The sequence below is a fragment of the Amblyomma mixtum genome, chromosome 4 (genome assembly GCF_055824585.1).
Source record: "Amblyomma mixtum isolate Tamu chromosome 4, ASM5582458v1, whole genome shotgun sequence".
In the NCBI taxonomy this organism is placed as follows: Eukaryota; Metazoa; Arthropoda; class Arachnida; order Ixodida; family Ixodidae; genus Amblyomma; species Amblyomma mixtum.
Window position 1 is genome coordinate 91,203,580 of NC_143015.1, and position 576,716 is coordinate 91,780,295.

Here is a 576,716-nt window from a genome sequence, read left to right on the forward strand (position 1 = left end):
TTGCTAACGTTATATTCTACCTGGCGGGTACGGCGCGCGTCTGGTTTGAGACGCATGAGGAAGACCTCACCTCTTGGGACAACTGCAAAGAAAAGCTCAGAGACTTATTTGGCAAACCAATTGGGCGCAAGCTGGGTGCTAAAAAAGACCTTGCTTCTCGAGCACAGTCATCTACGGAGTCATACCTCTCCTACATCCAGGACGTCCTCGCTCTATGCCGAAAAGTAGACAGCGCCATGCCAGAGACCGACAAGGTGGGCCACATCCTGAAGGGGATTGCTGATGATGCATTCAACCTTCTTCTTTGTAAAGATTGTGCAACGGTTGACTCCGTCCTTCAGGTATGCCGGCAATTCGAGCAGGCAAAACATCGCCGTATTGCTTCTCGTTTTGATCGCCTTCCGAACACTGCGGCGACATCCTCCTGCGAAGACCTGCCAACACTGCGACAACCGTCCCATCCTGCCAATTTAACTAGAATCGTCCGCAGAGAACTGGAAGCTATGACTCCCGTCACCTTCGCCCCTCAAGCGGCCGACTCTACGATTGCGCTGATCCAGGCCGTCGTTCGCCAGGAGTTTGCGAACGTGGGCCTCAATTCTGGCCTGCCGTCTGCGTCGCCCTGTTTGCCAAACACCGCTCCACTGGTTGCTGCTGCTTCACCGACTCCGACCGTACTACCACGTTACCGCTACCGGAATCCTGCGGATTGGCGCACCCCGGACGACCGCCCAATCTGCTTCACCTGTTCGCGTGTCGGCCACATTTCCCGTCACTGCCGTAGCCGTTGGTTTTCGCCACCTCACCTCCGTTCCACTTACGATCGTCGTGCAGACTACGGACCTAGCTCCAATTATGATCGCCGTGCCGGCTTCGAACCACGCCAGACGTCTTCTCGTGCTGAGTCTCCGCACGCTTTCGACACTTCGGCCCCGCGAAGGTCCAGCCGCTCGCCTTCCCCTCAGATCCGCCGCTCTCGTTCGCCGCAATTTCGACGCCCGTCCACTCCACCCTTACCTGGCTCTCACTCGGAAAACTAACCAATGCAGCTCCCGGAGGTGATGCTGCATTGATGACCCGGCCCGAAAATCCTCTCCTGACCCTCGCTCCTCGCCGCAACCTTCTCGATATCTGCGTGGACGGTGCACCAGTTACCGCGCTTATTGACACTGGCGCCCAAATTTCTGTCCTGAGCTCCTCGTTTCGCCGTCGTCTGAAGAAGGTTGTGACACCTGCCGTTTCCTCAGCCGTTCGCGTCGCCGACGGAAGTGCTGCTGCCGTTGTTGGACTGTGCACTGCGCGTGTTTCCATTGCTGGTCGTACAACCCCTGTCGCATTCACTGTCCTCGACCATTGCCCCCACGATGTGATCCTCGGTATCGACTTTTTAACGACGCACGCGGCTCTAATTGATTGCGCCACTGGCCTTCTTCGTTTGGACTTGCCGCTCTGCTCCGAAAGCGCCGATACCCCCCGTAATAATATTCCTTCTTCAAGAAACACTCCACCAACAGTTCTTGATTGTCATGAACGAAGCTTTGTGGACAGAGCAACCGATAAATATATGCTCGACTTCCTGCACCGATGCCTGTTTCTCAAAGACGAGGTCTGTGCATTTCGCGAGGTTGTCACAACATTAGGAGGCGCTACGAGCGAGAGGAACTGGATGTTCTCCCGCAAAAGTGGTAAGAAATTCCTGTTTATCTTTATATCTACATTAAAAGTCCCCGCCCACCCTACCACCCTGCCAGGTTACAGTTAATGGTTGATTGCGAGAGTTCATTCACCGTTGACAGCGCTAACGCATGCATCCCGCATGGTGAAAATATTTTCATTAAATAGTTTAGGAGGTTGTAGCGGCGGTTGAAGCTCTCAGCCCGGAGCCCCATATGTGATAGAATACTAATAGCGTATCAAAATCTAAATCGAATAAGAATAGAATTGTGATAGCATGTAGCATGAAGTGAAATACGAATCGAATATATTTGCGAATCTTTCCTACTTGTGCGAATATTTCTAATAATGCGAATAATAATGCGAATAATAATGCGAATTGTGCGAATAATAATGCGAAACAGCGAATTGCTAGAGGTGGCGTTGGTACGTTACCAATATTTGGCGATTTACTCGTACTGCTTGGAGGAGAGCCCGCAACTATGACAGGGCATCCAAGCCAAGCTTGCTAGGCTAATAACCAGGCAGAGCTCTCCTGCATTCATTAATGCCCCCCGGCGCACCACCGAGGCAATTCGTTCACCTCATCTTCATTCACAATGTCCTTTAAATGTATGCGAGTCCGTTTGAATAATTTTGACCGTAGTCTATTGGATTCGTTATTTGATTCGTTGTTCAAAATATTGCAACATTCAAACATTCTCGTTATTCATAGATTTTCAGGAAAAAATTTCGAAAATTGGAAAATAGTAATGTACTCTTAAGGAAATGTGGAACGTAGCAAAATCTTTCTTTTGAGTGAATTCCATAGATCGCATCGAACGTTTAAGAGAGTCATAGAAAACGAATAGGGAGCGCTTTTGATGATAGAAAAAAGGTTAACGAAAAAAAAATTCAAAACGGCCGTCGGGTGATTTACGGATAAATTGATTCTTATAGTGAAATGTTACATTATATGAAAAAAATTACATACAAAAACGGTCTCCCGCTCAAAAACGCTTTTGTACACAATTGTTGGGTATCTTTTTGGTTGAGTGTTGGAACTGGAGGAGAAATGAGCAGATTTAAGCCAGACGGTAAATCCATATCTTTTCATAAGTGACATGCTTCTTAGCAAATAAAGCCAGTCGACGGCATGTTTCATGAAAAAAATTTAAATCCAGAGCGATGTTTTGGTTTCGTACAGTTTCCTCCTTCGGTTTTGGCAGGAATTCATAAAAATTCTCTCTCGCCTTCTAATGTGTCATCCAGCCTCCTCTGGTGTGTACCTCGAAATAGCACGCAGACGTGTCGTCTTCCCCGTCTTGATTTTGCTCGTGCGTCTGCGCTTTCTGACATGTGTATCTTAGGCACCAGCAAGGAAGCAGGGACGTCTGCGGAGAGCTTAACCCTAAGAGAACGTGGACATTTTGAGAAGACAAGCATCGCAAAAAGGCTGTCCTAAAAAACGACAAAAAAAGCAAAAAGTAGGCTGTTAGTCAGAGTTTTTTATAACAAATACTTAGCTTTATTTCAAGGGCCCATGAAGTGTATTGTAACATTTCACACAAGTTTCTGTTTTTCTTTCTAAGCCGCCTCTTAATCGTCTCCACAGTAGCTGTGCACTCAATACTCTGCGAAACCTTGTTCGTCCCCATACAGGATTCACCGTCTCTCCGAAATCCGCCAGCGCTCTCCTGCTCATTTCCCTGTCTTAGCAAACTAGCCAGCCCCGAACCCTAAACCTCCTTCCCCTTCCGCCACTCAAAGGAACGCCTTGCTCAATGCCGCAAATAGCCATAAAAAAGCGATTGTAGCGCCAGCTGCCGGCGGCGCCCGTCATTATTTTGGTGGCACACTTATCGGCTCAGAGATGGAGCCACAATGCACACTTTTCGCACGTCGGTCCGCTTGAGTGCTCCCAGCGCGCGATATCTCGGGAGGGTTCTGCTCCGAATTGTAGTGCAAAGCTCTGCGCTATCAGGCACAGACCTTAGCGCAGATTCAGGTACATACCTTAGCAGAGAATGACGCACAGAACTTTGCCGAAGGCCTGGCTACGAGGCCACCGCGTATCCGCTCATAGGGCTTCGAAGGCACTGCTTTGATCACTTAAGCCAAATGGAGTGCCTCGACGGTCATAATGAGCTCAGAGTTAGTTTTCTCTCTTCTGGACTCTGGGAGCGTGACAACAAGCTCCAGCCATGGAAGCCTGGTTCGCAGTTGTAAGGAAGTATTCCGAATTCTGTTCACAACATTCAGAAAGATTGCCGATTAAGTTAGAAACCGAGATCACCGCCTAGTTAAAGATCCTTAGCCTTCTTTTTAACCTCCCTTATTGGCTTGAGGCTGTGTCCACTTATACCCTGCCTTTAAAGACATGTCTTAGGGTGGGCAGAAAAAATTTAAAAATAATAGTGCCCTGGGAAGACCAATTCTACTCCCTACTCCCCTTCCCCCCCTCTCTCTGTCCAATTTGAAAGGGGACACATTAACCTTGTGAAAACCAATCGCATCATTAGCACAACTGAGAAGCATACTTTTTCACCAGCTCTAAGTTTTATTCCTTTGGCTGGACAATGCCCGCAATGTATTTCCAATTTAAGTCTAAGAAGTAGAAGAAAATTCAGGCTTTTGAGCAAACTAGTTTTTAACATTCCAATTAATCGAAGCTATCTGTGGTTCCTTTCGATTAAGGTTTGCTGCCTACGTTTTGGGCTACAGTACCGAGAACTGGCGTTAGCCGTCTGAACACGAAATCGAAGCGTCCCACAACGGTCGCGGCGCGAGGCATGTTCAGTTCAACAAGTATCGCTTCTTTTCGGGTAGCTCAACAACCCACGTTCAACATTATTGGGCAAAAATTTTTAATATTGGTAAATTGTAAGGTAGTGTTACACAAATATTGAAGTTATAGGTGCATTCTGCTCATAAGTACAAAATCTTTCGCTTATAGTGTCTCCATTCCTCACGCCGACCAGTTAAGACTGCCATTGAAAACCAATGGGGAATGCTTTTGACGATAGCAAAATCAAAACAATTCAAACCTGCCGACGGGAGATCTGCAAACATACTGATTCTTACAGTGAAATCTTAAAACATGAAAAATTGAGCCCATAAACTCTTTCCCTTTCAAAAATTCTTATGTCCAAAGTTGTCGGGTATGGCAGTCCCTGTGACTTAAGACCGAATACGGTCAAATTTTAATGAACTCTCGATCACCAAGACCGCAGTGCAGGCGAGAACGTGCGCCTCATGTATGCAAGAGTCTGCCGTACCTATACCCTTACAAAAAAAGTTTTAGACAGTCTATAGAGTGTCTATAGACTTCTGTCATAAAGTCTATTGACTGTCTATAGACAGATCTTAGAAAACAGTCTATAGGCAATACAAATACCACAGACAGTCTATAGACAATCTATAGATTTATGACCATGCACTTCTAGTAGAATTTTGTCTATAGACAGTCTATAGACTATGAATAGACAAAAGTAAATATCTATAGGAAGTCAATAGAGTCAATAAGAAGTCTATAGACTGCCTATAGACCATTTTTATAAGGGTAGGCACAGCATGTGTGAGACCAACCATATAGCGTGCGGTTGCGGCACAGTATAGCGTGTAATCCACTCATGCATACCGTCACGAAAGCGCTAAAAACAATCCCCTGTTGTTCTTCGCCTGGAATTCTTCGGGGCAAAGCACGTGCCAGCAGTGCTGGTTAATGTTGCCGCCGTTCGCCGCTCGGCGGTCGTTTTGTTTTCAGCGCCCGACAAGTTGCACGGCCGGGCAGAGCTGGATTCCGTGCGTCTGCAGCCGCGAGTATATTTTTGGACACCCTAGCGCAAGCGTGTGCCGAACCGGTGCAGACCCTGTTCCTGGCGCGGATGTAGCGCCGCCAAGCGGCGTCGCCGGGCAGTGCCGTCTCGCTGCAGTGCCGTCTCGATGGATGAAGGTTGCTCAGTGAACAAAAGGATGGGTAAAAGTAGTTCTGTGATCAGCGATGTATATATGCGGCGCCGGTGCCGTGGGAGCTTGTTCCGTTGCGTGAACTTTGTTTCAAGGGCAACAGCTCCATCGTTGACAACCATTCCATGTTCTAATAAGTCTACAGTGGCAGAATGTTTGTACATTGGTTTTATTATACTGCCGGAAAATAAAATGCGTGAGCTAGCTTAACGCGACTGCATAGGTGTGGGAAAAAGTTCATCAGGGAACATTGGTATGTTTTTGAAACCAGCAATTAATATTTGAAAAAAAGAAAATAGCAGGATATTTGCTTTCCGAGAATGGTGATTTTAAATAACAAAATGAAACAGACCGTCCATTTGACTCCCCATACGAATATGGTGCATTCCACGGGCATGACTTCTCAGAAGAAATATATTGCACCTTCTCTTGTAAGGTGTTTTCCGTGTATCGCCCTTTATCATTACAGATACTGCTTAATAAAACGGCTGCGAATAGATTCCCACAACTAAAGTATTGATATGACCAATGAATGTATATATATTTTTTTTCAAATACTGAAGTAGTATTCTGTGAAGGAGTACTTATTCTGCGATGCTTTCCGTAATAACTCGGGTTCTGAGTCTGGTTTTGCTATGACCAGTATTGCTTCAAATAATGTGCTACTGGGATGCTAAGCAGGCGAACCTTTCCTATTCTGTGAAGGTGAAAATGTGAAAAGTACGTTTCGAAGAAAACACTGGAAGAACTATGCGCGTCAGTGCAGAAACAAACAAATTGTACACTGGTCACACATAAATAGATTTCTTAACTGCTGCTTGAGAGAGCCGAGATTTGGGATATTTACGACTGTGAAAAGATTTCAAAATTCTGACAGCTAAGCGTAGCGGCTTACCGCATTAATTGCCGAGAACACTTTTATAGCGCCAAAACTGCTAAGCATGGCTTAGTGGCGTTTTCTGCTTAAAGTGAGTGTTACTTATTTCCTGCAGCAATAAATGTAAGCAAGAAACATTTTGCTGCCGTATAATTCATTTCATTGCTGCTCGCAACGAGCAGTTCCCGTGTGGTCGTTTAAGTGAGTATATTGATGTACTCTATGTCCTACACAGCGCTGGAAGTTTGAAATACTATAGGTCAATTTATACAGGGTGTTTCACCTAAGACTTTCTGCAATTTTTAAAAATAAGCTATTTGATTTAGATGCGCGCTTTTTCTGGCATAGCATTGTCAGTGGTGTAGTACATCATAATTCAACTAAGACGTGCTAACTAGCAGGCTTGTTAACCAATATTTAATAGTTAATTTTTAAACTATTACCGTTGGGCTCCTTAATTATTTAGAGGCATGCAGCCCACCGTAAGTAATGTCCATATCCGTTTTTAGAATTTCGAGAACGCGATTATCCTCGGCGCTGTGGCCCAACAAATTTCGCCTACATCGCTCCAAAATACATGCGGTTTGAGAAGCTTGCAGGCAAAGCAACCTCTCCAGTGATCCTAACTCGTCGAAATAGCCAAAATTTGTTGGGCCACAGCTCCGAGGATAATCGCGTTCTCGAAATTCTAAAAACGGATATGGACATTACTTACGGTGGGCTACATGCCTCTTAATAATTAAGGAGCCCAACGGTAATAGTTTAAAAGTTAACTATTAAATATTGGTTAACAAGCCTGCTAGTTAGCACGTCTTAGCTGCATTATGATGTACTACACCACTGACAATGCTATGCCAGAAAAAGCGCGCATCTAATTCAAATAGCTTATTTTTAAAAATTGCAGAAAGTCTTAGGTGAAACACCCTGTATATTGCGTGTTTTTCGTGGTCTTCGCTGCATAGGAGAATAAGTGAATCCCAAAATCACTGCTTTTTCGATGAAGCGCGTTCGGGGGTCATCTGCGTTGATGTAAGCAGTAGCAGGTTGGTCAGTTACGCTCGCCAATAGGCCCGGGTAAAGCGATCAAGTTGGTTCACGGATGCGGTTGGTAAAAAGCAGTGCTTAAAGTCTGGATCCACCGAAAGGAGGTCTCTAGTGACTCCAGCGCAGATGGAAAGAGAAATAAAGAGGGAGGTGTGCTAAGAGGTGCGTTTTCATACAACGTTACTCGTGCAGGCAGTGCGCCCTTCGCCATGGATCGAAACAATGCTGGGCCATCTCACGACGTCACGCAGAGCCGTTTGCAACGTCGTCGACAAACGACATCAGACCACCCCGTGGATATAACCCAGCGAGCCGCCTACTTGGAGAAGAAGCGGAATGCTGATCGCGCCAGCCAGGCTAGTGTTGGGGACCGAAGAACAGCGCACAGAACGGTCCGCAAAATGGCCAAGAATAGGAACGGCGACAGAAGAAGGCTTTGGCTGAAGCCGCAGTAACGTCAACCACCTTACACGTGGAAGTGGAGCCGCCGTCAAATGAACGGTTTACCAACCACACCACTCGGTTAGCCCGGTGTGGATCGGCGACTAGCCGATTTTATTGGGACTTTACTGATAACCCGTAACCAAAGCTCTCGCTTTGTATAACTAAGGTTAGAAGACTTAAACCTCAGCAATTGTTTTGGCCGCAGTAATGCTTACAAAAAAATCAATGTAGGGTGGAGGACGTTTGAAGCGCCCAGCCACCCCTGAGAACCGTGACGGCGACCCATGTTGCCATGAATGATCTTTCTACGACGGTTCACATCCCAGGAACACTGTACTCACTCGGTTGAAAGCTTCTGAATGTGGTTTTCAATGTAGCGTAAGCCACGGAGAGAGAATTTTTTCTGTGCTGTTCACGGAATTTGACAAAGGGTAGTGCATGTCCACCGGGCACCTTAACACTGCTAAGCATGAAACCGAAAGCGCAACTGCTATCACTACGGAATTTTCATTTTCGCACTGCCTTGCTTTGGCATTCTGCAATCAAAACGCAAGGTGCGGAATATCTGGCAGAGGCAGTCGAGGTTCTGTTCTTATCGCTGTTCATATTAAAACGACCAAAATTCATGGGCCGCATTCGGCTGTGAACATTTCCGGACAGTGAATTTCTGTATTATCGATGCGTCAATACACTGAAAAATTTTGGCCCCGAGGAAAACTGTCCCTAATTCATCCATATTAACGGATCCCGATCGTACTTGAAAGAGGAGTTTGGCAAGCATTCAGGTGTGAGCATTAGAAGCGCAAACGGAAATATATTTAAGCTACCCAAAAAAGAAGTGAAGTGTAATACCCCCCTTTGCATTAACAAATTACATGAGAGCGAGAAGGGCGCCCCAAAGCCTGACATCTTGAGAGAGGTGGCGCTCCTGAAGAGGCACACTAGAATGACGAAAAGGCAGAAGAAGAGGGGCGATAGAGAACGAGTGGCGCAGAAGAGCGCGAAGATTTTCGCGGTTCAAGGTTTTTATAGTGCGCTAGCACTTAGAGTAGCCGCTCCCCGCATCATCATGATCAGCCTAACTGCGCCCACTGCAAGTCAGAGGCCTCTCCCATGTCTCTCCCATTAACCCTATCCTTACCAGTTGCGGCCACCGTATCCCCGCATTTGGGCGTTGTATGTTTGTTCGTGTGAAGATAGTTTTGTGGCAGGCTGCTCACCTACCCACCGGATGGTGGGCAACTTGCCCAGCGTGTGAGGCGGCCGCCCATTTATTCGTGACAGGCTGCTTGGGAAGAGCAACTTGAGTCGCAACCCATCCCAAGCAATCCAAGTCTCATCGATGGCAACACCTCCCAAAGCACCTGCCTCGTGCTACTGCGCCATTTCTTACCTCTACACCGGATGGCTTACTTGCCAAGTTGATGACAGAAAATAGAGCCCAATGTAGGAGAAATACGTTCCCTAGCAGCACAGGTAATCGGCCCAATATTGTCAATGCTGGGTTTCACTGTGGTCCTTTTTAGGGCCGGCTTTTGCCAATACATTTCCAACATTGGGCCAATTATCGCTGCTGCTGGGCTTCTAAGAGGATTCTGGTGTGGGCTAGTTGCTTCATACTTTAAGAAACAGATTAAAACAGCGCGACAGAATGAGGACAAAAAGGAACGCGAAACACAGGACGGGCGCTGACTCTCGAGTAGCATGTGGTGACAGCGACCAGGTTGACCAGGGCTATAGCACAATCGTGCTTAGGTCGTTGACAGAAAAAATAGCCTGATGTAGGAGAAATACGTTCTCAGAGGATTCTGTTGTGGGCTATTATGAACCAACTAGCCCACACCAGAATCCTCTTAGAGCTAGTTGTAGTTGGTGGTAACAAGGCGAGAACATGGACGCTAATTAGGTAACAGTGCCTCTATACGCACACAGCGAAGATGAATGTGCGTCATCGGTTAGGAGGAGAACGTTATTCGAAGGATGCTTGCACAGCAGCTAAATGGAAGAAGTTGGGGGGGGGGGGGGGGTGGGGCGGTAATGAGATGGTACCCTGGTACCCCCGAGTAGGTCGTAGCTGCAAGCGACAACTGACGTCATGCTAGGACATATATATGCATTTGAAATGATATTTTTTGTCGACTGATCGACTGATCAACTGATATTTTTTTGTTTTGTTGTATAGAACAGCTGTTTTACGGAATCCTTGTTGTATGGTTCCTTGCGCAGTGTTAATAGGCGGAGAGAAAAAAAAATCTTGTGCCACATGTACACTCCCGCACGTCTTTGTCTTCCTGCTCTATATTCTGACTAGGCTGCCCTGCCTGTGCTGATACGATGCCATGTGTATGTGCGAAAAAAATGTGGGCTGGTTTAGCTCGAGGCTAATCACTAATTCTCGAGCGCTAGCACGGCTAGCCGTGGCTTTGTACGGTTTCTATTTAATTTCTATGTTTTGCTCAATTTGAACTCGTTCATCTCAGTTCATATATGTGATGTCAATTTGCGTGATATTGCATCATTTGAGACTTACTGCAGTGGGATTTGGTCATTCTCTATATTTATAGGTCTCTCAGTGTCCTCATACCATTCAGGGTGCATTGGTGCGGCGGTTAAGCTATGCGCCATTGCCCTGCGATGGCAGGAGCTGCCACCGCTGGGCCTTGTGAAACCGAGGTTGCTCTTCGCGAGGATCCTCTCGCGACCAATCATTAATTGAACTTCAACCAATATATATATATTCGATGACGTTCTACGTCACACCTGCGGTTACTCAGGACGTTCTACGTCCGCCGCTTATGAACGTGGGTGGCGCTGATGAACACTCTCAAGGTTAGGTTACTTGTAAACATAAATACCCCCGAAAGCAGAAGGTTTGACAGCCGTCGCCGTAGCTCAGAGGTAGAGCACCGGACGCGTAATTCGGAGGTCGTGGGTTCGGATCCCACCGGCGGCATGTGGTTGTTTTTTCTTCTGCTTTTCTAATCAATTATCCTTAAGCGATAACATATTCAGTAATATTCTAAATTGATGAACACCACAGAATAAATAAATTTGTTAAAAAAAAATCCCCTGTGCCCCTTGGTTTCTGTGGCTGTTGGCTTCTGTCATGTATATATATATATATATATATATATATATATATATATATATATAATGTTACGTGACGGCAAGCGATGAAGAAAGGACTGCATGACCGATGGCGATGATATGATTTAATGTCTGCGAGCCTAGCACGAGCACTCCTGCCCATGCCACTGCCCGCTTCGTCGTCTTCTAGTCCGTCACATGACTCGGGGCCACGAAGCGATCGTCCCGATCGCGCGAACGAGAAGAACGCCACAGACGATGACAAGCAGGACGTGACGATGGTCGTTGCAGAACGCATGAACAGAGAAGAAAAGATGAAGGGCTTGCCGTCACGATGAAAGCGATGATGAGCGCGTGAAGCCAGGTTCACGAAGACTGAGGAGCCACCGGTTTCTGGAAGTCAACGTCGAGGCCCGTGGACACACCCAACGGCAGGGGCTGGGGTACTTGTTTCTCATGTGAGTGTCGGTGGTCAATGGGTTCTCTGGTCAGTGGCGGCGGTCTCGGTTCAGTGGGGTCGTAGGTCGTTTGGTCTTCTAGGTTCTCATGTGGGTTCTCATGTGGGCGGTGAGTGGGGTCGCAGGGCAGTCGCGGCGGTCGTTGTGTCGTCGTGTCTTCTGGTCGGGGCTTGGGGCGGGGCGGTGAAGAGCGGCGGCGTCGGGGCATACCTGGCAGGCTGGGAAAGCGCCGGAAGGTGCGAAGCCGTGAGCTCTCCACAGAAGACCTCGGTGTACAGCAGGCTCCTAAGCTCCGGGACCGGGATGAAGAAGGTACCCCGCACCTCCACCAAATGTTACGTGACGGCAAGCGATGAAGAAAGGACTGCATGACCGATGGCGATGATATGATTTAATGTCTGCGAGCCTAGCACGAGCGCTCCTGCCCATGCCACTGCCCGCTTCGTCGTCTTCTAGTCCGTCACAATATATATATATATATATATATATATATATATATATATGCCACGTGTGTCTAGTTAAATTCCACTGTGCCCGCCTTGACTCACCGTGCCGAAGGAGTTACACATGGCTAAGGTCCTCCGCCCTTTCCACATTTGTTTCGGTGTATTTTGTTTACTCCTTTACGTCCACAACACGCGAGTGCATCTCAAATCTATTCTGTGCTTCGGCCACTCTGTCTCCATACACTTTACTTTCTGCTGCTGCCGTTGTGCTGCGACTGAGGCCGCCATCCCTGTTTCCCACCCGTACTTTTTTTCCCCAGCCTTTTCTCCCCGCGATGGCAAACGTGGGTGGCGGGCGACGACGCCTATTCTCCCCCTTCCAGTCCCGTTTTTCTTGCTTTTTTTAACTTTCAGTTTTTACTTAAATCTTTACAAATATTTTTCTTCTTGTGAGCCGTTCTTCTCTCCAACAAGCGCACGGTGCGGGAGAGATGAACGGCTCAAAAGAAGAAAAATATTTGTAAAAAATAAAATAAAAACTGAAAGTTCCTTCTTGCAGCCGATATGATGACGCTTCAAAAAGACCGCATACATTTACGCCCAGGGAAGGACGTTCTTGAATGGGCGAGCAGAAAACATCGTAAGGCAGATAATCATTTGGCAGTGCTAGGTATGGTTAACGTTTGGTTGAGAGTTTTAGTCAATTCTCAAATCAGCTCAGGACGTGTCTATACTGGTTTTATTGTTGGGTTTTACAACCGTTTACAAGTGTAGTGAAATGCTTAATGCTGCAGAAATATATACTATATATATATATATATATATATCTTACCATCTTCTTACCTTCAGGAGATTTGGTTCGCTGAGAACGCATTACGAGCAAAGGAATGTGGCCCAGAAGCAAACCCCCTGGATTCTAAATTTCTGACAAAGGCTGCACGTATGCCCGAAATTGGAAAATGCGCGTTGTAAGGCAACTGCACTGAAAACATTTATTGAAAAGAAGAAATATCAGTTAGTTGGGTTGGTCTTAATTCCAGGAGTGCATTGGCTGTTTCCGCCGCTCTTGTCCGGTTCACCAGCTAAAGCTGGTCTTCCGGGTGTGAGCTGGACGGCGCCGCCTGCCAGGCCTCACTAAAGGGGTAATTGATTCTCGCAATGTCTTTATTTTTCTGGCATGCCCCATACCGTGTGATGACAGGATTCCGCGCTCTGGAGCCCACTCCTGAAGTCCACGTAAAATGTTGATATTTCAGTTCTTTTCCAGATGGCTTGAATATATGTTCCTGTGCACCGTCGTAATGCTGTCACCTGGATGCATGCCAAAGTGCCGTGTTTAGAAGTGGGATACACCTACGTGTGCTGCCAGCAAGGCCCAATAAACCAAAGCGGCCGGCGTGTCCATTTACACTCGCGTAATCAAAACACCGTTTGACTGTGAAGGATGTGGTCCGTGACACTCAGAAAAGCGCTGGAAAAATGTGTAGAGCGTCCGCTTGACTGACGGCGTGCTGTTTTCTTTTCCCTGCGTTTCGTCAACGGCATCCTCGAACGATGTTGTGCGCTTCAACCGGACCTATTTGCCGCCGCAACAGAGCGACCAGCTATTGCTTGTGGGCGACGTGAACATACGTCGAAGCCACGTGCACGCGCTTCATAGAAGAAATATGCGATTTCGGACTGCACCTAGTATTGGAAGCTGCGAAGTGCGCGACAACGTTGAATGCCTGTATTGACATCGCGTTTTAGACTTCCACTGCTGTGCGCGACATGGCCAGCATCACTACTCACTTTAGCGTGAATGGAAGCTTGGTCGAGTTAGTGACTGTTCACTAGCCACATAGCGCTAAACAGACAAGGACACAGGGAGACGCCCGTCCTGTTTGTCTCCCTGTGTCCGCGTCTGTTTAGCGCTATGTGGCAAGTGAACAATCACTTTAGCGACCACAAGGCAATAGTTTTGTTTTATATTTTGTAGCTGCAGTGACTGTGCAGAATCTGTTCCGGCCAATAGAAGGCTCCAATCGCTCCTCAATCGCCTGCTGACAGCCGCGCCCTTGTCTCCTGTCTCTGGGACGGCCCATGATTACCCCATGGGTCGCAAGGCGCATCTTTATCAGTATCTTATGAGCTACCCGCCTCAATTTAATCAACTAAATTGGTTAAATAGGTTTTTTTGAGGGAAAGAAATGGCGCAGTATTTGTCTCACATATCCCGGTGGACACCTGAACCACTCCGTAGGGAAGAGAGGAAGGTGAGAGTGAAAGAAGAAAAAGGGAAAGAAGTTGCCAAAGCGCCGGCTCGGGACATGTCTCCACGTATCAACTACTCTCTATTTCGAGACAAGCCCTCCACCGACATCAGGACTACCATAAAGGAGTTCCCCAAACGCCACTTGCCACTGTGCACGCTCCTGTCTCCATTTAACTATGTTCCTCAAGTTTCGCTTAAGAGCAGTCTCCCTGTAATCACCGATGGTGCCGTCGTTCCTGGCGCCGGGACGGCCTTTGTCTTCACACGCTCTCTGCAAGCAGCTTCGTCTTCGTCATTCCTTTCCTGCATCTACTTCCGTACAAATCGCCTGACTACACCTGGCCGGTGGTCATTCTTGCAGGTCTAACAACCTTCATCTCCTCTGGCATCATATCCGGCTCCCGCCCTGCCCTTCATAGCATCCTAAACCTAAGAAACGCACCATAGAAGTCATTCTCCGTTGCGCAGAATATCATCGTCCTTCAGGTAAACGTATCCAAACTCTGCCTCCAATGCTTTCCCCGCCGCATCCGAGCAGCTAGGAATTAAGAGGCTTACTTTCAGCGAAGATAGCCGCCATTATGACGCTCCTATCTCCTCCGCCGTCATTAAGTACTACTGTTTCCGTCAAGTCCTACACCACGTCATTCTATCACTACATCCTGACCCACGAGTTGCCTGGGGAAAACCTCCTGGGCCTCTTACTTCCAAGCCTTCTTGTTCAGAAATACACTCGACAAAGGGGAGGAACAACATCTCCGAAAGCTACAGACGAACACTTACAACAACCCACGAAGACTACACGCAATAGACCCGGAGTCATTTGAGTCACACTGCAAATTCTGCGGGGAGAAGGCGAACCTGTACCATATGGCATGGGCCTGCCAACGAAATCAGGCGATCACTGTTAATAACCAGCCAACGCAGGAGGGTGGCAGGCAGCTCTGACCAGCTCAGACGAAACGAGTCAAAAGCAACTCACCGAAAGAGCCCGGACAGCAGCCTACGCCAATGGGGTTCCGCACTGAGAGCTCCAACCGCCGCTACAACCTTCTAAACTATTTCATTAAAATATTTTCACCACCAGACTTCAGGACCGTGGTGACTGGACTGGCTCCAGAAAATTTCGTCATGGCAGCCTCCTCTTCCAACTGCTCATACTGTGGCGGCTACGAAACGTTCGAAGACATCCTCTCTGCCTCTCCGGCTTCCCTCTCGAAGAGGACAGTTATCTGCAGATAACTACGCGATTTCAGCCTCCTCTACGATGCGGCGCACCAACCTATTCCCAGAGTTTAATCAACTCTGCGCGCTCCGCAGACTCTTTTCCTCCAGTCGACTCATGCATTCCCTCTAACTGCCTCATCTTACCAAAGCCCATGCCTTCCTTCATTCCACCCACCCCGCCCCTTCCCTTATCACTAATCGACTCATTAACACTCGCTTCTTTCTCTTGCTTTCCTTTGCTACCCATCCCCACACTTTCGGGTGCGCAGAGCTGTGTTGCTAGTAAGGGCTGCAAAATAATGCGCCTATTTATTTTCCATAAGCAACAATCCATCCCCCTCTTCCTTTAGACGCGCCGTCCTCTTGTTAGATTCCCAGCATGCTTTGCGTTTGATTAGGTATTTACCTCTGTAGAGGATTATCCTTTTTTGATGGACTGTTAAATTTGCTGCCTTTTGCGAACATGTGCTCTTTTCAGGTTGCTTGGTATAGCTGAGTTTGTTTCCTGTGCTGTCGTAATGGCTCAGTGGTTATGGAGCTCAGCTGCACACCCGAAAGATGCGGGTTCGATTCCGGCCGTGGCGGTCGAATTTCGATGGAGGCGAAATTCTAGAGGCCCGTGCACTGTGCGATGCAGTGCACGTTGAAGAACTCCCGGTGGTCGAAATTTCCGCAGCCCTTCACTGCGGCTTCCCTCATAGCCTGAGTCACTTTGGGACGTTAAACCCCTCCATAAACGTAAAACTGAACCTATTTTCTGGGCTACTGGTGGCCCCACGGCAGGTGAAAATTGCGATTTACAACGCTGGTTGCTATTGGGCGAAGCTCTATCAGGTTCTGCGCTAAAGACGTACTTTCTCACCTGTACATGGATTAGTAACAACCAGAGCATTGAGGAGTTGAAAAGGAAAAGGAAATTGAATGGATGAAGGCGATAGATAGGGCCAGGGAAAAAAAAGAAGTCTGAAGGGTTAAAATTAAAATAAAAGGACACGGTACATAGCTATATTGCTTACTGATATATCTTACTGCTATCGCGTGAACTTTTCTGTAAATATAAAGCAAAGAACTGTTTAGGTCTTATGGCGTCACAACTGTTTTTGCACCTAGCGGCGTTGATCAGAACCTTCGACCATTTTGTTATAAGGTTTTATTTCTACGGTTTCTAAATAAACATGAGCCTTGGCAGCTACTTTGCACCTTGATGTTCAATGGCCGCAACATCAAATTAATGCCCATGAAACTAAAATATTTAAATGGAAACTCTTTATGGAATGGAACTACACCCCATAATTTACCTTAAAAAGTCACACCTTCACACGAGACGTTTCGGGCATTAAATTATATCATGGTTAATGGCGACTTTAGGCCGGGCGCTTCGGGCTTACAATCTCATAGCAGAATATGGATCGCCCGTAATTCAGAATAAGCAACGGGATATTGCTCGAATAAACAAGGCGTGTAATGTGACTCTTCAAAAGCTGAGTGCCGGCGCTAGTGGGCAGTTCGTGCGATATTCTACATACGCGTATATTAGAGCCTCGAGCGCGCAGAAAGGAAAACACAGCATTCATACCAGCATTGTCTGAATCGTAGATCGCTTTTGTGTATCGCATACTATTGTGTGATATAACCATGGCATTACATCGAGGCCTAGTAGAAATCATCGGTACCTTCAGCGTATTCACATACTCGTGCGTGATCAACTTTGGTACAAAATCTCACTGGTGATTGTGGTCTAGCCGTCTAGCAGCCAACTAAAATTCCAATCCGTGGGACTGTCAGAAAAGCACACTCAATGGATCTTTTGTTCTCAGTGGACAACCTGCGCCATCTGTCGAGAAGCAGCCAAAGGCGCCACATATGAAGGAGAGCCTCCGGGCTTTTTGAAAATTTTCCGCGCTGACGGACGCTCAAGTGAAAATCGACGAGAACTAAGCAGAGCCTTACTGCCATGCGGATTTCTGAGGCAAAGTATCGAGAAACGCTTGCTACTCCGGGTATCGGCCACAGCAGGCAGTCTGCAAAGTCACTCACTGTCTACCGAGTCACTGTTGCAACTGTTAACCCTTCCAGATGTCAATATGGTTGACATCGAAAACTAATATTTCACTGCCGCAATAGTGTATTCGAGCCTCATGAAGGACACTTTGTTAGTTTTCCAGCACAACAGAACAAAATACCAGAGGTTATTATTTTTTCTATAGCGCTGTGCAAACTTTCGTAAATACACAATGGTTGAAACTATAACATCGAGGTGCCGGTATTTGTCAAGTAAACAACACGGTGTCTATGGGGTCGCTTTCTGGTTCGAAGATACACATTACGCTCTGAATTAAAAACAGGAAAATTGACTTTATCGCGGGTGCAAACAACTCAAAAAAAAAAAATAATGGGGTAGAGGTGCTGCCGAGCACACTATTTTGTGTCATGCCATCTACTGCATTCAGTATATAGCACATGAGCCTATCTTGTGACCTGAAGAATCCCAACGTCATCTGAAACCAAAAATGACTGCGAAACGCAGCACATTATCATAAAAAGCTGCGATTTCTCAATATACATAACTGAGTACAAAGCTCCTTAATAGATTTAACCTAAGGTGATCAAGCCCTTTTCGCGATAACCGGAGACATAACGACAGACTCTCAAGTTGTCTAATTCATTAGATACCGGCGAAGTAATATGCTGCTTCTGCGTTTCCTGGGTCATATGGATTGATGCTGAGCAGGTTGTGCCTGTACTGTCCACTTAGTGTTAGCAGCCTGTCTTTAATTATGAGCGAAGGGAAAAGGACGACTTCTACATTTCTCTCTCTGCTATGATTTCAAGAGGCTGATAGGGCGGCAGGCGAAGTAGGGTTGTTTCCTATGTTTCAAACTGGGTGACACGATGTACTTTGGTTTGGCAACCAACCCACCCAAGCTGCACTAGTTTCTTTGCATGTTGGAAGTAAAATCAAAATTCCTGGTTGCTCTCTTTGTAGAGCGATAAGCTATTTGCTCCTGGCGCTCAATTACGCTTCGATACAGAGGGAGAAATTTATCATTGTGTTGTGTTTTGGGATAACGTAACAGCAATCTTTATTCACATGGGTTACACGTTACACAGGCCGGCGTCTGGTCGTACACACACAGCACTTGCTGGGGCGCTCGGGCGGTGGCGCCGTCTCGTGCCACGCACTCAATACACGCACACACAGGTGCTGGGATGGTGGCGCCATCTCTTGCCACACACTCAATACACATACACAGCACCACGGCCGCTCTTTCTTACGGCCTTCGCATTCGCCGCGGAGGCAATGCTAGTTTTTCTCCGGGGGTTACGCCGTCCGCCGCCGCCAGGGGCGCGACGACCCCACCGTTCGCGACCGCTCTCTCCTCGCCTGCTTCTGCGGCGGCGGACGGTGATCGCCTGGTTTCGTGCTGTTTTCCGCTGCTTCTCGGTGAACGATTCACCCAAACGAAAGGAAACAGAGAGCAAATGCTTTATCTGCATCATGCATCTGCCACGTAAAAGGAGCCTTTATAGCAAAAGTCGGACGTTAGTATCAAAACGCGTACTCCGCGGCCCGGAATGAACCCGCGTCGTCTGGCTCAGAGCTGAGCCATCGCGGCGGATTCATACAGGCGGCATTAGGTCCAGACAGCAGCATCAGCGACGTCCTGCCAGAAACCTACCTGCGTCTGGAGCACAGCCTCATCCATCATTCCTGGGCCCATAAACCTCGCGTTACGAAAGCAATTGCGCCAAGTTTTATCCCCACGGCCTCAATCATTTTCACGGAGGCGAAGAGAGAGATCCGAACCACTACATTGGCGCCTGGTCGGTCAGTTGCAGTCAGCATGCGGTAGATGACGCGCCGCCGATAGGCCAGATTCAAAGTCTGAATGATGCCCATGTACGCTGCAGGTACATCTTCCACGCAAAGCCGACTGGGCAAGCGATGCCTTGCCGCGTGACTGACTGGACCAGCGAGGCCCACCACAGGAATCTAATTGAAACTGCAGATCGCTGCCATTTGTTAATCACAGCCCTGTCACAACGCTGCCCCTGCCTCAGGCCCATCACGCTTTTGCTTCACCTTTAGATTACGCTCGCACAAACTAATTGGCATTGTTGTCTTCTGGCGCGCGATTGTCCTGCGGTTGTCTGCAGTTTCAATGCCGCCGTATTTATTACTTCTTTTTGTCGCCAGGTTGTCAGGAATACGGGGTAGCATAGGGCTGGGAGACACTCTGGCCGTTAAGCAGGCTCGACTAAATTTCTAAAATTTCTAAAACTCGACGAGCCACGCCACCACCCGCAAGGTTTTACTCCCGAACATCGAGTGCATTCCGCGAAGCCGTTAACGCACTGTTAAAGCACGCACAAAAGCAAGAAAACAGCGCAAAGACAAACACGCAGCCAGGACATGCTGTCCGTCTTCCGGACATCTGATCCTCGTGGTGCGGTTGTCTAGAAGGAATCGACAGCAGCCATGCAATAAGGCCTCTGCTTCCTTAATATCTGAGAAATTTCTCAGAATATTTCTTGTTAACTACGCCAAGACAGTCACCGACAGGAACGAGAAGCGAGCTAATTATATGTGCATAAACCATCAAGGAAGTTTTTCAGACTGTGAACTTTCCTACCGCCGGTCGTACTTGTATATATTGCGGCTACAGTTTCGAAAGAATGTGCAGTGTTTGAGGAGAATAATTTTTCTTTCTTTCTGCCGCTCTTCTCACTTCTACAGCGTTGTTCATGCCTGCTTCTTTGATGGGAAGCTGTTGATAAATCTACTAAACCAACTAAACCTGTAATAGATGCGCGAGACTAGATATGTACAATATTTCAGCCAACTGATATATTCAATTTATGGATGAACGCTCTGCATTGGACAACTTGCATTTAGCTGTGAATAAAATTGTTTTCTTTTCTCTGAACCCGTGCAGCATCGTGATTTCTTGCTAAAGCCGATTTCCTGCGAAACAAAAACGGCAGCGCTTGAGATTCCATGAGCTATATTTACGCTTCGGAATTCTTAAGAAGCGGTGACGCAAACGCTTCAGGTCGCGTATAAATCTGCACACTGGTTAATACCTGTCAGTAGACTAACTGATGAGGCTGATAGATTTGTTTTTGTGCAAACTTTAGGGGCAAGAAGTTTTGATGTCAATTTAGCCGAAAGGCTCATCATGCGACCGTGCAGTCATACTGAAGGAGAGCGCGCGCTGCCGCGCGGTAGTTATTCCGTTGTTTTGTGAATCTCAGATGTCAAATCAAAGAGGCTGATTGCACGGTCTTTGAATAATGCATAGGGGTGAAATATCAGAACCTGACGGTTACCGCCATGGTTACCGCTCACGCGAGAAAGACTTGGAGCGGCCGCGCGTTCTCCATTCGCGTGCACGGCGGAAACAGCGGCGGAGCGGTGGGGCAGTGGCGACCCCACCGCGGTGCGGTGGGAGGCGGAAACAGACCCCATTGCGAAGGCCGTAAGAAAAAGAGCGAGCGCGCCCCCCTCTAGACCGGCCGTTACAGCACTCCTCCTTCCTTAAGAAGGTTATCGGTAACGTAGGGGCTTGCGAACAGTTCTAGTTGAACGTCTCACAGATGGCATCGCCGCAGCCTCCAAGGTGCTTGCGGTGCTGGCTACGTCTTCCTCGGTGCTTGCAGGTGTACCCGCTGCACTTGATGCTGGAGTGGCCAAGTGCTTTTTCACTTGGTTGTTGTGACGGCGAACTTTCCCTTGAGGGGTTGAAACCGTTACCATCGAAGTTCCGTTCGTTTCATCAACTTCGCCCAACCACCATTTAGCTCCTCTGCCGAAATTGCGAACTGCAACCTTGTCACCTTTCTTGTATTTGGGTCCCTTTTCCGTCTCTCCGCCATGCCTCTTGGATTCTGTCAGCAACTGCTCGGGTGCACTCTCTTCCTCCCTTCTAAGAATGCAAAGATCCAGCTTCGCTTTCATTGGGTATGCCAACATCAGCTCAGATGGTGACGTTCCATTTGGGCGGGGTGCTCTACGGTACATAAGCAGCCATCTCGCTAGCCGGAGCTTGAGATCTCCACCCGTGGTTTTCTTGAGGCCGTCCTTTACAGTTCGAACTGCTCGCTCAGCCAAACCATTTGATGCCGGATGGAAAGGAGCTGTCCGTAGGTGCTTAATGCCATTTTCCGAAAGGAATGCCTGGAAAGCTTGGCCAGTAAATGGGGTTCCATTGTCTGTTACAATGCACCTTGGCAGCCCAAACCGTGCAAAAATATCCCTCAAATGCTCTACAGTGTTTTCCGCTGTTGCACTTGGCACGATGATAACTTCAAGCCACTTTGACTTGGCGTCTACAAGTACAAGGAGCATTTTACCTTCAAATGGTCCGGCATAGTCCAGGTGCACACGTTCCCAGCATTCATTTGGCTCAGGCCATGACACTGGTTCAGTCTTTGCTGGCATTGGATAATTCTGCAGACACTGTGTACACTGTCGAGCACACTTTTCGATTTCAGCATCCATACCAGGCCACCAAAACAAAGACCTTGCCATGCCTTTCATGACAACCATTCCCTGGTGCGTTTCGTGTAGCAGTTCCAAGATATGCTTCTGGGCAGAAGTAGGCACCACGATTCGGTTACCCCAGTACAAGAGATTTCTGTACGTGTTCAGCTCATCACGTCTTTGCCAGAATGGCTGTAGGGCTTTGTCTGGGGTGCTTTGTGGCCATCCGTCCTTGACCCACCGCAGCACTTGGCTTAGGGCTTGATCACAACTCGTGTAGTGCTGAAGCTGCTTCACTGACACTGTCAGCTTTTCCATGCTTGAGACTGAATTCACCAGCTCTGGTGGTTCAGGTGGATCAGCAAAGAGCGCTGCCAGTGGTAGCCTGCTCATGGCATCTGCATTTCCATTGAGACGTCCAGGTCGGTGCTCAATAGTATACGTGTAGGCACCAAGTGTGAGTGCCCAACGCTGGATAAGTGAAGCAGTCATGGCTGGAATTGCTTTATCTTCACGGAAGATGCCGACCAGTGGCTTGTGATTAGTGATGAGGATAAAGCTGCGACATAGCAAGTAGTCTCTGAAGCGTGTGACACCAAATATAATGGCTAGTGCCTCCTTTTCCAGATGTGAGTAGTTTCGCTCCGCAGGTGTGAGTGTTCGAGATGCGAATGCTAGTGGGAATTCAACCCCTTTATCACGATGTGAAAGCACCGCACCTACACCATACGGCGAAGCGTCACAGGCTAGCACCAGCTCCTTAGACGGGTCATAGTGTGCCAACACTTTTGCCTCCATGATGGCTTCCTTGCTTTTGACAAAAGCTTTTCGTTCTTCATCTGTCCACCTCCAGTGACTGTTCTTGTGAAGCAGTGCATACAACGGTGCTAGTAGTGTGGACAGGTTCGGCAGAAACTTTCCGTAGTATGACGGGAGTCCAATGAAGGATCTCAGCTCACCAACGTCTTTGGGCTCGGGCGCTTCAATGATGGCTTCTGTGTTTTTCTTTGATGGTTGAAGACCAGTGGCATTGATCTCGTGGCCCAAGTAAATGAGAGATGGTTTGAAAAACTCACACTTTTCCTGTTTGAGCTTCAACCCTGACTCTTTGACTCGTCGCAGAACTTTGCGCAGATTCTGAAGGTGCTCTGCGTCAGTTCTTCCTGTCACCAAAACATCGTCTAAGTAGACTGATGTGCCTGGGATGTCACGAAGGGTTTCTTCCATTCTTCTCTGGAAGAGGGCAGGTGCTGATGAAACACCAAATGCCAGACGGTTGTAAGCAAAGAGACCCTTGTGTGTGTTGATGACCAGTAGCTTACTGGTTTCTTCATCAACAGGCACCTGATTGTAAGCTTCGCGGAAATCCAACTTGGAAAACTTGACTCCGCCTTGCAAGGATGCGAATATGTCTTCAACTTTTGGCAAAGGGTACTGTGTCGTTACCACTGCTGGATTCACACCGATCTTATAGTCTCCACAAATCCTGACACTTTGGCCATCTGCTTTGAGTACTGGTACAATCGGCGAAGCCCACTCAGAATGGTCCACTGCTGTGAAGATGTTTTCACTTTGTAGACGCTGAAGTTCATTTTCAACCTTGGCCCGAAGTGCGTAGGGTACCGTGCGAGGTCTGAAGTATCGTGGCTGTGCATCGGGTCGAACGTTGATATGAACCGGTGGTCCTTTCAGTGTCCCGCAGCCTGGTCTGAAGATCTCTTCAAACTCCTGCAGCATTTCTTTCACTTTCCCTTCAGTGGTGCTTTCGAGCTGTGTCGCATTTACTTGGCGTGGTAGCAGGTCAAATGCTGTAAGCCAATCCCTGCCGCACAGGTTAGGGCTCTTGCAGGCTACTACAAGCAGAGTCTGCTGACATGTAGTCTTGCCAAGACATACGTCAACCGCCAGCGTTCCCTGCACCGGTATTGTTCCACGTATGCAGTTCAGCTTGATGTCTGTCCGTGAAAGCTGCGGCAAAACACCTTGGTGCTGCCGGTAAGTATCTTTTGAGATTAACGAAACGGGAGAACCTGAATCCAACTCCATTTCCAGTGGCACTCCATTGACTATGAATGTCACTGTGATTGGCTTCAGGGGTGACTGTGCACGCAAAGAATGCAGGTAGTACTCAGGTGGCTTCTCGGTCGACTGTACTGCATTCACTGCAGTTGCGCTCAGCTTCTTCCCTTTCTCAGCACCAGACGAACAGCAGCTCGCCAGGTGACCTACTTTGTCGCACTTGTAACACCTTGTGTTGATGTGCTTGCATTCCGGGGGCCTGTGATCACGGGATCCGCAGCGTACACACGGCCTGGACTTCTCTTGGCGTCCGGTTTTGATTTTGCCTTAAGCTTCGGGTCTTGCCCTTTTTGGCCACCGAGCCCTTGCAGGTACTTTTTCTTGTGTTTGACATAATTCGCTGAGCCTTCTTGAACCGGGGGAGTCGGTATGTCCGCGTGGCCCTTTCGCAGCTCGTTTGCGTTGAGTTCCGCCGCCTCTGCCGTTCTAGCAATCTCAAGCGCTTTATCTATGGTGAGGCTCTTCTCAACTAACAACCGTTGCTGCACGGCTCTGTCACGAATTCCACACACAAGTCTGTCTCTCAGCATGCGGTTCAGCGCCGTACCGAAGTTGCAGTGTTCCGCCATTTGCCGGAGCTCGGCGACAAACACCGCGACGCTTTCATTCTCGAGCTGTACTCTGGTGTGGAAGCGATAACTTTCGGCTATTTCCGATGGAGCGGGGCTGAAGTGGCTGTTGAGAATAGCCATGAGTTCAGTAAACTTCTTTTCATTAGGCTTTTCGGGCGCTAGCAAACTACGGAGCGTCGCGTACGTGCTTGTGCCGACCGTCGACTAAAATACCCACTTTTTCTTATCGTCGTCTTCGATGCCATTTGCATTGAAGAACGCATCCAGCCGTTCCGTGTATGACGACCACGGCTCTTTGTTGTCGTATTCTTCGACTCGACCAAACGTCGCCATGTTTGCGCGGGAACGAAGCTTGCTGGGGCGCTCGGGCGGTGGCGCCGTCTCGTGCCACGCACTCAATACACGCACACACAGGTGCTGGGATGGTGGCGCCATCTCTTGCCACACACTCAATACACATACACAGCACATTGCTTTGAGAAACCTGTGTTTCCTAGGAAGTGAAGGAGAACAAGCAACAGCAGCAATGATAACCAAGTCAGTTAGCCAGCCACCAAGCAATAGAGCCCTCCTGTGTGACCTTGTGGCTGCCAGCGACCAGCGATGTTGTTGTTGTTGAGCTCGTAGAATGGCGCATACCCACACAGGGGGATGTTTCAGATAAAGTTCTTCACGAGGAGCTGTTCTTTTTCTTATAAGCTATGTTTGCCCAATAAAAGAAGGAATACCTCGTACGGTTTTATAAACACCCAATTATGTCTTCCAAGTTTTAGGGTTGGCAATTCGCTCTTGCCTTAGAGCAATTGGACAGAGAGCCATAAGCGGCGTTACTAAAACTGAATCTGTTTCATATCTTCCCATGCAGGCCAGCGGAGAACCCCTGGCGGTCACGAGAACTGGTGGCGCTGCAGTCGAGTCCTGCTTCCTGTAAAGCACATCGTCGGCACCAGCGATAGAACAACACAGGGACGGGACGTGAAGTAGCCTGGCTTGCGGGGCGTTTTAACACGACATTTTTAGAGAGGACGTTTGGAGCGAAAGCTTTGCGCGTTGTCACACTAATTCAGGATTGGCCGAGAGGCTTGTGACGTCACGAATTCACCTGTGACCTGTAGAATGAATATGATTAAAACTTCAGTTAAGGTCACAGCATGACTCAAATGTCATTATGAAGTGTAAGAATGTAAAATAGATTATTTACGGTCAAAAGAAAACTGGGACAATTGGTTGGGTATCGAAACCATGACCCTTGGGTTGCGAGTCAGACACACTACGCCATGGCTACTGCGGTATTCTCCGCATGGTATTTATTATCCGCGTTTACATGCTGGAAAGATCTATATGCATTATTTACAAAGTAATCAGTCAGTAGCCAAGCAAGTTGAATGGAGACACCACCCCACACAACTAAAACACACGTCTTAACACAGCTTAACTAAAATGGTGGCAAGGAAAAACACAAGACATCGATAACGAGAACCAGTCCGGTTGATAGTCACTTTCTACGTAAGTGTCTTTCAGCTGGCGCACCATCTGGCCTAATTGTGTGCTGGAGGAGACGACAGGCTGAGCATGCCGGTCCAACATGCGGGTTTTCCACAGGCTGCGCAGTCCGAGCTGGAAAATCATGTCAAAGGCTTCGTGGTCATGTAGGGTGGCCATTATAGGGTACGCACACTGTGGGAATTCAAACAAAGGTTACTGAGGCATGTTCGTTCGACTTGGCTCAAAAAAGACTTTCTGTGTCTTTTGGCGTATCATGCGGTCTATTCTGCCTGCTGATGCATATTAACGTGTGCGTAACTATAAACACGTAATTACAAAGAAAGAAAGCAAATAACAATTAACTCCATCGCGTCATAACCTTAAGGCAGGGTTGTAGCTTAAGTGGTCCCTAATTTTTGTTTTCGAGTTTTTCTTCTTGGTCACCTCTATGCTGCCATGGAGCGGAATGTTTGTTGATAAGTATTTGGCCTCAGCTACAGTTGCGACGCTATTCTCCGTTTTCACTGCTCATCCTTGTAAGGAAATACGTGTTCTTCAGGCTTTTCGAATAAGGCGCAGAAAGCTTCTGTGGTCCTACGTAAGCGCTTAGGAGAAATCTTCTTGCGAATAGCATACACGTAAGGGGGGAGTGGAGGTACAGATGTCCACCAAAGTTTACGGGACACGAAAATTGCAACAAAGCCTAATTGTTGGGCGGCCTAAGTATACAGTCGTGAAGTGAGGAGTGTGATTTGTAATTGGCAGCGCGACCTGCACAATGCGACCCTCGTTGCCTGGCTGCGCTTCTAGTTAGGAAGGAAATTTATGTATTACGTGATTTCGGTGTTCTGAAAACTTTTGTGAGCCCCTGTACGCGAAAAAATGGTTTGAGGCGCTCGCAGTGCACTGGCGCGACTCGGCTATTGTACACCTCCTGGTAATGCGCGCTGTGATCACCGTGAAAATATTAAAGATGAGAGAGATGAAATTCTGATAAATGAAGCGCGTGCATGAGAGACCTGCCACTGCGGTGGTTTTAACAAAAGATAATTATTGTTTTGTCTTTCTTTCGCCGAATAAAAGCGGACACAGCTGTAAAGGACTCCATCATTAAAATTTGTTAAAGATATGAAATGCTCAGAACCTGAGCATATTTTACGCTTAAGCAGAGACAAAAGTCACTGATCACTATAGCAGGCCTTTTTGCTTGTTTTGCCAAACCCAACCTATTCAACACACGTATATGATCTTCAAACCTGGAGCCTTTGGGCCTGTCTCTTTTAGAACTTAGTCCTTTCCTTATTTTCTTCACAAGCGCAAATTTAATAACGAGCAACCAGAGTGTAAGCGGGGTTGCACCTAGTCGCGTTTAGAGAAATATCTCGACGAAACACTCTTCAAGAGTTTCCTTCAGTTATTTGAACTTAGGTAGCAGGTTTGTTCACACTTTGCTGTCATATCTATGTAGTAGCATAATATACAGCTGCTCTCACTCATAATGAGAGAACAAGAGAGCGAACATGGCGGAAGTGGAAAGATTCTTGCGGTTCGCTGTTTTCTTTCCGCCTCTCAGTGTTCATTAGCGATGCTCGAAACGTCCAACGAAACCCACTGCTTCCAGTGAAAGTGCCATTTCCCAGGCTACCGTTCGCAGAGCTCTCATCAGCGTACAGCGTTTGGTAAACAACCGTCGCGAGACATTACAACCCTTATGTAAACATTGTCTTCCCGCGGCCCAGCTTAACGTGCGGGGCGAGAATTCCGACATGTGGCACCGAATCCGGTACCGCATTTCCAGCGCGAGGTCTGTGGCGCCATCTGTATATGATAATAAGAACAGACTTCAAAAGGAGCGAGCGCCACAGTCGCGCCGTACCGTACGGTGTGCCCGCAGGGTAAGCGCGCAAGAGGCCTATTTGAGAGGAGGATGAATGCAGCCAGCCTGATTCGTTGCGAGCATAAGGGTATTCTGAAAAAAATTTCTTGCTCCGCTAGCGCCTGTCGGTGATCCATCGGGCCTAGGTAAAGCCCAACCACTCCAAAAGAGAGTTGAAGAGGGCGTAAAGACGAATAGCCGAAAATTACTAGCGCATCAGGAAACACTGCACCATTTTTACTCGACTACAGCCGACACTCGACATCGACCAAGCATACATCCTTGACAAAGCTCAGGCTAACGCTCTCCTCACCTTACTACTGATCTGCAACACCAGGTGTCGTGACACAGCTCGCCGACTGTAGATCAGTGTAAATACACAAAACACATTGCATAGGCGTGGAATGCCGAAATTACCTCCCTCCCTTGCTCTTGCTTCCACACACAACCTTTACTCCTGAACCTGCAGTAAAAAACCTCAGCCTGTCTCAGTTCTACATTACATCCATAGAATTAGCAAGTTGGATAGGAATAGCTATATGAAAAGGCGGAATTTAAGTAACGTGGTCATATACACTACTATTTAATAACTCGAGATCTACTGTCCACTCAGCAAGGGCGCACAGTTAATTATTTTTTTGTAATCGCGAAATAATATTCGGTGACAGTTTCTTATGACTGAAGTCGCTTTAAAGGTTTATCATGTCGACATCGGTTCTGTGGTTCTGCGGTGGCATCGAGCTTATGACTACAGTTAGTGTGGTAATCGTTCGGTGACTTTGACAGCACTGCCCAGTTGTGTACTCACTGTGCGTCTGGTGCACCGAATTTTCTTTAACTATTTATAACTACAGCACAGACGCCTGCACACTGTACATGACATGGACGTCTATGAAGCAATAATATTGAACATTTAAAACCTCCAGCACACAGGTACTTTAGTTTCGTCTACCAATAATCTACGTACCACAAAACTAAAATCAGCGTCCATTCCGAGGTGTAGTACGCTCGGCAGATATTGTATTTCGGGATATGCGAGAACTTGCTAGATTTCCAGAACAGTGGAGATATGAGCAATCTCCGCGGCGTAGACATTTATGGAGCGAAATAAATGTGACTTAATCGCCACCGCGCTGGCCAAGGTGCTGGTGGTGAAAACTTTTATTCGGTTGAATAGAGCTTGGGAGCCACAGAGTGGCCCCGCTACGTGGTCTGCGTCCCTAGTCTGGGACACCGTGTGAAGAGGCCCCGTCTCGCGCCCATTTCACCAGAGCCCGTTGGGACTCAAGCGAGGAGCTGTTGAGGAGGGCAGTCTCCCATACCTCTCGGGAAGGGGTAGGGGAAGGGAGGAGGTGGGGATTTTGAGTACATGCCCACACCATGTGGAAGATATCACAGGTCTGCCCACAGTGCGGGCATCGCCCATCCATATGAGGGTAGTAATGTTTGATGATTGCAGTAGAGTAGAATACCTGCCGGCAGGCGCCTTAATGTTCGATCCTCTGTCTTACTCAGCCACTTTGCAGGGGCCGGCGAAAGCCGGTGGTTGTCGTTATAATGTGATATGATATCCCTCAAACGCAGCAGTGGCTGTTTTGTCTCCGAGCCAGAAGAGCTGGGACGAGGAACCCGGTGAGTAAGCTCTCGGACAGCCGCGTCAGCGGCCTCATTACCTCGGAAGCCCTGGTGGCCAGGAGCCCAAATGATTCTTTTGGGTGTTGGATCAGTGGCAGTCCGTCTTTGAATAGAAGCGGCGAAGGAGGAGATCTCCCCTGCCAAGTAATGATCACATGCTTTTCGGGAGTCCGTAATGATGATTCTCGAATTGGCGTGGGTGGCAGCAAGCGCTACCCTATATACTTCCTCGCTCACGTTGAATTCTTGGCTCGGAAGGAAAGTCCATCAACGTGGATTTCCTGGCGAACCACAGCGGCCGTGTAAAATTCCGTGGGCGATGGCCCCGCTACGTCTACATAGTATAGACCGGGTCGGGAGCCGTGTTGTCTCTCAAGAGCCCGAAATCGCGCTTGTCGTCTGTTTTCGTGCATGTCGGCTCTCCATGTTACGGGGAGCGGGAGACCCAGAGCATATGGCGCCACAGTTCTGGAATACGCTCCGCCTCCTGCGAAGTGCAGTCGTGTTGGATGTGTAAGCGGTTTAGCAGGCGGCGCCCAGTGGCCGTCTGCGTGAGCCGCGTGTATTGGTTCACGAGGTGGGCCTCCCGCAGCTCCTGGTAGGAGTTTAGCACCCCCAATGCCTTGAGTTTGGCATTAGAGGTAGCCACCGGGAGATCCAGGGCTCGCTTAGTTGCCTTGCGGATGATGGCGTCTATTCGCGCCTCGTCTTGCTTAGTAGTGCGGAGATATGGCACGGCGTAGAGGATCCGGCTAGTCACGAAGGCATAGACGAGCCCAAGCGCGTCCCTGCCCCGCAGTCCACCCCGCTTGTTGGAAACGCGGCGGATCATGCGCCCTACCTGTTCGCCTACTCTCTTCAGTTTCGCAATAGTGGAGTCCGGTCTGAGTCTCTGGTGAATGAAAAGGCCCAGAATACGGAGCTCCTCCATCTCTCTAATAGGACCTCCTGACAGAGAGATGTGTATTGCTGTCCTATCCTTTGGGTTCGCTCTGACATGCAGAAGCTCTGATTTCGCTGGAGCACATTGGAGCCCACAATCAATAGCATAAGCATCGGCTATGGAAGCGGCCAGCTGAAGGCGGTCCTCCATGTCCCCAAGGCTCCCCTCGGTGGTCCAGATTGTAATGCCATCGGAATATAACGCGTGTTGAATGCCTTCCACCAGGGCCAGTTGGCTTGGGAGGCGCATCATAGATATGTTGAACAGGAGCGGTGATAACGCCCCTCCCTGAGGGGTACCCCATGTTCTCATCATGTAAGGACCATATTCCTCGTCCTCAACCCGTAGAAAGGCCTGGCGATTTTACAGGAAATCTCTCACAAACCCGTACGCCCTAGCCCCACAATGGGTAGAACTCAAGTTGGCCAGGATGCTACCGCTACGGTGTTTAACATTGCCGAAAGCCCTTTTCAGATCGAGGGCGAGGATGGCTTTGTCAATGTGTTGCATAGTTGTCGGTCGTATTAGATCCCTGTGCAGCCGGAGGAGGACGTCCTGTGCAGACATGTGGGGGCGAAACCCAAACATGGTGACTGCAAAGAAGCTTGCTCTCCAGGTATGGAGAGAGGCGATCCCGTGCCATCATCTCCATAAGCTTGCCCGCACACGAGGTCAGTGGTATGGGCCTCAGGTTGTCCATATTCACGGCCTTACCTGTTTTAAGGATAAACGTCACAAGTGACCTTTTCCGTTCGGGAGGGAATGGACGCCCCCCCCCCCCCCGCCCCCCTATCTGGTTCATTTCTTCTAATAAATTGAGTTAGGCTGAGTCCGGTAGGTTCGCCAACAGGTTCACTGTTATGCGGTCCCGTCCCGGAGCAGTACCCCACAGTGGTTATGGCCCTGGGCTGCTGACCCGAAAGAAGCGGGTTCGATCCGGGCCGCGGCGGTGCCATTTCGATGCTTGCGAAATTCTAGAGGCTCGTGTGCTGTACGATGTCAATGTACGATAAAGAACTCTAGGTGGTCGAAATCTCCGGAGCCCTTCACTACGGCGTCTCTGATAGCCTGAGTCGCTTTGGGACGTTAAACCTCAATAAACCAAACCAAATCAAATCAACCAAACGCACTTAATGCGTGCGATACGAAAGATAGAATCATAATTTTCGGCTTTAGGTTCTATGGGGTTTGACGACCCAAAGGAACTCAGTCTATGAAGGACGCCGTAGTGAAGGGATCCGGAAACCTCGGCCGCCTGGGGTTCTTCAACGTGCACTTATATCGCGCAGTACACGGGTCTCTAACATTTCGCCTGCATCGAACTGCGACCGCCAGGGCCCGGATCGAACCCGCGTCTTTTCGGTCAGCTGCCGAGTACCATAACCACCGTGCCGCCGCGGCGGCTGGGAAAAATTCATACAGTTGGGTACCGATGACATCGGGGGTGCAAAAAGCATAGACCTGCAAAGAACTTTTCATGCAAGAACAATTTCATTATATTGTTATGCAGTGGTGACGGCAATCAAGCAGTTAGGCGGACAGAAAAGGCTTCCAAAAGAAACTATTGGGTTGACTTGTGTCCACAAAGAACAGTACTACTCGACTGGGCGATAGTAGCACGCGTAGGTAGCCGTCGTTCAAGAAAATAATTCGGGCTGCTCGAGGCCGCGCTGAATTTAAAACTGGCAAAGAACAGTTGAGAAAAAGCGCAGACGTAATTAGGGGAATTTTGAGCAAAGTAGAAGCCCTTGTGTTGCGCTGCGATCATTCGAGGTAAACCTGGTTACTTCTGGCGTCACAAAATGGAAAAAGCGGCGCGCCGGCAGCTTTCGGCGAGAATAAACATACATTAAGATCCATAGCGGCTTTACATAGCAACTTGCTTGTGCATCGCTCGTTTCCATAGCAACTGCGGCGCCGAGGGGCAAGAATTTGGCCCGGGACATTACCCGAAAATTGACCTTGTTCGATGTGGAACAAAATCAATGGCCAACCATAATTCGGCCTGCCCGATACCATGGTAACTTTCAAATTTGGCCAGTCCCATTGGCAAAATTTGGTCCGAGCAACCTCCGAAATTTGAAGTTAAGAGACGGGAAGTGGGCGGAGTAAGTGAGGGAAGAAGCGCAAGCTAAGGGCATCCTAGTCAAATTCAAGTAGAAGAAATGGGCTGGGGCAAGATAACCGCTGGATCGACTCCAACTGGATAGATCGCTGTAACACGGCTGCCAGGCAGATGTCCGGGAAGAACACTTGGAGGCTTTTCCGCAGCCTTATAGACCCCGCGCAGACCCGGGGCGAAACACAGCGCCACTTACAACGAGCACTTCATAATTTCAAGGGCAGCACAACACAACTCGCAGACACACTCAGGGACAAGTATCTCTGCTGCAAACAGGACCCTTGTGGTCAGGAGTATATTTACGCAGGCAAAGATAATCCTGAGTTAGACGAACCGTTCCAACTCTTTCATCTCAAGGCAGCCCTGGCTAAAATGAGAAGGGGCACTGCGCCTGGACGGGACAAGGTCACAGTCATGCTTCTGGCCAATCTCCCTGACCAGGCGTATGAGGCCCTTCTGGAATACATCAACACTATATGGAAGGGCGAAATCCCGCTCCATCTAGACTGGAAAACATCTCTAGTAACCTTCATCCCCAAGGCGGGAAAGGAAATCAACACAGACAACTTGAGGCCTATCTCGCTCACCTCGTGTGTGGGCAAGCTAATGGAGACAATGGTGCGGGATAGGCTCTCCGAATACTTGGAACAACGAAATACGTTTCCAGACACTATGTTCGGCTTTCGCCCACATAAGTCGGCACAGGACATACTCCTCCAACTCAACAGAGACATAATACAACCAGTTGAACACCCACATAATGACAAGGTCGTCTTTGCCTTAGACTTGAAAGGCGCCTTCGACAATATCAAACACAGCGTCATACTGACTCACCTCAGTGAGACCCACTGTGGCCGCAACACTTTCAACTATATCAAAGACTTTCTCACCCATCGAACAGCATTAATCAAAATCCAAGAGGCAGAATACGGTCCGTATCAAATGGGTACGCGGGGGACACCACAAGGCGCGGTGCTATCTTCCCTACTCTTTAATTTGGCGATGCTCCATCTCCCGGACCAGTTGCAGGGTATTGAAGGCATACGGCATGCGCTGTATGCCGATGATACCACGATCTGGGCCACAGAGGGAAACTTAGGGCGCATGGAGAAATGCCTGCAAACAGCCGCTCACGTAGTGGATCGCTACGCAGGGCACTGTGGTCTCCAATGCGCACCCAGCAAATCTGAATTTGTACACCTTAGGGCATCACCTAAGGACAATACCAAAATTAACAAGTGGCCCCATACATGAGGCCAAAGAAATTCGAATACTCGGACTCTTCATCAATAACCAAAGAAGAGTAGACACAACATTGCACAAGCTCCGCAAAATTGGAGACCAGGTGGGTCGTATGGTCCGTCGCGTCTCCAATAAGAGAGGGGGTTTGCGAAGCAAGGATGCAGTTCGGCTGGCCCATGCTTTCGTAATCAGCCGAATTCTCTATTCGGTCCCTTATTTACACTTGCGGAAGCACGACGAAGACAAAGTTGAGGTAATACTCCGTAAAATGATGAAGAGGGCACTTGACCTTTTGCATTGGGAGTGGTGAACACCTTTCAGGAGCTCAAGGAAGCCCATCTCACAAATCAATACACGAGGCTAGCCCAAACGAAGTCGGGCAGGGACTTGCTAGCCCGGCTTCACATCCAACACGATTTCCACATTCAGGAGCGGGTCCGAGTGCCCGAACTCTGGAGACGTGCCGTCAGAGTTCGACCCCTCCCTACTAAGATGGATAAGGAAGACCATAGTGGTCGTCGCCAGGCTAGGGCGGAAGCCTTAGCGCGCCACTATGGCAACAAACAAGATGTCTACTACGTAGATGTAGCCGGGCCGACCGACGGGGTGTGGTACACGGCCGCGGTCATACATCAAGAAATACAGGTGGATGGGCTCTCTTTTCGAGCCCCAGGCACAACACAAGCTGAAGAGGTTGCTATCGCCCTAGCTGCTTCTGATACCAAATCAAAACACATCATAACAGATTCGCGTTCGGCGTGTAAAAATTATGAGGCTGGCTGGATAACTCCACTAGCTGAACGAATACTAAGGAACTGCAGCCGAGACACCGATCCTACTCCCCGCTGCATAGTTTGGACTCCGGCCCATCAGGGCCTAGCAGGAAACGACGCTGCAGACGCGGCGGCCCGAGCACTCATTCACCGGGCGTTCCCATTGGCTCCTGAGTACCGGAAACCTGAAGGTGGCTCTTTACTCTCGTTCAAAGACATAACATCTTATTATAAGGATAGGCACCGCGTGTACCCAGCCCCTGCAAAGGGACTGGGGAAAGCAAACGAACGCGTTCTACTTAGACTATTCACTAATACAATGCTGTGCCCGGCAGTCTTAAAACACTTCGATCCCGCGTTCACTGGCAGGTGCAAACACTGTGGCGAGGTGGCTGACACCTACCACATGGTTTGGGCTTGCCAGCGCAACTCAGCTCTCTCCCCCCACCCCAACCCTACCAGAGAGGAATGGGAGGCGGCCCTGCTTGGCTGCTCGGACCTTCAGGCCTAAAAGGCTTTGGTCAAGAGGGCTAAGCTGGCGGCTTCGACCAATGGGGTCCCGGAATAGGGACTCCACCCATTGCGGGGCTCTTTAAGAAAGCCTCACCTCTTTTATTAAATAAAGGCTTTTCATCATCATCAAGGGTAACGGAGTGGATTCCAAGAGAAGGCAAGCGTAGCAGCGGGCGGCAGATGAGATTAAGAAGTTTGCGGGGATACCGTGGCCGCAACTGGCAACGGTCAGGGTTGATTGGAGAGACATGGGATAGGCCTTTGCCCTTCAGTGGGCAGGGTCAGGCTGATGGTAAGTGATGATGTCCAATGGAGTGGGCTAGGCTGCAGCGGCACCGGCATCATGTTTAACCGCTGCTTGCTCTTCATGCAGTTCATCGCTTGTTTTGCTGACTACGGCCCCTGCGGAATCGTCTCGTCGTGTTTGGTTTCTTCGCTCCTGAATGGGCACATGGATACCACCGTGTGCTTGCCCTTGGACTTGCCAGCTGATACCCTGCGTGATAGCGTCGGGCTTCCCGCTTTCTTCAAATGTCTGCAATCCAGTCACCTCGCCAACTTCTCGTTGGACCAGCCAATCTCGCTGCGCTGCTGGTCTATGACGTCACCTGCCAAGGATATAAAAGCCATGTGCATGGACCGACTCTTCAGTGGGCTAGGCTGCAGCGGCACCGGCATCATGTTTAACCGCTGCTTGCTCTTCATGCAGGTATGTTACTATTCTGGCGCTGAGTGTATCCGATCTGATGATCGATATTTGCTGCTGTACCCTTGCCCACGTACTCTTGTGTCCTGGTGCATACACGCGTTTTATTGTGCAAGTCATCTCCTCCTGAGTGGTGACGTGGAACTCAATCCAGGCCCCTCATCAAAGCCAGCGAGCTCCAGTAAAAACAGTCAATCTGGTAGCAGACCTTTAACCCGGTCTGTGAGTGGTTCCAGTCTCACTCTCGGGGAGGTTGACGATACGAGTGCTTCCACTGTAAATCTTGACAGTGAAATCTCTTCAAATTCCTCAGTGTTTGACATGTTCTCTAGAATACTGGCAGGGCAGGATCATTGGCCCGTGACATTGCGGACATTAAGCAATCTTTTGCCAGTCGCTTTGATGCTTTGGAGTCGCGTGTGGCTGCATTAGAATCTTCACCCACGCCCGAAAATACCAATCTAATTTGTGATTTACAGGCTGAAATTAACTCTTTAAATTCCAAAGTAACACAGCTGGTGCAAAAAAACGATGACCTAGAAAATCGCTCTCGAAGAAATAACATTATCATACACGGCATTTCAGAAGATCCGAACGAAACCGCTAACACATTGTTGACTAGCATCTCATCTGTATTTACTGATAAGTTGAAGATTAGCTGCCCCAGTATTGAGCGCTTCCACAGGCTCGGTGTAGCTCGCAAGGGTTATATTCGTCCAGTTATTCTAAATCTTTCTAGCTTCACCGACAGAAGTGTGGTTTTCCAAAACGTGTCTAAACTCAAGGGCTCTGCCTTCTTCATTACAGAGGATTTTTCTGCAAGGGTTAGGTCCATTCGGAAAAAGATATGGGACGCATCGGTGTCTTTTCGTGACAACGGTTCTGTAGTGAAGTTAAGTTTCGATCATGCCTTCATTGACAAGGTTCGTTATAATTGGGATGAAAGTTCTAATTCATTGGTAAAAGCGTATCATGATCCTCTTTGTTCTGGGCCTGCGTCCTTGACTGCCGCATCATCGTCTCCCTGACTTAGCTCTGGCCGTCCTGATAAGCTTGTCGTCTTAAATATTAACGCTCGCAGCATTGTTAAAAATTTCCTGATTTACTTTCCCTTATCTCTATTCACTCTCCCCATATTATTGGCATAACGGAAACCTGGCTGCATAGTGGAATTTACGACTCCGAATTCACTCCACCAGGATTTGTTGCCGTGCGCTTAGACAGAAGTTGCAGTACTGGTGGAGGTGTGGCATTGCTGATCAGATCGGATTTGCGATTCTCAGTGTTACCTTCTCCTCCTGACACCGAATCCTTGTGGTGTAAAGTTTATCTAAACAATTATAGTATTATAATCAATGTTATTTATCGTCCACCTGGCTCATCCGTTGATATCCTTCATGCTGTCGCAAATTTCATGAGCAAGATCGACATTGCTTCATCAAGATTTATCTGCATGGGAGACTTCAACACTCCTGGCATCCACTGGCCTTCGTTGTCTGCATTTGGTCGTGACATTGCAATTTGTAGAGAACTAATAAACATCTCCTTATTGTTTGGACTAACTCAGGTTGTATCTAATGCTACTAGGCTGAATTCCATTCTCGACTTAGTTTTTCTAAGCGCTTCTTTGGCCCATAATTCCTTCTCCTGCGAAGTAATTGACGGGCTCTCAGACCATAAAGGCGTGTTAGTTTCGCTCCCTTGTCCAGTCTCCAAATCACCCTATTTGTTTACTACTTTTCCTGACTTCACTCGTGCTGACGACAATTCCATCATTGATGTTTTAGCTGATCATTTCGATACGTTCTTTGCTTTCTCAGCAAGCCAAGACGTAAATTTTCTTGTTAATTACTTTGAATGTCTTGTCAACGATTGTGTCCAATGCTTTGTTCCTTTTAAAACTAAGAAAAAAAATACTAATGTTCCTTGGATGACTCGAGACATCTTGCATTTATCTCGTCGCGTTCGTAGGCTAAGGCGTTCTAGAAGAAGCAACGATCCCATAACCTTGGAGAGATTTCATAAGGCGAAAGAGGAATTTAATCTTAAGTTACATACGGCCAAAGATTTCTTTTTTCGTGTCCACCTGCGCGATCTGTTAAGAACTAACCCCCGAAAATTTTGGTCATCCATCTTACCTCGCGATACTTCATCCACTTCGTTCAGATTAGATAATGACGTCATCAGTGAGCCGGCAGTAATATCAGATGCTTTCAACAAATAATTTCACTCAGTGTTCGTTCCCGATAACAATGTCATTCCACCGCTCACCAATATAATTTCTTCTTCAGCAATCAGTAATGTTGTGGTAAACCCTGATGGCATCCTAAATCTTGTACTAAACCTCGATGTTAAGAAATGTACCGGTCCAGATGGAATATACAATGCGTTCCTGGTTCGTTACTCCATGTGGTCATCGAAATACCTGTCCATCATATTCAATAATTCTTTATCATCTGCTACTGTCCCTTCTTCATGGAAATTAGCCAAAGTGCTCCCTCTTTATAAATCCGGTGATAGGCAATGCTTGTCTAACTATAGACCGATTTCTTTGACATCACAATCATGCAAAATGTTGGAACACGTCATTCATAAACACATCATGCTTTTTCTTGAATCCAGTAATTTGCTATCTAACTTTCAGCATGGGTTTAGGCGCGGTTTTAGTACGGTAACACAATTAACAGAATTCACTCATGATATATTACTTAACCTCGATATCGGCAACCAAGTTGATGCCATTTTTATAGATTTCTCGAAAGCGTTCGATACTGTTCTACATTCCAAACTTCTTGCTAAACTAAATGCTGTACTAAACAATCCTCACTTGGTTGATTGGATTTCTAGCTTTCTCTCATCCCGTTCCCAGTTCGTATCTTATAATTCTTCTCATTCCGCTGCTGTTGATGTGACGTCAGGAGTGCCTCAGGGTTCCGTCCTTGGACCGCTACTCTTTTTAATATATATAAATGACTTGCCACATAACATTTCTTCTAACATTCGTCTTTACGCTGATGACTGCGGTTTATACGAAGTAATTAATGGCCCTAATGATCATCGTCACCTCCAAGAGTCATTTGCTATGTTTTGTAGTTGGTGTAGTACCTGGCAAATGAGAATTAATTTCGACAAAACCGTCATGTCCTTTTGTAACAAATCTTCCGTTTCCCATTTTAGTTACTCGTTCAATGGCCGTGTGGTAGATAGGGTCTCTCAGTATAAATATCTTGGTGTCATATTCACGCATAACATGTCTTGGTCTAAACACATTGATTACGTATGTAATAAAGCACTAAAAAAATTAGGTTATCTACGACGCACGCTACCCAATTCACCAAAAGAGACAAAGCTACTGTTGTATAAATCTCTAATCCGCCCTGTTCTTGATTACGCAGCTGTAGTGTGGAACCCGTACAAGCAGTTTGAAATTAACATGTTAGAAGCAGTCCAGAAAAAAGCTGTGCGTTTTATATGTCATCGTTATGATCGCGATTTCTCACCCTCTTCTACACTTCTCTCATTGAATTTAACCACGCTCTCCGCCCGTCGCCACACTGAATCACTAAAATTCTTACGTTGTATCGTCAATTCATCGGTAAGGCTCTCAGTTAACCACTACATTAACTTTGCACCTTTATCATCTACAAGAAGTCATCACGAGCTAAATTTAATACCGTATTTTGCACGTACTAATTTGTTCAAATTCAGTTTTTTCCCCGTTCAATAGAAGCCTGGAATTCTTTACCTGGATCCATTCGTTCATCTCCAGTTCAAAGTTTTATAACTGCCATGGAAGACACATAATACCTGAATATTCCGACCGTGCCATTAACAGTTCCTTTTTTGTTTGTTACTTTTTGTGTGTTTTGAACTTCATTGTGCTCACTTTGTACATATTGTTGTATTTTGTTACCTTTAGTATTTTGCTTTTTGTTTTTTTCCCCACTCCTGCCATAGCGCATATAATTGCGCTGCAGTATGTATAAATAAATAAATAAATAAATAAATAAATAAATAAATAATTTCGACCACCTGGCCATCTTTAACGTCTACAGACATCGCATAGCCCTCGGACAAAGGCAGCCGTGTGCTGTGCGATGTCAGTGTACGTTGAAGATCTCCAGGTGGTCGAAATTATTAATTCGAAAGCATTAGAAGCCTATTTTGACGCCGGAGGTGCCCGCAAAATGTGTTGTCGGAAGTTGGTACCCTGTGACGTCATCGGTCATATACCGCACTTGCTGGCCAGCGAGGACGAGGAAGCGCAACGATTCCTTGTGCGCCGAGCCACGATGGCAGCAGTCAAGTGCGGCATCCTGGACCAAGGATCCACCACGGCGCCCAGTGACCCGTAAGGGTCATAGTTTTTTCCATCCATCCATCCGCCATGAGACATTAGAATCAAAAGGCAATTGGGTCTAGGCGGGAATCGAACCCGGGCCACCGGATGACGCGAAAATCAGAGTGGTGACGTCACTCCCGAGATGATTTACAATCGCTGCCACGTCCAAAGATCAGAAAGGAGAAATTCAGAGAGAAAGAGAGACTTCCGATGCAAAACCGCGTCCATCGGACCAACAACACTGGTTTAAACAACAGATATCGCAGGTTGTTGTTGTTGCGAATGAAGGAAGGATGAAAAGCAAAGTGCATGGGCCTGCCCACTGGCTCGAGCTGAGCCGCAATCACTGCGACGTGCATTTAGAGGAGAGTGGAAAGATGCGAGATGGTGGTGGTGGTGGTGAAACTTTATTTCCAGCGGATGTAGAGGAGCGACCCGAAGTGGCCCCCGCTTAAACGGCGGCCGCTATCCCTTGGGCAGCAGCGTCGTCTGCAGTCAGCTGGAAAAGCTTGATCTGTGTCCCCGGGTCGGGGCTGAGCAATAGAGCCTCCCAATGATGAGAGTCGGTAATGAATTGAATCGCGGGTAGGGACTGCAGGCAGTTCCAGATCATATGATTTAGATCGGCTTTGCTATCACAATTTTTGCATTTGTCTGAGTAGAGTCCTTCCGAATAGACGCCACACAAATGAGGATTGGGATAGGTGTTAGTTTCAAGTTTACGCCAGGCTTTGCCCTATTGTTTGGAGAGCGTTTTATCTGCTGGGGGGAATCTGAGTCTTTCTAAGCCTGTAGTGCTGCAGGATTTCTCTGTAAGAAAACAACCTGTTCTTGCCGGAGTATAGGGCGGGTGGGCTGCACGACCCAGCTCGGCGGGACAGTTCTCGAGCTAGGTTATGAACCGCCTCATTACCAGCAATGGAGGCATGAGCAGGCGTCCAGATTAGGCGAATGCGCCGCGTGTGCTGAGTTTTGCAGAATCCGTGGTGCTTGTGGGGAGATTCTTCCCAACGTGTAGTTACGTATCGGCAATTTTCAGTCGCTGACAGTGGTTTCTGCCGTAAATTCCGCAATGACTAGAGCAATGGCTGTTTCTTCTCCGACATGTGTGTTCTGAGTGCGTATAGTGAGCCCAATTATGAGTGTACCGCATTCAGTGGGGACCACAGCTACCATCTTGTCAGCCGAAGAATCTGCTGCATCTTCATACACCACAGAAGTATCATTAAGAAACCGTTTGCCTAATGATTTGGCTCTCTCTGCTCGACGTTCAGCGTGGAAATCTGGGTGCACATTCCGAGGTATTGGAGGAATGACCAGAAGCTGACGTATATGTTTGGCAAGGTCAGTTGTTGGTCCGCCTTGTCGTTCGTATGTTATGCCAAGAGTGGACAGAATGTGTCTGCCAGTTGGTGTGGCAGATAGTCGTTCGTATTGCGAGATGATGACCGCTTCAGAAATCTCACTGCATGGGTAGCCCAGCTGCCTATTTGACGCATTTTATGATTATGGCCTCCACTTTCTCTTTTTCAGCTGACTTGAGATGTAGGTAAGTGCATATGTAAACTATGCGGCTGATCACAAAGGCTTGCACTAAACGGACAGTATTGTTTTCTCAGAAACCCGAGTGGCGGATATTGATGTGGCGAAGGAGTCGCATAATTTGCTGCGATGTTCCCTGAAGCTTCTGGATTTCGTCACCATTGAAGCTGCGTTCTTGTAGCATTAGTTCCAAGATGTTATTTTGTGGTACTCGAGGAATGGGGACTCCGCGAATACTGAGGTCGATGGCCGGTGGAGGTTGCAAAAGGGATCTGATTTTGCGGAATATGAAAAATTCAGATTTGGCTGGAGAGCATCGCAGCCCCCTGTGGTCTGCATAGTTCCCCACGATATCGACGGTACGCTAGAGTCTCTCCTCGATTTCGTCATCACTGCCCTCGGCGGTCCACAGGGTGATATCGTACGCATATAGGCTGTGGTGGAGTTGCGGGATCTACACTAATTGGTGTGGAAGTTTCAGCATTGCAACGTTGAAGAGAAAAGGTGACAGGATCGATCCCTGCGGGGTGCCCTTGTTGCCGAGGGGGAAGTCAAGCGAGTGGAGACCTCCTACTTGAAAATTCGCCTGTCTATCTGAGAGAAAGTCGCGGATATAGTTGAAGGTGCGGGCTCCCACCCCGAGTTCATGAAGGTTCTCTAAGATCGCATTATGTCTGACGTTGTCGAAGGCCTTTTCCAGGTCGAGTCCGAGAATTATTCTGGTGTCCTGCGTTTTTGCCTCAATAATGTGATGTTTGAGCTGAAGCATTACATCCTGCGTAGAAAGTTTTGGTCGAAATCGAATCACGGTAGGGGGTTACAGCTCATTCTCCTCCATAAACCGGTTGAGGCGGGCATCAGCTACGGGCTCCATATGCTTACCTACACAAGACGTGAACGAAATTGACCTGAGGTTCTCAAGGCTGAGGGCCTTGCCTTATTTTGGAATGAGAATGATCTCTGGCGTTTTCCATGTTTGTGGGATTGAGCCCGCTGACCAGCATTTCTGCATATACTCACTTAGAGATTGTAGCGACTCTTCCTCCAGGTTACGGAGGATTTTTTAGATACTGCATCTGGGCCAGATTCGGATTTGCAGTTTAGTCTGACGATTTTTGCCCTAACCTCATCCACAGTATTGGGGGTGTCGAGCTCCGTGTTTTCCGGACCAGCATAATCTGGGAAGGCTTGGATAGGAGTATTCCTAATATATCTGTCTTTAAGTTCAAGGAAAAGGTCCTGTGGTGTGCCTGCGTATGCATGCACAAGAGAGAGAGAGAGAAAACTTTATTGTACAAGGAATTCGGGGCACGCCCCAGGGTCCCTGCACGACCCCCCTGCACTCAAGTGTTTATGTTCCTAAGGTCCATAACACTGGCAGCCCGGCCGGTGGCGATGGTCTGCACGGCCGGGTGCTCCGAGCGCAGCAGGGGCTCCCAGTCCTCCCAGATCTTGAGGTTCTCTAGGTCCCGCGGGGGAGGGTCTGCCGGGCAGAGGGAAATAGTGGGCTAGGGTAAGGGGTGAGGGAAGAGAGTGTGTCTGTAGTCTGCGCCAGATCATTGCTTGTTTGTTATCTAGGGAGGACTGGGGCGGGGGGGTAGAGCTGGCGTGAGGCTCTGTAGGACTGCGTCAGATCGCTGAATGAGTGCATGCGCTCCTTCGTGAATCCCCGATCCGAGAGCACCTGAGCCCGGTTTGAAGAACATCGGGCTAAAAGGTTGGCGGCCTCGTTTCCGGGATTCCCTGAGTGCGCGGGCACCCATATCAGCTCCACGGAGTCCAGTATGCCAAAAGCAGGCACATGGACGCGGCCACGAGCAAAATTTAGAATCGCAGTTTTAGAATCACTTAAAATGTACCGGGCTTCCGTGCGGGTGATAGCAAGTGCAATGGCGGCTTCCTCTCCAGCTTCTGGGGAGGTGTCTATAGGGAGAGGTAGTGTGAGGAGGGCGGATAAAGAGGAGTCCACCACAGCTGCTGTCGCTTCATCACCCGTGCAGGCAGCGTCCACCCATACGGCGTCCGGCTCGGGGCCGTACGCTCGGTGGAGTGCCTTCGCACGGGCTCTGCGGCGCTGCTCATGGTGGGACGGGTGCATATTCCTCGGGAGCGGCCTGATGAGGAGCTCCTGGTGAAGGGGTCGTGGGATGGCGATGAGGGTTGGGTCGTTGGGCGGTATTCTGATTCCGAGTGAGTCCAGGATATACCGACCTGTGGAGGTTTGTGTGAGCCTGATGTATTGGGCCTGTCGGTGGGCCTCCACCAGTTCCCCGATCGTGTTGTGGAGGCCCAGGCCCAGTAATCTGTCTGTGGGTGTGTTGAGGGGAAAATGAAGTGCTACCTTGAATGCCTTGCGAATCAAAGCATCCAAAGCGTTTATGTCATGTTTGGATAGTTGTAAGTATGGGGTCGTGTACAGCACACGGCTGAGGACAAAGGCGTGAATTAGGCGACATAGGTCGCGCTCCTTCATGCCTCTGTGATGTCCCGAAATCCTTCGGATGAGGTGCGATATCGCGCCTACAACCTGCTTGAGTTTCTTGAGGGTGGGGGTGTTTTTGCCATCGTTTTGGATGTGCAAGCCCAATACACGGAGGGTGCCAACCTCAGGTACCGGGTCACCATTCAGTTCAATGACAATGGAGGAGCGGGGACAGCGGTGGTTTTTAGGACGGATGAGGAGCAGTTCGGACTTCTCTGGGGAGCAAGGCAGTCTGATGGTCCGTGCGTAATTTTGGATGAGTGTGGCTGCTTCCTGTAAGGTGTTCTCTATGCCACCGTCACTGCCGTGGGTGGTCCACAGGGTGATATCGTCGGCATAAAGAGTGTGCTTCAGGTGGTGAATAGTTGCCAATTTTCGGGCGAGGAGGATGAGGGTAATGTTAAAGAGAAAAGGGGAAAGGACGGACCCTTGAGGGGTGCCGATACTCTGAAGCGTGTAGGAGGGAGAAGACAAAGGGCCGAAGTGTATCTCAGCTCTGCGGTCAGTGAGGAATGCTTGAATGTAGGCATACGTGCGCACACCCACATTAAAGGGGGTAGGGCAGTCATGATCGCCTGATGTTCAATGCGATCAAAAGCTTTGGAAAGATCCAAAGCTAAGACTGCCTTGGTGTGACCTGGAAGAAGCGGGTCAAAAAGGTCGTGTGTGAGTTGCAGCATGGCGTTCTGTGCGGGTAGATGGGGGCGGAATCACACCATGCTATGCGGGTAAACATTGTTGTCCGCCATGTGACTTGTGAGTCTCGCTAACACAACATGCTCGAGGAACTTCCCGAGGCATGAGGTTAGCGAATTCGGGCGAAGGTTTTGAATGGTAAGTGGTTTGTTGGGGTATGAATATTACCTTCGCGTGGCGCCACGGCTACCCTCCCTCCAGCACTGGTTGAAGTATTTCGTAATCTGGGTGATCGATCGGTCGTCCAGATTACGGAGCATGGAGTTTGTGATTTGGTCTGCACCAGGTGCGGAGTTGGCGCGGAGAATGAGGAGAGACGCTCACTTCCGTCTACGTGATGTCGGTGTCGAGTGTGGGATTTGCTTTTCCTGTGTAGTGCGGTAGAGGTGTGGGGGCGCCTGGACAGGTGTACATGGTTTGAAGTGTGTCTAGGAGGGTGTCGGGATCGTCAATGTTTTCGTGTGTGAGGCGTGTCACGTGGTGTTTTGTTGCTGGTCTGGTGTGTGTGGGGTCAATGAGGTATCGGAGGAGTTGCCATGCGCGTTTGCTGGACAGGTTTCCTGCGATGCCGTCACATATCTGTCCCTAGTTGGACCGGCAGAGCTCCTCAGAGTGTTGTTGGATTTGTGTCTGCAGCGCGGCCAGCCGCTTTTTAAGTGTCCTGTTAAGTTTGTTTCCTTTCCAGCGTTCCAGGATGCTATGATAAGCCCCCCAGAGGTGGGCTAGGCGGGTGTCAAGGAGTAAAGATCAGGTTCTTCTACTCTCCTTGCACCAGGGGTGCCCCGTCGGAGACAGTTGGTTCCAACTGGAAGACTGAAGCTCTTCGCACCAGGGGTGCCCCGTCAGAGACGGTCTTGTGTTCAGTTGAGACGCAGGGGTAAGTCGAACACTTCAAATTTTATGTACAGTATTTACAATAGATACAAGATAAGGTACTAGAGACAAATTAAAACAGCAAAGGGCAAACAACAAAAAGGGTGGAACTGGCTAATACTAGGGGAGGCCCCTACTCGGCGTGGCCGAAGATGCGTAGCATCTCACCTTAGCCCAGAACCCCCGCTTCCCACTCCGGGGCCCGGTTTTAAAGCCCTAAAGGCCCGGCCCACATTTCGTAGCACCCAATCATTCTACATTCTTCATATCATTGGCTAATCGAGAGCATGGTCAGCCCTCCAACTACCGTAGGGTAACACCCTTTCCAGAAAAACAAACGCACGGTCGTGCCAGCATGTGCGGAGTAGAACGTTCTCTCCACCACAAAATAAAAATAAAAACAAACACAAATACACATTCGTTCCAGAACGTGCGCGAATCGGTTCCGCGGGGCGGGTGGACACCCGTACTTCCCGGCGCGTTCGCGAGCGGCCGCGTTCCAATAAAGGAGACGCTCCGCTTTGAGTGCCCCCAGCCGCGTTCCAATGACCCCCGCGAACGCTACCGATCCCTTACTCGCCCTTCCCAAGATTCTACAAAGGGCTCAAATGGCACTTTTAGAATTACAAACAAAAGGGATCGGTGTCTGACACGAAACTACCCTTCGGGTGACATAACATAAATAAAACGTACACATTCAAATGCGCGTTTCACACCTGTAAAACCAGCGCATTCACCGAAGTCCAAGCTGTCGCGCTGCGACCAGTTGCACCAACAAAACCAAAAACAACAAAATGCACACGGGCACCAACACAACATCACGCAAAATGCACACTTAAATACACACAGTGGCATGCCTGCCGTGCGCCGTAACACAGCGTCCATGTGCCCAGTTCACTTGCATGCACACCCGCGTCCTGCTCGCGAATGAGCACACACACACACACACCGACACTCGCAACTGGAGCGTTCAGTAGCACCCGCACGACGTCCGTAAGTGGCCACGTGAGCCTCCTTAGTCGCACCGAGCGTCCCTGTGTGCGTTTCGAGCCACCACGCGTCTGAATCGACACGATCAACGCCCAATGGCTACTATGCTCATTAGCCAGGTGCCACAGCGGGGCAAGAATTCAAAAATTGCTGCCCTCCAGGATCGAAAACAACGTCCTGATCCTCGATAAGTCCAAATACTTCAGCATGCGACACACTTGAGGGAAAGCTTTCTCCGGCGCGTCGGTTCGAAACGCGTACTGCGTGAGGAACATAGTCCCTGTCCAGCCTAATCATATCAGTGCGACCACTTTTGCCACACGTGATTTGGCGTTCTGCAGCACGGGACGCACTGTTCCCCGCGCCGACTTCCACCGTGAAAGCCACGCACCTGCCTCCTGTTGCTTCGCCTCGCTTGGAGCCATTTGCCCCGTTCCTGCACGGGCATGCAATGAAATTTACGCTCCCTGTATTATAGGCGCTTGCCGATTTCGTGGCATCATATAACTCTGAGGCTACCTGCGCTCTTTCGCAGCCACTTAATCCTAATTTGCCTTGTGGCAAGTCGCCACGAATTTCCCTGTCCTCAAATGAAAGGACTTTGCCATCAATAGTGCTACGTGGCGCTTCATGCCACATGCCTGGCACAGTGTGCCGTTGCGGCAACGTTTGACCTTCTCCTATCCCTAGCTCGCCAGTCTGACGTCTGTCGTCGCTAGTCGTTTCACGCTGAACCGACTGCTCTTTTTCGCAGCCCGCTAGAGACCGCGTTTTTGGAATTAGAGTGATTTCCAACAATCCTGAACTCGCGTCCGCGTCCTTGGTGTCATTTGGGGTAGAGCTAACTTGCGCAGCTGGATCGTCGGAGTGCGCGTTCACCGCCTCTAACACCGCGACGCTGCGTTCCGTCAGGATACTTTCTTCACGAGAGATTCCAGTTTCGCGGAAAGCTGGCTCTCTTTTTACTTCTCTCTGGCTGTTTTCTTTTCCTGTGCTAGACAGGCATATGCCTTTGTCTTCCAGCACTGGCGACCTCTCTGCTCGGGACTCGGAGCAGTTCTCCCTGGCTAGTTGGCTAGCTCTCCTAGACTCCTTGATCTTAGAAATCTCGAGCTCTACCTGCTGGCGTCTGGCTTCGATTACCTTCAAGACATACTTAACCTCCTGAGGTTCTTCCTCACGAAGCAGCGCCTTTCCGCCATTCACTTTCGCGAGTTGAGCCTGAAGGTCCGCTAAGCGCGCCTTCGCTAACTCAACCTGGTACCTCACATCGAGTGAGGGCCGGCATGGATAGCCCTCCATACCGCCGTCTGTACTCCTCAACTGTCCTACCGGCTCGAACACAGGGACGTGAACAATGCGACCAAGGAAACTCACGGTTTCGATGCGTCGATCCGCATTGCCCGCTCCTTGGCGTCGGAGTCCACCGCCACTTTCCCCGGACGCTGCGATGAGCTGTCGCACGCCGCTGGTCCGCCGCCGGTGACCGTCAAGCTATCGACGCGCTGCTTTTCTGGACCGTATGCAGCCCCGCGTCGCTGGACTACTGCCGTGGTCCTTGCATCCTTGCCGCCGTCTCTGCGCAGGTCCTTTCTCGAACGCTGCTGTTGCCTGACCGTCGCCTTTCTCCCTGCGTTCAATCTTCTTCCTGCGCCGTCTTCCGATGGCCGCAGGATCCTGTCGACTGCGCCAGTAAAGATCAGGTTCTTCTACTCTCCTTGCACCAGGGGTGCCCCGTCGGAGAAAGTTGGTTCCAACTGGAAGACTGAAGCTCTTCGCACCAGGGGTGCCCCGTCATAGACGGTCTTGTGTTCAGTTGAGACGCAGGGGTAAGGCGAACACTTCAAATTTTATGTACAGTATTTACAATATATACAAGTTAAGGTACTAGAGACAAATTAAAACAGCAAAGGACAAACAACAAAAAGGGTGGAACTGGCTAATACTAGGGGAGGCCCCTACTCGGCGTGGCTGAAGATGAGTAGCATCTAACCTTAGCCCAGAACCCCCGCTTCCCACTCCGGGGCCCGGTTTTAAAGCCCTAAAGGCCCGGCCCACATTTCGTAGCACTCAATCATTCTACATTCTTCATATCATTGGCTAATCGAGAGCATGGTCAGCCCTCCAACTACCGTAGGGTAACACCCTTTCCAGAAAAACAAACGCACGGTCGTGCCAGCATGTGCGGAGTAGAACGTTCTCTCCACCACAAAATAAAAATAAAAACAAACACAAATACACATTCGTTCCAGAACGTGCGCGAATCGGTTCCGCGGGGCGGGTGGACACCCGTACTTCCCGGCGCGTTCGCGAGCGGCCGCGTTCCAAGAAAGGAGACGCTCCGCTTTGAGTGCCCCCAGCCGCGTTCCAATGACCCCCGCGAACGCTACCGATCCCTTACACAAGGGTAGGTGTTTCGGTTGTAGTTTCAATGTCTCGCTTGTTGTGGTGAACGTCATGCTTGAGTGACTCCACCCATTCGTCGATGTCTGCGATGGGAGTGCCTGGGAGGGCGATGCGTACAGCGCGAAAGGCATCCCAGTTGATGAGTTTGTATGTTGTATTTGCGTGACGGGGTGGTTTGCATGGGACAGTGATTTGTATAATGTAATGATCACTGCCCAGTGTATGTTGTGTTCTGTTCTAGGTAACTCCGCGGATGTAGCGGCTCAGCTTCAGGTCCGGACTGGTGTCCATGCTGACACTGTTGCCGATCCGCGTAGGCGTCTGAAACGTGTTGTGCAATGAGCATGCACAAGCTTTTGCAGGTTCTGCTTCAGAGTGGTTCTGCTACCTGTAGGGTCAAGTAGATGACGGAGCCAGTTCCAAGACTTAGAGATTCCCATATTACGATCCATGTGGTTACATACGTCCTCCCAGTTTTGCTGAGTAAGTTTAGCTGCATGATCCTTGATATCCTTGTTTAGCCTAGCTATTCTTGTGCACAGATTGCGGTTCCGTCGCGATCATTTGAATCGGTTTTCGAGTCCTCCCTTTGCCAAATTCTCACCAAATTATTCCGAATTGATATGGGTCCCAGCCCATTCGGGGAATCCGGGGAACGAGGCAGCCCACAATAAAGCCCGAGGTTTCGTCCACCGGGCAGTGGATGAGTCTGGCTCCCTGAATTTCACGAAGGACTCCATGATCGCATATCATGATCTCACCAATAATTTTAAGCTAGAGAGGAGAATTTTCCCCCCTCCAGACAAAAGACTTACTAAAGAACAAGAGGTTACGTGGAGTCGTCTACAGACGAGATCGATGCGCACCCCATCACTCCTTGCGCACATTTATCCAGATCTTTACAACCCTAATTATAAGCACTGTGGCCAACGAGCCACCTATGATCACATCCTGTGGGACTGCAAAATAGAGCCACCTACGGGTGATCTACTGCTCCTTCTCTCGAGCGGTGGGAGACCGTGCTGGCTAGCTTTAACGCCAAACGCAAGTTTTGGCGGTGGAGTGGGCTGACAAAGTCGTCGAGGGCTACGTACTATCGACCACTAAACGCGACCTCTTGCCAAGCTCTTTCTGGCGAATAAAATGTTTTACAATAAAAAATTCCATAGGTGAAGAAGCCGGCTATCCGCAATCTCCAGGTGGTCAGCCTGCTCTAACGTACAGGTGGGGCTGCCTTGACATCTTTACAAATATCCTCTGCCCAGACATCTATGTCTAGTATTTCGGGGGTATCAGCTTCTCTGGTGGCTCTGTCAACGCGTAACGTGCCCCAATCAACAAGGGTGGGATGGGGGCTCGAGAACTACGCCGTTTGGGGCCAGTTGAGGCCACTATTTCCGATCTGTAGTGATCGCTGCCGAAATTTTGTGGGGTGATTTTACATGTTGGAGTGCCCGCATATTTAGCAAAAGTCAGATCAATTCAATTCAATTAACTTTTATTTTCAACATTTCACAATGTTGACGGTCTCCCAGGCAAAAAGCTGTAGCAACAGCTTCACGAGGCTTGGAAGCCGGCGGCAGGAAATAGTGACAGCAGTACAAAAAGATTCTATACAAGATATCAATTGCTATACAGAAATAAACAGTCACATTTTATCATATATTTACAAAAATAAAAGGTGAAGTAAATGAATAAAAAAAGATATCGAGATGTTATACAATGACTAGGGTTAACATGCACATGATACTGCGATAAAACACCCAGTAATGGCACATATGAGCGGTTAAACTACCAGGTGTACTTTTTATTGTACGCGTTACCGTTTTACGCTAGAAACAGCAAACACGGGTCACTATAGAAACACTGAACGCAAAATTTGACGTGTTATTCGAGCGTTATTAAAACTAGATAGACTGATCTTATTTAGTAACAGTGGCACTGTATAGCTTAATGCTTGCAGAAGGTAATTAGTTCGGTGGTGTGGAATCAACCATTTTTCAGGGGCACGTGTTTTAGAAATATTGCAGCGTAACGTTGCACCTCGGAGAGCCTTTAGGAATTCTTCGTACATTTCATTAGTAAAATAAAAGTGGTAGAGGAGGCGGTAACTGTAAAGAGACTCGATATTGATGACATGATGCTGACGAAATAGCTCGGCTGAAGGATGTAAAGATGGTAGTACATTGTTTATCCAACGCATGACTTTTTTTTCTAGACGCAGAAGTGTACCGACGTTTTTTTTTTTTTGTCGTTCCCCATACTAGTGCGCAATAGTTAAGGTGTGAACGGAAGAGTGCGTGGTAAACTTGCAGTCTAATGAATATCGAAAGGAGATCCCGCGTTCGAAATAAGGCACCTACAGCAGATTAGAGTTTCTAGCTATTTGCTCAACATGACTGTCCCATGTCATCTGACTGGAGAATACGACACCTAGTATTTTATGTTCTTTCACTAACATATCGGGAGACGTATTCCTGGAAACACTGTTACCGCAGCGCGTGGGGACTACTGGGTCTGTAAGAAGAGTCAACCCACACTGTTGTGCGGTGAGCCACAGTTTGCGACCTTTAATGTCCTCGTGTGCGTACCCACAAGCCGGGTGCTGGGCATAAGAGTCTCCCGTGAAAATGACGGAGTGATTGCCTGCAAGTTTGAGGGTCGCCCGAAATGGCGGGCCAAAGCTTGCTTCCCGTAACTTTGGGCTGCTATACCAGGTGTCGCAGCTAAATGTAACCAAGCTTTTAAAAAACACGGGACGTCCTAGCCGTCTAAAACCAAATGAGGGTTGTTTAGAGTCTCGTGACCTAGTCTGCGGTATTTTTTTCGTTCTTCAAGGTTGACTAATTAGTTAAGCTTAATTAACTAACCTTTTAATTATTGACTTGAAGAACAAAGTGTCAATCGAAAAGTTGTAGATCGCTTTGAGAAAAAGCTTACTGAGACATTTGCATCAAAGTAATATTTACGTAAAGTAGTTTTTTTACCGGCCTTCAACCATAACCCGGACAATAAGAAAAAGCTTCCACATGACAACTGTGCCACTTCAACTTCCCAAGACGCGCCTTAAAGAATGAAATCCGTTTTTTCTGAAGTCCTCGCCTCGATGAGAGTTTGGGTGCACATTGGGGCAGAGAAGTGAGCGAGCAGCTGGTCACGTGATAACTTTCTTTTAAGGCCAATAAAGGAAGCTACGTAAATCGTAACTTGACAGAAACAACACTATTACCGGTTTTTCGAGGCGATCTAAAACTTTTTCATTGACACTTTCTTCGTAAAGTTAATAATTAAAAAGTTAGCTAATTAAACTTAACTAATTAATTAACTTTGAAGAGCGAAAAAATAGTCAAGACTAGGCCACGCGACTACGAACAACCATCAGTCGGTTTCACTGGACTAGGACACTTCGCCTTTTTTAAAAGTTTGGTTACATTTAGCTGGGACACCTGGTATATATTCAGCACAAAAAGACGGTAGTCGGGTTTCCAAGGTGTAACTAATTCGACTAGCACGTGTGTGACATTTGTGACTGGGGTGTCGTGGTGGACAACCGCCTCCGCCGAAACGATGACGCCGGCTGTGACAGATACCCCACTTACATAGCGTGCGACACTGTGAAAGTACGGGAGTAGTCCACATGAAAAAGTCAATGGAAGAGTGTTCGTGCTTGTTTTTTAGCCGTGTGGCCTAAGGCGCGAGAAAACGACAGCGTGTCGTCAACAATACGAGCGCATTTTGTTGCGGAAGCAACACTACTCTATGTGTGAGCGATTTCGCGGAGACCCGAATAGCCCAAACTGCGCATGCGCGAGGAGCGAGTGACGTCACATGGCGCACATCTGGAGAGCACACGACTCGTCTTATAACTCCTTTTTTAAGGATCGGGGCCAGAATAAAATGACCGTTGCCGAAGTTTTTCTCTCAATTTTGCCAATTCCGATCTGTCACATTTTAGAGAAGGTCAGGTCAGCGAAGGTGTCTGCGCACACGCTGTTACCCACCCTGGATGGGCTAGTAGGGTCCGTGTGTAGGGTGAGTCCGAGCTCATGCGCGTCCTCCCATAGCTGCCTGCCTTTGGGATCTTGTTTAGCGTAACCCCATTCCGGGTGCGCGGCATTAAAGTCACCGACTATTAGCAAGGGGTTAGTCCCGGCTGGCTTAATCGCTTTGCGAAATAGGGCCCTGAATCTCATCTTTCTCTGCTATGGGGTACTGCACGGAGATTGTCGAAAATTATGCTACAGATCAGACTGGTGCCACCACTGGATAAAAGTCTATACAATAGGGAGGCAATCACATGGCACCGCCTCTAAGCTGGGAACTTCGTAAGCTCGGTCTGGGAATATCATTTTCAGAGAGATGAGAAAGAAAAGGATATGTTCAAGCACCGTGCGGCGAGAGGTACAGTCATGAAATTTATGAGCGTGAACACGAGAGCGCGTGGCAGATAGCCTCAAGCCCTACTTGTGGCGATACGCGGCGGCTGCTTTTAGCAACGTGGTGGAAAGGGTAATGCCGCTTTGCCAGCTTCCAGGAAGCCGAAGGACACACTTCCCGCCGCGGTGGCTCAGTGGTTATGGTGCTCGGCTGCTGACCCGAAAGACGCGGGTTCGATTCCGGCCGCGGCGGTTGAATTTCTTTGGAGGAGAAATTCTAGAGGCCCGTGTACTGTTCGATGTCAGTGCACGTTAAAGAACCCCAGGTGGTCGAAATTTCCGGAGCCCTCCACTACGGCGTCTCTCATAGCCTTAGTTGCTTTGGGACGTTAAACCCCATAAACCAAACTAAACCAAACCTTTCCACTTTGTTTATGAAGGCGGCCGCCGCGTATCGCCACGAGTGGTGTTCGAGACTATCTGGCACGCGCTGCCGTGTTCACGCTCATAAATTTCATTACTGTACCCTCGACCACATTATCTGGAAATGCGCTAGCTCCCCAGGGGCTAAAGCAAATATATATTGTAGAAAAACCTTGGAAGACCTGCGGAGCGAGGCCCCTGCTTCACAGCAACAAGCCATACGCCTGACGGAAGAAGCCGCGAGGAGTCAAGACCGCTTTGCCTGCTTCTAATCGCGGAGGTCCCGGCCCCTGTCACCAAGACCTGCGTGCCGGGGGCGGGGAGTAGGGGGCCTCCTTATCTGGTGGAAAATAAAGTTGATATCATCATCATCGTCTTCGTCATCTGGAGAGCAGCGCGCAGGCTACATCTCTCTCTCTCTCATCACCCCACGTACCTATAAGCACGGTACAGGCGTCCACTGACCCAGGTAGCCATTATGGACACTTCCTTTCCTCAAAATGACGGAGTATAAAACGTTGTCAACGCCAACGCCAATGAACACAATGAACGCCGACGGCCTATCTATCCAACGCAAGCAGCACACATCTGTCACTACTGCCACGTAGTTAAGGCACGATTGAGGTGTCCACTGCTTCAAGAGGGCAGTTATGCGCCTTTTCTTTGCTTTGTGTCAGTGGACACCCGAATCGCGCTTATATGTACGTGGGGCGATGAGAGAGAGATGTGGGCTGCAGGCATTGGCAATGTTTGCCGCCAGAACCGTGGCGCAGAAACAATAGGCCGTCTGCGTTCATTAATATTCACATTGACATTGAGAACGCGATTGCCGCGCCGTTGCTTCCGCAATTCTACTCGGTATGGCCCTTGGTCAAACCACAGCCAATTTTTAATCAATCTAATAAAAATGTATCATGAAATATGGTAGCAGCATTTATTTTCCTCTGACCACCAGGAAAACAATTTTTATTGCGAAAGCAACACCACGCCCACCGTTTCGCCTCTTCAGCGTGGCCGCACTGTCGACGTGGCGGCGACTCCACGAATGACCTTGAGCCGTCGCCTAGCAACCGCAGCAGCTGCCGCCACCACGCTTTGCCAGATGGCGCCGCCGCCGCCGCCGGCGGCTGCGTCTGCTGCCTCGTTTCCTGCCAACCCCTGATGAGCAGGGGCCCATATGAGGTAACGGTGTGCGGGGTCCGTATCCCGTAAGCGATTTTGGTATATTCGATAGGCTAGGAAGGGAGTGTAGCCTTGTTCGACGTTCCGACAGGCCCCTCGCGAGTCGGTGATTATGTATTTTGAATTGGAATGTGAGGCCGCGAGAGCAATCGCGACCTCTTCTGCTTGTGTTGCACTGCGAGCTCTGAAAGTTAGGCCGTTAACTGTGTTGCTGTTGTGAACTACCGCGGCCGTGTTCCATCCCCCGTGGTGAGGGCCGGAGGCGTCCACGTAGTATACACCTGTTTTGTTGCCATAATATCGGGCTAGCGCTTCCGCTCGTGCCAGGCGCCGCGCTCTCTCACCGGGCTGTTTTCTCCTCCCCGTCCGATCAGGAACCCGATTTTAATCCGGTCTATACATTCATAGATATTACAACATATTATCAAAATTGTCATCGCCTTTACCCTAGCCCATGTAAAGGCCTTAAGAAGGCGGATGAGCGGCTCCTTCTCCGCCTTCTCACCAATACATTGCTGTGCCCGGCAGCGCTAAAACATTTTGACCCCTCCTTTAGCGGCAACTGCCCACACTGTAGTGCAGTGTCTTCTGACACTTATCACATGGTGTGGGCCTGCCCCTCCAACCCCGCTATTCCCCCCATCCCCAACCCAACCCGGGAGGACTGGGAGGCGACCCTGCTCGGCTGCCACGACTTACAGGCCCAACAAGCCTTAGTCGGGCGCGCCCGGGCGGCGGCAACCGCCACTGGGGTCCCATACTAGGGACCTCCACCTAGTGTTTGTAAGGATTGGTCCCTTACGGGCTGATCCAAACATACCTCCTGCTCATTCGTAATAAATGTTTTCACCACCACCACCGCCGGCGCTCGCTTCGCCAGTTGTGCGAAGTAACCAATGCTTAAATACGTTTCTACTTCATGTATAAAGATAGAGCTTAGCCAAAACGCCTAAACGCCTAACCACAAGCGAATCCTAAGCGCAGCCAGGCAGCCGTTGCTTTTGAAAGACAACCAGGTGTAACCAAAGCTAAACGACTTTTGTCGCTGCTGTAGGCAGCCTAAACAAGAAAATTTTGAGTGCAGGAAAGGCGCAGTAACTATGTCATTACTCATTGAGCACCTCCTCCACACCGTAAGGGGAGGGAGTAAGGCGGGAGTGAAAGAGGAAACAGAGAAAGAGGATTGAGCTAGCTTTGATAGAGAGAGAGAGAGAAAACTTTATTTACAGAGGAATTCGGGGCACGCCCCAGGGTCCCCGCACGACCCCACTGCACTCAAGTGTTTATGTTCCGAAGGTCCATAACACTGGCAGCACGGCCGGTGGCGATGGTCTGCACGGCCGGGTCCTCCGAGCGCAGCAGGGTCTCCCAGTCCTCCCAGGTCTTGAGGTTCTCGAGGTCCCGCGGGGGAGGGTCCGCCGGGCAGAGGGAAAGGATGTGGAGGGAAGAAGCGAAGGGTTCTGGGCATAGAGTGCATGCCGGAGTGGGGAAGGAGGGATGATAATGGGCTAGGGTAAGGGGTGAAGGGAGTGTGTGTGTCTGTAGTCTGCGCCAGAGTGTTGCGTGTTTGTTATCTAGGGTAGCGTTGCACGCTTATAGAGCGAGTACGGCGCGGAGAGGAATGCCACATCAGTTATAATCGGAACAAGCTGAAGAGAATTTTCACATCATTCATAGTTCGGGCTATTTATTTTGATAAAAAAACTTGGTTGAACCCCTTACGCACCACTTTTTGATATCTATGCGCATGTTTTTGTTTTGAGCTTTGCGAGCATTGTTGTTAACAAATCTAGCCCACCGGGCAGAGTTGTCTGCGCTCAGTACAAAGGTATTTGGAAGGGTTGGGGGAGGGCTAAATCGGGCTGGTTTCTCTTTAGTGTTGCTGTTTGTCGGTGTTTGTTTGGTGGTCGTTTCCGCTGTGTGTATCACCTTTCAGAGCGGAAAGCTCTGCTCCTTCCATGATATGCGTGAGGGTCATCTGGCTCAAATTTGACCGCTAACGGGAGGCGCGCAGCATTCGCAAAAATTCAGAGGACATTTTGTTGACCTAAAGTGCGGTGAGGCGAAAGCGTTAAGCGAGGTGTCGCTGCTTGTGTCACTGATGTGTGGTTAAGATGTTAAGCTTCGCCTCTAAGAGTGGAACGCGACAGCGTCTTGCAACGCTGCCAGGGAGTCCACAGAACACCATCGCCCGCTCGGTTCTACGCCTTGCTTCTCGGTAAATTATCTTTTGGTTGGTTTGGTTTATGGGGTTTAACGTCCCAAAGCGACTCAGGCTATGAGAGACGCCGCAGTGAAGGGCTCCGGAAATTTCGACCACCTGGGGTTCTTTAACGTGCACTTACATCGCACAGTACACGGGCCTCTAGAATTTCTCCTCCAAAGAAATTCTAGCCGCGGCCGGGATCGAACCCGCGTCTTCTGGGTCAGCAGCCGATTTTTTGAGGAAAGGAATGTATCTGCCTCGCATAATTCGGTGGACAACTGAACCTCGCCGTAACGGGAAAGGAGGAAGATGGTAGTAAACGAAGACACCGTATTCACTAGACGCGCCTTTGTTCAATTCCAAACCATCGAGCTGGCATGGCGGAGTGGTTAGCATGCTCGTCTCGCACTCCGGAGACCGGGGTTCGATTCCCGAACTCCACTAATTTCCTACTCAGTTTTATTTATATATCTGACCTGATTAGAATCCTAAGCTTAATTAGGCTAATTGGGTGATTAAGCAATTAACTGAACTCATTCTCACATACTTGGAGCTTCACTATACGCTCCCTTTAATTGCTTGCATGGTTACTAGCCAAAGTACAATTCGCCCCGTTTGAAATTCGTCCACTGTTACGTCACGACGGTTTCGGCCAATTGAAAAGCGTGACATTTCTGTCAACAACTCCAGAGGCTGCGGAGGAAGCCGTCATTGCACTTGCTATCACCCGCACGATAGCCCGGTACATTTTAAGTGACTCTAAAACTGCGATTCTAAATTTTGCTCGAGGCCGACTCCATGTCCCTGCTTTTGGCATACTGGACTCGCCAGATTCACCCCCACCCCGCCAAGTGGAGCTGATATGGGTGCCTGCGCACTCCGGGAATCCCGGAAACGAGGCCGCCAACCTTTCAGCCCGAGGTTCTTTAAACCGGTCTCAGGTGGCCTCGGATCGGGGATTCACGAGGAGCGCATGCACTCATTCAGCGAGCTGACACAGGTCTACAGAACCTCATGCCAGCTCTACCCCCCGCCCCACTGAGCTGACACAGGTCTACAGAACCTCATGCCAACTCTACCCCCCGCCCCACTCCTCCCTAGATAACAAACAAGCAACGCTCTGGCGCAGACTACAGACACACTCTCTCCCCTCACCCCTTACCCTAGCCCACTATCATCCCTCCTTCCCCAATCCGGCATGCGCCCGATGCCCAGAACCCTTCGCCTCTGCCCTTCCAATCCTGCCTACCCACCCCACCTCCACCCTACTCGAGAGGACTGGGAAGCTGCCCTGCGCGGCTGCTCCGAACTCCATGCCCAACAGGCATTGGTAGCTAGAGCCCGGGCCGCTGCGGAAGCTACAGGGATCCCGGACTAGGGATCCCTCGTAGTGTTTGTAAGGGGCGGGCCCTTCCGGCTCGCCCCCTCGACCTGTCACTGTAAATAGGAATAAAAGTTTTCCTCCTCCTCCCCTCCACATCCTTTCTCTCTGCCCGGCGGACCCTCCCCCGCGGGGCCCTAGAGAACCTCAAGACTGGGTGGTGGTGGTGGTGAAAAATCAATGTCGGGATTCGGCTTTCCCGCGTACTCGTACTCGGGCCCAACTGGGTCCTCTATGCGGCAGAGATATCTGACGCACAGGGTGTCCGCGAGTTGAGCCGTCGTAGCTTGGTACCCGTGCAAAGCCCGCCGGAGCTGCCTTTGCGTCTCCCCTCTCGTTTGAGCGGGGTAGATGAGACTGCGAAAGAAGCGCCATGTTCCTCTCGAGCTCATCTGACGCGCTGCCGAATTACACTTCTCTATCCAGTTTGAATCGGTGAGCTGGGCAGCATACGCCGCAGCCTGCTCCGTGAGGTCGACAATGCGAGCCTTAAGTTTGCGATTCAGCTTTTGCTTCTTCCACCGTTTGGTAAGACTCCGGCGAGCCTCCCACAAGTGCAGGAGATGATTGTCCACTGCAGTTATCCCTTCGGTGCTCTGAAGTGTCGTGACGTGTTGTCTTTGTATTATGTCTAATTGCTTTGCCCACTCCGCATATCCGCCGGAAAAGAGCACGGGAGGTATCTGTTGTGTTCGAAACTTATGCCAATCGGTCAATTTAGCGTGGCCCCACTTTTTGCGAGTCCCCTTCGCCAGAAGAGTAACCCGGAGAAGGCAGTGATCGCTACCAAGAGTCTCTCCCAGGTTCTCCCAGGTAGCGTCTCTGGTGTTCGTAACGAGAGTCAGGTCAGGGCATGTGTCTCGCGTATCCGAGTTGCCCACACGTGTGGGACAACACGGATCCGTGAGGAGTGTAAGTCGAAGTGTGGAGATGAGCTCCGCCAGCTTGCGTCCTCTGACCTTCTCAAAGTTGTAGCCCCAATGTAGGCTGAGAGCATTGAAGTCCCCAACGATCACTAGAGGTTCCTTGTCAGCCGATTTGAGCGCGCGGTAGAAGATTTCGTTGAAGGTCACGCGCGGCTTATGCAGGGGGCAGTAAATGTTAACGACATGTATTGATGGGTCGCGGCGCTTAAGCGGCAGGACCTTGACCATACTGTATTCCTGTTCAGTCTCCAGTTCGAGGTCTACTGGGACTGCGGTGTACGCCTTGTTCACCAGGATGCACGTTGTAGGACCCCCTTGAAACGAGCTATACCCGGTGAATTTAGCATCTGCGCCGGGTTCCTGAAGAGCTAGAAGCGCCGGTGCGGTACCGAGAGACTGAGAGCTGGAGGTGCGACCGTTTCTTCCAGCTCCGTAGACCCCTCCAGTTCCACTGTATGATCTCGAAGTGCTCCGAATTGTTGTTGGCTTTCCGCTGGGGTCGGCTAGCCATCGTGAACGTGATTGTTTAATTTTGGGGGGCGGGGGTACCACCCCCGAAGGTGATGGGGCCTCAGGCAGAGGCACCAGCACGTCCGGAGAGAGAGCGGCTGGAATGTTTTCTAGCGAGCCTGTGGCCTGGCGAAGGACCACCTTCCGCCTGCGGAGGTCTGGTCGCGGAGACCGCGAGCGGGAGCGGCTTTGGCTGAGGTGAGCTCCAATTTAGTCCTGAATGACAGAGAGAGCTGTCTCAGCAACCTGTGCCCCTATAGCAGGCATGATTTTTGCCAATTCGGCCTGTAGAAGCTGCTGAATGGAGCCCCGGACCGCTTCCATGATTTTACCTGGCAGAGCACCAATTTCGCTCTCTAGAGTGTACAGGCGGCTCTCCACCATTGGCAGCCTACCAACCACTGTGCTGGCCGACTGCTGCGACACGCTAGTCAGCCCGGATGCGACCGAGGCACTCTCACCTCGGTCCTCCGGCTCGGATAGCTCTATAGGCTCGGAAGGACCAGCTTGAGGTTCTTTACGTCCCTCTAACTAAGCCTCCAGCTCCTGAATTTTTCGCGCTAAGAATTCTGTTTGGCGCCTAAGTTCAACATTTTGCCTCTGTAGGGCGGCTTCTGTTGGAGAGAGGGAAGGAGCGAGAGGCCCGGAGGCAGCCCTAGCCCAATCGCTCACCTTGTTTTGGGCGGTCGCTAGAGGCGGGAAATCCCCAGCGCTGAAGTTCGGTGACCTCGCCTGGGTCCCGGACTTAACAGCTGTCTTGACATGCCCGGACTTGCCCGGCGCAGAAGTGGACTTGCTGTCCTTGGCATTAGTGGGCGGAGCTTGCTCCTGAGCCGACTTCCGCTTGCTTTGACTCCGTGATGGTCCTGGCTTGATCGGTTTCCGGTACTTGCCGACGCAGCCGGCAGCACCGGTGAAGTGGGCACCCGCGCACAGCAGACATCGGGGGGTGCACTCATGTTGTGTTATGCCCTCGTGTGTGGTGACCACCTGAGAGCCGCAGAGGCCGCAGCGTCCCGACTGCGGCCGCGGGCAGATGTCAGCTCGGTGCCCCACCGTGCCGCATAGATGACAGGCGGGGATCGTCTTTTTGTACAGCCTCTCGGGGAGGCCCTGGTCGCTGCAGAAGATTTGGCGGGGTACTTTCTTCCCTTGAAAGGTGACCACTGCGAAGGCGGTGCCGCCCAGTTTGCGCACAGAAAGGATTTCTCCGTGTCTCCACTCGAGCTTCTGCTTGAGGGAGGCCGACGTTTCGCCGGGGTGAACGTTGATCACTCCCTTGCAGACCTCGCCAGAAGCCTTGGCGTGCCCGCGAAACAGAAGCTGGCGGTCGCCGACCGTCAGTGTGACATCGCGGAGGAGCTTCTCAGCGGCTGGCACAGAGTTCAGCCCACACACTAGCACATTTTGGTCCCACACGGGCCATACAGAGAGTTGCACCTCTCCACAGTCCCTTATGATGTTGCGCACGGCAACTTCAGCTTCACCTGGAGCGAAGGTGGCCTTCAGATCCAGCGTCTTGCGTGGCTTGAGCACCACGATGAGTTCGTCGCGTCCAATGCATGGCGTCTGCTGCGGCCGCCACTGGGGTTTGCATGTTGTGGCCTTCAAGGCCGTGCCGCCGACACTCCCTGGCGAAGCGTGCGGGGACCGAACTGCCGCCTGGTGCTGGGCGGCGGCTCCATTTGCTTTGGGAGCGTTCGTCTTCTGCTGGCGTCTCCAGATTTTGACCATATCTGCCAAATAGTCATCTTCCGACGTTGGAAGGTCCTCGGGTTGAGCGGTCTCCGTGAGTACGACTTGCATGGACAGCGGATCATAGCCGGTAACTGCATTGGGAGCCGCCATCGCCGGGGAATCCCCAGCCGGGGCTGGCGAACGCCGGCGAACGCCCCGCCGCCGTTAGGCTTAGCGCCGCGGCGGTGGGCGATATCTTCAAAATATCAGAATTTCGTCAGAAATGGGCCCACCTTGATGAACGTGGTGCCCACTTGTGCCGCTGATCTTCGCGGAGACGATGGTGCCAAGATTCCTGGGGTCCGAGTTGACAGACCGCAATAAGGAGCGATCAGAAGCGGAGCCGATGTGCGCACGTCTTCTCCCTATGCGCGCCCTCAGCGTCCCCAGACCTGGGAGGACTGGGAGACCCTGCTGCGCTCGAGGGACCCGGCCGTGCAGACCATCGCCACCGGCCGGGCTGCCAGTGTTATGGACCTTAGGAACATAAACACTTGAGTGCAGTGGGGTCGTGCGGGGCCCCTGGGGTGTGCCCCGAATTCCTTGTACAATAAAGTTTTTTCTCTCTCTCTCCTGCTTACAACGATGAGGCATTAACGGCTTCCGCCTTAAAATTTGGGACTACGCTTAAGCTTTTCGAGTGCAACGCGACAGTGTGTTGCAGCGCTGCCAGGGAGCCCACGGAACGCCGTCGCCCGTTCGGCGCGATGCCTTGCCTGTCGGAAAAACCGAAAATCGCATTTTCAGGAAGGGAAATGACGCAGTAACAGTCTCACTAGTCTTGTTGGACACCCGAGCCACGCACGATAAGCCGGCCCCGATAAGAGGTCGCTGGTTCGAATCCCTGCTGATAGCTAGGCTCTAACTTAACTAGTAAGCTTATGCTGCACCAAAACGCTGAATCGTACGACACCATCCGAAACATTCTGGGGCAAACGGTTGGCATGATATTAGAGAGTTTTAGTATAGCGTTAGCTTGACAGCGGACCTGAGGGAAATTACGTTAGCGTGCCGCAAGCAATCTATCCCCAAAGACAGTCTTAGTATAGCGATCTGAAAGCGTTAAACGCGATCTGCTTGATATGGAGGCGAAAGGTAAAGCTAAAGCTAAAGGTAAAGCTAATCGATCAGTGCGCTTCATTCTCTCTAATTATGCCCGTACTGCAAGTGTTTCCTTAATGAAATCACAACTAGGTCTACCGAACTTGCACATTCGAATAAAGATCTCCCGTTTGCGCCTGTTTCAAAAAAAAAAAATTATTTCAATAACCCTTTACTGAAAAGTAAACTCTTTTCTGAGCCGACTTGCGTATCAACGCGTGTCGATCACACATATAAAGTTCGCGCCCCACACTGCCGTACAAATCTCTTTTCTGACTCTTGCTTGCCAAAAACTATAACGGACAAGAACCACCTCCCCCCCCCCCTCCCCCCCCCCCCCCATTGCTTATATTTAGGGTTATTCGTTTTCGGGTTTTATATTTTTTCAAATTCGGGGGGTAAAAATCGGGCGTTAGTTTTCGGCTTGGTGATAGGGGAGAAATCAGGTTTTTCGTGGAAAGACTCCGAAATTCGGGTTTTATCGGGTTAAATTTGCAAACTAATAATTTGTTTGATTTGCTCAAACCAGTGGGTAACAATTAGGGCTATATTTTGGGCTGCTTTCAAGAAAGTATTCGAAATTTTGGCGATTATTTGGTAATTATTACTCGCAGTGTGAGGCAACGGTCAGTATTGAGAAAAGAAACATTTTATTCACGAGGGCTGGTCATCGACGTTCTACACGTCCTTATTAACATACATAATTATCTACATGCGCAACATCTCGGTTTCCATCCCAGACCTGTCTGGTCTCTGCAGGTACCTTAGGTGAGAGAACGTTCGCCCAACGTCACAGCTGCCATTAGCTAGGCACAACAATCACAACGCTGCATTTGCTAGCCTTGGGTATCACACAGCTGCGTCGTTGCAATAGTCCATCACTTCAACACCTTCATTTGTGGGGCTTGCTTCCAGCAAGTACTGGTTAAACTCCTCGCGAAGTTAGCCTACATCGTCCATCACGGAAATAAAGAGAGGTCGGCAGTCATCAAACGACTGACTCAGCAGGCGCTTCTGGAACGGATCCAGTACGGCTCCGTTTCCACAATGTCAACTGGTTTTCTTCTTTGTCTGAGACGTTCCGTTTCAAAGTGCAGTCCCATTTCGTGGAGATTTTGGCGCTGTCTTGTCTGTCTGTCGGCGGCCTTGGCCGCCTCTCGCCTGCGCGCCAACTGGAGGCACAGCAATTCCGTGGGCACAATTGTTTCAGAAATCGAAAAAATCGGGTTTTACAAGACATTTTAGGGACACGTTCGGGGTTCAAAAATCGTGTAAAATCGGGTTTTACCCGAAAACGAACAACCCTACTTATATTCAAGATCCTGTGGCATTCAAAGACGCGCTAAAATTTTTTTTGACTGTCTAGCCTGCTTATTTCATGTTTTTTCTTATCACTAGTTTGCTGTGTCTAGAGCATTTTGTTTCTTTTCTTAAGCCCTGCAACATATGTTTCAGTATTTATTTATTTCCAAATACTGCACGCAGCAGTGCTGCCCAAGCAGGAGTGCCTGTACGCGTGTGCTTTATCTCTTTTTTTTTCAAATTGTTTTGTTGGAATTTTGTTCAACCCCTCTACCCACCCCCTCTATAACACCTCCTAGGCCTTGAGGGTAAATAAATAATAATAATAAAATGGTGGACACTGCCTCTAATTTGTCAAAATATTATACTTCGGAGTCTTTTAAGCCAATTATTACAGCCGCGCTTATTTTCGCCAGCAGAATTACTCAGAAATTGAAATAAAGTGAAATAAACACATACAACAGTGGCGCCATCTAGTTAAGGCAATGCTAACTGCAAACCGTTCAAGCAAGAATATTTACTGTCACATGGCGTCCAATGTTAAAAAAACGCTTGTAAATATAATATAAATTGTTGTGTTGCATCATTTAAGTACAGAAAACACCACGACAAGGCTAGAAATCTGCGCCGCGGCGATAGCTCAGTGGTTACAGCACTCGGCTGCTGACCCGAAAGACACGGGTTTTGGTCCTGGCCGCGGCGGCTGAATTTCGATGGAAGCGAAATTCCGGAGGCCCGTGTGCTGTGCAATGTCGGTGCACGTTAAAGAACCCCAGGTGGTCGAAATTTCCGGAGCCTTTCACTACGGTGTCTCTCACAACCTGGGTCGCTTTGGGACGTTAAACGCCAATAAACCAAACCAATAAAGCTCAAAATTTATTCTTGTTACGTTCCGGGCAGTTACAGACGGTTGCAGTGCCGCTTGATGTCCCATTAGGCTTGAGTGCTCCAATATCGAGAGCGTATCTCTAAAAACTGGGGTGCATTTCAGCTTAAAATTTATATTCGAAGCAAGGTAAGTATAGCGAAAACCATCAACACCTGTAGTTGGCAGGAAGCATTCCGACCGGAATTGCAAGGAATGTTGAATTGGCTGAAGAGGGCGGATCTCGCTTGGAAGGACGCCGCCATGTTTTCACGCTAAGGGTGCAAAAGCCGCAACTGCTGCAACGCTAACTTCTGAAAATTGCGTGGGTACGCTAACGATATTTCCCCGTTAGCGTTCTGCACATGCGCACTAGCTGGACCCGCTATGTACGCAATTACGCAAAGCCCGCAACAATAAAACTCTCTTTTATTATTTCCGACGCGAGCTGCTCACAACTGCTACGACTTCGACGGCCTTGCGACCGAGCGAGCATTGTACGCTGTGCCGTAGAATTGCGCGTGGCAGGTGCCTTGATCCTCATCTTCACCTTCGTCTTCTCCGACGACATAGCTGTCCCCTTGGAAGTCGTCCGCCCCTGCGCTGGCTGCTGCTCGGCCGCTCCTCCTCGCCAGTTGTGCCATGTGATGCGTCACGTGATTCGCTCTTGCGCATGGCGGTCTCGTCCGCCGCTGCACGTGATTCATCTCGTGATTTGCTCTTGCTGAAGTATTGAAGCAAAAGGTGAACCAAAGCTAAACCGTGTCTGACAATGCTTAACAGAGCATTCGCTATTTATATCCTGGCACAGCTGAGTTGAGCCGCAGCCACTTTTTCTGTTAAGAATTTACATTTTGCGCCTGAATTTTTATTGGCACTGTTTGGGTACTTTGTCCCTGCCTTTCATATGCCAGTAACCCGGTCTAACCTTCGAATCAGACTGCTCATTCTGGGCACGAAGTATGTAACCCCGACTAATTGCGCTTGTGCTTGGTTTGAGTGTGAGCCTGTCATGATATCATAGTTTCACATGCACCATTGTTTCGTCGTTCTCAATAAATTCTCCTTTTATGTTTACCGTTGGTATCACAATAGCTTGAAATCTGTGCACAATCGTCGCCAACCTCCAGAGCACCAACTGAGGCCACGAATCTACTGAAGAGATGAAGGGCATGAGAGACACTCCGCAAGGGGCAGACCTAACACCGCTCCTCTTCAACAAAGGACTCATCTCCCACTTCTTGTTCGTGTGGGCTAACATGCTCTTCGGAAAACTCAGAACTCCCAGTCTGCCGTCACCGCAAGAATCAAGACATCATCGGCGTCTACGTCGACAGCACCCTCACCAACGAAGTTGAGACCCTCAACATACTGGGTCTGTTCGCCGATATCAAGAGCAACAATCTTTTTACGCTCCAGGAACTCCGCCTTGTGGGCTAGCAAATCGCCAGGATGATAGCCAGAATAACGACCGGAAAAGAGGCATGCCCGGAAAGGATACTCTCACACTGGTGCAAGCGTTCGTCGGTTGGTAGTAAGCCGTACACGAAATAGCCTACCTCAGCCTCAAGAAGCAGAACATCAAGAACCTTGGCGTTATAATAAGAACGGCCCACAAGAAGACCCGGGGTCTCTCTTTTTGCGACTGTGTGGGACTGCCTCTTCACGATTGGGCGTCACCAACACAGCAGACGAGCTGGTTGAGACACATGTCACGGTGCAAGTGATTCTGCTCTCCACTACTCGGACAGGCCGATAAGTCCTAAACGATATAGAAATCGATTTACAGCTAGGCAGCAAAGGCCGATTTAAATAGAGCTAGGCAGCAAAAGTGACCTGCCAATCTCGTGGAGAGGACAATTCAAGGCGACCCCACTGACGAAGAATATGCACCTAGATTTCCACCAAGGAAGACGACAGGCACGAGCCGAATCTGTCAAAAAGCATTACGGCTTGTGCGAGGGCGTTTTATACGGATGCTGCGGACCCCGAGCAGCGAATGATGGTCATCGTGGTAGTGCGCCAAAATCAAATTGTGGATGGATTAAAACTGGCTAGCCAGAACCCACTGTCTGCGGAAGCAGTGGCATTGCCCTAGCTCTAACATACAGTTCCTCAAATTACATTCTTACACAATGGCATGCAGCGCATGACACGCGGCGGCTGAATTTCGATGGAGGGGAAATTCTAGAGGCCCGTGTACTCTGCGATGTCAGTGAACGTTAAAGAACCCCAGGTGGTCGAAATTTCCGGAGCCCTTCACTACGGCGTCACTCATAGTCTGAATCCCTTTGGGACGCTAAACCCCAGTAAACCAACCTAAACCTCAGGTCAGGATAGCACCGCTAGCAAAAACATCCTTCAGGAAAGCTGCATCCCCAATCGAAAAATCTCATATATATGTGTCATATGTGTCTGGTTCATACGAGATTATGGAATATGTGTCGTATGTGTCTGGTTTAGAATTATTGGGAAAGGGAAGGAAAGGGATGGGGTGGAATTAAAAGGCAATTAACAATAAAATAGCTTCCATTGAAGTTAGTGAAGTAAAGAAAGTAAAACAAAAATTTGGACGCGAAAAACACTACGGCTCGTTCCGGATTTGAACCACGTACCTACAGAACTACAGCTCACTACACTAACCACTACAACACGGCTGACTTTTTTTTTTACTTTTTTACTTTCTTTATTGTGCTTTTTTTTCTTTATTGCATGGAAGAACTTCCGTAAAAAGGGGGAAAACTTCAATCAGACTGCTTCGCGTCTCAAGTTACCGGGCTGCTTAATAGGAGCCCGCCATAGCCCTAACTCAACACTGCATCCCCATCAAAACATCAAAATTCAGGGAGGCACACACATGCATCTAGACACGGCAGCCAGCTTGGAGGTTCTTCCCGTGCAGCATATACACTCCTCACCAATGCACACTGTTCACGAAACACAGATTTGGACGTTTTTGGTGGCTCGGCATGTGTGTCCATCATACGGCTTTTCCAAAGACTGAATAGTTCCATCAACACAAACAGATCATAAGGCACAACAGAGTTTTTGCCAACAGGCAAAATCAAATAGTGTATGGTGTAATTTCAACGTCCTTCTTAAGAGTTGGTTGTAGTATGTCCCAAAAGAACATGGCATCACGGCACAGGATGAAGCAATGATCAATTGTCTCAGGCACGTTACACAGACGGCAATTCACATTCCAGGGTACAAACATCTCCTTGTCTGTCATTAAGAAATGTCTTGACAGGCAGCGTCGCTTTGTGTAGTTTGAAAAAGAACGTTTTAGCGGCTGCCTGAATGCGCATCTGCCTAACACGCTTTAGAACACTGATGTCCAAAGACCCCAGATAAGGCTGCCGATACAATGGTGTAGGGAACAAAGACTCAGTGAGAGCCTGGGTCATCTGTTTTCTCGAGAGGCTATAGAGGTAATCTAAAGAGAAGCGCACAGTGAGGAAATTGAAAGTTTCAGCAACCATCCCCACAAAGTCCCCTCACGAGCCTGCACAGTCGGTGAGAATAAGTAACAGAAATGAAAACTAAGCCGTCTAATGAGCACAGCTACCGGAAAAGGGTGGTTTGCCGATTTGAAAAAGAAAAAACGGGAAACAAGTTGATGCACGAAAAGGTGAACAAGGCCCACTCCACCACCCTCTAAGGGAAGGAACAAGTTGTCACGCCTCATGGGCTCCAATGGAGAGCTCTACGCGAATGTTGCAAATATTCTGTGTATTGCTTGCACCTCCCTCCTCGCACAATGCAGGACTTGAAGGACATACCCGAGCTTTGCAAACAAAAATATGTTACAGACGTATATCGCAAACACTGAGAGTTCCCTACCCATCCAAGCCTGTGTTTGCTGCCATAGAGTTACAATTTGTGAATCCCAGTAGGCTGTACTGTTGCGAACTTGGTGCAGCGGAACGCCTAGGTACTCAAGAGGGCTACAGTCCCAGCATATGCTACCGAACTGGCTTGGCCTAGTTCCCCAATGACCCAACCAAAAGCCTTTGGATTTCTCTAAATTAAGAGCCGCGCCTGAGATATCGCAGAACTGTTTAGTCAAGTGTAAAGCCTCAAGTACACTCTTTTCGTCAGAACAAAAGAGGACGACATCATCAGCGTAGGCTAAAACTTTAACTTCACATTGAGCCAGAGAGAAACCGCGGATAGCTGCGCTGTTAATTATACTGAGACAGAGGGGTTCCAGATATAGGGCAAACAACAATGGAGACAGTGGACATCCTTGACGAACAGATGCTTCTAGTGGTATTTGTGTCGTTAGCTCCTGATTAACAATTACCCTTGTATAGAAGTTCTTATAGCACAGCCTTATGCCTTTGAGCAAGACGTCACCAATATTTGCATACTCCAAGACCGCGAACAAGAAATCGTGCCGAACTTTATCAAACGCCTTCGCCAAGTCAATTTGAATCAGAGCTACCTGGCCTGTCTCATCTGATACTGTCTCTAATACTGAACGTGCAATATGGATATGTGTTTGAATACTGCCGCATCTAATACCACAGACCTGATGCGAACCTATCAAGTTCATAATGACGAGCTGCAGACGACTGCAAAGAACCTTGGCAAAAATTTTGTAATCAGCATTGCAGAGGGAAATTGGACGATATCCCTCAACAGTTTTCCACCGATTAGTATCTTTGCTTTTGGGAATTAATATTGTGTGCCCAGAATAGAAAGTGGGAGGCAGGACATCCACATCATAAGATGCTTGGAAAACTTCCATCAAAACAGGCACTAGGCAAGGAGAAAATGATTTATAGAATTCGCTAGTAATACCATCTGGCCCAGGAGATTTCTGCTCTGCAGGGCAGAAATGGCTGATTGAATTTCATCCAAAGTGATACGTCCCTTCACTATAGCACACTTCTCATCGTCAAGTCGAGGGAAGTTTCCAAGTAAGGAACTGTAATCGAAACCCTGATTTGGATCTTCGCAATGGCCAAACAACTTCCGATAATAGTCACGGAAGACGATTGCGGTATAGTGTCGCGAGTGGAAGAAAAAAGACGAGTAGCGATTGCGGCGCGCCGACGACGACGTTGCTGCTGGTGGACCTGCCTGTTTGTTCTGTGCGCTCTGCCTTCACCCGTTCTCGCCGCCGGCCTGTACGTCAAGCCGTGACATTTGGTGGAGGTGCGGGGTAACGCATCTCATGCAGTGCACCCGGCCTCGTAGTTCGAGCCCCGTCCTAAGTCCTGGCCGTCGAGTTTTCTTGGAGGAGCCCTCGGCAGAAACTGAGACTCGCGCTAGCCGACGTCAGTAAGGCCAAGCGCCGGAATTCGGACTCTTGCCCGAGGGATCGCGGGCATCTAGGACAGCCAACGTCACCATGGCGTCCCAGTCACAACAAACCGACCCCGCGATTGCGTCGAGGATCGTCTACGTGCCGGTCACTCCAAGATCTGTCGTCCCGTTCCGTGGCGATGGCCTCGACGATGTTGAAGACTGGGTCCAGCACTATGAAAGAGTAGCTCGACATAACGGGTGGACTCCCGACCAATGCCTGCAGAATCTGTACTTCTCCCTCGAAGCCACAGCAAAGTATTGGTTTGAGAACCATGAGGCTTCGTTAACATCATGGGAGACGTGCAAGAGCGAACTGGTTTGCGAACACCGGCGACAGCAAGCTGAAGATCTGCTCCACGCTCGCATCCAGGGACCCACCGAAAGCGTCAGAAGCTTCGTCGAAGACGTGCTGCGTCTGAGTGCCCGCGCCGACCCGCGGGCTACTGAGGAGAAAAAGGTACGGGCGTTGATGAGGGGTGTCCGGAATGACATCTTTGGAGGCCTCATACGCAATCCTCCGACCACAGTAGCCGGATTTGTCGCCGAAGCCACAAATATCGAGCACGCATTGGCGACAAGAAACAGTCACTTTCAGAGACTAAGCGCCCTTCCTGCCGTCTTAAGTCTTGCCTCGTCTGGCCTGGGCGGAGTTGGTCTAGCCGATTTTCGAGAAATCATTCGCGACGTCATCCGCGAGGAGCTGAAAAAGCTCTTCCCTTCTCCTGAGCAGCCCGCCTCTGTCTCCATCGCGTCGGCCGTTCGCGAAGAACTGCGACACACGCTGGCGCCAGAAGACGTCCCAATTGTAGCTGCAGCCGACCCACCAGCTCTGAGCTACGCCGCCGCAGTTCGTCGTCCGCCTCCTGCCCATCGCCAAGTCCAGAGCGCTCCCGATTCCGGCCTTCAACGCCGCGAGTTCCTGCACCCGTCGATGCCCGCCTGGGACCATCGAGACGCAGGAAGACCGACATCTCGAGGACTGCGGACCGGCGACCATTGTGTTTTCACTGCGGTGAGCCTGACCTCATGTATCGCTCCTGTCCATACCGCGAGCTTGGCCTAAGGGGTTTTAACCGGGCTGATCCGTGCCCCCGCTACGGTGAACAGCCCCGCGACATACAAGACTACCTTCGACGTTCTCCATCACCGGTTATAGCTTCTCCTCGCACCTCCCGGTCGCCGCCACCTCGCCGCCCACCATCCCCTTCTCGCGGGTCTCGCCATGAGAGCCTTTCGCCACTTCGGGAAAACTGAGTACGGCGACGCCTGGAGGCCGTCAAGCCGTGACAATATTTGGATGACAAGACTTACGCTATGCTTCCCACAACTTTATAATTCGATGGTTAGGTGCGAGGTAAAATGTTTATTTGTCAGGTTTAAGGTGCTGAACTACAGTCGATTGCACTTCCACTGATATTGTGAGTCTTGATGTGCTCTGTGATAAGCACGGAAAGATCTGATATTTGTATGTATTTTAATTTTCACAGCGCCTGCACCATTCATGGTAGTACTCTCATTGCGCACCTATTGTTAACTACAGTCGAAGCTCTTGCATGAAAATACCTGGCGTTATTCGCTCAACAGCTCAACTAAGCCCAGAAGGCAATATTTGCTCTCTAGCTGAACGTTTGTCCAAGCATATTGGAAACGCCTAACGTCATACTGTTTGGATAGGCGCTGTTTACAACAAGAGGGCACAAGCTGAAAATCAAGGAGAAAAATATTTGAGACAGGCCGAGAGTTTTTTTATGCGTTGGTTAGGCACTTGTTACTCGCTTGTTCATGCCTTCTTTTCCGCGTGTTTCAAACAGCAAGGCCCACTCTATAAGAGGCACTCATCAGCGGCTATCTGTTTCGCACGAGATTGACGTACGCTGATACGATGCATATCGGACCTCTTGTGTACGCACGAGTGTCGCGTGTCAGTTGAGGTGTGCCACATATGTAATAAGTCCATGCAAGTCACATTTCCGTAGCGTGTGAACTACTATAAATGCAGCACATGTGTTTATCCGTGACACTTGTGACGCGTATGACCTCGTACGCAGCCTATACGCGTTCATACGAGACACATTTGTGACACATATTAACTCCTATGAAGCATATGTGCTCATACGAGGCGCATTTGTCGGCACATATGGCTCATATGATGCCCATATGAGTCCATACGAGGCACAGATGTGGCACATATGAACTCGTATAAAGCCTATATGTGTTCATATGAGGCACATATACTGACACATATAACTCATATGGGCTGCATACGAGTTGATACGAGGCACATATCTGACACATATAGCTCGTATGTAACACATAGGGAATGATACGAGACACATATGAATTGATATGAGATTTTTCGATAGGGCCGGTAGCTACCACCAACGGATAAACACCTAGTATGGGTATCTGGTCACTAGGGCACCCAAGAGAACGAGAACGGACACGCCCCAGCCCGAGCATTTCACCCCTGGGCATCTAACATTCATGTCCTGGAACCCCCACCCTCGTACTAACTTACGAGTACACCGACACACTTCGGCATTCGTCTAGCCCGCCGGGTCTAACGTCAGATGGCTAAGGCACTAGGCAAAGAGGAGGATCTTCCCCTCCGTAAGCTTCGTTCGTTCGTGATCAATCAATCAATCAATCAATCAATCAATCAATCAATCAATCAATCAATCAATCAATCAATCAATCAATCAATCAATCAATCAGTCAATCAATCAATCAACCAATCAATCAATCAATCAATCAATCAATCAATCAATCAATCAATCAATCAATCAATCAATCAATCAATCAATCAATCAATCAATCAATCAATCAATCAATCAATCAATCAATCAATCAATCAATCAATAATTTTATTATTCAGATCGAACAAGAAAGGGAGAAGAAAAAACCTGCTCAAGAGAAATTGACGCACATCATCCTATCGACTAAACGGGAAGGCAACAAGTAGCAAACAGGTACGAGGCGGTCATTGTGTTTAAAGGATTTAAAGATACGCCATCAAAAATAGTGACATTTGTACATGCATACAGATACCTACACACATATGAAGTGATATTTTCCAGCTACAAGAAATTTATGTTGTAGAGTAGCGCTTTGTAACCAATATGCCTAGAGAGGGATGGAAGAAGGGGGACGTGGTAGGGGATGGGGAAGCAATGGAACAAATACACGGCATGCACCGAGCACACAGCACGCGCAAAAGTTCAGGCGACGAGCAATCCAGTACTCAGGCAGTGCTGTCAGTGCAGACTGATGAATTTCACAATAGGGGGCGCTGCAGCCTAGTTTCAGGGGGAAAAAAAGCCCAGCATTGTGACAACTGCCACCACCTCGTTTCAAAGGGGACGCTCCTATATTCCATCCATTCATCCAGTACACACGAGCCTTGCTTAAATGCATCCGAGAGCCACAGACGCGTGGCCTGTCTACTAAGAAACCTTCGCATGCCATTATTGCCTTTTTTCCCGACCAGAGGCAATCTACTGCGAATCATCTACGTCGTAATGAAGACACTCTCGCACAAGGTCATCGTCAGCCCGGCACAGTGCGGTTAGAACGGTCTACAAGTGTGTGGCGACAAAATACTTCAGACAAAATAGGTCGCAAAATTAAATAGAAAACAGGCGTCATCCTCAAGTGATTGATCGCACGAGTGAACGCTGCGCACGCGCTCAGCCTAGCTCCTTTCTCAGAAATGCACACTTCGCTTCACTCTTTTGCTGCGTGTCCGTCTTTATGAGACGTTTTTTTGTTCCCCATCAAAAATGCGCGCATGCCTCTTTTGAACTGCAGGCGCTCGTTGTCTAGGCGTTCCCGGATTTGCATATTTCCTCCGCTTCGTCTAAGGCACGCCGTTCCTATTCAGGAAGTCGTATCTGTGCTTAAAGCAGGCGCAGTGCACGCGTTACAGTGAAATACAAAGCGTGCCTAGCATTCCGATGATTTCCATTTTGAGTACGAGTTTGATGGAAGCGGCGCAAAATCCTGCTAGCAACAGGATGGCCGTCTTGACTGAAAAGTGTTTTTACTCATTCTGGTTATGCGTATCATAGTTGCTGCCACTGTATTTTAAGGCACGTGTTTCTTCGACGACTTTTATGCGTTGCATATTGCAATCACTCAGTTCAACCCTTGGGCGCGGCCGGGCAGCCACCAAACCACGTGACGTGACGTCACGACAGCCGGAGGAAAAGCTGGGCCCCAACTTGCGCGGTCGCGCGCGGCCGCAGCCACCACCTGGCTGCCGCTACTCCCGCTAGGGGCGCTGCGCCGGCGCGTGACGTCACGGAGGAAAAGCTGGGCCCCAACTCGCGCGGTCGCGCGCGGCCGCAGCCACCACCTGCCTCCCGCTCCTCCTCCTCCTCCTCCACACACACACACACACGCACACGCACACGCGCACACGCACGCACACGCACACGCACACGCGCACACACACACACACACACACACACACACACACACACACACACACACACACACACACACACACGCACACGCACACGCACACACACGCACACACAGCCGCCGCGGTGGCTCAGTGGCTATGGTGCTCGGCTGCTGACCCAAAAGACGCGGGTTCGATCCCGGCCGCGGCGGCTAGAATTTCTTTGGAGGAGAAATTCTAGAGGCCCGTGTACTGTGCGATGTCAGTGCACGTTAAAGAACCCCAGGTGGTCGAAATTTCCGGAGCCCTTCACTACGGCGTCTCTCATAGCCTTAGTCGCTTTGGGACGTTAAACCCCCCATTTCCTATAAATTCTGTCGAAGAAATATTCGTCTCGCTTCCTTTTTCCTTACCTGTTGCATGGGCCCAAGTGTAGCCGAGCAGGCAAAGGGCCCCAGTAATTCACATGTATGTTTTTCGGACCTCAACCAGAGAAGGAAAATTGAAAATTGATATTGAATCGATATGCGCCTTAGCATTTCTCAAAACCAGAGCAAGGTTTTGACTTTGTCGATTTTGAGGACAGGAAAGGCGCATGACTAGCTCCCCTGGGCCAATCGACACCTCTATCGCGCTTTGAGGTACGCGGTGGCGGTGGTGGTGAAAACATTTATTACAGGAGGTATGTTTGGATCAGCCCGTAAGGAACCGATCCTTATAAACACTAGGTGGAGGTCCCTAGTATGAGACACTAGTAGCGGTGGCCGCCGCCCGGGCGCGCCCGACTAAGGCTTGTTGGGCCTGTAAGTGGTGACAGCCGAGCAGGGTCGCCTCCCAGTCCTCCCGGGTTGGGTTGGGGATGGGGGGAATAGTGGGGTTGGAGGGGCAGGCCCACACCATGTGATAGGTGTCAGAAGACTCCGCACTACAGTGCGGGCAGCTGCCGTTAAAAGAGGGGTCAAAATGTTTTAGTGCTGCCGGGCACAGAAATGTATTGGTGAAAAGGTGGAGAAGGAGCCGCTCATCCACCTTCTTCAGGCCTTTACATGGGCTAGGGTAAAGGCGATGACTGTCTTGATAGTAGGTTGTAACATGTTTGAAGGTATAGATCGGATTAGGATCGGGTTCCTGATCGGTTGGGGAGGAGAAAACAGCCCGGTGAGAGAGCGCGCGGGCGGCTGCGTCTGCTGCCTTGTTTCCGTCAACTCCTGATGAGCGGGAGCCCATATAAGGTAACAGTGTGCGGGGTCCGTATCCCTTATGCAATTTTGGTAGATTCGAAAGGCTCAACCTTTCCAGCTGCATGACCTGACGGTTGCTGTCGCCAAAATGAAACGGGGCACTGCGCCAGGAAGGGATCAGGTCACCGTCAAGCTTTTGACGAACCTGCCCGACTTAGCATACCAGTCACCTCTCGACTACATCAGTGCAGTTATGTTAATTCTTATGTAACACTCGCATTCTAAGAAAAAAAGAAATCGTGACATGGCAAGGTAAGTAGTAATGCGCAGTTATGTACTTATTTGAGTTCACTTTTTCCTGGCGTAATTGATTAACCTTAATATCAGTAATATGAAACGGAAGCTGGTGATATTACGGGAGTGATGGTATTGTCGGTATTCGTACAACTTGTGGTACACCATGCGGATTATTTTCTTTTTGTACGTTGCTCATGATTAATATACTTCTACTTCATTTTAATGTATCGCAGATGTTTGGAGAGGGGAACAATCATCCCTTTGAAGTAGCCGGTGCGGTACTTCACCTATTTATTTGTACGTTTGAGTTTTTTTTTTATGCAAAGTATCTCTAACATAGAATACCAACATCCGTAACCGCTGAGTGGCTGGCTGCCACCTATCTTCGCCTTCAAGTTAAAAGTGACTGGCCGCTAAGACTCCTCACCTCTGAGAGCACCGACCCCAAGTTCTTTCATCGAGAATCATTGCTCAAAGGCTTCAGTAGACGTGAAAAAAAACGGTCAGAAGCGAAGACCGATTCATCCCCTGCGTTGATAACGGGAGGAAGCCCTATACAAACGGGTGTACCTGAAATGAAAACATATAATCCAAAAACACCTAGCCGTCGCTCTGCTCACCTCTGAAAAGTTAGGCATTTCCATTCCCTTGCAGGGTCGTGACCTCCCTCCCTCCCATTTTTATTTTAGCGATTATGGAGGTTTCGAGGAATTGCTCGCTCATTTATCTCGGAATTTCTGATGGCGCGAGTTGCCAGCTTGTAATAAATACTCATGTTTCAAGAACGTGGTTTTCTCGAAAGCCAGCTGGCTATCTAGGGATGGTTGTGGATGTTTAGATTACAATAGATCAAAACACGCACTTATGCAGCAGAAGCCTTTTCTCTCACGTTTTTAAGCAGCCGTTAGCTTAAGGCAAAAGGAACCGCGAAAAGAAACTACACGCAGGAGGAGCAGTTCAAGATAAACCTTTTCTCATAATTAAATCTTCATGTCAAGAGCACAGAGATATTAACCCTCCTCATGAATGCACAAACCAAAAATGGATCAAAGAACACTGAACGGGTCGAAAATCGAGGATATTGGTAGCGTTTTGATATTTTTGTAGTAGTTTTATCATGCGGTTTGGTGCACTCAGGAATACTTATCTACTTTATTTCGAGGAAACGTTTGTTCTGTGTCACTGCCCCTTTCAATGCAGTTCAAAGATGAATGCCATCTGATTCACCCAGCTTTCCATCCTAGTGTCATTATCTTTTATTGCTGTTTCCTGTTTGCCCGCTGCTCATAAAGGCAGAAAGCCTTTTCTCGTCACCTCCGACGGTGTCGCGAATAGATGCACTACGTCCATTGCGAGCAACACGCCCTGGAGCACGAAAATACCTCGGATCCGCAGCACCGAGAAGCGGGGGCGTCAGCCCTGTTCGGTGCTCTTTCGCTTGATGGGCTTCGCGATCCGGGGGCCGCTGTCACGTCCCGGGGCCTCTCCATGGCCGGAGTCCCTAGCAGTGTGGCGAACGTGGCTTAGACAAAGACGCTCTGGCTCCTGCCAGTCGGAGGCCTTCCTCGAAGCGCCACGACTGCCACTTCGGCGGAGATCAAGACTGCGACACGTCCGAGCGCGTCAGGCCGCCGACACTGGGTACGCCATGAACCGCCATCTTTCAAGCGCTACGAAGGCCGTAGTTCAGAGCAGCGTGTTTGCATCCGTTTTTTCTTGTGCCTGTGTTTTTTCTGGGGAGGGAGGGGGGGAGATGAGAAACGTGGAGTTGAAGATGCTGGAATTGGAATGCTCGTAGAACATCTAACGCCGCTTTTGCAGCGGGGGTTGCGTGAGACAATCGGTGTTAGCTTTATGACTGCAAGTGCTTACTGTATGACTAATAGTGAATTTCAAGAAAAACTCTCGTTGTAACTATCGTATTCTAGGTATCGGAAGTAAAATAAGTTACGAAAAAACGAACAGTAAGTGTCTTCCTTTCTGGGGACACCTCAACTGCGCCGTCAAACAAAGCATGAAGCACGGAGTGAAAGAATGAAGAAAGAAAGAAGCGCGGTAGTCATGGGCTTAGGATAAATTTCGACCATAGCGGGCTGTAGACTTGCACTGACATCGCGCAGAACGAGGGCGTTTTTTGCATTGGCCTGTCAGGAGGAGATCATGACAGGCTGCGTTCAGGTGAACGAAAAGTGAGTTCCTTCGCATTTGAGGAGGGACGAAATTTGGGGAATCTTTCCGTCCATGAGTGGAATCGCGGTTGCTTGTATGCCTACCCAACCGTGAATACTTTAGGGAAGCAAACATCTTCTTTCTTTCTTCTCTCTTCCCTTCTGCTCGCTGTCCGTCTCTCGGGCCTCTAGAAAATCCGAATCTGACTAAATGCCGTCGTAAACAAGAACCGCATTTGATAATGCATTTCAGAAGGCAATCTCTGAACTTTTTTTTTTTTACCATAGCGCAGAAAAGACTCTGATAGTTCAGCAGAGCTTTGACTGGCATTTGGAGAAGGTCGGTAGGGTGGGAGCTTAGTTTGGTAGCTGTACGAGGAAATTTCTTGAAGAAATCATTTTGTCACAGACTAGGAGGAGACGAAGCGGGCAGTGGCGCTGGCAGGAGCGCTCTCGCTAGACCCGCATCCATTAAATCATGCCATCAGCATCCCTCATGTCATTCTCTCTTCTTCGGTTCCGCCACTTGTTTTGGTGGAGGTGCGTGACATCATCACCATTGTGGTTTTAGAGCTTCGGAGCCCTGCGCCTGCCGTGGTGTTCAGTCGTTTGTTCCTGGTCCGCCTCCCTCGGCTATGCCCCAGCACGCCAGACCAGAGCCGACCTCGCCGTTCACCCCAGCCCTGTCCCCCGACACGATAAGAAGATAAGACACACTGATGATGCCGCCGCGATCGGACCTTTTGATCCCACCGACCAGAGAAGCCACCTACACGTGAGAACACGCCCCCCCACTCACCCCCAACCCCACTCATGCAGTTCAGTGCGTCAATGGACATCGGCAGTTCACCAACTCTACCGTCCAGAAGTGCCGCCTACCAGCATCCAACCCCAAGAAAGCAGCAGAATTAAACAGCGGCGCCCACCTGAAAAACCACTCACCAACCAACCCCCCCCCCCCCCCCCGTACTCCTAGCTAGAGGTTTGCCCACCCGCTGCTGTCCTCGACTCAGCTCTCACCCACCTTCATCACCCCTACACACCACAAAAACCTACACATCTTCGCCTACTTTCACCATCCAGATTAATTCTGCAATGGGATAGATGTGATGCAACTGCAATTGCTTATGTGCAGTGGTGGATTACGCGTACCAATCTACGCCTAATGCTAAGAAATCTGTAAAGCTTAATTTTTATCCCCCTGTGTATCACATTCGGTTAGCTCTGGCGACGAAGCTCGCATGCGGATGTTTACAATGTCTTCTGCTGTCCGGTAATTCGTGTATCATGCATAATAGAACTCTGTTACCATGAAAATTGACTTGGATCATTTCCTGCCGCTATATTTTGTTGTGGAAACTCAGCTTACGTTGTATTAATTGAATGGCTCTCATAGTTGCTGAGAGCATGATCGGAACCACATTCACGTGAAACTTTAGAAGCAATTGTATAAAAACTAAGAATCCTACATCAACTAATAGCTTTTGTGTTTCGTTTATTTTCCGCCCAGCACACTCCAAAATCTTTCCCAGGAGTCAGAGTAAAGTCAATTATAAATAATGCACTTGATATACCGTTCAGCAAACGACGTGAAACTCTCCCAGAATTGGTCCATATATCTCGTTTCTTCCTGACTGACTGTTACTATGGGCCGTTTGTTGCCATTAACGGCTAACATTGGGAGCGGAAATACGGTGTGCCGGTAGCAGAGCACCGAACTAAACGAGGAATTTATTGGTGCTTGTTTTTTGGTGTCTCCGGAAACCGTTACCGATCTCACCACATTCGTTAATTTCTTATTTCTTCCCGAACTAAAGAGCAGGTTGTTTTGGCTGCGACCTTCCCCTTTGTCGGGACCATGTTGCGTAATAAGGCGCCGCCTGACCGCGCATCGAAGGCCGCGCTATAAAAAATTAGATAAAGTACAGTGCAAATGCCTTCGTCTGATCTGTGGGGGCTTGTTGTTTTTTGATGCGGTGTACGTACTCTGTGCGCGTTCTATATAATTAGTGACTTCACGTCAGGCGTTCAAGGCGACGGGACTATTTTCAGAAAAGATACCCGCTTCCGTGAAATCGCATCCTTATGGCGAGGGTTGCACTTTTTGCTAATGCGCAGGAAAAAAAACTAAGTGCCAGTGAAAGGTCGAATTACGAGAAGAGAGAGAATTCATATTGTTATGCTGTTGTGAAAAAATCGTTATAAGTGTATACGCTGAAATACAAATAAGTTTGGGAAAAGTGTATTCTAATTCCATACACCCTACTGTTTAAAAAAAGTTGCTAGAAGTCCAATTTAGATGAATGACAATATCGCTTTATTGTCGCACAATAACCCAGTACGTTAAATACGTAATCGGATGGGTTCGTGAAGAGTACAACTTCAGAAGAACAAGGAACGAAAAACGTCTTCGTAAACTACGTTCTCACATTAACTTACCATAATATAAGGTCTCCCTGTTTCTGAGCAAAACACTGCCTAGAGCGAATTCGGACGTCCCGATGCGAGACATGTTAACGTGGTGTAAACTTCTACGTTCAAGTACTATTCACTTAGGTTAATAAAAAGGCGAAATTTTTCATGCTATATAAAGAGGATGGATAGGGAAGGGAAAATTTTATTTACACTAATGGTTTTTCCTGCGGTTTGGGGGCATCTTCAGAGACGTCTTGGTTCTACCCCCAGGAGCATTCTCTGTCGAAGTCGTCCGCCTCTAATCAGTGGTCGGTTGCCCTCAGTCCGGGACTCCGCTGGCCACTGCCGCCCGTTGAGCTCGCTGTACCAGACCTTGTTGGTCTTCGCAGCGGTCGCTGGACAGCAGAGTCTCCCACTGCTCCGCACTCGGGTTTTGTATTTTGGGGACCACGTGTATGTTTTGGCAGGCCCATGCGATGTGGTATAGTGTAGGTTTTTCGTCGCACCAGGGACATTTGTTCGTGTATATCGTAGGGTGCATTTTGTTTAGTATATGTAGGTTTGGGAAAGAGCCTGTTTGTAATTGTCTCCAAGTGACAGCTTCCTCTCTGCTGAGAGATTTGTGCGGTGGGGGATATCGCATTCTTCTGCCTCTATAGTTTTGTAGTATGGCCGAGTATTCCCTGGGTGCTGGCGCGAGTTCCGCGGTCTGGTCGGAAGCTCGGAAAGTAATGTATCCTCGAGCTATCCTGTCGGCCTCTCGGTTCCCTGCCACCCCCGTGTGCCCCGGTACCCACACAATTTTGTGTCGGATCTGGTCGTTTTGTTCTTCCCGGTTTTTAATTCTGTCACTCGCTGCGAGGAGTATACGGAGCGCATGACGACCTATCCTGCCATTCATGTAATTTCGGCAGGCTGTTTGAGAGTCCGTAAGTATTGTTAGTCACCGCCCGGTTCTATAGCCCTCCGCCACCGCTAGAGCAACGGCGACTTCCTCGGACTGTGCAGCTGTGTAGCCTCGGAGAGACGCGCTGGTCATTTCGCGTAAAGACGAATCGACCACCGCCGCTACAGCGATTTTGGTATCTCCTCCTCAAACTATTCGGATCTTTCCGTCACCTTTAGAAAGCAATGCAACAGCTTTAGATTTCATATTTGTCGCAGCTAGCATTGCGACTTCTGTGTGTGTTTGCATCGGTTTCTTTGCAGTTGTCTCTCCATCAACCGCCATATTCGGACTGCCTCTGCAGTAGCAGCTGTGCGCTATGCAGTGACGGCGCAGACATTGGCTGGTATCAATTTCTTTCAGAGTTTTTATTTTAATTTTTATAAAGGTTGCAGTCTAGAAACTATGTTGCTCAAAACCCGGTGGGCCGAATGTAATGATGTCACAAGGTGAAGTGACATCATTTACTCCTTAATCATTTAAGTCCCACCCGCCGCAGTGGGCAGGTTGCTTACAATCTGGTGGCCAGGTTACCACCACTTACCATGGTGGAGAGTTTCTGAGGACGTCACAACGACACGTGACCTCTCTCTCGACCAATCAGGGACGGTAATGATGATGTCACAGGGCGACGTGACCTATCTAGACTAGTCAACAAACGTCGTGACACCGGACATCAGCGCGGTTTTGGTGTAACGACAGTTCTGATGCCATTGCAATAATACGGGAAGAAAAGCGTCCTAAAATAACATTCTCTGCCTCAAATAAAAAATCCGCTATGAGGAAGTCGAGGTAAGATGTTTCGACTGGCAAAAATATTTGAGTCCGCTCAAATTCCCACATAACGTCCTCGGATGGCGGTAGTTCGTTAGTTAGGAAGGTTCGCGTTATAAAAAGTTTCTTTAGTGTCCCCGAATGCCCTTGCGAGCGAATGCTGGTGGCTGAAAGGGCTGATTTGTTGATGCTATAATCCATTTTTTGTTGATTTGTTTTCTTTCATGCTTTAATTATTCTTTCATAATAACACTGCTGGTTCGGACTAAACTTATTATGGAGATGTGGTTTTTAAATAAAGGCTATAGTTGTTTCATTTTCATTTAGCAGCTCGTGGTTTACTGCTGCGATGCGTGGGTAGATCCCTAAAACGTTCAAGCTCGAGATACAAAGGAACTTACTACGTGAACAAATCGACCCTGCTTTTATATCACATGAACGCAAGGTTCTTAAGGTTTATGCTGTCTCGTATTCTCAATTGGTAACATTTTACATTCTAGAATTAAGGAAATCGAGATTTATTTTCAACTCTTGCCGTCTATGGAAGTTATTAATTAAGGCTCTGAATGAATGTTCTGTAGCTGCGCAAATAACTGAGAACATTTAAAAAAAATAAGTTGGGCTTTGAACGTCACAGAACTGTAGATGCTTCGTCTAAACCGTCGACAGGCTTCCGGAATTCAGCGATGCAGTCTGGACAAATTTGTTCATACGCTTATTTTTGCTTGCAATTGGTACTGTGCTTTCTGAAAGCGCATTGTAGACTTCTCGACATTTACAATTCAGTTTGTTTTGATGCTTGTGTTTTAACCTTAGGTACTTTTTTACATATGGGCCTTCCGTAGACGATCCGAAAGCCTTCCTAAAGAGTCCGTCGTCCCTTTGTGCCACCCTTTTAGGAGGAAAAACTTTCCTATAGAATTCTGTGAAGTGCACTTAATAGGAAAGCTTCACCACAGTATAGGTCATTGGCTGGGGCGGCACCCTTTACAGGAGAGAGGATTTAGACAGGATTGATCAGCGCTTGCATCCATATTTGCAGAGCTCCCTTACGTTTTTCGCGTACGTTATCAGCGATTACCTCATTTTCAACAGAAGAAATAACTTTTGGAAATTTGTAGATGCAGTTTGACTTGCGCTGATTTTGCCATGACGGCCGATGCCCTGTCTTTTCTAATGCTCTTATTTACTCGTTGATGCGAATTATAAAGTTTAACAACGAAAAACAGTCGGCCTCAGGAATTTCTTAAAGATTATGTTGCAGCGGCGGGATGAATTAAAGTAAATTATGTTCCTATATGGGGTCCTTCAGCGTTTTCCTATAAGATTTTGGTTAATGCAAAGTGACAAAATACTAGTCATGAAGGGCGTCAGGCAAGGAGACACGACCCCTGCACTACTTCTCTATACGTGTTGACAGAGGTATTCAATGATGTGCAGTGGGAAGAGTTGACGGTGTAGGGACGCCTTCGTCCCCTGCGTTCGTTTTCCCTCAACTCACAGTTCCTTGTGGTTAGCTTCCCCGCAACGCACTCCCTTTAGTGGGCTTACTTTTAAAGGGCAGCTGCAGCACTTTTTGAGAATTTCGCGATATTCAAGGATTCAAATCTATGTAGGCTGTAGGTAAAGCATGCCAAGTGTTTTTGCACCAGCATTTAAAGTAATGACGTAATCGACGATTGAATTTTGCGCTTCTCCTCAATGCACCGGAGGTGCGCACGGAAACTTAGCGTGACGACATGGAAGGTATGATTTCAAATTACCGCTGTCGTCCGCCACACCCTGCCCTGACGCTTTAGACGCTGCCAAGCAACTCTCGGCAGGTTTCGCCTTCGGTGACATTGGTTTTTTTCCTTCAAAGCAGGCGTTTGTGCGTTGGAAATGTACCGATACCTTCGATGACGTCATCATGCGCCCCCCACTTGGTGTTGTGCGCTGCGGAGAAGCTTGAAGGGCGTCCGGATTTTAATCGGCGATTACTTTACTATTTCAAGTGCTAGCCCAAAAAGACTTGGCATGCTTTACCTGCAAGTTTCACAGATTCGACCCTCTTAAGCTCGTTGATTTCTAAAACCTATGCAGTTTCCCTTTAACTAACAGGGGAGGGCGCTCGCGTCGCAGCGACAGCAGCGCCGCGGATAGCGTGTTTTGCCGCTCGCGCGCGGGGGAAAGCTCGCTCTCTTCTGCTCGGCACCGGGATAGCTCGCGGACGTTTCGCGAGCCGCTTCGCTCTCCGTCGGCGGGCGACCTCGTGTGGAAACATGTTCCCCTCAGCTCATCCCGTCCGGTCTCGGAGCTTCCCTTTGCCCTAGCGTGGGCGAACGTTCGCTCGTAGCCGTGCTGGTGAGTCGGACATCCTCGATTCCTCAGTGTATTTTGTTGCTAGCTGGCGTTATTGTTGTTATAGCAATGAATGCCTTGTTTGTGTCAGCCACTGTGTCGTTCCTTTGTTCCCGTACAGCAAGGCCCGCCGTGGTCGGCGAGCGCTCGGTAGCGCTCGCGACCACGGGGTGGGGTCCGCGCGGTTTTGAACTAGGTCAGCCGCGGTTAAACGGGGAATACGTATTTATCTCCCCCAATTTTAAACCCCACAACGGTAAAAGTTAGTTGGAGAAAACCTTAACTGTTTTCGATTTTATCTAGCCATTGATTCGCTATGTAACCAAGGGGACGGGCTGCAAAGCCTGATCTCTCCACGAGAGGCAAAGCAGAGTGGTGGTTCTAAGAATCAATATGAAAATATATATATATATATATTAATCTTCTGCAGATTCGGAAGGTAACAACATTTCGGTATATACTGCGAAGCATTTGATGGTAAAGGAATACAGCAGTGAGCACAGATTTGGACCAGGACAGAAAAATAACTAGGAGAATAGTAATGGGGTGCAGTGCATTTGGCAGGCCCTCTCAGGTGATGAATAACAGCTTACCAATATCCCTGAAGAGGAAAGTTTATATAAACAACAGCTGTACCTTACCAGTACTAACCAATGGGGCAGAAACCTGGAACCTAACGAAAATGGTGTAACTTAAACTGAGTGCCGGCCAGCAAGCTATGGAAAGATAAGGATTACAGACGTAGCGTTAAGAGACCGGAATAAAGAAGAGTGGATCAGGAAAGGAACGACAGTTAATGACATCCTAGTCGGAATCAAGAGGAGGAAATGGGCATGGGCTAGGCTAGCCGGAAATGGCAGACAGTCAGGTGGGCGGATGAGAGTAGGAAGCTTGCAGAGAGAAGTTGGTCGCAGATGGCACTGGCCGAAGTGAATAAGAGGGATATGGGAGAGGACTTTGTGCCGGAGTGGGCGCAGTTATGCGGGTGATGATGATGATGACGAAAGCTTTATTTTGTAGAAGTTACAGCAGTGCTATGCGATTGAATTTATACCAAGCGGCGCTGGGTTTATAGGGCTTGGTTATCGCTGAATGTTCCTAATGAAGTTGTCTGTGCAGATTTTAATGCAGCGTCTGTCCTTATTTAGGCAAAAGAAAAAGCGCATATTCACCTTTTAAAAAAATTGTTTTGCGTTCTTAAATCGTTTTCTGACTTTGCCACTAAGGCAAGTTAATATACATTAACTGGTGCTAAAAAGGGCTTGAGATGTAAAGTGACTAAAGGTTATAAAAAATAATACCCTGCCGCATGTTTCTTTTTTTTTCACTCAGCCAGCATAATTGACGGTTGTCTAAAACATTAAATACTGTGCGTTTTACCTGCTAGATTTATTGACTGCGAAACATCAAATAGTGCATGTTCATGCCTCCAAGGACACAGGAAGTTGAGAGATGTCCAATGTAGCTGGCCCCAAATGTGGATTTGTATACTGTAGCGTAGTGATCAAAGCGTCTTCTTCATTTGTAAAAAAGAGTGCGAAACCCCAAATTACCGCCAGAGGTGGGCACTTACGGCATCACACCGCACTCGACAACTCTCCTGCACTGGTCATTCAAAAGTGTTTCTGCAGATGGCGGTGTCGTAGGGCCTAATCACCACTCACAGCCGCCGGCAACTGCCTCCTCTCTTCAGCTTTTGTGTCACTGTTTTATTATTCAACAAATAAATAGATAGATGAAAATAAAGCAATTTTTAGAAAGTGCGTCTCCTGCAGCTTCCTTTCAAGCAATGCAGATTTATCATTGAAGCTTTTCATTATTCTTTATTTCAGTTTTATATTTTAGATTGATTGATTGTTCAGCTATTGTCTAATATAAACAACTTCCTCTTGGGCGCCGAGGCAAAAACACTCCTGCTGTTTTATTCTGACAACAGGCGCTGCCTCTTTCAAACGCTTTCACTGAAGTAACCGACTGCGTGCGGAAACTGAGCTTTTCACAATTCCTTAATGGTTCTCTAACCATTATAAAAACAAGCGTGAAGACACAAAAAGTCCAAAAGATAGAAAAACTAGTGAATGCCCTTGTGTTTTTTCACGCAGTTTTTTATAAAAGATCGTGACCATCTCGCCCAACTTGCTCCACTTCTACAGTTCCATAGCCCTTCTGAGGATTTCTAGTTTTTTGGAATAAATGTCTCCAGGCAAGGTGTTGCTAGTTAATGCCGTTAGCACAGCTGTGAGCCCTTATATTAAAGCCAGGCTTATGGGCAGGTCAAGAATTAGGGTGCTAGATGTTACACGTCGAGCTCTTACATGGCATATACATACGTTTACCACGTAATAATTTAAACGTTTGTGCAGTGACTAATCAGGATTCTTTCCCTTCGTGCAGAAGTGCGGTGGATACGTGTCTGGACAAGTGATAACTCCTTTAAACGAGTGGGTGATAACTGCCAGTGAGGGGAGGCACGTCATGTCGTTTAATGTGAACAGGAGTGTTCACCGGTGATACAGCTCGGCTGCTGCACATTTTTTTTTTCTATTGCTTTTCCTTCTAAGATAAAGAAGGACAAAATGGCGAGGCAATGCATGTTTAGTTTAACACTAAAGTAAACATAGCTCGAAATGCTGCCGACAATGTCAGTTTTCGCAATGTCTCTAACACAGCGGCCGTCCTGTGTTGTTTCTTTTCCCGTGTACTTGTTCCGTCTAATTTTTTTTTAACAATAAACCAACTAACCTTGACCAAAATCCTGCCTCTAAGTAGACAGTCGGTAATGCACATTAGTGGCCCTGGTGAATTGACTTTAAAAAGAATAAGTCATGTTCTTTAGGTTTCATGTAGGGACACAGAGTCCGTAGAGGGAAGGCGATAAACTTACTTCCGGATCACCCGAGTAAAGCTGTTTCTGGGTATGTTCAAGGAAGTGGTTTGCGCAATCAATTTTTTTTCCGGTCTTTTAATATATGGCGAATGAAGAGCACTTAACCTCTAAAACATTTATTTTTCGGTTTAAACACATCTGAGGCGGATATGTACAGTTGAAAATATTGAGGCTGGTTTCCTTTTAGCATCGGGCCGGTGCTTTTCGAACGGGGGGCTAATGACGCTAGCGCTACTGAAGACGACGACATGAGGACATTAAGCAAAATGGACGAAGTTCGCCACCGTCGGACTCGGCCCCGGACGTTCTTGGGAGCCTTCCAAACCGCCTAGAGCGTAAGCGCGTCTTTACACCGACGTGACAATATATCTACAGGCTATAGCCCATATTGTGAGGCGGTCTGCCATTCAGCACAAATCGCAGCTCAAACTAGTTTAACTCATATTCGTGGAATTATAGTTTATGGTTTATGGGGGTTTAACATGTGAAAGCGACTCAGGCTATGGGGGACGCCGTAGTGAAGGGCTCCGGAAATTTCGACCACCTGAGGTTCTTTAATGTGCACTGACATCGCACACTCACGGGCCTCTAGAATTTTGCCTCCATCGAGAGAGAGAGAGAGCTTATTGACAGGAAAGGCAGAGAGGTTGGGCTGAAAAATTAACATCTGGCCTGCTACTCTGCACTGGGGAACGGACAGGAAGGGCAGAGAGGTTGGGCTGAAAAATTAACATCTGGCCTGCTACTGTGCACTGGAAAAAAGAAAAAAAGAGGGTCACGAAGGGAGATTATGATGATGGGAGGAGGTAGATGTAAAAAAGACAAGGCACACTTGCCAACATTACAAACTGGAGTCAAGGCCCGTATCACTTAAAAAGCTGAATTTGACCGCCGCGCCTGGGACAGAAGCCGTGTGTTTCAGGCCAGCAGCCAAGCGCCATAACCACTGAGCCACCGCGTCGGCATATTCGCCGAATGAAGTATTTTCAAAGCACAAACAACGCAAAGTTGTCAGGAAATGATGCCGCATGCGCTGAACACTATTCCCGCAGTTTTTTAATGAATTGGTATTTTTTACTTGTGTATAGAAACAAACACCTTTATGAGACTTTTATATTTTTGAGACCTGAAAACAATTCTCTTCATTAAAATGCATCACAGGAAGGAACGTCCTCTTCCGCGTCCGTGCTCTCTTACGAAAGCCTGATTGAAAAAAAAAGCGACACAGAAAACGGTACTTTGTTTGTGCCTCCTGCATTCGCCGCAGCCTAATCAAATCGCCCGCATCGTTCCACTCAATTGCACAATAACGGATCGTTATACAAGCCGAAAGTTTCCGTTGAAAACAAACGCTTCCCACGTGAAATCGTCTTCCGCCGTTTTCAGGACCTTTGACCGATGCAACAAGTGCCTCGCGAGAGGCGCGCTGCCGTTTGCCGCGGCAGTGCACAGATGGCGCCTGCGTCGCTGACCCGGGTCTGGATCCCGTGCGGCCGCCCTACTCAATGCTGGGCCATCCGCCACCTGAAGCGGGCACGGTTGCTGCACGCGGCCTCGTGTACTTCCCTCGCCGGTGGACCCAAGGATCGCGGCTCTGACTGCAGTGACACGTTAATCTACGGTGAGTCCCGTGTTTTCTCACGCTTAGCCCGAGCCGCAGGCCGCGATTCCAAGGAGAGCACAAATATGCACAGGATTCGCACCAAAGTACAATTCCTGAGTATTCGTCTGGTAACGCGTGCCAACTGTTCACAGAGCGTCAAATGTTGCGACCGAGAACCGGATGTTGGAGTTTCGGACACTGGTAGAGCAACTTGTCAGTACATAATGGTAAAAGCAAGCTGAAAAACTTGATTTATACGCTGGGTCAGTTTAACAAAGCGAAGTTCTCCCAAGGTGAATGTCTTTAAATATTGGTTTCAGCGCTTTCGACTTCGACGAAACGCGTGAATACTTGAGGACTTCTTGAAGCGCAGTGCCAGTCACTATGAGCCGTGTTACCTCACTCGGCACAACGTTAAAAGTCGCTCTATTGTAAACGCTGGAACTCGTCTTAATTGACAAAAATAAGCAAAACTATGTATTTTTTGCCTTCGGTGCTGAAGAGATGTCGATGGTTTAGAGGGAAGTGTACATGCAACGTCAGTTTTCGGTGCCTAATTTGATGACAGGTGATGGAACTCCGAATGAAAGGGTTGTTGCGTTCAGTCGTCAAGCCGAAATACCGAGAATGGCTCTCAGAGTGAGCCAGTGCCACGTCCACTCAAACGGCCAGCTGCTGATAGGCACCCGTGATAAAAAAAAAAAAATCGGTCGACAGCCGCGGGTGTTGCGACAGAGTGATGTGACGCGTTCTGCGGACCGCTACCTGGCAAGCAGGCTTATTTCGAGAAAAACGGAAATTTGAAAACGTTTTCTGTTCAGTCCTAGTTTAACCTAGTTGTGAAGCTCTTGGATTTCAAGGTACAGATTTTGTGAAAAAAGAAAGGAAACTATTTGGCGTCTTTCAGCGTCGTGGTTGAACGGATGGCGGGAATCTCGGGCTGCTAACCAGGAACAAATAAACTTTTCCGCCTCGTTGAGTTCGCCTCTTCACAAAATTGGTTTCTGTTGGCATAACGCCACTGTTTTCTCTTCGCCCTTTGCCACAAGGAGCACGGAAATAAGAGGCTTCTTTTTCGTCTACAACATATTTCTGCTCATATCTGAACTTTCGTTTTAGTTGAACTATATGAGTCTCTTTTAATAACAGTTTCGTTGACAATGTCTTGTGGGTGTACGCCTCATAGTCCTTTGAGGCGGCACATTACTCTGAATCCTTCAGTAGTTGGTAGAAAAACAAATATCCGCACGATCTCAGGCATAGCGCATTATTGCTATGAACAGTGCTATGCGGTACCCATAGCACTGGTACGAGATGTTCATAAAACGCGCGCGATTTGCCTGCGTGACCATGACAGTAGTCTGTAAGTCTGCTGTGACTGTTATTCTTGCTTTGTAACTGGGAGTTCTTTCCGAATAAACAAATAAACAGACATTTGCTTACTGAATGAAATCATATGTCCCACAATATAAAAAATGCTGGCCAGGCAGCAAAACAGTTTCTGCACAGCAATCAATATTTGTATAAAATAAGATAACAAGTCAGTGAAAGTATGCTTAGTCAATGAAATCATATGTCCTACAATTTAAGAAACGCTGTCCAGGTGGCAAAACAGATTGTGTGCAGCAATCATGATTTGTATGAGATAAGATAACAAGTAAGCGAAAATATGCCTTTAGTGCGTTATTTGCAATTGATGATTAACCGATAATATTGACCAAACTTGTCTACTGTGCACCAGCAAGATGAAGGCAAGTGTAGTTCCGCACGAACCCAAAGTACGTAGCCCCAGCCGGTTTCCAATCGGTAGACTCTTAAATAAATATGTTTGGTGTTGCCTTACGCAAGAAGTCACAGAACAACAATAAAAATAAGGTGACAGCAGGCATTTAAAACAAGATTTCTGCTAAGAAAGGCAATAAATATAATAACTCGTTTCTCTTGAAGCGTGCCAGACATAGCATTTTTTTCTCGAGAAAATAAATGCCTCGAAAGTTATCGCAGTGCCATGGAAGGTAAGTTACAGCTGGCTCGGATGAGCGATTTGTCATGTTTACTCGACAATAGGTGGTTATAGAAGAATTGCTGCAATACAGCTTGCGACACTTTGCTCGAATACTGGTGAGCTTGGGACCTCACGTTGACGTATGAATACATTGTATCTCTACAAGGGGAACCTTTACGCATTCTTGAACGCTTGTTTTTCGGAAACTGGTCATAAAAAGAATGCCCCGGATACTCCGCCCTCTTTGTTTCTTTTTTTGCTGATGCGTCTGTGCTCGAACAGGCAATAGTTGGGTTTGAATTTCTCGTATTTACCAGATGGCGAACGGCAAACGATCGAATCCGTTCTGAATAAACCGGGACTTTATGGTTCTCGTCCATAATTCTCTGGTTAACAGGTGAGGTAAACGGGGCTGAAGGGGGAAAATTTCGAAAACACGCTTTATTGAAAAGCCATGTCCAGGGTTGGTATTTTTGAACAATATATGCACACATGCAAACGTGTGTAAGTCTCCCCCGTAATTTCCATGAAAGTTTTAAATGCACTAAAAAAAGTTAGAACGGGTGATTATCTTTTGGAAAACACTAGACATGCGTTTTTTTTAAATCTTTGAGTCTACAAATACCCCTTATATTCAGCTGTATAATTAATTTGCAATTTATCACAGTGAAGTAAAAACTGTCGTCTTGAAGGGCGTGCTTGGTTTTTGGGCTTACTTCAACTTGAAGACATAGCTGTTTAAAAAAAAAAGCACAGAAAATTACATCAAGCTAGCCCCCATTTCAGTTCCGCGAGCAGTGTTGTCCAGAAAATGGAATAAAGTAAAGTTTACAATTTTTTTTATACCGGATAATATAGTTCCTAAAACGCCCGCTTTAGGGATAAAAATAAGACATCTAAAACACTGAGTTCACGTTTCAGGAAGATGAAATTTCATTCTGAGTGCGCACACGACCAAAACACTACAGCTTCAGAAGTTGCTTCAAAACCCAGTTTTCAACCAAAATTTTCTTTGACGGAAGTCAAGACTCATTGTGCTCAAAATTTCCTTCCTGGCGCGCCTCATTTTATTCTACGCAGCAGCGCTCGCAAGCATTTAAAAGCGCGATAAAAGGAAATTCCAATCACGCTAATAACTCTTTGATCAGTTCCGCCTGAGCGCGGTAAATTCTGGTCCGCGACGTTCGAAAAATTTCATTCTCTAACATTCTGTAACGTTGCGCACACCGCCAAAGTTATGAGGAACTCGCATTTACCGTTTCCTACTATAAAAGGCCCTCAAAATATCCGATGAATACATGAATGACAACAACCTACTCATAGAAGCGGTGATAAGAGAAAACAAAATAATTTTCAGAGAGAATTCTTTTCGCACTACGACAACGGAAGGCGGATCGATACATTGAACCGGTTACCATCGTAGGATGGAAACTGCCCTGACTGGGAGAATGTATAAGTACAAATTACGCCCCAGAACTGCAAAAGAAATTGTTTTCACGTGACCACTAGTCTTTAACCACACGACTACCATTCCTTCCAAGTGCAGATTGTTGTCATTCACGTATACTTGGCAATTTTTTCTTGGCCTTTCATCCGCGTTGTCATCATCGCTTTGTGTTGGTTTTATGGCGCTCATACGACAGAGGTCGCTGTTTTCTTTCCATCACTGTTCAGTTGCTAGTACCGTCTTGCATTGGCTCTGTCTCTCTCCCGTGTCGTTTGCGGTTATTCTTCACCATTACTAGTGTCGCTGCTATTCCTTCTATAATCACTCACTGGACACGACACATTAGACACTGTGTGACACTGAATCATGTGGAACTGGCAGTAAGAAAATAGATTAAAGGCACTGGGCCCCGTATAGAGATTCTTTCTGCCCCTGAGGAGACCCCTAATGGAAAGCGTCCTACACAGCTTCGACACAAGCATTCATCATGAAAGTTCTTTTCTTGGGAAGCTCTTGCATCACAAAGTAATCGCATTACTTACTTAAGCGCTGTGTCCCCTCTGTGCCGTTTTTTGGTTAGCGCCTGGATTTTTCACAATGAACGTATACCAACTAAGCGCTGTGTCCCCTCTGTGTCTTTTTTTGGTTAGCGCCTGGATTTTTCACAATGAATCGCATTACTGCCATCAATTCCTCTGCAGTCACTATTAGTTTTAATCATAGCGTTATTACTAACAATAACACTATTATAAGCTATCCTTACGTGGTCAGTTAGCTCTGGAAAATGCGTTTCTCTTTCGCAAGCGGTAGAAAATAGTTCATATTACGGGTGGTAATGACAGCGCCCTTCCAGCATTTCCCCTGCATTCTCCGCTTAATCGGTAATATGAAGCGGGCAGCTAGGTCTTGAGAAATCTATTCCTCATCTAAATTCAGCTGGTTTCACTAATTATATCTTTATATGTACGCTCGTGTTCCGATGTGCGGCTAATTCACTTGAACAACCGGCGTCCACATGCCGCTCACAGATTGCGGAACGGTGCAATTTGATTTTTTAAGCACTTGAAGAGGGAAGATCTTTCGTCCGAGGTTGCAAACCGAAGGCGTTTTCCTTCGCCCGGTCGGCTGCAATTACTAGGCCGCAACAGGCAGCCTCTTCTAGCTTTTGATGATGATGACTTGAATTTAACATCACAAGACCAGCTTGCCCAAAAAGGTGCATGGATAACACAAGCTACCATGTATTTCATCAAAGTGTGACCGTTGCCTTAATCCCGCTGGGTTGTTCGGGTATCTGAATGACACTATTTGCTCGTAACAGCTTCTCACCCATTTACTCCCCCGAAAAGAAAAGAAACCATGTTTGACAGTTTGATGGTGGGGATCTAACTTTGCGGAAATTAACGTCGACGAAAGTGCGAACTCCGGAAGGAGTGGGAACATATGACGCCCTGGATGAGAGTTTCGTTGCCGAGAGTCAAATTAAAGAAAATAATGTTTCAGACTACTCACGAAACATCTGGGCGGATAGGTGAGAGTGATAGCAGCAGGTGTTCCGCAAACTGGAAGCTTGAGAATGCCTTCGCCTAGGTGCACAAGAATCAGGCTGGCTTGCATGAGATGAAAATACGGACCACTTTCGCTTAGGGACCACTGTCTGATGCACTTGCGATAAGGTTGTCATTTGCCGTCAAGTAAGTGCGGTAGTCTGCGGTTCGGATATGGAACACCAAGGCTATTTATTTTATAGAAAGTGTATGAAGCTGCCCTGTAAAAATATGTCAAGTCAAAAATAGCAAGGATTACACACGAAAAGGAAAGGGACTAAAGAAAAATCCCTCTTGTTACGACACATTCTGCTGCGCTTAGACAAACTGCAAGAAGCGTGGGAGGACATCTTTAAAGGTCAAACAACCTACTGAGGTTTCTTTGAAACAGAAAAAAAAAAGGATTTGCCTTCCATCGCCTAAACTAAATTATTTAGTGGTAGTGATACTCGTCCTAAACACCCTTGACTTACGCAGAGTGGGTAGGCTGAGTAACTGTTGTAACTTCGTCTTGGAGCATCTAGCAGATAAATGTGGAGTATTAGCTGGGGTTTGAAATTCTGGAGCTGCATCTAGGCTATGAGAAAAGCCATTGAGGAAGCCTCTGGATTAAGTTTAAACAGTTGTATTCTTTAACGTAAGCTGACGTCGTGCAGAATATGGTCTTTTTTGCACTTCACCTTCATAAACATGCGACCATCATGCCTACGATTTAATACCGCGTCTTCGTGCCCATTTATTAGGGGTCCTAACCTCTCAGTCAGGACGGGTGGCGTAGAATGTTTATTTATCTCACTTGCCCTCGAGCGCTGTAGTTTCACAGGGTGCAGTGGGTAAAATAAACGAAGCAACCAAAGAAACTAAAAAGTGCTACTGACAGTGCATAAGGGCAGGAACGCAGCAGAAAAAACTCTGCGCAGTATAGCGGTGAAATAAAATGCTCAGCAAGCTAAACACTACAAGAGAAAATAACAAGGACAGTGTTTTAAGTATATTCAGACCACTCAGGAAGAGAATTAATTGAACTAAAACTGTCCAAGAGTGCATAGCCAAACCCGCAAGCATTGTCCGTGGGGACACATTAGCCTGACGGACGCAAAGTGAAGCTGTACACGTCCCGTGGCGTTGATCCGTTGAGGCATAAGCTGAGGCTGGGCCAAAGCTTAGCTGATATGTGTCCTGTAATTGCGACTGTGTCCAAAGGTGCTGCGGTGCTGTTGCAAGGTCAATGGAGGCCAAGGTGCGGCCTAACAGCGGCAAAAATGAAGGTTGAACAGTGCGAGTCCCCGCCGTGAGCACGACTTTGCTGCTGAGAGTAAGCTGTGGGAACGGGAGAGGAAGAGCTTTAGATCAGCTTGCTTAAAGGTGCACTAAACAGGATTCTGAACTTGTCTTTTTGCTGCGGGAACTCGATGTACACGTTCCTAGCATTCTTAGAAACACTGACTTATTGCCCTGTGTGGCCGATTTCCCCAATTAAATCGAATTACCGTCCGGCTCCCGCTTTTTTTTTTTAATTCTCCCTCGTACGGTGGGCCGAGTCGACCAACGCATGGAGCGCCTTTCACCCAGTCCCGTGGAGGCTTTGCTTTCGCTTTATTTTGTTTTTTAGGTTTCCATGAATAAATGGTTTCATTCGCAGATAATATATTCGCAAAATAAGCCCGAAGAAATAAAAATACGCACGGACTATTTGCTTCTACGGAACTACGTATTACTCCGCCGATGGCAGAGCGGCAAGCCGCCACGGGACTGGGTGAAAGGCGCTCCACGCGTTGGTCGACTCCGCCCACCGTACGAGGGAGAATTCGAAAAAAAAAGGCGGGAGCCGGACGTTAATTCGATTTAATTATGGAAATCGGCCACACAGGGCAATAAATCGCAGCTTCTAAGAAAGCTCGAAACGTGTAGATCGAGTTCCCGCGGCAAAAAGACAAGTTCAGATTCCTCTTCAGTGCACCTTTAAGTCTACAGTAGTAAGGACGATCTCGGCTTTACTAGCGAAGCCTCACACTAGTGAAGTAGTGAATACTTGCGGGACACCTCCGGCAAGCTGTCTTACTGCGGAACACCCAATGAGATGAGCTGGCCAGCCAGCATGGGAAGATTCGTCTCTGTTGCGAGCTTATCTTGAGCAAAGGGTGAGGGTATATTGAGGCTCCGGTGCTGGCACTTGTGAAAGTTAGAGACAGGGAATCAGGGCTGGTACTGGAGAAGCTGAGAGCGTGGTCACAGTATCAGCCTCGCTGATGGCGAAAGGAACATAGCGGCCTCTGTAGTGTCTCAGTACAGGTGTGGTTAGGTCATTGTACTGATGGAATGTGGTGGCATGTCGAGTTCTTGTAGCAGTTCTGGCGGAAGTGCGCAAAGCAGGAAGTCGTGCTTAACGGTTTGGTTGATAATGCCGCCGCGCAACAAGCAAGCGACGAACTGCTGTAACCACGTGCCGACACCACTTGAACGGAAGGAGGGTTGCGGCGGGGTCATCTCAGGCTCGGGCCAGGTCGCCATCGCAGCGTGAAGGCGAGAAGGAAGTGTGGTCCGGACTTAACGGGTGCAGCATTGGCGCCAGCTTAGGAGTACCAGGTTGTGCTGCTTGTCCGTTGCGACATCAAGAAGGGCGAATGAGCCGGCGGCATCCGCGGTAGAGGTCGGACGGAGAAGCGGTTGGACAGGTCGAGTTCGGAGCGAGCATCAAATCCTGCGGGACCTGAAGCAAAGGAAAAAACCAACCCCGACGGTGTTGGGCTTCGAATATGTTTATTAAGGCGAAAGCCTTTAATGGCTCATACTGTCGTCCGTTAACAAAGCGTGTCACACGCGTTCAACTCGGGAACTAAAAAAAATACAGAAGAAAACCAATGGTTGCTTCCGATAGAGGAGGAACAAATAAACCGAGAAGCCAAGTTTGATGACTGTAGATTAAATAGTTAATTATGAAAGGCAAAAATGGGGAAATCGCATCGAAATAGCGCTGACGTCGATATAGCCACGGGAACGGTGTGACGTCACATCCACCGGAAGTCGTCACGGCGTAGTGAAAGTTGTCACAGAATGGTCGGAAAAACGTTGGATTTGTGTCAAATTAGGTGGAGAAATGTGTAATTAAGCGTAATTAACACTTAAGATCCCCGAAAGATGTATAATTTGGATATCGATATAGTTACGGGAACGGTGTGACGTCACACCCACCGAAAGTCGTCACGGCATAGTGTCCTCGGCTTTCGCCTCTCAACACTTTAGTTGCCAAAGTGTCCTCGCTATCTTTTTAGCGTAGCTCGCGCTGCCAGCAGTTTCGCCGACTTCTTGGTCATCATTAGGTGCCGGCCCAAGCACTGCGCGAGGAGCCCTAAAGCCCCAATTAGCAGATTTTGAAGGAATAAAAATTTAAAACAACTTTCTTGCAGCAATCAATTCATGCAACCTTTTCGAAACTTTGGGTCTTCGGTGCTGAACTATTATTCGAAGTGCCCTGCTGTCACCTAGCTTTCAGGAATAAAATAAGTGTATCCCAGGTATTCAGGCCACGTCAGGGACGCCATTTTATGGTGCAGCGCGTAGCTTTCGCAGTGCAAGCCTGAGCAGGTGGCGATAAGCCGGTTAGATATGCCTATAGTCTTTCGCTACATGCGCCACAAGATGTCGGTCATTGTGATGTCGGTGCATAGTCCCTTCTTTACGTGCTGGTGACAACCTCGTAAAGAGTGGACGAGTAGACTGAAGTGGCGCGGAAGGCAGTTCTTGATCGAACTGATTTGCGCCCGCAAAGAAATTAAGATCTCAACGGTGACGATAGCGACAAACCTGCTCGGCGGTCGTCGAAGATCATAAAAACCGCTGTTCTCGGCAGCACCTGACCTAAATCCGAAGAAAAAAAGTTTTGATATTAGGCTTGGAGAGCGTCTGCTATAATCTGGGACAACACAGAACCAGTTGCGCAAAGCTACAAGTATTCAGGAGAGATATAATTGCATCCCTCGTCGCAAATAAAACCGGCTTCTAGGGATTTTCAGCACGAACGAACGAAGTTTTCTGCGCTGTTGCGGCATTACACGAAAAATGTTCGTACGAATACTCAAACAGCGTGTGGTTTAGTCAGGTTCGGCACCGAAAGAATTAGTTACTTGGAAGGGCAGGACGGAACTGTGCAAGCTCTAAAAAAGATCTATGAGCAAAATAAGCCCCGCGCGCACTTCAGTGAACAAAGAGTAGTGTGGCCCCAAGTGATGCCGACGCCGCTCGCGCGTTGTGCTTACTCACAGAAATTTAAAGCACCCTAGGGGCTCGTAATTTGCAATGCAAAATGCGTTTTTTTGACGCTCTTAAACGCGGAAATGCTCTGGCCATCTTTCCCAGCAGTGCGCGGGTGACTGGTTGGGTTGGCAAGAAACAGGGGTTGCAGTTGCAGCAGTGTGAGCGAGGAATTGCATTTTTATGACTAATTCCGCAACGGACGCAGCTGTAGATACGTAGATTCAAAAACATCGCTCACTTCGTTTTTTACTTGATGCGATAGGAGTAACGGGACGCTGCGTTGCTTTCGCATGTGGGGAACGTTATTAAATATGCGGCCGCAGGAGAACGAATGACCCTCGAGGGGTTGTTACCACGGTCCCGGGATTTCACGCTTCCCGGAGCTCTGAAATTGAACGAGGGATATGGTTTTCGAAGCCCGTAGCGCCATCAGCGATGTTGCGGAACAACGAACAGAAATAATAGCGAATTAATTATGTATACATTTTACAACAAAATTCCTATGCAGTAAATGTACCGTAAACCCTAATATTTATTGAATCGACACCAACAGATTACATCTCGACGGCGTCAAATATGCTCATTTCACCAAAAAAACCTGTCGTCTTAAAAGTGCAAGTAGGGTGATCATCAATCGCCTCTGGCCACTCACAATACAGATTTCTTCACTGCGTATGTGTTATGCAATTTTGCATCGAAAAGCTTTATTGGCTACGCCTAGCGAAATCATTCAGAGAAAATGCATTTGTGGCAAAAAAGGGCTCTAGCGTGAATTGTGCAAATGGTTGCGGGACTAAAACAGCCCATAAATATCCAAGTAGGGAATCATGTGTATTGTAAATAGTTTGTTCTGATGCCTGCACTTAGTTTCACGTGATATGTTTTGCTTGAATCCCAACTAGCTTTTAGCTACGGATCCAGATGTTATTTCAAACATACTTTGTATAAATGTTCAGAAATAAACTTCAATTCAGTTCAATAATGTCTTCCCGATGTCATCATATTCGGCCTGTCCAATGCCTGGCGAGTAAGTTTAAAGACGTCTGGCCCGACGTAAGCAGCTCGCTGTTGCCGTTTCAAACAGGGATTATTGCTTCCACCGTTACTTTTTTTTGCTACAAAGCCCAACCACCTTTACGGTGTATGTCATTTATAAATGGGGTTATAACTGAAAGAGGTTTGATTGCTTTAAAGCACTAAACAAACTAAATGAAGAAAATGTCAGTTCTTGAACCTTTTAACATGGAGAGATATACACATTTAAACAAAAGAATGGAGAATTAAGTTGCTTGAGTTGATTGTTAACCGATGTTATCTTGACCACTTTACAGTAAAAGTACTTTTTACGCAAATGGGAAAATTCGTAGCATTCGCAGTTTCCGCGCATTCGTGTTTGCGCATGTTTGATGCAAATGATAGTGCATTTCTCAGTAATTAAGTGGCTACCCAAATTTTCTGAGAACAATGCCTTACTTAGACGACGCTGCATTTAACACGCACTATACTGGGTGTTTAGAAGAACACTTCAAAATTTTTGAAAAATAGGATTTTTGGGGTAAAAACGAGGCTTTTTTCGGCAAAGTATTACCAGTGTTGGCGTACGGCAGAAAACCGGTGAATCGTCTTTAGTAGTAAGCTGGCGAACTAATACCTAACAACTAACGGTTTAACTACTGGAGTTAGGCGCTCCGTTGCAATCAGAGATTTGTAGCCGGTTGTTAGTAATAGAAATATCAGCTTTTAGAATTCCGAAAACACGATTACTCTCGCCGCTGTAGCTCGACAAAATTTGTCTGCATCGTGCGAAAATACAGGCGCTTTCAAAAGCATGCAGGCAAAGCAGCCCCTCCGGTGCACTTAACTAGTCGGAAAAGCTAAATTTTGTCTAGCCACAGCGTCAAGGGTAATCGCGTTTTTGAATTTTCCAAAAACTTCTATGCTATTACTAACGACCTGCGCCTAACTCTGCTAGTTAGAAAGACAATTACTAAAATTACCTAAGAAGCTTACTACTAAGAAGATTCACCGGTTTTCTGGTGTCTGCCAACACTGGTGCTACTCTTGCACAAAAGCCATATTTTTATCCCAAAAGGCCAGATTTGAAAATTTTTGAAAGTGCAACACCCGGTACTACTAAGGGGACCGGCATTGGTGTCCGCGTGACCACGCATAAAACTTTCCAGAAGAACTGTAGAAACACTGCCCATATAAAAGAAAAGCCTAGGACTAACAATGAGACTGCACAAAAACTGTGCAACAGAACGGACGCACTGCGTCCTAGTGTCTCGCTACGCTATGACGCCTCACGTTGGTCAAGGCCTAAGCTCCTTATTCGCGCCAGCTGCATAACTTCCCACGAGGATGACGAACTCAGCAACTGCGCACGAATCCCATCCCTGAAACTTCAGCTGCAAAACTAGAGAATCCAGAGAATTCCAACTGTAGTAAAACTCCACACGAAACGGAGGGAACATGTATTATGCATCGCACGAACTTCGCAGCTCGAAACACGGTAGGCTACTGGATTAAAACTGTTTAGGCTAATAAACAGTAACAAAATGAAAATAAAAAATGGAGCAAAAACAGAACAGAAGCCAGACAGACAAATTCAGAGCGTGGATAGCGTGTCTGCGTCCATTTATCTTCTTTCTATTCTTTGTCAAACAACTACAACAGCAGCAAGAACCACTACTGCTATTGGTACTAGCACTGCTACATCTAAAACCACTGCTACTATAGTACCATTCTTACTAATACTCCCGCCGCGGTGGTTCAGTGGATATTGCACTAGGTTGCTGCCCCGAAAGACGCGGGTTCGATCCCGGCCGCGGCGGAAGAATTTCTGTGGAGGCGAAATTCTACAGGCCCGCGTACTGTGCGATGTCAGTGCACGTTAAAGAACCCCAGGTCGTCGAAATTTCCGGAGCCCTTCACTACGGTGTCTCTCATAGCCTGGGCCGCTTTGGGACGTTAAACCCCTTAAACCAAACCAAACTTACTAATACTACTATTATTAATATTACTACTATTACAGTTACTACTACTAATTAACAATAAGTACTACTATTAGTACCACTGCTGCTGCTGCAGCTGTTATGAATATTATGCACTTTTTCACCACGCGGAAGAGTCATTAGCCTGATAAGATTTTATATTTCGCTTAAATCGAGATGCCACCACTATGGCCGGAATTGATCCGGCGACTTGGTGAACAACAGTTGAACTCCAAAGCCGCTGAAGGATCATGGAATAATCGCTGTGAAATTAACTGGTGGAATTTGTTGAAGCATGCATTACGAAGATTTGGAAGGCAGCATGGACAGCTGACGCCAAAGTTCATTGGCAACGGCGGCTCGTCCAAAGTCTTGCGAACTGATACACTCGGATACTAAGAGAAAATATTGCAATACATATATGCATATGGTGCGGGTACAGTTCCCAGTTATTAAAACGCACTCAGCAGGGGTAGTGCGTGTCATTCTTCTGCGGAAAGCTTTACGTCTAGCTTTGTCCGCAGTTATACGCAGATCCAGAGTTAGGCATGCACATAAAAACAACTCCCTGCGAATTCCTTTCAGCGGAATAATGTTTTAGCATGATAGTATTAAGTTTCCCGTTCAGCGCAGAACCCAGCGCCGTAGTTGGCGTTGGCGTGTTGAGAAACACCGGGTTGGTCGAGAGGGTGGTGACGTCACAAGTACATGACCTCGCGCGGGTAATTCAAACACGCCACGACGATCACGGGGTAAAACATTCATGTCGTACAACAGTGATGACGTAGGTATACCATTCCTCATTGGACTGCAAGGTCGTGATGTCATTCCACCATTATTACAGGGAGCCTCTGAAGAAAGAGAAGCAGTAGCCCTGAAAAGAGAAACTGTCGAACCCAGACTCGAACCGCTGCCGCTCAAAGCCTTCAGCCGGGTGGTCTACCACCTCATGGCCCCTCAGTAACGCTCGGTCAAGACGATAGTTGAAGGACTTTGATCGACTGCCGTATACCGCATAGTTATCAACGCTATCGTATTGCACTACCTACCTAGGCTATTGCGACCGAGGCGTCCCCACAATTTTTAAAGAAATAAATTTTGGCACATTTTAAACCGATGAATAGAAAACCTGAACGGGTAGTTCTCTTATGCGTTTAGTTTTTGATCTGGAAAACGGTTAAAAATGTATTAGGCACGCTGGGATAAATTTAATATATTATTTTTGAAAGCACTTACTGTTGTGCCATGTATGCATCAGGTATCCCATAACCTAAGAGGAACTGGCAAGCGTGCCGGCGTCGATGTTATCTTTTCGGCTCCTAACCACCTGTCCCACCTGGTCAGGAAAGTTAATTCGGCAGACAAAGAAACGCGCAGCTTAAAAAAAAAACACTCCAAAAGATTTGTGATGTGCCAGGAGGGGCTAATCAACTCCCTGCCGCTTTCATGTGGGAAACAATACATCGGCCAGACTGGCCTATGTCTCAACGAAGGATTAAAGGAGCATCAGTATAACGGCACGCATGTCCCTATGCCCGGCCACGTAGCCAAACACTGCAGCAGCCGTGAAAAAGATGAGGATGATGACGAGGTGATAACAGGGATGCGTGCCAAGCTTTGTAGAACGTATAATTATAGGCAGGCATCGTGATCAGTTGACGAGGGAGCGGATGGAAGCCCAAATGATAGCGAGCCTCTCGGAAGATTGTATGAGTGCGCCGTCTATGGCACTGTCGAAAAAAGAAAGAGCCTATGTCGAATATGACTGTTGACGCGTCCCGGTAGGAGTGTGGATCCTTCTGTCTCCTCATGTTACGTGTACCATGATTTCCTTTCCGCCCTCCAATGGGGGTATATATACGGGCTGGAAAGGCAATAAACAAATCAGTTGTCAGTCAGCGCTGTGTTTGTCGCTACATGTTTCTTCTTATCTTGGTTGTTTATCGCGTTGTAGATATAGAGCTAACTGGACCCACTTCATCACCTTTAATCACCCACTAATATCGACTAGTACACATTATTTCATCCTCTAATCCTCACCAACCCATATCAATCTACCCACTAATACCCACGAATCCACCTTAATCTGAGCTGCCGCGGTGGCTCAGTGGTTATGGTGCTCGGCTGCTGACCCGAAAGACGCGGGTTCGATCCCGGCCGCGGCGGTTGAATATCGATAGAGGCGAAATTCTAGAGGTCCGTGTACTGTGCGATGTTAGTGCACGTTAAAGAACCCCAGGTGGTCAGAATTTCCGGAGGCCTTCACTACGGCGCCTCTCATAGCCTGAGTCTCTTTGGGACGTTAAACACTATAAACCAAACCTGACTATCTTAATCTATCCACTAATCACCATTAATTAATCCATCTGATGGGATGGGCCTACTTGCGAAACTTAGGGGCCCTTTGGAACATATTGACGTGTTCGGAATTCTAGATACTATCGAATTTTCTACTTTAAGAATGTCGTTAAGAAGGCCACAAGTTTGTTTAGGTGATGTTTGATAACGATATGAAATATCCTAATGAATGAAACAGGTCGTTAAAGCCATTAAGACGCGCCACCATCACTTGTTTCAATATTCCTTCACATTGTTTCAATATTGATTCATTGTTTCAATATTGATTCATTGTTTCAATATCCTTCACGTTGTTTAAATATTTATTATTTTTGAAGCTCACTAGCATACCGCCAGAACTGCTTTTTCCGAAAGATCTTTCATGTGCGCCGTAAATCTTTATCTGTATCTTCGCTCGGTAAGCCATTCCCTTGGGGATTGAAGGTCGTTAGTTTGTTATTTATATGGGGTTTTATGGCGCATAAGCAACTGTGGCTATCATGCGCCAAACACAAGGTTATATGATTTGTTACATTAAGTGTATAGATGTTATATTATATTAGTTTTAAAACACTGGCTTTCTTCACAAACTTACAAACAAGCGAACACTCGACGAGTGCTTGCTCGCCTAAAAGCAATGAGGGATGAATGGAATGTGTTAATTGTAAAATATAGTAAAATTTTTTTTTCTCAGTTCTTCGAGGATTGAAGGTCATGCAGACAAGTTCATTTAAAAAAAAAAAATTCTGCATGACCTTCGTTCCACAAAGGTAGGCACTTTGTTCCCCAACAAAAAAAGCACCTGGTTCCCCAAAGATAGGCCGCACTTCGCGCAAATGTGAAGAGCTGCTCATAAGAGTGCATTACTTGCTCGGAGACGTTAAGAACATCTTTCTTATAGTTCAAATGGAAAAACACTTCCGAAATAAATTTTGAAACGTACAGGAAATTGACCTTCGTTTCATGTAGGTAGACTCGAACTTTTACGCAAAATACACTTTTGAAGATTTCACCCTCAGCGCACCTCTTCCTTACAACTTGCTTCGTGGTCAGAAATTATCGCTGACTATGTTGATTAGGGCTCAAATGAACCTGTGGGAACTACCTCGTAGGCTTTTAACTCGCCCTTGAAGTTTTTAAAAAGAGGAAATCGACGATTTTGAGTCCGCCAAGGGCTTGTATCAAAAACAGTGGCACCATGTCTTGTACTCATCGTGTAGCAACGTTAGTTGTTTATTAGCCACAAAAGCCAACATAAATTAGCTTTAATTTTGGCTTATTATTTTAATATTATATGGAACATCTCGTTTTCCATTGAAGAATATTCGTTGCCTTCTCTATCTATTTTTCAGGAGCGCGATTTCTAAATGTCTTTAATATTGTAGCGAGAGATATTCTTGGCCAGCAGGATTGTTTTTTCCTGCTTTAAGAAAAAGCGAAACAACCCCGAAAATATTCAGCTTTCGGGTGCTGAAGGAAAAATTACGGTCTCGTACAGGAACGTCGCTGTGGAATAAAACAGCAACGATTAAAAGATTGTTTTTCATCCACAAAGCGGGGCTAAATCTGCGCCTCACTCGCGGCAGTGCTTGGCCCTTAAGAAAGACAATCTGCACCGGCAGAACTTATTACCATCCACCGGAAACCTACTTTGCATAACTCTGAGAGGCAGCAGCCGAATTACTGTTTTGTAATCTCTCTTTATAACGAAAGCAGAGTTCAGAAACTTGAGATAAGAGTCATTCAATGATTCTTAGAATTTTGCGATTTTTATGAAGGTCTGGCGTTTCTCTTTCAAATTTGCCTGAACGCTGAAAAAACACTGCATTCTAGTCTGAAAATATGATCGTGTGTAGCGCATCAGGCAACATTGTTATGCCTTTTAAATGTTTTCGAAGCTCGAGTTGAACAACGTCACGGAAATGAAAGCGCTTTCGTATCGCCATCATTTCGACAAGCTGCTTTTATGCTTACATAATAAAGCTAGAAAGGGGAGTTGCTTTTTGGCTTAATTTTTTTACTATTCCTACTGATTGAAATTCTCCAATGAAGATTATTTATTTGATTTGTGTATCTGAGCTCAGCCTGTTTAATGCCCGCAGGCGCTACAGAACGGTGTGGCTGTAGATAGACGAAACGAATAAAGATATAAGGAAAACGAGCTCTCGGGTATTGGGTGCTAGAATTTTGGACGCCATTTTTAAGAGAGCCTTAATGAGTTGCAATTGTTGGATGGTTATCCTAATAATCTTTTTAGCACAGGTGACGGAATTCAATCCCCGCTGCAGAGGCCCCATTTCGAATATCGCAAAACGGATGCGTTTTCGTGCTGAGCGGTGCCAGTGATCGCAAAAGAAACGTCTTATAAACCCGAGTTGACGAAAATTCGTCGGAGACCACCACTACGGCACCCATAAAGGAATTTACAGCTTAGAAACGGTACTCATACCATACCATACCATACCATACCATACCATACCATACCATACCATACCATACCATACCATACCATACCATACCATACCATACCATACCATACCATACCATACCATACCATACAATTCTTACCATACCATAGCGTTCGATACCGAATCATATAGTGAACATAGTCATGCTGACAATGGGCAGAAGTTCTATTCGTTCTTTTTTATCCGGATAAGCAAAACGTATAGTAGAACCATTTGACATAAAGGAAAGCTTTGCTTATGGGGAAGGTCAATGTGCGATGAAAGATAGAAGAGCCCGGTAAGTAATTAATTTACTGATGAACGACTGCATTTATACATCTTTGTTAAAAATAGAAAATGGATTCATTTCACTGTGAGGAAACCAAATGACTAGAAAGATGCAAAAATGGTTGCATTACAGATCTGCGAGAGAAACGAAAAGAAATAGAGAGAGAAAATTGAGTTTGGCTATTAAATACTTTTTAGTATGATCCCATATGGCGCAGGTATATATTGTAGTTCGCCAGTAAACCAAACTTTCATTCTATCGTAAATTCTTCTTTCGAATATAAGAACAAACACAGCATGCAATGTAAGTTTCTAAATATGAATATTATGTTCATTTTCCGTGACAGATTAGGAGATATTTGTCGGATTAGACGTGCGTAGTGCGCTTTCCATGGTTACTGGTGTGTCTGCCGGAGAGATTAGCCACTCACGCTGGGTAACTCGAAATGGATTGCGAACAAATTGCCGACGAATTCACGCGGGCCTTAATAAAAAAATATAAATTATACTGTATATTACTGTCGCGAGTCACCGCTTGTTGTGTACCCTTTTCGTCCTTGTCCCTATGTGCGCAATACACTTGGTTGATCTATATACTCCGCAGGGCCGAGAATTTTCGTGACCAAGCTCAATCCAACAAAGCAACGAATGGAGGAAGGATATATCAGCGAGAAGGTAGTGACATTAACTGCACAAAACAACAGAAGACATTTAGAATATGAATTTGGAAAACGTTTGCTCCATCAAAAGCAACACTGCGATCGCAAACGTAATTTTTTTTTTCAATGATAAGCAGTAAAGAAACTACTCTTTGGATGGAATGAGGACATGCCGAAAACATGTTCTCTTTATCGGAAGGAAAAAAAGATTTTTTCTTGAAAAAAAGAAACCATCCTCATTTGGCTTAACTTTAATGCAGCGATATCAGTGTAATGCTTTGCTTTACTCCGGAAAGTGAGTGTTGTTTCCTCGTTAGGCAGTGCTCTAATAAAGTGTTAAAGCAGGCAGAATGATATTTCCGAATGATGATTTTAGGTGATTACGCGATTAACTTCAAATGTATATCATGCCAATTTCATTGTGCGACTAGAAATATTCAACTCATGCCGCTTCAGAAACGTATCAGGTTCCCAGTTTACAGGACAGAAGCCTGTTAAGATATCTTCTATAAATTAGGAGTTTTCTATCGAAATGCGCCTAATCCAGAAAGCAAACCTGAGTGCAATCATACTGTAGCGGCAAGGATATCCACACACATTTCCTTTGGACAGACTATGATAACGAAAGGTGCCCTTGAAAAACGCCTTAAAAAAGTGTACTAAAATCCTGTTTCGAATAAAAATTAAGCCAGATACTGCTGATGTATCTGATGTAACCCACCCGTTACAGCCTTCTTTGTCAGCCTGAGCCTCAGAGCTTTGACTGTTTCGAGCGTGGTTGCATTTGTTGTGCCTCCAGAGCTAGTTTATGATCAACTGGTGGCATACAAAGAAATCTGCGGAATATCTGAACCCATAAGACGGCCATAACAAAGGGATCATTGCCTACGTCGCCAGGGAAGCGAAGATTCTACTCTGCTGCATTCAACTTTAAATTGTTTAGTTGGGATAGGGATAGTTGCTATTGGTTTCTTAATTCATTATGACGAGCCAAAAAAGAAAACGACGGTACTAGCAGTTGTCCTCTCTGCGTCTTCCATTGCGCTATAATTCATCAATTCATGACGCTACAGTGAAGTAGATAAATACTATATCGCATATACTGGGGCGCAAAAGCACTATTCTGGGGGAACACCGAGCAAAATCTTGGGTTGTTTGTACGCTTGCAGTGTTTGTGGGTTTGTGTGAGGTGGAAGTAATACATAAAAAGATAAGAAATGAATATCCACGACTGGTATTGGAACCCGCGGCGGCGCGCATAGATTAGCGTCGCAGGCCACTGCGCGACAGCATTAGGCTATCAGCACTATATTTTTAATATGGTATTTATTATAGTGTTACAATATCGATACACAACAGCTATCTAGCAACCATCAAGAAACCAATCTAAAATAAACACAATACATAATACGACACACCTAAACTCCTGTGAAGTGGTGGTCCCGGGTTCGAACCTAGGACCAGGAAGAATTTTTTTTTTAACTGGGAAGTTTCTGAGAAAGCTGTACAGCTTTCCTCTGTAGCCGTATGGCTGCGCTCGGGTGGATGTCAGTGAGTAATTACTCCCTTATTACAAATCTACTGCACCTTGGGGGATTCCCCTAAAACATTTGACCAACAACCAATCTCGCGCCGTAATCGAACACGCCTCTTGTTGAACTGCGACACACTCTCGCGCTGTGCATTACACGTCGTCGTCTTCGTCCACTAATACTGCTATGAAACTAATGTTCGTGCTTTGAGATAGGTGGCGGTAGTGACATAGATATGTGCGCTTCGTGCGTTGGCGTGGAGCGCGTTGCTGCAGAAACGCGGCACTGGAGCATAGGCCACCGGCGTACATTGGGTAAACTGGCATTGATGATGACAAAGTTGAAGACACGCATAACTGGCTCTCTAGGTCAGTGGACACCTCAATCGCGCTTTCAGGTACGTGACGGTGGTGTCCAGCTGCAAAATGTTGTACTTTCGCACTATAATTTGTGCTTAGCAATGCTAAACCGCCAGATATTTTTGTACTTTGCGTTTCCGCTACCGACGTGGCAGAACAAGAAAAGAACGCGGTCACGTCAGGGCAATTATGACAGAAGTTTATTATTCACATTTACGAGGTTGTGTTGTTGAAGCACCGCATTGGCCCTGACCGCACAAAGTGAATTTTGTAATGATGTTTCTTCTGAATTCACAGCGTAATCATTCTTAATCATTATTTTTCGAACAGAACCAAAATAAATAGTGCAGATATAAAAAAAAATTGCGTGGACACTTTGGCAACTTAGGTGTTGAGAGCCGAAAGCCGAGGACACTATGACCTGATGACTTCCGGTGGATGCGACGTCACACCGTTCCCGTGGCTATATCGATGCCCAAACTGTACATCTTTCGGTAATCTTCTCCGTCTGATCTGAAACAAATCCGACGTTTTTCCGACCACTCTCTGAGAATTTTCATTATGCCGTGACGACTTCCTGTGGATGTGACGTCACACGGTTCCATTGGCTATATCGACGTCCGCGCTATTTCGACGCGATTTCGACATTTTTACCTATAATTAATTAACAAATTAATCTACAGTCATCACACTTGGCTTCTAGGTTCATGTTTTACTCCTCTATCTGAAGCAACCATTGGGTTTCTTCCATCTCTTGTAGTTAGCGAGTTAAACGCGTGTGACACGCTTTGTTAACGGACAACAGTATGAGCCATTAAAGGCTCTCGCCTTAATACTTTGGAACAGAACTCGGTCAGATGTAAACTTACACATCTCAAAGAGCCATATCCACTGTTTACATGCTTATATTGACTGAATTATTTGAGCAGTTTTGGAGTACGTGGTATAGGGTTGCTCTAATTTACATGTAAAGCCTACCATATAACAGTTTGGATAGCCACCGCCATTTATACGTATGAGAAGTTTTTCACGTTTTTCTCAGTTACACTTGCGACTATGGGGCTCGTTTGGAAAATTTAGCGATTTTGCTCATGTCAGTGTTTCGTTTCAAGCTTTTTTTTTCGAGCAAACTAAAAAAGCAAGAAAACTTTCAAAGGAAGAAAAGTTAGGGAACGGAAAACATTTATCGAAGCTGCCAAAACGGGATCCATTAAGTGATGTCTTGTGAGCTACGCTATTATGTATGCAAAATTACAGCAGGCCTGATTAGTTCAGGCCTGATTAGAAGGTTAGTTCCCTGGGAAGAAGGGTCACAATGCCAGTAAGTAGTGGGTGCATTGTTGGACCAGGAAATCTCCGGGAAATTTAAACCCCCTAATAGAAATATTTCCGCTTGTTGTAACGCTATCAACATGGTATTCAGGGCACCATGAATATTTATGTGGTATGAGAAGAATTCTTGGGTGTGCGGCAACGCGTGTAAAAAAGAATTCTGTGAGGTGATTTGATACGTACGCATCTTGTTACTATTAGAAGTGGAAGCCAGCGGGACGTCAAAGAGCGATAACGATCGGCAACAGCAATGAAGACGCGCCAACTCAACATTTTTTTCTGCAGGTAATTAGATCCCTCCCTCCCACACTCGATTTTGGCTTTAATAACTTCGTCGACCTCAGCGTTTCAGTTATTGTGATGAGATTAGCGTCCATAATGTCGCTGAATGTAGGCAGTTTAGCCCGTTTATTTTTAAAATCGTGGGGCTTTCAGGTAGGAAATTGGAAGGTTAGAATATAACGGTTACAAATTTTGTTTCGGTCATTTTTATACTTTATTTCTTTGTGATTCCACACCCCTAGAGGCGTTGCTACAGCGAATCACATGCAAAAATCTTGAGGAGACACTTTTGCTCCGCCTTAAGGGTATGAAGTGACAGCGTAATGGGGTAATTCTCATATATGCAGAAGCTCATTCTCGACATTCAGAGATCCCGGGAGCCCTCATACCCCTCCTGGCACAGTGGTGCAGCGGTTAAGCGATGCGCCCCTGTCCTGCGATGGCAGGTGCTCCCAGCGGTGGACCTTGCGTAGCCCCAGGTTTACTTTATCGAGGGACCAATCATTAATTTAACTGGCACCTGCCATGGCGGGAAGCTTGCTTGGCAGGTTGTGGTGACGCCACAAGGCCACGTGACCTAGGTGGCCAACACGGTTCATAGGTTACTTTCTGGGGATCATCTTCTAGAAATGCGCCCGTGATTTTGTTGCGGAAGCAATACTACGCTTGGTGTGAGCGATTTCGCGGAGCCCCGGAGAGCCCCAACTGCGCATGCGCGAGGAGCGAGTTACTGCGACAGTTACGACAGTTACTGCGCAGTTTCCTTTCCTCTAATACAATTTTCATTTTCTTCACTGCGGCCGCTCTTTTTTTTTTCTTCTTTCCCTCCCTCTTCCTCCCTTCCTGTACGGTGCGGTTAAGGTGTCCACCGAGATTACAGAGAATTACAGCGCCATTTTCTTTCCTCAAAAAGCGTTGCGTTTAAAGGGCAAAGCATCACGCCGAACGGGTGGTGGCGTTCCGTGGATTCCCTGGCAGCGCTACAACACAATGTTGAGTTTCACTCCTAAAGGCGAAACTTAAGCGTCATTAATTAGCAGTTAATCAAAGTTTTTAGTCATAAATCAGTAATTAACCATTGATTATTAATTTGTCATTACTTCGTAATCAGTACTTAATTATGTGTGACGTCACCAGTGCCACAGAGGCAGTCATAGTGGTGCGGAAAATGATTTCGCCTCTACGCACCTTAGACAATCAAAGTGCCCCCTGAGATGCCGCCGCCGCTGCGGCTGCCGCGCCGTTGCTTCCGCAATTCCACTCGGGATGGCCATTGGTCAAACCACAGCAAATTTTTTTCGTTTACAGCGCCGACGCCGGAGTTTCCACGTAACTGGGCCTTTAACGCTGTCGCGTTAAAAATAAAAATGTAAAAAAAATGTAACAAATTTTTATATTTACCGAGCCCGAGATGCTGGCAAGAAAACTCCCGGAAACGATTGCTTCAGGTAGAGTATTTCAATGATAAATGGCAAAGACAGTGGCTAATGGCGAAAAAGTTTCTGACGAGCGATATTGGCTTGAATCTCAGGCGGTGACATGGTTGAGGAAAGATGCGTTGGGCCGATTTCATATGAGATTATGTGAATGCTGAAGGATTGTTACTATTACTATCATTACTATCATTAATGATATGCTGGGAAAGTGAGAGTACTTCCTTGCAATGAACTTAGCGGCCTTATCTTACAGTGACTCAAGTTTTCCGGCACCATATGTTCGATGCTGGTTCCAGATAATACGGGAATATTCTACTTGCGATGCTTACTAAAGTATTACGTGTTAGGAGCTTGCTTGCCTGATTCGCAGGCTGCAGGTGACGCCTAATGAAATCGAGAGTTTTGGAGGCATTGGTGGTTATGTAGTCAATGTGTTTGCACCATATGAAGCTTGAAGAATTGTGAACGGCTAGGTATTATTTTGCAAGTGCTTCGTCAATGGCCACGCTGTTGGTAGAACAAAACAATGACTCAGTGAATTTAGTTGTCGTAAATGTTATCGATTTTGTTTTGTACAGGTTTGCCTCCATTCTCCGCAGTTCGCACCACTTACCGATATCGGCAAGGTCCGACTTAAGGAATTATGGTCATGGAGGTCAGTACTATTTTTGTATTAGACACAGTCGTCGGCAAACAGTCTAATACCAGAGGTACGATTGCTGCTTATGTCATTAGTATAACAAATGAGTAGTACAGGCCCAGGCAGTGAACTTTGAGGCACACGTCATGACGTTTTTTGAAGATAGCTAGTTCGAACTGAGACAGTGAACTTATTCATATGTTTTTAAAAGTTCGCTAGACATTAACGGACTTGCGCTTTCACAGATGCCCTTTTAAGTCAGCAAAATTTCCGGAATATTTTTCTTCTATCCATTCCGTAATAAGGGAGTAATTACTCAGTGACATCCACCCGAGCCCAGCCATACGGCTACAAAGGAAAGCTATACAGCTTTCTCAGAAACTTCGTAGTTCAAGAAAAATTCGTCCTGGAACCCGGGACCACCGCTTCACCGCAGCAGTCGCTCTACCAACTGAGCTAACCGGGACGGCAAGCTTATGGTAGGGCGAGAGCGAATTGATCAATAACTCGAAGTGAGAACTGTGTTTTGGAGTAGATTTGTAATAAGGGAGTAATTACTCATTGACACCCACTCGATCCCCGGACCAGGACGAATTTTTCTTTAACTACGAAGTTTCTGAGAAAGCTATAGCTTTCTTTGTAGCCGTATGGCTGCGCTCAGGTGGACGTCAATAAGTAATTACTCCGTTATTACAAATTTACTCCACCTTGGGGGATTCCCCTAAACATTTGACCAACACTATGCGTTCTTTTGGGCCGCGTTTCGGCCAAGTCTCCATACACAAGGGTAACTCCCACACCCACATATTGTTGTATAAATACACTGATTTTAAATGATGCTACATATTTGAGCATTTCGTTCTAGGGTGCATTCGGAACGGTTTTTGTGAACGACGGAAAGGCCTCGTACATGCATTGTGAAGTTAAGACAGTTATGTGAGTACCTAAGTTCATATGCATCCCTATTCGTCTTAGCCGCCAGTGTTACTCCTGGCCGGCGACAACCGTGCGACTGCATCTTGGTTACGTCACATATCGGTATTTGTCTATACCTCACGGGCTCAGAACTATTACTTCAGGCTTTCGGTAACATTGAAACAGATGGCGACTCTAGCCTCAGTTGTGGTTTAAGCGAAGGGTTTCGTCAGTCGGCATTCTTCCAGATGCACTCTGTGTGGAGAGTTTGGAAACACTGCTCAGTGAGAAATTGAATGCATTACATTTCAACTGTAATACACTGTGCGGCAGCGAAAGAGAACGACAGGCCCTAAGCCAGCGTTTAATTAGTCGCGATCGTGTGAATTAACAAGTGCTGGTTGCCGCTAAATGTTCTGTTCATTAGATGAAGGTGAGAGTTTCATAAAGAGGGACTTCGTAACGTACCGCGGTTTTTATTCAAACCACTCGTCGCTTTGACACCCCCTTTCTTACCACAGTTTCCATTAAACGTCCACTATGATCTGGTAGTACCACCGGCATTTTATGCGTTAAAGGCGGTATAGTGAAACTCGATCATCATCATCATCATCATCATCATCATCATAATCGGCGTCGTCGTAATCATCATCATCCTCACCTGACCACGCCTACAGCAGGGCGAAGGTCTCTCCCATGTCTCTCCAATAAACCCTGTCCCTTGCCAGTTGCGGCCACCGTATCCCTGTAAACTACTTAATCTCATCCGCCCACCTAACTTTCTGCCGCCACCTTCTACGTTTGCCTTCTCTTGGAATCCACTCCGTTACCATTAAGGACCAGCGGTTATCGTGCCTTCGCATTACATGCCCTGCCCAAGCCCTCTTCTTTCTCTTGATTTCGACTAGGATGAGGAAGAAATGGGCTTTTATGTGTCTGGTTTGAGTAACCACGTGGGGCAGTTTTACTCAAGGTGCTCAGATGAGGGAGTAATTACTCATAAGCCTCCACCTTAACGGAACGACAGCGCTACAAAGAAAACCTGCATAGAATTCTTAAACACTTCGAAGTTTACGAAACGTTCGTCTTGGTCCGAGGTGTCATAATACACTGGACTCCAGTCGTCGCGTAGCTTCTTCGGCGTTTAAAACCGCGGTGTGTAACTTGACTGCCGTCGACTTTCGCCGCAGCTCACCAAAGCGTGGTCCCGGCTCCAGCCTCTTACTTAAGCGGCGCCGGCTCGTAAATCGCGAGCCATAGATTAAACTGTCGGATTTGCGCAACCGTCAGCCGACGTGCAGGTCTTGCCTGCCACGTAGTAGTCCGTGGTGGCCAATGGTGGCGCAAGCGAGCGGAGAGTAATAGCTGAAGGGCAAGTGCGTGTTTAGCTTGCGTGGAATGCTATGTTTGGAAATCATAAGTGAGCGCATTAAATACTGTTAGCCGTGGCACCCGGCACGAATGCCGGCTGCGTGAGGGTATCTTACTAAGCAACTAACGTTAGTATCTCTGCGCTCATAAGAATAGCCAGAGTTGAATTTGAAGCTAAAGATGATGTAAAAAGCAAAACGGTGACTGCTGAACATTCGTAAAAACTGCGGGGGCTGGATGCGACTGTTTTTGTTATGTTTTTTTTTGCTATGTCCTCTTTTCCTTTTTATTTTTCTATAACAAGGCTTTAACGCAGAGTCGCTGTAATGTCTACGCAGATGACTTTCGCTTTCTTCAGTGACGTCGACGATGAACTGATAGGAGTTGAGAGCAATGGAAAAAGGTTGTCTCGATTTCGTTCTCCTACGTGCGTCTTATTTGAAACAGCAGCCATATTCAGGGCTTTGCCTCTTTTACAAGAAGAAATTAGGGAGGTGCAGCAGTTAGGAGGGTTCAAATACAGCTCGGTGAATAAAAGAGTGATTGCGCCATATCTGCCTTGAGCTTGCTCATCCAACCGCGCTCTTGTGCCGTCGTTATTGATGCGTTGGGTAGATATGCTTACACCGACGTCTCGCTAGAGCGTTTTCTCTCCTAAGTTTGGAGATCTTTGACTGAAATCCGCTCACGTCAGGCTTGGTTGTTGCCGACTTGCCTGTGAGAGAAGTTTCGTCCCGAGACGCGAAGAAATTGCTGGTTGTCTATCTTCCGTATAAGGTTGCCAAAAGGAAACTCGTTTTCTCTAGAATGTATGACTTAGATTTTGTTGGCTCAATTCCGATTTCTTTTTCCTGAAGAGCAGGTTATTGGTAGCGACGCCGTCCAGTGCATATCTTTGGCAGAGAGCGCGTTCTTCGCAATCCACTGAACGGACTGGTTTATTTTTCTTTTCACGAGCGATACTGACGAATTGGGTTCGGTCTCTGGTAAAAATAACAAAAAAAAACGCGCACTGAGCATCTAGCATCAGAAAAAAAAAGAGAACAGCTCAATACATTGAAAAATAATGTTATTTATTATCGCCCAAAGTGCTTGACTGACAGTGACCGCTGTGGGCAAATTAAAGTGGTTCTATTCAAAGCAGGCTCGGCAACTGCCAGAAAGTTAACTTTCCTAGTCATCGGAAGGTATCACTCAAATTTTTCGATAAAGGAAAATTCGAACTAATACCCATGAAACTTCGACCATCAGACAATAGCAAAAATTGGATATTATTGGATATATTTGGTTCATTGGACCAATCTGGTAGATGTTACGACCATGTTAAAGCAATTTCTCGCTGTTAAGCCAGAAATATGTCGCGTGCTGCTTCTTCAGATATCTTTCAGATTGTGCTAGCACCCCTGATACACAACGAGCTAAAATGTCGTCCAAGTCTGGGATACATGCATTTCTCCTCAGCACAGTCTTTTACACAATTTATAAAGCCCTGGAAAGAACGGGGAGGTGACTGCAGTCCGAAAGTCATTCGGCTGAAATCTCAGGATCTTATACAGGAAGGAAACTATACGTTTACCCTTTCCGACAGCGTGTACCGGCCACAAAACTTGTCGAGACATTGAAGACCGGGTGAGGGAAGCAAATTCAAGCTTCGAATAGTGTCAGAGCTAGGTAACAGGTTCGGCGAATCAGAGGCGCCACACAACTGTTTAGATGCCTGCAGCAGCACATGCAGACCTGCCGCGTGCCCGTTTTGCTAAGACGTATCGCAAGCTACAGTGCTTGATCTGAGAAATTGATCTTTCGGTGACTATGTAAGATGACACGTGGATACTACGCCGCGTATCTCATGCTCACCACTGCCTTGGTGTACATTTTCCCCTTGGCATTCTGAATGGTTCAACAGTTAATTTTTAAGCGCATCGTTTCAACTACCTGTTAGCCCGCGGTAGCAGAAAGTCTATCTGTATTTCTCCATGAATCTATCAGGGAAAGATGTCCGCATCTTTTTCGCAGTGTCGAACAATTATTGTTTAAAAAGGAATCATAATGCAGAGTCCTCCCCCCCCTCCCCCCCCACCCGAAAAATTATGTTTCGGATTGAGGCTTATAACTAATACGCAAATTCTTCCTGATGACTGTTTTTCATGTGACCCGTAAGGGATGAAAAACCATAATATCTGCGAATGACAGATTTCCTACTTTCACCGGCAGTTTAAATCGTAATGCCAATTCTATACTATTTACTAATGTCATGATATGTTAACAGTCGCGGGTCCACGCATGACTTCTCATTCTCTGGCTTTGGCGGCGCGGTAAGCAGTTTGCCATAACGAAACAATTCGGTATTTAACCGCCTAGCGTATTTATTCAATTTTCAACATTGGCACAGTCTTTGCACTTTGAGGCAAAGCTCGCAAACAAAACACTAGCGTATGGGTAAAGCGTTATATCGTCCATATAAGTGTTGGAGGAAATAGGGAAACATCAAAGCGTGACCGGCAATCTTAATTCAATCTCCGCAGTGATTGATCACCGGAAACGCGCACCGATTGCGTGACGCCGAGGGAATGGTTGCTGTGCTCACTAGTAAACCCGAAAAGCAACGCTGAACCACGATTCAGTGACCGACGAGCATGCCTCAGCCGAAGCACGTCGCTTGGTTCGGAATTTCTTGGTTCCTTTTCTTGGACGGTCGCCGAGGGTGCAGAATCAGACTGCAGTAAGCCGAAATCACGCAGGCACCCCTTTTCCGGAAGCATTTATATTTGTTCTGAACTAGTAAAAGGAACGGTTAATGGACCATTACGGGGCCGCAATTGCTCAGTGGCTGCGGCCAGAGGTAATGACCACCAAGTTGTTTCTAGTGCCAAAGAAAAGAAGTATATGTTTGAAAATGAGCCGATACCAATTTGTTATGGAATGTGGTATGCCTTTGCTTCAAAAAGCGGTTCGTGCTTTTACGGAGCATCTAAGCCTTCCGCAGAAAAACTGACGTTATGACTGCCTTTCTGAACTAACACCGCTGCCTTAGGAAATTCGTGAGGTCTCTAGGGGATAAATAAGATATGAAGCCAGGTTTGGAATACGAAAGAGAGAAACCCCTTAACGAAAAAACAGATAATTTAGCCGGCGTTTAAAAATCTATGCGTGCTACTCTTCGTGGGGAAGGGAATTGGGGTGATAAAGGCGGTAGGAGAGCGGTGAGCGAAGGATAAAATAAAATAAATAAAAAGGAGAGAAGATAAAATTCGGCCATTAAATGCGTACTAAGGTGCTTCGGCGAGTAATGATGTTACATATGCAATGAGAAAGTGCATTGTCCGACAAACAGGCTAACGATGTTGACAGCGTGAAGATTACATGAGGGCAGCATGCAAGGTGAAATCAGAGCTTGTCAAGATGTCCAATGTCCTTTAATACGCAAACAAAAGGTTCTTTGCATGTCTCTATAGCTTAGGGCAGGCTGAAGGACCTAAAACACTGTCCATTGTTAGATGCATTGGGGGAGCTTCTCCATGCAATGTCCTTAGTACAGAGGGCAAAACTGATATCTAGAACACGTTCGGAGCGTGTTTCGGGCTGAACACGGGATAACTAGCGATAAGATTTGGTTAAAAATGGCCTGGATGTAAACAGGTGCACTTAAACTCATAGAATTTCATTGTCATTTTTTGCCTGCTTGGTCGCAGCGTCTTTGCGAGCTGCGGAAGACCCAGTTAGGCTGTTCTAGGCCTGCGTTTTGCCCTCACGTACGCTCGTGAGCATACACAGGGCACTCAAGCAGGATATGTTCCACAGTTTCGATCGAGCCGCAGTTGTCACACAGCGGACTGTTCATTTGACAGAAACGGTTTCGCAAACCGCTTGTAAATGCACCGTTCTGGCCGTAGAGTTTCTTACTATTACCTAGAGAGAAAGCTGGTGCCCCGTCTATGGGAGTTTGCGTGGAGCTCCCTCAAGACCACTTCAGCCACCATGGGCACTCAAAGCATCATGAGGCGGTGAGCTAGCGGCTGCAGAACTACAACTTTTGGTGAAAAAAATAGGGAAAAAATGAACGCTGTTCGTTAATTAAAAATGTCCTAACATTCAATATCCTGTTTAATGATTGTAAAAAATGACGAGAAAAGTAAGTAATTGCAAAATTTGCCCAAAATAAGAGATGCCTGGCTCTCCTATTGGCCAAGTATTGAACGCTATAAAAACTAATATTTCAGGCTTAGCAGGCGCACTTTTAAAAGTAACTATGTTTTGAAAAGAAAAATGTTGTTGCTTGAGCAGTTTAAGAGGTTTTTTTAATGGCATTTCGGAAAAGAAAAGCCTTTTATTGGCGTCGTGTGCTCTTGCGGTTTCGCTATGGCTTTTGCACACTGCGTTCGCGCCAAAGTCGTCTGCGCACACACGAGCAGCGTTTCCGGAGTGAAACATCTCAGTAGTGCCACTCCATGTTCCCGAAGAAATACGACTGTCCCGCACCAAGTAGCTCACCGTACCATGATGCTTTGAGCGTCCATGGTGGATGAAGTGCAGCGCCGCCAGTTTTTCCTCCAGCTAATAATAATAATAATAATAATAATAATAATAATAATAATAATAATAATAATAATAATAATAATAATAATAATAATAATAATAATGACAATAATAATAATAATAATAATAATAATAATAATAATAATAATAATAATATCTTTTATTCACTTCAATTCGCAAATACATGCTCCAGCCCGCGTAAGCGTTATCGCTGGTGTGCGTGGCTGGGCAGCCGGAGTGTGAAGTACATGATCAGCAGTGAATAAAACACACACACAAAAAAAGATCTCAAACAAGACATAGACTCAGAAATTGCTTCCGCAATGCAATAAAACATAAAAACACAAAAGAGCTGAAACCAGACAGACTCAGATACTGCTCCCGCGATGCAAGGCGAACACATGAACAAAAAACATCGAGTACAGGAAAGCATCCGCCGTTTTCATGCACGAAATGACAACGCTGGGAACATGAAAAAAAAAAAGATAGATTAAAAATTTGTCACTCAGTATTACTATTCAACCACGATCGAAGAAACTTATTAAGTTGTTTTAATCCATTAATGCTCGGGGCTGTTTGTATCTTATTGAAGTAATAAGGAACATAACGACTGCGTTTTCTTCCACAATTGGTGTAAATCCGTGGTATGACGTATTTTTGTAACTGTAAGAAACTCTATGGTTCAGGCGAAGTCGGTGATAAAGTTTTTCCAGATTGCGGAAACGCGAGAGTGGAAGGCCGCCAAGGCGTGCTCTGACGATGACGTGCCAGAGACCATCCCGAGCGGCATGAGGTCTCCTTGTGTACATATCCGAAGGCGAAACGACACACGCGGCGCCTCCCTGAAAGAAAAAAAAAACGAATCATAACTACAGCCTAACGCGAGGGACGCCCTATGGGAGCAAGGTGCTCTGCGATCAAGACGAGCACAAAGAGTTGGAAGCCAATAGAAATTTAAGGAAGCTTCATCATTAAATAGCCTCATAACATATTTTTTTAATTATTCGTTTAGAAATGCAGCTCAGGTTATAAAAGCTCAGCGTTATACGACCCAGTGTTAGTCACTCAGAGTTATGCGGTCGTGTAACACTCATTGTTATACAAGAGCATGTATTCTGTGCACAGTTTCAACAGCAAGTACTTCACGGATGCTGTCATCAAAATTTCCCCTTAAATACCTACCGAGTTCAAAAAGGACTTCCACTGCGTCTGCAAGGGGCTCTAGCGAATTCATAAAAAAGACCTGACCTGCTTTAGCATCTGAAGGCCCTTGGCTTCCGTCGGTAGCGAAGGAGCGTGGTATGTGTCGTAGTGATTTTAATTGGAAACTCAGGACCTCGACTGTTTTAAATACCAAACTCCGCATCGAAGATGAGAATCGACTTATGGAACATGCGATGTCTATGAACACCATGGCGCAAGCATCCCTTCGTGATTCCCGGCTAACATTTATAGTAGCGGCATTGTTCCTTTGAGGAGGAAAATAATGTTTGACAGCAAATGTTCAATCGACAAATATTTATAGGAGCAGCATGGTTCCTGGGAGGACCAAAATACAAATGTTTTCCGATCAAATGTTCAATTTCGTACTCGCCAATTTGTAACTGACAAAAATCACAGTCGTTGCGAATTAAATATGATATTCGCCATCGATTTCCACGTATTTCCGATACACCGTCATTGCACTTCTCTACAGGAGTGAGATAACGCGTTAGCTGTTAATACAACGCGATGAGTTTTTCAGTGTTAGGTCATTTTAACTGAAATCAGCGCTTTGATCTCAACTTTTTTTTTTGAAGATTTTATTTTTCATTTCAAAAGCCTCTGCTCACGGGCAGTTTTCAGTGTTTGCGCTAAGAACTCCTAGCGCGAGGCGACTTCTTTGGTACGAGTGCAGTGCTCAGGCATTAATGAGACAACCATACCTTTCTGCGAGGTCATGGCATGCGGCCATAGTTTTTTATACAAAGCCTCAATAACTGCTCCCAAGTAAAGTAATTATGAGAAGACTTCATCCAAATTCGCTTTCTTCGACCCTGTGGCAGATGTATTATCAGCGTCAAATGAAATGCGAACAAGACACCTGAAACGCGGGCACAAAAAATCAAGCATATTAGAGGCTGGAGGTGAAATACCGGCGTGGGCTATTAACATTTCATAAGAGCGGTCTTCTCGGCTTCGATGGGGAAATCAACTGCTCATGTATTTTGCCTCCCTAGTATAATATCGGCGATTTGTGCTGTTCGCGTTTCAATTGGCTTGTTCGCGTTTCAATTGACGCTGACAGTACATGTGCATCGGCGCATGGCGGGTGTGGTGCACATAAAGTTGCTTTCTCTGGTTTAAAGCGTAACAGCTCTCGCCTGCTCCAGTGCGAAGGCGGGAAAACATGATTACATTAAGAGTACCGCAGCGGCGACCTACTCGTTTGAGCATCCGCCTCGCATGAGGGAGGTGCAGGGTTCGATCCCCTGTGCCGTCAGGCACGCACCAGTGAAACAATGGGTACAAGCTTTCCCCTGGCCTACTGATCGGCTTATTTAGGGTGAAACACTTAGTAAATGGGTCTTCCACCCCACCTTGAGTAGAAGAAAACACCTTATGCGATGGCGCTCTTTGGCCATAGGCGCCCTTGCGCCATAAAAATCCATATTCATTATCATTACCACGTTAAGAGTCACTGTAGAAAAGGACATTTTGTATGCTTAAATCTGAGCGCTCTAGGTAAGTTTACATGCACACCACATGTGTTTGCATTCTGAAAAATCCGCAAAAAAGCTCACGCGCGGTTGCTGCATCAGTTCGTACATGTTCACGACCTACAATTCGATCGTGGTTAGGCTGACAATCGCTAAGAATGGTTAAATGGTGGATAGCTGACAAATAACACTTCGCTGCTGAATGAGTGAAGCCCACCGCCTAATTTTCTGCTGTCGAAATGAAGAGAACACTGATAGGCGCCCTGTCAAACGTAATTGTCAGGGGCGCAGGCAGAAGTACTTTTTTTATTTGCTTTTAAATGCTGCAATATGTATTTTCCCGAATGTCACTGCAACAGCAAGAAGCTTTCGGCTGTTCTCTTCTTATAACTACAAAATGCTTTGGGCGTGATTGGTTGTGCTCGCAGTCCGGGAGTGTGTGCTATTTTAACCAGAAATAGACGGTCCGTTTGCGACACGTCCACACTGAAGTTATAAAATTGGCGGGAACTCGCGACAGTATTGCGCGATGTGGTTTCGCAATTGGAAACGAGTGCGGCCGTTTTAGTCAAGATTCAATTTCTTTTACTGCTAGTTTCATTGCATTTCGACTCCTGTTCGAAGCCGCTACCTTCGTAGAGAACTGAAAAATTGAAAAATGCGAGGGGCTTACTCTGGTTACTTAGTTACCTATGTAAAAAATCCAAGTACAGCTTCTGCGAAAACTTTAGAGCTCAGGAGGTTTCTTTATAAGCCGTCCAGTAGGGTTACTGCGGCATTAGTGGGGGTCCTGCCCATAGAAGAAGGCAGTACCAGAGGTCCTGTTACTTTCAGAAACTTTTGAACACAGGGAACGCATTTCGAGCAACACGATGCGGCTAAAAACCAGTCCCCCTGGGCTTTAAACTTTTGACAAAGGCTGTGCATCGGACAATCTTATTTTGCTCTAGAAGCTGAAAAATATTTTCTGAATGATAACGAAAAAGTTGAACTGGATAATATTCATATTTTGGAATCTTTAATTTAACCAACCAATGCATTTCTTTCGTGATTCTGCAAGAACAGAGCCGAGTTAATCTCAAAAGACAGTGATTTATTTAAAATTAAAATATAGATGTGGTTTATGAGCATATGGGACCGGAGGTAAATATGTAAATTATTGCAAAAAATAGTAAATTAAAACATTGAGAAAACTACTATTTTAAGGTCATCAAAATGCAAATCGCGTACAGTAGGTCCTGTAGACGTGGTTTTTATTTTAAAATTTATTTGCTTTAGCAAGGGCCTTATGTGCCTGTATTCAGTGATGTTACCACGTCAAGCAAGCGAGCGTTCCAAACTTCTTCCTGTTGGCGCTGCCACGTGCGGCTTTTAAGAGTGTTACCTTTTACTCATTCACATTTCGAGATTTCTTGGGGTTTGCTACCACCCTGAGATCACATCGCCATCTGTGGCAGCCACAGCGCCGTCTGTGGCAGCAACTACTCATCACGTTTCGAGATTTCGTGGGGTCTGCTACCACCCTCAGATCACAGCGCCATCTTGTAGCAGCAACTAGAAAACAGCACATCTCGCATTGAGACTTGTAGCGCCATCTACAATAGCACTGTAGAAACAACCATATCGATTCTAGTAAACCAAACAGCTAACGCTCGTTACTTCAACGCCTTCCAGACGGTGGCGGCCGCCTTTTTTTTTATGGGTGTCCACTGTTCAGCGCTGACGTTTGTCATCTGTTAAGGTACATCTTCCATAGAAAACTTGTGCCTTCGTGTAAGAAGCCCCGTAACATAATAGCAAATAGAATAACTGCGAAGGCTGCGGGCGCAACAGACCAAAGAGTTTGTGCATAGTCGACTACTTGAGTACTCCGAAGATGTTATTCTGCTTCCACGTCACCCAAGCAGAAACCATAGTGCACGCTTTTAAGCGGCTTTACACGTGTTCAGTGCGGGAACCGGGGAGGGAGACACTATGATGAAGATGCTTACATTAGTTAGCGCTGCATGTTACCCAAACCACGTATGCTTTCAAACTGGACAGAACACAAAAAGGCTGAAAGTAAAACAAATTTGAAAGACAAAAGACTCGCGGAGGAACGAAATTTTTCCTTCGCCTCTCACGAGCTCAGAAGGCCGATGAAGTTTACACGCCAAAGTGATTCGGCATTGTGCGAGGCTATTTATCTGAGACACGCTTTCGAGAAAAAAAAAATAAAGGAGAGGAAATTGCATTTTCTCATACCGACTGATTCAAAACGAAGTCTTTGCAACCGATTTACAAAGGGAATAGCGGACTCCAATTTACAATTCAATGAACGCGAGATTTCCCTGCTTTGCGAAGAGAAATAAAAAAAAAGTGTCGGCAGCCGGTCTCTTTTTTTAATATTAAGCGATGCCTGATCCCCCTCTTGTGCATCTGATACCATTGTATATCGTGTTGGAGCCGAATGCTATTGTTAGGCTGACGTGTTATTGTTGGCGTGTAGTCCGGTCCTCGTGTTGAACACGGCTTGAGACAGGGTGTCGGGGCCACAATGCGTCACCTGCTGTCACGAAGCACCACCACGGCTGAAGAAGAGCCGAAAGATGCCCGTGAAGGCCTTAGCAGAAAAAAGAAAGGCCGCTATATATCACACGCTTTGAAACAAAAAAAAAAAGCAAAAAAAGCTTGGTCCTTCATCTCTGCGCTTTCGTTTCGAAGAACAGTGTGTCAACTGGCTCAAGTTTGCGCTTTATTACAAATCGTGTGCGCATGCGATCATTATTTTAATGCCCCAAGGAAGACTGCTCACGGTATACAGCGCAGTAAAACGCGTTAAGAGTATGCATGAAAGCACGAAGCTTTCAGAGGGCTGCTGCTGATGATGCGAAATGGAAAGAGATGCCGCTTTCTCGGTGATTATATACCAGGATAGCTAGCAGGACACAGAAAAAAATGTTCACAGCGAAACAGTCGTTTTTAAACTGCGTGTGTAATACGCATAGTTTATAGAGACAAGCAAAATGCTTACCAGTAGTAATGATTATTTTTTTACGTGTAGCGATGAATTATTATCTAAGAGCACTAGCCACGAAACAAGTTTTACTTGAGCGTTTCCATTCTTGCTTTTCCATCGCATGGTGCGGTGACAACGTTATGGCATTTTACAAACGCAAAGGTGAAATATAATGAAAACTGATGACAACCACTCTTCGCGGCTTTTTATTTCGTCGTAGCAACAACGTGAAATTGCACGTTATTCGAAACGACATGGGATAAAAGAAAAAGCTGTGACCGGTCATAAAGATAATGCAGCTAAGAGCAGGATCAGTAACTATTTCTGTTAACGAATGATTTTGTTGTAGCGCCAAATAGGGATAAGGGGAGGAAAGTGTAAAAAAAAAGAGAACCCAACAGTGAAAGAATTCCATTATATCCCTAATGTATACCACAGGAACAGGTGTCCCGCTGGCGCGTGGTCCGTATTGCGTTGTCTCCAGCTGTATACAAGGTCTGTTTTGAAAGTAGTAGGACTCATTTTTAGAGCGCAGCTCTTTGGCGTCCGTTCCTGAGTTTCGCGTCGTCGTCGGCCTCGTAACCAGCTCCGCCCCCCTTTCATCCCCCCAGCGCTAGCAGCGACCCACTGATACCGCTGGATGCCGCTGACGCCGCTAGAGAGTCAAGATAACGTGACTGCATAGAACACCGTCGCCGCCATGCAGAAAGAGGAGGAAAGGCCCCCCCCCACCCCCCTGTTCTTGTGTGGCGGATAGGGTGCTCTTCAGTTGCCGACGCGCCGGTTATTTCACGTAGGCCCCGGCACGTCGACGAATACGTGACCACCTTCCCACGGCTAGACCTGGTTCTTAGCGCTGCGGAAGCGAGGGTATCATATTGTTTGTGTCGGCATCGGCGGCGTTGTCCCTGAAACCAACTCCGCAGCTGGGGTTGACTCACTATCGAAAAGGTGAAACAGCTTATTTGCTGCGCTGAAATTTCGCATTAGGAAGTAACGTAATCGTCGGTAATTTTTTTTTCATAAAATTTATTCATGAGAATAGTAAAACTGTAACGCGGCGGCCAGCCGAAGAATGAGGCGTGGTGAACGATGGCTATGAGATGATTTAATGGCCGCTGGCCTAGCGCGGGCGCTCTGTCCCGCGCCACTGCCAGCTTCGTCTTCGTCACACTACCCGGGGCCTCCGAGCGATCGTCCCGATCGGTGACGAACAGACGGCGAAATGGCGATGGTCTTGAGTGAAGGATCGAACAATATGTAGAAGATGGTGCAGTGCTGGCCGCCACGATGAGAAAGATGAGAGAATGAGTCCCGGTCCACGAAGCATCCGGGCCGTATGGTGCCAGGAGCTGACGGCCGAGGTCTCTGGACGCACCGAACGGCAGAGGCAGGGGGACGGTGTCTTCACGTTTGGGTCTTGGGTCAGTGGGGTCTTGGGTCGGTGGGGTCTTGGGTCCGTCAGGTCTTCGGTCGTCGTATCGTGTGGTCCGGGCGGGGGACGGGGCTGGGGTGAGCGTCGAGGTCGGTTCAGGTCGGGCGAGCTAAGGCACGGCCGTGTGGCGCTGACCAGGTACTCACGGCCGACGTCAACGGCAGGCCCAGGACGCCGAAGCTTCGTGACCAGGATGGCGATGAAGGGATCCCAGCACCTCCACCAAATGTAACGCGGCGGCCAGCCGAAGAATGAGGTGTGGTGAACGATGGCTATGAGATGATTTAATGGCCGCTGGCCTAGCGCGGGCGCTCCGTCCGGCGCCACTGCCAGCTTCGTCTTCGTCACAATACGATTAAACTTTTCAAAGTAGCACCCTTCCGCACCTACAGGCTGCTGCCAATGAGTTTTCCAGTTTTCGTACGCCTCCAGGAACGCCTGGACCGGAATTCTGTTTAGCTCCCTCATCACGGCCTGTTGAACCGCCTCTACCGATCCGTGATGTTTCCCTTGAGCGTCGATTTTAATCTCGGGAATAGAAAACAGTCTGGCGGGGCCGAGTCGGGGCTGTACGGGGGCTGAGGCAGCGTGGCCGCCTTGTGCTGGGCAAAAAATCGGGGTCCTCATTCACATGATGAAGAAGATCCTGGCAGATCGCTTTCCTGTTGGCCTTTGGCTCCTCTGACAACACTCCCGGCACCAACATCGCGCACGCTTTCTTCATGGCTAAGTTTTCTGTCACGACCTCAAAAACTTGGGTTTGAGGAATGCTCAAGTCATCAGCAATCATTATGATACTCAACCTACGATCACTATTCAGTAAATGTTTCACTCGCTACACATTTTCATTGGTCTTGCTGGTCGAAGTGCATCCGGAGTGGTCGTCGTCTTCCACTTTTTCCTTACCTTCTCAGAACATCTTGTGCCACTCAAAAAACACCTGATCTACCCATGGCAGCGTCACCGTAAGCCTCCTTAATCATGTCGCGAGTCTCTTTGCCCGTTTACACAAGATTTACACAAAATTTGATCGCGTATCGCTAATTCAGTAAACGCTCCAAGATTCTGCGTGACGAGACGTTTCGACAGGGGTTCACAGTACAAGCGACCTACTCTCTTCAAAGGCCAAGAGCCGACTGCCGATTTTCCCCAGCATTCCCAACATCCCCCTTCAATGATCGTGCACGCGCAGACCGCCTTTCGTGCGGCCGTTTACCCAGGAAAAAACCAGTCCTACTACTTTTAGAACAGACCCTGTATGTCTATGCCATCGCTACGGCTTGTCGCTCACAATTAATGTCCTCAGAAAGCCTAGAGCGCTTTTGAAGACGTTGGCTTTAGCGCCAACCTTTACCTTTGTCTAAGTTCCTGCTGGCGGTAGATTGAAAAACGGCGTTGCCGGTACAAGAAATTTTTAGTAATTAGCGTGAACTCCCTACTTAACTCTCTTCGTAGAAGAAAGCTTATGGAACATATAAATAAATTAGTGAGTCCTTGCTACCTTGAAATAAGCAGTGGAAATAACAATATTACAGAACAAAATTTAGTTGGTAATTCTGTATGGTCGACGGAAAGACTCAGTGTCTGCGCATCGCATATATTTGCTCTATACACAAAATTAAAATAGCGTTATGGTGAAAACCGTCTAGCATTTCCTGACAAATTGAAAAGGTAGCGACGGCGTACAGAATGGTAGAGAGGTGTCAACTGTCTCAATAATACTGTCGGGTGAAGGCCATAACTCGTTAGTTCGTAGGATATGCGTGCACAAAATACACCTCACGGAATAATACAAGACTCCAAGGCTGAGTAACGACGTTACAGCATACCTAATGAATCCTCTGCATCACACAAGGTTCGACGGAAATTAACGAAAATAACACTCCTTAACCTCAGTGAGCCAACAGGCTGCTCTTCTGCTAGAGACAAAAAAATATGGTCACAATTTCTCAACGCCCCATCTTTAACCTAAGAGAAAGAAACTAAATTACAGTTTTAAAAATTACCATGGTAAATGCGGTCCTCGCGAAAGATTTACTAATAGGATGCATGCATATTTTGTGAAGTTGGAATGTGCCACATCGTGAGTGCCTATTGTCGCCCTATTGACTGCCCGTATTGCTACACAGCTCATGGAAATCCGACTGCGTGGGAACACAGTGAGTACTCTCTGTCTTTCAATAACACTTACGCTCCAGCAGTGGTGCGTTTTTTGTGAACAACAAGCCAAGTGGGCGTTCTAATATACGCTGGGTCAACGAGGATATATGTCATCCCGCTGCTCACTGAACGAAAGCTTTCAAGTAGTGCAGACGAGAAAGGTTTCGCGGGACTCCAACCCCGGTAGAGGGTTCCTAAATGTCAACAAAAAAAACGTAGTAGTAGGGACTAGAAAAGTATTTCTTGGTTGCAAGTTTATTTAGTGAATAATATACCTTGGAATGAAATGTTTCGCCCGTGCATTTCGCCCTTATTTAAGCTTGTCTTTATTCTTGAACAGAATTTTCCGGTGTAGCTTGGCAATTATTGCTTTTGTGCTTATATCGTTTTTCTACCCCTTACTCAATGCGATCGCATCTTCTTGTGTATTTGAATAAATAAAATAAAAAGTAAATAAATGACATTCCAGCGATTAACGCTGAATAAATTTCTTATTGAAGCCGGTATTTATAAAATGTCTTTTGAAATCTGTATCTACAACAGAATTTGCGTCCATGTTCAGGGCAGATGGATTACGCTATGATGCAGTGTCCAGGCGGAAACATCGAATGTGCATTACTCATGCATTTCGGCCACGATGCCAAAGCTCGGAAAGACAAGGCAACATAGAAAGTCCACAAAGCAAGCATTTGTTTCGTGCATTCTCCGTATTGTCCAATCTTTCCGTTCGGTTAGAGTATGGATTATGCGTTGGAATTTGAATTTCATGATCTTTTTTTGAAAACCTGCGCGCTAAATAGACGTTCACAGGAAATAAGTAGAGACCACCGGACAGAACTTTCGACTTTAATCACCGACAAATGAGGCCTGGCGCGCTTATATAGCCGCTATTACCCAGACAGGGGCTGAAAGAGAGTGCGTGAAGTAAACCAACAATCAAAAAGACCGACAGGGCATATTTAAGCGACGCTAAAAAAACCGTGTACTTGAACATATCAACACGTGCCGAGGTTTGATAAAAAGTTCGTAAAGTAAGCATTCACACATCTTGTATTCACCTTTCTAAAAATTAACTATCCTTTTTAGACGGTTACATCTAGCCTCTTAACCCGGTCGTTGCATCTTTTTTAGTTTGCTTTTAGAATTTTTAATGTGCTTTTCATCTTGTTTCGCCGCCAATTACATGGTTTTACTCCCATCCCAGTCGCTTTTTGTTGTTGTGATCTTTCTTTTTTAACGTTGTTATGCATATTTTCATGTTGTTAAACACTTGTTTCGTTTCACTGTAATCTTTCGTGCACCTCTGTATTTACATGTTGATATGCATTTTTGCCAGCCCATGTGAATGCTCATTTTACCATGTTTTGTCAAACCTCGGCACGCGCTGATATGTTCACGTACGTAGATTTTTTAATCTGACTTAGATATTCCTTTTTGTACTTGTTTGTTGGTTTTGTTCACGCTCTTTCATGCAGTCCGTATCTGGATATCAGCGGCTATACAAACGCGCCTGTCTTCATTTGCCAGCGATTAAAGTTGGAAGTTGTCCTTCTGTCCTGTCGGCTCTATTTTTGTCTTGTGAACATCTGTTTAGCACACAGCTTTTCAAAAGAATCATGTGTGAACTAGCCCGTCAGAAAGGCTTACTTAATTTCATGTGGCAGAATAACCGGTCTTTAAGGGGATGAGTGCGGAAGCAATGTGCATGCAGGGCAACACATTGCACGCGGACAAGTCCAGATTTCTTGGGCATCACTTTAATTGTGCGGCAACTGTGTAACATTGAAAGATACGTTTATGAACATATTCATGTGAGCAAGCTAATCTTGGGAAGCATAGCAAAATCTTGCTTTTAAAGTTTCTCCTACGCTCACACCAGTAGTTAAAAGAGAGCGATACAGAGAGCAAAAAAGGCAGGGATGTTAATCGGAAAGGTTTCCGGTTGGCTGCCCTGCGCTGGGGAAGAGAATGAGGGGATTAAAAAGGGAAGAGAGAAGGAACTAGAAACACAGTCACAATCTGTCAATCAAGGCAGTCTCTCTCTCAAAAAAAAAGAAAATCAGTGCCTTGTGTGATGGTAGTCGACTGTTGTGGCCACGGACCGAGGATCTTGGCCTCTGTGAGAGGGTGAGGATCAAGGCGGTCCGGCGCACAACGCAGCTTACGTCTTTGGTTAACGAAGACAGGACACTCACAGAAGAGATGATTGGTTGTCTCTTCTCAGGCACAGTTTACACAAGAAGGGTTGTCGGCCATCGCGATCCGGAAAGCATAAGTAGTTAAGACTGTTGCAGAAAACCATTGAGATGTGTTTTTGACAATAGCGGAAAACTACAAGCGTCTTGAGGGGGGGTGCTGTGGACACATTGACTGTTACGGTGAAATCAAGGTATGCGAAACTGTGCTCATAAACAACTTACCATAAAACACAAGAACAGACCCCAGTGGATCCCTAGCCAACAACTGACTACCCTCTGCGGCTACTCTACGCTGCCATATATATAGTTCCTTATCAACAGCTAATTTTAATCCATTATACTGAAAATAAAGCATCAAAACCACCTGAATGAAACATGCGTTGATGTGGAATCGAATAAAGCGATCACGTTTTGCTGAAGTACTTCTACTATAAAAGCAAGAAAGCTTTCATGTTTTATTAATGTTTCATCAATTCGACTGCCACCTGCCACGGTACGCAGTTTGGTTACAATTCGGTGCGCAGGTTGTGTTGACGTCACTAGGCCGCATAACCTAGCTGTCCCACTTGCCTCCTAGATCGTTTTTCATGGGGATTTTTCGTAGACTTTTCTGTCATGGTTAGTGACGCCGTCGACGATACCCGATTTTATGCAACACAGGTTTCTTATTAATATTGCGTTGATTTGTCCAAATACTTTTAATTTACGCCACTGCAATCGTGTGCCTTATGGTCTTGAACATCAAAAATCACAGCCGAAGTTTTTGAACTTTTTGTTGCACTGCTCTGATTTTCTATGGCCTTCAGAACTGGTCGGTGTGAGCGCAGGAATCATTTTGTCACTGGATTTTTCGCTTATTTAAGATTACGAAATTATTTTGAACCCGTTCGCGCAAAAATCTAACCGCACTCTACTAGCGTCACTACAACTCAGACTATCCCCTATTAGTTGCGCGCTGTTCGCTAAAATCACCGGATAGATGGCGTTATTTTATGGTGTAGACAAAACGTGCATGACTTGCCTATTACTTCGGCCATACACAATGCGGGCTAAGAAATTTCTAAGCTCAATGTGCTTCAGAAATCAAATGTTGACAACGTGAAAGTAAGTGGAGTATAAGTGCCAGCTTCCCACCCTTTTCTACCTACGCCCTGGCTGTATTAGGCTTAGTAGAACATTAAGTTGGGCGAGTTGGTATAGGTTCATGGTTGAAAAAGAGCGCACAAAAGACTAGACACAAGAGACAGCGCTTGTCCTGTCGTCGCCTTTACTCTTGTGTCTAGTCTTTTGTGCGCTGTTTTTCAACCTTGTATTAGGCTTAACTTGTGACTATAACGTAAGCCGTAGATACCGCGGTTCCGGTCGGTGCAAGTTTTAACAGTGTGCGGGGTGCATTCATTACGCGCTACACTGCTTTGTAACAAATTATCGATTTCTAGCGATTTGTTCAACGCCTGTAAAGCGCGACTACCAAAGTGATTGCATAAGTGATGCCAGCTTTGCAGTGCCTGCTTTTTTGATGAAACTCAGTACGGCGTTCTGAGTAACAAAGGAGTAGTTCGTTCTGCATTCTGGCCTGAACTTTAAAACATCGAGTATTTAATAAGAATATTTTCTGAGCTTGATTTTTTGCTTTTTTCATCCCTGCCTTAAAGCACTAGAGCTCATGTCTGGGTCTGTGATCTGCGCATTAATTCCTTTGTGGTCTAGTCCAGAATCCATACGTTTCGGGCAAATTGATTCTTTATGCTTCAGGAAAATCGTAAATTTGGAAGCCTGCTCTATGCGGAAAAAATTCGAGAAGCACGAAGAACCAACCATGCTAAAACATAGAGCTTCTGATGTGAACATTACTCGAAGTTCTTTCGCTCCCACCGAAACGGTATTGGGCATTGGAAGTTCTGTTTAAATAAATAAATAAATAAATAAATAAATAAATAAATAAATAAATAAATAAATAAATAAATAAATAAATAAATAAATAAATAAATAAATAAATAAATAAATAAATAAATAAATAAATAAATAAATAAATAAATAAATAAATAAATAAATAAATAAATAAATAAATAAATAAATAAATAAATAAATAATACAGGGCACTGTTAACGGAAATCGCACATTTGGTAGGAAAGACAACGTACGCGAAAAAGCGCATCCGCCGGTACCGGCGAGTATGGCTACTAAGGAATGGCTCCCGGACGCCACTAATGGACGCCCAGTTGCTCTCTGAATGGCCCCACACCTAAGCGTCGCTGTGCTGGGCTTTTCGTTGCGTGCACTGAATCCACGCAAGCGGCGAAAGGACTGTGACAGCGCCTGTGCAATGGCTGGCATCGTCACGCGAACTGCCCAGTCCCATACATTGTGCGTGTCACTCGTGGTAATAGGTTTATTTCTGCAACAATTCGAATGCAGTGTTCCAACAGACGCTGAAAAGATTTGCCAGAAATGGGGGAAGACGCTGCTGCGCTTTGTTTACTAAGGAACGGCGATCAAAACAAGATACACTGCCTGAATGCTGCAAGGAAAGCAAGAAAGTAAAACAGAAAGGGCGGAGAGACACTTTTGTTGAGGCGCGAAATCAGCAAAAACAAAAACATTCCAGTTATCAGGAGGCACAGCCATGCCATCATTCCGTCGTCCAAATCGTAGTGCGCGCTTGGCGGCGGTGTGTGGAAGAATATAACATTTATCTCCTACCGATGCTCACCTATGGGGCAGAAGCGAAAAGTGCTCAGCTTAAGTTAAGGACAACGTAGCGAACTGTGGAAAATAAAATGGTAGGTGTAACACCAAGGGACGGGAACTCGCGTTTGATTCGTACCACACTCCGCCTCGGAGTATGGTACGAATCAAACGCGAGTTAATGACATCCTAGTCACTATTACGAAGAAATGGGCTTGTGCAGGGCATGTAATGCGAAGGAAGGATAACCGCTCGCCTCCAAGGGTAAGGGAGTGGATTCCAGGAGAAAGTAAGGGTAGCAGGGGGCGCCGAAAGTTAGGTGGGCGGATGAGATTAAGAAGTCTGCGGTGGCAGGACAGGGTTGATTTGCGATATATGGGCGAGGACTTTGTCCAGCAGTAGGCGCAGCCAGGCTGATGATGATGATGATGGTGGGATGTCACTGCATTCTATTCCGTGTAGCGGCTTCAGTTGAATTCTATTGCTTGCTCTCAATAATGAACATAATCGGGGGACAAAGGTTTCAAAACTAGTAGACGGAATAACCTCACGTAAGGCAGGTGTACTTGTTTTAAAGCGCGGCTCGGATGCGGTCGGTGATATCCCTCGTATCGTCGGAGGGCGATAGTTCATTGTTAATATTGCCGCGTCTACAACAATAGCCGCTCGGCGGCTGTTCGGCACGCAGCTCGTGCGCCACGCGGTTCGCTGCTGAAGAAGACGAAGCTCGACGTTCCATCCTGGCCGTCTCGGTGTGCACTGGCATCATCTCGGTGTTGGCGTTCCTCTGCCGTCTGGACGCGGCGCTACCTGTACCAACTGCTACGTGACACTGGTGGAGGTTGCGGGCTCGACGTCCCATGTCCAACACCTCTTCAGACAGCCGCTCATCGAGTCCCGACCAGCTACCCCTTGTCTGCACGCCCGTTCACCGCAGCAGCCGCCGCCTCCTGGGACTGGTCCCAGAGTTTGGTCTCCTCCCAGAGGAGGCACGCACTCATCGACCTGGTGAGCATACCACCATGGCTCAGGCTAGCGCTTCACACTTGACGCTCCAGCAACCCCGCGTGCCAGCCAGCTTCCATGGCGTCACTTTCGAAGACGTTGAAGACTGGCTTGACCAGTTTGAGCGGGTTGCCGATTTCAACCAATGGAGCCCTGCGCAGAAGCTGCGGAACGTGTATTTCGCCCTCGAAGACGGAGCCAAGATTTGGTTAGAGAACAGGGAGGCCGATCTCCAAAGCTGGGATACCTTCCGCCAGCAGGTCCGGGACACCTTTGCTAGCACGGACCGCCGGGATCGTGCGCGGCGCCTCCTGGACGCTCGCGTCCAAAAGCCTACTGAGACCGTTGCCATGTTCGCCGAGGACGCGACCTGTCTTTGTCGGTGCGCTGACCCAGATATGGCGGAATCCGCGAAGTTCCGCCACCTGATGCAAGGTGTGAAGGACCAACTCTTCGCTGGTTTGGTCCGGAATCCCCCGCAGACGGTAGCCGACTTCATCAAAGAGGCGACCGCCATTGAGCGGGCCTTGCATCAACGCTGCCGCTGAAATGACTCCTTGTGCGGTGAGCCAAGCGCCAGTGCGGCTTCTTTGAGCGTGTCCAGCGACAATGCGTCGCTGCGTGAGCTCATACGCGCGGTGGTCCGTGAAGAGCTGCAGAAACTGACCCTTGCCTCGTCTGATCCGACGGCTGCGGCTCTTACCGAGGTTGTGCGCGGCGAGATTCGCCAAGCATTTTCACTGCCTCCTCCAGTCATGCCGGAGCCACGCCCCATGAGCTACGCCGCGGCTCTCCGTTCCGAGTTGCCACCTGTGCAACGCTTGCCGTACCACCCGCCGCCGCCAACCGCTCCGCCACCGTCATTCTACCAGCGGCCTCAGCGAGGACCTGCCATGCGTCCACCGGCCCGGAAGGCGGCTGTTTGGCGCACATCTGATCAGCAGCCGCTCTGTTACCATTGCGGGGAAGCCGGCCACCTGTATCGCCGTTGCCCATACCGTGAAATCGGCCTCCGGGGTTTCCCACGTGACGCTCCTTGTCCCCGTTTCGGTGAGCGACCCCACGAAATAGAGGAGTACCTTGCTGCCCATGACACCCCCTCTAACCGCCGACCCCGATCTCCGTCTCCCGCACGCATCACGTCGCCCAGCCGCCAGGCTTTCTCAGATGGACTGCGGGGCCGGTCTCTAAGCCCGCGCCGGGGAAACTGAAAGCGGCGACCTCAGGGGGGAAGGTTGCTGACAGCGGATATAACGAAGACCCCCGAACGCCGCCGGAGCGCGATGCCGAGATCCCGATGCCGCCGCAGCCCGATTCTGTGAACTCGAGTTTCCCTGACACCGATGCAGTTAGCGCCGACCTCCGCATTCACGTTGACGGGCACCCAGTGACTGCTTTAGTCGATACAGGCGCGGACTTTTCGATAATAAGCAAGCACCTCCCGGATCGCCTCAGCAAGTTAAAGACAGCCTGGGATGGACCTCAAATTCGTACTGCTGGCGGTCACCTCATGACGCCTGTCGGAAGATGCACTGCTAGAGTCACCATTGCCAATTCTGCTTTTGTTGGCACTTTTGTTGTTCTACCGCACTACTGCAGAGACCTGATCCTCGGAATGGACTTCTTGCGTGAGCATGGTGCCATCATAAACCTCCCTGATCGTCTGGTAACATTTTCGACCCCTGGAACGATTTCAGCCGACACCGAACCACGCAGAGTGGCCCTGCGCATAATCGACGCCGATGTGACCGTGCCTCCGCGATCCTGTGCCCTCGTTACCGTCATTTGTGACGACCGGTGCAGTGCTGACGGCGTAGCAGAACAGAACACTGCGCTTTTGCTCTCTCATGGGGTCTGCATCGCGAGAGGTATCGTCACGCTACGGAACGGCCTGGCAGATGCCCTTCTAACGAATTTCGGGACCGAACGGCAACACATCGCCAATGGCACTGCGGTCGCATACTTCGAGGGCATCGCCGAAATTAACGACTGCCTTGCCCTCCAGAGCGAAACGTCCAATTCTTGCACACCTCAGCTGATCCTCGACGTGAACCCAGGCTTACCCCCAGCCGATAGGGAGAGCCTAGTCTGCCTACTGCATCAGTTCCAAGACTGCTTCTCGTCTACGTCGGCAGTCAAACAGACACCTCTCGCTAAGCACCGCATCATTACGGACTGCAGTACCCGACCAATTCGGCAAAACCCATACCGTGTCTCACTGCGGGAGCGTGAAGCCATAGCTGAACAAGTCAAAGAGATGCTGCAGGATGGTGTTATTCAGCCGTCGAGGAGCCCGTGGGCTTCGCCTGTGGTTTTGGTTAGTTGACTACCGGAAGCTTAACCAGGTTACCAAGAAAGACGTCTACCCGTTACCACGCATTGACGACTCTCTTTACCGGTTGCGGCACGCGCGCTACTTTTCTTCGCTGGACTTAAAAAGTGGTTACTGGCAGATCGAAGTTGACGAGCGGGATCGCGAGAAGACAGCGTTCGTGACGCCGGATGGCCTTTATGAGTTCAAGGTCCTTGCTTTCGGTTTGTGTTCAGCTCCGGCAACATTTCAGAGAATGATGGACGCTGTTTTGTCGGGCCTGAAATGGCAGACGTGCTTGGTATACCTGGACGACGTTGTTGTATTTTCGCCAACGTTCGAAGAGCACCTCCAGCGCCTCTTGACCGTGCTACAGGCTATACGATCTGCCGGCCTGACGTTGAAGCCCGAGAAATGCCACTTTGGTTATGAGGAGCTCCTTTTCCTGGGCCATGTCGTCAGCCATCGTGGAGTCCGGCCGGATCCTGCTAAAACAGCTGCCATCGCCAACTGTCCCACTCCTTCGGACAAGAAAACGGTCAGGCGTTTTTTGGGCCTTTGCGCGTATTACCGGCGGTTCATTGCCAACTTTTCCCGACTTGCTGCACCGTTGACGCATCTTACAAGAGAGGACGTCCCATTCACGTGGACAGAACAGCAGCAGCAGGCATTTGATGAATTACGGCGACGCTTGCAAACCACCCCTGTCCTTGGTCATTTCGATTCTCGTGCGGAGACTCTCGTCCACACAGATGCCAGCAACGTGGGTCTCGGTGCTGTACTCGTCCAGTGGCAGGACGGCGCTGAGCGCGTAATAGCATACGCCAGCCGCACTCTGTCTCGTGCTGAATCTAATTATTCCACGACCGAAAAAGAATGCCTTGCCGTGGTATGGGCTGTGACAAAATTTCGACCTTACCTGTACGGCCGACATTTTCAAGTTGTAACCGACCACCACTCTCTCTGCTGGTTGACGAACTTACGGGATCCCTCTGGCCGCCTTGCGCGTTGGAGCTTACGCCTTCAGGAGTTTGACATGTCCATCGTGTATAAATCAGGGCGCCAGCACAACGATGCCGAATGCTTGTCCAGATATCCAGTCGAGGCTGCGCGCGACGACGACGAACCGGACTTTCCTCTCATCACAGCCGTAGACGCAGCGACTATTTCCAGTCAGCAACGTGAGGACCCGGCGCTGAAACCTCTCATCGACTTCCTGGAAGCACGTACCGAGGAGGTTCCCCAGCCCTTCGCAAGAACCCAGTCCTCCTTTTGTCTGCGCAACAACGTGCTGTACAAAGCCAACTTTTCTCCAACCGGAAGCGACTACCTCCTCGTCGTTCCAGCGAATCTCCGTGAAGAAATCTTGAAGGCGTGTCACGACGAGCCCACCGCAGGTCACCTCGGCTACGCCCGCACTCTGGCTCGGATCAAAAAGAGCTATTACTGGCCTAAGCTTGCGGCGACTGTACGACACTAGCTGCATTCGATTCAGCCGTGGTTCTCTGCACCGCCGGAACCGGTTCACGGTGCGCTGCACAAAAGCGCTCGATTCACAGCGCCCCCTGCACCACCGTCCGCGATTGATTTTGGTGCAGTCGTGGAGCCGCTTCGGTGCAAAGAACCGCGGCACCGTCAGAGACGGAGGTGCAGGATAGTGGCGCACGTATTTGACGGCGTAAGCAGACGACGCGCGCAGCCGACGTTTTGTTTGTTAACATCAATGGCCAACTAAAGGAAGTTTTTCCCGTTTCTCGCGACAGCCTGAACAGCCTCTTGAATTCGAAGCTGAAACACCTAGCTACTACGCTTTCGTAGTAGTTGGGGATTCTGTTGCGGTCTGTCCGAACTAGTGCACTGCACGGGCTCGGGCCGGCCCAAAAGCCGGGGCCCAGCCCGGCCCGCGGGCCGGGACATGATCTTTTTGCCGGGCCTGGGCCGGGCCCGGGCCTGAATTTGCGGGCCCGGGCCGGGCTCGGGCTTGGGTCCATACACAAACGGCTGGTGTCCGACTATTCATTCGCTATTGAAGAGTGAAGTACACAACCGCTGCATTGGAGCAGCGACACGGATGAGCAACAGGTTATAGTACGCACTGAGAAATAAACTAGGCTTTATTAATTGACATATTTACTTCCTTATTTCCACGCCGCGGTGGCTTAGTGGTCAAGGCGCTTGATTACTTAGCCGGGGAACCAGGGTTCATTTCTGTTTCGGCGACAAGCATGACAGCCATGTACTTTGTAGTATCATTGCTCGTTGAAGAAACCCAGGCGGTCGAAATGATCCGGAGCCCTCTGCTTCGGTGTCTCTCACAGCCTGACTCCCCTTGGGCCCTTAAGCCTCAAAACATAAACTTTATTTTATAGCTATATTTTTCTCATGTGAGAAAATTCACAAACTAAAGCGCGTTTGGTTTTATTTTTGGTCAGCTGACCGCAACGTCTCTAAATGAAATAGCCATGAAAGCTCGCGAGAGTTTGTAAATCTCATCTCATAACCACATCTATCCCTCCTCGCTTCTTCAGCCTGGTTGTCATGACAAGTGTTTTGCCCTGTAAGTTATCACTGTGCTCGCGAGTCATCTTCTGCTCCACCAGCAAGAGTAAAACTTAACCGGTCCTAACTGGCCATTGATCGCTAGTCATCCCAAAACATACCTATACACTATTAGAAATGAATTCGGTAAGAAGATATTCGTTTAGGAATCTCATAGGGTTCAAAACACACACCGTGAAATACTCCAGCCTTTTAGCTTTTCGTTTCTGCTGAACGACGACCAGTTCGGCTATGAGTTCGAGCTGTGAGATCACGTTCACTAAAAAAATGCCATCCCACTGCTTGCTAGGCAGCTTTAATGTTTATACTTCCAGGCGGCAAAATATAACCGATTAAAATCATGGGGAAATGCTAAGTAGTCTGTTTGTTACACCCCTATGCAGCCCTTTTTATTTTTCTCTCGCAACTTCCAAGTTTATCTTTGCGCACATACACGAGATCACTGTCCAAAAGACGGGCCTGGCGAGCACCACTCTTATCACTTCCCTCAGGGTTAAAAAGAACCAACTTTCTGCAAGCCAAACTGCGGTTTCAGAACCTTTGCCGACCAGTTTCTTATCGGTCTAGTAACAGCCTACTCGCTCAGAGTGAGCAAACGGGCCGGGCCGGGCCCGGGCTGGGCTTCACTCCGGGATTCACGGGCCGGGCCGGGCTCGCTAGAGCGATAATTTAGCGGGCCTGGGCCGGGCCCGGGCTCGGGCTTCAGGTCTCGGGCCCGGGCCGGGCTTGGGCCTCAGATTGAGGCCCGTGCAGTGCTCTAGTCCGAACTGTGTTGCTGCAAAAGAAAGCACCACGTCGGCTTCCTCATCTTCGCTGTCTGACGACTCAGAAAATTCCATAAAAGTGGATTCGGCGATGTTGTAGTCCATGGCTCCACGAGGCACGAAAAACAGACGCGACGCACCCGGCAGCACAATACACCACGACGGACGAGAACCGGATAGCAGACGACAAGGCCTGTGCGTGCACGCGCTCGATTGAAAATCTCCGCACCAGTGATTTGTGACGCTGCTAACGCTGCTGACGCGCTGCACCTGCACCAAGAAACTGGAATTGCACCGCGCCGGCACCAACGGAACTTTTTCAGAATTAGTGCAGAGAACCACTTCTGAATCGAACAGACCTACTATGTGCGCACGTGCCGCAATTGTCAACGACGAAAAACACCCCCTGTCAAGCCAGCTGGACTTTTACATCCCGTTCAAGTGCCCAGACTCCCGTTTGAGCAAGTTGGCATGGACCTTCTCGGCCCTTTTCCAACTTCATCTTCGGGAAACCGGTGGATTATCGTCGCTAGTGATTACCTTACGCGCTACGCTGAAACCAATGCCCTCCAGCGCGGCACAGCAGCCGAGGCTGCGAAATTTTTCGTGGAACGCATCGTCCTCCGGCATGGCGCTCCAGCACTAATTATCACGGATAGAGGCACCGCTTTCACTGCCAAACTCTTGGAATACCTCATGCGGCTGAGTGGCACTACTCACAGGAAAACAACCGCCTACCATCCCCAGACGAATGGCCTGACCGAGCGCCTCAACAAAACTCTCGTCGACATGCTGTCCATGCATGTTGACGTTGAGCATCGATCTTGGGACGATATCCTGCCATATATTACTTTCGCGTATAACACGGCTCAACAGGAAACCACGCGGAGGACGCCCTTCTGTCTGTTGTACGGCCGCGAAGTGTCGACAATGTTGGAAGCAATGCTGCCCCATGATGGCCGCGACCCCGACGTTGGCGCCGAGGAGTTCACGCTTCGCGCAGAAGAAGGTCGACAACTTGCAAGAGTGCGCATCCTGAACCAACAAGACCGTGACGCCCGACGTTACAACCGCCGCCACAGACTGATGACGTTCGCCCCGGACGACAAAGTGTGGGTATGGACCCCCATTCGACGCCGTGGCCTTTCCGAAAAACTGCTCAAGCACTATTTCGGCCCCTACCGAGTTCTCCGTCAGCTAAGCGACGTAACCTATGAAGTTCTCCCTGATGGGGCTTCCCGGACTACTCGCCGTCAGCAGAGACCAGAGATTGTTCATGTAGTGCGGATGAAACCCTATTTTTCGCGAGATATTCAGTGACTAAGTGCTGTGCGTTACTCTGTTTTTTTTTGTTTCTTTCTCCCTATTTTCTTGTTAAAGCATCGGGCCGATGCTCATTCCGAGAGGGAGGGTAATGCCGCGTCTACAACAATAGCCGCTCGGCGGCTGTTCGGCACGCAGCCCGTGCGCCACACGGTTCGCTGCTGAAGAAGACGAAGCTCGACGTTCCAGCCTGGCTGTCTCTGTGTGCACTGGCATCATCTCGGTGTTGGCGTTCCTCTGCCGTCTGGACGCGGCGCTACCTGTACCAACTGCTACGTGACAATATAAATGAGTGGGCGTCACTAAGGTTGTTCTTCCCATAGTAACAAAGGAAAACGCTTTAAACGGGTCTCTGCGAAGAACGCCAATTCGTGTGTTGTTTCTGATACCTCATTCAACGCCTTTACTAGATTCCGGTTTTTTGGTTAACGCTCCGAAAGAATGAAACGGGAGATTTAACATCTGCGGACTAAATGGGAGAAGTCGTCTTAGCTAGGAACTTTCTGGGGACAGCCGTTTAACTACGAGCTGTGTAGACACCTAACGAATACGTGGCAGCAACATTCTTTCGGATTTAGGTTCACGCAACGTGCCCTCGTGAATGGTTAGGGAGCTGCGCCTCCCCTACCGTTTAACGCCAGCGTTCATCACGCCGGGTGTGAATCTTTAGCTTTTTCGAAGTAATCCTCTGCTTGCGGCGCAAGCCACGGAGGGCCATAAAGAAGCGTGCGTTTAGGTCAGGAACAAAGCCTTGCTGCATGTCATCGTTAAACTTCTGACTCTTTCTTTCTCCGTGCTCGTTCCGCCAAAGGCCTACGCTCCTGCAGTCACGGAAACTGCGAAACTTTCAGAAAGCGTTTCTGTCGCTTTAGACTTAACTAGCTATTTATTAGGAACACGGTTAACTTGGCAGAATGTAGGAGTGTAAAACACAATACACCTCGTTTGGCGGGAAAACATAGTTCGCATTAGTTTAACCTGGAGCAGCCCCTACAAACGTTTTGCAGGAACGTACTCCTCCCATAGAAGCATGTATTTGCTGGAAATGGTGACTTGCTGTGACTTGTGTAATACCGCGATTGTTTATTCACTGCGGCATGCATGCGATACTTTGTAATTCAGTACAGCGGTTACTGTACTGTGAAGGAGTGAAAAGACGGTCTGAACTTAAATGAACGTGATATCATATCTCACTTAATACCTGAATTTCATGAACAGGGGCAAAATTACGAAGCCATGATGCTTTCTCAGCCGTTCAATCAAGATACCACCAACGAAAAAAAAAACGATCAGAGACCAGCTGGATTTTCCAATTTGCTTCACATGAAACATCAGTACGCTGGGGCCTCAGATGCCATGTCAGGCCATCTCAGGTATTAAATTCGGCTGGAATGCCTTACCATTTTATACCCAATATATCAATAGTTTCTCCGACGCCGTTATTTAATGCCTTCCTGGGTGTTGTCTAAAAAAAATTAACTTTTTTCATTTTGTAATGCGATTTATCCTTTATCCTTTTACATTCTTGTTCAGTGTCAGCTCGGAATTCAGGTAATCTTTTTCTGCTGTAACACCTGCAATAGCGCTACTTTACTTCTCCTCTCATACCAGGGTTTTCATTTTATTGTAATAAATGATGGTTATTTCGCTTTTCTTTTCGTATATCTTTATGTCATTCCGAGCCAGCCACTAAACGTTCTTGTTGTCTTGATCATTTCATCAGTGATCCTCACTTGTGACCTTCGAATTCCCTTTAGCCGGAAGGGCGGCAGAATTGTGTACGCGACCCCATATTTTACCTTGTTACTGCTTATTGCAGAATAGTAATAACTTAATACGTCAAAACTACTAATAACATTCCACTTCTTACAGCCAGACACTCATGTATTTCAGCCCTTCAGGGAACACTCTATCGTAAAGGTGCAGCACTGTAAACAATTAGGTTGTGATGGTCATTCATCAAACCTTACGCACCAGCTTGCATTCCGAAGACTTATTAGCAATTAAGCGAACTAAGACGGCCTTATAGCGCTGAGAATTGGCCTTCGACGTCTTCGAAATTCGGCAGGGATTGTTATGAGTAGTTATTTTAAACTGTTCTTAACTATCGTGGGCTCAGTAAAAAGTTCAAGCGTGCGAAAGCCGCAATGGGCTTCTCTTGAAGTAACTGGAATGGTACCGCTTTCCCCCAACTCCAAGTTTCGGGATGATGTTGATGATTACGATTTGGACATCACTTGCTCCCGCCAAATCTCGTCCGCCAGTTGGGAATACCGACCCCAATGGCCGAGGACCGATAGAAAGGAAAACGAAAATTGCGAGGACACTTTGGCAAATAAAGCGTTGAGAGCGAAAGCCGAAGAAACTACGCCGTGACGACTTAAGGTGGATGGGACGTCACATCGTTCCCGTCGCTATATCGGTACCCAAATTATACATCTCTCGGGGATCTTAAGTGCTAATTACGCTTAATTACACATTTCTCCATCTAACCACCCGACACTAATCAGACGTTTTTCCGACCATTCTGTCACAATTTTCGCTAAGCCGTAACGACTTTCGGTGGATGTCATGTCACACCGTTCCCGCGGCTATATCGGCGTCCACACGTTTCGACGCAATTTCGACATTTTTGCCTATAATTAATTAACTAATGGACCCACACTCATCAATATTGGCTTCTAGGTTCATTTTTTCCTCGTCTATCTGAAGCAGCATTGGTTTACTTCTATCTTTTTAATTCCCGAGTGAAACGCGTGTTACACGGTTTGTTAACGGACGACAGTATGAGCCGTTAAAAGCTTTCGCCTTAATGGAAAGGTTACGAAGTTCTCTTACCCAATAAGCGTGGCAACTGACGCCCACTAGCGGGTAACGCCAGCACCAACGCTTCTGCCTCCGTTGCCGGGGCCAACGCGGCGGAGAACATCGGTGCTGCCGTCTCTGCCGTCTCTGCCGCGGCGGTGTGTATCGTGTCGAGTAGCGGCGACTGTTTGTTTTGAGTCTGGTGGCCGCCGCTTGCGGACGATGGGCTCTCATCGGACAGCGCGCAGAAATAGCAGCGCGCGTGAGGAGCACTGCTGGGCCGCTTCCGGCGCTCCAGGAACCGTGGCAACGACGACGGGGTCTACGTCAATTAAGAGCGCGCACGCATTGGGGACACGGAATAGGTGTAGCAAAGCGAGGAGATGGAGTATTCCGAAATGCCGGACGCAGCGAGTAACATGGAATGACAGTGCTGAACAAACTGTTTCCTTCTCCTCTGTATGGACTTGAGAATGCCCAGGCGTCAATGTGTTTAGGCGCTGTCAAAATAGATGCTTGCGGAACGGTCAGGTGGTTCGGATGTTCGCTCAAGCAGGAGAAGGTCCTCTAACTCACTTGAACAGCGGGGGCTGTCAAGTGCGCTTTTTCGTTGGAGGGAAATGTTCTGTGTTATTTGTTTGAAATGTGAATGAACCATGGAAGGGTGTAGAGTGAGGACTTAATGTATGTAAGATGAGCAATCGATGAAATGAACGGCAGCGCAACAAGGACACTAACAAGAGAGGGGACACCACATGCGCATGTGGTGTCCCCTCTCTTGTTAGTGTCCTTGTTGCGCCGCCGTTCATTTCATCATGCACCAACTCGCCCCTCAGGCCATTCTTCTGAGCAATCGACATCATCACTGAACGCTTTTCACCGTACTGCGCTTCGGAGACAGCGAAATTAAAGTGAACGGAATGCGCTATGATGGCGCCTTGGCTTTTTTTTTATTTCTTCGGGATTCGCAGACATAATGCAGGAGAGAACATTTTGACGGGCTCGCATCTAAAGTACTTGCATCAAAGTTGGAAGTCAGTGATGTGCCGTTGCCTTTCCTGTCGCTTTCTCTACTTGCGCTGTGCATTGGGGATGCAGCCAGCCAACTGACCCACACTTTGTGAATACAAAAAGGGCCTTTGATAGCCACTTTGTGAATAAAATTATGGCTCTAGTAGCCACTGCGAGACACCTAAACAAAACGTTCATCCAAGCTCATGATCCATGTCAGTGCAGAGCGAAGGATACTGAAAGGCTGTTAAACACAACGTTCAGCTTTTTGCTGCAAGAAAAATAAGGCCTGCGTTGCTTTGACGTCATGGACGATATCGTAGATTTTTAGCTGGAGCCGTAATTCCACGCGAAGAGGTGTTAGCAGAAGTGAACTAAATTAAGAACAATAATTTCGCGTAGTTTGTCATCAGATGTATTCTTCCCTGCGAACATTGTTCCTAAATGGGTTACAACTTCACGTGGGTACAAGAATATTGCAACTCGGCGACCATTGTCTGCGATGCGATTCTACCCTAACATTTTTTTTTCTGAAACATGGCTATTGGGCTTGAGATATCCAACAAACTTGCTGTAATAGATTCCGCTCGCCGGTTCTACCTTCACCGGTTCAGACAACAAGTTTACGCCAACCAGTGTCTCAATGGAGGCAAATACGTATGTAAGCAAGGTATTTGCTCGCTGCAAGTACATGCCATGAAGGAAGACGAAAAACAGTTCTTTGTAGTGGCTGGTTGGTTTTTGGTTTTTGGGGGTTTAACGTCCCAAAGCGACTCAGGCTATGAGAGACGCCGTTGTGAAGGGCTGCGGAAATTTCGACCACCTGGGGTTCTTTAACGTGCACTGACATCGCACAGTACACGGGCCTCTAGAATTTCTCCTCCAAAGAAATTCCAGCCGCCGCGGCCGGGATCGAACCCGCGTCTTTTGGGTCAGCAGCCGAGCATCATAGCCACTGAGCCACCTTTGTAGTGGCGTCTTCCATATTAAGGCGAAAGCCTTTAATGGTTCATACTGTCGTCCGTTAGCAGAGGGTGTCACACGCTTTTAGCTGAGGAACTAAAAACGATAGAAGAAAACCAATTGTTGTTTTAGATAGAGGAGAAAAAAATGAACCTAGAATCCAGGTTTGATGACTGTAGAATAAACATTTAATTAATTATAGGCAAAATGTCGAAATTGCGTCGAAATAGCACGGACGTCGATATAGCCACGGCAACGGTGTGCTGTCACATTCACCGGAAGTCGTCACGACTTAGTGAAAATTGTCACAGAATGACCGGAAAAACGGCAGATTTGTGTGAAATTAGATGAAAAAATGTGTAATTAAGCATAATTAGCACTTCAGATTTCGAAAGATGTATAATTTGAGTATCGATATAGCCACGGTAACGGTGTGACGTCACATCCACCGGAAGTCGTCACGGTATAGCGGCTTTCGCCTCTCAACACTTTAGTTGCCAAAGTTCCTGGCAATTTTGGTTTGCGTTACCGTACGTCGCCCAACGTTCCACGCACACGTGGAGTACGCACACCGGATCTAAGATGTGGGGCAACCAAGCGTGGAGTGCTCGTCGATGAAAACAGGCGCTCCTAAGCAACCATGTCATTGACAACGCCACTGGGTGTTCCGCATATGTGCACAAAACATGATATGCTTGATAGTGTGTACGACTGTTCTAGAGGTGGCGAAATGGGCAAATTTGTTACCATAACGCGCTTAAGAAAAACAGTGCAACCTTTCGCCTGCATGTTTGCTTCCTAATATGGCTAATGCAATTTACGTAATCACATGGATAGCTTTAGTTTCGTTTACTTTACATGCTTCAATGGCTATGGGCGTCATATAACGGGAATTTCACCTAAAATATTCTGGAATTTTTACAAAGCGTTTTTGAATTAGAAGAGCACTTTTTTCGGCATAGTGTTGTCAGCGGTGTAGCGCGTCACAATACAGCTAAGACGCACCAAATAATAGGCTGGTTGACTAATACTGAATAGCTAACTTTTTAACTGTAGGTCATTAGCTTTCTTATTTATTGAGGTGTGTAGCCCACTGTAACTAATACCCACACTGGCCGTGGGAATTTCGAAAGCACAGTTACTCTCTGTGTGCTATGACCGAAATAATTTTCGCTATTTTGACGAATGACCGGCACTGGAGGATTTGCATAGTCTGGAAGTTTCTCTAAAACGCATATATTTTGGCTCGATGTAGCCAAAACAACTTGGGCCGCAGCGACTAGGGTAAGTCTGTTTAATAAATTGTAGAAACTGATGTGGATATTGCGTTATGGATAAATAAGGAGACTAAGAGTTCAGGTAAAAAGTTGTTTATCAAAATTTAGTTAGAGATCCTATTTGTTAGCACGTCTTAGATGTTTCCGGTGCACTATACTGCTAACAATGCTATGCCAAAAAAAGTGTTCTGTTAAAACAGAAGAACAATTTTTAAAAATCGGAGAACATCTTAGGTGCAACAACTAGTATTACACATATAAGAAGCGAGATGCAGAGGGAAACTTGATTACAGGTACTCTTGTACCTCGCCATGAATACTGACAGGCGATTATAGCAAATTCATGCGATAGGACGTTAAAATAGGCAGCTGCCTGAAGCGTGACTGAGGAAGCGAAGCACGGCTCTTCAGTCTTCCTTCTTTTTTTATGGAGAACTCACTCTGGATCAGCATAGAACTTCGGGAACGTGGGCGTGTGACCTTCAGGGAATGACTGTTATATATTTTTTGTTGATTTTTAAACGAATGCTGTTGTTATGGGTTGTGCAGCATTGCAATTCACTCCTGTTGACTGGGGCAGAGAACGAGGGGGGCTTCATTGAGATCTTTTAGTTCATTTTAATAAATGATAATTTATGCTTTAGTTCATTTTAATAAATGATTAATTTATGTTCTCTATTTTCAACGTTGGGTCAAAGGGTGCTTGACTGAAGCGACAATCTGGTGTTTTTTAACTAGCAAAACCCGCGCTGTCATCAGCGAAAGTCAACACTCTTTTTTACGTTCTGACAAGAACATTCCTGAGTCTGAATGTTACCACGTCATTTATAAGCGCTCTTGACGAAAGCGCCTACACAACAATTAAGTTTATTTTAAAACGTCAGCTGTTACTGAAAAGTTGCAATGGCTATCGCCCTGTACCTAAACAAAAAAAACTGTGTCACCATTGACGTGACCTAAAAAAACAAAAAAGGCAGAAGCAGCCTCCTTCCTCCTTCATTATCTCGCAGCGGGTTTCAATGCTTGGATGGCAGCGAGCTCGAGAAGCAAAAGAAAAATATTGAAGCAAAACTAACTTTCAGTGCGTGAAAGCGAAGCGTGCCTTGCTCCCGTTGGTGCCGTGGGTGGCGATTTTAGATGGGCATATCTCAAGGCAAAGGGGCAGCTAAAACTGTGCTTTGGCGCCTTGGCGACTTTTTGGCTAATCTGAGACTAATGTTTGGCGGATTACTGACCGGAATTTTTCGCAGCTTTTCAAAGTACGTTGTCAAACAGCGCCAAGGACAAGGGACAAAAGAAAGGAAGACAAGTCAAGAGCTGACTCGCAACTAAATGCTTTATTTGCTAAAACCTTCGAATATAAAGGAACACTCAAGGGCACGGAAAGTGCTGATACAGATAAAACGCAACAACAAAATAATAAAAACCACACAGAGATGCGTGCGACCTTCAAACATTCTGACCAATGTTTGTAAAGAATGAGGAATGGTTGAAGGTCGCGCGCTTTTCTGGATGGTGTTATTGTTGTGTTTTATTTGTATCATGTTCCTTTATATTGGAAGGTTTTAGCAAATAAAACAATCAGTTCCGATTAAGCGCTTGTCTTCCATTTCTTTTTCTGGTCCCTCGTCTTTCGATTTGGTTTAGAATTAACATATTGTAATTAGTCTAACTCAGCATTTTGTAAAAGTGCTGACAGAGAAGTTTGACATAAACATTTTGCTGTTTGTAATCAATTTACGATAACAAAGCCCAACCTTCTGACAGTGGTACTAGTCGGGTGTGCTGCTTTCATGTGTGTGTTAAACAGTATCTGGCGGAAAGCTTCAAAATTGGTTGAAATTGAAAAATGCATTAAATGAGAAACACGACCAACCACATGGTGCTTTCTCAAGAACCCGAAACTATATGCACAGAAATGTGGATCACAAGTCTGAAGTCTTCAGCTCTGCCATATAACAGAACTGCAAGCGCCCATTCAATTGAACACCTCTACATGGTCTAATTTCCTTCAGCCTCGAGACAGAAAATTTTAGAGAAACGTTGAGTGAGAGCCTAACCAAACTTCCGCCAGAAAGCAAAGGCTGCATTGACGAAATAGGTTCCCTATTTTTATGGAGAATGAAAATTCCACTGGAACTGCTGCTGCTATGTGCATTATGGGCGCTGCGCCGGATGATCGCTGTCAATTCTAAAGCTACTGGAAGCTCTAAAAGCGGGACAAAAAACACTAGCATTCTCTCATAATTTTTCTCGATGTCCTTAAAGCATGATGGTTGTGAAGCTTAGCAACTTGTGCTGGTTGACAACAACTTGAAGAAAACAGCCCGCTCAAGTTTTTGGTATGTCGCAGCTGCGCACAAAAAATGTTTTGGCCCATGCTGTCTCCTCCACTTCACAGAAACTGCTCTCAGGTTGTTGTGGCTTGTGATTTTGAACACCAAGTATGAGCGCGTTTTGTTGGAAGTTGCCTTGGGAAAACGGAACGAAGGAAAAGGATGGAGCTGGAGTGGCCTGTGGCAAGAATAAGACTGAGACAGAGAGAGAAAGGTTTTATGGGGGTTTAACGTTCCAAGCCACTCAGGCTATGAGGGACGCCGTAGTGGAGGGCTCCAGAAATTTGGACCACCTGGGGTTCTTCAACGCGCATTAACTTCGCAGAGTACACGGGCCCCTAGAATTTCGCCTCCATTGAAATTCGACTTACGTAGGTGGGATCGAACCCGTGTCTTTCGGGTCAGCAGCCGATGGCTACAACCAGTGAGCCGACGTGCCGGCTGAGACCGAGAGAGAAGGAACTGAAAGGCAGGGAGGTTAACTAGGCTACGCCCAGTTTGCTACCTTACACGTGGGAAGGGGAACGGTGGGAGAGAGAGAAAGGGGAAGAGGAAAAAAGATAAGTTGCTCACGTGTGCGTAGGTCATTACTAATAGGATTCCAAGGTTCCAAGAGAACGCAAGCGTAGCAGGAGGCGGCAGAAAGTTAGATGAGCGGATGAGATTAAGAAGTTTGCGGGAATACTGTGGCCGCAACTGGGAATGGGCAGGGTTATTTGGAGAAACATGGGATAGGCCTTTGCCCTGCAGTAGGCATAGCCATGCTGCTGCTGATGATGATGAAACTGGGCACACTGCAGGTTCAGAAGCTTGAACTCAACACTGGGTTCTTTAAGAACTTCAAAAGCGCCTTCACAGCTGTCCTCTGAGAAGAAGGTTTAGTCCAAGGAGTCAGAATCTTGGCTTCCGTAAAGGGACAAAGATCTAAGAGGACTAAGGTTGGAGCAAGTGCTGCGGCTGCAGGAAAAAACTTCGTCATCGTTTTAGGTTCACAGTAGTCCGCAGAAAATGAACGCGAACTATGTCAGGGGCGGCCCCATATACTGTAGTTGATATCGACGGAGACGAGGATTTATAATTGATAGCGGCTAATTGGGCTCTGAAAGGAACAAATTGGCTACTTGTGGCTACTTTTCACTTCTGTTATGGCTTCTCTGCTGAGCTTCTCAACAAGAACAGTTCTTGATGTTCCCTTTAGTGCATATTCTACTTAGACTAAGAACGATCGGAAAAAGGACACTCTCACAAAAGAAAGATGCACGCAGGGAAGGGTACGCACTCCATGAGCTGTGTTCTGGAGTGGTTATTGCTTATGTCCTTCTGTTGTGAGCACGTTATTTTTTCGGTTTTTTTTCTTCAGTGGAGCAGAGAGATGTGGAAGCCTCCACGCGGCAGTTGACTCAGCTTTCCTCTGTCCATAACCTCCTCTCCACAATGTTGCGCGGGAGCAAATTGGTTCGATGATTATGAGGATGTCCTCAGGCTTAACGGCACATACCCACGGCGGGGGATTGGCCAACCCGAGCGCTATCGCTTCTTTCTTCTCCTTAACGCTTCAAAGCGCTCCTTCTTTCCTCCCTGTTGAAGTCCACGTATTGTGACGAAGTTTCGGACAACCCTGATGCCACTTACAACAATGAAGTAACAAAGCCCACTTCACGCAACGCCGGCTATAATGCCAACAATGCTATAATGCCGTTTTTTTTTTTAGAAGGTTCAGAACTTTTACACATAAGGATTTTGAGGTAATGAGAAGCTCTTTGCGCCACTCTAATACCCATGTTGGCGGACGTCAAAAAACAGGCGAATCATCCTTACTGGTAAAGGGATTAACTAAATTTTATAGCTTAACTTTTTGATAGGCGCCTGATCGCAATTCTAGATTTGTAGCGCGGCCGTTAGATCAGGCAAGCGGCCGTAAACTAGCGAGAAGATTATGACAACAATCCGAAGGGACATAGATGCGTGATTAAAGCAATGAATTCATTAAAATAACGCTGCAACTGACGGCATCACGCATGTGGCTTGTAGCTAGCGTTTGACGAAGCTATAACAAACTTCCAGAACGATTCACGAAAACTTTTTGGCGCACCACTGCTTCTCGAAATGAGGACATGCCTCTCAGATTTTGAACAGCCGATCCCATAAATATTGAAATAATCTCCGGACTCTGAGTACCGAGAAACCCAGCTTACGACTCCGTCTTAGGACCGCTCGGCACAAAAACGCAGCAGACTGGAGAAAGCGGTCGAAAATCGGATTAGAGCGCTAACTTCGTAAACAAGACTTACGTAATGGGCTATGCTTGCGAGTTGCAGATGCAAACATGGAAATGGGCCACCAGTGCGGAGCGTTCTCGCCTGAACAAGTTTCGTACCGAACTACTAAGCCCAATATTTGTTCAAGACGCAAGAGTTTGTTCCCAACCCTGCAGGTACTAGGCGGAAGTTATTTTTGCATTGAGAATGTCTGTTATTTTCCTAGCGTAAGCCTCGAATGTCGCGACAACATTTTATGCGGCAAAAAGAGGAACGCACTTGAGGTGAAGGGTGCGCAAGAAGTGTGCGTTCAGCAAAGCATTACCACGAAGCCGGGATGGTGCCCAGCCAGTGCTGTGAAGCGTCACAGCCTATAGCGCTGATGATGATGATGAATGGCACATACCCACGGCGGGGGATTGGCCAGGGTGCATAGCAGATACAAATGCACTCATGTACAGGGAATGGAGGTCACTGTTTCGTTCTATTTCTTTCTTAGGTCACGGATTATGTCAACGCACTATTTTTGAACATTCAAGGCCAATACCCTCATAGTGGCTGCCAAAGAAACCAGAAGGGCTTGTCTCGAATTGATGTGTGTAGTAGAGATTCCAAGAGAAGGCAAGCGTAGCAGGGGGCGGCCGAAAGTTAGGTGGGCGGATGAGATTAAGATGTTTGTAGGGATACGGTGACCGCAGCTGGCAAGGGACAAGGTTGATTGGAGAGACATGGGAGAGGCCTTTGTCCTGCAGTGGGCGTAGTCAGGTTGACCATGATGATGCTGAAACAAAAACAAGAAATATTTTTGAACATATTTGTGGAAAAATGAAATTCAGAGTTCCACTTCACTACTGCTCGCATTTTATTCCTGCTAATGGCCTTGAACCGGCGCCCTCAATCTTGCAGGGACTGCAATGACGCTAACTGTGAGTGAACTCATCAGAAATGATGAAAAAAAAATTGGAGGGGGCACTTAAAGGGCAACTGCATAGATTTTAGAAGTCGACGAGCTTAAAAGAGTTGATTGTGTGAAACTTCCATGTCAAGTATGCGAAGTCATTTTGGGCTAGCCTTTGAAACGGTGACGTAATCACCAATTGAAATTGTGGCGGCCTTCAACCTTCTCAGCAGCGCTTTGCGCCAAGTGAGGGACGCATGATGACGTCATCGAAGGTATATATCGGCATATTTGCAACGCCTAAACGCATGCTTTGAAGGAAAAAAACCAACGCCCCCGAAGGTAAAGTCCGCCGAACGTTGTTTGGCAGCGTCCAACGAGGCACGGCAGGACATGGCTGACGGCAGCGGTAATTTGAAATCATACCTTCCGTGACGTCACGCTGAACTTCCCCGCACTCCTTCGGTGCTTTAAAGAGAATTGCGAAGTTCAATCGTCGATTACGTCACTATTTTAAATGGCAGTGCAAAAAAACTTGGCATGGTTTACCTACAGGCTATATAGACTTGAATCCTTGAGTATCCCGAAAATCTCAAAAAGTGGCGCAGTTGTCCTTTAATGTAAGCCTTAAGAGTATGACGCGATAGCTTAATGGGCTAAGTCCCATACATGAAGAATTTGTGATTCTTTAGTTTCCTTTCATAGATCCCTAGGAGTTCTCCCATCACTTCTTCCGCGGTAGTGAAGCGATGCACCACTGCCGTATACGATGGCAGGTGCTGCCACCTATGGGGCTTGTGCGACACAGGTTGCTCTTGCGCAGCAACCTGTAGCGACCAATCATTAATTAAAATGCCAAACTGCCACGGTACCCAGTTTCCTCTCAATCTGTTGGGCAGGTTGTGATGCCGACACAAGGTTACGTGGCATGGGTATCCCACCTGCCTCCTCAGATGCTAATCTGTGGATTGTTGTGGACGTTTCGCTCGCGATAAACGAAGCTGACGACGCCGAAGCCGGATTTTGTGAAACGCAAGCTTGTTAACGCTGCCGCCTTAAAAAGCTACCCTTTTTATGCTTACAGTACACACTTAAAGGAACAAAACACAAAGGTATTTGGAAGAAAGGATAAAAAGGAGTAACTTACGCATTTCGCGTGGACCTTGAACAAGACGAAAAGGTATGATTATGTAGAGCATCTATGCCAGTTGGTCCTTTCCTTAGCTACCATTTAGCTGTCTGGCTTAATGGGTAATTTGAGCGCAGCATTTATCTCAAGCAGAGGTGACTACTATACAATGCGACCTATGCACATTCCCGCAGCGGGCGTAAGACTTGTTATTCGCTTAAGCTGAAAGATGGACTTGCGTCACTAACTGCGAAAGCTTCAGCCTTGTGGCCATGTGTTCCTGTAAGAAAGGAGTGTAATATGGCTCTCCTCACTGCGCTTATGGAAAATTTCGCTTTCCAGGGGGTTCAAACTTGCTTTGAGGCATTTATTCCGACGGCGTCGAAGACTTCATTTGAAGCTTAACGGAAAGTGTGCCCGACACGTGAAAAGTACAGGATCGGTTCAAACATACTTTGTATTTCCGCCATGAGTATCAGCCCACAATATTGACTTAATAAAAGAATGAATTATTTTGGCTCACTGTAGATGATCAGCGAAAACTGTTCCTGTATTGACTTGGTCGTTGCAATCAGTCGATCTGCCCAGCTACTCAATGATGCGCTGCGGCTGTCCAAAAATACCGACGAGCGATTTAAAACTTGACCATATGGGAATGGGAGTGTGCTGGCACTTGTGCGATAAATCGTATCAGATACTAACGGATAAATAAAAGGCCCTTTAAAGAAACCCTTTCACGAAATAACCTTGGTCTAATGAAGTTCTCTTTCCAAAAAGGGAAACACATTTCTCAGCGGGGTACATATATCAGTGACATTTCTTACGCGGAGGAGAAAGGGTGGTGGTTGAAATGAGGGAGGGTGAGAAAAAATGTGAGAGTTTCAGAAAAAGCGTCAGGCCACGCACGCTGCTCTGGACGCGCAGGTTACATACTTATTTCAGGTGTTTCCGAATACAAAGCCAGCGCGCAATTCTGGTTTCAAATGCCAGCACAGTCGTGAGCAATGAGAGGGATTGAAGTTTGAGCATTCATATATTGATCCCTCCGTTAATTATGTGGGACAACCAAAGTTTTTATCTGCTTTGTAACTAGTTCCAAGTAAAAAAATACGACAGAACCGTATAAAAATTGCGACAAAATATTTTGTAGTTCTGTCGTATTGACAGATTTTTCTACTTTTCTAGTATGTTTCTCAAATACTGCAGCTTTTTCTGTAGTACGTAATTGTCTATTACAGTTCTGCAGTAACTATAAAAAATTCTTTTCTTGCTACGAAAGTTTGTCTTGTTACTGCAAGTTTTTGGTAAAAAAATTACAGATATTTTGTTTTGACTACAGAAAACTTTATGTTGCGTTTAATTTTTAATCTTGGCGTAGATTACCCAAAAGTCATCCTGAAAGTTAGTGTAGAAAGCAAGAGAAAAATCGCATTTTTTCGCGAAAAGTTTCTTCTATCTCATATTGGTCACGACTGTACGTAGACAAGACCGAAAAGGTTTTAAAAGTGATAAATGACTGCGAAGCCAACCTCTCAATGGATGGATGTAAGGAAAATAGGAAGTCCTTTTTGAAACGAGCTGGTGCCAGTTGCCGCCATTCTCGGCTTTTACTTTTATATTTCTTCAACGGTGTTAATGGAGTAATCAATCGGTCTATACATTCGCCATCTTCTTTAAATCGAAGTAAAATGGCAGCCTGCTTTGCACGCCACCTATCGAGCGGCGGTGTGCAAGCATCACTGCTGTACTTGATTTCACTGTGACGCTTTACCGTTGGACAGGCGTTACAGCGCTGTGATACGCACGCGAAAAAAATTCAGGGGGTACTTTGGCTCTCTAAAGTGCTACAAGGTGAAAGCCTTTCCTGGCGCACTGTTTAGCACTGACTGCGAGACTATTTGGGCTGTACTAGTTTGACTACATAATTTGACTACACATTACAACTACACACTTTGACTGCCGATATTGACTGCTTCTTCAGCACGAATCACTCTCTACTTCGATGAGTTCGGTTGTATCCATGGCTGTGCTCGCAGTAATGAGGTATATAATGTGGCCATCCACGGACGGCTTACGCCCCCTGTCGGAGCAGACGACAACTATTTTTATTAGTTGTCGTCTGCGCCAAAAGGGGGCATTAGGCTTCCGTGGGTGAGTGGGTGACCTCGTTACTTCAATTCCGCGCACTCTGACGTCATAACCATTTCGACCAACCGAAAAGTGTGACAACTCTGGTGATAACCTTCTGTCGACAACGATGAGGAATTAAAGGCTTTCGCCTTAATAAATGCTGCATGTAGGTGCCGCATTAGTTTTCCTAGGTGGATTGGCCTCGGTTCGGTAACAGAGCGAAGTTGTTCTTTTAGAACCGGCAAGAGTGACGAGGCTTAAACTCGACACCAGAGCAGAGAAAAGGACAGGTTAACCTTCGAATGCTTCACTCTTTTCTGGAGCAGCGCCTTGCTCGAACGGTCGGTCAGCGAGATAAGGGGACGACGGATTACGCGGAGTAGCTATTTTCCGGTGGAAACGTAGAGAGGATGCAACGTTTCTCACTTTCGATTGTTGATCGGTGGGTCAGTTTACAAAAGAAAGGAAACTGAAAACATACATGGTCTGTTCTGAAAGTAGGACTGATTTTTTTAAACAAAATTTATTCAAGAGAATAGTTAAAACGATTGCAATTTTTCAAGGTAGCACCCTTCCGCACCTGCATGCTGCTGCCAATGAGTTTTACAGTTTTCGTACGCCTCCAGGAACGCCTGGACCGGAATGCTGTCTAGCTCCCTCGTCACGTCCTCTTGAACCACCAATACCGATCCGTGATGTTTCCCCTTGTGCGTCGACTTTACTCTCGGGAATAGAAAAAAGTCTGGCGGGGCCAAGTCGAGACTGTAGTGGTGCTGAGGCAGCTTGCCGCCTTGTGCTGGGCAAAAAATCGGGGTCCTCATTCACATGATGAAGAAGATCCTACCGGTTGGCCGTTTCCTCCTCTGACAACACTCCCGCCACCAACTTCGCGCACGCTTTCCTCATTGATAAGTTTTCTGTCACGATCTCAAAAACTTGGGTTTGAGGAATGCTCAAGTCATCAGCAATCATTCTTATACTCATTCTACGATCACGTTAAGTAAATGTTTCATTCACATTTTCGTTAGTCTTGCTGGTCGAAGGACGTCTGGAGCGGTCGTCTTCCTCCACTCTTTCCTTACGTTCTCGGAACAGCTTGTGCTACTCAAAAAACACCTGATCTACCCATGGAAGCGTCACCGAAGGCCTCCTTAATCATGTTGTGAGTCTCTTTGCCCGTTTTACCAAGATTTACTCAAAATTTTATCGCGTATCGCTGATCCAGTAAACGCTCGATGATTCTGCGTGACGAGACGTTTAGACAGGGGTTCACAGTACAAGCGACCTCCTCTCATCATTGGCCGAGAGCCGACTGCCGATTTTCCCCAGCATTCCCAACATCCTCCTTCAACGATCCTGCACGCGCATACCACCTCTCGTCCGCCCATTCGCCCAGGAAAAAATCAGTCCTACTACTTTAAGAACAGACCCTGTACGTCGCTTGCGAATGAGAAGTTTCCGGTTATTGAAAGGAACGAAGCGAACGTAGAAAAAATTACTAGTAGGTCATCAAATATGGTGTGAATTCAACGTTAGCCGGTGTCCTAACCCCGTCACCCTACACTATAAACAGAGAAGAGCAAAAGGGGATTGCCAGAGAGAACAGTTTATTCTATTTTCACTCCTATATACACTAATTTATGTGTAGTGTAGTAACACGAGAATGAAACAGCTGCAAGTCAAAGCTGCTACCGAATTTCATTGCCTCCTTAGAGGTATGTCGCTGACCAAACACGGAAAGGGCAAAATATTTCCATTTACTTGACGCTGAAATTTGCTCGAGCGGCACCATCATCGTTCGTCTGTCTCTCACGTGTGCCGGGCTTCGGCCAAATGGACATGCAGTTCCTAATGCTGGCACCGTTGTCTCATCTTCTCGGCCATCGCTAGGATTCGTGGCATCGATGCACGCTTTCACTCATCTTCTGGGGAGTGTAACTGAGGACCTCCACGTAGGCGTCACTTGTAATGGCGCTGGTGTTCACGTTTAATAAACTCCTCCGAGTACTGCGTCATGAGGGCTATCCGCTCCTCCTCGGCACGGTACGCGACGGTTGATGTTGATGCAAAAACAGTCCGCATGCACAGGACGACGTGAACCAAGTGAACATCCCACAAGCCTATATTGCTATAATAATCTGTTACCAGCTGCGAAACATGTATCAACCGGTGTGTGGAAATACAGGTCGTTTCTGGTTAAATAACTCTATTTGAAATATAACATCACATAAACCAAGAGCCGCAAAACTGCATTTAGGGTTTCGGCATCAGCAGGTTTCTGGCAGCCATTCAGAGGCATGTCGAGCCGATGGAATAGCTTTTGGGCAGTGCGCGGATTATTTGAGGCCGCATGATTAGGTCCGTCGAAAAGAGGTTCAAGCGTTTAACAGAAACGAACGCTAAAGTAGACTTCCTGCGAAAGAAAAAAACTACAAAGTGCACAGAGAAGCTCCAACTGAAAATGCTCCGTCTAACCAGCCAGAAAATTAAGCAAGACCGGCTTGAGTTTGAGTTTGAGTTTATTTCGACAAACAAGGAGATACACTAATTGTGGCGGATACAAGGGGAAAAAGCTGCTCAGGGGCAGCTTGACTGGCCCCAAGTACCGTTACAACGGCTGCAGCAGGGCAGAGAGAAGGATTACGGAATAGTCTAAAAGTTAAAACAAAAGGCAAGAAAACCAAAAAGATAGAATTCAAAGAGTAAAAAAGGAAAGCAAAAGAAGACAAAAAGAAAAATAAACGCCGTACACAGCTTATTACAGAACACAGTCATGCGCACAAAAACATTTCAAACGGGTTTCTTAAAGAACAAGTGAGCACGTCTATGTTACATTGAATAAGGTCATTTAGTAACTTTCGTAACCTGTAGCTTAAAATTTGTTGACCATAATTCACAGCGCCGCGGCACCGGAGGGAAACGTGAAGGAATCCCGAAAAAAAAAATGACAAGTGCAAGAGTGAGTGAGGGAAACAATTTATTCCCGACGACCGACGTCCAAGTTCGAGTTACATGTCCTGCTTTGCAATACAGAGTCCTGGGAGGGAGCAGTGGCCGCTGTGAACTGGTTCTAAGTAAGACTCATGACGGTTGCTGTTTCAGAAGCAATTTTTAAACATGTATCACTACAGCGGGCACATTGTACGAGTTTTGATACTCGCCTATGCCCACGGATTCGATGTGACATGCACGGACGCTACAAACAGAAACAATGCCTTTATGTAGGGAATAAAGGAGCGAGATAACAAGATAAAAAAAACAATGTGAGGCCGTCTATCTTCCCCTCTGAGGTTTCGTTACTTCTTGCCAGCGTCTCGCCGACTCGGCAACAATGAATATCGATGCGAACACGACGTGAATCCGCCATCCGGACACCTACTCTCTCGGCCAGGCAGTGATGGATGACCGTGCCCACTCAGTCAGCGCGTGGCGTTACAATGCGGATAGGATTTCGCTCACGCCCCGAGAGTGCACCTGCGAATATGTGCCCGCCCCCAGAGGACCGCATCCATCCGGGTTTCCATTTAGGGCAGCTCAAGCCTGTCGTTCCCTCTTTCAACACCGGCAGCTTTCAGACGCGTTGCCATTCAGCGGGACGCCAACGTTGAAATTGATCCACCTTTCCCTGTGGTGTTTACTAGCATCGTTCTATATACGATGAATCAAGTCGGCACTGATTTTTGTTTTAAATTATATTTAGCCGCGGATTAGAGTGCTCACTATCAGCTACTAATAAATTATGATGGCTTCTTGAGTCGCAGTGTGTGCGCTGCCGCTGTTTTCAACATTCGCGATTTTAAAGCGAAAGCCTTTAATGCCTCATCTTTGTCGACAGAAGGTTTTCAGCAGAAGGTTGTCAGCAGAAGGTTGTCAGCAGAGGTGTCACGCTTTTTCTAGTCAGACCAGACGAAAAATCTTTGTGCATGATGGATTCGAACCACCATCTATCCGTTCCGCAGCCGAGCGTGCTAATGGCTACGCTACTTTCTGCCAACGCATATGTAGTTCTCCTTGTCCAGGACGCTGGAGAGGGTTTGCAGAAAGTCGTCGAAGCAGACGGATGCCTCCCGAACGCCCTCCAGTGCCTCCAAAAATTTAGGATTCACAAAGAGTTGTGTACTTAATTAGCACCTTAACCACGCATAAGTGACACAAGCAGCAACACCGCGCTAAAGGCTTTCGCCTCACCGCAATTTAGGTCAACAAAGTGGCCCCCTGAATTTTTGGTGCAGTGAAGTCGTATACGTGAACTTCCTCTCCAGTGTGAAGACTGCGCTTTGATGCAGTGAGTGTTTGGACATATTCGGTATTCGCAGTGGCATGAGGATGTCTATACAGCAGGAGCCAGGGAATGAGGCAAAACGAACGTGGTGGCAGAAAGACTACAGTGCAATACGGGAACGGGCTTGACTTTAAAGATCCAGGGAGGAGGCGCGCACGTTTAATTCTCACGGTCTGGTAAGGCTGCAGACAAGCCATCTTCTCGATAGGGCCAAGTGCACAGCTGTAGCAAGGCGGAAACTTCGGAACAAATGACCTTGAACAATAATTTAGCAGAAGTTACGAAAACCGCACTTCAAGACTCCATGGACTTGAAGCATCAACCAACGCCTTCTGAAGAAGCATTCAATCTCACTCTATCCTGGAAACGTTGACCTTCACAAATTTGTGATCACGCCGCGTCACAAACACAGGAACAGTGCCCTGCACAAAGTCTACACGCGGAACATAAAACAGGTAAGACTTCCTCATCCTTAAGTTGCACAAAAGGAACGCAGAAAGAGACTTGTTTACACATACATGCAGGATGATTAAGGTAAGTAAAGATCCTCTGTTTTGCTGCTTGGCAGCTGGAGAGGGGAAGCGGGTATAAGGAAATGTGAACAAACGAATATTAACAAGGCATGAACGAATATGAACAAACAGGCCACCCATAAGCCAGTTTAAAAATGCTATCGTTTGTCTGTATTTACATTTGAGGTAGATCAGGTGGAAAGAATTCAGCATGCCTTCTTCCTATATAGGGCTTCTTCGAGCCGTGCAAGATGTCCAGGTCAACGCACTGAAGCCACAGTGGAGAAGCGACGGGATGATAGCCTTATATGCTGTCATAGCCCAAGCAGCGCAGGCAATTGGCCCATTATTGGAAATGTATTGAAAAGTACCGGTCCTACAAAGAACCAGAGTGAGGCCACTGACTTCCAATATTGGGCCAATTGCCTGCGCTGCTTCGGAAGATTGGCGGTGTTCTTCTCTACCCTTTTCGACACTGCAGGACCTCAGTGACAGAAAATCAGAAATAATTTTTTGCTCTGTTTAGAAATGCACTTCAGTTTTAGCATTTATCCGAAAACATACGGGTTAATCAATATCAAAGGGCTGTCGAACAAGTGGTAACTAGATTTAAAGCTTTAGAGGGCCCCTGTCAACCCTTTTGTCAAAAGATTCGCTATGCTCCAGCGATTGCCGGGCATCGTTTCTCAGTCATGCCGCAGCAAATTTTTTTGAGGTGAGTCATTAACAGGAAGCTAGAGCCGCTTCAGTAAACCGATTTCGACCGTTTTCTCTCTGTCTAATCCTCTCTGCAGGCAGGCTTCTTTTATCTATGACAGCGAAATGATTCCAGAGCGAAATTTCCTTTTTGTTGCGAAAGCAACACTACGCTAGTCGCTGCGCCATTTCGCGCAGCTCTGGAAAGACCAAGGTGCGCATGCGCGAGGAGCGGGTGACGTCACATGGCGCGCGGCTGGCGCGCCAGGGCAGCCGCCGCAGCCGCCGCAGCCGCCGCCACCGCCGCGCGCTCTCCATCGCCTCGCCGACAGTCTCTCTCTCTCTCTCTTCCATTCCTCAAATACAATTTTCATTTCTTTCATTACGGCCCCTCTTTCTCTTTCTTCGTTCACTCCCACTTCCTCCCTTCCACTTAGGTGCGGCTGGGGTGTCCACCGAGATGACAGAGAATTACTGCGCCATTTCCTTTCCTCAAAAAGCGTTGCGTTCAGAGGGCAAGGCATCGCGCCGAATGGGTGGTGGCGTTCCATGGACTCCATGGCAGCGCTACAACATGCTGTCGCGTTCCAATCCTAAAGGCGAACCTTCAGCGTCATTCATTAGTAGCTAATTAGTATTAAGGCGAAGGACTTTAACGCCTCATACTGTCCTTAGCAGCCGTGTCGGCAATTTGTCCGCGTTTCGGGGGGCACTTTGGCTCTCTAAAGTGCTGCAAGGCAAAAGCGTTTCCTGTTGTTGTTGTTGTCACTGAGAGAAGGATGAAAAGGAAATTGCGCGGGCCTGCCTACTGGCTCGAGCCAAGCCACCCCCGCTGCCACGTGCAGATAGAGGAGAGTTAAAAGATCAGAAGAAAGGTTTGGTTTATGGGGTTTAACGTCCCAAAGCGACTAAGGCTATGAGAGACGCCGTAGTGGAGGGCTCCGGAAATTTCGACCACCTGGGGTTCTTTAACGTGCACTGACATCGCACAGTACACGGGCCTCTAGAATTTCTCCTCCAAAGAAATTCAACCACTGCGGCCGGGATCGAACCCGCGTCTTTCGGGTCAGCAGCCGAGCACCATAACCACTGAGCCACCGCGGTGGCGATCAGAAGAAAGAGAGAGAGAGAGAGAGAGAGAAGGACGGAAAGGCAGGGAGTTAACCAGGCGATGCCCAGTTGGCTACCCTACACTTGGGGAGGGGAACAAAGTGGAAAAAAGGAAAAAGAGCGGCAAAGAAATGAGTCTGTCAAGTGTAGTGTAGAGGAAAGAGAAAAATGAAAGAAAAGCGTTTCCTAACGCACTGTTTGCTTTTTATTTGTTTTTATTTATCATACTTTATTTCTCATTTTATTTTTAATTATTTTCGTATTTCATTGTTTTATTTACTTTTTTTTCTGATTTCATATTTTATTTCTTTTAATTTATTTATGAAACCCATGCATTCATTACATGCGCCTTTATTCATGCTCAAACCTTGAGCCTTCGTGGCGGAGAGGTAGCGTCTCCGCGTCAAATGTCAAAGGCCCTGGTTCGATTCCCTGCCTCGACGCAGTTTCTTGTTAAGTAGTGACGCCGAAACGCGCACAAATCTGCCGACAGGGCTGCCGACATCGCTGCCAACACGGCTTCTAACGACAGTATGAGGCATTAAAGGCTTTCGCCCTAATACAAAGAAAGGAACAATTTTCATGGGGTTTAACGTCCCAAAGCGACTCAGGCTATGGTGGATACTGTAGTGGAGAGAGAGAGAGAGAGAAAAACTTTAACAGGAATTCGGGGCACGCCCCAGGGTCCCCGCACGACCCCACTGCACTCAAGTGTTTATGTTCCTAAGGTTCATATGGGAGGAATGGGAGGCCCTCCTTGCGTCGCAGGACCCGGACGCGCAACTTCGCTGTGTGAACCGGGGTGCCAGTGCCATGGCCCTACGTGGCCTGGACACATGCGCGTAATGTGAGGGCTGTGCGGTGGCCCTGAGACCTTGTACGGTCCAAACTCACTTGCTTAATAAAGTTTTCCATCCATCCTAAGGTTCATAACACTGGTAGCACGGCCGGTGGCGATGGTCTGCACGGCCGGGTACTCCGAGCGCAGCAGGGTCTCCCACTCCTCCCAGGTCTTGAGGTTCTCTAGGTCCCGCGGGGGAGGGTCCGCCGGGCAGAGGGAAAGGATGTGGAGGGAAGAAGCGAAGGGTTCTGGGCATAGGGCGCAAGCAGGAGTGGGGAAGGAGGGATGATAGTGGGTTAGGGTAAGGGGCGAGGGGAGAGTATGTGTTTGTAATCTGCGCCAGAGTGTTGCGTGTCTGTTATCTAGGGAGGGGTGGGGCGGGGGGTTGAGCTGGCGAGAGGCTCTGTATGCCTGGGTCGGAGGGATCCGGGAATTTCGACTACCCGGGGGCTTTAACATGCACTGACATCGCAAAGTACACGCACCTCTCACATTTCGCCTGAAATGTTAGAAAAGAAGCTGCGTTTTCGAAGGGTGTCTGTTTGGTCATTTCATGAGGATATTGTGCATCCACAACCGATGAAAGTTCTCTCTCTTAAAGGCATCTTTACAAAGGGTTGCTTTCTTGTTTGTGCTTCACTGCGCACGAACTTAAAGTTAGCTTGTAAAATGTTTTTGATGTTATTTTTGCAATTATGTAAAGCTATCTAATACATGAGAAAGCGCCCCTTTGCCTGCCGTCACTTCGGCGGACGCGGTTTTGCGACGCGCTTTTGTCTCAGTGCTTGTTGACAGCTCCCGCTTCTAACTCTGCCTTCTTGGCTGAGCTCATGCCCGTGGGCCCATCTGTGCATTTCATTTTGATTCTTCCTTTAGTAACAACCGTTAAGGATATCGTTTGCTGCAGCTATCGCTAGGGGGGAAGTGTTTTCTGCGCCGTACGAACTTTTTCTATATATTTTTTTAATAGCAAAGTATTACTAGTCCCGTAGTGTAATACATGTGCGTGTGTCATGGACCTCAAGAACATAAACACTTGAGTGCAGTGGGGTCGTGCCCCGAATTCCTGTGTAAATAAAGTTTTCTCTCTCTCTCTCTCTCTCTCTATGTGCACTGACATATGGTACAGAAAATTTCAGCGATGGCAAGAAAAAATATTGCCGATGATTCAGTTACTTCCTAATGCGAAATTTTAAATGTGATCATTACTTGGCAGGGGAGATCTCCCCCTTAGCTGCTTGCATTCTAGGACGGAGTGCCACTGATCCAACACCGAAAAGAATCATTTGGGCTCCTGGCCACCAGGGCTTACGAGGTAATGAGGCCGCTGACGCGGCTTCCCGAGCGCTTATTCACCGGGCTCCTCATCCCAGCTGTTCTGGCTCGGAGACTAACCAGCCACTGCTGCGATTCAGGGAAATAATAACGCATTATAGCGACAACCACCGCCTTTTCCCCGCCCCTGCAAAAGGGCTGAGTAAGATGGAGGAGAGAACTTTAAGGCGCCTGCAGACAGGTACTCTACTCTGTCCTGCAATCACAAAACATTACGATCCTAACACGGATGGGCGATGCCCGCACTGTGGGGAGACCTGTGATATCTTCCACATGGTGTGGACATGTACTCAAAATCCCCACCTCCCCCCTTCCCCTACCCCTTCCAGAGAGGCATGGGAGACTGCCCTCCTCAACTGCTCCTCGCTTGAGCCCCAAGGGCTTTGGTGAAACGGGCGAGAGACGGGGCATTGTCATGCGGTGTCCCGGACTAGGGACGCCGACCATGTAGCCGGGCCACTCTTTGGCTCCCAAACTCTATTTCATCAATTAAAAAGTTTTCACCACCACCATCAGCTGTTTCAGCTTTTCGATACATTGAGGCAAAGAATTCAAGCAAGACATGTGTGTACAATTACAGACAACTTGTTATTTTTCACGCCTATTTCTTCCCCAAGAAACACTCCGCTCACAGTCCTTGACTGTCATGAAGGAAGCTTTGTGGTCGGAGAAATAGATGCATATATGCTCGACTTGCTGCACCAATGCATGGTTCTCAAAGACGAGATCTGTGCAAGTATTTCGCGAGGTTGTCACAGTTGTGGGAGGCGTTATGAGCGAGCTAGAGTGGGATGTTCTCCCGCATAAGTGATAAGAAATTCCTGTTTGTCTTCATATCTATAATAAAGTCTCCCCCCCCCCCATCCCCCGCCCTGCCCCCCTGGCAGGTGGCAGTGAATGGTTGATCGCGAGAGTTAGCTCACCGTTGCCAGCGCTACCACCTGCACCCCACATCCCTCTTTCATCACCCCAGGTACCTATAAGCGCGATTCTGGCGTCCGCTGACCCAGGGAGCCAGTTATGCGCACTTCGTTTCCTTAAATGGCACAATGCTGTCAATGCCAACGCATGCAGCACACATCTGTCACTACCGCCACGTAGCTTATATCACTATTGAGGTGTCCACTGTTCCACGAGGGCAGTTATGCGCCTTTCCTTTGCTTTCCAAGCTTCAACTCCATTGGTTTCGCAGCTTGAAGCGCGCACTCGAGAGAGAGGGAAACAATTTTATTGTCATAGATTGGCGGGATTTAGGGCTGGTGGGCTTGATGTGGCCCCCAGGTGGGGGCGACTTCCTGGGTCCACGAAATCAGTGCCAGTTGGACGTTCTTGTCTGGCCTTCTGAGGAGTTGGTTCCATCCCTCCTCGGAGGGAGCTGGCAGTGAGGTTCGAGGGGGCGGATTTCCCGCGCAACCTCAGAGGATGTGCGCCTTGGTGGCCATTTCTCCCTGATAAAAATATTCGGCAGACGGGGTCATATTCCCCGTCCGTGATGAGTGAAAGTCTAGAATAGCTGAGGATGAAGTGTGTCTGCAACCTGCGGATCAAGGTGGCTTGCCCTCAATTTAAGTGGGGGTAGGGAGGCGGGAACTGGCGTCACTAAGCTGTCCACTCCCGGTTACAACGGACAACGGCGATGGCGACTGCGATGCCGCGAAACGCAGAAACGGGCGCCAAAGAGCTGCGCTCTATAAAGTGCGAGAACCAGCAGACGAAGCGACATCGTCCGCCACCAGCCCGTGAGTCAGATTGAGGAGCTAATGGAATACAGTGCTGCTACTTCATCATAGCGAATCTTTGTTTGGCGGTAAGCAAGAAAATTGGTTTTGTGGAATTAGATCGCGGACTTGCTTTTATTTGAATTCTGACTACATTTTTATTGCGAAAGCAATACTAGGCCAGGTCTAACCGCTCGTCGCGTGGTCCGTGGACCCCCTCGCTCCTCGAGGAGCCGCCGCCGCGCCAAACAGATGGTGTGACGTCAGCCTCTCCGCTGTTATGGTGACGCGTGACGTCAGCTTGCTCTTTCCGCCGCAGCCAGGAGGAGCCTGTCGTGCCGCGCTCTTCGAGGAGTCTCGCCATGGAAGTCGCCGACGAAAAGTCTATATCTGAATCCAGTTGCTCCACTGCTTCTGAACATCGTGGCGGTGCGGCTACCAAACGACCTTGAGTCGCCGTCGCCTAGCAACCGCTTCAGCTGCGCTCCAAGCCGAGTTTCTACCCGAGCTTTACCCGGGTGAGCTCGATTAAGTTCGGTAAAGTTCGGAGCAGCGTCGCGCCAATTGCGTGAGAGGTTGTTAGGGTAGAGCAACATGGGTCGCACAATTCCTACCGGTGGCTGTGATAGAAAGAGCCACCTGCCAATGCAGTGGTGCATCTCTTAACCGCTGCGCCACTGCGCCAGGAGGGGTAGAGGACTCCCAGGATCTATGAAAGTAAAGTAGTGAAGCTAGGATTAGGCAAGATAAACGGAATGAAGCCAAGCCGCAACGACGTGCCCAGGAAACAGAGGAACAACGAGAAGAACGTTTGCGAAAACGATGAGAATTAGAAGCAGCTAAGCAAGCTAAGCTTTCGCAACCAACCAGGTTTGACCAGTGCTAAACCACACCAATTTTTTAGAGAGACAATCGTAATGGTCCGAACTAAGTGGTGGGCTTGTTTTGTTTGGAATGGCCAAACCTGATCAGAGCCCTTGCAGGGTTAGGTGGGGGGGGGGGGGGGGCAGTAGAAAGACCAGTAGACAGAGCCAGTAGACAGGCCCGTGCAATTTTCTTTTCATTCTTCTCTTCCTTTCACCCCTTTCATTAAAGCTTCCGAGAATAGCTATGCGTCGCCACCATGAAGCCAGTTCGTTTTGGTTTACTTTGCGTACATTTTCTATAAATACTTATTAACTTCAGCTTGCAGGGGTGAAAGTGAAAATCTAGAGAAGAGTGTCATCGGCTCCCCCAAGCACACTGAATAGTTACGTGGCTCAGAGCATATAATACGGGTAGAAAGAGTGTACATACAGTACAGCATTTTAGAGCTTGAGTATACAGTTCCCAATGAAACAGTTGAACCCTGCAATCCAACACTTCTTTGTCAATACGATTCAAAGATTAAGAGGGATGGGGGAGTAAAAGCGGACCGTTCCGTTCCAGCACCTCGGGCGCCGTTCTGCGATATTTAATATTCTGAAAGGCTGGCATTCACTGAGAGGATTGGCCCTCTTTTCTCGCAGCTTAATTCCCGGCGATTCAGAGATTAGTAAGTGCCGCTCCGATGGTTTAGCGCCTACGCAGTCCTACTGCCGAAAATTAGTTATTTAGTTACAATTGCGGCCGCTGCGCCAGAATTTAGATTGACGCGAAATGCAATAACCTTTCTAACAGCATTCTAGCACGAGTTCACTACCAAGCAGTTCCACGCCGTATAGGACCATCAACTTGAAGTTGTCTTGAATCTTCGATTAGGTTTATATGCATCTACCGGCAGCTTTTCGTTTCGCGCGAATGAGTGAAAACTTATTACTTGTGTTGGTTAGCTTGGCTCGGCTGCATCAAGATATCGCTGTTAGGGGAAAAAGTTGCCCACTGTTATCCATTGCGGTCATCGAAATTTAAGCGATAGCGGGGGTTCTGGGGAACGTTGATGCCAGTCGGAGTGCTCAGTAACTTTTCGCAAGTTGTTGAATCTTTGCCGAAAAACACAGCATAAATTTTCCTGTCGCCGCAACAGAGCTATAGGAATTTCATCACTCCCAGTGCCGGAGGCTCGCCTTCTTCGGCACATCCAAATGAATGCCGTCATCACCCCGTCTCGTGTCTTTCTCTATCGCTATCGATCGGACCCTTCCTGTCCCAACTGGCGCTGTATCTATGCGGACCTGGCCCATTGCCTCTTCTGTTGCCCACGTGCTCAGAAGTTGGGTTCCTACCCCCAACTTTCTCTATACATGACCACCTGGTTCGACTGGCTTGGCGCTGAAGGGGAGGAAGAACCGCGAACTCATATGGTTACCAATAAATTTCAATTTCAATTTCAATTTTATTCAACATCTTGAGGATGTTGGGTGCGCCGACAAAAAGCCAGAGAGAAGGCTTGACAGAGGTCGACGAACCCTACAATAACTTGACAGCAGCACCAGAATGTTGTACAGTCCACCGCAAGTGAGCACACCCGGAAAAAAAAAACAGTACAAATCAAATCATGAGTAAAAATCTCCGTGACACGAAGTGCCGACGGTACCTAGGGTTACAGCAATTTAGATGCCTTATTTAATGAGCACGGAAGGGTATAGCAAAGCATTTGGCGACCGTAATTCGTTCGAGTTTTTGGCACGAACCATGTGAAACCAGTACGTGTGGTGTACTTCTGTTCTTTACATTTTAAGTTCGACAGGTTCATCATAAATGGACTGTTTTGTCTAATACTTTTTTATACCTCCTTAACAGTATACTTTCAAAAACTTGTGGGAGGGGGGTAATGCTAAGAGATGAAAAAATCGGTTCGGTGTGTTCAAATCGTAAAGCATTAACAATATTCCGAACAATTTTCTTCTGAAGTATATGTACCTGTTTAATATTAATAAAGGATGTTGTGCCTTATACCAAAATACAATAATTAACAACAGAAGAAAACAGTGCATTGTACAGCATCTGCTTAATATGTTTTGGTAAAAGGTATCGCAGTCGGGACACGATACCAGCAACCTTGGACAACTTGTCCCTGACCTTTGAAACGTGTTCATCTTAAGATAAATGTTCATTAAAAAGCACTCCGAGACTTTTGACCGTAGGAACTATTTGAATGAATGAGGAACCCATTTTAAGAGAAATTTGTGAGACAGCAGGATCCTTATTGCGAGGTCTAAAAAGTACAGCTTTGCTCTTTTCGGTGTTTGTGACCAGCGAATTCGACTCAGACCATTCGTGAAGCTGGTGCAAACAATCTGCAGCTTGATGTTCAAGATCACGCACATGTGCCGCTCGGAAGAATAGAGTGGTGTCATCGGCGTAGATCACAAAAATTGGCAGTTTACTGATGCAGACTATGTCGTTAACATAAAGGAGGAAAAGGAGCGGCCCTAAAATACTTCCTTGCGGCACGCCAGAAAACAGATGTTTAAAATTTGATGACTCGTTGTTTGCCGTTACATGTTGGACACGGCAACTAAGGTGAGATCTGATTATTTGATGAAATTTTCCGCGAAAACCAGAGTGCTCGAGTTTCGCCAACATTGTGTTATGATTGATGCGATCGAACGCTTTCGAAAAGTCCATAAAAATGCCGAGAGTGAAAAGTTTTTGTTCAAAGGACTCTAAAATTAGTTCTTTCTGGGTTTGAAGCGCAGTTTCTGAAGAAAAGTTTTTTCTGAAGCCGTGCTGGCTATGTGTTATTATGTTACATTTCTCGCAGAAACTGGACATTCGCTTGTAAAGTATTTCTTCAAAACACTTCGAGAAAATGGGGATGATAGAAATTGGGCGATAATTTGACATATCGTTTTTGTCTCCACCCTTATGAACAACAGTTACTTTGGCAATCTGCAATTGTCGGGGAAACACTGCATGTTCGAGGCAACAATTAAAAATGTGCTCTAGAACTGGGCTAATTACATCGGCTACATATTTTACTGGTTGGAGTTTAAGGTCGTCTACGTCTCGTGACCTACTTATGCGGAGAGTCAAGAGGCAGGTTTTAATTTCATTTGCGTCCGTTGGCATCAAGAATGCCGTGGAAGACACCCGCGGGTCAAGGCATTTCGTAGTATTGGGGCCGTGGCTGTCATTTACCAGTGACACGAAGAAATCGTTAAATTTTTCTGCCAAAAGTTTCCCACTCATTGGTGTGTTATCTACCAAGACCTCAAGTATGCCGTTGGCACGTCCACCTCGGTTCAAAACTTCATTTAGTGTTTTCCATACAAGGTCACTCCTTTTAATTATGTCTGGATTAAATAGTTTTTCCATATACTCTTGCTTTGCTTGGCGAAGAAAGGAAGTGACTTGGTTTCGGTACACCTTAAAGCGCGCTAGGTCGTCAAGGGAACGGCTTTTGATAAAGCAGTTGTTAAGATTCGTTTTTTGTTTTATCATTTGAAGGCATTCTTTTGTTATTCAGGGCTTGCGGGCCTTGCGGGTTTTTTTATAAGCCTCAAGTGGAAAACTGTACTCATAGATACGCTTAAATGTAGTAATAAAGGCACCATATGCATCCTCTGGATCATTTTTGCTGATCACATGATGCCAGTCCACGCCTGCAAGTGCTGCCCGAAAGGAATTTAATGTGGTCTGGTTTATACGCCGATATTGTACCACAGGAAACTTGCGTTGTTTTGGTGGTGTTAAGAAATCTACAAACATGAATATGGGTAGATGGTCACTTATCTGGGCATTAGTGACTCCGGAATGAAGACAGTCAACTGAACAGTTACTAATGAAGACGTCAATGGCGGTCGCTGCCTTCGGCCGTGTAGGTTTATTTATAACATTTACAAATCCGTTGCTGTGCAATACGTAGTCAACCTCACGTTTATTTGCAGATTGGGATAGAAAGTCTATGTTAATATCACTGCCTAAAACTAGATTAAGCCTGTTTTCTGTAATCCATTGCAGATATTCATCAAGAAAGCAGATGAAATTAGAAACGCTGCCTTTAGGAGGCCGGTATATAACGGAGAAGACGCTACTGCCGCTTTGCAACGACAGTATTTCGTAGTCCTCATGGGTTATGGAAAAGTCTGTAAGAATGGTGCATTTGTAAGTTTGGTCGGTTGCTATCAGGACACCACCGCCTCGTTTTCCAGTACGGTTCTGCACATGCGTATTGTAACCGGGCAAGCGCAAAGTTTCGTTACTGCTTTCATACCACGTTTCTGTAACCATTATTACATTGAAACAGAAGTTTAGTGTACAAAAAATGCTTCTAACTCGTCACCCTTGCTTCGCAAAGATTGCGCGTTAAGATGAAAGAAGGATACAGCATTCTTTTTCTGAGCAGACACAGCACAAAGGTCAGAAGGCAAAACTATTGTGCACATCTTGGGGCATCATTTTACTGTTTGGTACTAGAAAAAACGCCAGATCTATGCTATCTTATCCAGGCCTCGCTCGCAGGCGATACGCACAATCGTCGATGACTCTGTCTTCCTAGCAAGAATGTGCCCATTTCTCGTCCAAACAAATTTCCATTTTTGCTCCTTCTTTCGAGCTACTGCCATGCCCATGGGTTGCACGCGTATCAACAATTAGGAGCCTAACAGAAATAGTTAAAAAGTTAGGTATTAAATATTAATTAATCCTCCTGCTAGTTAGCAGGTCTCAGCTGTATTCCGATGCACTACTCCGTTGACAATGCTATGGCAAAGTAGCGCGCTTCTAATTGAAAAAGCTGATTTTTAAAAATTGTGCAGACTCTTATGTGAAACGCCGTATAGCTGTGCTGGAAAATACAGGAAGAAAATATCTGTTCGCGCTTGGAATGCTTACTCTCGCCAGATGCTGCTCCCGAGTGGTTTCACAGAGGTTTTCGACTAGGGCCTATGTCACGAAGTATTTAAGGGGAGTATGTGACCTCTGGAAGAGCACGTACACACGAGAAGCTCGAGTGGCAAAAATAAAATCGAAGAATTTCGAATGCCCGCACTGTCAGCTTGCGTCGCTGAAGATACGATTGATTCGCGCCCTGTTAAAAGCGTGTGAAACCCACATGTAAGGCCACGTGGCGCTGCCGTGTTTCGCTACATACGAATGAATGAGCTTTGTACAAGATAACAGTCTGCATTGAATAGTTTCAAGGCAGATAACTTACAGAAAGTGGTCGGTTAGCTACTGGCCACCCTCTAATCACAATGCGCATGCCTCGTTTGCGGTTTTCAGTAAACAAAAAGCAAGGCCAGTGAATGTGTATATGGAATTAAAGGCAAGTAATGTGGTACCAGCCCTAATCAGCGCCACTCACTGGGACCTTCGAGAGAGAGAGAGAAAGGAATTTTAATGAGAGGGAAATGTGGAGAGGTCGGCTGGTGGTAACATGGCCCTGGCCTGCTACTCCACACAGAGGAAAGGGAAGGGGAGGAAAGGGAAAGTGCGAATGAAGGTTGATGATGGCATAATACAATGATTTTCATGGGTGATGTTCACAGACACACACACTGGCTGGCACTCACATCGCGGTGAGTAGACGCACGCAAAACTTGTGTCTTGAACACACACACCGACACATGTCATTAACACGTACTGAAGTAGGGTATCCATGAAAGCACTCATGTAAGCCTTGTAAACTGTGTAAACCAAAATGTAGGTGGTGCACAGGCGGTCACAGACGGGTATCCCGGCCTGTTTCACACAAAAACTTGAGCACAGCCTTTGTCACACACCACCAATGAGCACGTTTCATCCTGGCGCCTAGAAGAGTTGCTTCAGAGAGAGGGCGAGAGTCCGGTTGTCTCACGGTCGCTTTCAATGTTCTCCTCTCCTCAGTGTAGCTCGGCAACTTGCAATGAAGGTGTCCAATAGTCTCTGAAGTGTGGCACTGTGCGCAATTTGGGCTAGTTTCTATTCCGATCATGTGAAGGTAGTGTTTGATGCAGGCAACGCCAAGGTTTTAGCGGTGGAATAAAGTCCTATGACGTCGCATTACCCTAGATGGGAGATGAAATCGTGAGCAGGCGTCAAGTTAAAGACACGCGATCCTGTCGATTGCTCGAATCGTTCCAGTGCAAATGCATTGCGGCTTGCATTAAATGCGCCAGCAATGCTCCTATCCCTTAGAGATCTGGCTGTTGGTACGTGCTTTGAAAAGTTCAAGGAACAATACTTTTTTTTACTAGTTCTACCATCGCGGGAGCAGTAGTTTGAAAATTATGCTACAAAATTACGCTGAAAGTCAGACACTAACACGCCTCCAAGCTTCGCGCGCTGACGACTATAAAAAAGGTCTGTTCGTTCGAGTAAGCCGCGCTAATCCAGATAGCTGCGTCCCGCTTTCTACTCAGTTCGAAATAGTCTCAAACAAAAGAACGGGGCCTCACGCCAGTAGGAGCTATAAGAAGAATCTCTATATGCAAACTAGAGCTCATGTAAGGGGCACAGTTAGAACTTTCGCATTCTCACAGTCTATTGGAGAGTTTAGCTATGGATGGAAGAAAGCTCTATATTGCGGATCAATACAGGTAGAATTTATTTAGTGTTTCCATGGCTATATGCAGCTAGACAAAGCCCATTTGAACCTTTCGGCACAATCAACAACATCTCTAAACACACACAAGCCGGCATAATCGTGTCTTCAAGGTCATAAAAAGAAATTTTTTGTATTAGCTTATGGTATGCGGAATTTTCGAAATATTACGAAGCAGTGGAAGGAATATTTTCCGGTGACTAAGTTGAAACGAAGCCTATAGAATTGCGCGTTGGACACAGTCTGCTCATTGCAGGGCGGATAAAAAACCGTTACAGTTTTGTTTATATCTAACTCTCCTCCCAGAGAGATATGACTTCCCTAAGATAAACACATCGCCTTAGCACCACACACAGCACAAGCATTCCCTAGTGTTATTCAAGTTGAACCAAAAGCAGCCAGGACGCCAAAATTGTCTTATTTTTATTTAAAAATTGCGTGGTCACTTTGGCAACTAAAGTGTTGAGAGGCGAAAGCCGAGGACGCTATGCCGTGACGACTTCCGGTGGCTGTGATGTCCCACCATTCCCGTAGATATATCGATACCCAAATTGTACATCTTTCGGGGATCTAAAGTGTTAATTACGCTTAATTACACATTTTTCCATCTAATTTGACTCAAATCCGACGTTTTTCCAACCATTCTGTCAAAACTTTCACTGTGCCGTGACGACTTCTGGCGGATTTGACGTCGCACCGTTCCCGTGGCTATATTCCTCGCTATTTGGACGCAATTTCAACATTTTGCCTATAATTAATTAATTAATCTACAGTCACCAGCCATGGCTTCTAGGTTCATTTTTAACTCCTCTATCTGGAGCAACCATTGGCTTTGTTTTATCTTTTCTAGATCGCGAGTTAAACGCGTGTGACACGCTTTGTTAACAGACGAAAGCATGAGCCATTAAAGGCTTTCGCCTTAAAAACTGTTTCAGTTTTCTTTATATTTAACCCTACTCCCAGACAGATATGACTTCCGTAAGATAAATAGATCGTGTTAGCACTACAGCACAAGCATTGCCAGTGGTATTCAAGTATAACCAAAAGCAGCCAAGGCGCGAAAGTTGTCTTATCTTTACTTAAATATATGGCATCCGCTCTGCCAAACCTCGGTTTTCTAATGATAAATTCGAGTACGTTTCAGTGGGGGCCGACCGCCCCTAGGATGTACTGAGGCGGGAAATGCGCCAGACGCGATAGTGTCTTGGGTCGATTTCTCCTTTCTTCAGGCAGCAGAGTGGCTTACCGCTACTGAACCTGCACATGCAGACCGTAGCTTCTTGCTCTATATTATATATCGCAACAGTGTGGCGACCTCCCTGTATAAGTAGAAGATTGATGGACAGAGGAGGTGTTGCGCTGGTCTCACTTCAGCGCTTTGTGCTCATGATTCCTGTTTCACTGGTGCCACAACAAGTTGTACAAGTCCTAGGGTTACCGACCCCATGAATTTCTTTTTTTCAGGTTTTGTTTTAGAAAGTTAAGGAAATAGGAGAACGGTAACCCTTAGCCAACCAAAGAAGCAGCGTCGCAGCTAGTTGCGTTCTGGCTGAAATCATGTCCATATCGTAGCTCGCGTAGCCTCCTGGTTTGTTACCGTCTTGTTTCTGACCGGAGTATAAATCCTGCTCTTGCTTTTGAAACGGCTTTTTTGACGCAACTTGCGCACCGGTGAGAACTTATTGAAGATTGGGAAACGCCGCAAAACTTGATCGACTTCTGCGGGAAAAAGTTTCCATTTTTTTTTCACTCGAACTTTGAGAATGGCGTCAGCTGTCTGACGTAGAAATGTTTTTCTTTCACAAAGTGGTCGGGAGCGTTGCTCTCCCGGCGTTGGAGCAATAACACCTTGCTGCCACGGAGCGGAACATGCGTCTAGCTTATAAAGAGAGCCCTAATGGTATAGAACCCCAGAAATCCTGTAGAAACTTAGCTCGGGCTAACAGCAGGTTTAAACGATGCACTACCCTAGCAAGCACAGAAGCGCCGATAGCATGAGGGATGCTACGGTTAGGGGCCTCAAACCTGAACATTTTTAAAGCAAAGGAAAAGGAAAGATAGAGAAGCGTAGACGTGAGGCTGCCGTCTCAAAACTGTTGCTTAATTCAAAAGAAAAAAAATATAGTGTAACTATCGCCCGCGGGTGGCGTTGTAAGCTGTTCGCGCTGAAGGGGCGTGACTTCGCCATACGCTTTCATAGCTAACACACCCCTCCGAGAAGACGTCATCACATACCGTGGCTCATTAGGCCACTGTTTAAATATCGGAAAAGAAAAAGTAGGTTGAAAGTTGGAAGATGTTAGTGGATCAATAAACTTGATAGGTAACTCATCCGTCACGTGAACGTCACGTGTACCATCGATGGTGCCATCAATGGTAAGAGTTCAGGAATGCGCTCAGCACATGAAGAAATGCATTTGAATGTGCATGAAATGTTGCGAACAGTGCCAAGGGATGCTGACTCAAGTTCTTTGGAAGTGGTATTAAACGCGCAATATTTCTTTTAGTGTCACCAGCTCTATGAAACCTCTATCAGGCTGTCAAGGCTCCGGCATTATCAAATTGGGAGTGATGAACGACTTATGCATAACCACTGATTGCGCCTTGTGTACAACTTTGTACGCTCCTAATTGAGTCGTCTTTGTGAATATCTGCAAGAGGTAGGAGTGACGTCTTACTTTAAAACAAATTGTGCACCTTGATATCTTAAATGCGGTGCTTTTCTGTTAACTAGTGAAAGCGAGAAATAATATTCTAAAAAACAGTGAATCGCACATCCGTCGCGTTTTTTAAGCAAACAGGTTTTGCAAAAATATAATTTATTTTTGCGTTGGCACCGTCTTACGAATCTTCGGAATAAAAAATGTGGATACTCTGATCCTTCCAGTATCCACGAGACATAGCCTCACGTTTTGAAATCAGTATTTCCAACCGTTGTGAGACTTTCTAAGAAACGCTGCATGTGCCCGTGAAAGAATAGCTGGGGTTAATTTCGTGCACAAATCAGACTTACCGCCTTCCTTAAAGCTCTTGCGTTCTTTGCAAACAGAAAAAAAAAACAAATTTTTGGAAAGAAATGGTGAGCTGTCTGCACCTGACTGCTGTGAAAGAAAATGTGGCGGAAGGTTGTGCAAAAGGAGGAATACAAAAAAATTGGATGGCAGACTGCTGCTCCTCCTGAAGGGTATAACATAGCGTTAATGCGTTCATGCCCATATATGCGGAATTGGTCATTCTCTACTTAACATTCATAGATCCGTGTGAGTCCTCATACCACTCCTGGCACAATGGTCCGCAGGTTAAGCGATGCGCCATTGCCCTACGAGGGCAGGTGCTGCCATCGGTGGTGATTGTGCGAAGCAGGTTGCTCGTCACGAGCAACTTCTCGCGAGAAGTCATGAATTTAGCTCCCACCCGCCACGGCGCCAAGTTTGCTCAAAATCTAGCGGGCGGATTGTGATGACGTCACAATATCAAATTACTTACAGGGCCCACCATTCCCCCAGGTTGCTTGTCTTGGGAATTTTCGTGTACTTTTCAACATCCCTGCCTTTCCCTCTCTCTCTCTCACGATCAACGATGCCGACAACGACGTCTACTTTTCTACGACACAGGCTCCTCAGCGCTACTGAGTCAAAAAGCACACAATGCATTGTTAAACCTGAAAACAAAGGAAGATATATTTTGCTTCCTAGTATGCTGTCTCCAGGTGGCAAAGGCCACGAATGGTTTTCAATGCGCAAAGCGTTAGCGTGCTTTGGTCGGTAATTGTTTTCGATGTTTCTTCTGTTTTTCTGCGCATTATCAGCATTGTTAGGAGTAGGCTAAAACTTTTCACCGCGAAAAGAAGGGTTCTTGGCCGGATTTTTCTCTATTTGCCAATCGTACGCCCTTTACTCTGCTATGTTTGGCTATGGGCCAGTGGTTTCTTCATCATGACATTATAATGAGAGTACTACGCATGCAAGCGACATGAACTGTTAGCATTCTTTGTTAAATCATCCGTGTGGTCGTTAATGAATAAAATAAAGAATATGGCTACACCTATATTCCTTTTAGCTCTGCTTACCTCGGAGCTGAGCCCGCAGAGCTTGCTCATAAAGTTACCACAATATTTATTTACTTATTCAATGCAGCTAAATGCCCCTGGAAGAGGGTATAATTAGCGGTGAGACACACGAGATATAGTGCAATAACAATTTGGACAAATGCAACATAAAAATAGAGGAAACACTAGAAAATACGCAGACACTAATATCTCAAGCGAGAATAAAGTCCGGACGATTGAAAAATAGCACGAAGTTAGATGAAATAGCGAAACCTTAAACATCGGGGATTCACGATACTGAGAGTCACGCAAATAAAATGTGAAAAACAACACCAGACGGACGTCAAAATTATTAGAGCAACATAAAAATATAACTAGTCCCACAAACGATTCATTTTTATATTAATCATCAATTTTAATTACATTTTATTGCTATGAAATTATTTCAGGATTGAGGTGACACTCCATGGTCTGTGCGGCAGTGCCTACATCATAAATATCAGAGAGAATTCTCTGAGCTGTATCTTGAAGCTGCCCTTTGAATCGAAATATATATGAAAGTTGTTTCGGATATAAGTGATAATGCACGCTACTAGCCGGAAAGGAACTACGATGACAAGGCCAACCAGAACAATAATATGTATACTTGAGCCAAGTAAAATAATGTGCAATACAGGGAACGGAGTGATAAATTCAATGTAACGGCATATGAGAGTTAGCACGCTAAAATAACCTAAATCGATGGTATCAGAGCAGTTTATAAACAAAGTATGCCAACAATAATGACCAAAGCCATGAGATAGAGCATACTATCAGAAATATTTTTTTTTTGAGGCAGAAGGCAACGGAAGAGCGCAGGACCTTACAACGAATAGATATGTTAACCAAGTGAAATCGAACAAAGTGCATATCAAAAACAAGTATAGCAGTTACATCTATTTTAGCGTCTCGTCCGGGTTCTTTTTGGGCTGGGCTGCGAAGCCATCTTAAATTAACCTGTCGACAATGTTTGGTATGGAAACAAAGTCTAAACCTACCATATTTTGCTTTTGGTCTTGAAACTAAACATCTTGCCTGATATTTAAGCTCTCTGGGAATGACAAGAAAAATCCGCAGAATGTCTGGTTCCCCGAATTTTCCACCACCTTCATCTCAGCAAATGTCAAGTGAAAGGAAGCAAGAAGGCGCCTAAGCCTATTTACTGAATAGACCTTGGATTTATTGCCGTGCGTAATCTTCATTGAAAAGCAGATCGTCTTCTAGGTTTAGTCAACAAGCAATGGAGAAAAACTCAGATACTATGCACATGGACGCCATCCTACAATGGACGAATTTTTCTTAATTACGATAGCTGCTATATTTGCAGTAGTTTATAATATGTGCACTACACTCCTAAGTCGACCAGGTGCAGTACTGAGTTGTGCTCGGAGAAATTTCCCATAAAAGTATACAACAATGTGCTTTACGCACTAATCATAACGGAAAGCCATAATAGATAAACAGCTATATTCTTTCACTGATCCCTCTTACAACTTGGTATCTCATCTTGCAGAACAAACCATTTTAAAATCATTTCTCTTATGCACATGAGCTCAGTGTAATCACGTTCCCGTACCGATAGCACCAGCTCAAAATAATTGGCCGCCTTAACTAAATTCTGGAATCAAAAACGCTTTTATCACAACTCAACTCTATTGAGCAATTAAGCCTTGAGGTTATTATAAACGAATAAATAAAATAAATATACCTTATATCTACATACATATTTATTGTCTGAAAGATTCAAAAACACGAACATTTTCAATTTTAATTTAGTTTGTATACAACAGCAGAGCGGTGGGCATTCGTGTCTTCCAAATCTACAAGAGCCGTCCACAGTTGACAAACCGGTTCTATGTTTGGCTTATGGTTTGTGGGGGGTGGGGGAATGGGGGGATGGGGGAGGGGGTTAAAGGCTCATAGCAACTCAGGCGGTGAAGGACGCCGTACTGAAGGGCTCCGGAAATTTCGACCACTTGGGGTTCTTTAACGTGCACTGACATCACACAGTACACGGGCCTCTACAATTTCGCCTCCATCGAAATTCGACCGCAGCAGCAGGGATCGAACCCGCGTCTTTCGGGTCAGCAGCCGAACGCGATAACCACGGAGCCACCACGGTGGCTAAACCGGTTGAATGTAAATTTGGCTTGAAATGCTACCCAAATACCAGCGCAAACCAGCAAGACACATGACGAAGAACGAGGACACACAAACGCTTGTGTGTCCTCATTCTTCGTCGTGTGTCTTGCTGGTTTGCGCTGGTATCTATATGTTATGGATCACCAACTAGCCCGCACTTTTACCCTACTGATTCTGTTTTGTCATAGTAATATAACGATACACCACCTGTGGAACACTATTTTGTTTTTCTGGTCTCTTGTTGTTGTTGTTTTTAGCCTTTGAAAAGATGGCACATACCCACACTGGTAGATCGGCCAAGAATCGGGAGGTAAAGGTGGGTATTCACCTGTACATAGTAAAGGCAAAAGAAAAGCACACGGGAGAGGAACACCGGGGGAGTCTACCACAAGAAGGGCCTCGAACACGACTTTCCTCTTCCTCTTCTCAGTTCTGCATTTGTAGTGCTTCCAGAGACAAAAGAAAAACCCTCCTTTGGATCCATTTTCTTGGGCCGAAGGACGATGTCCACGACAAAAAATTCTTCACAACAGGTCGCCACGAAAATTGCGTATGCACCAAAGCCAAAACCGTGCGTAGGGACATGCATGTTTCAATATGTTTGAATGCCGGTGTGCCATCTATCTATTTACCTTCCTGCGTTTCCACCAGGCGGCTTTTGGATGCAATTCCAAAGAAGTGATGCGTCACGAATCCATGAATTCATTTGCATGCATATCATGAAGTGGGCGTTGTTTCAGACAGAGTTCAGCTAGCCTATATGCGTGATCGTTTGCACTTGCATTTTTTGCCATTGGGCGCGCCCTCCTGTCCTAAATTTCCTTACTTTACACAACCAAAACCCATAAGCCTCACCACGCTGTGCTTTTCTTCATCCAGTGTTTTGCGGCGTAATGGAAAGGCATTCGAACACGCAGCTGACCGCGACTGAAAATCAGTACCTAGAAGTAATATACGCTCCAAACTGTTTATTGCCTTACGTAAAAGCTCATGTGCCCGCTGCAAGTTCAGAACAACTCTGCTTTGCGCGCGCTTGGCGGACAGTCAGAAATTCCAAGGACATCGGCATGTTTTTCAAAACACCCGAGAAACAGAGTTGTAATTCGTCAATAAACCCCTTCTGTCTCAAAAGACATGTGCAGCAGCTGCGAGTCGTTTTACTGGATATGACCTCGTGGACATTGAATGTTTCGGGAAATAAGATATTTGCTGGGTCTATTAGGTGACGGTGAAAAAGAAACCCAGATTTGTTTTTTACTGCATCCAGTCTGGTGCACATTTGTTTTAAAAAAATTCACAACTCGCTCATAAGAAACACTAACACATGTGCTATCGCGCTGATACCTATTTATTCAGACAGTGCAGATCTAAAAAATTAGGACAACTGCCGCGTGGCCATAAAGTGAACAAAGAAAGCAAATAAGAAATTGCGTACGGTTGCGAATACTTTTGAAGAAATAAATATAAGGCGAAAAGCTGGCGTTAAAACAAAAAAAAAACGCCCCGTGCCTCTGACAGCCTACCCTTTTGCAGCTCCACTACATTTAGACTTGGCCAAAGTGAAAATTAACGTGCCTTACTCAGCAAGAAGAGTTGCCAGAGAGGAAGAAAAAATGGCAAAATTGTCTGACTTAGAGGCAGCCCCATTGCCCACTCCCGACACACAAGTTTCAACAGCACTAAACTGGATACAATTTTATGGAACACTTTAAAATGGAGACCACCGTTTCAGTGGACTGTTTTAACGTCATTTCTGATATCAATGTGTTTTCTGTGCCTCCTTTATCTCCAAGTACCTCGCGAATACGAGGCGCATGCTTTGATGCCTTCGCTGCGGCGCCAGATTGGTTGGAGAATCTACGCTAATATGTCTACAGTTTTCGTGTCGATATGCGCGTTTTGTTGTTAGGAGAACAGCGACAACATGACCTGCTAGTAATATCTGGCAGAGCGCTGTCCACATAGCTCACCGACGAGTTTCAATGTACTACCGGGGACAAAAGTGGTATGCTCCACTCGGCGGGAGCCGGAAGAACGGAAAACTGCAGCATTTTGGCGAGCTAAAGCACGAAACATTGAAACGAGCCAAGCGACATGCCTACTGACAATAAAGGTCACGAACTGGCTCTCTCGATTCCAGATGCCGCCTGTAAATGGCGTTCCAACGCAGTTTTCTGTTTCTCGGGCTCCCGCCGCGTGGAGCATACCACTTTTGTCCCCGATAGTACATCTGCTGAAGGGATGGGTACCATTTGCTCATATTGGTAGGAAAATGTTTGGTCTCCACCGGGGTCGTGGAAAAATGTCATTATTTAAGATATGAAAGAGTGTGGCCCGACACTCGACACATATATTTAGTAGAATAAGTTGAACAATAGATGGTTAATGAAAGCTTTAATGTCTTTCATATGCAGTTCAATATGGGAAAGCAAAATATCTCTAGGAAGAAAAAGAAACAAACAAAGCTGCACTCAGGGACGCTTTTGAAAAATTGGCGAACAGAGAAATATTCCTAGGACCAGAAGTGTGTCTTCGCTTTAAATTCCTGTGGGAGGCGTGTGTACTGTGTCGCCTTTATTCAGAACTCGTTGAGACGAAAACGCCTGGATTTTGGTGCATCTGTGAAGTACTAAGGCAAATGCTGCGGAAGGCAGGGTTACAACCGAAGCAAGCTATTTAACCATAACTTCAATTTTTTCATGCTTTGAAATGATGCCAGCTTTACGCGAACTGGCCTAGAGGACTTACAGCAAAGGATGCCAGAAAGCTCAAATGCAAACCGCAGTCATTACTCCGCCTCAGTCCAGCCAGGGTCCCAAAGGGACATTGAGGAAAGACAAATCCATCCTACTTTCTTTACCGGTAAAAATCGATTCTGTGCCTACCTCAGGTTATGCTGAGGCCTTTTTAGCGATCAAGGCATTTATTACCGAAAAAATGTTGACTTACAGAAATTTTTTTCCGACACTCGATTAATAATCGTGATGTCGTTACCAACAAGTACTTCGTGATCATAGGTTGGAAATGAATGGCGGGGTAGCAGAGTCTAAAGCATGAGCCGCCGAAAACGTCTTGACAATCCGCAGTTTGCTTGCTCAGAAAGCCTGGAGTTGCGGCAACATATGAATGCTACGTTTTCTGTGGAGGTGAGATCTTTGTAATTAGAATGCTACAGGTGATCAGCGCAGATAAACCAGAATTTGTGCTCAATGCACACCGCGAAAAAAATTCTCCTTTCGCCTCTATTCTCCCCGAGAAAAAGAGGAGGACCGTACTTATACCTCATTAGCAAAGATCCCTGTTCAGCGTGTCTTTAAGTACTCGGCAGTTTGTGTGGACGTACGTGCTTTCAGGCGCTTCGGAACTGTAGGAAATATGCAACATTTCTGCAGCAGCATAAGCTCCTTCCTTTCAGCCTTAATAAAGGCTTATCAATCCACTGACTTCAAATTTAGTCTGTGAGGACTTACGACGCAGATATTCGAATCAGACCCAGGCTGCTTGCATGGGCTTTTAAACCTGCACACCAGCCACACTTTTACCAACCTGGCATGTAACGAACAACGTATTAATGAAACTTTCACTCATTAGATATTCAAGATAAGCTTCAGGGCCATGGCTTAACGCTCGAGCAGCTTCGTGAGCTTTGCTCTCGCACAGATATGCATGAGCTAGTTAAAATATCGCTTTGGGCTCTGAAGTGACCATATAAGGCAAGCGGGGGAAGTGGCTATTTATAGAAAAAGCTCGGCGGTCCAGGAGCTCAGGGTGATGCGACACAATAATGAAGGGAAACTCTCTAGCAGCCACTCGCCTGACTGTTCGTACTTTTAGGCCTCTGACCGATCGTTGCCGCAAAGCACTTAGATGATGCCGCTCACAACTTTTATAATTCGATACCAGGTTTGCAGTTTTGAGAGGTACAGCGCATTCATTCTAGTTGTAGCCGCCTAGGGCTTGAAAGCACTGCCCAAAGAATGCGGCGTTTTTCAGAGGACCATACCTTCCGTCACCTTCAGAGACATAACACTTTGATTTGAGATGAAATATATCCGTGCCATCCCGTGTACAGTGTCTTGACCGATTCTCTTAATAGAACGCTTATAGTTATGACAGCTTTGTACATATTTCCTTTGTCCAGTAGCACTTGGCCCGTGTTCTTCGATTTCCGACATGACCTGACCCTTCTGGCGTGCATACTACCACTGCAATTTGTCACTTATTCCTCTGCGACATCAGTTTTTGTGAATTATGAGCACACACTCGATATCTCGAAACATACCCAGAAATTCTAGACAAGTACATTTCTTCAAAAGGGCAAGTCTTTTTATTATTTCTTACCAGTAACGCACCTCATTGTTTCTCTAGGGCAGTCTCAAACAGTCGGTGAGAGCGCCGGACGAAATTTGATGGCAGGATTTCGCTTCGGCAACCGAGAATTAGACCGTTCGCATCACTACGTTCACAACAGTATCTTACAATATTCGAAAGTTCCCTCATATCTAAAAATTATGTCGAAGAAAGCTAGGCAGGTTAAAGGTAGTTACTTCGGCTGCCAGGCAAGCCGAATTATGTAGCCAGCTTGATCGCTCCACAAGTTCTTCTGACCTGGAATACCCGTAACTTTGCTATGGCACCTTCTAACATCTCTGAACACACTGGCTACTCATTGGTTTGGCCACTGTTTACTCTTTGAAGACTGGCTTGCAAAACAACCACTTTCCGAGTGCCACCATTGCCATACGTGTACTCAAGAAAATGTCTTCCATTGACTGCCTTCTTGTTGGGGAAGTAATCCGCATTCACTTCCGGGTGTACGCAAATATGGGCAGATCAAGCCTTTCAAACCTCGCTACTGCCTTTCTACGGCGCTTTGTCTCTGAGTCACCGATATTAGTTTTCTGCTGGGCAGTGGTTAAGCAGTTGTAATAGGTTATCTCTGCTTTATAAAATAAAACGTGACACAGTACGTGTTTCACAACGTGGCAGAACTGTAAGACAATCATTGTACTGGTTGCCGCAGGGCGCCACACGAGTCCCACTACTACGACTAATTCCAGTTGCTCTAGGAGCACCTCTATAAACGCACTATGCCCTTCCATAATATTGGTGACGTCATGAAATACCTGCTGGGGTTTATGGCGGCACGGGGTGACCGTGGGGAGAGTGAGGAGCTGAAGTCTTAGCTAGAAAGGCTGTTAGGGAAAGGCGCACAAACTTTGATCATGAACCCCTGTCACTCTTTTTGTTTTTTCTATTTATTGATACGTCGAAGGCCCCGACGTGGGACATTGCATTACCTCTTTCTCATTCCATTCGGTGTTCGCTTTCATATGCGATGCATTGAGCAACGGCAAAAGAGCGTAATAACATGGCTTGCCATAAAGGATTCTGTATTGGAGGATTCCGAAATGATCGGTATTACTCAAGATATTTTATCTTGCGCCCAGGTCAAGCAGCTGCTTTACGACGACATCCGCACTTGGGAGTTTCTCCGGATTAAATGATGACCGCCATTGCATCTTCTTCCCCATTCTTCGATGACGTAAAGTCGTATGAATTACGAGTAGAATGATTTCGTACAAGTCCGCTATTTTGAATCACGACGGTCGCTGGTTCAGCTGCTAGGCAAGTGGAATAATATAGCCAGCTTGCCCGCTCATCAAGTTTTTATGACCAGGAATGTCGGAAGCGCTGCTGTGGAGCCTTCTAACATCTGTATTACTTATTTATTTGTACATACCACAGCCCTTTCAGAACTTCAGCGGGAGTTGGTTTGAAAGTATTTGATGCCTGCCCCAACATGACGACACCAAAACCAAAAACAAGACACAAACGCACTGCCAGACACTCTCACGCATTGATGTCATAGTACGCAAATTCAGGTACTCTCTAGAAAACTTTTCAATGTGAGTGCATGGCTACTGCTGTGCAAGAGTTCTAATACAATGCAATACAATACAATACAATAGAATACAATAGAATACAATACAATACAATACAATGCAATAAAATAAAATAAAATACAATACAATACAATATAATACAATACAATACAATACAGTACAATACAATACATTTTATTCATAACTTTTTATAGGCAGCAGTCTGCTGGTCAGCCTAAGCACATAGCGCTTGTTGGCTGACCTTGCAGTCGGCGGATACATCATGACTTAAACCGCAATGTTACGTAATGGAATGATCAGGCAGTAGAATTCTGTCTTGCCTGGAAATAAAAAAAAATCACACCAAGAACGAAAAGGCCAGTAATACTTGATAAATACAGAAAAGAAGGCCAGACACATGAGGTATACAAAAAAAAAACACGCTATCATCTATTTTCGAGGAAAAAAAACAATTTAAATGAGTTCGCCGTCGCGTAGCTATGTATACATTGTTTGGCGGATGATAGCTTATTGATGACATTGCTTTAGCAAACTTTACATAAGCCTTTTACGAGACGCGGAAATGAAAAGTGACAATGCAGTGCAAAACCATATGAAAATCAGTGTGATGAAAGAGGAGTTTAATTCAGTGATGGCAATGCTGAAATTGGTGAGGAGTTATGGTCGGAACACTTAAAAACAAAGCGAGTCCTTGCTTCTGCATGGTCTGAAGTTTCCTAATTTCCGTTATCGCGTGTCGGCTTCTCACCAAGGACGCGTAATGAAGAAGAGGAGAGACCAACAGTTTGTACATGAGAAGTTTAGTTTGTTTTGGGGGCCACAAAGAACGTACGACGCAGAGAACCAAGTTTCTTGAAGCCTATTTTGCATATGGAATACACGCCATGATATGCTCTTCGTAAAAGTTGCTCAAGGTACTTCACTTTATTAGGTTTAGTGATGACTAGTTGAAACCTTAACTGGAGCTTAAATGAGAAGGCTTGTTAGTGAGAGTGAGGACAACAGTTTTCTGGCAACTGATACTCATCTGCCACTTACCGCACCAAGTACAGAAACTTGAAAATGAGTCAGAAAGGTCGTTGTGGTCCTGAAAGCTGTGAATGAGGACAAAAAAAGGTGCACTTTATGGGCGCGCAAGCGAACTGGTTGCAGGAACGAACTTTAATGCAAATAAAAAAAGTGGATCGTTAAAGGAACCTTGGGAAATTCAAGAAGTGAGATCAATTGTGGGGAATTAAGCGTTCTTAAAGGATACAAACTAAGATCGGTGATTAAAGAAATTGGTAATCCAATGAGCTAGGAGGGTGTTATATTTTATTTAGGTCGTAGCTTTTTCTTGAAGTTTAGATTAAGGCATTGTATGAAATATATTAGACGTACCTATAAATATAGCATCAACTTGGCCACCAAAGATCTTGCACCGAAAGATGTCATCCATGAAGTGTAAGGTTGTGTTTCTGTACTAAACTTTAAGTAATTACGTCCATGGAATTTCATCTGTGCGTATGCTTATTGGGCGACAAGAGTTTACAAGACTGGATTGACAGTGAAATAGGGCTGTGATGGCTGCGCTTGCCACCTGACTTACAAAGGGTAGACCATGCTTCGTGAAAAATAACAGTATGGTATAGGGACGTCGATGATGAGGAAATATTTAGGGCCGAGTTGGGCACATCAATAAAGGTATTGAATTTTATTTTTATGCATGGATTTATTGTGATATTTAAAACTGAATTCAGCATAACTGTGTTGTAATTTACGAAAAGCAAAGACGTATATATGTGGAAGCGTGGAACCACAATCCTATTCGCAACAAATGTAGGCATAAACGAAGTGCTGAAGTCGTCGTAATATTTCTCGAGATTGTTTATTATGGCGTCAATAATTAAAAAAAATATGAAACATGCTGCTGGGTAGACAAGACGTCTAAACCTCTTGTGGGCTATGGACACCAATTTCGGTTGCTCTATGCAATAAAAGAAAGTGTTCGCGGCGTTAATTTTTAGGCGTAGCTCCTGTTTGACATGGCTGTATAGTGTTAGGCTGGCAGGGGCGGCATAGCGTTTCGAGCATCTAAGTGTGCTGACACGGCTCAGCAGATTTAGTTTTTCCCTATATATGCGTAAGTTCTTAGCATTTCTTTCTTCGTCTGTACGGGTACGAATCCGGCATGAGAGACTTAACAGAGCTTGAAACAGGCTGGCCAAACTATTGATATCACCATTACAGCTAAGTTCTGCAAACGCGTCGAATTAATGAGGTCAGGTGTCTATAATAGAATTATAATTTTCACGGTTGAAACAACGAATTGTCGTGAATCAAAAGTACGTTTTAGAAACAGATAAGCACAAAAAGCTAGGACAGCACTGTGGTCAGAAGTTGCTTCCATTACTTCACATGTAAAACCTGTATCAACAAGGCAAGTAGTAAGAAATGCGGACTGCAGAATAGCATATAACCTAGCATTTTAATTGATTGGTTTTTAGTGGTTTCACGTTCAAAAGCGACTCAGGTTATGAGAGACGCTGTAGTGAAGGGCTCCGGAAATTTAGACCATCTGGGGTTCATTAACATGCACTGACATCGCACAGTACACGGGCCTCTAGAATTTCGCCTGCATCAAAATTCGACCACCGCGGCCGGGATCGAACCCGCGTCTTTCGGTTCAGTAGCCGAGCACTATAACCTCTGAGCCACCGCGGCGGCTCCTAGCCGTTTAATTGCCTAATTGTTTTAGGAAGAATGATAACCATAATTTAATTATGTATTTGTTGATGCGTCAATTTCGACCGGAAACTGATGACTGATGACCCGTAAATAACGCGGGCTTTGAAATATTCCATCCAAGTGATGTTGGGCTTTTCTTTGCAATGTTGCAATGATGATGCAACCGTAGAGTGTGGGCATGTAGTGGCTTCAAAAAACAACTTGGAGGTTTGTCAAATAGACCTACTGCACGCGTTTTAGTTTTTAGAAAGTTTACGCTAGATTGTTTTGGTTTCAGGGGGAGCAGGTAAGTTTTGAAATGTTAGGCTCGAACTAAGAAGAAGAGCGACTCTACTACTTCTTAAATCTTGGTTTCTAATGTTGGCTCTTAGAAAAACATAACCACGGGGATTAATTTCTGAACCTTAAGTGCCGTCTGATATCATCTATTTGTAACACTCACTACATGGCAGCAATGAGATGACAAAAACGACAAAAAAGAGGGGACTTTATTAAGTAGATAAGTTCGGCCTTCTTGGACATGGGGAATAGTATGGAATATTGTGAGATACCGTTATAGCTATAATGAGGAGAATGCTCTAATATTACAATGCGTAACAAAATCATGCCTTCTGATTTCATCCTGGGCTCACATAGAGTAGTTAAGTCTGCTATAGAAAATCAATGGTGCGCGATCTTGAATATAAATTTCAAAAAACTGCAAGCGTCCTGAGGAGGGATCAGCGGATGTAGTGATTGCATGGCGCTATCTAATGATATTGTAACGCCGCGTAGCGGCTTACTGAGGACTTGAAGGAAGAAGAGGGAGGCGCGCGCAGACTGATCTGGGCTCCGAGCTGTTTGCGGCCAGCTGTGTTCCGTCCAGCCTTCACCTGTATAAAACCCATTTCATCCGCTACATTTGGTGGAGGTGCTGAGCAGACACGTCCTGGATTCACCAGTACCCCGTCGCAGCCGCCGTGTAGCAGGTTTGCCACCCTTATCGCCTGAGGAGTTCGTTTCAATGGCTACCACGCAAGCGACGCAGACCCAGGGACTGCGAGCTGAAGAGGAGACGACCTCGACCCATTAGCGAGATCCGCGCACATTCCACGGCGAGACCGAAGAGGACGTAGAAGAATGGCTCCGTCATTACGAAAGTTGCAGCAAATACAACAGTTGGGACGCTACCGGCCGCCTGAACAACGTCGTTTTCTTTCTTGCTGGCACGGCTCTGACAGTGTTCGACAACCACGAGGAAAATCTTACGACCTGGGGCCGGTTTCTCGAAGAAATCAAGAAGACCTTTGGGGATACTCTTGCGAGGAAGGAACGCGCTGAGCATCAACTTTCCCAAAGAGCTCAACTACCCAGTGAAACATGCACGAAATACATCGAGGAAGTATTGAAACTTTGTCACATGGTCAACCGGCAAGTGCTAGAAGAAGACAAGGTAGGGACCTTCTCAAGGGATTGCTGAGGACGTGTACAACTTCCTGATTTCCCGAGACACCCTTGCCACGGTTGCGGATGTCATAAAGCAATGCCTTGCATTTGAGGCACTTAAAGCACGCCGGATAGCACCCAAATTCGGCCGCCTCTCCAATGTGACAATTGTCGCCAGCATCGACATCCCCGAGCAAGAAGGTATCGCTTCTATAGTCAGGAGGATTGTACGCGAGGAGTTGGCTGCTCAGCGGCGACGTACAAATTTTGATGACCTTTACCAACAGGCTTCGAGGCCCATGCCATCATGGGAGCAGCGTACGCTATCGACTGCACCAAATAACAACGATCCATTTTACAACTCCGGTATTGAGCAGAGCCAACAATCGGCGTCGCACCCGTACTTCCAGCAGCTTCCATCCCGTCCTGATGAAGTACCTCGTGGTGCGTCTCGTCGTGCGCCCGTCGCCTCTCCTTGGCCTTTAAGGGATCCTGCTGTGAGCTACCAAAGCCGCCAGCCACCGATATGTTACGGCTGCGGGTTCAGCGGACACATCTCCCGCTTTTGCCCGCGTCGCCAATCTTCTCGACCCCCTGTGCAACGTGCACCACGCTTCAGGAATGACACCCAGTGGGAGCAGCCACCCGCTGCCTTCTATCGGCCTCCTCCTCCCCAACGCGGTGCACGCTATGACTCCCCTGTCTCCGATCGCATCATCACTCCGCCGCCGCAGAGACCAGGCCGTTCACCATCCCTACGTCGCCTCTTCGTTTCTCCACCGCTGGGAAACTAGGCGGTGCGACCGATGGAGGTAAGGTCGCCGGACAGTCAACATCGCGAATACCTCTGCCTATAATCATGCTCAAGAACCAATTGTCAGTTACTGTAGACAATGTGCAAACGGATGATTTAGTTGACACTGGTGCCGCTGTGTCCGTTATGAGCTTTTCGTTTAAAAACCGCCTTCGACAGAAAGTTATGTTTGTGTGGGACAGGATCGGAACGCTTTGGGGAGTTGGGGGTGAAACTTTAGTTCCGCTTGGCCTGTGCTATGCTTCAGTTATGCTTGGTGACGAGTGCTACCGAACAGAATTCGTTGTGCTGAGACGTGCCACGCATGACGTGATCTTGGGTGTTGACGTTTTGCGCGAGTGTGGCGCAACACTAGACTTCAGTGCCGGTAAAATTTCTTTGAAGCCAATAATTATCCCCGTATTAGTGGATAACATGTCCGAGCCTCATGAAGGAGTTCTCTCCCTGCAGGAAGATGTGCTGCTGCCGGCGATGACGGCAAAATTTGTGCCTGTGAAATCATCCCAACATTTTGTGGGCAAGAACTGATTAGTCGTCGAGCGAAATGTCTCGAACGGGGCGAAAAAGATATTGTCGTGCCACGCTCCGTCGTCGAGGCAGTGAATGGCGGCGCACTCATCTGGACTGTGAATGTGTCAGAGGAGCCTGTTCGTCTTCCTTCTGGTTTAGCACTCGCAAGATTTGAGAACCATGTGGCCCTCGCCATTGAAACTATTTCTGATGTCAGCAGAGCAGCGCCCGGGAAGTCTTACTTTTCTGCTGAGCTTGAGCACATGGTCAACAAATCACTTCCTTCTAGTGAACGCCATACGCTGCAAGAAATCTTGGCGCGTCATGCTCAAGTGTTCGACTTTGCCTCTAAAAGATCGGGTAGTCATTTCCCAGCCTCTCGAATACAGCATAAAATTAACACAGAAAACGCACCCCCTATTCGCCAGAAAACTTACAGAGTCTCTCCCCTGCAGAGCGCAAGATCATTCAAGAACAGGTGGACGAAATGCTGCAGAAAGGAGTCATCCGCGAATCTTCCAGTCCGTGGGCCGCCCCTGTGATCCTAGTGCGAAAAACAGACAACTCTTGGCGATTCTGCATTGACTACCGTCGTCTAAATGCGCTAACAAACAAAGACGTATACCCCTTACCTCGCATTGACGACGCAGTCGATTGTCTGTATTCGGCGTCATATTTCTCCTCTGTTGATTTGCGATCTGGTTATTGGCAAATTCCTCTGCATCCATCCGACCGTGAGAAGACAGCCTTAAAATGTGGCTTAAAATGAGAAATCTGCATGTGTTACCTGGATGATGTCATCATTTTCGGCAAGACCTTCCAAGAGCACAATGAAAGACTACATATTGTTCTCGAATGCATCGGATCGGCGGGACTCATTTCGAACTCAAAGAAGTGTCATTTTGGGGACCGGAAAACTCTAGGTCTTGGCTTCCTCGTCAACCAGGATGGTATCAGGCCGGATCCGCAGAATGTCGCTGCAGTAGGAGATTTTGAGCCTCCACGCACCCTCTTTGGAGGGTGCGTGGAGCTTCCCTGGACTCTCTTCATATTTTCGTCGCTTCATTGCTGGCTTTGCGCAGATTGCCCACCCCCTCATTTCTCTTCTGCATAAGGATTCGCAGTTTGTGTGGACCCCCGAGTGCGACTCCTCCTTTCATCAGCTGAAATCTTCTCTCACGTCAGCACCCCTCCTGCAGCACTTCGACCATTCTACTCGGACGGAGATCCACACTGACGCCAGTGTCGTCGGTCTTGGGGCGGTGCTTGTCCAGCTGCACGGTGGGGCTGAGTACGTTATTATCTATGCCAGCCGCACGTTAACAAAATGTGAGCGCAACTACAGTGTCACCGAATTAGAGTGCCTCGCCGTTGTGTTCGCTGTGCACAAGTTCCGACCGTATCTGTATGGACACCATTTCACCATTGTTGCGGACCATCACTCTCTCTGCTGGCTCATCGGACTTCGCGATCCATCTGGTCGTCTGGCGCGCTGGTCATTGCGCCTACAGGAATATAACTTTGCTGTTTGCTACAAAAGTGGGCGCCGTCATAGTGATGCAGACTGCTTGTCACACCACCCGTTGCCAACCTCAGCCAATGATGAAGACGGTTTCGAGGAGTGTTTAGCCTCGTGCGAGCCGACGTTCCCCAGTATGGCGACCTTTAGCCGAGAGCAACGTAGAAACCTTTCACTGCAACCCCTTATAGAAGCAGCAGAAGGAGGAGTAGATTCAACCCCATTTATTATCAAAGATGGTATTTTGTTCAAGAAGAACTACTCTGTCGATGGTGCTGCCCTGCTTTTGGTCGTCCGGAAAAGTCTCCGGTCGCAAGTCTTGCACGATATGCACGATGACATCACATCTGGTCATCTGGGCTTCTTTCGTACCCTCCATCGAATTCGGCAGCTTTTTTATTGGCCGCAAGTTTATAAGACCACCAAGCAGTACGTTGCGACATGTGAGCAATGCCAACGCCTTAAGGCACGAACCACCACGACGGCCGGTCCTTTGCAGCCCGTCAAACCACCCACTTCCCCTTTTGAAAAGATTGGAATTGACCTGCTTGGTCCTTTCCCAAAGTCTTTAGAGGGACGCCGTTGGGTGATTGTCTGCGTGGGCTATCTCACCCGATACGCCGAAACCGCTGCTCTCGCTACCGCCAAGGCTGATGATGTTTCGTCGTTTCTTCTCCACTCTGTTATTCTTCGCCACGGCGTACCCCGTGTTATAATAAGTGATCGTGGATGGCAATTTGCTGCTGATGTCGTGGAAGAAATGCTCCGGCTCTGTGGATCAGACTACCGGCACTCTACACCGTACCACCCGCAGACCAACGGTCTTACCGAACGCACCAACCGCACCCTGACAACTATGTTGTCCCTGTACGTTTCGTCTGACCATCGCAACTGGAACGCCGTGCTGCCATATGTGACGTACGCTTATAACACGGCAAATCATGAGGTCACCGGGCATTCTCCCTTCTATTTGCTATATGCCCGAACTCCCCGCGTTTTCTTCGGTACCATCTTCCCGTTTTTCCTCAACGACAACGCGTCCGTTGCCCTGATACTCTGCCGTGCCGAAGAAGCCCGTCGTATAGCCCGTTTACGTACCCTGGCCTCTCAACGCCGCTCAAGAGAATACTACGACTTACATCATCGTGCAGTCACATACTCTCCTGGAGACTTTGTCTGGATTTGGACGCCAACCCGCAGGCGAGGATTGTATCGGAAGTTTCTGTACAAGTACGATGGCCCCTTCGTCGTGTTGGACCGATTGAATGACGTGAATTACGTCATCGCCAAGGCGACGACGGATAAACGCCGTTCCCGCAAGACACAAGTCGTTCATGTGGCCCGCTTGAAGCGCTGCCAGCGTCGATTTTCCTGACTTTCTCGAGGACGAGAATCGTCTGCCCCCGGGGAAATTGTTACGCCCCGTAGCGGCTTACTGAGGACTTGAAGGGAGAAGAGGGAGGCGCGCGCAGACTGATCTGGGCTCTGAGGTGTTTGAGGCCAGCTGTGTTCCGTCCAGCCTTCACCTGTATAAAACCCATTTCATCCGCTACAATATGAAAAAAAAATTGCATTCATAAACAACCTCCCTTTGAAAGTACCTGTTTGTCCGCAATTTATGGTACGAGTATGGCGGTGAGGTTTAAAGCTACGAGGTTATCAGAGCACTAGGTAGACATTCAAAAAGGGGCTAAAAGAGATGAGGCAGCACAGCGCTCGCTTGCTGTCCAAGGACAACGTTGCCATGGGAACCACAGGGGAGAAATAGGCTGGGAAACGGGCGTTATTCGGAGCTGCATTCTCCGTCGGCTTAGAAGCCGGCGCAATTGTGATCGTGTATGTGGATTTATAGTAAATATGTTTTAGCTTAATAGCTACGAGACGGCAAATAGTTCGAAAATTTTCGCATTTCGCATTGTGCGAAACGTGGTTGCTGCAGTCGAGCAGTGACATCTGTCTCTTCTTGGACTAAACGTAAAAATGACGCATACTTGCTCCGGTAAATACAGCCGCTGCGATTCATTCTAAATACGCCAATATCTCCCAGCATTAACTCAAACATGTAAGCTACTTTTCCGAGGACTTTTATGGAGATCACAAGTTGTGGTTCTTCAAACCAGGCTCTCGGGCTCGGTCAGATTCACGTCCTTTAGCAGCGTCTGTCCGCTAGCAAGAATACACTGCGGTGGTGGTCGCTTGTATTGGCAGTGCTAAAAAACATGCCTATACAGATAGACACGTAATGTACTGCGCATGGCACAATCATGTGCACACTGTTGCTCCAGGTGTAAGCAGCGGTGACCTCCCACAGACAGGCCATCGCAAGTGAGGGTGACCAGGGTGGCGTGAAACAAAATAGGCGTGAAAGCAATAGAGAAATGATTGCTAAGATTCGTTTAATTAAGGCGAGAGACAGATTCTGATCCCATGTTTACTCTCTTCTTGCCTACACACATAACCTCTAAAAACGCTCTTCACAATTTTCACTTTCACCTCACATACTGCGTTGCATCATGGGGCTCTACCTACCTTAATATCTAGAACCACTCATCATTCTGCAGAAACGTGCTCTGCGTATTTTAACCTTTTCATCGTACAAAGAACATACTGCAGCACTATTTCGCGAACTGCAGATTATGCCATTCACAGTTGCACGTGATTGCAAAACAACTTGTGCTGTCCATAAAATTCTTTCAAGTAATAACCCGTTTCCCTCCACCATCTTTATACTACCAAAAAGGCACACACGAAGTGAGGATCATTTAAATTTTAACTTACCTGCCATTTACAATACATACAGCAGGTGATTATTAACATATACTGCCACAAAAATCTGGAGCGCTCTTCCAGTATGGCTAAAAGAAGCCCAAATTTTTCTCGCTTGGTAAAGGACATTATCTACAAAAATAACTTTCAATCTCTTGCCGAAATGTAGTGTGCTACAAGGTGTATTACTTGGTTTGTGTAAAATGATTTAATATCTTCTAATACTCTTGAATCTGTATTTATGTGTATTCAATGTTTGCAACGAACGTCCTCTGTTTGTTTCCTCATTTCATTTCTTGCGTATATGCTTACTTTAGTTGATAATTAGTTTTGTACAATATCTTCTAAGTATATATAAATGTACACTTTTTTGTTATGTTGACGCCTGGGTACGCTATTTTGTGCATTTATTGCATGGGCCCGAACTAGCAGCTGGCTAAGGATCCAGATGCTTTTATCACCCTCTTTTTTATAACCCTCATCTGAAGTGAATAAACAGAAACTGAAACTGAAACCTTCACAGGTAGCAGGCTGCGATGTGTTGGAGGACGCGCATGAATATATACCATGTATTTTGACTGTGAACGCTACATTTTTGATCAGTCGTGTGTCTTGCCATCCTTATCGTCTCTCGCGCGTTTTAAACGAGTCTACGAACACTTCTAAACAAATCAATGACGCACAAGGGGCTTTCTTCTTGATCATCCTGTTTCACTAGTTATGCATCGTCGGTTTCTCAGGTGTCGTGTACGGGATAGGAAAACTCTCTTTATTCACCCTGCGTGCTGGGCGAGTTTGCGGATCTGCTTGTTGGAAGCCAGCCAAAAGTAGCAACAACAGAGAAAGAGGACGGAGAGGACAGACTGGCGCTAACAACTTCAATCTTATTCTTGTTTATATATATTTATGCGCGCTCGAAATTTTGGCGAAGTGGGTGCTAGATAGCGAGCGTGTGAAAAAAGATAGCAGAAAAGCAGGCAAATGGAAGCAATTTAGCGCAATCCCTCGCCCCGTGAGCTCTTCCTCGTCTTCCAGGAGCGAGATTTTTGCGTTGTGCAATGCAAGCGAGCGCATCTGAGGGATGCTTGGCCCCTTTCTTTTGTTTGGACATGCGCCTGCAATTTCCAGAACTATCTGCGATCAATGCCTAGCTAGAATGTCAGTGTCTGCGAAACGCTGCTAGCGCGCATACTGGCAGCAGTGATTTGGTATGAGCTTACTTTGTTTGTTTATTGAAGTAGCATCTTCCTCGGTACCAGATCGATAATCATCCCCCTTATCTCTTCAGGACATACGTTCCTCTCGCATGCAAGGCGATACAGTACGCGAAATCGCAGAGGATTTTTACATTACAAAAAAAAAGTAAAAGCATCTGTCAGCCAGCACTTGGCTTGCGTCGCATAATATAAAACTCTCGCTACAAGAACATGACGAAATAAGAGCGATAAGGGGCATAGTGCTTGCGCAATACATTGCTGTCTTTGATTTGCATGTTCTTTGTGTTTTGTATTTGATGTTTTTTTTTCACAGTTTTGTCATGCAGCGCGCATGAAGGCAAAATTTCAAGCATGAATAAATCGCTTTAACTTCAACTAAATACTCAGTTGTTGTCGTTGATTGTGTAGCAATAGCACATATTCAGTTTCTGTTGCCAGCACGTCCTCTGCGTCTTCTTTCTCTGCTGTCTTTTATGACTGGCTTTCGCCATGCACGCTTGCCCATACCCTCCAAAACCTTGGGTTTCCAAGGACGTTCCAAGAGCCAACTACACAGCTGAGGGGCGAACTCACTGGGCTCCTGAATAAAAAAAAAATTGTGTGTGAACAGATTGACGAGTAGGGACTCCAAAGTTCCGCGTCTTCATCTTCTGAGGGTGAACGTTATGAGAACGCTTCTGGCACACACAATATCAAATTTAGTTGATATTGCTGTCGCTCGCACTCACATCTTAGTGGATTGGCTACCGGCAGCAACAGGTAGAGTGAGAAATCGAAATTTGGAAATGGTCTAGCCTGTTCTCGCCTGTTCTTTTTTTCTGCACGCTACGGCTTTGTCGAGCTTCCTATAGTTGTTCTAACTCTTATTGTTTCGAACTACTAGCGTTTCGTTGCTGGGATTCCCATTTTCGCCTTTAACCTCACTGCGTTGACAGCCTATTGCGGATGATAAGACGGGTTGTCTTATCTATACGCGTTTTCTTTCATTTCGACAACTCAGTCTAGCAATAACATAGGGTTAAATCCGTGAGTCAATAGGCATTGGCAGTAAACACAATACCCGCAGGCAGGCGTTCTATTGCGTCTTTTTTATATTAAGAACCGCTTGTTTCAGTCAGAGACTGCAAACAGTCAGCCCCCATCCTAAACCTCTCGCAGGTGACGTCGGATTTACAGGAAAAATTGTTTTCAAGGGACCACGATGAAAACAAGTACCGTGCCTGGTAGTCACGAAACACTGATGAGTAAAAACTCCTTATTGACCCGGCGAACGGCCCATTACGCCGTTGTTTTCAACGAACTAGTGGCGAGCAGAGCCTTACTGTGGTATTCTCGTGTTATAGGCTTCTTGCGGGCAGGCGTAATGCCATTGATGCAAAATTAGCTATCTTATACCATCGCTTACGAACAGTGTGAAAATTTCCTAAATCCACGGTATTTTTGCCTGAATTCTGGCCTGCGCTGACATAAGAAGTGAAGCCTAATGCACTGCACTGAGCACTCAGGGTCCATTTTCTTGAGTGTGACATCAGTGGGCCAAAAAAGGCTGCCCTCTGGATCTTTTGCAAGAGGGTTCCCGACATCTGCGTGAGCTTTTGCGCACGTAAGAACGCAGTTTTGAAGTGCTCAGAACGCGCGGTCAATTGTACGTGTGCTCCAAAGTAGGATCAGGCGCGGAAGATTTCACCGGTTTTTGTGCAAGTAGGCATAGGATATTTCCTCCGTCAAGAATCCCAGGGAATACAAAGTTGCCGTCTAATCCGAGCTACTGAAGCATTGTCCCGCGTGGTGCTTTGTGGTCGTGAATACGCATCCAGCTTTTTATATAGGCACAATGCTACCGAGCCGTTGGGTTTACCTTTTATGACGGTGATTAACAGAACATGATATCTTAACTACGACGCCTAATTCATGCAAGCCGCATCTAAGGTTCGTCCGAAGACAAATTAATTTGCCGCTTCTGGTGGTTGGTTGAAGTGGGTTGTTGATTACAGGGATCCCAAGAAGTTTATCCAAGAGCACTGTTAACCACAGCGTTTGTGTGACGTCAACGGCAGTTTTGTGTCAAAACCCTTCGATCGACCTTTACGATGAAGCGCACTCTCAAAATTACATTACCATGAGCCGACGCCACAAGTCAGCCTTGCACATTTTTGTGAGACGTATAAATGACTTGCTGAAACACTGATTGAAAAGTGGCTGATTAAATACCGGCCACCGGGAAGTGCATGGACAAAGGAGCACTCAGTCCGTCACTTATCCATACCAGTCACAGGCCCGTGCCCTTTCCTCTTTCCTATTCTCTACAGCCTCTAACAACAACATCTCCTCATTTCGCTACTCAGTGAGCGTCTCTCCGGGCAGCTCAAAAAGGGCGCCACCTCAGTACTTATCGCCGAGACTAGATCACATTCACAAGGTTGGCATCCCTTTCTGCAGATCAAAAACTTTTTCCAGTCATTCGTACCACGCACATCGAATGAGTGCAATCACCGCCCTTCTTCGGCGGCCACCATCACCGATCATCATTTATTCAAGAATGTTATAGCTAGCATTGTGCAACGAGGATGTATTTTCATCACCAGCCAGACTACACCCACTGCAGGGCAAAGGCCTTTCCCATGTCTCTCCAATTAACCCTGTCCTTTGCTGGTTGCCGCCACTGTATCCCCGCAAACTTCTGAATATCATCCGCCCACCTAACTTTCTGCCGTCCCCTGCTACGTTTGCTTTCTCTTGGAATCCACTCCGTTACCCTTAAGGACCAGCGGTTATCTTGCCTTCGCATTACATGCCCTGCCCAAGCCCACTTCTTCCTCTTGATTTCAACTAGGATGTAATTAACCCGCGTTTGTTCCCTCACCCACTCCGCCCTCTTCCGATCTCTTAACGTTACACCTATCATTTTCCTTTCCATAGCTCGCTGCGTTGTTCTTAATTTAAGCTGAGCCCTCTTTGTTAGCCTCCACGTTTCTTGCCCCATAGGTGAGTACCGGTAGGATACAGCTGTTATATACTTTTCTCTTCAGGGATATTGGTAAGCTACCATTCATGATCTGAGAGAACCTGCCATACGCGCTCCACCCCATTCTTATTCTTCTAGTTATTTCCCTCTCATGATCCGGATCTCCGGTCACTACCTGCCCTAAGTAGACATATTCTCTTACTACTTCCAGCTCCTCGCTACCAATTGCGAACTGCTGTTCCCTTGCAAGGCTATTGAACATTACTTTGGTTTTCTGCATGTTAATTCTTAGCCCCACCGTTCTACTCTGCCTGTCTAGCTGGTTGATCATGCTTTGTAGTTCTTGTCCTGAGTGGCTTAGCAAAGCAATGTCATCAGCGAATCGCAATTTACTCAGGTATTCTCCATAAACTCTTATCCCCAACTCTTCCCATTCCAGTCCCCGGAATACCTCCTGTAAGCAGGCAGTGAAGAGCATTGGCGAGATCGTGCCTCCCTGCCTGACACCTTTCCATATTGGAATTTTATTGCTGACTTTATGCAGAACTCTAGTAGCTGTGCAATCGTTATAAATATCTTCCAATATTTTCACATCGCACTATTCCACACCCTGATTCCGCAATGCCCGCATGACAGCTGAGGTTTCCACTTGCTTTCTCGTAATCAATGAAGGCTATATATAGGGGTTGGTTATATTTTGCGCATTTCTCTATCACCTGATTGATAGTGTGAATGTGGTCTATTGTCGAGAATCCTTTACGAAAGCCTGCCTGATCATTTGGTTGACTAAAGTCCAAGGTTGTCCTGACTCTATTAGCGATTACCTTAGTAAATACCTTGTAGGCAACGGACAATAAGCTGATCGGTCTGTTATTCTTCAAGTCCTTGACGTCTCCTTTCTTATGAATTAAGATAATGTTAGCGTTCTTCCAAGCTTCTGGTACTCTCGAGGTCACAAGGCATTGCGTATACAGGGTGGCTAGTTTTTGCAGCACAATCTCTCCTCCGTCCTTCAACAAATCTGCTGTTACTTGATCCTCACCAGCTGCTTTCCCTCTCTGCATTCCTCCTAAGGCTTTCTTTACTTCCTACTTCGTTACTGGCGGGATGTCCCATTGCTGTGCTCGACTGCCTCCCTCAGTAACTTGATTATTACATTCGCTACTGTATAGATTTGCGGAGAACTCTTCGGCTAATTCAACTATCTTATCCATATTGCTGATGACATTGCCTTGTTTGTCTTTTAGCGCATACATCTGGTTTTTACCTATGCCCAGTTTTCTCCTCACTGATTTTAGGCTACCTCCGTTCCTTAGAGCATGCTCGATTTTCTCCATGTTAAACTTTCTTATGTCGGCTACCTTGCGCTTATTTATTAACTTAGATAGCTCTGCTAGTTCTATCCTGTCTGTGGAGTTAGACGTCCTCATGCTTTGACGTTTCTTAATCAGATCTTTAGTCTCCTGAGATAGCTTGTTGGTATCCTGTCGAACCATCCTACCACCTACTTCTGCGGCGCACTCTGTAACGATAGCTGTGAGATTATCATTCATTGTTTCAACACAATGGTCGTCTTCTTCAGTTAAAGCGGAAAATCTGTTCTGCAGCGACAATCTGAATTCCTCTACCTTCCCTCTTAATGCTAACTCGTTAATAGCTTTTCGCTTCACCAGTTTCCTCCGTTCCCTCTTCACATCTAAGCTAATACGAGACCTTACCATTCTGTGGTCGCTGCAACGGACCTTACCGAGGACATCCACATCCTCTACGATGCCAGGGTGTGCACACAGTATGAAGTCTATTTAATTTTTAGTCTCACCATTGGGGCTCTTCCACGTCCACTTCCTGTTTGCTCGTTTGCGGATGAAGGTATTCATAATCCGTAAATTATTTCTATCTGCGAACTCTACTAATAACTCTCCCCTACTGTTCCTAGAACCTATGCCATAGTCACCAACCGCATTGTCTCCAGCCTGCTTTTTACCTACCTTTACATTAAAGTCGCCCATCAGTACAGTGTACTGTGATTTTACTTTGGTCATTGCCGATTCCACATCCTCATAGAAGCTTTCAACTATCTGGTCATCATGGCTTGATGTAGGCGCGTAGGCCTGCACCACTTCAGCTTGTACTTCTTATTAAGCCTAATTACGATAGCTGCCACTCTCTCGTTAATACTGTAAAACTCCTCGATGTTGCCAGCTATATCCTGATTTATGAGAAATCCCACACCTAGTTCTCGCCTATCTGCTAATCCACGATAGCACAGTACATGCCCGCCCTTTAGTACTGTATACGCCTCATCTGTCCTCCTAACCTCACTAAGCCCTATGATATCCCATTTAATACCGGCTAATTCCTCCAGCAGCACTGCTAAGCTAGCCTCACTTGATAAAGTTCTTGCGTTAAACGTTGTCAGGTTCAGTTTCCAATGGCGGCCTGTCCGGAGCCAGAGATTCTTAGCACCCTCCGCTGCGTCACAGATCTGACCGCCGCCTTGGTCAGTTGCTCCGCAGCCGCTGGGGACTGAGGGCCGAGAGTTAATTGGTTTGTTCATAGAAGGTTGTGGCCAAGTACTACACCAGGGTGGCCAAATCCTGTCCTGGTGAGGAAGTGCGTTGTCGGTTCTGGTCACCGAAATCAGGCCGCACTCCAAGCCTGGTTATGGAGTTCCATCGACACCCGGAGTTTTTTTTTATCCGGTGGAGAATTGCGTGGCACCGGTATTCGAACCCCGGTCCTCTTGCACGCGAGGCGGATGCTCTACCTCTACGCCATCCCTGCTCTTTCTGTGTTATTGTTTTTTTTCCTTTTTCGGTTCTTTCTCTACTTTTTTTCTCTCTCCTGAGCGCCTCAGCTAATAATGTATGTGAAGGAGTCATGTTTGTACCTTGCCTGTTTAATTAACTCCTGTTTGTTGAATTGATTAAGTTTCTTTATAACCACTACCCTCTGTAATGGCGTAATGGCCCTGAGGGTATAATAAATAAACCGAAGACTCTGCTCCTTTCATCGGAGCTGCTTTTAATGCGGCGTCACCTTTTAAGAACACAGACAGCCACCACAGTACTATGATGTCATCGTCGATGTCATCCGATGTCAAAGCCGATGTCATCGTCGGTGTTAGTGACCGTGAGTGAAAAATGCACGAAAAGAGTAGCAACTTTCGTCACGTGACCTTGTGGCGCCACCACATTTTGCCCACCGGACTCTGAGCAAAGTGCCCAGCTGGCAGGTGACCGTTAAGTTATAGACCGGCCCTGATAAGTTACTCGGGAAGAGCAACCTATAGGTTGCACAAGCCCCACCGATGTCAGCACCTGCCATCTCAGGGAAGTGTCACATCGCTTAACCCTTGCATCACTGCGCTAGGAGTGGTATGAGGACACCCAGGGATATAGATGAATGTAAAGTAGAGGCTGCCCAATTTCGCATACAGGGGCATTCCTATCAAAGCAATCCCGTCATACACTTAAGGGGAAGCGTAAGTCCGATACTGCCGATCTTTTTGCCAGAAGCATTTTTGACCTCGAAAAGCGAGCTTCCAACCGCAACCGAAGTGAAAACCGAAGTGCTGGCGCACATAATTCGCATTTGGTCTAAGCACACTAAATCATCCGCCATTTTGTTTTTGCGAGAATCCGCGGCCCATGCACTTCTTTTCTGTAAGCGTACAAATAGCGTCATGTCAACATTCCTGGGATCCTATAACGTTGCAGACAAAGCAAAAACTCAGCAGCGTGGGAACCGAGAATAGGACCAAGGAAAATGTTCGATTCGGTTATGACAGACGTTGCTTGTGTCATCTCCCATGCACAAACTAAGAAAATATAAATCTGAAATTGTGGAAGCCCATGAAACAACACTATAGAAGCTCTTTCCCAGGGCAAAAACACAAATATGCTACTGCATCAGAAAAGCTTCCTCAGATGGCCGATTATTAAAACATGGCCCTTAAAGACAACATTGACCATCTACGTATGTAAAGTTTCGTTCATCTTTTTATCGATCAAGTTCTCGGCATTGAAATACTCAGTGCGGCAAGCCGCACTGACAAAACATCATGGTTGTTTGGTCATTCCATTTCAGTACCACAACTTCCAATGTCATATCAGCAGCCCCTGTCTGTAAGGAGCTTGAAATAGCGCAAGCTGTCGAGTGCCTGCGTATTGCTACCTCATAGGAAAGGACGACCGAAATGCACTTGTCTCGACGTTAGCTTTCGTCCTAGTACATGCTGCGGCTTCAAGTGTTCAAAGCCACCACGTCGGAAATGTTCTATTTCTTAAGTCGAAGACAAAACAGTTGTTGAGGCTGTTGTGTATTGAGCCACACAGGAAATCTTTAAGGACCATCGTGGTAAATGGAAGTATATTGCGAAAGTTTTTGCTAATATTAAAGGATATGATAAACTGGAATTACCCTAGAAAGCTTCGCGTTAAAATATCGTAGTTTACACCAGGCTTAACCATTATTCGTCATCGAAAGCTGCTCATGATTTATTACATTTTTTAGAGTTATCCCTGTTAGAAAATGAAAGCATGCTGAGCAAGCAAGTAGAGTAGAGTGGGGCGAAATAAAAGAATGAAAAATAATAGTCCCTACCTCCACCGCTTTCACACAACAGGTTTGATCCAGTTGTAATATACAGGAGGAGGCCCAAGGGCAGTTGTGATTTTGGCGACTCGAAACTGGAAAAATATAATAAAGGGGGTGGGGGGAGCTACTGAAGGGACCCACATTCGGGGAAGCGGGCTCGGGGAGGCTCCCTTCATCTCCCCTGGGAAGTAGCAGAGAGGGATGTGATATGAGACTAGGACATGGGGTGTAGAGATGGATTTCTAGCAATGCAGAAAGTTGGGCGAGTTGGTAATACATGCTGAACTTAACAAAGCGCAATAAAAAGACAGGGACAAGAAGAAGAAGCACGCAGGACAAACGCAGGCAAGCGTTTGTCCTGCGTGCTTCTTCTTCTTGTCCCTGTCTTTTTATTGCGCTTTGTTAAGTTCAACACGTAGAGATGGAGTTATAGGATATAGGAGGGAATGGGGACATCAGATTTTTTTCCCGTATTTCTGACCCTTTTGAGCTCCTTTGCAGGCTGGGTGGTGCACCTTTCGTACCGAAAGTAGACCATGAGGCTTATTTGGACGTATTCAATTTCAAACCGCCGTTCTGCTTTTGAGCCGGATTCCACGTGCCCAGTCCTTAACCCTTCGGACCTGCCCTTGCACACGGGCAACGGGCATCCCGGGCTGCGTCACCCTCGTAATGTCGAGGAGAAGCGGCTGCACCCTTTCCTGGGGATTTGTAACCACTCAGAGTGGGGCCCGGAAGTCGCACTTCGACCGCTGGCGTTGCACCAGAACAAAGCCTAGTAGCCGAAACTACACCGGCCCGAATCTGGTGGCGGGGGTGCCACCAGCAGGCCGCACAGTCGGGTTTCCCCCCAAGCATGCAGGACAGTCGCCACTACCACTACCCAATCCACTTTCATTCCACTGTCGAAATTAAGCTTTCCATTTTCAATCCGTACAGACTCGAGAACGTGCGACTCGAGTCAATTACGTTCTCGTGCGATCTTGACTTCAGTACACCGATTTCGAAGGCCTGTACGATGACGACAGAGGTACAGAATATTAAAATCCCGTGCAGAATTACTAACGCCATCAATCTAATCGACTCACACGTATATTAGGCCTAATTGTGACCATGATATATACCCTTGGATAAGAAATGCTATGCGTTAAGCCCTGAAAAACAAATAGTCGCGTGATATAGTTTCTTGTCTCTCTCTCTCCATGCGCGGAAAAATAATCAGACTAGAATTACTACCGCCAATAGTTTCGGTGCTACAAGAATAACTGGATCACAATGATGAGGAACTCAAAGAAACTATGCTACAGCAGTTAAATACATGGCAACAAGGGAATCCAAAAAAAATATGAGGAATTTTAAGAGATGCTGTTGGATTATGGAAAATAGAACACATCATTCCTGACGTAATCTCAGAGGCGGTCAGAAATATTCTCAGTAATGAATTTGTTGATTAGAGAAGAAACTTCATTAATGGATACCGTGAACAACATGTGGGTAAAGTACGACTACAGAAACGAATATTACTTTCGCTTTCCGGGGGATAAGCGTAACGATTAGAGGTCATTAATTCAAGTTTTGCGAGAAAGAAAAAGTTGAGGTTGTGACAGAATACCAGTGAAGGTACTAAAAACAATGTTGAAGCTTAATAAGATCCTGGTTTGGACTAGCTGGCAATCCATTCTTGACAACAAAGCGCGCAGAAAACGACGACGATGAAGACCAGAAAAGAAGCTGACAAGCGCTAACTTCCAAGTGAATTTTACTAGAAACATTGATCGAAATACAGGGTCTGTTCTGAAAGTAGTAGGACTGGTTTTTTCCTGGGCGAACGGGCGGACTAGAGGTGGTCTGCGCGTGCAGGATCGTTGAAGGGGGATATTGGGAATGCTGGGGAAAATCGGCAGTCGGCTCTCGGCCGTTGAAGAGAGGAGGTCGCTTGTACTGTGAACCCCTGTCGAAACGTCTCGTCACGCAGAATCATGGAGCGTTTACTGGACCAGCGATACGCGATCTAATTTTGAGTAAATCTTGGTAAAACGGGCAAAGAGACTCACAACATGATTAAGGAGGCCTACGGTGACGCTTCCAGGGGTAGATCAGGTGTTTTTTATGTGGCACAAGCTTTTCCGGGAAGGTAAGGAAAGAGTGGAGGAAGACGACCGCTTCAGACGCCCTTCGACCAGCAAGACCAACGAAAATGTGTAGCGAGGGAAACATTTACTTAACAGTGATCGTAGAATGAGTATCAGAATGATTGCTGATGACTTGAGCATTCCTCAAACCCAAGTTTTTGAGATCGTGACAGAAAACTTATCCATATGGAAAGCGTGCGCGAAGTTGGTGCCCGGAGTGTTGTCAGAGGAGGAAAAGGCCAACCGGTAGGATCTTCTTCATCATCTGAATGAGGACCCCGATTTTTTGCCCTGCACAAGGCGGCAACGCTGCCTCAGCCCCCCTACAGCCTCGACTTGGTCCCGCTAGACTTTTTTCTATTCCCGAGAATAAAATCGACGCTCGAGGGGAAACATCACAGATCGGTAGAGGTGGTTCAACAGGCCGTGACGAGGGAGCTAAACAGCATTCCGGTCCAGGCGTTCCTGGAGGCTTACGAAAACTGTAAAACTCATTGGCAGCAGCGTGTAGGTGCGGAAGGGTGCTACCTTGAAAAATTGTAATCGTTCGTACTATTCCCTTGAATAAATTTTGTTTAAAAAAATTAGTCCTACTACTTTCAGAACAGACCATGTATATCAGATCATGATAAGAGGCGAAAAGAGAAAGAAAACAGAAGGGAAAAATTCCAATGGTTTGCAAAAGAAAGCTAAAGTAAAATTGGCAAGTGGCTATGGGACCAATATCGCACCTCGTTTTGTGAAACAGCGAGGGATGGAGTGCTTAAGCTGTCGCTGCCTGTTATATCAAGCTCCAGCGTCTCAAGTATTTATCTTGTGTTTGCGTACGATGGCTTTCGATGGCTATATATCTCCCGAATTCAGAAGCACTGCGGTAACCGCCCTCGAAGCCACAGTCACACCAGTGAATCCCAAGAGTTTCACACATCCTTCCTACACTGCTCGCATGCTCTCGCAGTTGGTCCTTTACACATCATCCGCTCTGTCCAACCCCTCAAGTAATATCCATAAGACTGTGGGCCAATGAGTAGATGTATAGCAAGATTAATTACCATCCTTTTCTTTTTTTTTCTTCAGCCACCTTATCGCTGTGATCCCATTGATTTATGAGGATGCCTTCAGCCACAGCACAAAGCAGATGGGCGGGATATCCGAGGATGTAGCTGGCTGAGGATGTAGCAGGTCTACCCTATGCATATGCCCTCTTTTTTTATTGAAAATTCTATCGTACCATGTGACAACTGCGCGCTGGAGATATATAGTAAGCCATTCTATAAATACGCTCAGGCTTAAACGAGCAGTTCTGAAATTCAATAGCACCAAACGAAAGAATGCACTCCTCGACATATTGCAGAAGGCCTTTGTGCGGCAGCGAATAAAAAAGATGCCTTGCCTTAATGATAAACACTTACAAGCCCATTCGAGCATGCTGTTTCAAAAAAGTCAACGATTTTTCTGAGTTCCTTGCCAAAAAAGATCGCCCACTTTTAAGAGGCTTGACCAAACCACCAAAAAGAGGCCACTGCCCAAGCAGCATAGCTAACCGGCCCAATATTGGAAATGTGTTGCCTTAGGCCGAACCTATAAAGGGCCAGGGTGAAACCAACCATTTACATTATTGAGGCAATTTCCTTGCTGCTTGGGTGTCATCTCACGCCCGCCAAAATACACCAGTAACATTAGCTGCCCGGCCCTTGCCTTTAGATCGGCCTTATCCTGGAGAGCAGCTCGAGTCGAGTCATCCTAGATGACACAGCTTAGTTTGGTGCAAGCGAAAGTGTCTGTCGCACGAAATTGGGAAGGTTCACGCCCTCAGTCGTTTGAACACTGTTGGCTGTAAAGTCCGTTCTTTCGCTCGTTGACAGGAACAGAGATGGTCGAGTGCATTCGGCCACAGGAACTGACATGCGCGGTCGACCATCGATCAATATCTTTGTGTAAGCTAGTCGGTTAAGTATCATTATAAGAGGCAGCGCAAAGGAAACCAGGACGAAAGGGAAGACACAGGGAAGACACTCGTCCTGTTGTATATATGTCTTCCCTTCCCTCCTGATTTCCTTTGCGCTGCCTCTTATAATGGTGGTCGACCAGTCGAATGCATTCCTGCTTCTTCTTCGCACTCTCGACCATCTTCGTTCCTACCAACGAGTGCAATAACGGACTTTTCAGTCAGCAGTGTTCACATGGTTGAAGGGGTACGCCTTTACAATTTCGTGCGACAGACGCTTTCGCTTGGGCTAAACTTTGCTGCGCAACCAGGGTTAAGGGGACCCGAGTACCTACCTATGGTAAGGCAGGTCTCCTACTGAGCTCCGGACAACGAATGTGACCGGTGTATTTCGGAGGTCGTAGATGTTCCAATGCGCGGCACCCCTTCTCCAATAAATTTGTCTTTGAAGCGGCTTGAGCGCTATTTGTTGGAGCATGCCATATGTGTTCTGCCAGCAGACAAAGAGGGGGATTTGTTGTACTTCCTAGCGCTTTGTTAAAGGAAACGACTAAGCACGCAATCCAGGCGTCTTTCAACCCAGTTTTGAATGCATCTCTTTCTAAGATAAAAAGCCTAGCTAAAAGGTTGTGCAATAAGCATGAGCGAACGAGAGTCGCACAAAATCTGACAAAGGCAAAGATACTGGGTTTGAACTATTCTTCTCCGTCGAAGCCCTGAATAAATATTGACTGTCCTTTGCGCGCCATCGCCATAGAGCGGGGAGAGCGGCAGAAGGCATTGGCCTCGTTTTTGCGGCGAGGTTAAACGACTTAAAAGTGGACGATCCTTTTTTGGCAACGAACTCAGAAAATGTCGTGAGCTTTTTGAAACAGCCTGCTCGAATGGACTTCAAAAGTGTTACCCCTTGACATAAAATACCTTTTTTTTATTTGCTGCCGCACAAACGTCGTCTGCAGTGTTTCGAGGAGGGCATTCTTTCGTTTGCTGCTGTTCAATTCCAAAGCTCGGCGGGTTTAGCGGCTTTTTAGACTGGCTTTCTATGTGCCTCCGTTCTAGAGCAGTGACTTAGTGTGACGACATTTCCATGAAGAAAGAAAGGATGTGCACCACGTCGAGCATCGCACCCGTCCTCAGCGATCTCTTTATAGCGCACCTTGAAAGGGACTTGGCCGACTCTCTTACTGGCTCAAAACTGCTAAAAAACTTTCAGTGTGTGCATAACTTTCTGGTAATCATAAATGCGAATGCAGGGGATTGTACAGGAAGTGTCGCGTACTTTGGTAGTATTTGAGACTGGCCTCAATGCGTTCATTGTAACCCACGAGACTCCCTAAGGACAGTGTTGACATTCTTAGCGTCCCCTTATGCAATATATTTAACCACGAGGTAGTTAGTTCGAAGTATCCAATAAATTTTGAAATCGTAGAAGTTGTGCCTGTCTACAAGACTGGAGACCCCAATTACCCCATAAGTTGGATACCCATATTGGTGCTTAGTGTAACAAATACGATTTTATAAAAAAATTCCTGACCGCTACAATTGACAAGGCTTCTGCTTGATAATAACTTAATTTGTCCTGAGAAGCTTGGTTTTGACTGCGCTAAATCAAGGGGAGCCGTTGCATCTCTCTCGCAGTAAACTAGCACTGCTCTTTGCAAAAACCAGTTTGCGACAGTAATATTGCTCGGCATAAAGGCATTTGAACGCGAGTGCCAGTGTGAGTTGTTGAAAAAATTAGAAGTATGAGGCATTAATAATGATTCTCTCCAGTTCATTGCTAGAAACCTATACGCCACAAAAGGAAAAAGTAGTACTGAGTAACATATATTCCATATTCCTGAATTCTATATTGCATATTCTCTATTGGGTTCCGTTTTGTTTTCTGTATTGGCGAATGTCCTCTCGGAAGCCATTCCATTTTGAGTTTCTAATGTACGCTGGTGATAATGCTCCGTTGTTCGCAGCCGAATGACTCTTGTGTCTACAAAACATAACATTTCAATTGTCTAATGCAATATGGTTTCGTGGTAATAAAGTAACGATTAATGTAAATCAAACTCAGCATGCCGTATTTCATTCTAGGAGAAGAAACACTGACACTATTAAGATATTACTATATAACAGTAGGATTTAGGACATTTTATTTTGCAAGAAGAGATGTTAAAGGTGTGGAAAAAGATACGATAGCTTTCAGCTTTCTTATGTGCACTTCTCGTACAATCTGCACTTCTCGTACAATCTACTGTGTTCCTTGTATTTTTCGCAATTTCACCCTCCTCCTTTTATATTTTAGTTTTTAACGTTTTGTGAAATTTGTGATCTTTTTTCCTTATCATTCTGTGTTTATTTTTCTGAATTACTACTCCCTGAACTATTGGCTCAGGTACGTTTTTGTTTCAAGCGTGTTGTATTCCTCCAAATCGCGGGCCGAAATTTGGAGGATCTATTTAGTTCCCATACAGAGAATACCGAAGAGAACATTGAGAGTAACATGCCACGCTTCTTCAAACTGCAGTAACAATAATCTGCATAAGGCATCAAGTACTGTCATCTGAATCCAGGATTATTTGGAAACTATGGGCATTGGTAAATGATAATAATACGAATACTGCTCTACCATTGATTCCTTTTCTTGTTACCACAACTCAACACAAGGAACGTATTAAAGGTAAATTTCAATTTCTCTGCATATCGCATTGTATAAGGGGAGCCCTTAGTTCTATTTTCCGGCGCAAAATATTGGAACACTGTGCCCATTAATTTGATCTTGCAGATAACTTTCAGCCGAGCTCTAAGTCTCTCTTTATTAGCAACTACCAAGGGCGTGACCCTTCCTCCATTTATATTTTACGGTTTTTTTAACGTTTTGTGAACATTTATTATTTGTTTTTCCTTATCATTGTTTAGTGTTTTGAAGTACTTCTCTCTGAATTATTGACTCGAGTACCTGTTTGTTCCGAGCATTTTTATTTTCTGCTTGATTCTTTTTATTTTGCTCATTAAAGCTTACTGATGTATTTTATTCGCTGCTGGGTCGATGTAGTAGCCACGCGTCTATCAGACGAAATATGTTCTTTGTATTGTCTGGTAAGTTTGAAAAGTGAAAATTGATTTTCAGTAGAAGAAATGGCTCAGCAACTGTCTCATATATCTCAGCGGACACCCGGGCTGTGACGTTAAAGAAGAGATAAAGGACGGAATTAAAGAAGGAATAAAGAAGGAACAAAAAGGTGCTGTAGCGGATGTCTTCGGAATAATTTCGACCACCAAGGGATCGTCTACGTGCACTAACATCGCACAGTACACGGGTGCATTTTGCGTTCCGCCTCCATCGAAACACGGCCTCTGCGGTTAGGTTCGAAGTCGGGCACTCCGACTACGTAGACGAGCACATTAACCACTGAGCCACAGAGGCACGTTCTCTTAAGATTAGAAATAAAAAATGCGTTGACTTGGCTTTGAATTTTAACAATATGAAAAAAAAAAACAGCCCGAGTATGGACAGGAAACGCTTTTAAAATATTATTTAAATTTGATCATGCAATGAAATGCGGCAAATTGGGTTAGAAGGTTCGTTTTTCCCTTCCGGTTGTGCATTTTTGGTCTGGCACCTTTTCGCTTTGGCGTCGAAGAAACTGCTGTTGCGTTACTGCCGAGACGTAGGTGGGGGCAGCGGGTTCGAGGTGTGCTCGGTCTTGTGAAGCTACCAGTTTGAAGTAAGTAACGAGGAAAGAATTTAATGCGTCAATTATTCTTATCAGCAATAAATTCAAAGGTTGCAGCCCATAGCCATATTAAGCCCTTGAATTGAATTAAACTCACCACAAATACTTGAAAGACTTGTCTCCGCGGTCCCTACAAAGAACCAGATACCACTCGCTAGTTGCAGAACCCCTTGCACCTTCTCGCACTCTGCCACTTCATTTCCAATATTCTCTGACAAAAATTTCGAAAATTGGAAAATTGTAGGACACTCTTATTGAAACATTGAAGGTAATGGTTCATTCTTGTGATATGTAGCAATATCTCTCTTTTGAAGCGTTTCCATCTATATTGTCACGTTGTAGTGACGGCAGTCCAGCGGTCAGGAAGACACCAGAAATATTTTCAAACGAATCTCTTTATTTGGGCTGACTTGCGCCCGCAAAAGAACTGAATCACTCAGTGGCGGCGTAAGCAACAAGCGTGCTCGTCAATCGTCGAACTACGAATGCCCGCCGCTCGCGGCATCGTTCAATTTAAAGCCGGCAAGGAAACTTCGAGATAACAGGTCGGGATCATCTAGAGTAATCTAGAAACAAGTAGATGCAGCTGTTCATGGCTGTGAACAATCGAGATTAGTCCGGTCGCTTCTCGCGTCACGAACAAAAGTGATAACAACGCTTTCCTGCAGCCTTGAGCGTGAACAAACAAACACTACAATGATACGTGGCATTACCCCCCTCGCAAAGAAGCATCGTCTCGATGCTTTAAAATGAAAATAAATGCGGAGAATGCGAACTTCGAGTCCTTTAGCGTTCGTAATAAGGTTTAAGGGCAGCGGTAAAAGCTTTCAAGTCTGGCTGTGTCGTCGTCGTCCTAGTTGTCGTCGGCGTCGTCCTAGTTGTCGTCGGCGTCGTAGTTGTCGTCGGCGTCGTAGTTGTCGTCGTAGGGGTCGTCGTCGTAGTTGAGGCATAGTCTTGTGTTTTCGTCGATGGACGGTCTTAGTTCTTGCGCTCAGAAGCAACCTCACCTCCAGAGGCTGCTTTATTCAGTTTAACCTTCGGGGACCGGGGGAGCGTCCGCGCACTGCGTAGCCTCGGCTAGGAGATACATAGCGCGGTGACGATGGCGACGGAGAACGAGATGGGCGGCTCGGCGATGAGTATTCTTCCCGACGCAAGAACTCTTCGATTGCGGCTGGTCGCAGGCCAGGTCGGGGTCGTGGGGCGTCGTAAGAAAATCCTCGGATGCCCATTCTCCTGTATGGGCAGTACCGGAGAATGTCACCGGCTTCTCCGCAGTGGAAGCATAGTTGGCGGCGCTGGTCGGGTGTTCTCCACTCGTCGCATTTCCTAGGCCGTGTGCGACGCTCGTAGGACGGGCGAGTTGGGGCGAGAGGGCGGCGCTCCAGCGCAGCTGGCTAATGGCGATAGGGGCTTAGGTGTCGTCGTCGAGGTGCAGGACGGCGCACTGCTGCGGCGTAAGTCATGGCTGGAGGCTCCAAGAGGCTGCGTGGTAGACTGGAGTCAAGTCCTCCGGTGAATGACTCGAAGGGCTGGCGTCGCCACTTGCTGGGGGTGTCCAGTACATGGGAGGCTACCCAGCACCTCCACAAGATGTCACGTTGTAGTGACGGCAGTCCAGCGGTCAGGAAGACACCAGAAATATTTTCAAACGAATCTCTTTATTTGGGCTGACTTGCGCCCGCAAAAGAACTGAATCACTCAGTGGCGGCGTAAGCAACAAGCGTGCTCGTCAATCGTCGAACTACGAATGCCCGCCGCTCGCGGCATCGTTCAATTTAAAGCCGGCAAGGAAACTTCGAGATAACAGGTCGGGATCATCTAGAGTAATCTAGAAACAAGTAGATGCAGCTGTTCATGGCTGTGAACAATCGAGATTAGTCCGGTCGCTTCTCGCGTCACGAACAAAAGTGATAACAACGCTTTCCTGCAGCCTTGAGCGTGAACGAACAAACACTACAATGATACGTGGCAATATAATCAAACAGTTAAGACTGCGGTAGAAAATCTTTAATGGGGAACGCTTCTGACGATAACAAAAATGTCCAGAGAAAAAAAAATACAAGAGTGAAGTCGGGTGATCCGCTAATGTATTGATTGCTATAGTGAAAGCTTGCAAAATATGCAAGAGTTGAGTTCATGAATTTTTTTCTGTTCAAAAATGCTCTCGTCGAGAATTGTTGGGTATATATGTAACCACAGCCTAACCCATGAAGAACGACTGCGTGTGAAAAGCCCAGCCCACTCCGTGGCTTCCCTGTAAGCACAGCCAACGTTGCCCTTAGTGACGTACGGTCACCAAAACTTCGCGGAAGCTCAATCAGGTCAGTCCAAGCTGCGCACTCGTTCTTGACTCGTTCCACACCTGAGCGGCGGGACATCCTATAACCCTTCACTTGAAAACTTGCCTTCTCAAGTACAGCATCTCGGTTCTTTTCCCATTGCGCTTTTCAAATTCACTGCTGTTCCGAATTCTCCTCTAAACGCATTCTACTTGCTGAATATTTCTCATCCTCAACGCTGCCACTAAAGGAAGAAGAAAGCCGGTGGCAGTTCTGGATGCCATTACCGGCTGGGGTGCACCGATGAATGCCATTCACAACTAACCGTCGCGCTAATAATTAGGTACCCAGTCGTGGCCAATCTTAAACACTACTCAGTACTGGATCGACGTGACCACCACTTGAGTCACATGCGACCACGCATCCTGTACGCTGTAATTCCGCAAGGAAGAGAAAGAGGTGTCGTGGTGGAGGTCTCCGAAATAATTTCGACCACCTGGGAATCTTTAACATACGCTGACATCGCACAGCACACAGTAGGTTTTTATTTTTCGATGGAGGGCGTGTGCAGTGTGATGTCAGTGCTCGTTAAAGATCCCCAGGTGTTCGAAATCATTCCGGAGACCTCCACTACGGCACATCTTTCTCTCTCTTCTTTCACACCCACCTTCCTCCCTTTCCTTAGGGCGCGGTTCAGGTGTCCACCGAGTAGGTTTACGGTTTAGCAACCATCTCCGAGTTTGTAATTTAAACCCTGTTTACGCTACTGTCCACAATCGTCGCGGCAGTCTATTAGCCTCCGAGTTAAAGCCATTAACACCTGCGAATTTCCGTGCACGAATTCAAGTTTCAGAAATGGCATTATAGTATAAGGGCTCTGGCGACCACTACCTAAAAGGTAACACACAGTCCTTCAAACAGCTATTCTTCGCGATATTTTTTCCGCTATGTCGTACGAAACTTAAATTAATACTGACCAGTTCTCTTTATTCGAAATGCGAACCTTATTTCCTTCCGATCAGGTATACCGGGCAAGCAGTGTACTTTAGCACTTTGGTTTCTTTCCATTGTTTTCATTTGTTTAGTTGAGCAGGCGTTACTCGCGCTGAAGATAAGAACAACGTTATCCCTTCGAGCGAAGCACGAGGGCCCCCAGCGCCCTTTATCGGCGCAGGGGACTGGAGAGGAGGCTGAAAGCTCAGTAATGGCAGGGCAGCGCGGCAGGTGTTCATTTCCAGTCTCTGGGCAACCGTGTGCCGGCGCCGGAACAGGCGCGCGGGCTTCTTCTGCAAACAGCCTTTAACCCCCCACCCCGGCACAGGAAACAGCTTGGCCGCTAATCCCGCTTACGCCTGTCGGCCGCAGGATACACCGCGCTGTCGATGTGCAAGCTTCCCCTCCCCCCTCTGGCTTCGAGCCCGCTTAGGCGAGGAGCTAGAAGCTCCGGGAGCACCGGTGGAAAATATCACGCCGCTCCCGCTGAGCGGCGCTAGCTCGCTGCAGTCTTTCACCGTTTCTTCAATGGTTCGCTTGCGGACACTAGGGGCACGCCGGGAGCCTCTTGAAATGAGGGGCTGGATATTTACCCGAGGTCCGCGTCGATCTTCAGACAGTGACACTGTCAGAGGCATTGGCACACATTTTGTTAGCACGCCATCAGAGTGTGTATGTGTCTGTGCAATAAGTGGGAGGTGTTCAAGTAGAAATTTTTGTTTGGCTATTTGGTGTATTGTGATCTGAGTAAAGCAGCGCGCTTTTCTTTCCGATATTCGTTTCACCTCCTCGCACCTTCATCCGCGCTGCTTATGTCAAGAGAAAGGTGCGATGTAAGGTTGTTTGGAGATTCCTGACCCCATCCATAGGTTTTAACAATTATTTCCGCTTTAGCACTTATACTATCGTCATGCTATCATCATATTATGCTATCGTCATGCCCAACATTCTTGGATAGATTACAGGTGGAGCTGGTGGCGTCAAGGGGCGGGAGGAATAGAATTACCCTGCACATCGCGGCAATTGCACGTCCTGGGTCGAATAGTGTAGACAAACGTAAACGCCTACCCCTTCCCGTGTAGGCCAGTGCCCTCTAAAAATGCCAGTATTTGGCATAATACGTAAAGTGACTTTTTAAGTCAAGCAGCACTCTCCATCCTCCTGGAACATGGCTTATCTTATGTTATCATCATATCCAAACTTCCTGGAAAAATTTTGAACATTAAAAACCTGTAAGGTAATGATATAGAAATATAGAAGGTTATAGTTCATTCTTCCGATATCTAGCGAAATTTTTCGTTTAAAGTGTTTCCATTGATCGCATTTAACAGTTCAGACTGCCATAGAACACCAATGGCGAACGGTTTTGACGACAGCAAAACCGTAAATGGAAAGAAAAAATTCAAGAATTCGGACGGAAGATCTCAGGAAATATTGATTATTATATTGAGGTCTTCCAATATACGAAAAAACTGCGCTCATAAACTCTTCCCCGCGGAAGGATGCTTTTCTCTTGAATTTCTAGGCGTGTACTTACACACTTCTCTTGTGTACTGCGTTATAAGCTTATTCCTGTTTCGGCAAAAAATCTGCGTGCGTGCGTGCGCGCGCGTGTGTGTGTGTGTGTGTGTGTGTGTGTGTGTGTGTGTGTGTGTGTGTGTGTGTGTGTGTGTGTGTGTGTGTGTGTGTGTGTGCGTGCGTGCGTGCGTGCGTGCGTGCGTACGGGTGTGTGCCTGTGATATTGATGGCGAGCCGGATCACGGCTGGCTTAGGTACTAGTTGCCAAGGCAGGTGACTCAGGTGGGGGGGAGGAAATTGGGATAGTGAAGGTAGGAGAGAGGGACGGGGCAAGAGACGAGTCAGTGTTCGATGTCAGCATAGCAGGAAGGGCAGTTAGGGCAAGCAACACTGGTACGGATCGATTGAATTGTGTGTATACACGGCAGCAGTGCGGGGTTGTTTTACATTGCAGGTTGTTCCGTGCACATAAATCCTTATACCTATGGCTGCAGTTGTTAATCCAAAAAAACAGCACCAGAATAGCTAAGATCGTTGGGCGCATTTTTTTTTTATTCAGAAAAGTGCAGCTGTCTTACCAGCTGCTATAGGCATCTACCGCAGCAGCTGTTCCGCTCGCTAGCTTACTAACGTCTAGTAATGAGTCCGCCTTTTCCACAAATTACAAACGGCATCATAAAAGTTTTGCTAGGCAGTTAACTGCTGTCTTGTAGTGGTTACAGACTGTTTCCTACGCTTTCAGTTCGTGCACAGAAGGTTCGTATATAATTTATGGGACCATGGTAGTCAAACGCAGCGACGGGAAACAGATGACTGCATGAATAACCTACATACAGCGTTACGTAATAGCAATAACACTTCTTATTGAGGACGAAGGTATGCCTAAAAAGTATGTCGAAGGCTTTGAGTAAATCTTTACATCATTCGTCATACACATTCAACTCAAGAGAGCTAAAAAAAGCAATAAAAGGCATTACAAAAATGGAGAGCTCCATAATAACACTGTCGCACGTTGTATACACAGCGTTTGAGCGAGTATATCCTGCAGGTATTATATTATACTTGATTTCAATGTACTCGCGCTTCTGCAGCGCAATGCCGAAATCTTTCAAAAGGGTAAAAATTATTAGAACACAGTCAGTTTGTGTTTTTTGTACGGCAGAGGGAACGCCGAGGGTAATAAATTTCAAATAAGATAAGTTCTGCCATCAAGGTTTACGATTAAATGTTGTTAAGACAACGCTTCTCCACATAGGCCAGTTCGAACAGTGTGCGAACATCCGCCCATCGAACTCTGCGGCGCCTGCAGACAGGAACCCTTCTCTGTCCTCCAATAGCAAAACACTTCGATCCGAACACAGATGGGCGCTGCCCGCACTGTGGAGAGATCTGCGATATCTTTCACATGGTGTGAGCATGTACTCAGAATCTTCACCTTCCCCCCTCCCCCACCCCCACCCGAGAGGCATGGGAGACTGCCCTCCTCAACTGCTCCACACTGGAGTCCCAAAGGGCTCTGGTCAAGCGGGCGCGAGACGGGGCCTCGTCATGCGGTGTCCCGGACTAAGGATACCGACCATGCAGCAGGGTTATTTATTTTTTTTTAACTCTCAAGCACTCTTTGATTAAAGTTTTTCACCACCACCACCACCACCCATCGATCCAGGGGTCGGAGTTGGGAGCGAAAATAGGACACAGGTACCTCTCTGTCATAACCGCGTGAGTTTACGGCTTTTCTAAGGGCTATGATTCCGCCCAGGCATTTCTGAAAAGCAAGGTTTAAACCTTTCAACGCCTTTCCCCAGCTTGCTACTAAGCTATCCTTTTTGAAAGAATGTTATTCTTAGGCTCACTTTCTCCCGAAAAATTGTCACAACTGTAGTTTTCGCTAACATATGCAATATTTGCAAAAAAGAACATATGGCGTAACTCAAAAACTAACTAAAAGGTTTCTTTCAATATTGTCTGCTTTCGCTTTTCTTGGAAGGTTGTCTTATACGTACTTAGACTAGAAGTGAGATGTTGCACAGTTGTGCTCAGGCCTTTCCCGCATATTATTCTGAGAAGTCAACGTTCCTGACAGGACTACGAAAAACAATGATTTTAAAGAGCACGTGGCTGTAAAAAAAGAATATTTAATTCGGTTTTATGCACCTCATTACGTCGGCATACAAATACATGCACGTTTGCTTGTCGGAGAGGTGATGTTGAGATTCTTTTTTTGTTGCTATTGGCGGAACCAGCGGATAATCTTTCATCCATCTCCTTCGCAATGATCGTGGCAAGATGCCTTTGGGTAGGATCAGTCATGCAGCGGCGCTGCTCCCGAGAAAGGCATTATTGCAACACATCACAATTTTTGTGTTTCAAGGCCGCATACGCTTTCGAAACTTTTCTGACGGCTACACGCCTGATTTTCGCAACGATGTGAATGATTTTATCACCTTGCACGGAAAACAAAACAGAAATTGACACAAGTGCACTAACATGCACTAAAAATAAAGAATATCTCTTAGCAGAAGTACTGCAGTGCTAAAGAATGCATTTAGCAGTAAGAAATGCAAAACAACATACCGCAAACAGAAGGCAAGAAATAGTGAAAGTCAATTGCCATTTTCAGAAAGTTTCGCTGTCCATGAGATTTTCGAAAAATGTTTGGCAACTTTGTTAGATACCCTCCTTTACTAAAAATATGCGCAAAAATACATCATTGCTTGTGTATTTATCGCTGGGTCAATGTAATTTGGTTCTTTAACGAAAACATCCTCCTCGTAGTAGTTACAGGTCAAAAGGCCCCGCTTGCTGCAAAGCATTGTTTAGCAGAATATAGTTCTCGTTACTCTTTTGAGAAGTAGACGATGTTACCACCGCGCATTTTACGTGGTTGGAACGATTAAGTACTTCTATTTTGTGTGATATTTTACGTTCTGTAATTAAGGCACCACAAAACTTCGTGTCAAGTGATAAGACGTGAAAGTGGAATTATATAAAACTTTCGCTTTGTTCTTGCTGTTTCTTGAGTGCAGAGCAATCAGGGACATAATCTGTACCCTCTTTCTTCACGTTTACAAATGGCGTGCCATTTTCCCCCTTTCCGGCACCATTACATTACCCTAAGTAATACCTGCGCACCAGACTGCATGAATAAGCGAAAAATAAGTAACCTGTTTATCACGTATAGGATGGAAAATGCAGTCAATGAAGCATGTTCTGCGCCACGATTCGCTTCGGCGGACAATATAATGTCTGAACGCCAAACATGCCATGGGTTTCACAGCGCCATTTCACTGCTCTTAAACGCTCACTGAATACTGTGCTTACGACCTACTATAACGTAAGCACTTCATATCGAATGAGTTTTACGGATATACGACGATATACAGATAGACAAGAATTTCGTATCGAGGGTGTTTTACTGAAAGTTTCGCGGCGTGTTTAAAATTTCAACTGTCATTACACTTCGACTTAAAGAAAGTTATGAAAACTTTATCGTTCAAGTTTGTTTAAATAATTTCCTACAACTTCAGACGCCTATTTCCCATTATCAATTTCATACTGCACCACCCGAAGCTGGGGTGAATCTAAACTCCCCTTGCCCCGCTCAGCACCTCATTCTATGCTCGTTACTCGGCGATGTCGACATCGACATCTCGCGCCGCGAAATCACAGCACCTGATTTTATTGCTCTCATTGCTACGGCCAGAGAAGCAAGGGCTCACAACCGGTCTTCGGCCCCTTGTTTGCCCAGTTGTTGGCCGACGCCATTCAGCTCCAGCGAGCCCGCCTGATCGGCTCAGTCTCTACGAGGGCGGCGAACGCGTTCGCGAGAAAAGACGCTGTCGTCAAGATCCCCCTGTTTGTCACCATGTCGCACTCGTATACGGCCAAACAGCCTCCGGGGCTCACCGCCCTGATCGATCTCTGTTCTCACGATCCCACGCAGCAACGGCCGCACCAGCAGCAGAAGCAAATACCCGAGGCAGTGAGGCTACGGCAAAAGCCCCTCCTTGTTGCAGAGCTTCGTCAGTTTCACGGGAAAAAGGCTTCGCCTACTCGTGCGTAGCTGCTCCGCGATCTCGTCACTTCACTGCGACGTAACAATATTTGCACTCGTCGGTCGCTTGAGCGAGAAAGCAAAATAAAGATGGCGCGTTGAGCAGCGTCGCTTAGCGCTGCGATGCGAGCATTAGTTTGAGCGCTGTCTCTGCCCAAGTTTCTGAGAATCCGACCATGAAGACGTTGGCAAAGTTAGCTCGGGTTCATGGTCTTGGTGTGGCCTTAAGCTCCTTCAGGTTGAGCTAGCTACGTTGGCCTCTTGGGAACAACGGGCTGAGACAACCTTGAATGTTCCCTTGCCTGAACCGGCGGGGCGAAAACTAATTAACTAACGCGAGCTTTGCTCCAAGGATTGTCCGCCCAATGGAAAGGTTACGAAGACTCTTTGTTCTGTTACAGGAATTGGTTTAATCAGAACCCTACAAATAAGCTTCTTAGAGGCTTGCGGTGATGAAAGTCGGACACCTAAGAGGCAGCTATGATAGTGCGACGCCGTGTGGTATGAAGTGTGTGGACTTTGGTGAGTCTTTTTTAGTTTTTGATGTTTGTTTCGTCTCCAGACAGGTTAGGAAAAATGCAAACATCTCAGCTGAACTTGGTGGTAACTATTTAAGCTGTGTTGGGGAGGAGAGAGGACATATGAGACGCAATATCCGGAGTCAAACATGCCACTTGCTCGCTTCCCACTGTAGTCGTAGGCCATATTTTTTTCTTGCCGCCTCCATAGGCGCTCAAGCGCCAAGTAAATATTTATTCCTCCGTTATACATGCATGTTTCTAGACTGAAGTAAGCACGCGCACGAAAATACCCAGCACGTTTCTTATAATCAGTAGTTAGGTTAAGTGTCCTGCCAAAATAAAAAAATTACGAGCAACTTTAGCGGCTAAAGTGGTGAAAGGCGAAAGCCTGAGTGCTGCATTCTGCTACGCGATTGTTCACTGCGCATTTTGTTGGTGCATTAATTAACTGCCAATTAATGACGCTTAAGCTTCGCCTTTAGTAGTGAAACGCGACAGCGTGTTGTAGCGCTGCCACGGAGTCCAAGGAACGCCACCACCCGTTCGGCGCGATGCGTTGCCCTTTGAACGCAACGCTTTTTGAGGAAAGGAAATGGGGATGTAATTCTCTGTCATCTCGGTGGACACCTGAGCCGCACCGTACAGGAAGGGAGGAAGTGTGAGTGAAAGAAGAAAGAGGGGCCGTAATGAAGAAAATGACAGTTGTATTTGAGGAAAGGAAATTACGCAGTAACTGTCTCACATATCTCAGTAGACACTAGTCGAAAATTGTATTTGAGGAAAGGAAGTTGCGCAGTAACTGCCTCACATATTTCGGTGGACATCCGTCAAAATTCGCGCGCGGTGACGTCACGACAATTTGGGCCAATCTGAAACGCGGACAAATACGCCTTGCTAGTCGGTAAATTGGTTTTTGAGGAAAGGAAATGTATCTGTCTCTCATATCTCGGTGGACACCTAAACCTCGCCGTAACGGGAAGGGAGGAAGATGGGGGTGAACGACGACAACGTATTCACTAGACGCACCTTTGTTCATTCCAAACCATCGAGCTGGCATGGCTGAGTGGTAGCGTGCTCGACTCGCACTCCGGAGACCGGGGTTCGATTCCCAAGCTCGGCCAATTTCTACTCGGATTTATTTATTTATCTGGTCTGACTAGAAAGGTTAATTGGGCTAATTGGTTAAGTAATCAATTAACTAATCTCCGTCAAACTTACTTGGAGCATCACTATACGATCCCTTTAATTGGTTGCATGGTTAGTAGCCAAAGTACAATTGGCCCCGTTTGAAATTCGCGCACTGTGACGTCGCGACCGTTTCGACCAATTGAAAAGCGTGACATTTCTGTCGACAGCTCCTGCTTACAACGATGAGGCATTAAAGGCTTCCGCCTTAAAAGCCTTTTTCGTAATGCTGAGACGCGGGATAGGCAGAACAACGCCCACGTCGGAGGTTTCCAATCTGCCCCAGATTTATTTCAAATGGGTGCAGACGCAACATGTTTGAGTTTGCGTTTTTTTCTGCCCTACGAGAAGCACATGGCTCAATGTTCATGAAAATAAGCTCGAAACACTAGTGTCAATAATTGGAAACAATTATGCCCCGGCAACTTCAGTCCCGTTGTGCGCCAGCGCTGAAATACACCATGACGCCACACTCGACCACACAACGTCGACTAGCTCAATAGTGATGACATTGGTGTCGCTAGTAAGTACTGGCTGTTCCTTGAACAACCACTGGTTTCGGGGACGTCGAAATCATTCCAGTAAGTGCTCCTTGACGTCACTCAAAGCGTTGAAGATGCCGAGTGGCTCCTTGGACAGCAGTAAAAAGAAAAGTAAATATGTTTCACTTAATGTTGTGACTGACACTTACTAAAAATCATCTCCTGACCTCCATGAAATAAATCATATCGTAAGCACGTAAGCCCGTCCCCATTGCTCAGACGGATCATTCATAATTCGCCGATTGCTTACCGACCCAATTGTGACTGCGGCCCGAGATCGGGTGTTTTGAGGGCCCGGTCGCTCGGGCTTCAGAGAGCTCGAGGGGAGTGTTTTTGTGTGTCTACCCATAGACTGTCCATAGAGTTTTGCCAATAAAGTCTGTATAGTTTCTACAGAAAAATTCTGTAGACAATACAAATCCTGCAGACAGTCTGTAAAAAGTTTGGTTTATTGAGGTTTAACGTCCCAAAGCAACTCAGGCTATGAGAGACGCCATAGTGGAGGGCTCCTGAATTTTCGACCAACTAGGGGTTCTTTAACGTGCACTGACATCACACAGTACACGGGCCTCTAGAATTTCGCCTCCATCGAAATTTTGCCGCCGCGGCCGGGATCGAACCCGCGTCTTCCGGGTCAGCAGCCGAGCGCCGTAACCACGGAGCCACCGCGGCGGGACAGTCTGTAGAAAGCGTTTACATTTTTTTCTTACTCTTTTAGTCTAATTTAGTCTCTAGACGCAACGAGAATATTAATAGGAAGGCAATAGAGTCCATAACAAGTCTAGAGGAAGTCTATAAATTATTTTTATTAGAGGACGTCCTGTGAGGCCCTTGGTAGCTGCTACTTCTCCTGTGGTGATACGCCCAATAAACTGCACTCCTCAGAAGCAGCGTTCACCTATGGACGTTACGGGGTAACCAGAAATGAGTGCTATTGACAAAGGCATGTCAGGTCGCCTCATAAATTTTCTCTCCGCATGAGAGGGAAAGCTGCGCTCTTGTTCGGAAGCACTCCGCGTCCGTGACCACTGACGTAGTTCTCCCGAAGCGCGGGGCTGCAGGTACTACAGGAATCTGCCACTTTTCCAGAGTGCAAAATACACGTGAGTTGAGTGCAAAGAGAACATCGTGGAATGCTCCAGTTCTGGGTTTAATTTCACAGCCGTACGTACTTTCTCCTTCATTAAAATGCATCGCCATCGCAAAGATAGAAATCATTTATGAATGCGCTTAATCACACAAAAAAAGACACGAGCGTGGACAGAACAAACGACAAGTTGTCATACGGTGGTTTCTCCTGACTCTTCCTCTCTGGTTATGAAGTGTTGGCTTCTCGCGTGCGTGTTTTTTTTTTTTTTTTTGTAAGAACCTCCAAATACACATATAACAGAACGCAGCGCCAGGTTCCGTCCATCGTGTTTGCTGAATAAGAATATTATCCAGGCTGCCTTCTTTTCTTTTACGCAATTTGTATTTGAAAAAATGAATTGTAATGTTTCGATTTGTTTATTATACGCAGACCCGACGTAATTGCTATTTGAATACTGCAATTCCTTTTTTAAGAAGTGCAGTGAAAAATCAAGGAGTGAGAATACATCACAATGGTTCTCATTCTAGGCTTGGGTCACTGGGTCCGTTCACTTGGTCCAGTATGACCGGGTCCAGTATGCCACTCATGGTGAGGAGATCCTCTTGGTCTGCGCGCGCCATAATGTCCATGTGGCCATTGGAGTGCGCACACCTTGGACCACGTGTACTCATGGTGTGCCACTTTCACTTCATCGAAATAAGGGATTGCGAGATGTCCGCGAACTCTCTCGTTTTTCGTTTTGTGTGTCTCATGCACTGCTCCGTTGCAAGCAGCTAGAAGAGGTTCAGCCTTTGTCAAAAGTGTACAGCCCAAGGAGTATGCTTCTGAGCACTGCAGCCCGGCTCCTCTTGCACACTCAGAGCCCCTAGTCTCACGAAGGCGAGATGAATTTAAGTCTTCAACTCTCCTAAAGATATGACTGTCGACTGTGCTTAAGAGCGCCGCTACTCGGCTTCAAAGCAAACCCCCTGGGCTGTATACTTGTTGCAAAGACTGTACATATAGAAGTTGGAAAGGCGTCGCACGGAATATCGTGAAATGAAGTTTTTTGCTCACTATATAGCAAGCGCAGAAGATGCAATGGTTATTTCCTAAATCACTTCGAATAACAAATTAGGAGCCTATCATGACCCCTTGAGATCGTGTTTTATGGCGAGAGCCCTCAATTGAAACGCACCCTAAGCAGTCGTGTAACTGAAGCCCGTCGTATCTATTCTTTTTTGATTGGCTCGGCATGGCTTACCTTAAGCGGGTGGGTGCCAAGTCAAGGCACGCCAAACCAAGAGTTATGGAAAGCGATAGAGAAGAACATAGAAAATGAAGAAGACGAAGAAGAAGAGAGAAAGCGCAGAAGAAAAAGAGGAAGCAAAGTGGAGGAATACAACTTTTCTTTCTCCGTATTTTTTGTATTGTACAAATTCTAGCTCTGCGTCCCAAATTTTAGATTTAATTATACTCCATTCCCTGTACTTGAGTGCGTTTGTATCCGCTATGCACCCTGGCCAATCACCCGCCGTGGGTACGTGCCATTCAGCCCGAGGACATCATCATCATCATCATCATCATCATTACTCCGTAAAGAAATGGAGATAACGGCTGCCTCCGAATGTTTCAACCAAGTTGTTTAGCCTTGTTTAGAAAGTTCTTTTTACTGATGCAACCGCTTTATACCCGTGTTACAAGGGCATCTGAAAAAAAAAGTAGGGGCAATGATTTGATTGCGGCCCAGTAAATGCGATAGCGTGCTTATTTTACTCAGCACTCAATTCCAGTTCTATATATTCCAATTATGACTCTCTTCGGATTTGATTGCACAGGCACAATGTGTTATCGCACGGATTCAGCGCAGTGACGCATCGGTTAAGTTATGTACCTTTTCTTTGGCAGTTGGCTGCCGTCATACTCAACCATTGGTAGGGATGATCTGAAGCGAGTTGCTCTTTCTGAGCAATGCTAGAAGGTATAGCTCCGGCAAGCTTCATATTTGCACATATATGAAGCTGGCATATATGGCATACACGTAGGCCTACTGTTGTCTCAGACATTTTCTTCATAGTCATTTTCATTTTTGCTGAGTCATCTTTTGTCCGCCGTCTTCCTCCTCTCCTCTACAGGTAGAGAGGGGAAAGGGGCAAGAAGTCTGAGGAACGGTTGACAGGTGGACGGAGGCAAATCTTCCTGAACACCACCTAGCAGGTGCAGGATTCACAGAGATGCCGACGACGCCGCCACCGCCGGACAGTTTTCACCTTTATGGCACTCTTAGTACTATCGCATTGAGACTTTCGAACCGATCAACCGTAGACTCAACGGTGAGTTGCGTGCTGCTACATAGGCAGCTCCTACGGTGGTGAAGTCGCTAGCGTTTGGAGTCGACGAAGAAGCGCAGACGCCTATCAAAATTTCAAGTACCTTTGAGCAACGCGAACATGCACCGTTACTAGCTGAGAATGAAGAGCTGCCAGGTGAGGAAAACAAAAGGAAGAGTATCATGAGCGCGCAGAAGTTACTTAACTTGTAAATACACAATTCTTGGCGGAATTAAAAATTTGGATAGGGACAAGATAACGTCAGCAAATAAGGTAAGGAATGAACAGACTATCTGATCCAACTAAATTCAAGAATTTATGGGATCGCGTATCACGGCGTTATAATTTTCTTAGGAGTTTTTGTAATTTTGGATATCTTCCCGCTTTTTCACTTTATTTTGTCTTTACTGCGCTTACATATTATCTGCTGTAATCCTGTCTCTGTAATCTGTGTTACTTCAGACTTGTTACTGCTTAATACTCATTTTTACTCACAATATTGGCGTTAATTGATGCCATTTGTAATCTATTATTGCTTGTGCCCTACTACCTATTTAATAAGCAATAGCATCGTAATGCTCGCCTCTGGGGATATTTTGAATAAATGTAAAAACCAGCTACTACAAGGCAGCACCAGCGGCTCCTCGTTTAAGTACACATGTGCTACTAAAGCGCATTCACATGACACAGCGTTCACATCTATAACGTTTAGAGCTTAATACGCCGTCAGACTGCATTCATAAGAAACCGTCGGTGGCGACAGCGCCACAGATGGTTTGTGTAAAAGTACCGAGCTGCTCATGGCAATCACATTCGCCGCGTGTCAGCAGCCGGAGTTGAACTGTGATCGAGAATCGCACATACAAAGGTCACGGTTCCCACGGATCCGTCTTGCAATCTTTCCGCGTGGGTGACCGACAGCGTATCTTCCAAGGTCAGGCGGGTACGGAGGACACGGACAATCATCGGAAGTGCTCTTCGCTGAAGTGTTCGAGAAGGCAAATGACGCGGCAAACCGCCTCCTGGGCATTGGCCATGGAGGAAATATGCTGGCTGAGCGGTCATGAATGTTCTCGGGTCCAATTTTGCGATTGTATCGTCGAGACTGCGCAACACCGAATCACAATCTATGGGAAAGGTTGCTTTCTTGATTTTGCTTTCATCGTGGGCGATATCAACTTAACGCGAGAAGCGCAGAACCTCGTACCGTGCCGTAGAAGATCACTTGGACAATCATAGTCATTCTCATGACTTGTTGCAGTCCTTGTGAAATTAGCGATAAATACAGCCATATCACTATCTAAAAAACTACAGCTGCACTTATAGTCTGTTTCTAAGTGTCCCTTGCACGCCTGCTTGTGTGTTTCTTGCAACTCTACTTGCAAGGGTGTATGGGCGTGTACACTGTCTGCAATTTTTACGTAATATCACGCGATCACCGACTTTTCAGTTGAAAATGCTAGAATAAAACAGAAGTTGGCAACAGCGGGCCACGGTCCGCGGCGTTCAGTATTACTCCAGTGTCCAATTGCAGCACTGAACAAAACCAGGGGCGCTGTGAAGGATTGCCCGAGTTTGTCGAAACTCGGTATCTACCCGATCTTTGCCGATTTTTCCGACATCTTCAGATGAATGAACTAATCGTATCAATATATTAAATTCAGTCTTAGGAATGCTTCCAGTTTCATTGGGTTGTTAGTTTCTCTTTGGGCTTATCATGATTGAAATAAAAAGACTACTCATTAGGTTGGGACAAAGGGGTAGACACAGGCAAGACGAGCGCTAATCAGGACAATCGCTAAGACAGGACGTTAGCGTTAGCCCTGTCTATTTCTACCCCTTTGTTGCAGCCTAGAGCGCTAGTCCATTTAATTAAATCATGAACCACCAACCAGTCCAGCTTTCTGCCTTGAGGGCTTATCATTCCTTGGAGGTCACATTACATGCTTCATAGGCTGTCAAGAAAGTACGACTCACATGACCAATTCATTGCTGCCCTTTTTTCATTTCTTTAACGCTTCACCGAGTGCATTGCCTATGAAATTAAGATATAAGAAAAATGTTTGCAGTCAATTTTTATTAAGCAGTTTATGGTACTCCATGAGTATTTTGCACTGTGCAAGATGTGTACTGAATGGTCTTTTGAATATTTCGTAAATTATTACAAAATGTTCTGCATGGCGGGGGAACGCTACGGTTGCGTCATCAGCCGGGGTGAATTTGAGTTCACGCAGAGATCACACGGGTTGCAGAGCATCATCTCGCCACGTGGACTGGCTGACGGCGCCCACTTTTAATGGCGCGGTGGTTCACCAGCTTAGTTTTCCGAGGTGATTCCGTACAATGGTGAAACAGCGTCAACACCGGCGGCAGAGGAGACTCCAGCAGTCGAATTATAATAGGTACAACGGACACCATCGCTGTTAAATCTGCGCACCACGGTCGAAAACACATAAAGTGTTGGCTGTCGCTGGTTTAATCACTTGAAACGCGACAGATAATAGAGAACTATAACCTACAATTTCAGCAAATAGCTAACAGCGAAAAGCTGTCGGCGCGTCGCTACAGCAGCTTGCAAAGTATCAGTCGCCGAGGATGACGATGACGAAGCGGTGCTGTGGAGAAAGCGCTATTTTTCAACAGCATCGTATGACAGCTGTCAGTTGGCACGGCCATTTTGCCATCTGGGACGTAGAGTTTATAAGTGTTATATAGAGAGAAAGCTGGCGGCACTGTCTTTGCGAGTTTGTTAAGGAGTTTTCAGGAGGACACAGGGGCGCAATAAAAGACACGGACAGAGAAGTAGACAGGGACGAGCGCTTTCTTCTCTGTCCGTGTCTTTTATTGCGCCCCTGTGTCCTCCTGAAAAGTCATGAACCAACACGCCCAAATACAAGTACTTCTTTCTTAAGGAGCACTTCATCCATCACGGCAATGCCGAAACAAGGAGGTTTCTTACTTCGCTTGGCTAGTGTTATCTACTGAAACATTGCCAGTGCAGAAATATAAATTTCCGCCAAATAAATATTGCAAGGAAACGCCGTTTAACATTTGAAATGTCCTTCAATAAAATCTGCGTATTGTAAATTGCAATAAATGAGGAGAAAAGCAGGCGTAAACAAGCCCCGAATTTACTTGGCTTGACTAGGGTTGGTCATGAAATATAACTACCACTGGAGAAATAATAATATAGGAAAAATATTTCAAGGAAAGCTATTCAACATTCTAAATGCCCCACAATAAAATATGTTTTTTGATTCATATTGCAGCGAAGAAGCACACACACACAGAGAAGGAACACGCAATAAAACACGGACGAACGCTGCACTCACAACTAGTTTACTACGAAAAGATTTCGAGCTCAAAAACGCTGCGCATGTAGTGCGCAGATGCGTGAGCCTTTTTAAGCTCGAAATCTTTTCGCAGTAAACTAGTTGTGAGTGCAGCGTTCGTCCGTGTTTTTTTCCGTGTTCCTTCTCTGTGTGTGTGTGGTTCTTCGCTGCAATATGAATCAAGAATGTTACCAACTTGCCAAAAACGTGTTTTACTCAAATAAAATATGATAACTGTAAAACACAACTACACTGCATAAATATTAATTTTACGCAAAAATACTGCAAAGAAACGCTGTTTAACATTCGAAATGTCGTACAATAAAATCTGCTAATGTAAATTGCAATAAATGAGAAGGAAAGCGAAGCGTAAACAAGCTCCGAATTTCAGAACGGTCAGGCAATGCACTCCTTTCAGGCCGCCTAGTATAGCTATCCGTCGAAAACAAGTTTTGCCTCTAACTTGCACACTTTCGAGAGCAAATATTTTAACACAGAATTTTTGACGCTTAAAATAGCGCACTTCAGGATCTTCTGTGTCAGCGCTGTGAAAAACAGAAATGCTCCATTGGTGCTGTATGCTACAGCCTATCCGCGCCCTATGTTTGGCGCCGTGAGAAATTCGTTTGTGCGCTAAAAGTACCGCTCTCTCCCTGTCTTGGTTTTGCGATTAAGGATTTCGCACAAGAAAACCGGAAAGCGGAAACCTGTCTTATCACAAGTAACTGCCGGCCGCGTTCATGTGGAAGCAAGAAACCTTTCTGCTTGGCAAGGTTGTGTAGTATTCCATTTGGTGATCCATATTGAAAAAGTGTTTCGGCGCGCAAACAAGCAACACACGCTCCCTGATGTGTTTTGTTCCGTCGTCTCACCCCTCTTTGCCGCGCAGAATTACTTTCTCAACCTATTCTAACCAAAGCTTAAATTAACCGCTCCAAAACAGCTTCACATTCGAAGTTCAATTCGAAGAAGTCTTTACAGCAGGTATTAAAATTTACAGCGTAAACAGTGCAAAGGTTGGTCTGCGTCATTAGTGTCTCACGGAAAATCGCACCACAGGGAAATGAACCAGGAATTGAACCAGCGAAGGCTTTACAAGCAGGAGAAAGCTAAGCTACCGTGACATGTATTTTTTTAAGTATTACTTTTTGCCTGTACGCAGGGTGTCCTACCTAAATGTAATTAGGAATATTTGTAAATTAGAAGTGTACTAGGAACTTAAACCAAATGAGTATCAGAGGGAGTCGGACGGCCTAGTCAGGGGTAATTTTTCTTTTGCGGCGAAAACCTTAAGTGCGGCGAAAACCTTAACCAATAAGATGACTTTTTATTAACTGGTGCCAGGAACAAGATGTCAGTGCTGTAGTGGTAGATCCCCTAGAAAAACAGCCGGCCGAAATGTTTGAAGCTAGGTACTGCTTACATGACGTGGATAATTTTTTTTACCGGCTCCGGCTACATGCGAAAAGAAAAGTCCCAAAATACTCTACAAAACCTTGAATACGACAATGATGCTACTTCAGCGTCCAAGACGTATCCCGGAACACAATATTCGCTGTTTTTCTTGGTGCTGTGGCTGACGGACGAAGTATAAGTGCCAGCAGCCGTCAAGCTGTCAAGTGGTGCAGTAATTTTAGGGCCGGTAAATAAAACTTTATAAATGTTACCTTCGTGTAAACAGTCTAGTAAGCTGTTTCTCGAGAGGATCTACAGGTTTTAAGCTGCCACTTTGACCCTGAAGGCAGTATTTACAAAGTTAGCTAATTATTTTTTATTATTTATTTAACTTTGCAGGATAAAAAAAAATGCTGCTCACTTTTCACATAGCAATTCTCAATAGCCTATAGTTATTTTTCGTACGCTAGTGCACTATCTTTTTTAAAAGAGTGCCAACTTTTAGCCGAGACACATGCTTAGGGCTTTCAAACTTGGTAAAATAAAATGTACACAACGGTTCAACCAGGTTCAAATAAATAAAAGCAGTCGCCATGCTTACCGCTAATAATGCCGTTGTAATTTTCGTCGGCCGACTGGGACACGTTTTCTGAGCTGGCATAGTGTACGCACGCATAGGTGCGCAGGCTATTCCGGTTGCCGTGCATATAGAATATCTCGTGCTATACATGGTATTGAATGGTATATATGCTACCATTCTGGTAGCATTCTATGCTATACATGGTATCGTGCTATACATGGTATTGGTATACAGCCCTCATGGTATACATGAGGGCTCCCGGGGTTATCTATAAATCTAGAGTCGACAATAACCAATTCTGTACATAAGGGAATTAACCCATTACGCTGTCGCGTTATACCGTTGACGAGGAGCGTAATTGTTCCTCAAATTTCATGAAAAGTCAATCTCTGTTTTAACAAATAAGAACTGTCACCATGATGTTGTTCAGGTAAAAAATTATGGATTAATGTTTGCTTAGTGTGTGTAATTGACGTGGTGAAAAAACATTGGCAGTGGTTTAGCTCTGGTTAAACCTGGAGGACTGCGAAAGCAACGAGGAGAGAGAGAGAGGCGATGGAGAGCGCGCGGCAGCGGCGGCGGCCCCGGCACGCGAGCTATGCGCCACTACTGCGCATGCGCAACTGGCGAGCGCGGTGGCGGCACCTCTATTCTAAACACGTACAAGCGCTAAAAAACACGGACAGAGAAGAGACTTGGACAACACGAGCGCTTTGACACGAGCGTTGTCCAAGTCTCTTCTCTGTCCGTGTTTTTTAGCGCTTGTACGTGTCTGCTATGAACCAACTAGCCCAAAGGTCTGTGCTCCTCTATTCTAGTTCACTATACCTCTGAGTCACCCGTGCAGCGACGGTGGCGGCGCGCCAGCTGTGCGCCGTGTGACGTCACTGCTCATCGCTCATGCACAGTATGGTTTTTCGTCAACTCCGCGAAATGGCTCGGCGACTCGCGTAGTAGAAGGGCGACTCGCGTAGTGTTGCTTTCGCAACAAAAATAGCACCATACCATGTAAACCACTAAAAAGTACAAACAAAAGAATGAATGCACGAACTAGCCCAAAAAGAGCTGTTAATACTGAGTGTAAGTGGAGAAAGGTACCGCTAAACACAAAAAATCTTTCAGAAAAGCAATAAGATATCGTTGCTTATAAACCTTGTGACATGCTTCTTCTGCAGCGCATGGCGCGTCGTCATCCGGTGGCGCTCCCGTCGCCGGTGCTACTGGCGATGACGCTGCTGCTATCACTGCCGCTGTCATCAAGGGATGTGCTGGGCAGCACCAACCCATCACCCACGAGCACGGCGAGCAGCCTGGGATTTCTGCTGCCCTGCAACAAGTCCGAGTCGCAGGAGAATCTGACCGACGACCGACCCGAGGTGGCCATCGCTTTCCTGGGCACCTTCAACAACAGCCGCATGCTGGGGAAGATGGTCTCCGGCGCTGTGCCCCTGGCTGTCTCGCACATCAACCGGGACGACAGGTGAGGCGAGACGGGAAGCGCGGCTAACAAATCGGCGACATTCGCCGAGTACTAAACCGCTTTAGTCAGCTTCCGGCTTCGCATATGGGATGTAAAAATTTCAAGGAATCGCAGTCAAGTTCGATAATCACAATAAGAACACAGGTAAATTTGCTGCTTTACAAAATGGGGAAAAATGCTAAAATACCTAAAATATTGAAAATACATCGAATAGTTTCATTTTTTTAAAACATGAAATGAATTACAGAGCTGCACTTCGTCTTTTCCATGTCCGTCCGTCCACCCGGTAGGCTCGTCAGGTTTAAGGGTGCACAAGTGCACACAGGTGAAGCTACCAATGTTCTGCCCTTGCGCTTATCCTCTTGGGAGGGGCACGAATACGGACGCAGAACGTTGTTAAATAGGTTAACATATTAACTTTAATACCATGCTTGGTCGCAGTCCAAGCATCTCTTTTATTATGGCATTAGCAGAATTGTGCCTCTGCACTCCAGCACAGCCGCATTTTGGAGGCCGCCACAGCAACTTAAACATAATGCATGCAAGTTTTGCGCTGTGCCTAGATTATAATGCATAAATGTCATGCATTTTCCTGAAACGCTCGTACATTGTCCTCACTGTTGCGTGTTTCTTTGCTCAAAGAAGCGTTTTTCTCGTTTAGAGGTCTTTCCCCTAACTCAACCCCATTGTTGGCGCGGTGATATGAAGATGTGTTAATTATCAATAAAGTAGCGAAGAAGGAACGGGAGAATGCAGGAAACTATGAAAGAAATAAGGAATGAATAAGCGATAGACGGAACTGAGGAGAGAGCCACGTAATGTATTAATAATTTAGTCCAGCGGAAATCAATTTCAGTCCCGTCAAAATCGTCAAACTGAAAGAGGAGGATTAATTAAATCACCTTCAACGCATTTGCCTCTAAGGCTCCTTGATATAGGGGTGATTGAGCATTTTTCCCAGGCGAAAATAGATCAGTGAAGGAGCGACCGATTGCGTACGCAGCCTTCTTCCGGGCTACCGGGTGACCTTCCGACCGGAGAACGTGGGCCAGGTGGGCACGTCTTCAGCCATCCGCAAGATGACCGCCCTGTGGCAGAGCGGGGTGGTGGCCTTCATCGGGCCCGACGAGAACTGCTACGCCGAGGCGCTGGTCGCCGACGCCTGGAACCTGCCCATGATCACCTACGTGAGTAGTGGCCTGTTACTCTCCAGGGTCCTTCACTCGTAGTTAGCGCTGCCCGTAGGTACTGCGTTCTTAACTTAAACATTAATTTTCAATAACCTGAGGCGAGCGAGTTAAATATTTTCTCCCGACAAACCTTACCTACTTTGTGAAGGTCTCGCGATTTCAGCAGGTAGGGTAAGTCTGGCTTGTTGGAAATAAAGGAATGATTGTAAAATATTTCATAGCCTAACACAAACGAAGTTCTTAAAATGCGCTTCGCAAGCTACACAAGGCCGAGTTGATCCTCTTGAGGAAAAGAGGCCAGCCAGGTATTCCAGGAGAGGGCAGGATTTGAGGGTGAATGGATGAAAGGAGATCGGGGAGCGAGAGGACTGTATATATGACAGTGCGCATGACTGACCTAGAGTTTAGAGCATCTGGGGCAGGATGGTAGAATTCGGTATGGGTACAACATCGGTGAATAACGAGAGACCAGAGAAGGCTCCAGAGGACGAGCGCTGGCTAGCAACACCGGCGCTCTGTTGCAACGCATGAAATAAATGCAGGCGTTGAACAAGAACTAGCAAAAGACATGAATAAACAATAAGCCACAAAAAGCAAAAGTTAGGAGGCGCTATATAGAGTTTAAACTTGTGAGCGCGAAATGCGGATGGAGGTTCCGCTTACGCAACCAGCTCCAAAATTGGGAGTGTTAAAAGCCCCTAATATATGTGAAGAGTTCTCCGGTTATGGTTGTTGAAGATGACAAAACTTTAATCTAGTAGGACTTTGAAGTGGACTTCTTGCACTCGGTGATTGTGGGAATGTGAAGCGACGTACATGCCTGAACCATTTCTTAGCACATCGGAATGTTCCGTGAAGCGCGTCTTGAGACAGCAGCTCTAACTGGTTTCGGGGTCAAGGTCAGGGAACGGGGTTAAGGCGGTCAAGGCCTTATGGTGTAGCACGCCACCTCTCCCATGTAAACTAAACATTAGTAGGGAAGTGATGGGAGAGCCGGAAACGTGATGTCTGCTGGGTGGGAAGAAAATTCAGCGTGTGTTTCATGGAAGAATAACCACAACATACCACTCCATGGCGAATACCAGGTCGGTTAAAATAGGTGTGCGTATTTTGGTCCCGCAAGTGAGAAAGTCCTCTTGTTCTGGATGAGAACACACGGAAACCACCACCGTTTTTCTTTTTATTTTGCGCTAACTCGTAGTTAACCAAAGTGGACAAAACAATGCCAAATAATACTTTTAGATGGACGAGCAGTCGAACCTACGACGATTCATGAAAGCGCATTCCCGTTTACAATCAGATGATATGCGGACTTCAAAGAAGCTTCGGTTAAAACGACTAAATCTCAATCAATATGTTGTCGTGTTGTGCCATCCTCCAAAAGACAGATGAAGCCAGCGAGCTAGTTCCCACACAGAGCCTACAGGAAGTAACTATAACACTGTGATTACCTATTTGCCTGCTCTTTCAGTTCTTAAGTAATGAATATGAAAAGACGCCACAACGCTCAATGGCGTTGTGCTTTGGCGTGTAAGGTTACACATCCTGTCATCTGCACACATGATAGCAGCCATATCGAGAAAATCTTCGATACAGGATACGAGGCAAGGCATAGCTCACGTGACCGTGAGAAAGGATTAAGGAAAAGGGAAACAGAAAGAGCTTTACACTTTCCGTCGCTGAAGACACCACTTCGGCGGCAGGTTAGAAATTTCCGCTTGCACACACTCCAGGCTCTGAAAGCGTCTCTGCCTCGTTATCCGACCCGGAGAGCCATTTGTTACTTTCAACACGCGCCTTTTGAATCGCTCCGAGTGTCGTTGCTGTTCAGACCACGCGACCCGTCACACAGGGCTCGCTTTAAGGGCGTCCTTAAACTGCCACGCGGGAACTTACCGCATACACGTCCCGTGTTCAGTGAGCATGACGTTCTTCCGCTCGTGCAGCCAGTCCCAAGGGCTGAGCCTCGATACGTCTCTATTTCTAAGCCGTGCCTAGTGTTTACTCGGCACCCGCATATTCTAATCGTCCTTTCATTCGTACCGTTACTGCGCACTCCGTTGCCGGCGCTTTTGCGGAACTATACACGGCAAAATTACTCTTTAAAAGGAGCTGAATTAGATTACTAAAAAACCTCTGATATTTGCGGGAAGGTTGTCAAATAAAGGCAGAGATTTCTTCGTGGATTTTCATGCGCCACACAGCTGGTAGAATTCACGAATGATTTGGCTCAAGCTATTGATAGGCAGCTAGGTGTTGAGTGTGTTTTTCTGGATGTTCGTAACGCGTTTCATGTCGTTCCGCATGGTTTTGAATACTTCCAGCTTATCTTATAGACCAAAATGTGCTAAAATGGACTGCTGTTTACCTCTCTTTCCGGGAGCAGTTCTGAACGCTTTTTCTTTCGGTCAATGTGCCAGTCACATCTGGAGTACCCCATGGAGGGATCAGCATTAATGTCACTCTTATCCTTACTCGTTTATTAATGAGATTACAGACAACGTTGCGCTACTGTTTCAATTGCTTGCTGACGACTATGTTTGATACAGGCGGTGAATATACACCGCCTGTTTACAAGAGGTGTTCCGAGGCCTCGATTGGGAACCGTTGGTGATAAGAGTTAGTGGCGAATATCTAAATATTCTGCGATGGAGCTGAAAACATTGTCTTGCTCATTCACTTAGGAGATGAATTGCAAAGCATGATCAATGGGTTAGAGAGGCAGAGCAGAATGGTAGGCAATAAATTAGCATGCGGAAAACCAGAATAAGGTTCAACAGACTCGCAAGGGAACTGCAGTTCAGGAGTGAGGTGCTGGAAGTGGTAAGGAAATACGTGTACTTCCAGCAGGTAGCGGCCGCTGATCCGGGTCATGGGAGGGAAATAACTCGAAGAATAAGAATGGGATGGAGCGCATATGGTAGGTTCTCTCAGATCCTGAATAGCAGTAAACCAATATCCCTCAAGAGGAAAGTCTACTACAGCTGTATCTTACCGGTACTCACCTACGGGGCAGAAACGTGGAGTCTAACGAAAAGGGTTCAGCCTAAGTTAAGGACTGCGCAGCGAGCTATGGAAAGAAAAATGATAGGTGCAACCTTAAGAGATTGGAAGCAGGCGGAGTGGGTGAGGAACCAAGCGTGAGTTAATGACATCCTAGTCGAAATCAAGAGGAAGACGTGGGCTTGGGCAGGGCATGTAATGCGAAGGCAAGATAACCGCTGGTCTTTAAAAGAGTAACGGAGTGGATTGCAAGAGAAGGCAAGCGTAGCAGGGGCGGCAGAAAGTGAGGTGGGTGGATGAGATAAAGAAGTTTGCGGGGATACGCTGGCCGCAAATGGCAAAGGACAGGGTTAATTGGTGAAACATGCGAGAGGCCTTTGCCCTGCAGTGGGCATAGTCAGGCTGAGGATGATGAAGATGGTTTATTCAGAGTCATTAACGATCACAGTGACTATGAAGCTTCGCAGAATGATTTGGACATGGTGGAAAGTGGTCTGTATGCTGATAAATGTGGCTGAATGTGAGCAAATGTATGCACGTCACCCTTACAAGGAAGCGCTCCAGCATAACCAGACGCATCGAATAAATAAGGCTTATTTTATTACAGTAAAGGAATTCAAATATTTAGGCATTTTTTTCACATAGAACTTGCGATATACTAGGCACGCAAATTATTTAAGCAACAAATCGGCTTCAATTCTTGATTTTTCGAGACGAAATTTTAGTTCGCTAAACATTGGTCTGAAGCAGAAATTGTATTTCATGCATGTACGACGAGTCAGCACCCGAGTACGCATGGGTATGCTGTGATCTTTACACCTTTAATTACCAAGCTTGAAAAATTTAAAACAGAGCTGCCAGGTTTCTCCATGGAAACTGTGACAGAAAACTAGGAATGACAAAGGCTAAACGTTGTCTCCAGTGGCCGGACCTAAAGATTCGCAAAAAAAAACCTCCGTCTTAAATTGTTTTACACCTTATATGATTCCACAACTGGCATTAGTCGAGAGAAATATACGAAACCATATGTCCTATATACCCAAAGGAAATGATCACGGTTTGAAAATTAAGGAGCTTGTTTTTAAAGGTGGCGTTTTGCGACTTTCATTTTTGTCAATACAGCGCATGCCTGCAATTTTCTTGCGCCTGATGTCACACAAATTACATCTTTTAATGCTTTTTACAAGTCTTTCAGTGTATAAATGCCTTCTATTTTCTTCAGTGAAATCCACCCTGCTGTAATGGCTTATTGGCGATGCAGATACGGAATGAAGAAGTAAATAAATGAATAAATAAATAAAATAGGCAGTAATAGGTTTAAATAACAGTTACTACTTAAAAGTAATGCAATTATTGTTCAATTACCTTTTGTTCCTATGCCTTCCAAAAAGAAAAGTAAAGAGAGTAAAACATACATCAACCACACTCGAGATTCGAAGCACACACTCTTTGGTGTTCCCGCCGAATTCCTTCTCAGTGGACTCTTTCCTCATCAGGAACCTTTACAAAGGCAAGGCAACGACAACCAAACAAAAGGAAGCAAAACCATGGCCGAACACCATGGCATTTCCGCCAGTTTCCTCTCGGGCTTTGTGGCGACCAGCGTCAAGAGGCACCGCCCTCTCCTTACATAACGTAACCCTGGGAGTCCCTTAGCACGCTCCCAGCTAGATTTGAACTCCGACGCCCGCCATCTACCATTCGCTGCCCCAAGGAAGCCATTAATCTTATTGGTTGGCCAATGCTTGCGAAATGTACCCTCCCGCGTATCCATCGAATACCCGTAAGCAGCGAGCCAACAACAGAAGGCGCCGGTGGTCTTGGAGGCACTGTCCTGCCATGCCCAACAACTCTGGGCTAAGGCATTTTCGAGCGGGAAACCTGTTATGAACGAAATTTTTTTCATATATGTGAGATTTGTAGGTACATAACATAGCGGGCGAGTTGATATTGCATCTTAAGGAACGAAGCAGCGCAACTAAAACGAAGGACCAGAAAAAGCGATACATGAACATGCGCTGACTTACAACTGAGTGTTTTAATGAAAAAAACCACATATAAATAATCTCTAATCGCTGCGTCACAGCCTCACGTCATCATCACAAACTACGAACCTAAAAAGCAAGGATAATAACAATTGCTGAATCGTAAGCAGGCAACTACAGGCTTCCAGGTTGTTCCAATAGACGTATCTCGCGCTTAGAGAAGGCCATAGAGGTGCTGCTCACACACGAGTCAACTTCTGTGAAGATATGATAAACCTCTACTACTACCCGTACTACTTGCTCTTTTTGACGATACCGCACAACAGTGTGTCGAATTACGGAGTGCACAGGCAGGATTTGCAGTGTGCAACCAATTTTGTCGAACAGGAGCCTCCCAAAGTATTAACGTGTTCCAACAGATGTTCATTGAGGAACTGCCTTTTTGGCCCACGCAGAAATGGCCACACGAGAACGGAATCCTGTACACCACTCCAACTCTGCTCTGCACAAATTGAATGCCGTGACGAACTCCACACCCTTCTGTGGCGTTACCATTTTCTTTCTTGCGTTTCACTGACGCATGTAATGTAACATTTCACTATAACAATCAATATATCTGCAGATAACCCGCAGGCAGTCTTGTATTTTTTGTTCTATTAACGTTTTCGCTATCGTCAAAATCGTTCCCCAATGGTTTTCTTTGGTAGTCTTAACTGTTTGATGCGATTGGTGGAAACGGTTTAAAAGAACGATTTCGCGACATATCAGAAGAATGAAACATTGCCTTCAATAAATTCATAACAGTGTCTTACAATTTTTTAATTTGCAAAATTTTTGTCGGGGAATGTTGGACATGGCACTTCTTGCCACAAGTCGTTCCTGCTTCTGAGGCGCCCAACTGGGCGCACGAGAGACCAATGCATTGCTGACACAAAGGGCAGTGGTGCATTTTAATTATAGTAATTCAAAAGGAATTAATTATTTTGCTGCAAATTTAATGCAGCGAAGTCATGCTAGCATTGACAAGAAAAGAAATTTATTACATTAAATTACTTGAAGAAGCAATTAAAATGCTTCAATTGTGTTGTAATAATTCAGTTATTGCCATGTACGAGTCTCCACTGAACACAGTGTGCAAACAAATATGCGGAAGCCATGTTTATTTGATGCAGTGGGACCATCGGGAAGCATTTCCCTTAGCAAAAACTAATACGTTTGGAATATACGGTGGACTATTTAAAATGTATTTTAAACATATTTTGTATTCATGAATGCACTAAAAATATGTCGGAAATACGTTTCTGAAATTTCATGCTTGGTATTCGAAATATATTTTTAAAATGTGCCAAAAATACCTCACTTAAAACATACTTCGAACACTTTTCAAATACGTGAAAAAATATGTATGCAGTTTTAGCATCTTGTCAGTGTATTAAAAGTGTATTTTCGGAAATATGAAATTAATTCATCGAAAGTATACTTCAATTCTAGAAAACGGGCAGCCCTTGTAAACGTATATGTATGCAGTTTTAGCATCTTGTCAATGTATTAAAAGTGAACTTTCGTAAATATGAAATTAATTCATCCGAAATATATTCAATTCTAACAAACGTGCAGTCCTTTTAAACGTCTTTGCACACTTCTAGCTGCCGTTGAACAGTCGAGTGCTCGAAATCGCGTTTCGGGAAATGGCATTTGCGTGTCGTCAATGTATTTGAAGTGTACTTCCGTAAATACGCAATTAATTCGTCCAAAGAACACTGAAATTTTAGCAAATTGGCAGTTCGCATTAGCATGTTTACAGCGCACTACAAGCTGTCGTTGAACAATCTAATGCTCAAAATCGAGTTTCGGGACATCACATTTTGGTGCTGGCCATCTATTTAAAGTGTACTTTCGTAAATACGCAATGAATCCATCTGAAGTATATTTAAATTCTAACAAATGGGTTGTCCGCGTAAACATATTTGCATTACACTTCAAGCTACCGTGGAACAATCTAGGGCTCGAAATGACGTTTCAGCGAAGAGTGAAAACTTTCCCTTTCTTGTCATCCTTTCGTATAGACGCTTTACAGCGGCGTATCATGGGGGCTGCCATCTTTGATCACGTGATCACGCCGCCATTACTCGCCTCCTGACCGTTCGGCGCGCGCCTCGTCGCGACGGCTGCTGCGTCTGATGTTTCGGTTCCGACAGGCAATGTTTCGGCTGATACGGTTGTAAAGGAGTGGGAAGACGGCACTGTGGTTGGTCCGAAGCTTCGAAGGACCTGTGAGAACCCTCAGTTGATCCATTTAGGCGTGAAAAAGTGATCGGGCTTCATGTCGCGAAGAGCGGCTGAGCTCTCCGCCTGTTCGAGGCAACGGGTGGATCGCTTGAATGCCGCTGAAGGGTTTGCTTAATATTTTTTATTGTTATTATCTAAAACAGCAAGGTTTAATGACCCTGCGGCTGCGCAGGTCGTTGTGTTAATATTGTGTACATGCATGCGGAGACTAGCTGCTCTAAAACGCTCACATACTGCACATCGTACTCATTTGTTTACGACTTGTTAAAGGTTAGGAAGCCTAAAATATTTTCTGTTGGTTTGCTAAATAAAGGAAGGCGACAAAAATAAATAAACAAACAAATGTTACCCAATCATGTAAGCAGTACCATGCATCAAGCAGCCTTCACAAGTTTGCATGCAATCGTTTACAAGGATTCCGAGATATAATTGTTATAACGCGCGCATGACAGAGCGTTCACTACACGAAGTTCACAATTATGTCAGCCTCACATAGTATAAAATTGTGGTACCCTCCATGCTCGATATGCGAACATGAAAATGCTCGAGGTCTCACTCGTTGTAAGTAATCAGCCGGAGTCACTTCTAGTGACTGTCTCGCATGGACCGCGAGAAAGTGACAACCGCAGTGCACAGCAGCCGTAACACAATTGCTTTATTCCCATTGTGGTCCACAAAAACCGCGATACTTGGAGCGAAGTTCAACAGTAGCACCAAGACGGTGTGTAATACACGAACTGACGGTAAGCGTTGTCCGCTCGCACGGCTATACACTGCACAATATGCACTAGCGGTATAGGAGCGTAAGTCGTTTTTTTTTTGTGACGTTTCGGTGGCGGGACAGCTTGTTCATGCGGCTATGTTGCGCACTTAACCTCGCAGATTTTCCAGGATCGAGACCTTTCCTTCTATATTCGCTGTCTAGCGCTGGCGAACGTGTGTGTTGCGTTCGCCCGTTCGGAAAGGGTGGATGTCCAACGGGCGCGAACAGGGGCGTCCTGTTGCATTTCGGTTCCGTGAAGCTCGCAAACGATCGCATCCCGCCCCTTTAATAGTTTGTCGCACTTCTTGTAATCCACAACAGAGCATGTATTTTCTCTTTTCACATTTCCACTGCTGCGTCGAGGCATACACGCCGGCGACTTACGAGGCAAGTAATGACGCCGTGTTCCGAGCGCACCCGTGGCGCCATCTGGTCTCAAACGGAAGAACTGCGCGCTGTAAACGGTCTATATGGTAACTTCTAGCAGGAAGGTGATCACCGCTTGTACCCCTGCTACACGGGCGCTTCGAATGCCTTCCAGCCGAATGTCATCTAACGATGCTACACGTGTTATGTCTAAGGGAGTGCTTGAAGATAATATTACGCTAATGAATATTAACCGCGTCAGCATGAAATTTCCCCGGGAGTGCGCCGATGAGGACGACTGCACTCATACTGTTGTTTACATCGCTTGTTTACATAACATAAAACGCAATCTGCGCTTTCGTTCTATTAAACAATCTGTTTTTTTTTTTTTACTGGTTGTACTCGTGCTTGTTTACGCAGTGCGACAATGTGTGGGAAGCGATGATGCGATCGCACGCCTGAGAAAGCCGGGTTGTTGGCATCGCGCAGGACTGGCGCTTCTCGCTTCTTGTCCCGGCTTTCTCCGACGTGACCAGTACTTTTTTTTTAAACTACTTTATCCAGAAGTATGTCTGGCGACTGTTCGCTTTAACTGAAACGGCCTAACTTGTTATCCACAAGCTAGCGACGGCGACGACTGCTGCTGGCCGTAAAGCACGGCTCGGCAGTTTGGGTCACACCGGCGATTCCCGTTCATCGTACGCGTGCCCTGGGATGTAAGCAATAGTTGATTTCAGGTCACTGTTGCCAAAACTACACCTGGTGACCATTTGCATACCCTAAAGCTTGTGATTCGCTCTTCACAACCGCCGAAATCACAGATCCAACCCTGCGAACTCGCTGGGCCTAGCCGTCGCGGAAGGGAACAGAGCCGTCGTCGATTGAAATTGATTTGGCAAGCGCTTATCGCTGGTGAGTGTTCATGTGTGCACACGTGAAATATAGCCGTTCGTTTCGCTCATTTAGAAGCGCGAGCATATACACACCGCCGCCTCATCACCGTGCTCTCGCTCAGCCGCCGACAAGGCTGACCGTCCGCCGACAAGGCTGACCGTCCGCCGACCGGATTCGTCGGTGTCGTTGGCCTGAAAAACGTGTCCCTCTAGAATCATATTATAGTAAACTAGATATTTCACTATAATTACATGCTGTTGTTCAGCGTGATATATACTGTCGTTGTCGGACGAGTGTGACCGCCGTCGCCGTCGTCGCTGTACACTGAAAACGAGCTGAGGCTTTCGAATGCGTTTCGAAAGTGTCGTGCAGCACCACGGCAGTCCGTCGAGTCCGAATGTCATTCCACTCAATGTCATTCGAACATTTCCGTGTGAGAACGTGATAGCATTATACCAGCAAAAGCGCCTTGGGTACTTCTGGGTCCGAATAAGCCAGCGGAAAGGACCCCGTCTGGCAGGGCAGACCGGCTCCCTTACACGCCGATGTATCTGTTAGTTGACAGTTCGACTCCTGACCTAAGCCTGACGCAAGTCTGAACTAGTAATTCCGTTCTCAATTAACCCCAGATTCGAACGCGACCAGTAGGGTACTTCTGCGATAATTTGGCAGCCCACAGTATTTGCGCAAAAAAAGGCCTCACCGTGCCAAATAGTGCGTCGCTTTCGCTGGGTATATATACCGCAAGCCAAGCATAGCGCTTGTCGTAGGATTTGTGTTGTGCTGTGTGTAGGTATATGCCGCTCCCATTCAATCACGTGACCTTATAATATCAGACTCCTGTTGATTAATGATGAAAACTCGTGTACTCGTGTCCAGTTGAAGCATTAATCCGTCTCATTCCATGCAGCCGCCCAGTAGACATTTCTTTAAGCCCGAGTAACACATTTTTAATGTATATTTTTGTTATATTTTTAATGCATTATAAATATGCTAAGCGGGCAAAAATGTACTTTTCACGTATTTTTAAGAGCGTTTAAAATATTATTCCTAGTATACTTAGAAAGCATTCGTATTGCAGTTTAAGCCTAGGGACAAAAAAAATGCGAAATAAATATGAAATTAATACAATACGTTTGAAATGCATTTTTAGCACATCCTCTTTTTCGCTAAGGGTTGCTACCTCTACTAGCAAGGAATTAACAAACACCGATATAACCTTTCGTGCCTGTTCACAAGAAGGAAAGAATCGTCGTTGGAGGTTGCTAGGCCTTTTTACTGCCATCATTCACCCCCATTTTGTTGATAGTGTGCGGAGTTATATTATTCGGCCTGGACATTCAGGACAACCCGGTTTATCTTGCGCCTGGGAGACTGTTTAACATGTTGACAAAGTGCTGCAGGGCCCCTTTGAGACAGAAACACCGACTCTTGTTTGTTAAGCCGCTTGCGAACACTGTTCGCCCATCACATAAAGCTCTGGATCGATGGGAGAAACAGCGAACCGAGAGAGCAAACTCGTGCACTTGCGTATGTTTGTTTTTGGCCTTTGTCCTGTTTTTTTTTTTTGTCTTGGCAAGATGTCGTCATGTTTGAGGGTACAAAGAGATCTGTAGCTTTATTTACATACGTCGCCACGGACGAGACCTCAAGAAAAAAATTCAGGGGGACACTTTGTTGACCTAAAGTGCGGTGAGGCAAAAGCCTTAAGCGCCGTGCTTCTGCTTGTGTCACTGATGTGTTCTTAAGGTGTTAAGCTTCGCCTCTAAGAGCTTCGCCTTGCTCGCAGTAAATTGGTTTTTGAAGATAGGAAATATATCTGTCTCGCATATCTGGGTGGACACCTGAACCTCGCGGTAACGGGACGGGTTAAAGGTGGGGGAGTGATTGAAGACACCGTATTCACTAGACGCGCCTTTGTTCATTCCAAACCATCGAGCTGGCATGGCAGAGTGTTTATCTTGGTCGTCTCGCACTCCGGAGACCGGGGTTCGATTCGCGAACTCGACCAATTTCCTACTCTGTTTTATTTATTTATCTGGCCTGACTAGAAGGGTTAGTTATGCTAATTAAGCAATTAAGCGATTAACTGAACTCAGTCCCACTTACTTGGAGCATCACTATACCATCCCTTCAATTGGTTGCATGGTTACTAGCCTAAGTACAATTGGCCCCATTTGAAATTCGCGCATTATGACGTCACGACCGTTTCGACCAATTGAAAAGCCTGACAATTCTGTCGACAACTCCTGCTTACAACGATGAGGGATTAAAGGCTTCCGTCTTAAAAGTCAAAGCTACTACTTCTATCACATAGGCAGTTTCAAATGGCTGTTGAGCAGAGAGCCTTTGACATTCTCAATCGGGATTAAACTCGAAGGTGTTTTGCCTGTGTTACACGGCAAGGTCGATCGCCACCAATGTATTCTATTGCTTCTCACGAAAGTGATGTGGCACTACCGTCGACATCAATAATTTTGCAGGCGTGCAAGCAGTCATCCAGGAAGTTTACTCTGAGATGTTCAAAAAATAAATGTTTATTCACTAAAATTAAAATAATAACTCCACAGAACTTCGTTGCTTTGGACAAGCGGCAGCATGCATCCTGTTTTGAGGAAGTTGGTGTCGGTTGGTTTTGTATCTTTGGGAACGATGGTATTGAAACAGTGTATTGCGTCCTGGCGGGCCTTGTTTTCTGCCAAATAAGCTGTGTATTTTGAAGCTCCACAATTTTTCAGCGATAATTTTACTCCAGTTTTATTCCGCAGCGCATTGATGCCAGTGCGACGCATCCGAGTGGTAACGCTGCCGCCACTGGAAGGTCTTTAAAATCTCGATGGTGTACCGCGCTGCTCCACTGACTGGATAAACTTGACTAGATAGTCAATGAAGCTGCTTGTATGGCAGCATTCACTCAGCTGTTGACACGATATACTATCGATTTGAAGGCTTTCGAAATGATTGCGTGACATGTGTAAGATTGGCAATGGGTTCGCATAATGAATGCACGGTATTTGCTTCCTCTGCTATTGCGAAACACAAAGATGCAATGGTAAAGGCCGTGAACATTGTTATTGTTACTCTTCAGGAACAGTTTTGCAAATCTGATTCTCGAGTCACTGCCTCCGGCTTTTCAAGCTTCCAGAAAGGAGCGCCTCTAAGGGAAGGATCGCAATGCGGTTGCTTAATAGTTCGCTGACGTAGAGTTCTCACCAAAATTTATTTTTAGTCGTCGAACGGGTGGCAGGTTTCAAAGCCGATGACGACGCCAAAGCCAGATACGTCAGAAATGGTCCACTAAGTAGTGTGGAGTAAAATATACTTGAGGCCTTTACATACGCACAACGTCCGTTTCGATATGCATCAGAGATAGCTACATTTGTGTTACATATGATTTTGAATTGGCTTTGCAAATAAATGATGGATTTTATTCAGTGTCAGCGCTTATGAAAGGCAGCAACATGAACCATTAGCATGCGAGTGGCAAGTACTCCGATGATTTGAAGCATAGCCGTGCTCTTTCATCATCATCACTTCACCATCATCATCAGCCTAACTACTTTCGCTGAAGGACAGAAGCATCGCCCACTGTCATCCAGAGAAACCTGCGTCAGCTGCAGCCCGACAATCGCAGACGATTTCCCCATCCCAACCGGCCTCAGGACTATCGGCCGCCCCTGCTACGTTCGCATATCAAGGCGAAAGTATTTAATAGCTCATACTCGCGGCAATGACTGTCCGTACGTCGGTCCGTTACACGTGAAGTGAAAGTCACAACTAGCCATGATTGACTAGTCATTAACCAGTCACCAACTAATTAGTCATGACTGACTAGTCATTAACCCGTCATAATGACCAGTTGGTCATTAACTAATCATGAATAGTTAGCCATCAACTAATTAGTCATGACTAACCAGTCTTACGCAGTCATCGACTAATTAGTCATGACTAGTTATTAATTAACCAGTCATCAACTATTTAATCACGACTAGTGAGTCCTTAACCAGTCATGACTAGTTAGTCATGGGTCGTGACTAATTAGTCATGACTAGTCAATCCAAGTCGCCCCATAGCCGCTTCGTGTGTGCCTAAGGCAATGCAGTTAAAATTGCGTGCAAAGTATTTCGCCTCGCGCATTTTACATCGTCAAAGTGCCCCCTGAATTTTTCATGGAATCCACTCGATTACACGGAAATACCATCGGTTGTATATTCTTCGCACTACGTCTTTTGCTTGCCCTTGTTCATTTTTCTCTACTTAATTTGAGGACTCTGTTTAGGCGATCGAAATGTCCTCGTTCTGCTCCTGAAGGGTCGGCCGGTGGTCAAACCGGGCCGAGGGAACGCAAATGTTCCACTTAGGAATGTACGCGGGTTAAGGGAGGGGGTGAGCACCACTGGGAATGCGAACAAGTGATATTCAGGGATGGCTTAAAGGAAAGGGCGCAGAGGTGAAATATGTTCGCGTGGTGGCCAGTACAAATGTGTAGCAGCGTGCTTTAGATGCCTTACTGTTGGCTACGGCCAAAAATGATATACTTCTATTTTTTTCTGCCCATTTTTACACTGCTAGAAACAGAGAGGACTTTCCAGGAAAAAGGTCTCGCCTACCAGAGTTACACTTGGCGGCACAATATCGCCTAGAAACTAAATTTCCAGGTAAAAGGTCTCACCCACCAGAGTTAGACTTGGCGGCGCAATATCGCGTCACAGTCGAAATTTCCAGTAACGTTTACTGAGCGACAAAATATAGTTGATGGATGCTATAGAGACAGTGCCCGCTGTGCTAACGTGACCTGAAAGGGCATGATCAATGCGTTACTGTTACTGCAGCCGCTGTCCTCCTATTAGAACAACGAAAGGGGGGGGGGGGGGGGGACGTTGTCGCTGCTATACTGCTGTCACGTTTTTTTCACTTGGAGAATACATTAAACCTCAAAGTTTATTTTATGTTGTGTGTTCTGAGGTTATTTAAGATTGCGCTAGCAAAACAAGTGGAGTCCTCCCGGTTTTCTCGGGGCTATACATGCATTAATCCTGATGCTACACACATACATGAAGCGGAATATATGGGGAGGGGGCTGGCGAGGAGACGACTTAAAAGGAGCCAGTAGTTCGCCTTTGAGGAATTACATTCCCCTGAGTAAATAAGTTTGACAAACTGGAGAACTAGAAGCAGCGTTCTTAAAGAGAGCGAATTGCCGCCGCGGTGGCTCAGCGGTTATGGTGCTCGGCTGCTGACCCGAATGACGCGGGTTCGATCCCGGCCGCGGCGGCTAGAATTTCTTTGGAGGAGAAATTCTAGAGGCCCGTGTACTGTGCGATGTCAGTGCACGTTAAAGAACCCCAGGTGGTCGAAATTTCCGGAGCCCTCCACTACGGCGTCTCTCATAGCCTTAGTCGCTTTGGGACGTTAAACCCCATAAAACCAAAACTAAAGAGAGCGAATTATTCAAGCACAACATGATCATAGTGTTCACAGAGAGCTCTTGGAGAATAGCAAAACGAGTAAAAACCAGGAAAATGGCCGCTGTTTCGGATCCAATAGAGAACTCTTATGGGCGCCCATAGTGCTCCACGCAACCAAAATGGAGGGATGTGATTGAAAAAAAAAGGCGTTATAATCAGTTAGGTCAACCGGGTGTAGGAAGAAACGTCCCGGGAACACACATCTCCGGAAAAAAGGTCCCTGGAAAAAAGGTCCCCTGAGGAAGCACCGTCTAGGAAAAAATGTCGCCAAGTGAACAAAAAAATTTCTTCCGGCACCCGCTTGACAGAAAATTGCCCTCTTTATTAGACTCTCCTTTGGATTTGAGAATAGATGTAAGCATGAAGTATTATGTAGTACCAGACCGCGCCATGGTCATGCAGTCCAGGTCATGCGAAGGAAAAACACTTCTGCGGGTGACCTCGCAGAAGCGCCGAACGATCCAGAGACGCACTTGCTCTGGACCAGTTCCCTTTTGACGCCATCATTGTTCCTCATGGAAGCCCCGTATCTGTTCTTTGTTTAGTCGCTTACGTGCCGACACATGTAATCGTTGTAGATTGCAAGGTTACAGCTTCCCAAAAAGAAACACACTCCCAGCCTTGATATCGTGGCGAAAGTGATGATGTAACAAAATCAGTGAAATGCGACGACAGCAAAAGGAAATGAGCTGCTGGGTGAAAACCACTACAATTTAGCTTGTATTTAGCTTGTGTATCGAGATGTCTTTCTCATCATGTGTTTTGTAGGCAAAACTTCCAAGCGTTGAGCGATAAACCACTGCCACACTTGCGTTGCTCTGATCATGCCGTTGCGTTTACGAGGCAGTGACTCTTTTCCACCGGCAAACAACTTGAATCCCTCATGCGAGCCATACATGCATGCGAGTCGCACGCATGCACACATGCGAGGCGGCCGGATGCTCAAATTACGGCGGATTACGATACGTTTGATGTCACCCGTCTGGGGAAATTTTTTCCTACTTCACATATGGGGACGTTTTTTCTGGGGATGTATGTTCCGGGGACATTTTTTTCGGGAACGTATCTTCCGGGGACGTTTTTTCTGGGGACATTTTTCTGGGGACATTTTTCTGGGGACATTTCCACCAGTTTGATTTGCGCATTAAAAAGAAATCTACCATGCAAAAAATTCCGGGGTGAGGACATGAATTTTTCGTTTTGTTTACTATAAAATACTGCGTATTACCATCAGCGCAAAGTTTAACGACCACTCCGAAATACATGGAAGGCAAAGATGAAAATGCAACGCATTTTCAGAACAAGTCAAGTGCTACAAGACGGCCGTTTTAAATTATACAGTCGACTACAGATGTTTTGCATTATTTGACATATCGAACACGCAGATTATCATCTGTAAAATCCTGCGCAAAAGAATAGGCATGTCGCGCAATATACCGAGCTCCAATGTAGGTGGTCAATCGATCTATCGAACAGTGTACGACGCCTATGCAAATGACGCTTCTCCAGAAGACGCTCTTTGTTCACTTTTCGCGCCTAATTTGCAGCTATGTAGCCTCTGACTGGTTCTATTTATTCAAGGAAACCTAAAAAACAAAATAAAAGAGAAAGCAAAGCTGCCACGCGACTGCCTGAGAGGCACTCCACGCGTTCATTGACTCCTCGTACCGTCTGCGGCGAGTTCAAAAAGAGGCGGGAGCCGGGACGTTTCGTCGGATATAAATTAGGAAAATCGGCCACAGGACAATAATTCGAAGTTTCTGGTAATGCTCGGAACATGTAGATCAAGTTCGCGTGGTAAAAAGACGAGTTCAGATTCCTCTTGAGTGCACCTTTAAGGCTAAGCTTAAGTGTTCCTTACAATGTTTTCGCTATCCATTCGGAGCTTGATATGTCTGGGTTCGACTGCACTGAATAAAACATCGCGAGAAGCTCTGGCACAGATGCAGCAGAGAGTACTGTCTTTTTTTGCCATGTCTGTTGGACTCTTTATTTCATATGTTTAAGAATGTCTTCAAGACTATAGACCTCCTTCACCCCGCGACGTCACGGAGATGCGGTGGCGCTGATGTCAGTAGCGACTTTCGCGTGGTAGGCAAAACAGGTTCCGCCTGCCCGTGCCTACCGCAGCTGCCGCAGCTACCGGCGGCTGCATCGTGGCTGCGCACTGCAGAAGTAGCATGTACTGACCAGCTGTGTCGTTGTTTATCCACGTAGTATCATAAAACGGAAGATTAGATTAGCCTTAATAGGTTTCTCGCATATAAATACCGCATTAGGAAATGGGCCGCGGTAGTAAAAGCGCGAAGTCTGGGTGTCGACAGGCGCTGCCAGTCAACGTACTTCATAGCAGGGAAATTTTTGCGCTCATTCAAATGAACAACAGCATGGTACGCTTAAAACTGCGTAAAGAAAAAAAAAGCATGTAGCTGCGCACGTACTTATCACCCAGCGCTGGTGTGCACGGGCGCCGGCAAGGTACTTCACCATCAACGAGTGCGTTATTTTGTTGATAGCACATCATGTTTTAACGTGTGTAGAAGTTATACGAAAATATAATGGCGCGTTTTAGGGCATTTAATATATTCTTGAAACTATTTCTTAACGTCACCGACATGATCATTTGATTCTAGTAGAAAGCAGTCTGGTAAGTTGTGACAATCTTGCGCGGTCACGTTGGCATGCTTCGAACCGCGTACTTTAAGTGTGATAAAAGCCATATGCTTTTCATTGCATCATGCATGTGTCATAAGCTGCTTCATGAAGTAGTACATTATCGCGAAGCCTGTTTGGAAAGAAGCAACCGCAGGCACTAACCAAAAGAGCACTAACGAGATTTACAGGGGATGAGGCTATGAAGTTTTTTCTTTATTGATGCATGATATATGTAACCAAATTTGGTGCAAATATGATATTGCTCTGGTAATTTTAGTAATGCGTTTTATTTTCAGCTATACCTGGTACAGTTCTTCGGAAACTACAAGTAACACCCTCGTCAAGTCACCCTCGTAAAGTATAAAGTGCGGAAAGTTTTTATGCCAGCAGCATGTCCTCAAAGCCCTGTTCTTTATGATTGCGGTATTACTTCTTTTTTTTATTAGATTATCATGCTTGCATAGTCATATGAAAACTTTTGTTATAAAAATAACTAACATACTACTGCTCCTGTAGGGAAAAAATCGGGACATTTATTGCACTTCTCTACGTATCCGGAACCGTTCGCGACAAATAGAATCATTCTATTTCCTTTATTTACAAATTTACGAAGGGGGGAGGGATGCCAATCACTGAAAATGTGGTAGATCAAAAAGCAAACCTTTAAGTTCACTCCCTTGTTATGGCCTCTACGCTTTCGCTTTGGTCAAAGAAATGCGGCACTGAAATCAACGAAACCTCTGATCCCTCTTCGTAGTGATGCTACCATTGTGGTACTCCGTCGTCGGAAACCCGCAGAATTCGCGACGTGCAAGGACCATCAGAAACCCCCTTACCTCACAATTTTTTACGACCACAGATCAAAAAACCGTAATTTTATGAATTTCTACTGAATATTTTGCTATATTTTTTCGTCACAAAACCAAAGACCCAGGGCTAGGAAAGAATATAATTTCAGGAATTCAAACTTTTCACTAAATCGACCAGTTTAAGAAAGGGAGAAGCCGGCATGGCTGGTGCCTGATCTGACGGCTAAAAACAGCGGTTACGCGAGACATACGAGATAGGGACACGATCGACGCTGTCCCCACTTTTCGCACTGCGCGACACGTGTGTCAACAGATGGTGAGCGCACGTCGGCTCTGCCGAAAAAACGCCAGTGCTTACCTCACTGCTGTCCTGAGGTAAAATCATTCTGGCTGGTGCAGAGTGTCAAAAACTTATTCATTTTATTCAATGCCTAGGTACAATACACTGTGGCGAAATACGCCGTACATGGCCAATGCGAGTCTGTGTGCTTCGAGGAATACTAAGTTGAAAGCATCAACCACTGCTATGATTCTCAGAAACTCAAAACGCGCCTACAAGCCTTGAAAACCGGCGCTACGCCACCTCAACTCGACGCCACTCCCTGGCCTCTTGCCTACCGCGAGCCTGCAGCGACTGCAGCGCCACCTCGCTTGTTTGCAAACATGGAGGAGGTCTATACAGTGTGTCCCAGCTAACTTGGACCAAGATTTATAAAGAAACTCAGCGTTCTTCAGAACTGAAAATGGTACTGTAACTTTAGATGAACCCTAACAACATCTACCCGATGACCAAGATTTATAAAGAAACTAAGCGTTCTTCAGAACTGGAAATGGTACTGTAACTTTAGATGAACCCTAACAACATCTACGCGATTTTAGTTCTGAAGAACGCTTAGTATTTTTTTATGAACCTTGGTCCAAGTTAGCTGGGGAACCCTGTAAAGAGAGAATGATGGAAGCGAAACGCAATAGTTGTTAGATAAGAAGTAAAAACGAACAAAAGACCAAGACACTCTCGAATCTTCACTGGCATCTGGATAAATTCCATTAGCACGACAAACGGAAAAAATCGTCGAGACACCGTTTTATGGCCGAGCCCCGCAAACGCTGTGGCTACTTCCGGAGTTGAGTAAAACACAGCTGTGGAAAAAGCGCAGCGAAAATAGGAGACCTAGGTGAGAGAAGCGGTTTTTCTCAATAAAGCACGAGACCGCCCCATTAGCAGGAATACCGTCAGCTACTTCGCAACGCTGAGATTTCTGTGATTTTAAGCTCTCTTCACATTCTGGTTTTAGCGTCTTAGTGTGTTTCAACTTTTTACGCATATCCTTGAGGAGAAGTGACATGACTGACTTCAATTTTGCTTCACTTTATTTCTTCCTCCATGCTATTCACGGTCCTTCCTCAAATTCAGCTCTTACTGGCGATTTTCATAATCCACTTTTGAATCTTGCTTGTTTGCTGCCTACATGCACACTCGTGTTCTGCATTATATTTTCTCTGTTCAGTTTATCAGCCTACGTTTTGTTTGGTAGAGAAGTCTTGATTTCCTCCAAAAATTGTCACAGAAGCCGTTTCAAGCTTAAACTACTTGCGCATCAAATCATCTTTTCTTTTTGTATCTTTTATTGCGAAAGCAATACTACTTGCACTTTCACGCCGTTGCGTGCCGCGGCCGGTGGCCAACATCGCGCCGTGGCGGTGACCACCATTGACCTTCGTTTGAGATTGCATTACATTGGATTAGATTGAATTAGATTGGATTAGATTGGATTGGATTGGACTGGACTGGATTGGATTAGATTAGATTAGTTAGATTACATTAGATTAGATTACATTGGTTTGGATTACATAGGAGTGGATTGGATTGGAGTGGATTGAAGTGGATTGGACTGGAATGGATTGCAGTGGAGTGGATTGGATTGGATTGGAGTGGATTGAATTGCATTGGATTGGAATGGATTGGATTGGATTGGATTGTATTGGATTAGATTACATTACATTAGATTACATTTAGATTGCATTGAATTGGAGTGGATTGCATTGGATTGGATCGGATTGGAGTGGATTGAATTGAATTGAATTGGATTGGGTTGTATAACCGATGCATCACCACAAGTGTAACCACAAGCACCACCACCAGCTACACTACCAGCTGTACCATGGCGTACGTACGGATATTGCTTTCGCAATTACCGGGCTTAACCAAGCTAAGCCACAGATTTTTTTTTTGCTCAATTTCTTTATCTTGTCTTCTAGGGCTGGTCTATCTTTAATGTGCGGGTGCTAAATGAAGACATGCCTTTGACGCTTTTCCTCGCTTCTATTTCTGTGGTTTGCACGTCTCTGTTTTTAGCTTCCTCTCGTCGGTTCTTTCTCTTTTACATGTGTACAATGGCTGGCTGCAGCGGCAATAAAAATTTAAAGATAGAAAATCAAGGAGAGTTTTATGCGTTTGTGTCACCTTGCCGAAAGTTTCTTGCGCAACTAAGTTTTTTAAGCGTTAATGACATTATCCGGCAAAATAAAAAAAAAATCGCTATCTCTGTACTTGCTGCGCGCCACGACTCTCATCATGGTTAGATCAGGCCACTGCGCTCGCCGTGAATTAAGATGAACAATTTGCATCGGCGTCATTTTTGCTAATTGAAAGATTTATGACTCCGTACTTATTTTATGTATGCAATTAGTAACTCTAGTGGGTGATAAAGATAAAAGAATCTCCTCACAGATGAAAGCGGTTTGGGAATAACCCGTTTTTTTTTCTTTTTGCTGTCTGGAGCGCTGAATCAAAATATTGTTGCAACAGAGGCGAGTACTGCTCAGAACACGTAAACATGGCTGCCATATCGCTTTCTGGGTATGCGTTATAATCGTTTTGACGCATAGTTCAATTTTATTTACATGCCAAAAAAGTATAGGCTACAGGTACTTCTCGAAGCGGCGATTATAAAGAAATATTGTAAGGTACTGTTTGAAGGTAATAGTCTATTCTTACGACGCGTAGCAAAATCTTTCTTTTAATTTTTTTTCCCATCGCTTGTATCGAACATTTAACATGTCCATAGAAAACCAACGGTGAACGTTTTTGACGATATCAAACACGTTAATCGCAAAATAATATAGGTCTGCTAACGGGATATATTGATTATTATAGAGAAATATAACAATGTATGAAAAATTGCTCTCAAACGCTTTATTACCTTCAATAACTATTTATGCAGTGCTGCACCCTTACTGCAGGCTCATAAAATTGTAGAGGTCTCATGCATGGCTCATCACTCTCTGGGTATTCTCATCTTTAAGTTCAAGAAAGGAGCACTTCCCATTCTGTTCATTAATAGTATCCAGTTTCCTAGACGAAGTTTCACTCGCTTTTCATGCCAAAACAGTCTCTTACTACCGAAGCCTAGAACTAACTGCGGTGAATTCACAGTAAACTTCTTTGCCTCATTTTTGTGGAATTCATTACCATTTAGTATAAAACAATAATCTAACATTCATACTTTCAAGCGTGGTTTCCGTGCTTTTCTTCTATGGAAATAATTTCTTTTTCCCAAAGAGCATATGAAGCACTCACTGCAATTGTTCTCCTCGATTTATGCATTTATGTACATTTACCCTACTCATGTATCGTTTGCAGTTGCACCGTATTGCTTTTTCGCGTGTTTTACTAATTATTGTTTGCAATCTGTTTAAATTTTATCCGCTGTTATTTGTACATGGTGATTTTTTGTAAGTTAATTGTAACAGGACGTCCCTTGTGCAGCCTTGGGCTTTGGGGCCTCCTCCTGTATTTAGCAAATATATATATATATATATATATATATATATATATATATATATATATATATATATATATATATATATATATATATATATATATATATATATATACTGTTTTTTCTTTTCAATAATCTGATTCTGATAAACTCTTTACCGTTTAAAAATGCTGCTCTCCAGAATTTGCATGTATGTTCCCATTGCAGCGGTTCCGTCATTGTCGCAATAGGCTTAATTCGATGCAGCGTGATGGCAAAAGGAAGAAGGGACAGGGACAGCAAGGGGATGGTGCTTTATGCTCATTGGTTATGCCACTTTCCCGTTTTTCCTCAACATGCCAGTGACTACGGGTGCCCGCCTTGTAAGGATGGCTGATGAAGCGTGAGTGGCCCACCGATGTGTGACAATGTATGACGTAAGCGGACGAACGGCCGTGCTTGCTACACCCCTACATTATACCTTACCCCATAATACTACTCTATTAAACACTCCGAATGACAGAAGCATTTCGAATCATCCCACGTGTCGGTGTAAAACAAACTATCGTTAGAGTAATCTCCGGGTGATTTCAAGGAGTTAAATATGATACCTTTGGCCTGAAAACAACTATTTCTAGTATGAACAAAAACTTTTTTGTCTGAAAACGTTTGGAAGGAGCACTCGATGAAACGTTTTACAAGAAGCTGTAAAACTTTTGATTTTAATCTGTATGTAATTTAGAGCGTTTTCCTGCATTCAAGCCCCGCAAAACGATCTTTAGTCTACTGTATTTGAGTAATCTTCAGCAGTAAAGCAGGCTGCAGACAAATCAGTAATTTGAATCAGCTGAATTCCTCTGAACAAATTGCCGTTGCACCGCGTCTCCGCTGTCAGTTTATCGATTCCATCGCACTATGCGAAGTGGTCGCTTAAGCCCAAGTTAGATTATATAATACCGTGCCTGCAATGGAAATGCGATCATTCCGTAATCCAAGACAGACCGGTGCGGATTTTACTTAAAACTGATAATTTTACTTGAACCGACCATGGTTTGGTTGGTTTAGGAGGTTTAACATCCCAAAGCGACTCAGGCTATAAAAGACGCCGTAGTTAAGCGCTCCGGAAATTTCGACCACCTGGGGTTCTTTAACGTGCACTGACATCGCACAGTACACGGGCCTCTAGAATTTCGCCTCCATCGAAATTTGACCGCCGTGGCCGCGATCTAACCCGCCTCTTTCGGGACAGCAGCCGAGCGCCATAACCACTGAGCCACCGCGGCGAGGTGAAACGACCATTGTGTCTATGGTTGTAAAGGGAATGATTACGTAGGCAAGACCGAATAACTACTTGCTTAGTTTTCTATACAGGCTACACACACTGAAAACACCAAAATCGACATTCAGGCAGACTTTTAATAAAGTATGGGTGTGTTAAAGAAATATTTTGTCGGCCTCTTAGCTACCAAAGGAGGTTTATGAACTGCAAAAAAAAGATAAGTAAATCTCCATTTGCATTTTTATCAAGACAGCCTATACGCTGCGAATAGGCGAAGGAAACATTCCCACACACATGCGTCTGTACACTTCGATAGAGGGAAATGAAGAGTTCCTATCAACTTGAGTCTATGGACTCGCACTATAAAAGAAAAAGACTATAAATCGGCGAAAGTATAGGAAATAATAATTGTCATGTGTCTGCACACAGCCTATAGACAGCAAATAAACTAAAAATAGACGGAGGTCTGAAGGGTTCCAAACAACTTGCTTTTATAAGCCGCATATGAACTACGAAAACACGTCTGAAATCCCTGAACTCACTTCGACTTTAGGCAATTTATAGACTATGAAATGTCAAACGTCTAAAAACTTGTAATCGGCTTTGTCTATCGACAGACTGCAAGTTATGAATAGACCAATGTTTAATACAAAAGATCCGCGAAGATCTTTGCTTATTATAGAACAATCCCCCCCTGTATCAACTAAGATCGTCACTAGGGGCCCTACAGAATGAGGTCGGCGCTAACAAATTCATCGGTAGCAGAGAAATTTGGCGTCACGGATTCACACATCATGGGCAGGAAAGCGGGGGGGGGGGGGGGGGGGTCTTCGGAACATCTGCTCTTAGCAACCTTCAGCCGCTGAGGCCGCCACCTTCAGTTTCACCGGAGTGGACTTACAGACCACTTCGACAGCCCATCTGAGAACGGGCCGTGTGCAGTACGCGGGAGATGGCATTCTAGGTTGCCGGTAGGGGTAGTGTCACAGGCAACCAAATAGTCCTCAAATTCACGGGGTCGCTCAGCGAAACGGGGACGTGGACGTCACGTGGGAGGCTCCTGAATCCGATTTTGTGGTAGGGGCAACGATGATAGAGGTGGTCGGTTTCTCTGCAATGAAAGCAGAGCTGCTGCTGGTTAGAAGAGCGCCAGACGTTTCCCTTCCGATCCGCTTAGTGTGTCCTTGTCGGGAACGTTTGTAGGATGACACCGGAGGAGCGGTCGGAGGCGGCCAGTGGTACGGTGAAAGCTGCACAGGAGGCAACACGGGACGACGGGCAGCTGCGGCATAGCTTAAGGAACATGGGGCTCCGGCATGACATGAAGCGGTGAAAATGTCGGCCGGATCTCCTAGCGTACGACTTTTGTAATGGCTGCTGCTGCCCGATCAGGTGAGACAGGGTTGAATTTCTGGAGCCTCTGGACCACCCCACGTATCAGCTTTCGCAATCAATTGTCCCTCCAGGCGGACAATGCGGTCGCACTGCTAATGTATCATCGCACATAGGAGTTGTTTCGTCGGCAACACTGCTACAGGGCTCGCTCAATGGCGGTCGCTTCTTTTATGAAGTCTGCGACACTCTGCGGGAAACTGCGGACCAAATTAGCGAAAGCTTGGTCTTTAACACCTTGCATCTTGCGGCGCGGCTCTGGGGCTTCCGTCACTTTGAAGTCAACGCGCCGGAAAAGACGGATCATGTCCTCTTCGAATATCGCAACGCTGTCTGGTTTTTGAATCTTGGCGTCCAGGAGGCGGTGTGTCCGACATAGGCAGTCTGTGCTTGTAAACTAGTTCAGGATCTGCGGGTTGAAGGTATCCCAGCTTTGGATACCGGTCTCCCTGTTCTTGAACCAAGTCTTGGCTCCGTCTTCGAGTACGAAGTAAATGCTCCGCAGCTTCTGCGCAGGGCTCCACGAGTTGAAATTGGCCACCAGGAAATTGGCCACCAGTTTTCGACGTCTTCAAAAACGAGGCCATGGAAACTGGCCGGCACACTGGGCTGCTGAAGCAGATAGTGAAACGTGCTTGCTGGCGCAATCGAACGGGGCTCAAAGGTTCGATGGTTGGGCGCCTGGTAGGGAAGAGGACCAAACTCTGTGGCTAGTCCCAGAAGGCGGTGGTGGCTAGCATACAGTCAAGAGGAAACAGGTGGCGACTGGATGAACGGCTTTCTGGAGTGGTCATACATATGGGACTCGAGCCCTCGCCTCCAGCAGTGTCACGTAACAGTTTGAGTTGGGAACTCGAAGCTTTTAAGGCGAAAGCCATTAATGCCTCATGCTGTCATTAGCAATCCGTGTCGGCAGCCGTGTCGGCAGCCGTGTCTGCATCCGTGTCGGCAGCCGTGTCGGCAGCCGTGTCGACAGATGTGTCCGCGTTTTGACGGGTGTACATCGAGATATGTGACACAGTTACTGCGTAATTTCCTTTCCTCAAATACAATTTTCAGTTTCTTCATTACGGCCCCTCTTCCTTCTTTCACTGCCACTTCCTCCCTTCCTGTACGGTGCGGTTAAGGTGTCCACCAAGATGACTGAGAATTATAGCGCCATTTCCTTTCCTCAAAAAGCGTTGAGTACAAAGGGCAAGGCATCGCGCCGAACGGATGGTGGCGTTCCGTGGACTCCCTGGCAACGCTACAACACGCTGTCGCGTTCCACTCCTAAAGGCGAAGCTTAAGCGCCATTATTTAGCAGTCAATTAGCGCTGAGTGATTAATCAGTAATTAGTCATTAATTAGTAATTTGTCATTACTTCGTCATCAATTATGTGTGCCGTCATCCAGTGGTGACGTCACCAGTGTCACATAGGCAAAGTGGTGCGAAAACGCTTTCGCCTCTACGCACTTTAGACAAAGTGCCCCCTGAATTTTTAATAGGCGTGCTCTAGACGATAGAGGAACGCCAACACCGACAAGCAGACAAGCACGTATAGGCGGCAACAGCCCCGAGAAGCAGCTGTAGTGGGTCTTCAGCTTGTTCGCCAAAGCCACCAGCGTGGCGCATGAGATTCGTGCCTAGAGCAGACCAAGCGGGTACAGTTCCAGACGCGACAACAGAATGTCTATGCACTTGATTGTCGAAGAGATTCCAGGAAAATCCAGTGCTGGGATATACGACGTAGGACTCAGTACTACGCAGCGCAGAAGTGGCGCCAAACGCCAAACGCACTTTAAAGCCAATTCTTAATTCCACGAAAAGCACCGACCTTCCGTGCTTTGCCCTCAGGCGTTCCTTTAATATTCTCTGGCGATCAGTCAAACCGCTAGTACGAAGTGAACTCAAAAGGCAATATAGTTTCTTTACCCAGAGCGCGTTTTCTTAAGTTTTGTTTTATTCGTCGGCCGGTTTTTATGTCGCACAAGTTGCGAGAAAATGGGTGTTTAATTGAGCTGAATTAAGAAGCGCCACAGGGCATGTCTGTCACCGTCTCCCACTAAGGCCCACTGCAATGAACCAGCGGCCAGGTCTCGCCTTCAGAATGTTTGGCCTCCACGAAGCTCCTGTCCTGACAGGCGCTAATTGCGGCCAGGTAAGAAGACACTGCCTCGCGACCAATTCCAATATCGACGGCAGAGAAAGGTGGCGACGGACGTGGCCTTGGGGCGAATTAAGACGAGCGTTTCTCGTGAACGAGGCCACAAGAAAAAGGCACTCAAATGAGCTCACCAGCCGCCGTCACAACCGCTGCTCGTCAGTGCCCACGTCCAAGTGTTTTGCACTTATTTCATTATCGCGCACCCCTGGCACTATCACATAAAGCGTTTCCCCTTACGAAACGGGGGAATAAAACGCGCAAAAGAAGCCGTGTTTTTTCACCGCTAATTTCGTCTTCGGGCCTTGATAAAATTTGTTCGACGACCTGGAACATTTTTTTTTCCTTCTGGCCGCTGAACAGGGGTCGCTTTGAGAGTCGAGCCTTTATAAAATATTCTATCACCCGCTTGTAGGCGTTGTTTACCGCGCACAGTCGAGCCCTGAAATTGCTTTGAAACATTTATAGATAGAGACGTTGTAGCTCGGATAAAGCCGATTAATATCTTTTACTCCAAATACTACAAGTGTTTCGGCGTGACTCTGAAAAGACGGGTGGCTTCCAGCCTCATAATTACTAGCAACGCTGAAAATGTTGAGTAATCCTTTATTTTAATGAGACCCTTTGCGTTATCGCTTAAACTCCACTAGGCTTCCAATATTTGTGGTCACGAGAAATTGGCTGCTAGTCGTCTACTCCAAACCCTTCTCTTTATTTTTAGTACCTTCAGCCTAAACCTTTGTTTTGTAGGTGGTAGCAGTATATTTGAGTACTGAGCACCAGTAAGCAGTTAAGTTTATCTAAAGTCGGGTTAGTCTCTTTAATTAGCAATGATTGCGAGTGGTACCCATGAGAGAAGGCTAAGATGCAGGACAGCAGGTCCCGATGGCTAAGACTAAGCTTGTCGGAAACGAATGTTTTGTTACATGAAATTTCCAAACCGAAGAAAACAAAAATTCGGCTTACGCAGCCACGTACACAACCGTTAGGGAGGATTCCTGCGAGTGTATCAGAGACTAATTGAAGAGCGGAATTCGCCTCCTTCTAGCATTGTGGCTATCGCTGAATCATCATCACTTCAAACAGCTCTTTGGGCCTATTTAGAAAATTCTAACATATATTGATGTGCGTTCTTCTTCTTTTTTATATCACTGTGTGATCCACTTCTTCTTTTTTTTTCTGGTTGCTCCAGTGTGTGTGTGTCGGCCGTAACGTTCCGCAAAATGTTAGATGGTGTGTTCAGTAACTTTCGAAGGCGGGATTTTTCTTGATTTTTTGTTTGCGGGATTTGCTACATGTTCATTTTTTCAAATACCTTTTGCTAGCCTTTTTTTCCTTTCTCTTATTAATTTGCACCTGCCTTCTTAACTTGTTTAATTCTGTTTTCAGCCGTTTGTATTCTGTGTTGTATACTTGTGGTTTTCTTTGATGAATCCCCCCTTTGTAATGCCCGCATTGGGCCTTAGGGTATTGAAATGAATAAAAATAAATATATAATATCCGCAGTAGTCACGTTATAGTGAATTAGACATCTAGTTTCGGTGTCCAGTTTGGAGCACTGGGAATCTTATTCGTTTCGCTCCTTTGTCTGCATGCCTTCTCCCATGTAGTGCGTGCGATATGCCGAGTTATCTATCTTGATCGCTTATTAAGAGATGCGCGAAAACAGTTGATACCTTTTGCCAGTGGAAAATGATGTGCTGTTCCCAATAAGAGCTAGCAGTCAGCGTCACGACGAAGGCTCCGCTGTTTCTGCACCAAACGTCGTATGAAGCCACATACCCAACAGTTCTGGAAAAAAGCATTTTTGAATGGGAAAATAATTTACGAGGGAATTTTTTTCATACATTGCAGGATTTCACTATAGCAATCAATACGTAAGCAGGTTTACTGTCGGAAGGCCTGGATTTTCTTGCTATCAATGTTTTTGCTATCGCTAAAAACGTTGCTCATCGGTTTTATATGGCAGTTTTTACTGCTGGACGCGAGCGATGGAAATGCTATAAAAGAAATATTTTGCTACATGTAGGAAGAACTGACAATTAGCTTCACAACTGCCATATCAGCACCTTGCAGTTTTTCAATATTCAAAATTTTTATCCAAAAATGTTTGACATGTCACGTTGTAATGTAGTTGCGTATCTTCAGTGCGTGTCATATGCGGCGAAAAAAAATAATTAGACTGCTCAGTTTGGGAAAGCGCTTGAAGAAAGAGAAGAGAAAAAACTACCGCGTTTTTGATCCACAAGAGGCACCATTCCGCTGGTCGCGCAGCAACAGAGTGCATTTCTCGTAAAAAGTTTCTTCATAGGTGAAATCTTCTGTGCGATCTGCGCATGTCACAAGCGGCTCAAAAGGCACGTTATCATTTATGGAGGAGCTACAAAGGAGAATCAGGGTTTCTCCCTCCCCCCCCCCCCCCTCCAATTTTAAACTTAAAACGTTCAGAGGGCGAGTTTTTGGGTCAAGTGCGTCCGCTTACCCAACGTGTAAGCAAACACTTACGCTATCGCTAGTACACATAGGCGTGTCTGAATGTTCTTTCGGTCCATATGTTCCCCAACGAATGGGTCATTTTTTTTTGAGTGAGTGAGTGAGTGAGTGAGTGAGTGAGTGAGTGAGTGAGTGAGTGAGTGAGTGAGTGAGCGAGCGAGCGAGCGAGCGAGTGAGTGAGTGAGTGAGTGAGTGAGTGAGTGAGTGAGTGAGTGAGTGAGTGAGTGAGTGAGTGAGTGAGTGAGTGAGTGAGTGAGTGAGTGAGTGAGTGAGTGAGTGAGTGAGTGAGTGAGTGACTCGGCACACGAGAGCGCTGATATATAGCATCTAGTCCTATCATCTCCAAATGCAATTGCCTATCTCGCCGAAGAAGCTGGTTCTAAAAAAGACCTTTGTTTGATTTGCACTCCTGGCGCAGCTTAAACCTTTGAAATAATGGTAGCCTCTTTAATGATACGCCGGACTCGTTTGTTTTCTTTTTTCGCTATATATATTCTACCTACAAACGCCTGGATGAAACAAAACTTGCAGGTAACAATCCAGGAGTGCTGGTACACAGTGGAGGTAGAACTTTTCTCCGAAATCATTCCCCTCAGTGGTTTCTATTCGCGGTCGCGTAACTTCTGACCCTCTTTTGCACAACTCTATAGACCAGCAGGAAATAAATGCAATTATGGTCTATCGTTCTGAGTGTCTTTCTCGTGATGCCTACTGACTTCTACCGCATCGCTTAAAGAGCTACTGATGAGGTTTTAGAATTTGACAAGATATTTAAGAGAAAAAATATATGAAACATGCAGAAAAGACACGCGAAGTCGTTTTGTGTTGGCATTCGAGCTGGTGAGGTCGTTGCCCAATAAATGCAGCAATAGTGCGTTCAGGCTTCCCTACACTGCAGAGCGCCTGGTACAGGGCGCATTATGACATCATAATGAGTGGGTGGTCCATTGGCAAGTCAGCAATGCGTTCTCAAAGAAATCAAACAGCAGCGAAGCTAGCCCGTACGAAGCGTTGCTTGGCGGCATTCAACGAGGCACCAATGTGGCTGGGGCCAAGGGACCGGAATTTAAAGTCTTCCTCGACATGACATTATCACCAAGCTTTTCCACGGAACGAAAAGCTTTCAGGAGAAGCCTGAACATTACTGCGGTTTTATTAAAAAATGTCACCGTTTCAGATGCTATCGAAAAAAAAAATCAATTGCTAAACCAACAGCTTTCATACCGATAAAAAAAAACATAATAGAAACGTTTCTGTTGTCGCAACAAATTTTGTGCACATTCTGAGACCTGAAAACATTAAATTTTTGTACTAGCTACAGGATTTTCTGTAGTTTTGTGCACTCCCCTATCGTAACGACACAGCCAGCTCTGTCGCGACAACAGACATTTTCGCAATACTACAGAAAAATCTGCGGAAATGACAGGACGACAAAAAATTCAGGGGGCACTTTGGCTCTCTAAAGTGCTGCAAGGCGAAAGCGTTTCCTGGCGCACTGTTTTTATTTTTTTTTATTTTTATTTTTTCATATTTTTGTTTTTTATTATTATTTTTTTAATTTTTGCCCCTTTTCTTATTTTTGTTGTTTTTATTTTCATATCTTATTTTGATTTTGTTTTTATTTTTGTTAATTTTTTATTCTATATTTATTTTTTTATTTTCTTCACTTAATTCCTTTTATTTTATTTATGAAACCCATGCATTCACTAGATGCGCCTTTATTCATGCTCGAACCTTGAGCCTTCGATTTTGATGTTTTGATGGGGATGCAGTGTTGAGTTAGGGCTATGGCGGGCTCCTATTAAGCAGCCCGGTAACTTGAGACGCGAACCAGTTTGATTGAAGTTTCCCCCTTTTTACGGAAGTTCTTCCATGGAATAAAAAAAAAAAGAGCCTTCGTGGCGGAGTGTTAGCGTCTCCTCTTCAAATGCCAAAGGCCCTGGTTCGATTCCCACCCTCGGCGCAGTTTCTTTTTAAGCAGTGACGCCGAAAGGCGGACAAATCTGCCGACGCGTCTGTCGACACGGCTGCCGACAGCGTCTGCTAACGACAGTATGAGCATTAAAGGCTTTCGCCTTAATATTTTGGTTGGACGTTAAGACCATGCCGTATTTTTCGCCTGGGATCCATTCAAACTTTTGAATCCTGTCTATTTATTCTTAATAAGTTTGCTGGAACGAGTTGAATGAACTAGTTATTACTTCTTTGCGACCACGGCAAGAGTGAGGAGGCAAAAGAGGTAAGCATCTCATAACTGAGCCTCTCCTCGCTTCACGGAATGGCTTAGGCTGTTGAGATAACCCTACGTTCCTAGGAATGAAATATCATGGTCGCTTACATCGACCATATACTTCCCACAATGCACTTACAGTCTTCTATATGCCCTTACGAATGTGCTCCTATTAATGTTTAATTTTCCTCGCGCTCCCCGAGCGTGTTTCAAGAAAAAAGTTTCCAGCGAAAAAAAAAGCGTTTGCGGAGAAGTTTCTTAGGCTTGTGGTCCTCAACGAGCCATAACAAGTGATTTTTTTTTACCAAGAATTAGTAAAATGGGAGCCAGAGACGACTCAAATCAAACTGTCTGTGCAATCCATAGCAACTATTACGCAACTATCATACATTACATTAGAAACAGAATACTTGGAGCCTCTGCCTTACGCGTCGTCGTCGAAGACCGGCGGCCGTGCAGATTGCCTACAGCAGGTCCTATTATTATCCGGCCGCGGTGGTTCGTAGGATTCTCAAGCCTTGATGTCACCTGCGCTTGGTTTTTTGGGAGGTAGTGCTTCTGACGTGCGCGTTCTGTATAGCACTCGTTAAACCACCCGTTCAACGAAAGGGTCCTTAAAAGGCGAAAACAACGAGCCATAACATTTTTTTTTCGCCAACAATTAGTAAAATGGGCGCCACAAAAGACTCGAATTAAATTGTCTGTGCATTCTATAGTCAAGCAGAGTCAAGTGGGGTGCCTTCATCTGAGCCCTCCTATTCTGAACAGGCGAAATGGTAAGCTGCCGGGCAGGGGATCGAGATCGGCTCTTACGTAATAACTGAAGCAGAGCACTGCTCGGCACGAAGTCTGTATTTAGGTCATCTTACGCCTCAAATCACTCAAACAATTCTTCGAAATCTGAAGCACTGCTAGATGCTGCCGCCTTAATATCACGAAACTGGAAAATAAAGCGCGAGGAACGGGCGTTTCTTCAAGTAAAGGGCTAGAAAATGAATAAAAGATTATACTGGATAACACTGCATCAAACGCAAGGAAAAAATGCATAGCAATTGGTTTCAAATGAAAAAACACTTGTTCACTTTCGTAAAATTCGCATGCACTGCATACACGGGACACAATTTTTGTTTCTTTTGCAAGGTGGGGATTGTAATAATAAAGAAAAGAAACTAACATACGACTTCCGGCTTTGAAAGATCGCTAAACACATTCCGACGCCATTTCGGGATCCACTCGGCCAACTATCTTGGCCGAATAATATTCCTTGGTATTGTCCAAACCGGAGGAACATTATTCCTGGAATTCAGAAGAGCAGTAGTCTCTCTTCAAGGTTTGAAATCGAACAGTCTGGATAGCAGAGTAATGGATTTTTTATACGGAGGCTTTCCCAGACATTAACACTGTAAAATGACAGCGCATGAATTAGCTTAGGCGGAATTGACATAGGTTTGCAATTTCTGATCATGTCATATTTAGCTCTGCGCAAAAGCTTCACGACAGAAATTCGTGCTTCATCGGACTAAAAGTGGTGTCTAAAAGATTGTTTAATATTAAGGGAGCAAATTTCATAAACACATATAAAGTTGTGTTTGGTTATTTAGCGACACACCAGCAGTTCTGGGTGATATATTTCCCGCAGTTAATGAGATTCTCGGTAATGTCGGAGTTTGCAATTTCATGCAAAATCTGAGGATGTTGTCGCTGAATCTTGGAGCACGTAATCTTACCGTGACCCAGGCAAGGGCACTTTTAAAGCGGAAATTGAAGAAAGTGTAAGTGGTAGCTTTCACTTGAGTTTTGATAAATAGTTGTACCGTACCGAATATTCCTCTACCGTTATGTATCAGTGCCGCAGTCTTAGTAACGTTGTTGAACGATTCATTGAGCTTAGGGGGCAACTTTATCACGCTGTCCGTGGCTCTGGGATGTACTCTTACGTCTGTTGAATGTCTTGGAAGCGCTGTTATATGTCTATGTGTCTTACACCGTTGCCTACATCCATTAACAGCTGCTATCACGCAATTTATGAAGCTGAACGGCATAAAGCTATGCTCAGATTCTAAGGACAAACACAGATCATAGACGGTTTGTGAAGAGCTTTTCGTGCATCGCCGGACCTTAAAGCGATGTCAGATAAGTTGGGATGCTATGTTACATGAAGACTGCAAATAACTTAAGCCCTGGTTCGACACTTGTTGAATTTCGTTGATGACGCATCAACCGAGATCCACGCTGATGCAGACAGCTTGGATGTTGGCGCCACCCTCCCTCGTATAGAAGAAGGATTTGATAAAAGGAGTTCCTGACTACGCAAGCTGGTCTCTGAAAATTTTACGCCATTAAAAATGGTAGGCGACCCCCACGCTTGTTTTGGCTTGCTAACTTGAAAACCTTTTAGACCACGGCGCTTTCTAGAGCTCGCGCCTCCAGTAGTTCGGCATCATCATGATCTACAAATCTGGACAGAAGCAAACCGATGCACACTGCCTATCACGAGCTCTTATCGACACGCCGCCGCAAGAAATTGGGCGCACCTTTTTGGGACCTATAAGCACCAACGATTTCGCGCAACACCAACGCCGTGACGCACGGAAGCCGTGAAGCACGGCTTCCCCTCCCCCCCTTTTCAGGAGCAGTTTAACTTAGACTATGCCCTGTTTGTCTTCATAATGGTATCTGAGCGATGAAAACCTTCGCACCTGACAAAGCCGCCTGCATTTTTGTCGTCCCTGGAAGCCTTCGTGAGGAATATTAACACGCTTCGCGTCATTCCTAGGCTTTAGTTGTAACCTCTGTTGAGTTCTGCCCAGATATTACTAGCCCCGTCTTTTCGCTTGTCTCACACTACGTCAATATTCATCGTAAGTATAAACGCCGTAAAACGCCGCCAACGAGACCAACCGGATTTCCACAGCGTATTCAGTCACCGGCGATACCTTTCCGGCGCATTCGCCTGATTGAACCTTTTCTAACGTCGGACCGATAACAAGTGGAAACATCTGGGAAAATCATCTCCTTAAGTCTATGAGACGATACCGCGAATGGGAACCTTCAGTGGCCCCGCGTACTGTTTGTATATCACTTCGCAGTTAATGTCACTTCTCTTTTCTTTCTTTGGCCATCCCATAATGCTTCTTCGTACCCATCTCCCACAAGGCGCCACATTCGATTTGGGTGCTCTGGCCGCTCCGGCTACGAGGCTTCAAACGGTCGCCAACGCTGATGATGATGATGATGCACGACAGTCATTCTGATCACAGACGTAGCGCAGTTTCCGCTTTCATCGCCGCCTAGCTCAGTTCTTCTAATGGCAGACTTTATCCTTAATTAATAGCTCCAGCGTGTTGGCACCAGTGTGACATCCTCGCTTTTAGACTGCCTGCCATTGCTTGCTTTTTCATACATTATTAACGTGTTTTAGGACGCATGATGGAAGCTAACCAAAAAGTGTCTTCGTTCCAGAACCATATTAGTAGAAAAATAACTGGTTGATAAACAATAGAATGTTCAACTTCAGTCACTGTTTATTTATCTTTGCGGTGGGAAAAACAACACTTCTCAGTAATTATGTTGTCCAGCGATGGATTGGCGAGAGCGAATGAAAACAATGGTAGTTGAGGACAATTTCGATATGAGCCCCTGGGGAGTCAAACTGATACGAAGCTTGCTTCTGGAACACTGCAGTAGAGACCCAATTTCACTGTTTTGTTGGTTCTTTTCTGTACGCCTGTCTACTGTTTTTATCACCGCTGTTCTTCCTAAGTCACCCATGGCTACAATACGCAGCGCTTCGGCGTCTGATCAAAGTATTATGGTGCAAGATTACTGAAAAGTTCATAGTAAGCCTTGCTCTGAACAAAAAAAAAAAAACATTATTATTTCGATGACTTACAAAAAATCTTGACATCATGTAATGGAATGTCTGCATGCTTATAATAGCAAGCCTAAGTGCACAAAAACCTCAGTACGCTCTGAAATGTAGGTAAAACAAAATACTCAATATAAATAACTATAGCTCTCGCCCTACAAAAAAAAAGCTCGGACGGATATTCAGTCGCGTTGTTTTTGTGAACTTACGCTTGAAAACGCTTGTTTTTAATAAAGATAAATTATTCATTTTCAATCAAACAAAGATGTCTTCGCAGCCACTCACCTACTAAACTAACGTAAAAACCGTGACTGTCACTTAAAAACTTGTCCGAAACAACGAGTTCTGTTTGCCAAGCTGAGCATATTAGGGCTCAGTTAATTGGGGACAATTACACAACCAGGCCAACCAAGAGCTTGTCTCCACGCAGCCTTTCAGTTTAAATTTGTTTTCGGGATTCTCTTCAGAGGTGTTTCAAATATAGTTTTCCGAGAAAGGGCGGTTAAAGCTTTGTATGCTTACAAGCAGTAATAATAAGAATTAAGGAACACAGCAAGACAAACACAACACTGAACGTGTAGCCTTTGATCCAACCAACCTGCCGCAAGTAACTGCAATTAACGAATGATATATGGGAAGCTTTCATGTGACGTCACTGACGTCATGGGGGCTCTTTGTTGAACAGCGCCCAGTTTCAGCGGGACAGACTGGAGCGGGTGTCGGTGAGTCGATTAAAGATTCGCGCTGCTTTTCTCTAGGCTCTACGTACGCCATGGTGGCAGCTGGTTCATATCCGCTGGTGGCGCTGGTATTTGTAAAAGATGACCAGGTCAACGCTATAGCATTTTACATTATACATGTTATAGCATCGAAAATTGCCTCCCAAAAGCGTGGCTCTATAAATTGAGAGTCACTGTCTGTTGAAAGATATTTCACGGCATTATTATGTTGGGGTCGCGTAAATCATGCTAGATTGGTTTGGTTTACTGGGGTTTAACGTCCCAAAGCGACTCAGGCAATGAGAAACGCCGTAGTGAAGGGCTTCGGAAATTTCGACCACCTGGGGTTCTTTAACGTGCACTGACATCGCACAGTACACCGGCCTCCAGAATTTCATCATTATTATCATCATCATCATCAACAGCCTGACCATGGCCACTGCAGGGCAAAGGACTCTCCCATGTCTCTCCAATTAACCCTGTCCTTCGCCAACCGTGGCCACCGTATTCCCGCCAATTTCTGAATCTCATCCACCCACCTAATTTTCTGCCGCCCTCTGCTACGCTTGCCTTCTCTTGCAATCCACTTAGTTAGCCTTAAGGACCAGCGGTTATCTTGTCTTCGCATTACATGCCCTGCCCAAGCCCACTTCTTCCTCTTGATTTCAACTAAAATATCATTAACGCGCGTTTGTTCTCTCACCCACTCCGCCCGCTTCCGAGAATTTCACCTCCATCGAAATTCGGCCATCGCAAAAAAATTATCCTAGAAAGAACTATGTATTTGTGCCTGTGGCAAATTCATCCAAAAATATAAGGTTAATATAGATGTTCAGTAAGTTGTAATAAAATTGACTACAACAAGCCTTGCTCTTACGCGCGGTAGAAGTGCGAATTTGCAGCTGCTCATTAGTTTGATTTTATTTATTGGGGTTTAACGTCCCAAAGCGACTCAGGCTATGAGGGACGCCGTAGTGAAGGGCTCCGGAAATTTCGACCTCTTGGGGTCTTTAACGTGCACTGTAATCGCACAGTACACGGGCATCTAGAATTTCGCCTCCGTAGCAGCTCATTAGAGTAGCTGAATGATACAAGTTTTCGAATTTGAAGACATTGAACCAGGTAGCTTAATTCAACTACGACATCTATGAGACCTGAAATATTTCGGACGCACATGATATTAGCGCAATATCATCTGCACTGAATTCATGCATGCTACTTACAAAGGCGGTCATACGTCACCGGTAACCAGTTGAAGCCTGGTTTAGTACTGGAGAATAATAGTCGACATTTTTTAGAAGCAACCATTTCAGCGAACGCAGCCTATCTTCTACTGCTTGCATGGCTGGAAGGAATTTCGTTTCCTGAATATGTGCAGCTTACTGGAGCATATATCTCGATTTGCAATTCGACAAACCATGGCTTGATATAAATGAACTCCGCTAAATTATAAATAATACGATGAGAAAGTAACAAGATGAGAAGCAGATGGAATGTTATGGGGGAGGGGAAGTAATGAAAACGAAGAAATCGTTCTGAGATTAAATATTTCCATCAAAAATTAAGAATGGGAGCGCTGAAAGGTGTTCACTTTTTATTCGCGGCATTAGGAAAAGCGTGAACTAAGTAGCCGTGAGGAAGCCTCAGAGAGCTACAGGGAAATTTCTGAGCGGCCAGGGGACACAAAAATTATAGACTTTGCATAGGCAATGGCGAGGCGAGTGATAAGTAGGCTGTGTAGGAGGATTGCGCTGTACTTTTTTACATCCACCATGTTTACATCCGCAGTAAATGAACCTCAGATAACTTTAATTGTATTTTTGATTTAAACATGGTAAACAAGGACTTTTCTCTTTTTTGAAACAGTGCTGACAAAGCATTGAGGAAACAGACCTTTTTTGGGTCCTTTTATTTATTTATTTATTTATTTATTTATTTATTTATTTATTTATTTATTTATTTATTTATTTATTTATTTATTTATTTATTTATTTATTTATTTATTTATTTATTCATTTATTTATTTATTTATTTATAGAATACTGCATTCCCTAAGATGGGTCCAAGCAGGAGGGGCGAAAGTACATAAAAACAAGCGCGGTGAATTACCCAGAAGAAAACTAACATATGATTAATAGAAGATAGTAAAGAAGAAGAAAAAAACAACTCAGCAATTATCAATGTGCAATTTTGTTAATGGCATCGACGCTGTTTACAACCTCCGGCGGGAGTTCATTCCATTGAGTTATTGTGTGAGGAAAAAATGAGTATTTAAAAGCACTGATTCCAGCACTGTACGGTGCTAGTGATTCGGTGTTTCGCGTACCGTTGGAGCTTATGAAGCGTGTAAGTGTTCTTCTCAACCTCAAATTCCAATGAGAAATAGTAAATATAACCTTGAAACACAATGGAAAAGTAAATGCAGTATGTTATGCTACCTGGTAAATGACTTCTGATTTTATTTCTGCATGTTTAAAATTTTTGTTCGGTTCCTTTTCGTATAATAGGAAACTTCGGGTCTTTGTTTTCAGCGTGACGCAGGTACATGACCTTTAAGGAGAGAAATCTCAAAGATTGCTCATATGCTTGCGTCAAGCTTATAATATTCCAGGAAAGTTTTGTTTCATATACCAATGCGTCCTCTGCGGTATCCCAGCTTAGTCGCTTCCGGTTATGTATTATTTTAATTCACAAGTCGGGAGCAAAAGTTTATGGGTTCCGGTTGCTGAGAAAAACCCATTACGGCGCTCTCATGCAAGCCGAATCTCATCATGTATGCCTCCAAAGTTGAGCGGATCTGCAGGCTGTGTAATGCAGACGAAACCGCATATATTGAACTCCAAGGTGATTGAAAAATAGATGTATATATCGATAATCAGATATATTAAAGTGACTGTAGAGACGCGCATATGCAACGCAGAACCAAGAATTAGTAATGCGCTTCTGTAGCGACTTGCCGTCGCCTGCCTGCCGGCAGCGCCGCGCTTGCTAGTCGTTGCTAGGCCTAACATGCTTCGCATCGGAGCCGCAACGAACGGCGCCTTGGAAACTAGCCACTGCCTAATATGTTTAATGATGTTGCCACTGCAATAGAAATAGAATAATCGGCTTAAAATTAACGCGCTGCTTCTTTTCGCCGGCCCTTTGGCAGCGAAGCACGCCAGCTAAGGGCAACCTGAATACTTCAGTAAGTCTGGCTTCATGGCATGACAGCTAGATTCGTAACTTTCTTTTGCGTGTTTTTGCGGGAAGCGCAGGCGCTTTGGGTTGTCAGTTGTGTGCATATAATCTGTGTTTTTTCAAATAAACTTTCAGTTGTTAGTAGCGCTTGTCCTTGTCCTTCCTCCTCTGTTCTTGTTCCTCGTCGCAGCGCTGGTGAAATTTTGAAGATGTACCAACTGGCTCGAACCACGATTTTGCTCAAGGAAACCCTCAAGCACACAACACGTTCACCTAGTCACGCTGTTTCAGAGCGTCACCGCTGCCAGAAGGAGCCCAACGCCACGCGGCCGACACGTTTTTGCCCGTGTAAAGTTATCAAAGACAGCAGTTAGGAAAAGCGTCCCTTGGAATGCACAGAGCGCTGTTCGATATATCGAATAATACGCTGAACAGGAGTGCGATAAACGCGAGCATATTTCATGGTACCGAAGAATATAAGCTAAATTTCCCGGGAAGGGGGGAGGGGGGGAGAGGGGGGATGGGCAAAGGCTCTTTTCTCAAGCTTTTCATCCGAGCAGCAAAAGCCGACCACCAGTCCGACGAAAAGTCTGTACCCGTTGTAAAACTGGTCCGTACCAGGAGGCTCCAGAGATCGAACCCAAAACCTTCAGCAAGTGAGGTGGATGCTGGAATCACTGGAGCACCACAGCCCGGCAGCTGGCTCGCAAAGCGGTATTACATAGAGTTTGCTTCCGAGTACGCGCATTCCGCAAGCATTTGTGGCGGAACTGCACTGAATGAATCACCATGAAGGTGATCCCTCGAGGGCTAACTTACTGGGATAAACTCCGCCACTGCCTTTCGCCTCTGCCAAAAAAATACCAAAATCATCAGAATAGATCCTTGCTTTGTCCTTGATTTCTTAACCTCCACTTCTTCCGCAGAATGAACATTCAGCACATCAGAACTAAATTAATACAAATATTCGAGGGTTCGAGGGTATTACATAGGGGGGGGGGGGGGGGGGCGGTACAATAAACCACACCTTCAAGAGACTACAACAAAACAGATAAAATCATATGAGCCATTGCAGGAAAAAACAAAACGCAAAATTAAACATTGAAGCGGAAAAACAAAAACACGAACAGAGCAGCAGACAGTAACGTTAATACAAGTTATACAATGTCTCACAAACAACGCGATGAAAATAAAACGAGAATCATCAATAACAGAAATACAAGACAGAAACATAATGCACTAGTTAGTTAACAATGTACCCGAAATATTTAAGCAGAGATAGTGGCAGCCAGTAGGTTATAAAATTTATCCGCATCAGTGACGGTAGCACCATGTGATGGCGGAGCGTTCCAGTCAGTTATAGTACGCGGTATGAATGAATGTGCATAGTTAGATGTACAACATGACAAGCGCTTAACTGCAAATGGATGGTCGCATCGGCCAAAAATGGAAGAAGACAAAGAAAAAAAAGTCATTATGTAGCGTTCAGTGATAATACAGTTCGTCAAAAAGTGATAAACGTGCAACTTCACGACGGATACATACATCCTGAAGATCAGCGCGTTTCTTCAAGGCTGTGATGCTGGTTTGACGCGAATAACCAGGGAAGGTAAAATGAACTGCGCGATTGTGATAAGATTCGTTGTTATTTATTTAGTATGCTTGATGAGGGTCCCAAATAGCCGAAGCATATTCAATTTTTAGTCTAATAAGAGTGGTGTAAGAACGTAATCGGAAGTGGGAGAAAGCATGCTTTAAGTTATGTTTTAAGAGACCTAAAGACCGATTAGCGGATGCAAGAATAAGGTTAATATGGTGGTTCCATGTAGGTCTTGAAAAATGTGAAGACCGAGGTATTTATACGTGGTTACAAACTAAACAGAGTGTTATGTAAAGAATACGCTGTTTGAAGTATAGACATTCGATTAATAAAAAATACAAATTTTGTTTTAGAAAGGTTAAGTTGCATAAGCCAAGTAGAGCACCATGCTGTTACTGTGTCGAGGCCGGATTGAAGGGCTAGGCGACATTTGTTAGTATAAATTTTGCAATAAATCACACAATAGTCAGCGAAAAGTCTGAATCCTGAAGAAACTGAGTTCGGTAAATAATTAATAAATATCAAGAAAAGCAAGGGGCCAAGCACGCTTCCTTGGGGAACGCCGGAATGAACATGGCTGAGAGACGAATTATTTTTATTGACAGTGGCAAACTGAAACCTGGAACACAAAAAATCTTGATATTAATATTAAGAAGTGTTAACTTGGCTAATAACCGGTTGTGAGGTACCTTGTCAAACGCTTTGAAAAAGTCAGGAAATGTGGAGTCGACTTAAATACCGGCATCAACAGATGAATGATCTCGGATGAAACCAGCAAGTTGCGTTTCGCACGAGGGCCTTTTACGGAAGCCGTGTTGGTATTTAAAGATGATGTGTTGTTCTAAAAAGTTAAATACCTGCGAATGAATCACGTTTTCAATGAGTTTGCAAACCGTGCTAGTTATTGAAATTGGTCGATAATTTAGTGTTAAAGAACGATCACCGGACTTGAAAAGGGGCACAACCTTAGATGGGCGCCAGTCACGTGGAACCAACCCAGATGAAACAGACTGCGAAAAAATAGCGGGCAAGATGCGATGGATACCTTCAGATGAATTCTTGATTATTTTGTTATTAAACTCGTTTTTGTCAGGCGGCATGAACGCGATCACCTTTATATTGAAGCATACTGTACATTATTCCCTGCGTGGAGCTTAGCCTCAAAAATCCTGCCGCTCCGGCTCGAAAGATATAATTTAAGTGAACAAAGAGATGCCTTGTTTTATTTTACTCACTGGGCTCTCGAGCTCAGTATTTTCATGCCGTTTTTTGTGTGTTTTTTTTGTAATCGGCTTCAAAAGCTTCTGTTTCGGTAAGGAGGACACTGCTTTGATTTTCATATATGAAAGTTTACGGCTGCTTTCTTGAATACTTCACATCATTGGCACTTTTTGTTGATTTCTCCTTCATGAAGCCCTTCTAAATCTTCAGTGTTGTAGCACTGATGTGGTTTGAACGTCAGCTTTTGGCGTTGAAATGATAGTTGAAGTTCACAGGATTTCACATAATTTTAGAGATTATCATTCGTAGAAAACCTCAATTTCAAAACTCTTGCTGCTCTGGTGGTTACGGCAGCCTGTTTTATACGTAAAAATGCATAATTTCCGCTAACGTTTCATTCAGCTTCAATTTAGACCATATTAGGGGAAGAGAACGACATGCCTTTTGAGCACTGAGCGGATTAAAGTCGCTCCGGATAGCCGCATTGCCTTCCGAGGTATGCCGGTTATGGTTTCTTTATTCTTTTACTGCACATATATACGCAAATATACGCCACGTGCAGCGGGTCAAATTTTTGTTTAGGCGCTATTCTGAGCTATGGGTACTGTTTCGTTTTATAGCAGGAACGAAGATTGCTGGCATAGCGAAATGGAATGAGTGGGCTCTTTCTGGAAATAGAATAGTAATCCAAGATTCCAGTGCAGCTTCCAAAGTGTGCCAGTTTGCATTTGAGGACATGCTTACAAGTATTCCGCTAGCGACGCGGACGCGACGCGAAACATTCAGGCAACGTCTTGGAGCTGTACCCGCTGAGTCAAAATGTCAAGATTTCAATCGCCACAATTCACACTTTCGAAATTTAAGAATTCGTGGCAGGCACTGGCCGATTCACAGAAAGTGTCGTTGAATTGACGGTTTATCCCTACCTTATTACATACTTCTGCGATCTCTACACTTCTAGAAAGATGTTGCATAGCGAGGTGAATGCATTTTAATAAACCCTCGTTTTCACTGAAGCAAAAATTGAAAAAGAAAAATGCAATTCGCGCTACAAGGCGTCATAGCTGAGAAGGGCCAGTTTTAAAGTATACCGTTTGACTATTGGATGTCTACTGCACACATGCGGTGACATCTGCGCGGCCCACTAGGACGTACGTGCCTCCCTGTGCGCTTGCGCAAGAAACATGCAGAAATCGTAGGTAAACTTCAACGCTTTCACGTCTCACGTATTCTAAAACACACTACTTTGAACAAACAGTGCCAACTGACCTGCAATCCCTAGGAAGCTATAAAATGCGTCACTGTTCTGCATTTTAATATAGCGAAAGAAGAGCACTGTAAATGGCGTTGACCTTGAATCACACATAGGTTATCGTTCCGCCAAGCTCGCTAGGTGTGACGTCTATATATCAAATCAAATCAAAGGTTTATTTTGCACTTCAAAGAAATGCAGGGCACAGGGACAAAAAAGCTTGTCAGAAGACAGCTTGACAAGGCCCCTGCGCCCTTACAAATTGCTGGCGTACAGTGCAACAAAAGGCATCACTAAGGACTGAAATAACATGACATAATTACCACAATCAAAACGAAATTAGGTACACAAAAGAACTACTACAAAGATTTAGTTGTTTTGACCTTGAGGAGTGATCAGTTGCAGACACATTTATTAAAAATTCAATAGATACGTCTTAAGTTCGGCCGGTTTCATGCTGTATACATTTACATTTTTTGAGATTAACTCATTTAGAAGCCTGCTTATACGATTTTCAATGCTGTTCCACCCCTGACTCGTCCTAGAAAACGGAACCAACCATGATTCCTGGTTCCGAAGAGAATATTGCACGTCAGGAGGCCGTTTCAGATTAAACAGTGATAGATATGCCTTATTATTGAATTTCAGGCATGTCTGATATCGCGTTATCAGTCGGTAGCTGTACAAGTTAGTGAACGGTAAAACGCCGTACGCTTGAAAAAGAGGCATTGATGGTGCGTCCCAAGACACTCCCGCAACTTGCCAGAGAGCTTTTTTCTGTAATATGTGGATATCTCAAAGCATGCAGTTTTGAGTGGTTAGCTTTAGCTGCTTAGAGCTAGCAGCGTTAGTTACGAGTTAGCTATGCCATCTAGAGCGCGCGTATCAGAAATCAGTGAGTCAAATCTGACGAGCATCGTTAGTACATCATGCACATTTGGGAGTAATACTTTTTAATGAGTGAAAATGAGGATCAAGGGAACTGCTTTCGGCAGCTCAGACGCCGCACGTGCTACAACCGAGAAATAGAAAACGTCTTCACCAGGGTGGAAATTTGGGCAAGTCGGTATTGATCCATAACATGAGTAGCGCAAAACCAGGACGACGGACAAAAGGGGAGAGAACACACACAAGCAACACAGGCGCTAACTTCCGACTGACGAAGAAAGCCAAAGTTTTTTAAAGAAAGAATAGAGTTTTTTAGAATTGCTGTTGTTTTATCAGCGCACCACTTTAATAACATTTCAAGACGCTCTGTACATTCAAAAACAGGGAATATGCATTGTGTCCTGCCTGGCCCCTGCACTTGGTAACCTATACCTTGCACACCTTGACAGGATCCTCCAAGAGCGACTTGTTAATTCTTACGTGGTTAGAATCTTCACATTTGTGGATGGTTTTCTCTTCCTTGTTAACTGCACACCACCGAACCTCGAGGCCGTTACTTCAGACATTTTGACCATTGCAGAAGAGTGTTTTGACCCGCTACTATTGACTAGCGAAATGCCTACTGACTCAGAGATAAGATTTCTCGATATTCGGCTTAAATTCATGAACAACCACGTTTGCTGGTGCTATTCACCTTGCGCCAACAAACCACTTCTCCATATACATCAGCTCATTCTAAACTCGTGAAACGAGGCATTATTAACCTCTGCATGGAAAACGCCTTTGAAAAGTCATGCCCCCATCAATCCACATCTAGCTTTCATGAACAACTTGCGAGGTTCTTCGAAGCAGGGTACCCTAAAGATTTCGTGGGTTCAGTCGCCGAAAAACTGCTGAAAATGAAGCTCCGGAAAAAAACGTGACACCACAGAAGAAACGAGGAGCAACGTGGCTGTCATTACTTACGTCCTTTGTCTCGCGCACAATCTCAAGAAAAAAGGAAAAAATGCAAACGTTCACGTCGTGTTTTCAGCTCCAGAGAAACTCAGTGTGGTATGCAATAATCCCGGCCCTCCGCACATCACTCCCAGAAGCAGCAGTGTACCATCCGCCACAGGATAAGAGTTGTTAAATGTACTGAGGGCATTGTGTAATATATTCCGCTTTCTTGTGGCAAGCAGTATATTGGGAAATCTGGTAGGTGCCTCAACGATAGGCTTCCGGAGCACAATAACAACATGAAGAGATATACCGGCAGCAATCTCGCTTTACACTGCAGAGATTGCAAGTGCGTGCCTTTTTTGGATAAATGCTCAGTCGTTGCTAAGAGTAAAGATAAGCTAGCTCGCGAAATTGTGGAAGCTGCACAGATTGCTGCCTTACAAGATAACGGCGTTAGTATTCCGTCCATTTCTTTGTCTAAATGAGAGCTGGCCTTCTTAGGTTCAAAACATCCGTGATCTCCCATTTTTTATCGCATCTTTTTTTTTCAATTTCTTTTTTCTCTTAGGTCAGCGCATGCGCTACTTTTGCTCAGGTTTCGTTCACTTGGTTGGTTTTGACTTTCTTCGTCTGTCGGAAGTTAGCGCCTGTGATGTGGGTGTGTGTTCTCTCCCCTTGCGTCCGTCATCCTGGTTTTACGCTACTCTTATGTTATAGAAGAAACGGCTGCCTTGTAGAATGCACGTCACAAGGGGCGAAGAAGGGCTCTGTGGAAATGGGATGATGGAATATTGTAGCTTTCGGGTTCATTCGGTAATTTCTAAGAACTACGGGACAGTTAGAGTGCATGTGGTGCAACAAAAAACCAGAAGAAACAAACAGGAGAGAAATTAGCCGGACGAGGAAGCGACCACATCAGATTTTACGCTGCAAGGTTGAAACAAACAGAGAAAAAAGTTAGTGAGAAGAAGAAGCGACTACATCATATTTTACGTATCAAGCCTGTATATACGCTCGCTTTGAACGTGTGAATGTATTTCGTTGGTGATTTATTGACCACTCTCGTTCGCTTGGCGAAGTGTTAAACTTATGATTGCTTTCTGCTGTTGCTTTTAATTTTGAGCATATTTATTCCCGTTCCCCAGAAGTAGTCTTATCTCTTTTGTGCAGCCCTTGATAATCTGCTTATTATGGCGCTCACATTTCCTTGCTGTTAATTAGGGCCGGGCTCAAATATAAACATGATCACTTCTAGATGTTACATTTACGGTACCAAAAGCGGTGCAATCTTAGACCGTAAATGCCCAGTAAACGAAAGAAAAAATGCGAAGAGGGATCTATATTTTTTCACGAAAACAACGTTTGAAGTTCTCAGTACACATTGCCATCGCAGACACAATGCTTGCCTTCCCTTGAATTCAATGCATAAATTTAGCACACCACCCATAACTTTTTTCTTTCTTTTTATTCAATATATGGTGAACGCAGACCGAACAACCTCGCCCTGTTTTACATTATCGCACACAATCGCCGATGCCGCCATTACGTCCGGCAGGTGGCTTGAGTGTAGATTAGCAAGTTGGCCATAATGTGGGCAGTGACCACCACAGCCGTGGTTTCGGGAGCGATTAAGTCTCGCGAATGAAGGACGCGTTTTTATGCGCTACAACAAATACGGGCTAAGAGGGACGTGTTTAAATGGTGTCTTCCTCGCAGCGATGCTCCGACCTGCGGGTATCAGGCCGGTCTTTCCAGACATTCGCCCGAACGCTGCCGCCGCTGTCCAAGGTCTCCAAGTCTGTCATCTCGCTGCTGCGGCACTATCGCTGGGTCCAGGTAAGTGGCCCCTCTTCGCCAATGTACAGGCAGAAGCAATATGAGAGGGAACGCGGGAGCGCGTGGCCTCTGCCTCAAGCAGCGTGAATAATTCGCCCAATATTGGAAATGGCTGGCTTCACAATGATCCTTTGTGGGGACGGCATTTGCCAATACATTTCCAATACTGGGCCGAGAAGCACTGCGGCCGAGAAGCACTGCGGCCGAGAAGCACTGCGGCCGAGAGCCGCTAAGAATGTGTGGCAAAGGCATATGCCTAGAAAGCTTGGTAGACTGTTCTTTAAGCGCATGCACATAGTGGCCCCCATTCTTCTGGGCTGTCAGCGGAATTTCTTCACTAAGCGGAGGCTATGCGCTGCCGTGTTCCCTGTCATATTGCTTCCTGCAATACTTGTCGCGGAGGGATAACCTAAAACTTGGCTCCAACGCAGCAGTACATGCCTAATCTTCACAAATGCGACTAGTCATCGAGATCGTGGCAGGCGCTACGGCACTCAGTACGACTCGCATTTGCCGCTAGGCGGCTACAATGTGCTGCTTGAAACGTTTGTAGCGTTGCCATGTGACTCACCTGAGCACATAGTGAAGAGGGTTCTGCCGTTCTGAATTCCAGCCCCAGCCTGAACCCTCTTCTTCTGTGGAAAGTTACGAGCGTGTGCTTGGTGTGGCAGACGTCCCTTCCGTTGAGATCCCAAGACGGTCTGCTGCTTGCACTTGAAGGACGTCGGTCACTGGTTTCGTCTCTTTACAGCCGCAAAAAAACTCCCCAAATACACTAGAATGCAATGACACATGTCAGGATAGAAAGAAGATCCGCGATCGTACCTTCTTGGCGCGGATCACAAGCATCACATTTCATAAATAAGTAAATAAAATAAAATGCAGGAATAAAAGTGAGACACCTTACAGGGTTCTCCTGCTACGATCTCATTTGATACTTTGTATGAAAATTTGCTCTTGCTCGGGCGTTTATTTGGTGTTAAAGTACATTCGACTCCCCATTTATAACTTCTACCGCTTCTATGCGGCAGTGAACATTTCATTAAGGAAATCAAGCTGTTTTGCAGCAATTTACACGAAGTCGGCCGCAGAAAAGTGTGCCTGTCGCTTCTTTGGAATCTAGTTTTTTGATTTTAGAGAAATTATATATAGAATAATTGGCGAGCACCAGGACAATTTCTTTCAATGATATTGGGCTGCTCACGAATGATTTCTCACTGCACATATACGATTCACTGCTGGTATGACGCCCAAATATCTACCAGAAGTTCTCTGAAAATCCAGAGTGAATGGAAATAAGAAATAAAGAAGGAAAACAAGGGAAAAACGTCAAGCTATGAATTTCCGTGTACCATTCGCTGAGGATGAACTGCAAAGTAATGTAGGCTGTCAATGAGGCTGCGGATCGACAACAGCTGTGCCCTTGTCGGTGAAACCTAATCCATTTTGAGTAGGTGGAAACATGAGGCGCGATGCTTCAAGGTGACTGTTTTCGAAAATTGCTTAGTAGCTTGCAGTTTCGAAAAAAAAAACAAATTGAGCTTTCAGCGCCACTATGACAGCACCTGAGTGTTATCAGATGAAATATGCGCTTTTTTCCGCAAATGTTCCTCGGCGGCGACAACACATATGCGGTAGCATATGGGCTCTGTACAGAGTCACTGAAGGCAAAACGTGAATGTGGGTAGAACAGTGCAGGTGCGCGGCGTTTCCAAACGATGTGCGCTGCTAATGTAGATCAATTGAGCGAGCTAGTCCGTTAATAAATACGAAGTTAACGCTGCGAGTTATGTGTTTAACTGAAAACTCTTCGAGAAAAAAAAGAACGGCGGGGAGGGGGGAGGGGATCAGAGGACGAAACTATATGTGAAAAGAATACAATGGGATGTGGCAGAGCACTGTAGGGCAAGGTAGGTCTGACCGAGAGAGAAAGTGCGACAGTGCTGACAGCGCGGGGATTTAGAGCAGAGTGTATTTATTCTCTCATTAAAGAAACAACGCCAGATGTTAGTGCAGAGGAAACTAGAGATAGCGATGAAGACACAGAGCGGCTAGGCGTTTGGTGATGCCGACATTGGTGTAAGCAGCGACCTTAAGATGCGGAAGTGCGAGGCATCTCAAGAGACCAACGTACCGAGGTGCCGGCGCGGCGCCTGTTCCTCGTGTCCTCTACAGTGCTTTTCGCGTCAGGAAGTGTCCCTTTATACATGTTCTGTAAAGAGTGCTTTGCCACTTACATACCCTTTATGTAAGGGAGCATTCCTTGTGCCTTTGTGTTTTAGTCCAAGTTCTCTCGTAACTATCCAGCAGTGTTGCGAACCCAGAGTGACTGAACTGACTGCAAAATTATTTCTATTCCACGAGCGAGCAGTGGCTGAAACCCTTGAAAACCATAAGAGAATGATAATTGGTTAATGGGCCGGCAGAAAAACGCCCATTATCATAAAATATGTCCGATGCTCAAGTGTGAAGCTTCGGATGGCAGGAGGCAAAGTGGAGAAGAGGGGAGGAGGAGGTGCAGAGAGAGAGAGTGTATGAGGAAAGAAGGAGAAATGATGAGAGCCGACGGGGGGAACAGAGGGAAACAGGGGTCACCAGTTAGAGTCGAGAATTGTGGAGAGTGGAGGAGGCGTGTCAAAGTGGGATTGCTGGACTGGATCAGCACAGCAGTTTGAATCACACAGTGATTCTTGGAGTGGATCAAGCCATCCACGCACAGGCCTGAACACGTCAGTGATAGCTGTTGCTCCGTCCAGGAGAAACACTACTGGTAACGTATACTCTCCTGCATGAATCACATGGAACGTCTGTAAATCTTTTTGGCATTGGCTAAAATATGAAATCATTAAATTAAACCTCCTTGTTCATTTCTTTTGGTACGTGCTTAAACAGCAGTGCAAGTTTCATACTTAATGAGCCACCGCCAACATAAACTGCAACGAATTAGTCTACTCGTGCAATATTTTGTAGCAAGCGTTTTCTTATTAATTGCATTTTACCCTAATGGCAAGGAAGAGGACAGTGTCGTTATCTTACAAGTATTTCTGCGTTATCACGGCTTGGTGAAGGAATTTTAGGCAAACATACGGACGAAAAACACTGCTAAGAGAACACTCCTTTTCTGTAAGGAGTTTGCTTCGGGTGCATTGGGTTTTCGCACGTCAAATCCAAACTGATCCAATCACTCGAACGAATTACCTTTGGGAGAAGCTCACTCCAGATGAAGCGACGGGAAAGTGTATGCGGATTCACCGCATTACAAGCGATTACGCAGTCGGCAGATGCAGGCTAACTAGACACGTGGATGATATTAAAACCTACCAAAAAGTTGTTCAAATTGATCAGTTGCGTCTTCATATTTGTTTTTTTTTTATTCAGCCAGCCTAACTAAGGAAATCTACCTCTGGTCTCTGCTTTCTTGTCATCTACCATTAGTCCATATGTCTGCAGTACTGATGTTTGTGGAATTGCTCCTTTTTTTGATATCTTACGAAGCGTTAACTGCCCCTGCATATAAGGTGCTCAAATATAACCTTTACGGATTTCTTTAATTTAGGCGTTGAGTTGTGCGTCAAATCCCCCTCTGCACACAAGTTATGTGGCCCTAGAGAGACATAAATTCAGATAAGAGTTACCACCGTCCGACACCTAATGATCTTGTAGCGACCCTCTTGGCCCTCTAGATAAACTATTACCGATAGACAACTGACTGCAATTAGAGATTTGTAGCCGGCCGTTAATAATAGTCATATCAGTTTTCGAAATTCCAAAACGCGATTACCACTGGCGCTGTGGCTCGACAAAATTTGGTTATTTCAATTAGTTACTTGCACTGGAGTGGTGGCTTTGCATGCATGCTTTTCGAAAGCGCATGAGTTTTGGTATGATGTAGCCAAATTTTCCCGAGTCACAGTGGCGAAAGATATGGCTGATATGATATGGCTATTACTGACGGCCGGCTACAAATCTCTAATTTCAATAAGGTGTCATATATATAATAGTGAAAAAGTTAAGTATTAGAGTTTAGTTAACCACTTTACTGGTTAGCATGATTCGCGTGTTTTTTGACGTCTGCCAATACTGGTATTACTAGGCTGCAAGCAGCTCCTCTTTACCTCAAGAACCATATTTTTAAAATTAGCGATCATTTTCCCTGAAACACCTGGTAGAAGAAATCTACCAAATGAAGTAGTCGTGAAACGTGACCGCCTATACGTTTTCAAATATGAAAAATAACGAGAGCCGTAGTGGATAAAAAGTTAATTGATATATTGTTGATAACTATGTGACAATTATCATGTCACTTCTTCTCCTCCTGGCACCATAACTTATCTGCTGAGATGGTTTTCACTCGCATCTGACTGCCTAGTTTTAAGAAATCTGTAAACCTTAATTTTGAACACCCTGCATATTGCGGTGACTGTACTGCTGGCCGTTATTTCATCCTCTCGACGGATCAATGTATTTTATTCGCATGGACATTAAAATTAGGGGGTAGGCTAAAACCCCTTTGCCGAAGCAATTTAAGGTCCCATTCACTGTGTTCTTGACCGGGAAAAAATGATTTATTTGACGACAAGAGAAAACGTTAACTAATGTTTCCCTTACATTCAGTCATCATTGCCTCGAGTCGGGTTCCGTGGTCAGTTCTAAAGTGACCTTGTCTATTTGATTCACACTTCTGAACTACATCTGATCTGTTTGTAATTTTCCTTAACTTTCAGTTTTACTCTCGTTCATTGGCATTCGCAACTACGTCACTTCTCACACACTCCGAAGGCATGCAGCGCCCTCTGCGTTCCGTTCATTCAAGCACGTGCCTTAAGTGCCGTTCCGTGTCTTAGCGTCGTGCTGATGGCGCCCCGCAGGTGGTGCTGGTGGTATCCGACCGCGGCGACAACCGACTCATTGCGGACGTGCTCAGCGCGCAGGCGCGCGAGCATAATGTGAGCGTGCAGCATACCTACTACGTGCCCAACGACTATCGAGACGACGCCAACGGTACCATACGCCGCATCATCCAAGATTCCCACACCTCGACCAGAGGTGAGTCTCCACCAGACGTCTCGCCGGTGACTATGGGGCGATAGGAATCCGTAGTTTTAAGCCTTGAAAGAGAGCGGGAATGGGACAATATCCGGAGTGGAGACGAGTTTATAGTAGCAAACCGCAGTGTTGTCGAGAGAAGAGACATTAAAGTGGGTAACAAAGTTGGACCAAAATAACAAAATATTCTTCGGCAAACTTGTATGAATGAGAAGATACCTTAAGCTGCTTTGATCATTCTTGTCATGAAACGTGTCATGCGAAGCCCCAGCACGTATTGCGAAATGAGCTAACTGAAGGGTGGCCTCTCAGCAAAGCTCAGGCATTAGAGCGCGAATTTATTTTTTTTTACTAGGGCTTTTCGGGGAAGTTGTTATTTTCATCAGTGGTTATTATCATCGATGCACTTTATGCATCCACAAAACGAAACTGCGTCCTTCATTCTAGGGATAACTGATGACCCTCAAAAGAAAGCACGACTAGATCCCCAGCAGCAAATATAATCGGCTCAGTATTGAAAATGTATTGGCAAAGGCGGGCCCTACAAGGAATCAGAGTGAAACCAGCCATTTCCAATATACCTATGCTGCTTGAGTCGGTTTTCGCTTGGAACACCTCATTCTCTGTGAAGGCAGTGGAATGTTGGACGTGAAGCATCAAGCCTATAGGGCCAGTGCACTTGCATGTGGCACCGCACGCAGTTTTCTCTTCTCTTTGCTTTTCAAGTAGCATTTCCTTCCGTTAGTCATATGCAACTCTGAAAACTGACAGTCAACAAGAGATGGGCCTGGCTGGTAACATGCTCCAATACACTGTAGCGCAGCAAAAGACGAGGACACAGAGTCGAGAGACGAACACCACGAGCGCTAACTTCCAACGCGCGGTGTGCGCGTGTGTAAGCACAGCTTCCATTCTCCTCTCAGATAAGAGCTCGCTTTTCTAAGCAACTGATACTGTTGGGACATGGGATTCCTGTTTTCTGGCGTATAAATGTGATGCTTCAGGAGAACAAAATTTGTTGAAAGTTAGCGCTCGTGGTGTTCGTCTCTCGACTTTTGTGTGCTCGTCTTCTGCTGCGCTACAGTGTACTGGAACTATGTACCAACAAGCCAAAAACCTACGCTACTGGTAACGTGCGTTTACTTTTATTTGTAAAAATTATTTTTAGCTCTGCGGTACCGAAGTTCGCAGGCAACCCTGGCGTGCGAAGTGTTTGTTTTTCTAAGGAGCTCTACTTTCACTGAGGGTTGGAACAGCTCATCCCATGTAAAAGCCAAAGATATTGCACGCATGATACTCGAACTGCATACACTGCTGACAGTGCAAGCGCCGACAACTGAACAGAAATTACAATAGTGAAAAACAATTTATAGTTAAGCACTATTTGTTTGTAAGGCTGGCGTGAACGTTTGCTGTTAGGGCTTCTTTGTTAGTTAATTTCTCATGACCTTCTAAGTAACTATGATTTTAACTCCTTTTGAGGCTTAACATCAAGTTTCACATGCTACGGCTGGTTGTAAACTCACTCGCAGGATATTTTATAGCCTTTTCAGTTTTCATGAGGGTGAAATGCTTTTTTATGACAGTAACAATTGGCTGTTGCGTCTATGACTGTCTTTCAGCCTGTTCAAAACAAGATTTATTACTTGTGCGTCCCCGAAGAAATAATGTCCTCAATCACGAAAGGATATGTGTGGCATTATAAACAGTATATCAAAGTGCAAACTTTAATCATTACGGTGGTGAAGTTGGAAGTGACCGAACTATTCGTGATTCCAAAACAAAAAACGCGATCGTGCTGCCCTCGCGGCGTGAATACAGAAAGGAGCTTGTAACATAAGGAAATGGCGTCAGCAACCTACTTCCGGGTATTTACGCGAGGAAAGAGTGTTAATATATGCGATGCGCCGCATACGTGCATGCAACGGCGTTAATGATGAGCACAGTGCATGATTTGCGTTTCGAACTTTTCGGAACAAATTTTCAAGAAAAAAAAAGTTGCCGTCGTAAACTTACAGCTTGCGAGCTTGTGAAACTTGACGAAACTGCCCACGCGGTCGTAAAGAACGGGGAAATGATGTTCTTCCCGAAGCAAGATCGCGTTTATAACCCTGGTCAGGAGTAACGAAGTAAATATTGCCACAGAAAGAGCTTAACGCAGCGACAAATCCCGGCCTTGGCCTCGAAAGTGGATGTGGTGCTTAAGTGTTAAGATCGTGCGAAGAGGAAGTATTAAAAAGCTGGGATAGTTTGGGCTCCGTTCTCCACACACTGATTCGGAGTGAACAGTGAGAAACACTGAGAAAATCTTGATAGCGATATTATCACTACTTAAACTAGATGTGGAGTCGCTGCGCTGCATATCGAAAAAAGGGTAATGTTACCAGAAAAATCGCATTATCCACCGGTGTGTTAGTCTCCGTCCTCATTACTGACTACACAGGAAATAAACTTCATCTCGTTAAATTTAAGATTTTTGCGAAAGAAATAAAAAAAAACTACATAAACAGATCTTTCAAGCCAGGGGCGCAAGGCCACCATTCATGGACACAAGAACGCCATTCTTCTGAGCTCTTGACTATTGCGACGTCTTTCTGCAAGAATGTCAACGCAATGGAATGCATTCCTTAGTTCTTTTCTGCGGAAGACACTCTTGTTCGAATTTTTAAAGGTTTCTGTTTTTAAGTTCAGCATGCTCCCTCACAAAAGTTTAGCACAAGAGCGAACTCAAGATTTTAGGGATATCTTAGAGAGATAAAGACATTCCGAATTGATTCGTAGTTAATACAGCGTGATTCTCCGTGCATTGAAGAATGTGACAAGTTCAAGAACAGCCTGAAGCAGAACTCACGATATGTGCGCTTGGGGCATATGGATTTAGGCGTACTGGCTGAGCGTGATAATGCACTAGTCACGTCGTACGCTTGCAATCACCTGCTATTACCGCATCGAAACAATCACTTACGTCTCGCCTGCGCTCGATGCGTTGTACATTAAGTCCTCATTACTTCCATGCTATTGTCTGTACACGAGGAAATGTGCAGGCCTCATTAGCGGAAGAATAACGTCTTGTATTTTGTCTTTAACATGAGACCCATACGAATCAGTGAACCCTAACGTATTTATTCTATATTAGCTTCAAATTCATGTTTCTAATACTTTCTTCTCTCGGCCACTTGACGGGTCCGAAAGTGGGTCTCGTTATGTGCAGATATAATGGAGGCAAGATCCCTTTTTCATGACCGAGAAAAAGGAGGCGACAACATTTTTGTATTACATTTTTTTCAAAGTGACCAAAGAAGTTTTGTCACACTGAAGCTACCAGCTCAGTGCGGTGATTTTTATTGTGAGCTTTGGCCGTTAATGAAAGGTTAGTACCCGTCGCGGTATCTCAGTGGTTAGGGCTTTAGGCGAATGAACCGCAGCACCCGCAGTCAATCCACAGCGTGGCTGTTACTTTTCGACAGAGGCGAAACGGGATTTGGCTTCCGGCTGCTTTGCAATATCAGCGCTCGTTAAAGAATGCTAGGTTTTTTAAATTAATCCACATACCTCTGCACTACAGCATCCCTCATAACCCATGTGTCACTTCGGGGTGATGAAGTCCATATTTTATTTAAATATTAGTATTTTAGCTCAAACATTGCCTTAAATGACGGCAAATAATTGTCCACGTGCCGTCCAAATTCTTTGTCATATATAAAAAATGCATCTGTGTTTGTACCGGCCAAACTTTAGCTCCCGACAAAGAAAGCCACCAGCTACGAATACTCCACAGAGATATATCACAGCTTCTCGGCATATTTGGTTAAAATACTGTGTTAAACGCTGGAAAGATGGAGCGTGTCAATAATGCTGCGCAGCTGTGACATGTCGTATCCTGTATTCGTCATAGTCATCACCATCAGCTTTGTTAAGTCTCCAACATACTAAATGCGTCTATGATTTCATGATACCCAGTCCTGCGGTAATTGCAAGAATTGCCATTCCACATGGTCATATACTGGCAAAGTTCACAAAAAACCAACGCCATTTTAGTGCCATCAAAATAAAAGCAGATACTCAAAATTTTAGGGCTGGAGGATGCCTTAATATTGGTGTGCAGGACCAGATTTCCTCCAGTAAGCTTCTTCCTATCACCTAGTTTTCGTAATTAGTATTCTTATAGATTTAGTTGAGCTTTAGGCTTCCTGCGCGACGACAGTGTATCGCTACTGGGCGGCTCACGTGTACGAAAGTAGGAGTCAAGGTGAAGGCCTCTCTTCATTCCTTCATTCATTTCTTTCGATTTTTATTTTCGCAGAGTAAATTTACTAAAGTCTTGGCAATAAAACAGTAAAGCTAAGAATAAGGTATCAGAGATCAAAAAAATGATAGCCAACAATCATAGCACAGAAGCTGATTATAAGGCCCGGTCAAGGAACTTGGAGGTTTTTTGTAGTCTGGAGTGTTGTGGCCGTCTTGTGTATCACGATAGATCTTGCAGGGAGGTCGATGGCTATGTGACGCAATCGCCCTTGTTTTTTTTTTGGGGGGGGGGGCGGGGGTGAAATTCAGTGTACGTTCTGCTGGCCGAGACGGGAGTGCTGGTGGACTTCGTGCGCCTCATGCACCGCGCGAGACTGCTGGAAGGAGGGGAGTACGTCATCGTGTCCGTCGAAGAAGAGGACACCTACGACCGCCGCAACAAGTACCAGTACATGAAGAAAGGTGAGGGGACGCTTGGCAGTCCGCCTGTCGGATTATTCCAGATGCAACCAAAGGCATGCCCACGTATTGTGAGCAGCTTATTTGAGAACGCATGTGCCTACTGTGTACACGAGGAGTGTATGCCGCTGACGACAAAGAGGAAAAGAGGCCGACACTGTGGCTGGCTAAAATTATTGTTTGAGCGATATTATGGCATCAGAATGAATGCGGACTCTCATGAGGTCTGTGAACGTCGGTGCGCGAGTTATCAACCCATACGAATCGTAGCCTATTATTCTAGGTACCATACCATGAAACACCTCACCGCACACCACTCACACCACACCACACCACACCACACCGCACCGCACCGCACCGCACCGCACCGCACCGCACCGCACCGCACCGCACCGCACCGCACCGCACCGCACCGCACCGCACCGCACCGCACCACACCACACCACACCACACCGCACCGCACCGCACCGCACCGCACCGCACCACACCACACCACACCACACCACACCACACCGCACCGCACCGCACCGCACCGCACCGCACCGCACCGTACCGTACCGTACCGTACCACACGGCACCGCACCGCAACACTCCACACCACACCGCACCGCACCGCACCGCACCGCACCGCACCGCACCAGACCACACCACACCACACCACACCACACCACACCACACCGCACCAGACCACACCGCACTGCACCGCACCAGACCACAGCACACCACACCACACCGCACCACACCGCACCGCACCGCACCGCACCGCACCGCACCACACCACACCACACCGCACCGCACCGCACCGCACCACACCACACCACACCACTCCACACCGCACCGCACCGCACCGCACCGCACCACACCACACCGCACCGCACCGCACCGCACCGCACCACACCACACCACACCACACCACACCACACCACACCGCACCGCACCGCACCGCACCGCACCACACCACACCACACCACACCGCACCGCACCACACCACACCACACCACACCACACCACACCACACCGCACCGCACCGCACCGCACCGCACCACACCACACCACACCACACCACACCGCACCGCACCACACCACACCACACCACACCACTCCACACCACACCGCACCGCACCGCACCGCACCGCACCACACCACACCACACCGCACCGCACCGCACCGCACCACACCGCACCGCACCGCACCGCACCGCACCACACCGCACCGCACCGCACCGCACCGCACCGCACCGCACCACACCACACCACACCACACCACACCACACCACACCACACCACACCGCACCGCACCGCACCGCACCGCACCGCACCACACCACACCACACCACACCACTCCACACCACACCGCACCGCACCGCACCGCACCGCACCACACCACACCACACCACACCACACCACACCGCACCGCACCGCACCGCACCACACCACACCACACCACACCACACCACACCGCACCGCACCGCACCGCACCGCACCGCACCGCACCACACCACACCACACCACACCACACCACACCACACCGCACCGCACCGCACCGCACCGCACCGCACCGCACCGTACCGTACCGTACCACACGGCACCGCACCGCACCACTCCACACCACACCGCACCGCACCGCACCGCACCGCACCAGACCACACCACACCACACCGCACCAGACCACACCGCACTGCACCGCACCAGACCACAGCACACCACACTACACCGCACCATACAATTCTATACCATACCATCAGTGCAAGGTAACAGAAAGTCCCTGGGTAGTGTCGCGCATTTTGTGATCATCATCACCCGAATTACCGGTTTTTTTAGCACTGAAGAGCATGACGGAAAGTGAACATCTTCCACAACTGTTAGGAACATTGCAGAATTTTACGCGTGTGATTAAGCTACTCGCGAAAAGTCTAGTTGTGTCTTGGCATCGCACTCAACAGAACTCACTCCGTTTTGATATCTGAAAATAACCCTTTGTTCTGGCGCAAACGAGGAAGGAAAGAAATGGTCATATATTGCTGCAATATACGAAACATGTATGCAGAATAAATCTCTGGATTTTACATCTAAAAGAGCCAGTTTTCTGACATAAGGAGCTTGACTATCTCTGTGAGGAAAGCACGAGTGTTCCGAGAAGATTTATAGCCTATGACAACTAAATTGTAATTTTAAACGCAGGTACCGTGGCGGGTACCTTAAATGCAAGCCAAAATAACGCCTGTTGTTAAAAAAAACTTGTACATGTATTAATTATTTCTTTCATTTTTATTTTTTAGTGACGCCCTAAATGCTTTAATGCCCGGCTTGTACTTTTTTTACAACAGAGAGCAAGTCCGAGCTGACATAAAGCCACACTGCACCGGAGACAGTTTGCTCCTAATTGCAAACTACGGTTTTACCAACTTCTCTACAGAATTTGCCCAAAAACTTTATGCATCAAGAATTGAAGGCAGCTAAAGAGAGGTAAAGTTTGCGCATTTGCCATAGACATGAATCAACTGTTCCCTTAGCCTTGTCGGCTAGACATACGCCCATGCAGTAATACAGCCAGAAACTAGGGAGAAAACTTCAAATTATACAATTTAATGTACCGCAAAATTATACAGAAATTATATGAAAACAGAGCATCAGAAGTAAAATACACATAGAGAAAATTTTGCTTAACGAGGGATTAGCATACTGATGCCTTCGGTAAAACTACGAAATGCAAAATCGAATATTGGCGAATAATAGCATCAAATCACTTATTTTCATGTCTAGTGGTATGCAGGTTGTTTCAGGAAAGACTGCCAATAAAATTTAAAAATCAGGCTCTACAGGTGTAAAGAAAGCGTGTGCGGCATAATGATATGGGTGTTGGTGGTCATCGGAAAAAAGGGGAATGAGACATGATAGTAAGCCGGTTAACAACTTATAATGATTAACTTTCTACTACTAAAGTTGGGTGCCTGGTTGCATTTAGAGATTGTTTCCAGATCACTAGGCATTTCAGTAAAACTTTTGAGAACTTAAAAAGAAAACATTAATTATCGCTATCCACGCTTTTGTTCAGTAAATTTTGGAAATCACGCGCCGTTCAAAAACCTCGTGTCCCTGGCAACGACCGCTATTGTACGTGCCATCGAATCGCACATCCCTCCTGACCTTTCTCCGGCCTTTTATGAAGCAGCGAGCAGCGGAGACCATAACCACGCGTGCAGGGCAAAGAAAATCCCGCTTTGGCAAGTACTTCTATTGGTTCCATCTGCGTTACTACAATACAATGCAATTTCTTACCGAAGGAAGTGATATTCGGAGAGCCTTACTTGAGGCCTGACTTGCAAAAAATGAATTGACTGACTTCACGCAGTCATGCTCTTTCGAAAATATTGGCGGCGGCACGATCACATCGCTGGAGCAGCCGAGACAGATTGATTGCCGTAACCCAGGAAAGCCACCAGAAGCCCACGCCTTTGCTGATAAATTAGAAAAGTTTGCTACATCTTGCTCCTGTACTGGCTGCACTATCCTAGTAAAACTATTATATTACATCTAGGAATAGCCTGAACTTTTGCTTGCTGTTTAACGTGAGCTGGGCAATAGCCTCGAAGAGCTCGTCACAGTCTTGGGCTTAGGATGCCGTGTAGAAGTTCCCAGAAAAGCAGACTGTAAAATTGGTGGCAATCCCAAAACAGAGCTCCGCTTCTCAGTAAGCACCGATCAAATGTGTTGACCTCGTAGGTCCACAACTGCTAAGACTTGCGACCATTTTACCGCCTTTCAAATACTGCAGGCTTTGCCTTCAGACCACTCACATATGTCAGGACTGTCCATGAAACCAGCCTACCCTTGCCTAACCTCTAGCTTGATTCTCAGCTCGAAAACATCGTATTTAGTTGGCCGAGCTGAATCGATTTTCCGGTCAAGCTTTTCCGGAGAACCAACAATTCCTCGTCAAGAACGCCAGAGCAATCCTGGCTTCATAACATCGCACTCCGGTTCCTATAACGATGTTGTTCTCTAACTCGACCTTTAAACCGAAAGGAGGTTTGCCCTTACTCATTTCTTTTTTATTTCCTACGGGAACGATCGGTTCGTGTCGCTGTACCACACTGGTAATTTCCGGTTTTCAATTGCTCCTGTAAGAAGAGACTTCCTTGGAATCGTTTTTACCGAACGCTTAAGGGGTGAAGCATTTGGAGGGAATACATGCTTCTGGTGTGATGTTAAGTATTAAAGTTGTTTAAATTGCGATTATCTGCTATAAAAAATCCATTTAGTGAAATCCCTGAAGCACAGCGCCATGGGCTCCAAGAATTATTTTTCAATAGCGATTAGTTATTTCTAGCACTATCGCGTAGCCAAACTCGGCTCCTAGTGCTCCCGGTTTGCGCGCCTTCGGGATTATTATTATTTTGAGGACGAGCAAAACATTAGTGCTCATTCGTCCTTTGCCTACACGCCTCAGGTGCCGGGCTAGGGGAACATCGGCGTTATACAAGCACAACACTTGCATGCTTACATGTCCGTGCCTTGAATGAATGAATAAACTGGTGAGGGACTAAATCACCCAGGAAATTTTTTTATTCGATTTCAAAAGGTAGGAACTGTAGAACTTCGAGCAGTACGAATCTGGAAGAACTTTGAGGATTAGGAACCTTAAAGACCGCTTCAAAAGGGCTTTGTCCCCTACTAACGATCACACAGACGACACTTCGGGCTACATCCATATCCTTTCGCGCACTCTGGAAAGCAATTCTTCCACCAAGTACCGATTTTTTTCCCGCTACATTTTACGATGTGGAGTTTTAGGTCAATACTTTTGATTTTCACCAAAGCAAAAAGCTTGCCTCCGCCACCTTAGTGCTTTTCATAGGCGTAAAGGCATTTTGCTTTAGAAAGCAGGTTTATGTCTTTTTAACCTGCGCCTGTGATAACGATGAAGGGTGGGGGGCAGAAGGAAAGGGCAAAACCAGATGTGGACAAGTGCGGTTAATTGGCTTTTCTCTAATGTTGGACAGAAAAGAAAACAAATATGTAGGAATAATAAAAAAAGCTATCCAGGGTTACCACCATGCGCAAGCGAAGAAAAAATTGCAGCTCTACTAGTTTAGCTCCTTTGCGCATTATTAAGCTACAGTTGTTCAACGGCACGCTGTGTGACCTGTGTCGCACTGGTTGTCTGATTATTACGTCACGCGCGCTTGGTAGCGAGAGAGCAGAGATGTCAGAGGAGCACAGCTCGGGCATCGCTTTGCTCATGCGCCTCACTGAAGCCCGTACTCACCTCAGTGAGGTTAAATCACAGAGAATGTTACGAAACGAGTTCTCACTGTAATAAACTCGTAATACCAGTCATAACAGCCGTTAAGCCTGAATGCACGCAGTGATGCATCATCCGCCCTTCGGGCTTGCGACCACTGCGACGACCGTTAAAAGCTTAAAAACACTTAACACTCGCGATGTGTAGAAGAACTACGCGCTGTTTGTGGCGCGGGAATAAGAAAGAAAGGGATTTCTAAGAAACCGATGTTTCTACGCTCGATGAAAAAAAAACTGCCTCTAAGCTAACCTCTGGCTAACCATGTGTCTCAAAATCATCGAGAGCACAAGCAGATGAGATGGCAAGCGGACACCATGTATTCGGCGTGACACGTGTACACACTGAAAAGCGTCCGGTTCAGGTGCAGTTGTCGAAGGTTCGGATGCGACAGACTGTTCGCGTTGCTGCTTACGACGGCTTGACGAATACTCAGCCACATTTCCTGTCGGCAGACTCTTTGATCCTTCGGGCAATCAGCTTCTGGTGCAGCCTCTCGCTCGGGAAGATTCTCTCTCTTACGTCGGCGTTGTTAACGAGTACGAACGTCTTTTTTTGTAGCTGTTTCTGCTGTTGGTACTGGCCCTTCTAGACATGGCTACAAAGTTGTCTCTATTTTTCTTCTTGCCCCTTTATTCTTCACTTCTTCCTCTACTCTTCTTTTGCTCCTTCTTTGGTTCTACTGCGTGCAACGTATGGTCCATTTTAGGGAGAAGAACGCGTGGTGTATGTCTCTTTGTGTGTGTGTCTACGTGGGCGCCCATATGCAAGCGTGTGTATGTGCATGTGCTAACGTGCGTCTTTTTTGTAGCTCTGCTTTTGTAGCTTTTTGAAGGGGGCTGGGGCGCCTTCCAGGCCGCTGCGTCACACCGTCTACGACGAAGCCTCTCATAGGATGCCCCTCAGCTGCGTCGTAGTAAAAGTCCTCGTTGTAAAAAAAAAAAGAATGAGTCTCAGTCACGTGTAACACCTCGTCATCGCTGACGCAGTTGAATTTTTGTCGTGCACCGAATAATACTTCAGAATTATGGAGCCTATCTTTCAGACTGCACAGAAGCAACAAATGGGATGATATTCCAATGGAAGGCGAAATATTGAAGTAATAACTGCCTTCATAGAGATGGAAATAAAACTAAATAAATGGACACACCTGAAATGTTGGGTTGTTCACTAAAAATGTCATATATAAAACGAAACAGACCTAAAGTTTACCATTCTTTCCTGCTTTGGTCGTCATAGCCTGCGCTTTCAGCCCTAACAGCTATTTGTCCTTCCATAGCGACGGGTTAGGGAGTACTCGCACTAAAAAAGAACAGGCGCATGAGATTGACACTGATTATCTCTTTCTGCTTCCTGATCACAGATCGGAAGCGTGTATTTATATCCGTAGCCCTAGGAATTGGCGAAAGTTTCCGTCAGTCTTTCTATTAGACCCACCGTACTCTGCGAAAGCACCAGAAAAAGCAGCGACGCTCGTCTCATCAAGCCAAACTGCCCTGTCGCTAATCCTCGTTCCAAAACAGTGACGTCTGAGCATAGCTTGCGCGGCTACAAATAAAAGAAAATGGAAGCAAGATGGCGTGGTAGCCATGTTTCATGCAGGATATAGATTTAGTTCCTTTTTTTAGGCCAGATTTAAATCTCGAAGCGGCCTACTGGCCGGCGCAGCGAAGGACTAATTGAACTTCATTGAAGCTGCTTCCTACCGGAAGCCAGGCTCTCCGTTTTCTTTGTTTTTTTTTTAAGCTTTCGACACGCTTCTACCTGACCTCGGCCTCTCATCGCTCCATCGGAACTTGCAGTTTCCGCTGGTGCGTGGCGTTTTCAAAGCCGGTGCCAATTAGCAGCACATGTTCTCATCGTATTCCTCGAATTTCCCGTTTCTCTGGAATATATTACTGCTTTTCTGTCGCGCATGCCTAGTGAATTTGGCTCGCCCTAGTTCTTTGAAGAGCAAGAGAATACACGACAGATTAACTCGGAGCCTTATTGGATTACATGCGCGACTTTCCACGCCTATGACAGTGCCATCTAACGAACTTACAGGAAGGTGGCAAACAGGATCAAGGCTTCAAGCTGCATGCAGTGCTGGGAGTTCCATAATGGCACCAAAATAGAAGGACGTTTATTTTCTCGCCAATCCTTGTTCATTATTTCTTGCCGGACGATTAGTATATTAAGTCCCTTTCAAGGTCCCCCGTTGTGCGGAACAAAATCTTGCGCGTCGGACAGAAACACCTGCCGTTACGCGAAAAAATTTTGAGGTGTACTTGGGTGCATAAACTCGGTCATTACTTCAGCGTACTGCTCGAGTTATTTTGTCCAAGGCACAGCCATTCCTCCCGCCATTGAGGAATACTTTAACACCCCATTTCGATTTATGTCATCGAATGGTTAAAGACAGCCAGAGTAGCGTGTGGTGCACACCGTGTTTATTGGAGGAAGTACAGCAGTCTGTCTGTCTGATCGAGAGTGCCCCCAACAAGATAGTTTACGGCGCTCTATGACTACTTAATCGTACCCTATATTAGAGCCGTTGTTATTAATGCGTTAGCATTAGAAGAACCATGGAGCCAACACGCATCGTCGGTCACAAAATTCGCCTACTGGCTACAAAGAAGAGACTTCAAAAGACTGCAGTATTTCCATTATCTGAAAAGGAGTGACGTCACCACAACGGAAGTGATATCGATTCCGCTAAAGGCATCAATGGCTGCTTTTGCTACCGCATTGCCAACACATGATAGAGTTCAGGCTCCCTGCGAATTTTGTTTCACAATAAGCGGCATTTTGTCAAAAGGCTGGAAGAGCTGTTTTTCTCATAGAGCAAGGTATTCACCTACAAGCTGATGATGAGTGCCGTACATCGCGTAATACCCAGTGTTTGAAAAAAAAATACTCTGCAGGTCGGAACATTCATAGCGAGATAAAAATAAAGTTGATGCGGAATTCGTTTAAACCACCTCTGTCTTTATAGTGGGTATCAAAGATATGACGCGGAATGATGTCAACCCGGTGCGCGGCTCAGTGAATTAGACAGTGAAAGCGCATTAAGAAAGTCCGGGCTGCTTTATAGCCTGTCGGCGTAGCTGACTTCTTAATAAGGCGGCTAAAAATAAAATGGCACATATCTGCTTTTGAACTTTAATAAGGTTTAATGATGGGCCCAGATGAAAACGCACCCAAAGAAGTACCCCTGAAAGTTTTAATGCAACGCAAAAATAATCAGGGATAAATCAAGTACAGCTACGACTGGCGCGCGCGGGCGAATGAAGTTCAGTGTGTTAGTTTATATTTAAACAGTAAAAGTTAAGGCGGAGCTGTTTTTCTGCGGGAAAAAAGAGAGAAGTTAGTGATAATGCGATATTGACGTTTCGTACATAAACGAAGCACCTGCGCTGCGAGAAGGTTATGAAGGAAACGTGTATCATACAAAACTTGGTGTAGGTGAGATGAGAATCAAGCATTTTCGATACAGTATAATTCTATGCCTTCGTGTTCTTACTTACTAAATTTTAAGTCCTTGAGTGAAAGCCGGACAGTTCTCGCTCTTAATTCTAAAAAGCTCTCAGTATGGCTTAATATGCATCCTGCTGGGGAAAAAAACAGCTCTCAGACGAGGGACAAAGGGACAGCGACAGCGAGGCACAGCGAGGACAGCGAGGGACAGCGTCCGTCCTGTTGTCCTCTTCTTTCTTTGTCCCTCGTCTCAGCGCTGTTTTTTTTTCCCAGCAGGATGTACCAACTAGCTGAACTCTCCATTTTATTGAAGCTTAATATGATCAAGAATTCACAAACCAGCGTTAAATGTACGCCGACCGGTTACTTAAGGTAGCCAAGGGGAATTTACTCATTGGCGCTTGCAGTAACCAGCAAAAAATTGCTGAAGTTTACACAACCCAGTCAGTTCACAAAAGTCAGGAGAACTTTTCAGCGGAATTTTGCACGATAAGCTAAGAACAGATCCCAAAATGCGAAAAAGTACACTATTTTTTTTGTGCCTGATGCCGTGAAAATTGGAAGCAGAAAGGTCGCAATTTCTTAGCAGTGCATTTAAAACTATGCGAGCTCTAAGGTCTTTGAGCATTTGAAAACGGTACCTGTGAAGAAAGAACGGCGGATTGTTGGACGAGTTTGTGTCTTTTCGGCGCCTTTGATATGTTGACCTGTGTGTCGCTTGTGATGCGTTCCACTGTTTCAATCCAAAGTGTAAAAAATATATGCAACACGTGAAGTCGCATTGTTGCGCTCATATTCCACGCATACTTACTCAAAGAGCAGGGGTGAACTTTCCAACTCCTACCACTTCTTTGAAAAATGGGCGGTGTTTAATCAAACAGGTTCCGGTTGCTATTTTTCACAGTTGTGGTTACCATCACAGATTGTGATTTTCTATTTGGCTCCAAAAAACTTGCTTCTTATATATATTCATATCTTAATCCAACATAAGAAAAATGCTGGGCTCAGCGAGAGAGAAAAATTTAAGAAAATTGAAAGAAAAAGCGAATGAACAGAAATTTAACACGATTCCTGTACATTACTGCACTTCACTTACTGCGCTCTTCAGGTTAGAGCAGGCAGCCTGGAAGACGACACTTCCGAGGACTTAGCATTACTGGCCCGACGGAACGGGAACTCTAATGATACAGTTTGTCTCAACTGCACCGGAAGGCAGAGAATTTTGAAAGCTTTCAGGATAATGTCGAGCACTTTTTTTTAAAACCATCTCAGGAACAGTCCCACGCACACTGGAGCGAGCAGCCTTTAACCAAGAGCTCTTACCGTTCAGCCGGTGGTCTCTTGAGTTATGGCTCCCTGGAGAACGCCGTGTTGTTCGAATCACTGCGGGGTGCAAGGGCCGCGGAATTGGATTCCTGAGAGCATGTGCTGCAGCCCTTCGTAAGCTCAGCGGGGCTGAATTAGTATCACCAAATTTTCTACGAACTGTGAGTCTCCTCGTGGGGACCTAATAAAGCTTATTATAAAATTAGGTCAATGAAAAGTAAGTCTGGTATGGTCTGGCATTTTTATGTCGTGGTACGGCAGGTTTCCATAACTTTAAGTACAGTAATGTACAGCAGTACAGTGAAAGAAAAAAAGTTTTAGGTAACAGGCGTGTGGAAGATAATTAGCAGACGCTCCCGAAATGAGAAGTGCAGGGTAAATCTTTTCATGTTATCATTGTGACACTACCATCCTGGACTTCCGCTATAAGGAATTGTTCGCGAGTCCTTTTGAGTAGAGGAGAATTCACCTTTCATGGCATATACTGTCATCTTTACATCGTCGTTCATTTTTCAGTGCGAACGTTTGCGTGAGAGTTCATAATTTTATCTTATAGAAGTATAGCTAAAGCGAAGTGATAACATTTCTCTCTATAAATAGTATTTTAATCTTTGCTCAGGTACACTTCATGAGACATCCCTCGTCCAACCAGCAGGAATGTCTTTCACAAATAAAGCTTCAATGTCGGCCGATCTATAAATTTTAAGGGGGGACCTCGCCTAAGAGCATCAAGACAGGCAAAGTGGTAATGTTCTTAAGATGGCAAGACATTTTCCACCAGCTGAGCGGAAGCTCAAATGGTGTACAATCACCTTCGGGTGAATGAAGATAGTAAGATTTTTTAACCTTCAGGAAGTCCGCTAGCAGTACCGGTACTCATCGTCAGGCGAAGCGAGAAGACAATATCGTCGCTGTCAACGGCTCGTCAAGCTAATCCAGCGCATGTTTCCGGGAAATTTTCTAGACGTGATAGCTTTGCACTCCAGGTGTGGCGTGTGTGGCATGGGGACGTCCTTTGATTCTAGAACAATATTAGTACAAAAGAAAGGCTCAAAATTGTTTTGGTCTTGTGTGCGCTAGCAACTGCCGCGCTTTTTCGGTCGGACGAACAACGTCTGAAGAACAATCACATGACTTGAATATATCTTTACACAGTTCTTGTCATTCAAGTTGTATTCTGTGGCCTCTTGATTTCTGTCTTGAGAGAGAAACAAAGTGAAACTAATCTCTTCCAGAAAGCAAGTGTTCTAACGATACAAATGAAAATTTATCAAAAAACAGGCACGCCTGTACGCGGTGCAAGGCAGCACTATGGGATTTCTTTTAAAGCGTGACTTAGTAGAGGTCATATCGATAAGAGGAGTTGGAGATACCATAATTTCTGAACAGTTATCCGCGTCCGGTAGGCTGCTACCAACCCTGTATAAAAAAGAAATTCTTACATTACAAGAAAAAAAAGTCAATCATTTCAAAATTGGCATGAGCCTCGTTATTGTCCTCAATGTCTGCTTCGCTGTGATTTTTCTCTTACCAGGAAAAGTTTCTTGTCAGAGCATCAGAAAGACCAGGGGCATTAGTTATGGAAGTAAGTATCCGGCACCGGCTACGACCTCTAGTTTCATTATTGATACAGGTTATGCGCGTGGTATTCCTCGAAATGGAAAAATACTACTCTGTACACATACAACTTGTCTGCACCGTGGTGGCCGAGGACATGAAGAAAAAGCACGGGAAAGATTATGCGATAGTAGCAATATACGTTTGTGCTTGCCGCGTTAGAAGACCAGTCTTGAAAGAAAGAAAACTGTAATGTCCGCACTGAGAAGGACTTAAACACTCGTACCTACCTGCATAACCCGCGAACTGTATTCCTGATAAATAGTAGAACTGTGCATAACATTGAATGGAATTTTGAATTCGTTTATTAAAACTATAATCGGTACAAGAGTGCATGAAGGGACGGATGTCCCTTTTTGATCGAGGGTCCAAATAAACTTCTCTTAAGTGCATGAAAAAAGTATAGGAGGTGCTGAAGTGAAACTGTGTGGAGGCTTCCGGTAAAAAAAAATACCTAAATAATATACATCACACATATCTTGGCAGAAAATGAGAGTAAGGAAACTTGCAAATGAATTGGTAGAAAAACCAATTGATGATCCCTGATTCAAGGGTAGCCGACTGGATTTCAAGGGAATTGAAGCGTCGCAGAGGGTGGAAGATAGTTTGATGGGCGGGTGAGATTAAGAAGTTTCCGGGGATACGGAGGCAGCACCCGGCAAAAGACAGGGCTAATCGGAGAGACAATGGAGGCCTTTGCCCTTCAGTGGTCGTAGTCAGGCTGATGATGATGATGATTTCTGTCACTCATCATCAAGTTTGTTTGCTTGATCCTGATAGCTTACGCAATCACGCAAACATTGTACCAAACCGCGCCTTTATTGCAGAATTGTTGCATTCTGTTCGCATGCCGTTCAGCTCCCTTCAGCGTTACTGCGGCGATGCGGCAGCATGCGAACGCGAAATCACCTCTGTGCAGTAATTTGCGTTCTACTGATTCCCGCAGACTGGGAGGACTCTTCCATCGTGCGGCCTTTTCCCTTCCGCTCGGTGTTGCTGTTGTCCCCGCGGGTGCCCTCCGATGAACACTACAGCCGCTTCTCGGAGGACGTGCTCAGCTACGCCGGCACCCAGCCACTCTGCATACCCATGCACACCGAGCTCAAGTTCAAGGCAAGGCTCGTTTTGTTACACTCTGAGCACCAATATGCCCATGTAGGAGTAAGGAAGTAAGGAGGGAATAAGCTGTCCTCAAGCGCACTGCACTTTATAAAAAAGCGGTGTGCTAGAGGAGCTTACTCCCCTTTTTACTCTTTTCGGTTTAGAGTGTATGTGCACAGCTGGCAACTCGGGCGAGCTCAGAACACAGAAGAGCAACAATGCCTGCGTCTGCAGATCATATAGCACTTTTCCTGGCGCTTTACGCTACGCGTCTATGTTAGCAACGTCTTAGAAGAAGTCGATATTTCATCCGTAGCTTTGACGCCGGTTTTGGCTATGCTTATCGATGAGCGGAGCAAAAAAAAGGATGGTGCGCTAGTATTTTGCGTTCATTTGTGGTGGATGACAGGGGAGTTAAAGCCACGTGGTTGGGTAAAATTGAGCTCATCGTAAATTGCCAGAGGTCTGTGGTAGCGGCTGCACTTATGTAGACGACGAAGAAAAATAGCGCGGAGGGATGACGAAATTACGAAAAGACGGCGCAGGCAAGCGCTACACGTTCGTCATGAACTTCATGAACTAGAACAATTTCAACATGAATTTGAACCAACTCGCCTACTTTAAGAATTACGCTTACCTGAATCTCTCTTTCAATGTGAATGTTGACGAAAAGTAGGTTCTGCTATGAGTACAACGGATTCTCTAGCCAAGAAACGAGCCAGTACCACTGTGTCTTTGTCTCAACTTATTTCTTTCGCACCTTCTGACGTTGAACCCCACAGCCTAGTTTGTTATTAAATAAAAATGTGTGAAAAATTTCCATTAAATGACAACCGAATGAAATAATTCTACGTTTTTGACTTATGCCCGTAACCGAAAGGATATCAAGCACTTGCTCCCGGCAACCTTGCTTCATAAAAACGATGCAGGAAAAAGGCGTTGAGCCGCTGACTTTTTGGCCACGTAAATCTTTAGGCGATATCAATCTATGACTCTCGAATCTTGGCCGATCCCCCAGTGTGGGGATGTGCCATCTATTGTTAGACCAACAACAACAACATTGAATGTAGACACCTTTAGCATACCGTGTACCATGTTAGCGTTACCGGAGTACCGGGAGCCCGCCCACCGCCAGTGCGCACACGCTGATTGGTGCCGATGCTGCAGGCGTCCGCGAAGGTGCCAGGTAAGTGGCGCCATCTGGCGAGAACAAAAAGATTTGCGCATGCGTATTGACTGCGCGCGGGCTCCCGGTACTCCGGTACCGGTGACGGCAACAGGGTGTGCTAAAGGAGTCTAATATCTTCCGGCAGGACGCCGCGTAGTGCTCTCTCCACTCCTGCTCGTTGGTTCTGAATGTGTGTCGCGGTGCTATGGATGATGTTTCTAGGTGCCCATATACGCTGGCCTCACATACGACGCCGTGATGCTGTGGGCACGGGCTGCCACCCAGGTACTGCGGGAGAACGGCTCGCTCTCCAACGGCACCGCCGTCGGACTCAAGATACGGGGGAGTCTCTACCGCAGTGAGTGGCTCGTACTGGGCTCTTGGAACGGGCCTGTCAGGCTAATGAAGGTTGGGGCCTGTCAGCTGTTTTCTCGTTACTTTGTCCGCCGCCGTGACTTATTCTGTATGCGCTCCTTGTAGCTGTCTTCAAGTTGGGATCTCGAGTGTACGTTTCAGAGATACGCGCAAGTGTTCAAAAGCCCACAGGGCCCTTGACATGTGTTAAATGTTGTACGTACCTTATAGGAACGTACGAACCATTTAATAGCGTTTGCTGCCGTCTCTGTTTGCACATGCAGTAGTTTCACGTACTCAGTGGAAGGAAGTGTTTTCGCCTTTTGCAGTCCGAAACCGCTGGATATATTCGGCTTTTCTTTCTCCTCTGTCACTGCACTAGTTTGTATCTTATTCCTGCAATGTGTGTTATATCTCCATTCATAACACATGCCCGCTGCAGTTAAAACGACCGGATTAGCTGGGCAGTGAAGCTCTCTTAGGGCTGTTTTTTCCCGCATATATGAAAAGATGAAGTTTTGTTTTGATTTGATTGATATAACTCAGCGAAGTGAGAGCTCTTCCCCCTGAGTTGTAGTTAGAGGCCGGGTTACCTCTCTCTGCGAGTCAGAAAGTTAATTAACATATGTCACTGCGGGCAGGTCGCTCACAATCCGGTGGGCTCACTGGCACCTCCCCCGGTGTGCGCAATATGATGACGTCACTGGACCTTTCAATCTGGTGGCTCTGGCTGCCACCTGCCGCAGTGGGCAGACTCGGTTACGTCACAGGTTCAGACAACTCCCGTCGCCCGGTAGATTTTTGATTGATTTTTGATTTACTGAAAACATAAATCATGCATAAAAATTTGATGGGCCCATAGCTAGAGCTAGTTTGGGGGGCCCATAGTCGGGCACGGACGGCCGCACAGTAGTACAGCACAAATCGAAACATTGCAAAAGAATATCCATTTGGTTTGGATTATTAGGGTTTAACGTCCCAAAGCGACTCAGCCTATGAGGGACGCCGTAGTGAAGGGCTCCGGAAATTTCGACCATCTGGGTTTCTTTAACGTGCACTGACATCGCACAGTACACGGGCCTCTAGAAGAATATCAGTCATAATACGAAAAAGAGGAAACAAACAAAATAAGAAATACAGCCTTTATCTGCTACATTTTACGATAAAAAAATCTTTTTACAGAGTGTTCAAGGTTGCTAGATATTTTCATCTTAAGCGGGATGTCATTACATATTTTAGCACCGTAGAACTGCAGCAATCGCTGACCATAAAGGTGGCGTGTTAAATGGAGATCAAAGTATAAACGGGTTACGTTTATAATTTCGTGATACAGACGCCACCGTTTTTGCGGAATGTGGACTCGAATGCCTTCGCAGTAAAAGTAGTACCGTTAAAATCTGGTGTTCACCTCTAGAATTCGTTACTGAATCAACAACGTGATAATCGCTTTTCAAACACCCGTTTATTTCTTTTCGCCCGGTTTCTCTGCGTGGACGCAGGCGCCCTGGGGTTCGACATTCGCGTGGACGAGAACGGAGACGCCGAGGGGAACTACACGGTGCTGGGTTTCTCGCTGCCCGAGGACGACCACCTGACGCCCGTAGGACGCTTCACTATGGCCGAGAACGCCAGCTCGCTGCCGGTACACGCGACGATCATGCGCTGGTCGCCGGCGCTGCTGCAAAGCCCATGATTACGGGCCAAGCGCAACAAGAGCCCACACGCAGCCGTATAACTCTGACGACTTAAATTAGTGCATGGGTTTTGGAATGCTGCTTTTGCATGAGTTGCATTATTGGTCAGCTTCGGTTGAAGTTATACTGCCGCGTAAAGGGCGCAAAGCATGAATCAGCGATAAAGCACGCATACAAAGCCGCCATTTTGTTAATTAACAAGGCCCGCAAAGTGCAACGCCTGTGTCGTTTTAGTGGCAGTCTCTTCTTCTAGATGCTGGATTCAGTTGGGTGGTTTACATTGCAGTAATACTGAATAACCTGACAACTGTTATCAACCGATATATTTGCTTTTGTACAACGACTAGGATGTAGAATATTTTGTTTGTGCATTTGTACATACTGCAGGCAAATTGTTTTCCAAAGCAAGAGTAGTTAATTAGGACAAATCGAAGGAACAGAATGACAGAGGCACACAGGGTACAGAAATATTGAAAGGCTCGACAGCAGAAACTGTTTACGTTCTATACACCGACTAACATGAAACGTGTTATCCTTAACGAACTAGGTAGTAAAGCAACACATAATTATACCGGTTACGTAGAAATAAGAACGAAAATACTGAAGTGAAAGCAAGTACCAAAACAGTGTCGCGATAGTCATCGTGTCTACAGCATTGTCGCTTGTCGCTTGTTTATTCTTCTGACCCGCTTTTTGCACCGTCTTTCCCCCGATGAACAATAACATTGTTCAAACAAACTTCCCCACAAAACAAAATTTCAAAGTTTCGGTCGCGATTATGACCTTCTCAGATGCTCTGCGGTCCAAAAATGAAGGAAGTCAGGATTCACTGGAGCCGAGGAAAGCATAGAGGAATGTTGTTTTTTTTTTGCTTGCGATTTTGAATAAGGAGAAATTATTGGTGTACTTTACTTTTTACATTAAATATAATTGATTATATTGAAGTAGAACAAACAATCTCGCTTAAATTGTTTTCACCTGACCTAGCAGGAGTCAAGGGTCTGGGAGTCTTAACGCCAAAGGAAGCATAAATGGATTCTCTCATCACTGGCGCCCTAGATGATTTATCACGTTTTATGCGGCATCTCCGGTATCACAGGACTTCTATGTTCCCTGCTTTGGAACAGGGATGTGCTGGTGAACACTCTTAAGGTTTTGTTAGATGCAAATGAGAAATAAGCTCGAAAGTAGATGGCTTATGGTTTTATGAGGTTTAACTTCCTAAAGCCACTCAGTCTATGAGAGACGCAGTAGGAGAGGGCTCCCAATAATTTCGACCATCTGCGGATCTTTAGCGTGCCATTACATCGCACAGAACACGGGCCTTGCCTCCAACCTCCACAGCCTGGATAAAACCCGCGCCTTTGGGGTCAGCAGCCAAGCACCATAACCACTCAGATATTGCTGCGCTCCCGAAAGTAGAAGGTTGGCCAGCCGCTCCTATAGCTTAGTTGGTGCAGCACCTTACGCAGCATACGGAGGCCCAGAAGAGGGCAAATATGGGCCGGTTGGTACATGTTTGAATAATTGGAAAAAAACAGCACAACGGTAGACGAGACAAGAGAAGGACAAGTGGTGGTGTTTGTCCTTCTCTTGTCTCGTCTTCCATTGCGCTGTTTTTTTCCAATTCTTCAGACCTACGGAGGCCGTGGGCTCTATTCACAGTGATGGCATGTGGTTTTTTTTTTGTTGTTCTGCTTTCTAATCAAAAATTGTTTTAAAGGATCAGTCTACTGAATTTTATCGGCCATATTTTCTTTGCGGCAACCAATAGCTCGTTACTCAAATTACCGTTTAGCCAGGTGTGGTGCCAAGAAGTGCGGTAGAACATTTTAAAATATAATTTATTGATGTGGGAACACATCTGTATGAGATGGCAGTGTCATCTGGCAACCATCTGGCAACCATCTGGATTACCGCCGCGCGGCGACAAACATGGCGGCGCCCGTCGAAGCTGGACCTCTTGCTTCGGACTGAATTCTCGTTGTTGCTGCCTTTTTGAGAGCGTTCACTGGCCATAAATGGGGCGCCGGTCTTTCGCTTCGTCTCATCTCGCCTATAAGGAAAACGTATAAGTGATAAATTTGCTTTATTTTAATAATTAGACTGGTGATTCTGTCGCTTCTAGGCTTAACTGGAGAGTCGGTTTGTTTACAGGAATGGTTCCCGTCCTGACAACGAGATGGCGCCACTATAGGCTCAGTTTACTTTTGCGTCCCTACTAGCAAACGCTAAACTAAAAGTGGGAATGTGCCTACGTTTAGCGTACGTATAACTGTAAATATTCATGACATTTACAGAAAAAGCAAGAGGTACGCCTTCTACAGTTTACTAGTACAAAACCTACGTTTCTGTGTCATTGGGGCATACTAACGATACGTAGTATATCCACTTATGCTTCTACAAAAAAAGACTACTACCTTCTTGAACGAAATGAACGTTTGGGGTCGCCACTATGCATTTTTACGCGACTTTTAACGCCGAATTAAAATATATATTCCTGCCTAAACCGGGAGCAGTTTCCTCGTTATTGCTGTTATAGGGCGCCAACAAAACAGGATATGCCATTATTTATACACTCATCTTGGTGAGTAGACTGACCCTTTAAAAATGAATACACCATCAATTTTCCCTTATCTTAACAAATGAAGAGAAATACATTACTCTATGCTTAGCTTGCTTCCGGTGGCTATTAGCATCCTTCATGTGTATGTCCGATCTATCCCCCTATTTTCTTTACTGTTATCTTCAGTGCAGTCCTTTAAAATGGCAGTAGTTTTTCATTGTCTCTTCTAGGCCGCGATCATCAGTCATGTTTTTTTTTAATATACCCCCGTCGGTTGTCATTCCAGATATAAATTTCTTGCAGATGATACACGCTTTTACTCATGAAGGCATATCTATAATGAAATCAAAATCGTGCCCCATGAAACAGGTTGTAGAGCACGTTGTTTCTTGCGTTTATATCCACTAATTATGTTACTCAACGCTGGCTGTCGCAGGAGGCAAAATATGCCAGCGTTAAAAATTCTCAACTAGTGTTCTCACAGGGCCTTTTTTCAAAAAAACCCGACAAACAAGACCGTAATCACTGCCGCGGTTAGTGGATCTCCACTGTTTCACTCATTCAACAATTTTCAACCAACTTCCGCTGCATTTGAAAATGACCCCAAATAGAAAACCAGCGGAAAGGACGCGTTCACAAGGAGGATAAGACAACGCTGTCCTGTGTTGTCATGCGTACAGCGTTGTCCTGTGTACTTCTTCACCTTGTGAATACGACCGTTCCGCTGGTTTTCTACTTACCATGCACCAACTGGCCCAGCAAGCTGCGCTTCTTTAAGAAAATGATCCTGCTTGCGACACCAGCAGAATGGCGTCTGGAAACTTTCACGGACCATTCTAGTCGAGCATGTGAAGTTGTTTAGCAAGTTGGGCTTTCCCCCATGAAAACAATGCATGAGTATTACGACAGGGTACACTATTAGTAATAGGACATCAAATACAGAAACTCACGGGTTGGTAGACACAGCCGCTCTTTTTTCTCGGTCTCACCGGTACTAGCGACTTATTTTTGCAGTAAAGAGATACACTTCAGCGCGTCTCAAGATTCTTCCTGAGGACAGAGGGCTCGGCTACCCCTTCAAAGAAACTCTGCTCGAAACGATCGAAAACCAAAAGAATGCGCCTTGGAGTGCGGCTCCTATAACTTTGCACAGTAATCACAAGTCCCCATGGTCATTCGCGAGCCGTTCGATTTCCCGGCCACTTCCCCAGCATACGTTTCACGGTGGCCTAAGGAAATCGATACTCTCACTGCTGCAGTCCTAGAAGTAGTACCGAACTCTTCACTGTGTATTTATACTTGCAGAAAGAATGACCATTTGCTGGCACTATGGAGCCTAAGGCCACTTTGGTAGGAAACGGATCGATATCCGTATTCACTTGTAAAAACTTTTTGTGACCTGCCACGGCAAGCAGAGCGCTGGGCAATAGTGGCACCCGGTGCGGCAATAAAGAAGATACCGGGAACTTTCCCAAAGTTCCTTACGAGCCAGTAATGCTCCAGATTCAAAATAATCGCATAGCCTGCCCATGTTAGCGCTAGCTCGTGCTGTTAGGATAAATATTGCTGCTTGGCAGCTCCATTCCGGCAACGCGTCCCGAGTTTCGGCATGAGTGTATTAAAGCTTGCTGTTGGGTTCGTTGGTGCTCCTTGAATGACGGATTACTGTGCAAAGAAAGTTGGATTAGAGGAAAGGGAAAGGAAAGTGTAATTAAAGAGAGAAAGAAGGAAAGAGAGGAAAGTGATATCAGACCGTCCATGTCACTGTCATCGCGTCCATGTTTCTTTGCGCTATAGCCCACCGTTAAGGTAAAACATGTCAACATGAAAATCAAGATACGCCCTCTTGAAAGAATTTTTCTGATAATTTTGGCGTGAAGACGACGCCAACTTTGCTGTGACACCAGCACAGCATTTCGAATATGCTGTTTGCCTAATGGCAAACAGCTCGAATAAAAAAAAATATGTGTGCATGCCTTTACTACGCCCAAAGCGAGCCAAATCAGATATTTTCGTTCCTCGCGGATTCTTATATAGTAGGATTCCGTGATCATTTTTCAGTTACAGAAATTGTGCATCTCTTTCTTTGCGTTCATATGCGTAAGTTTTGCTCGCTGCGCTTCCTCACTGTCATCCTTTCGTCTTCGTTTCAAACGGGACGGGGAAACCAAGAGGCAAGCGCGTATTTTTCGCTATATCAACGACACCACCTGACCACAAAATAGAAGCCTTATCTTAGTTATCATCGCTGCAGTGTATAATAGGATCTGTTCTGCGAACAAAATATGTAAAATAATCGAAATCACCTGTTTCTATGTCTAATTCACGTGGACGTTATTCAGTTAGAGCATACTATATACTCAGCCTGTAGTGCCTTAATCTAATCCCTCACTTCCTGCTTCTACGAAGCGGTACGTATCCCTCAAAACGGGAGATACAGGACCATCCGAAATACCCTTCCAGCGGATTGGCTGCTACTTACGTCTTTGATGCCATTAACTACGGCCGTTTCTTTGTATACTGCGTAAAGAGAGCGGGTTCGATCCCGACCGCGGCGGTTGAATTTCTTTGGAGGAAAAATTCTAGAGGCCCGTGTGCTGTGCGATGTCAGTGCACGTTAAAGAACCCCAGGTGGTCGAAATTATTCCGGAGCCCTCCACTACGGCGTCTCTCGTAGCCTTAGTCGCTTTGGGACGTTAGACCCCATAAACCAAACCAAACCAAACCGTTATCACAACTACAAGTTGGGAGAAATGACTAGCTTGCTCTAACAATGTATGAGCGTGAAAGCTCTTCGGCTGATATATGTGAATGGTGCGGCGAATCGAGTCTTCTAATACGAGGTCTGTTAGAAAAGTATCCGACCTTTCGCCGAAGAAAAAAAACTGGCATAACTGGAACGTTGGAAACCTAATCACCTTCAAAGTAGTCTCCTTGGGACTCCACATACTTCTCCCAGTGAAGGAATCATATTCTTAGCGGTAAGAAACAGACACAACACCAAGATACACACACACAGGACACCCGCTAGCGTCTGTTGTGTCTGTTTCTTACCGCTAAGAATACGATTCCTTCAAGCCGTTACCAACTAGCCCAACTTAATGTTTTAACGAAGTTTCTCCCAGTGGTGCTGCCATTGTTGGAAGTATTCCGAAAAGGCCCCTTTCGGAATGGAGTTTAGCTCAGCTGTCGTTGCAGCCATAATGTCCTCTCTTGTCTGAAATCGCGCTCCTTTCAATAGCCTCTTGATTTTGGGAAACAGCCAGAAGTCACAGGAGGTCATATCAGGAGAGTAAGGAGTCTGTGGAACTACAGCAGTCTGGTTTTTCGCGAAAAAACTGTGAATTTAGTGCGAGGAATGTGCAGGAGCATTGTCATGATGGATGGGCCAATTTCCTGTTGACCTCAACTTCGGCCTCTTGCGCCGCACAGAGGGAGTCAAAGAAAGCAGTCAGCACCACTCTGACATTGCTGCGCACTTGGCGGGCCTTCTTTGGTCTTGGTGACGTGGAATGATGCCATTGTGACGACTGGGATTTGGTTTCCGGGTCGTACCTGTACACCCAAGACTGGTCACCAGCGATTATGATGTTGATGAAGTCGGGGTCACTATTTTTGGAATCCAGCATATCCTGTGAGACTTCAACACGAAGCTGCTTTTGCTCCACCGTGAGCAGCTTCGGCGCGAATTTCGCTGCATCTTTCTCCATGGCCAAATTTTCGGTGATAATGGAATGTTCAGAAAAATTGGTGATGTCCATCTCTTCCACAATTTCTCGGATAGACACATGACGGTCCCGCGTCACCACAGCGTTCACTTCGGCAATGACCTGGTCATTTCGGCATGTTGATGGTCGACCGGAGCGTGGCTCTCCCTGCACCGATGTGCGGCCGTCTTTAAACCAATTGTACCACTGCTTAATCTGTGTGCTGCTCATAGCATTATCACCTAAAGCTGTCTGAATATTCCGAATGGTCTCCACTTGGCTGTCGCCTAGTTTCTGGCAAAATTTGATGCAGTAGCGCTGCTCCTGTCGCTCCGCCATTTTCCTTGAGATAAAAAACCGACGAGAGCACTGCGCACTGCCTCCCTCAAACACTGCGTGCCAGTGACTGACGCTATCGACAGGCGAGAAAAAATTTGTGCATACGCACGAAGGTTCAAGGTAGGCTGGTGCAAGCGTGCTTGTTTCAAATCCATCAGGTGTTCGTAAAGAAAAATAAAGTCGGATACTTTTCTAACAGACCTCGTACTTCCGTTAGAGCTAATCTATCGGGAGACTGCACGCTTCCCGTTGCAGGAGAAGTCTCCTGAATGTTTTATTATACACAAGCATGATTGCAAGTTGTGATGAGTAGGGTCACTAAAATGCTTGTTCTTGCATCATTGGTAGACTGGCTACAGAAATGCAAAGTTACGCGCTATAGACAATGCCTATTCTCCATTTTTTTCTCGGATAGCGGGAAATCTTTACGCGTTGTAAGGTAAAGCGAAGGCAGAATGGAACCCGTAATAAGATCCAGCCTCCAATTTTTCATGCTCTAATGCTTGTGAAACGTTCGCCTTACTAGGCAGAGATGTTAAAGATGTTCTTCGTGAACCTTTGTTCCAACTGTGCAGGTATTCCGGCCAGAGAAGCCTATTGCCTGGTTGCGTGGTGCTCCGCCTGTCGGAGAGCCCAAGTGCGGATTCAAAAACGACAAGTGTTCCTCCAAGCAAGGTTCGCTGCACTTCATGCTGTCCCACCAAGGACAGCTTATTGCTTCACTTTTGCGTTTTGCTGTGCTTGGTAGTCGCACTGACTTTAGAAATCAGGATTTGGTTGAGTAAACACGTGTACACTCCAGATACGTGTGCACCGTCAGAAGCTGCACGAAACAAGCTGTCACGAGAAAATACATGTATGAATCGCGTGATGAGTGATCAGTTTGCAGTTGAAAAATGCTTAAAGTCCCCTTGCACGAGAGTAATTTTCCTAAGTGCTTATCGCTAAAACCTTGAGCAGGAAACCGTTGCTAGAAAGCGTCCGGAAGAGGTTCCTTGTTTGTAAATGTGGCGACGCGGCGTGGCTAAAAAGTTATCATAGAAAGCAGGGGCAGGTTTACGGGTGTCTGTTGGAGGGGCGCTGGTGAGAGGTGGGCCTAATTGCGCGATGCATTTCTGGAAACCTCTGCACCGAAAAAAAAAAAGAGCTTTGTACTGTTGTTCGCTAGAACATTTCTCGCTTGAAAATGTGGTGTGTGGTAGGGGGAACGGTGTTTAGATTGAATAATTCTTTTTCCCGCCCGTCTTAAGTCGATCACTGGTAAAGGGGCGGGATGGAGAGGGGATTATTGCGGAAATTATATGTCGCTTACGAGGCATTAAACATTTATGCTGTGGTAGTATCCCTTTTCGTCCACCATATTTTAGTGAATATTTGAATTTCGTACCGCGCACACTGGATATCTATCACTTCGTTACTCACTCCTGACTTGTTCGCTACAAATGTAGACAGCGCGGCCCTTATCCCGTACGTTTCTTTGCTGATGTGGAACGCGCAAGAGAAGCTCGTTATATTTACCTGCTTCCGTTCATTTTTCTTTCAGATTGGCGATTGCTAGTCATCTGCATCACATGCGCCTGCGTAGTGTTGGTGCTGTGTGTGTTCGCATTCAGGTAAGGTGTGCTCCTGAGGCGTGTCGTCTTCATCTACAGCATTAAATATTTTCTTTTCGATTTCATCGTGGACATCATTATTGCTGCTTAGAATCGAATACGATGGGCGTCCTAGCTGAACTGAACATGCTAACGTAACTCATGGCTGCTCTGACATGACTAGAACTTTTTGTTTTTCATGCTCCATGACCATCTACGAGTATTAGTGCAAAGACAGTGTTCGCTATGAGGTATTAAGACCCAGGCGACAAGCTACCGGTAAGGTCAGCCTGAGTGAGAAAGTATATATTATATTTTAGCGACTGATAATGGCCATGTTCTTTGTTGCAGTCAGATGGATTGCCTAAGAAAGTTTAGTTTCTTATTTTGCACTAGAAATTGATTGTGGAAGGGGCAAAAATACAGCAACGATAAGTGAAGGAAACAATTGAAAGAAACGTCAAACATGCATTGCGAATGGAGATATGATTGAAGGTAGAATTAGACCTTGCCTACCGGTTAAAGAATGAGAAAGTAAGTGATAACGAGCGTTAAAAGAAGAGGACAAAAAAAAATGGGCGGAGGTGAAAAGCCTCTTCAACACAACAGCGGGAGCCGTTTTACTGTTACCGTAAAGAATTTAAAGTTTGTCAAAGCTATTGGCCTGGATGCCATCTTAACAAACCATGCTTCCGCAGGCACTACCACTACGAATACAAGCTGGCGCGGCTCCTGTGGAAGGTTGACATGGAGGAAGTGATGGTGCTGCGTACAAACTCCGAGCTGAGCCTCCAGAACGGCAACGTGAGTAGTGGAAGCCTTGAGCGCAACTTGAGTTCCGGGCAGCCATCAGCGAACCGTAGGTGCGTGTGGTACAGGACCTCTAAGTCGTTACGCCAAAATATTAATGTATCATGTGTCAAAATATTAATAACGCGACAAGATTAAAAGCGTCATCGGGGAAAAAATATGCCGTCGGTCATAAAATCCGCAGAATGGCCGGACGAAAGTTACGCCACCAGACCTAATAATTTCTATTGGTTGCGGGAAATGACGACACCAAATCGAGAGTTCGCCACTTCCGGTGAAAGAATCATCCCGTTCTAATGCTATCGCACTGCCAACACTTAAGGTGATTATGTGTGCCTCTGAAATTTCGAAACAGTCCTGCTAATGCACGACTGCTTTCCTCTCTTAGACCATACTACGCGGGTAACAGCTGCTGGTGCTAAATAAGAGTTATAGTGAACAGCCATCACAGAAAAGAAGACAGCCATTGAGAGAAAAACGTTCCGAGAATTCACCTTCTGAAAATAGTAACTGTTTTCGAATTCATGTAAAAAAAAAATCGAATCTAATAGGTTGCAGAGCAGAGCGCCGAAACTGACCAGCTGGAAACACTCAGCGACTGCAGTTTTAACGCGAAAGCATTACTAATCCGATTAGCAAAAAGCCGACGGCGGGTGCATGTGTGTGTCCTACTGGCAAATAGCACAGAAAATCCCAGCGATGGGAACTAAAAATTCAGAGGGCACTTTGGCTCTGTAAAATTCTGCAAGACGAAAGCCTTTCCTGGCGCACTGTTTTATTCTTTCATATTTTATATTTCATTTTTATTTTATTTTATTCTTGTTTCTTTTCTGATATTTATTTTTTTCTAATTCTTCTATTTTATTCATGAAACCCATGCATTTACTAGATGCGCCTTTATTCGTGCCGAAACCCTCAGCCTTCATGGCGGAGTGGTAGCGTCTCCACTTAAAGTGCCAAAGTCCCTGGTTCGATTTCCAGCCCCGACACAGCTTTTTTTTAAGTAGAGACGCCCAAAACGCAGACACACTTGCTAACACAACTTGGTCACGACGGTATGAGGCATTAAAGGCTTTCGCCTTAAAACAGGGTAACGTCGTCAAGCGGCGATATGACGCATACAGCAAGTCGAGCGCCGACACTTCAGACAATTATATGCTTGTCTTTTGTTTATATACACTCGCCTCTGGCCGACTTTCATGTGTCGCCAGTTTTCCCGTCTTTCGCGCCAAAATTGTGATGCGACTGCTGGTCGTACAGGTGGTGTCAAAATTTCTCGTTGCATATAGCTTGCATGCGATAGCGAATTAAGGTGAAGGCTGGCTTGTGACAGGGATTCGAACTGACGACATATTGTACACCTCCATACAATTTCATATTAAAGGTGTGACTCAACCGTTCGCCGTACCGCGTTCAAGGTGGTGTCATACCTGCCTGTGTGCGTACGGACGTCCCAAACCACCAAACGTCTACGTCTTGCGTCCACGACATCCAATCTCGGACACCTCATCGCCGTGTAGTCAGAGGGTCCGAACGTTCGCGGTCTGGTGCGCTACCAGTAGGCAAGCACGTAAACACGTAGATAAGAATTTTAATGCACGTACAAGCATTGCACATAAACTATGCACCCAGGGACAATAACTTTCGCGTTCCCACACTTAAGCAATCTCAAGTTTCTCTGCCGAATCTTTTTTTTTTTTCAAACGGGTGCAATGCGTGCAACGTGGGCGTGAAAACGCCCCTGTAATCATAGTTTTGCTAATCTTTGTGTAGATATGTTTTAATTGTGCTCGTTGTTTACAAAGTTAGTTTACTTTTTTATCAGTACCAACATTTCTAGCTTCTGGTACCAAGAACGCAGTATCAATCAATCAAGATTTTAATTGAGGTGTTAGTGGCTGAATTCCGGGAAGTAGAAATCCCTGAGGAGCCCTTCATTATAACGACCTCTACAATTCACGGTTCGCTCTGTCATTTCTTCATTTCTAATCGCGGTTCATTAGCTTACGATGATTTTAGCACCCGTCTACCGGCTTCTACCTCTCTGATGGCCTGCTTTTTTTTTAGCGTTCAGACCTCATCAGGGAAAGCCAGGTGTGACATCTTTTTTTGTGTCCGTCCTTACTGGAAGAGAAAGTCCTTCATTGGAAGCTGGAATTTCCTGCCACCGGCATTCCGCTACCTTTTCATGGTAAAGCCCACCCTTGTTGGAAAAAAGCACACAGGATAAAAGAATGTAAGGAATAAAGCAAAACGTATGCGAAGTTTTGCTCGCAGTTCATATGTAATGCATTACGGGAACGGTTCTTTTCGGTGAAGCAGTCACTGAAAACCTTTACCTCTCACCTGATTGAAGCGCAGTTCTTTAGAAGCATTTTTACTTCACTAATCTGCGTGTTGGCAACGTTATATTTAAGGTGTTGTTGTACTATATTAGCAAATTGCGTGACTGCTGCACACATTTATATTTAAGGCCTCTTTTAAAGCAGCGCCCAGGCATTTCTGGCATACGTTATTAGGAATCTGCAGCACATACCATTACGTTCGCTATTTCATGCCGCACCGAATAAATGATATCTTGACATACATATTGCCAGTGAATTTAGTCTACCAATTTCAAGGAAATAAACACTAATTCTTCACCAAGTAATGTATAAATATCGGGCCCGGTGTTTTTTTAGACGGTCCAAAACTATTACAAATTTTGCTGAGGTAGAGAGAAGCTGTTTGCTGCCTTTTAATACGTTTCGAAGACTCCAAACAACCGACGGATCCTGTTAACAGAATAGTGATTAACTAAGTTATAAAAGTTAACTTGATAACTACTACCGATAGCACCTGGTTACAGCTAGAAATCGGTAGCCAGTCGTCAGTAATAGCCATATATGTTTTTACAATTTCGAAAAGTCCGGTAACCTTGGTGCTGTGGCTCGACAAAATCTGTCTGTTTCTACTAGTGACTTGCACTGGAGGGGTTGCTTGCCTGCATTCCTTTCGAACAAATGTATTTTGGCACGATGTAGCCAAAATTATTTGAGACAAAGAGGAGAGCTAATCGGATTTATGAAATTCTGAAAAGTAGTAATGCTATTATTACTATCCAGCCAGAAATCTCTTATTCAATGTAAAAACAGCGTGAGATCAATTAATAAATTGGTTTTTGAAGGAAGGAAATGGCGCAGTATTTGTCTCACATATCTCGGTGGACGCCTCAACCGCGTTGTAGGGAAGGGGGAAGGTGGGAGTGAAAGAAGAAAGAGAGAAAGGGGTGTCGTAGTGGACGTCTCCGGAATAATTCCGACAACCTGGAGATGTTTAACGTGCACTGACATCGCACAGTACACGGGCGCCTCTTGCGTTCCGCCTGCATCGAAACGCGGCCGCCGCGGTCGAGTTCGAACCCGGGTACTCCGGCTGAGTAGACGAGCGCCTTAACCACTGGGCCTGCGCGGCGCGGACAGCGTGAGAAGTGCGAAGACGGGACGAACACGACAACGCGAGCGGCGACAACTCGCCCAATTTTTCGTTCTTCTGGCTCCCTGCCGCTTTGTTGTCTTTTGTTTTTCTTACTTTGGTAATATATTATTTTTCGGGCAATTTTCTACTGTAACTTTTTTTGCACACTTGCTAGAGTTTCATTGTTTACTTTTAGCTGAATGTTAAGCGTGTTGTACAACATGACCTGCTACCAATGCTCATACCCCCTCCTCCCTCACAGCAACTGCTTCATTGTTATCCTGGTGAGCCTAGCTGCGCACACTGCTAGACAAAGGCATCTCTCATATCGACCCAATTACCACTGCCCTGTGCAGTGGCGGCCACTTTATCCGCACAAACTTATCAATCTCAACCGTCTGCCTGAATCTCTGCTGCCTCCTGTCTTGCAATCTACTCCGTTACCCCAAGGAACCATCACTTATCTTCTCTTCGCGTTGAAAAGCATAACATTACACCCGCCTATGAGTGCCTTGGGGAATATTCCGAATTAATTAATTAATTAATTTATATATTGTTTTATTTATTCAATACTGCCAGCCTTAGTAGGCCCAGGCAGGAGGGGCAATACAATGAGATACAAGGCAAAGTAACATTTACCACACAAACTAAAAGATAAATAAACCAAAGACAACACAGGCATGATTTGAACAAAAAATAGGCAAACTGAACACAATGTCCCGGCAGAACTGGAAGTACAGCACACAAAAGTCGTTATAGAAAACTGACAATGATCTCAGTGCTTAACAGCGCAGTCAAACGAAGCTGGTTCCACTTAGTTATTGTTCGGGGAAAATAAGAATATTTATACTAGTTTGTTCTGGCCCGATAAGGTGTTAAGGACTGGGCGTTACGATGTCTCGTTAATCGTGCCACTAGTGGTTTTATATAAGGATCTGGGCTCATTAATAACTTGTTATTTTTCAACAAAAAGAGAAATTTTAGTCGCAAAAGATTTCTTCGAGTTTCCAGTGTCTGTATGCCATTTACATTCATTAAAGTTGTAGGGGAGCCGGAAGTGCGGAATTTAAAAAAGAATAAAAAGAACTGCTTTCCGATGAATTATTTCTAATGCATGGATGTTAGTTTTCATGAAAGGATCCCACACTGTACAGGTATATTCTAATTTCGGTCCAATGATTGATGTATAAGCTAGGAGCTTGGTTGCGGAAGGGGCTCGTTTTAATTTGTATCTAAGAAAACACAGTTTACGGAAAGATAATGCGCAAATGTTCGGATGTCAGCATTCCAGCTTAAGTTAGTTATTTTTATAAATGATAGATCACCTTTGCTGCACTCCTTCAAAATACCCTCTGTTTGAATCGGCACCAGGGCGGCCTTCTGGAGACCACGCGTCTGGGCTTCGCCTTCCCAGACGAGCAGCACCTGCTCAAGCTCCGCCGCAGACTGCAGAGTGCAGCACACTGGGGTTGGGCAGCCAACACGCAGGCAGCACCGGACGCCGACTCTGCGCCCACGGCCACCCGCCGCGGCCGCATCGGCTTCTACAAGGGCAATGTGGTGCACATCAAGCACGTCTACAAGAAGAGCGTCGACCTGACGCGCAGCATACGCAAGGAGCTCATACAGGTTATTGAGTATTTATTACTACCTTAATGTCCCTCGTGGGACATTACGTGAGAGGTAGGTTAATACATAATACAATTAGTTTTGTATGAATGACTTCAAGGACTCTGGGGCAGGGCAGATAAAGGCTTAGGCGGGCAAGTTGTTTCATTATCTTGCTCTTTTACAGAGGAATGATCACAGATGCGCATAAGTGGATGCTCGAGGTAAATGGATGGATGGATGTTGCGAACTGAAAGGTGGTGTACAGTGTTGATAACGAATGACTAAAAGATGAATGAAAGAACTTCTGGAAAATGCAAAGTCTATCTTCCGACGGAATTCCAGGGTTGGAAGCGTAGCTTTTCTCTTCAATGCTGCTAAGCTCTTATATGATGGATAATCAGAGTATAAAAATTATACAGCGCTGCTTTCGACGCACTCAAGGGCATTGGCGAGGTTATATGGTTGGGGGCTCCTGATACAGCATGAATATTTTAGTTTAGGATGGACTAAAGGTAAATAAGCGGAGAGTTTTAGAGCAGCCATTAGTTGGCTAGTCGCAGGTTACGTTTTCGGTAGGTGAGAACAGTTTAGCTTCATTGGTTACGTCATAACATTGCTGGTCTAAAACAGATTGTGTAATAGGCCGATTATTAGACATTTTTCTCTGGATGCGCGTGATATTGCTGCGCCAAGCCGTAGTTCAGTTCAGAATGCAACTGATGACGACGGAATGAGATTACTGTTCTTCTATTAACGTTTTTGTGCACTAGCCAGTTAGCGGACCAATTTTGCACACGTTTTGTGTCACACTGCTGGTGGTGAGAGTCCTTACTGTAAGCGGTACTCGGGTAAATGATGTAGCCGTCTACGAATAAATGAGTGGTAGAAGATAGACAATTAGGGAGATAGCTAATACAGAACGGGAATAACAGAGGCCTTATGGTTCATAGTTAATCGGTGTTTCACGTCTCAAAGTGACTCAGGCTATGAGGGACGTGCACTGACATCGCACAGTACACGGCATCTAGCATTTCACCTCCATCGAATTGCGACTGCCGCAGCCTAGGTCGAACCCGCATCTTTCTAGTCAGCAGCCGAGCGCATGGCCACTGGCAGAGGCCTTAAAAGAGTACCTTAGCCCGTCATGTGAAAGCTCTAATAAATGGCAGGCATGTGCGAAACGACTAACATATGAAATAAAAATGTCAGTTGAAGTACCACATCAGCAATAGTCGATTATAAAGTATATTGCATTTGTTGAATCTGCTGATGCAAACATATGAAGACTTCAGCTTTAAACCTTCACCAACATTTGTATTACGGAGGTAATGCGCAGAGAAAAAACACGCAATCTACCTTCTACATTTTAAGGAGGCTAACGTTTGCTGATGTTCATCTGTGAACCAATACTTGGCGATGAGAACCTTGAAGACGCTGTTAACTTATGTCGAAAACTATTAAGGACAGCGTCATGAATGTCAAGCGTGTTTTTGCCACTGGAAAAAATAAGCCACTCACAGCCGAATTGCATATTCTTTGACGGTGAAGAAGTACACGGCTTTTAGAGAAAATCCTGCAAAAATTAGCGATAGGCGAAGCAGCGGCTTCTGCGTCGTAAGCGATGCACGTTATGCAATAGCACCGCTGCTGTTTCCGCGCCACTCGCTGGTTTTGTCGTACCGACCATTGTCTATGGTTCACTGAGAGAAAGATGTGGGCATAAGAACTCCCAACTGAAGTTGACGTTAACAGCTAATAACGAATAATACAATAAACGAGTAATACATAATAATAAACGAATTATACATCGACACTTAGATACCAAACTGCTGAGAGGAAACTTCCCCGTTTATATCAGCTACATTAAACAATATTAAAAGAGCAATGTAAGGTGGTTGCTCTAGCATGCCTCGGACAGGACAGAAAAGAATACAAGGTTTAGGTTGAGAACTCTTGTTGCCTTCTGTTGCCCCGTTTTGTTTTGAAAGCTTCAGAGTTTATACCGCGCTTGAGTGAACTCTCTTTCGTAATCAGTCATAGACTTTCAAATTCAATCCGGTCTGTGCTTGTTGAAGTGCAATATAAAGGACAGGCAACGTAACCATGTCGAAAGCAGGACACACTACACGTGATATTCTCTCGCTTTACGCAGGTTCGCGAAATGAGGCATGAAAACATCACGCCTTTCATCGGCGCCTGCGTCGACCCGCCCAACATCTGCATCCTCACTCTGTTCTGCGCAAGAGGGAGTCTGGAGGTGGGTATCTCTCTGTGCTTATAACAGCCAGCAGATGTATCCTTCTTCTCGATTAAGGCAGAAAGAATGTAGTGCTTCAGAGTCCAGCACTGGTGCTCTGAAACACTACCCAGTAGAAAATTGCAGAACAAAATGCTTTCAAAAGCGAAAGGCTGGATATGACTCAGGATTAGCTTGTTCTGTTCTGAAATATACTTTCATAACGAACATGTTGGTTGGTTTGGTTGGTTTATGGGGTTTAACGCCCCAAAGCGACTCAGGCTATGAGAGAGGCCGTAGTGAAGGGCCCCGGAAATTTCGACCACCTGACGTTCTTTAACGTATACTGACAATGCACAGTACGCGGTCCTCTAGAATTTCGCCTCCATCGAAATTCGACCGCCGCGCCTGGGATCGAACCCGTGTCTTTCGGGTAAGCAGCAGAGCACCATAACGACTGAGCCACCATGGCGGTTCTTTCTCGTCATAAAAAGAAGGAAAAAACTGAGCAGATTCTCTAACCCGAACGGCATTCGTGCAGTGTTACAGAAGTTCCCGTTACTAGAATCGTCGACATACTGAAGCATATTTCTTCAAGACAACGGGTTAAAAACTTTAAGCGGTGAATTTTGACGATGTCATTTGTTTGAGGAGCGGCGTACAACCCCAAGGTCATGCTCCTTCCCAATGAAGTTTTTGTCTGTGTAAACGTTTTACGAATTTCAAAATGCTGTCACTGCAGCATCAGGACGTCGGTTTAGGTTCGGCCGGATTACGAAGATTTAAGGTCACTGCGATCTTCTCTGTGATAATTATTTTGTTCAAGCCGGTGCTCAAAGAACGCATGGCACAAAAGTTTATCTTCTTATCGGAGAGTTCCCTCTAGGTTATAAATGCTAGTAAAACCTTGGTTTTTCGTTGTTGCTGTGGATAAATGTATCATAAATAGATAGCATGCATAGTTTATCCCGAAATGAAGAAGCTGCAATCTTCGCCGCCCGTGAAGGGATCCATCAGCTCAGACGCAGAATTTTAGATACCTGTGGGATACGCATGAAAGCAATTTTTCGTATATGTCTTTCCCCGGTCACAAAAAAAATAGGTGGGACGTTCAGCGCCAACTATTACTGCGAATAACAAAAAAGAAAACCATAACATTGCATTGTCATATGTCTTGCGCATTGTAGAAACCTTTCAGCTATGCGAAGTGAATGATCGTATTAGTTTATGGAGTGCATGCAGATTCTTTGAGAAATTTCGCTTAGCTTGATAAATTTAGGCAAGTAATTTATATTTTCAAGCGCTTTAAGTCAAAGCAATCAAAAGTTGCGGCTTTCGCAACGATAGGGCAACACTTGTGATCCGTAATTTAACCTACTAAAGTGTAAAGGCTTAACACAAATTTTTAACCCTTAGCTCTGTTTTGGAACAAGTTTATGCGCAAACTTAGCTATTTCCCAAATTAAAATTAATTTGACGCTGGCTATGAGATTCTGTAAAGCCGAGACGCAAATGCTTTGAATAAGACGCAGCCTAAGTTTTTATCTAGTGCAACTAATACTCGCTTCCCCTAAAATTGTTGCTCATAGACGGCTGCAAAATGTAATAAACTAAAGTGTTCTTTCTTGTTCCAAGAAGTACGCCAGAAGAACTACAATTATATAAGGGCTTTTTTCTTGTGACCGGCAAGTTAGTAGAATTTTTTGCTCATGGGTACAGCAAGCAAGAGCAATCAGCGAATCCCCAGTACCAGTATCGCGTTGCTTCAAGGTGCGATCCTTGCCTACCATACTGAATCTGTGCCCATGACGCAAATAAAGGCTCACATTTTAATACCATGTGAAGTCTCACCAAACAAATATAAAGCCATGACATCGAAGAAATGGAACCAAAAACTTCAAACGTGAGCTTGAACGAAAATAATTTTTTTTGTACAGAAACAGCATCGTTCGCCATTTTCCTGAGTATATTTAGAAGAGCAGTTGAAACATTGTGGTGAAGTCTAAGGGGTGCAGCGTTTTTTTCTTATTAGCCGTTTCTTGTTTGCAGCCTAACGTGACATTGGCATGACTGTTTGAGGCAAACGCGCCTACCTCTTGACGTGGCGAATTTCAATTCGCCGCTTTGAGCACTAGTACAATTTGATATACTGAACGGGTGGATATTGCTAGTGTGGTTCATATGGAGCTCGTTACATCCATTTGCAGAAAAATTTGAATACATAGAAAGAGGGCACCAATTTCATGCATTTCTATGGGAGGTACCTAGGGAATTAGCTAAACTTTTGATAGATCGATTATACCGTCGTAACCCATTTCGTTAAAGGAAGGTGTGACTGCATTGCAAGAATTTGCGTTTTCAGCGCGGTCGCATCATGTATAGGTTAGCTAATTTGCACACAATTGCAACTCGATTTAAAAACAGCAGCAAAATATCGCGCTAAGAATTGCAAGAGGAGCCTACTAGCTATTCGGTAGCAAAACATAGTTTGCTTTATTTTGTGCGGATTAAAATGAAAGCGTGTGTTTTCTTTTGCACTGCAATTTTGTTTTTGGGGTCATCCCTGTATTTTCAGCTGTGTGCTTACCTGCATGATAATATTTTTGAGAGCTATTCCCTACACAGAAATCTGTCTTGTGTTTGATTGTGTCTCATGTTCAAAGTAATTTTTTTATCACGGTATCAGCCAGTATCAACCTTTTTACCGAAGGATCGTGCTGGGGTTAACATAGGAAATGAAAAATCCAGCATTGCTTTTTTTTAATTTGAACAACCCATAGACCTAATCTGCCGGTGTTTTCTTCTTTCAGCACTAGAGATGACGCGCTCTTACAATATGTGGCCGACGAATGTCCACTTTTACATAACATGGCTTTTGTTGTCTGTTTCAGGACGTGCTCAAGAACGAAGACCTGGACCTGGACAGTATGTTTGTCTCCTCCCTGGTGGCCGACCTCATCAAGGTCTGCGCCGTTTACTCCCGATGCTCTTTCGCGATATAGTTTCTTGCTCTACTGGATATATTAACTGCAATGAGTGCTGATGCCCACACCCACCCAGCACCCGGAAATATGGTGGCATGTTTGCCAACCGCTTTGCTTGCGCTGAGGTAGACAGATGTATAGAGAGAAATTGTTAAACTGATAAAGCAAATCAGAAACTCTCCCAAAACGTCTGGTGCAAACAGCGCTTACACAGGGCCGAGTAGAATCAGAGACGCAACAGAACGCTGTTGCGATCAGATCATTCACCAGCAAGTCCCACTGTTTACCTCGTTAAAACGTTCAGGAATTGTGCAACGCTGGCGGCTCGCAAGAAGGTAACTGTCGCTTCATAGCTTAATCACCGGTTAATAGTTCTTAATTATGTTTAACAGTCTAAAGACTGCTGTTTCACAACGGCAGCTTGCGCCCATAGCGTAGGCACCGTCTATAGCCCTTTCATTAGGCAGAAATATTTTTGTGCCCCCCCTCCCCCCCCCCCCCCCCCCAGATTGTGCCCACCGATTTCTTTGGAAATCTCAAGACAGGCACCGCCAGCATAAAAATCTCTGCAAGGATCGCGAATGTCGCACACTACAGTCAAGGCTTGCGAATAATTGTGAAATAGTTTTAATGTCACAAAACTAGAAAAAAAAGTTTCGAGCGGTCGCTGTCCAAGGCGTCACTACGCCCGAACACAGCGAGCAGCCTGCAGCAGAGCATACGGGGCGGGTATGTTTTTTTTAACGTCAACGATCGCAGGTTTCCAGGCCAAAAGCTATTCGCAAAAGAAACGAACAAAAATCAATTGATATCGACTCACCCTATTGAATGGGCCGTAATTCGATTAAACATAATAAAAAATGAGCGGAATAAAGTGCAAAAAGGAGTTTCTGTTCGGACATTAGCTCGCATGGCCCCTTAATAGTTTCATCATTATGGGGGCGTGATTTTCATGAAATGTCCGCCTGTGTGTTTTTTCGGTGAACGGAAGAAATCGAGCGAAAATGAAACTGGTTAACCGGATAAATGTAGTTCAGGAAGATGAGTTGTTGGGAAAGGGCTGCCGCGGTGGCTCAGTGGCTATGTTGCTCGGCTACTGACCCGAAAGACGTGGGTTCGATCCCGGCCGCGGCGGCTGGAATTTCTTTGGAGGAGAAATTCTAGAGGCCCGTGTACTGTGCGATGTCAGTGCACGTTAAAGAACCCCAGGTGGTCGAAATTTCCGGAGCCCTCCACTACGGCGTCTCTCATAGCTTTAGTCGCTTTGGGACGTTAAACCCCATAAACCAAACCAAACCAGTTGTTGGGAAAGTTGATTCATTGTAGCGTAAAGATGTGCTGCGAAAAAGGGACAATCACACGAAATAAGACGCTTGTCCCGTCACCTTTCATGTGATTGTCTCTTTTGTGCAACCGTTTTCTACGCTACGTGATAAATGTTTACTGATAAGATTGGCCTAAGCAGAGGAAATGGGAGGTTTAGGTTTAGGTTAAAGAAAGAACGCCGGACTCAGGAAAAAATTCCAGCAAAACACGGACTTTGCGCTCGGTCACAGCGGGGGCCGTCCAGTCTTCTTATGTGTGAATGTGGAGAGCAAAGGTGTAGCAGACGCGGAGGCTGGAGCGCGGAGGCTGGCCTAAGCGAGAAGACTTAGAGCGAAGTTACTCCAAGAAAATTCAATAGGGCAGCCAATGCTGATTTCATGTTATCGACTCTAAATACTCGGTACGCACGCTGCCCTGGCTGGTGCCTTCTGAGTGAAGACTTAAGCGGGGCGAAGAAGGTCATGGAAACAACGTTTCATTAGTATAATCATCAGCAGATGGCGCCACCATACTCCTTATTGTGAAGCCCAATTCAATATCATTTGTACTATGAAGGCGTGTTGTCAGTCCATTACGGGATGATCGCTGAGAAACAGCGTGAACGGCGCTGTGTGAGTGTGCTTAGTTTGCGTTGCTTATTTTGCGGCGTTCGACGGCACCACGCAGGTCAAGTGTGTGGTCGTCGCAAAAGAGTAGCATGCGAAAGCGACCAGCCACTGGGGAGCTACGGAAGAGTAAACTTGAGCAGGCGCAGTTACTGGATTCCTCGAAGATCGGCGCTGCAGTCTTGTTTTTGAGCAGTTTTCTGACTTATGAAAGCTGCATTACGAGTAGAGCAGGGCCATTTGCTTACATGAGGCACAAATTTATCAGTCTAGCTGGAATTATCGCGCCATTTTATTAGCCTTTTAAGAGTTTGCACGCATAAGTCACAAGGCAGCCGTACACAGTGCCAAAAGCAGTCCCTAATTTTTTGTTCCCTGTACTAGAACCCTCAAAAAACTTCCCTGTTAGTTCATTAAACTCTAATGCTGTGTGGTGCCGAGGCCTGTTCACATAAGAAAAGCGCGCTGCGGAAACACTCATAACGACCTTACAGCCAGTATCGGCGAGCTCTAAATAAGCGGCTCCGAATGCGTTCTTCGAGGTCATAGACACATGAATATGCCAAGGGAATGTGTTAAACTAAACACACATTACCTAATCCGCACTTACACTGGGATAAAGCTTACAACCTTCTATTCAACGAAGCAACCCGGCGTTCGTTTTAAGGGGGTGCTGGTGTTTTCTTTCGGACGTCCAGCACTGACACTACGCAGAGTCTCTACTTCAATGTTGCTAACCGGAGGCGCCTGCCCTCAGCAAGATTAAGCTCGCTCATATTTTTATCCTCAGCCACTAAAACAGTTTTGAAAATTCGTAGTGTCTGCATACTGCTGAATGGCGGGGGATAGTATCTGCTTCCGGTACCTTGCAATTAGGTCTGCAACATTTTTAAAACTTCGTTGTGTATGAAAGAGGGAGCAGTTAAACATTCATGAAATATTCGAAATGCTTCCCGCGAGCAGACACACTGCTTTCGTTGCGTATGTATTATTAACATTGCATTATTTTACACCTCCTACCCCACCCGAGCACTTTTCGGCACAGCGATCATATTTCAACGTGCGGTTTTTGCTCCTGTTCTAATCACCTTTACAACTTGTAATATTAACTCCAAACAGGAAAACAGGTTCTTTTTTAGTGCTCCTACGTGGGAGTCTCGCAAGATGCTGCAAAACAACGAAGTTTTGACACGTGCTGTATGCACGGGGTCCTCGGCGGAGACTAAGCAGATTCTTGAAGTTCTCTATTTTTGTGCGAAAGTTAAGGAAGTTCTGGTTAACTTTCTCTCCGTGTCTAAAGCCTTCAACTAAGATATCAAAGCTCTCTACGTAGGCGGAAGAGCGGGGCATTAATAAAAATGTAATGAAAACGGCTTTTCTACGCCTAAAGGAAATTAACTTATTTGGTGATCATGACAGGGAAGCAAATTTTATTTTGCTTATTTTTTTCTTAAAGACTGCTTGATTTCGTTGTTCTTCCTACCGCATTTTGATGTTATGGCTTCTTTGACGTAATGTTTTCCAAGCGTCATTAACGGTGCCGCCACCCACTACTGTGCTTGCCAGCGAATATTTACCTCGCTGGAATGTGACAAAATTCTCCCTGACCATTATATCCCCTAATCCCTTTCCCCCAGAGCAGGGTATAAAGCTGGTTTCAACTCCCGGTTAACGTCCCCCACCTTTCCTTTTCGTCCTCCTCCTCCTCCTCACAAACAGAAAGAAAAAAAAATATTGTCAGGTGTGTGTTGTTGCATGATGCAAATTCTCGTTTATCAACAAATTTCTTCGGTAATCGTCACTACCTACGCGAGCCAGTCGCTTGGAATAGCATCCGAATCCAATTAGCGTATCAAGCACCAGTTCATCTCTCCAGAACCAATGGGCTCAGCGTGCGCTTTGTGAGAAATGCTTGAACACATATATTTTCATAGTAACCGAGCCGACCACGTGTAAAATTGCGAAATGAAATAAATATAGCCGTCCTTAAAAAAAGAGAAAACTTTTGTCTCATGACAGCAAATGCTTTTCTGGGAGGTTAACCTGTTGTAAATGTTGTAAGGAAATAAATTTCCCATTAGGACAACTTCGCTTATTAGCGAAAGCACATCCTGAGTATTACGTAGTTGGCACTCGTAGCGACCGGCCATTGGTACTGCTTGAAACTGGGAAAATTGTCTAGTTGAAAGTGGACGACTGAAATTTTTTCGTATTTCGGCACCCAGAGTGTCGTTATATTCACCTTAGAAGCGAGTACTCAATCCCCAGCCTGGTGACACGGCCTAGGTGGCATGGGTGCCTAAAACCTCATTTTGTAGCGAAAGCTACATTGGCCACGAACTTGCGATTTCACTGGGGGAGGGGGGTGCTACTAGGAGGCACAGAGACCGACCTTGAGCCGTTGCCTAGCAACCGCCCTCAGCTGGGTTACGTTGGTCGTCTTAGGCGCATTTTTAACGGCCACCACCTTTTCAGGCGTGGGACGCAGCCCATCCTTCTCAATGTAATGTCCCAAGTACGTTATGCGCTGCTGAAACAACGCTCACTTTTTAGATACTCACTCGCGCACCATGTTCGCCGCGCCTTCTGGCATGGCGTCACACCGCTTGCCTCACCGCGGAGCCGCCGCCGCCACCATTTGGTATGACGTCACACCGCTTGCCTCGTCGTTGAGCTCTCCTCCGCTCGCTTGGCAAGGTGCGTCGCATGCTTTCGCTACGTATATCATGACAAAGCCGAGCTATGAAACTTCCAATTTTTTTTCTGTGATATGGGACATGCACGTTCCCTGTAAAAGTTCTGCGTGTACGTGTGCGCGTGGGTGAGTATGTTGTGAGTATGTATTATTTCACTCTTAGCATCTTCATCTGGAATAAACTGGGTGGTAGATTACCTGGCGAACTAGTTTAGTTATCATGAAACATTGCTTTTTCTTCCTCCTGTGTCTTTTGATTTGCGTTTCGTGTGACATCCTCGTTTGGGCAGCGCACCGTGAGCGGGCGATGCAGGGATCGCTGTTTCAGGGACATGTCTTGGTCCGCAGGGGATGATCTACATCCACGACAGCGAGGTGGTGTCCCACGGCAACCTTCGCTCCTCAAACTGCCTGGTGGACTCCCGATGGGTGCTGCAGATCTCAGACTTCGGCCTGCACGAGTTCCGAGCGGCGCAGACCTGTGTACCGCAAGCCGTCTCTGAGAACGCTTACCGAGGTCAGTCAGCGTGCGTGCACCTCATGGTTGGAAACTTTCACAACTGAAGTAGAGGATAAAGTAGAGCGCAGGACCAAAGGAACAAGGCCGCAGAGAAGACAGGTTCTTTATAAAAACACGCTATCGGTTTTCTAAAGAGTCTCTTTTGGTGCCGTAAAACGCTTATTGTGCAGACTTATATGCAAGAACAGAAAAAAAACTTGTGCTTTAAATGATAGGTGGTCCAAAGCAGAAAGGAACTGTTAGCCATTAAGTGAGAAAAATTTGCTTTAAGCGACGCATCACTATGTTGACAGCCGTGTAAAACAAAAAAAAAATATCGCGTCATATTCATTGAGCATTACATTGCCGGAGGCTCGCTGTGAAACGTAAGTGCTGCGGCTTCAATTCTGCGCAGAAAATACGTTTCGGTGGTAAACAGTTCATCGCATCAAAGAGAGTAATAATAATGAGTGCCAGCACAACGGGACATTAAGGAGTTCTGTAGGCCTTCGAACGCAAGGTCTAGAATAATTATTTTTGTGCCCCATCCCAAACCCCACCCGAGAGGACTGGGAGGCGACCCTGTCCGGTTGCTGCACCCTCGAGGCCCAAAGGGCCTTAACGCAGCGCGCCCGGGCTGCGGCAAACGCCTGTGGTGTGCCTGACTAGGCATCCCACCCAGTGGTTGTAAGGGCGTGACCCTTCAGGTCACGACCCCCAACACCTCTCCCTATGATTAAATAAATGTTTTCACCACCAGCACCAGTAATTTAAATAATTCAGTGCTGAAGGCTGGCCCTTTTAGTGTCTATTCTTGGCAAAGTTTCGAAAAAGGGTCTCAGCACACTGCCTTGGTAATTAAATCAAATAAATCACTAAGGAAGAGGGATAAATTATAGTCGGTAATAAAGCCGTGAAACTTCACCAAATTTCACAAAACAAAATGTCTATAGGGCACACAAATGGCTTGCGCATGCTATTGTCGGCCCATTTCAACTAAAAACGTTGCTGGTGGCGTGTTGGCCATCTGTTACTGAGTCCCGATAGAGAAGCGCTAATAAAGAAACTGGGATAACCACTCCAATTCTAGAAGTTGTGCTATACTTTGTCTTTCTTTAAAACTTTTTTTATTGTTTAGTTTTTCTATTGCTTTTCTCTGTCTTTCCTACTTTACTTCCTCCTTTTCTTCCTTTCTTTGCAAAACAAATTAGGGTTTCGAAAGAAAACAAAAATATATTTTTTCTTTGTTTTTTTGGCGAGGAACCTAGAAAAATTGATCGCGCGAAGTTTTTTAGTGTCATGATGTAGAACTAAGTACTGGTTATAATATGGCCGTTAGTAAGATCACAGCAGCTTCATCTATGACTCTCATTCTTCGTAGACGTAACCTATCATTATCGATCTTTAGATCTAGCGTAATTCCGGCAAGTGCACCGAAGGCAGCTGCCGGAATACTAACTTCTGATTCCCACACGTGTTCCTACGCAGCTCTGCTCTGGCGAGCCCCCGAGCTCCTACGCTCGACGAGTCCCCCGGCGCGGGGAACTCAGAAGGGTGACGTCTACTCGTTTGGCATCGTGCTCTACGAGATCATCGGGCGCCAGGGGCCCTGGGGCTACAAAGCACCACCCACGCACGGTTCGGTTTCCCTATTGGCCCGCTGTTTCTATGTCAGTCAACCTACGCAGAATAATGCATGTATTGAGCCCTTTCATCACTGATTCACGCACTTAGGCTGATTTTTGACTGCATGCATTTGTTTTGGATCGATTCATCTTTTATTTCTGCTTTAATCCTGTCTATGCCTCGGAAGGCAACCTGGCCGCAAGGTGTTTCGGTTTGGTTTGGTTTGGTTTGGTTTATTGGGGTTTAACGTCCCAAAGCGACTAAGGCTATGAGAGACGCCGTAGTGAAGGGCTTCGGAAATTTCTACCACCTGGGGTTCCTTAACGTGCACTGACATCGCACAGCACATGGGCCTCTAGAATTTCGCCTTCATAGAAATTCAGCCGCCGCGGCCGGGATCGACCCCGCGTCCTTCGGGTCAGCAGTCGAGCGCCGTAACCACTGAGCCACCGCGGCGGGGCGCAAGGTGTTTCGTCCAATCGTTTATTTATTCACACCATAATATTGCCCATCGGGCCATTGCATGCCACCGCAGGCAGTAGTGGTACGACGGAAAAAAAAACTCAAATAGCGGAACTCATGACAGGACATTGAAGAGATCAACACATCTGATTATATTGATACATGCATTCGAAGAAGATTCAGAAGTAGCGCATGCGCTAGAAGAGGAAGAAGTTAGTTGGCTCTCTCGCGCGCGCTCGAACCACTAGGGGACCGCCGCAGGTTTTTCGTTTCTGCGCGGGTGTTCTTTTTGGCGTTGCACGCTACAGTTTGGTGGAGCAGTGCTGGGTACGCTTCCCGACCTGCAAACTCCGTACAGCGTCACTACGGACTAAACACCGGTTCACCAGCGACCCAGCCGCCGTCTCCGCGGAGAGTCGCCTGAATTTGGGCCCCTTCCCCCGCCAACAAGGACGACGCAGCCTCGACCGCCGAGTCCAACTGACATGGCCACTGACACCAGGACCCAGCCGCCGATCCAGCCTCTACCGTCGAGTCAAACTGCCATGGCCGCTGACACCAGGCCCCTGGCGCCGATCCTTTGCCACCCACCGCGAACACCGCCATCTTTTCACGGTGACGTGTTCGAAGACGCTGAGGACTGGCTGGAGACGTTCGAGCGGGTCGCACGCTACAACGGCTGGTGCGACGAGCGGAAGCTGAATAACGTCTACTTTGCCCTGGAAGAGTCTGCTCGGACGTGGTTTGAAAACCACGAGGCTACACTTCCCACCTGGGAGACGTTTTGCCGGAGTCTCCTGGCTACGTTTCCCAACGCTGACCGCCGGGAGAAGGCCGAAGCTGCGCTGCACTCCCGAAATCAGCGCACGAACGAAAGCGTGCGCATGTACACCGAAGACATGACCCGTCTTTTCAAGCGCGCCGACCCCAACATGACAGAGGAGAAGAAGCTGCGCCATCTCATGCGTGGGGTTAAGCAGGAGCTGTTCGCGGGCCTCGTGCGCAGCCCACCCCGCACGGTGGCGGAATTTCTAACCGAGGCGACCACGATGGAGACGACGCTGCAACAACGGGCCCGCCAGTACAACCGGGACATCAACTGCATGGTGCCCGAAGGCTTTTCGTCGTGTCTCGGCGGCAGTGCAGACACCTTGCGTGAACTAATTCGCTCCGTTGTCCGGGAGGAACTGCAACGGATCCATCTGCCTCAGGTTGCACCTGCGCCGCTGGCAGCGCTGTCCGAAGTTGTCAGGGACGAGGTGCGACAGGCTGCGCAGGCACCTCCTGTCCCCGAAGCGCCATCCCGGTTCGATGACCGACCCACGTACGCATCTGTTGTACGTCGCACGACAGGCTACGGTCCCATTACCCCAACGCCTGGCGTGAGCAACATCGGCACATGTCACGCAAGCGTGCCTGGCTACGGTGTGACCCCGTCGACCTCCGTGAGTAACATCGCCACGTATTCTGCAACCGCATCTGCTACAGCTGGGCCACGCCCTCGCAAGTCGGATTTGTGGCGTACACAGGACCGCAGGCCTCTCTGCTACCACTGTGGGGAGCCTGGTCACCTCTACCGCGCCTGTCCGTACCGCCAAGTCGGCCTTCGCGGTTTCCATCCCGACGCACCCTGCCCTCAGAACGGCGAACGACCGCATGAGATTGCACAGCATCTCTGGGCACGCCAGAACCCTGCCTACTCTGGAAGGCGCGAGTCCCGTTCCCCTTCGCCTCTCCGTTATCGCGCTTCCAGCCCTGGCCGCCAGAGTAGCTCTGCTGGCCGTCGCTCGCCGAGTCCGCGTCGGGAAAACTAACACCAGCGACCTCTGGAGGCAAGGCCGCTGACGTCGGGACGTGTCAAGATCCTCCATCGCGGAACCCTCGAGCCGACGATACCCGGACAGAGAGAGGCAGCGACAGTATCAGATACGCTGCATCCGATTTGCGTGTGACAATTGATGGCACTGACATTACCGCGCTGCTCGATACCGGTGCTGATTACTCTGTTATGAGCCGTGCCTTCGCTGGAGAACTTAAGAAGGTTCTGACACCGTGGACGGGGACCCCCATTCGCACCGCTGGTGGCCACCTAATTTCCCCTGTGGGCAAGTGCACGGCTAGAGTTGGGATTAGTGGTTTTACGTACGTTGGTGAATTTGTCGTACTCCCCGAGTGTTCCAGAGACTTGATTCTGGGGATCGACTTCCTGCAGTCGAACGGCGCTGTGATTGACTTTCAGGAGGCACGTGTCACGTTCTCGACCAAACAGGCCGTGGCGCGCTTTGACTCCCGCGATCCCTGCAGCAACGCTCTGCGCATTGTCGAGAACGACGTCACGGTGCCGCCGCGGTGCAGTGTTCTGGTGCTCGTGCTGAACGACCTCTTTCATGACTACGAGGGCCTAGCGGACAGCCATAGTCCACTGCTGCTTAAGCGGGGACTTGCCGTTGCAAGAGGTCTCGTCCAACTACGTGACGGCCGCACCCACGTCCTCCTGACTAACTTTGCCAACGAATATCAGCACCTGGCCAAAGGCATGGCTATTGCCTTCCTCCACGACGTTGCTGAGGTTCCAGGTTTGTGCACCGTGGGAGGACCCTCTCCGGAGTATGCTGGCCCACATCGCGTTCTTCAGTCAGTCAGAATAAATCCTGCCTTGCCGTCGGTTCAGAGGGATCTTCTGTCGGCCCTCTTGGCAGAATTTGCGGACTGTTTCGCTACGAGCTCGAAGGTCGGCCGAACTCCACTCGCCAAGCATCGTATCATCACTGACGAGACTACGCGACCCGTCTGCCAGCGCCCATATCGTGTTTCCCCGGTGGAGAGAGAAGCCATTCAGAATCAGGTTGCCGAGATGCTTGCAGACGATGTCATTCAGCCGTCCACCAGTCCGTGGGCATCGCCTGTGGTTCTTGTCAAAAAGAAGGACAATACTCTGCGTTTCTGCGTGGACTACAGGAAACTTAACAGCGTGACCAAAAAGGACGTTTACCCGCTGCCCAGGATAGATGACGCGCTCGACCGATTGCGGAACGCCAGATACTTCTCGTCATTGGATCTTAAAAGCGGGTACTGGCAAATCGAAGTGGACGAGAGAGACCGGGAGAAGACGGCTTTCGTGACGCCTGACGGCCTCTATGAGTTTAAAGTGCTCCCATTTGGTCTGTGCTCAGCACCGGCTACTTTCCAACGCATGATGGACACTGTCCTCTCCGGCTTGAAATGGCAGTCCTGCCTGGTGTACCTGGACGATGTCGTTATATTTTCGCCCACCTTTGACCAACACTTGGAGCGGTTGCGCATTGTGCTACAAGCGCTCAAATCCGCGCAACTCACCATCAAAGCCGAGAAATGCCATTTTGGCTTTGAGGAACTTCGCTTTTTTGGTCACGTTGTCAGCGCACAAGGTGTTCGCCCGGACCCTGACAAGACTGCTGCCGTCTCAGGTTTTCCACGCCCAACTGACAAGAAGGCCGTTCGCCGGTTTTTAGGCCTGTGCTCCTATTATAGGCACTTTATTCAAGATTTCTCGAACATCGCGGAACCGCTGAACGCACTGACCCGTGACGACACGCCCTTCCTCTGGGGGACCGACGAAGAGGCTGCATTTGTCGAGCTTCGCAGCCGTCTGCAAAGTACTCCGATACTCGGCCATTTCGACGAGCATGCTGCCACGGACATCCACACTGACGCCAGCAATGTTGGCCTTGGTGCAGTACTGATCCAGTGGCAAGACGGTGCAGAACGGGTCATCAGTTATGCTAGTCGGACACTTACGCGCTCCGAGACCAATTATTCAACGACGGAGAAAGAATGTCTTGCAGTGATATGGGCCATCTGCAAGTTCCGACCGTACCTCTACGGACGACCCTTCCGTGTGGTAAGCGACCACCACTCCTTATGCTGGCTGGCGAGCCTCAAAGACCCCTCAGGACGCTTGGCTAGATGGAGCTTACGCTTGCAAGAATACGACTTAACAGTAGTTTACAAGTCTGGCCGCAAGCATCAGGATGCGGATTGTCTGTCGCGCGCGCCTATCCCAATCAATACCGAAGAAAACACCGATGATTTTCCTTTCCTGGGCTCTGTTAGTACCACCCAAATGGCGCAGCTTCAGAGGGCGGAGGACACGGAGTTGGCGCCGCTCATCGATTACCTCGAAGGCAGTGAAGCTCCCATTCCGCGTGTTTTTCTTCGAGGGCTTCACACCTTCACTTTACGGTCTGGTGTTCTCTACAAGCGCAACTTTGCCAACAGCGAAGAAGTGTTCCTACTTGTCGTACCATCACAGCTGCGGTCTGAGATCTTGAGTGCCTGTCATGATGCACCATCCGCCGGCCACCTTGGAGTCAGCCGTACACTCGCGCGGATTAGACAAAAGTATTATTGGCCCAGGTTACTCCCATCGGTGCGGGCCTACGTCAAAACATGCCGTGAATGCCAACGTCGGAAGACTCCTCCATTGAAACCGGCCGGATTTCTTCATCCCGTCGATCCACCGAAGACCCCTTTCCATCAAGTGGGCATGGACCTCCTTGGCCCATTTCCGAAGTCTTCGTCTGGAAAGCGTTGGATAGTCGTTGCGACTGACTACCTCACACGGTACGCTGAGACCACGTCTCTTGCCAAAGGCACTGCTGCTGAAGTGGCGCAGTTCTTCGTCCACAACATTGTCTTGCGTCATGGAGCACCCGCCGTTGTTATTACTGACCGGGGAACTGCTTTCACGGCCCGCTTAACCCAGTCCGTGATGACTCTGACGCACACGAGCCACCGACGTGCTACGGCGTATCACCCGCAGACAAACGGGTTGGTAGAGCGACTCAACCGCACACTAGCCGACATGCTATCAATGTACGTTGACGTCGAGCATCGAAATTGGGACGCCATTCTGCCGTACGTAACGTTTGCGTACAACACCGCCCTGCAGGAAACAGCCCGACTGACCCCCTTTCAGCTTGTCTTCGGTCGCCAGGTGACCACTCCGTTGGATGCTATGTTGCCCGTCGACCCTTACTGCGACTCTGACGCTGACATCGACGTAGATACCTTCGTTCAGCGTGCTGAGGAAGCGCGTCAACTGGCCCGCCTGCGCATCCACCGTCAACAGGAGGCTGACGCCACTAAGTACAACTGTGGACGCCGTTTCGTCAGTTATGCTCCCGGCGACCTTGTGTGGATTTGGATACCTGTTCGTCGCCGCGGGCTCTCTGAAAAGCTGCTGCGCCGATACTTCGGCCCTTACGAAGTAGTGCGCCGCATCAGTGATGTGACTTATGCAGTTGCTCCCGCCCCGACAGCTTGTTCATCGCGCCGGTCGCACCGAACTGAAGTCGTACACGTTGTTCGCATGAAGCCTTACCACGACCGGCTACCTGACTGAACTACCTGACCGAACTGCGGTCCACTGCAGCTGTGTTCTACCCTTTCGCTGACTTTTCCCTCCCAGCCGCATCGTGTCGATGCTGCAGAAGAGGGGGGCAGTGATATATGCATTCGAAGAAGAGACAGAAGTAGCGCATGCGCTAGAAGAGGAAGAAGTTAGTTGGCTCTCTCGCGCGCGCTCGAACCACTAGGGGACCGCCGCAGGTTTTTCGTTTCTGCGCGGGTGTTCTTTTTGGCGTTGCACGCTACAATATTGTGCTTTGGACTGGCTACCCTACTAGAAATACGAATAACATTACTTCTGTTTTATATTGCAAGAAAGATATGTTTAAATATTCCTTCTTTCCGTGTGGTGGGGTAGATTCGAATGAACTCGACGAGTCTGTTGTATCCCTGAATCCCTGAATGATTATGATGAATTTGTTGCCAAGATTGTGGCGTAATTGGTTCTAGTAAAGCGTTCGTGTGTTCATGTTAAGACCGTCACAGGGTTCTACGAATGTTTGTTTGCGCTGTTGGCTTCTCTTCTTATGCTGTTGCTGTTGTGTTACGATGCAAATCCCATTCTGCCAGAACTCTTTGAATAGGAGTTAGCAGTATTGTAAATAAATAAATAAATATGGTGCATGCATGCGGAACTAATCAAATCAGGGGCCGTCTTGAGAACAGGAAACGCTTTGCGACCGGTTGCGAACTTCGGACAGTCGAATACAGCTAAAGTCTACACTTAAGCTCCGCGCTCATTCACAACCGGTCTAGAATGTTCCCCAGAGAGAATATGTTTTGCGGTTAAAAAAGGTAATCTTGGCGCCTAATTAAAAACCAAAAGTCAAAATCGCGAGCACTAAAATTGTGATGCCTCTGACGTGTTTATATAGAGTGAGAGACTGTAATGTTGTGATCGTTTGCTGGAACATTTCTAAAGTTATTAAGCGAGCACCCTGCGGGCGATGGTGCGTTGTCGCTATCTGCGATTTTTAACTGGCGTGTCATTTTGTAATAATTCACGGAAAATGGAATTGTGAATTAAGCTCAGTGCGTCGCGAATACTGCTGAATAGGTCCGCATATCACGCTGTAAGCTACGAATGCAGTATGTCGATTTTATGGCAGTAGGTCACAAATTATTGCAAAATTGAAACAAATGCAGTCAAAAACTTGAATGGCTCATTATTTTGAGCGGTTCATTAAGGGAGCGTATCAGTAAGTACACGTTTCCAATTATAGCCCTTTACCAAGTTAACAACCACGTCACTTAATACTTCAGTCTTCCAAGATGTTCAGAAGAGGTCGCTCAGAGATTGCAGCCATTCGTGGAAGATACGTGACCATACTTGCCATCGTTAGGGAAGTGCGAGACCCGTCTTGATTCTTTTGTGGGTGTAAAGCCCTCAGATCACGGTTCTAGCCATAAAACGCCATAAAACGTGCATGTAGCCTACGTAGCCGCCGTTATAAGGGCTTTGGAAGAGCGGCTATGTGGCGTGGCTGAGCCTTGCTGTCTCGGCCGTTTCGATGAGAAAAGTCGCGTTTTTATTCTGTTGTCAGGGCAGTAGGCGTAGATAAAAATAAGCACGAAGTGCTGTGCATGTGCGCGGAAGACGACAAGGCAAAGTGTGCGCTCAGGCATTTTGGTCTCTTGCCTATTTGTTGTCCGGCATTTCTGCTGTCTCTCGCTATACATATCTTCACTGCCCTTTTGTAAATTTATTTCTTCGTGTTTCATTATAGCAAATCGTACAGATATTAGGCTCTTTTTTTAGCCTCTGGATTTAGGCTTTTGGTGATCTGCCACACACGTCAAAGGCAGCCCCGTTTCAGCGCCTTCCCTAACGTTTCATCGTAAAGCATTCAAACTTTAACTAGTGGGCATCTATCAAAACAAGAAAAATTTAGAGCCATCTAGGTGATACAACAAGGTTTTTGACCAATCTACGGCTCCCATCGCTTTTTTGCGTCCCTTAAAAACAAAACAGGAAATGTGATTTCCAGTATTCAGTGCCTATACGCCAATGCATCTACAAGCGCTTGCATGTCGCGCTGTACCTTATCAAATCCCCTTTGTGTTGTATTTGACGCTATGTTATTTCATTATACAATCAAAGCCACCAAAATGGAATCGCAAAACTATTGAAGTTATTCAATACTAACTGAAGCAAATATGTATTCCCTCATTCTCAATGCTCCGGCAGTGAGGTAGATGCATTGTATTTAGGTTTAATGCATATTGTCGCGCTACAATTCAAACTGTGGTTGTACGGAACGCTTTGCCGCTGGGACACTGATGACAAAGTTAAATATTAGTGTCAAACGCAGCGCACTAAAGCACCATTTATGGACGATTGACTTGAAGCTTAAGAATATTGCTGGGCGGTGAAAAAAAAACAATAAACAGAAGCAGAAGTCTACTTTAGGCATCGATATCAAGGACAGCCTTTTATTTTATTTTTATCGCAGCTCGCGCTGCAAAAATGCACTTCAAGCGACACGAATTTCAGTTCAACTTCCAGGTTTGTGCCAGCCACAAATTGCATGCATATAGCGCCAAGTTCTTTAAAAATCTGTGCCCAGCGAAAACTCATCACCAAGTCTTTTTCGTGCTCCCTTCATAGCCAGTATAGTATAAGCATGAACACGAGGTTAGCTTGGTGAGTGCGTCATTCTAACGCTGTTTCCACTCTTTTTTGACGTCCCTTTCAATGCCTTGTTGTTATTTGATCTTTCAAGAGTGCTTGTGGGAGGTGTTTGCTTTCTCATTTGACGGTCTTTGTAGTAGAGTGTAGTAGTTGGTTTTTAAAAACGCTAGTGGAAGGTGAGGATGCATTCTTGGTTTCACGGGCCTCTAAGAAACTATTGCCATGACGTTTATGCGTAACACTATGAATAACATTTCGAATGAAATTTGCAAAGCATAAATACATTCTGCAACATGTATCTCGTATACCTTCTCATTTTTCTACCCAATACCGCAACAGAAAGCGGAGTGCATATATATGAATAATTTGTATAAGCAGTTCAATAGATCCTGAGAAAAGCCCGCCGTGGTGGCTCAGTGGTTATGGTGCTCGGCTACTGACCCGAAAGACGCGGGTTCGATCCCGGCCACGGCGGTGAAATTTCTATGGAGGCGAAATTCTAGAGGCCCGTGTACTGTGCGATGTCAGTGCACGTTAAAGAACCCCAGGTGGTCGAAATTTCCGGAGCCCTTTACTACGGCGTCTCTCATAGCCTGAGTCGCTTTGGGGCGTCGAACCCTATAAACCAAACCAGACCAGATCATGACACAAGCGGCAATGCGACGAGAATTCATGATTCAGTAGATTGTAAAAAAGCAACAGCCAATTTTCCATAGAGCTGAATAAATGGTCAGTATGCATTTAAAAGCACGTTTGCTGCTATGAGTAATTTAAGCGAATGCGGAACCGCTAAAAAGTTTATTTTTTCAGACTATCGACGCACGCAAACTCACTTTGCCCTCTGTGGTATTTGATGGCACATTGTGCGTAGAGGACGTGTAAGAGGAAGCCTCCCGGACTTCGCTGTGACAAAGCCGATCAGTGTTGTGCAATGCATTTACACAGCCAACCGGACGTCGATTTCAGCCTAGCGATTCAATACTTCACTTTTTCGGGACTATGGAATATGGTTGCGATCGTCTTTTAATGAGTAAGCTTTAAGGGTCTAGTTCAGCGGAAAAGCCAGCGCCGTTGTGGTGCGTGTAGAGAAACTCAGGACTGGTCGAGAGGGTCGTGGCTTGAGAATCTCATGACTTCGCTCGAGTAGTTAAAAAGAACCACAACAATCACACAATGCAGACGAGGTGACACTTCCGCAGAATTCTTTTTGTTCTACGGGGTCGTGTCGTCATTCCACCGTCCTTACGTCAGGCCTCAGAAGAAAGAAAATCAATGTGCGCTGAATAGAAAAATTAGGCAGTGGCTTAGCTCTGGTTAAGCCTGCATATGCAATCTGGTTAAGCCTGCATATACAAGCGAAAAGCTGCAGTTATGCTTGGTATGATGGCCGTCGACACACTGCCTGTACGGAGGCGCAGGAGGAGACGGAAATCGGCGCGGTTAAAACTGCTCGCAGGAATGCGTAGAGGAGGGTTGCCAGCTGCGACGCGGGCAACACGCGTCTGCAACGAAAGGTCAAACGCTGGGCGAGGAGGCGAAGCGCGCAGTTGTAGCGACAGCTAGAAGGCGACGCACATGCGCAGGAGCGCGCGGCTGCACCGAAAGGTCAGTCGACGGAGTCGGCGGCTGCGACGGCTGCGGCAGCGGCGAGGAGCGACCACCTGCGCGGCGCGTGACGTCACTAGGTTTCGCGCATGCGCATAACACACCAGTTCGGCTCACGCGAAGCTCGGCTTTGACCCGTGTAGTGAAGCTTTTCGCTTCAAAACTGTTGAAGCCGGCGTTTGACCGGCTGCTCCTAGCGCCCTGAGCCGGGGAGCTAACCTTCCACTCCTGTGGAACGTTCGCTCAACTTCACTGAACGCTAGCTATGTCCCATTTGGCACAGGTAATCAGTCCAATATTGAAAATCGATAGCTTCTTTCACATTAGTCGTCTGTAGAACCGGCCTTTGCCAATAGGCTTCTAATTATGGGTCAATTACCTGTGCTCCTTGGTACATGGGTTTCCGTAAATAAATAAAAATAAAAATGAATAAAATTAAAAATAAATTAAAGAAGACCGCCGGCTCAAGAGACCTATTTACTCTATTTACAGTTTTTTTTTTATTTCAAGCTTATTAACGACCGTTTTTCCAGTAAAAAACTGCTTGGAATTTACGCAGCGTTTTCTTCAAAACGGCATCTCATCGCTGACCTGGGCGTTCTTCGCTGGTCTTCCTCACACTCTCCGCAGAGGTGATCGAGCGTGTTCGGCGGCGCAGCGCCGTCCCGTTCCGGCCCCCCGTCGAGTCGCTCTCGTGCGCCGACTACGTGCTCCGTTGCATGCAGGAGTGTTGGGACGAGAACCCCGACAGCCGGCCCGACTTCCGCTTCGTCAACGTCAAACTACGGCAGATGCAGGCCGGCCTGTGAGTCGCCCTCCTCTCTGAACTCCTCCAGTCTGAGACGTTTATGCAGTTTTCGCTGGATTCAGCAATGCGCACGTGTCAAATGCTGTGCAGAAAGCCCAACATCTTCGACAACATGATCGCCATGATGGAGAAGTACGCCTGCAACCTGGAGAGCCTCGTCCAGGAGCGTACCACGCAGCTGGTGGAGGAGAAGAAAAAGACCGAGCGCCTGCTGCATCGCATGCTGCCCAGGTAGGGAGTGGATAAGGAGATAAGGCTTAACGATAAGCCGGAAGACATGAAAGAATGCCGAAATTGAAGGTCGTTAAAGGGCAACTGCACTACTTTGTGAGAATTTCACAATATTCGATAATTCAAACCTAGACTAGCTGTAGGTAAAGCATACCAAGACTTCTCGCGCTAGCATTTAAAATAGCGACGTAATCGACGATTGAATTGTAGGCTTCTTGTCGAAGCACCGGAGAAGTGCAGGGAGTTCGGTGTGAGGTCACGGAAGGTAAGATTTCAAATTTCCGCTGCCGTCAACTACACCCTTCAGTGCATCGTTGGAAGCTGCCAAACAATGCTCAGCGGGCTTTGCCTTCGGTAGGATTGGTTTGTTTCCTTCAAAGCAGGCGTTTATGCATTGTAAATGAACCAGCACCGTCGATGACATCATCATCATATGCCCGCACTTGGCGCTGCGCGCTGCGGATGAATATAAAGGCCGTCGCGGTGTTCATCGGTGAATGTGCCACCCAAAAGGGCTTCGCATGCCTTCCCTGCAAGTTTCACACATAGGCCCCTTTAAATAAGTCGAGTTATAAAACTTATGCAGTTGCCGTTTAACGCCTGGTTGTCTGGAACACACAACGTTCTGCAGCATTCACTTCGGAGTTGCAGTGTCTAGTCTTTGCATTTTCCCTTCTGACATGTTGAGCCTTTCTTTATGCGAAATCTGGGTTTTACACTACACGAAAGTGCATGTGATTTATGCGTTTATATCTTGTAGTGTTTCTTCCACAAAACTGTTTTTGAACGAAGAATATGACTAGTGGTTACCTCCACCGACCTGGTGACCTGGTCTGTCGTTTGTTCTTGTGTGGAAAAACTGTAAGCAATTACGCATGGGAGGTTGCAAACTGCAATTCAGGCTTGTTGTGAATACATTATGTGCGTTGTAGGAACGATGTTCTTATTCGGCATTCGTTCACATTACTTCGCATTATGGTGGCTAGACGCAGTCAACTTAAATGTGTTCTGAAGGTTCACCAATGATTGTTTTTATTTTTGCGCAGAATTGTTAGTTAATTTAAAATGATAATGCGGACGGTGCTTGCACAGATAGATATTTCAGTAGTGGCTGGCAACAGCACTGCGCGAAGTGCAGTCGTTCGTGCCTCCAGAACACGCCTTTTCATGTCAAGCAAGATGGAAATGCAAAAGCTTGCCAAAGTGTATCAAAGTCAGAAATTGGTAGAGGGTTGTAGAAAAATAAAATAACAGATTGTTTAGCACGGTTTGTAATCTTGGCAGTTGTGTTCGGGTGGCTTCGCGCATAGGGCTTCACAACTGTCAAAAACGCGAATAGAGGGAACCGTGTGTAGAAATTGCGGCGCATCCATGTGCTCACAGAAAGCTATAATCGTGAACGGTTTGCCAAATTTCCTAACCACACTATGTTATCTTCTATCCGAGCGCCACTTTCTCATGATAGCGAGAACACTAAAATTAATGACAGTTTCCATATTCCATCTGTGCAGGTCCGTCGCCGAGCAGCTGAAGCGGGGTGAAAGAGTTGAAGCCGAAAGCTTCGACAGTGTTACAATTTATTTCAGCGACATCGTGGGTTTCACCGCGCTCTCAGCAGTATCGTCTCCGCTCCAGGCAAGTGATACAGAGATCGCCATGCGATGGAAGAGGGATCGTTACTTTCTCATTAACTTCCTTTAAATCCGTGTTGCTATTCCGCAACGTATGTTAGCATTGATTTACAAAACGAAGACTATGTATATTGGAGTTGAATTTGGAGAAATGTTTGAAATAAGTGCCATGTGGACATGAAAAATTCCATGCCTTGACCTAGAGTTCTTGACATCGTCGCTGTAACGCATGTTGTTGCCCCTACTGAAAAATAGTGGAACTGTAAGGAAGAACGCTGCTACTGGAGCATTGCTGAGGTACTCAGCAGCTTGTAATATTCAGAATGTTTTTCCTTTTGTTCGAAGTTCCAAAAACTCTCTGAAACTCTGCGAAAACTGCCACTGAAATTAATGTGCACAAAAATGAAACGCCGTATTATTTCGTATATAAAAGAGCACACCCCAAGATGTTTGAAGCTATAAAAACAAACTAATTTTTCGTCTCCTTCCTTATAGTATCTCGTTTTCATTGACGCACCTCCTCTAGTGTTCAACCATCAGACGCTCTTTCGCGTAGGTTGTGGAGCTCCTGAATGACGTGTACACGTGCTTCGACTCCATCATCGGCGCCTACGACGTATACAAAGTGGAAACCATTGGCGACGCCTACATGGTGGTCAGCGGGCTTCCCATACGCAACGGACTGCGTCACGCCGGCCAGATCGCCTCTATGGCACTCCATCTGCTTGCCGCTATGCGGTGCTTCGAGATCCGACACAGGCGAGGCGAGAGGCTCAAGTTGCGCATTGGTATCCACTCAGGTAAGCCATTGCTCGGAAGGCTCTCTGACGTGCATTCGTGCCTTTTTTCTTGCCCTAAATTAATTATAAAACGCCTTCCTCCCCCCCCCCCCCTTCCTCCCTCCCATCCTTACAGGTCCTTGTGTCGCTGGCGTGGTGGGGCTCAAAATGCCGCGATACTGCTTGTTCGGCGATACTGTGAACACAGCCTCTCGGATGGAGTCCAGTGGAGAAGGTGATATACCCTTACGGACAATTATCATCTTTGTGTTATTTGCTTGGCTGCTGAGACGGAACGTAAATGACGCTTGTTTCTCTGGAAGCGGGTGCATTGTTACCGAATGGTAATAGGTTTCGGTGCCTCAGAGCCACACCATGGGAAATGGGCCAGTGGCGAACAGCTCCTTATTGTGCCGGACTATATGTTAACACATTTCTCTTACGTTCATTAGTTACAAAAAATAAGCAATCACCGTTTAGAGGTCTTAAGTGATGAGAGTTGCTTGCACATCTGGTGTTTACTTGGTAGGCGCTGTGCAGAACTTCCAAAATTAATGCTTAGACGATCATGTGGAGTAATTGAACCAAACCGGGTTAGCAGTATTTGCTGTACATGCCGCTATAACATCGCCTGTACATCACCTTCACACTATGTTTTTAATTTGATTTGGCCGTTTCTTTTTGTTCCGTTGCTGCATTGCTTTCTCGTAGGTGTAGACTTCTGAAAGTTGAAATAGTGTGGGTAGTGAATAGGTGGAGGGTCGCAGTCAGAATATTCATTTTTACGGGTAGGAACCCCGATGTGCATTCACTTTGGGTCGCCAAGCAAGAGATGCCCCGAACCTCTCAGGTCCGCAAGGTGCGCTGGGGTGCGGAGGTGTCACACATGCCACGACCATTTCGCTTAAAAAGGACTGTAACCATCATTATGGTCGGCCTGACTACCACCACTGCTAACAGGAAAGGGGGCACACAGAAATACCGCGAGACTCTCTGCGTAATCATCACTGAGTGCGCGCATTTTGTGGTCATGTACGCGTCTGTTTCGCATCAGCGGTAACCAGCAACGCACAATGCAAGCAATTATGTACAGTCGCAGCCTGAATAATAAGGGGCAATCTTCGACGTTAAAAATCTCCTCTCGGGTTGCCTACAGAACATGGGAAAGGTCCTTACATATTGCGCGAGTGGACACATGGTGTTTACCTGAATAAGTATCAAACACCCCTCATTATTTCTTGGGTACCACAGGCGAGTATTTTATTGTAAAGGCGTGTACCGTTATTCTGGCCATGACGGTAAAAGCAACTAAAGAAGGATACAACTCAAGAACGAAGAGATAGATGCGCCTCAAAAAAATTCCTGCAGTCAATAGCTTCGATGAATTTTCTAAACCCAACGCCTGGATTTAAAAAACCACACCGGCCTTTAATGCTCGTTCACTAAATTATAGAATATAAAATCAACAAAGTTTATTAAGTGAAAGGCACCTAAGATATAATGATAATGCACTCCTCTAGGCATTCAGTTGCAGTCCTGCCTGTCTAACGCTGTCCTCCACAACTACATTTCATTGCGCGCTTGAAACAAGCTTTAAGCGCTGACCTTTCCCTTTAATCACCGACGGTTCAGACTTGCACCAGAATATAAGTGTCTGTTGCCCTTGTCGTAACCTTAAGACGAATGTTACTCTGAACCTCCCCAAGAGACAACTACTTTAATGGGTTCTCGATAGGCACGTCATGTTGCATGCTTTAGTGACTTCTGCAGTAGCACCTGTAGTGGCATGGAAAAAAAAAAGAGAAATGTCTTGTCTCTTGTTCCACATTGCTGCCTGCTGTTGTGCTCTCCAGCTCTGAAGATCCACGTCAGCGAGGCGTGCAAGGAGATCCTGGACAGACTGGGCGGATACTACCTCACCGAAAGGGGCATCATACAGATCAAGGTAGGCACGAAGCGGCTCATAACAAGGCAGGGCATGGACAGGCACGCTTCTATTATTCAAACTTTCAAGCAGCACTAAACCGGCGACATGGTGGCACTTGTATGCCCCAGAGAATACTGCATGCCCAGTATACGAATCCTGTTCTTTACTCTCTTCAAATTGGTCTGTCGGGCTGGTTGGCAACCAAGTGAAGTCGCCGGGAAGCACTGGGGAAAACAAAACATCAAAGTGACAGGGAAGCGCACCAAGCGCTTTTTCTACGTGGTATTTGAGGCCAAGTGTTCACACGTTGTTATAACAATAATAAAAGGAGTTATGAAACGCAAACGAGGTTACAAAAAATACAAACAATTCAAGGAGGCGCAGCCCTGACTGTTGCTGCAGTTTCTCACTTGACGAAGAGATCCGAACGAAGGTCAAGCCTCTCATTACTGTTAGCAACAGAGCATCTGCTATGGTCATGCCTTCTTTATTATTGCTACCTCAGCATCTATACTGCATACACTCGACTAAGGACCGCTCTCACACGAAAAGCGGCATTTTTCAGTTCTGTTTATGGGCCCTTTTGCGGGAAGCTACTTTATAAAACCGTACAATCTGACGCCATGTCTAACGCTGGCGATACCTTTTAGTTTTCTCATCGCTACCACTGTCGCCACTGCTCAGACCTGACTGTTGAGTGCTCTCTGAAATGAAGTCATCTACGGTTTCATCCACTTCATACGAAATTCTTCTAAATTCAGAATGCTTAAGAATGTCCCACCACACCGCTCAGCCGGATTTAAAAACCGGCGAACAGCAACATTAAAGATCCCCACGTGGTCAAAATTATTTTGCAGACCTCCGCTACGTCGCCTCTTTCTCTCATTCCTCTTTCACTCCTACCTTCCTCCCTTCCCTTGCGGTGCGGTTCAGGTGTCCGCCGATATATGTGATACAGATACTGCGCCATTTCCTTTCCGCAAAAATCAATTTAACTACTTGGAGTGGCGCTCTTCTTGCTGTCCAGTAAGCGTCATTTCGTGGTTGGCCCTTGGCAGTTAAGCCAGTATACAGACCGCTATGTTTGTCTTTAAATAGCGCACAGTAATTAAAGTATGTAAAGGACACCATTTTTCTTGGTCATCTGGCAGCTCCGCTGTGAACGTGCTACGGAAGGAAATTTAAACACACGTGAACAACAGTTGTTATTGGCAGATTTTTCTTTGACCGAATTGCGTAAGGGAGAGTGTCCCATACACGAGCGCTGTCTATAGTCGAGTGTATACAGTAGTTGCCCCGTCAGTGCGTTACTCTGTGTTTTGACAGCGATGATTCCATTAATTGGTTTGTTCATAGAAGGTTGAAACAATGAAGTTGAAGTTGAAACGTTGAAGTTGAAACAATGAATGATAATCTTACAGCTAAAGTTACAGAGTGCGCCGCAGAAGTAGGTGGTAGGATGGTTCGACAGGATACCAGCAAAGTATCTCAGGAGACTAAAGATCTGATTAAGAAACGCCAAAACATGAGGACGTCTAACTCCACAGACAGGATAGAACTAGCAGAGCTATCGAAGTTAATAAATAAGCGCAAGGTAGCCGACATAAGAAAGCTTAACATGGAGAAAATCGAGCATGCTTTAAGGAACGGAGGTAGGCTAAAATCAGTGAGGAGAAAACTGGGCATAAGTAAAAACTAGATGTATGCGCTAAAAGACAAACAGGGCAATGTCATCAGCAACATGGATAAGATAGTTGAATTAGCCGAAGAGTTCTACACAAATCTATAGAGTAGCTAATGTAATCATCAAGCTACTGAGGGAGGCAGTCAAGCACAGCAATGGGACATCGTGCCAGTAACGAAGGAGGAAGTAAAGAAAGCCTTAGGAGCAATGCAAAGAGGGAAAGCAGCTGGGGAGGATCAGGTAACAGCAGATTTGTTGAAGGACGGAGGAGATATTGTGCTACAAAAACTAGCCACCCTGTATACGCAATGCCTTGTGACCTCGAGAGTACCAGAAGCTTGGAAGAACGCTAACATTATCTTAATTCATAAGAAAGGAGACGTCAAGGACTTGAAGAACTACAGACCAATCAGCTTATTGTCCGTTGCCTACAAGGTATTTACTAAGGTAATCGCTAATAGAGTCAGGACAACCTTGGACTTTAGTCAACCAAATGATCAGGCAGGATTTCGTAAAGGATACTCGGCAATAGACCACATTCACACTATCAATCAGGTGATAGAGAAATGCGCAGAATATAACCAACCCCTATATATAGCCTTCATTGATTACGAGAAAGCATTTGATTCAGTGGAAACCTCAGCTGTCATGTAGGCATTGCGGAATCAGGGTGTAGAAGAGTGCTATGTGAAAATGTTGGAAGATATTTATAACGATTGCACAGCTACTATAGTCTCCATAAACTCAGCAATAAAATTCCAATACGGAAAGGCGTCAGACAGGGAGACACGATCTCGCCAATGCTCTTCACTGCCTGCTTACAGGAGGTATTCCGGGGACTGGAATGGGAACAGTTGGGGATAAGAGTTAATGGAGAATACCTGAGTAATTTGCGATTCGCTGATGACATTGCCTTGCTAAGCCACTCAGGAAAAGAACTGCAAAGCATGATCAATCAGTTAGACAGGCAGAGCAGACCGGTGGGGCTAAGAATTAACATGCAGAAAACCAAAGTAATGTTCAACAGCCTAGCAAGGGAACAGCAGTTCGCAATTGGTAGCGAGGTGCTGGAAGTAGTAACAGAATATGTCTACTTAGGGCAGGTAGTGACCGCAGATCCGGATCATGAGAGGGAAATAACTAGAAGAATAAGAATGGGGTGGAGCGCATATGGCAGGTTCTCTCAGATCATGAATGGTAGCTTACCAAGATCCCTGAAGAGAAAAGTATACAACAGCTGTATCCTACCGGTACTCACCTATGGGGCAGAAACGTGGAGGCTAACAAAGAGGGTTCAGCTTAAGTTAAGAACAACGCAGCGAGCTATGGAAAGGAAAATGATAGGTATAACGTTGAGAGATCGGAAGAGGGCGGAGTGGGTGAGGAAACAAACGCGGGTTAATGACATCTTAGTTGAAATCAAGAGGAAGAAATGGGCTTGGGCAGGGCATGTAATGCGAAGGCAAGATAACCGCTGGTCTTTAAGGGTAACGGAGTGGATTCCAAGAGAAATCAAACGTAGCAGGGGACGGCAGAAAGTTAGATGGGAGGATGAGATTAAGAAGTTTGTGGGGATACAGTGGCGGCAACTGACAAAGGACAGGGTTAATTGGAGAGACATGGGAGAGGCCTTTGCCCTGCAGTGGGTGTAGTCAGGCTGATGATGATGATGATGATGATGATGATTCCATTAAAGTATGACGCACGTCAGCATAGTGACCTTTGCATGATGAAGCCGTGACGGGACATTTTTTCATTGTTGGGCTCACACTGTCTATCATTTATTTGCGACCAACTAACTACCTTATGCTTAACGGAGTGCGATAAGCAAGCCCTTCTGAAATGATCACTGAGGTTTGTTCTAGGATTTTGGAGCGAGAAAAACAGTTTTTAGGTTACACTTCCACCCAACTCTCTTTCCGTTTTGTGAAACTTTGTCAATTATAAAAGAATAGTGCAATCATACAGGGTCTGTTCTGAAAGTAGTAGGACTGGTTTTTTCCTGGACGAACGTGTGGACGAGAGGTGGTCTGCGCGTGCAGGATCGTTGAAGTGGGATATTGGGAATGCTGGGGAAAATCGGCAGTCGGCTCTCGGCCGTTGAAGAGAGGAGGTCGCTTGTACTGTGAACCGCTGTCGAAACGCCTCGTCACGCAGAATCGTCGAGCGTTTACTGGATCAGCGGTACGCGATCAAATTTAGAGTAAATCTTGGTAAAACTGGCAAACAGACTCCCAAAATGATTAAGGAGGCCTACGGTGACGCTTCCATTGTTAGATCAGGTGTTTTTTGAGTGGCACAAGCTTTTCCGAGAAGGTCAGGAAAGAGTGGAGGAAGACGACCGCTCCAGACGCCCTTCGACCAGCAAGACCAACGAATATGTGTAGCGAGTGAAACATTTACTTAACAGTGATCGTAGATGAGTATCAGAATGATTTCTGATGACTTGAGCATTCCTCAAACCCAAGTTTTTGAGATCGTGACAGAAAACTTATCCATGAGGAATGTGTGCGGGAAGTTGGTGCCGGGAGTGTTGTCAGAGGAGGAAAAGGCCAACCGGTAGGATCTTCTTCATCATGTGAATGAGGACCCCGATTTTTTTGCACAGCACAAGGCGGCAATGCTGCCTCAGCCCCCCTACAGCCTCGACGTGGCCCCGCCAGACTTTTTTCTATTCCCGAGAATAAAATCGACGCTCGAGGGGAAACATCACGGATCGGTAGAGGTGGTTCAACAGGCCGTGACGAGGGAGCTAAACAGCATTCTGGTCTAGGCGTTCATGGAGGCGTACGAAAAATGTAAAACTCATTGGCAGCAGCGTGTAGGTGCGGAAGGGTGCTACCTTGAAAAATTGTAGTCGTTTGTACTATTCTCTTGAATAAATTTTGTTTAAAAAAATGAGTCCTACTACTTTAAAAACATACCATGTATACGGCTGTGTCTTAAAAACTGCACAGCGTTCAGCAAGAGCTTAGACACTGCTAAACGAAAAACACTCTACCAAGCAGAATACAAAAATTGCTAAAGTGCGAAGCATGTTAGATATTTACCTGTAACAATTGACTGCCATTAACGCTCGAAAATGTTCTAATTTTTTCTGGGTCAAGTGGGGACGAATAAGAAACAAAGAAGGAAGATAATGAATAAATCTTAGTTTCCTTTGCACATGCTCAGTCACCGATTTCTGGCATGCTTTCCATGTCCTGTGAGACCTGTGACCGTATTTTTTTCCGAGTGAATTCGCACGCTCTTTTTCTACAACTGTACTCTATCAAGTCCAGTTTATTTCTTTCGATGTCCTTTATTACATGAAACATTTTCACCTTTTTGCTCACTCTATTGTAGATTTTAACGCCGGTGTCTGAAGATATACATACTTGCCGTCCCGGTTAACTCAGCTGGTAGAGCGACTGGTCCGGTGAAACGGTGGTCCCGGGTTTGAACCCCGGACCAGGACAAATTTTTCTTAACTACGAAGTTTCTGAGAAAGCTGCTTAGCTTTCCTTTGTAGCCGTATGGCTGAGCTCGGGTGGATGTCAGTAAGTAATTACTCCCTTATTACAAGTCAACTCCACCTTGGGGGATTCCCCTGAACATTTGACAAAGATATACATGGCGTATTTCTATACTGTATACATGAATTTTAGGATGTATTTACAGCATATCTCGGATTACCACCTAGTTTTCTACTTTTTTTTTCCCAGCTGCTTAGTCTACGACCAATTCTCCATTGCTGCTTGAAACGAGATGAGAATACCTGCGCTTGTCGCTATTTTAAAATATCCTTAACTCCAGAACAGGCATGGATAAATATAGATATTTAAAGAAACGAACATATTGTAACATATACCAACGTATCTGCACGAGCGGACCATTCTCGAAAAGTGCGTGAATATGCTTGCCGAATAAACTTATTTAAGAACAGCTTCTTCCCTAAGACAATACATGAGTAGAATGGTTTGCCTGCAGAAATTGTTTCCGGGACCCCTTCGTTTTTTATCCAGGATCTGAAAAAATATTTTTTAATGGGTTTTAGCATTACCTTGAACTTCTCATACCTGTGTTTTGACTTACCATGATAGAGTATGATTAAGTGATGCAAATATCAAGACAACTACATGTATACGTATCGTTTTATTTTTCACTGCTTGTTTCATGCTTTTCAATTTTCTCCTGAATTTGTGTTATATCATCTGTGCACTCATATTGTTTTTTTCCTTTCCCCCCTACACTAATTCCCGTAAGGGCGCTTTAGATATGTAAATAAATAAATACTCCTTTACATAAACAAAACAAAAACGAATAACCCATCCGCACCCACAACGCAGGGCAAGGGCGAGATGCGCACATTCTGGCTCCTGGGCAGAGAAGGCGGCGAGACCACACCGCCGGCTTCCTCGGCTGGCGGGGCCGGCAGTTCGGCGGCATCGCTGGCCGATGCCGTCAGCAGCAACGGAGTCGAAGGGACCGCCATCCGAGACGAGCTCCTGGCAGCACTGGGCGGCCGCGTCAGCAGTGACGAGGCGAGTTGCCTGCTCTCCGACGGACCCCACGGCAGCAGTCCCCGGCGGTACGCCGCGGTCCACAACGGCAGCTGCCTCAGCCTCTTTCACGAGTGCAAGCGCAGCCTGTTAAAGGAGCTACGCAGGGACTACTGCGCTAGGCCTAGCGGGTACCGCTCGGCACCAGTCATCGTCTGCCGGGACAGGCCGGCCGTCGAGCCGTGCTGAGTGTGGTCGCTGGTTGTTATAGTGTACGTGCATTTAATGTCCTGAGGACGTCCACCACTGACACATGCTGCTGCATTCCGATATACAAGTGCCGAAACAGGACGGACCCTTCTGAAGCGTGAAGGGACTTGCGTCTGCGGAGGCGATCGTTCAAGGGAAAAAAAGAGGCCGTGTTTAAGACAACGAGCCTGCGCATCGTCGACAGTAAGCGAGCCTGAAGAGCGAGGGAATGACACGAAGCCGTGCATCGATGAAAACTTTGGGATCCTGCCGACTGTTGAGGTGTACTTTAGAAGACTGTGCGTGTGTGTGTCTGAGCTTATGGGTGCGAAACTGATAACTTCTTTCGCGTGAAGTTAACTGGTACACAGCGCCTCAACCACCGAAAAGGTATTCAAAGTCCGGTTTTGTGCTGAGGAACGTGAGCGCTTTTGAAGGAAGCGTATTAGAACTGGGTGTTTTACGGAGCTATAAAAACACACAGGATAATCTAGAATGAAGGGCAGCGATGCCGGACAGCTAGGCCTCATATAGCTCTGAGGAAAGCAAAGAAGCATTTACTCGCTTGTACGAACACCGCGAGTATTCATGATGACAGGGGAGTCTTCTGAAGTATCGGTTGTCTTGAACACCATGCCGTCCGGGGAAAGCATTGAGACTGTCAGTATTTTTCATTAAAGTCTTGATGTTGAAGCCACATATGTACACAAAAAATGTAAAGAGCGCTCCATAATGAGTGTTTCAATCAGCTGCGTACGCATTTTAAAAAAAAATGCAACTGTTTCAGAGCACCGCAACAGCCCAACCGAGACTCCTGGAAGCCCGGTGCCCTGCGCAGCATCGTCAGGAGGGGCGAGGCACCTTCACTGACGTCTCTGTCGTCATGTCCTCGTATATCTCGGCAGGATGAGCAAAATCTGCTGCATCATCAAAACACATCCACAATCCACGTGGCAAGAGCACAGGCACTACATGCATTTTTCGCCGCTTCTTCCACACCATCGGCGACAGGGCAACCCTCCACTACGCCGCGTGTATACGTGTTTAAACGAATCTAGCAAGAAGTGCGTCGTGCCCCATCGCACCATCTAGAGCATCACCTCCATGTATTCGGGGCTAATGTACTTGAAAAGCGCATGCGTAAGACGTACCGGGGACAGAGAATGTAATACGGTTTTCGGGATACATGAAAATGCTGTTGCATCGAACCTTGGTAAGCGTTGTGATTTTACGCCGACAAGAGCGTATACCGTCGACCTTATCCTATTGCCGAAGACCCCGCAAGGAGCGGCGGCGGATTCCACTGACGACATACGATGGCCTTACCTTCAAATAAAAAGCAAAAACGTGCCAGAGGTTTGGTGCCGCCATTATATTGACAAAAACTCGGTTCGTAATATTTCGGTTCTTCTAAAACGGCTGTATTTTCCGTATGCGCAAATAGAAAAAACTTATGGTCGTGCGACGATTTGTGATGTGTATGTACACCTCCACTGTTGGTACCATGACTTTTCTTGGAAATTACTAAGCTTTGGTGGATGATTCGGGAGATAATCAGGTTTCTTCAACCGCCGTATTACAAATATTCGGAATGTGCCCTTGCGTCATCTTATTTATGAGCAACGAAAAACAAATCGCTTCTAACTGCAAACGACTGAGGCGACCAGTTTCATAGGGGCGCCTAGAGCCGCCTCGGAAAAGGGCATATAAATGGGAGTCCCCTAGATTTGGGGCATGAATTCTATGCGGGTTGAAAATAGAACTCGGGTAGAACACTCTGCAGGTGGGATCTGCGCCTTTTCTTATTCCTAACATGGCTTGCGCCTCGCGGTTTTTTTTAGAGTATGTATCACTGAAATGATGAAAGAAATGCAAGATAGATGAAATGAGTGCTGATTTCTGCATTTTGCAACTTCTCGACCGGCCCAAACGTAGCTCTGGAAAGCAAGATCTTAGGCAAAATAGTGATAAACCAAAACACACACGCGTTTACACAATAGTCCTTCAGTTCACAAAACTGCGAAAGTTATGCTCTCATTCAGGTTACGTGAGGTGGTATTTATCGCGGCATTGAGCCGGCGTACATTAGGAAGCAAAGAAACAGAGTTAATTCCCAATGACCTCGTTATCAGCTTATTTCTGATAACTTCAGCCTCACAAACAGACAACAGAACCTTTGAGGCTTTCATAGTAACGGTGCAGAAAAACAAAGGCGGGGCATGAAAAAGCGCTTGAGCTGATTTTGAGCTGTGAACAAGATTTTGAGTGATGTCCGAGGGCAACTGTCGTGTCAAGTTAGAGATGTCCAAGCAGCAGTGATAAAACTACGGCGAAGCAGTATTTTGCTATAAAGCCCGAACACCTTTGATGGCCGATATTGCCACTATCCAATATAAAACTTCCTGAAGTCTACAGTAAATTTAGGCTTTCTTTTTTGAGACATGAAAAATGATCGATGGTTTTAACGAAGCAACGACAAAATATCAGCACCAAAACTTTTAGAACACCTAGGATAATACTTATTAAATAGATATAAAGCGCGAAGTTTCAAAGGAGCGTTGCTACGGGAAGTTATGAAGTGCGCTCTTTAATAGGCGTTAAATAAATACGAAGCACCATTAGCAACATAGCCGCCGGACGTGTAGAATACGACGCAACATAGCTTTTTAGGCCCAGCTGGCTAATTCCACTTGTTGGCTACATGAAGAATTGTTTAAACACCTGAGCCCTAGTTTGTGCCCTATTACTAAGCTGTTCACCTCCTGCTCTTCTCCGGAAACAAGAATCAGATGTTCATGTTTTCCTCAGCTCCTATACTACAAGAAATTCAGACAAATTTACTTCATAACATCATTGCGATTACCGACGGAATGCGAAGCAGGCTGCTTCTACCAAACAATGCAAACGCTTAACACCCCATTTCGAGATAACGTAACAGGGACAGAGAACAAACTGAGGCAGTGGAAGATTCCTAGTGGAAGGAAATGAGGTGATGCCAAGCAAGACCATGAATATTTTTCTGCAAGTAACTAGTTCCACTTAGTGCCACAGCAGACATGTTTCTGGGTTAAAATATATAGCATTATATATTGCTAGCAGTGGCTTTCCGGCTGCGCTCTCTTAAGAAAGCATTAACTATGAACAATCCAAATTGTCCATTTCCTTACCTCCTCTTCCTACATGACGTCAGGTGCCACTTGTTTCACCTTGTCATGCAATTTCTCAATGTGCTTTTCTCCTTTATATTGCGTTTCAAGTACTTTAGAATATGGTTGTAGTTGAAACGCTTTTTTTTACAGTGTTTATTTCAATTTCAATTTCAATTTTCAATTTATTTTCGAATTTCTTTGAATTTATTTTCGAATTTATTTTATTTCTAGCGCAGACCGAGCAACCGTGATCAGGGTTTTTCGTTAAGTGTTATCAAAAGAACGCAACGTTGCGCTTGTTGTGCGGAAACATTAATTTTGTGTGGATTCGCGCAAAGGGAAGAGGAACAACAGGAGACAATAAATGGACAATACGAGCAAGTGTGTTTATTCTGTGCTGTTGTCTCTTCTTTTTGCGCTAGTACACTCAAAATGCGGACTGTTATCAACAGAACTGCTGGCCACTATTTCTTCGCAGAACGACAAGGTTCGTTGAGCGCAGATTATGAATTATACTTAAGAAGCTGTGGTTGATTGCCAACCTCCCACTCATTAGTTTCTGCTGTGGACTTGCTCTTGCCAGGTGAAGGTTTTTGTTCATAACGCCTCAACAATGAAATGAATAGAAACATAAGCTCCGTATGGAAACTTTGAAGCGTCGATTTGACCAATTTTTTTTTACTTCAATACAAACATTCTTGCCTTAATAGTAAATAGACAAAAATTATTTCAGCGCACCCCCGTCCGGGGTTACTATATCACGTGAAACTGACACAGAATAAAAATATTCTGTCGATTATTTTTTTTATTCGTAAACTAAAAGACGAAGAAATGAGTTATCAGTGATGCTTCAGTTGCTCTTGGAAACCTTTTATATCCTCTGTTCACGAAAGGGCGTAAATTCTGCAAGTAAGAAATTTGAAATGATCGATTAACTTTTCCACCATTTGCTGTGTGTTACACAAATAACCTTTATAACGGTCCCGTAAAAGAAGTTTTACTGCAAAAGAACTCTCAATATCCTCGAAAATTACATTGCGGCGAGGTTTAAGGACAGCTGAATATAGCATAGCTCTATAGGCTATGGAGCGCCTCTATGGAGAATATCGGGTTGGTATAGATATAAGGTAAGCATACTCTTGATGACACACAAAATGTGGCAGCTTCTTTCTATCTGTCGTTATACAAAAAGTTCCTGTGGGGGCTTAACGCGTGCCAGCTTGATTTTTGTTTGTCGCTTTTGTTATATTTGTAGCAGTGTGTCTGCATGGAACGGCGGCTGGCTTCGGCGCCGTTATATATGCACTCTCACTCTACTTGGACGAGGACCCACTCCATGGCATTTACTGCCACCTGAAGATTCATTTCCTACATACCAAAACAGAACGTGTGGTATATAACGCGCCGTGGCAAAAAATGTAAAAATGTAGAACTATGTTGCTATGATTGCGGCCAGAGAAAGTTGATTTTGTTAAGGCTGTTAAATACAATGCCTGAAACAAAACTTATTACATGCACCATAAATCATCATGACATTATATTCGCATAACTGTGCAGCAGAAAGGGAACAAGGACGTCGAAGAAACATACAGACGCGGACGATGCTGCACTGACAACTGAAGAATTTATTTGAAAAACGGCATATTTATCCTGAAACAAGCCATCAGTTTGCCCATTGAAAAAAGAAGCCAAGAACCTGCGCGGCGTTGTAAACAGAAGACGATAGATTATCTTTCAAAGTAATGCCTGTTCTTCAGGAAAAATATGCGGTTTTTCAAGTAAATTCTTCAGTTCTCCGTGCAGCATCGTCCTCGTCTGTATGTTTCTTCAACATCCTTGTTCACTTTCTACTACTCAATTATACGATCATGAACCAGTTAGCTCACCCATCCACCTAATTAAAAATAATATTCGCAGCCGATATGGCCACGAAATTGAAAGGATACCGCCTTGAGCTGAGGTGTGATGGAAGCGTAACTATTTCTGCATTTCTACAGCGGATTAAACGATGCGAATGCAGGCGCATGAGGTCAATTACAGGCAAATAAAGTAACGAGTTGCTACCGCCCGATACGTGAGGAAGGGGCAAACGACATTGTTTTGCAACTCAACTGCAATTAGAACTTGATTATTACTTTTCGTCAAAGACACATTAGACTCGTCTTGCTTTCCTTTGTAGCCGTAAGCAAAGTCCTATTTTGATCGCCAGCACTCGAAACCTGGTGAGGGTGAAGGAAGCTCCCGTCCTCTCCCTCTGCAACTAAGTAGTACATCGCTTGGACTATTCTATCTTCACGCCACCATTGCTGTGGAGAATGCCAGTAGCTTACAACTGTGCGCAATAGGTGCCCATTGAAAGAGAGCTTTTGAAGAAAGGAAAGGAATGGCCACTCACGCAACGATGCTTCGAAAGCCAAATTTATGAGGGCGAATTCCTTCCCGATCAAGAGAGGTGGCCCTGTCGTGGGTCCCTGGGCATGCCTCGATCCACGGTAATGAGCGCGTTCATGCGCTGGCCCCAGAACTCTCCTCCCGGACCCCGGATGATCAGGCACCCAACCCTGCGAAAGAGGCCCCATCGGTCCTGTCTACATATCACCAAATCACCACATTCTACAAACTCAGCCGCATGACACTGCCACCACCCCACAGTACCTTGTCGCCCTCATCCAGCGCCACATGGCGGCAATTACAGACAGGCTGTTTTATTTCACCCTACCGTCTCTCATGCTTTCACCCCACCTATCTTCCTGATTTTACCACCTGTGGCGTGCCCAGATCCACACTTTTATTTATTTATTTATTTCATAAATACTGCCGACTGCCCGTTGGCGGTCGAGGCAGGAGTGCACAAAGATAAAAAAAAATTACAAAGTAGTAGCAACAAAATAACAGCAACAAATGGCGATTACAGTACGAGGACAAAATTCAATAAGAGCAACAAAAAGCAAAAAAAGTACAGGCAAATCATCCGACGTCAAACAGACTAAGTGAACAGAATAAACACTAGAAAACCGAAATACACTGCGTACTAGACGCGCTACTGCGATACATGAGCTGAAAGAGCAGACAAGAAAGATTCTGAAGATACCAGGTTGGTGATATCGCTTGGCAGTCGGTTCCATTCGGAAATGGTGTGTGGAAAGAAGGAACAAGAATATGCTTTTGTTCGGCATCGTGGCATCAAGATAGTCCTTTCGTGTTTGTTACGGGTGACTACCTTTGGGAATGTCCTTCCCCTAAGGCAGTACCCCCCCTCCCTAATCCCACTCATTCTTCCTGGGAGGCTGCTTTACGGACCGCTTAGCCCGCCGGCCAGAAATGGCCGGTGGATCTGGCTATACGTGAAGCACAAGCCCGTGGACTCCTGGACCAGTAGGAGACCACACTGGAAGATTTTTTTTTATGTGTAATAAAGTTGTTACCATCCATCCATCCTTCCCGTTCAAATTCACTTGAAACATTTGATTTTTTTTCCGACATAGAACTTGTATGTCGTTCCCCTTATATGTCGGTGATTTCTTTTTAAAGCTTTACGAACATAGTGAAAAAACACCGTGTTTGTATGCGATCAAATGGACGATTTTTTTCTTTGGCTGTTTTAGCATTAAGAATAGCGGCATTCCCTTCTCTGTTAAAAATGAATGGATTAAATTTTCAGTGCATTACAGAGCGGGAGAGAAATAAGAACACGTGCTCTCAGACGAAGTTTCATGGCGTCAAAAATGTTTTTTGATCAGTGTTTGTAGCGTTCAATTTTGTGAAAACTGAAGGTTAGACGAGCTGTCAATCCACTGTGCAATGCAGCGCGATTTAAAACTGAGACGAAAGAAGAGAGATGAGGACCAGAGCTCGTCCTCTATTACTCAATAATCACTCCATTTTACTCGCTGTATTACACAAGTTTGTTGGTCTGCACGCAACATTGAAATACGGATTTAATGAAAATCAAAGTACGTAATGTTGCACCCCAGTTATTAGCTTAACCAATCACCGCTTTGACGCTCGCTTTGAACCAGCACTGAAATTAGGCGTCCTCTCAGAACTACAACTGCCACCACTCCGTGCTGCCGTGGCGGCGTGGTGAATGTGGCTATGGAATTTGTCAATTGCGCAACCGACTTTAGTTTCCACATCGGGCAGTACTACTCAAGTAGGTCATTTAAGCAAGTAACTTCTCATTAGCGTCCACCTAAACGAAGCCGTGCTGCTACTCTGGAAAGCTGTAGAGTTTCGTGAGAAGCATTGCAGCTGAAGAAACATTCGCCGTCGTAGAGGGCCGTGTACAGTCGAGCGCGATTTGAAGGTTATCGCGCGAGCGTCGGCCGAGAATATGAACAGCGCCATGGCCCAGAATTCTCTGCCGAGGCGAGGGAGGTATCAGGCCAGCTTCCCTCACTCTTTTTGCTGTTCCTTCAGCAGCTGTCACTCCCTCCTCTGGGCTATCAGTTTTTTTATTTTCTTTCCCACCAATTTTGTTATCGCCCGCAAGATACCAGAGGTAACCAAGTCCACACTTTATCGCAACCAATGGAAAGCTTAGAATAGAGAGAAAGGGTGGTGATCTCGTCGCGGGGGTGAAGCTTGTTGCACGGAACAGCGAACGAGGAAGAGGAGAGTGCGAAATCATGATTTTTCCTGTTGCAAAGTCGGCCGCTAGGTGCCTGGAGGGCTAGGCTGGTCGACGCTCGCGCGATAACCTTCAAATCGCGCTAGACTGTACTTGCAAATACATTGGAATGCAGTCGTCGCGAAGCGTGTTCGTCGGTGGTTAAAATCGCGGTGCATAACTGACTACCGGCAATTTTCGCCGACGCTCACCAAAGCGTGCTACCGGCTCCCGCCTATCACTTAAGCGGCGCCAGCTCGCAGATTGCAGCCATTGATTAAACTGTCACATTTATGCAACCACTAGTCGACGTGCACACCCTGCCTGCTTCGTAGCAGTTCACGCTGGCCGAAGATGGCACAAGCAGGCCGAGTGTAGTCGCTGGAAATCTGTCTTACAAGGGATTAGGCTGTTTGCGTGGAACGCTATATTTGGAAATTGTACGTGGGGACAGCAAATGACTGTTCACGGCAAGATCGTACACGGTTGCCGGCTGTGGGAGGGTAGGTACTAAACAAGCAATGTTTGTATGCCTGATCTTATAAGAATAGCCAAAGAGGCCTTCCAAGCTGACGATGAGGAAATAAGCCAAACTTTGACTGTTGCACATTCGTTGAGACTGTACAGAGTCTGGACGCCACTGCCTTTTGTGCAACATGCTGTTCTTTTTTTACATGTTCTAACTAGGTACTAATTCCCAGGTGCTGCTGTGTCTGCTCGGGGACTACCTCACGGCGCCTTTCCCAGAAACAGCAAGGAAAGCAGGTGCTAAAAAATTGGCTTAACTCGGAAACAGCGCATTGAGTTAAACGATTGGCATAAGCCGGCGGTTGGACGGCGGCGGTGGCTTCTTTGCGCTGCGGCTTCCTACGCTATCACTACAGCACAGCCCTCCTCACACGAATGTTGTCCGATACCGCAATGCGGGAAGTTGTAGGTTTGCCCTTTATTCCGGTTGTCGCTGGTGCCCGTCTTGCTGCTGCTAGGTTTTCGTCGCCCGGCGTTCGTCGGCCTGGCTACGCCGCTGATGACCGCGAGCTTCGCGTGTACCAACCCGACGACGTCGTTTTTATTTATTTTCTGCCGAGTTTAAGCAAGGTAAAGCTTTGATAGTTCTTGCCCCCTCCCCCTCTATCATTGCTTTATATTTTTAACGCGATGGCGCCAAGCAGCTCGTGTCGCAGAAAATCCGACATTGTTGAGGGTGAGCGAAAAATATATCAAAAAATCCCCAGACAAGCAACCTAGGGGGCAGGTGGGCCACCTGGGTCACGTGGCCTAGTGACGTCACCACAAACTGCCCACCGAATTGTGAGCAAACTGCCTACCGTGGCAGGAGAAAGTTCATGATTCGTCGCTCGGGAAGAGCAATCTGGTTTTAACAAGGTCCACCGTGGGCAGCACCTTCGTCGCAGGGCAGTGGCTTATCGCATAACCGCGGCACCACTGCGCCTGGAGGGGCACGAGGCTCGCAGGGGTCTACAAATGTAAAGTAGAGACGGACCAATCCTGCATACATGGGAATGAACCGATTACGCTACGGCGTCATACTCTTAAGGCGGAGCATAAGTGCGCGCTCCAATATTTTTATCTTTCTCTTGAGAGGACTAATAAAAGGGCAGCTGCTGCAGCCGCCCGGCGGGAAAGCGAAACATACAGCCCATTAGACCGGCTCTTGTGGCCGCCTTCGCGGCTCCTATGGAGAGCGGCGGCTGGGGGACCAATTTTATTCCTGAGATTGTCGCAGTGGTGAGTAAACGGTGACCCATGAGGGCTGAAAACAGAACAGGGTCCTTATTGTTGTCTCCACTAAAGCACTGTTGGAGGTAGAGGAGCGGCTAGAAAAAGAGGTTCTTGTTAATTAAGAATTCCACAAGAGTAAGAGTGTACAACGCGTATATAGCTTTAAGAATGACGCCAGCAGATAGCGTCTCCAAGACCGGAACTACAGGTGAATTTTTTCAGCGTCTTGATCGGGTGCACCTGGCGGCTGGAGTGTCTGAGTCCATAGGCAATCTCACTGAGGTAAGCAGAGCGGATTCGTTTTGGCATCTCAGGCTATATGCTGTGGAGCATGCAGATCACCGATCTTCTACGGACGGATACACTGCGGGCTAAATGGTTGACGTTAGTGCAATGAGCTGGGCTTTCGAAGAGTTCTCGAAGGTCCATTATAGCGGATATTGCTCTAGTGCATCTTGTCTGCCTCGTTAAATGTTTCGCTGTGTCTTTTCGAGGTCAAACTGGCTGGCTGCTGCTGCACACGTATTTGTCAAAAAAGGCAGCCACGATCTAATGTCAAGAGGCTGAAGACCATGCAGGCCATGTTTCCTCCGCAAGAGTCGAGAACCCTCAGCTTCGCAAGGACGCGAATTCGAACTACTTATTGCCTTATCGCCGTTGGCACGTGTAGTGCTTCAAAAATACATTTTCTGGGTGTGCTCTATCCAACCGCTACTGGTTGTCGCGGGCATCGCGGCGGTTCCGTGCCTTAGCGACGCCTTAATGAAAGCGTGCTTGCAGTGCCTATGTCAAGCGTTACGAAAGGTCATAAAATCGGCGCTTTGTGCTCTAGCCCACTATTAGTCGTTTTGGTTGGTTCGTGTTGTTTATTAGGGTTTAACGTCCCAAAGCAACTCAGGCTATGAGGGACGCTGTACTGAAGGGCTCCGGAAATTTCGTCCACTTGGGGTTTCTTAACCTGCAGTGACATCACACAGTACAGGCGCCTCCAGAGTTTCGCCTTAATCGGAATTCGGCCGCTGCGGCCGCGATCGACCCCGCGTCTTTCGGGTCAGCAGCCGGGCACCGCAACCACTGAGCCAACGCGGCGGCTTTAGTTGTTTTTAAATTAAAGAAGAAAAATTGCACCTTCAATAGCGTCTCAATGCTACCGTCGGCAGTCATGCAGATGATGACGTATTGGAGTCGCTGATACAGCTTTATAAGCTTCTGTAGAGCGTCTGCTGCTATGGTAGGTGCAGAGACACGTCCAGAGTCCGCGGGCCACGCGCGGGCAGTGGCAAGTTTGGAAACGCGGCCGAAGAAGACGCGACCTTTCAGAAGCCCATTACTCTAGGCTTGGCCGGCTTAAATGTGCTCTTTCGGCGACTAGGTGTTGGGACAGCTGGATACTATTTTGTGCATCTCGCTTTAATCTCTGTCATTTTTATTGTCTTGTCATTTTCTTTTATTTTCACGACCTGGCGTACAGTTTCGACGCCGTGTCCTGTATGGCTTCATCAGCTTCCCTTTAGGAGCATTCTTTCACCTATTCCTCATCCTATGATAGCGAAACTTCATTTTCTTTCTACTTTTTATTATCTAGAAACATATCTTCATAATTTCAAAGATTTCTAAAAATTATTGCATAAGTAGGAATCGTAAAGCAAACTTTTCCCTCCAAAAAAAAATGTATCTCAAGTTTCGACTCTTCGCGAAAAATATAACTTCTTTCTCGCAACGATAACTTAAGGCGAGCCGTACGGGATTAAAATACAAAACGTATTTTAAAGGTCACGCTCTCCCTTTTGCACGCAGTTTTAAATCACTGTGTCAAACAATTCATCGATAAGCACTAAACATTTTGCTTTGAGAACAGTCATGCGCCTGAGTGCCGCGTTTTTTATTGCGATGGCTTCGCCATCATGGTCAGAATTTTGCTACAAAATTGATGTGGAAGGGATCTCCCCATCGTTGTTTGTTTATTTCTACCACCTAGTAGAGATTGTTGCAAATTTGTGCTCATGCAAAATCCAGAAGAAATCTAATCCTACGTACAGACAGATAGAAGCAAACTGGCCGGAAAAATACAGAAAATATATGCGGCAAGAAAAGCGCACGTGTGTAAGTGCGGACAAAAGGGTTATGGGCGGAAATGCGTACAAGAACCCGTCGTAGAAAACAAATTGGTCGCAATATTGGACGGGCATCTAGAGCGGGAGCTCTCACGGTCTACGCACCGGACACCTGGTGGCAATCTGCACCTCGCTACAGCTAAAAAAAAAGAAGAGGAAATCTCAAGAACAAGCAAGCACGAGCGTCTGATGAAGCCGTTACACAGTCCACGTAAGTATTCGGGCGCCAAGGGAAAATGACACCAGAGCGAAAGCATGGACTATATTTTTCTGACTTCGATCATAGCAGGAACCGATAACCGGAAGCACTCGCTGATTGCTTGTCGCCGAGGAAGCGGTTGTAGTTTTCACCGTTATCATCAGCCTCGCTACGCCCACTGCAGGGCAAAGGCCTCTCCCATGTCTCTTCAATTAACCCCGTCCTTTGCCAGTTGCGGCCACCACATCTCCGCAAACTTCCTGATATTATCCGCCCACCTAATTTTCTGCCGCCCCCTGCTACGCTTGCCTTCTCTTGGAATCCACTCCGTTACCCTTAAGAACCTGTGGTTATCCTGCCTTCGCATTACGTGCCCTGCCCATGCCCATTTATTCGTCTTGTTTTCGAGACTAGGATGTCATTAACCAGCGTTTGTTCGCTCACCCACTCCGCCCACTCCGCCCACTCCGCCCACTCCGCCCACTTCCGGTCTCTTAACGTTTTCAGTAGTTAGAAAATCACTGAAAGTTATAAAAGCGGCGCTGCAGCCGAAACACGGTCGATTCAGTGACTCCATTTGTCTTTTCTTGCGTGTGTGTGAGACCACGAAGAGTGTAGACAGGGTTGCTTAAGTCGAAATCCGGTATTCGCGCAACTTTTCTCACCATCCGTACTTTCTCACCATCCCTACACACAAAAGCGGCAGTTAAGACACCATGACGTCACCAATGTTGCGCAGGAATGCGGCTAGAATGCGAATAATGCGATTGAATGCGATTGAATAATCATCTGATCTGATCGTGATTAGGATGTATGATTATGGCGATATGTTATGTACTACTGCCTCTGCTGCGCCCGGCGAGGCCAAGACCTAGTCAGGAGACCAATAGTCTCCTTTTGTCTTGCCTCGTGGGCAATACTTGTATTGCCTAAAAAATGAATAAATAAATAAAAAAGTGGCTGCCATTAAGCTGTCATGCTAGCTGAAGCAACAAATAGATTTGTAAAGTGCATTTGATCAGACAATACGATTTCTTTGTTGGATATGATGTTCTCACGTAGCTTGGATGAGCGCACAAAAGGGAACGTAGGCGGCAGAGAAAATAATGACGCGAAACTAAAATTTCTGCTGCACGAACTCGTGCTATGCAAACTTTAAAAAACTCGGCGGCGGCAGGACTAACAAGCGGACTGGATGGTCGTCGAGTTCAGAGTGGGCGCCGCTCTCGGCCATACCCAATTTAAAGGCGACCAATTTTTTAGTTAAGATGCTTATAGTAGATACGAAAATCTTAAAAACTGTGGAAAGAACATACACTTTTCCCAGATAAATCTAGTCACCTCTCCCGGGGCAACAGAGATGATATGGCCACATTCCTGTTGTTAAAAAAAAGAGCATCAAAACGAACAATACAGAGCTTCGTGGAAGATTGTTTTCACTTCCAAAAACCTATTGACGCAAGTAAGGAATCATGAAAGCCTTCCCCAAAAAAAAACGAAGTAAAGAGCAAACAAGGTTTGATTGCATTCCTGAGCGGCAGTCACTGCCTCAGGCGGTCTGTGAGATCTTTCCGGGATGCACTAGATGCGGAGCCGCTTTTCAGATGCGGAAACCCAGAACGCAAGCGCGCCCAAGAGTATTGACGACGACACGCCATTCAGAATCCGTAGCGGCGTGTGTTCTCTACGCGTGCATACCCTGAGGCGGAATGACAACGGCGGCGCTCGTGAAATCTTCCTAATGGTAGGAAGATGTTACTGAGCGAGGCGAACATAAGTAGGGGAATGGAGAAGATAAAAGCCCACACAAATCTATGTAAGCTGCAAACATAAAAACGCCAGGAAAGAAGTAAATAGCTCGTCGCGTAGTGCCAATCCGAACATGTCCTGCATTCTGGGATAAAAATTTTGAAAATTAGAAAGTTGTAAGACACTGTTGTGAACACATTGAAGGCAATTATCTATTCTTCTGATACGTGGCAAAGACTTTCTTTTGAAGTGTTTCCATCCATCGCATCGGTCACTTAATTCCATCGAAAAACAATGGGGAACGCTTTTGACGATAGCAAAATAATTATTTAAAAAAAAATACAATACGGCCGTCAGTTCATTTGCGGGTATATGAATTATTACAGTGAAATCTTACATTATATGAAAAGAACTGCGTTTATAGACGGTTTCACGCTAAAAAATCCTTTTGTGCAGAATTGTTGAATATGGCAGTTTAGATACCGCTCAGAAAAGGTTTAGGTTTAGGTTTATGGGGTTTAACGTCCCAAAGCGACTAAGGCTAAGAGAGACGCCGTAGTGGAGGGCTCCGGAAATTTCGACCACCTGGAGTTCTTTAACTTGCACTGACATCACACAGTACACGGGCCTCTAGAATTTCTGCTCCAAAGAAATTCAACCGCCGCGGCCGGAATCGAACCCGCGTCTTTGGGGTCAGCAGCCGAGCACCATAACCACTGAGCCACCGCGGCGGCAAATACCGCTCAGAAAAGGGCTACCTGTTACACCCCAATGCATAAAATATTCAAGGAGGTCTGAAGGAGTAAATTGTTGCTGCTCTCTGGATAAGAGTGAATTTTTGAGCAAATGTTCTGTTCAAAAAGGATTTAGCACGGTAACTAATAAAGTATTGTATGCTCCTTTGTAGTGGACGTTATAGCATATTCTAGGTCAAGGAGCATGTATGATTTCTTTTCAAGCAATTATCGCGAAGATTTCTAGCGGTAGATTTTCTTATATAAGGAAGCCGTTATGATGGGGGCTCATCTGGAACGCAGTACACCCATGCAAGCCTGTATTCAGTGCTTGGCGTTCCATAGTGAATGCGACAATTAAATTACAGGGACTGATTTCAAACAACGTTTTCATTCGATACAGATCATTCGAGCCAAGTATCTGCCAGCTGGCTTTAGATGTTTAGACAGAACCAACGCCTTGACTCCTGCAGTAAATAAGAGAAGTGCCTTCGACATACAGGCCTGTCTTGCTGCTGCTGGTTACAAGACATGGTGTCAAAAAAGGTCATTCTGAGTGCAATTCCGAATGCGATTGTATAGCAAAATGTTTCGAAGAAATGCCTACTGACTGCAGAAGAAGTGTTATCTACCGTGTTCTTGCGACAGGCACTCTTTAGGGAGTGCTGGCGAAGGTGCTGACCTACTTTAATATTTGTAGGGCATTGTATTACGCTGCTAAGAAGAAGCTTAGTATGTTTCCATCATGATTTTAATTTAAAACTCAACACCTGGAACGTTTCGAGTAGGCTTCTCCGCTCGACAAATGACAAACAACCTATGCCACATATGGCTCAAGAATCAATAAATATTTAATATATTTCATGCGCGCAGACACAGGTATATTGGACACCATATCGAGTTGAAAGCCAGGAAAAAATTATAAACATCTTCAGACCTGAGCGTCGGCTTCATTCTCGGTAATGTTACTTTCAAAAAAGAGAGGAACGCGGTTAACATGAATTAGGTATATTCTTCGACATTTCAGTTCTTTAGCGACATGAATCCATTTCGCCAAAGGAGGAAGATTCGTTTTTAGCTACCAACGCATCCCGAGGAGTTCATATGAGCTATCGCATTTCGACTAGAATCTGCGTTCAGTATCACCTATTTTTAATTATCTGGATTTTATTAATTTCCACAGCCTACACTCGCAGACAGCTTGCTCTGTCCATGCAGTAGAAGTTACGAACGCCAGGCGGACAGCTTCAGCATATGTGCGATGCTTACGCCTTCCCGATACGAGCATAAAGGTATGGAAGCCAAAGACATCCGCCCCTAACGTTCAGTGCATAGACACAAGAATTGCCCCCGGCAAAATACTTATGGGAAAGCTTCATCTGTTGATATTTTTGTCGCCGCAATTGGAACTTTGATGTTCTTTTCGGGTGGTGATCGTCATAATCATCATCACGGCATGAGTGATAGGTTGGACTTGTACCAGGTGTTTCAGGGAAGACTAGTAATTTTAAAAATTGGTTTACGAGTATTACGAGGACTATTACGATCGCTGGCGAGTGGTATTACGAGTGTTGGCGGACAGCAGAAAAGCGATGAATCATCTTTTGTATTAAGCAGGCAGCGGAGAGTGCCGCTGACACGTTCTATTCGTACATGCGATATGCGCACTTTCGTCGCCGAATGGGATCAGGAGCCACAGATGGCGTTGTAGAAAAACATGCCGGACCAGCTTTGCGTTAACGAACCATTGCTGCAAAAACACACGCGTTTTACTGGGTGTATTTGGATAACGTCATCTGTCGTATTAATTTCCCATTGATTTACAACACACATAAACAAAAAATAGAAACATTCCCCAATGATCTCCTTGTTTTCAGTGACCATTGGCTTCCTTCATAAATCAGCATTGTACGTAAAGCATACGAGCATTCCCTGACCGCCAGGAATCTTATAAGGAAGGCTTACACGTGAAAGTTTCAGCTGCAGTTAGTTATATCAGGCCAATAATTATAGCAGATTATCGGCAGAAAAAATCCCGACCAGGAAGATGTGTCCATGCCGGAAAGTTTGGAAGGCTCTACGATGGGATAAGCTTTCAAGAAGTCAACAACTAGAAGTAGACAACTTGTTATTTGTGTCTCTAACGTGGGAGGCCCATTTTCTGCGAAGTTCGGATATAAGGAACGCCATCCGCGTGACCGCCAGCTAGATTACAACCGAGTATATTGGCTGTAAAAACAATTTCTCCATCTCAATGGCTTCTGATACATAGCAGGCTCAAAAACAGCTCATCTAGGCCAAATATTTCTGTGCTTAGCAAGGTGATACTACGCTGTAAACATCGTATGGATGTTTTGACGTTTTTCGTCTTCTCAAAAACAGCTCATCTAGGCCAAATATTTCTGGTTTGGTTTGTTTTGGTTTATGGGGTTTAACGTCCCAAAGCGACTAAGGCTATGAGAGACGCCGTAGTGGAGGGCTCCGGAAATTTCGACCACCTGGGGTTCTTTAACGTGCACTGCCATCGCACAGTACACAGGCCTCGAATTTCTCCTCCAAAGAAATTCAGCCGCCGCGCCCGGGATCGAACCCGCGTCTTTCGGGCCAGCAGCCGAGCACCATAGCCACTGAGCCACCGCGGCGGCCCAAATATTTCTGTGCGTAGCAAGGTGATACTACGCTGTAAACATCGTATGGATGTTTTGACGTTTTTCGTCTTCTTCTATGCAATGAAAAATGCCGGAAAATGAAAGTTTTTTTTCCTCGAATTTTAAACCTGTTTATCAGAAACTAACATGTGTAGTGCCGCTCCCACATATGAACTAAACACTCGGTGACCGGCAGAGAAACGAAGAGAAGCTTGTTCTGCCGACGCCGCTATCGATCGGTAACGAGGACCCTAACTTGACTACATTGCCGGCAAGAGTCAAAGGAAACCGCGCATTCGCCGCCTCCCTTGGGGCTGCCCGGCCCTGTGAGGACACCGGCAGTTATTTCGAGCTCTCCCGCTCCTCCCTTTCTACCACCCTCTTTCATACTGCGTTACTGGTTTTCTTTGCCCTTACTGGCTCCTTTCTTGTTTATGTGAATAAGCCAGTGTTCTTCCTTCTTTCATAATCAGTAGACTGATCACGATGAGCGAGAAGGGTGGAGATCTATCTTCTTTTAGGAAGTATCTTCTTTCCATATTCAGTTTGTCCACATGTGCCCCAAGAGACATCAACTGCTCTGCAGCACAAAAGAAACATTACTGAACAATATTTCGGTCCGCTGTTGTTTCGCATCTCGGCTTTGACATCTGTATTTTTGAAGAACATGCCGAGCCACGGCGTATTATTTATACCGTATACACTCGCCTAAGGGCCGCAGCTTTTTCCGCGATTTTGGTCGGGTGTTGCCCTATCAGGAAAGTAGCATTTTGCGTTCGAAATTACTTTCTTGCACCATGCCGTCGGAGGCTTCATTCAGAGACTAGTTAAAGTAGAATAGATTAGAAAATAATGATCGCGCGGGGCTCCTCTCCACTCTTGTCAATAAAATTGCCCAGAGTTCCATCCACTGCATTACAACTTCATCGAAAAATAAAACTTTGGAGAGTGTTCGGGGACACCGTACGCCACATATTCAAGACCACGAGCACACTGGCTGCCGGGGCGCTCTAATCAGCCGTCCAGTCGGCTTCATTTCGTGGTCGGCTGTTAGCGGCAGCAGTAATTGGCGGCCGCCGCTGTCAGCAGGTGCAGTCTTATCATTTCTACTTAGTGGCACAGAGCTCCACTGGCTTCATGCTGGCAGAGGATAAAAGCGGTAGCAGGGCTGTATCGTATAAGCTGTTCATATTGCATTGTCCATTTCGCGTTCATCTGGAACGCTGTCAGTGGTGACTCAAATAAACACAGAGCTTCGGTTTGCTATGGAGCTATGGTTTGGTACCGGGCCTCACAATTGGCTCCATATTGCATCCGGTGGTGAGGTGCGGACTGCAGCCAAAGTTCATGCCCAGTCGCCTGCTGTCGACGGAGAGCTGCGATGCACCTCAAAATTGCCGGCATATTGCAGAACATCGCAGCCAATTATGAGGTCCGGTCGCCAACCATTCAATGGCTTGGATACTTCTTATTGAAGCTTGAAAACCGCGGTTATAGTTGAGTGACGAATGATAGAGGACAAAATAGATGCGAAATGGACAAATGAATTTCGACAACTTATAGAATCCAGCTAGAGCTGCCTTCATTCTACAGATCCCCGGGGAGCATGTGGCGCAGGGAAACCTATAGAAAGATGTGAAACGCAGTGGCATATTTCCGGTTCTTTTTTTTTGCATGTGATCGGCTCCAAATTTGGCGGAAGCTGCCTATAGTCGAGGGTATGCGGTATACTTTCGAGCGGCATACTGGACGAAAGCTTGAAGCAGTGCAAAGGTATTCGTGAAAGGCTTCAAAGAATGCTAACCCGGTATGAGAAACCTGTTTTCTATAAACAAAAAAAAAGTGGTAACGGCAAAGGAATAACATCAATTCTAAGCGACTGTTTGGTTAGCTGTTAACTTGCTCTGTGCAAAACGCCAAAGAGCTTTATTACTGAGAGCAACTGATTCACACCACACGAACAGTAGTATACCTTTAAAGAAAAAAAAAACAAAAATTTACAGGGTGAGTTTAATGCATGGTGAGGGGACATGAATTGCAAGCTGATTTTTAACAGTGTCTGTTGTGAAACCACTAAAAGTTGGTTGTTTGTGTAGCTAGCTTGCTTTCGTCCGTTATTCGCCCAACATGCACGTGATGCGGGACAAAATGTCGTTCCTCTTCAATGGAGAAATCTCACATTTTTGTCTTAGATAAGTGAAATAGCCTTTCTGTGCTTCTAGAAAGCCGAAATATTTCATTGCTTGACATCGAATAACGTGCAATAAGCATTTTTTTTCGAAGTGCATTAATGAGACCTAGTAGGCCAAAAGTGGTTTGTTCGATTAGTTATTCCGATCTGCAGCGGATGACCTGTTTTCGACTTGTTGCGACGTTGTAAAGAGTAGCGGTTTTGGACGAGGAGTTGCTCCGATAGCATTTCATGCTCTTCTTGATCTTTCGTATTGAAATATTTAGCCTCATGCCCTCTTGGTCTCAGAAAACGAATAAAAGCTATTGTTAATGTGGAGTGATTGAAGCAAGTCGTGCTTCCTCTACATGTGAGCACACAGGTTCTGGAAACTGTCCAGAACCGTGCAACTAGATTCATTCTACGCAATTACCATCGTACATCTAGCGTCACCCAAATGAGAAGGTCGTTAAACCTCCTGCCCCTAGCTACCCGCCGTAAGCACTTCCGCATCTGCCTATTCCGTAAGATTTTCTACTCAAATTTTCAACTTCGCTCTCGATGAATTCAATCGGCACCGTTCATTTCTCACTGTCGTGATCATGAACAAAAGGTCACAGTGCCTCATTGTAATACAGTGACATGTGCACAATCCTATTTTCCGCTAACCTCTAAAGAATGGAATTCCCTACCCGTATAATTAACTAGCATCACTGAGACAATTCAATTTAGAAGAATACTTACCACTCTGATTGCATAATGATCGCTTTTGTATTCTTTTGTAGTGTTGTGTTCTCCACCAACTAGTATTGTTCTTAAACTACTTTATTCATCTGTTCCGAGTTAATTTTGCTCACTTTTTTTATTTTGCCTGAGTTGTTCTATAGTTTTGTATGAATAGTGCTTTGTTGGCTTTTTTCTTGTTATCAACTGCCCTTCCCCTCTGAAATGTACTTTGTACCCTGAGGGTATCACAAATAAATAAATAAATAAATAAAAGGTGAGTTCCAATATGTGCGAAGGTCAGCTCTACAAGTATCACCTGGTGATACTTCGGGAGATGTTAAATAGTGTTTTTCTGTGACTAGACGCAGGTGCGATACGACCTCAAAACTGAAATGAAGAGGCGTAATTCATGCGCGAAGTATCTTTCTGCATGACTGGCACGAAGAAATGCAGGCTCGATGCAGATTGCTTCGTTTGCTCATTATTCCGTTCTCTCAGAGTCGCGATGTCCCAATGGTGATGACGACAGTGACAGTGATAATGGAGTGGTTGCCAGCCCCTTACAACGATTAAACATGAAGCGATCCAACTTCTGATTAAGCCGCCACACCTAGGGCAAATAGGAGAACCTTTACGGGATCGCATAAGAGCCCGTTTAAAAGCGCTCATACTACGATTAGGTGTTCTTGAAAGAGCAAATTCCGCTGTGCTTGTGCGATTTACCTTCGCCAGTCATTTCCTGCGGCGGCCGAAAGGGGCTATGTGTTCTATGCGAAGAAAACGTTTTCGGCGCATATCATTTCGAGCCACTTTGCACCTACTCTGGATTCATTTCTTTGTAAGCTACGAAGCTATTCAGCATACCTAGCCTCTTGAATACAGACGGCGCCGCTTTCCTCAAGTCTGATACGGCCGTCTGCACAGCGCATGGGCTACCATACGCTATTGGGAAACGTATCGATCGCTCGGCAAGAAAAGACGAATGCAAACCAGAGTCCAGAAGCGGGCTGTTGCAGCTACTTCATACCAAAGAGGGGCAGGCGGGCTTCTCAAAGCGCACAACTGTCAGTTAGCTATGAATTAAAAAGAACACGTGAAATGTTTACCGCTTGGCGTGAGGCTGCTAGCTGGTGGCTGTTTTGAACGAGAAAATAGCACCTCCGGAATTTCTTCAGCTACGTCTATGTCTACTCTTCAATATACGCTTATTCTTGATGTCTTCGCTTAGATTTGTTTCTGTTAGTCAGCTGTTTTTTGTTTTTTTTCTTGTACATTGTAACAGAAAAAGAGAAAAAGGCCGTGCCGCCGCAGGAGAGGCACGAGAACAAAGCGCGGGCCCGAGCGCATGTTCCAGAGAACGAGCGGCGGGAGGATGGTTTGGTTTGGTTTATTGGGGTTTAACGTCCCAAAGCAACTCAGGCTATGAGGGACGCCGTAGTGAAGGGCTCCGGATTATTTCGACCAACCTGGGGTTCTTTAACGTGCACTGACATCGCACACACGGGCTTCTAGAATTACGCCTCCATCGAAATTCGACCGCCGCAGCCAGGATCGAACCCACGTCTTTCGGGTCAGCAGCCGAGCACCATGAACACTGCGACACCGCGGCGGCTGGTGGTCGACGCTTGGCCGGAGAACCGGGATATCGCTGTCTTCTTGTACAGACCCACACTGCAACAATATTGACTATTTGGCCGGAGCTAGGTTAACACATATGTAACTGGAGATCACTGAGTGGGGTTTGGCTTTGAGCTGCCCCAACTTTGAGTGGACCAATCGGCACAAAACATTTACTGCAGTAAATTTTGCAGAAAAAAATATTGCGGCCGATATGGGCTTTGCTCTTTGAAGGACTGCGCCCCTAAGCGCCGCGTTGTTGTGCTTATCGTCTTGTGCTATAAAGAGACGGAACCGCCGCAAAGTGGGCGACGTCATATGCACAAAGACTGCTGCCGTCACGAGAATCCGCAGTTCCTTTCGGGGTTTTTGATTGACTTTTAGATCGAGTACTTGGGACTCGGTAGGTCTGCATAGCGGAAGCCGTGCAAAATAAATACATACTGACAAAACATAGGAGTGTTCTGACTATTTCTCCGCGTTGGCTTCTATGTTTCTTCTTCTACGACTTCTATTTATGTTCTGAACAATACACCATGAAATTGAAAGGATCGCCACACATTAAGTGGGTTGATATGCTTTGTTTAGTGAGCAAACGTGGAAAAAGCTAGAAGGACGGCATAATATTCAGCGCGATTTTGCGAGGAAAGGAATTTACTAGAATGGACAGTACAAAAGCAGATTTTATTAAGCCGCAAAAACAAAATGAAAAGCGTTCCGGTAAGCCAAAAAAAACGACGCTTGAGCAGACCGTCGTCGAGCTCGGTGGCGATGCATTTGGTTGCGTTTGCATTCTCCCTACACTTCTTAGCGTATAACACGGCTTCTTTTTGTTTGTTTCACCGGCTAACACTAAAGAACAGAGACCCCACAAACCCTGAAAACAAAAGTTTGTGAAAACTGAAAGAGAAAGGACTTCGTTTATTACTGCTGGAGTACATATTTCAAAGTTATCCGGACGTTTTAGATGTCGCTCTTTTTACAACTTCAGTCGGCGCGAGTTTGTTGTTATTTTAGGGGTAGCTCCCACCAAGAAACTTAAATTTCACACAGCAAAAAGGCGAGAGCAAAAACAAAGTAAAAATCTGAGAGAAAAAGCTTTGTGTTTAAAGCATATCAACTCGCGCTTTGTAAAGGCCGCAGAATGAAGGTCCTGTTGGGGGCAGTCTTTCAAAAGTAAAATAAAATTAATAAACATCGAGCTATTAAGCCCAGTCATGTTAGCTTGAAAGACATTTAAGAAAGCCGTTCTCCGCTTATTGGGCAACTACACGCTTTCTGATTGAGGTGAAGTGAGTCGTAAATGCCAGCCAGCGGGAGGAAACGGCAGATGTACTTTCGTTTTTAGGCAGCATCAATGTAGCGCTCTGCCCGTATTTCATAACATTATCAGCTTTCGTCACTTGCAGTGCCAATCTTTCACGTATTAGAAGCGAACATCTACGCATTGTTCAGTTTAGCGCGAGCCATAAGGGAACGTATATTAAAGCCGTGAACACAACCTGGCTTTATATCCGCACGAATATTCTACATTTTTCCTCTCCAGTATTGGTTTCATAGCGGCTCCATCTGCAACCGCTGAACATTCAAGGATTTCGCAAAGTGATTTGTGGAGGTAGCGGGAACCTCCTATTTATTCGGGAGATGAATAACTTGGATCTTGCGATGTTTGACGTAGTGTCAAGTGAGATAAATAAATAAAAATAAATCAAACAAATACAGCCGCGACTCGGTTTCTAAGCCGCGGCGGCACAAACAGAAGAGCTTCACTGGCGAGTGTTCGAGTGCACTGGACTACCGCATTCTTTATTCCAACATGGTATTTACTATACGAGGGCAGGTAGGTACATTAAGGGGCCATATACAGGTTATTTACAAAGCGCGCAGCTAGTGGCTGCACTCCCCCAGTTTGACAGAAGACGACACAACTAAAATGGCAGCAACGATAGACACCGTATCAACAGCCGAAACCAGTCCGGTAGAAAGTATCTTTCATAATAAATGTCCTTGAGCTGGAGCGTCATTCGACTAGAGTGATTTCTCGGTGAAACCACAGGTTTAGCGTTGCGGCCTAACATGCATGTATTGTTCTGTGTTGCTTCATGGGTCATGATGCGCAAAAGCGAGTGTGAAAAATTACGCTTCCTCCTTGCGCCAAAACGTTTTTCTGTAAATCACACACCGAAACTCTACTTGTAAACACGCGGCTCCATAAGGAGAACATTTTTGTACCTTCTGTTAACTGTCGTTTGTGCAATGCACCTGAAACCATTGAACACTGTTTTATCAACTGCAAGGATGCGATTTTGTTTTCTGTTGGGATCTGCTACAAACGACGCTAAACAAGGACATTGCTTTAAATTCCTACAGTGTACGTAGCCTTGTGGCCACTAAATCTGGCATGACATGTTTTTGTTTTTTTCATTGGAGTTCATAGCCTGTCGAGTAGGCTGGCGCCGCAGCCGAGTACGCTTCATTCTAAACTGGAATAAACTCTCGCGCTGTGCACTGCACAACTTCGTCTATTGCAACTTCCATCTGCGGGGCAAAAACACTGACAGAGAATTCTCTGTCTTCATCGTCGATTTTAGTTTTGATGCAATTCTGCTTTCATACGCTTATCAAATTTAGGCGAAAAGTTTCGGTAAATTTTGTATTTCCAGCGCTTGTATCGCTGCTATATTCTGTGAAGACAGTCAAGACAGCGCGGTTGCTTACTTTGAGAAGTTTGCGACGTGTTAGAGATATTTAGAGATTTTTTAATTAGCGTACATAGCATGGAAAGCTATTCAAAGCATGTTCCTCCTCATACCCGACGACGTACTTAGTGCACTAGGAGAGAACGCAGAAATCATACGTAAAAAGGTGACCACTACAAGCGGAAAGCGAGTAAAGTAGTTTTCCTACATCTCATGCTTTCGGGTTGCATTCTTCAGGCTAGAAACACGGTCGTCATTTTCATTTTTATTTCATAAAACTGAACATTCATAAAAGATAATATTGCTATATTGTACACAATATGAACTCATTCACAAATGCTGGCAACAGCATATGTGGTCCATATCTTTCTGAGGTGCACTTTGAATGAAGCCACTTTCAAACAGTACTAATGAACTAATCTGTAATGACAGAGCTGAACTGACGTTTCACTCTATGTCTTCGAGAAACAGTTTTACGAAAGAGGCCGTCTTGCAGCTGTCAGTAAGCCGTGCCTAATGGCGGCGATAGCCGAGCGTTTTGAATTAACCCACCTTGTGCTAAATGTCTTTAGCGCGCAGCTTTATACGAGAAACTCATGCTTATCCGAGATTTTACGTTGCTGGATTATGTTACGAGATTTTCTATGCTTATTCTTTTGTTGGTACTAAGATGACTATGGACAGACTGATGGGCAACTGTAAAAGGTGCTGTTCAGAGCCAGAGAGGTCATAAACCCGACCCATTCGACTCTAAATTTTTTCTCACTACTTAGTCAGACTGCAATGCACTAGGCAAATAGGAACAGGAACAGAAGAGGCAAAGAAAAATGCATACACCTTGATGCAGATCCTTATATGACCTCTGGTGAACACTTGCACTTTGCCCAACACGTGCGTGTTTACGGGGGTTTTGAAAATTGCAATATGTGGGGAGTCTGGGTGCTACTAGATTTCTGTGAGTACTCAGTGCACTCCCGCATAATAACTTTTTGAAGAATGACGCGCCAAAAAATAGAGACTTGAGTGCTCCCAAGTTGGTTTTCCGTCTCAAGTGGCTGCCTGCTCTTCATGGCAAGATTACTCCAATTGATCTCGCGATTCACTGTGCGATTATTTGTACTTGTGACTTTAATATGTAGTGTGTCACGTATATAAACTTGTTCTTTATAAAAGGTTGTTGCATGTTTGTGAAAGAACAGAGACTTGTATGAAAAAAGCATACAGACAAGTTATAAAATAAGAACTGGCCCTTTTTTCTCTAACCTCCTGAAAACACCCATACACTAAAAGTTGTATTATTAACGTTGACAGACAGATTTTTTTCAGAGCTTTGACCACGTTATCGCTGGAATCAATACCATGTCCTTTTGGCCCCTCGTTTTTCTACACCCAATGCACTCTACTCTGCCACTATGCCCACCAACACTTAAAGGAACTGTTATCAATACAATAGGAAGGAAATTCTTGCTCGTAATAAGAATAAACAATCCCTACTAAAACGTGTTGTCGGGCTAGTTGGTTCAATACTTAATTGAGACATGGTAGTTGCGAAAAACACATACCAGGGGTTGTACTCGTCCCGTACCATGTCTTGCATGTGTGTGTGTTTCGCGCAACTACCAGGTCTGAAGTAATAAACAATCTGATTTGTCCATCTGTGAAAGCCTTCATCAACTTCACTGACATTTATACCAATGTCTCGTCTCAGGCAGTCTTCGGCTAAATTTTGTTTCCCTAGCTTGTTGACTAGAAGAAGTATATGGAGAATTCCCGGATCATTCCATTTCTAAAAGCAAATTGGTTGGTGTTGCAGTCAACAGAGTTATTTAGAAAATGGCTGTGACATGATAAAAGGAAGTGAAAATGTGAGACGCCAGAGTCTACGAACCGTTAAGTGGGCAGGCGTTCACTGGAGATCCGCATTGCGTTCGAAACAGAAGGTCTTTTCCTGGCTTACTCATCTCCGGAGTAGGTGTAAGACTGTAGAAAAAACAAGTCTTATGCTGCACAAGAAAGAACTGTAGCTACGATCGCAATTCAAAAGGGAAGCGGCGCGTTCAAAGATTTTTACGGCACTGGAAATCCAGAGATTCGTTGGCAGAGAAGAAAAAAAGGCGTGAATCCTGTCATGGGGTAAAATATGGGTATCAGGCTTAAGTAAACAGTGCTAAATAAAGTATAGGCCAGGCGGGGATTGAAGACATTTCAACAAGAAAAAAATGTGATGAAAAGGAAAGGCAGAGGCTGAGAAGAGAAGTCTTTTACAACGTGGCACTAGTGGCTAAGAAAAGGTGTATCCATGTGTGTCAGTTTGCTGAGAGTTTAGAAAAACATGTAAAGAGCCAAACGTCGCAGGCCGTGGCGAAAGCCTCCCCTCAGAAAAAAAGAGGAAAAATCATTCAGTGCAATGCAGGGCTAACCAGCGAGAAACAAGGAGGAGCTACTGGGAACGAAAAACAAAAATAATCATGGAATTTATAGTGGGAGCATTTTTTTCCAGTTTACTAGGGAGAGAAAAAGCAGCCGGGAGTAGCATTTATTCGGGCCCTGCAGCATTTTTTTTTTTTTTAAATTTGTGAAGTCAACCTAGCCGGGTTAAAACAACAAAGAGACTGGCGCTGAAAGCTCCTGCTCTGGCACTGAGGCCCACGAAATTTTTTTTCTGTAAGGCACAGTAAAGTTTCACAGGTTCTTTCGTCTTCCTTATTGCACCAGGGGTGCCCCGCCAGAGACGGGTTGGTTTCAACTCGAAGACTGAAGCTCTTCGCACCAGGGGTGCCCGTCAGAGACGGTCTTGTGTTCAGTTGAGACGCAGGGTTAAGGCGAACACTTCAAATTTTATGTACAGTATTTACAACAGATACAAGTTAAGGCACTAGACACATTAAGCAGCAAAAAGGACAAACCAAACAACAAAAAGGTGGATCTGGCTAATACTAGGGGAGGCCCCTACTCGGCGTGGCCGAAGATGCGTTGCATCTCACCTTAGCGCAGAACCTCCGCTTACAGCTCCGGGGCCCAGTTTTAAAGCCCTAAAGGCCCGGCCCACATTCCGTAGCTTCTAATCATGTTGCGCTCTTAACATGATTGGTCCATCCAGGGCATGGCCAGCCCTCCAGCTTCCGTAAGGTAGAACACTCTCTCTACCACAAAATAAAAACAAACACAAATAGACATTCGTGCCAGCACGTGTGCGAATCAGTACCGCGGGTGGGGGGACACCCGTATACCTGCCGGCGCGTTCGCGAGCGGCCGCGTTCCAAGAAAGGAGACGCTTCGCTTTGAGCACCCCCAGCCGCGTTCCGATGACCCCCGCGAACGCTACCGAACCCTTACAGGCACCGTCTAGCGGGTGACAAATATGTGAGAAAGAGACTAATTCGCTGCGAGCACTTGCTATCACCAAAGAAAAATCCTTTCTTAGAGGGCAACCTTTCAGATTTTGTGTTGCCATGGGCCACCCATCGTGTCGTGGTCAAGCGCCGCTGCAGCTGCCTGCGGCAGGCAGAACGTAAAGCAGTTATAAGTCGCGCGAAGAGACCGCAGATGGCATCTAGGACGTGGGCAAATCCATCCTGCAGCTTTTGTCAATGAAAATAGGTGCGAGCATTTAGACAAGCCGCTATGTCACTGAGTATTCCGCATATATGTGCTGAGCACGAGATGTTTGAGAGTGGAGAGCGAGAGTGAGTTTTTCAGTAGGTGGCCGTTTGGAAAGTAAAGAAACAGTGGAATAAGAGCTGTTTCTTTGCTTTCTTTTTTTTACTTAATTACTCTTTAAGTGCGCACAGAATTTAGGGAACGTGAGCCTATACGGCATACAGTGAATTACTGCTACAGCTTTTTTGTTGCTTTTTACACCAGCGCTGACTTTATTTGCTGTGCAATTGGGGAATCCACTCCTGTTCCCAAGGAGAGCGGTTTACAACGAGCTGTAGTCCAAGACAACGAAAAATAAATGATGCTTCTTTTGAAAAAGCTGCATCAAAGTGTGGTTCATTCAGCCGACAAGATCGTCCACTTTAACTAGCAAAAAGAATGCTGTAGTCATTGAAAGTAAGCCCAGATCTTTACACACTCTGACAAGGAGATGCTTTAGACCGAACTCTAACGCGCACTTTATACGCGCAGTAGAACCAAGACTTTTTACAACATCCATGTTATTACGGAGACAGCTGTCGCAGAAGGGTCACAAAGCCGACCTCCTAATATATAGAAGAAAAAAAACGTGACGTGGCCTGCAAAAAAACATGAGACGGACACACTACCCTCATCGTATTGTTTCTCACCCCGCTAGTTTTACCCATTTGACGGCAACGACAAAGCTAGAGGCAAAAAAATCAATAAAGCAATGTTCACGCGGAGTGCGGGAGGAAGGGAGAATTGGCGAAGCTTGGCGGACTTCGCGAGCTGCCGCATATTTCACTGAGACAAGAAACCGGCGGCAAAATAACGCGCTCAGAAGGGAAGATGAGACAGAAGGAAGGATACACGTGCCATCAGTTGTGTCGTAGCATCGTCCTTGTGTGTACCCTTCACTTGTGAACAAGAGATTCCCGCCGGGTTTTTGTCTCAGTGCAGCAGGGAGGGGAAGGATGGAAGGATTCTGGCGACCGTTCAAGCCGAATTTACTGTATTGCACAGTGTTATGATGGAGCGAGGTTGTGTACCCTAGCGCTTACGTGTCTTTCTTTTCCCGAGCGATTCGCAGCGCTCCAACTCTTTTAAATAGGCGACCATGTATTGTGTTTAACGTTGTGGAAACACTCACGCCGACAACAACAAATAAATAAGAAAGCACAATGTACCGCCGCGGTGGCTCAGTGGTTATGGTTCATATTGCTTTAGAAAGATGGGATGCGCACATGAGACAATCACAAGAAAGAAGACGGGACGGGCGGCTGCTGGCCCGAAAGACGCGGGTTCGATCCCGGCCATGGCGGTTGAATTTCTCAGGAGGAGAAATTCTAGAGACCCGTGTACTGTGCGGTGTCAGTGCACGTTAAATAACCCCAGGTGGTCGAAATTTCCGGAGCCCTCCACTACGGCGTCTCTCATAGCCTCAGTCGCTTTGGGACGTTAAACACCCATAAACCAACGAAGAAAGCACAGTTTCCGTAGCGTATACTAAAATTAACGCGCGTGTCAATGAGGTAACATGGCACTCACAGTCCCAAAAAATTGTAACACAAAGCCCAGTGAAAGCTATATGCTTCATTTGTACGAAAAACACTGCTTCACTTGTACGCGAAGAGTCGCAACCTGTCTCTATAGAATGCAACGGGGGACGTGTGAAGTCGTAGCCGGTTTCTGTGAGTGCGTGTAGTTAGGACTAGCAGGGACGCAGCGCATGGATTCTAGTAAAAGTAATTGTAGACACACCCTATTACCAGTGCACTAAAACATGCGGTCGCAAACAAATAAACCCTGCCTAATTTGATGGCATGCTTCAGCGTATAACTGGCGCGTTCCACGATTTCGTTTCATGATTTTCTTCTTCCTCAGGACATTTTAAGTGTTGCATACAGAATTGGAAAAGTCGGGAAAATAAGCAATTAAAAAAAATAACAACAAAGTTCCGCCTTGTAAACAAGTTTAAACAATTACCAGCAAACGTGTGCCTCCCCGCGTAGCTATTGCATCAAGCTTTATTTCTCTAAACTCGCCACTCAGGTTATTTCATGTGCTCGAGACACCAGTGGAAAAGGTAACAAAGGAAATGATTTACATAGAACACAAGTCCATGGGATGATATATAAAGAAAGAGATCTGGAACAAAGAGCGATTTACAAAATATAACCAAGTAAAAGTAGGTAGTTATGAAACTTCGATCGCTGTGGTAGGAAGGTGGTCGCAATGCTCGGTACATGCCGCACCAAGAATACGCAATATATGCTTTTTTCTGCTGCATGCATTTCTCTTGACAATTTTTTTTTATTTTGAAGAATAATTTCTCAATTTGCTGGAAACCCACATTGAGTCTTATAGGCCATAGAGTGACTGGCCTGGTCATGTGAGAAATATTAGCAATGCATTGTTTCTTTAGCACAACCATACCAGGTGTTTCAGAGAAAACGAAGTAATTTTCAAAAATGTTTTTTTTTTGTAAAAATATGGATTTTTTGGGATAGTGTTACCAATTTTGGCAGAAATAGGGAAGCCGGTCAGCTGTCTTAAGAACTAGTTTCTGATAATTAACAGTTAACTATCGAAGCTGGGCAACTGGTTGCAATTAGAGATTTGTAGCCGGTCGTTAGTAATAGCCATATCAGTTTTTAGAATTTCAAAAACGCGATTATCCTCGGCGCTTATCCAAGCTCTCCTTTAAAAGGCTACAAACACCAAACTTTTGCTTGCGTATTTTCTTCTTTCAAATGATGCGTTAGACATTAATATACATGGACCACCCTGTGATAATATAATGGAATTTATTCTTGACGCTGTTTCAGTTTCATCCCCAAAATAGCTGTGACGTGTAGTTGACCTCCAGGTCACGTGAGGCACGAAAAAACGACGATATAACTGTTCATAAGTCGTTCATTGTTATTCCAGCTCTGTAATCAGGCTGTTCATGTGTTGTGCTGAATTAAAAGAATGTACAAGCATTTACAGGGTAGGTTTCTTTAGCCTAACGGGACCTAAAGGTCAACTTCACGTCACAGCCATTGTTCGGCTGATGGATCCGAAACCGAAATAGCATGAGAAAATAAATTCAATCATAAATTATTCACCGGTCGGAGGCGAATACCATGTTCCGAACCATGTATTCTAAACTCCAACAGAACATTTCAAGAAAGAAACGACACGACGTCAATAAGAAAAAATGGCCTAGCCAGTGATACCACACGTGGGTACGTGTAAAAAAAAGTATAGTCACGGTTTGTAAAAAAAGTGTGTTTTGGATGTCTCGAGCAATTTTTCTTCCTTGTGCCGCTTTAATGAACGCGGTAGATTGCTCTAATTTTTCGAGTGCTTAAATAAACGTTAGTGGCAGCGTACAGGAGGGGCTTCAAGAATAAAGCTTATCTTAGGCACATAGCAAAGAACAGTACCGACGGCAAAAGTTTTGGTTGAACAGCACCCGCCGTTATTGAGTTCAAAATTCTCAAAAGGTCGGTGGATTTACATTCCATCCCTAAGCGTTCCTTTATCTTTTTTTGAGCGGGACAAAATTTCTCTTCGTTGTCTCTTGCAGGATGAGTTCTTTGCAGAGTGTATATCTCAACCAACCCAACTATCAGGTTGCATTAATAAAGAAGGTTTCAAATTACAAAGATATTTGAATCATTCCTGGGTCCCTTGTGCGGCACAAAATGCTTTCAAGTTATGCTCGAAATTCAGCGTGGGGCGTATAACTACTTGAAGTTCTGTATACAGACATGTGAGCCGAATAGAATTAAAAATTAAAATTAAAATGCATATGTGTCTTATGCCAGCGATTAAGAAGTCAGCGGGTCGAAGCGATGAGTTAGGAAAAAAAAGATATAGTAGATAAGAGTGAGAAATTACTTGAGTCTCTAATGAGTATGCAATTACTAAAACGCGGCTAGGTTTACGCTGCTAAGCTTCAACACAAAGAGATGTCGGTCATTGTTAACTATGCGTTGGTAACGTGACTGCGGTCGATAGATGAGCTATAACGCTCGCAGTTCATTTCTTGCTAGTGACCTAAGCGGAGCAGTGTTTTTTTGAGATAGTAACGGCTCCTGGGACACTGCGCCCTTGCACCAAGGCATACATAGATGATGAAATGGCATTGCTGTTTCGTCGGCTCGCCTTTGCCTTGCTGTGGTTTAAACTATTAGCTTTTCTTAAGCTGTGAAAAACAATTAGCCGTAATACAAATGTTTGTGTTAAAACACTCAAGTGTTGTGTGGATTAGGTTTCACCCAAGCACAAGGGAATCATGGAAACTTAGGAGAAATAATATCTATTAACAGAGCAAGAGAGAGCCAGGCAATATGCATTACCTTGAATAATTTTAGCCTCGTGGTGAAGGACAGGCTCCGATAGCCAAAAGGTTCATTTGTGGGGCTCGGCAAAAGTTGCGTATTGCTGGAGGCCCTACCTCGCAGTTCCCTTCCTAATGATGTATGTGAGTTTGCGGTCGCTCTCAGCTACAGGTGGGATCACTACGCAAGCAATGGCGATCTGAAAGCACGGCCGAGTACGCAATTTCGGAAGTACTTCACTGACATACCCCAAGCTGATGACAACTACCGGTCCCTCGTGGGTACGAGAAGCAAACGAAGAAAAATACGTGAAAAGTGCCACCGCACCACTGGTGCAGTTGATTGTGAGGTCCTTTACAACAATGAACACGAGCTCTACTTGGTTTATCAAAAGTCCTGTCTAGTTAGCACATGGTCTGTTGTGTCTCTCCTTCTCAGGAGGTGCATGTCGCAAAAGAACTGGTCTGACATCGCTAAATGACTTTACAAAACGCCTCTCAATCCTGAAACGCCTACAGCAGTAACATGGTGTTCAGTGGAACGCTGCTTTATACGGCGTTTCTGATATACAGAGACCTATCGCTGCCACCGTTCTTTGTAAGAAGGAAGTGTGCAGCAGTCTGTCTACCACTCCACCAACTCTGTTTATTTTCGGGCTGCATAGTGTCCACATCCAACTGCCTGTAACTGCCTGCAACCTGCTAAGCTCAATTTCAGGCAGTCAGCAGTTGGGGCAGAAACTTATTCAAGAATTTTTCTCGGTTACTACTCACAGCGCCTAATATTTTGGCCATTGGGTGTCGCCAGCAGCTGCCTAGGACAATCGGATGGTCGGTCTGCCACGTCAGTCTTGCCCACATATCCTGAAGATCAACAGCCAGCGTCATCTGTTGGCCGACAGTAGTGATAGGGAGCAACGCGTAACTAATGCTGCTATTTTGAACTTGCAGTTCAGAGAAAACTATGGAGTCGTGAGAAATTGTGCACTGACATAGCGATCAATATAATGAATTCTTCCTTCTTGCTAAAAAATCTGGCTTTAAATTTTTTCCTCATTTCGCAAAATTTATTTCCTACGACTAGAGAAAGCCAATCGTATCTATAAAATTCGAAGCTCTCGCAGTAATTTTGAGTGTTCAGTGCCACAGGAAATGTGGTGGCAGCCGTGCAAACTAAAAGTGGTTCACCAGTTTTCTTGGTGTTGTCCGTCGATGGTGATGAGCGAAGGGATCCAGCGGTGAACAAGAACTGCGCTTGGGATTCTCTAGCGATGATAATCTGGATAGGGAGACTGGGCACCGGCTTTCGACACGTTAACAGTACTGGACGAGGGCAGAATAACGATATTGCTTTCGTACCTTGCACATCTTAAAGCTACTTGCACTCCACTTCATCGCCGCCCTCGACATCATCATCGACATTATAATCATTATCATTGCCCGAATGAAGTGCTATGCAGGGCAGCAGCCTCTCCCATTGGCCTCCTATTTGCACTTTTTTTGCACCGGTTACGGCCAGGCTATTCTCCGTGCTTGACCTTCGATTTCACCTTTGCCCTTCTCGACTACATTTACCTTCAGCTGTTACTCACACCTTCATTTCGATATACGACTGGTTATCAGTTCTGCCGGTTATGCGTGCCGTCTGGCTCCGTTTCTCCCATTGGTTCCTTCTTCGTGGACGCTGCGGGTCCTGTAGAGGGGATATCAGCAATCTGAGTGGTGCGCCAAATGTAAGTAGTGGACAGGCTTTCAGTTCGTAACGGGGATACAACAGCTAGGGAGCAAATAGCGATAGCCCTAGCTGCAACGCACTCCGCATCGAAATACATAGTTACAGATGCCCAGGCATCTTATAGAAACTGGCAGAATCACGCCGCTTTCTGCAAAATTCTGAGTCAATATTGACTTCAGCTGCACGGAATGAGCTCATGTGGGTACCAGGTCACCAGAGAGTTGAAGGAAACGAGCGCGCACTCGCTTCGGCCCTAGCTTCCTTCCCTGGAATCCTTGTACGCCCTCCCTTACTGATTCAAGCTCCCTTTCTCCTTTAACAACATATTCAGAGATATTACTGCATTTGCGCATTGAAAGGCAGACACTCCCGAGACCCGCTAAGGGTCTTAATAAATCAGAAGAATGTCACCTTCGAAGGCTACAAACTATGTCGTTTAATAATCCAGCTGCTCTTCACGCCATTGAGCCCGAGTCCTTTTCGGCGCAGTCCAAATTTTGTGGCCAGAAGGCAAACTTATACCATATGGTATAGGCTTCTCAGGAAAATAACAGTATTCACATAATAAATCAGCCAACGTGGGAGGGCTGGGAGGCGGCCCTGTTTAGCTCGCACCTCAAGGAACAACGAGCCCTCGTCGCCACAGCACGAGCAGCGGCCTTTACCAACGGTGTTTCGGACTAGGGACCCGATCAGCCTTCCCTTAAACTAAGCAATTGTGGCTTTAGATATACGTTTTCATCATCATCATCCCATTGGTTCCCGCTTAGATTGCAAATTGACTAGCTTTGGTTACAAAATCTGTGCTGCTCTTTTTCGGTGTATGTATGTATGCATGCATGCGTCAAAGAACCACGTTTATAAAACATCGAATCGAGGATCAAACGCTTAAAATATGCTCTGCATGGAGCTATAGTGCCGCTTGGTGTGCTCAGTGGTTGAATCTGAGCTTGTTGGCATTGATGGGTTGAAAACGCATGGACAACGGGTGGTCCAGTAATGTTACTCGTAAAATCCTTCTTACCATTCGTCACAGCGCTACAATTAGCTTCAATTTTCAGCTCCCTGAGGAGAGAGAGAAGCCCTTTAATGAAAAAACGGAGAATTTAGCTGGCGTATAAAAATCGCTAGCATGCTACTCTGCTTGGAAAACGGAATTTAGGAGATAAAGGCAGAAGGAGAGCCGGGAGGATAAAATGCAAGATGAAATTAGACCTTCTTGAGATGACTAATCTGAATTAAATACGCAATAAAAAGTTCATTCCATATTTTTGTAGCATAGGGCAGGCTAAGGGACCTAAAACATTACATATAGCCACTGGGAAGACTTTCTGCATGCAATCTTCATATTGCGCACGCTCGTCAGCATACAAGCGGCACTCATTCAGGATATGTTCTACGGTTTTGATCGAGCCGCAGTTATCACCGTGCGCACTGTTCATTTGAGCTAAGCGGTATCGCAAGCCATTTGTAAATGCAACGTTCAGACGAAATCGGTGATAAAGTGCTTCCAGGTGGCAGGGAATTCTCTGTGGGAGTCTTGATTTGAAATGCGGGTCGAGTGAGTGCAGAAATTGGTAGTGATGTGTCGGCAAGCTCCAGAGCCGACACGTTTCTTTGGAAGCAAATCTTTCAGCGATTTGCGACGCATTTCGCGAAGAGTGTCAGAATATATCCCCGATATTGGTGGCCTTTACGCGCTGCTTCATCTGCGTTTTCATTGCCCAGAATGCCAAACTGGGCTGGTATCCACTGAAATGTTATGCAATGGCCTGCGACAAGAGCCAATGTAGACACCCGATGTCAAGGAAAATGGGCTGACTATTGGTGTTGTTCAGCAGGTTGGTCACGGTGTTCTTGAGCAGGTTGGACAGGATCTGCAGAGATGCTTTGGAGTCGGTAAAGACAACCCATCTGCCGGGGGTTCGGCGCATGGTATAGAAAACAGGTTCCTCAATGTCGTGAAGCTCAGCTGTCATAGAATACGTCTTCCGCTGCAGCCGGTAAGAAAGGACATGATTTGTTGAGGGCACATAAAGGCCACAGGAAGAGGTTTCTTGTCAAGTTGAACCGCCGGTGAAGATGTTTGTATGCTGCGTATATTCCTCGGTGAAGCAGGCTAGAGTAGCTTGCAGAAGTGCGCTGCCTGTAGCATGCGGCCCTTTGCATTCACACCTGAAATAAACTGCTTTACCTTTAGAGGCAAGAGTGTCCAGGGGGAAAGGACACAGGCAGTAGCTTCTGTGGCTGATTAATAGTGGGGAGGTGGACGAGCTGCATAGCTTGTCCAAAGCCAGAGTTGCGGGGGCTTAGGTGGACACGATGTAGGAAGTGCTTCTTGCATTGGATGACAAGGCGGAGATGGGTACGCATTGTTTCCTGGGCGGAAATCACATCCAGCGGGAGACGGCCTACAGCCGGTACTGTCCCTCATGCAGAAGAACGCTTTGAAAGGCCAAAGCATATCGGCAGGCGTTCCGCAGGCCTCGAGAATCTTCTTTCTTGTTGGAGCAAACCTTTAAGTACCGTTGGGTAGCCACCGGTGAAACAATGGGTTCAAGCTTTCCCCTGCCTGGTGCTCGGCTGCTTTAGGGTGAAATGCTTGGCAATTAGGTCTATGACCCCACCTTGGGAACAAGAAATAACCTTGTGCCATGGCGCGCTTCGGCCACAGATAAAAATTCATCATCATCCTCATGAATATAACCTTTGACGTACCGGCAGACAGTAGCGCAAGGTTTCTTCAACGTAGGCTTTTTCAAGCGGAACCATTGTACGGAAGTTGTTGCCCACCGTGTTCGAGCCATGAACCTAAAACTTGCTATGTTGCACTTATCCTCTCGCGAAGTTTTTCTTTTTTATCTAGGTGTCCACGAGAGATTAGTGTCTATCACAACACCTAGGAATCGCTAAGATCCTAAATAAGGCAGTGACCGTCCACCTAGGAGGAGCGGATATCGAGTCATCGCTTTCTTGGAAAAGCCATCGCAACACTCTTTTCTCACGAGAGACGAAGCCCTCTGGGGGCAAGGTACATAGAGATGTGCAGTGGCGCTCTCTGAAGACGTTCCTAGGTAATATCGCACGAACGGGACGCGTTCCAGATGCAGATGTCATCTGCATAAATCATTACGCGTACTCCTCGCAGGAGGGTTCTTCTTATGTGTATATGGGTAATACTGAACAGGAGAGGGCTGAGCACCGCTCCCTGAGGTACGCCCCTCTCCACTGTGTGAAATAGTGTTGCACAATTTGCAGTGCTCATAAAAATTTGTCGTTCTTTTAAATAGTGTCCAATATATTTGTACAGCCTTCCTCCGAGGCCAAGACTAGCCAAGGCTGCGATAATTGCATGGTGAAAAAACAGAGTCAAAAGCGGCCTTGATGTCAAGGAAAACCGCTATCGAGAGGTACCCAGCATGAAGGTATATATGATATATCTTCATGCTGATATGAAGGTATATGATATGAGGGCGGTGTCATCAGTCGCAGACCTATTTTGACGGAACCCATTAATTTCTTGAGGATACTCATTTCGGCTTTCCAGATACCAAGTGATGCGTTTGCGATAATTTTCTCCATAAACTTACCAGCGGAACTCAGTAGGTCGATGGGCAGGAAAGATCTAAGGACAGGTGCTGCACGTAAGACAGTTACCCAGGCAGCACAACAACATTGGCCGAAGGTCGGTCAACTGTTGGCAAAAATTGGCACGAACATCGGTCCTACACTGGCATTTGGGCTGAGCGCTACCACTTTACATATTGGACCTACTTTCATGCCAGTTTTGGGCCAATGTTCGGACGATCAAGCGGCCAACGCAGTACCGATGTTCGTTCTGCAGCATGGGCCAGCAAAGGTCTCATACTGGTATCCAACTTTCAAACATTGGTAGCCAGCTTTCAAACATTGGTAGCCAACTTTCAAACGTTGGTAGCCAGCTTTCGAATAATGGTTTTCAGCTTTCGAATAATGGCATCCAGCTTTCGAATAATGGTTTCCAGCTTTCGAATAATGGTTTCCAGCTTTCGAATAATGGCATCCAGCTTTCGAACGCTGGCACATGCAATTAACCCACTCGCCAATGACCGGCACTGTGGATGGATGTACACACCATTCTACCTAGCAAATATTCATAACAGAGGGTGCGAAAGAATTCCAGAAAAAAGACTCGTTTATTGCTTTGAGTTACAAGAATCACGCTTTTAGCCCGCACAGGATGGTTTGCGCTACCACCAGCCACCCTGGGGAGTAAGAGCATGGTGGCAGAGGCTGTGGGAAAACAATTTATTTTCAAGTTTGGTGCGTGCCGATCAGGTTGGGCAAAGCATCTGGGCAAGCTGCTGCGGCACGGCTAAGGCATCCATAAAATGCTCAACGGAGCTGTCCTCCAGTGAACTGAGCAGTCATATCCGAAGTAATCGTTGCACTCCACTTGCAAGAGGGCTGCTGGACTGCATTCAAACAAATTCCTCGTCCAGCTCTTGCACGATGGCCTCACGAAGCGCCAAGCCTGCAACGATCGAGATGCATGATGTCGTGGTAAGTGAATTATGGCCATCACAGAACAAAAAAAAAATGATTAAATAACACCGAATTTTGTGAAACACAGTCATCGTGAAGACACTAGCAACATATTTTACAGGATAATTTTAAATTTATTCTTAAGAACCAGCACCACATTAGTTGCACAAAGTGGAATTTAATTTACTAAACTTCTCTTATACCAAATGGTTTAATTTAGCCCAGTGCGTCGTCTCGCACTCCCAGTAAATATATTCAATGCGAGATAAGCAAATTAATGTGATATTTAAAACAGATTAATGTATTATTTTGTTTTAATATCATAACTCGTATCTCTAAATTGCGAGCTAATTTTTTATTCAAGTAAATATGCACAGGTTGTAGCGTCTCTTCCACATGGACGTCAAAACAACATTTTTGATTAGTTTTTTATTAATAGGGTTAAAAATACGGCTTGCGATTTTTTGCGAAATACGCTGAACGCAAGGAACTCAGGGCACCTTTGTTTTACCTTAGTCGCTTCGCATGCATGCTATAATTGGATTCGAAACTGCGACTTGCAAACCACACAAAAATACTAGTCTGATAGTCCAGAGTAATGCCCTTTTTCATTGCGAGAGAACTTGGGCAAAAGCTTTAACCAGAAATTGCGGATTTTCTATTGAGTCTGCAAGTGTAGAAGGCAAAAAGAAACAGTACGGAAGTATTACACATATTCTTACCAACTGGTCTGCAGGGGAAAATTAATTAAGCGGTTCTGATTTCCGTCGTGCATGAGCGGTTAAGGACATATTCCCGAATGCATCCCATCTCAGGTCATATGAGTTCAAACCCGCTGTTAGCCAAAGTAGTGAATCTTCAGTGCGTTCATCTCACCAAAGACGAAAAATTAAATTCTCACCATTCGGCCACAATTCCACTGCGCACGACGTCAAGCAAGCCATTTCGCAATGAGAGTGGGTACACAGAAGTCGTCCTCGTGCTTTTTGGCTCGCTCTGTTTTCCTGCCGAAAAAATAAAGGCGCATGTAGTCAAAGCAACGTTTACTACAAAAACAACTTCAACTTCCAGACGTATATCAAGATAAAAGAGTTTTAGTACTTACAAATAAGATCTTGCAGGCGGTACGAACAGCGTCGGAGCTCTCCTAATATATGAGCGTGGCTTTTCGCGTGCACAGACTATGAACGGTGCTAGCTCGAGTGTGCATGCATTTTCGTCGTGTTGGTCGTGCACGTGGTTGGGCTCCGCCGTGGAGTCAAGAATGTCTTATTGTGATGCGTCGCGCGGTTCCAAGACGAGCAGTGGAGACGATGGTGGGGGGGGGGGGGGGGGGGGGGGGTTGGCTGGAGCGGATAGAGTCCTTTTCCCTTACACAGGTTTTGTGGTTCCGAGAAAAGTCCTCGAGCTGAAAGGTGGAGACAGGGAGATCGTGGAAGGGTGCACGAACAGCGAAGCGCGTAGCTGCGCGCGAGGGAAAATAGCTTTGAGGAAGTGACAACCAAAAAGAAAAAAAAGCGCTTCGCGGGGTGGGGGGTTAGCCCGCTACCTAAAAAAAGGGCGCGGTCGGGAGAACAGGTGGGGAGATATGGGAACACTTGAAAGAGAGAGGGAAAGGGGCCAAAACACGTGAAAAGGGTATGGAATGTTTGGAGAACGAGTCACATGGCCACAGGCAGTACGGAAAGCAATACCTACAAGGAACAAGTGGATGGGAAACACGGAAGCGTCAAAGTATTGCTACAAAGCTGCAGCAAAAGCCCGAAAATTTTGAAGTGAAAAACTTTGAGCTTCAAGATGAATTTCGCCAAAACGACTTCAGACACTCGCGTATTTTGTGGGGCCGTATGATGTGGCTTCTGTTAGTTCAAGATAGCTTAAAATGTTACCACATAATAACAAAAATATAAAGAAAAAAATATCTAAGCAGAATGCGCGCTCTTTCATAGTTTCATGTACCGTACATACGCCAAACAAGCTAGGTTAACATGCGTCTAACGCCAGTTGTCAGTCCATTTATTCAGTGGTCTTCGAAGAATCCTCAAATTGTTTGTTGGTGTGGAAGTTTCGCGCAAAAAAAGCAGAAACAAACAAAGGCATGTTGAATTGTGGTTCGCAACTACTTTCGATGGTTTTCATCAATAAAGGTCATGTTCGAAAGAAAAAAAAACTTGCGAGTAAATATATATGCAAGGACGTGAGCAAGAGCTATATTGCCCCCAATGCAAATTACGCAACAGAAGAATAAAATGGTCAAAAACAACAATTTCCAACACTACGATTTGCAGAAAAGGAAGGAAATAGCAAATCAGAAAACACGGGAAAGGCGCGATCACAGGGCACGAGGTAGGGAAGCGTAGGAATCGCTTCGCACGTGTCCGCGTGCGTTTATGAAGCACCCGCCTAATATTTCACGAGCGCAACGCATAATTCGAAATTACGAGGCGACTGCTTCGTTTCTGGACGTTGCCAAAAACCCAGGTAGCACACGACGGCGGGCCAATATTGGAAATCCACTGGCAAAGCGTGGCCCTAACTAGGCCCAGAGTTGCCAGTGAGCATCCGATATTGGTTGTGCCACTCCTTAGCACATCCAACAATGGCCCTGGTTGTCCGTCGCTTTACCAGTATTGGCTGAGCCCTCATTAGATCCTGGCTATCATGGGCCAGGTTAGCCAGGATTGCCCCACTGTTTGCCATTGCTGGCTGTGCCATCATCGAATCATGGCTATCATGGGCCATGTTAGCCAGTGTTGTTCCACTCTTTGCCAGAATTGGCTATGCCATTTCCGGGAGCTGGCTATATTGGCCTAGGATTACCACCGCTTATCCAGTGTTCAAAGTATACTGGCAAACGTTGGTAAACATTGTGTCATCCATTAAAATGGGTTCAAAATTAATTTTATTGTCGAGTACCATATCGGCAGTTCATAATTTTCGAACGCGCTAAAACATGCGAGTTCAAAGATTTGGTTTTATTTATTATTATATTTTAAGCGAACACTTTTGCAGTTTGTGAGCAAAGCTACCCATGATTCCGTTGGAAAAACTGCACTCTGGTTGCGCAGTGAGCAGCAATAATACGTTTAGAATTGCGATCGAAGTCCTGTTGATCAGAATTAACGTTTTTATTACACCCGAGACGCCTTCAACAAAAATTGTGAACAGGTGCCTTCAACAAAAATCAAATAAGTTTCATTTTATTAAATTTTTGGAATAAAAAAATCACTTTTTTTTATTCGCTCTAGGAATTCACTGCCGCAGTGCGCAGCTGGTGTCTGATTCAGGGAGATCGCGATACAAACGTAATAGATTAGCGCAAGTGCATTCGCTAAACCGAAATTGTGCTCAGTTTTGGCAACGTCCAGAAACGAAGCAGTCGCCTCGTAATTTCGAATTATGCGTTGCGCTCGTGAAATATTAGGCGGGTGCTTCATAAACGCACGCGGACACGTGCTAAGCGATTCCTACGCTTCCCTACGTCGTGCCCTGTGATTGCGCCTTTCCCGTGTTTTCTGATTTGCTATTTCCTTCCTTTTCTGCAAATTGTTGTGTTGCAAATTGTTGTTTTTGACCATTTTATTCTTCTGTTGCGTAATTTGCATTGGGGGCAATATAGCTCTTGCTCACGTCCTTGCATATTTACTCGCAAGTTTTTTTTTTTCTTTCGAACATGACCTTTATTGATGAAAACCGTCGAAAGTAGTTGCGAACCACAATTCAACATCCCTTTGTTTGTTTTTGCTTTTTTGCGCGAAACTTCCACACCAACAAACAATTTGAGGATTCTTCGACGACCACTGAATAAATGGACTGACAACTGGCGTTAGACGCATGTTAACCTAGCTTGTTTGGCGCATGTACGGTACATGAAACCATGAAAGAGCGCGCATTCTGCTTGGATATTTTTTTTTGCTTTATATTTTTGTTATTATGTGGTAACATTTTAAGCTATCTTGAACTAACAGAAGCCACATCATACGGCCCCACAAAATACGCGAGTGTCTCAAGTCGTTTTGGCGAAATGCATCTTGAAGCTCCAAGTTTTTCACTTCAAAATTTTCAGGCTTTTGCTGCAGCTTTGTAGCAATACTTTGACGCTTCCGTGTTTCCCATCCACTTCTCTCTTGTAGATATTCCTTTCTGTACTGCCTGTGGCCATGTGACTCATTCTCCAAAAATTCCAAACCCTTTTCACGTGTTTTGGCCTCTTTCCCTTTCTCTTTCAAGTCTTCAAGTCCAATATCTCCCCACCTGTTCTCCCGGCCGTGCCCTTTTCCAGGTAGCGGGCTAACACCCCACCCCGCGAAGCGCTATTTTTTCTTTTTGGTTGTCACTTTCTCAAACCTGTTTTCCCTCGCGCGCAGCTACGCGCTTCGCTGTTCCTCCACCTCCCTGTCTCCACCTTTCAGCTCGAGGACTTTTCTCGGAACCGCAAAACCTGTGTAAAGGAAAATTCCTCTCTCCCCTCCAGCCAACCCCCCCCCCCCACACCATCGTCTCCACTGCTCGTCTTGGAACCGCGCGACTCATCACAATAAGACATTCTTGACTGCACGGCGGAGCTCAACCACGTGCAAACCAACGCGACGAAAATGCATGCACACTCGAGCTAGCACCGTTCATAGTCTGCGCACGCGAAAAGCCACACTCATATATTAGGAGAGCTCCGACGCTGTTCGTACCGCCTGCAAGATCTTTTGTAAGTACTAAAACTCTTTTATCTTGATATACGTCTGGAAGTTAAAGTGGTTTTTGTAGTAAATGTTGCTTTGACTACATGCGCCTTTATTTTTTCGGCAGGAGAAGAGAGCGAGCCAAAAAGCACGAGGACGACTTCTGTGTACCCACTCTCATTGCGAAATGGCTTGCTTGACGTCGTGCGCAGTGGAATTGTGGCCGAATGGTGAGAATTTAATTTTTCGTCTTTGGTGAGATGAACTCACTAAAGATTCACTACTTTGGCTAACAGCGGGTTTGAACTCATATGAATTGAGATAGGATGCATTCGGGAATATGTCATTTACCGCTTATGCACGACGGAAATCAGAACCGCTTAATTAATTTTCCACTGCAGACTAGTTGGTAAGGATATGTGTAATACTTCCGTAGTGTTTCTTTTTGCCTTCTACTCTTGCAGACTAATAGAAAATCCGCAATTACTGGTTAAAGCTTTTGCCCAAGTTCTCTCGCAATGAAAAAGGGCATTACTCTGGACTATCAGACTAGTATTTTTGTGTGGTTTTCAAGTTGCAGTTTCGAATCCAACTATAGCATGCATGCGAAGCAACTAAGGTAAAACAAAGGTGCCCTGAGTTCCTTGCGTTCAGCGTATTTCGTCAAAAGTCGCAAGCCACATTTTTGACCCCATTAAATAAAACTAATCAAAAATGTTGTTTTGACGTCCATGTGGAAGAGACGCTACAGCCTGTGCATATTTACTGGAATAAAAAATTACCTCGCAATTTAGAGACACAAGTTATGATATTAAAACAAAATAATACATTAATCTGTTTTCAATATCACATTAATTTCCTTATCTCGCATTGAATATATTTACTGGGAGTGCGACACGACGCATTAAACTAAATTAAACCATTTGGTGTAAGGGCAGTTTAGTAAATTAAATTCCACTTTGTGCAACTAATGTGGGGCTGGTTCTTAAGAATAAATTAAAAATTATCCTGTAAAATATGTTGCTAGTGTCTTCACGATTACTGTGTTTCACAAAATTCGGTGTTATCTTTGTTATGTTTGTTTTTGTTCTGTGATGGCCATAATTCAACTTACCATGACATCATGCATCTCTTTGCAGGCTTGGCACTTCGTGAGGCCATCGTGCAAGAACTGGGCGAGGAATTTGTTTGAATGCAGTCCAGCAGCCCCCTTGCAAGTGGAGTGCAACGATTACTTCGGATATGACTGATCAGTTCACTGGAGGACAGCTCCGTTGAGCGCTTTTTGGATGCCTTAGCCGTGCCGCAGCAGCTTGCCGAGATGCTTTGTCCAACCTGATCGGCACTCACCAAACTTGAAAATAAATTGTTTTCCCACAGCCTCTGCCACCATGCTCTTGGGCCCCTTTTCTTTACTCCCCAGGGTGGCTGGTGGTAGCGCAAACCATCCTGTGTGCGCTAGAAGCGTGATTCTTGTAACTCAAAGCAATAAACGGGTCTTTTTTCTGGAATTCTTTCGCACCCTCATTTATGAATATTTGCTTGGTAGAATGTTATGTATGTACATCTATCCACAGTGCCGGTCATTGGCGAGTGGGTTAATTGCATGTGCCAGCGTTCGAAAGCTGGATGCCATTATTCGAAAGCTGGAAACCATTATTCGAAAGCTGGATGCCAATATTCGAAAGCTGGAAACCATTATTCGAAAGCTGGCTACCAATGTTTGAAAGCTGGCTACCAATGTTTGAAAGTTGGATGCCAGTATGAGACCTTTGCTGGTCCATGCTGCAGAACGAACATCGGGACTGCGTTGGCCGCTTGATCGGCCGAGCGTTGGCCCAAAACTGGCATGAAAGTAAGGCCAATGTGTGAAGTGGTAGCGCTCGGCCCAAATGCCAGTGTAGGACCGATGTTCGTGCCAAGTTTTGCCAACACTTGCGCGACGTTCGGCCAATGTTGTTGTGCTGCCTGGGAATGAGCACAATTTCGGTTTAGCAATGCACTTGCGCTAATCTATTACGTTTGTATCGCGATCTCCATGAAGCAGACACCAGTTGCGCACTGCGGCAGTGAATTCCTAGAGCGAATAAAAAAAGTGATTTTTTTTATTTCAAAAATTTAATCAAATCAAACTTATTTGATTTTTGTTGAAGGCGCCTGTTGACAATTTTTGTTGAAGGCGTCTCGGGTGTAATCAGAACGTTAATTCTGATCAACAGGACTTTGATCGCAATTCTCCTAAACGTATTATTGCTGCTCACTGCGCAACCAGAGTGCAGCTTTTCCAACGGAATCATGGGTAGCTTTGCTCACAAACTGCAAAAGTGTTCGGCTAAAATATAATAATAAATAAAACCAAATCTTTGAACTCGCATGTTTTAGCGCGTTCGAAAATTATGAACTGCCGATATCGTACTCGACAATAAAAATAATTTTGAACCCATTTTAATGGATGACACAATGTTTACCATCGTTTGCCAGTATACTTTGAACACTGGATAAGCGGTGGCAATCCTAGGCCAATATAGCCAGCTCCCGGAAATGGCATAGCCAATTCTGGCAAAGAGTGGAACAACACTGGCTAACATGGCCCATGATAGCCAGGATTCGATGATGGCACAGCCAGCAATGGCAAACAGTGGGGCAATCCTGGCTAACCTGGCCCATGATAGCCAGGATCTAATTACGGCTCAGCCAATAATGGTAAAGCGACGGACAACCAGGGCCATTGTTGGATGTGCTAAGGAGTGGCACAACCAATATCGGATGCTCACTGGCAACTCTGGGCCTAGTTAGGGCCACGCTTTGCCAGTGGATTTCCAATATTGGCCCGCTGCCGTGTGCTACCTGGGTTAGTGCGCCATTTTCTTTTCCTCAAAACCCACAAAATTTCTTTACCACTTTATCCTTCTTGCTACGCTAGCTTCGGCTGAACCGGCTTTTCCTCCCTTCTCGACGGCTTCTCTGCTCGGCCTGTGCCTCACAGCAAACGGCGGCGCTCGCACCCGGGATTTCCCTTTCTCCCCCTGACGGGAAATGGTGAGCGTAACGCGTTGCGGCTGGCGTTGTACCCCCCTAACTGACTTGTCCGAATGGCTTCTAAAAGGTATTACACCTTTCGATATAAAAGAATTCGAAAGCCGGCGCCCTCCTAAAGTATCAACCTGAACTGTCGTATACCGAGAAAAGCCCTAAACCCTGATGCTCTGCATAACGGTTGATGGTTGGTTTATGGGGTTTAACGTCCCAAAGTGACTAAGGCTACGAGGGACGTCGTGGTGAAGGACTCCTGAAATTTCGACCAGCTGGGGTTCATTATCATGCACTGTCTTCGTACAGTACACAGGCCTCATGAATTTCGCCTTCTTCGATGTTTTCCGGGATATTAGTAAACACTGACGTGCTAAAAGCACCACGGCAACGGAGTAAAACATTCACGCATGCTGAGGTAAAATGAATGACCAGTGCAGGAGTGCGTAAAACATGGTATTTCTGATGACCCATGTCTCGGTGTCGAACATTACGTGTCTTCGTGTGCTGAACATGAGCGTCAGAGAGGGCGCAGTGCCACCTACAGTGCAGAGCTAAGTAGACCTCGCGAGGGTCGCTCAGAAGCAATGTTTGCAACGTGTATCACCCCAACAGGCCCATATTGGGACACCAAATATTGGTCTCCATCCACCGTTTCCTTCTCACTCGCACCGCCGTTAGACACAGAAAAGATCAATTTATGCAGCAAAAAGTGTGGGAAGTTGGCTGCCACAGAAACGACGTGAGCCCATGTGTCTTCCTTCTAGGGTTTCGTTACTCCTTGGTAGCGTCTAGCCGACCTGGATAACAATGAATATCGATGCGAACACGATATGAATACTGCGTCTGGAGTACTGCTCCTGAGTGCGGGCACTGATGGATGACCGTGCCCGCTCAGGGAGCGCGCGCTGCTACAGTGCGGATGGGATTTCGCTGAGCGGCCAAACCTTGCGTTGGCGAATACAAGCCGGCTCCCCGAAGACCGCATCTTATCCGGGTTTCCATTTAGGGCTCTGTCCAAGCCTTTCATGCGCCCCTGTCAACATCGGCTCCTTTCAGACGCGCCACCATTCAGCGGGTTTCTAGCATACAAACGGTTTCACGTTTTTCCATGGTGTTCACTGAATCAGGACGGCACTGATTTTCGTTCTCTATTTTGCTAGGACTCTGGTTAGAGTGCTCAATATCATCTATTTTGAAATGATATGAGTTCCACAGTCGCCGTGTATGTGCGTCACCGCTACTTCAGAACATTCGCGCTTGGTTTACGGAAGTCGTGTAACGTAAAAGGTTCTGCACTGTAAAGACGATGCATTGACTCACTGCGTGTTGGGACGTGTTCGGAATTCGCAGTATTGTCTGGCTGACGACCGAGCACTCAGAGAGCAGGACGCAGCCGATGTGAAGGCGTAAAGGTTACAGTGCTATCTATCGGTAGCTCGGTTCATTTTTGTGCTCCTGAGAGAAGGGGTGCAGGTGTAGTTCTTTGGTGTCGTAACGCTGTGAAAGAAACCATTTCTTCTAGGGCCGAGCAAAGAGTGGAGTCAAGGCGACAAGTTGTGAGCAAATTACCTTGGAGCATAATTCAACAGAAGTTGTGGAAGCTACAGCTTATGACTCAGTGGATATTCAGCGTGAATTTCTCTAATGGCGCCTCAAAAGAAATGCAACTGTCTTATGAAACCATGAACTTCACTCATCACTGGAAACGTTGAGCTGCACAAATTTATGACGATGCCGCGTCAGAAACAAAACAGTATCTGGCACCGCGTTTTTTCATTCGCAAACCAAAAGAGATAAAAACAGCCGCTATTCTTTTTGTTTTAAGAATTAAGGTGAAGGCCGAGATTTATTTAAAAGCAATCATAGGAGGATAATTCAGCGCAATTGATGCACCTGCTGCTGTACGTAAGGTATAGGGAGGAGGAAGAAAATACTTTTATATTATTAATGCGTTGGTCAAAAGAACCCCAAGAGTAAGGAAAAACAGAAAAGCAAAACTGATTTTTGGTGATACAGAAACGCGCGAATGTTAACGAATTAACTTGAATTTTTCATTTTTTTCGAATGTTTGAGCCGTCACACAAGTGGTATTCTGAATTAAATCTACCACCTTTATGATCATCTAAATAAACACTCGATAAAAAAATTCCTTGGCACCATCACCCAGGCTTCTTGGCATCGGATTATTCTGCCAAAATCTGCCAAAAATATTGAAGAAATCTGGATTTGGGGGAAGTTGAATATATTGGAAATTACATCTGCAGACCTCTCATATTTTACGTGGCAATAGAGTTCGCTTTTTTTTTCTTGCCCTCTTTTAAAGCCATTGTTTGTGGCTTCAAAAAAGTTATTACGTCGCCACTGACACCCTGCCTTCAATGAAGCATGGACGATGAAAGCGGTTTGTTTTGTTCCAGCTCCCCGCCTGGTGTGCAGTTCCTCCTTGCGAGATTTAATATTCTAGAAAACCTGTGGAACGCACTGAAAGGATTCGCGCTCCTGTCACAGAGCTTCAATGCTCGCGAGTATTGGCTTCATACAACATATCCCGATGGCTTAGTGGCATTGCTGTTTTGCTGCTGACAGCGAGTCTTTCAGTTGCGTTCCTGGTTTCTGAAAGAGTCTCTCAGTGCCCTCTCTCTCTCTATCGCTCTCTCCTGCAGTGCAGACAAGCAGGACAGAGAGTTATAGCTCGGGGCAATCTCTCCGCAAGTTTCAGCCAACAAACTTTTTTCTCTTTTCATGTTAACGAGGCACCACAAGGACGAGGACGGATACGTTAGAAAGACGAACTAGTGCTCCGTCTCAGTCCTCGTCCATGTGGTTACTCAATAATGTGGACCCGTACCAACTCGCCCAATTCTCCACTCTTTTCCAATCTCAATTCTTTCTCTTTCATGGCAGAAAAGTCCGGTGAAATTTTTGTGCTGACATTTTCCACCACACTAAAAACTAAAAAATTAAACATCACCCAGATTTCTGCAGTTGGGGTTGTGGGTTATCCAGATTTTGTTACGCATACGTCTTATTGAGATACATTTTTAGTTTATTGCTTGGAGCCCCAGATTGAATTTACGGTTATTTTCTTCAGGTCAGCTTGGGGCCATGCTCATCTCGCCGATGAAAAATAAAGTGAGCAGGAACCTCCTTTCGTTTCGAATTCTTATTTTCATGTTACGCAGTCCTGACAAGTGGTTTCGGATTATAGGTGACGAGATACAGCATTTAACTCGGCTCATGACGTCTTGGGGCTGACAGAAACAGCCTCAGGTGCGCCAATGAAATTGATGGTTGTTGCCATAGTGCCGAGTCGTAAAAGATGAGAACAGACCACACAACAGAAAAACATCCGTTAATGCAGACAATAACCACACCGCGGCGCACTCTGAAAATGAGGAAAATTATATTTCACAAGCTAATAGGCCGCCTTCCATAACCAAAAGGCAGATTAATTGCAACGTCCGGTCGGTTCGTCACTGACCGCGCTTCCATTACACTTCGTATGCCCCATTATGGATATTTCTGAAAAAAAAAAAGAAACATCAAGATCGGTGAATGCGCATTCTGGGGGTAAGGGTAAAGAAGGAAGAACTGCCCTTGAAATCGCGCATCATTTTTCTGAAGAGCTCCTCACTTCAATTCCTTCTTCACTTCAGTCACTTCTCTTTCCTTGAATCCCTCTGGGGATTGACAGTACCTTTAAATAACTGTCAATCTTTAAATAAATAAATAAAGAACTGTCCGCTGAAGGCGCTATAAATGTTCTTGTAAGGTCGCTTTTTCAATCGTGCTAGATGTAAGCAGATGAAAATTTTCTGCGTCAAAAGCGGTGTCCGACACTACATGCGGGGCTCTTTTTAACTTGATATCCTTACGGAGGTTTCCTACCTGGGGAATCTATTCTAGCTGAGATCACTACGTTAAGCTTCGCACTCATTAAGCTGAACGTTGAAACAAGGAAATATGGCCTACGCGTGTAAGAGCGATCAAGCGAATCTGAGTCTTCAAACCAGAAAGGGTTTTGAGGGCAGATACATTACCACAATTGTAAAATAAGTTATCATTGGAGCCTTCTACTTTTAGTCCATGAATTACGTGGTATTAGCATCAATAAAAGTTGAATTGTTTTAGCAATATAGTGCAAATATTAAACTCCCCGACCTTGCTAAGACATCCTAAGTGTGACCTCAGGACTTCTGCGTCAGGATGTTCAGACGTCCTGAAGTTGTCTCTTATGTGGTCCTCAAGCAGTCAATTATGATAAATTTATCCGTGCGTTGCGCGTACACAGGTTGTCTTGAGGACCACATTCGGGGATGCTTTCACTACTACTTGAGGGTTTGCATCAAGAGTTGTTTTTTTCGCCCGACTTCTGTATTCAAAGTCAGTGTCAGATAAGCAAACCACAAAAAGCAAACAGAAGATGAACGGCACGGGTTAATCATGCCCAGGACCGCAGAGAGCTATTTCTCTCTCTGGGGTTGAATTCTGCTGCTTAAATAGGAAAGATGAGTGGTCCAAAAATCTAAACAGTCCAACCCCATCAGAAGCGCGTGGTACATAAGAGCAAATGTGAAAGCAAAATATCTTAAGGCATATAAGTTTGGGTTCACAATGGTTTCATTAATTCAAATCAATTCAATTCAATTCTTTTTATTATCATTTCTTCAGCACAGTACATAACATCACTGTCTGGATCCTTAGCCAAAGGCTAGTTATGGTTGGTTGGTTGGTTTGGTTTATGGGGCTTAACGTCCCAAAGCGACTAAGGCTATGAGAGACGCCGTAGTGGAGGGCTCCAGGATCCATGCAATAAAAGCAAAGAGATTAGTGAGGACAAATGCTTTCTACTGCATGCCAAAATAATACACATAAGAATGGTGGAAAAATGCAAAGCGTACAAACAAGATGGTTCAAATTACAGAAATACAAGATGGCTCATGACAAAAAAAAAATAGAAGAGTGTGCAAAAAAACAAACATAAGAAGGCAGGAACAGCATTCTTTATACAAAATAAACGCAGTTGCCTTAGAAGTGATTATTCAATGACATATGAATGGCAAACCCAACATAGACACTACAGAGAATAATAAGAGACAATCACTAAGCGATTTGCATTGTAAATCAGGTAATTATTTGTGACAGAAAAAAGGTCTTCAGTGAAATATAAGGATTAGACGTTGCAAAGACTGCACAGGGGATTTTATTCCAAGTTTTTACCCCTTGATACTCGAAGCGGCGCTGGCCATAGTCACTGCGAGATGTAGGAACCAGAAATCTTCCCTGTGCTGCTGAACGACTGTTAGTTGGGGCTCTATGGAATATGTTCAAAGGAAAGGGGGAGGTGCCGGAGAGGACTCTTAGTACGAGTAGTGCAACGCGAAAATTTCGAAGCTGCAATGCCGGCATTATTTGGAGTCTAAAAAACAAAGGACGAGAAGGCGTATACGGTGTTGTGCAAGTCATTATTCTCAGTGCCCGCTTCTGCAGGCGTAAAACAGGTTCAATGTAAGTGATGTAAGTGAACCCTCATGATTCTATACAGTAAGTTAATTGGGACTGGAAGAAGCTAAAGTATATTGTTTTTAGTGCGTGTATTTCTAAATGTCACCGAGCTTTGGCCAGAACGAAACATGCATAAGATAGTTTGCTGCGCAATTTTTTGATATGCGGTTTCCAGTTTAATGCAGCGTCTAAGGTTACACCGAAGTACTGAATAGTTTTAACTTCTCCAATTTCTTTATCTCCTATCGATATTGCGGAGCAGGTATTGTGGTATTTTTTTATAAGGGGATGCAAATATAACATATTTAGTCTTGCCTATGTTCAAAGTGAGTCTATTTGTTAAAAACCATTTATTGACTCTCTGAAGTTCTGAGTTTAAAATATGCTTGGATGTTTCAGCGGAATTAGCGGTCACCAACAATGAGGTATCGTCGGCGTACATAATGGTTTGGGTATTCATTAGGCATTTCAGGTAAGTTGTTTATGTAGAGTGTAAAAAGTATAGGCCCCAGTACTGAGCCCTGCGGAACACCTACGGAAATAGAACGCGAACTTTACGCGTTTTCGTCAATAATAACACACTGCCGTCGCCCAGTTAAATAGCTTCTAAAGAAATCGAGTGATACACCTCTGAACCCATATCGTTCTAGTTTCTTGCATTGCTATTGCCTCGCTATTGCATCGCTATAATTGCATCGTTATTGTACACACATATCGTTTAATGAACCCTTTGCTTGTAATTAATGATACCCGAGCGCGAGAGATGAAGCTGGTTTGATCTAAGTTATATTCCACAAACCTCTCCTGCGATAGAACGACTGTAGGGCACTTGAGGAATTTTCATCCTCAAGTCATCTAGCAAAGTACAAACTGAGGACATTTATCCACCCATGCACCCAAAAGGTACTCCGAATATCCTGTTCGGGATGAGGACGTTCTGACATTTTCAGGACGACCTCTGGACGCCTGGCGTCGGTAGAGCGGTTACGCTAAAGGCACTTGGCACAAAGAAGTTCTATAAGCACATACAATACACCATGCTTCTGCCTTCTCGACGGCGAAAAGTTGTTTTGTATTAGCCTAAGCATAGGAGACTATCGAATCGTAAGTGTCGGATGAAATATTTCTTTTTTTGCTTACTTAAAGCGAGCCCTATGGAAATGCGCGTTGGACACATTTATAGCATTGTATGGTGGATGGAAGACCGTTAAACTTATGACTACTTTGACGACTTTTCATGAAGGCAATACTTTTTGTAAAAGGAAAGCATCGCCTTAGGCCTACAACACGCACTCTTCCAGAGTAGCATTAAATTTCGATGAAAAGCGCTCATAGTGAAAATGTTTTCAAGTTTTCATGGCTGGCGCCTGGCCAGCCACTTTTTTCCAAAGCTAAAGTAGAGCGTGTTTCAATGGGGGTTGTGTACCTCCCCAAATATCCTGTGCCAGGAAACAGCGAGACAAGTGTGTCACAAGAGGTCGCTTCAGTGGTTCACTATTGCTGCGTCGAGAACGTTGCTTTTTGCTCAATATAATATTCCGCACTAGGCGGCGACCTCGCAGTATACGTACCCAATTTATGGGCGCAGAACGCGTTGCACTGGTTCGGCTTCATTTTCTGATTCTCAATAGTTTACGTTTCACTGGTGCAGCAAGCAGCAGTACTTGCATGTATTATATAATGATTTAAATTTCTTAGCCTTATGTGTGCTATGTATGTAACGGTTGCATGTATTTGAATCTTTGTACTCTTTTTGAAGAAAGTTGCAAAGGCTGAAGCGACCCAAAAGCCCTCAGAAAATTACAAACCGAAAAATGAAACTTCAAAATCGGGTTCAATCTCACTGAAATATATGCGTCATGCTGACAGTACGAAAGCTAGCGCAAGCATTCCGCTAGGTACGACGTTATATTGGACTATACTATAAATTTTCCCTTTGCCTTAGAAATGATCTCTCGGTGTAACATACGCACCCACGACAAGCTTCTAAACACTCAGAAACACGGCACAACTTGAACGTCTTTAGATCGATAAAACTTTTCTCTTTTCCTGAAGAACTTCGTGCGTATCGTAAGCCCTGATATGGGCGATTTTTCTTTTTTTCCGTAAAGTAAGTGGAACGAATCTCGGCCAGCGTCGGTGCAATAAAATACCCCTTCCAGGCATCGAAACAAGTGTCGTGCCCAAAAAAGAACGCTATTCGTGGAACCACATGATTCATGGAGTCAACCCGGCCCACCGTGAGACTGAAGCACACTGCATGAATCTGAAGCGCACGACGGAATCAATGACCCCAAAGTTTAGGGCTCTTATATTTCAGCAGGCTTCATTTTAAGTAAACAAAAGGAAGGAGGGTAAAGAGATAGGAAAAGAAAGAAAGTGCTATATGACAACCCGTTGGCTAAGGGGAAAAAATATTTTCAGGACGCTTACCTCAGACGTAAAGCGATTCTAGGCACAGCTCTTCTCGTTGCGCTTTTAGCGAAGCGTTTAGTAGCTCCGTCTGCCTAAATAATCACGGTAGAAGAGACCGGATGTAATTCGACGCGCTTTTGCATAGCGCTTATACAGGGCCTTTCACCTAAGACTTTCACCTAAGAAAAAAAACGGCTTTCTGGTTTAGAAGAAAGCTTTTTTAGGCATAGCATTGTCAGCAGTGTAGTACATCGGAATACCGCTAAGACGTGCTAACTAGGAGGCTGATTAACTAATAATGAATAGGTAAACTCTTATCTATAATTTTAGTCTCTAATTTCTGAGAGGCGTGTAGCCCAACGAAATATCAACATCAGTTTTTAGAATGTCGTAAACATGGTTATTCTCGGTGCTGTGGCCCAACAAATTTTGGCTATTTCTACGAGTTACTTGCACTGGAGAGGTTGCTTTGCCTGCAAGCTTCTCGAGAGCGCGTGTACTTTGACGCGATGTAGGCAGAATTGGTTGGGCCGCTGCACAAAGGGTAACTTCGTTGTCTAAATTCTAAAAACTGATATAGAAATTAATTACGGTAGCCGGCACGCTTCTCAATAATTAAGGAACATAACAGTAATAGTTAAAAATTTAACTGTTTAGCATTAGTTAACTAGCATGCTTGTTAGCGCATGTTAGCTGTATTCTTATGTACTACACCTATGGCAATGCTATGCCGACAAAAGCGTGCTTCTTACTCAAAAAGCTCGTTTTGAAAAATTTTGTAAAGTCTTAGGTGGAACACCCTGTATAGCCGCCTTTCGATGTTGTACTTTGTTCGCTGTGATTGCCTAATCATGCGTTATTCGTTTAATTCTGTCTCTGCTTGTGTCAGACGAAGCACATGTGCCACCACCTCAGAAATATTTTTACATTGCGCTTGCATAGCCGTTTCCGCTTCGGAAGCGCGCACAATTGGATCCTGACCTCGGGGCTAAACTTCTGCCCCGGATGGAGTCACAGTCAGAGTCGCTGTCAGGCTAGAGTAAGCGAAAGTTTTCGAGCGACTTTAGCTCAGGAGGCGCGTGTAGCAGCTGCGCCTGCTTCAATCTGCGCGCTAGAAGAAATGGCCGGATAAATTGTGCTGCGGTTCTGCGACGCGCATATATAGCTGAAACGCGCCGGACACAATGCGCCACGGCAGCCAACCTTAGTGCGGTTCCCTTTTACCCCCCCCCCCCCCTCTCTTCCTCTAGTTACCTCACTCTGACACCACTGGGAAAACATGTGACGATCTCAAATTAACGCTATGATCTAAAACAAAATACTGCACCTTACTCCAGCGGCCTTGTGAGCTGTACGGTACGCGCTGAAGAGGTGAGTGCTATATCTATTTTGAAACTTCAAGACATACTTTCAACAAGAACTTTCACGCATTCCAGCTCAGTAGGCTACTCTTTCAACTTGGAAGTAAAGCTGTTGACCGAAAGATGGGAGCTATTAGAATGCCAGTTAACAGAACTTATAACTGGCCAGTTAGTATTTTGATGTCCCAGTCAAGAGTGAAATTACAAAAAGTTTCACTGAAGGCACCCTGCACATAAGGAAATTCTTTCAGATGGTCATCAAGTTCAAAGCGTTCTCAAGAAACATTTGCCCTGGGTTTTGAAGACAATCGGTTTCCGTTCTCAAATTTTCTCGTCAATTGTTGTCAAATCTTTTGATACCTGGCGCCTAGGGCTGGCTTATTAAGTAATTGAAATTCGGAGTTTCAGATGCTCCGAAGACCTTCAGTTTTGCGAAATAAAGAGCCAAAAGAATGAAATAAAATAAAAATAATAAAAAAAATATGTGCTGTGCCACTGCAGTTGAGCGGTATAGCAGAAGGGTTTGACTCCGAGAAAATTTGAAACCATGATCAAAAAGTCGACCTTATGATGCATTAGGTACTTGAGGGGAGCGCATAAGTTCCATCCATGGTGTATATTGAATGTCTTGTTCTGGTACATTTTTCTCAGCAACCAACAGAGCAAGCGGCTACCTGTTTTGTATTATCTTTATCGGTAATCTGCGTTCTCTACACTAAAATAAAACTACGTAAGAAACTTGGGGACCAAATTTTTATAACTTTTTTCCTCTCAAGGACAAGAATTAAGGACACCATTTTGTCTATAAAATCAATACAGTTCACAGCGCATGCCTAAATTCGCATCAGTATATTCCCACATGACTACGTATATTACAGGGAAACAATTTGCTTTATTTATTCCTTCGCTTTAAATATAATGGTACCTTTTCAAAAAAATATCTTGTTCTAAGATAAATAACTTTAAAGTGGAAATTAACTTCATAGCAAGGCTTTCCTTCCTGCGAAATTTTTCACGCCGATTTATTCCGGACACACAACCTCCATTCTCAGATTCGACTGATCTCCGCGTTCCTTCAGTCGTTTAGCTTCCTCCTCTTACTCAGTCACTATCAGTACTCCTTTGTCAGCAAAGCAAACTTTACTCTTGTCAGCTGTTCTCATCTACCGGGCAGTGTTATAGCTTAAGGACAGCCAAAATCCTCTAGAGACTTGGCTCTTGCTATTATGCCGCCATCGTTGTTATAACTTTGTTCAAAGAAGAACCAAGACGCTAACATGCGGGCTAGAAGACCTAAAATTGTTACCAAACATATTTTACGGTGATAGCGTTGTGGCTCCTGTTCTACAGAAACGGCTGCAGGCGATAAACTGCCCATCGGATTGTGAACAAACCGACCACCATGGCAGGTGGCATTTAAATTAACGGTTGGTCTTGAGAGGTTGCTCGGTCAGAGCAACATGGGTTTCGCAAGCCCGACCGGTGGCTGTGCCTGAAATAGCCCCTGGCGCTGCAGTGGATCATCGCCGATGCAGCACTGCGTTAGGAGAGGTATGAGGCGTCCTCGCGGTCTATCACTGCAAACAGATAGTGATCAATTACTCATACTACTCATATTACTCAATTTTATAGTACTACAAGATCATGGCACCTGTTTATTTTCGCATTAAAAGCGTAAAGACCGCTCTTTCCAAGTGTTAATAGGCCACGTCTATATTTCCTCTCCAGCAGCAGGTATTTTCTCTTGTTGGCACTCAGGTTTTAGTACTTTTGTCCGAGTTTCATTTCATGCTGATGGTAATGCCAGAGATACAACAAAATAAGAAATGAATTATGTAATCTTGTTTTGCTAATCCTAACCTACCTCTGCAACTCTGCAGCACGCTTTCTTTCCTCAAACATATCAACCTGCCCCCCCCCCCCCCCCCCACTCCTCTCCTGCTCTTCTTCTTTTTGCGCAGCTTTTGTGTTCGCAATGTTTCCAGCTATATAAAGCATTCTCTTTGTATCTTCCTTTCCAGCGGAGCCAAATGTTCCCGTCAAGCTCAGAAAACAGGTCACGTCAACAGGTAGCCTCAGAAAAGGTCTGCTCACCAATGTAAAAACCTCTAAATTCGCTTGAATGCCACCATCCGATCGATATCTTGGGACTCCTTATTCGAGCACGAAGACTATGGCGTCCGAACGTATATAACTCTATTGCGTCAGAAATCTATGAGTTCATGTGGACCTGGTTTTAAACTGCGTACGCCTAGCCAACATGCACAATCGTTTCATCTCGCACTCTTGGCCATACGGCGTGGTTCCCCTGAAAGTCGTAAATCACTTGCCCTTTGCGCAACACAAGTCCCACACGGCTCGAAGCGCTGTGCTTTTCTAACTCCAGTGTTTTGCCGCTTTGTGCAAACGCGCGCCGCTGACCGCGGCTGAAAGTCAAGTCATCGATAGCATACGCGTCAAACCTTTATTGCCTTTCGTAACAGCCCATAAGCCCGCTACAAAGCAGCAACAACCCGCTTCCATTGTGCTAACCTCATGCTTTTCACAGATTTCAACACATTACACAAAATCTCTCGGTTACAGACCGTATATGCAGTTATTGGGAGTCGGTATTCTAGAAATGGCACAACCAGGACTTTCTGTTTCGGGGAATAAGATATTTGCTCTACTGACGTCGGGAATATCGGCGAAAGAAATCCTTCTTAGGAGAAGGACATGGCACGCATGAAAGAAGAACAAGGCACGTGTTATTTGCTCAAACACACATACGTCGACAAAACAAAATGTATTTGAACAGCTCAAGTGTGGAAAAAAAAAACAAATAGCAGATAATGTTGCGGACCACGTGTGCGAATGTTTTCTATATTTTTTTTAATAGAGAACCATTTAGCGTGCTTAGGATAAATGCGAATTAGTTGTGGCAGCACTTGATTTCTTACTTTGGTTCTCATTTCAATTCGATTTTCGGTTTTCGATCGTCAAGCAGGCTTCGTACAAATAACGTAGAAATCGGATTTAGACTGTGCCTTAAGGATATGTCGTGATTGTGTTAAAGAGCCAGTGTCCATGTATGCAGAACTGATTATTCTCTACCTTACATTCATAGATCGCTGAAAATCCTGATACCACTCCGGGCGCAGTGATGCAGCGGTTAAGAGATGAGCAACTGCCCTGCGTTAGCAGTTGGTGCCACCGGCGGGGCTTGTGCGACCTGCAGGTCTTCTCTTCCGGAACGATCCATGTCGCCGGAGAGACAGTGGCGAAATCGGTCGGGAGGGTTTTAGTTCGAAATCACTAAAAGAGAATATGACGCCAAGGAACACCAAAGAAACTTGCACGCGTTCTTGATCGCGGAGCAAACCAAAGCTTCGTTAAATTGCGGAGGTAAATTGTTGATAAAAAGGACTGCGCAGTGAAGAACGCCACCATCCACTTTCTACTTGAAATGAATGTTCCGGCTTAACGATCCTAACTATCGTGTACTAACTATGCCCTGAATGTCATACGTAGGGAAAATGCGTAGCTGATAAAGAATACGCGTAAATGGAGACCATGCTATTCACGGAAGCCACTCCGTTCGCGTGCTTTCGACGCTGTCTTCTTTTCACAACAAAACGTGGCTGCGTTGTTGCAATGCCTCTCAGTTTACGTTGGCAGTCGTTATTGACAAGACTGCAAAGCTAGAATGTCCAGTGTAGCACATGTCCTCCAAAGCCAGTCCAGGCCAGGAAGAGTTCACAGTCGTTAAAAGGAGGCAGGGAATTTCTGCTCCGTCAGAAAAGCAGTGGCCTAGAAACGCAGCGAAACTTAGTTCCATCAAGTGTCGGCGATGCATTAGCATCCGAAGTTTCAAGGGTGGGACAGGTCTTGTGAGACCGAGGTTGCTCTTACCGTGCACCTGATAAGGCCTTAAACAGACGAACCTGGTCTGGTTTCGTTCGGTAACACTATCAGTTACTAGTTACACAGGTACTAAAATGTTCCAGTGTACTGCTCATAGCCAAATCGCTTCGGATTTTTATTGGTAGCAGAGGGTGTACATATGTACGCTAATAAAAATGCAGTGCAGTTGTTTAATTTCTTGCTCAAATGTACTGCTCCTAGCTTAGACGCTGTGGTGGACAGGAACAGCACTGAATCCTCTTCTGTGTTTTTGATTTTTACATTGTCCGCTTTTTGCGCCTTAAGCACAGAAGAGAAGCTGGCATGCATGGAATACGCTGGTGCACTGTAGGTTTGTTTGCCATGTCACAATACATACCAGGTAATTTTGTGCGCATATATATCTGGATACCTACGGCTGGAGTCTTAATGAATGAAATAGTGACAAAATAGATAACTCAACTGGGATGGATGTTTGGTTCTAAAAATGCCACTATCCTACTTTCCCCGCCAAAATGATGAAGATAGCCTCGGCAGCGCCATACTGATTCCGATGCAGCTACGATACCGGCTGTTATACTTATTCATTTACTTACCAGCATTAGTAGTCCGCCTTTTTTTTAAGGACCTGATGGAACATTGATATGGTGTTAGATGCCGTCTTTTTATTCATAAATTGAGCTCCTGTATTTCAGAACATGCACTCAAAGTTGCTTCAGTGTTGATGAGGCCAGGACATTGTAAAATGAAAGCAGAAAGTTGAATACTTAATTACATTGGGGAACCTACCTGCAGCGTTAAGCAACGACAGTAGCACTGCTTAATTAGGTGAACGATATTTGAAAGGCTTCAATATGTCCAGGGCGTCAAGTAAGGCGTTATACCATTCGTTATGCATATCTGACTTATTAGAGTAATGGCACAAACGAGTAAAAATGACATGGCTTTTCAGAGCGTATCTTGTACATTAGAGATTTTATCGGGGTTCCGTGCGCTCCCGTCAATGCAGTGCGACCAAAAAATAATCTAAAATATGCTGAATGGTCAGAAACAAAACTGAACTGACTGGATGTATTTTTCCCTTGCTAGAGCGGGCAGGTAGAGGGATTGCCGAATGAAAGAAATCAGATACAAGATCAGGGATAGCTTCAAGGTCCCTGACGAAAAGCGATGACGTCCACCTCCCCCCACCACCAGAATGCTTTAGATACGATGCAAACAGTACCCCATCGATCCAGATGCCACAGAGGAAGCGAACCAGGGCACAAGTTTCTGTTTGATCAATGCTCGGTGACGTCTGTTTTCCCGCCCAGCCATTTTAGCAAAGTAAGCTTTAATTAGTTTAATAGGCGTCCTGGGTCTACTTCGGACCTATCCGTTGCGAAAGAATTTCTTTATTGGCTCACTTTGAAGTGAAAAATTTGTCAAGCTGAAGTTTTTCTTTCCTAAAGTATGCAACATTTGTGAAGAACTTTTGGCATAGGACAAACAATAACAGAAAGATTTCCCTCAGTAAAATTTGTTTTTTTTCCTCAGTGGTTATCTAATACATATAACCAAAGGGTAGGAGGTTGCACAATTGTGCAATGGATTTCACCCGGCGTTAATCTGAGTATCCTGAGAATGCAACGCTGTTGACAGGAGTGTAAAGAAGAAAGAATTTAAGAAGCGGGCGGCCGTGAAAAATGAATATTTACTTTTTTACGCTGGCTTTTCTGCCCCCGAGCACACAGTGACGTCTACTAGGTCGAGAGGCTATGATGAATTTCTTGGTTTTTGTGTGTGGAACCAGGGGATCATTTTTCACCAAGCTTTCACAAGACCATTCTAGCTAGACGCCTTTCGCCATGACTGAGGAAGCGGAAAGACAAACATTCTTCAACGTGTTACCTCAACACAACGCCGCTCCAGACGAGGTCAGTGCTGCAAAATATCACAATTTCACTTTTTTAAGGTTGCATCAGCTTTGTAAACTTCCCGGACGGCTACACGGCCACATATTCGCAAAAATGTTAAGAAATATTTCTGTTTTTGCACCCAGAAAGGAAAAGTAACCAAAGATTGTCTTAAGTGGAAAAGTGTGCTCGAAAAATAACGAAAATCTGTTGCCAGGAATATTGCAGTGTCAAGCCACCAATTTAGCTTAAAATAATCCTAAATGAGATATCACACGACGCAGAAGGGCAGTAAAATGAAGGGAAATTCCCAGTGTAGGAATGTTATGCTTTCCATGAGCTTTCCCAAAAAGTTGTTTAGCAAGCTCGTTAAATGTTATTTCAAAATAAAAAATATGCACGCACATATATTATCGTCGTTTTGTATTAACCACTGGGACCATCTAATGAGGTTGATTTAAAAATATGCCCCATTGGTACCAATTACTTAGGAGAAGGTTCCGCTTGCTGTAAAGCTTCGATGATATGGGTATAGAAGTGGTTTCTACTTTCAGGAGTGAATAAATATTAAAATCACGTATTTTACTACATTGACTACTATTGTAATATCGTATGAGACAGCTACTGCCTTCCTTTTACTAAAGTTAAGAAAATTTCTAAGTTCATATAATCAAGCCGGACACAAACAGTAATTGTTGTTATTTTGCCTAATCTTCAACTTCCCGGAAACAAAGGTAAATAAAGTTAATCTTAAGCGATCATGTCAAAGTTTTGGAAAACCTTCCCTTTCTTTTGACATGTCCCGGCTGGAGGGCAATGGCTACAACAGTCCTGACCATCTCAATAGTTCACTTTACAAATGGTGACCCTGGTTCCCTTCCTCAGGCATCTGTCTTTACCTCTAAGAAATCACGTGCAGGTAACTGCATGAGTAAGTGAAAGAGGGTTCGTTCTATTTAACACATTGCCGATGGGAACAGGATCAGACGACAACGTCCTGAGTCCCAATTCGCTTTGTGGGTCAACGTTGGGTTGACCACCCTACATGGGACGGCTTTCACTATGCCCTTTATTCTTTATATGTAAAAACTGAACGCCGCATTTAGGACCTACCAAAAAACTTAAAGCACTCTGGTGCGTATGGTTGCTTAAAGTCCGCATTACGACGTAAAAAATTGGAATAGGAGGTGTTTTATTGGTAATTGCACAATGTGTTTAAAATTTATTTAACTTACTTCTGTTAGGTATAAAAAAAATACGCAATTATATTGACGTTGGAGTTCCTTTCAGCAATTTCTTTTACTATAATTTGCATATTGTGACGAAGACGAAGCTGGCAGTGGCGCGGGACGGAGCGCCCGCGCTATAGGCCAGCGGCCATTAAATCATCTCATAGCCATGGTTCACCACGTCTCATTCTTCGGCGGGCCGCCGCGTAACATTTGGTGGAGGTGCTGGGGTCCCTTCATCGCCATCCTGGTCACGGAGCTTCGGCGTCCTGGGCCTGCCGTGGACGTCGGCCGTGAGTACCTGGTCAGCGCCGCACGGCCGTGCCCCAGCCCGCCCGACCTGAACCGACCTCGACGCTCACCCCAGCCCCGCCCCCCGCCCGGACCACACTACACGACGACCCAAGACCCGACGGACCCAAGACCCCACCGACCCAAGGCCCCACTGACCCAAGACCCCACTGACCCAAACGTGAAGACACCGTCCCCCAGCCTCTGCAGTTCGGTGCGTCCAGAGACCTCGGCCGTCAGCTCCTGGCACCCTACGGCCCGGATGCTTCGTTGACCGGGACTCATTCTCTCATCTTTCTCATCGTGGCGGCCAGCACTGCACCATCTTCTACATATTGTTCGATCCTTCACTCAAGACCATCGCCATTTCGCCGTCTGTTCGTCACCGATCGGGACGATCGCTCGGAGGCCCCGGGTAGTGTGACGAAGACGAAGCTGGCAGTGGCGCGGGACGGAGCGCCCGCGCTAGGCCAGCGGCCATTAAATCATCTCATAGCCATGGTTCACCACGTCTCATTCTTCGGCTGGCCGCCGCATAACAATATTTTCGAAACTCTTCTGAATAGGCTGCAGCTTCATCATGTAGCTGAAACGTGCACGAAAATTTCTTATGGGTTAATTAAATTAAATTATGGGTTAATTAAACTAATTAAATCCCGAAGCTATTTCCCAGCCCAAACTTTATTATCTCTCTACTATGCATTCATCCACCGCCACTTAGACTACAGTATCTCATCTTGGGGTAACGCCTATCATATTCATCTCTGGCCTTTAATAAAACTGCAAAAGCAAGCCATGCGCATCATAACCTACACCCCTCGAATGTCACCCTCTCGCATTTTGTTCATAGATTTAAACGTTCTATCTATTTCGGCACTTTATTTTTACAACATTGGTATCCTATTATCTAAGATTCTTTATCATCATCTCTCGCTAAGCATATTTTCTCCCGGCACGATCACAAGCAACATCGTCACACGTTTTGCGCTGCGTAATAACTTTTCACTACCTGAGGTCAGAACTAACTACGGGAAACAATGCCTTCATTTTTCATCCATATCATGTTGGAACTCTTTGAACTTAGACATCAAACAAATTAACACGCTTTCTTTGTTCAAGGTCCAACTGAAGCTTTTCCTTCTGAATGTGTGATTTTTTTTATTGATCCTATGTATCGCAGCATCTGTGAGTGCTTTATTGTACATTGTCCTGCATTACATTGTTTGTATTCAAATATTTAAGTAACTCATATTACACTATGTAAGTACCTATATTTATTCTGTGCATCGCTAATTAATGTGTTCTGTATTTTGTTGCATACTGAAATTCATTTTCATGGGAGGTCCCACCCGCGGTCTTGTACCATGGGGACTCTCGCCGTATACAATTGTAACTTTGAATTCCTCAATAAACTTTCAACTTTCAAGATGAAGTTAAGCTGTCCCTAAATTTCCCCTGCTACACTCGGCACCTCAACATGAAGCTCGTTATTCGGCGATGCTAACGTCGACATCACTGCCGGCGAAATCAGTGCCTCGGCAGCTGATTTTATTGCTTCCACCGCCGATACAGATAGAAAAGCTGGGCAGGACGGTCCTAGGCCCCTAGTGTTTCTCCACTTGTTGCACACTGTCATTCAGCTTCAGCGAGCAAGTCTGACCAGCTCAGCCAGTATGAGTGCATCGAATGCTTCCGCGGGAAAAGACGTCGTCATCACCGTCCTCGAGATCCTGCTGTTTGTTACCACGTCTCACTCGTATACGGCCAAATAGCCTCCGGGGTCTGGACCTCACCTCACCGATCGATCTTTTTTCTTACGCTCCCACGCTCCAGTAGCAGCAGCGCAGTAGGGGACGCGCGAGGCGGTGACGTTAAGGCAAACTGTGAAAGCCCGTCCTCGTTGCAACCTTGCGTGAGGAGCTTGCAGGGAAAAAGGATTCGCTTTCACGTGTGATTCTTTTCTACGATCTCGTCCCTGCACGGCGCCGAAACAATATTTGCGCTCATCCGTTGCGAGGGCGATAAAACAAAATAAAGATGTCGCGTTGCTAAGCGTCGCTTAGTGTATCGATGCGAGCATTTGTGTCTTGCTGTGATGCCTAAGTTTCCGATAATCTGATCTCACAGAGATTGGCTGAGTTTGCTTGCGCTGGCTGTACTCCTGGGACCTTAAGCTCCTTCAGGTTGCGATGGTTACTTCGGCCTCTTCAGAATAATCGGCCCAGGTAGCCATTATTGCTTCGTTGCCTCAACCAGTGGCGCGGAAAATAATGAGCCAGCGCGACCGTTGCTCAATCAAGTGTCAGCGAAGAGGAGAGGTTTGGTTGAAGACTTGGCTCTGTCACTGGATTTCCTTTCATTAAAGCACTACAAGCATCCTGGTTAAGGGTTGGTGGTGAGATATGTCCAGTGCGAAAGACTGGAGAGAGCTGTGATACAGTGATGTCGTGTGCTAAGAAGTGGCGGTGCTGTCATGGTTGCTAGTTTTCACGGGATAGCGATAAGGGTCCCTTTCAGGCCCTTTAAGGGTCCCTGCTAATCAATTTCATTATCATTATATAAATGTTACTTATTTAAAATACCATTGTTATTACTTCTAATTGTACCTGTCTGTGATGCTGCTTGTTTTTTATTCAAGTTAGTATTAATCTACCGGAGGTGCCGTGACAGTCGCTTGACTTTGGGACCCTCGCCTGTGTACTGAATTTATTTGTACACAATTTGTACACAATAAATTTTATCTTATCTTATCTTTCAGGGCACTGTCACAGCCAAGAATTCTTGACAAAAGCATTTTTGAACGAGAAAGAATTTATGTATGCAGTGCTTTCATAAATGTATGTAGTAAGAATTCAAGATAACAATCAATACAACCGCAGATCTCCAGTCTGCAGGCTTGAATTTTTTTGTTATTCACGTTTTTGCAATCCCCAAAAGCGTTCCCCATTGGTTTTCTATGACAGTCTTAACTGGTCAATCCGAGCGATGGAAGAACTTTAAAAGATATTGCGACCCACCGGAAAAATGCGCCATTACCTTGAACATTTGCTTTTCACGACCTTACAATTTTCCAGTATTCAAAATAAGGTCAGCAAGTATTTTGTGAAAAGAAAGTTGGGCAGTGTTTAACCACTGTTCTACCCAAAGTTCGATAGACAACATTTTGGCAACAGCCCAGGCCAAATTTGGACGTCATCATCTTGTCGGTCACGCTCAATTATAAATGGACTTCCATTTTGGTCCGAATCGGTCAAGGGGAAATTTCGGAGGTGGCCGGGGCCATATTTTTCGCTAATGACCAGGGCCACACTTTGAGGTGATCATCATGTCGGGCACAATAAGTGATGGTTGTACTTTGATTTTGGTCTAAATACACCCAAGTCTAACTTTTGGGGGTGGCCCGGATCAAATTCTGGCAATGGCCTAGACCAAATTTGGAGGTCGTCATCGTTTTGGGCACGCTTAGTTATGTCTGGACAACGGTTGTGGTCCAAATCGGTAGAAATCGGTAGTTTGGCCCGGGCGAAATTCTGAGAACGGCACGGGCCAAATTTGGAGACTGCAATCGTGTCAGGCAGGCTCAATTACGGCAGGACATAGATTTTGGTTCAAATGAACCAAGGTCAATCTGTCAAAGTCAATCTGTTGCTAGTTGTGCTTCTCAAAGTTAAACGACGGTAAAATCGGGCGCCGAATGGCCAGCGACGTTTGTGTTGAATAGGGCTAGAGCTCTGAAACTGCGTATGTCATGTGAATAAATGGCCGAGTACATATTTTGCTGTCGCGAACAAACCGGAGCACAGTCGCTTGACACTTTCAGGCGCCAATCATCATTTCGATCCAAAACAAATCTTTCTCGACCTAACATCATAAGGAAGGCCCAAGAAAAAGACTCCGTTAGCTTTGAGGTGGAAAATGCCAATGGTTTATTTCTTACATGCACATTCAAAACTTATTGCAAACGCTGTAAACAGTGGGAAACTAACAATAACACAGCAGGATTTCTCAAGTCAACATGCTAGGAATCATGGAAGCAATTTGTGTTTAGAAGATGTACACGACTAAGAAGAAATATTTACCCGTGTGCAAAATCTCTCTGGAAAATGGCAGAAGTTCTGACAACAAGCAGTCTTGCTTAATGTATTTTGCTTCATTCGCTAGCTAGCATAAGAAACTACCGTGTTTGCTGTGTGAAGGGGGCTGAATTCTACTTAAACCAATAAATATGCTAATCAGAGCACGCTGGGAAAAGCTGAGGGTTAGCAGTTGTGCACAAAGTGCCATAAAGGATTAATATTTTTCACGCTTATGAGTTCCGTTCAGTGACCTCTAAACGCCTGGAAATATCCGAGAAGTATCTATCAGAAGCAGACTAAAATGCTACCATCAAGTTTGAATACAAAGCTTTTTCAGAATACTGTGTCGCGACTGACAAGATAACCCACCACAACCTCAGAAATGAGCGAGACTTAGGCCGTTAGAAGCCTTCAAATAGTAACTGCGAATGAGCGAACTTGGCTTCCTACGTCCAACGGAGTCAATGGGATGGAAAGGGATTCGAACCGATGATTTATGCACCTTCAATTTTATGGCTTTCAAGACTTTCGTACCAAAGCTGTGATACAACCATTCGTAGTAGAGCGCTCGATGTGGTGTCATACGCTCACATTTCGTCCCTGGAGTTCATTCCGGCTGTTTGCGAGTGTGCTCTTGCAGGGAACATCGAACCATCAATGATTTCGCATCCCCACACATAAGCAGCCCTAAATGCTTCCACCGAATTTCTTCCTTGCCATCGCTGGAATATTCTATACCATATGCGAGTAAGTACGCACCCTCCATCTGCTTTTTCGTAATGGAACTAGTAATGCTCACTAGGAATGCTTTGTTCGCTATTCGCTATTCACGCACATCAACTGTGAATGTACCGTGCGTATTGCGGGACAGGTCCTTCATAAGAAATGTCCCCAAGCTACGAACGCATGATATCATGTATCCGCGCCATACGATGAACTAACTGCTTGCACATTTCCTTCGACTTCTGCACTAAAACGCGTTTCTATTAGCCGACTGCCAGATATATGACAATCTATTCATTTTGCTCATAGAGATTACCTGTTCGAAAGCAAATGCTCACACCTGTCCAAAGCTGCAGCAGCGCAGTGCATTGTGCCCTAAACAAATATATTTATTTTATCTCCCTAAAGACCAAACCCGGTGATTTTTCAGCCATTTTAAGTTAATAGCTGTTTTGTGTTCCTGAGAACCTCCTGTAACGTGCACGATACAAGGTAACCCAAAGCAACCCTAAAATAATTTTTTAAAAACGCAAAACTCGAAACCGAAACCGGGGAGGTGCCTTCGTGCGGTATTGACTGTGACGTCACTGGCGTGTTCGCCGCGCTGCGAAGTTCGGAGCCGCGCTGTCGACATGACTGAAGGGCGGAGAACAGCTTTTCCGAGACCAGCGATTCTTTAGAAGACGACTCATTTGACGATTTTGACTCATTCGACGATTTTGGACTGGACTAGTCGTCTTTCAGGTATGATCCACCGCCGCTCGAGCCAGCCGAGTCACACCACAGGCCGCGCCCCTGCAGCATAGAGACGGTCTGAACTCGGAGAAGTAAGTACTTGAATATCTTCTCGTGCATGCATTTGTGACACAGCCGTCAGAACAAAAGTTAATGTGATGGTCCCACTGACAGCTGTTATTGTGGCGAGTGCCGGCCGACCCTGACTGATGAAAGAATCTGCTACTGGAACGTTGCCGCGGTGCACAACGTCCTTACAGGGGCATGCATCACCAACAGTCCTCTCTTTGCGAAGCTCTGTCTCGACGGCGAGCTTTTGGAAGTGAATTCACGCCAGCTACAGTTCTGCAATCCAGCATGCTTTGAGCATGCTTACCGTGGTCCACTTCCTCTTGACGGTCGCGTTCAACTGGCCGCTGCGATGGCCGATTGTGCTCGAATAACGTTGGCACAGCATCTGCCTTCAAGCATCGCTTGAACGAAGCCTTAGCGAGTCCAAAGCTCTCTCTGTGGTACACGCTGTCTTCATAGCAATCTGACTTGAAATATTCCGAGAACAAGCGGGAATGCTTCCTCGGAGACCAGTTGACACGGCGCACAGCTCTCGCCCACTTGTCGCGAAGTTCTTATCGCTAGGAAACCCATGGTAAATCACGCCCGTTGTCACACATGAAGAAGTTGGTTTTGACTTTGGTTTATGGGGTTTAACGTCCCAAAGCGACTGAGGCTATGAGGGACTGCGCAGTGAAGAGCTCCGGAAATTTCGGCCACCTGGGGTTCTTTAACGTGCACTGACATCGCACAGTACACGGGCCTCTAGAATTTCTCCTCTAAAGAAATTACAGCCGCCGCGGCCGGGATCGAACCCGCGTCTTTTGGGTGAGCAGCCGAGCACCATAACCACTGAGCCATCGCGGCGGCAGATGAAGAATTTGTGCACCCCACAGCCCATCAGAATTCGCCGCGACCCATCACTCTGGCGTGCACCTCACATCAGGCAGGTTGAGATGGCGCGAAATCGCACAGGGGGTCGAAACAATTCCAGAGACCTCAACTACGGCTCCTCTTTCTTCCTTTCTTCTTTCGCTCCTCCCTTAAGTCGCGGTTCAGGGGTCTGTTACTGCGTCATTTACTTTCCTGAAAACAAATTTTCCGTTTTTCCCTGCATTGCCAACGCCAGCGCGCGCCCGACCAGCTCTACACGCCTACACGTCAGTGACGTCACAGTGCAGCGTGGCCTGTAGAAGTTGTTCGATCAATGGGTGCCGCTCGGTTCAGCTCGCTTCAAAGAGCGCTTGTCGTAAAAATTTGCTTGCGGAAAAACTACGCCGCTTTCAGGTGCGAAATTTTACACCAGACATCACACTACCATAATGAATACAGACTTAAAATTTCATTTTGATCGATGAATATAGAAAAATTGCCAGCGTTGCCCTTTGTTTTATTTTCAGGTTTAGTTGCCGAAAAGAGACTTTGCTGTAAAAAACGATTCATTTTTTAATATTAAGAGGGAGACACTTTAATTTCTGTAGCCACTCTACCATTGCGTGCCGTGCACGGTCATGTAAGAGAAAATGCAGCTCTGGAGATATATATAGCGCAGTATTATACTGTAAAGGAGAGGCATTGAACGTAATACTACCTTTCGAACACTTTCAAGAGATTTCTTAATCACATAAAAATCTCACCCTCGTGTGATCGCTCAGGAGCTGTCACACCACGAGCACGAAAAACCTCAAATAATTGCGGAGATTCTTAACATTACTTTCTTAAGCATCAAAACATTTTTATGATCCTTTTTTTGCGAACCTCTTTCTGTGTCTCCCATGCAGCGAGAAGATGGACGAGAAGACGAGCATGCAGACGCAGGGGACGTCTTTCAAAGTGTATCTAGTGACGCCCACAGCAACGGCTGTGAGGCTAGACGAGCAGGCCTTCAAATTGTTTGGTTTCCTCGAAGCGCCTCTTGACACACGCTAATTGCGGCGAGCTGAGAAGAGACTGCATTGCTAGGCTAGGTGGCTAGGGACGATGCCTTGAACGAATTAAGTTGCCCTCTTCTTAAGAACAAGACCGCTTCGAAAAAGGCGCCCTAATGACCTCACCTTCCTTTCTAGCAACAGCTGCTCGTCAGCGTCCTTAACTTTGACTTTTTGTATTTATTTCCTTTTGTCCCTCAGCAGGCGTTATCTCTGCAAACGGTTTCCCTAATGAAACTTCGCGTGAAAATGTGCAGGTGATGACCCTGTTGTTTTCACGCTTAGCGCTGCCTTCAGACCTTGATGGTATTTGTGCGACGGAGTGAAACCTTTTTGCTGCGAGTCACTCCATAAAAGTACCTTTGAGAGAGGAAATTTAGTTAAGGTATCTAAGCTTCCACCCGCTTGTGGTGCTAAATAATGGACGACGTCCATTTCTGTAATTGCATAAAACCGTTCACAGATAAAACCTTAAAGCTACAGGAAGAGCTGCTAATGTATTTTTCTCCTGATACTGATTATTCTCATTAGTGGTCAAACGGCGTTAAGGTTCCCTCTTCGTACTTATAGTGGAACCTATGGTTTGTTTTTAATAGGCTGCTTTGCGCATCCGTTAAATCCTCCAGTGCTCTAGCTGGATTCCGCGCTCTTGAAAAAATATCCACCGGTGATCATCTGCAATCTTTTTTTTTCTTCTATATCAGCTTTGTAATCAGTTAGAGTGTGACAGCGAGGAGCAGTTGTGAAATACCAGTAAGCAGTACCGCTAGTAATAATGCATGCATCTGCAACCATGACGAAAAACAATGTTCATATAGTTGCTACTGAACGAGCCCAGCTTCCTAGGAAAAACCTCACTCTTTCAGAGTACCACAGTAGGACAGCCAAAGCGCCCTTTAGCCACGAACTTTTCAATCCATGCTGTTCGTAATCCGTTCATTTTCATATAGTGCGGCTTAAGGAAGGCCCTCGCATATCCTGTACCGGTGTAATATCGGTAAGTCGCGTAAGCGCGTAGTACGCGGACGGATGCACGCGTCTTTCACTATGGCGCTGTTTGAGCGCTTATAACAACGTTGGTTTTCGAGCATGTGCACACCATTGTCGCGGTTAGTTTTATCACGTACTCAACATACCAAAAATGCATTGTAGCCATAGCGAAATTTCGCTGCATTTCGCCTTCAGAAAAAATCGCTTCACGATCATCATTTAATACAAGTAAATAACACATAATCCAGACTAGTCTGCTTTCGTAACCCGCATAAAGATGTACCAAGTGCAGGTTCCATATATTTACACACCTCATACTGCTCTTTGTGTTCTTGTCAACCTATAATTAGCGTCCCGTCGGTTAAGTATCTTGGTATATACATAGACAGTGATTTGGCATGGAATACTCAGATGGCTCACATTTGTAAGAAACTCAGAAGTGTTGCATGCTTGTTGTTTAATTTGCGAACTATGATGCCATTTTCTGTGAGAAAATTAGTCGCCCAGGCTCTGGGGTATAGTGTCTTGAGATACGGTATGTGTTGTTTTTTTAACTGCTCTTTCACATGGAAATGTCGTGTTAATAGGATTTTGAAAAACATTGCTACAAGCGTTCTCTACTTGCCGCAGGAAAATCTGCCCAACAGTGTCTTTACCGCAGCCGGTTTGCCTTCTTTTGACAATCTTTTTAAACAAATTCTAGTACTGAAATATTTTTGGAATAGCGCATACAGACACATAAATACGAAACCGGTACCGTTGAGACATGTTCCTCGCTATCATAAACCGAGAGTGCGCACTCACTACGGCAAAGCAACTAGAAAATATTACGTGCCAGCTATCTTCAACGAATTACCGGATGATTTATTTTCTTTAACCACCCGCTAAAAACTGCGTGTTGCTGTTCAAGCGTTAGAGAATCTTTAACATGTACTAAAATCTTATCAGTGCTTTTTCATTCTTTCCGTGCCAAAATTTTTGTGTTCTTCATGTTCACGTCTTTTAATTTTCTTTTGCCTCTGATGGAGCTCTGATGTAGCGCGAAGATTGCCGCGGCTGCCGGTTGTCGCCGCACAAGCCCACTTGTGGCTTCGGCGCTTCCGTTTCTTTGTATGTTCAGATTATGCTGAATAAAGTTTATTATTATTATTATTATTATTATTATTATTATTATTATTATTATTATTATTATTATTATTATTATTATTTTCCTTCTTCGAAGATCTGAGCCAGCGGTCTATAACAATTGCATCGAGCCAAAAGCGCCGCTACACTCCTTAAAAAGCAGCAGTCTAATGCACTGCTACATGAGCGTTCCAAGATTGGCGACCCCTACCCCCCCCCCCCTCTCCCACCCCCTGCTCCTCGCGGTCCCCTGTTTTTTCAATAGAGCGGGGTTGCTGTGATGAAGCTCCAACCTTCTACGCCTGTGTTTGGATGCACTTTTCTTTCCTGCTCCCGTTCACTACCGGTAATTTACGTGTTCTAAGATGGCTTACACATCTAAACCATCCTCGCCCAGTCCTTATAGCCTAAATGCCAGCTGAACACAACGCTATTACGGAAGCGAAGCCATTCACTTCATCGCCCGAGCTTTTCAGAACATGCGAATAAGATTTATTTAAGCGCGCCAGCAATATACCCTTGATACGCAATACCGAGCTCGGTGCTCCCATAACGAAGCTGCTTTCTTTGTTTGCCCTAAAAACGGGAGGCCGCCTATAGTTGCTGCCCTTTACGGTTTTCGTAAGAAAGAGAAAAATAAAGCTTCCCATCTCCACGCTGCCCACTTCCTGTTTAGAATTTGTGCTGCAAGTGGCTTCTTTGCAAATGACTTCATCGAACGCGTAGGTGGCAGTGAAGCAGTGGGATTTGAAGACTTCCATTCTGACATATAGGATTAATGTTGTTTACCCTGCCATTCTCAGCTCTCAGAAATGTCTTCAATTCGAAGTTTCTAAGGATGCTCGGAACGTGTAGATTGAGTTTCCGCAGCAAAAAGACGAGTTTAGATTCCTCTTCAGGGCATTTTAAACCCGAGAGCGTCATGTGGTCCCGGAATATTCTCAGCACAGTGATTACAGCATTTGTTAGCATTATCGGACAGTAAGACTAAGCAGGTCAATTTGCGGTTTGGGTGTTTTGGAAAGGGCATCGCTATCAACGGAATGGAAGACTTCGTATTAACTCGCTCTTAACTACTTATATTGTCGAGATGCTGCGCTGGTTATTTTGGGCATAATATAAGATGAACACTTTCTAATCCTGCGCCGCTAAGTTCAATGGATGAACAAATGACTAAATAAATTAGGTAATCCACCATTTGAATATGCTTTATTTTCTTATAATTTTGTTGTAAGAGGAGAGGAATAGAAGTTTTGGCAAGCCTCCTGTCTCCTTTCACAAGCAACAAACACTGTACATTAGGGCATTTCCATATCCTTTCCACACTTTCAAGCACTGCTTCAGATCAAGCACTCCAATATTTTTCCTTTTCTGTTTATGCCTTTCTGACTACATCAATTGCCTCTACTGAGAGCGCACAGAATCCTCTTTACACCGGCATACTGCTTCACACGTGCAGTTCATCCGCCTATAGGATCAGAGCAGCCATCTCTCTTCATAACGTGCACTTGTCTTAACGCCGAGAAGGAGAACTCACGAAAACAACGGATCGCGAAGTGAACAAGAACTGGAATTAGTTCACTCAACTGTGCAAAGGCAGTCCAAAATTGAAGGCATAAGAATGAAAAAAAAACTAGGTATCCTAGGACACTACTTCGCTCAAGAGAAACAAAACGCGCTGTAATCTGATGAGAACTGCCGTTTAACCTGAAGGTGCCCAGTGGTGCTTCGCAGGCTTCTCGCGGCTGGTCGCCGCTGAAGCGGTCATCCAGGGGTTAAGAGCATTTAAGGATGGCAGTTCTAGGAACAGACATGGGTGTATTGTAGTTGTGAATGAAAAAGAGGAGGATGTTTCTAAGAAATTGATGTTTTGAAAGTGCTTATTCCCACGAGTAACACCATTTGACTGCTGCCTTAGCAGAGGGCTGTAGTTGTAGCCTCCAGCCTGCACCTGTTAACACTTGAGATCTTTGGAATGAAACCGCAGGTGTTGAAGCAATGTCTAATTTCAGAGGCAGTGAACCAAGTAATAATTGATGAAAATATATCTACAGTATGGTGACATTGCATAAATGCATAAATCATACCACATGGTCGATAAAGCTAAGGAGACCAAGATTGCCTTCCTCCTTTTCTCGCGATGAGGTTGTTTTGAGCCGTAACCAGCTATTTATCGTTTCAAAGCAACGCTTTAGGAAGTAATCTTACAGAAAGAAGCCAGTGTGAAGGGGTGTCGTAATTAGTCTTGCCTGCCTCCAGATGTCAGATCGGAACGAATATTGTTGACCAACGACCCGCCATCTCCCAAGTCTTGCTGATGAATAAAGTTTCTATCCTCCTGTCATCCTAATCCTACACAAAGCTTTAAAGCCACTATGCTGTACTAAATCACGAAGAAAGCAGCGACACCAGCCTAAATAAGCAAAACTTCATTACTGGCAATTCTCGCTTCAGAGCAAAGACCACTCAGGGGTTCGCTGGTACATCTACAAAGAGAAATAGATAACCAGAATAAGGCGAAATTCTAGAGGCCCGCGTACTATCCGATGTCAGTACACATTAAAGAACCCCAGGTGGTCGAAATTTTGGCAGCCCTTCAATAAGGCGTCGCTCATAGCCTAAGTCGCTTTGGGACATTAAACCCCCATAAAAAAAAAGAAAGCAGAATAGTGTCGTTGCTAAGCAACACGCGGGACGCGGGTTTCTTTCCTTTTTTGGCATCAACGCGAAGAAGTACTAATTAGTCTTCATTGAAGCTGCTGCCTCTCGGAAATCAGTTTCACCATTTTCCTTTAAGCTCTTGAGAAGCTTCTTTCCGGCCTCGGCCTTTCATCTCTGCCGGAACTTCCTGTTTCAGTTCGTGTGCGGCCCGCCTTGCAAAGAAGAGACCAATTAGGAAGAGATGTTCGCGCCGGAATTATCGAATTATCGGGTCCTCTGCGCTTCTTTAGTGCATTACGTTCGTGCACGTTTGGGTAATTTAGTTTGGCCGAATTCGCGTGCATGTCAAGCGCTTTGGTGACATCTTACCTGAGACCCTATAGGGGATATTCAAAATTCCGCAAGTGCGCTTTCCCGCATAACAATGTTGTCCCAAACAAGATGGCTGACCATGCGTTTCCAGCTGAAACAAAGCAAGACTGGTTTTTTGTTTGATTCTTCCAAAACACGTTTCTTACATTCTATGCACACCTTTAGCGCCTGTCCTGTAGCCCACGTAGTTTCTTTATAGCGAAGTCGGCCATCTTGTTTGGAGCAACATAGTCATGTGGAAAAGCGCACTTGCGGAATTTTGAATATCCCCTATTGTGCATGACTTGCCACGCCAATCACGGAGGCATATACCGAACTTGCAGGAACGTGACAATAGTTCAAAGCTCCGTGTCGCATGCAATGCTTAGGTTTCATTACAGGAACGGAAATAAAAGAACGCGTATTTCCTCCCACAGGTGTGCGCCGCTTCCGTATCCTGGCGATATGTGTTGTAAATACCATGCAAGGGCCCCAGTGTGACAGAAGAGGATCCTGCGCTTAGGAGAAAGACGCCTCCCATTACGTAGAGCGCTCCTAAGTGCATTTGTAGCGCCATGTGAATGATTAAGTTTCTGTCGTCTTTGAATTATTTTCTTGCAGACACAGTTATTCCGTTCGCCTCTCAGGTTTGTCTTACACGTAGAGGCAGAGGGTCTGCCCATTAAGGTCATTGTTATTTATCTTGTAAATATTGTAAATAGCCGGCGTTTGAAGAAGGGTTACTAAAGCTGTTTCTTTAGGGATGAAGGAATATAACAATAAGTTTGTGACGAGCAGCGTAAAAACAGCAGCCTTGGAAAGGTTACTGTGCAAGCCGGAGTCGGCAAAGCGGACTACTAATAATACAAGGGACACTGAACTCGTTTAAATTGCTTTAGTGACAACATCGAAGTGCAAGGCTATGACTCTAAACTACGTCGGTATACTGCATGACCCAAAAACATTTAGAGGGGCACCTAACATGTTGGACAGCTAACAAATTAGACGGACACCAAACGAACAAGAAGCACCTAACGAAGGGCACCTAACGAAGGGCACCTAACCTAACCTAACATTTAGAAGGACACCGAGCCTTACTCATGACCAGCAATGTTGGCAATGCGATAGAATTATAAACTGTTGATGCCTGTACTGAAAGAGGCGTGACTGTAGGTGTGCGCACGACATGTCCCGTCAGCCAATGAGAAATATCCCCACACCGTAAAACAGTGCGCTTACACGGGACGAAGAAAGAAGACACGCACACACACAGCGCTGAAATATCCGGTCTGGTTACATCATTTCCGTCCAGCCAATGAAAGTTCTCCACTCAGGTGGCATCACTTCCGTCTAGCCGATGGGCGAATTTTATGACCGATGTCACATTTTTTTCACGATGAAGCTTTTTATGTTATCGCATAAAATTGCAGAAAGTGACAGCTGTTTACGAATGTCTGCGCCGGGTTCCATCCTAGAGGCATAGTTTACACCTGATTAGGGGTTCCAAAATATGAAAGGGCCTAATCTCAGTATTGAACCTTAAGACTAGTTATTACAGGCTTAAATAAGAAGCAAAACGAATAAAAAATTATGACGTCAATAGCTTCCGATACAAAGTGAACAACATTTAAAAAATATGAAATACAAAGCTTGCATTGACGCGCACGTAAATCCGATTCGAAAAGCAGCTTACTTCAAGCGAATAAGGTGTAAGGGTGAGCACTTTGGTTATGGAGAAAAGAGGCCAAGTGTTGTGAAAGTACTTGGAGGAAAGATCAGCGCCGCGAAAATTTTACACCGGAAACGTGTTTTGCAAAAAATGTGATACAGGTGGCCTGCAAAGTGCGCATCTTTCACAAAGCATGATCCGAACTCCCCCATTTTCTAATACACTTCAAGGCTTCAATGAACGCCTAATGAGCGTGTCTCCCTATTCAAAAAACTCTAGGTGAATTTATTAATGGGCGCTCCCGGTCTGAGTAATTAATTTCCGAAAGTTATTACAGCTGTCTGTTGAACAATGTCGAAGAGAAATATTGGGAATAAATACTCTCCGATAAGTTACCAACGGGCCACAGGCCAATACTGAGCGCGAAAACATGCTTTTTCCTTTCACGTGATGCCGTGAAAAGCAGTACAAGTAAAACATGATAAGTTCTTAATAATGAATTTGGAGACACCTGCACTGTACGGACTTTTAACCTTTAAAAATGCTACGAACGAAATATGCACGACGTTAGGTCGCTGTCGGTACGTCTATATTTCAGATAATACTTAGATGGCAGAAAAGAACTTTGGAGCTCCGGGCTATTTTTGGAAAAGCAGATGAGCTTTAGTGAAAAATTTTGAATTATTATCAAGCCTCGACAGTCGTGTTTAGCAGCATAGGTTCTTAGATACTATTTAGTTGCAGTGGTTTTATTTTTTTGCTGAACTTGTAATTCAAAATAAGGTGGGTCCTAACTCCTGCAAAATACCAAAATTGAGTAATTTCAAAAGTTAAGAAATAAACTTGTCTAGAGCGCTGCACTTTACTTACTGTCTTAACCAAGTAAGAGCCTGTTGCCGAGAAGCCCATACTTCCGTAGCCGTTCCACTACCAGCAAGAAGTAAAGGTTACTCTGAACCGGAAGTCATCTGAGAGAATTGTCAAAGCATTCAGGAAGGTTCTTGGCTCTTTTCCTCGAAACAACACTCTCAGAAGCAGTCACACACGCGTTCCAGGAAACAGCCTTGAACAAAGAGTCATTACAGAGCAGCCGGTAGTCTCAGGGATCTCGTGCGATGCTTCCCTGAAAAACGAAATATTCTTTCTTCGAATGCGAACACAGGGCATGCGCTCGGATTGCTTTGAATGGTGCGGTCGTAAACTCTCAAACGCTAGGAAGAAAATGCACTTTTCTGCGAGCTCAGTCAACTCTTTCGGGGACAGATGCGAAATTTATATTTTGACTGCTTACAAATAGTCAGAACGGAGAGGTCTCTAAGTGCAGTCGAGCTTACCGCATCTGCGCTCGGAAACAATGAAAGCAGATGTAAGATCAATGAACTAATCTCCTGAGGGACCGACGATTTATCAATGAAAGATTGAAAGAATCAATGAATCAGTTAATCAATCAGTCAATCATAGAGTAAATCAATAAAACTTCTGTACCTTTCACATCAATCTAAAAAGATGCGTTACAAATGATCCGTCAATCTTTCGACCGGCTTTCATCACACCATCGGCTATTCTTAGTTTTGCGTATTTCGATCAACTGATGATGATGATGATGTCTTCAGGCTTAATCAATTGCGAACGCCACAAAACGTCGTCGTCGTTGTGAGCGGAAAATACGAACTGTGCCACTTGACCACCGTGGGAGGTGGCAATCAATGTCGCCGGAAACAAAAGAGACTCATTCTTTTCTATAAGATTATGAACAACATGGTACATATCGATAAGCAGCAATACATAAGCCAAACTACTTCACGTATCACTCGGGGTAAACACTGCAGACACGTAAAAGAACAAAAGTTTTCTAAGCACTGCTACAAGCATTCCTTCTTCCTGTCCACAGCGAGTGAATGGAACAGGCTGCCAGAGAATGTGGTGCTCGCATCGGGTGTGGATGTGTTCTCTGCTGGAGTTCGTGATTGGTTGGTATAGTGCCTGATATAATGCGCCTTGCATTTGTGTTGGACATGGTGTTTTCACATTGTTTTCTGTTTCGTTGCAGCGATATTTTTGCGCATTTTTATTTGTTGCTTAGAGGTCAATTCCATTTTTTGATATGTTAAAACTTGGCACCGACTGGATGGTGCTGGTGTTTTGTTTGTTGTGTTCCGCCTTTCTAATCTGTACCTTGTATCACTCCTATCTTGGTCCTGACCGGACCGATAGTATCTCTAATAAATAAATAAATAAATAAATAAATAAATAAATAAATAAATAAATAAATAAATAAAAAGCTACCAGCAAAAAGTGTTACTTTTATCTAGTTGGGCCGCAAGAAATGCGTGAATCCAACTCTGCAGTGGCAGGAGGAAAACAACGAAAACTTAAAAAGAGCGAGCGAGAGGAAAAATTCCGCTAGTAAGATCAAGCCGAAAGCATTGTCGCGCGCTGGCTCTTCTGTTCCAAGTCTTATTTTCGGATCTGTGCCTTTCTTTTATAAATATCATTTTGCTGACATAAAAAACCATAAAAACAAAAACAATCACAAACGATTAATAGTTCCTACCCAACATATGGAGCTTTTCAAATGATATGCAGTTGAATGTTCCTGGTCGCTCGTGATGGTGCTTTATGCATATTTATACCATACGCTCATTGCGCGGTGCCCTAGACATAAATGCTGTGGGTAATATAGGCGTTTGTTCAGAAAGGTACGTTTGCAATTGCATCCAATTCATGCGTTGCACACTGGCTTAACGTTAACCTTGTTGACAGTATTATCAATCACTCATTTTAACAAAGAAAGGCTAGTTCTCCGAAACGTCATACGTTTCGAGTCTTGCTACATTCTTTAGGACAGCTCTCTCACAGTGCCTTTTTTCGCCCTCAAGAAACAAACGCAGTTGCTGTGGCCTTAGCACACTCCGCTTCTTAAACGTTGCGTAATACATTTTGCCAATGTCAGATGAGTTCGAAAATGCCCCTGCGTACGGGAGGAGGGAACGACTTTAAGCACTTTTTTTTTTCACCACAATGCTTGTTAAGACTGCAAAATCGCTGAAGAAACTCTGCTGGTCCTAATAAAAACAACACTCGAGCTTTATGACGCAGATGCTTGGCAGAACACCCCCCCCCCCCCTCCACCCTCTGGTTCTCAGGGCTCAGTTTAGAAACAGATAGGTCCGCCTTCAAAGCATCACATCGAGCCCTACACAGCTTTCAAGGCACGAATCACGAACTCGTGGATGAACTCACGCGTCGCTATATCTGCAGAGCGAGAGACCCACAACCCTACAATAAGGAGTACCGGGGGCAACCGAACGAACACCTAGATAGAGACTTCACTTTGGAGGAAATCAGTGCAGCACTAGTAGATATGCGCCGAGGCACAGCCCCGGGACAAGACAAAATTACCGTCAGACTTCTGGCCATCCTCGGCACAGAGGCTATGCAGTAACTCATGGATTACATAAACGAATGCTGGCGCACCGGCACCATTACACAAGCATGGAAAACAGCCAATGCACACTTTATCCCGAAGCCCGGCAAGAAAATCAGCATCGAAAACCTGCGCCCCATATCCCTCACGTCGTGCGCAGGCAAACTCATGGAAAAGGCAGTCCACGCCCGTCTCTCCAACTATCTTGAGGACAACGAACCACTGCCACACACGATGTTTGGGTTCAGGGCACACTTGTCCACTCATGATGTGCTTCTGCAAATCAAACGCACAAACAGCAATCGAGAGCTTCCAACACTTGACCGCAAGGGAGCGTTTGACAATGTCAAACACTCCATAATCATCAACAACCTCCACGGCAAGAAATGTGGCCAGCAAGTCTATTCGTACATCTGCGATTTCCTTACGGACGGAACCGTCAACATCAGCACCGGCACAAAACACACAACGCAAGTGAAGATGGGCACGAGAGGCACTCCGCAAGGGGCAGTACTATCCCCACTTCTCTTCAACATTCCACTCCTAAATCTCCAACCTCTTCTCAATAAGGTACAGGGCATACGCCACGCCCTGTACGCTGATGATATAACCATCTGGACAACCACGGGAAGCATGGGAATTATTGAAGAACAACTACAAACAGCGGCGCCAACAGTTCAAAATTATGCACAGGCGTGTGGACTAACGTGCTCACCCGAAAAATCGGAACTCATAGTTTTCCGTCAACGCAAGCATCAGGACACCATCAACATCCGCGTAGACAACTCACCCATCAAGGAAGTTCAGACCCTCAAGATACTGGGTCTGTACATAAATAACAACGGCAACAACCTTCTCACCCTCTAGAAACTACGGCTCGTGAGCGAGCAAGTCGCCAGGATGATCGCCAGGATAACGACGCGCAAATCAGGGACGCGAGAAGACGATTCTCTGCGACTGGTGCAGGCTTTCGTTGCAAGCCGCGTCGTCTACGCAGCGCCCTACCTCCGCCTCAAGCAGCGTGACATCAAAAACTTCGACATCATAATCAGAACAGGCTACAAGAACGCCCTGGGACTCCCTCTTGCGACATTGACGGACCGGCTCTTGCGACTGGGTGTGCACAACACGATAGATAAGCTAATAGAGGCACACCTTACGGCTCAGGTGGTACGGCTCTCCACAACTCGGACTGGCCGACAAGTCCTGAGTGATTTAAACATCAATTGCCCCCGACAGCTAGACACCAAAACCGATATCCCAGCCTCATGGAGAGGACAACTCAAGTCAGCTCCACTACCCAGGAATATGCACCACGATTTTCACCAGCCAAGACGACAAGCACGAGCCGAAGCCATGAAAAGACACTATGGCGGGCGTGAGGGCGTGTTCTATGTCGATGCTGCGGGTCCCGAGCAGGGAATGACTGCTGTCGTGGTAGTGCACCAAAATACAACAGTCGACGGACTAGTACTATCTAGTCAAGACATAATGGCTGCGGAAGAAGTGATGATTCCTCTAGCTGCAACACACACTAGCTCAGAATACATTTTCACAGATTCACAGACAGCGTATCGCAATTACCTCAGGGGCAGGGTCGCACCGCTAGCAGCTAAAATCCTGCAAGATAGCTACACCCGTGGCTACCAACCCACACACAAACACTTAATATGGGTACCAGGATACCAGGGCATCCCAGGGAACGAGAGCGCACATGCCTCAGCCCGAGAATTTCTCCCCCGGGCACCCAGTGCGGATGCCGTGGAACCTCCTACCTCACTACTAACTTACAATGACATACTTCAGCACTTAAGATTATCCCGTCGGGTCTACCCTCCGCCGGCTAAGACACTAGATAAAGGGGAGGAACAACACCTCCCGAAAGCTACAGACCAACACTTACAACAACCCACGAAGGCTACATGCCATAGACCAACAGTCATTTGGCTCACAATGCAAATTCTGCTGGGAGAAGGCGGACCTGTACCATATGGTGTGGGCCTGCCAACGAAATCAGGCGATCACTGTAAATAAACAGGCAACGAAGGAGGGGTGGGAGGCAGCTCTGACCAGCTCGGATTAAAAGAGTCAAAAGCAACTCCTCGATAGAGCCTGGACAGCAGCCTACGCCAATCGGGTTCCAGACATAGAGCTCCAAACGCCGCTGCAAACTCCTAAACTATTTCATTAAAATATTTCGCCACCACAAGATTCTTCTCGATTCCCCAACGCTGTTGGAAGTGTTCGCGTAAGAACTCTGCTAAAAACGAATGAAACCAGATGAAAAATGAATGTTATTCGGTATGTGAATGCTAGGGTATCGCCCATCCGTGTTCGGATCGTAATGTTTTATGATTGCTGGACAGAGTAGAGTACCTATCTGCAGGCGTCTTAAAGTTCACTCCTCCGTCTTACTCAGCCCCTTTGCAGGGGTTGGGAAAAGGCGGTGGTTGTCGTTATAATGCGTTATTATTCCTCTGAATCGCAGCCGCGGCTGGTTAGCCTCCGAGCCCGAAGAGCTGGGATAAGGAGCCCGGTGAACAAACGCTCGGGCAGCCGCGTCAGTGCCCTCATTACCTCGTAAGCCATGGTGGCCAGGAGCCGAAATGATTCTTTTCGGTGTTGGATCAGTGGCAGTCCGTCTTAGAATGCAAGCAGCTAAGGGGGAGATCTCCCCTGCCAAGTAATGATAACACGCTTTCGGGAGTCCGTGATGATGATCCTCGAATTGGCGTGGGCGGCAGCAAGCGCTATCGCTACTTGTCTCAGTGGTTACAGCGCTTGGCTGCTCACCCGAAAGATCCGGCTCGATCCCGGCCGCGGTGGCCGAATTTCGATGAAGGCGAAATTCTAGAGCCCCGTGTAGTGTGCGATGCCAGTGCAAGTTAAAGAACCTCAGGTGGTCGAAATTTCCGGAGCCCTTCACTACGGCGACGCTCACAGGCAAATTGGTTTTTGAGGAAAGGAAATGGCGCAGTGTCTCTCTCACATATATCGGCGGACACCTGAACCGCGACGTTAGGGAAGGGAGGAAGGTGGGAGTGAAAGAAGAAAGAGAGAAAGAGGTGCCGTAGTGGAGATTTGGTTGCTTGGTAACAACTTTATTCATAGTCCTGCACAGCTTTCGCCGACGGGGCCTTAGGTCTGCCACGTGGGGACGTCGAGGCGCTGCCTCGCCGTCGCCTCGCGGGCCTGCTGGACGGCCCAGAGTTGGTCCCCGAGGCTGGGGCTGCGCAAGGCAGCGGCCAACCGCGGCGGGAGGGCTCCGGAATTAGCACCGTGAAGGTTTTTGTTACAGTCCCAGAGCATGTGAGTTAAAGTGGCTACATTGGCGTTGCAGACCTTGCATATATTTGTCGGGTATGTACCGGGGTAAAGCCTGTGGTATAGTTCCGGGTTGGGGTACGTGAGCGTCTGCAGTTGTCTGAGGATCACCGCGTTCGCCCTGTCCAGCTTGTCGCTGGGCGGAGGGAAGGTTCGGCGGGCCAGGCAAAGGGCCTTGGTAATTTCGTTGCAGCTGGTCAAGCATTCTTTGGTGCTATTCCACGGAGAGCGCCGGAATAATTTCGGCCACCTGGGGATCTTTAACGTGCACTGACATCGCACAGCACACGGGCGCCTCTTGCGTTTCGCCTCCATCGAAACACGGCAGCCGCGGTCGGTTGGTTGGTTGGTTTATAGGGTTTAACGTCACAAAGCGACTAAGGCTATGAGAGGCGCCGTAGAGGAGGGCTCCGGAAATTTCGACCACCTGGGGTTCTTTAACGTGCACTGACATCGCACAGTACAGAGAGAGAGAGAGAAAAAACTTTATTGTACAAGGAGTTCGGGGCACGCCCCAGGGTCCACGCACGACGCCACTGCACTCAAGTGTTTATGTTCCTAAGGTCCATAACACTGGCAGCCCGGCCGGTTGCGATGGTCTGCACGGCCGGGTCCTCCGAGCGCAGCAGGGTCTCCCAGTCCTCACAGGTCTTGAGGTTCTCTAGGTCCCGCGGGGGAGGGTCCGCCGGGCAGAGGGAAAGGATGTGGAGGGAAGAGGCGAAGGGTTCTGGGCATAGGGCACATGCTAGAGTGCGGAAGGAGGGATGATAGTGGGCTAGGGTAAGGGGTGAGGGAAGAGAGTGTGTCTGTAGTCTGCGCCAGAGCGTTGCGTGTTTGTTATCTAGGGAGGGGTGGGGCGGGGGTAGAGCTGGCGTGAGGCTCTGTAGGCCTGCGTCAGCTCGCTGAATGAGTGCATGCGCTCCTTCGTGAATCCCCGATCCGAGGGCACCTGAGCCCGGTTTAAAGAACCTCGGGCTAAAAGGTTGGCGGCCTCGTTTCCGGGATTCCCGGAGTGCGCGGGCGCCCATATCAGCTCCACTTGGTGGAGCGGGGGTGCATCGGGCGAGTCTAGTATGTCAAAAGCAGGGACATGGACTGGGCCTCGAGCAAAATTTAGAATCGCAGTTTTAGAATCAGTTAAAATGTACCGGGCTTCCGTGCGGGTGATAGCAAGTGCAACGGCGGTTTCCTCTGCAGCTTCTGGGGAGGTGTCTGGAACGAGAGGTAGTGTGAGAAGGGCGGATAAAGAGGAGTCCACCACAGCTGCTGTCGCTTCATCACCCGTGCAGGCAGCGTCCACCCATACGGCGTCCGGCTCGGGGCCGTACGCTCGATGGAGTGCCTTCGCACGGGCTCTGCGGCGCTGCTCATGGTGGGATGGGTGCATATTCCTCGGGAGCGGCCTGATGAGGAGTTCTCAGTGAAGGGATCGTGGGATGGCGAGGAGGGTTGGGTCGTTGGCCGGTATTTTGATTCCGAGGGTGTCCAGGATATACCGACCTGTGGAGGTCTGTGTGCCTGATGTATTGGGCCTGTCGGTGGGCCTCCACCAGTTCCCGTTCGTATTGTGGAGGCCCAGGCCTAGTAACCTGTCTGTGGGTGTGTTGAGGGGAAGATGAAGTGCTACCTTGAATGCCTCTGCGAATCAAAGCATCCAAAGCATTTATGTCATGTTTGGATAGTTGTAAGTATGGGGTAGTGTACACGACACGGCTGAGGACAAAGGCATGAATGAGGCGACATAGGTCGCGCTCTTTCATGCCTCTGTGATGTCCCGAAACCCTTCGGATGAGGTGCGATATCGCGCCTACAACCTGCTTGAGTTTCTTGAGGGTGGTGGTGTTTTTGCCATCGTTCTGGATGTGCAGGCCCAATACACGGAGGGTGCCAACCTCAGATACCGGCTCACCATTCAGTTCAATGACAATGGGGGAGCGGGGACAGCGGTGGTTCTTAGGACGGATGACGAGCAGTTCGGACTTCTCTGGGGAGCAAGACAGACCGATGGTCCGTGCATAATTTTGGGTGAGTGTGGCTGCTTCCTGTAAGGTGTTCTCTATGCTGACGTCACTGCCGTGGGTGGTCCACAGGGTGATATCGTCGGCATAAAGAGTGTGCTTCAGGTGGGGAATAGTTGCCAATTTTCGGGCGAGGGGGAAGAGGGTAATGTTAAAGAGAAAGGGGGAAAGGACGGACCCTTGAGGGGTGCCGATACTCTGAAGCATGTAGGAGGGGGAAGACAAAGGGCCGTAGTGTATCTCAGCTGTGCGGTCAGTGAGGAATGGTTGAATGTAGGCATACGTGCGCACACCCACATTCAATGCGGATAGGGCAGTCATGATCGCCTGATGTTCAATGCGATCAAAAGCTTTGGGAAGATCCAAAGCTAAGACTGCCTTGGTGTGTCCTGGAAGAAGCGGGTCAAAAAGATCGTGTGTGAGTTGCAGCATGGCGTCCTGTGCGGATAGATGGGGGCGGAATCCCACCATGCTATGCGGGTAAAGATTGTTGTCCGCCATGTGACTTGTGAGTCTCGCTAACACAACATGCTCGAGGAGCTCCCCGAGGCATGAGGTTAGCGAAATAGGGCGAAGGTTTTGGATGGTAAGTGGTTTGTTGTGTTTGGGTATGAATATTACCTTCGCGTGGCGCCACGACTGCGGGAGGCTATCCTCCCTCCAGCACTGGTTGAAGTATTTCTAAATCTGGGTGATTGTTCGGTCGTCCAGATTACGGAGCATGGAGTTTGTGATTTTGTCTGCACCAGGTGCGGAATTGGCGCGGAGAATCAGGAGGGCGGCTCTGACTTCCGTCTCCGTGATGTCGGTGTCGAGTGTGGGATTTGCTTGTCCTGTGGAGTGGGGTAAAGGTGTGGGGGCGCCTGGAGAGGTGTACATGGTTTGAAGTGTGTCTAGGAGGGTGTCGGGATCGTCAATGTGTTCGTGTGTGAGGCGTGTCACGTGGTGTTTTGTCGCTGATTTGGTGTGTGTGGGGTCAATGAGGTATCGGAGGAGTTGCCATGCGCGTTTGCCGGACAGGTTTCCTGCGATTCCGTCACATATCTGTCCCCAGCTGGACCGGCAGAGCCCCTCAGAGTGTTGTTGAATTTGTGTCTGCAGCGCGGCCAGCCGCTTTTTCAGTGCCCTGTTAAGTTTGTTGCCTTTCCAGCGTTCCAGGAGGCTGTGATAAGCCTCCCAGAGGTGGTGGTGGTGGTGAAAAACATTTATAGGAAATTAAGTTTTTTACAGAAAGGTGATTGGGGTAGGACCCTATTGGCCCTTTCCCCTTACAATACTGGGTGGAGCCCCTATTCCGGTGCCCCATTGGCAAGCAACGCCGCCCGTGTCCGTTGAACCAAAGCCTTTTGGCTCTTTAGGTCTTGACAGCCGAGCAGGGCCGCCTCCCTGTCCTCTCTGGTGAGGTTGGGGTTGGGGGGGATAGATGGGTTTGATTGACACGCCCAAACCATGTGGAAGGTGCCAGCCACCTCCCCACAGAACTGGCACGCGCCATCAAAGGATGTATTGAAATGTTTAAGCACCGCCGGGCACAGTACAGTGTTAGTAAGAATTTTGATGAGGAGGCGCTCGTCAGCGCGATCCAGACCCTTACAAGGGGCCGGGTAGCGCCGGTGCTCCTCCTTGTAGTAATCGGTGATTTGTTTGAATGTAAGGGCCAGATTGTCTGATTGGGAGTACCCTTCTAAGGACGGAGAGATAGCCCGGGGAGAGAATGCGCGGGCGGCCTGATCGGCCTGTTCGTTTCCCTGGAGTCCCTGGTGACCGGGGGCCCAAATCAGGTTGCGTGGAGTTGGATCTTCGCATCGACAGCTATATTCCAGTATGTGCCAGGCAAGCGTGGGAGCCCAGCCCAACTCGTAGTTCCGACAGGCCCCTCGCGAGTCGGTGATGATGTGTTTTGACTTGGGATTCGTGAGAGCCAGAGCAATGGCAATCTCCTCCGCGTGTGTTGCGTTGTAGGCTTTGAAAGTGAGCCCGTTAACTGTGTTTGTGTTGTGTACGACTGCGGCCGTGTACCACCCCCCGTGGTGTGGGCCGGCAACGTCCACGTAATACACGTGTTCTTGGTTACCATAGTATCGCGCCAACGCTTCCGCGCGCGCCTGGCGACGACCGCTATGGTCTTCTCTGGACATGTTGCGGGGAAGGGGTCGGACCCGGAGGGCGCGTCTCCAGGGTTCTGGCACTCTCTCCCTTTCCTCAATGTGGTAGTCATGTTTGATGTGTAGCCGGTTCAAGAGGCGGCGACCGGACGTGGTCTGTGCAAGACGCGTGTATTGAGGGGGCTAGGCATGTGTCGAGTGTAGGGGTTTCGGTTGTAGTTTCAATGTGTCGCGTGTTGTGGTGAACGTCATGCGTGAGTGATTGCACCCATGCGTCGATGTCTGCGATGGGAGTGTCTGGGAGGGTGGTGCGTACAGCGCGAAAGGCATCCCAGTTAATGAGTTTGTGTGTTGTATTTGCGTGACGGGGTGGTTTGCATGGGACAGTGATTTGTATAATGTAATGATCACTGCCCAGTGTATGTTGTGTTCTGTTCCAGGTAACGCCGTGGATGCAGCGGCTCAGCGTCAGGTCCGGACTGGTGTCCATGCTGACAGTGTTGCCGATCCGCGTAGGCGTCTGAAACGTGTTGTGCACAGTGAGTTGGAGGTTCTGCAGGAGCAGCCACAGCCTGCGACCTCGATTTGTCGTGGTTGTGTATCCCCAGTCAGTATGCTGACTGTTGAAGTCCCCGCCGATGAGCAGGGGATGTTTCCCTGCTAGATGATGTAGGTCTCGCAGAAGTGATTCTAGCGAGGCCATCGGCTGACAAAACTCATCACATCACGTCTGAGACGCCCTGCGTGATCACTGAACTTATACGTCACACACATTCACTTCCTTCTATATTTATCGCACAGTACACGGGCCTATAGAATTTCTCCTCCACAGAAATTCAACCGCCGCGGCCGGGATCGAACCCGCATCTCTCAGGTCAGCAGCCGAGCGCCATAACCACTGAGCCACCGCGGCAGCCGCGGTCGGGTTCGAACCCGGGTACTCCGGCTCGATAGACGAGCTCCTTACCACTGAGCCACGGCGGTGGGTAATGGCCTGAGTCGCTTTGGGACGTTAAACCACATTACAATCTGGGCCACGCAAGGTAACCTGGGCCACATGGAGTCCTGCCTGCAAGCAGCGGCGACCCTAGTCGACGACTACGCGGCCTTCTGCGGACTCCAGTGCGCCCCAGCTAAATCAGAATTTTTGCACTTACGTCCCTCCCCTCGGGACACAACACCGCTGCGCATCAGTCTCCCCTCGGGACCGATCCGGGAGGCCAAGGAGATCCCCGTCCTTGGCCTCTTCATACACCACCAACGCAGAGTCGACACCACCCTAGCCAAACTTCGCACGGTGGGAGACCAGGTGGGCCGCATGATCCGCCGGGTCTCCAACAAGCGGGGCGGATTACGAAGCAAGGATGCACTGCGGCTTGCCCATGCTTTCGTAACGAGTAGAATCCTCTACTCAACTCCCTACTTGCACCTGCGCAAACACGATGATGACCAACTGGAGTTCATCCTGCGGAAAGTCACCAAGCGGGCTCTCGATCTCCCGGTCATCACGTCCAACCAGAGGCTTCTGGCCTTGGGCGTGGTGAACACATTTCGGGAGCTTCGGGAAGCCCACCTAGTCAACCAATGCACGCGTCTTGCACAGACCACGTCCAGTCGCCGCCTCTTGGACCGGATACACATCAAACATCACTACCACATTGAGGAAAGGGAGAGAGTGCCAGAACCCTGGAGACGTGCCCTCCGGGTCCGACCCCTTCCCCGCAACATGTCCAGAGAACACCATAGCGGTCGTCGCCAGGCGCGCGCGGAAGCGTTGGCGCGATACTATGGTAGCCAAGAACACGTGTATTACGTGGACGTTGCCGGCCCACACCACGGGGGGTGGTACACGGCCGCAGTCGTAGACAACACAAACACAGTTAACGGGCTCACTTTGAAAGCCTACAACGCAACACACGCGGAGGAGATTGCCATTGTTCTGGCTCTTACGAATCCCAAGTCAAAACACATCATCACCGACTCGCGAGGGGCCTGTCGGAACTACGAGTTGGGCTGGGCTCCCCCGCTTGCCTGGCGCATACTGGAATATAGCTGTCGATGCGAAGATCCAACTCCACGCAACCTGATTTGGGCCCCCGGTCACCAGGGACTCCAAGGAAACGAACAGGCCGATCAGGCCGCCCGCGCACTCTCTCCCCGGGCTATCTCGCTGTCCTTGGAAGGGTAGTCCCAATCAGACAATCTGGCCCTTACATTCAAACAAATCACCGATTACTACAAGGACGAGCACCGGCGCTCCCCGGCCCCTTATAAGGGTCTGGATCGCGCTGACGAGCGCCTCCTCATCAAAATTCTTACTAACACTGTACTTAGCCCGGCGGTGCTTAAACATTTCAATACATCCTTTGATGGCGCGTGCCAGTTCTGTGGGGAGGTGGCTGACACCTTCCACATGGTTTGGGCGTGTCAATCAAACCCATCTATCCCCCCCCTACCCCAACACCACGAGAGAGGACAGGGAGGTGGCCCTGCTCGGCTGTCAAGACCTAAAGAGCCAAAATCTCTGCCTCTCCCGTAAACGAGAGTAGAGTAAGCATGAAATGTTTACGGGCCTAATGTCATCTCGGTGGACACCCGAACCGCACCGTACAGGAAGGGAGGAACGCCACCACCCGTTCAGCGCGATGCCTTGCCATTTGACCGCAAGGTTTTTTGAGGAAACGAAATGGGCAGTAATTCTCTGCCATCTCGGTGGACACCCGAACCGCACCGTAAAGGAAGGGAGGAACGCCACCACCCGTTCGGCGCGATGCCTTGCCCTTTGAACGCAGCGCTTCTCCCCCGGGCCCCTGTCCGCCTGCGCGGCTTTGCTTCGATGCGCGAAGCCCCTAAGAGATCACGTACGACAACCAAGTGTATCGTGGCATTTATGTGCTTTTGCACGCGTTATTAGAAATCGGAAATTATAATTCCGTGCATTATCAAACGCACAGCGATTGATATCTTGATAAACATTGAGAAGGCACTGGCAGTAGTTATTTTTTGTGACTCCTTTGGAGACCAACCGGCGCTTGCATGCCGGTCGCGTAGGAGGGCTTACAGAGTCTCGTTAATTCTCGTTAAGTCTCGTACGGTGCCCGGATGTTCTCGTTTCAGAGCCCGGATGACTGGAATTCAGTGCCCGGATGAGTGGATTTCAATGCCCGGATGAGTGGATTTCAATGCCCGGATGAGTGGAATTCAGTGCCCGGATGAGTGGAATTCAGTGCCCGGATGAGTGGATTTCAATGCCCGGATGAGTGGATTTCAATGCCCGGATGAGTGGATTTCAATGCCCGGATGAGTGGATCTCGGTCTCGGCGTGACGTCACCACACTGCCGACAACGGGGGCTAAAAGCATTTCATGCTTTTGCATTTCAGTCTTCAGTCAGCATTTCAGTCTTTGGTTCAACGGACGCGGGCGGCGTTGCTTGCCAATGGGGCACCGGAATAGGGGCTCCACCCAGTATTGTAAGGGGAGAGGGCCAATAGGGTCCTACCCCAATCACCTTTCTGTAAAAAAACTTAATTTCCCATTAATGTTTTGCACCACCACCACCACCAATAAACCAAATCAAATACGATTTTAATTTTCTTCATATTAAGACCCCTCTTTCTCTTTCTTCTTTCACTCCTAATTCCTCCCTTCCTCTACAAACGGATGAGGGGTGCCCATCGAGATGTGTGAGACAGCTACTGCGTAATTTCTTTTCCTCAAATACAATTTCCATTTCCTTCATTACGGCCCCTCTTTCTCTTTCTTCTATCACTCCGACTTCTTCCCTTCCTGTACAAACTGATGACGGGTGTCCACCGAGATAACAGAGAATTACTGCTCATTTCCTTTCCTCAAAAAGCGTTGCGTTCAAAGGGTGAGACATCGCGCCGAACGAGTGACTGGCGTTCCGTGGATTCCCTGGCAGCGCTACAACACGCTGTCGCGTTCAACTCCTGAAGGCAAAGCTTAAGCGTAATTAATTTACAGTCAATTAGTATTTAATCATTAATCAGTAATTCGCTATTAATTAGTAATTTGTCAGTACTAATCATTTTTCATCTCCTTTAAGACACGGGTTCGATCCCGGCCGCGGCGGCCGAATTTCGATGAAGGCGAAATTCTAGCGGCCCGTGTGCTGTGCGGTGTCAGTGCACGTTAAAGAAACCCGGGTGGTCGAAATTTCCGGAACCATTCACTATGGCGTCCCTCATAGCTTGAGTCGCTTCGGGACGTTAAACCCCAATGAACCAAACCAAATCAAACCTTCATCTCCTTCATCTGCTCATCATTCTTCATCTGCTATTCGTGTGCATCGCGTTCGTAATAAGGACACGCGCTATCGTTCTTTTTCTTCTGTATGGAAAATGGACGTTTTAAAGAAAACTATCCCATGCATCGCCGCAAGGAACCGTTGAAGCAGGCCATGGAGTTGGGCATCCATGGAAACCTTGGAATACCGCCTAATATTTGTGTGCCTGTCACATCTGATGCAAGTCTAAGTTAATGGGTGGAACTCAGTAACTTTTTTCGCGTCAAGTTAACAGGTACTCGAAACGTTCAAACAACGAAGAGGGATTCGGACGCACGTCTCTTGCCCAGAAAACTTAGGCGCACTTCGAGACCGCATATGCTGCCGGGGTGTTTAGAACACAGAACCTTATTTAAAGAAGAAAAAACAAAGGAGATCTGAAAATGGTTCGCTTAAAATAGTCTACTCGAAACCAAAACGAATCATTCACTTGCTTCAACGAACACTGTTAGTAGTCACAATAGCGGCAACATCTTCTGGGGATCTGCGGCCACTGGTGGCACGTGTTAAGTTGCTCCTGCTTTGTTGTAGGTATCCAGCTCCTGCCGAGTACGTCGTCGCTTTTGCCGCTGCCAGTCAGCAGCACATCAGTTCAGCAATCTGCGCCTTATCGACCTGCAAGCAAGCCCTTGGTGGTGACAGCGGCGCTGCCGTCGTCTCCGTGACGTCATCACTGCTGACCGCGCCACCTGGATACATAAAAGGAACGGACAGCCCCCGGACCCTTGGGATCTGCGGCCACTGGTGGCACGTGTTAAGTTGCTCCTGCTTTGTTGTAGGTAGGGTTCTGTCTTTTTCTTTGTAGCTATATTTGTTAGTACATTGTGGCCGCTGATCCCCTTCTGGTCTGTTGGATGTTTGCAACTTGTAAACGCACCTTGCAAAATGGGCATTGATGTGAACACGTACCGCGCTCGCATTGGCACCTTTCTACCATCTTCACATCGCTGCAGTACATTAACCGTCCAAACAAATACCGCTTCCGCGCTACTTCAAGCTCTTTTACCACGACCTTCTTATGTACTAGCATCTGTATGCTTAGCGTTGCTCCTCCTTTCTGCTGGAGACATTGAGGCCAATCCTGGACCTGGAAAGGTAGAGGACGTTCTTAACTTGCTGAAAGACTTCATTGCTGAAAACGACCAAAATTTCAAGGCTACGACAGCCACGTTGGAAGAAATCAAGCGCGATGTTGTTGACATTAAATCACGGATTGATGTCATTGAGAAGAATATGGGTGGCGTGTCCGGCATTAAGGAAAATGTCTGTTCTGTTCATGGGGCGATTACTGAAGTCAAATCTGTGGTTGCAAGCACAAGCAATGACCTTGGAAATGTAGTTGACGATCTTAACAATAGAATGAGGCGAAAAAACCTGTTGGTAAAGGACATGCCTGAAACAGAAGGCGAAGAGTATGAAAATACTGAAAGCAAAATACTGGAATTCATTTCCACCCACCTAAAAGTTAAACTGGATGCAAACGACATTGAACGAGCCCACCGCATCGGCCGGCGTCGCGATGATTACAAGCGTCCAATCATCATCAAGTTCCTAAATTTCAAGGTGAAGGAAGAAGTACTACGGAATGCATTCAACCTAAAAGATGTCGTGCCCAAAATGTGGTTGGAAGAAGACTTTTCACCCAAAATTCAACTACAAAGAAAAAAACTGAGGGATCATGCAAAAAGTATTCGGGAGGAAAATGAGCGATTCACTATTCGGTTTAATAAGCTGCAGTAGCGTGGTGCAACCTACAAATATGACCCCGCTTTGGAACAAGTTGTGAAGGTATTCCAACAAGAAGCGCGCAGTCCTAAATGACCGGAAACTCAAAGCAAGTGGTGATCCGGCAAGCCTCGAGAAATTTCTGTGCTTCTTGCAAACTTCCGCAGTATTGTTCCCAAACTTGACACCGTGAAAGGCATAATTTTTACGTGCTCTCCAGACATCATTCTTGGCACCGAGACATGGCTAACGCCCGACGTTTCCAACAGCGAACTATCACTTCCTGTGGACCAACTGTTTTTCGAAAAGACAGGAAAGAGGGTAGGGGAGGAGGCGTAATGATCGCCATACGGAGCGATTATCAGCCATGTCCCGTCGCCTTTGAAACGTGTCTTGAGCTGCTGTGGGTCATGGTTCGGCTCAAAGGTGTCACATATGTCATAGGTGCATGCTACCGGCCTCCAAACAGTCTTCCCGATTTTGTCGATCACCTGCACGATGCACTAGAATACATTTTCGCTACATACCCCCAAAGCATTGTACTGTTAGGAGGCGACTTCAATTATTCCGCTATTAACTGGAAAACGTCATCTGTCACTTCCGATTCGAATCGCCATGAATGTTCCCGCCTGCTTGATACAATGACAGCGTTTCATTTAACTCAGCTGGTACAGGAGCCCACCCGAGGTGATCACGTTCTAGATCTGTTATTTACAAACCTTCCTACTCATTCCCGCACCTACGTACTCGAAGAGATAAGCGATCACAGATTCGTGCACAGTTTAGTACCCATGTACGTTCCTGCCAAGCATATTACGACCAAATGCATCCTAAACTACCCGAAATGCGATCATGAAAAAATGAACCGCATGCTAAGAGACTTTGCACATATTTTTCAAACCACCTTTGTAACACGCACGGCAAACGAAAATTGGTTGTTATTTCGCGATACGTTGAAGGAAATCGAGCATGCCTGCATCCCAAAAATTACACGTCAAAACAAGAACTGACTCCCCCTGGTTCACAAAAGATGTTAAGAAGTGTCTAAACAAAAAGAAAAGAGTGTACCGCAGAGCTAAGGAAGTTAACTCTGACAGCGCCTGGCAACAGTACAAAGACGTATCTGCTACGACCGAAATCGCCATAAAGAAGGCTAAAAACAAATTTTTTAACCACACTTTACCCGACTTGTTAAAAACCAACCCTGCAAAATTCTGGCAAGTGATAAACCCTAAGGGCAGCCATGAGATACCAGTATTGAAAGATGCGGACGGACGTGTGGCACCTCCAGAGGCAATGCCTGACCTATTCAACAAGCATTTTACAGACACCTTTACAACCGAATCAGTGCCTTTTAATTACCGTGAACCTCAACAACCGTTAGTGCTTCATCCATCAGAACCAATCATCATTAGCGCAGCTGGTGTTGCCCGAGCTATTGAGCGACTTCCACTTAATTGTAGCCCTGGTCCAGACGGTATCAATACCAAACTTCTTAAACTTACCGCGCACGTGTCGGCTGCCTTACTAACTTTAATATTTCAGCAGTCTTTAGATACAGGATGCATTACCGATGACTGGAAAACCGCAAACGTCAGCCCAGTTTTTAAATCCGGTGATAGCACGTCACCGGAAAATTATCGCCCCATATCACTAACATCGATTTGTTGCAAGTTGCTTGAACATATCCTCTATTCAAACATAATGACCCACATAAACGCTAATAACTTGCTTATTGCTAACCAGCATGGCTTTAGGCAAAAAAAGTCCTGTCAAACACAGCTATTTGAGCTCTTAACAGATCTTCATGAATCGGTACACGAATTAATATATACTGATGCCATATTTATAGATTTTTCAAAAGCTTTCGATCGCGTCCCCCACATAAGACTAATGAAGAAAATAAACAGCCTACAACTGCATCGCGATATCATCCGTTGGATCGGAGAATTACTAAGTAATCGCTCCCAAAGCGTCAAAATTAATGAGTATTCATCGAGCAGTTCACGCGTCATATCGGGAGTCCCACAGGGATCCGTTTTAGGGCCATTACTATTTTTAATTTACATTAATGACATAGCATATAACATATCATCTAACGTGCGACTGTTCGCTGACGACTGCGTGATCTATAGAAGGATAGTCACCCCCCTTGATGCAGTTATTCTACAGACCGACTTAGTGCGCCTAAATGAATGGTGCCAGCTATGGCAGATGGAAATTAATATAAAAAAAAACAAAGTTGATGACCTTTTCCACGCGCACTAATATACCTTCTAATGTCTACACAATTAATGAGAATACAGTTGAAAGAACGGATTGTTTTAAGTACCTAGGTGTTTATCTCAGTGCTGATTTAAGCTGGAACACCCACATAAATCACATCACAAACAAAGCATTTAAGAAACTGGGACTCATCAAACGTCGTCTATATCTTGCCAACCCCGAGACAAAGCTTCGCGCGTATACTACACTCATAAGGTCAGCTTTAGAATACGCATCTTTAATATGGAGTCCAAGTAGCGTTTCATTAATTAACCGTCTTGAGTCTGTGCAAAATAAAGCTGTCAGGTTCATCCTTTCTTCATACTCACCGTATGAAAGTGTGTCATTATTAAAGCAAACTATCAGTATTCGCGACCTTATCACTCGACGCAAGTTCTCTCGTTTATCGTTTTTTCATTCCTTGTACTACGATGGCTCCCCGTTCACAGCTGATCGCATCGCCTCTGCCCATCATGTTTCATCCCGGTCTGATCATTCCCACAAAGTGCAACCCATCTTCGCACAAACACTGAAATATCAAACATCACCCTTACTATTATCCATGGCCGAGTGGAACTCGTTACCGGTTGACATAGTTTCTGAAACTGAGTTATCACATTTCCAAACAAAACTTTCATCGCACCTTGGCCTAAAAAATTCACCGTGATATTTTCAGTATTATCGAAGCATTAAGTCTTATACGCTCAACCTATGTATCTTTCAGCGACTGCAGTGAAGTGTACTTGCAATTTGTCAGAGTTGTTTGTTGGGCGAGTTGGTTTGCCATATTGAAATATACCTGCGCTTAAAAGACACGGACTGAAAGATAGAGACACACACACATAGCGCTGGACTTACAACTGAATCTTTATTCGGGAAACACTGCTCTTTATGCACACCAGCAGCTGATAAAAATGGAAGATGGTAACACCCGGATGATAAAAAACGGCAAAAAGGGCACGGTGCCTAGCAAGGAGGGAGAAAAACAAAAGGAGAAAATGGTGGTGATTCCGCACATTCATGGGGTGTCCCGTAATCTTAAAAGAATTGGTTCGAAGGTAAAAACTAGGGTCGTTTTTTCAGCCCCGGACAAATTGGAAAACTTATGTAAAATAGTAACGTACCCAGAAAGAAAAACTAAGGGGTGTAAAAAGAAACACCAAGTCCCCATGGTCGCATGCGCAGAAGGAGTGGTATACAGGTTGCCGCTTACATGTGGCAAAGCATAAGTAGGTCAAACAGGGCGATGTTTGAATAAGCGGCTCCGGGAACATCGGAAGTACATGGAACGGAAAGGCGATGGGAATTTGGTGGTTCATTGTCAAGAGTGTAAATGTGTACCTTCCTATAACGAAACGAAGATAGTAAGCAGGAACCGTGACCAAACGGCGCGTGAAATAATTGAAGCCATGAGCATAGCGGACAGTGGGGATGCATGCGTGAGTAGCACGTCCCTTTCTCTACTATCAAAAGAAAGGGCATTTTTGCAAAAGGGAAGGTAGGACTGGACATGTGACGAGTCAGTTTGTCGATTTTTTATCATCCGGGTGTTACCATCTTCCATTTTTATCAGCTGCTGGTGTGCATAAAGAGCAGTGTTTCCCGAATAAAGATTCAGTTGTAAGTCCAGCGCTATGTGTGTGTGTCTCTATCTTTCAGTCCGTGTCTTTTAAGCGCAGGTATATTTCAATATTGCAATTTGTATATAGTTATTCTTTGTATTTGTGAACTACTGTGAGCCAATAATCTGTATTGCGTTGTTTTCATGCCCTCCCCCCCCCTATGTAATGCCCACTTGGGCCTTTAGGGTATTTAAAAAAAAATAAAACATAAAAAAAAATCTTCTACATCATGGCTTGTAGAGTACTACATACACTGGTGCGGTTTTGCGAATGATCTGCCTTAGCAAACTATGAGACTGTACGTTTTCTGACATGAAGCGTTGACGTGAAAATATAGTGATCTGCGGATTCTAATCTCTTCGGTGAAGTTCCAGCTGCAGTCTCCTCGAAGCTGTTAGCAGGGTAAAAAATTTGCTCTGCATACACAAATGGCAATGACATTGCATTTGCGGAAAAACATAACGGTCACATCCAATCCCCCCCCCCCCGTCCCCGCCTCAGCTCCAATAGGTGGGCGTGGTGGTGGTGAAAACTTTTATTTCATGAAAAAGAGTTTGGGAGCCACAAAGTGGCCCCGCTACATGGTCGGCGTCCCTAGTCCGGGACACCGCATGACGAGGCCCCGTCTCTCGCCCGTTTCACCAGAGCCCTTTGGGACTCAAGCGAGGAGCAGTTGAGGAGGGCAGTCTCCCATGCCTCTCTGGAAGGGGTAGGGGAAGGGGGGAGGTGGGGATTTTTAGTACATGCCCACACCATGTGGAAGATATCAGAGGTCTCCCCACAGTGTGGGCATCGCCCATCCGTGTTAGGATCGTAATGTTTTATTATTGCAGGACAGAGTAGAGTACCTGTCTGCAGGCGCCTTAAAGTTCGCTCCTCCGTCTTACTCAGCCATTTTGCAGGGGCCGGGAAAAGGCGGTGGCTGTCGGTATAATGTGTCAATATTGCCCTGAATCGCAGCAGCGGCTGGTTAGTCTCCGAGCCAGAAGAGCTGGGATGAGGAGCCCGGTGAGTAAGCGCTCGGGCAGCCACGTCAGCGGCCTCATTACCTCGTAAGCCCTGGTGGCCAGGAGCCCGAATGATTCGTTTGGGTGTTGGATCAGTGGCAGTCCGTCGTAGAATACAAGCAGCTAAGGGGGAGATCTCCCCTGCCAAGTAATGTTCACATGCTTTTCGGGAGTCCGTGATGATTATTCTCGAATTGGCGTGGGCGGCAGCAAGCGCTATCGCTACTTCCTCGGCTCGCATTGAATTCGGGGCTCGAAAAGAGAGTCCATCAACGCGCATTTCCTGGTGAACGACAGCGGCCGAGTGAAATCCCGTGGGCGATGGCCCTGCTACGTCTACATAATATACACCGGGTCTCAAGAGCCCGAGCGCGCGCTTGTCGTCTGTTTTCATGCATGTCGGTGTCCATGTTACGGGGGAGCGGGGAGACCCAGAGCATATGGCGCCATAGTACTGGGATACGCTCCGCCTCCTCTGGAGTACAGTCGTGTTGGATGTGTAAGCGGTTTAGCAGGCGGCGCCCAGGAGCCGTCTGCGTGAGCCGCGTGTATTGGTTCACGAGGTGGGCCTCCCGCAGCTCCTGGTAGGAGTTTAGCACCCCCAATGCCTTGAGTTTGGCATTAGAGGTAGCCACCGGGAGATCCAGGGCTCGCTTAGTTGCCTTGCGGATGATGGCGTCTATTCGCGCCTCGTCTTGCTTAGTAGTGCGGAGATATGGCACGGCGTAGAGGATCCGGCTAGTCACGAAGGCATAGACGAGCCGAAGCGCGTCCCTGCCCCGCAGACCACCCCGCTTGTTGGAAACGCGGCGGATCATGCGCCCCACCTGTTCGCCTACTCTCTTCAGTTTCGCAATAGTGGAGTCCGGTCTGAGTCTGTGGTGAATGAAAAGGCCCAGAATACGGAGCTCCTCCATCTCTCTAATAGGACCTCCTGACAGAGAGATGTGTATTGCTGTCCTATCCTTTGGGTTCGCTCTCACATGCAGACGCTCTGATTTCGCTGGAGCACATTGGAGCCCACAGTCATTGGCATACGCATCGACTATGGAAGCAGCCTGCTGAAGGCGGGCCTTAATGTCCCCAAGGCTCCCCTGAGTGGTCCAAATTGTAATATCATCTGCATATAACGCGTGTTGAATGCCTTCTACCCGGGCCAATTGGCTTGGGAGGCGCATCATAGCAATGTTGAACAGGAGCGGTGATAACACTGCTCCCTGAGGGGTACCCCGTGTTCCCATCATGTAAGGGCCGTATTCTTCGGCCTCAATCCGAAGAAAGGCCTGGCGATTAGACAAGAAATCTCTTACATACGCGTAGGTCCTAGCCCCACAATCGGTAGAACTCAAGTTGCCCAGGATGCTTCCGTGTCTCACATTCTCGAAAGCCCCTTTCAGATCAAGGGCGAGGATGGCTTTGTCATTGTGTTGCATAGTTGTGGGTCGTATTACATCCCTGTGCAGCTGGAGAAGGACATCCTGTGCAGACATGTGAGGGCGAAATCGGAACATGGTAACTGCAAAGAAGCCCTTACTCTCCAAATATGGAGAGAGGGGATCCCGTACCATCGTCTCCATAAGCTTGCCCGCACATGAGGTCAGTGATATGGGCCTCAGGTTGTCCGTATTCACGGCCTTACCTATTTTAGGGATAAACGTCACAAGTGACGTTTTCCACTCGGGAGGGAGTGGACGCCCGTCCCAGATCTGGTTGATGTATTCTAATAAATGAAGGTAGGCTGAGTCCGGTAGGTTCGCCAACAGGTTCACTGTTATGTGGTCCCGTCCCGGAGCCGTACCCCGGCGCATTTTTGCTAAGGCCGCCTTAAGGTCGTGCAACTCAAAAGGGGCATCGAGTGTTTCATTAGGCCTGCCAGAGTACATGTACTCTGGCCCAGGCGGGTCCTCCATACGACAGAGATATCTGTCGCACAGAGTGTCCGCAAGTTGCGCCGTCGTACCTTGGAACCCTTCCAGAGCCCGCCGGAGCTGCTTTTGCGTCTCCCCTCTCGTTTGGGAGGGGTCGATTAGACTGCGAAAGAGACGCCACCTACCCTTCGAGCTCATCTGATGAGCTGCGGCGTCGCAGTGTGCTATCCAATTTGAATCTGAGAGCTCGGCAGCATACGCTGCAGCCTGCTCTGTGACTTTGGACTGCGATTATAAATTTTGCTCGAGGCCGAGTCCATGTCACTGCTTTTGGCATACTGGACTCGCCCGATGCCCCCGCGCCCCACCAAGTGGAGCTGATATGGGTGCCCGCGCACTCCGGGAATCCCGGAAACGAGGCCGCCAACCTTTTAGCCCGAGGTTCTTTAAACCAGGCTCAGGTGGCCTCTGATCGGGGATTCACGAAGGAGCGCATGCACTCATTCAGTGAGCTGACCCAGGCGCACAGAGCCTTACGCCAGCTCTACCCCCCGCCCCACTTTTCCCTAGATAACAAACACGCAACACTCTGGCGCAGACTACAGACACACACACTCCCTTCACCCCTTACCCTAGCCCATTATCATCCCTCCTTCCCCACTCCGGCATGTACTCTATGCCCAGAACCCTTCCCCTCTTCCCTCCACATCATTTCCCTCTGCCCGGAGGACCCTCCCCCGCGGGACCTAGAGAACCTCAAGACCTGGGAGGACTGGGAGACCCTGCTGCGCTCTGAGGACCCGGCCGTGCAGACCATCGCCACCGGCCGTGCTGCCAGTGTTATGGACCTTCGGAACATAAACACTTTGGGGTCGTGCGGGGATCCTGGGGCGTGCCCCGAACTCCTCTGTAAATAAAGTTTTCTCTCTCTCTCTCTATGCGGTCGCGTAATTTGCGATTAGTTTTCTGCTTTTTCCACCGTTTAGTTAAGCTCCGGCGCGCCTCCCACAAATGAAGGAGGTGGGTGTCCACTGCGGGGATCACTTCGGTGGTTTGTAGTGTTGTGACGTGTTGTTTCTGAATGTTGTATATGTGGTTAGCCCACTCCGCGTAGCCGCCGGAAAATAGTACGGGAGGGATAGTGTGATTCCGGAATTTGTGCCAATCGGTCAGCTTGGTCTGACCCCATTTCTTGCGCGCTGCCTTTGCCTCGAGTGTAATCCGGAGAAGGAGGTGATCGCTGCCTATTGAATCTCCCAAGTTCTCCCAGGCAGCCGCTGTAGCATTTTTAACGAGAGAAAGGTCTGGACACGTGTCGCGGGTTACCGAATTCCCCACTCGAGTGGGATACGCCGGGTCCGTGAGCAACGTGAGGCTGAGGGTGGAGATGAGCTCCGCCAGCTTACGTCCTCTTGCCTGTTCGAAGTGGTAGCCCCAATGAAGGCTGGGAGCATTGAAGTCTCCAACGATCACTAGAGGCTCTTTGGCTGCCATTTTTATCTCGCGAAGGAAGATTTCATTAAAAGTTACGCGCGGCTTATGCGGAGGGCAGTATATGTTGATGATATGTATTGACGGGTCGCGGCGTCTGAGAGGCAGTACCCGGACCATTGTATATTCTTGCTCGGTACTCAAGTCTAAGTCGACCTGAACCCCGGTGCAAGCCTTATTCACCAGGATGCACGTAGAGGGGCCCCCCTGAAAGGTGCTGTAGCCTGATAATTTAGCGTCTATGCCAGGCTCCTGCAGGGTAACGAGTGCCGGCATGTCACCTATGGACTGCAGGTAGAGCTGGAGGTGTGACCGTTTCTTCCAAGCCCTGAAACCCCTGCAGTTCCATTGAATGATTTGGAATTTTTCAAGGTTTTTATCATTCCTATTAGATGTGCTAGCCATCTTGTTCTATTTATTTACGGGGGAGCGGTCTAGCTCTGGCCGGGAGCCAGCGCAACCCCAGCGAGGGGCCGCACCGACCCAACAGCTGCCGAGCCTGAACCGTGTTCCTTCGCTGCCTGGCGGGAGGCTGTCTTACGTTTGAGGTGAGGGGAATCGGTGCTAGTGGCGTTCTGAATTTGGGTGCTGGCCCAGGGCTGCACGGCTTTAAGGACCGAGTCAGTGACCTGGGCCATAAGGTCGGGAAGTGCTTGCGTTAAAGCTGCCTTGAACATGTCCTGGAAGGACTCGCGGACTGCTGACATGATTTGATTCGGGAGGGCCGCGACTTGCTGCTCCAGTTGCTCGGTTTGGCGCTGCAGTGCCTCTAGGCCGGCAACGCGACCAGTAGATCCAACTACAGTGTCCTCGCTCTACCGCGAGACGCTAGTGAGGCAAGATGTTACGGATGATCCGTCATCCTCGTCGTCTGGCTCAGCTTCTTGCATTGGTTTGGATGACCCGGCCTGTTTAGCCTCTAATTCCTGAATTTTGCGCGCTAGAATTTGGTTCTGGCGCCTGTGCTCCTCTACCTGCTGCTGTAGGGCGGTTTCGGTAGGAGAGGGACGGGTAGGGGAGGGACGGGTAGGGGGCCCGGAGACTGCCCTGCTCCAACTGCTCACCTGTAGTTGGACGGGTGCCAAGGGGGGAAGTCCCTGGCGTTGAGGACCGGGAGCACCGCCTGGGTCGCGGACTTGACAGGTTTCGATGGCCCGGTTTTGGCCTTGGTTTCCTGATCGGCTGGCGCTTTCTTGGCCTTGGGCGGAGGAGCCTGCTTGGGCCCCGTCTTTGTCCTCGGTTTGGATCCTGATGGGGAGCTGGGTTTGATGGGTTTCCGGAACCGCCCGGCACAGCCAGGAGCTCCGGTAGGGTGGCCGCCTCCGCAGATGAGGCAGCTCGGAACACAGTCATGTTCCGCCGGGCCGTCAGGAGTGGCATCGGGAACCTGGACTCCGCAGCGTTGGCAGCGCCCCGGCTGCGGTCGCGGGCACGCATCGGCCCGATGGCCCACTGTGCCACAGCGGTGGCATGCAGGCACTGTTTTCTTGTACAGGCGAACAGGGAGCCGTTCGTAGCTGTACAACACCATCCGTGGCACCTTAGTCCCCGCGAAGGTGATCACCGCAACCGGGGTTCCCCCCAGCTTGCGCACAGACACCACATTTGGTTCCGCACAGAGTTTTCTTTTAACGCTTTCAGACGTTTCGTCAGGCGAAACACTCACGACGCCGCGACAGAACGCACCGGAGAGTTTGGGGTGTCCCGGAACGGCAGCTCGCGTTCCCCAACCCGCAGCACAATATCCCGGAGTAGCTTCTCCGCGGCGTCGACTGATTTCAACGCACATACTAGCGTTTTGGTCCCAAACAGGCCACACCGCAAGTCCTGCATTTGCGTCGTCCTCGAGGATGCTGCGGATTGCAGCGCCGGCTTGTCCGGGACCAAAAGTTGCTCTGAGGTCGACCGTGTTTCGCGGTTTCAGCCCCACGACGATGTCGTCTTTTTCGATACGCGGCGTGTTCTGCGGCCGCCACCGGAGTTGCTTGGAGCGCTTCGAGGCTGCGTTCAGCGCACTCCCGCCCTGCGTATGCGTAGAGCTAGCCGGCGCCTGTTGCTGGGTGGGGTGGCATCAGCACCAGCGTCCCTCGATGCCGCCGCCGCGTTCTTCTTTCCGCGCCAGACGCGGACCATATCTTCAAGGTAATCGTCCTCGGTTGGGAGAGGATCCTCGCCTTGAGTCGTACCCTCGGATTGGTTTGTATCCATTGTTACGATCCGCAAGGACTGCGGGTCGTACCCGGTGACTTGATTTGGAGCCACCGGAGCCGAGGGATCCCCGACCGGGGCCATCGCAGGCCCCGGCGCCGTTAGGCTTAGCACCACCGCGGCGTGACGAAGACTTCAAATGCCCGAAAAGTGGTCAAAAATTGGCCCCACCTTTACAAATGGTGTAGACGGGTGCCGCTGAGGTTCCTGGAGACGATGGTACCAGGCTTACAGGGGGAAAATTTGATGTATCGCAATTGATTGCGCGCTATCACGGAGCCGACGCGGCATGCGACCGCTCCCGTCACCGACGCTCGGTGGGCGTCCGCACCACCGGCCCAGTTTTAAGCGAAACCCTTTAATGTCTCATGCTGTCGTGAGCAAAACGTGTTAGCAAATGTGTCTGCGGTTCGGACGCATGCCTATGGGCATATGCCAATCAATAGATAATCGATACTTAATCGGGTGCAATCTAAACACATCGGAACATGATATAAAGGCATATCGTGATTATATTTTTCTACTTATTGACTAAATGACTAATTGTAATTAATAAATAGTTACGAAGTGCATGTGGGACTGTGCACTGCTCCTGTGCCTTAATAGCGCTAATTAATCAGTGTACTAGTTAAGGTCACGTTAACTATCACTAACCATACATTACCTAGTATCGCGAAATGTGCAAGTCATGCTTAACTATCATTAATCATCACCAATAGTTACAATAGTTAGATATTTCTTCACGTTTCATAGACATTGTAGCGTACATTCTAGAGAATTCCATCACTTGACAGATGAGTGACAGGACATGATGCATGGCATTAGTACTACGGTAAAGATCCATTAGCTTAATTAAACTTTCTAGTCGAACCACATAAATAAACAAAACCGAGTAGGAAATTGGTCCAGTTGGGGAATCGAACCAGGGTCTCAGGAGTGCGAGACGAGTACGCTAACCACTCCGCCATGCCAGGTCGATGGTTTGGAAAGGCCAAAGGTGCGTCTAGGTAATACGGCGTCTTCGTTCACTTTCATCTTCCTCCCTTCCCTTACAGCGAGGTTCAGGTGTCCACCGAGATATGCGCGATAGATACATTTCCTTTCCTCAAAAACCAATTTACTGTCGAGCAAGGCGTATAGCCGAAATGGCGAAGGCGTTCTGTGGACTCCCTGGCAGCGTTGCAAGACGCTCTCGCGTTGCACTCTTAGAGGCGAAGCTTAACATCTTAACCACACATCAGTGACACAAGCAGCAACAATGCGCTTAAGGCTTTCGCCTCACCGCAATTTATGTCAACAAAGTGCCCCCTCCCCCATATTTTTGAAGCGAAAAGCTTCACTACGCTAATCGACACCATGCTTCGCGTGACCCGGCGTATGTCGGAGCACAAGTGACGTCACGCACGGCACAGGCTACTGCGCATGTGCGCCGCAGCTTCTCCTCCTGGCCACCGTTTGTTCTTTTGCCGCAGCCGTGCGCAGTGCGCATTTGAAAGGAGGAGTGTATAAGGCGCGCTTGCCTACTTTTCTGTCTCCTATTTCTTCTTATCTTTCAACTCTCTCTCGTCTGCACGTGGCAGCACTGGTGGCTCGGCTTGAGCCAGTCGGCAGGCCCGTGCACTTTCCTTGTCGCAACCAACCTAGAACAGGCGCACGCTGCCGCACGCTATGCGTCATCGTTTGACGTTCGCCGCAAGCGCGTGTTTATCGCGGCTCGCCGCAGCTTTTCACTTCGAGATATCCAGGCTTAACCTTAGCTAAGCCCCAGCCAATTTTTTTCGGAGCACGCTGAACCGCATTCCCGTTCTAGTGCAATGTCTGGTTACATTCGGTCACATGAATTCGTAAGACATGAAGTAAATAAAAAATTAGCTGTGGCATAGCTCTGGCACGGCCGCTCAATGGAGAGTGCACTGATGGTTAAGCCTGAGTGATTGCGAAAGCAATAGCTCCCTGGCTGCGCTTGGCTCTGCTGGTGGTTTGGTAAGCCTTCGCCTTTTGTGCAACTAAAGGATTTACTCTGGACACAACATGGTTTGTACTGTTTGTTTATTCCAATGAACACGCTTTGGTGGTCCCTAAAGTAGTGACTCTTGGTGTGAACACTGGTAAATACATAGTCGTCAATATATCGCTCTGCACGACTCATAGACGATTCTTCGGCATTCAGAGAGTCCATGAAACTACTCTCGCTCAATGAACTTGTAGAACGCCGCCGGGCTCGACATTCTGCGGCATAGGCGCGTTGCTTAGCCAACCGCTCTTGCCTTTCTTCATCTGTCTCCTCGGCACGGCGCCGGCGTTTGCGCGCAGCACGTCGCTCCAGCGACGCCTTGTACAACTCCTCAGACATGACTAAGCGGAGCGCGCCTGCGGCGCCCCGTTTATCCTCTCCTAGCGAGCGCCCTCACGTGGCGGGCCGAGGAGGCCGTAACGTGGTAGCCGCCGCGCCGAGCGAAGGAACGACTACGGCTGAACAGACGGGTTGGGGCCCCTGCTCTCCTCCGGTCGTGACGTCACGCTGTCAGGTGGTCGTGCGCCGCAGCTGCGCCGGAGCGAAGGAACGACCTCCACCGACGGCAGAAAAGTGCTAGCAGTATTGCTTTCGTAATAAAATCTGGGACGTTGACAGTGGCGCATTGACACCCCCATAAGAGAAGTTTATTTGGACTCACGATCAAAAAGGGACATCCGTCCTTCTACAAAAACAAAGATACACGCCGTCTGTCTGACTTTAGTAGCGTTCGATGTCGCGACTATAAAAGCCAGTCTTTTTTGTTAGCACCTCCTCTGCCGACACTCGCAGTACTACTGGGCAGCGCTGCCTTCCCTCAATGATGTGGTGCAGTCAGAAGTTTGTACTTAGCAAAAGCCTCACAATGAGAGAAATGCAATTCGCGACCAGTAAAGTTCTTTAACCGCTGCTGCACATTACGCATACGCAGATACAGAACAGCGACAGACGTGATTCAACGTGTCATGCGAGAACCACTACTGGTGTGTCTAGTACAATTTGTAAAAAAAAATGAGGACGGTTACGTTGCTTCCTAATGCGAAATTTGAGCGCAGCTCATCAGCTGTTTCAGCTATTCGATAGGTTCAGGCAAAGAATTCGCGCAAGACATAAATGTACAATTACATACTTGTTATTTTTCCCACATAATACTTCCTCAAGAAACACTCTACTAACAGTTCTTGATTTTCATGAAAGAAGCTTTGTGGTGAGAGAAATAGATGGATATGTGCTCGACTTGCTCCATCAATGCCTGGTTCTCATATACGCAAGTATTTCGCGAGGTTGTCACAGCCGTGGGAGGCGTTACGAGCGAGAGGAACGAGATGCTCAACACTCCACTCCCATGGAAGGCAGGTTTCACATCCCAGAACTGTGCAGACGTGCCCTCCACGTGCGGCCTCTTCCAGCCAACATGTCACACGAAGACCATAATGGTCGGCGCCTGGCACGAGCTGAAGTCCTAGCCCGACATCATCGCAACAAAACAGGTGTATACTACGTGGACGCTTCCGGTCCTCACCACGGGGGATGGTACACGGTCGCGGTAGTTCTAATCAGCAACACAGTAGACGGCCTCACCTTCTGAGCCCGCATTGCAACACCAGCAGAAGAGGTCGCGATTGCTCTCGCGGCCTCACATTCTGACTCAAAATACATAATCACCGACTCGCATGGGGCCTGTCGGAACGTCGAACAAGGCTGCGCTCACTTCCTAGCTTATCGAATCTATCAAAATTGCATACGGATAGAGACCCCGCACACCGTTACCTTATAAGGGCCCTTCCTCATAGGGGTTGGCAGGAAACGAGGCAGCAAACGCAGCCGCACGCGCGCTCTCTCACAGCGCTGTTTTCTGCTCCCCACTCGATCAAGGAAGATGGGAAAACTTTATTTTCACTAATGCTTTTTCCTGCGGTTTGACGGCATCTTCAGAGACATCTTGGTTCTACCCCAAGGAACCTTCTCTGTCGAAGTCGTCTGCTTCTAATCAGTGGTCGGTTGCCCTCAGTCCAGGGCCCCGCTGGCCACTGCCGCATGTTGAGCTCGCTGTACCAGACCTTGTTGGTCTTCACAGCGGTCGCTGGACAGCAGAGTCTCCCACTGCTTTGCACTGGGGTTTTGTATTTTGGGGACCACGTCTATGTTTTGGCAGGCCCATGTGATGTGGTATAGAGAAGGTTTTTCTTCGCACCAGGGACATTTGTCCGCGTATATCGTAGGATGCATTTTGTTTAGTATATGTAGGTTTGGGAAAGAGCCTGTTTGTAATTGTCTCCAAGTGACAGCTTCCTCTCTGCTGAGAGATTTGTGCGGTGGGGGATATCGCATTCTTCTGCCTCTATAGTTTTGTAGTATGGCCGAGTATTCCCTGGGTGCTGGCGCGAGTTCCGCGGTCTCGTCGGATGCTCGGAAAGCAATGTATCCTCGAGCTATCCTGTCGGCCTCTTGGCTCCCTGCCAAACCCGTGTGCCCCGGTACCCACACAATTTTATGTGGGATCTTGTCGTTTTGTTCTTCCTGGTTTCCAATTGTGTCGCTCGCTGCGAGAAGTATACGGAGCGCGTGACGACCTAGCCTGCCATTCATGTAATTTCGGCAGGCTGTTTGAGAGTCCGTGAGTATTGTTAGTGACCGCCCGGTTCTATAGCCCTCCGCCACCCCTAGAGCAGCGGCTACTTCCTCGGACTCTGCAGCTGTGCAGCCTCGGAGAGACGCGCTGGTCATTTCCCATAAATACGAATCGACCACCGCCGCTACAGCGATTTTGGTATCTCCTCCTCGCCAAGACGCGTCTGCATACATGGTCGTGGCTTGATGAGCGTATGTTTTCTCGTTGAATTCAGCCCTCCGTTCTCTTCTGCCTCGATGGAGGTTGGGATCCATGTTTATCAACAACCCGATCCTAATCCGATCTGTACCTTGTGGGAATCTGGCTTTCCGCCGTCGCCTTTGCGCGGCTGTGCCGGCCGCCCGCGTTGTTTCTCCTCTTTCCCTTGCTCCCGCCTCAGGCGGTGGAGAGGCGGCTGGGTGACTAATCACTGTCATTTAGCCACAGCTCCGCCCCGGCTCCCCAAGGGCCTTTGCCATTGGCGCCTTTTGGCGGGAATCCGGTTCCCGTTTTGGCGGCCGCGCATCCCGCGACCGTCCGAGCGGGGCCCAGAGAGAGAGATCCCTCCGAGACAGCGTAAGGTGCGTACGTTACTGTTTGTCCGTGCCGGCTTTGCCGCTCGGACCAGTGCTTACTCGAGCTCGCCCGCACGTGTCCTCTGACCTGCAGCGGCTCGAGCCTGTCCAGCGGGGTCCAGCGACCTCTGACAGGCGTACCTTGCGTTGAATGCCCACTCTCTCTCGCAACCGGCCCAACGGTCGACACGAGAGAGAGATCACAGCACTGCCGCGGGGACATTCTCCTGCAGCGGCGTGCTAGCGTCGCGCATTGCTCGAGTCGCTTCGTGCGCGCAACGGAGCCTTGCTCCTCGCGCGCCCCCGGGACGGGGTGACGATTGAGTGTGTGTGTACTGCTGAAGGACGACGTGAATAAACGTCTCCTTTGTGAACTTGGAGGCCTATTTCTTTGCGGCGAATCGCTCTCCTCCCAGCGGAGGTTGAGTGCGCTGCATCGGTGTCCCAGTGTGTGTGTGGTGACGGCTGATCGGGGCCCTTGGCTCGCGCGAAGCTCGAACCCGCGGTGGGTGGTGGCCTGTGTCCACGTAGGAACCCACAACTGGCGCCCAACGTGCTAAGTCATTGGCGCTTACACCTTTGATGGCACATTAGCCGAGCAGGTCGCCTTGCCGATCACGCTTGCGCACCATGTCTACCACCCCCAGCGGGGCACTCGGCAGCTACATGTCGGCTCCCTACGGAGTTGTAGCGTCGTTTGATCCGCTGGCTGCTGTTCCTTCGAATAGCTAGACACCGTGGTTGGCCGCGACCCCCATTGGGGTTTACGGCGACACAACCCAAAATGTCGACCACGCGGCTCCCATTGGAGCTGTATCGGAAGCACCCTGCGGTGCATCCGCTGGTCACATGCCTCAGCTGTGCACGCTTTCCGCCCAGTGCGAAAGCAGTTCGTGTCACGCTGCCGCAACCGGCAGTTTCGAACAGCAGCAGCCGTGCCCCGCGAGCAGTCAATTCTGCTCTGGAAACGGCGAGGCGCTGGCCCGGTTCCCTGCGGAAACCGCGCCGCTCATCGAACTAGGAGCCTTGCCTCCCTCGTTCGTGCAGCCCGCCCAAGCCTCCACTGAGGCAGGGGTGCAGTGCGCTCAGTTGGCTGATGCGGCTCCGCGAGCCTGCGGGTCGGCTGGCGCGCTGGGCTCTCCTGATACAGCATTACGACTTTTCCGTGCAGTGTCGAAAGGGGAGCACAAACGTGGTAGCTGACGCGCTATCCCGTGCCCCACTCGCCAGCGGCGCCTTGACGCCTGTAGGCGGAGGGGGCGAAACAGCGGACGAGCCGCCGGGCGGCAAGGAGGGGGAACCCGCAAACGGGTTAAGCCATTCCGCTAACCAGGCGAGCAGCGCTTCGCAAAGCGGACGAGAGGCAAAGCTCTTCGTGAGCGCCTCGGAGGTGCCGACGCGAACGGAAATTTTGGCTGCAAACCTGAGTGGGGACGAGACCATGCTCCCCTCTGGGATGACTGGAATCTTTTTCAGCCGTAAGAGCTACTGAAAGCCCAGCAAAATGACCCCTTTTGTCGCGAGGTGAGCGACGGTCTCAGGGAGACGGAGCGCCGTGACGCTACTTGTATTGTAGCGGGCGCAGGGGGGCAGAAGCCAGCGTGTGTCGCGGCGAACCCCGGGGAGTCATATTTGCTGGACCATGACGGGCTCGTGCTGAAGTACATAGCCACCGATGACGAGTCCATCGACCCGTTCTAGGTGGTTATCCCCAAAAGTCTGAGAGGCGCACTGTTGAGATTCTCTCATGACGAACCACTGGCCGGTCATTTGAGTGGCTCCAAAGTTTTTGCAAAACTGAGCCATTCGGTGACGTGGCCCGGCATGAAGCGTGACATTTTCCGCTATTGCCGTTCCTGCCATGTCTGTCAAGCGGTGAAGTCACGGGGCGGCAAGCCGCCTGGAATGATGAAACCGATTGACAGTGTGCGTCCGTGGCAGATGGCCACCTGCGATTTGATGGGGCCTTTCCCCAGGAGCAAGCAGGGGTTCATAGACCTGAAGGCCTACGCGTCACGGTCTGACGAGCTTGCGCCGGTACCCATTGGTATCAAAGGCAAGCGCAAAGGCACAACTGGTGCTGCGGAACGCAAGCGTACGGAGCACCGGTACAATCTGAGGCGACGGTCACCGGCGTGATTGATGCCGGACGGCGGACTCTTCCGCAACCGAAGGCACGCAGCCTCAGCTAGCTGGCGAGCTTTCTCGTCAGGCCCTACCCAGGCAAAGCACGGTGTGTTATTTTTTTGTTGTTGTTGTTTTGGCAGCATGCTCAGTTCCAGCCTTGTGTGTTTATCAGTTTATTTATTTGTTTTGTTTGAGTCAGTTTCTAGCCACTTTCGTTTCCCCGCTTGCTCGTCTGTTTTTGTTCTAACGTACCCAGGTGTACATAGGTAACATGCGTCTGCGTTGGCGTTCAGTTTTTTTTAACCAGACTTGTACATAGGCAAACTTCAGCCAGCTCGTGCTTGCTCTTATCTTCAAGAAGAAAACGATGGGTGTCGTTTGTACAGCGCGCCTTTTCTCATTTCCGGCCCGACTGTGGGTGGTTGGCTCGTTAAGGAGCCGTGTGTCGCGGTGCGAGTTTTGTGCGGCCCGTATGGAGGGGAAGTTGGCGGGGCGTTTGGGGCGATGGGGGGGCGGAAAGTGCACCCTTTGACCCTCGCCGCGGCGCCTCTGGACGCTTCTGATGAGGGGATCGTTGTCGCCGACCAGCGTCCGCGCACTTGCCGGTGTATGCGTGGTTGCGGCTGTGACTGTGTGCGCGCGTAACCATGAGCCAAGGCGACGCCTGTGAGTTGTGCCGTTGTGTCCTTCTGCGTGAGCGCGAGGATGAGAAGGACCCCTCGCTGTGGACAAGGTTACACATCTGGACGCCGCCGAACGACCCTCGCCCGTATCAGCCGGCGTGAAGGGGGGTGTACTAACTGTCTTGTGCCCGAACGTGATGTGTCCAAGGGCGCGAGGTCAGTGCTCTGCCGCGGCCCCGTCGTCATCAACGCACCCTACATCAACGGAAAGAAGACCGCCATCAGTCGTCGGCCCTCCCAACCCGTTCAACTTGAAGCCTGCGAGCGGTGAGTCGCCGACCGGCCCACTGGGCCGCGCCATCGAACTTTGAGGCTGGCATCCACCTGTAACATAGCTGTACAGTTGTATTCACATCGCCTTGGGTACCGTGTATATTATCTGCAAGCTGTTTTGATTTACTGAAGCGTATGGCAGTGTTTGTTTGTTTGCCTTGTTTTCCTTTGTTTTCTTACGTTGTTCTGGCTGGAACTGAAGTGTAGCTAGTTTTTTTTTGTGTATTATTTCTTTATTTTGGAACTGAAGTGTAGTTTTTTTTGTGTATTGATTTCTTTATTTTTGGCCGCGTGCTTTGCCGATGGGTAGGAGGGCATTTAAGGAGAGGGGGATGTGGGAATCTGGCTTTCCGCCGTCGCCTTTGCGCGGCTGTGCCGGCCGCCCGCGTTGTTTCTCCTCTTTCCCTTGCTCCCGCCTCAGGCGGTGGAGAGGCGGCTGGGTGACTAATCACTGTCATTTAGCCACAGCTCCGCCCCGGCTCCCCAAGGGCCTTTGCCATTGGCGCCTTTTGGCGGGAATCCGGTTCCCGTTTTGGCGGCCGCGCATCCCGCGACCGTCCGAGCGGGGCCCAGAGAGAGAGATCCCTCCGAGACAGCGTAAGGTGCGTACGTTACTGTTTGTCCGTGCCGGCTTTGCCGCTCGGACCAGTGCTTACTCGAGCTCGCCCGCACGTGTCCTCTGACCTGCAGCGGCTCGAGCCTGTCCAGCGGGGTCCAGCGACCTCTGACAGGCGTACCTTGCGTTGAATGCCCACTCTCTCTCGCAACCGGCCCAACGGTCGACACGAGAGAGAGATCACAGCACTGCCGCGGGGACATTCTCCTGCAGCGGCGTGCTAGCGTCGCGCATTGCTCGAGTCGCTTCGTGCGCGCAACGGAGCCTTGCTCCTCGCGCGCCCCCGGGACGGGGTGACGATTGAGTGTGTGTGTACTGCTGAAGGACGACGTGAATAAACGTCTCCTTTGTGAACTTGGAGGCCTATTTCTTTGCGGCGAATCGCTCTCCTCCCAGCGGAGGTTGAGTGCGCTGCATCGGTGTCCCAGTGTGTGTGTGGTGACGGCTGATCGGGGCCCTTGGCTCGCGCGAAGCTCGAACCCGCGGTGGGTGGTGGCCTGTGTCCACGTAGGAACCCACAACCTTCAAAGATACTGCAACCTACTATCAAGACAGTCACCGTCTTTACCCTCGCCCCTGTAAAGGCCTGAAGAAGGTGGATGAGCGGCTCCTTCTCCACCTTCTCACCAATACAGTTCTGTGCCCGGCAGCACTAAAACATTTTGACCCCTCCTTTAACGGCAGCTGCCCGCACTGTAGTGCGGTGTCTTCTGACACCTATCACATGGTGTGGGCCTGCCCCTCCAACCCGGCTATTCCCCCATCCCCAACCCTACCCGGCAGGACTGGGAGGCGACCCTGCTCGGCTGCCACGATTTACAGGCGCAACAAGCCTTAGTCGGGCGCGCCCGGGCGGCAGCCACCGCCACGGGGGCCCATACTAGGGACCTCCACCTAGTTTTGAAGCGAAAAGCCTCACTATACTCCGTTTCATACATAGCAGACAACGCTGCGGAGGTTGCTGAAATAGTGCGTCCGCGAAACTATATTACTCCGCCTCGTATCATTCGTTCTTCTCGAAACCCCGGTCACTGTTTGCACGAATACAAAGAGCGGTATAAGACGATGTAGTAGCATTGAAAATCACGGTCGAAGCAGTCAGGCGTTCAGTGTTCGGGCTCTCTGGCCATAATTTTCACGGAGTGTGGAACTACGTTTTGGGCGTGGATTTAGTAGAAGCGATTCGCCCTACAAACCACGTATCATACCGCCACGTGTACTTTTTGCTTCCCGAAATCTCGACGAGTCGCAGGACGAAAATGTGGCAAGAGGTAAAACGAAGTCTAGGAGGTGCCAGTGACGGCACTTAAGATTTGTCGCTACGAAATATGTTTGTGTTCGCTTTGGTGATACCACGAACTACTTTTTGCGTGCGGACTTGGCCTGCGCGAACAGGCGCGCTACTTTTCGCAGCGTTGCCTGCTATGTATGAAACGGAGTATAGGCTCGTCAACACCGCGCTCCGCGTGGCCCACCCCTGGGCGCCGCCGCGGCGCGCCCTCTCTCCTCCTCGCCACCCCTTTCGTTCTCCTCCTCGCCACCGTTTTACCCATCGCCGCTGCCGCGCGGTCGCCGCCGCCGTCCCAAGAGGAGAAGGTTCTTTCGCAAGGCGTTTCGATAACGAGTGAGCGGGGGCCACCGTTTGCCCTTTTGTTGCAGCCGCGTGTTTACCACATTTACTACGCATGCGGAAGGAGGGCTAACAGCGCGCTTGCCTACATCGTTATCGTGGTGCTCCCAGTGCATTGTGCGCGAACTGCGACAGCCATGACGTCAAACAAAACATAACTGCAGCTTTTCGCTTCTATATCCAGGCTTAACCAGAGCTAAGCCACTGCCAATTTTTTTTGTAAGGATAAATCCCAGACGGGCTGATCCAAACATACCTCCTGTCCCTTCCTAATAAATGTTTTCACCACCACCACTACCACCCACATAAGTGCTAAATTCCTGTTTGTCCTTATATATACGCTAAAGTCCCACCCCCCTGCCACCCTGGCAGGTGGCAGTTAATGGTTGATCGCGAGAGTTCTATCACCTTTGTCAGCACTAACGCATGTAGCCCACATCTCTCTCTCATCACCCCACGTACCTATAAGCCCGTGACAGCGTGACGTGACGACCAGAGGAGAGCAGGGGCCCCAACTCGTCTGTTCGGCCGTAGTCGTTCCTTTGCTCGGCGCGGCGGCTACCACGTGACGGCCTCCTCGGCCCGCCGCGTGAGGACGCTCGCTAGGAGAGGATAAACGGGGCGCCGCAGGCGTGCTCCGCTTAGTCATGTCTGTTCTTGGGGATGGGGGTTACGTTGAGGTTAGAGCGGAGGGTAGCAGAAAGGGGGACCCCCTCGATAGGCTCTGTAATTGGGGTCAGGCTCAACTGGGACAATAAAGTACGACCAGCCTCTGAGCTGGATATAGACGAGGTAGTTGTGCCATAAAGGTAGCTTCTTTCAGCTCCTCAAAGGTGTTGTGTACACCGAGTTTGAGGATTCGGTCGTTGGATGTGCTGGGGGAAGACAGAGCCGTTCTCGTGCAACTACGTAGGAGCGCATTAACCCGGTCTCTCTCCTTCTGTTTGAGGCGTAGGTATGGAAGGGCATATGTTGTGCGGCTTATGATGTAAGCCTGGGTGAGGCGAGTCGTGTTTCGCTCGTGTATGCCAGCCCTGCGGTTCGCTATGCGGCGAATCAGTCGAGTGGTGTGTTGAGCGTGCGTTTGTAGTGTCTTTATGACTTCTCCGTGCGCACCGTGGGAGTGGAGAACCAGTCCTAGCACGCGGATTTTGTGTATTAGTGGGATGGGATGGGTACCTAGGGCGAGGGAGATGGGTACATTGACTGAATCGTGTTGCTTGGGCCGGTAGAGGAAAAGCTACGATTTTGAAGGGGAGCAGGTCAGTTAGTTATATGGGGTTTTATGGCGCATAAACAACTATGGCTATCATGCGCCAAACACAAGGTTAGATGATGTTATGTCCAGTGTATAGAGGTTACATTATAATAGATTTAAAACATTGGCTTTCTTTAGAAACTTAAAAACAAGTGAAAACTCGACAAGTGTTTGCTCGCGTAAAAGCAATGCGGGATGAAATGGAATGTGTTCATTGTAAAATACCGTAAAAACATTTTCCTAAGTTCTTCGAGATGCCAAGAAGAAATTAAAATGTGATTTACTGTGAGCTCCTCACCACACATTTCACACACAGGTTTGTCTTTTTTTGTTAATACGAAGTTATGGGTGATGTGTGTGTGACCTATGCGTAAACGACATAAAATTACTTCGATAAAACGCTCTTTATGACGGCATGATTTCCATTCTTTTAAAATGGGCTTTATGGTATGAAGCTTGTTGTTTCCTTCATTTTCCCAAGCAGCTTGCCACTTGGCTCTTAGTTTGCTATGTACTAACATCATGTAATCCCTAGGAGGCAAATTCACATGTTTTATTTCCATAATTCTGGTTTGTGCAGCACACATGTCGGCTCTCTCATTGGCTCTAATGCCAACGTGACTGGCAACCCAGCAGAATTTTATAACATGCTTTTGTGTTGTGAGCTTTACTATATTGTGTATGATGTTTCCTATCAGTGGCTCCGTGGCATTTTTGGAGTTTAATGCTGTAAGGACGCTCAGTGAAGCTATAAATGATGCCGTTTTTGATGTTTTAATTTGTTATTTTCTGTACCGCAATACAAATGGCATAACACTCAGCGGTGAGAACTATAGCATATGAGGGCAGTCGTACTGCATTTTTATTTTTTCCTTGTATTACTGCGCTTCCTACATGAGCATGAGTTTTTGACCCATCAGTATAAAATGCAGTGTAATTTCTGTATTTTTCTTGTAGTGCTATTGTAGTGCTAGATATTCTTGTATTATATGGTCGTGTGGCGTACAGGTTTTCCTGAGGCGTGTTAGTGTGACGCCACACACTGTGGGAAGAGTGTATCACGGTGGTAGCGCTTCGTGTCTTGGGGCAATATTTTTAATTTCATTTAGTATGTTCAGTGCTTGGCATTTTTCTTCGAAGCGCAAGAGCAACGGCTTAATCGCGTGAGGCTTGTTGTCGAAGAGTATTCGGGATGGTCATTTCGTGACAATTGGGTAACAGAGATGTTTGGGCTGAGAAAGGATTTTGAGGATGTATGTACAAGTTAGTGCAGTTCTTCGATCTTCTAAGGAAGGTTCATTAGTTTCCACATACAGACTTGCTATTGGGGAAGGTCTGTAAGCACCGGAAGACAACCTTAAACCAAGATTGTGGACAGGATCCAGTCGTTTTATGTAGGACGGTCTTGCTGAGCCATATACTATGAACCCATAGTCTAACTTAGAGCGAACCAGAGAACGATATATATGTAACAGGCATGCCCTATCAGACCCCCGGCGTTTTCTTGACAGTAGTTTCAGCACATTGAGGGCCTGGGAAGCTTTTTTTCTTTAAGCTATCTATATGTGGCAAGAAAGTGAGTTTTTTATCGAAAGTTATCCCTAGAAACTTATGCTCTTGTTTGATAGGTAGTGGGGTTTGGTTTAGATATAGTGTGGGGTCGGCCTGCAGGCCTCGTCTCAAAGAGAACAGAACCGCTACTGTTTTCTGAGGAGAAAATCTAAATCCGTTTCTATCTGCCCAGGTGGCCAGTTTATTTATTGTTATTTGTATCTGCCGCTCACAGGTAGGTATGCTGGAAGACGTGCATGCTATTTGGAGGTCGTCTACATAAACTGAGTACATTATAGATTTTGGGATTACTTTTTCTATGGAGTTCATTTTTATGATGAGTAAGGTCGTGCTGAGGATGCACCCCTGGGGTACGCCAGTTTCTTGAATAAAAGTGTTGGAGAAGGTTGCGCCTAGCCGGACTCTGAACGTGCAGTTGGTTAGGAAGTCGCTCAAACAGCCCAGCATCCTGCCGCGGATACCTAGGTCCGCTAGGTCACGGAGGATACCGAACCTCCACGTGGTATCGTAAGCCTTCTCCAGGTCGAAGAAGACCCCGATGCAGTGTTGGTTGTGGATGAACGCTTCCCGGATGGTGTTTTCTAGGCGGACAAGGTGATCGGTTGTGGAACATGTCTTTTTAAACCCGCACTGGTGTATATCTAAAAGTTGCCGGGACTGAAGTATGAAGGTTAGTCTGATGTTTAGAATGCTTTCGAATGATTTTGCTATACAGCTAGTGAGTGCTGTTGGCTTGTAACTGGTGGGACTAGTTGGTGGTTTGCAAGGTTTTAGGAAGGGTACTATGCTTCTCTTCATGCTTGGGGGATTTCTCCACTCATCCATATTTTATTGAAAAATTTTAGGAGAGCCTCTATGGCAGTCTCAGAGAGGTGAGCAAGCATGGCATAATGTATATTGTCTGGGCCTGGTGCTGTCTTTTTACCGGATGTTAGTACTGTGTTTAGTTCCTGCATTGTAATAAGCTGATTGTAGTCTTCATGTATGCATGTTCCAAAGGGAAGTTTTTGTTTTTCTACTATTGTTTTGTGCTTTTGAAATGGTTGTGTGTAGTTGGATGAGCTTGAAACTGTGGAAAAATTCTCACCCAATATGTTGGCCTGCTCTTCTAATGTTGTTTGAGTACCGGGTGTTGTTAGCATTGGAAATGTGAACGGAGTAAAATTCCTGTGAATTTTCGCACCTGCTCCCACATTTTCTTGGATGATATTGGGCTATTTATGGAGGATATGTACTGTTGCCATGATGCCCTTTCTGCGTTGCGTCTAATGTATCGTGCTTTCGCTCTATCCCTTTTGAAGATGAGCAAGTTTCCTGCTGTGGGATATCTGCGAAGTTTGCCCCAAGCCTTGTTTTGCTGCATTTTAGCCAATGAGCATTTATTTGACCACCAAACTTTATGTGTTTTTGTGCAATTTCAGACGTTTGTGGGATTGCTTTTATTGCTGCAGATATTAAGCACGTGAAAAAATTTTCATTTATTTCTTCTATCGTAAAGTTTTCGGCATATTCTTTTTCCAGTGTGGCCTTCGTTCTGAAAAGTGCCCAATCGGCGAGGTGAATTTTCCATTGCCGTGGCTTCGTAGGGAGGATGACTGTAGCTGATGTCAGCTTTAAAACCGTAGTTAAGTAATCACTTCCCCGAGGGTCGTCCAAAACATCCCAAATAAAATCATTAAAAGCCAATGGTGATGCAAATGCTAAATCGAGGCAGGTCATTTTTCCAGAGCTGGGGCAGCAGTACGTGGCTTTTCCCGTATTCATTAAACATATGTTATTCGAAAGAATGAAATCCTCGATGAGCTGACCCCTGGAATCATTATCCTCACTTCTTCAGAATGAGGAATGTGCGTTAAAATCCCCAATTATCACATATGGCTCAGGCAACTGTTCCAGAAGTTCTTCTAGGTCATGCATTGTAATTGAGTTGTGTGGTGGTATGTACACAGAGCATATTGTTATTGTTTTATGGCTAATGATGTTTACTGCGACCGCTTCTAAGTTTGTCTTTAATGATACCTCTCTTGCAGGGACATCGCTTCGCGTAATGATAGCGACGCCTCCTAAGAGTCGGCTAGCTTGCACTCGGTCTTTCCGGAAAATATTATATTTTTTAAAGATGTTTGTGTGCTGTGGCCCAAGGTTCGTTTCCTGCAGGCACACAGCTGTAGGTGCCATTGTTTTCAGCATATCGGTTATGTCTGTGTAGTTTCTGTGTAGACCTCTACAGTTCCATTCTATTAGATACGCCATTGTGGTAAGCTGTGGATTGGGGAAAGTTATTTGTTCTCAGGAGCAGTGATTCGTGGTTTCCCTTTTTTCTCTAGGGAGTCTCGCCGCCGCTGCAGCGGTGGCGAACCAGAAGTTGAATCCATCGCCACTTTCGTGGCGCCGGATTTCCGCGGAGACGCCGCGGATGCGTGTGTTTTAGATGTCGGCGGACTTTCGCTGACATCCATATCCTCCACAGTGGAGGTGCAGGATGCTTCTTGGTTGCGATGGCCCGTGGCCTTCGCATTCGCCTTTTATGTTGGCACCGCTGAGCCAGGTCCTGCTCCAGCGGCAGAGTCTCTTGGGCCAGCAGTTGCCTTCTTAGAGGGGTGGGGCGACAGGTCCAGTTCAGCAGAGCTGTTCTGGGTGTCTGTCGCCAAGGATGCCGCTGCTGAAAGGGGAGCCTGAGGGCCTCCGGCGAGGATCGCGTGGTCTTCCCGCGAAATTTTCAGCCCTGTGAACTGTACCACCGACTTCTGTGGTGGGGACTTGGTTGTCGACCCCAGGTCCACCGGATTGACCTCTGTGCCGACAGAAACCGAAGGCGGCGGCGGTCCCCGCGTCACCGCTTCAGAGTATGTCCCTTTCTGTTGGAAAGAGACGAGTTTTTTTGCCTCAAGGTAGGACAGGTTTTCTGTGGTCTTCAAAGTTATGATTTGTTTTTCTGTTTTCCAGACTGGGCACGACCTGGAGTACGCGCCATGTGCGCCATTGCAGTTGACGCATTTTGGTGTGCGTTCGCATCTTTCCTTTGTATGTGCGTCTTCTGCGCATGTGACACAAGTGGGTTTACTCCGGCAAGCCAACATGCTGTGTCCAAAGCGCTGGCACTTGAAACATCGTCTCGGATTCGGTATGTATGGGCGGACTTTACAACGGAGGTATGCGGCGTGGATAGAATCAGGCAGAGTTGTGCTATTGAAAGTTAGGACAATGTGTTTGGTCTTCATTTCAGCATTCTTTTTCCGGATGGTTATTCGTCGGGCTGCTATTACTCCTTTTTCGGCTAGTTCTTCTTCCATTTCCGCATCGGTACTCTGTAGGAGCTCATATTCACATATGACGCCCTTTGAGTGGTTCAGGGTGCGGTGCGGGGTTAACAGTACACTCATTTTTCCAACATTCTGTAATGACATCAGTTTGGTGCTCTGTTCTTTTGTGTTTATTTCTACAAGGAGATCTCCGGTTCGCTGCTTTTTTGCTTTGTAGTCTTTGCCTACACAACTTTTTAGGGTGTTGGCGATGACAAATGCAGACAGGTTGGCTAACCGGTACATCAGTGAAGCATAAAAAACTTCGCAAACGTTTCTGGCTTCTGTAGACTCAGTTTCTTCGCATCGGTGCGACCCCTTTTCGGGGGCCGACCAGATTTTTTTGCAGATTTTTCTATACGGCATGTACTAACTACGGGTTCCTAATACTTTGTCGCCTCTGATTCACCCTTACACACAGAGGAAGGTCACGGGACTCCCCACCTGGTAGACAGACGAGGAGCCCATCGGCCGAGGATTGACCACTTCCTCGACCGCCACCGTTCACGGTTTCATCCCTCCACCTTTCAACCTGTCGCCACGGTACGGATGACAGCTTCGGTATGGGGGCTAAGGGTCCGTGGTGGCGCCAAGCACCAACACCTCGTTACACAAGGTGCCCCTGCGGTGGGAGCAGGTCAGGCCACGCTCCCGTACATATGCGTCGATAGTGGTTAGTGCCAATTGTAGGTGTTGTTCTATTTCGGCATCGCTGCCATGGTTTGCCCAGACAGCGATGTCGTCGGCGTAGAGGCTGAAATGGATGTCGGGAATTTGGCTGTTGTGGTAGGTGAAGAAGTGCAATGTTGAATAAAATAGGGGAGAAGACGGCTCCCTGGGGCGTACCTCGTGCTCCCAACGTGATCCCTGGTAGGCTGTGGTCGCCGAAGGTAAGCGTGGCTGTGCGGTGGCTGAGGAAGTCTCGGATGTAGTTGTACATCCTGGCGCCGACTCCCAGGGTCGTAAGGTTTTCTAGGATAGCTGAGTGTGTAACGTTATCAAATACCTTAGTGAGATCCACCCCTAGGATAGCTTTAGTGTCGGAGGTCTGTGAGTCGAGAATGTGATGTTTTAGCTGCAAGAAGACGTCCTGTGTGGAAAGCCCTGGTCGAAATCCAAACAAGCTAGTGGACATGAGATTGTTGCTTTCTAGGTATTGGCAAAGCCTGCGCTGGAGTACATGCTCTATGAGTTTGCCAACAGAAGATGTGAGGGAGATGGGTCTGAGGTTTGAAGTGAGCAGAGGTTTGCCAGGTTTGGGTATGAAAATGACTCACGCCTTTTTTCATTGTGGTGGGAGGGTTCCCAGTGGCCAGCACTCATTAAAGTATTCTGTAAGTGCAGCAATGGACTGTGCGTCGAGATTCCTGAGAGCCTTGGTATGTACCCCGTCTGGGCCGGGGGCTGAGGACGTGTTAAGTGTCTGGAGTTCAGCCTGGACCTCTGCTTCTGTAATGGGTTGGTCAAGCTGGTCGTTAAGGGGCCTGCATAATCAGGGTGGTGTGCAGGAGGGTATGTGGGGAAGTATTGATTTCGAAGTTCTTGGAGGAGGTCTGGTGGAGGTATATCGGAAGTACGTATGAGTTTGGTGAGGGCGTGTTCTGGGCAGTCTTAGAGTGAGTGGAGTCTATTCATCATCATCATTTATTTTACCCTTAAAGGCCTCTGTTGAGGCATTAAATAAGGGGGGGGGGGGACAAAGCAAATGCAACTGAGAATAATACGTTAATACAACAAAACATAATGCAATACAATAAAATGAAAAACAATACATCACAATACAACGTTGGTCAATAATGAAGGGCGCAAGGCTGAATTAGGCGGTAACAACAACAACAACAAGAAAAAGAATAAGTGTAACTGGATGAAGTTTGTGAAGTGTCTTTTATTCAGTACAGGGATTAATTAATGCCTGTCGAAATTGCCGAAAAAGGTTTCAGGTCTGAGGCACACTCATATTGCCATCAAGGTTGTTGCAGATAGATTCCCAGTTTTCACGCGAAAAATTGGCTGCGTGTGTTTCTATCTCTTTGTTAAGGCGGGCGAGGCGACACTTAAGTGTTCGGTTCCATCGCTGCCTTTGCCAGCGGCGCTCTAGGCCTGTTTTAGCCTCTCTTAAATGTAGGAGGCGGGAGTAAATTGTGTCGCTTGGGCACTCTTCGGGTAGTGTACAAGTTACGGATCGGACATCGCTTTTTAGCTGTTCGATCCATGCGGTGATGTCCGTGATGGGGACGAAAGTGCGTGCTGTTCTACATGAGCGGAAAGAGTCCCACTTTTTAAGAGTGGAGCCTCTGGGAGGCCTGCGATGTAGTTGAATGCGTAAGAGAATCTCGACGATGAAATGGTCGCTACCTAGATTCTCTTGTGTGCTGCACCATGTGGCGTGAGGGAGGCGATGTGCGAACGCGAGGTCTGGCGTAGTGTCTTTACAGAGACTGTTTCCCGCGCCTGTAGGAAAGGTGGGGTCTGTGAGCAGGGAGAGACCGGCTTGTTGCGCGGCTAACCATACCCGACGTCCTTTTCGGTGTGTCGTGTGGGTAACCCCAGGCTGTATGTGGAGCGTTAAAGTCTCCCACGACGAGTAAGAGGCACTTGTTGGCTATGCGCTTCGCGAGGGTAAAGAGGCATTCGAAGTTACCTTGAAGGCACTCAGGGTGGCTTATACATTTAGGATGAAGATACTGTTCACTCGAGCGTGTTGCGGCACAAGCTCAATAAGAAGGTGATCAAGGTCTTCAATCGCTATGGAATGGAAGATGGTGGTGATTGAACGGGGTGTGGGGGATGTGGGCAGAACAGGAGCATAGCCAGGTAAGGTGAGTGGGTTTGAGGTTTCCTGCAGGGCAAGGATGTCCGGTCATGCAGCGCAGGACAGCAGTTGCTGGATTACGTGACGCTTCTGATCAAATCCCCGGCAGTTCCACTGCCAGAGTAAGATTACGGAGTGGAACTGCCATCATGACAATCTATAGAGGAGGGAGAACGGGGGGTTGGGAGCCCTGAACTATGGTAGGGATAGGGTTGGCCTTTTCCTCCGGTGCTTTGGGCTTCTTGCGTCTCTTTGGTGTAGGGTCACGCTTTGGGAGTCGGGACTCAAGATCGTTACAGCGTTCAGAAAATCCTTGCGTTAGCACATCGAATCGGTGGTTAAGAATAGCGTTGTCTTGTGTTATGCGGATTACTGTGTCTTTGAGGGGTGTGCATTCCTCGTTGATGCGAGTTATGAGCATCCTGCAATTTTGCCTCAAAGCGAGCTGCAAATGATTCAAGCAGGGTGGGCATGTTGTTTAGAAAGATGGGTGTGGAGGGAGGGGGCGTTGTGCACGGAGGTAAATTTGTAAAGGGTTCAGTGTCAGCCTCCATTGCTAGAAAATCAGGAGAGGAGTTAGGCTCGGAGTGGGTGGACGAGGTATGGGCGGTAGGCGGGTCGGGAGGAGGAGTTTGGGATGTGGTAGGAGCGGGGGCAGGTGGAAGGGTAGAACCAGCGGCAAGAGCACTTATCTGGGCTTCCAGCTTGGCGACGTGTTGACGCAAGGCGGCGGCTTCTCCTCGGGATGCTGTAGCTTCTGCTTTAGTCGCTGCTGCCTCCTCCTGAAATTTTGCCAGGGCTTGTTGTAGACTGGGATGTGCAGTCAAGGTTGTCGTGTGCCTGTGTGAAGAGGCGGAGGTGTTCCAGGCTTGTTTCAACGGCACTGACCAAGCTGGTTTGTTTTGGTTGGGCGGTGGGAGTCCGGACGACAATTGAGGAACATTTTCTCTGGATAGGACCAAGTCTTGCTGTTGCGTTTGTGGGTGGTTTGGCTGTTTCCGTGGCTGGTGGAGATTTCGTCCCTTGCTGGATCCCGTGCCTGTCAGGTGTGGTGGGCCCTCGCACAGAACGCACTTGGGCGTGCAAAGAGTGTCTTCTTGGGAGTGTTGTGTTCCACAACGGGGGCAGATATTTGTCTTGGGCCTCGGGCATACGTCGTGGCGGTGACCCGGCTGTCTGCAGTTAGTACAGGCATCCGGACTGCCACGGTATGGGGTGCAGCGGTGGATGGCTCCCATGTATTTGATGGAGTGAGGGACTGTGGTTTCGTCGAAGGTGATCAGGATGGAGTGTGTCTTTCCCATGCGTCGTGCGGCTGGAATAGTATATTCAGGATTTCTTTTGACCAGGTCGTGGTAGAGTTGCGTCGGCGTCTCGTCGTCATAGGCGTTCGTGATGACTCCTCTGGTAGCCCGCGGTGGTGGTGCTACGTATGCCACGCAGGGATATGTTTTGTCTCGGATGGTGAGAGAGATCAGCGTCTTGAGAGCCTCGACTGTTGGGAAATGTGTGGTGGCCATGGTGAAAGTATTGTTGGTCGGGTGGATGCGCAGGCAGAAGTCGTCCGGTGGAATGATATCGAGCTTGGTCTGTACTGTCTTCAAGAGCCGGGGTGCTAGGACATCTTGGAGTCGTAGTTCACCTCGCGGGCGAACGACTACTCGTATAGCGTTAGGTGGGAGTGGTGGCAGACGCTTGCTCCGCTGTACTGCGAGGCGAGCCTCCTTAGTCGCAGGTGGTAGACGGGCCGACGTCTTGCCGCTGCCGGTTACGGCTGCTGCGTGGCGCGACGCGTTCTTGGCGTTCGGGTGAGCTGCGTCTGAGGTAGCGTTGTCGGAGCGGTAAGGTTTAGGCGAACTGGCTGGTCGGGAGGCGTAGGCTTTATACAGCACCGGTGTCCAGTCGCTTGAGTTTTGCTCTGCCGCGGTGATGGTGCGCCCTTCAACCGTGACCTCCCTGACAACGGCTGCCGTCGCCGACGGAGTCGGCGGAGTGGAGGAATCCGAGTGCGGCCTAGCTGTGCGGCTTGGCGTCTCGGTCCGATAATCCTTCTCTCAGAATAGGTCGGGTTTTGCCCGTAATGGGTAGCTTTCCTGTCCTCCTTAGGCAGTTATGACGGTTTTCGAGCAGATTAGTGGCCGTAGGAGAGATTGGGTGGGAGAAGCACGTACCGTTTGCCGGAGCAGACGTTGCAGGCATCCGCTCTCGTTGGCCCCCTAAACATGCACCCTGAGCGAGACAGGGAACGCAGAGTAGCAAGGGCTCGGGCCCTCCACAAACAGTATAGCGAGGACCATGAGGTGGTCTACGTGGACGCAGCGGAATATACGACAGCTCCCGTACGGCCCCGGCGGTAGCCGACAATAATGCAAAGCTTCTAACCTCCAGCTCAATCATTACCAATTCGACCACAGAGGCAGAAGAGGCAGCCATCGCGCTTGCTCTCATTTCTACATCTGCCACAAATATTATCTCCGATTCCAAATCTGCAATTTTAAAATATGCCAAGGGCTACATATCCAGCACCGCTGCTCGTTTACTACGTTTCTGGCAGCCCCGGCGCCTCATCACCCTAATCTGGACACCAGCACATGCTGGCCTCCCTGGCAACGAGGAGGCTCATTCCCTAGCCCGAGGTCTCACATTCCGGGCAGGAGTCGAGCCCCCTCTACGAGCCTCGGAGCGCCTGCTCTCCTTCAGTGACATTCTCTCATACTACCGAGACAAACGAAGGGAATACGCACCCCCAGCTCCATCCCTCACCATAGCGCAGGCTGCACATTGGCGACAACTACAAACCCGAACTGCTCCACACCCAATACTGCTGCATGCCCGATACCCAGACCAATTCCCGTCATCATGGAAACTTTGCGACAAACCAGGAGACTTCTTGCACACCCTCCTCACATGCCCAACCTTCCCTCATCCCCCATCACGAACCGCGGCGGCGTCTTACTCGGAGTCTCTTCTGACCAGCTCGCCCGCTCAAGACCAGCGCCGGATCATCTCCAGCGCTCACAGAAGGATGGCGCTCCAGGGGCTATCCTTCGGGTTGTAAGGGTGCCTCCTCACATTGAGGAGGCATCCAAGATCCAAGTGCCATGTAGGGGGCTTCGCCCCCACGATTCACATCATTGGCAATAAAAGTTTCCACCACCACTTAGTCATGTCTGAGGAGTTGTACAAGGCGTCGCTGGAGCGACGTGCTGCGCGCAAACGCCGGCGGCCTGTCGAGGAGACAGATGAAGAAAGGCAAGAGCGGTTGGCTAAGCAACGCGCCAATGCCGCAGAATGGCGAGCCCGGCGGCGTTCTACAAGTTCAGGCAGCGAGAGTAGTTTCATGGACTCTCTGAATGCCGAAGTATCGTCTATGAGTAGTGCAGAGCGATATAATGACGACTATGTAATTACCAGTATTCAGACCAAGAGTCACTACTTTACGGACCACCAAAGCGTGTTCATTGGAATAAACAAACAGTAGAAACCATGTTGTGTCTACAGTAAATCTTTTAGTTGCGCAAAACGCGAAGCCATGCGAAACCACCAGCAGAGCCAAGCGCAGCCAGGGAGCTATTGCTTTCCCAATCACTCAGGCTTAACCAGAGCTAAGCCATAGCTAATTTTTTGGGGGGACGCGATTTTCGATGGCGCGAAAATAAAAACTGCGGCAGGAACGTGGGGGGGGGGGGGGGTCACATTTGCACATTTCATGACAATAACGTGCCTTTTCCACAAGTATTTTAGCTCACATTTATGCATGCAAACACAATGGAATAAACTGGAGATACCTGAAATGAGTATTGAATCCTGCACGTTTACAATAAGCCCTGCTCTGGGCTGTACGTACCTCTGGCAAGTGGAGCTCAGCGAGATAGTTCTAAACGCGGGCATATATCTGCCTGCACGATACTCCACAATTTAGTAAAGGGCACAAATTTCCGAACACATGGCCATGACTAATTTCATGTAAGGCCCTAAAGGCGGCGTTCGAACACTCATACGAAATAGATTAGAACATTGCAGATGATTGCATTATTTGCATCGAATGTTCGCAGATGATTGCATTATTTATAAAGAAATTAAGTCGCGCGACGATCAAGTCATATTAAACAATGCAGTTGGTCGAGTAGCAAAATGGTGTCGAGAGTGGCAGATGACCCTGAATCTCGAGAAATCAATTTGTATGACTGTATCAAGAAAAAAGAACCCACTCGTGTTCTCATATGAAGTCGAAAATGAACCTTTAAAATCAGTCCAAAAATACAAGTACCTCGGTGTTGTCATCTCCTCTGACCTGAAATGGGATAATCATGTAGAATATATATCGTCAAAAGCACTTTCCGCACTCTTTTCTCTAAAGCGATCAATACCGACTGCCTCTCCTGACACCAAGCTACTGGCATACCGTTCCCTCGTCCTTCCTGTGCTCGAGTACAACATCCTGTGTTGGTTTCCGCACACAAAGAAATGCATAAATAAGTTAGAAAGCGTCCATCGGAAAGCAGTAAGGTTTATTTTCAACAAATATAAACGTAATGACTCTCGAACTGAACTCTTAAACAATGCAAATCTCTCCACTATTAGTAACCGCGCCCGAATCTCGCGCCTTAAATTCGTCTTTCTCGTCTTAAACGATGCTCTTAAAATAGATTCAAAACTCTACTTAGTTCCTTCACCAAAATGCAATACCAGAACGAAACACACAGCATTTAACAGAGTATAAATTCAATACTGACATCTTTTGTTATTAATTTTGTCCGCAAGCGATTAGGGAATGGAATATGCTACCTGCAAATGTTGTTAGCTCTGAATCTCTGAGTAGTTTTCTTTGTCACCTGTCATAATTGTTTATTCGAACTTTTTAGTAAGGCATTGCTTGTACGTTTTCGAAGAAATATTTTTTCACACCGTGCTTTATTTTGTGTTTAATAGTGCGTCTTCCTTTTCGAAACTTTCTTCCATGATTATTCCTTTTACAGTGTTATTTCAGTTGTGTGAACCTTATTTGTTAATTTTTTTGTGACCTACCTAAAAAAAACGAAAACAGACATGTACCCATTCTTGCAACAGCCTCGAAAGAAGCTAGCAGTATGTTCCAAATAAAATAAACTAAAAGTAAAATACATAAAGAGACAACGGGACTTCGTGCTATGTAATCGCCTGCATTTTCATCATAATTTCAGCTTCACAAAGACCTCGCAATGTTTGTTCTGTTCGATTTCATTGAGACAGAAGGAAAAATTAGGGCACGCACATGTCAGTGACATTTATCTTTACATTACCTACATTCTATGTCTTGACAGTGAAGACGTTGCGTTGCGCGCATGCCAGGAGAAGCTGCGATATTTTCGCATTATATATGACTTAGCAGCTTTGTCAAATCAGCTGCAAAGTAATATTTCCACTAGAAAGTAAACTTATCTTGGCAGGTAGCCATTGCACACGTCCACCATAAAACTTCCCGGTCAGTGGAATGTACTTCAGTTGCACATTTTTGACTGCGAACATGGATCCAGGGTTGAAACAATCAAAGCTGTCAGAGAATAAATAGCTTATATTTTAACAATACCTTAATTAATGTAAAGCAAACTAAAACACCGTTGCTGTACCTTCTTTCATTGCTTTTTATTTGTCCTTATTTAATGGTATCGAAGTTGGGGACTTTCTGCGGCGCGGAGCAAGAATGGCGGAAATAAGAATGATGTTCTTTCCTCCATTCGTATCGAGGGCTAAACAGCTATTCCTTCAAATCCGCACGGGGCTGCCTCTACCGCCAGTCAGCTTTTTCGCTGACCAATGAGGAGATCAAAGAGGAAGGGTGCAGTGTCAAAGGTATATTCTTTTCGCTACCTCATGGATTCACAATTTCATAATGGCGACCACCCAGCAACTAAACTTCTTAACACTGGATGTCTGCACTCGGCAAAACGGGTAGAATTTACTGGCAGTCGGCCCAACTTTGTCGCTGTGCAGGAGACCAAGACAGAGAGTGATGACGCCATAGAATGAGCCCTTCAGCCCTTACTAGCAAATAACAGTGTTTGTGCGTCGCACTCTCTTGGTCTTTCGGCGGGTTGTCTCCTATTCCTGAAAAACAGCATCCCCTATTCATTCCTTGTGTAACGAGCAGACAGTGAGGAGTGGTTTCTTTGCTATTAAGGCGGAACCCTTTAATGCCTCATCAGCAGGAATTGTCGACAGAAATGTCACGCTTTTCAATTGGTCGAAACGTCACAGTGCGCGAATTTCGAACGAGGCCAATTGTACATTGGCTAACAATTTGGCAGTGGAACTGCAGATCTATGCGCAACAAAAAAGCAGATCTGCAGTTACATATTCAATCGCAATCCGAAAAACCTGACGTAATAGCGATCCAAGAACCCAGAATATCCCGACTAAAACTGCCAGGGTACCGGGCAGTTCTGCCATGTCACATCACAGAACAACCTTTAACCACTACGATGGTACATAGAAACCTTACCGTGGTTAACCACGAAATTGAAAACGTAGAGCTCGACTGTATATTAATCGAAATTTTTAGTACCTCCCCAGGTACTAAAAGAAACAGATTTGAAAAATGTCAGGCCAGTATTAGAATATGCATGTGTAGCATGGGACCCTTTCACGGGTACACTCATTGACAAGTTGGAAAGGGTACAGAAACGCGCTGCAAGGTTTGTGACTGGAAATTTTAATTTTCATATAAAGAGCTCCGAACTTCGCGACAGTATTGGTAGGAAGACTTCAGCAACCCGAAGAAAAATCTTCAGGCTGAAGTTCTTGCACAGTATTTACAATGATTGTACCGGTATTAATAAAAACACTTATCTAAAGCAGCCATATTACATTTCGGAGAGACTCGATAACACGAAAAAGATTAATAGTTATCAATGCCGCATTAATGTATTTAAGTATTCGTTTTTCCCTAACACAATCCTGGGCTGGAATAAGCTTCCGAATGATGTGGTTTGTGCACCTGATTTCGAAAGTGCTGTTGAAGCGATAGTCTGATGTATTTTTTTTTTAGTTTTTTCCAGGTCTCGTGTGTTTACCAGCACTGTGCCATCACTCATACTAGTTGTAAACTCATTTAGTCATCTTTTAATACGTTGTGTTATCCTTGCTGACATGTTTTCCAATATCTTCTTTGCATTTGTTATTGTATATAGTAATAACCCCCCTACAATAATGCCTCATGGGCGCTGTAGGTACTTTGAATAAACAAAATTTTACCCAGCAAAAGAAACTCCTCTTCTCTGTTCATACTGAACGCATACAGCCACCCCAGGGCGCAGGCTGGACCAGCGAAAGCCGCTATACTGAAAGCCCTACAAATTGCAGGCCAAATCCCAACCCTAATTGTGGGCGACTTCAACGCTCAACACGTGCAATGGGGACACGCAACTATATCTAAGAAAGGCACGGCCCTAATTGATTTTATTCAGCAAAGAGGGCTAACCCAATACACGAATCCCATGCAACCTACCAGGATAGGCAACAGCGTGAGCAGGGACATGTGCCCGGACCTCACGATAGGCAAAAAGCTCCCAGACTTAAGCTGGAGCAACACCAGACAAAATCTGGAAAGTGACCATTATATCATAGCATCTAAAATCGCAATTGCCTATCTCAAACCCCAACAAAGAAAAAACAAGATCACCGACTGGGACAAACTTAGGACGATCCGCGACCAAAATCAGGAACCGATCACAGACATAGAACAGTGGACACAAACCCTCCTATCAGATGTGGGAAAGGCCACTAAAGAACGAGTACATGACCTAGGCGTAAATGCGATTTACAGCCGACTTACACACATGTGGGAGGCAAGGCAAAGCCTAGAAAAAAGATGGCTTAAACAAAAATACAACAAAAAGCTTAGAAAGAAGATACTCGCACTCACAGAAGAAATTCAACACCACTCCGCAGAAATCGCAAGGCAGCAATGGGACCATATCTGTGAAAATGTAAATGGCAATCTAGGTACGAGAGAGACGTTGAATCTTCTGTGGCATCTCCTTGATCCGGAATCAAACAAAGCTACGACTCAAAGGGAAATCACCAAAATTTTAAACATGAACCCAGGCACGGATCAAGACATTATCAACACGCTGCAGCAGAAATACTTCTGCACAACCCTAGAGACGCTGTCCCTACCAGATTATAAAGGACAACCTAACCACCTCCTGGACGCTGACATAAAAATAGCTGAAATAAGAGCAGCCCTCCATAAGATACGCACGACATCCGCCCCGGGAGAAGACAGCATTAACAATAAGACACTAAGAAACCTAGACGACACTTCCATCACAGCCCTCACGGACTTTGCGAACGAGTGTTGGAGGGAGGGCAAACTCCCAGCGGCTTGAAAACATGCCGTTAAATTCATCCCAAAACCGGGCAAAAAGGTAGCGCTCGAAACCCTCAGACGTATTTCGCTTACATCTTACATAGGAAAACTGATAGAGAACGTTATACTAGACTGACTCCAGTCTCACATGCACAAAGAGATTTTATATCCACAGGCTATGATTGGATTTAGACCACATTTATCAACACAGGATACGATGCTCAGACTAGCAAACGATGTCGTATCTCAGGAGCAAGAAAGGAGCACCAGGGCAATCCTAGCTCTAGATTTAACAAAAGCGTTTGATAACGTCAAACACAAAGCAATCCTAGAATCTCTTTCACCGTTGAATGTGGGCGAAAGAGCGTTTAACTATATTAAGGACTTTCTCTCCGATAGAACGGCTAAAATTCAAATTGGCGCAATCAAATCCGACACCTTCAGTTTAGGAGACAGAGGAACGCCGCAAGGATCGGTCCTCTCCCCCTTCATATTCAGTATAACCCTCATCAAAATGGCAAACGCACTCGCAAAAATCCCAGACCTAGAACATTCTTTGTACGCGGACGATATCACCCTTTAGAACACCAAGGGGAGTATCGCCACGATACAAGATACGCTACAACAAGCGGAAGATGTAGTAGTAGAGGAGGCACAAGCCGCGGGACTCGCGTGTTCCCCCCAAATATCTGAAGCCCCCATCCTACACCCAAAGCGTCAAAGGAAAAATAAAGTGCCTGGGATCAAAATCTACGCGGAAGGGGCAGCCATCCCAGAAGTGGAAACACTAAGAATCTTAGGAATGCTGATACAGTCAAACCAAAAAAACGACACGTTAATTAAGAAACTGCGAAACACTGGCAACCAAATCTCCTTCCTCATCAGACGCATCGCGAATAGGCGAGGAGGAGTTAAAGAAGCCGAGACCAGGAGACTAATACAAGCCTTCGTTCTTAGCAGAGTCAACTACACTACACCATACGTCACCCTCACAGTGAGAGAAAGAGACAACCTGGATTCTCTAATTAGACAGTCCTACAAAATTGCGCTCAACCTCTCTCGTCATACTCCAAATTAAAAACTATTACAGTTAGGAATTCATAACACCTTAGCGGAAATGATAGAAGCCACCTCACCGCACAATACGAAAGACTGTCAGGCACTGAAACGGGACGTTTCATCCTAAAGAAAGCAGGAATACAATATCAAGGAATCCGACCACACACCTTGCCAATTCCAACACACGCGCACGAACACTTAAAAGTCCCTCTTCTGCCTAAAAACATGTATCCACACTACGATACGGACAGAAGAAAGGCTAGGGCACAAAAACTTCAAGAAAGATTTTCAGTACAGAAAGACACGGCGCACGTGGACTTGGCAGAACATGCGGACAGAGACGCCTTTTCTCTGGCAGTTGTCGATCATCGAGGTTCTCCCCTTGCATCGCCGAGAATAGATAAAACAAAATTTCCGGAGGAGGCCGAAGAAGCTGCCATAGCTTTAGAAATTACCTCCACCACTGCCAATTACATCATAAGTGACTCCAAAACAGCAATTCCAAAGTTTTCAAAAGGAAGGGCCCACTCAGCAGCCATCAAAATCTTACAAAAAATCTCCAATACCCGCCAGATTACATTGATTTGGGTCCCCGCCCATTCGGACCATCCTGGAAACGAGGCGGCGCACCAATTTGCCAGAGGATTCGTGGTTAACCTGGAGGTGCGCTACCCCGAGCTCAGGTCGGCCAAGGAGCGAATGACAACCTACAAAGAAATTACTACCCACTTCAAGAAAGAAAGACAGATCTTCCCGGAACCACATAAATCCCTGAGTAAAACACAAGTCAGTTGGCGGCAGCTCCAAACAGACACTTTCTTTAATCCGTACATGTACTCCATATGGTTCCCGGAGCAGTACAGCCCCGTCTGTTCTCTCTGTGGGCACCAAAAGGCAAACACACCGCACATCCTATACTCATGTACTCAAGACAAGCCATCGCACAGTCTGCAGCTCTCTACCCAATCTCAGTGGGAGACCGCGCTGCTCAGCTCGGACCCGGAGGTTCAACTTCGAGTCACAGAGCGAGCCGAAGAGGTCGCCGAACGACACCGTCGGTCGGCCACCTGGCGTCCGGCCTAGAAGAGGAGCCCACCGCGGGGAGGGGAACATCACCCCAATCCGCGCCTAAGACCTCGTGTTTAATAAAGTATACCTCCTCCTCCTAGGAAGCATGCAACCAATTAAAGCGATCATATAGTGATTCTCCAAGTAAGTGGGACTGAGTTTAGTTAATTGCTTGATTGTCCTTTTAGCCTAATTAACCTTTCTAGTCGGGCCAGATAAATAAATAAAACCGAGTAGAAAATTGGTCGAGTTCGAGAATCGAACCCCATTGAGGAAAGGGAGAGAGTGCCAGAACCCTGGAGACGCGCCCTCCGGGTCCGACCCCTTCCCCGCAACATGTCCAGAGAAGACCATAGCGGTCGTCGCCAGGCGCGCGCGGAAGCGTTGGCGCGATACTATGGTAACCAAGAACACGTGTATTACGTGGACGTTGCCGGCCCACACCACGGGGGGTGGTACACGGCCGCAGTCGTACACAACACAAACACAGTTAACGGGCTCACTTTCAAAGCCTACAACGCAACACACGCGGAGGAGATTGCCATTGCTCTGGCTCTCAAGAATCCCAAGTCAAAACACATCATCACCGACTCGCGAGGGGCCTGTCGAAACTACGAGTTGGGCTGGGCTCCCCGCTTGCCTGGCGCATACTGGAATATAGCTGTCGATGCGAAGATCCAACTCCACGCAACCTGATTTGGGCCCCCGGTCACCAGGGACTCCAGAGAAACGAACAGGCCAATCAGGCCGCCCGCGCACTCTCTCCCTGGGCTATCTCCCTGTCCTTGGAAGGGTACTCCCAATCAGACAATCTGGCCCTTACATTCAAACAAATCACCGATTACTACAAGGAGGAGCACTGGCGCTACCTGGCCCCTTGTAAGGGTCTGGATCGCGCTGACGAGCGCCTCCTCATCAAAATTCTTACTAACACTGTACTGTGTCCGGCGGTGCTTAAACATTTCAATACATCCTTTGATGGCGCGTGCCAGTTCTGTGGGGAGGTGGCTGACACCTTCCACATGGTTTGGGCGTGTCAATCAAACCCATCTAAACCCATCTATCCCCCCCAACCCCAACACCACCAGAGATGACGGGGAGGCGGTCCTGCTCGGCTGTCAAGACCTAAAGAGCCAAAAGGCTTTGGTTCAACGGACGCGGGCGGCGTTGCTCGCCAATGGGGCACCGGAATAGGGGCTCCACCCAGTATTGTAAGGGGAAAGGGCCAATAGGATCCTACCCCAATCAGCTTTCTGTAAAAAAACTTAATTTCCCATAAATGTTTTTCACCACCACCGGAATGCGAGACGAACATGCTAGCCACTCCGCCATGCCAGCTCGATGGTTTGGAAGGAACGAAGGCGCGTCTAGTGAATACCGTGTCTTCGTTCACTCCCATCTTCCCCCCTTCTCGTTACGGCGAGGTACGGGTGTCCACCAAGATATGAGAGGCAGATACATTTCCTTTCCTCAAAAACCTATTTACCGACGAGCAACACGTAGAACCGAACGGGTGATGGCATTCTGTGGACTCCTTGGTAGCGCAGCAAGACGCTGCCGCGTTCCACTGTTCTAGGTGAACCTTAACATCTTAACAACACATAAGTGACACAAGCAGAAACACCGCGCATAAGGCTTTCGCCTCACGGCACTTTAGGTGAACAAAGTGCCCCCCCTGAATTTTTTTGCTTTTATTTCTGTTTTCGCTTTTTTTATAGCTTTTATCGTTGTCATTTCTTGTTCAGTGACTGACTACGGTCCTTCTACTAGGGGCGTATATGGTCTGCAGTATTTGAACTAAATAAATAAATATATGTTGCTAATTTCAAATGCATGGCGAGTTATATCGGTTGATCAATGTATACGCTTGCAAATATCAAAGAAAGCGAGCAGTGCTCTGCGGAAGCCTAAGTGCTCTTTTTAAATCTGAAAGTCAGGTTGTTTTTTTCGGGGACTTAATGACGCTTGTAATGCCATTAACGGTACAGACCCTAGAAAAGTTGCCGCAGAAGATTTGCACTTCTTTCTCGCATCACTGAGATCACAGGACTCCTATATACTGGACTATTTTAACAAACATCCTGCTCGTATACCAATATCGAAGGAAATTCGCATGCATACCTGAATTGGACCTACGTTTCTCCGGTTCTCCTTACCCGACGTAGCTTCTGTTTGGTAAACCCAATGCCTCGAAACACTATATTTATTCCGCCTACTGGTGAGTGGGCACGAGCTAAGTTCTAACCTCAGTTAGGTCTTTGGAAGCTCAATGCCAAGCTGACTGCCTACGAAAACTTTAGAACACGCGCAAATTTAGCCTTCCAGTCTTGTTTTTCCACGAGCATGCATTCACATCCAGCTTGCTAGATGTTTAAGCAGAAAGTTAAAAGCGTAGCTGTTTATAACGGTTTTATAAGGTTCATACTTTCAACTGCGCAAAAAAACTCGGACACAAGGTAGAAGGCACAACACGAGCGCAGATCAGGTGCTTATAAACGCTAAAAAAAAACCAGGGTACAGACGCATGGAAACAAACGCAACACAATCACGAACTTTGGCGCGTGCACTTTCAATTACTTCAACAAAACAAAAACCCAGAAAGCAAGGAAAAACCAACAGGTGGCATCCGGACAGGCCAACGTTCCGTACTTCCTACTCGTGCAGAGATAATTGCGTAGAAAAGGTATCTCCTTATCCAGCAGGCCGACGGAAGGCGAAGCGACGCACGTATGAATCCCCACCAACTCGCCCAGTTTTCCGTCCTTACTGATAAGGTTCTACTTCAAGAAAGCTGAAAAGAAGCAGTTACTGATAACTCTTGGCTTTTCAGACCTTAAATCTGAGGCTGCTGGCTCGCTCTGAAAGGAGAACAGCCTGCTTCAACAGTTTGATGCGGAATCCTACAGGGCTGCCTGTATTCGGTCTCGCACCAGTTACACTCTGCACTGTCAGGAAACGACTCCTCAGGCTCTGGTTGATGATCGTCATGCGGTTGCCAGAACTTTACTGTGGCTACATTTTGGCCACAAGCACGAATTTAAATATGTCGCGATGTGAGAAATACTCTTCCCTGTTTACGCCACTAATGCATATGGTTCTGGTTCTGGTTTAGGGTGTTTAACGTCCCAAAGCGACTAAGGCTATGAGAGACGCCGTAGTGAAGGGCTCCGGAAATTTCGGCCACCTGAGGTTCTTTAACGTGCACTCACATCGCACAGTACACGGGCCTCTAGAATTTCTTTGGAGGAGAAATTCTAGCCGCCGCAGCTGGGATCGAACCCGCGTCTTTCTGGTCAGCAGCCGAGCACCATAACCACTGAGCCACTGCGGTGGCTAATGCATATGGTGTGGCGAGACTCTCCTCCTTTATGACGCCTCTTTCAGAGAATAATTGCTTGGCAATAAATGGCCCTTCAAATTGAGAACAATAAGATGATGGCATTGATGTGTTGCCAGTTTCAAATACGCCTAAGCCTGAAGGCCTTTCTGGAGAATTTTACAAGGCATTAGGGCGGTCTTGAACAACGTTCTACTTCAAAACTTGAGCACCAGTATAAATATCGAAGTTCTGCTAAATGTGTTCAAAAAGTCACTTTGTATTGTTATGAGACAGCATTAATTGTAGGATGGGGGTTTGTTAAAGGCACTGGGACCTCAGGAGCAGGGCGGCAACAGTCCGTGGTCGGCGAAGGCGAGAACACAGCACGCGCAGCGTTGGCAGCGCCGCCGCTAAGCAGAACGGTCGTCTTCGTCTTCACAATTGCCCCCGGGGAAAAGAGGAGCCAACCTGGCGACTTAGGGCGCGGGCAGGATGGCTGGGTCGTAGAATGGCTTGAGGCGCTGGACATGAACAGTCTCGCGTCCACGGCAGCGGCGATCAGAAGACGGCACGAGAGGTTCGACTGTGTAATTAACTGGAGATGTACGCGCCAGGACACGGTATGGGCCATGGTATTTGGCGAGAAATTTTGACGACAGGCCTGGAGTATTTGTCGGAATCTAGAGCCACACAAGGGAGCCATTGGGGAAGTGTGGCGTTGTTTGATTGAGGTCGTGGCGGGATTTCTCTCTGCACTGGTTGTCAGTTGTGAGAGCACGGGCGATGCGGCGACAGTCTTCGGCGTGCTGGGTGGCTTCAGATAGAGGCGTATACTCGGAAGTGTCGGCTTGGTACGGCAGAATGGTGTCGATGGTAGCAGAAGGGTGACGGCCGTAAAGGAGAAAGAAAGGAGAGAAGCCAGTAGTGGACTGCGTTGCGGTATTGTACTCATAGGTTACATACGGAAGCACAAGATCCCAGTTAGACTGGTTTGAAGAGACGTACAGGGGTAGTCAAAAAATCCCAGGCCGCTCCGAACAGCCGCGGAGCGGCTGCTCTCCGCTATCGGGGCGCTGTTATCGCACGCGTGTCTCGCCGCGCTCGGGTTGCGAGGGTATCCGCTGAGAGGAGGTGACGCTCCCTCTCTCTCTCGCTCTCCATGATAACAAAGCAGTGAAAAAGACAGTGAGGCGCGCGCCTTCACGCCTTCGCTGTTCGAGATTTCCGCACTCGGCTGCGGTGCAGCGCGTCGCGGAGCAGACGACCATTTGCGCAAAGTGACGCGCGCTGGCGGCCGTATTTAAATGGACTTCGCCTGCTTCTCCCAACTTCTCGGCTTCCTGGCATACGATATAATGCATTTACCTTCACCTAAGCTCTGTTGCGGCTCTCTGAGCACTCACTTTGAGTTGTGACGTGCTATATTTATAGCATTCTTGTTCAACTTTCTGGAAATTTAGTACACTCGAATACGATTTCAGGACGCATTCTCTGCCTGAAATTCTCAAGGGTTTTTATTGCTCCGTTATTGCCATGTCGCCATGTCGAGTCTTGTATTAATGAGTAGGTTTAATGCTTTCGCGCAGGTAAAGCAGGTAGAGTCGGTCGTGTGCTGGGGAGTTAGCACGTGTTGCTGAAGCTTTGGCGAGTATTTCATGCAATGCTATGCAGTATGCTCCAGCTAAGAGGTTTACGTTTCCGGCACTTGCACTCCTCCCTCGGCGCTCGCGAATTCGTAGCGAGAATGAGTATTTTGTCACAATGTCAGAATATAAGCGCCCAAAGCGTGGGTTTCACGACATGCCGTCATATATGGGCAATCAAAATTATAGAGATTCAGCCAGATATTCTTGCACCGTTCCTTCGATTTCAGGCACTGCGCTGCTCTTAGACGCGCCAATATACTCGTCAACTCTGGATAGGCGTAAAGTCGGCATCTGTGATTATGTGCCTGTACTCGGATGTGTTTGCGGTTGGCTTGCCGGACTGCTGTCCACTTTGCGTTCAAAGATGTTGCGTTCGGCTTCGGATAAAGAGCGAATCATTTCGCGTCTGGGCACTTGTAGGCATCTCTACTATATACGCGCGGTGTCCCTGTCAGGGAACTTTTTTTGTTTCTGCGTCCTCACTGTTTCATTCAGGAGCGCGTAAATGGTAGGAATTTAATATGTTTAGCCGAATGTCATATACGAAAACAAGCTGTTTCTTTGACAAACTTCCAGTTTTTTATTCTTCAACGGCGGACTCCCGCTGTATCTGTCGTGGAGCTCGTACTATAAGCCGACTGTCTCCGCCGTTGACGTCAGTATCTGGCCTTGCGTGCTCAGCTGTAGTGGAACTAAATTGCTCATGAAATCTGTGTAGCTATACTCCATCCGCAGCCATCGTCCGGCGAGCTGTTCATAGCGTCAATTCATTTCAGAGGTAAAAAAAATGTTGTTGAACAGTGTTTATACGTATAACGTCCGCGACCACTTATAATTATAGATTAGAACCAAGATGGGAACGAAATATGATGAACCAGGACGTGCTACCCGCGTGCTGATGGAATTGTCTTGTGATGGAAATGGCAGTTGGTGCTGAAAATTCAATTATGTTCGCTGGCGTCAAATATATGTGAATAAAATCTTCAATCGCAACAGAGCTTAGGTGAAGGTAAATGCATTATATCGTATGCCAGGAAGCCGAGAAGTTGGGAGAAGCAGGCGAAGTCCATTTAAATACGGCCGCCAGCGCGCGTCACTTTGCGCAAATGGTCGTCTGCTCCGCGACGCGCTGCACCGCAGCCGAGTGCGGAAATCTCGAACAGCGAAGGCGTGAAGGCGCGCGCCTCACTGTCTTTTTCACTGCTTTGTTATCATGGAGAGCGAGAGAGAGAGGGAGCGTCACCTCCTCTCAGCGGATACCCTCGCAACCCGAGCGCGGCGAGACACGCGTGCGATAACAGCGCCCCGATAGCGGAGAGCAGCCGCTCCGCGGCTGTTCGGAGCGGCCTGGGATTTTTTGACTACCCCTGTACATAGATAACATGTCACCGAGGGTACGGTTAAAGCGCTCGGTGAGACCGTTGGTCTGCGGATGATATGCGGAGGTGGTGCGATGAATTACATTGCACTTGGTGAGCAGTACCTTCACAACATCGGATAAGAAGGCGCGGCCTCTGTCGCTCAGCAATTCGCGAGGGGCGCCATGACGAAGGATGAATCGGTTTAAAATAAACGAGGCAACTTCGGAGGCTGTGGCAGCTGGGAGGGCGGCGGTTTCGGCATACCTTGTCAAATGGTCAACCGCGACGATAGCCCAACGGTTGCCGGCCGAAGTGTACGGAAGGGGGCCGTATAAATCAATGCCGATGCGGTCAAATGGGCGTGGCGGGCAGGGTAGCGGCTGCAATTCTCCAGCAGAACGTTGAGGTGGCGGCTTGCGACGTTGACAGGTAAGGCACGAGCGCACGTATTTGAGGATGAAGGTGTACATGCCACGCCAATAATATCGTAGCCGGATGCGAGCGTAGGTCTTGAACACTCCGACATGACCACACTCCGGGTCAGCGTGAAAATGGGCGCAAACTACCGAGCGAAGGTGACGGGGAATAACTAGCAACCACTTGCGGCCATCTGAGCTGTAGTTGCTGCGATAAAGGAGGTTATCACGAATTGAGAAATGGGAAGCATGGCGGCGAAGAGCACGCGACGGAGAAGCAGCCGTAGGGTTTATGAGGAAGTCAAGAAGAGAAGAGATCCATGGGTCGGCACGCTGCGCCGAAGGCATGGCGCTGATGTGAAGCATCGGTGAGGAGGCTTCTAAGGTTGAAAGGCTCGAAGTATTGGCTGGAAGTGGGCAGAGCGATAGAGCATCGGCGTCTTGATGTTTGCGGCCAGTACGATACACGACGCGGATGTCGTATTCCTGGAGGCGAATTGCCCACCTCGCGAGGCGACCGGATGGGTCTTTCAGAGAAGACAGCCAGCATAGCGCGTGGTGGTCGGTCACGACTTCAAACGGGCGGCCGTAGAGGTAAGGGCGGAACTTGATAAGGGCCCAAACTATCGCCAGACACTCTTTTTCAGTGACCGAGTAATTAGATTCAGCCTTTGTGATCGTGCGGCTGGCATATGCAACGACGTATTCGGCGAAGCCAGGTTTACGGTGTGCGAGTACGGCGCCGAGGCCTACCCCACTGGCGTCAGTATGGACCTCGGTGGGTGCGGCCGGGTCGAATTGGCGAAGTATCGGCAACGTCCCCCTTCATGGTTGCGGTACCATAAGTTTGCGACGCCGGTAAGATAAAAAATTACATTGTTGAGCTTTGTCTCGTCATCCCACTTGTTATACAGGCTCACCCGCTCGTAGGATGCGAGCCAGTCTTCCACGTCGTGGTCATCTGTGCCGCTGAAGATAGCCGGGTCCCTTTGGCGAAGGGAGCCGGCACAGATGACAGTCGGTGGGCCTGCTTGCACGGCTTGGTGTTGGATGTCTACAGGCATCGCAGGTGTCGGAAGAGTGCGGCTACGGAGCTCCAGAGCCGATATCGTTTCCCAGCACCTCCACCAAATGTAGGATGGGGGTTTGTTAAAGGCACTGGGACCTCAGGAGCAGGGCGGCAACAGTCCCTGGTCGGCGAAGGCGAGAACACAGCACGCGCAGCGTTGGCAGCGCCGCCGCTAAGCAGAACGGTCGTCTTCGTCTTCACATTAATAAATAAAATGGCAGTATGTACAGGACTATAGTTCCACTACGCTGCCTAATATAAATAATGTTTTAGCAAAAACCTTTTCGAAGCGGCTACACTTTGCTATGTCGGCTGGCCTTGGACCTGATCACAGAGTGGCTTGAGGGGCTGTTTCATTCAAACTCACCTACATATTGCGCGAAGAGTTTTATAGTGTTGCAGTAACTCTCAGGACTGTCAGCGCTTTAAATTCAGCCTTTGATATTGTATGTCACAATTTTTCTGCTCATTTTTAGAATGTACAAATGTATGCTGAGTTGTCTACTAAGAAATACTTACTTCTACAATAACTGCTGCCCATACTTCGTTGTTAAAGGCGGTCTTTCAAAACTGATGTACATATTTTATTCTGTCAAACAGGAGTGCCTATTAGTGCAAGCTCTGTTTGCGGTTTACTTAGAGCCGGCGTTACCAGCATTCTGAACAGTAGTGCCATTTGAGGTTCTCGTATTCTAGATAGTTGGAATTACTAGCTTATGCCAATGATCTAGCGTTCTTCTGCGCAGGCAAGCACAGCGTTTATGAAGTTGCTGTATTGTCCGAGCAGTTTGGCACAGTTTCGGGTGCCTGCATGCTATTTCTCTTGAGTTGCAGTCTGTGGTTCTAATTGTGGGAGTCTACTCCACCTGAACATGCTGGCAGGGCAACGACATCTATGCCACCAGAAGTACGTAACATCCCATTATAGCTCGCACAGACACAGAGAAAAGTATTGAAAAGATAGCATGTCGGCTGTATACCACTATGCTCGGACATTCGTTGCAAAGGGTCTGTCACTGTACGGGAAGGCTACGCCTGTGTGAGAGAACATTACTTGCTTGCATCCTGAAGAACGTTTTAGCAAAGCATTAAATGATGCCGACCTATTGCACAACCCCTGCGGTCGTGTGGGCAACAAAATAAGAGGCGAGTTTTACCTTTCATATTTAAAATAACTAGAAGATGAAGACGGACATGGATAGCCCCGTTTCTGCTTTCGTGTCATACGAAACCAAAAAAAGACGCTACGAAAGCACTTCAAAGCCTAGAACAACAGACGCGAGCGCCAAAAACGCATATGTACGCCACAGGTGAATGGCCTCTCCGAAATCTTAACCTGTATTATAAGATACGAATGGAGGTAGGTCACATAAACGAAATACGAACATCGCTCACCTCCTCCCTCGCCCAAAAGACCGTCATCATAAGGGAAGGTCCTAGCCGCTCTGTTGAAAAATACCTTACTCTGAGTGCCCGACGCCGTACGTTCAGGCAACGAGTTATTCCACGGAAGGGATGCAGCAGCACAACGTTGACGCCAGACCAACGAAGCTTGAGCTAAGCGCAGGGGCCTAGCACTGCGAGGCATTCCACCACAGGACTGGCTTTGACGCAACTATTGAGCTAAAGACAGACAAAAACGTGCGCAAAATGCTGCCACTTGAACCATGCCACATTTAGCGGACACCAGGAAATGTTAACTCCTCCCCCGAAACCGTTTCCTCTTCCTGCACGCGCAGATTATTATCAAATACCCAGCAGACGAGCAAACGTGCGTTTAAAAGTCAAGGTGGAAGTCGCCTGCTGTCTGGCCTGGATGACGTAACTTACTAGGTTTCGAAACGTAGCTTTTTCTTGAAAGAACTGAGTTTGCGTTAATTTCAGTTCTCACATAAAACTACACGGCTTTCTCACATACTGTATATATGTGGGTAAGGACTCCACTCTTTATTTTTCAAATTTTGGGCGGGGTGCTGTCCTTACTCGAAAGCTACATTTGTTCCTTCAATTTTCATGTCATATTCTTGGAAAATTACTTAATTGTTAATGGCACGGTGACGCTACATCTAGCGGTTAGTTCGAGATCGCCTTAAGATTCTTTATCGCTGTCGCCGCTGCTCGGGCCGCCATTGTCATCACCCTCATGTACGTCTTCCTTCTGCCCCCCGGCGCGCGCACTTGTCGTGGGCGCCGAAGTTGGGGACGGCTACACGCTTTCGGTGTAGTTCGACGTATGCGACAACTCGAAGCTTGAAAAGCTGCTTCATACGCGGTGAAGCGTCTATTTGCCAACACAAATTGTCTCCTGCTGCATACAGGCAAAGCTGTTCGCTCAAGATGCAGCGCAAGTGAAAATTATGTCGAACTGCGCGGACCAAGACCCTGACAATTAGGACTAAGTTGCTCAGCGGTGTGTGCCGGAAAGTGATGGCAGTGGTTAAAGCAGGCAGCTGTCGTCTTACAGCCCCTCGGGGAACGTGTGCACACATGTACCGCATTGAGTTCAGCCGATACTTATTTTTGTCAGAATATCAGCTCCCAAGTTGGAGGGAGTGGCCCGTACACGAATGCGCCCCTTACCCGCATATATACGGTATTTCGCAGTGGAAGAAAAACTCACCCAAGTCAGGAACCCTAAAATACACTCGACTTCCATTGTTTCGCACCATTTTCGTCGGCGATTGATGCCAAAGTGCATAACTAACCACCTCAGTCTTCGCCGTAGGTCCCTAAAGCGTCGTCCCCACTCCCGCCTGTTACTTCAGCGGCGCCGCTCGTAAATCAGCAAGCCGTATACTAAACTGCATGATTTACGCAATCACCAGCCACTGTAATGTTCCCGCCTGCCCTGTTTTGGAGTACGGTCTGGCCTAAGTGACGCAAATGAGTGCACTGTAGTGCCTGAAGATGTGTGCTGCAATGGTGTTAGCGGCTTGCGTGGAAAGCTATATTAGGAAATCTTACGTAAGCGGAGTAAATAACTCTTAGCCAAGGCATCCGGCGGAAATTCCGGCTGTTTGAGCGTAACTTAAGAAACAAATAGCGTTGGCATGTTTGCATTTAGAACGCCTTGCGCGCTAGAGATGATTAATCAAGCGAAGAGTTGGCTGTTGCATACTCGTCTAGACTAGACAGGGCCTTGACATCACCACTTCTCGTGCAATTACGCGTTGTCTTTTTATGCCTGCGTTAACTAGGAACTAACTAGCGCTCTTGTGTCTGCTCAGGAAACACCGTACGACACCTACCACGGCAGCCACAAAACACAAATGAAGCAGGAAAATAAACGCGCGATAATAAGTTTTGATTCGTTACACTAACATCGACTATTAAACTTCTGCTCTTTTAGTCTCCTGCTGCAAGCTCCAAGTTCAGTTACTGCATATTTACACATTTTGCTGCTGATGATGAAAAAAGTAGCGAGGGAGAGCAATTAGGTTAGTCGACTTATAATTGAGTGAATACGGGTGCAGCTTCCTTTTCGGGCTGCGCTTACATCACCATGCTCTTGGAGCCATTCGTCCTACTGCCTTAAGTAGAAATGTAGACGCGAACATCTCGCTCAAGCTTTTGCCTCCGCTGGCGTTGAAGATCTCCGACAAAGAATCTGCCACGTCAAGTTTAGCTTCTCTCACTGCAGTGTAAGACCCTAAGAAAAGGAAAGATGTTGTTGCTCGCTTTTTGCTTTGTTGACGAGAGTTGACCAATAGGGTGTCAGTACAAAACTCGCGGTACCTGCAATCGGTGTTTTCTCTGGGTCGGAAAACTGGCGACGGCGTTTCTTATTGCCCCCTTGTCTTTTGCTTATTGCTTATAAAGAAGTTTTATTCAGCAGCATCATTGATGGCATACCTCTAGACGTCACGGGTTTGTGCAGAATGCAGTCAACGTATTGGTTCATTTCTATTTTTGTGAGCTATGAGCTTCAGGACAGAGCCATTGAATAATGGGATGCACATCGTATGAAAACGAAAACAAACTCCGCACTGAAGACCAAGCACATGAAACCCTGATTTTGATGTTATCTAAGCAGGTATTACGTAAGGAGCATACTTCAGGCAAAGGGAATACACATGAAGTGGAGCACATTCCCATAAAACTCTCGGCCAAGCACAAGAATATGTACTCTGATGACTGTCAGAGGATATATGAACTTACGCAGTCTTCATGCACCTCTACTTGCTTATTGGTACGCACAACAGCTTTCCGCTTGGACGTGCAGGGTTCACGGCATATTAATAGCTGGCTGTTCAACATGAAAAGACTTCGTTTTTTTTTTTATGGGGCTTAGCTTACAAAGCGGCTCAGGCTATGAGGGACGCCGTAGTGAAGAGGTCTAGGTAATTTCAACCACGTGGGGTTTTTTGACGTGCACTGATATTGCAGTGTACACGGGTCTCTAGCGTTTCACCTCTTTTGAAATGCCGCCGTCGCAGCTGGGATCAAACCCGTGTCTTTCGGGTCAGCAGCCAAGCACTAAAACCACTGAGCCACCTCGATAGCTAAGGCAAGAGAAGGACAGCTACGAACTACCAGCGATCGAACAAGAGTAATGCCTAGTAAGCACAATGTCTAGGAACTTAGATTCGTTTTTCTAAAAATAAACGCTTTTCTCGCCATCGGCGGCCTTTGTTATCTCCGAAGTCTTCGCACCGAAATAGCACCAGTCCGAGACTTCTCGCTGTTTAAGGTCGGTATAAAAATCCGCCTTGCGACACGCCTAATCTGAAGGCTATAAAACAAACGAAAAGTGACGAAAATATTGCGCAGTGCGTTTTCGCAATCGTCCATACATCTAGATCGTTGCTCTCTTTCGTTCGTTTCTAGCCTCCCAATTTGCTTCTCTTGTATTCACAAGACAGTGGCCTTGGACCCTGAATGAAGAGCAAACACTAGAAACGCAGGACAGTTAGAAAGGTTTGGATGGTAATAACGCAAAAATTCGGGTAAATTTGGCACCTTTTATTCTTCCACTAGAGAAATGAGAAACTAATTTCGAATAATAGTTTTCTTCTGCTTTTCTAATCAATTAGCTTTAAGCGATAACATATTCAGTAATATTCTAAATTGATCAACACCACAAAGTAAATAAATAAATTAAAAAAATCCCCTGTGCCCCTTGGGTTCTGTGGCTGTTGGCTTCTTTCATAGTTAGAAACACAGTAAGTCAAATGAATTTTAAGTTTTTTCAACCCTTAGAAACTACCTGCGCTATTTGGTGATTACTTGAGCCGAATTAGCTGACAGAGTCGCTGAAGAGGAGGAACGCGAGGAAGAGAAAGAAAGGGGTGGGGAGGCTAGCAGGGAGTTTAGACCGGTTCTATAACCTGAAACAGTCGCTGAATGTCCTAATAAAAAATACAGCACAGAAGTTCCTTCGGCATGTGGCGATTGTTGTTCTTAACTTGGACAGCCAGAGTAATGCAACACAGTCATGATGCGTGCAGACACCAAAAAGACGCACCTCGAGGAACTAGCAGAAATGGGAGAAGTACGCTAGAAATCATATGCACCTGGTTTAGGCATATTATTACAGTTGAGCCCACTTACAACGAACCTGACGTTCGTAGAAATTGTGTTCGTTTTATTCGTTTTTCCTAGTAAGTGGACTCGTTGCGATTAGTAAGTCTACAAAAAGTGGAATTTATTGCATTAAAAATGCTTCATGCGTGTATGCGTCTTTAAAGCAGACTGCGGCGCTTTCCAGAGCGGTCATTTTGCCCTCGCCGAGAACCTTGCTCCCATAAATGTTCTTTAAGGACTAAATATAGCTGATAATGGTTCAAGCACCCACAGCATCCGATAAAAGGACGACCACATTCGTCGGATTCCATGTGGTAAAAGCTGCACTTGTCAGTAGTACTACCATTACTCTAAGTCACGTTGGTAGGAAACACAAGGTAGGTAATAAAACTGGGACCAGTGGGTGGTACCAGTGGTACACAGATTGTAGACCACCTGATTGGCACAGAATGTTCGCAGTGGTATCAAACAATTCAGCGTGTTACGGAGCATGCGATTTCTAGTCGGATCAAAGCGTAGCATATCATAGAGATTCGCAACGGCTACCTTTTGTTTCCCAAACCGCGATTTCTAGAAACTTCAAACGTTCATTTCGGCCAACTAACTGGCGTAGGACATTCAAAGTGGTGTCAGACGATTTATCTTCTTGCGCTGTATACCTTGGCATCAAAAAAGTAGATATCCGGATATAACGAAAAATTTGTACCGGATATAGCGAACATGGCTGATGACGCAATATTCGTTGGATATTGCTACCACTCGATGCTCATATTTAGCGCTTTGCTCTTTTTTTTTCGAACAAAACTCCAGCTTGGTGGAGATGTGCTGCCAGTAAACTAACGCAGAATATGATATAAAAGATGAAATTGGCAGGCGGAGAACAAGCATGATGTTGATTGCAAAGTACGTCTCAAAGAGGCTGGCACGAAGAAAATGATCGCTTAGCGTGGAACGCTATTTCGCCTTTAAAGCCTTTGCTATTTAATTGGGGAGATTGCAAGGAGGTTCCACTTTCCATACTCATATGTTATTTTCTAGACAAAGCGTTTTTTTTTTTGCTTATCACTTTTAGTAGCTGTTGCGTATTTTTGATGCGATACTGCGTAGGTGCAAAGCTTCAGAGCACACGCTTTATCTTTAACATAGTCAGCGGCGCTTTCGCGAAGTCGGCTGCAGCTGTGAGCACACCACGTGACCTCAGACAAACTGTTTAGAAGCATCTCGCTTACTGGGCATGAAAAAAAAAACAGCCTAGGCGCGGCCTTTGACATATACCTTACTGTAACCAAGAAGGAAGCCATTGCTTCGTTGCGCTCTCAATTCTCCGGAATAATGTAAAATTTGCGGGCTCTTCAAAGGACACAGCTATTTCGTATCAATGATTGGAAAGAAAGCCCTAAAAGTCATATGCTAAGGTTGAGCGGTAGGAAAATGGCTGGAATGTACTATTTCGCGCCTGAAAATATCCTCTTCGCCATCTCTCAACTTCCCCTCTTATCTGGGCCCAGGACGTCGCTCCTCATGTGGGGTGGGGGGGAGGGGGGGGGGGGGGGCACAAAGAACCCACCTGCCCCAATTCCCGATAACGGTGGCAAATGAAGTGTCTCTCTCTTCGCCATCTCACTCACTGGAGCCCAACTAACCTTTCACCGATAACCCAAAATCCCCGAGTTTTCATGCGAATTTCCAGCTCATTACTTGGGTTTTTCTACAGAGGTTGGAACTTTTGCTTTTTAAATAGCCGATGTGAACAGGTTATATGAAGACAAGATTTATTTAAGATCACTGAAATCGCTTCGTTTTCAAGCGGCCTCGAACGTTTTGATAAGTAGAAATGATGATGGTGATGATTATAACAATGTACATACTGTGTGAACAAACAAGGCGTTACCGATACGATGAGAAAACAAATTTTCATTCCATGAATTTCAAGCCTGAATTCAAGCTTTTTATCCAGATTAGTCCCACGAATGTAAACGGCAGTCGCCATATTGTTTGGAAAGATGGAGGTGCAAGTAAAAATTATTGAAACATCAAAAATTTTGAAGTTTTCATTTCGCATACTGAATAAAGTTTTTTTCTCTCTCCTACATCTGAAAATTATTTCAGGTGGGTTAATAGGTGAATTAATGTGGACTAAGGGATTATGGGGTGTAATACGGTGGAAGATTAGATCTCTAATGCACACCCAAAGGCTAGTCTCATGAACATTCTTATCGGCTTTCGAAATTTGTTGGTGTTGATGACGGCTGGACGAGTCGACATTTCGTTCCGTTCAGAGTTGCTGATTTTCGTGAGGCAAATGAAATGTTATTATGCCGGTGCTCAACTAAGCACCGCAGATCTAATAATACCCTAAAGGGCACCGGTACTGCAGACGGAGGCGAGGCTTTTCGCAGTGGAATATGGCGGCACGGTACAGACACCGAGGCTCTTGACCTGATATGTTTCAAATTTCGTCAACAATTTTCACATATGTGCCTCCGACTGCAGACGACAATGACACTGAGCATCCGGCTTGCCAGTGCACACACAGTTTTTTTTTCTAAAAGGCATGCATGGCGTAGAAAAAGCGGTTACCTGAGCCCCCGGCTCTGAATTCTCGTAATCAAGGTGCCATGGGTTGGGACATGCCGTTGGACGTTGAGAGAGAGAATGCTGCGGAAAAAAATTGACGCAGGTGCGTCGCCATTCTGCCCAATCCTAATGCAGAGCGGTTTGGTTGGTTTATGGGGTTTAACGTCCCAAAGCGACTGAGGCTATGAGAGACGCCGTAGTGGAGGGCTTCGGAAATTTCGACCACCTGGGGTTCTTTAACGTGCACTGACATCGCACAGTACACAGAGCTCTAGAATTTTGCGTCCATCGAAATTGGACCGACATGGATGGGTTCGAACCCGCGTCTTTCGGGTCAGCAGCTGAGAGCCATACCCGCTGATCTTCCACGGCGGAACATAATACGTGACTACTTTGACCATGAACCATGATTATAGTCTATGACCGTAGATACCTCGTCTCCTGTATAATTCTGAGGCTACTACGCACCGTATAATATTTAAGCGCTGTACAGTCTAATGAAAATTACCATGAGGGAGAAGCATGGACACACATAATTCGCTTGACTTAAACCTGTTTTGTCACATCGACGTCTAGCTAGCTGATCTAAGTTCAAAAGGCGCGGACACTGAAGTGAATGCATCAGCTGCGTGAGCTGCCGAACTATAACAAGCGAATTAGTGCGGCTAACGGAAGAGACGGAGACAGACATGCCTATTGCATTCTTTACTTACAGTATGCGGTACCTCTGTCCGAAGTTTCAGAATTAGGTATGTATTTAGGGTAAACTATCGGAGATGCTTCTAGGTGCGGTGAGGTCGTTAACATGCTACTCGAAAAATTCAGGTCAACGTGTTTTTTTTTATTACAAAGCTCTCTACAAGAGGTCAGTACTGCCGCCACTCTCACAATCCCAAGAGAGGGCAAGCGTAGCAGGGCGCGGCAGAGAATTAGGTGGGCGGATGAGATTAATGAATATGCAGTAATACGGTGGCCGCAGCTGGCAAAGGACAGGGATAATTGGAGAGACATGGGAGAGGCCTTTGGCCTGCAGTGGGAGTAGTCAGGCTGATAATGATTATGATGATGAGGATAGAAGTGGGAGGGGAGGGTAGGGGTTCAGTTGGTCTGAACGGCAATGGAGTTCGCGCATTAGGGCACCTACTGGGAGGGCGAGGGGGGGGGGGGGGGGGGGGGGATAAGGGGCGCATGACTCCTGCGCTCAGTTGCAACTTTGGTGTAGATGCTTTAAGTTTTTTTTTTCTCCATGAAGTTTTCAGACCGATGCATCTGTCTTGCCGCTCATCTACTGATCACACTTGACCTTTGCATTTGTACAACCAATGAAATTCTTCTACGTATGTGCCCTTTTAGCACGCAAAGTGAAAACGAAGAAAACCATAGGCTAAAAAAATATCGAGACCCTGCTCCTCTGTGACAGCCCCATACACTTAATCGAAATTTATATCACTGTGTTATTGGGGACAGCCGCCAGCTAGTGTGATTAGTGCTACGGCGGCGAACTTCAAAACCAGTGTGATGCTTCCTGTGGCGCTACATTTGTTTTTGTCCAGCTGAAGAGAAGGAGGGAAACAAATATATCTTCGAGGTCATTCGAACACAACAACAAAACAGGTTGGCGCCCGAATCCAGCGCATTGTTCGGAGAACGGAAGTAACAGCAGGCATGTAAAAGGAAGAGTGAGACGCCAGAGTTAAGGAACCGGGATGTTGGTAGGCGTGCACTGTAAATGCACATCAGGCTCGAGACAGAACGTCATTTCCTGGTGTACTCGTCCCCAGGATATGTGTGAGACTGGAGAAGAAAAAGACACAGAATGTACCGGAGAACTACAGCTGCAAAAGTAATTCGGAAAGGAATCGGAGCGTTCGAATACTTTTACGATACGGGAAATCCAGTGATCCGAGAGCCGACTGATAGTAAGGGGAAAGATTTTCATGGTCGAGGAGATTCGTATAAGGCGTTAGAAACAATAACTAATCAGCATGTAGGTTGAGCCGGGTAAGAAGAACTTTTAAACGGAACTGACAGTAAGGCATGAAGCGGCTGGTAGCAGAGGACTTTCGGACGGAGCCACCGACGTGAAGAAACAAAAACCTCGATTTCATCACTGAACTAAGGGCATGTACAGACACTCAAAAGAAACCCTCCCGGGCCAGCCCTCCTCAAAAAAAGGAAAAAGAAAACGATAGCTTTGCGGATGTGGCGCACAAAAGGGAGGGAGGAAGTATTTTTAGGGCAGACAAAAGAATCCGAGGTCCTATAACGGGCCAGCCTATTTCCTGATATGAGAAATGTTGCAAGCAACACCTCGGGGCAGCAGCAGTTATTGCCGTTCACCAGGAAGGTTTTAAAATTTGTGCCGAGCCACAGGCACACAAAACAAAAAAATACATTGTAAATAGGACCCGAAACTGGCAGCAAAACCGACACAATGTGGCCCTGGAAGCAACTTTCTCAATGACATAATAACGTTATACGTTGTAATGAGGTGGTTAGACCGGCTACAGCGGATCTCCCACGCAGGTACATGGGGAACGTGTATTCAAATTTCCGAACTATTTTCGCATTAGTTAGCTGCTGCAACATCAGAAAGTGAGACAGAAGCCCAATAAAAGTGTCAGCTGTGTCTATTCTGATTATATTGACGACGGGCTGGTCTCAACAGCCGCAAGGTTTGATTTCATCGCTAAAAATAGAGTACGACACAATCTCGTAAGCTAAAACATAGATGGCCACACAACGCGAGTATGCTATTATTAATGGTTATAAATGTTAGCCGTCGCGGTGGCTCAGTGGTTATGGTGCTTGGTGCTTGGCTTGAGCGCTAGCGAGCGCGCGGTTTAGTCTCAAACTTTTTTTTTCTATCAAACTTATTGGAGCAATAAGCTTGATAGAAAAAAAAACGTTTGAGACTAAACCGCGCTCTTAGGCCGCCGCGGTGGCTCAGTGGTTATGGTGCTCGGCTGCTGACCCGAAAGACGCGGGTTCGATCCCGGCCGCTGCGGTTGATTTTCTTTGGAGGAGAAATTCTAGAGGCCCGTGTACTGTGCGTTGTCTGCGAACGTTAAAGAACCCCAGGGGGTTGAAATTTCCGTAGTCCTTCACTACGGCGTCTGTCATAGCCTTAGTCGCTTTGGGACGTTAAACCAAACCATAAACCAACCATTAATGTTATGGCATTACAAGACTGACGGAACAGCAGTTTCGGAATTTATGTACAAAGTTGTTCTCTGCATGTAGTATGGGGCATCTTTTCGGTTCTGACCCCTAAACACGTATACCGTGCGCCTAATACTGACTCTTTATCGGTTGCTTTATCAGATTCATAACTATTTTCCTATAGAGACCCCGAGCACGGAAACAGTCGTACCACTTCCAAGAAGAGAATGGTTGGTTTGGTTGGTTTATGGGGTTTAACGTCCCAAAGCGACTAAGGCTATGAGAGACGCCGTAGTGGAGGGCTCCGGAAATTTCGACCACCTGGGGTTCTTTAACGTGCACTGACATCGCACAGTACACGGGCCTCTAGAATTTCTCCTCCAAAGAAATTCTAGCCGCCGCGGCCGGGATCGAACCCGCGTCTTTTGGGCCAGCAGCCGAGCACCATAGCCACTGAGCCACCGCGGCGGCCCAAGAAGAGAATGGAATGGTAATAAAAGCCCTAAGAGACGAGAACGAGAAGCTAAAGCAGAGAATCGCCGAGCAGGACGCAACCATCAAGGAAATCAACGCGAAGCTAACGACATTAATTGCGATGCAGCAACAGCAGCAGCTGCTGCCGAAGCCCGCACAAGAGAGGGAACAAGAAGAGGTAACCGAGGACGAACTAGAGGTCGAGGTGGACCCGAGAGCCACGAAAACGGCGGGACCGGCTCCCAAGAGGAGAGCCATAGAGGTCGCCAAGGAACGAAAGACAATGGAGAGAATCGAAAAAGAGGACGTCAGACTCGACCGTCTCGAGGCGACCAGCAAGGAAACCAACGAACGACTTACTGCGCTCGCGCAAACGGTTCAGCAGATGACAACGAATATACAGAGCACGATCCAGAACATGATGGCGCAAATGCAAGCACAGCTGCAGACACAGATACAGGCACAAATACAATGTATGGAAGCACAGATCACCGCCAAACCGCAGCAATCACGGACGGGACAGCAAGTACAGCAGCATCCACACCCCCAGTGAGAGACCTCTTGGTCTGGCACTGGAACTGCAACGGCTTTACCGGCAAGAGAGCAGTGCTGCAGCAACACTTGCAGCAACTAACGAGGAAACCAGACGTCATAATGATTCAAGAAACACACAGCGAAGAGACGCCGAAACTACCGGGCTACCGGTCGCACGACAGCCCGCCGAGCAAAAGGGACACGTCCAAGGGCAAGGGCAGAGGGGTCTGCATCTTCGTTAGGAGAGGGATCACCTTCGTGGAACACGAAATGATCGGCAGAAGCGCCATCGAACACTGCACGGTGGAAGTAATCACGGGAAAGAAGAGGAGGGAGAGCACTTTCCTGGTGAACGTCTACAGCAACCCGTCCCACGGACAACAGAAATTCAAGGCACTGTTCCACAAGGCAGCTTCAGTCGCGGGAAGCAATACGCTCGTAGTGTGCGGAGACTTTAACGCACCGAGCCAAGACTGGGGCTACCACAGAACGACGGTCAAGGGGAGAGAGCTGATGCAAGACACCACCGACGTCGGACTGAACCTAATCACGGATCCGGCCTCCCACCAGGATCGGCACATCTGTTACGAGAGACACAACTCCGGACCTTACCTTCATCAAAACTGAAGGAGGATCAAGAGAAGCGAAATGGAGAAACACGGGCCAAGAGCTGGGCAGCGATCACTACATCGTAGTGGTCGTCATACTGCTCGAAGGCCAAGGCAACACCGGCATAAGAAAGCATCGCATTACGGACTGGGACGCCTTTCGAAAGGCGCTACCCGCGGTGCAAGAGGACATTACGGACATCGAGCAATGGGCGGCCAACGTCGTTGAGACGACAGAAGGAGCCACCAAAGAGCTAGAGACGGACGAACGGATAGACAAGATGGACAGTCGGCTGGCCCACCTGATAGAAGCCAAGCAGTCCATAAAGGCGAGGTGGCAGAAGCGACGAACCAACCGAAGTCTAAGGAAGAAGATCGCCGAGCTCAACAGGCAGATCGAGGTCCACTGCAGGGTGCTATGCACCCAACAGTGGAACGAGGCCTGCAACGAAGCCGACGGACAGATGCACAAGGGCAAGACGTGGAACATGCTGCGGCACCTCCTCGACGAAACCAAGACCAAGGGCCACCAACACAACAACCTGGCCAGGATCCTACACAAGGCAATCTGCGAACACGGGGAGGACGAGGTCAAGCGGCGCTTGGACGCCAAGTACCTGCCGACCACCCCCACGGAAAGACACCCGGATTACCAAGGCAAGGAGAACGAGACGCTAGATCGCGACATCCAGACCTGGGAAGTAAGAGTTGCCCTGCAGGAACTCAATGGAAGGTCTGCCGCGGGTCCCGATCGAGTGACCAACAGAGCGCTCAAGAACCTCAACGAAGCGGCCATCGAAACGCTCACGAACTTCTACAACAAGTGCTGGCAAGAAGGAAGGCTACCCAAGCAATGGAAAGCAGCCAAGACGATCCTCATCCCCAAGCCTGGCAGGCCGCCCAACATAGAGAACCTCAGGCCGACCTCACTCACTTCGTGCGTGGGAAAGGTCCTCGAGCACGTTCTCATGAACAGGTGGCAGCGTTACCTGGAAGAATCGGAGCTTTACCCAAACTCCATCATCGGGTTTCGGAACAAACTCGGGACGCAAGACGCCATGATCTTACTGAAGAACGAGATCATCGACGATACGACGGGCACCAAGGACAACAGAGCCGTACTCGGGCTGGACTTGCAGAGCGCCTTTGATAAAGTAAGGCACTCGGCTATCCTGGCCCAAGTATCCAGGCTAAACATGAGCAGGAGGACATACCAGTACATCAAAGACTTCCTGACGGAACGAACCACCGAAATCTGTGCGGGAGACCTACAGCTCGAAGAGAAGAAGCTGGGCAGCGTCGGAACTCCGCAGGGGTCGGTGATCTCCCCGCTACTCTTCAACCTCGTGATGATCGGGGTGGCCACCCGGCTAGAAAGAGTAGCGGGAGTCCGGCACACCATCTACGCCGACGACGTGACGCTATGGGTACCGGGAGGAAGCGACGGACACATCGAGACAACGCTGCAAGAAGCGGTCAACGCCATCGAGGAGCAGCTGGACGGGTCTGGACTCGTTTGCTCCCCGGCCAAGTCGAACTGCTGGTGATTCCCCCGAAAGGATCGTGCAGGAAAAGAAAGAATATGGAAGTCAAGTACGAGCGTCCCAAGATCACGGTCAAGACGGCGGGAGGACAGGTAATACCGGAGGTCGAGAAGATTCGGGTACTCGGGCTGCTCGTCCAGCGAAACCTAGTCAACGGTGAAACGGTCAACAAGCTCGCGGGAAAGGCGGCTGCGGCAATGAGACTCATCAAGAGGGTGTCCAACAGAAAAGCGGGGATGGAGGAGGAGAGCCTGACTAGGCTCGTTCAATCCTTCGCAGTTAGCCACATAACGTACGTGGCCGCCTTCCACAACTGGAGGCCGAGTGAACGTAACAAGATAGACGCCACCATACGCAAGGAGTATAAGGCGGCACTCGGTCTCCTCGGGGGCACGAGCACCGAAAAATTCATGGCGCTGGGAGTCCACAACACGCTGGACGAAATAGCCGAAGCACAGAGAACGGCGCAACTCGAGCGTCTCTCCGAAACGAGAACCGGAAGACAGATACTGCGGGACCTTGGCCTCGAACCGAGGGAAGGCACGCAGCAGAAAGACGTACCTATACCAGATAGCATCAACAGAAAGCTCAGGGTCTTCCCGATCCCGAAGAACGTGAACCCCGAGCACAACAGGGAGCGGAGGTTGGCGAGGGCCAGGGCTCTCGTGGACCTCCACGCCAGAGAAGAAGGCGCCGCCTACGTGGACGCGGCAGAGTATCAAGGGAGCACCGACGCATACGCGGCGGTGGTTGTCGGGGCATCGACGGGTGCAACGAAGACCGCGGTGAGCGTCCGGACTCGAGAAGCGCACCGGGCGGAGGAGGTGGCCATCGCCTTGGCCGTTTCCGACCCCGGATGTACTACAGTGTTGTGTGACTCTAGAACGGCAGTGAAGAACTACGCCAAGGGTAGGGTATGTAGTGAGGCCGCGCGCATACTGCGCAAGGCCGAAGACATCGGACGCAACAGTCCTGTGGTGATCAAGTGGTTTCCGGCCCACATGGGCAGTGACGTGTCGGAACGCGGAAACGTGAACCACAACGAGACGGCCAACTCGGCCGCGCGAGGACTAACCAACCGCGCGGCTGAAAGCACGGCCGACTCGGAGTCCTGGTCGCGGCGCAGTGCCAAGGACAAGATGACCACCTTCAACGAAATATTGAAATGGTACAGACTGAACAGACAGACCATGCCGCCACCTCACCCGGGGCTTACCCGGAAGGAGGCAGTGTTATATAGACAGTTACAGACGGGGTCCCTGCTCACCCCGGTGCTAGCTAAGCACGTGTGTCCGAGTGTGCACGCGAGCGACATATGCAGACTATGCGCGAAGGAGAGAGCCACCGCGGCTCACGTCCTTTGGGACTGTAGCGTAAATCCGCGCGAAGCCAGCGAGAAGACGACGATCCCGCCGCAGCTAGAGGCTGCAACGAGGAGCTGTGATCAAAAGACACAACTCAAGGCCGTCCAGCAGGTCTCGGCAGCTCTCGAGAGGCAGCGACCGAGCGAAACCGAGGAGAGGGGGGCGGCGCCCCCAGGAAGGGGGCGGCGGCCCTCTCGAACCCGCGGAAGTAGCGAGGGACGTAACAAGACCTCAAGGAGCACAACGCACGAGATTGACGTAGTGGCCGCGTCGCGGTAAAAGCTTGTCCTCCCTGCTTGGAGGGAGCCTAACCGACTCTGCAGGCTTTCTGAATAAAAGTTGTTCTCTCTCTCTCTCACCACTTAAATTTTGGGTAAGTTTGTTTGAGCACCTTTGATCCATAAAACTTCCGTTTGTGTGCCTTCAGTTATGCGAACATAAATTTAGTGTTTAACGAATCTAACATTCGTGAATTCAACAGCATTATTTTTATTTATTTTTATTTTATTTATTTCAAAATACTGTTAGCCCTTGCGGGCTGTTACAGGGTGGGAATGGTATAGTCAGTCAGTACAACACAGTTCCAGCTCTTTTACAAAAGTTTCAAGTGAACAAGTTTTGTTGAATACGTGTCGGTCAAGGTTATTCCATTCTATAATTGTTTTAGGCAGAAACGAAAACTTATACACATCAACTCTCGGCATGTATGACATAACTGCGAAGGGATGGTTAGTACGCGATGACAGTCTGCCGGGTGGTCGCAAGTACAAGGTAGAATCCAGATTGAACATATTGTGATAAAGCTGATAAAAAAACTTTAGCCTCGCAATTTTTCTGCTCATAGCCAATGTTGGTAACTCTGCTCGTAATAGAAGTTCTGATACGGACTGCGTTCTCCGGTAAGACGAAAATATAAACCTTGCTGCCAATCTTTGAACACGTTCAACCTTTATTGTTATTACGCCTTTATTTATTGTTACGCATGCTGTAATCAGGTAACTGAGCCTGCGAGGCAAACAGAGACAGACAGAAAAACTTTCTTCGAATGAAGGAATGAACAGCACTCAGATATTCCCCATTAATAGTCGTTTGTGGCAGAAATCAAATGTCTTCGTGAGGTTTCTCTGGTGTACTGATTAGGGGTGCTAGCCGTTACACGTAATATATTGTATTAGACTCAAATGCATAAGTACATAAATTAATGAGGTTGTAGTACTCAAATTTAAAGCCATAATTGATAATGCAAACTGGTCCAATATTATCTAACTCTGGATGTAAATGCAGCTTATGCTGGATTTATTAGGAGCTTTTAAGAATGCTATAGTAACACATATTCTTCAGAAGAAAAAATGTCTCCCTGGATGTAAGGAAGCTCTGCATTACCCGTCTGCATATCTGAATCTTTGCATCTCTCTCTCTCTCTCTCTTGGATCTCTGCATATTTGAACGCATGGAGAGAAAAAATATAATGCATAATGAATTTTTTCACACTCGTGACACAGCGCTATGCATTAAATTGAAGATGTCCAGAAATAATTTAAATGCTGACCTCAAAAATTACAGCAATAATTACTCCGTCTTTCGTTTCTCTGAAACACGAGAACATGATCGAAAAGCCTGAGAGATCTGAATGAGGTGCTGAATAATAACCTGCATTGAACGAATTAGTCCTGCCAACCTTGCTGGATGTGACTTAGCAACAGGTACGGGAGAGTTGTCCTGTGAATGTGAACAATTTTTCCGTGAATAAACCTGACTGTCATGCCGCGTTTCAAAAGATCCTATTCATACCGAATTCGTTAACTATTACCCTAACCGCGCCTAATAAGGCAACCAACTTAAAACGTAACATTTAGAGAAACGTATAAGCTGGAAGCGATGAGATAAAATCTATCTGATTTAAAAGCGTATTCTCGCTCGAATGCGCACTTAGCGCACATCACATACCTCATGTTCACAGGCTGGTGTTTTCTCTGACAGCTGACAATTGCTATATTTTATTCAGTGTGGAACCGCGGGACTAAAGTGAAGGCACTTTAGATATATTTCTGTTCTAGCGATTTCAATAAAATTTTTGTAAAATCGCAGAAATATGAATGATTTCTAGTTTAAAAAAAAAGTCGCCAGGAAAGCACTGCTGTCATTCGAAAAGATTATTTTGGTTATTATTAAAGAAAGAAAATACCGCTAGGTTCCGTTTTCCGTCTCAAAAAAGCTTCGATTCCGAACATCACCCTGTTCTACGTAAGGTATGTAATAAAAAAGGTATGGTAAGGTATGTAATAATGTAATAAAAAATTTCAACTTACTGATGCACGCGGAAGATATGAGCAGTTTTTTAAGTGACCGAGCTCTGTGCGGACTTCATTTTGGGCCATATTAACACTATTTATTGGTATATGTCTAATATCAGTTTCATTAAAAACATCTTGGTGTTTAGTTCAGTGAAGCACCGTGAGAGCATGCATATAGCGACACACATTTCCACATTAAGCATAATGTTTGGTTGGTTTAACAAATTCACCAAAATTACATCTCAATGGTTCCCAAAACATTAAATTATTCACTACTAATTTAGGATCTGGTACTGTTTCCTTGTTTGTCTGAGGAGCTCACACTTCCGGTATTTACGAAAAACTAATTATGATACAAAACAAAGCACTCCGAACAAGTGAAGGACATCATGGCCAACCACAGAACTGCTAACGATGCCTCTGTTCATTAAACATATTATCAATGCATATCAGGGAAATTTGTTTCGATTAATTCAACACATTCACCAAAACAGACAATATGCCTCCATTCCTGACAATTCTTCAAAAATGTGCCACTTCAGAATGCGGTTCCTGAAATCTGACAACTTACGCTAAACAGATATTAAAATACCAAGCGCCAAGTGTCTACAGATCATATAATTCGCCAGTATACCTTCAATTCTTTCGCAAAGTTCTTCTATGAGAAAAACAATACTGATTAAATATTAGTATCCCAATTCCATAGATTTTCATGAATGAATTTCTTACTGTTTCGTGGCGGGCTGTATGAATTTTGTTGCTTTGATTATTGTTGATTGAGATTACAGCGCGATTGTGGCTATGTTGTGTGAACTATATGTAGAAAAGCGACTGTTCTCTAAATATTTTGCTGCTTTCATTTGCATATATTTTGTAATCTATATTGCCTCTTCTTTTCTTCTAACGCATTTTCACTGAACAGCTATGTGCAACAGGGTTTTTTGCACTGTCTTCTGGACAGTACATGGCAGCTGAGGCCTTTGTCAGGTAAGCAGCCTTTTTCCTGAGCTCTCTCTTTCGATGCAAATAAAAATTTAAAAAGGGGAGCTGGAATATGTCATGGCCAGTCCCGCCCATTGCCTACCATATGGACTTTGTATTAACTCTGGTGTGTACTCTGATGCGGGCCTCCTCTTTTTGTGTGAAAAGGACTTCTATTTTCGTCATTACTAATAATAAAATCAACTGTTTGCCTTTCGTGCACGAAAGTGAGAAGTTTCGTGCTGAATTTTATTTCCATATTTGGTTGCAAAACGAAGAGCTATGTATGCGTGCAAAAATCGATGCAGTATACCTTGTACATTTGCACTCGAACGTACACGCGTGGGCGTAATCTTCAAAAAATGACAGCAGCCAGAGTCTCATGTAACGTGAGTAGGTAAACGACACAAAATAGGCCGAAAGATGAAAAAAGGTGCGAAGTGCCACACACTGTATTTATGGATATGAAAATTAAAGTTACAATACGCACAGCTTCCCGCTCTACAGGCATTAACACGTGGCGTTTTGCTCACTGCTCACTAAGGTATTATAAGCTCCTTGAACGCTTCCCTAAAACTCTTACTGACGAACCACCGTCACTAAAAGTAAAAGCTTAACTCTTTTAAGCGCGCAGTTACACAAACAATTTTGTCATTGTGAGGCTGTCAAAACAGAGAAACCAACCTTACGAAGATCTCTGGCAATCGCTTTCCTGGAAACGCAGCAGAACGCAGGGAAAGGTCAAATATCGGATTACAGTCCTATATTCGCAAACTGCAGGTACGTCATTGACTGCGCTCGCGAAGGGCAGAAGAAAAGGTGGAAATGGGCCACCATTCTCGAATTTCGTCGCCTGTAGAGTCATCGTACAGAACAACCAAGCCAAACATTTCTTCAAGACGCAAGGGATTGTTCCCGACCCCGCCGGCACCAGGTAGAAGTTTTTGTTTTCTTTTTCCGACCGTAAGTTGTTGCTGAATTTCGCGGCATTATTTTCTGCACATAAAAAGTGAACACACTTTAGGGGAGGGGGTGGTAGTAGTGTGCATTATGACAATGGCAAAAGCAAACAAAATTTTTGCAACACGTGCTGGTAAAAACGACACTCAGGACATCATTTCACGAATGGTCATAGTTACCTTTTGCTGACCTTTACAGTCACCCATCACCTTTGAAATGGCTCTTTAACAACGTGGACCATACGAGAACTGATGGCAAAATTTGGGAAAAAGCCACCCCTATTATGATTTCGCAGCACACAACAAATCAGAGCCTAGGCAGTATCCAAGTACAGATAAAGGGAAGTAGCTGATTTGTTTCATGTGGAAGCTGACAAAGACAGAGAGGCAAGAGTGTTTAGTTAATTACGGCTCACTAATCCTTTAGTTCAGGAAATACACTGCAGTGGATCACTACATATGCACCGGTATAAATGCCCTCACAAAAAAAAACTTTTATTACCTTCTGTATCAGTACTCTGCATGCTACTACTGCTGCGCTACTTTCTGCTCTGATGATGTCACTTGTTCATCATCTGCTTTCTTTCTCTTGGAACAGACAAGCTTCATTCATACATTGAATGCCTTTCGTAAAGCTAACGAACTTAGTGTGGCTTTAGCATATTAACAGTATTTTTACTGCGGATTGCAGTATGCAATAAAACAAAAATTAAAAGTCTCCCATTCTTCCTCCTCTTCAGCAGTAACCTGCGACAATTTATAACTAAGAAGCTCTTCTATTCATATTAACTGAGGATAAATGGGCGAAAACTATCCCCTTACTGTTTCTTTGTCTTTTGGAATTATCGACTACGTAAGCCCCCGTCAACAGTTTACAGCCCAAGGAGTTTTAGCCTAAGCTGTTTAGCGGGGCGCCTGAGCACATTCAGCACTCCAAAGCTTGGGAGAGAGGATTGAGGACGCGAATGGATTCCTCTTTCGACAGATTTCGGTCGCTAAGCATGCATTACGAGGCATACAGCTAGACTCAGCAGACAGCCCCGTGGCCCGTATACTTTTGACAGGGGTGTACCGCTAAACTTTGTCCACGTCAAGAAATAAAGACCGGCAATTCAAAGATTGATGATGTGCCTATTGTAGGGTTGCAGAGGGGCAGAAGAGCAAGCAGCCTGAGAGATTCAGAAAAAGCGGTAGGATACTCTGTTTTAACTGAAAAACTACCTCTGTAAATTGAGTATAAAACAAATATGCAGGTATTATGTGAAATGCCGAAACCTGGAGGGGTCACTGCAGATTATTCAGCAGGAACAACTTCTTAATTAAACAGCGGCGTGGTAACGGATCGAAACATTCACGCCTGCTAATGCAGAACTTATGTCCAGTGCAATGGCGAGCGAGTGAAATATTTTATTATTGACGATCGAAGTCCAGGGTCTAAATATTACTTGTCCTTATGTCTTGAACAGGGGCCTGGGAGGGCGCATTTGGAGTGGTGGTGTAGAGTTAACTAACACTCACGACGGCTACTTAAGCAAGTCATGAGCACGTCTTAAGGGTCCAGAAGCTCGACTCAACCGTGAGTTTCGTTGTGACACGCATCTTCGCTCGACACAGAATAAATAAATTTACTACAGTGCTGATAGACGAAAGCTAGCATCCACACCGATGTTGTGAGCCCGTGTGTTTTCCTTCTCTGGCTTACATACTCCTCTGGAGCCTTTTGGCAGTCCGGCTAAGAATTAGTATCGATGAGAACACTATATCACCGCTGTGCCCGAAGGCCATGCTCTCCGCCGGGCACTGATGGATGACCGTCCACACTCGGGGAATGCATGGCGTTTCATTACGGATCGGATTTCGCACAGTGGGGAAACACGGATTTACAGATACGCGGTCCCTTAGCAATTCATACTACCAGCTTTTCCATTTCAAGCCTCTTCCGCCCTCTTTCGAAAGCGGCAGCCTTCGAAGTACCGCCATTCATCGTGATATTTATAAATTATAGTTGGCTCCGGAGTCGTCCTGTTAGACGTTGGCGCTTGCGTATTGGCGTTTGACGCATTGAAATCATAGAACATGTAAAGGCTCTTCGGCGTGAAAGCTGGTCTCAGTGACACAGTGCGTTTCTAAACGTGCTCGGTATTCGCGGTATTATGTGATAACGAAACTTACGCCGGCATGGAACGAATCCAACGTGATGTAACTAGTAACGTTCCTTGTTCGGTAATCAAAGCGCGCATTATTTTAGATGTACCAACTAACCCAGATTTCAACTCTTCTTATTTTAGATATTCACTCAGTAGATGGCCACCTGGATGATCGCGAGATCTAACAGCCCCACTGAAAAACCTTCCTTCCTGTAACGTCGAGTGCAGGGGAGCTATGGTGAAAGACCCGAGTTCGGCGAAACTCGGGATCTTTCCGAGCTCCGGCGACGCTCTCAGATGATTGAAATAATAGCAGCAGGAAAAACAATTCAACCATCGGCATGCCCCTAGTTTTAGTGGCTTATCTGGGCATATTCTGGGGCTATCACCACATGGCGTCACTTCATGGGCTTCTTGGTCGGCTGATAAACCACGGATCATGTGACCCGGCCGCCGGCGCGCTTTTCCTGTGTGTACCGTTCCACCGATTTCATTACGTGTGCAAGCAAGTTACAGAACAGCTGTTTATGGTGAACTTTATTAAGCACTTAGTAGAATTTATAAGCACTCTGTAGTGAGCAAGCAGTACATTGATTGCGCCTTAGAATATTTCATAATTTATATTTCCCGTTGTACCACGAGAGGGAACGCTACGGTCGCGAGGTCACCTGACTGTCGGCGGCGACCATGAAGGCGAGGCCGATTTTGAACAGTGCCGACCAAGGACGTCAACGAACTGAGGAGTGCACGATGTAAACATCCAATCCTAAGGTCGCTACTATTTCTTGCGCCCTTAAATTCCTACGTGAACGCCGATCGCGTATAGCACGCAGGACTGCAAGTGTTTCTGGCATCGTGCAACGCGCACTAACTGAAGTCGCAGTTCTGAAGAAACTACTTGTTTTTTTTTTCATTTATTGTAGCCTTAAAGGCCTTTTGCGGGCATTGCATAAGGGGGGGGGGACGAACAGTTGAAATACAAAGTAAAGAGAATAACATTGTTAATACAGTAAAATACAGCACAATGCAACGCAAAAAAAAGGAAATAAAAACAAAACAAAACTAGAATACACTGTGAAATGTTAACATGCAGTTGTAATGAATACATGTACGCGGATAGGCTAAAGGAGGGAATAGTAACAAGAAAAATAAGTGGTAAAAATCAAAGCATGAGGTTCATTTTTCATTTGCTGTAATGTTCGATTCGTGCGTCTCTAAATTTAGTCACGTCATGCTTCTTTACAATGTGGTCTGTCAACTGGTTCCAATTTCATACTGCTGTAGGTAGGAATGATTTATTGAAGGCTATTGTAGAACCATGTAAACGCTGAACACTCACGTCATTAAAGAGGCGACGCGATGGTCTAATGGGAGGTAGGAGTAATGAGTCGCGGAGGTAAGGAAAGCTGTAATACAATTTATGAAAGAGGCAAAGTCGTGAGATTTTTCGACGGTTCTCAAGTGGTAGAAGGTTGAGTGTTGATTTCATCCTGGTGGTTCTGTAGTATCTATCAAAATTTGAGGTGATGTAACGTGCTGCGCGGTTCTGAATAGCTTCTAGGGTGTTAAGTACGCTTGATGAGAGTTCCATATAGAAATAGCTCTGTGCTTCTTTGTGCGACATCTGCGAGTTTGCTAATCTTTATTTTGCGTGAGTACGGGTATCACAGATTCTACATCCAGTGTGCAAAAGGAAGACAGCCTGCTCGGCTACGATGCGACAAGGAAGTGATTCTGACGACTAATCTCGTAGAGCAACACAACGAATAATGTACTGTTTTATATACTGTACTGTTTTGTAATGCTTTATATAAATCATGGTGAGATAGCATGAGCTAGGTTTCTTCCGTTATGACTATATGAACGTGTTAGTTCAGAAGGCGTTAACAGTGATCTCTTCGAGCTTTAACGTTCAAGTGGGCCGGTGAAAATTTAGAGTGCTTGCCTGGTCCGTGCTTCGGTTTTTGCAAGCGTCTCCTCTTTGGACGCGCCCATTTGGCCCTTATCCTGTCCAATACCATTCTCTGCAGTACAGTCGACACTTCTTCCATGGGTTTGCCCGGTATTGCATTTCATTAGATCAATTCACGAGGATGAGTCCTTCACCACAATATTTGATATGATTTATGGGGTTTGGGTTTAACGTCCCAAAACGACTCAGGCTACGGGGGACGACGTAGTGAAAGGCTCCGGAAATTTCGACCACTTGGAGTTCTTTAACGTCCACTGATATCGAACAGTACACGGACCTCCAGAATTTTGCCTCCATCGAAATTCGACCGCCGCAGTCGGATTCGAATCCGGGTACTCCGGGTCGGTAGACGGGCGCCTTAACCACTGAGCCGCCGCGGCGGTGCCTGAGGCGGAATTCCGTCGTCACAATGCTTTGTTAACGCGATTTCATTCAATACTTTCCTTTTTGTTTTTTTTGTGCACTAAAGCCGACATGCGCAATTAGCTTCTATTGGAAAAACCTCAGGCAAGTTCTACACGAAGAAGTGCTAATGAATAATTTTGACGACTTAATTCCACCCCTGCGTGCGGCTTGAGCGCTAGCGATCGCGCGGTTTAGTCTAAAACTTTTTTTCTGTCAAACTTATAATGTCCAGTAAAGAGTCAAGTCATGTTTCGTACAGCCAGAATTAGAATATCATTTCACGGCGAAAGATTTTCTTATACACCGAGCACTTACCGAACTGGTAGACAAAACACATTCAGCGTGTAGTAGTCGCCCAGTCTTCCCGAGCGAAGAGAGCCAGCAGCGCCTCGGGCGGCATGTCACTGTAGGAGCTGCCTTGTGTGTTCGGGCGCCGCTCTTGTCACGTTAGAAGCCAACCTGCAAGCCATGCTGCAAGTTCCAAGCAGGGGCCTTACTATCACGCCACTTGCGGTAAGTCGTGTCCAATTTTGAAAATTCCCTCGAGCCCCACTCTTCATCAAATCTTTATTCATCTGCATCAAATCTTTATCAAATCTTCATCAAATCTAAAAACACTTTTGTTAATAAATGAAATATTCATGATGTTAAATGTCATCTTTCAGCACATTCGAAAGGAGATAAAGGATTCGTACAAGAGTGGATCCAGAGCGCGCTGATCGCCTTCGACTGTGGATGGACAGGTAAAGCTGCAAAGAGGAAGCACGCCCTTAACGCGCTCAAAAACGGTGTGTCGTGTGGCTTTCGGAGAGTGTGTAGATGTGTGTGTAGAGAGTGTGTAGAGAGTGTGTGTATTACATTGCGTGTCGCCTTACGAAAACAGTCTCTACGCTACACACCGACTCTACCAGGTGTGTCGTGACCATTTTAGACCAAAAAAAAGTTCGATAATCGTGTTACTGGATATGATTGGGATTCATTTATTCATCATAACACTAGTGATACCGCGTACGACAGTTTCGTCAAGGTATAAGGCGAAATAAAGGAAGTGTGTAAAAAAACTTTGGCTGTGAAGAAACGTAAAATTGGCTGTCAGTGGCTGACTGCTGAAATCCTGGCTGCCATCAAAGAAAAAGAAGGTATCTGGTCTCGATGCCGCAGGGCACCAAAAAATGACAAACTTCGAGCGGAATATCGTTGCATCAGAAACAAGGTAACTGCACTTATTCGCTTATCAAAGAGAAAATTCTTTGCACAGCAGTTTCGCAGCACTCGTCGCGATGTCAGGAGCACCTGGTCTCTGATATCAGTTACGTTGTAACCAACGCTTTTCCATTCAAGAATCAGTGGAGCACAATTTCGGTGTTGTGTCGCATATTTTGGCGAATGAGTTTAATAACGTTTTTTCCGCTGAGCAACGGGTCGCAGTCCAAACTGTGAGCTCGACGAAAATTACAAAAAGCGTATCGCCATCGGCTTTCCTTCCTCTTATGACAGAATCTGATCTTTTCAGCATTTTGTCTAGTCTGAAACGTAACAAATCTGCCGGACTTGACAACATTTTCATAGGTGATCTGATAAGAAACATTACAGCTCTGAAAAATGTTTTGCTGCTTATCTTAAACGGCATAATTAAGAGTGGTACATGGCCAGAATCACTGAAGAGCGCTCGCGTTGTTCCTCTGTACAAAAGTGGAAAGAAGAATGATATTGCAAACTATCGCCCTATATCTATTCTTTCCTGCGTATCCCAGATATTGGAAAAACATGTACTTTCTGTAATGAATGCTTTTATTACTAAACATGACCTAATGAGTGGGAATCAGTACGGTTTTGTCAGCGGGTCAGGAACACAGGTGCTATTGGAAAATCTCTCCGATTTGCTGCATCAAAGCCTGGAGAACAATGAGGTAGCATTCGCACTTTTTTTGGACGTAAAAAGAGCTTTCAACACGGTAAATCATCAAATTTTGTGTTCTCAACTGTACTCGTATGGATTTAGGGGTTCTTTTTTGTATTTAATTGAAAACTATCTTCACAATCGTTCTCAAGCAGTCACGTTTGGGCCTATCTGCAGTGACGCTGTAAAAGTGCTGTGTGGTGTCCCGCAAGGGTCCGTTTTATCTCCTTTGTTGTTTATATGTGAATGACATATGTGACCATGTGAAATCATCCACCATATTCCTTTACGCCGATGACCCTTTACTAGTCTCAAGCAACCCTGATTTTTCATATGCCCTGGCTAACCTCCAGGAGGACGCTATTAAAGTTAGTGATTGGTTTGCCTCAAATTTAATACAAATAAATAACACCAAATCCAGACTAGTCTGTTTTCGTAACCCGCATAAAGATGTACCAAGTGCAGGTTCCATATATTTACACACCTCATACTGCTCTTTGTGATCTTGTCAACCTATAATTAGCGTCCCGTCGGTTAAGTATCTTGGTATATACATAGACAGTGATTTGGCATGGAATACTCAGATGGCTCACATTTGTAAGAAACTCAGAAGTGTTGCATGCTTGTTGTTTAATTTGCGAAGTATGATGCCATTTTCTGTGAGAAAATTAGTCGCCCAGGCTCTGGGGTATAGTGTCTTGAGATACGGTATGTGTTGTTTTTTTTTAACTGCTCTTTCACATGGAAATGTCGTGTTAATAGGATTTTGAAAAACATTGCTACAAGCGTTCTCTACTTGCCGCAGGAAAATCTGCCCAACAGTGTCTTTACCGCAGCCGGTTTGCCTTCTTTTGACAATCTTTTTAAACAAATTCTAGTACTGAAATATTTTTGGAATAGCGCATACAGACACATAAATACGAAACCGGTACCGTTGAGACATGATCCTCGCTATCATAAACCGAGAGTGCGCACTCACTACGGCAAAGCAACTAGAAAATATCACGTGCCAGCTATCTTCAACGAATTACCGGATGATTTATATTCTTTAACCACCCGCAAAAAACTGCGTGTTGCTGTTCAAGCGTTAGAGAATCTTTAACATGTACTAAAATCTTATCAGTGCTTTTTCATTCTTTCCGTGCCAAAATTTTTGTGTTCTTCATGTTTACGTCTTTTAATTTTCTTTTGCCTCTGATGGAGCTCTGATGTAGCGCGAAGATTGCCGCGGCTGCCGGTTGTCGCCGCACAAGCCCTCTTGTGGCTTCGGCGCTTCCCTTTCTTTGTATGTTCAGATTATGCTGAATAAAGATTATTATTATTATTATTATTATTATGACGGAGCCGTCATGATATTGAGATTGCCGATATTGCATTCACAGTTTTAAAGGCACTATGGCCTTGAGTTTTGAGCAGTGCGCTGTGTTTGAAGCCTGGAACCGGCGCGCACAGGGTGCGCTCGTGTTTGCTTACGTGGCTTTATCTCGATGTTTTATTGCACGCTGCCTACGCACGTTCCGCGCTATCTTCGTTCGTTGACTGGCGTCTCAAAAACTCGGGTAAAACTCGGGCGAGAGCAGACTTCGGGCCTTCCAGCATAGCACCTCGTAGTTATGGGCATGGCACCAAGATCTGATTACACTGCCTTAAACCGCAATTTAGGAGTAGTTACGACGACCATGGTTCTTGTGTCCTTGGAGATGGAGTGTCATTTGCTGTGTGCACTAACATCGCACAGTACACGAGCCTCTAGAATTTCTCCTCCAAAGAAATTCAACCGCCGCGGCCGGGATCGAACCCGCGTCTTTCGAGTCAGCAGCCGAGCGCCATAACCACAGCCACCGCGGCGGCAAACCTCCAGTGGGCCCGTTGATCTATACAAGGTTCTCTCCAGCTATACAGGACGCCCATATCATCGCGCTGAAGCCGCTGGGGAGGAGCGACGTAATGAAAATACCTGCGCGACTTTTGCCTTTCTTGAGATGTCGTTGGGCCTCAGTAAAAGAATATCAGAAAATGTGGCTGGATTTGACAATGTGCTAACCCCGGGCGTGCTTCGGCACGCTTAATGACCTAATTTTCCTGTTACTCCCTTCTCTCCTTCAGCTTTATATAGCGATCCCTTTCCCTCAGTGTATGGTAGCAAACTGATTTCTTCAGGTTAACCTCCTTGCTCTTCCTTCTCTTCTTACACCTGAATTCATACGTGTTTAACTCCTTGGGTGTTCTTCAAATACAACTCAAGGCCTCGGGATAAGCGGCAGTTAGATTATAATCCGCCACCATGATGAACATATTCAATGAACCCTCGCTGAAAATCTGTGCCACTGTCCTCACATTTGGTTGCCTTCCGCATGCCCTGCCTAAATGTGCTCCCAGCAGCTAACGATAGAGATTTCGAGGAAAAGGGTTATGGGTGTTTAACGTCCCAAAGCGACTGAGGCTATGAGGGACGCCGTAGTGAAGGGCTCCGGAAATTTCTACCACCTGGGGTTCTTTAACGTGCACTGACATCGCACAGTACACGGAAAGAAAAGGAAACAATGGGAACGGCATTCACTGGCACCTCCACTACACTGTGCTGTTATGTGACCCAAAATAAGCATTGTGAGTTAAAATAGCATGCATGATTTAACGGCCTTGTGCGTGTGCTAAGGCAGCAGCTATTGTTTGCGGCTTGCGAAAAAACAGTTGCGACCTCCGAGCCGCTAGCCTCTATTCAATGCGATTCAGAAGTTGGGAGCAAGGTATCGTCTGAAACAGGGACCTTTTATTTCAGGTCAACACGTGCTGAATAGCTCTGCTCCGAAGGCTATTATTCTGAAAAACATGCGGCATAGAACGAGAGGATTCGTGGTGGTTCGACAAAGCTATAATCCTCCTGATTAGAAACTTCGTACAACTCGCCGCGATGGCATAGCGCCTAAGTTGTTGTGCTGCTGAATGCAAGTTCTCTAGTTCCATTATCTGCAGTTGTTCCAGAATTTCGACGGGGGTAAATGCGGAGAGTGCTTTTGCCGACAACTTAGTGTGGATTAAACAACACAAAGTGGTTGAAAAGTGCATTTCGTTGTTTCGTATTTGGCATTCAGTTTTGCATACAACTGTGTGCAATGCTCCCTGGGGGTAGAAATCGTTCGTGAAGGCAAAAATTTCAAGACCATACTGCTCAGCTTAGCTCGGTGCTATCCTGATCCCATGGACGGCAACCGAAAAAAAAAACAGACTTTGCACTCGTTCGAATGCTTACTCTGCCTTGGCGCTGCCGTAAATGCATTTCAAAACGGTTACTGACTCGCGCTGATGTCACTAAGCATTTAACACGGCTTTGTGGCGTCCGTCGGGGAGCACAAAAGCGGCGCGAACAGAGGCCATGAAATGGTGGCTTTATGTTGTTTGCTGTGTCAACCTGTGGCGTCGAATATGAGAATGCCTCGTGACGGGTCAGCTGTCTGCATTGCGCAAATGAAAAAGAAAGTTTTGTAGAAGATAACAGGCCGCTGTTAAATCGTAAGGCCGATAAATAACAGCAACATGCCAGTTTGTCGTTGCCTGCACATTTATGCGATTCGTATGTACTTTAGTAGGCGTGTCTATAAAAATAATCTTTCGGCACGATTACTTTAGGCTTTAATGCGTACATGTTACTGCGCAGCAGTCGTCGGGGATTTTGTGTGGCTGAACAAGGCAGTTTTGTGTGTAATAATGTATTTTTGTAAGCACTGAAGCGCTTTCACAGCTGGATATCGTTGACGTCGATGGTGCGATTCTTCTTCGCCAGTTTTCACACCTAGGCCTTGGTGGCGAATATCGTTATCGAGTACCGAGTAACGTAATCGTCAGTTTCATAGCGCTACCCAGGTGTCGACTAACAACACTTTATGAAGCGTGCAAGAGACTTTTGAGGATCTGTTAGAAATCCGCCACCGACACTCAACCTGAGAGCGGGTCGTAAATATCTGGACTGTAAACTTCCGACAATACCTGTGAATTGGTATAGTGGCTCCAGGGGCAACGAAGAGAGAATCTGTCTTAAAAACCGCTCATCACTTTGACCTCTCCTAGCGGCTACAGGCGCTACAATTGCTGTTACGCTTCTTGGATGCATTCTTTCTACGAAGGTGAAGCAGCTCCCAAAGCTCTTCACCAAAAGCACTGACATGCCTGGTCGCTTTCTATGCTAATGTTATAAGCTTGCTTGGATGAGTCACCAACTCTAGCTAACTTTCGCCCTTAATGTCAGATTCAGGATAGTCGCTCAATAGTTATATTCAGTTCGCGGTGACAGTTCATGTCCTCCTTGTGAAATGTCCATGCGTGATTCTCGCGGCGTACTCAATATAACTGCGCCCTGTTTTCCACTCGGTTTACATACGCTCCCAAGAAAGCAACTGAGCCGTACACCGACTGAGAGGTGTAACTAGAATCTGCTTATGTTTTGTTCATCTGATAGCAGAGCTGTTGCCGCTTTTTCATGCTCACAGTTCATTGCAGTGTTCAGTTATAGTCGGGACCAAGCTCTATATTCTGTAGAGTTTAATTTTTAATTTATTCAGTGTTGCCTTTACAATAATAAAATTGGCTATGGTCATTTAAAATGCATGGGACGAACCACATCGCGTCTAAATACGTACAGTCTTTGTCAAAAGTAACCAGGCTCCACGTTTTTCTTCACAGTCGGATATTAAAGTTATTATGCCAGCCCTCAAGCTCTAATTCTCTGTATGGCAAGGATAACCCCTGTTCTCACCTTCAAAGAACTTTTTGATCTTTATGGAAGCCGTGAGGACTCTGTTATACAAATTAGAAGCAAACCATGGGGCCTGGTTACTTTTGACAAAGACTGTACGTTAGGATAGCCGTGACATCACAACCGTAAAAGAACAGTTTTTTGTACTAGCCTAAGCAATGTATTATGCTACCGCCGTTACAATGTGTGGGCTGGAATCGTTTCCACTGATTCTAGACGAGCACTGTAGAGCTGCGCGTATGATGTACTTAACGCATTGTAAGGAGAATTTCTACTTCTACTGTTTCTACAGTAATGACTACATTTTACATGTTGGCGGACAAACACGAGCTACCAGTAGGAGCATTGCACCACCTTATCACTACAACACACACGGTTCTACAGTTTTTCAGCAAAAGCACCTGCGCCGCACTTCTTATGGCCACCGGTTTGAGAAATCTGTTTTCTAATAATAAAGTCCATTTCAGTGGTGCAGAACGTCAGTTAGAATGTTCTGTAACAGGAAAGCGGGAGCAAAAGGCAGCACATGTTCTCTCTGGATCCATTTTTGACGCCTCGAGAGCAGCAGGCATGCTTTGCAGGCACTGAACACCCATTTAAAGACTGCGGCTTCTTGCTCAATAAAAATTTTCCCAGTATGCTGCGACCTCCAACTATACGTTCAGGAATGAAAGGCGCAGGAGGTATTGCTTACTTTTGCTGTCACTATTAATGTTTGTCAATTTTAGACTTTTTACTGATGCAACAAGGAGTGGTAGGTGTCGTGGGGGAATCGCTGACATGAATATTTTCTTTAGTCTTTTTTTTTTTGGGGGGGGGGGGGGGGGGGCAGGGCCGAAGTTTAGGATGTGGATGATACACGAGTCTCAACCAGCCCAAAACGCAACGCTGCAAGCGGCTTTATTCTAACTGCCTCTTGCATCGACATTTTCTGACCGAATAGTAATAATCCCTTCTTCCATTTGTAATGATTTCTTTGACGCAAGTGGTAGAGATGAAAACTTAGGGAACGCCGAGAACTACCGCATCGCTTGAACGCCCTTAGCTTGATAAGTCCATCTTCTCTCGTTGATGAACTTCGTGCATCGCATCAGCCGTCAGATGGCGCATTTTTTCTTTCTAAAATCGGTGGAAGCACCCTTGCGGCAACGCTGGTGTTGTGCTATACCTCTGCCACGCAAGGCAATAACCAGCATTGGTAGAAAGCTACGCTGCAAGTAAGACTGGAGAAATAAGAGCACAGTTATCTCTCCATACCAACGTGCTGAAACGCATCGAATGGAGGAAGCAAGCAGACAAAGGCGCGGCGATGTGAACATCGATGTTTACATTCATAATATTTTAGCATATATTATTCTGTGAAAAAAAAAACAAAGCAAGAAAAAGGGCTGGAGATATCGCGCTCCAAATAGTGGGTGAACAAAGAAAATGTAAAACATCCATATGGAACGGTGCGCTATGCCACTGTGGTGGCAAATACTCTGGAAGAGGGAATGTGGGAGCTAGGGTTGGTTGGTTTGCCTCAAGTAAAATGGCACATACTCACTACGGGGGAGTGGCGAAGACACACACGGTGAACTGCTGGAAAGAGGAGCATTTATAGAGTAAAGGGAGTAGTAATAGGGTTTAGGCTGACAGACTGGACGACGCAACGACAGGGGTCCTGTTAGCTGGGAGATCGAAAATGGGACGATAGCTTTTTGTGCAAATTTGAATGAGGGTGTCGCTGAAGTTATTAACCTTTTTTTTTTTCGTCGTCATGCTTGAACAACGGCTAGCCTAAACTCCACATCGACAAACAATAAGCGTCCCTCGTGACATTTTTGTCATTCACTCCCACCTGGCTTCAGTTTCACCTTTCAGTTGGCAGCCCCTTGACTTTTTTTTTTAACGAGATTTATTGCCTCAGTACATCAATGGTCGAAAGCGTGATGAAGGATGCAACAATGATTAAAGTAATGGGAATAGGTTAGCTGATTTTATGACGTCCAGTAGTGAGCGATGGTGCGAGACGATAAGCGCGTAATTCAACGGCGGTCGCTTTTTGGTCGCCGTCCCTCTCCTGCCCGTATTTTGCGATATTCTCCCCCGAATTCTGCACGGCGCACTGAAAAGTGATCGAAACTTCTGGTTTATTACCTTAATACGAAGCATATCGTTCATCGTGCGGTTGCAATGCACTTTCCTACGTCGATTTTCTGGGTGTTTCTTGCTAGACATGTCTGCACTGGCCTTATCTTCAGTTGATGCGCGGTAATTTAAGTAACTGAGTAATTGTGTTTTATAATAACAAGGAATTTTAGGAATGTTTACAACTACAAACCGGTACGAATTATATCGAGTAGGATGTCATTAAGCAGCGTTTGTCCCCTGACCCATTCTGCCCTCTTCCCGTCTTTTAGCGTTCCGCCTATCATTTTCATTTCATTAGATCGCTCTCTAATTAATGACACCCTAGTTGAATTCAATCGGAAGAAATTGGCTTGGGCAAGGCATGTAATGCGAATGCATGATAACCGCTGGTCCTTAAGGGTAACAGAGTGGATTCCAAAAGAAGGCAAGTGTAGCAGGGGGCGGCAGAAAGTTAGGTGGGCGGATGAGGTTAAGAAGTATGCGGGGATAGGGTGGCCGCAGCTGGCATAGAACAGGGTTAATTGGAGAGACATGGCAGTAGCCTTTGCTCTGCAGTGGGCATAGTCAGGCTAACAATGATTCGGGCGGTGAGGCTGCGGGCGGCGTAATCTTTTGCTTCTTCGTTTGGCGCAAGAAAACTGATAGTCATTGTCAACTATGCCGCCATTTCTAAGAGCCCTGATTAGCGCTAGCGCAGCCTGCAGTTTTCGTTATTTTTCTTTGTCTCCACCACTTTTCGTGTGACTATCAGACGGGCTAGATGGGAGGTGTTATCACCAGCTTATTTGCTCACAAGGTTTAGCTACTGTTTATGTGTAATCGCTATAACTTCGGAAGCGCTTCAGACACAGAAAAGTTTAGTCCGCCAAGCGAGGAGATTTTGCACCGCAGCGGCTATGAGCTATTAGGCGGTTGTTGTTGTTTATAGCACCGGTTTCGCAAAAAGCGAATACGCCTGTCTCTGAGTTGCTTGTTTGGTCGTGCGCGGGTGTTATGATATTTACAGTGCCATGGTCCACACTACTTTAATGTGCGGAAGTGTTTCCTTGCCGGCGGCCAAAAGTTTAACGCCGCAGCGTGAATGTTCTGAGAACAGCCGCGCCAATACTCCGTTGCCAAGAAGGTGGGCATAGTGATCGCCCAAGTAGTAGTAGCCGTAAGTGTTTTTAATTATATATGGTAAATGGAAGGGAAATAACTGTCGCAAGCTCCGGCATGTGTCATCGCTGATGGAAGTTCTTGAACTGCGGCAGCAGAAATCAAGGATAGCAGGCAGTGTGTAGTAATAAAATGCAAAAAGTGAGGGGAGAGTACAAAAGACTGGGGGAGAGGTACACTGGTAATAAAACGATTTACATATTAACATATTAAAATATATACTGGTGGCGCGCGCATGAAGGTCTTGTAGAGCACAGCAAGTGGACGCGGAGCTGGAATCCAGATTGTGCTGCCCAACATCCTGGCCGGCGCATATTAAGTTGACCTGGCTTTAGTTCGGAGGTCACTTTCAGGACGCAGCTACCACTCATATCATGTGTGTTTCCATCAAGAGCTGAGACGAAATGAGTTTCTAAAATTGCTCGATATTTTAAACTTATGCCTCATTCAATTCGACGAAGACCCGGAATTTCTCCGCGGAGTGCTTAGAGCAGAGAAGACCCAATTTTGCCGGGGTTTGAAAGTAAATTCCACAACGCCTATTAATGGTGCAACCAGAACCCACACTGGCTACATAAGCATAAGCGTCAGGTAAGATAGTTGATCCTTACTTCATTAACGGAAGCCTTACTGGAAAGTAACACACAATGAAAATTGCGTTAAAAAGGGATCTGTCTCGGAATTTGCCTCAGCGGTTCCACTAGTTGTATAAAAAAAAAAGAACACGGTTCCAGGATGATGAAGCCCAGCCGCATTCTTTGTTATTATCAGCTCGGCAATAAATGGACGAGTTTTTTCACGACTAATGAATTGGGTGTGATAGACCCACAGCCTAGTCTCTTTCCTACGTGGCCATTTTATCACCCTTGAATTTATCCCTCTGAGGATATCTTAAAAAGGAGCAGTATAAATAACAGCGCGACAGACGGGAAAATAGGGAAGAGACATAAACGCGAGGACAGATCAAACGTACTTACACTGTGCTAAGGGACGGGCACACGATGTGCTACGCGAGTTAGCGGACAGATGAGTTCTGGGATCTCTAGTCTGCAATGACCTACCTGGCAACATAGAGGAATTTTATATTATTAACGACAATAAGCGAGAAACGAGGACCACTTGGTGGTTCGACCTATAATGCATGGTTGCGAGTTATGGTAACTAAGCTTAATAAGAGGTACAAACTTAAGGTCGTGCAGGCCTACGCGCCAACATCGACCGATAACAACCAGGTCGTTGAAAGCTTCTGTGAAGACGTGTAATCGGAAATAAGCGAAGGAAAAACACAGCACACTACTGAAGGGCGAGGTGATTGCCAACGTAGGCAAAAAACTTCCTGGAGCCCAGTCACCGAGCGACTATGGCATAAGCCCTAAGAATAGCACAAGGGAGCATTGCAGGCAGCAGGGGAGTTCACCCACAGCAATAATTCATGAATCATACATACCTTCTTTGAGAAACGTAAGACCAAAATGAATGTCCAGAAGCCCCTATGGCCATACACATATTTCATAGCGTAACCGGGACACTAATTAGCAGCCACAGAGAGTGATAACACATTGCAAGAGCAGCCGCAGTGAACCACTCGTTATGGTGCTCGGCTGTTGAGCCTAAACACGTGGGTTCGATCCCGGCCACAGCTGTAGCATTTCGGTGGTGGCGAAATTCTAGAGGCCCGTGTACTGTACGATGTCAGTTCCGGTAAAAAAAAAAAAAAAGACAGCCGTTTGAAATTATTCAGAAATCTCCACTACGGTGTCCCTCATTGTCTGAGTCACTTTATGACGTTAAACCCCACAAACCGTAAACCAGACCGCATTTCGAGGAGAAAATGATACGTCTCTCAAGCCCGTACGCTTGTCTAATGACTAATAGGTTCCCTCAGACCACACACGTAAGGAAACTAAGGATTTTAGGTCGAGGGAACCTTCAGGGGGGTTTGCGAGGCAAGGTATTGCCCGGTGAATGATACCACAAGCACAGAAAACACCATTCATTGCGGGCTAATGAAAAAAGAAAATAAAAAAAAACAAATGCACTCGCACCGTGTGTCAAGCAAAGGGGCAGTGCTTACACTAGCGGAAAAACTCAGCAGCGTCCCAGCTCGGAAACGGAGGGTCGGTTCTAAAAGGTACGCTTAGATGAAACAACACAATCCAACACACACCGCGACGACCGTCGAGCCTTCAAGCTACAAAATGACAGCCGAGAGCCCACGCTGCAAACTAGCCTTACGGGCTTGGAGGAGACGCAACGCTGCCTCGTCAGAAAGCCTCGGAAAGTACCAGTACCTCGTGGGTTCGCTTACCCTCAAGCCTCCTCGCTGCGAAGCCAGACGGCTGTGTTGGCTTCGGCTGGGAGTGGTCTTGATAAACACGCGTTCATCTCGAAAGCGCTGGAAGAATGCAGCGTGTGAGCGCCGGAACGAGGATAACGAAATGCGTACCTTCATAAAACCAAGCGAAGGCGTTTACATCTCGCATGTTCGGTCGCATGTTCCTCGGGACGAAGTAATCGGTTACTCACGGCGCCGCAGCAGCTCTAAAATGCGTCGTGCTGGTCGTCTTATTTGAATATTGGCGGCTTTAAATTCTGCTCGTTGACATACACGATATTTCAAAACTTTTTAATGAGTTGGAATTACAGATCCCACATTCGAAAAATCTTTACATCAGGTCGTCTGGAGCCTTGGTTTGTGGGTGGCAAACCGTATGGAGTAGTGTTTCATTCTTCGGAGGAGAAGGAAGGAGAGCAAAAGTCTTAGAGGAAGATGAACAGGGAGCGGGTGGCGACACGTGGCGGGTGGAAGAGTTGAAAGTGGGAAATACATCTCCACTTAATGGTATAGGAGGAACAGTAAAATCAGAAGATAAACATCGAAGAGAGGGCCGTAGGCGACGGGTGGCTGGGGTTGAGTGGCACTGGAAAGCTGGTAGGGTGTGTCAAGCAGTGAATGGGGAAGTGGATCACCCCACCTGCTCGCACGGTCTGAGCCCAGCCGCGTCTGCTTCGTCCGTGGAGAATACTAAAGCTAACGTACACTCCGCCGCAGCAATCACACTTATGGTCGATAGTTTTTTTCTTCCGCGTGAGGCCTCGGTGTTTGGGGCTCGACCTATAATAACATGTATCCACCAATATACGCGTAGACACAGTATACATAACAAAAAAATTCAGGGGGGCACTTTGTTGCCCTAAAGTGCGGTGAGGTGAAAGCCTTTAGCGCGGTGTTGCTGCTTGTGTCACTGATGTGTGGTTAAGGTGTTAATTACAATTGTTTCTGAATGTTAAATGCTGGAGACACTGGAGGGTGTTTGAGAGGCATCCGTCTGATTCGACGCCTTTCTGCAAACGCTCTCCACCGTCCTAGACAAGGAGGACTACATATGCGTTGGCAGGAAGTAGCGTACCTATTGGCACGCCCGGCTGCGGAACGGAAGGATCGTGGTTCGAATCCCATCGTGCACGAAGATTTTTTTTTCTAATCAGACTAGAAAAAGCGTGACACCTCTGCTGACAACCTTCTGCTGACAATCTTCTGTCGACAAGGATGAGGCATTAAAAGCTTTCGCCTTAAAGTTGCTAAGGGTCGATAGACGACTACAGGAATCGCGTGCAGCACACCCTAAGGAAAACGTCCTGTTTCTCGTGCTGTCCTCATTAGGTCGTCTAAAAGAGGTTGCGAAGAGCAAAAGGCCCTATTTCGGGCAGTCGCCACCTGTCTCCTTTTCAGCAAAGCGACGACAGATCTCTGGTCCGCTCAGCCAATCAGCAATCAGCGGCCATGGCAGTTGGACTCGACGGTAGAGGCTGGATCGACGGCGGGGGCCTGGTGTCAGTGGCCATGTCAGTTGGGCTCGGCGGTCGAGGCTGCGTCGTCCTTGTTGGCGGGGGAAGGAGCCCAAATTCAGGCGACTCTCCGCGGAGACGGCGGCTGGGTCGCTGGTGAAGCGGTGTGAGGTCCGTAGTGACGCTGTACTGAGTGCGCGGGTCGGGAAGCGTACCCAGCACCTCCACCAAACTGTAGCGTTCAACGCGAATAGAACACCGGCGCAGAGACGAAAAACCTGCGTCGGTCCCTCAGTGGTTCGAGCGCGCGCGCGAGAGACAACCAACTTCTTCCTCTACTAGCGCATGCACTACTGGTCGCTTCGAAGGCGTGTATCAATATATTAACATTAAGTAGGCTCTGCTCGTATACCCATGTCATTTTCAGAGCAAGCATAAATAAAATTAAACGTTATAGAAAATGATCTTGAAATTGTCTTTACCTTTTGTTTAACTAAGTTTCGCCAGTGCTGCCCATGCGCTATTATAATCACCACAACTATCACGTAAACATCAAAGGCAGGAAAGAAAACAGACATTCCGAGAGCGTTCTCGCATTCTGAAATTGGTGGACTGCCGCTGCCACAAAATAGTAAGTCACAAGTGATGGCACGCATCTCCCGGAAATGCCAGTCGTCTATCTTCTAGCCTTTACGAAATTTTACGCTTTCTCTTCTCATTAAAACTCTTGTGGTCTTTTCTGCACACTTCACTGCCAAAATAGGCTGTTTAAGCATTATCTCTGAGTTGTAAGGAAAACATGGCCCCTGTTCATTCGCGATTCCGGGTAGATGGTACGCTCTTGCATGGGTTCTTTCTTCCTAGGTTCCGTCTTTTGTATTATTTCTTCGGTGTCTTCAAAACTATTCTCATTGATACTAATCTTACTGTTCTTACCGTTCCTAAGAATAATAATAACAAAAACATCTGCATAATTCAACATAACTGGGTGATTTGAGTAGCAAGGAAATGATTACTTAAAGCTGTTACCGTGGATAATTCCTAATCAACATTATGATCAGCCTACTACGTGCAGTGCAGTACATACGGCTCTTCCATATCGCTCCAAACAGCCTGCCTGCTTCGTGTGTCTCGTCCACACAAAGCCCTAACCCCATCCGCCCACCTCAACCTCGACGGCACCTGTACTCCTGCCCTCTTTTGGAATCCACTCTGTTTCCTTAAGAGGCAATTAGTTGTGTTGTCTCCGTATAACATTCGTTCACCACGCCCATTTCCTCTTTCTGGCTTCGACTATGGTGTCTTTAACGCCCTTTTGTTCGCTGAGCCATTTTGCCCTCTTCCGGCCTAGTAACGACACACACTTCATTGTTCTTTGTACAGTTCACGGCATTGTTCTCAACAGAAGCCAAACCCTCTTCGTTTGCTGCCACTTTTCTGCATCATAGGTTAGCACCGACAAGATACCGCTGTTATATACTTTCTTGTTAACAAGTACTTGTAAACTGCTATTCACCACCTGACGTTGTCTCATAATTTCCTAGTTATATTTTAACTCCTGTTGCAGTTCTGCCGGCAGCATTGCCTTAAGCAGGTACATTCAACTGCCATGTCGAACGCATAGCTGCCAATCGTAAGCAGTTGTTCCCGTCCGAGAGTGTTGAAAGTTACTTTTCTATTGGTTCCTGCATTCCAATTTTCAAACCCACAGTTCTGTTTTGACTGTCTAAGTCCTCGGTCTTGCTTTATTATTCGGCTCCTGCGTTACATCTCAAGACAGTGCAATCAAATAATCATAGATTGTTAAAGTACTATTTTCTACTAAGGTTTACCCAAACTCTTTTTAATCCAGTTTCCTGGTTACTGCTGTAAATACTCGGTGAATAGTACTGGAGGTAGTGAAATCTGAAATCTGAGGTACTGAAATAGTACAGAAATCCCAGGTTACTATACTTCTATCAGTAATTAGCCTAGTAAATACCGTGTAAGCAACGGGCTGTAAGGTGGTTAGTCTCTAAGACTTGAATCCTTTGACGCCCGCTTTCCTTTAAATTAAGATGATGCTAGCGCTCTTCCGAGACTCCGCTGCCGGCACTGCCAGAATTTTGTGGATTAAATGCTAAAATATAAACATGATTGCTGCACTCAGTACGGGCGTTCCTTAATTTAGAACAAGCAGATGTCTTAAACTGACTTGCAGAATGATAATTCCGGAGGCTACCTGAACGTCACGACGGTTTCTACATGCTTACGGTACCAATAGTTGCGCCCATTGTGTTGCTGACGTTTTTTACTGGTGCGCGTTCTGTTACAGTAAGAAAGAACCTGATATGAAGCGTGAGAGGAACGTACTTGCTGTCGATGAGTAACCACGACATGCTTTCCCTTCGTTGAGTGCACTGAAGAGTCCGTTAGATCTGAGGCGGACCGGTCTATCGTTAAGCCACCAGAGGCGACTTTCTCAGGTAATCTCAGGTGAACTCAGGTAATCTTCTTGCAGTGTTAGGTAAGAACCGCTGCATTTCTCACTAAGGGAATGTTTTTATAGACAGTATTCAGTGGACCTCACTGGCTAGTTGGCGGCAAATCAAACTTTTTAATATCTGTCCAACATTAATGACTCCGACATCGAATGAGACAACACTACCGCAAAAATGCGCTGTGGAATTGCTGAACTTCATAATGACGTATACACAAAAATGTTTGCATTGTTTCTAAGCGTGTATATCGTCCTGCATTTTGACGCTGAGTCAAGTGAACACCAAATACTGCAATGCAAATAGATAACCATGTCGAAATTTTAAAATGAGAACGGAAAAGCAGTATAGCTTGTTCTCTTCAACGGCCGGTTGGGAGACGGGACTGTAGACTGGAAGTTTCAAAGTAGATTAGGACTACTTTCAAAACGCGTAATAAATGTGAGCTGTAGACGATTCTTCTCCCCACCAAATCGCCCATACAGGGGCAGACATTCACCCATCGATCCAGATGTCGCAGTGGTAGCAAAGTGCGGACACTGGTACGCATCTCTGTTCAATGTATCCATTGTTGGTTCGGTAATCCCTGTGACTGAGGCCATATATTTTACGACTGCCAGCCTTTAACTCGTCTCTCTATGAAGTTCTCTGCGAATATCTGGGTAAGGATATTGCGGGCCCTCTCTCTCGAGAAAGCTCGAAAACCCGAGCTGTTGTCGCAAATATGCTAGCATTTGCGCAAAAGAAGTTTGAGCATTGCGCTGAAAAAGAATGTTTTTTTTTCTTCCGCAGCGTTTAAGTTTTTCTGTTATTTGGGGAGTAATGTGATACTATGTCACAGAGCGAGGCATTGCAAAACTGCGCTAAGTTTTCACTTGTGCTGCTTCTGAGAACGCAACCCTGGTCGTCGGTGCTCAACAAAGGTTAAAGCACAGGCGGCTGTCAGAAACAGAATATGCAATTTTCCTCCATGTGTTGCAGTGTGGAGGCTCACAAGCACGTGCACTTATTGTGAAAGGCGACGACGTTTCTTTTTTTTCCCTCCTTATTGTTATCGGTCGTTCGAGCGGATAATCTTTCATCCGGCTCTTGAGCAATCATTCCAGCTTGATACATTTGGGAAGGATTAGGAGTGTGAAACACAAAATGCATTTTTTTTGGCATCATACATAAACAACAGGCTGCTCCAGACAGGGCTTTATCGAAACGAATATGAATTCGCATGCTTCAAGGCTGCACCAGGTTTCAAAACATTTCAGACGGCTGCATCGTTGAATAATCGAATGAGAGTTGAGACCTGTAAACGAAACAAAAATCGACATAATTAGAAAAATTTACCTGAATAAATGAAGACATGCGATTGCCAGAAACACTGCGATGTTAAGGGATTCATTAAAAATGTAATAACGTTAAACGATGCGTCACGCGCAGCTTGAGAAGAAAAAAAAGGATTAAGATTCGCCCATTTACTACACCCTCTATTTCAGGAAAGTACTGCCGTCGAGACTGTTTTTTTTTGGCAGCAGTGTTGACGGCTTTGTTTTCTATTATTTTAATGCAAGAAACAAACAAACAAAAATATTATCCTCGATTTGCTCACTAAGGAAGGCAACCTACCCACGGGTGTTACTTCAAGTGGAAAGAAGCTGGAACTTAACATAATGGATGACATTTTGCATTTCTCTGTAGTTATCAATGAGCGCCTTCAAGAAAGTGGTAGAAAAAAAAAGAATTTTTTTTATGTACCACGGACTAGGCGGGACCTTTCCTCATGCGCTGTTAAGCAGGAAGAAAGTCTGTCGTGTTTTTCTCTGGTTTAGCTAACTCGAGAAGGCTTTGATTCATTGTTATCCTTGCAATTTTTTTCAATAAGACCTGCTGAAGCCTATTTAGTTTTAACAAGAATATCAACTAGAAAGCCAGTAGCATAAATAGAGTTCGTCTTCTGTCTTTCAGTCTTTGCAGTGGAAACTGATGCGTTCGTGAATATTGGTAAAGAGGCACTTAGCCCCCAAGATTAAAACTGATGGGGCTTGCGCACACCGCATCTCCTCCGGCACGTGATTGATTCTGACAACAGATTCATGTCTTTAGCTGGAATGTATGTTGGATGGAGTGCGCCTTTTTGCTGCCTTGATGCCCTTCCCGCAAACAGATTTGATTTCGGAATAGAACAAAACTCGGATCCTACTAAATATTTCCCGATTGCGGCGTAGTTGGGTTGGTATGGACATACATTGTACAACGTGAATTATAAATAAAAAATGACCTTGCGTATTGTCTTAAAGAAAATGTAAACTCAGTTAAAGGAACACTAAGTGGCCTTTATCACGCTATGAATAGGCAAGTAGGGATGGGCAGAGAATCATTTATTTTCTCGCTTAATACTTTTCTTACTTGCCGTTAGAGTTATGTGATTTGAAGGTTGCTAAGCTCAGGTGCCGACCGGAAAAGAAAATTAAGGAGGATTCTCTTATACTCTCTTTGTTCCTTCGTCAGCCATCTCGAAATTTTGATTGCGTTCGAGTCCTTTTTAAAGAAGCCTTCATCATGTATTGCTGCACACTGGGTTGAATGAGCCGCGGATTGGGCAGGGGACGTGCTTGGACGTTATTTTCACCGCCTGGTGCCCTTTATCGTGCACTGAAGTGTTCGCAGATTGAAACTCACACATTAGTCCTTAACAGCAATATACCCGTTGTGGGCGAGACTGACACCTTGAATTCGTTCTGAGGAGAAAGAAGTCTTACCCTTTAAGCCACGGTGACAGAGGGTGGCTCACGGGCATATCATGGCCGTATGTTGCGCTTTGTGTTCTAAGCCTTCCTGTCGGTCCGACTTCGCCCTGTCTTTTGCTTAGTTCCGCTCTTTTCAGCAATGGTAAACGACCTCGCCCTGCAGAGTGTTTTCGTGATGTAACCTAAATCTCATTACACGGCAATGCGGGCTTCGAGATCTTTTGTGAAGAAACCACCACCAAGGCACCTGATTTTATTGCTGCCACGATCACTACGTAGAGACCAGCGCGGGGCAACTCGGCCCCTGTCCCCTGATGTAGGCCCACTTGTAGCCCACTGTCATCTAGCTCCAGTGAGGTAGCCTGATTGACTCAGTCACTGAGGGGATGGCGTACGGCTTCGAGGGTTGATACAGTGTCGTTGTCATCATCATCAAGATCATGTTGTTCTTCACCATGTAGCACTGCTACGCGGCCAAACAGCCTCCGGGGTACAAAGCTCACCGCCCCGATTGATCTTCTTTTCATCATTATTCCACGGACCAGCAGCAGCAAGAGCGTATGCAATCTTCCTCCCCTGCCTCCTGGCTTATTTCAGGTGTCCATCAAGAAATGAAACAGTTACTGCGCCTTTTTCTTCCCTCAAAACCAATTTACACTTATTTTGGTGGCGGTGTCAAGGCAAGCTGCGAAAGCCCTTCATTGCACGGTTGTGTCTGTTTGCGAGGAGAAAGGCGGCTTCCCTCTCTCGTGCGTCGCTGTTTTGCGATCTCGTTACTTCACTGAGCCGAAATAATATTTGCACTCATCGGTCCCGAGGGCGGCGAGTCAAAATAAAGAAGGCGCGTGGCACAGCATCGTCTAGCGCAGCGACGCCAGCGTTAGTAGCGCACTTCTTCTGCCAGACTTTCCGGGAATCCGACAGCGCACATAGTAGAAAAGTTAGTTAGGTTTGGAAGACTTGTAGTGTGTCAAGTTCCTTCATGTTTTGCCGGTTACCTCAGCCCCTTGAGAAAAACGGGCTGAGGGAGACTTTATTGCTTCCTTGCCCCAATCGGTGCGGCGAAAAATAATTAACCAGCGCAACCTTTGCTCTAAGTGTTGTCAGTCAGAAGAAAAGGTTGGTTGAACTCTTGATTCTCTTGCTGGAGTTCCCGCATTGCACGCACAAAAGGAAGCTTACTAAGGATTGGTGGTGAGGTAACCGGATACTCAAGACTAGAGATATCTAAGAGAAAGCAGTGTCGTGTGGAAAGGAGGGTGGTGCTATAATCTGCGGTTCTTAGCTTTTATGTTGGTATTTTAAGCGGAACCACACACCGGACCAAGTTCCTGTAGTTAAATCTATGGCCTGTACTTTTGTAACTCTGCTAACCCTCCGAGTATTGTCTCTCTTGCTCTCCTTAGACGGCATACACTACAGCGCAAAGTAAATATTGTTGCTTCCTTCGCTAACAGGGATTTTTCTCTTGGAAAGAGCGCGCCCGAAAACAATCCTGTTCTTCTTGTATTGCCACTGGTTAAACCTGCGACAGATTTAGCGAAGTATTCACAAGCGTCGAAATGCGGGTTAGACAGAAGATACCCTCGGGGGATTTCTCCAACCTTCGTTCACTTTAAATTTATTACGAAAACGCCGCGCTCATTACTTGAGTGTCTCGGTAGCTTTGCGGTCATCATTTACCGAACAATGGTTTAGAAGAATGTCAATTTCGGGAGATAAAGATTCTAGACAGGAGTGGAGATAGGAAGGCGCGGGAGCTTTGGAAGCATTCCACATTAATAAGAAGAGATTAGATTGCGTAAGTGATACTTCGGTTCACCTTTTCAAGACTGAGATATCAAATCTTTAATGGTTATCTTGAAGTTAGCGCATGTCCTGTGTCAGCCTTTCTTGTGTACGTGTTGCTGTAGCGCTATTACCATTTCTGTCTCAATTTACCGACCCCTTTTGCTGTGGCACAGAGGCGGGTTTCTCGAGGACTCGGCCTCGCAGGCTTTAATGTACTCGTGGCGACTGATCCCAAAAATGAAAAAAAAATAAGCACATTAAGGGTTTAGCGTGAGTGCCTAGTCAGTCGTGCTTTCCACTATAGTCGGACAGTACCTCAGTGTTCAAGCCAAACACTCCAAAACCTTTCCTGCGATTTGGGGAGCGTTTCCGAGGTACACCAGCACTCTCCATAGATGGTGCGCCAGCGTTCTGCGTATGTTGGCATACAGCTGCCGGGTTCTTTTGCGCTAATGACCTAAAGATCAAGAGCCAGGCAAGCTAAAATGACGGCTACAATGCCTTATACTTTGCTCACAAATATTGACTCTTTTTATGTATTATTCCTTAGAGATATTGTTTGACTGCTCTGTTTTAGAAATGCTACCTCTCATTACATTTCAGCGTAACCATTTTGTGTTTTTTTTTCGTTTTTTAATAATTACTCTCCACTTTGCTGTTAGTACTTTTATTGTATTTTGCTTCAATTGCTTCAACTAAAACTGTGGTGTTCTCGGTATTCCACTTTGTTGCCCCCGCCAGCCGGCCTGCCCTTCAAGTCCACTGCGGCTTTGGCAGGCCTATCATGTATCTTTGCTGTGGCAATCTTGCGTTAATAAAGTTATTATTATTATTAAAGAAAACAGCTGCGGTTGACTTTGAGCCCCTGGCGTTGTAATGAGCTACACCTGGCCTGCACGAGTTGTGCAGCGCATCACACCAAAAGTTCAGCAACTCAGCCATGAACTTTGATGAAAGCAAAGCTGTAAGGGAGCTACAGTTTTGCAGTATCCAGGGCGTATTAGGAGTCTGGGTGGCGTTACGGCTCTTACAGTGATGCCACTAAGAGCCAGTAGTTGACAGTAGCGGCGTTCCCTTGTGCACACCTTGTGGTAACTAGAGCGCTAATTGGAAAGGCACGTCGACAGGGCGTGCCGCTCGTAAATTTTCTTTCGGCGGAGCTAACAAAGCTGCGATTTTCGTCGGAAGCGCTTTTCTGCAGTGAGCACTGAAATCGATCTCCAGAGGCGCTTCGGTGAGCAGCCAGCCGCTGTTTGTATGTTATGCAAAAAAACAGCGCGAACAAACGGGGACGAAAGGAAGAATGCACAGGAACAAGCGCTTACTCTCAACTAAAGTTTAATCACAGGAAACACGCTTATAAAAGGAAACAGAAAACAAAAAAAAAAAAACAAAAAACACCAAATTCAGAACGCACTTGCTACTATGTGATGTCCAGATATGCAACCTCACAGTCACGCATGAGCAGGGATGGTTTGCTAATACACAATCTTGCTTTCTTTGCCATGTGGTAAGTCTCGATAATTTCCCTGGTCAACTGGTCGGGGTGTTTTTACAAAATGTCAGTAAAATGCAAGGACGAAAAACAGGATTGACACTCTCGGCAATGATCAACTAGATTAGTGGAGCGATTAGATTCTAAAGAATTAAGATGTTCTCCGAGTCGTGTGTTGATACAACGTCCCGTTTGCCCAATGTATATCTGACCACAGGACAGGGGGATTTTATAAACTACCCCTTTGGAGCACGGCACAAATCTTTTATCGTGCTTAACACCACAGGACGCTACAGATTTCTTGGGGTTGCGGGACTTATTTTCTACCGCTGAACAAATTTTACTGAGCGTATTCGAGGCCGAAAAAACCACATCAACTTTATACATATGGGCCACATTTTTAAGACCATGAGAAAGGCGATGCACATAGGGAAGGACTGCGAACTTTTTTCGTTTCTGTTCTTTCTGTGAAGACGGCAGCAATGTCGGCGCTTTAAGCTTTTTAATTATTTTATTGCAACCCAAAGTGATAAGCTCATCCAGATAACCTGCTTCCTTAAGTCTCTTAGCCAGATTATCAAAGCTTTGTTGCATAGCACGGTGACAAGATTTTGACAACGCAGATGACAAGGATGAAACAACAATTCCACATTTCACTACCTTAGAATGATGCGATTTATAGTTCAGCAACGGTTTGTTGGCCCGTGGCGCGTAATTCCAACACATGTGTCCCTTCCCTTCGGTCAAACATAAATCTAAGAATTGTATCTGGTTGTCGACCGGTACCTCAGTGGTGAACTGCAAACCCCATGCATTAGCTTTGAATACTTCTAACACTGCTGACATGTGCCTAGAAAAGTCCGTTTTTTCAATGAGAATCAAAAAAATTATCGACGTATCTGAAAATTCGGTACGGCATCCCACACAAATCTTTCTGGATAGCTCGATCCACGAATGACAGAAAAATATCACTAAGCGCAGGCGCTACTCTAGACCCAATACAAACACCCGCTTTCTGGGTATAGATTGCGCCTTCCCATTCAACAAAGGTAGATTTAACATAAAAAGACAACAGCTCAAGGAACCCAGACACAGAAATACCACAAACACTTATGAATTGTTCTTCATCATTGTCCGAAGTGATGCAATCAAAAACAACAGTCATCATTAACTTGTGCGGCAGACAGTAGTTTAAATCTACCACATCAATGCTGAAAGCCGAGCATGAACCTGAGTTTTGCGCCTGTAAAAACTTAACGACACACTCAGAGTTTCGTACCTTAAAAGGATCATTAATAGATAAAGCTGCCAAATGTTTCTGTAAATAGCCAGAAATTTCGTGTTGCCAGGTACTCTTTTCCGTCACAATGGCCCTAAATGGTAATCCCGTTTTATGTGTCTTAGCAGAGAAGAAAATTTTTAAACAGTTGCTTTTTGCCTTAATTACACTGCCTTTAAGTCGCTCCAAATTCATTTGTTCAAGCAGTTGCACCGCTGTGCTTTTTGCCTTCTGTAACTTCGCCGAGACTGGCTGAAAGTTCTTCTTGATGGCTACTAATGCTTTATCCGAAAACAACGATTCAGGTAAGACTACAAAACACCCCTCTTTATCCGCAGTTACCAGTCGCAAGTTATTCGAGGCAAGGAAGTTAATCAGTGGTCCGAATCCCTTTCCATGCTTGACCGCCGTAGAAGCCCTGGCTAAAACCGCTGGACATTCCTTTACGCACCTGGGTCGAGACTCATCCGGTGCCAGGCGAGAAATCGACCGCGCCAGGGTCACCTTTTCTTCCCTTCGCAGGTGCGGCTCAACACAGAATTTCGGGCCCATCCGAAGAAGGGCTTCACGCGATTTTGGTAGTGGCGTATCACCAAGTACAATCACTTTTCCTGGTTGCTGCGACATCCCTTTCCTTGACAGGAGATTCGGTCGAACCCTGCTCCGCAAGAACTCCGTGCACACGTCAACGGTTTTGCACCATTCACAGTACATACGAGCCGCCGCGGTGGCTCAGCGGTTATGGTGCTCGGCTGCTGACCCAAAAGACGCGGGTTCGATCCCGGCCGCGGCGGCTAGAATTTCTTTGGAGGAGAAATTCTAGAGGCCCGTGTACTGTGGGATGTCACTGCACGTTAAAGAACCCCAGGTGGTCGAAATTTCCGGAACCCTTCACTACGGCGTCTCTCATAGCCTAAGTCGCTTTGGGACGTTAAACCCCATAAACATAAACAGTACATACGAAGATGGTGATGTCGACTTCCGCTGTGCTCACAGGCAACTCTCAGGCGGTCCTTGAAAAACCGGCCTTGGTGCCACCATTCTCCCGTCAAGGACAGGGACGTCGCAGCAACTAGGAAAAGTGATTGTACTTGGTGATACGCCACTACCAAAATCGCATGAAGCCCTTCTTCAGATGGGCCCGAAATTCTGAGTTGAGCCGCACCTGCGAGGGGAAGAAAAGGTGACCCTGGCGCGGTCGATTTCTCGCCTGGCACCGGATGAGTCTCGACCCAGGTGCGTAAAGGAATGTACAGCGGTTTTAGCCAGGACTTCTACGGCGGTCAAGCATGGAAAGGGATTCGGACCACTGATTAACTTCCTTGTCTCGAATAACTTGCGACTGGTAACTGCGGATAAAGAGGGGTGTTTTGTAGTCTTACCTGAATCGTTGTTTTCGGATAAAGCATTAGTAGCCATCAAGAAGAACTTTCAGCCAGTCTCGGCGAAGTTACAGAAGGTAAAAAGCACAGCGGTGCAACTGCTTGAACAATTGAATTTGGAGCCACTTAAAGGCAGTGTAATTAAGGCAAAAAGCAGCTGTTTAAAAATTTTCTTCTCTGCTAAGACACATAAAACGGGATTACCATTTAGGGCCATTGTGACGGAAAAGAGTACCTGGCAACACGAAATTTCTGGCTATTTACAGAAACATTCGGCAGCTTTATCTATTAATGATCCTTTTAAGGTACCAAACTCTGAGTGTGTCGTTAAGTTTTTACAGGCGGAAAACCCAGGTTCATGCTCGGCTTTCAGCATTGATGTGGTAGATTCATACTGCTCTCTGCCGCACAAGGAAATGATGACTGCTGTTCTTGATTGCATCACTTCGGACAATGATGAAGAACAATTCATAAGTGTTTGTGGTATTTCTGTGTCTGGGTTCCTTGAGCTGTTGTCTTTTTTATGTTAAATCTACCTTTGTTGAATGGGAAGGCACAATCTATACAGAGAAAGTGGGTGTTTGTATTGGGTCTAGAGTAGCGCCTGCGCTTAGTGATATTTTTCTGTCATTCGTGGATCGAGCTATCCAGAAAGATTTGCGTGGGATGCCGTACCGAATTTTCAGATACGTCGATAATTTTTTTTATTCTCATTGAAAAAACGGACTTTTCTAGGCACATGTCAGCAGTGTTAGAAGTATTCAAAGCTAATGCATGGGGTTTGCAGTTCACCACTGAGGTACCGGTCGACAACCAGATACAATTCTTAGATTTATGTTTGACCGAAGGGAAGGGACACATGTGTTGGAATTACCCGCCACGGGCCAACAAACCGTTGCTGAACAATAAATCGCATCATTCTAAGGTAGTGAAATGTGGAATTGTTGTTTCATCCTTGTCGTCTGCGTTGTCAAAATCTTGTCACCATGCTATGCAACAAAGCTTCGATAATCTGGCTAAGAGACTTAAGGAAGCAGGTTATCTGGATGAGCTTATAACTTTGGGTTGGAATAAAATAATTAAAAAGCTTAAAGCGCCGACATTGCTGTCGTCTTCACAGAAAGAACAGAAACGAAAAAAGTTCGCAGTCCTTCCCTATGTGCATCGCCTTTCTCATGGTCTTAAAATGTGGCCCATAGGTATAAAGTTGATGTGGTTTTTTCGGCCCCGAATAAGCTCAGTAAAACTTTTTCAACGGTAGAAAATAAGTCCCGCAACCCCAAGAAATCTCTAGCGTCCTGTGGTGTTAAGCACGATAAAAGATTTGTGCCGTGCTCCAAAGGGGTAGTTTATAAAATCCCCCTGTCCTGTGGTCAGATATACATTGGGCAAACGGGACGTTGTATCATTGATACACACGACTCGGAGAACATCTTAATTCTTTAGAATCTAATCGCTCCACTAATCTAGTTGATCATTGCCGAGAGTGTCAATCCTGTTTTCCGTCCTTGCATTTTACTGACATTTTGTAAAAACACCCCGACCAGTTGACCAGGGAAATTATCGAGACATGGCAAAGAAAGCAAGATTGTGTATTAGCAAACCATCCCTGCTCCTGCGTGACTGTGAGGTTGCATATCTGGACATCACATAGTAGCAAGTGCGTTCTGAATTTGGTGTTTTTTTGTTTTTTTTCTTGTTTTTTGTTTCCTTTTATAAGCGTGTTTCCTGTGATTAAACTTTTGTTGAGAGTCCGCGCTTGTTCCTGTGCATTCTTCCTTTCGTCCCCGTTTGTTCGCGCTGTTGTTTTGCATAATGTATCACCAACTCGTCCGCTTATCTATCCTGCTTGTATGTTGTTTGTATTTTTCGCTAGAGCCTGTCTGGCTGTCAAATCATTTTTTGCACGCAGAACGATTTCGCCTTGTTTTTGGCTGTTTAATAAGCAAGCGTACCTGCTCTTCTCGGTGCAAATTTTGTACTTCAAGAGTTCACTTCTGGTGTGTTCCCCGTTTTAAGACATAGGTCCATTACACACTTGTAATTCTAAGTTTTGGAATGCGGCGTTTATGAAACGTGTAGTGGAAAAACAGAACGAAAATCAAATCATTTCTTATTATTCTTCTAAGCCTGGGCCTTTCGGGATTTGTAGTGATCGCTTTCAAGAATGGACCACCTGTGAAAGCAGAAGAATGGACAACCGGTAGGTGGCTTCCACTGGCTAAGGTGGCTGGATGCAGTTTAACACCCTGCTTGCCAGTGGTGGCAAATGGTATGTGAAGAGGTACGCTCAAATTTCGCATTACCTACTGTCGTTGTCGTCTTGTTATCTTTCTTAAATGTGCGCACTGTTGCACATGTAAGAAAGGATTAAAAAAAAGGTTGCTCCGCGTGCACCTGCCTGGTGGGAGCATGATAGCCTCAATAGAGTCACACAAAGCAGCTTTCCCCTAACCACCTCGCGATCTCGACAGACGTCATGGCATACTTTTTTATGCGATGAAGTTCTTTCCGTAGGCCCCATCCTCGCCACTTTCGCATTATTTTAGCGGGAACGCACGTTTATACCGGAGTTACACGGGCTTTTCGAATTTATTTATTTATTTATTTATTTATTTATAGATACTGCGATCTTGTACAGATCATAGCAGGGTGGGACAAAACAAAATACAAGCATATAAACACACACAAATTCACAACATTTACAGGCACTTTTCAAACATAAGTAAAGAATTTTGATTAACAGTCTCGCTATTAAGTTTATTCCAATCAGTAATTGTCCTCGGAAAAAAAGAATATTTAAAGCAGTTATTTCGCGCGTTCAAAGGGGTGATTGTTAGTGCATGCCTTTGTCTCGTGTTATAACCTGAGGAGTAAGAAAAATAATTAGAGGTATCAACTTTATAATGTCCTTTTATAAGCTGGAAAAAAAACTTTAGTCGACAAACACGATTGCGCTCAGTGACGGGGGGTAACCCACTTCGCCTCACGAGCTCACTTACAGATGCACGGCCATATGAGTTAAAAACAAATCTAACCACTTTATGCTGTATTCGCTCTAATTTCTGAATGTTTGTTAACGTGAAAGGGTCCCAAATGATTACGGCATATTCTAGTAATGGACGGATGAGAGAATTGTAGGCCAATAGACGAACACTAGATGGGGATGACTTTAGGGAGCGCCTCAAGAAAAATAGCTTCCGCATTGAGTTTGCTACTACAGCGTCTATGTGTTTTGACCACGAAAGGTTGTTAGTAATCCATAGGCCCAAATATTTATACTCTGTCACTTCTAATAATGATATGCTGTTAGTACCGTACACATAATGAAGAGGCATTTTCTTGTTTGTAATTTTCATGAACACGGTTTTTTCAAAATTAATGCACATCTGCCATTTGTTGCACCACGCAACCAATTTCGCTAGGTCATTATTTAGACGCACCTGGTCGTCAACTGAAGACACCACTTGATAAAGGATACAGTCATCCGCGTACAGCCTCACGCGAACTGAAAGATCTGCCACAATGTCATTAATAAACAAAAGAAATAAGAGTGGTCCCAAAACAGATCCCTGGGGGACGCCAGACATAACCCGGACACTGCTAGAAGAAACATTGTTCAGAGTGACGAACTGACATCTGTTCGAGAGATAAGCTTTAATCCATGCAAGTATCCTGTCATTTTTAATGTAGTAACTTAATTTATGAATTAGTTTGTTATGTGACACCTTATCGAATGCTTTAATGTCACTTAAAGAGTTACTTTATAAGTACTGTATAAGTATAGGTACTGTATAACTTCATGTACTGTGTTAGTACCTACAGTTTCAAGTAGATCTGCTGAGTTGCCGCATAAAGCATCCTAGTTAGGCGCTAAAACCGCACTTCTCATTTGCAGGAGACGCTATACGGCGTAACTCGGTCGGGGGGAAATCATCGAGCGATTTCCTTCCTAATCCCATTCCTCATATTTTACCGCGGTCACTGCTAATGTATGTAATTATACCGAGTAAAATACTCGGAAATCTTGCCTCGTTCTGTGGCTTTGCCGCACAATTTAGATGCTTCCTGTCGCAACTCGGCAGACCAACGCCCAACTCTGTAGGTACTTATACCCTAAGTCTACGTCCTGTGCTCGCCTCGAGGGTGCACCAAGTTACGACAACCTTCACTCTCAATTTCGCTCAGGCGCATCAGACAATTTATAAATTTCAAGTGTGGAGTTCAGTTGTTTCGCGACTGTCGGTCAATACGAAGGAGAACGCGTCAGTATGTGAGCGGCGCGTGTCTTTGAGTGCCATTCAGCGCGTGCTCGCCGGCTCCGACAAGCGCGCATTCGACCGGTCGGGTAAAACCCACGGCGTGTACTCCTGGCAAGTGTCCGAGTTGGGCTAGCACTGTATGTTTACGCGCGCCTTGCGCCCGCCTACGCCGCGCTCCCGTGCCTGGCGCTTGGAGGGAAGACGCATGAGCATTCAAGCTCGCGAAAAAATTATGGTGGGCACTTAAGGTCCTTACGAGCTGCGAATGCGAAAGCATGGCTGTGAGATAGGCATTCACAACAAAGTGTTGTCTATGGGAACGATTTCTTATCACACCCTCAAGTCCTTTCAATTGGATAGATGCATAGACGGACGGACGGACGGACGGACGGACGGACGGACGGACGGACGGACGGACGGAAGGAAGGAACGAAGGAAGGAAGGAAGGAAGGAAGGAAGGAAGGAAGGAAGGAAGGAAGGAAGGAAGGAAGGAAGGAAGGAAGGAAGGAAGGAAGGAAGGAAGGAAGGAAGGAAGGAAGGAGCGTGCCCTTCGAAACGAGATGGTAGTAGTTGCCACCGTGCCCGCCTTTTTTGTGCTTATAGTTCTTAACCTCATGCCGGTTCTAACCTTCATCTGCAATGAAAATGGTCCAGAAACTAATTGAAAGGATGAATACATTTTTTTTTACATCCAGTTTGGCAGCACCGCGTGGCACCAAAGAAGGTGTATTATTCACCCCCCCCCCCCCCCCCCCAGTCAGCTCGACGACAAGTAATATTTGCAGACAGTAAAGCACCTCTACAAAAACCTCTTAACGTGTTCAGCAGAACTAATTATAGAAACTCACTCCAGAAAGTGCATGCGTCGATCAGCTGCCCAGTGTCAAAGGTCACTCCATAATATTACGATGCATTCGAACACATATCGGCATTTTGGGAAAGGTAGTTGCTTATGACGAAACCAAAGGCTTTCCATACGGAAACAGGAAGACTTTTTGTATATTCTCACGCAGCACTAATATCAAAGATTTGCGCTTGTCCTGAATGGGTGCGCTCTGGAGGTTACCATTACATATTAGTGTGTTCCTGCAATCCGCTAACCAAACCTAAATAAAGACATTCGCAACAATTTCCTCTTCATGCAGAATCTCTCCCCCTTCGCCCGCAACTAAATTTCCTATTTACTAACAGCTATCGGCACCGCTTGACACAAGCAATCAGTTCGCGCTGTGTCAACTGCGGCTGAGCTGATACTTTGCGACAGATATTATAAATTGTTCAAAATTACATAGGCGAACTGATGAAGAGCGGCAATATAGCCTTGTTGGTTCATCACGGAAAACAAAAGCAGCGCAAACAAAAGGACAGCAAAGGAAGAAAGACAAAAAATTGCCGACGAAGACGTTACTTCTTAATTCGAAATTTGAGCGCAGCTCATCAGCTGTTTCAACTTTTCGATAGATTGAGGCAAATAACTCGAGCAAAGCATCTATGTAGTACAATTACAGACAACTTGTTATTTTTCACACATATTCGTTCTTCAAGCAACACTCCACTAGCAGTTCTGGACTGTCATGAAGGAAGCTTTGTGGTCGGAGAAATCGATGGATTTATGCTCGATTTGCTGCACCAATGCCTGGTTCCCAAAGGCGAGGTGTACTCAAGTATTTCGCGAGGTAGTCAAAGCCGTGGGAGGCGTTACGATCAAGAGGAACGGGATGTTCTCCCGCATAAGTGGTAAGAAATTCCTGTTTGTCTTTATATCTACATGCAGCCCACATCTCTGTACTATCACTCCACGTACCTATAAGCGCGATTCATGCGTCCACTGACCCAGGGAGCCAGTTATGCGCACTTTCTTTCCTTAAAATGATCGGAGTGTAAAACGTTGTCAACGCCAACGCCAATTAACACAGTGAATGCAGACTGCATATGGCTTGAGCACCGCGTTTCTGGCACAACAGTGTCAGTGCCAACGCCTGCAGCTCGTATCTGTCACTACCGCCACGTAGCTTAAAGCACGATTGAGGTGTCCGTTGTTCCAAGAGGGCAGTTATGCGCCTCTCCTCTGCTTTCCAATCTCCCGTTCCATTGGTTTCCCAGCTTAAAGCGCGACTAAAGTTTCCACTGCTAGTTACGAGTGACAACGTCGACGGTGACGCCACGACACACAGAAACGGGCGCCAAAGAGATGCGCTCTAAAACAGGCGCTGATATGGGCGAGCTCACATCTAAAATCAAAAACCAGATGAAACACTTAAGTTGCGCCTTAACATTATGACGCCGTAGCGTTAATGCATTCATGCCGCGGCCTAGGATCCTTTGCAGGCAGTCATTCTCTACTTTTTCGTTTTGGTTTGGTTATGGGGTTTAACGTCCCAAAGCAACTCATGCTATGTGGGACGCCGTAGTGAAGGGCTCTGGAAATTTGGACGAATTTGTTTTGTTTTAACTAGGGACATATGGTGGGCGAGTTGGTTCGACATGACTAATAAACTAGAAATTATGAATAGCTATAGTTTATTAAGCTATAGCTGTCCGTAGAGATAGATATTAAACTATTGCTGTTAAACTATAGCTATCTATAGCTAATAAACTATAACTAGGCATTGTAGTTTTTGGTATTTCCGAGTGCAACGGACAAAGATTTGCCGAGTTCAATTTTCAAAATTTGGTTTAAAGAAAAAAGGTCCGTAGCTATGACACGCAAACCACACCTAGCTGGCTGTTGAGTAGGAGTTAACACTGAAACAAAGGAGAAAATTAGCAGAGTTTGGAAGTAGCGACATGGTGAGACAGTGGTACCACTGTATTAAATAGCGCAGCTGTGCGTTTTCAAACATTGCGCCGCTGCATTGCATGGTGCTACAGACCAGGCGGCTCTAGCTCCTCGTCAAATTTCATCTGCTATGGTAGTGCTGTTCACTGTCGTTGATTGGTTAAGTAGATTTCCCTGCATGCATGGACACTCCACGAAAATATGTCGCGTTTTTTTCTGCCGCTATGTTAAGGGGCAGTTCCGTTGTTTTCGCCAATTCGCAGACCCCGTGATGCCCCACATTCAAACTCCACGCAACGGTGACGACAATATGACAACGTAGAATTTAGTAATCGACTTCTAGTAATGTTTTCCTCCGATAGTTCCAACATTTAACGACCGTTACCATTTCAATGGATGCCGAAATATCTTCTACAAACACCACTTTTAATACGACCATTTTTGCAATAATTATTGGTAAGTCGAAAGCTCGGACTGGCTTTTGACCGCGCAATAATGGCAGAATACATTACCAAAAAAAAAGAAACGCTATTTCATCCTTAGAAAGTAATATTTCAAAAAAAAACACAAAAACATCGTTCTGTAATAACCTGGAAGAAATAAATCGAATTTTTATAAAATAGAAACCGAATAGTCCTACACCTACTTTACACCTCCACCTACGAATAGTCCTACACCTACTTTTTAGGCGTTTAAGTCTACCACTTAACATGCATGACGGCCCTGCCATTAACCTGGCTCTCGTTCCTAGGAGATTACCTCCCGGTGAGCGGTGAAGCGCTGTAATTTTCATGCCCGTTTACCTTGGGTCATAGCAGCGGCAGTTTTTGCGGAAAATAGCATGGTTATCTTTAGGCAATATTAAGTCCTACGGATGTATGAAACGGCGACAGGCCTTAGGCTTTGGCGTCTGGTTCGCCCCTGACGCCTACGTTCCATCATCATCACCTACCATGGAAGTTCTTCTGCTTAAGAACTTAACAACTTAAGGACTTAACCGAGCTGCACCCGAGTGACAGCCGATTCCGAGCTGCAAACTAGTAGTGATGAGTAGCGCACTTAGTTAAAGTTCAGCGTTCTTGTTCTTGCGTCTTCTTCAAATGCACTGAAAAAAAAAACGCTCTCATGTCATTTGGGAGCTCTTCTTTGGTTCCACCGAATTGGGCGATGGTCAACTGAATCCTTAACATAGGCATGATTTTGACTGTGTTTGATACTGTCGTATGTTGTGAAGTAAAGAGCGTGATGCTGCCTTGCGCAACCGTATTTCTATTCTCAGTTTGCCTTCACGGTCTCGGCGCGACAATCTCCTTCATCAATCCGCTTGAATTACACGAGAAATTATGCTACCATGGTTAACACGTATATACTCGCAAGCACGCGGCCCGAGAAGTCCACGTTGCTTACGTGAGCAAAGACACATGGTGTACGCTTACGGTTTTTTCCAGTCTCATTAGTTGGTAATAGAAAGCAGGCCCTTTCCGTTATAGAATGCCGAGACAATGCTGCAGTAAGCGCTAGAGAAAGCCTCTTGAGAACTATATCTGTAAACCTCGGTGGACCTTACTCTACAGATATCATTCGGAGTAATTATTCAAGCAGTAGGCGCTGTAATTAAACGCGTGGTGTTTTCAATTTCGCCACTTGTGAAACACAAAAACGCTATAGCGAACGCTGCTGGCAACAAAGCTTTATTTTACTACTCCCGGAACATTTTTCAATTCGGAGTGTTGATTTACTTGCGCATGCTTTGTGGCTTTCAGAAAGGCGCGGAATTTTAATTTGGAAGAAATGGGAAAAAACAAAAAAAAGCTCATCTGTTTCCGCTCCTTTGTTCTTATAAATGTGCCACGTGTCGAAAAACAGACTGAGTTGGAATACGGGGAAGATTTTATCTCACATCACCTTTGTGCGAACTAGGCTCTCAGTGGTTGCCATTACTCCGATCGTAATAAGCGGGGTGTTTTTTGCCAGGAGCCACGCCAATGTCGTTTCATGCGCGTTACTGTGCGAAGCGTCGAAACCCCACAGAACGAAGTCTTGCCGGAAATTAACGAAGCTCCGTATTCTCCAGCCAAAGTACAGAATCATTCATTGTTTGAAAATAAACATGCTCTCCTCCTCTAATGAATACGGAAACTCCTAGACAAACGCTCATTATGAGCCCACAATGAAAGGCAAGACCGCAGTGATGTCTACTCCTGAATACAGAAATTGCGAAAAGCCGACGCAGAAACTAAGACCACTCCTTATTAATTTATACATCGGGCTAGGGCAGCTAGATCTAATCTACTCGGGGTAAATGCACGTTACAATAAAGCAATTTTCACGTAAAGCATCCCCAAGCTGCGTATTTTGACCACGAAGATGCAGGTGACTGAATCACTTCTAATTTCCACATATCGCTAAAAAAACGCCTACAATGAGGCAGAAATCATAGGAGCAGTGCTGATATCCCTGGGCAAGGAAATGTTATCAGCTGTTGGACACCTCTGTTGCTTCTGTCTCTTGAACGCAGAAGGAAAGCGAGATGTCCAGTGTTCTTTTCGTGAATATCATTGCAGTAGGGAGATTCTCATCGCTGTGCTGTAGAGAGTAATGAATAGCTGGCCGTTACGATATCCTTACAGCACATTAATTCTCTCGTTCTTAATCGCATATGAGCAATCGCCTAGCGAATTTTAGCACATGAATATGTTTGCTGGTGCGTACTACACCCCGTATTCGGAACATTGTGTTAACGAAGCAGAGGAGAAGGTCTTCGTCATGTCGCGAAGCGTCTTCGGAGTTATGGCATCTTGCTAACGGATGTGTGGCCTTTCACTACACATTCCTCCTGAAAGCGTTTTTCTGAAGACATCAGTATTTCTGAAATGAAAAATAATCGTTCACAGGAACAGCCTGTGCGCTCACTAAAAGCGACCGCAAAGTTTAAATGACCACATTAGCGCAGGTACTAAACAAAACTGAAATCCAAGAGAAGGTTTAAAGCCTATACCCAGCTGCCGGCAAGACGCAATTAATCGTTTCCTAATATGCATGTACAGTAGTGCCTCGTTAATACGGACACTTTGCATCCCGAGAAAAACTGTACATCAAGCGAGTCGTACTTAATTACCAATCATGAAGCGAAAAAATGCTAACAAAAACAATTTATGAATCCAGTATGCTGCTGGACATTCTCGCCGGGAGTGAATGGAAACTAGACAAATTTTAGGAGCTCGAATTTAATTATCCTTTATTCATTATTTTTTAAACAATATGGTGCAGTATGGAGCACCTGGTGGCCCATGCGATGCGTGATGATGGATCTCGTAATAAGATTTTCATCTCCCCACGCACCATTTGTACGTATTTCTGTTCTACGTATTTCGGTTGTACATATTTCTGTACGTATTTCTGTTGACAGCTTCTAGTTAAATTAACGGCTTGAAGCCATTGGTAAATCGGCACCATTTTTTTTGTCTTGAGTTTCAGACCTCATCAAGTGTTCCGGTTTTTTAGGCGTTTTGTACTGGCAAGTTTCAAGTTTCAACTTCTTTTCACAATCATAAATATGCGTGAACCACGGCAAAAAATGCTGGCAACTCACTTGAGGGATCGCAGTACCTCTTTACAGGGCATACAGCAAGTAACTAGTACAAAAAAATGGCGCACATGACTAAATCGAACTCATTTAATGCGTAGAAGCACCCTGCCTCTTTTTCGCTTGTGAAAGCGAAAAAGAGGCAAGGTTCCCACTCGAAGTATACAGTGAGATATCAAAATAAAAAGACGCGCTTTTAGTTTTGTATATCTCCCAGGTTTCTTGCGCTGCGAATATTTTTGATCGTCAACGAACTACCCGAAGAACTGATCAATTCGCGCTACAAGGAGCATACACACGAAAACACAAACGGACGAAGCGCGTACGCGCTTCGTCCGTTTGTGTTTTCGTGTGTCCGTTTGTGTTTTCGTGTGTCCGTTTGTGTTTTCGTGTGTATGTTCCTTGTAGCGCGAATTGATCAGTATGAAGCACCAACTAGCCCCCGCTCTTCCAATGTTTACACCCGAAGAAATAAATTGGAGCGAATAAGTAAGCTCCGCCTTAAGGGTATGACGTGATAGCGGTTATGATTTAATTATTACCTATATGTGCATAATTGGCCATTATCGATTGATGTTCACAGATCGCTGGGAGTCATCATACCTTTTTGGCGCAGTGGTGTCCCAGTTAAGCGATGCACCACTGCCCTGCGATTTCAGGTCCTGCCACTGGTGGAGGTTGTGCGACCCAGGCTTCTATTCAAGAGTGAGCAATATTTAATTTAGCTGCAAGCTGCCAATGTCGTCAGTTTGATCGCGATCCAGTGGGCAGGTTGTGATGATGCCACCAAGTGACGTTACCTAGTTGGCCAACCTGGTTGCTTTTTCGGGGATTTTTCGTTCACAACGTAGACAGCGCCAGCGGCGCCTCCAAAGACGGTGCCGTATTTTGTACACAACGGCACTTTAACGGTATTCCCGTTCCTAGTTCCTTCAAAGTTTTGTTTATTAACTGTTTGAGAGAGCTATGGATGGGTATTTTTCTTGTTTTGATCTGCACAAACTGCGGCCAGTCCCCCACCGTGGGTATGTGCCATTGTTTCAAAGGCAACAACAACAACGCTATCCCGTTAGAATTGACCATCTCTTACCTTGAACACGCGTCGCTATTTTTTTCTTGCTCAGTTCAGGCTTCTGCGCTGACTGTGAAAATAGGTCAGCGACACATATCACTGTCACTTTATTGGGATCATTGAATAATTGCTATAGAGTGGCACTGTATTAGGAAGATGCCATGGAAGTAAGCTACAACAATCTCAGGATTGATTGGTTGATTGATGGGTTGATTGATTGATTGATTGATTGATTGATTGATTGATTGATTGATTGATTGATTGATTGATTGATTGATTGATTGATTGATTGTGCGAAGATTGTTCAAAAATATATTTGCAACATCTAGATTCCAAGCGAAAAAGCTAGTCGAGATCGAGGTAATAAATTTTAATCAGCTATAATTTGCAACCATAGCAAGAATGAATATCCATATATACGAACAGATAAAAGACTGATAAACAATGTATGATTGAAGTGTCTGTTCTCGTTGCAGATGACGGAGCTGTGGATAGAAGTAGCGAATTTCGTCCTTCTCAACCTACTCTGAGAACTTTTATGGCGTCACTTAAAGAGACACAAGCACTCTACGGAATACGCGAACTTTGATCCTGCATCATATACAAAGTGTGTCGTTTAATTCCCACTGACACATCTCTTAGTTTGGTTATATACAGACTGCTGTTATGGGTTCTGCTTTAACGAGGATGTGGCATCGGGAACTTTTATTCTTTGCAGCCGAAGGCCCAACTTTATTGGGAATGAAATGTAAAAACACCCTTTCACTGCGTATACCTAAACACCAGACTGAGATGTGTCAGCAATGAAGCAATAAAACCTCCCGACTACATACTACCTTTCATTTTCTATTCCTGACTCTGCGCCAGACCACTGCAAAGGGATTTTTTAGTCCAAAGTAATGGGCCATTCTCGATGACAAAATAAGCTTCAGAAAATAACTGATTTTAATCAACAGAAATTCCTTGCGAAAACATTATTAACACTTTTCCTTCTGGCAGCTCATCGATTCCCTCTAACCATGCCAACTCATTAGTTTTCCCCTGGGTTAATTCAGCATTTGAAGATGGAGGCGGCCGTGCTTTGATTAGTGCGAATTTTCAAAACTCTGATGGAGGAGGGTTAAGGAAGCTCTGTAGATTCGCTTTGTAGCCGCACTTCTGGGCGCGGAAAATAGGGCCGGGAGTTGATGCTCTCTAATTTGAAACCGAATTTAACTAAGCCTACAGGCTTATTTTTGCAGTTGAATGTACTACGAACTGAGAGCCAACCAAATGTAGGCCACTCGAAGTGTTCACGTGAAAAAACAGCCGCGGTAAATGTTACAGTAGTAGTACTGATTGCAGTAGGAAAGTGTTTGTACTTGAAAGAGTACTATCTCTTCTTACCATACAAGAGTATACGTCATTCGTCGCCACCCCCTGTATGATATTGTCACGTTGTAGTGACGGCAGTCCAGTGGTCAGGAAGACACCAGCTAGTCTTGGAAACAAAGCTCTTTATTTGGGCTGACTTGCGCCCGCAAAATAACTGAATCACTCGGCGGCGGCGTAAGCAACAAACGTGCTCGTCGGTCGGCGAACTACGAATGTCCGCCGCTCGCGGCATCGCTCAATTTAAAGCCGGCAAGGAAACTTCCAGATAACAAGATCATCTACAGAAATCTGGAAAAACCTAGATGCAGCCTTTCATGGCTGCGATCAATCGAGATTAGTGTGGTCGCTTCTCGCGTCACGAACAAAAGTGATAACAACCCTTTCCTGCAGCCTTGAGCGTGAACGAACAAACACTACAATGATACGTGGCATTACCCCCCTTCCAAAGAAGCATCGTCTCGATGCTTTAAAATGAAAATAAACACGGAGAATGAAACTTCGAGTCCTTTAGCGTTCATAATATGGCTTCAGGCGTACGACATGTACGACTTCCGGGCGTGGGCGGCGTCGCTGAGATGCTGTTGTGCCGTCGGGGATGACTTCATAGTCGAGGTCACCGATGCGACGGAGAACCCTGTACGGGCCAAAGTAGCGTCGCAGCAACTTTTCGCTCAATCCACGGCGGCGAACTGGCGTCCATATCCAAACCCGATCACCTGGCTTGTAATGCGTGTCACGTCGGCGCAGATTGTAGCGTCGGGCGTCGGTGTGCTGCTGGTCTTGAATGCGAAGCCGCGCAAGTCTTCGGGCTTCCTCGGCGCGATGAAGGTAGGCGGCGACGTCGAGGTTGTCTTCGTCGGGAACGTGCGGGAGCATTGCGTCGAGTGTTGTCGTGGGCTTCCTGCCGTATACCAGCTGGAATGGGGTAAACCTGGTTGTCTCCTGGACGGCAGTATTATAAGCGAAGATCACGTAGGGCAGAATGGAGTCCCACGTCTTGTGTTCGGCGTCGATGTACATGGAGAGCATGTCTGCGATGGTCTTGTTCAGACGCTCTGTGAGTCCGTTGGTTTGTGGATGATAGGCGGTGGTCCTCCGATGGCTTGTCTGGCTGTAGTTTAAAATGGCTTTCGTCAGCTCCGCTGTAAACGCCGTTCCTCTGTCTGTGATGAGCACTTCCGGGGCGCCGTGTCGCAGGAGAATTTGTCCGACAAAAAATTTTGCGACTTCTGTTGCGGTACCACTAGGCAACGCTTTTGCTTCGGCGTAGCGGGTCATGTAGTCGGTGGCCACGATGATCCACTTGTTTCCTGATGAAGAGGTCGGAAAGGGGCCGAGGAGGTCCATCCCTATTTGCTGAAAGGGCTTAGTTGGCGGTGGTATGGGGTTCAGGAGTCCGGCTGGTCTAGTCGGAGGCGTTTTGCGTCGCTGACACTCACGGCACGTTTTCACGTAATGGGAAACGTCGGTAGCTAGCCGTGGCCAATAGTACTTCTCCTGGATGCGGTGCAACGTGCGAGCAATCCCGAGATGTCCTGCAGCCGGCTCATCATGACATGCCTGCATAATTTCTTGCCTGAGATTTTTGGGCACGACAAGAAGATGCACTGTCCTGTTCGGCGCGAAGTTCTTCTTCAGGAGGACATTATTGTGAAGGACGAAGGACGACAGTTGCCGCTTGAAACCTCGGGGAGGCGATGCGGTCTTGCCTTTCAGATAATCAACTAGGCTTTGCAAGTCAGGATCCGAGTGCTGCTGCTGCGCGAAACTGCTGGCGCTTACCGGTCCTAAGAAAGCGTCGTCGTCTTCCTCTTCGGGTGCTGCGTCGACAGGAGCTCGTGACAAGCAGTCTGCATCGGAGTGCTTGCGGCCAGATTTGTAGACTACAGTTATGTCGAATTCTTGAAGACGCAGGCTCCAACGAGCAAGGCGGCCGGAGGGATCTTTCAAATTGGCCAGCCAGCACAGAGCATGGTGATCGCTCACAACTTTGAATGGTCGTCCGTATAGGTAGGGGCGAAATTTGGCCGTGGCCCAAATAATGGCGAGACATTCTTTCTCTGTCGTGGAATAGTTGGCTTCGGCTCTCGACAGTGAACGGCTAGCGTACGCGATAACTTTCTCCTGTCTGCCATTTTTCTGAACGAGGACCGCTCCTAAGCCCACCCCGCTTGCATCGGTATGAACTTCGGTTTCGGCGTTTTCCTCAAAGTGCCCGAGCACAGGAGGGGACTGTAAGCGGCGCTTCAGCTCGTTGAAAGCTTCCTCTTGTGGCCTTTCCCATTTAAAAGGCACGTCAGCCTTGGTAAGTTGAGTCAAAGGTTCAGCGATGCGCGAAAAGTTCTTGACGAATCGTCGGTAATAAGCGCACAATCCAAGGAATCTTCGTATAGCCTTCTTGTCATTAGGCTGTGGAAACTCTGCGATCGCAGCCGTCTTCTGGGGGTCTGGGCGAACTCCATCCTTGCTTACGACGTGACCAAGGAACAGCAGCTCCTCGTAGGCGAAGTGGCACTTCTCTGGTTTCAGTGTCAGGCCTGAAGACTTGATCGTTTCCAGCACTATCCGAAGCCTTCTGAGGTGGTCTTCAAAGCTTGAGGAGAAGACAACAACGTAATCTAAGTAGACTAGGCAAATCTGCCACTTCAAGCCCGCGAGCACCGTATCCATTACTCGCTGGAACGTCGCTGGGGCAGAGCAGAGGCCGAATGGCATCACCTTGAACTCGAAGAGTCCGTCTGGCGTGATGAACGCAGTCTTCTCGCGATCTCTTTCGTCGACTTCAATTTGCCAGTAGCCGCTCTTCAGGTCCATCGATGAGAAGTACTTAGCGTTGCACAGCCGGTCCAGTGTATCGTCGATGCGGGGGAGGGGGTAGACATCCTTCTTCGTAATGTTGTTCAGGCGGCGGTAATCGACGCAAAAGCGAAGGGTGCCGTCTTTCTTTTTCACTAGGACGACCGGTGCTGCCCAGGGGCTCCTCGATGGCTGTATGCCGTCGTCACGAAGCATTTCCTCAACTTGCTTGCGGATAGCTTGGCGTTCTAGCGGCGATACGCGGTAGGGGCTCTGTCGCAGTGGTCGCGCGTGTTCGTCTGTGACAATGCGGTGCTTGGCAAGCCGGGTTCGTCGCACATTAGATGCTGATGAGAAGCAATCGTTGTACCTTTGAAGAACACTGCGTATTTGGTCTTGTCTGCTCCGGGGTAATGCCGGGTTGATGTCGAACGAGGGTTGATGGACTTGGTCAGATGGTTCTGCGGGTTGGTCGGGTAGGGCAAATACGTCTCTGATGTCTGCCAGCTCGTCGAGGAAAGCGATCGTCGTACCTTTGCTTAGATGCCGGTATTCTTCCGTGAAGTTAGTTATTAACACCTGGGCTTGGCCATTTCGGATTTCGGCGACTCCCCTCGCGACGCCCAACCCTCGATCCAGGAGTAACTGGGTGTTCCCCTCGATAACGCCTTCGGCATTTTCGATGTCTCCAGTACCTATGCCGACGAGAACACTTGATCGGGGCGGCACGCTCAATGCTTCATCGAGGACGTTTAAGGCAACGTGATGAGTCGCGCCCGTCGCAACAGGTATGGCTTTTTCCGTGGAAAGCTTGATCGACTTAGATCGAAGGTCGATGATCGCCCGATGTTCGTTCAGGAAGTCCATTCCCAAAATCACGTCTCTCGAGCATTGCTGTAGGATCAGGAAGGTTGTCGCATAGGTTCTCCCATTTACAGTAACTCTCGCGGTGCAGCGTCCTGACGGCGTAATCAGGTTGCCACCTGCGGTGCGGATCAGCGGGCCATCCCAGGTTGTTGTTACCTTCCTGAGTCGGACAGCGAGTGGGCCACTCATGACAGAGTAGTCAGCTCCCGTGTCCACCAAGGCAGTAACCGCGTGACCGTCGACCGCAACTTCAAGGTCACTTGTTCGCGTTCTCGTATTGTACGTTGTCTTCGGTGTCCGATCTCGGCTTCGTCGAGTAGTGAGGCTGCGGTGGGCGTACTGCGACGTTACTTCACTGGCCAGTGGTAAAAGCTTCAAGTCTAGCCGCGTCGTCGTCGTCGGTGTCGTCGTCGTCGGTGTCGTCGTCGTCGGTGTTGTAGTCGTAGTTGAGGCATGGTCTTGAGTACTCGTCGATGGAGGATCTTTGTCATTGCGCTTAGAAGCAACCTCACCTCCAGAGGCTGCTTTATTTAGTTTAACCTTCGGGGGCTGGGGGAGCGTCCACGCACGGTGTAACCTCGGCTAGGAGATACAAAGCGCGGGGACGATGGCGACGGGGAACGTGATAGGCGGCTCGGCGATGAGTATTCTTCCCGACGTAAAAACTCCTCGATTTCGGCTGGTCGCTGGCCGGGTCGGGGTCGTGGAGCGTCGTAAGAGAACCCTCGGATGCCCAGTCTTTTGTATGGGCAGTGCCGGAGGACGTGACCAGCTTCGCCACAGTGGAAGCATAGTGGGCGGCGCTGGTCGGGAGTTCTCCACTCGTCGCATTTCCTCGGCTGCGCGCGTCGCTCGTAGGACGGGCGGGTTGGGGCGAGTGGGCGGCGGTCCAACGCAGCTGGCTGAGGGCGATAGGGGCTTGGGTCCCGTCGTCGAGGTGCAGGACGGCGCACAGCTGCGGCGTAAGTCATGGCTTGGGGCTGCAGAGGCTGCGTGGGTGTCGGCGTCACACCCAAGGCCTGTTGAACTTCGTCCCGGATTACGTCAGTAAGTGATGTAACCTGTGGCTGCGTTCCATTTGGCAGCAATCGTCGGAGCTCTTCTCGTACAACTTGGCGAATAACCTCCCGCAGGCTATCGTTGTTAGCGGCGTCCAGGCAGTTTGCTGAAAAAACGCGCTGCTGGCGCTCATATTGGCGGGCTCGGGCGTCAAGAGTTTTTTCCATCGTGGAGGCCTCTTCTATAAATTCCGCCACGGTTTTCGGTGGGTTCCGTACGAGGCCGGCAAAGAGTTGTTCTTTAACTCCTCGCATAAGCAGCTTGACCTTTTCTTCTTCCTTCATGTTCGAGTCGGCACGCCGGAAGAGACGCTTCATCTCCTCAGTGTACACTGCAACGGTCTCGTTTGGGTGTTGTATGCGAGACTGTAGCAGCTGCTGGGCTCTCTCCTTTCTCACGACGTTTGTGAAAGTCTTGAGAAGCTGCTCTTTGAAGGTTTCCCAATTCGCGAGGCTGGCTTCCTCATTCTCAAACCAGACTCTTGCTGGTCCCTCCAGGGCAAAGAAGACGTACCTAAATTTCATGGCATCGTCCCAGTTGTTAAAGACAGCCACACGGTCGAACTGCTCCAGCCATTCTTCGGGGTCGGCGCCAGGCGAAGCGTCGAAGGTTGGTGGCACCCGGGGCTGCTGCAGAATGATTGGGGTCGTCGTCTGGGGCAAGCTCATGGTGGACGTTGCTGCTGGCTTTCGCTTCCGGGTAGGGTCCGGCAGAGTCCCGAACTCAGGTGCGTCCCCTAGCAGACGTCGGCTTGCGCGGTGAACTGGAGTCAGGTCTTGCGGTGAATGACTCAGAGGGCTGGCGTCACGACTTGTAGGGGGTGTCCGGAACATGAAAGGCTACTACCCAGCACCTCCACCAGATGTCACGTTGTAGTGACGGCAGTCCAGTGGTCAGGAAGACACCAGCTAGTCTTGGAAACAAAGCTCTTTATTTGGGCTGACTTGCGCCCGCAAAATAACTGAATCACTCGGCGGCGGCGTAAGCAACAAACGTGCTCGTCGGTCGTCGAACTACGAATGTCCGCCGCTCGCGGCATCGCTCAATTTAAAGCCGGCAAGGAAACTTCCAGATAACAAGACAAGATCATCTACAGAAATCTGGAAAAACCTAGATGCCGCCTTTCATGGCTGCGATCAATCGAGATTAGTGTGGTCGCTTCTCGCGTCACGAACAAAAGTGATAACAACCCTTTCCTGCAGCCTTGAGCGTGAACGAACAAACACTACAATGATACGTGGCAATATCAGCGTCATCGTTGACCCATATGTGCACCAGTACATATATGTCCAGAACTAACTTGTCCTGGTCAAAGCATATTAACACAATATCCAATAATGCAATGCGGGGGCTCGGGCGGGCATCTAAAACGTACACTTTCTGTTGCCCCCAAGAAACTAAATTGGTAACATACAAAGCTTTAATTCATCCACTTTTGGAGTATGGGTCGATAATCTAGAATCCTCATAAACAGTCCGATATCAGTAAGCTGGAATCCGTCCAAACGAAAGCAGTACGGTTTATTTGCCGACGGTATGATAGACATTTTTCACCTTCATCCACTCTTCCTGCCATAGGCCTTTCCCTCCTTTGTACTCGCCGCGACAATGAGTGTTTAAAATATTTTTATGGTTTTGTTAATTCATCTCGCTTTGCTTCATTGTCTGAGTATTTGCATGTTTCAACATCTTCATTTACAAGGAGCTACCACCCATTGAATGTAACACCCATTCACGCGCGCACTGATGTGTTCAAAATTAGTTTTTTTCCTCGTGTTATCCAACGATGGAATTCTTTACCCGGAGATATACGCTCCCTGGAAGCAAACCTATCTTTCAACGTTGTTGCAATCTGTAATTAGTCTGTTGGATTACTGTTCTGTATTTTAATGGTGTTCACTTCTGAATACGTTGTCCCACTCTGCGTTTACTTTTTTTTTCTTTCTCCCACCCCTGCAATAGCCCCAACGGGGCTGCAGTACATGTAAATAAATAAATAAACATAGAAAGCGTGGTCGCCAAGTCTGAGTGATAGACAAGCCACCGAGAGGTGATTGAGGCGAAACTTCAAGGGAATCCTCACACAGACACGAAAAAAGGACACTGATTACCGTGAAATCACGTTGTTCAAGGAAAGCACCAGATTTCTTTTTTTTTTTTGCGTTTATATGTATCTGTGCGGTCCACGAAGTGAACGGGTGCCATTTACTCTGACGTAGCAAGCGCGCATGCTTCGTTTGTCAAAACATGTTTGAGATCGCTGCTGTACTTTACCTCAAGAGGGCATTCACACCATTTATGTCATGTTTCGAGGAGTTTCTCTGGTGCTGCAGAAAAGGCTTGAAGTGTGGTGTGTTGCTGCAACACACTGAATCGGCAGTTTCAGAGCCCCTCCACCACTTAAGAAAACCAACTTTTTACCATAACAAATTTCACAAATACCTAAAAATTAATACTCGGTTTGTCAAAATATGTTCGACATCACTGCAGTAGGCTACCGCAAGACAGCAGTCACATAATATTTTTCTCGTGCTTTGGGGGGTTTCTTTGATGCCGCAGGAAAGGCATACGAAGTGGAACGTTGCTACAGCACACTGAATAGGCCGTTTCAGAACTCCTCTATGACTTAACGAAACGAACTTTTACTATAATGATTATTACAAGTACTTCTTAATTAGCCGCCGCGGAGGTCCAGTGGTTATGGTACTCAGCTACTGGCCCAAAAGACGCGGTTCGATCCCGGCCGCAGCGGTCACAATTCGACCGAGAAGAAAAGCTGGAGGCCCGTGTACTGTGCAATGTCAGTAACCCCAGGTGGTTCCACGAAAACTCCCCTCGCCCCTTACCCTAACCCACTATCATCCCTCCTTCCCCACTCCTGCTTGCGCCCTATGCCCAGAACCCTTCGCTTCTTTTCTCCACATCCTTTCCCTCTGCCCGGCGGACCCTCCCCCGCGGGACCTAGAGAACCTCAAGACCTGGGAGGACTGGGAGACCCTGCTGCACTCGGAGGACCCGGCCGTGCAGACCATCGCCACCGGCCGTGCTGCCAGTGTTATGGACCTCAGGAACATAAACACTTGAGTGCAGTGGGGTCGTGCGGGGACCCTGGGGCGTGCCCCGAATTCCTTTGTAAATAAAGTTTTCTCTCTCTCTCTCTCTCTCTCCACGAAAACTGCCACGAAACTGCCACGAATAAACTGCCAGGAAAAAATAACTCAAGCAATACGGAGCTTCCTATCCAGAACAGTTCTTTTTATTCTTCCGGTAAACAGCTTTCTAGGCCGCACAAGTTGCAAGCGGATGGGTGTCTAATCGAGGAGTAGGCGCTCCACGGTGCGCGTCTATCGGCGTGTGCCGACTGCAGTGACCCCTCGGCCGGGCAAGGCCTTCACAATGTTTAGTTCCGCGAAACGCCTCTTCTGACACGCGCTAATTGCGGCCAGGTGAGAAGACACTGCCTGTCGACCAGTTCCGATATTGGCGGGGGTGCAAGCTGACCACCGACGTTGCCTTGCGGGGAAACAAGACGTTTTTTTTTTCCCTAAGAACAAAACGCCTTCGAAAAGTCGCCCTAATGAGCTCGCCAGCCGCCGTCCCAACAACTTCTCGTAAATCCCTTTATCTAAGTGATTTGTATTTATTTTTTCCTTTCCACCCACTGTCACTGCTGACTGTTTGCCTGATAAAACGGCGCAAGAAAAACTGGAAGAGAGGGATGTTTTTTTTCTTGACTCCTAACTTCGCTTTAGGCGCCTAATGAAAGTTGTATGGCCGCCTGGAACGCTTTTGCTGAGCGCGGGCCGCTACATCGGGATCACTTTGAGAAAGAAAATTTCTTTAAATATCAGAACTTTCACTCGTTTTCGGGCAGTAATTACGGCACAATCTCGGACGCTTTAACTGCGTTAATAGATTTTCAGGAACAGACCTTGTATCTAGTATAACGGCGGCTAAAAATTTTGTTCCCAGTACTAGCTGCTTTCGCTGACGTTCAGGAAGCCTGGGGCTTCCTACTTAGAACTTGTTATGAAAGCTGGCGAGCTTTAGTACAAACTACTTTTAAGGGATCTTTGAAACTACGCTATTCTTTCATGACTTCTGTTTACAAGGAAGTGTCCACCAGTAATCTGCCCGAAACCCTTTCCTTTGCTCCAGTACCCCAGGCTTATCTTTTGGTTGTAGTAGCAAGCATTAACTTTTAATGCTAAGCACCAATAAGCAGTGATGATGTCATGAAGTGGGCTTTGTCCCTTTATTTAGTGGTGATTGGAATCTGTACTCGTAAGTGAAGGCCAATTCTGGGACAAACTATGTTCATTTAGGCGCTGCTAAGCTGCAGCCCAGAAGGTTTCTTTCTGAAATACATGTTTATTTGTTTTTGCCAGAAATGTTCACTAAAAAGAAAGAAAGAAGTGCTGATGTAACTTCATTCCATTAACTTCTGTCTCAATAGGAATTTGATATTCGTTGGATAAGCTTCTTCAACTACGCAAGCAACTCACGGGAAGAATCAGCGCAAGTTTTTTCGGAAGATGAAGACCCGAAGCAACCGCGCTCTCGCGAACCACGCTTCTTGTCTCGGAATCGTACTTCGAGCTCTGGGAATGTTTTCGCTTCGCCGTCTAAGCTGCATGAGTATGTCTTCTCGCATAGGTCGGGCCTTAGAGCGTGTTGTACGGGGCTATTCTGATAGCATATGAGGGGATGTTGGAAAATAATTCACCACTTTGTTCACTGGGAGGAGAAGGCTTTATTTCCTTGCTTAATTTTTCAATGCATTTAACGATAGCAGCTGAGCTTTTCCCCCAGTCAACGTGATGCGAAGCCATTACGCTTTAATGTAGTTGTCCATGCAACGTAAGTACTAATTGTACTCAACAGGTTAGGGCCGCCGCGGTGGCTCAGTGGTTATGGCGCTCGGCTGCTGACCCGAAAGACGCGGGTTCGAACTCTGCCGCGGCTGAAAATTTCGATGCAGGTAAAATTCTAGAGGCCCGTGTACTGTGCGATGTCAGTGCACGTTAAAGAACCCCAGATCGTCGAAATTTCCGGAGCCCTTCACTACGGCGTCCCTCTTAGCCTTAGTCGCTTCGGGACGTTAAACCCCCTTAAACTAAACTAAGAAGGTTAGGAAAGCACTTCAGAAACAAAAAAGCAATTACCGTGTTTATCGACCCACAAGCGGCATTTTTGCATTAGCCGCAGGGCCTCGGAGTCCCGTTGTGGTGCGTAGTGCACCGGTGCCAAACGACACAAAGGAACTGCAGCAGTTCTTCAGGAGCTAAGAAGGACGACCAAAATTTGTGTCCATCCTTCTTAACTTAATGTTGCAAGACAGTGAAGTTCATTGGTGAAGTGTGTTCTCGCAGTGCCCAAGAAAACATTAACGCTTTCGCTAATACACACAGAAGTGCCCGAGTACCCTCTCTATCCCAATTTTCAAAGCTTCCCATGCAGACACCTTGAACGTGTGTATCAGCATAAGCCCGCTGATGTCAAACACACTACACTAACGCAGCAGCCTGAATTCCGTTCTGGTATACCCCACCCCAATGGCAGCTGTGGTGCGGATCTGCATAGTGCAAGCGTGGTCGCGAAGCGCGGTGTGGCGCCTAGTTCCGCCTCGCATCGGGAGTGTGACATCCAATCGCTACCACATTCAGGGTTGATAATAAACAGAAATTCAGGACAGGCCCTTTTTTTTAATGGGATGTTGCTTATGAACAGAAATCTTTCGCATTTGGTACGATCGTACTATAACAAAAGATATCCGCTTGTTGTTTTCTGCTATGAGCCTCCCATTGCTCGCATCCCATTATCCATTGTCCCATTAACGCACCCCATTGTTCTTCTTCAGTAGTCGTAACCACTCGTGAGAGCGCCGGCCAAAGCCTGAAAGCAACATTTTACTTCGCTTCGGAAGGTTAGATCATTCCCATCAATATGTTCATAACAGTGCTTTACAATATTCCACTGTTGCGTGACAATTATTGTCAAAAGCGCACGCAATCGATTTTCACTGTCAATGTTAACTTCTCGGTGCGAGCGCAAGGCATACATTTCTTTTTTTTCTAGGGCATTTGTTTTCAATTTTTTGGAAGGCTGAACGATTCCCGCCAATATTATTGCGAAAGCACTATTACGACGGGTAAACACCGAGCAAAACGTTGCGATGTTTGTATACTTTCGGTGTTTGTTGGTTTGTGGCTGGTGAAATAAATAAATAAAAATAAATCAAATAAATATCAACGACTGGGTTTCAAATCAGCGGCAGTGTGAACAGATCAGCTTCGCTGGCTACAGCCCGAGAGCACTGTAGGCTATCACCACAGCCTAATACGCCTTGTGTCAAACTGCAACGCACTCTCGCGCTGTGAACTGCATATCATCTTCTCCATCGCCTGATACTACTAACAAACTAATATTCGCGCTTTGAATCATGTGGCGGTAAGTTACAGAGAGATGTGTGCTGCATGCATTGGCCTCAACAACGCTGTGACATAAAGACGGCACTAGAGCAATACGCGTTGGCGTTGAAACCATTGCTGCAGAAACACGACACTGGAGCACAGGCCGCTGTCATGACCACGAGCCAGCAAAGCAAAACTATGACTCCAACAGGCTAAACACATTCTTTCGCACTTTCTGCTCAGTTTAACTACGTTAAAATCCTGCCACAATTTAGGATGAATTATTTAACTCCTGTGACAAAAAAGGCCCGGTAACAACCGCGAAATAGCGTGCTGACTGTGCTTTTTTCTCACAGTTTCATGTTTTTTGCAGCATGCATAATTCATACTGGCATTTCCTCATTTCCGTACGTCACTACAGGCGTAAAATATGGCCAGTATAGTTGCTACGTATCGCACGCTTTATGTTTTGCAGCGATTTTTAATGAAGACGCGTCAACCTTCGAAGCGTGCTTAGTTTCATCAAATCATATCGTACGATCAGTGGCCGGATCTTCCATCTATTAGTGAGAAAAATCCAGATTGCCGAGCATTATGGAGGTGCGAAAGTTGGCGTTTTCTGTGGGTACGGCACTCTTTACTGCAAGAAAAAAAAACATCCGTATTTATTCCTTTCGCATCCATCTCACTCCCAAACCCGTCGGCAGGAACTCATTGTATCTGTCACAAAGGTTCTTTAAATGAGAAAGCGATGAGCAGTGCCCCAAGCGGACCGGTAAGAGGGCTGGGTAATGCCCATTAAGTTTTTTTTTTTAATATGAAAGACGTATGATAAAACCTGACCAATAATATAGTTGTCAAAACATCGCCAACGTCGAATCCATTTTTGTTCATTTAATGGTTGACGTAAGCTATGCTCAGTGGAGTTTTGGTCGTTCTGTTTATTTATTTTTGCGGCAAAAGAAACATACTGCTATCCGTTGCCTCTCTCAAATCAGAATGAAGTTTCGTTTTCGTATGAAAATATCGCTCTCTGAGGACGCGGTGATGTGAAACTCCCCTGGAGTTAAACTAATACGAAGCTTCTTTCTGAGAGGTCACATAGGAGACTCAATGTGACTTTGTTGTGAATTCCTTCCTGTGGCTTACCTTTTCATCTCTTCAAAACTGTTTTCCCGAAATGGCTCATAGCTGGAAGAAGCTACTCCAGACAAAATATTTTTCCAGAAAGATAATTGAGAACTCTGAGGAATAAACTATGTTTTAAGAAAACAAACACAGGTACTACGATGATATTTTCGAATAATATGATTTCATGCAGCGACTTATCTACGGGCTAGAAATATTAAGCCAAATTGCTAAAAAAGATGGGCATGCGTTTTTTGCGGGAAAATATGAAACGAAATTGAAATAAACACAACCTTCGCCCTCCAGTTAAAGAAATGGGCATTACATTTCTATCACTGCGTATTTTTTTTATTGACATCAAAAAAAAAAGGAGATATTGGTGCTTTATTATGGCGCCCGTTACTCCTTTGCACATAATTGAAGAAAAACACGAACTGGCGAGAAAAGGCTCAACAAAGCACTGCTACAACACACACAATCCACAAGACAAATAATACATTGGACACGCTAGAAAGGGCAACATAACGTAGAAAATTAATCGATAGGTAATAATATTACCTAGAGTCAGGATATACATAGAGTAATAGAGTCAGTATATACTATCAGGAATGATATGTACTACTCACAGTAAATGATATAAACACTACCAATTTAAGAAATTAAAAATAAACAATCAGCCGCAAGAAAAGCATTATCACATACATCAGATATGTAATACAAACACATGTAAAGAGCTGGGACATTAGAGAGCAGCAGCAGTAACGATATCACGTACATCATATTTATGATAGAAACACATATAATCGGTATCTGATCATATCATATAAATGGCATGATATAAATGATGACTGGACGCATACTGTACTGATTAGATGTATTTTTTACCATTAACGCTATCATTAACGTTAGCGTTAGCGAATAGCGCTGGACTTCCCGTTTGACGCGAACCTGAGTTTGTGGGGGAACAATTCCTCATTGTTAGATAGGGACTCTAACGTCGCAACACTCGCAGCAAATCATGTTGATGTTGGCTTTCGAGAAAATCGGGATTGCTTGAGAGGGTCCTGAAGTCACAACCACATCATCTCGCGTGGATGACTCAATCACTCCATGCCAATTACACAGTGCAGTAATTATGACGTCACTACAAAATTACTCATTATTCCACCCAGTAGCAACATCATTCTGTCACTATTGCGTAGTGGCTGTCAACAAATAAAAGCAACTGCGCTGAAAAGAGAGATACCAAAGCTGTCGCTGGAATTGCTGCCCCTTGGGTCTTGACCCGAGCGCGCTACCCCTCGACCACTGAGGTACTTTCGTGCGAGTTGGTTGAAGCGGGGCCTTGGTAAACCAAAATTATCAAAAGAAAACAAATGAAAACAAATAGAACTGAAAATAAAAAAATGAAATACAGAACAGTGTCGGTAGCTACGAAGCGGTATGCAAAATGGACCCCAGGCCGCTCAAGAGACACATGAACGCTGCTGTGTCATGCGGAGGTTAAGTATCACCCAAATTTTTCCTGGATGCAGTTTGTGTATTCATGGAGAAAAAAAGGTGCCAGGAAATTTTTTTGTGCGTGGTGGAAAAGTTCCTTATTCGAACTTACATCTGTTCTTTAAAAAAGGCTGATCGTACTTCTAAGTACATTGTCATAGCACTTAAATATGCGATAAAGTAATAATGAAATCCGTCTCCTGTGGTATGCTATGTAGACTCCTCTAGGCAGCTCATATGCAGCTTGTTTGGCTGTTTTTGCCCTCGCCAGGAAACACAAGTAACGTAAACGGGAGAGCATGTACAAAGCCATGAGCATCTTACTTCGTGAAGGCACTATTTCTTACGCACTCCTACCTTAATTATTTTATTTATTATTTATTTATTTAATTTATTTATTTGAAAATACTGTTGCCCGTGGGGCCGTTACAGTGGTGGGGCGTGACACTTGAAAAGCAAGAAGGTTTCGTCGATCATACAAAAATACAAAGTGAATCTTCATCTATACAATCATTTCTTACCGCGTAATGTTTCACTTTTCATACAGAAGCAGTGTTAGTAAATATTCACTTGAAAAACAGTTATTTCACACAGAAAAGGAAAAAATAACAAAAAAATTTCTACATTCCCAGCCTTCACCTTAGGCGAGTTGATTAGGCGTATGACACAAAAAAAACTTTTTTAGTGCGAAATGGATTTAGCTTTTTAAGTAAAGTACGCCGTACTTTCTACGGAAAGGTGCCAGTCCTATTGACAAAGCAAGAAAGTGCCTTAACCTAGAACTGGTACGAACTGATCCACTGTAGAGGCCATGGAAGGTTAAGTGGGAAACATTTAGTCATTGAATTCAGTGCACCCACTTATGACTGATCACAGTAGTGTACAATACCCACATAACACCCATGCAAACTACGGGTATCAGAAGAAAAAAAAATCGCACATGGCTAACTTTTGAGTCAAGTGCCAAAAACTACAAAAATAGTATCCATATTGACAAATCGGCAGTACAGCAGTACTTATTTTCTCACTCATCATCGCTGAACCCATCGAAAGACGCGGCGCCAAATAGGAGCTGCAGTGTAGTTAAAGCACTTCGTCCGCCATGATTTCCCGTTCTATTGACAATTCGCTGCTTACAAAGGCCAGCGATGGTTGAATTCGCGTCCATGTTCCTGATATTGAAGTTGGGGTATGGCTCCTTAACGCGCAGCCTTACCACAGCCTTCCGGGAGTCTAATATAGCTTTTGCTAGACAACCGGCAACTTGCTCTCGTTTCTGCACACTCGCAACGACACGTTGAAGCTGGCTTTTCAGAGAGTCAGATGTTTGAAGCCTCCAAGTAGTGAACGGTCGTTTGGACCTCAAGCCTGCATGCGTGTTCTTGAAGGAGGTGGTTGCTCACCACTCGATCATTACCCGCTCAGAATCGAAGAAGGCCGTGAGCTCTTCGTCAAACTCTTCAATGATGATTGGCCATCCGTGGATCATGGCTCTCTCGAATTTATTTTTGCCGTTTAGTAAACTTTCTCCTCTTTCTAGTATAACCGATACCCCCCCCCCCCCTCTCCCCCTAACCGACCACTGTAAATGGAAAATTATTAGGGGTGGTGGTATCATGCCATGTTTGAAATGAATTACCGGCAGTATTCGCGGCCATAATCTCCGAAGCCATCGGAGTTTTCGCGGAGGCTGCTTGCCGGGCTTTGGAAGGCGACGAAGTTGACGCGGTTTTCAGGTGTGGGTGATATTTTGAGCCTTTTTACAAGTTGGATGTTTTACCGCACAAGGTTAACGGGTGATATTTCTGGTGGAGGCGTTTTGTTAGAGCATTA

The 576,716-nt window shown here is 46.6% G+C and overlaps 2 protein-coding genes across 2 annotated transcripts in view; both read left to right on the top strand.

The window, feature by feature from the left end:
- LOC149347414 (uncharacterized) overlaps positions 1–1,460 on the top strand; it is a 1,868-nt gene extending 408 nt beyond the window's left edge. The window contains exon 1 of the mRNA XM_089585571.1: positions 1–1,460. This exon is cut by the window's left edge and continues 408 nt beyond it. Coding sequence (XP_089441697.1) covers positions 1–1,040 — 1,040 coding nt within the window. The 3' untranslated portion in view covers positions 1,041–1,460.
- An 88,008-nt stretch (positions 1,461–89,468) lies between these two features.
- LOC149347415 (guanylate cyclase 32E-like) lies at positions 89,469–357,252 on the top strand. Its single transcript, XM_089587089.1, has 24 exons — positions 89,469–89,576; positions 234,287–234,591; positions 235,595–235,778; positions 282,699–282,818; positions 287,687–287,864; positions 292,422–292,574; positions 305,221–305,387; positions 306,766–306,901; positions 308,397–308,539; positions 315,779–315,878; positions 316,747–316,816; positions 317,494–317,599; positions 322,433–322,690; positions 324,825–324,929; positions 327,800–327,871; positions 332,867–333,035; positions 334,506–334,655; positions 345,361–345,535; positions 345,629–345,769; positions 347,281–347,404; positions 347,957–348,200; positions 348,316–348,414; positions 350,033–350,124; positions 356,119–357,252. Exons 2-24 carry the CDS (start codon positions 234,290–234,292, stop codon positions 356,518–356,520), a joined length of 3,690 nt encoding a protein of 1,229 aa, XP_089443215.1. The 5' UTR covers positions 89,469–89,576; positions 234,287–234,289; the 3' UTR covers positions 356,521–357,252.
- The last annotated feature ends 219,464 nt before the right edge of the window (positions 357,253–576,716 follow it).

Bases quoted from the DNA above. Each gene is read 5' to 3' on its own strand.
- LOC149347415 (XM_089587089.1), top strand. From the start codon at position 234,290: ATGGCGCGTCGTCATCCGGTGGCGCTCCCGTCGCCGGTGCTACTGGCG. The intron at 347,405-347,956 runs GCAAGTGATACA...TCTTTCGCGTAG, and splicing joins CAGTATCGTCTCCGCTCCAG to GTTGTGGAGCTCCTGAATGA. The intron at 348,415-350,032 runs GTGATATACCCT...TGTGCTCTCCAG, and splicing joins GATGGAGTCCAGTGGAGAAG to CTCTGAAGATCCACGTCAGC.